Consider the following 495,980-nt stretch of genomic DNA (forward strand, 5'->3'; position numbering starts at 1 on the left):
TGGGTCCTAAACTTTTCTTCAACATTCCCCCGAGCATCAGCTAAATAAAAATATTGACCCAGAATATACGGTTCGTCATCCATTATGCAGAATGTATATATTTTTTTATAAACCTTGACTTCAATTTCCATGCTCTGTTTTTGGTCTCTAATGTGCTGTTTTTCGATAGCGAACGAGTGATTTGAGTGGACGTTTTACATGTATTTTTTTTTGTTACAATAACAAAACACATGTTAAATTTCCACTCAAAGTGCTCGTTCGCTATCGAAAAACAGCACATACATTTTAGCAGCGTTCCTATCAGGAACTTTTTGAGCCTTGTATGTTTTTAAATCTGCATTGACTTCAACTTTTCGTACCAAATATGTTTTCTAAACAATTATAATGAAAAAGAAAAAAAAATAGTCCGAGTACTGAGCAAACCGGACTGCTTTCCTACCGGATGTGTTGGGAGCTCTTTTGAAAATGCTATCTATTTATTGGATTTAGAAACATCATGTGAATCATTCTTCTATCTGAAATAGGTTTTCTATCAACGAACAAGTTCTCCCGATACTGTTTAATAATATTGGAATCAGTTTGTCTTGAGTTGAGTTGCTGTAATTTTGACAAATAAGCTTCACGAGTTTTTCTAAATTCGTCCTTTACCAAAGGCACATCTAAGTCTTTGTGGATGTTCTCATTTCTTATGGAGCTCCCGTGAGGTTCAAAGAATTTTGGATTTCGCCCTCTGTATAAGATCTATACTGGTATTACTTGCTGTTCCTCATAATTGGATTCCGTATGTCCAAATTGGTTTTAAGACTGTCTTCTGTGTGCTGACGCCAAGTAAGGCGTCTATCTAAATGAATACCTAGGTATGTAACGTGATCAGACTTTCTCTCCTAAATCAAACCGTTATGATTTACTTTTGATTTCATTTACTTGTATTCTCCAATTTTTTAACCTCTTCGAGTGGGCGGTTGTTGTATGGGTTGGATTACTAGACCTTATTGTGAATCACGATATGAAATATTGAAATATTCCTTAGCGAAAAGGAACACCGGTTCTTATGATTTCTTCACATTGAGTTAGTAAAATATTCCTAGACTAAAAATGCTTTGAAGAATTAGATAACACAGGTATTGATTGATCGCAATACGGATGATCAACATTTTTTCAAAAATCCGATATCCGCCCTTAGAAAATATGGTGCGCGTTTTGATCCGAATTACTTGACAAAGTATCATAAAGTCTTGCTATTATTCGGAGCATCAAGTATTCTGACACAAACATAACATTCATTTTTATATGTCTCACGATCAAGTATTCTGATGCAGTGCTTTTTTTCTCGGTGGATACAGTAATAGCAAACCTTGGCAACTCAGTTGTTAATACTTTCAGGAAATTTTGTCGTATTACGGAATAAGAAAAGTAACTAGAACCATGAACAAAAAAAACTCTGCAAATTGCAATTGATTTTATTCTTCCATCCATTTTTGCTTCTTTTTGTGTGGCAAATGAAATAGTTTTATTACGAACGGAAAACACGCGCAACACAAAAACGTAAAGTATAGAAAAAGTTAAAACAAAAATTGAAGGAAAAAAACGAACGACACTTAAAAACTTTTTAAATTTCACTAAAGAACAAAAACAGAAAAACTTGAATATTAGTTTCCTTTATTCATATAACTAAGAACAAGAATATTAAAAAAAAAACTCCCAACTCCCATTCCAGCAATAATTTATAAATATGATTTTTATCAAAACAAAAATATATGTATATAGGATTCATGTATGAGTTTGACTTGCGAACCGAAAGTGATTTGACCAAGATCATTGAACCATTAAGTGGGCAATTAAATTCAATTAACTTCCGTCTTCGTATCAAAATATTTCACAAATATCTTAGCTGAAACTTGTTAAAGTTTTTTCTGAAGCTTTTATTTTTACTTTTGAATTACTCAAAAAACTTTTTCATTAATCAGAAAAATTGTTGATTTCTTTTTATTAAAATTTTTTCTACCTTGATTAGAATTTTCAAGGTTTTTACAAAATAATGTGAAACTCCAAACAAATTTTGAATAATTTTTAAAATTTATCTTAAGAATTTGGTATGTCCAAGGGGCAAGAATAGCAAAAATATTATTCAGCTGCTTTGTATAAATTATATTGTACATAGAAGAAAAGTTTATAAACATTTCATTGAAATTCAATGTTTGTAGGATTTATTAAAGTTATTTCATGAAGTTTACTTGTCCGAATGAATAGAAGAAAATGTAAATAAGTAGTAGAAGTTTCATTATTGAAGCATGGTGTTATGAAATTCCAATCAATATTGATTTCAAAGGTAAAACGTATTTAGATACTGACACACCAGTGCAACGTTATTTAGGTAGATTAGACATACAAATATGCGAGTAGTAAATGTAATGTCTTGGGTGTATATTCGATTTCCATTACTGACAAGCACATCTGCGGTTAAAGTGTATATAACTGTTGCTTGTTTGCATGATGGGGAAGTTGATTGTCTGCTTGAAGTTCTATTAATTTTATATACACCAGCAACTGTACAGGTCAGACTTGGTGCATTGAGGACTCACTCACTCACAATAATTCGGTATCTCAGAAACTATTGGAGATATCGTAACGAAATTTCACAAGGTTGGAGCTGAGGTATTTTCTAGTGCTAATGGGGGCCAGTGCGTTGCCCCCCAAAAATCGTCAAAAAATCCATTTATGTTCCGAATGAGCTGAAATTTAAAATATAAATAGTGCGTAAGAAGATACGCTTACATGTGTGGGTTATCTCTATTAGTTGAGGAGATATTTGCCGTATTTTTTAAGTTTTTCCACAAAAAGGCCCATATATTTTTTCGTTTGTAGAAAAAAAATTTTCGGGACTATATACAATTTTTATATAATCCGGAAGGAGCATTTAATGCGGAAGGAACATTTAATGCATTTCCGTTTATATCTCCGGGCACAACGTTTTACCTCAGAATAAAGTCGGTTGCATAGTTCCTGTTGCCTGGCTTTATTCAAGCTTGTTTTGCTTGCATTAACAGCGCTTTGTGCGACCTTCACCTGCTGGATTAGATTCTTTTCTAGTAGTAGTTTTGAACCCTAGATGTTTCTCTGCTGCCTTAGTGAATATTTCGGGTTTCACTGCAACAGGTTTGTGATTTCAGGATTCTTCAACTTTGGCACATTGAATCTTCTCTGTGATACAGCATTGTTCGTCTTGATGGCGGTTATTTTTATTCGCACAGTGGCAAGCAGTAAGTGGTGATCGCTAGCAATATCGGCACCTCGTTTGTTGCGCACATCTAATAAAAAACAGCGCCATTTTTTGCTGATAGTTATGTGGTCTATTTGGTTTTCCGTTCGACTGTCAGGGGATACACAAGTGATTTTGTGAACTCTTGGATGAGGGAATAATATGCCGCCAATGACAAGATTATTAGTCCTGTATCCAGAAACATTTTTCCATTCTCCGTTAATCGTCCTAGCCCATTCCTGCCCATTGTACTCTCTAAATTGGTATTTTCGGGGCCAACCTGAGCGTTAAAGTCACCCATCACAATGCCAATGTCGCACAGAGGGATTTTTGTGTCAAAAACCCTATTTTTCGAGCACTCAATTTCAAAAATCAAATGATGCAGTTTTGTAGAGAAATGTTTAAAGATGGAATGTGCATTTATAGTTTTAAGAAAAATGGTATTTTTTTTAAAAAATTAAAGTAAAGTCCATGCAAGTTTGTTAAGCAAAAATTAACTAATATTTTCACTCAAGTCTGTGGTTTATATACTTATGCATAAAAAAACATTTTTTTGTCGAATAATAAACGAAATATCAAAAACAAATCGTATCTATGTATGGATTTCGTGGGCGGTGGGCGTGACAGATTTTATTGAAACTCGTCATGTACCAAATTCCTAGACTTTTGAAGATTCTTTAGTGGAGTCCTCCCAAGGTTTACGTGGGGGCGTAACATTGGACAAACGTAATATTTCGGACTTTGCCACTCATTCTGGCAGTAACGTACTCTTGAAGATTGATATTTTAGTAAAATTCGATCGAGCAAAATTAAAAATAAACCTAATATCTCTTGAAATAAATGAAATAACCATATAAGCGAAATTTGGACATGGGACTCTTAAAGAATATATATTTGATATTTCAGCTCATTCAGATCATAAATTAATTTTTGGCGATTTGAAAAAAAACTTGAGACCGAGGTGACCAACTTTGAGGGGTAGCCTTCTAACCCCCATTCCGCCTACGAAGGTGAACAACTGCAAATAACCTCGAAAATACCCTAGCTCAAACCTTGTAAAATTTCGTTGCAATATCTCCAATAGTTCCCAAAATACCGAATTATTTCCAAAAAACAAAAACCTTTCTAAACCACTGTGTAGACAAACATACACACTTGATTTTTTATATTTTGTACTAACAATGTTACTTATTAATTTACTCACATTTGCTAATATATTTGGTTATACACACATACTAACTATAACATTTATTTAATATTATTCTAATATTACATACATTTAGTTGCACTTTTTCGCAATTAAATTAATTTTATTGAATTTTATTCCGTTTACACGAACACCAGCTGCCATTTAAACTAACGGTATTCGGAAGTTGTGTTAATGAAACAAAGCACAACAATGAGCAGAGTTGTATTTGTGTCAGGGTGCGGGTATATATAAATTATTTCAGTTGTAGTTAATTTTCATTTCAATATGATAGTTGTTTTTAAAACTAATTATTTTATGAAAATTTTATTTATTACTATATCTATAATATATATATAGTCCCCTTTTACAATGCAGAAATTGAAAGGCAGACAGACGAAGTTTGGCAAGGGGTTGAAGAGGTAGAGTGTGTTTTACACAGGTTTAGGTTAGTTCAAAAGATAATGAGAAAAATGTCTGCCTTTCAATTTCTGCATTGTAAAAGGGGACTATATATATTATAGATATTTACATATTATAGCAAGCTTTATTATATAAAAAATAATTATTAATAATACATAATATGAATTGTGCTGTTTTGCAAAATAGTGTTCATTGCTTATTTTGTGTGCATTAGTTAATGTGTATTCGAAGTTAGCGCCAAATGACCTTTTTCACAACTGTCATTTGTTGCATGTCTGTAATAATGTGTAATACAAAAACAAATTAATTTAATTCAAAGCAGTTTTTCACATATCTTCTAAAAATATATAAATAAGCGAATGTATTTCTGAGAAACACCATGAAGTTTATGCATAAACAAAGCTGTGAAAGAATGAATTCAATTGAGAATTAATTCACTTATATTTTTAATTCAGCTTGTAATTTTTGAATGTATCATTCAAATTATATAATTCGGCTTTAATTATTAGAATTTTCCATTCGTTAAAACCATTCACCGTAAATAATTCCTTAGCTTCATTCATAAGGATGTACATTGAATATAATTAATTCACAACAGAATTTATTCTTATAAGGAATGAATTCACTTGAATGATCATTCTATTTTTTTAATTCCTTCTATTACAAATTGAATGGTTGTAAAAAGTTTTAATTCAATTTGATATAGTTTAATATTAAAATCAATATATATTCGGCAAACACGAAATATATATACACTTTTCTAAACTGAATATTTAAATTTTAAAATATTCATAATAAAAATTTAAACCCAATTGTTATATTTGGGTTTATTTGTCATAACATCATTATATCTTATCATTTGTGAACTTTTAGTAATTTAAGTTGGTACGGTGCAAATCTATTTCTGTCATTACATAACAAAACTACCAAGAAAAATTAATGGCCTCATTTTGTATCTTCAAACGAATTTTCGTTTGCGTTTCCGTTTGGAACGAAAAAATAAAAATTTGGTATTTTATAAAACGAAACGATATTTGCGTTTCCAGTCAATTTTTTGATGTGGTACCAAGTTTGAAAACATCGTTTTTATGTCAACTTTCTGCCAAATAAATTAAATTATTTTTATTTATTTTCCAACAAATAAAATTTATTGAAAAAATTTTAAAATTTTTGATTGTTTTTTACATTTATTTGGAAAACAAATTTTTGTTGTTTTTGTTTTTGTATGTATAAAAAGAAAAAACACATTCTCAAAAAAAATTTTTTCTTTGAAAATTTAAAAATCTATGAAAAATATATTGAAACGAAAAGAAATTCTCAACGTTTGATTTTGATGTTTCAAGCGCTTGTGAACGTTTTGCTCTGTTTTATAAAATTCAATTTTATATACAGAAACGAAAAATACGTTTTGAAAAATATGAAAATTCAAAAATGACAAATTTATTCGAAAAAAACGTTTCGTTTCGTATTACAAAATTAGGGCATAAATAAAAAATATTGTTCAATAATTTGTATTTAAAAAAAAAAATGAGAGAATGTGATTTTTCCTCCGACTACTCAATTGTTAACAGGGAAAGTGAAAATGATAAAATAGATAAGGCATTAATGGAAACAATTGTGGATTGCATGATTCCATTTACTTTAGTATTTGTTTAATCCAATATGTAATTATTTTTTAGTTTTATGTTCTTAAAATAGTTGTTTATAAACTGGACCAATTAAACAAATATTTGTTAGCCTTTTAACTGAACTAACAAGAACTTAACACTAAAATATTTTTTAATTAAAAATCAAAATGTTCATTCAATCTGTTACAAATAGAATGGTTAAAAAATAATTTAATTCAATTTGTAATAGATTGAATAGGAAAAAAAATATAATTCATGGTGAATTTAACATTGATAAGAATTCATTCAGAAGGAATTTATCATTCCATAGGAATTAATTCACCTAGGAATTGATTCAACGTCAAAAGCTTTATGAATTAATGATACGAATTATATCTTACAGAATGCCTTATAAGAACTGTTAATTCCTTAAAATATAGTTCAATTTCAGAAATAGAATTAGATAATAATTATTTTACAGCTTTGTGTGTAAACGGTTTGGTTTTCGAAATTTGGATTTTCTAAAATCAACTAGTTTTCGTTTTGGTGTAAGTGAGTTGGTTTTTAAACAATAAAGTTATATATTTTTACAACGGCTTTAATTTGGCTGCGAGCCAATTAGTTAAATATGAACATAAATAGTAATATTTAACATTTTTAACTGTAAAATTCCTGGAATTCAATTTCAATTCCAATTTCAAATTTGTATGAATAGTTCAAATATATTGATACTACATGAGGGACAGAAAGCTATAGAAAAATGTATATCTGTGTTGAAACATATACAATTTTTTTTAACAAAAACTGCACTTAAAATACTTTAAAAAAAGAATAATTATCTCATATAAATATAATACTTTATTAATCTATTACCTGTATTTTTATGAAAAAAAATAATAATAATAGATAGCTCTTGTTGCAAACAAAATTACTTAATTATATTAACAAAACAATTCTATATTTTTTACAGTCACTGTATCTGTTGAAATATTATCCCCCACTCTGATAAAAAAAAACCTTCACACGTCTGGCAGCACAATGTTAAAACAGAGAAAAAGAAGCAGAGCAAAGAAACATATGATAATAATTTCCAATTGCTCTTCTTTCGGCAAGAAGCCGTGTAGAAAAAAACTCGTGCCAATTAGTAAATTGACGGACAAAATAGTTTTTTTGTGTGTTTTTTTAAGTGTACATAGAATTGTAACAAATCTACAATTTTATAAAAGTAAAAAAAAATAGTTTTAACGCCAAAGATAAAAGTGGGCCAGCTGTTTATATATCTGTAAAATAACAAAAAGTAAATATAAAAAATAGAATTAAGTGATGAAAAAAATCATAACATTATAAACAACAACAACACTATAACTGCAGTGGGGGTGCAGATAAAAACAAGAAGAAAAAGAACATTTTTAAAAAACAAAGAGCAACAAATAATATACAATATTTTTCTTTTTGACACTTTCATTTAATAATTATTTTTTTATTTTCTTCATTTACGTCTGTTATTCGTATTTCTCTATACAAATACATGCACGAAAGTTTATTTTTTATCCATCTTTGGCTGTTATTGCATTTCTTTTGTGGTGGATCTTTGTTGTTTGTTATTTTTGTACTCAACTTGCAAATATTTGCATAAAAAACAAACGGAAAAATTACACAAAAAGTAAGCAAAAATGAAAGAGAAAAAAGTTCTTAGATTTTATGCTGAAAAATACCGCAGTTTGTTAAAAACGTTTGAAGCAAAATAAAGTGCGTTTTCGTTGGTGGTGTGTGCATCGATAGAAATTATTGAACAATACAATTTGATTTCAGAAATTTATATAGAGACTTAAAAAAATTATAAATTTCATTGGAGCGTGAAGCTAATATATCGAAAAAGTGAAGTTATAATTGATGAAAATGTTGCTGCAACGTAATAAGTAAATTTTCTTATTATTTTTTTAAATAACTTTGTTCAGTTGTACAACTCCCTTCCAGAATTTTAATAGCCCAGACATCCCCCCTATATTTTTGTTAACCCCTAGTGAAGTTTATTTAACATTTTATTGCTTAACTTTTTATTTTTTTAGAGTAGACAACTAAACGGTCTGTGTGTTTTTTTGTTCACAATTAATTTTACACATAAGTGCTAATTTAATTTAAGTATTTTTTTTGTATTATCCTAAAATTTTCTCCTCATGTGTCTCATCTAATACTTATTTTTCTGTTTCCATTTTTCGTTTCTTTTCGACCAGTGCCGTTTGTGTATTCCAGATTTTGTTTCTTAAAAAATGTGTAAATTAAACAATTATTTTCGTTCGGTGTTTTCTATGTTTTTGTATTTGCTTTTTATTTTTCTCTGACAAACGTTTGTTGTTGTTGGTTTTCTTTGTTTTCAGCTGTTTGTTTTTGTGCCTTTTGGTGTTTTTATTTTTTTCTTATTGAAAAATGTACTTATTTCTTTTGTATATGGTTTAATTTGACCTGTTTTAATATGCTTTTAAGTCATTTCTTTGTTATTTAACTTTTATTTCAGCTAATTTTGTTTAAATGTATGTCTATTTTTAGCTTTATGTTTTAATTCGCATAATTTTTTAGTATTTATTGTCTACTGCTTATTCCGCTGCGATTAAATTCATATCATGCGGTGAGGGAATTTAGGGGAAGAATTCCATGCAGCAGTATTGGAATGTTTTTGTTATTAAATTACAATTTTGTTATTGTTCTGTAAAGTGTAGTGAATAATTATTACTATTGCTATGTACATATAGGAAATAAGTAATTTAATATACCTATAATTATATTAATACATAGGTACCTATATATTATTAAAAATCAAGTGTTTGTAGCCCTTAAACCTAAAAACTACTGCACATAATTACATAAATTTTTGCAGAGCTTTGAATTATTTCAATTTGAGTTTAATTCACAATAAATTTAATTCAAAACATGCGCAAAAAATTATCAGCATTCCATTAATTTAAATAAATATATTTTTATACTCTACACCACATAGTGTGGAGGCTATTATGGGTTTGTGCTGTTGTTTGTAACATCCAAATTTGTTTCCACACCAAAAACGAATTTAAAAAAATTCGTATTATTGATTGTTGTAACAGTTCGACTGTGACCGATTGTTCTTTCCTGGGGAAAAAACTTTCGGTTTGTACAGCTGTCGCTGAGTTGACAATCTTTGGCGGAATATGATTCGGGTCGTTCCGGAACCGAGATCCAATTGTGATGGGAACGTATTATTGTTTATTTTGCTGTTTTTATCATCAGGTAATATTGCAATTGGGAGAAAAATTTCCTCTCTAATTGATTTAGACATCAAAAAGAGAACAAAAGACTTTCATTTTCCAAGGCTGAAATATCAGTAATTTATAATAATGAAACTAACTGGGATCTTCTTAAACCATATAGGTATTGTACATTGTATTTACACTGCGGTCATAAGACCTATTTTGACCTATGAGTCATTCTATCTATTCTAAACAAGGTACAAAGACTAGCCTGTCTTGCAATTACTGGCTCTATGAATTCACAAAATAGTAAATATAACCCCCCTTGATATACATATAGTATATCAAATACATTTCTGCTTAATCTACTCTGCGACTCACAGAGTAGGACGGAGGAGATAGGCAGTCCAATCATTGGTTAACAAACGAGGGACAAGGGATGATTGGGCCGCTAATTCTGTCCTTCGGGACGACATGATCTTAATCTACACTGATAGCTCAAAGACAGAAACGGGGTCGGAAACTGGAACTTTTGATACCTCTTTGATTAGCCGATACCTGATATATGCCATCGATACAGGCGCGAGAAGAATCCGGGAACTAAATCTCGAAAATTCGACTATACATGTCTACTTGGATAGCCTTGCATCAATCAAGGTTCTTAACTCCAATGAAATTAGATCGAAATGTCTCCTCAATTATATTTATTCACTGGCAAAACTAAGAATACATCACGTCGAGTTAATATGGGAGCATCCGGGGTAATTAAGTATCTGATGAATGCGCAACCAAAACCGGTCATCCCTGGACATAAATTTTGAGCAAAGGGATTTTCACACTTCCTTGGTGACCCAATAGAATTATAATCAGATTAATCTGAAATCGCTCACCCACACTGACAAAGGATAGGACCAGGAATCTTTTGTGTCTTGGTAGGAATTCGATTAGGCATCTTACTAATTGTCCGAACGTATTGATTACCCATGTTATAATTATTGTAGAAGTTGTTTAGATGAGGAGGAGGAAGAATTAGTACAATAACTTTTATGTGACTGCCGGGCCTTACAGAGCGTAGATTACTACATCTTGGTAGAGCTCTTTTCCATGATCTTGACTGTCTCAGAGATGTAGCACTTATAATCCTAATCAAATTTATTAGAAGTACCGGTTGTTGTTGTTGTAGCGGCAGTGATTGCTGAGTTGACAGCCCTTGGCCGTGTGAACTCGGGTCATTCCGGTGCGTAGAACCGGCTGTCATGGGAATGTACCATACCGGTAGGTTCTGACGGTTTTCACAAGAGTCACATAGTCATCATAATTTGGGAGGGAAATCATTCTCTTTTCATTTATGATTTTCAGCATACGAGAAAAAAACTATTTCTAAGGGTATCACAATGGGACACAAAGCCTCCGAGTGACTCAGTATTTCGTTGGATATTCATTATTTTTTATTACTACTTCACAGTGACGATGCATTGTACCTATTAAAGATTTCATCGCCTTTGGGTTGTCTTTCGAATAAAAATTAATTTGACTCTACTACATATTGAGTTAAAATGTTTTTTCTTCATTCAGTTTTATTTAGCTTTTAATCATTTTCAAAATGAATTGAAAAAAATTCTTAAGCCTTTTAGTGAAAGGAATGAATTCAATACATTTAACTGGATAGTTAAGAGAAAAAGTTTATGTTGATTTCGAAAATTTCAAAATTATTGCATTCAAAGGTAAATTTTTATAATACAACATCTGCAAAACACACTCATTATAAAGCGGTCATTGTTAACAAAATGGCCAAAATCAATTCTATACTTGAAAATACCAAATGGTGTGCCGGCCTAAAAAGTAGGCGCATTTGTTCTACTAGTGTTTTCTGGAATCTTGGTCAATCTTGGCATTGAAGATTATTCACCTTTATTTCTAGATCGTGCAGTTTTCCATATGCTTTTTTAAATGTTCATTTGAAAAACCCCAAATAAATAACAATAATAAGCGGTCTATTATTGCCGAGCTATAAACGAAAAACTGGTGAAAAATTGGCAAAATTCCCGGGAAATTTGTCCCGGGATAAAAGCCCTACCTGCAGCTAACAGTTAGATAATTAATTTCCAATTTTATATAACTTATAACCTCTCGGGCAGTAATTTTTGGGAATTCCTAAACTTTATTGATATTTTTAAGTATCTAGTCTTGGAGTACTTTTACGAGGTCTTCTTTTCACTAAATATTTGTATAATTTTAGAAACTGCTGAAATGAATTTTCAGGTGTAAGTAAAAATCATTAACTAAATAAATATTAATGACAAAAATCTTTTAAAACCTGACCACGTTACTTAATTCACGATTTTGATTATATTTGCTCTTTGTGACAAGAGTAAAGAATAATTTATAGATATTTTTGTTCTTATTTTGTGTTTTTTTTTTAAAGATAAAAATATACACTAAGCCATAAGGTCTGGGTCGGATTTGAAAATAGATACTGATAATATAAATAACTAAAAAAACTGTTCTTCTTATCAGTCAAGTAGTGCATGATGGTTCCAAGTAACATGAACTTTATTGAAAAAGTTCACATGAGGTGGTATAATTTTTATTTTTTTTTATTTTTAGAAATTGTTACAAAGTTCTCATGAAACAAAATGAAAAATTAACGAAACCTCAAAGATATTATAAAAAATCCTTTATAACTATGTATGTATATCACAATATGTATTTTAAATTTATATACATACATAAATATTTCCTTACCCTTGACATGTATGTAAATAAATAGACATTAATAAACAAATGATATCCCTATAAAGTTTTCATGTTCTACACATGTCTCTGTACATAGGCATTTATATGATGAGAGGTGCTATAGCAGCAACACCACTGCCACCAGCAACACCAACACCTCATTTTGATAAGATAATAATTAATCTATTATTTATCTAACTATATTTTTAATGATTAAATGACAATTTGTAAAACATTTACAAATTAATCTAAATGATAACATTGCTGCTCGCTCAGTTTGTTTGAGTAATTAAATTAAATGAAGAAAAAAAAAACAGGTAGAAAACAAATAAACTATCTCCTGCTTTTACTAAATATGTTTGTTATAACTTATAAGTAGTATTGTTCAAACATTCTTGATCTCTTTTTCGAATGACACGTTTACTTTCCAGCAGTTTAGTTAGCATATATTTTGGGTATCAGTTATTGGCATCAGTCCAAATTTTAAGAATCTTGAATTATTTAATATATACTGGCTGTTATTTTCGTTAGATGTACTGCGTGTGTTTGTTTCATGTGATAAGCTGCTTTTTTTAAATAAAATTTAACATTTTACGCATGCAAGTTTTATTTTTTTTTTGTATATAAAATTATTTTGTTTTTGTTTAAAAATTGTTTTCGTCTTTTTCGTATGAATTTCATTTCGAAATTGTTGCTGTTTGTTTTTAATAGTTATTTCATGGCAAAAAAAAATGTGTATTTATCAATGACGTTTTAGTTTTTTATATGATATCATTAATAATGGCAAGTTTTGCTATCAATTCTAGTATTTCATGTACATACTTATTAATTTTATATGATTTATTAAGGTGATTTATTGGGTATAGTGAGCGCCTAAAAATTAGTATGTACTTTAAAAATATGTTTTAATCATATGCACTATTTATTTTTAGTTTGAGTTTGAATAAATTAATATTTTTAAGTTCATTGACTTGACAAAAATACTACTAGAAATTAAATAAAACAAATTATCATATATTTATCTTGGCTGCGTTGATACATGCGCGGCGTTATTTTGAAACAAAAACTAAAAATACAATTTGTTTAAACTATGTATAAAATAAAATCCGGTTAATAGATTTTCATACATTTATCTCCGAAATATGCTAGTTTGTAAATTAGAAGCAATAAAGGAAAATTGAGCGTATTCAAATAAATTACGATCGATTTCAAGAACAATTTTTGTAAATATGTATGTAATTTAAAATGAGTAGTATTAAAAAGAAACTTTAAACAATTTACAAAACGAAAACAATAAATTCATCACAACATTTTTATACCCACCATCAATCAAATCAATATAATCTCATTTGTAACACATCGAAATATTAATCTCAGACCCACAAAAGTCTATATAGTATATTCTGGATTCTTATGAAATTCTACGATTGGGCCCAAACCAAATGAGCTAGCTGGCTGAAATTTTTCACAAATACTCTCTGTTGATTAGGATTAGTATTGAAAATGGGAAATATGGGAATTTGTTATTTCTTTCATAAAAATTGTTATTTCTTTCATAAAAATTAAAAGAAATAAAAATGGAAATGTCCAAATGGCTCTAAAGAGTATTTGTTTGCCAATATGATAAAATCCTTTCTGATGTCTTCAATTCATCCCCTTCGTACAAGTGATTGTATTGCAACCAAAACTAAGGAAAAGACAAACTTTTTGGCAAAAATTTTTTTCAACAAATTCATTTCTTTCCGACTGCAATCAATCGGTGCTTGTGATACCCACTGTATTATGCCTAAAATATTCTTTAGAACTCGGGCAGTTAGAAAAGTTCTATCCGGACTCAATGTGAATAAATCCCCTGGCCCTGACTATATTGCAGCACTTCTTTAAAAAAAAATGTTCATCGTCGCTGACCCGTCCACTTAGGAATCTTTTTTACCTTTCATATCAATCTGGGATTTTCCCCAATGGTTGGAAGGTTGCCAACGTCCAGCAAATCCCCAATGAAGATGAATTAGAATCGAACAAACTTCTGAACGACAGCCAATATGGCTTCCGTAGTAGTCGTTCAACTGGGGACCTAATGGCGTTTCTTTCAGAACAGTGGTGTCAATCAATACACCGCATTGGAGAGAGTATGGTAATCTCACTCGACATTTCGAAAGCAAGGTGTGGCATGATGGACTAGTTTCGAAATTGACCTCGTTCGGTGTCGGGGTAGAATTTTCTATTTTTACTTCTAGTTTCCTCTCTGGACTTATTATAAGGGTAGTAATATATGGGGTTTGCTCCGAGAACTTCATATTAAATTCTAGAGCCCCCCGATGCTCTGTTCATTCTACTTCCCTTTTTAATTTTCATGGACGGTTTACTAAAAATCACTTCAAATCCGATATATTCTTTCACGGATGACAGTAATATCTGTCACTCGTAATCATTCGACAATAGACCAACTCTTTCTGAGATAATCTCTCAAGAATGAATATGGATGACTCGCTAATTCCTGATCTTACAACAATCTCCAGATGGGGTGAATTGAACCGAGTTAATTTCAATGCTCTTAAAACTCAGTGCTGCCTTTTGACACACAAACGTCTTGAGGTTTCACCAGATTCAATTCTTCATATGGGTAACACAACTGTCGAAATTTCAGATAACCTTTTGATTCTAGGTACGAGAATACAGTGTGACGTCCGTTGGAATCGTCATATATTCGTTGGAAACCTTTAGGAGCTTCGTATATACACAAGCTACATTCGTCTAAAAATGGAATTTAATTCCCACATATGAGCCGGAGCTGCAAGGTTAAGTCTTGAGCTGCTGGACCGGCTTCAAAGAAGGGCAGTTCATCTTATAGGTGATGAAACTGTTACCCGGTTTATCGATACTTTAGAACATCGATGGAATGTATTATCACCGGTGTTGTTCTGCAGACATAAGTAATCTCATTCCTAAATTTCATTCGGATCACAAGACTATTACACAGACCGTACCTATTTGTTATAAATTTGAGTACCGATCACACTACACATTATAGGGAAAACTCTTTTTTTTTGGTGGAACCATGCGTATGTGAATCTTCTACCTGCCAACGTATTTCCGGCGGAATACAATATTTATAACTTTATTTCCTAAAATCAACACAATGCACTGCATACAAAAAAAATATCACAGTCGAATTTTTATTTTTATCTTTTTAAGAGTTTTGATATCGGTATTCAGCTAAATTTTGCCAAATACATCCGTTTTATGAAAGAACCGATTTGTGGCCCTAATATAAAATAGAAATCGAATAGTTTTTCGAACTCTACCAATCAGCTTAGTACTTGTTGTCGATATATTTATCTTAGATCTTACTTGATTTTATTTTGCTTCAAATTCGCCATTTCAAAAATGGTTCAAGGCTGATTGCAAAAAAGCTACAACTGAAATCTTAATTTGAGTCAAGTTCATGTTCTCATTCGTCTAATTATAATCCACATTTGGATCCAATCCGTTTACAAAAACTCCGGGTTTCGAAAACGTTATCACAGTTGATTTTTTAATCAACACAATAGATATTACAATAAATAGTTAATACGATTTTTAGACTTGAGATGATATGACAAAATGTCAAAGATATACAAAAACGTGATACAAAAAAGTCATGATGATTTATTGATGAATTACAAAAAAGGTACGATATTTTACATTTGAAGGCAACTGATGAAAGCTATTGTTGTTTAGCTTATGAATAATTTGTTGTTTGATTATAAATTCTAAAGTGCAAATAAAAGTAACAGAGTATTTTTAAAGCTAGTTAAAAGATATAAATAAAATTGAAGAAATTTATTAAAATTGTTATTTGTTTTACAGTTAAATTGTTTAGCAACATAAATTATTTGAATAAAAGTTTGTAAATATATAATTAAACATTTCTGCTTAATTCAACCATCAAAACTGGTCGATTTAACTTTCAAACTACCCCTGGTCAATTGATTTAAATCAATAATTGATAGGTACGGTTTGGGTGGTACATTCACGGGTAATTCGAATTTAATTTGTTTCTCTGGCGAATTGCCTTTTCGACCATAATCCGGCAATGAAGAATCTTGGGGCGGCAAATCAAATTTACCCGATTTTAAACGTAACAAGGAAAACTGGTCATGAGGTGTTTGTATAGAAGGTAAAGTGCTGCTGGCCACACGACGATAGTTGCGATAACCACTAAAATGACTACTACCAGGAGCTAGAGGACGAGTAGGTGAATATCCTGCCTCATCGGATGAACCGCCAGAATCATAACATATTGAAAGATTTGTATATGAAATGGGGGCATAACATCTAGTGGTTTTAGGTCTGGGCTTAACTTCATAACGAGACTTAGATCTGGATCGGGACTGATGAGTGCGGGGACGTCGTTTCTTTTGGCGCACATCTGTGGGAGGGGCCACGGGTAAAACATTTATAAAGCGATAGTATTGTAGAAAAGTTCTAGCTAAATTGCGGCCGCACCTGTAATCTAAAATGAATAACAAAGTTTTGTATAAATGAATATAATTAATGTTGTTATTATGTATATACTGCTACTTACAACCCTCTTCATTATACAAGGCCACTGTCTTGCCATCTTTTAAATAATGACCACCCATTGATATTTCCAATGTGTATGCATTCACTGTATCACTTAAGCCTTCACAACAGAAACGTCTAGCACAACCTGATTTCTTTTCATCCGTATTGAACATCATATTGCTGGCCGCATAATCGGGTGCATTTGCAGCAAAGAGTCGGGGAAACACTAAATGTCGTTCATAGCGATAGACATCTTCGTAGGTATTGCCATATATAAAACAACCATGTAAACTTGTGTGAGCATGTAAATCTATGACAAAATCTATTTGATATGACTGCAAAAGTTAAAAAAAAATATGTATAATGCATAAAGAAATTCATTATGAAATAGATAGATTGATAAAGAGAAATGTTTAATGTTAATTAATATTATTAAATGTAAATTGAGAAAATAATTGATACTTAGATTCATAATGTAGTTGTAGTTTGTTTGTAAATTATTTCATACTCACATCTGAATTATCAATCTCCTTTAACATATTTTTAATGGCATAAATTTCAGGATGAGAAAATTCAGTGGCAACATTCCACATACGATTCATGTCTTGGCCAATGAGATTACAACGATTGTTGCCCAAAAACACACCATCCGGATTAACCATTGGCACAATTTTGAAAACAAAATTTTCTCTTAATACTTTAGCGATATTATGATTACTTAACAAAAATTCCAGAAAACCTTGGCACATAAATGAAGCAGGACTAGCATTGGCGTGAGAACGGCATAAAATAACAATAACACGTATAAAACTGCGATCAATACGATTCGTTTTGGTTTTGCCACTAACATGGTCAATCGTTATTAAATCAACATTGCGATTTTGCTGGAAAATAAAAAACATTATTATTATATATTGTGATTAGAGCTTTACATGGGAATTCTCGGGACGGGAAATCCAGGCAATTCCTCAAAATGTTTAATCCCGAAATCACGGGAAATTGTGCGAGAATTCCCTCTAATTTTTTTAAAGCTGCCTAAAAGTATGCCGTAGTTTATAATAATGTAATATTTTATGGTCCAAAACACTTAATTCCTCTAGTTTTTTCTTACTAACTTATATTGACCTACCTAAACGGTGTTAAGAATCATTCCTAGGAAGTTCATATGTTCTAGGAAGTTGTTTATTGAGATCTTAGTTACATTTTTGTAGTTGATTGTTTCCTTGATTTTTAAACGTTTTGCTACCTATGGACCTGAACAGGGGAAAAAAATTAGAATTTTTTAAAGCACCCCCTCAATGAATTTTTTTCATATGGTATTTTTTTGTATAAAATCAAAGTTTTAAATATCTATTATGTATTATTTTAGAAAATGAAACGGACAAAACTAAAGAACCCCTTCAAGGATATACTATAAAAAAAATTTTAATTAATTTTTTGTTGCAAATCCTTTGTTTTGGATGGCACAAGAACATCTCTTGGCATAGAAGATAATATGTTTTTATGGCGTTTTTCGATATTCCTTCCCAGGCTATTTTAACGGCATGAAATAAATCGTGAAAATTTCCGATCCTTATTTCAACAATTTTCACGATTTATTTTCATATTAACAATGTGCCACAAGTTCTCAATAGGATTGAGATCGGGAGATTGACCAGGCCAATGAAGAACTTGAATCTTATTGCTGTGTAGCCAAGTCTTACAAACTTTGGAGGGGTGCTTAGGATCGTTATCCTGTTGGAAGCTCCCTATAATTGGCATCTCTTCAGTGGCATAAGGCAACATTACAGCTTTCAATACATCACGGTACATGAACCAATCCATAATCCCATAAATTTTATGATTTGGCCCAAATCCTTGACCAGAAAAGCAAACCCAGACCATTACATTGCCTCCTCCATGTTTAATTGTTCCTTTGCAATACTTAGGATTCTGTCTTCCTCCTTTTGGTTTGCGTACACGCCTTATTCCAGCGGAACTTTTTAAGTTGTATTTGGATTCGGCAGGGAACAGTAGTGTCTTTAATTCTTGGACACTCCAGTCGATGTGGGCTTTGGCAAATTTCAGTCTAGCTTTCTTGTTCTTAGCTGATAGAAATGTTTTTTTTTGCTGGTCGTCAGCTGAATAGCTGTTGCTGTAGGATCTTTTTGTGTTGCTCTTTTGATCAAGGAATCATAGAATGCACCGGAGATTTTCGAACAGTCTTAAAAAATTTTGAAACGAGCCTGGAAATAACTTATCTGTTAATTGAATTTTTTTTACTAAATTCATGTAGTGATAAGCCCGTCTTCCAGTCTTCAATAACTTTAGTTTTAAATTTACTGGAGTACTTGTTCCTTGTCATTGTTTTTTTCACAATAAACTGTATAAAACTTAAATTTTGCACACTACGTCTTCCAATATTTGTATCTTTTGGAATTTTTAAGTCCATTCATTGTGATTCCCGATAATTCACATTGCAAATATGCAGTACCGAGTCAAATTTTTAAACATCTTATAAGAGGGTGCTTTTGTTTTGTCCGTTGCGTTTTGAGTTTTTATATGATTTATCATTTTAAATTAATTTTTAATAAAATTATCTTTTACTAAATGAACATTAACAATATTAGTTAATAAAATATATACAAAATACATCCCAAAAAAGCCGTTTTTATCAAAAAAATTATTATTTGAAAAAATCCATTGAGGGGGTGCTTTAGTTATGGCCAATACTGTATGTTTACAATTTTTGTTCTTTATGACAAGGGCTACAACTTTGCCTCAGAGAAAAAATCAAAATTCGGAACTGTTTGCAAGATATACACACAGTCTCAGAACTGAGTATACACAAGTGAATTTGTTGATTTTTTTAAGATAAAAATCATTATATTCTGACTTAAATCCTTTTTTTTCAGAACCGAGTCTATTATTCAACTCAATCTCCAACAAACCTAAACTTTTTTGTTTGAATCGAGGGATAAATTTTAGAATTTTTTTATTTATTTATTTCAAATAATATTTCAACAGAAATGTAATAAAATAACTTACCAAACTTTTGGTCAACAATGTTCTAATGAATTTATTTTCACCTTGTTGCTGACGATTTTCGATGAGACTCAGATAGGCTTGTATACGTGAGTAACTGTAGGGCGGAGCCATAGAAAACTGATAGACATCATCCTCCTTGTCGAATGAATAAGCAAAACTTAAAATATAATGATTCTGATGCAAAGGTGATCTATAGTAGAAGACATTTTTCTTAGGCAGTCTTTGCCATTTCGGACGCGAGGAAGATTTGACCAAAGGTGTTAGGCCAGCATTGAATAGATTTCTAGACTTGCACATATTCACTATATTGAAAATAACTTTTTGATCCTGTTTAACATTGTCCACGGTAAAATTAAACCAAAAACGATAGCGAGGATTACAAGTATCGGGACGTAGAAATAAATCGTATTCAAATTCTCCCAACAAGTCTGCTTTACCCAAATTGCCCGTCTCAAAAGCGGCATCAAAACACAGGTGGCCACGTTTGGCTTTGCCACTTACACCAGGAGGACGTATAATGACACGAGACACATTACCCAAACCTCCCTCACCCTCGCTATCTTCGCTGTCTGTAAAGATATAGTTTAAAAAAATAGAAATTAGCAAAATATTGTTGGTTTATTAAATTAAAATTTGTTTATTTATACCTTCCTCCATTCTTTCATACATACTAGTATGTTGTAAAGGATCTTTAGCTATACCTAACATTTTTCTTTGATTTTTTCTGATTTCTTTAAGCAAATACTTGTGATCTTTTCTATTACTAATTCTATTCTAACTTGCTGTTGCCGCCAACACTTTTATTTTAAGGATTTTATTTTTGTTTATACTGGGGTAGACTATTTTATGGAAAAGCAATTTATACTTATTGGTGTATGTATGGTATTATTAAAAGGCTTTTTCAAATTTCCTGTATCATGAACTAAAACTACATTTAACACTTGAAGTGTGTGTTGAATGGAATATAAAGGAATGATTTCTTTTTTCTAAATTTGAATAAAAGTCGTTAAGGATAGTATTAAAACGAATTTGACAATTGTTTAAACCAACTATATACAGGCCTGTTACAGAATTCCATTCCGAAAGTGGAATTAATTCCGTATTTTGCTTCTTCAGAAAAAGTAAAACGAAAATGTCTTTCGGAATGGAATCACTTTCAGTTTTCAAAGTGGAATTGATATTTGATTGTAATTTTTTGGTTTTCTAAAATTATTAATCAATTTCTGTACCAAAACCTTCATATTTCTTTTAGTATGAAAAACGCTGTCAAATTAAAATCAGAAATATTTTTAGAATTAATAAATTACACGGAATCTGAGGAACCTAACACGAAATCGATCGGAATAAAAACTACGGAAATGAAACCATTCCGAACAAAATGTGTGACAGGCCTGATAATTAACAAATCTCTTATACCTTCTGAGAAAATTTGAAGACAAAATATACGAATTTAGTGAACATCGATTAAAATGTCCATCGTGTTCTTTTATGTTGTATAAATTAAAATATAGTATTCAGAAACACGATTTTGTTGTAACAGCTAACAATTTAATCTGGTTGTTCTACATAAATATCAAACCCATGAAATTAATCCATAAATCTACTGGACGTAGTGAAGTTGACTGGACACTTAGCAACAGTAGCATCGAAGCTATTTGTCACAACCCAGCGAAAAAAGGGTGCAGTAAAGAGGCCTTCCTAAAGGTTTAATTTGCAGACACAAGGACAGCTAGCTAGGATAAATAGCCTACTCGCTATTTGTTTCATGATTGATAGAAGGGCTATTTAAGAAAGACTTTTGGAAGTTCTTCCATTGAAGGCCTGAGATGCCACGTAAAAGGACTGAAAATGAAAGCCTAATTGAAGGTCTGCTTAAGCAATATTTTACTTTGTTATGAAAAAAATTGAATTCATTGAATGAATTCAGCATAAAACCTAGAGAACTGACTTTAAGGAATCATGTGTGTAATTTTCTATATAACAAACCAGACCATACTTTTTATGGTCTTTATATTATTTTACTTAGAATTTATTTTTAATTCAATCATCTGAAACTCTTTTAAAACTCTGCACATAAGCACACTTACTTACATACGCTTACGCCTATTTAAAACGACATACAGACAGCGAGACAGACATTATGACACATATCCTTTACACACATAGTAGTTTTCTTCACCATATAATTTCCTTTTAACCTTTTTTGCCATATACAGCAGTACTCGTATAACAATTCTATTATTATCTAACCTTAAGACATTTTATACATTCTTGACTTGACTTGACTTAATATTAGTGATTTATTCATTTCTCCTTCGGATCACTCACTTCTACTCTCCTCACTTTCACCTCGAATTGGTGTCAGTTTTTCTATTTCCTTTTACAATTTTTAGTTTCATGATGTTTAGCGTGCAAAAGAAAAATGTACAAAAAAAAAAACTGAAACTTTCATTGAAATTACTTTGTTAATGCGTGCCATTTATCGCGCATCCTATTGCTCAGAATGGATTTGCATTTTAATTGCTGTGTGCATTTAAATGTCGTGCCATTATGCTTTTAGACATACTACATACATGAATAAATATTTGTTTGGTATTAAGAGTATTTGTTATAAGGTTAAGTGTTCAATTGCTTTGATGGCGTTATTGTTTGTTTTCCATAATATTGCGTTAATTGAGCTTAATGTACTTTAACCTATAGGTTGAACGTTATTTTAATAATAATTAACCCCGAACTAGAGATTTTAACTACCATTTAAGGTGGCCACTAATTAACGAATTAGCTATGTGAATTTTTGCATTTGCATGGCCTATGAAGAAATAAAATAACCCTACATAGATTATAAATTCGGCAAAATCAGTCAACAATTTTGTTACCTATTTTTGATCTATATCTGGATTTTTTGCCTTTTGTTCGCAAAGTTTTGGGTATGTTTTCAACAAAAGTTTAAAATTAGAGTTTTGAAAATACGATACAAACATTTTTTTTTGGCGATTAATTGAATTTAGTAAACGCTTTAATGAATTTCAGGAACGTGAAAACAATTATACAATTTCCCTAATTCAGTAACATGTATTCTTGTATACACATAATGAATGAGGGATATTTTTAATAACTTCAAACGATTTTTGACTTTTATATCTTTTTAGAAAGGCATTTCAATTATAAGTGAGAAATTTAACTAAAAAAAAACTGTGTGTAATTTTTTCAGTCATTGTAATATAACCATATACGGACACCAGTACGTGATAAATGACTAAAGTAGATCAAAATCGCATCTTAGGTACATTTTTGTAGTTGATTGTTTCCTTGAATTTTGTACGGTTTGTTACCTATGGACCTGAACAGGGGAAAAAATCGATTTTGATCTTGAAGATGAAGTTTTTTTGATTTTATATGTTCACTATTTTTCATACAACTTTGCCTCAGAGAGTAAATCAAAATTCCGAAATTTTTTGCAAGATATGAGCCTGAGAAAATGATCACTTTTTATGCAAAAATGACACCGAGGCCCCAAATCTTTGGGCCCATAAAAAAAGTGCATGACTTTGTGTAAAACTGTGTAATCAGTTTTCCTTCAAAATCCATTTCAAAGTTCAGAGATGATCCGTCATATTTTAAAACAGTGGTTTACAAAACAATGGAAACTTTTCCAAATATTTCATTAGTGGCCTAAAATCTGAAATAATTTTTTAAAAAATTTTAACATTTTTGTAGTATTTTATTTGTATACTTTTATTAACTTAATTTAATAAAAAACAAAGGACATAATTAATTAAATTCTAAAAATGAGAAAACAAAATTAAAAGATTTCTTTATTACGGCATTGACAAAACAATGAAAACTTAGGTATTATTTTAACAAATATGGTCTAAACTTTGCAATAACTCAATATTTTGTTGGGTATCCCTTATTTTTTATAACTGCTACACATCGACGATGTATTGAACAAATTAAAGAGTCAATGGTCTCCTTTGAAATATTTTGCCATTCCCTTATATCCGCCTGCGATAAATCTTCCTTCCTTGTGTAATTTTGGGTCCTTATTTCACGATCTACAATTTCCCATAGATTTTCTATGGGATTGTGATCTGGCGATTGGGCAGGCCACTTCAAAACACGTACCTCGTTGGATTGTAACCACTCGGTTACAACCCTAGAGGTGTGTTTCGGGTCGTTGTCGTGTTGGAATCTCCAAACTTGGGGCATATTTTCCTCAGCGTATGGATACATTACATGGTTTAATATGGTTCTGTATCCTATACCTGTCAACTACTACCTCTATATGAATTGGGCCCATACCTTGCCCTGAAAAACATCCCCATACCATAATATTGCCACCGCCAAACTTTACAGTCTTATTTGTGTACATTGGATCTAATCTTTTTCCCTTTGGTCGTCTTACAAATGTTCTCCCATCACTAGCTCTTAAATTGTATTTGGATTCGTCGGAAAAGAGGACAGTATTCCATTTCTGTATCGACCAGTTTAAATGATCCCTGGCAAATTGTAGACGAGCAGAACGGTTCTTTTTAGAAATGAGTGTTTTTTTCACAGGACGATAGCAACCAAGACCTGCCTCATTTGCCCTGCGACTAACTGTTCGGGTACTTATTTCTAATTTTAGGCTATTAACAACCTCTCGAGGAGTAATTTTTGGGAATTTCTTGAACTATCTCGCTATTAAATTATCTTGTCTAGGAGTAGTCTTACGAGGTCTTCCACCTAAATGTTGAGTTTTTACAGAACCGGTCTCACGAAATGTCTTTATAATTTTTGAAACTGCTGATTTATTTATTGAATATTTGTCACAGATACTCTTTTGTTTTAAACCAGCTTTAAAATCGTTAATTATTTTATTTTTTAAGTCTTCACAAATCTTAACTTTAGCCATTTTCGTTAACTTTGAAAAAAAGCAATTATGCGAAAAACTTAGAAAAAGAAATTGTGAAAAATTACCAGAATTTAAAAATAAAATAACTGTAAACAGAATGGCCCATAATCATAGTCAAACACTAAAGTCGGTTCTTTTTAAAAACAACTTTAAAATAAAAACCTGCTTTTTATTAATTTGCAACCATAGTCAAAATTAAAGTATGTTTTAAATTGAACCGACTTTAACTGGGTGCCACCGCAAATGTAGAAAATGTTTTCATACAATATACTACAAAAAACAGACAAGTGGCAACGCTGAACAGCTGATATACAAAATTAAAAAAATCCAAAAAACGTAAACAATAAAAGTAACCGAGACATCTAAAGAAAGAAAGTTGTTTGTTGTGGAAAAGATAAGATTAATATCATAATTACAATATTTTGGTACTAATTTTATTGATAACTGTTCAATAATTGCAAAATCTCTACCAATATCTTGTAACTTAAACATTTTTTACTTTGTGACGAACTTTTTTACTCGGCGAAGAACAGCTGATGCTGTTGTTAAACGAGTTAAAAACAACTTCAGCTAGTTTTATATTTAGAGTCGACTTCAGCGTCAGAAATATACTTTAACTTGTCTATGATAGACCTAAAGTCCACTCTTAAGTAAAGTCGAGTTTAATTCTCTTAAAATGTACTTTATTTTTGACTATGATTATGCGCCAATGCTTTTTACATCGTTCTTTTAAATATTATTTTCGTTTTACACTTCTTTCTTGTAGAAGTTTAAAAGTTTCCATTGTTTTGTCAGTAGCGAAATAGTGAATATTTTTAATTTTGTTCACTTTTTTCAGAATATAATTATGTTGTTTGTTTTTCAGTTAATTTATATAAATAAAACTATACAAGTAAAATACTAAAAAAAAAAATTTAATTTAAAAAAATATTTAAAATTTTGGGCTACATATGGAATATTTGGACAAGTTTCCATTGTTTTGTCAACCACTGTATGTAAATTCTATAAAAAATATTTAAAATAAACAAAAAAAAATTAAAGCAAAAATGTGTACAGAAGGACAAAAAATATGATCTAAAAACACCAAATATTATCTAAAAAGTTAAAATATTCCATAAATATGCTGTAAAAACTAATAAATACTAAAATATGCTCTTAAGTGCTAAATATGCATAATATGCACTAACAAATCGATGTCAAAACTCTTAAAATGTTCTAAAACAGATAAATAACTTTTGCAAGGCTCCAAATAACGCACACGAAAAAACGTGCATTTACATGATTCCCGCTTCGCTGATGTAAATTTATGATTCACCTATAAATTTATTTAAAAACCCAATTTTAATAATTGCAACACTTACCTGAGTCACCCATTATTAATTTATTCAATTGTTTACATCATATCCATTCCTCTATTTGTTTCTCCCATTATCAATTTTGCAATTGCATAGAAAAGAGAACAAAATCAACAGTGTTTTTACTTAAGAGCTCATATTTCAAATGCAACAAATAATATGCATACTTTAAGGCACTTGTTAAAGGAGGTGTGCTTTTGTTAGCATACTTTTAGGTATTTATTATTCTTAGAGAAAACAACAGAAACAAAAAAAACCGGAGAAGAAAACCACTTGATAGTTTGCGTGTGAATTTTACACTTTATTATTTTTTTTCCTTAAGGTTTTTGTACTTTAGTCAAGTTTATTTTTTACTTTTATTTTATTAGTATTACTATTAGACTAGAATATGCATTAAATTATTTTTTATTATAACATACTTAAAGAGGCGTAAACAATTTACAAATACTTTGCATATTTTTAGACGTTTTTTTTTTATTTTCTTTTTTCATAACATAATCTCAGTTTGAATATCTAACACTATTTGCACTGCGTTTGAAACAGAGTAATTTACGTTTTACTTTCTTGATTTTTATTTTAGTATATTTTCAGTTGTCTTCAGTTCAACATTTCACTTTTTTTTTTTATTTCAAGAAAACCTCTGATTACTGCTGCATTTGTTTGACGTTTAACTTTCTTAGTTTTTGCTAACTGAAGTCAACTGTTTTCTATTTTTATTTCACTTTACTCTACTGACATTTTCTTATTATGTTTGATCAATAAAATTTCTGGAATTTTTTTTTTAATTTCTTTAACTTGAATTTAAGTTTTTGTGTTTCATACATTAAGTATACGTTTTTTGGTGGTTCGTTCATATTTTGTAAAAAAGTGAACAATACATTAAGTTAAATTTTGTTTCTGGAGAAACTTTTGTGTACCTAAGGTTTTTATTTTCTGATTTTATGGGTATTATTCAAACCGAAATTCGCATGTGATATAAAGAAAAAAAGTTAGTCCCAGTATGTCTTTCGTGTGAATTTTAATTGTACCTGCTCAACTTGTAATTTGTTGTTTTATTTATTTTTTTAATCCTTGTTGGGTTTTTTCTGTATGTTCTGGAATTTATACATGTGTATCTTTTTTATTTTATCGCCATGTTTGCATAAATATAGTTTAGTAGGTTATGTTTATAAACTTTGTTTGGTCGGTCGCTAATGATTGTAATGTGTATAATCAATTTTGTATTGTGTGAACCATATTTTTTACAAATTGTTTGACTGCGTTTTATTTTTATGTGTGAAAGATTAACTGTGAAGTTTTTGTGTTGAAAAGTGGTTAATTTACTATTGTGAAAATATTATTCTGATGAAATGTAGGTAATTTTCAAACAAAATGTAAAAAATAATTTCATACAGGATGCATTGGCTTTTAACGCTTTAGTATTCCCCGTTTATAAGTAACATTAGGTTGCTTAAAAAATGCTTTGAAAAACATTGAACAAATTTCTTATTATTTGGGTGTGCCATAAATCAATTTAGCTCCAGTAATGGACATTGTTCTGACATACTAATGGACAGTTAGGGTAACTGATTAAAGTGTCAGGAACAATTCGTTCACGGTAGCAGTTAAGAAAACTGCATCAACTACTACCTCTATTGACTATGTTATGCAAATCGCACGATTTTGTACATTGAAACAGGTTTGTGTACTTGATAGCAAAACGAGAAATCTTGAGGAGTTCGTGAATTCGTTTACAAAATAAATCGTTTTTCGGATTCGATCTACAGAACATGTGGGATAAAATTTAACTCGATTTTGAAAATTGTATAAAGCATAAATTCTTTCGAACATTTGGTAAGAAGCCAACTTGGCATTTTCGTCTCCTGATGTAAATATCCCACATTTATAATCTTGATTCATCCGGTGATACTAAAAAGATTACACAGTGCAACACGAAAAAAAATAACCATATACGGTCACCACTACGTGATAAAAGACCAAAAAAAAGAGCCAGTTTGGCCCAAAATTGCACTTTTTTTATGGGCCCCCAAAAATTTGTTGTCTCAGTGTCATTTTTGCAAAAAAAAAGTGGTCATAGATGGCACCACAACGTGATAAAAGACCAAAAAAATGACCCTCGTCTCCCAGTATTGCCCAAAGTCATGAACTTTTTTTTTATGGGCCCTCAAGGATTTGGGGCCTCGGTGTCATTTTTGCAAAAAAAAGTGGTAATTTTCTCAGGCTCATATTTTAAGAATTGTTCGGAATTTTTATTTACTCTCTGATGCAAAGTTTGCAGCTCTTGTCATAAGTATATAAAATCAAAAAAAACTTCACCTTCAAGATCAAAATCGCAAAAAACTTTGAAAAAATCGATTTGTTACCTTTTTCAGGTCCATACGTAGCAAACCGTACAATATTCAAAGAAACAATCAACTACAAAAATGTACCTAAGATATTTTTAGAACATATGAACTTCCAAGGAATGATTCTTAACACCGTTTAGATAGGTCAATATAAGTTAGTAAGAAAAAACTAAAGGAATTAACCCCCATATGCATAAACAGTTTATAAATTTATCAAAGGTTTATCAAACAAAATGTCCATACAAAATTTGTTTTATAAACCTTTGATAAATTTATAAACAGTTTATGCATATGGGGGGTAAGTGTTTGGAGCCATAAACTATTAAATTATTATAAACTAAAGCATACTTTTAGGCAGCTTTAAAAAAAAATATTTCTAAATTTATTTTGATTTTTTTTATCTTGAAGATGAAGTTTTTTTTGATTTTATATGTTCACAATTTTTGTTCTTTATGACAAGGGCTACAACTTTGCCTCAGAGAGTAAATCAAAATTCCGATGAGCGTGCAAAAATGACAAATCTTTGGGGGCCCATAAAAAAAGTGCATGGCTTTTTTTTTGGTCTTTTATCACGTAGTGGTGTCCGTATATGTTTATATTTCCATGACCCTAAAAAATTACACACAGTGTTATTCCGAAAATGAGATCCATAATGGGAAATCTTAATTGTGAAGACGGCTATTGTCGCTACTATCGTCTACATGATCAAATTTCTAGGAGATGTAAGGGAGAACTTGAGACCTCGATTTATCACCTATGGCATGCGGGAAAAACTGAATAATGCTGTCGAATCCTATGCATAAAAACTAACACAGTTATATAACATCCTTTATATTTTATTACAAAAATAAATAGCAATTTTTAACACATGAATTTATGGTTTATTATTTCGGTGTCTGAGCCTGATGGTAACACTAATAATTCTTAATTTGTGTAGTTTTTACGAATAAATTATAATAAATATTTTAGAGTTATTAGTAAAGTTTTTATTTTTATTAAAGTACATTTAGAATTTAACATACATATTTTATATAAACAAATTAATTTTTACATTACATTTAAGCTTTTTATCCACCAGTATTAAAACCCCTGCTGTTGTTAGATATTTTTACATTCCTGGCAAATTTTCTGTAATTTTTAACAATAATCCCCGGCAATTTTAACGCTGTTTCTTATTTACATAAATAATAAATTACATTTTAGTAATATAACCACATTCCACTAAAATCTCTTTCAATTTGTTTCCTTAGATTGGGCAGTGTGCGACCACCAAAACGTTGTCGTAGCGATATGGATACAACATCAACTTCTGATATTGTAATAATACATGGCAATTCGCATCCCGATTTGGCCAATTTAGTATCCGAACGTATGGGTATTAAGAATGGCGGCTGTTCGGTATTCCATAAAACAAATCGTGAGACAATGGTCGAAATTGGTGATTCTGTAAGAGGCAAAGATATTTATATTATACAAACAGGCACCAAGTAAGTGCAACATACATAATGTTTACTTTTTTTTAAAAAAACATTTTCTAATTTGTATAATTCTTATTTTTTTTTATAGAGATGCCAATAACAATATTATGGAATTGTTAATAATGGCTTATGCTTGTAAAACATCATCGGCTCGCTCGATTGTGGGTGTTATCCCATACTTGCCTTATTCCAAACAATGTAAAATGCGGAAACGTGGTTGTATTGTTTCAAAGCTATTGGCCAAAATGATGTGTACCTCGGGTTTGACTCACATCATTACCATGGACTTGCACCAAAAAGAAATACAAGGATTCTTCGATATACCTGTTGATAATCTAAGAGCTTCTCCTTTTCTGTTACAATACATTCAAGAAAGTGTAGGTCACTTAGGACAAATTAAAAGCCAAAAATATATTTAATTTATTTATTTTTACAGATACCCGATTATCGTAACTCTGTTATTGTAGCCCGCAATCCGGGTTCCACACAAAAAGCCACTTCGTATGCTGAACGTTTACGTTTGGGCATTGCAGTTATCCATGGTGAGCAAAAAGAAGCTGAAAGTGATCAAGTTGATGGTCGTTATTCACCACCACCATCGAATAGGTATGTTGAAACAGTTCCATTATTATTATTTCTATTGTTATTATTTTGTAGTGACAACAATCATTATTTATATTATCTGGTAAAATATAAAGTATTTAAATTTAGTTTGCTCTTCATGTCTATTTGATATACTATAACAAAATTAATCACATTTAATTGAAAATTTCCAAATCCTGTATTCGTATTTAAAACGTAAACGTTTGTGTGTGTGTAATTGCACCATAGAACATATTTTATGTAACACTGTTTTTGTACGTGTGTGTAATTACTTTTCACTTCCCAATTACGTTGTCATTATATTAATATGATTTACATTACTTTATGCATTACTAAAATATATATTGTCATCATTTGCTTTTTTCCTGAGTCTAATTTATTTAATATTCATACATACTTACATATTTTTCATTTCATTGTTACTAAACTTAAACCACTTGGGCACCAAACACTTTAAACGTTTCATGTGTCTTTTAATTCTATGAGTTATCTTAGTTTACGTGATATTATTTTAAAAAAAAGTACATTTCAACTTTCAAAATTCTGTTTGAACTATTTTAAAAAACTGGGTATAATTTCTGATTTCTATTATAATAATTTTGATTGTTTATAAAAGATTTGTTTGAATGGTTATTTTTTATTATTAATGTTATGAGTTTGTCTGCATGTTATTAGTTTTAAAAATGTGTGTGCAAAATGTTTAGATGTTTTTAAGGAAAGGCAAAAATTACGATTATTCCAAAAACAAAAACTCATGTTCAGCCCAATTATGAAATTGTCGGGGTGTTTTTTTTTCCTTTTCTCATTTTTCCTATACAAATTCTATGTTAAAAAAACGAAAAGGGAAAAAACTCCCGTTGAATTTTTTTCATAATTGGGCTGGTTGTCACATGTTATAGGCTATAGAAAATTAAGGAAAATAGGCGGCTTAATGGAGATATAGATGTTTTTATTCAAATTATGCATTCAAAAGATCTCAGAGTGGAGGTGTATTTTGTACATTTTTGTATTCAGTATCCAATAAAAACACGAAAGACACGTTATCGAAACTTTCACCAACGTTGTGATCAATTTATAAATCTATTTGTATCCAAAATATATATTAATTTGTTTATTAAAACCGAAAACTAAATAATGCACATTTGTTACATTTGAGATCTTTTGTTAAATGAACAGTCGCAATTAGCTCAAATATAACACAAAATTCACTTGTATGTAAACACAACTATCGGCGTTAATCAATCAACTGCTTATATTTTATGCATGTAGTTGAAGTATAGTTTCACTGTACACACAGCACAATCAACAATTTATGTACATATTACATATTCCACACTATGATTTTTAATTAGGCACTTTGATAAATGTTTACCATTGTGTAACTCTTTGTGGGTCCTAAATTTGCGACCAACGATTCAGAATTTTAATATTAATTTTTAATAATTTCCAAATCTATCTCGTTCATAAGCATTAACTTGTTACGAAAACCTTGACCGATATTTTGATATTAGCAGATTATAATGAAAGTTTTTAACGGTGCAGTAAACTCAAAAAATATAAGATCAGAAATACATTAAGTCCCATTCCTCAGCAGGAACTAGGTCGCTAGACTCATTATTAAAGAAAAATTTAATTATTCCATTTAAATAAATAAAAATTACCATTAATTTCATATTATTAAATAAATTAATTAGAAAACATACGATTTTTTTACTTTTAACACGTAATTGTTCGTATTTTACAGCATAAGTAGATTTTTGTTATCTTTGAAGTTCAGAGTCGAATTTCCAAAAAGAACCAAATAATACATATTTCTTAATTTTTTATTTAAAGAAGAATACACTTAATTTTTTATTTCAAAGTTGTTTAGGAGTTATCATGTGTTTTTTGTGTTAACTATATAAAAATATGTATAGTTAACTCTTAAACATTCGAAAATCCAAAAAATAATTCCATGGCTCTTCTTTTTGGCGCTAGAAAACCTGCGTTTTAGTGTACCACGCTTCAGTCAAGCCGACTTATTTATTATACCCTACACCACCATAGTGGGGAGGGTATTATGCGTTTGTGCAGATGTTTGTAACACCCAAGGACCAAGCCTATTGAAACTGGCTGAAATTGGTCCATTATTTCACCTAGCCCCCATACAAATGTCCTTCCGAAATTGGACTTTATCGGTCATAAATGTTTAATTTATAAATGTATCTCCACAAATTGCGCTCCAAATAAGTTTTATATATACAAAATTCATGTCACCAAATTTTGTTACGATCGGTCCACAACTAGTCATAGCTCCCATATAGATCCGCTTCCGAAAATCAATTTAACGTGCATAAATCGCTTAAAAATGTTGGTATACTCACAAAATTCAACATAGTAAACTTTCATAAATCACACGACCTAATTTCATGGTGATCGGTCCATAATTGGTCATAGCCCCCATATAAGGCCCACTTCCGAAAATCACTCAAAAATATTAATTATTGAAATTTTAAAAGAAAAATGTTTTTGCTCTTTTACTTAGTGTCGGGCTTGACCGATTGGGAAATTTAGCACAATTCAACTAAAAACTTTTTTAATTTGATATCAAACCTATTAATATTGAGACTTCAAGTCTTACGAACAATATTTTGTGCAGCCCTTAGCTTCGTCATAAACCATGTGCTCAGAGGTCTCATCGTGTAGGTATCTAAATAATCCAATAAGTATTCTCACATCGCTCTTTCCGAGCGATAGCAAGTTTTGGGATATACTTTTGGACAGTTCCTTACTCTGACGTTTGGCATGCCTAAGTACAGACAAGTTACCCCTATGACGGGTCAATTCCGATTCAACCCAAGATCGGAATCGTTCTAACCTTTCAAAGAAAAGTGCGCCGGGCGCCTATATTGGTCAAGAAGTGGGTTCGTTCGTTCCCTAAACTAACTATCCAAGGCTTCTCAAACCTAAGCAGTAGTTTGAATATTTATTATGAATTCAATTTGAAGATCACTTAAACTTTAAATTATAATTTATTAAATAAAGTTTTATAAAAGCTTTTTCTCAATTTTATATAAAATATTATTCTCAAATGATTCCCAAATCTAATGAGAAGCCTGACTTATAAAATTATTTATATTAAAACCCGACGATTTAAAAAACCGGTCAGTTTACTTAAAAAAAACAGTTTTCGAATACGTGTTTAATTTTAATAATACCCATAAAAGTTTTTAATTATATCTATGTAGAATTAATTGTTTTTCCTTATAATTTATGAGGTTTAATGCGAAATATAAAAATTCACTACAACCGAAAAAGTTTTTTTTATATTCAGTTTTTGGACGTGAATGATTTTTTCAACATAGTGATTAGTGTTTGGTTCTATGCGTTAGAAATTAGAAATTTTTGGTATCTCAGACTTAATTTGTCGATTTTTTATTGATTTTTTGTACAATAATACTCATGATGTGTTGATACCACATATGGGTCCGTTATCTTTGGCCTTCTGTAAATCTTTTTCAAGCAACTCACAGACTGGCAATCACACTGACATCTCTAAATAGACTATATCTATATGAAAACTGTTGAAATTACAAAATTATATCAATCAAAATTAGAGTTTCCAAAAAACCGAAGAATTTCAAAACCGCAGTTTCGGTTTTAAAAAATTGAAAACCGATCGGTTTCGGTTTTTTTCGGTTTTGTGATAATTTATTAAATATTAAGTATTCAGTTGATTATATAGGAACTATATTGTATCAGTTGATCTCAAGTAGAATGAGTTAGAGTTCACTTTAGTAATACATTTTTTTTTGTATTTTGTAAAATTATGGACTCCTTTTCTTTCTTCTAATTGGGGTGGCGAAGCAAAATGGATCAGCTAGTACTCCATACTTTTATCGGATATTTGAAAATAACTATGACTTTGTTATACAAATTTTGCATTATTTTTTTAAAAAATAAATAAATAGTCGTTTGAAGTTCAATCGTCAGGAAATTATCAATATTTTCAAATGAATTTGTGTCATTCTATGTATATTAAAAAATGTCAATGCGTAGCCTGTGAAAGGCAGCCCGCTACATCATCGGAAGCAATTATTGTAATACAATTTAAGACATTTAAAGAAGTCTAAAGACATTTTTACTTGAATGAATCATCAGAATCTAAAATGTTGTTCACTGTTTTTTAAATACAAATAAAAATTTACATAGTTTTTCATTTCTTAATTTGAAATTTTTCTACTGCAAATAGTTTAAAAGTAAAAACCGAAGAATAATTGTCGGTTTCGGTTTTAGGCCTTGAAAAACCGCGGTTTATTTTTACCTGGTTTGGAGATTTTTACTTCAAACATAAGAAAATTATTGCAAAATAGTATAACAGACAGGCAAACATTATAGCATTTTGAATGCAAACAAAATGTTTAAATGATCAAAAATTAATTCAGAAAACCGATAAAAACATAATAATATTCAGCCTCTAATACGAAACTAAACGAAACTTCTTTATTGTATGTATTACAAAAATCAGAAAATGTTCAATGCTTTATATATAAGAGCCTGTTTCAGCACAAATCGGATTATTTTTAACGAAGATACATATCGTCACCTGCAAAATGACGTAGCGTAATTTGAAAAATTTTTAAAGTGATGTGGAAAAAACCATTGCGAAATCTGATATAAATTTAATGGCCCATAATCATATTCAGAAATAAAGTATATTTTTATAGAAATAAAGTCGTCTTTACTTAAGAGTGGACTTTAGGTCTACCATAGACAAGTTAAAGTATATTTTTGACGTTAAAGTCAAGTCGACTGTAAATATAAAACAAGCTGAAGCTGTTATTATCTCATTTAACAACAGCATCAGCTGTTCTTCGCCATGTAAAAAAGTTCGGCAAAAAGTAAAAAAAATTAAGTTACAAGGATTTGGCAGAGATTTTGCAATTATTGAACAGCTATCAATAAAATTAGTACCAAAATATTCTAAATATGATATTAATCTTATCTTTTCCATTTTTCCACCACAAAAAACTTTTTTTCTTTAGTTGTCCCGGTTATTAATATTGTTTACCTTTTTTGATTTTAGTTTTAATTTTCTATATCAGCTGTTCAGCGGTGCCACTTGTCTGTATTTTGTTGTATATTGTATGAAAACATTTTCTACATTTGAGGTGGCACCCAGTTAAAGTCGGTTCAATTTAAAACACACTTTAATTTTGACTATAGTTGCAAAATAATTAAAAGCAGGTTTTTATTTTAAAGTTGTTTTTAAAAAGAACCGACTTTAGTGTTTGACTATGATTATGGGCCAATGAGTCTGAATGACACATACACTACGGCTTCGCTACCCATGCCGTAGTAAAATAAAAAATGTGAAATGATTTTATAAGAAAAATAAATGAATATAATTATACCGGTTCAAGTTTCTCCAAAAATTTATTTGAGAAGTGAAAAGAAGACTGCAAAATTTAGTTTAGTTTTAAAAATGAGAAGTGAAAAGGAGACAATATATTAAAATCTTAAAATTTCCTAGTTTTACCATGAATTTTTGAATTTTTTTCTTTACAAACCATCCTGAAAATTCATATAATTTTCAGCCAAATCGCTCCGGCCGTTCTCACGTGATGCCATTACATACATTCGATTTTGGCATTTTTGTTGTTACGTTATTTTGCATCTTAGGTGACGATATATTAGATTGCAAGTGAGTTGGGGTGCTCATTGAGCAAATGTTTCATTCTTCTTACTATAGAGTGTTTTATTTAAGCCCCCTAGAACTTGAAATGGTAAAAAATAACAGAAAAAGTAAATTTTAATCAACAAGATTTTTTTTATTCTAATTCTGGCAATAAAACATTCGTCTATATTTTCACTACCATTAAATTTCTTTTCATACATCGTAAATTTAATGACATAATTGTTGTCTCAACAATATTTTAATTTACATTTCATCATCAAAGCTAATTTTAACGTAATTTCCAATTGATTTATAACTCAGCTACATGATACTTATTTTAAAATGTTGTTACATTGTTAATGATTTGCAATTCAGTTATGTGTTCCAAAATGTTATAAACAGAATTTTAAACTACTTACTAAATTCGATATGTTTGTGTGTAATAAATACTAACTGCAATTGTTGTGGAAATTTGTGATATCAAAATTCTAAACATTTTAAGAATAATTACGAAATTACTAAGAGTGTGTTTAATATTATAACGAGTACATTCATTTATTTATTATATTTAATCTTGAAATCCCACTTAAACACGTGTAATAGTGGAGGTTTTATTTACTAGAAATTTGTTTTTCATATTTTGTCATGAATACCACCACAATAATGCAAAAGTTAATTTACATTTACTTTTACAAATTACACAATTTTCATTAAGAAACGATTAATTTGACTGCAGTTTAATGTGACAACTGTAGCAGCACCTGTGCAAACCACATTTTTGTTTGTTATTGTTTGTATTATTTGAATATTATTATATTTATTTAATAACATACTATTGTTTTATATTTCGTATGCTAAATTACTATAATAATATTTTATTGCATCTTTTCAGTATTATAAATTTGTTTGTGCATTTGCTTGCAGTTAAAGTTGTACTAAGTTCAGCCCTATTACAGATAATTATAGTTTTTAATGTGAGATTATTTCGAATAGTTGTTACTTTTTCGTCGTTGCCTTTCTCATTCAAGTGGTCCGAAATATGGGAAATTTAATAATAATTTTACTATTTTACAACTTAATTGTGTATGTTGTAGGTTATAGAGATATTATAGTATTAATTACGATTCGTTTATAGCTAATGAGAACAAATATTTAATAAATTTTTTTTTTCCAAAAACTGATAAAGACTAGCACTCTTTTTTCTTTGGGCCCCCAAAGTTTTGAAGCCTCGGTGTCATTTTTACAAAAAAAAAATGATCATTTTGTCAGGCTCATATCTTGCAAACAGTTCGGAATTTTTATGTACTCTCTGAGACAAAGTTGTAGCCCTTGTCATAAAAATGTGAACATATAATCAAAAAACTTCATCTTCAAGATAAAAATCGCAAAAAGATTAAAAAAAATCTAAATAAATTTGTTTAAAGCTGCCTAAAATTATGCTGTAGTTTATAATAATTTAATAGTTTATGGCCTTAACTAACTACTAACTTATATTGAAAGTTAAGAATCATTCCTAGGAAGTTCATATGTTCTATAAAGTTGTTTATTGAAATCTTAGGTACATTTTTGTAGTTGATTGTTTCCTTGAATTTTGAATGGTTTGCTACCTATGGACCTGAAAAGGGGAAAAAGATAAAAAAAAATCTAATAAAAAATACAGAAAAAACATGATATTATTGGGCGTATGACTTAAAAATGTGTGATTTTTTCAAATCTTTAGCTTTTATAGCATTGGCCATTGCAAGCTATGACATTTTTCCATCTTTCTGGCAACATATAGATTCCGAGCCAAAAGAACTGCTCATCTTTTGAGGCCAAAAACGAATCGAGCCAATATCGGATATTCATTTCCAAAGTTATGCGTATCCCAGAGAAATCGTTCTGCATCTATCGACAAAAATAGTAGTCGGGCGGGGCAAGTTGCGTTCGGTACAGGTTCCCTGTGATGGTCTGGTAAGATTTCAGCAGCTCATAATAGATAGGACCCTTTTTCTCCCACCGAATACAGATAATTACCTTAGCGCCATGGATATTTGGCTTTGTTGTCGATTCGGCTGGTTGGCCGTGCTTCACATACGACCTCTTACGCTTCGGGTTATCGTAATGGATCCATTTTTCATCGCAAGTAATGATTCGGAGAAAAAAATATTTTCTTTTAAGGTCTCTCGGCTTCAATTCCTATGAATTAATTCTGCTGCACGCAAACGTTTTGAAATTGCTGCTTGAGTAGCTCCCAATGATTTTTAATGCCTCCAATTCATAGTCTTCAAACTTTTTTGCCTGGCCTGGGCGATCTTTGTCTTCCGTGTCAAAATCGCCATCTCTGAACCGCACAAACCATCATTCTCCATACCAAAGCTTATGGATCAATCGGTGTGCTTCAGAGGCATTTTTTGTCAAATTAAAGAAATAAATCTAAACGTCACGCATATGAGGACTCGCTGGCACTGAGTGACTATTTTTTGTTTCCAAATCTGAAGAAATGGCTCGGCGGAAAGAGATTTGCCTTCAAAGATGAAATCTTCTCACAATGACACCTATTCTGCCAAATCTTATTTTATAATTATGGACCAATTTCATGAATATCAGAAATTCATATTGATGCGTCATACACATTTCAAAAATATTTGGAAACTTCCAACATGATGACAGAGTAATATTGTTAAATCGATTCCCCCTTCCGCAAGTGGTCACAAATGATTAATGTAGAAATTGAAAATTGAATACCAGAAATTGATTCACCAACCAATTACGACCCTTATCTTTAATTTATTTTAGTAAAAATTTCCGAAAATTATTTCCAAGTTTCAACATATTTTGTAGAATAGGGCTGAATATTTAGTATTTTATCAAAATAAAATGGTTTTAAGTTTCGTGTATGTAACATTTTCTTAAAAGTGGTTTTGTGTATTTTGTTTCTTTTTTTATTTTAAAAGTATGTGTAATATTTTGCTAAATGTGTTTATTAGTTAAAAATTTTATTGTTTTTCTAACTAAATTAAAATTAAAGAACAAAAAAAAAACAAACGAAATTCGAAAGAAAAAAAAAACAAAATTTATTTTCTATTTTATTGCAATTGTGTTCAAATCTAAAACAATCCAGTACATATGACATAGGAAATACAGTTGAAATGTGCTTACCAGCAACACCTAGGTTGGTATTTTTTTAAAAAAGAAAAAAAAATATAAAAAAATCATACTTAAATTACCAAAAAAAAAATTATTTAATTTAATTTATTTTAATCAAATTCATGAAGCATTAACCAACATAATCATATATACTGCAATTAAAAAAATCAAATTAATTCTAAATGAAATAACACAAGTAATAAATTAAATACATCCATCCCACTTTAGCAGCCGTACTCGTACCGTAAGTGTATCGGTTGGTGTGCCCGATCATCCACCCAAAGTAAAACCACCCATTAACGTTGTAGGCGATGTTTCTGGACGTATTGCCATTATGGTGGTAAGTAAATTGTTGTGTTTGACCGCTGGCACATCAGTTTGGTATACAATATTCATTGCAGGATGATTTAATCGATGACGTTCAATCGTTTGTGGCTGCTGCTGAAGTTTTGAAAGAAAATGGTGCTTGCAAAATTTACGTTTTGGCCACCCATGGTTTGTTAAGCTCTGATGCTCCCCGTTTAATAGAGGAATCTTTCATTGATGAGGTAAATTGTTTGCTATTTTGCTTTTGGTAACAGAATATTTATTCAAATTGTTTCCTTTAACAGGTCGTTGTTACCAATACCATTCCACATGAGATTCAAAAATTGCAATGTCACAAAATTAAAACCATTGACATTTCCATTCTTATTGCCGAGGCTATACGCCGCATCCATAACAAAGAATCCATGTCCTATTTGTTCCGTAATGTTACTTTAGAAGATTAAACAAGAAACTATTAATTTAGCTTGATTTCTGTTTTTATAAATCACTGTTAATGGCTCAATTCCATTTTACAAGGTTTGTTTTAACTTATGCTCCGTTTTCAACAAATTTTTTAAAATCTTTTTAATCTTTTAATCGTTATATTACTACCAATACATTTATTATTCTTTATTTTTTATAAATACATTTTCCGCCCCTTTTTTTGTTGATTTTAAAGTTTGTTTAACATGTTCATTATTATCTTTTTTGCATAAACACTTCTTTGTTTTCTCCTTTTTGTATTATTTATCATTAAATATTGTCTGTTTTATGCACTTTCTTTTCATTCTCTTTGATTTGCTTAATAAAGTAAAGATTCTTGTAATTTATAAAAAAAAGTTGATTTGAATAAAAATGTTTTGAAAAAATAATAAAGATGTGTTTTAATTTTGTTGTAAATTTTATTTTAATGCAATCTATATTTATTCTCAATACAAAATTATAAAAACTGAACTTGACTTAACAGGTTCCTTGGTTTGTAAATTTATATTTTATTATAAGCTTTGATGTTCTGATATAATTTTATTGGAGGGAAAAATAGAGTTAAAAGTTTTCACAACAAAGATTAGTGACTTAAAATGATATTACAAAACCGTTATAAATAAAAATTGTAATTTTTAAACTACTAGGATCGGGGGAAAATAGGTTTCGAAAAATTCAAATAAAGTTCTAAATGGACTGAATTATAAAAAATGGAAAAAACCATTTAGGAGAATTTATATGAGGATAAATTACTTTAAATAATTCTATGTCAACAATTTAATTACTTTAAATAATTCTATGTCAAAATATAAAAAAGTTCGAATATTTTTAACTTATTTCAAATGTTTCATTTGCGAGAAATATGATTAAACCTTAAAAAATAACCTTTTTATCCAAATACTGACGCCAGGAAAAAAAATTTAAGAAATAATATCCTTATACATACTAAACTTTAATTTTAGTCTGAAACATGGACTCTTTATTTTTTATCCTTACAAACGGATTCACCCTATGTACATAAATCTAGTCAGCCTAGATGTCAATAGCAGTCCAAAAACATGGATTGAATGCATTTGGTCACACAAAACTTTCCTCTTCTTTGACAATCGATGTATTAAAGCAACGGATCGTTTGATTGCAACATTGAATGTTATAACTCTCTCCTTAATAACGAGTTTTGAGAAATATTGGTTATAACCAGGGCATGTTTAAATTTGCAAAATATAATATTACTTTTTTATACCCTGCACCATGAGTGTCATTCCGTTTGTAATTTCTACATTTTTAATTTGCGACCCCACAAAGTATGTATATATATTCTGGATTGTTTTAGATAACGAAATCGATATAACCATGTCCGTCTGTATGTTGAAATCAACTTTTCGTAACCCCCAAATAATTTACATATATGATTCATACATCAATATATCGGGAATTCTTCCGGCTCGGTTGCAAAATCGGCCCACAAGTGGCTGAGATATAAGGAAAAACCGGGACAACCTCAATTTTTTGCCTATTTTTGATCTATATCTGGATAACTAAGTCATTAATATAGACAATATGGATATCTAATGATAGATATTTCAAAGTACATTGCAACAATGTATATAAGGCTATAGTAAGTTGGACCTACAATGCACGGTGGTAAATTCCGGCCAAAAATGTTTTTTTTTTGTTTTTTTAATTTTTATAAAATTTTTATGGTAAATTTTTCTTAACACTTCAGAATATACAGTATCATAATTATTTTGGCTATAAAGTAACTATATGGTTATTTATAGAGCTGTAAAGTCAAAGGTTTTTTCTTGTCATTTTAATATTAGAAAAATGAGATTTTTTACTTTTGAATTGAAGTAGCCTGTGCTTTTTTCTTTAAAGTTTTTTTTGCAAATTAGCACATGCTTTTATAAAACAGTTAGCAATTAACCATTCTACGTAGTTATTAGGAGTTTTTGCGTGTTATTTTTATATAAAAGTGAAATTTTTATTAAAAAGTGAAATTTTTATGTTATTTTAATATAAAAAACAATTTGAAAAAAAAACATTTAATTTTGTTTAATTAAAAATATTTAAAAAAAATATTTCTTAGTATAATTTGGTGAAGGGTATATAAGATTCGGTTGGATAAAAGACGAAATGCGCAAGATAGGATTTGATTTTAGACCTATGGTTTCTTGATACGATTTTTTACTTTTTGATCGTAAATTCGTTTCGAAGATAACTTTTTGTAATAAGTATTTATATAACCAATTTAAACCTACATTATTATCATGGTCATGGTTAAGCGTCTTAATAATTCCTTTTAATAACTTTAAATTTCAATTTGTGTTAAGTCTACATACTAAAAAAGTTAATTTTGCTGTTTTATACAAATCGTCACCTAAAATGCAAAATAACGTAACATCATTTTTCATAAGTTTATAGGAGAAGCAAAAAACGATATAAAATGAAAACTACTTGAGATATTGACACAAAATTTTCAAATTTGAATTACAATGACTCTAGAAATATATTTTATGAAACAAAAATATTTTTTTCAAAGCACACTTTAAGATATGTGGCTTAAGTTTTTTTGAATTGTTATTTTCTGAAACAAAAAAACGTATCATCAATATAAATTTTTAAGAAAAAATAAAAATATTTTTTTTTATTTTAAATAAAAGCAGTTTATATATACTTTTTTAATTGTATTGTTTTTCTTTATTTTAATAACTAACGACTACTTTTTTAAACTAAAAAAGTTTTTTCATTAAATTTTCATTAAGACTGCAAAAAATATTCAATTGCAACAAATTTATTAAAAAAAGTTAGGATACTACTTAGAATAAGGTAAAAACGATTTATTAATTAACTAGCTTGACCCGGTGCGCTTCGCTACCCCTGTCGAAGTAAAATAAAAAAAATGTGAAAAGATTTTATAAGCAAATAAATGAATATAATTAATACCGGAATTTCTTGTTTGTGATTAATTGCACACTATGCCGTTGAAGGTATAAAAAATATCCTGTGATTTTAAAAAATCTTGAAGCTTTTTATAAGACATTCGAATATTTTTAGGCAGACTCCTTATAATGATATGAAAGCTATTTATTATAATAGTTAAAGTAATGCTTCAAATGAGTTATTTTGTGACCATTGTATATAAAATATATAAATATTCGAATATCAAGTGAATCTAATTGTAAGAGTCTTTAAATTTTGTGTAAATTACGTTGATGCCAGAGTCCTGTTATGCCAGAAATTAAGAAGGGGTGCCACACCCCTTGTTCCCATCCCTCCCATTTTTGGATAAACTTAATGTACTGATAAAAAATTGATTCGTAAAAAGTTTGAAGGCTGTCGCAATAATAGTTCTGCAGATATTCGAAAATACTATATACTTTGTATGGGAAGTTCAACGCCCACTTATCCACTCCCGTCCATTTTCAGCTATTCTATGTAAAATGATTCGGACAAAGTTGGAAGAATCTAGTAATTATAGATCTCAAGATATTTAGAAATAACTAATTACTTTGTATGGGAGGTGACTCACCCCGAGTTCCGATCCTTCCCATTTTTTTACTAACTTGCACTGATAAGAAATTAACTCATATGAAGTTTGAAGCCTTTCCCATTTACAGTTCTCCAGATATTCGAAAATAACTACTTACTTTGTATGGTAGGTGCCATGCCCACTAATTTAATACCGCCCATTTTCAGCCAAACCATGTAGAATGATAAGGGTGCTATTCGGACTAAATTTCAAGACTTCCACAATTATAGTTCACCATATATTTGAAAATAACTATTTACTTTGTATGGGAGGTGTCACACCCCCTGTTCTGATCCGTCCCATTTTTAGTTAAACTTCAAACAGTGATACGAAATTGATTCGTATAAAGTTTGAAGATAGTCACAATTTTAGTTCTGCAGATATTCGAGAATAACTATTTACTTTGTATGGGTGGTAAAATGTTTGCCCTCTTTTGTCCCTTTGTGGTCCAAGTTAAGAAAAACTATATAGTCTATTATTGCTTCCAAGTAAAGGAATATCTATGTTCCAAATTTCAATCAAATCGGTGTAGCCGTTTACTCTTGATTGTTTAAGAACTAAAGGTATCAATTTTACCGGTTTTCCCCCTTTAAATATCTTTCTGGTCCAAGTATTAAAAAAATATATAGCCTATTGACGCTTCCAAATAAGGATCTATTTCAATTTCAATGAAATCGGTTCAGCCGTTTAGGCGTGATGCTCAAACAAACAAACTTACAAAGACATTTATATATTTATATGGATTACTCAAAGCGTATACGTTATTTTGTTCAAGGAAATCATATACTTGATGATACTTTAATTTCAATTTTGGTTATAACTTGGTTATTTTTGATAGTAAAAGTTTAAAATTTTGTACACACATGTAATATGATGTAGTGAATGGTAATCAATAATAAAATCAATTTCGAATTTTTTGATAATACGTTGTTTTGCATTTTAGGTGACGAAATATTTTTCTGATTTTGTCACACAAAATTTGACAATCAAATGATTCAGTCTAAATTATCTGTTGTGGTTGAAAAATGTTTATTACCCATAATTCTCGATAAAAATTACGATTAGGATCCCTATACAGAGACCAAACTCGAGTGACGTCATATAAACCTAGTAGCATTGACAGTTGTTTCTTACATGTTCTGTGTGAAAATGCATAATTTACTATAAAATGCGATATATTGGACTCAAAGATTGTAAAAAACACAACAGCTTCTAAAAATTTGCTGGACTAATTCTCTAGAACAACTATTTAGTTCCGAAGATGATAATTATAAACATTAATCATTGATTTAAGAATGGCTTAAATATTTAATTTATTAGAGAAAAACTCAAGCATTGGTTAAAGTCCGTCTAAATTGTTTAATTTATATTATTAACAGCAAGTTAAGCTAAGTTTAACTAACAACAACTCTCTAAGAGCTAGTTTTTTACTTGTTAGTTCAACGTAGCTTAACACAATGTTAAGTTAAACATGAAACAAAGTTAGACGGGATTTAACCCATGATTATGTTTTTCAATAATGGATTACGAACAGTCAATTCGCTTAGCAGTGCCATACTTTTCAGTCAAATCATATATGCATTCCTCAAAAAGTATTTACACGTCCAATTTTTTTTGTTGAAAATTTAAACTTAGTAAAAAGAAAAAGTGATAGTTAAGTAAATAAAATGGATATTAAATTGTATAATTATGTTAATATAGCAAATAAAAAAGCTGGTGTACTGAATTGTTTCTTTTATTTTTTCAGCTGTTTGTGTTTTGACAGTTCAAACTTAGATTTAACTGGTTTGTTGCTCTAAGAAACCTAGATTATTAATTAAATAAACAATAGCGGTATTCACAATGTAGAGTACTTGCCCTGGTAATGTAGTAAAATAGCAAATTAGCACAAATTAAAAACAAAATTCAGTGGAAATATAAATGTTTATCCCAAAATCTAAATCTTAATGATTCGTAATATTTAGAATACAGCACAAAGAAATCGTTAAATATTCTCGGAAGCTTAAACAGACAGAGCCTGCATGATCGCCACAGTATTTACAGATTTTTAAAATAATTCACTAAATTATGTAAAGTGTGTTTTTTATACTTTAAATTCAAATAAAACAAATGAAGGGTGTGTGAAATATGGACCCCATATAACGCCACACACTGGTTTAGAAACGTTTGTTTTGGAAATAATTCAGTATCTCGGGAACTTTTTGAGATATTGTTACGAAATTTCACATATTTGGAGTTGAAGTGTTTTCGAATTGATTTACAGTTGTTCAGCTTCCTAGGGGAAATAGGGGCCAATACGTGTCCCCTCAAAGTTGGTCACCTCGGGTCTAAATATTTTTTGAAATAATCGCCAAAAATTGAAAAAAATAAATAAATAAACCTAAATATCACTTCCACTAAAAGAGATAACCTACACATGCAAGGGTATTTTTTGTAGATCTTCTCAAGGACTATTTATATTTTTTATTTCAGCTTATTCGGATCATAAATGGATTTTTGTAGATTTTTTTGATTTTTCAGATAAAACCGTATTCGAAACCGTTTTTTTTTAAATACTTTAAAACATGGCATCTATAATTTTAAAATGCAAAGCTAATTTTTCTTATCGTAGGATATCGTAAAAACGTCACAACTTGTTAAACCTACTGTTTAGTATTAACTAAGTAAATATTAACATAGATTTAATTATGGACTAACAAATGTTTTTATGAATGTCAATAAAAATATTTGTTTTTCAAAAGATCTAATTATTTGTTTATGGTTTAGTTAAACATGTTTTAACTTTATCTAGTTGAGTGTTGTTAATGTTTGTAGAATGTATAGGTATAAAAGGAATATTACGTATTTTTTTATAAATATTTTAATATATTTAAATTAAACAGTCATACCTCCATATTCTGCACTTTATGAAAATAGAAAACTGCAAATTTGAAATTTTGTATGAAATTTATTATTAAAATTCATTATTAAAAACCCAAATGTTCAAAATCAAGTAAACTAAAACCATAAAAAGGCTTCGCTCTGTAAAGACGTCTTGTATTGCCTACCTTCCTATCTAGTATGAACTTCTGGCCAGACCATCAGAAGGAAACTGTATCGAACGCAACTGATTCGTTTGAAGCGAACATTTGCCGAAAAATGGGCAGATATAAAACGCTCGGCCACATTTTGCAATACCTGTTAAAAAGTATTTAGAATGAAGTGGTTGGAATGTTTTGCCTCACCAGATTTATAGTCCAGACCGTGGCCCGTCCGACTATTATTTGTTTTGATCGATGCATAACGCTCTATGTGGGATATGCTTCAATTTGGAACAGAGTATCCGATATTGGCTTGATTCGATCTTGGCCTCATAAGATTATCGGTTCTTTTGGCTCGGAATTCATATGTTGCTAGAAAGTCGGCAAAAGGTCATAGTTAACAATGGCCAATACTTTGAATAAATTTATATTGCACAAATGTTTCAAAATAAAAGCTAAAGATTTGAAAAAATCTCGCATTTCTAAGTCATACACCCAATATTTAAAATATTTTTTTTTGTAAACTTGAGTAGATAGTGTTAGACTGAATATTCGGTTTCAAATTAACTCTAGCAGTGGCACCGATATTTTTCTAAGAATGCTGGCACTATTTACATTTGGAAATACGTTTAATTTATTATATAATTGGGCTATTCACACGGTCTGCTATTAGTCATATTGTCATAATGTCCTAATATATTATAATAGTTGTTGCTGAGTTTTAAACAAAAAAAAATTATTTTATGACAAAACAATAAACATATGGTCAATTCACAAGGTCTCTTATCATGTCATAATGTCCTAATATTTCACAATGATTTTTATTACTTTTAAAGCAAAAAATGTCCTAAAATAATACTACACTGTATGCTATGTTTATTGTGTTATCGTAACCAACCAGAAGACACCTGTGCCGAATGCCTAAGAGTCGGTTAAGCCGAGCCTCCGAGTCGTAATGTATTAGGACATTATGACAATATGACTGATAAGAGACCTTGTGAATTGACCAATATTAGTTCAATTAGTCTTATTAGTTTAGAACTTTTTTTGTTTGATACACAATAAAAATTTGATTAAACTATCATAATTTATTAGGACGTTATGACAAAATAGTAGACCGTGTGAATACCCCAAATATATTTAATTTCTTTTATAATCATATTGTTAGGGATAGCTATTTTATAGCTATAGTTTTGCTATTTTAAAATTCAGATATTTACATATGTAAATAGTGCCAGAGTTAGGGTTAAACAAAAAATTCGGTTGGTTTCAGTTTTAGCCTTAATAAACCGGTTTCGAACGGACTCATTTGTAATATTTACACGGTAATTATAATTATATTAAGTTAACATTAATTACTACTGCATTCTTTTTATAATTGCTTACATATTTTTTCATTCCTTTGTTTTTAACTTCATTCTCTGAAAATTGTGGACACAATTGTATTTGTTTCATTCGTTGTCTTAACAGAAGTCATTGTTAATAATTAAATAAATTTGTTTTATTACGAGTCTTATAAAATATTTTATTTATCTTAAAATCGTGTAGTACTGCATATTTTTCTTATTCGTCAGTATAAAATTAATTTATGTTAATTCATATTGCTTACAAGTAAAGGGGGCTCTGAGATAATTCGAGAAATGAAATATTCGGGGATTTACAACAGGCTTATTGTATCATTCTTTTCCTTTTTTTAATTTAAACTAATAATCTAGATAAATATAAAAAGAGCGGACAGGTATTGCAATTTTTGGAAAATTTTAATAAACATAACATGAAATTAAAATCATAGTCTCATATTAAAATTGATTTCTAAATTTCAATTTGTTTCTGAAATCTGGTTTTTCAATTTCAACTGAAAATGAAGTAGTCATAAATAATCTTGACTACTCCATTTCTATTGCCTAACAATAGAAATTGTGTTTTTTATTTGTTTTGTATGTCAGAATATAAGAAAACGTGGGATGTGCTTTCAATGAAATGGGACAGTGGGGGCCATGAAGCAAAAACTTGTGAAATTCCCAGCTTTAAGGTGTAATTTTTTTGTAGGTATATTTTTTGGTATTTTATACATATCGCACTCTTTCAACAATACTGTATTAATTCAAAATTTTAAAATTTTCAGTAGAGGGCAAAAACTGTTCGTGATTACATTTTAAGAGAATTTGAAAATCCGAATACATCATAGTAAGCAAATTCCATTTGAAAATATATTTACATTGTTTTTCTTTAAAATTTTTGCAATTATTGCAAAATAAATCTATTTTTTGAGTTACTACCATTTTCTGGAACTTCTCGATATTTTTTTGTATTATTTTATCAACAAAACAGTATCAACTCAAAATACAACCAAATTTAAATAAAACAATTTGATTATTTTTAACTTGAATAAAGGCTCAATTCAAAATAATAAATTTTTTTATGAAAATATACGATGTATTTCTATTTAAATTTTTGTATTAACTCAAAATAATACCTTTCTGTTGATACAAGCTAGTCACTAATTATCAAATGTCTCAAATGTGGTTTTCAAGATGAAAGAGTAATCGGAATACGTTGAGATTTTTACAGTAGATATATATTGATGTTGTTAGTTGATTTCTTGCAACAAGTGAATTTTTAAAAATTTTGAGTTAATACAGTATTGTTGAACGAGTTATTTTCATATTTATTATGAGCTTTATTCACTCGATATTGAAATTTACTTGAATAACATTTTTCTTAAAATGGCTAAAAACGAGAAAATGCATTTAATTTTATGATCAACAGCATAACAGCATTGCACATAGCATGCTGATATGCTGTTCGACTGTGAAGGTGTAGAAAGCGCTAAATTCGGCTAAACAATTATATTATAACATAATCTTTCTTGAACAAATTAACTTAAATTTGGATGCTTTGGGTTATAAGTTAGAATCCCCAATAGAATCATTAAATTTAGCAGTTCCTGATTGTGATAGATTTCACAAGAGGGCCTTAGTAGCACTTTTTTCTCCTAATGATACTTTTTGTATCATTATCTCAGGTGATCCTAAATGTAGTGGGATACAGAATGAAGTGGGGAAAACGTAAATGGGCATCACTTGGGTTTTTTTTCTTTATTCTTAACCATTTCCAATTGTATTTCAGAAATTTCCAATTAAATTTCAAAATTTTATTTCCGAATATTCCAATTATAGTTCAGAAGTTTCTATTTGTATTTCAGAATTTTCGAATTGTATTTGAGAATTTTCCAAATTTATTTCAGAAATTTCCATTTGCATTTCATAATTTTCTATTAAAATTATATTCATTGGCATTCATTGGAAAATTCTGAAATAAAATTGGAGATTTCTGAAAAACAATTAGAAAATTTTCATAAATTTTTAACGGGTTGTGATAGAAAGGAAATATTGGTACCGTTTTGGTAAGCTTTCATCGTGCATATTTAAAAAATCTAAAATTCTTTTTTTTATTTTTTTTATGAGATCTGCGCCCCCGGTTGTGTGTTTTTGGAACTATTTTTAAGGATTCAAAAAACATCTATTGTATTAATTTTTGATACAGAATCGACTGGTGAAATCGGATTTGCAATATAATCAACCGTTTTTGCTATACAGAAAAATCTGCTCAAAATCCGTGAAAATTTTCCAAAAAAATGACGCCATTATTTTTATTTACACAAAAACTTTCAGAAAAATGATGATACTCAGAAGTTTTTGTCTTTCAGCTGCGACAGTAAAAATACGACTGTTGAAAGATTGTACTTGCATGTTTATCGATCACCCAATTATCGGTTTGCATTGCCATTAACCTCGAAATGCCCTTCCTGTTCCTATTCAAAGGTTGAGTAGAAGCATTCTGAAGATATGGTCTGAATATTTCGGTTACAAAGACATTGTATTATTGCTTATTACCATAGTAGTCTCTATGTATATTATAATAAAAATATTACCAATATATCAAAAGATTTTTGGGAATATATTGGTAATTGAATAGACAATGAATAATGCTTTCATATTATCAAGCTTCCATAAATTAATTCTGATTCTTACCAATGTTAATTAGATAAAAAAAATGTATTTCTATGTTGAAAATAATATTAATAAAAATAACAAATCTTTGTGAAATAGTCTTTATTATTTAATAAGCTTTCATCTTTATAACAACTCAAAATTATAATTGTTTCTTAACATATTTTTATAAATCATACAATCTCACGTGCTTTTAATTTATAAAAACATACATAAATACATAAGAAATTAGTTAATAGTTTTTTTTTAATAATAACAAACAGTGTTTACTCTTATTTGTACAGTCTTATCTGTACTTAAATATAGAACAAATATAAGTTTTCTTACTTTCGGAGCTCTACAATGAAACTCTAAATTAATTGGAATCAAGGTCATACCGGATTATTCGAGTATATACTGCCTAGAGAATTGTTTATATATACAGCTGCGGTCATAAAAAGATCAACCCTTAACCTGAATTTTTAAAATTTTAAAGTCCGGAATATGTGTGTCAACTATTTATAAGCAAAAGCTTGCTGGTCGTTGATCCGTAAAATTATATAAATTTTGGGTACTTACAAAATCTAGACGATCTAGCTATGTCTAGTCAGCTGTCTGTCATTCAAGGAATGGAGGGCTTAGAGGGTAGGACCTAGGGGAATTCAATTTTCCCTTAATATTCTCTGTTGATCAGAAATGTTTGGTATTAAAAATGGGCAAAATCGGTGAAACCAAAAACATTATAGAACATAATGTCCGACCATTTTAAAAACAATTAAAACAAGTAATAGTGTTATACCCACCATAAATAGGTGACAATAAAATATTTTTCTGATATAGGTGTTATATGGAGGTAGGGTTAATTATGGACCGATCCTCACAAAAGTTGGTAGAAAGATTTAGGTTCTTGTGTATGTCGAATTTCATCACGATATTAATTATTATAAGACAATTATGAATGTTCAATTCATTTTCTGAGGGGGAACTTGCATGGGGACTGGGGACAAATGTTGCTCGATATATAATTTCAGAGTACTTAGAACTAATTTGTGCAAAATTTTATCAGGATTGCCGCATAATCAACATATGTATGACTGCTCAAACAGTATTCCGGAGAAACATTTTAATTGGGGATATGTGAAATCATGGACGAAATGCACAAAAATTGGTGCCCGTATTTTAATGGTTATGGGCATGTAAGAATCGGCACCGCCAAATATCGCACTCTACTTGTTTTGTATTGTAGTCTTTTATTGAATTTGATAACAATAAGAAGAACATTTTTATGGAAATATCAATGTCATGACTATTGTTTTCGCATGTCAATGTTCTGGGCCATATTTACTGACTCAATTAATGCAACGTAGCGAGAGCGTAAGAGGGTGAGAATGAGAAACATTGTTTCAATGTCTATAAATAATTAATTGAATAATTAATAATAATATAAAGTTTATTAAACTTTTAGCAAGTTGTTTTAGCTATAAATTTAAATACGACTGATATGCAAACATAAATGTAGCTATTCATTTGAAAATTATCTTCTCTAGAAATTACTTAACATTTTGTTTTTATGGGAAATTATTTAATATTTCTTCAAAATAAATTTAATAAATTACTACTAGAGATGATAAAATAAATATTTTGAAATACCATTAAGTATTAAGTCAGAATTACTAGAAATGTTAATTTTTCTGATTAAAATAATAATTGTTATAGTTGTGATAAATGAATTTAATGTAAATCAAATGATTCAGTCTAAATGAACGAATTTTCTGTTGTGGCAGAAAAAATTTTTGCTGGGATGACAAAAACTATGTTATTTTAACCGCAGATCTTCTTTGTCTGCTGATTTTTTATTTCTAAAATCGAAAAAATCTATGGCTATAAACGAATCATTCGATTGGCAAAAAAATTACAACGTATATGTAAACGAAAAGAAAACTTATAAAAAATAAGCCAAAATATTCCGGGAACATTTTTCACAGATTAGCAACCCTACAAAACAAATGATCTAAAGGTCTGTTTCTCAGAAACTTGCCTTTCCAATTTCCTGCTCATATTTTCGTTGTTATTTTATCCAATTTATCTCATTAACCATAAATCAAATATTTAATTTATTATTTAAGATGTACATTTTTAAAACTTTATCTTGACGAGTGTCTCAGTTTTGTTGCATGGATAATAGTTATGACACAACTTGCATTTAATAAATAACTAGCTAAAACCCGGTGTGCTTCGCTACCCGTACCGTAAAGATTTACAATATATTTAGTCTATCTAAAATTAGTTTCTGTTCATGTGAAAATCATGGATTTTCTAGATTTAGTCCGCAAACTTGCAAACACTGACGTTGGGCTTTATCAATTGTCATTGCAAATACTAAGCAAATAGGAAACTGTAATCGAATAAAATCAAATGGCATTTCCGAAGTTATAATTCCCAGTTATAAAGGTCGCTCCGATTAGATTGTTCATTAATTGCCTTACTGTAAGTCGAGTGCCATTACAAATACGCAAACAATCATACAAACAAACAAACACACATTGACTTTTATATATACGCCCTCTGTTGCTACTACTCCCATTTTTGCCGCAAAAAATTTAAACAAACAGTGGAATTGCTCATGCAAAATTTGAGGACTATAGCTATTATAGTTTCCTAAATATTTGATTTTAAAAATTAACTTTGTATGGGAGGTACCACGCCCACTTAAAATTTCAAAACAAAAAGTAGCCTATAGCTCCTTCCAGACATACATAAATATACTGTAAACATTTCAAGCAAATCGGTTCAGCCGTTTAGCCGACTATAGATCCCAAACTAAAAATAATAAACATACATACATACAGACACACATTCACTTTTATATATATAGATAGATAGATAGATAGATAGATAATGTAAGGAAGATATTCAAATCAAAAATATATGTATTTATGTGCAAATTGTTTTTGATTTTATCATATAATCGTTAGTTTCAAAAGGCGATTATAGAAGATTCTATTTTAAATTATTTAACTCGTAGAATATCTTTACTCGATTTGTCTACACCATTTCCAATTGTATTTCAGCAATTTGTAATTGAGTTTCAGATATTTCCGGGTTTTTTTCATATTTTTAGAATTTATTTTGAAACATTTGTCCAATATAAAGTTATTCAAAGTATTGGCCATTGTTAGCTATGTTCTTTACCCATGTTTCTGGCAACATATGGATTCCGATCCGAAAGTAGTCGGACGTGGCACGATCTGGACTATAAAGCGGTTGAGGCAAAACTTCCCAATCACTTTATTCTAAATACTTTTTAACAGGTATTGCAACATGTGGCTGATCATTGTCATTCAAACGAATCAGTTGCGTTCGGTACAGGTTCCCTGTGATATCTGGTCAGATTTCATCAGCTCATAACAGATAAGACCTTTTTGCTCCCACCAAATACAGATAATTACCTTAGCGCCATGGATATTTGGCTTTGGGGTCGATTCGGCTGGTTGGTCGGACTTCACATACGATCTCTTACGCTTCGGGTTATTGCAATTGATCAAAAATGGTGCAAAAATTATTTTCATTTATAGTGCTCAAGCATAATTTCTTACATGAAAAACCGTCTTTCAAGATCTCTCGGCTACATTTCGTATGTTACCAAATTTCCCTGCTCTTGGATAAATCCTGAAGTAATAACTCCAATTCTTGGTCTTCAAACTTTGTTGTTTAGCTTGGGCGATCTTTGTCTTCAGTGCCAAAATCACAACTTCTGATCAGTACAAACCATATCTCGCACGGTGAAACCGATGGATCAAATTCATCATAAGCTTCGGTGAGTAACCGGTGTGCTTCAGAGGGACTTTTTCGAATTAACGAAGTAAAGCAAAACTTCCCGTATATGACGCTTTGTTGGCACAAAATTCGAAATTTTTGAAGCTTTGTTATTTACTATAATGTTCAATAACTAAGTGAGAATAAATGATGATAATCAGATTGAATTCCAGAACTTTCCAATAACATATTAGAATTTTGTAATTGTATTTCAGAATATTTGAATTATATTTCAGAAGTTTCTTATTGTATTTCAGACATTTCCAATTGTATTTTAGTGTTTTCTAATTGTATTTCGGAATATTTCAATTATATATCAGAAGTTTCCTTTAGTAGCTCGAAATTTTCCAAATGCATTTCAACTTCTAATTGTATTTCTGAAAAACAAATAGGAAATTTATTTAGAAACTTCTGAAATACATATATTTAAAATACTCTGAAAAACAATTAGAAAATTCTGAAATATAAATGGAAATTTCTGAAATTTAATTGGAAATTTCTGAAATACAATAAAAATTTCTGAAATGGTGTAGACATAACGCCATACGGTCATACAAATACAAGTTAAAACTAAAATATTTTGAGTTCTTGTTCATTGTTACTGTCATATTCCTATTATTATTAAAGCAGAATCCGATGATCCTCGCAAATATCTAAATTTGAAGCAATATAATTACATTCTTTCCTTTATGTTGGAGAAATTTTATCTGAGCTGCTGAGTTTTGTATACTTCCCTATAAAAACATTTATAAATAAACGATTTAGATTCACAATTTCTAACTCAATAAAGCCTTCGAAAAACAGTTTAATCTTGAATAATTTAATTGCTATGCAGACTTTGGCCAGCTGATATTAAGATTTAAATACATACGTACGATGTTATTTCAACTCGTGAGTACGCACACGTCTTCAGCCATAACAAAATAAATGTATGTATTTTCTTTTTATCTTTATTTAAATAATTGTTTTCAAATGTTTATCTTTTCTGGCTTTTTGTGTAGATGATTTTAAATTACTCACATTAGTTGCAGACATACAAATATGTCACGTGCTGTCAGCAGTTGAAAACAAATCTTGTATGCGCTAAAAAAAAATTTAAAAACAATTAAATTTCAAATAATTTGCACGACTTTATGTTACCCTAAATTATGTAGCTTGTAATAATAAAGTTGTTGCAAAAATAGGGTAGGTAAATAGGGTAGACGTCTTAAATGAAATCTCATTACCACAATTATTTTACAAACAACCCAGGAAAAACTGTATTAATTCCACAACTATTGTCACCCACGGAACTAGTTATACAGAGGCGATATGTATATTATATAACACACCTTCTTAAAAATTGTTCTAGAACTAGTTCTTCTATCATTGTTATACCCTATATCACCATAATGGGGAGGATATGATGGGTTTGTGCTGATGTTTGTAAATATTAGCCTAACACCCACTCAGAATCACTTTCTGAGTCGATTAAACGATGTACGTCAGTTCATCCATCCGTACGTCTGGTTAGCAGGCTGTCCATGTGAACCTTGTGAGCAAAGTCGCAATTTTGAAGATATTTCGATCAAATTTAATACATATTGAAACTGGCTGAAATCGGTCCATTATTTCACCTAGCCTCCATACAAATGTGCTCCCAAAATTGGAGCAAAATTGGACTTTATCGGTCATAACTGTTTAATTTATATATGTAGTTATTTACACAAATTTCGCTCCAAATAAGTTTTATACATAAGGAAGTCATTTCCCATATAAGGCCCGCTTTTGAAAATCATTTTAATGTTCAGAAATCTCATACAAATCTTGGTATCTACATAAAATTCAACAGAAATAAGTTTCATGGAGACATAAATCACACGACCTAATTTCATGGCGATCGGTCCATAATTAGTCATAGGCCAACTTCCGAAAAGCATAAGAGATCGTATGTGAAACCCGGCCTTGACGAATCGACACCAAAAACATGGAGCTATGGTAATTCTCTGTATTTGGTGAGAGCAAAAGAGTCCTATCTATTATGATCTGCTGAAATATGGCCAGTCCATCACAGGGAACCTGTACCGAACGCAACTGATTCGTTTGAAGCGAGCATTGCCCCAGAATATGCGGCCAGACGCATTTTTAAGTCATGCATCCAATAAATTATTTCATTATATTTCAGCGCTTCTGCAAATTGTTCTTACAATCAACAACTTGAACTTTTAAAATGTCTAAATAAAGGAATTTCTTCAGATTAATTTACGTTTACCAAAAATGCGGTAAAATGAACAGAGTACTCGGCATAATAAATAAATATGTCAGCATTTTAAATTATGATGTTATAAAGATTTTAAAATTTTTAAAGCAACGTTGCAACGTACCGATGGTCAATGACACCTCGTATATGACATTTAGACTTTAACTAGAGTTAAGCAAGTCAAATGAATGTAGAAGTCATTTGACGACATCCTTATCTAAAGTTGTAATTAAATTGTCAGTTGTCCCTTAACAAGTATGATTTTTTTTTAGTATAAAAGTTTAGGGGTACCCTCGAATTTTTTTCTATTGGACTTGAATATAACTCATGTAAAATTTTACGCCCCTACGGCCACGCCTTCCCTAAGCGACGGGGTCTTAAAATGTTAAAAGTTGAGGGTCATTTTAACCCCAAGTGCTATTAAGGGTTAATTTCTAATTTTGTTTCATAAATTTCATCAAAATCGGCCCAAAAAATGAGAAATTCCAAATATTGAAAAATTTTACTTTTGACCTTCACGATTTAAGTGTTAACGTTTTCCGATTTTAGTAAAAGTTCCAGACTATATTTAAAATTACCCGGACTATAATATTTATTTTTATTTATTTAATTATCTGTATTTCCATACAACAAGACATACAGTGAGTGTCACTCAAAATCGTACAACATACTTTTTTTTTGAATATTATGAAATTATACAGGCAATAATAGGTGATTATATAAAAAATTAAAAGTCATTTTATTAATTGGAACAAAAAATATGTATTTCAACAAAAAAGTTAACAAAACCTCAATTCGTTAATAAAATATTGATGAAAATTAAAGAATATCACAAAATTCATATTTCACTTAAATTCGTACAATTATATTAAATTATAATTAAAACTTTAAAAATTAAAAAAAAATTAATATTAAATAATCCTAATACTTTGTAGGGTATCATTTGCTATTTTTTAGTGCCTTTACGATTTTAAATGAAGCGTTGATATTCTAAGCACTGACAGTCTTACCCAATTTTTTATTTGTGGATAAGGGCAATTAAAATTATACCCAATTTTCTGATAGGTAATAGCACACACAATATAAAAATAGCATTTTAAAATATTTCCAAAACATCAACTTTCTAAAACTAATGAATAAAATTTGACTACGATGGTGTACGATTTTAAGTGACATTCACTGTACATCTTTTAATTATAGTGTGGAACTAGGGGAAGTTATAGTAATACAATTTAGTTTAACATAATAATTTATTAATTGTGCATAATTTAAACATTTTAAAGATCAAAAATTAAAATAGTTAAAAGTCAATTTAAAAATAAAAAATATCGAAATTTAACAAAAGTGCAAGTTAATTACTAATTAACAAAAATACTTATAATAAATACAATATAATATATAGTTTAAAGAATGAAGTTACGTTATATCATTATTCAAATGTTTCGTTATTTCGGATTTAAAAGTGTTTACGTTGCTGTTTGTTTGTGCTTTATTCGGAAGTCTGTTCCATAGATGGATTGCGTTATAATAAAATTGCCATTCCGTTATCATACTTCTGTGAGCAATAGGTATAACCTTATTCCCTCTATTAGACCTTGCAAAAATTATCCGATTATATAAATATGACGGCACAGATTATTGAAAGTCAAGTTAAGTGTATGAAGACCAAATACATATCTGGCAATGTTGTTAAAAAGATTATTTAGCTTCCGCTTACTAGCGGAATCACAGTTAGCATAAACTTCGCATCCATAAAGAAGTACTGGCATTAAATAGGTTTTGGCAATTAGCATTCTAATGTTAACTGGAGTGCAAAATTGTGTTGCCCACAGATTACGAAGCATTGAGTACGTTTTACCTACTACAATATTAACGTGATTATCCCAGCTGAGCGTGCTATTAAAAGTAATGCCTAAATTCTTTGCTGAAGTTACGATTTCAATTTGTTCATTATTAATACGAATGTCAACGTTAATATTTTGTTTTAAGGATTTCTTACGGATTATTAAACATTTTGATTTTTGGGGGTTCAGGCATAGACCATTTTTTGATGCCCAGCAATAAATATTGTCAAGATCCGAATTAAGCTTACATACATTTTCATTTATAGTCTTAAGCGATGTGTTAATGTATAGCTGTACGTCATCAGCATATAAATGAATTTTACTGTGGGATACATTATTAAGTAAGTCATTAACATACAAAGAAAATAAAAGTGGACCCAGAATTGAACCTTGTGGTACTCCTCGGGTAACGGACAGAGCTCCAGAGTAAGTGTCATTTAAGAACACAGATTGAGAACGACTATCAAGGTACGATTTAATTAATGAAACTGATGTGTCACTGAACGCGAATTGATGATACAGTTTTGAACAATGTAGGGAGTGATCAACAGAATCAAAAGCTTTCGAGTGATCTAGCAGAACCAAAAGTGTTAAATTCCCACCATCAATAAAACAACGTATATCTTCAGTAACATCTAGTAAGGCTGTGATGCAACTGTGTTTCTGACGAAATCCGGATTGCCTGTTGGTGAGCAGATTATATTGAGCTAAATGGTCACTTACCTGTTTATGTAATATTTTCTCAAGAACTTTGGATAGAAATGGTAGAATAGCTATCGGCCTGAACTCAGAGTTAGACTTAGGAGCTGGTATTATTTTTGCATGTTTCCAGTTAGTTGGAAAGACAATAGTCGTGAGGATGGTGTTAAAAATATGGGTGATATAAGGCAGGAGCTGAGGAAATAAAATTTTAAGAAATTTTGGGCTGATGTTATCATAGCCAATAGCATTAGACTGAACAAGGTTTTACTTAAAATTAATAACAGTAAGGAAATTAGGCTGATTCGTCAAAATATGGTAAAAAAATTAGTTTTTCTATGATGGTATGGTCATACTTTTTTCACATTTTTTTTCCCTATTATATTGCCAATAAATCCCCATGTGAAATTATTTTTATTTGGTCATACCTGCGAATAGGTTAACGATTTCCTACGAAGACAAAAACTCATATACAAGAAAATGTGGATATATTTTAAGTAAAAATGAGCTTTTATTATAATATTTCGAAAAAAGGTTAATTTTGTTCCTACATTTCTTGTTTTAGTGGCCTGGAACACATTAATAGCCCGTCGAATTTTTTAATAACTTTAACATTTTTTAACCAATTTTTGTCATTAGAACGACAATTACGTACACATTTCGATTATTTTAAATTAAATTGCAAAAATAGCATTTTTCCCCCTTGTAAATAACGAAAAAACGCATATTTCACTATTAAAGGCCTCGTCGCTTAGGGAAGGCGTGGTCGTGGGGGCGTAAATTTTTACATGAGTTATATTCAAGTCCAATAGAAAAAAAATAGCGGGTACCGTTTCAACATTTCCAACATTTTAATCTTAGGGACACTCTAATATACAAAATAATTTCCAAATAACTTCATACAATTACCCCCTTAAACAAAATGTAATGTTTATTTTATCATTGTTTTATACAAGAAATTGTGTTTTATAAACCTTTAATGAAATAAAAATTGCTTTATGAATTAGAACTTTAATGTTTTAACATTAATTAATTTTCTGTTAACAGCTTTTAATAAGCATTTTTTTGCTATCATTTGTTTTTAACAAAATAACATATAAGGATTGATATCGAAAAAACCTTAACACCCAAGTATTATTTGATTATTTTTTTGATCAAGTTACCTTTGTAGAGCATGTCAGTTATTATGTTTAACGTCAATTATGTTCATTTGTTATTAATCTGATTAAAATGAGTGAAGAGAAAAAAGTGCGTACTAAAATTATGAAATATTTTCAACAAAATCCAACTTGGTCATGCAAAAAGGTGGCCAAACAATCAAAGGTCTGCGGTCAAACTGATTCCAATGTTATTAAACAGTATCGGGAGAACTTGTCCGTTGATAAAAAAACTGGTTCATATAGAGGGAATAGTCCACATGATGTTTCTATAGCCAATAAATAGAAAGTATTTTCAAAAGAGCTCCCAACACATCCGGTAGGAAAGCAGTTCGGTTAGCTCAGTACTCGGATTATTTGGTACGAGAAGTTAAAGCCAATGCTGGTTTAAAAAAATACAAAGCTCAAAAAATCCCTGACAGGAACTCTGCTAAAAATTTAGAAGCCAAAGACAGAGCACGGAAATTGAAGTCAAATTTTATACAAAAAATATACCTGCTGCATAATGGATGACGAAACGTATGTTCTGGAAAAACTTCCAGATAAATATTTTTAAGTTGCTGATGCTAGAAGGAATGTTGTAGAAAAGTTGTCCAAAAGCAGGACATGTTCCCAAAATGTTCTTGGCATGGAAAAAAACATTTGTTACAAAGGGATCTTACCGAAATTTACATCAAGGAATGTGTACAAAATAGATTATAAGACTTCTTTTTTCCACTTATTTTTGGCCTGATTTGGGATCATGTCACTACGTCAAGGTCTTGAGTGGTACAAGAACAACAATGTGTTATTTGTACCAAGAGAGGCAAATCCTCCAAACTGCCTGGAGCTAAGGATAGTGGAGAGATATTGGGCTCTTGTTAAAAGAGAATTGAAGAGCTAAAAAGGTATCCCAAAGTATTGTAGATTTTAAACTGGGAACAATGTGACAGAAAGCCCAATAAAACCTTAATGGAAGGGTTTACGGAAAAGGTTCATAAATTCATTACTATTGATTAGAACTATAAAAATAATATTTTTTCTAAATTGTAATAATAATTTCAATCAAATAAAAAAAAAATCAAAACTGTAAGTTTAGTGGTTTCATTTTTATTAACATATATGTATGTTAAGATTTTTTCCATCTCAGTCCTTAGTAGTAGTAAACAATATTAAATAGTAGTATTTAAAAAGAACAAGCTTTTATTTAATAATGCCATTAAAGCTTTAAAAACTACATTCACCACTCCTCAAACAATTGATGGCGTTATTAAACCATTTTTATAACGCCATAACATTATGACTGGTTTTTATGATAAAAAGTATTTGATAATTTGAAAGATATTTTTATCTGTATTATCTATTTATGACTTTATTTAAATATTTTTTTGCTCAAAATACTATTTTGATGATATGTATAAAACAATATTTGCACAAATACTATATTTTTATTTGTTTTTCTTTATTCATATATAATTTTTTGAAATTCCTTATCATCAGAATTATTATCTCGTGCCGCAAAGAAAAACCTAACTATATCTTTAACATTTTAAGTGCGACAACATTCGTACGGCCTTTAGATTTGTGAGTGACATGATCAGAATTTTGTCGGTTGGTTTCTATTTAGTTGCGGATGTGTTCGGTGCAAATTATATTTGCAGTGATTTATAAAGACGAACGTTTTGTTGAGATAATTTTTAGTTAAAATTTCAGCATAAACACGGGAAGTTGTGATGCGTTGTTGACAAGAATTCGAGCGATAAACGCAGTATACTTGTAAACAAGGAAATATTTACATAAATATATTTTCAAGGAAGGATATATTAATATATAAACAATTTTGGATAATACCAGTGTTACGAATTAATTTGTGGTGCGTTGAAAAATAATTAAACTTTTCATTTTTAATTAGTGCGTTTCTTTTAAAGTGAACTTGAAAAAAATTGGAAATTTTCGGAATGGTTTAAATTTAATTCTTTGGATCGTCGATATTCTCCAAAATGTTTGATTTTAGCAAAAACAGTAGTTAATTTTAAAAAATTCCCTTAAAGGAGAATACTAAAATTATTAACAGTAGAATTTTGAACGTCCAGCATTGGTTGAAAACAGTAAATTTTGAGCAATGTAATCCATCTACAAGTCGCAACTTTGAAGATAATTCTATGAAATTTAGCACATACATCTTTATTAACCCTAGAACGATGGCTATTGAATTCGAATACTATCGGTTTTTTATTTCTCCTAGCCATATAATTGTCCTCCCGAAATAGGACTTTATCGGTCATAAAAGTCAGAGTTCGAAAAAATCTTAACATACATAAATGTCAATAAAAATGAAACCACTAAACTTACAGTTTTGGTTTTTGTCTTTATTTCATTGAAATTATTATTACAATTTAAGTTTTACCTTTTCCGGAAACCCTTCCATTATAGTTTTTATAGTGCTTTCTGTCACTTTGTTCGAACACGTAGTATATCTTCGTTTAAAATCTACCACACTTTTGGATACGTTTTTGTGCTCTTCAATTCTCTTTTAACAAGAGCCTAATATCTCTCTAATGGCCTTAGCCGCAGGCAGTTTGGAGGATTTGCCTCGTTTGGTACAAACACCTCATTATTGTTCTTTTACCACTCAAGACCTTGCTTACCATAGTGACAGGATGCCAAATAGGCCAAATATAAGTGCACATATTAAGGTACCTTTTTGTGCTCTTCAATTCTCTTTTAACAAGAGCCCAATATCTATCCACTGGCCTCAGCTCCAGGCAGTTTGGTGGATTTGCCTCTTTTGGTACAAATACCACATTATTGTTCTTGTACCACTCAAGACCTTGCTTACCATAGTGACAGGATGCCAAATCAAGCCAAAAATAAGTGGACACATTAAGAAGTCTTATAAATGGAAGAATCCTCTTTTGTTAACATTCCTTGGTGTAAATTTCTGTATTTATAGACCCCTTTATAACAAATGTTTGGCTTCTTTTGCCGCAACTGCATATTGCTTACTTTTCTACAACATTCTCTCGAGCATTAGCAACATAAAAATATTGACGCGGATGCTGCAAAAAAATTTTTATACATACGTTTCCGTGCTCTGTCTGTGGCCTATAATTTTTAGCAGAGTTCCTTTCATGAACTTTTTGAGCCTTTAAACCTGCATTGGCTTTAACTTTTCGTACTAAATAGTCCGAGTACTGAGCTAACCGGACTGCTTTCCTACCGGATGTTTTGGGAGCTCTTTTGAAAATGCTTGCTATTTATTGGCTTTAGAAACATCATGTGGACCATTCTTCGACCTGAACCTGGTTTTCTATCAACGGACAAGTTCTCCCGCTACTGTTTAATAACATTGGAATTAGTTTGACCGCAGATCTTTGAACAATGGTCAACTTTTTGAAGGACCAAGTTGGGTTTTGTTGAAAATATTTAATCAGATTAACAATAAATGAACATAACTGACATTAAACATAATAACTGACATGCTTTACAAAGGCAACTTGATCAAAATAAAAATCAAATAATATTTGCATTAAAAGTTTTAATGAAAAACGCGTGTTAAGGTTTTTGATGGTGAGTCTTCTTGATCGGAGTCTGCGTCGGATGAGGATCTGTCTTTAAAAAAATCAATTGTTTTTAATTAGTCAGTTAACTTCAATTTTGTGACATATTCTCGGAGGAAACTCCCATTGTATCTTCTTCAACTTCATTGTCGGGATCGTCGACTTTTGCTACCACCAACAAATTTCAGCCACCAGTGAGTCCAGCCGTTTGCCTTTATATCGCGTTTCTATGGGCATGTCCACTTGATGGCAGCAATCGCCATGTTCATCTGACTCTGAGGCTAGCTGCTTGAGAGATATTGTTCACTTAAATTTTCTGGAAGTATTGTGAACATCTTGGTCACAAGAGCGTTTAATTGTGTGCTCGCTAACATACGAAAAAACTAAAACTAATTTTCCAGGGTTCCACTCAAGAAAAACGAAAAATATCGCTTTCCTTTATTGAATATGTTGTAGCTGGTATTGAGTTTAACAACTTTGCTGATCATTACTTTGCGATATTCGGACATTTAGATGGTCAAAATTCACGAAAAAAGCCAACAAACAAAAAACAATTTACCCTACGCAATACTTACTAACTTCAAAACGATATATCTCGATTCCTAGCTCTGACCCTACGAAACGCCGGGACTATATATCTTTTTGTTCACCGATATATCCCAATATAATTTAACACCAATAAGTTCCAAGTATATACATAAGTCATGCTACCTATTTTAATAATAATATTACGATCGGTCCATCATTAGTCGTAACGATAACGATCGTAAATATCTTAACAATTTTGGTAACCAAATAAAATTAAACCCAACAAAAAATGTAAATACTTAGTTCATGGTAAATTAAATTTTCACGACTTCTTAAGCAATTGAACAATTTACAATTTATTCCAAATGCCTGCCTAAATTCGAATAAATTAATTAATAGTGAAGCACTTTAAAATCTTTTACTTAAATATTGATCAATTAGCCTTTATTGGCTTAAGATTAAGCTGTTTCAAACGGAATGACAAAATCAATACACCCCCATCTGTTTGGTGTTGGCTATAAAAAAGTCTCACCTGATTCTCCAAACAAGTTACAAGCCAATTTAAAAACTAGTTTTATAAGTGTTCCTTAGAAGCTGTGTTTGATACATAAAGCTTACCTAAATCTAAATTTCAAAGGGTGACAATTTTAAACAAAAATCCGAAAATTTTTTTAAAAAAAAAGTTTTAGAAATTGTGCAAATAATACATACTATTTTCCTAACACAATACATATTATGGCAATTGACTGAAATAATGGTTAGCACACAAACTTTAAAGTATAAAATGGACGTTATTTTGTATAGAAAATCATATCTATACATCTAGATTGATTGTTCGAATAATTCCCAGTTAAAGTACTTTCACAAATTACTATTTATATATTTAATAATCTCAATATATTGTTTTTATTGCAATTTTATTGAATCTACTAAGTAATACATTATTCATATAAATCAAATACTTAATCCAAAACCAATAAAAAAAAGTTTTTGATTTAAATGTAATCTTATCATTTTTGCAATAAAAAAACATGACGTTTACTTATTTTCTAATTGATATTATTTGTTTAAATCTGCAATGAAATTCACAGTAGATAAATTTTAATAAAATGCCGTCAAATTAAGTTTTAGTTAAATGTAAAATTCATTCATTGCAGAGCTACATTAATTGTTATAATAAAAGTCACAAAATAAATGCTTTTAACAATATCAAGTGCTGGACTTTGAACATTTATTATCGGTGTGAGAAAAGCGTCATATTTGTGATTTTTATAAAAATTTTATTTTATTTAATAAAACAAAATCAAAATCAATTAACGATTTGATAAAATCACAATCTGTGTGTGTGTGGCCAGTTAATTTGTAATGAATTAATAATAATTATTGGGAAGTAAAAAACAAATCTGTTTTAACAGATTTATAACACTTTATTCAACTGCACTTTTGTGCTGAGTTACAATACAATGAAGGCATTAGGGGATTTGTTTGACATCCAACATTTCATTTCAGAAATTTGTTAATCAATAAAATCCGCCAATTGTAAATTGTTTAAACATGTTATAGAATTAAAATCTTGAATTCAAATAATACTATCAGTTACATATTGCTTTATATTTTAAAATAGTTTGTTAAAAAACTACTCGGTCAATATTGCAGTATTCCAGGGTGACATTTGTATGGGAGCGAGATGAAATCATGGACCGATATTGCTCATTTTCACTGCCAAATAAACCTTATAACAGAGAGTATTTGAGGCTCCTTTCAATTGGGCCCTACCGTATTTTCAAGAGTCAGACAGACAGACGGACGGATTTAGAACCCAGCGGCGTGAATTGTTGCTGGTTTTTCAGCATAAACCAGTGACTTTACGAGGCCCCGCAGGAAATAATCTCATGACCTTGGAGGCCAATTGACAGGTCCACTTTTCGAAATCAAGTTACCGGCAAATTTTGATTTGAAAAAATCGATGGTTGCGGTCACCAGCATAAACCAGTGACTTCACGTGGCCCCACAGGAAATAATCGCACGACCTTGGAGGCCAATTGACAGGCCCACTTCTCGAAATCAAGTTATCGATCATGTAGTCCATCTCCGTTTAAAATCTACTACACTTTTGGATACTTTTTTGGGCTCTTCAATTCACTTTTAACATGAGCCCAATATCTTTACTGGCCTTAGCTCCAGGCAGTTTGGAGGATTTGCCTCTTTTAGTACAAATACCACTATGGTATGCACTTGTTTATTATAGTGACATGATGCCAAATCAGTCCAAAAATAAGTGGACACATTAAGAAGATTTATGAATGGAAACATCCTCTTTTGTTAACATTCCTTGATGTAAATTTCGGTATTTATAGACCCCTTTGTAGCAAATGTTTGGCTTCTTTTGCCGCAACTGCATATTGCTTGCCATGCCAAGAAGTTTTTGGGAAAATGTCTGCTTTTGAGTCCCAAACTTTTCTACAATATTCCCTCGAGCATCAGCAACATAAAAATATTGGGAAACTACGAAAAATTTTCCATACGTACGTTTCCATACTCTGTCTTTGGCCTCTAAATTTTCGTGTCATGAACTTTTTGAGCCTTATATGTTTTTAACCCTGCATTGGCTTCAACTTTTCATACCAAATAGTCCGAGTACTGAGCTAACCGGACTGCTTTCCTAGCGGATGTGTTGGGAATGGCTTTAGAAATATCATGTGGACCATTATTTCTACATGAACCAGGTTTTCCATCAACGCAAACGTTTTCCCGATACTGTTTAATAACATTGGAATCAGTTTCACCGCAGACCTTTGATTTTTTGGCCAACTTTTTGTAGGACCATGTTGGGATTTGTTGGACAGATTTTTTTATCAGATTAACAACAAATGAACATAATTGACCTTAAAAATAATAACTGACATGCTTTACAAAGGTAACTTATCAAAAAAAAAAATCAAATAATACTTGGGTTTAAAGTTTTAATGAAAAACGTCTGTTAAGGTTTTTTCAATCTCAGTCCTTAGTATGTGTTGGATAATCCAATAACTTTGATCTTATTTACTTTTGTTAAAAAATTTGGAATTGGAAAAACTGTAATAAAGAGAATTTTGTCCAGTATTTTTTGACCGATACTGTACATATATTTTTAATTCGAGCAGTAAAAATCTCTGCAAACTATTGTACTCGACTGTACAAAGTCTTTTATATTTTCGGTTAATTGAAGAAGAAAAAAAAACCAATAAATAAATTGTATTGTTTATTATTTCGACAACAACAACAGTACATTCTAGTTAAATGATATGCTGAACATTGATAATAATTGATTATTGTTGTTCTCTCTTTCTTTAATGGGCGAGTTTGCACAGAGAAATTCTTAGACATCTTAGGAATTTTAACGATTCCCAATAAGGGTTTGGTTCGATATAACTAAATATACATATGTTTATTGTACATACATTTTACAATATATATTATAATTTTTCATATAAATTGATGATGGGGAAGAAGATTGTTTGTTATCTTTTCCAAACATCTTACATAAAAATACGAGTATACATTCTACATAACTACAAATAAATATTTTGTATATTTTTATTATTGTTGATAGTATTTTTATTGCGATTTAATTAATTTGTTTTAATAAATTTCATTTTAAAGTCTCTACTTATATGTAACTCATCATAGTTTGCAAGGTTTCCTTTCTATATTATAACTTGCTCAAGATTAACCTTTTAGATAAAGTGTATTAAAAAATGTAATACTATAATATAAAGATAAGTACAATAAAACAATATGTAATGGATGTACTCTTATGCAAATATAATTTAAGATTTTGTTTTGTAAATATTTTGAAAAACTAAAACAAATATTTATAAAATAAGAAAACTAGTCATAAACTTTTTAATGTAAATATTTGGTCTGTTGCACTACTAGACAGATTTACAGGTTTCAGTTAAATATAAATGGTTGCCATAAACATATATTTATTTACCACAACTATAGATATGATTGCTACAATGATGTGCAATGGTAGCTTGGTTACCGCAATCATATACATAATTACAGTGATCATAATATTGTTAAAAAACTTGTAAAAATTTTGAAATGGTTATGTACTATATTTTCCCTCTGGATGTGGGAACGATTTCCTATGAAATATGTAAATCTGGCAAATAGGGAAATAAAGCTATTGTAGAAATTAAAAACATTTTAAGTTGTCAGGAGATTAAAATAAATATGTATATTAACCATGAACAATCAAAAGCACTTTAGGTGCTTTGACAGCATTGGAACTGGCAATTCTGATTTCTGCTATGATTTCAAAATACTTCTATGGATTTTTCCAGGAACCTGTTCTATTTCACTACCTAGCTAAAAATGTTACTGATTTGGAAGCACTTAGAATTTGTACATAATCCCATAAATTATTAAGTGCTTCCGGTTGATTTGATTTTTGTTCGAGATTCCTCGCCTAGTCGACGTAATTTACTGCATTTTTACCACTTTTGCAAGCTAAATATTGTGAGAAGCTATAAGAAAACAAAATAAATGCAAATAAGAACTGAGATCGAAAAAAACCTTAACACACGTTTTTTATTGAAACTTTTAACCCAAGTATTATTTTTTTTTGATCAAGTTACCTTTGTAAAGCATGTCAGCAGTTATCATGTTTAATGACAATTATGTTCATTCTGATTAAAATGAATGACAAAACCTAACATGGTCCTACAAAAAGTTGGCCGTCAAACTGATTTCAATGTTATTAAACAGTATAGGGAGAACTTTTCCGTTGATATAAAACCTGGTTTATGTAGAAGGAATGGTCCATACGATGTTTCTAAAGCCAATAAATAGAAAGCATTTTCAAAAGAGCTCCCAACACATCCGGTAGGTAAGCAGTCCGATTAGCTCAGTACTCAGACTATTTGGTACGAAAATTTAAATCCAATGCAGGTTTAAAAACATACAAGGCTCAAAAATTTCCTACCAGGAACTCTGCTAAAAATTTAGAGTTCAAACACAGAGCACGGAAATTGAAGTTAAATTTTATACAAAAAATTTAACTTCAATTTCAAAATTTTTCGAAGCTTCCGGGTCAATATTTTTATGTTGCTGATGCTCAAGGAAATGTTGCAGAAAAGTTTAGGACCCAAAAGCAGAACATTTTCAAAAAAAGTTCTTGTCATGGCAAGCAATATACAGTTGTGGCAAAAGAAGCCAAACATTTGTTACAAAGGGCTCTATAAATACCGAAATTTACATCATGGAATGTTTACAAAAGAGGATGCTTCCATTCATAAGACTCTGTAATGTGTGCACTTATTGTTGGCCTGATTTGGCACCCTGTCACTATGGAAATCAAGTTTTTGAGTGGTAAAAGAAAAATAATGCGTTATTTGTACCAAGAGGGGCAACTGCCTGGAGCTAAGACCAGTGAGAGATATTGGTGTCTTGTTAAAAGAGCACAAAAAGGTGTCCAAAATTGTGGTAGATGTTAAACGGAGATGAATTACCTGTATGAACAAAGTGACAGAAAACTCTATACAAAACCTTAATGGAAGGGTTTCCGGAAAAGGCTCATAAATTCATCACTATTAGAACTATAACTTACTATTATTAGGAATTAGAATATTCTAATTCCTAATAATAGTAAGTTAAATAGATGATATTTACAAAAAGACCTTGACAATGAAGATTGTTGATGACGCCCTTGGCAGGGTAGAAAATGCATTCCAATTTGCCAATTGTCTAAAATTTTAGTATTCAGTGATATTCTTTGAATTATTACAAATAAATTATATGAACTTAATCCTAATTAAAAATTTACTTTCAAATTATATATATAAAAAGTTCGAATAATTACCAAAAATCTATAAATGAAATCAATTTTTTTAAAATTTTTTTTATTATTTTCCAACACTTGAAATAAGCAGATAACCACATAAGCTCTAAACATAGGAATGGGTTGGGTTAAGTTGCTTATATTTTTCAATGAATTTGTTTGTTGTTGAAATAACTAAATAAGCATATAACCCGATAACCAGGCAACTGTGAACAACCTTATAGTAATAATAATTTCAATCAAATAAATATTAACTTATATGTATGTTAAGATTTTTTCGATCTCAGTCCCTACATACTTTCAAATTTAAAATATTTCAGCTGGGTAGTTAAGCATTGATCACTTAGAAACAAAAACTTTTCTAACATTAGAACTATTTAGTTTATCTCGTTGTTATGCAAAAGTAATAAGTCCATTTTGTGTTGGGCAATTTTTAGTTTTGTCAAAATCGCAATATTATTATATCAGTGAAATGGAATTGAGTACATCTACACTATTAAATAAATGGTCTTTCAGTAAGAGCTTGCTATCATTAAAGTGAGTATATTAATATATATATAACGTATGCGGGAAAAAATTGCAACAAAACAGAAAACGACTCGTGTCTCAACACTGTTTAGCGTATATTCAGAATTCATTGTCTCAAATGGCGTTATCTATAAAATGTAACAATATTCTGAAACTTCACAACAAATCGACCATAGAGAAAGTATACTCTTTAAATATATAAGATCTATGCTAGCACAGCTTGATGCAGTTCTATTTTGGTGTCAAAAAGTAAATTTTTCAAACACTCAATTTCAAAAATCAAATGATGCATTTTTGTAGAGAAATGATTAAAGATGAAATGTACACTTATAGTTTTAAGAAAAATTTTATTTTATTTTAAAAAAATTGAAGTAAAGTTCATGCAAGGGTGTTAAGCAAAAAATTACTTATATTTTCACGCAATTCAGTGGTTTATATAAGTATAATTATCCTAATAATACCATTTAACATGTTTGAAAAATATAACATTTCTCCAGAAATAAAAAAAAAATTATGGGGATATCATAAACCGTTAAGAAGAAATCTATAAGTCTCTAAAAATTGTTTTATTTTTGATTTTCCATGGAAAACAATAATGTAGCCCCACTTTCCCCCAAGTTGTCTTTTTAATAAAATGAAAGGTGGGAGTGTCTTGATTCGATTAAAGAAAATAGTTTTCGGAAGTTTTCGGAACAGGATGAAAACCTAACATTTGTTGTCGAATAATAAACGAAATATCAAAAAAATTCTTATCTATGTATTGGTTTCGTGGGCGGTGGGCGTGACCGATTTTATTGAAACTCGGCATGCGTTCCTTTTTGTTTCAATAAATGTATGTACCATAATTTCTAGACTTATGCTTGGATATAAACAATTTTATGCGAAAAAAAATTTCAATGCTCTACGACCACTCCTTATAATTTTTGCAAAAAAATTTATTGCATTTGGATTGCATGGGCAGTGGGCGTGGTCGAAAAAACTTATCATACGTTCTTCTTTTGTTTCAGAAAATATATGTACCAAATTTCTAGACTCTTACTTGGATAGGAAAAATTTTATGCGAAAAAATCTATTCAGATTGTATGGGCAGTGGGCGTTGGGCGTGGTCGATTTTGATAAAATTTAATTTTTTTCTTATTTTGGTCCATATAATTCTCGGTGCCAAATTTCAGCGCTCTACGACCACTCCTTATAATTTTTGCAAACAAATGTATGAAGCCATCCATCTGTGTGACCTATTGACCTTCCCTATGCCAAAATTGGTTAAATTCTCTTTTGAGAAAAATTACCTGTTTTCCGAAAATATCCATTCTTAGACTTTACTGCGCACACAATTTTTAATTTAAAATAGATTTTAACCTTTAACTTATGAGGTGGTGGTAAATTTTACACCCTCTTCATTTTTTTAAAGTTTTATCAAAAAGGCTTGAGAAATAAAGTGCCTGCATTGTTGTTTCAAATAACATTTTGCTTTCTTTTTTTAATTTTTTTAAATTAAAATTGTTGCATCTTATTGTTAAAAGGCAAATATTAACGAAAAAATGTTTTTTAAAGTAAAATTTTTTGCAAAAATTATAAGGTGTAAAATTTACACCACATCTGTGACTATGTAAAAAATTTTCACGTCATAAGTTAAAGGTTAAAAAAAAAGAATACAAATGAAAGTTTGTGGGATTGTATCATCAGAAATTTTCATATTCGTTAAATCTTTTAAACATTTTTCCAGAACGTGCATTAATTTTTTTTTAACATCAACAAATTAAAAAAAAAATTTTAAATTTTAGATAAAAAAAACGTTCAGGAAAATTTCGACAACAACAACAACTGAAATACTACTCCCAGCAATTATCATATAAATTTATCTCACGATCAAATGTTGTAATAGAAAGTCTGTTTTCTTCTAATATGAAGTAGAAAAAAATCTCTATTTCTTATTCTTACTGGTTAAGAAAATCTATAAATGGATTTAGAACTAGATTTTCCAACTAAATAAAGGGCGAACCACTTTATTACACTTCTATACAATATTTGGCAAATTTTGAAATTAAATTTTAGACAATTGACATATTTATTATCAGTAAAATGAGTATCAAAACGTTTGGATTAAACAATTTTTTTTTATTCGTCATGCAAGATTTTCACAAGTAAATAAGCTTTTAGTGACAAAGAAAAAATATATTTGAAATCAAACCAGCATTTATGCTAATGAACATAATGGGTTTTTTTTACAGCTTTGTTTTATTCTAAGAACGATATTTAACGCTAACAAAACAGAAAAATGACAGGGGTATTTATTGTTTTTAATATAAAAAAGTTAATACAAATTATTAATAAGTTTTATTAAGTATTCCCTTCATAATAATAATTGTATATGGTGAAATATTCAATTAGCTTTTGGGGAAGTAAATGTAAAAATAATTACGAATGAACAAAACACAAAACGATTGTAAACCACAATTTTTCAATTCTGCTAAATATGAATTTAAGTATATCTAAATAATTACACTGAGCTACATTGATTTTATAAACGGGAATTTTTTATGTACTTTTGGTTGTAATCATACAAAATTCAAATGAAAATTCCACTGTGGGGTTTTTAAAAAATTTGTAACTTCAACTGAATATTTTAAATTGTAGTGCATTTTGTAGAGTATATTAGAAAAAGTTGAATATTTTACATTTGTGGTCAAATAATTTAATTGAGTCATATATTATTCAATTAAAAAGTCACTCCAAAAAATTCTTAAGAATTTTTTTTTTGTAGTTTAAATAGTCTTTCAATAAAGACTTAAGAATTACATCTGTCGAATTGGCTGTCATTTATTCAATTTGTTTTGCCAAATCACCATGTACAGATATAGCGTTCAACAAGACCCACAGAGGGATTTTGGTGTCAAAAAACCTATTTTTCAACCACTCAATTTCAAATTTCAAATGATGTAGTTTTGTAGAGAAATGTTTATGTGCACTTAAATTTTTAAGAAAAATTAGATTTTATTTTTGTATTTTTACGCAATTCAGTGGTTTATATACAGTGGTGGCCAGGTAATTAACACTAAAATTGTTTGCTAAATTCCATGTGATTCTCAATTATTTTTTCAAATATTTCCACAAATATGAATGCATGAGAACTGTTTTAACACACAAGTGTGTTTTATTCCACTGTGTCAATTCATACATATCCACCACGAACACAGATTTTTCTAGAACTTGACCAAAAAAATTTTTTTTTAATAAACATATTTTCTAATATTTATATCATTATATTTTTATTATTATAAAATATTCGGAGCAAATTTCGTATTTTTAGTTCCATTAGTTTCGGTCATATCATGTTATTAACAGCGGATATTCGCTGAGGTGGGTCAACGTATTTCCACATATCTTTGTCCATATATGTTATACCGATTTTCCATAAATTTTTGAGAAACTAGAAATATTAATAATAAATTTCATACCCTTAGATCCTTTTGTTTTGGCTCTATCGCACTTAAAATTCAGTTTATGAAAAAAAATTCAAGTATTTGTCTTAAATTGCTGGCCACCACTGTATGTAGAATTTTCCTGATAATAACATTTACCTTTAACATATTTGAAAAATATAGAATTTTCTCAATAAATAAATAAAAAAAAATATGGGGATATAATAAATCTATAAGTCTCTAAAAATTATTTTATTTTTGATTTTCCATGGAAAAAAAATAATGTAGCCCCACTTTCCCCCATGCTGTTGTTTTCATAAAATGAATGATGAATAATGTTTCGATAAACAAAAATAGTTCTCGGAAGTTGTCAGAACAGGATGAAAACTTAAAATTGTTTGTCGAATGATAAACGAAATTTCAAAATAGTTATTATCTATGTATGGGTTTCATGGGCGGTAGGCGTGGCCGATTTTAATGAAACTCGGCATGCGTTCCTTTTTTGTTTCAGAAAATATATGTATCAAATTTCTAACTTTTGCTTGGATCGTTTGGGCAGTATTTTTCTTAATTTAGTACATTTAATTCTCGGTGCTCTACGACCACTGCTTTTAATTTTTGCACAAAAATGTATGAAGCCATCTCTCTGTGAGACGTACAAATGATAAAATTGTTTTATTAAAATGGGTGTTCTGTCCGTTCAAAGATCCGCAAGCTACGCCGATGTTACGGTGAGGCCCACGTATGAATGGGTACACCAACAAACAAAATTGTAACGATACTAATCCACATGAGATCCAAGAGCGTCAACAGCATCCCGAAAAAGTCACTGTTTGCGGTGAATTTTGGGTTACCGGTGTCATCCTTCCATATTTCTTTGAGAACGACAACGGAGAGCGCTACATATCCAACTTCGTTTGGCCTTAATTGGATGATATTGGACATTCTACGCGATTTGAGGGCATGGTTATTCGCAGGTCTATGCGAATAAGCCTCAAACCACAGCGGCCGTCAAAACCAACATAATCCATGCTATCGGTCAAATTCAGCTTGATTTATGCGCCAGAGTAATGGAAAATTAGACATTTCGGATGCGAGCCACCAAGCAAATCCACGGCCGACATTGGCACGATGTAATCACCCCTATCGTGAAAAACATGTGAAATTTATTTTCCCATGAAATATCCATTTCCCTCGAAGGGAAAATTGCTATCGTGATATTCCCCTAAACTTTTCATTCACAGTAGTTGATTTTGTTCGTAACAGCTGTTTATTGTTTACAAAATTCCATCTAAAAATTTCACAACATGGGGAATTTTTTCACGTGAACAAAGTTTATGAACGAAAAATGGGAAAAGGGAACATAATTCATGTGAAATATTGAATCGCGATAGGGGTGAATATTCCATACATAATGCCATCGATAGGCCTTTCAAACGAATAAAAAATGTCGATGGTACACTTTGTTTTATTTAAATTTAATATTTAAAGTACATTGACCTAATAAACAGGACCAAACCATAATATTACCACCACCAAACTTGACTGTCTTATACTTGGGTCCCATCACTGACTCTTAAACTGTATTTGAATGAATCCGAAATGTGAATAGTATTCCATTACTGTCTCTGTAGTTTATTTGAGGAGATCATTTCTCAAAATGTTTGTCGAATACCTTTCACATGATACCAATATTTCATATGTTTCCATTGAGAGAAATATGAAATAAATACTTTAAGAAAGTATCGACGATAAACAGTGTGATCCAGCTTACAAAATATTGAACTCAGGACATACATTTTTAGAAACGCTCTTAGAATGGAATAAAATTTTATTTTAGTTGGGAACACCACAAAAATTTTTTGACAATTAACTTTGTCATTCCGTTTTTAATTTCCACATTTTTCATTTGCGACCCCTTTGCATGTTGAAATCAACTTTCCGAAGACTCCAAATAACTTACATATATGATATACATCAATGTATCCGTTATTGTCCAACTTAGAGTTTTATTTAAAATCGAGAAAATCGGTCCACAAATGGCTGAGATATAAGATATAAGCGACTATCTATCTCGATTTTTTCACTCACATTTTTTTCTCATTAACATTTTTATACCCTTCACTTTCGTGAGAAGGGTATATATAAGTTTGTCATTCCGTTTGTAATTTCTACATTTTTCATTTCCGACCCTATAAAGTATATATATTCTGGATCCTTATACATAGCGGAGTCGATTAAGCCATGTCCGTCAGTCTGTCTACCTGTCTGTCTGTTGAAATCAATTTTCTGAAGACCCCAGATATCTGCGGGATCCAAATCTTCAATAATTCTGCCAGTCATACTTTCGAGAAGTTTGCTATTTAAAATCAGCAAAATCGGTCCACAACTGGCTGAGATATGAGGAAAAAACCAGGACAACCTAGATTTTTGACCTATTTTTTTTACCTATATCTGGATTACTAAGTCATTAATATAGACAATATGGATATCTAATGATGGATATTTCAAAGACCTTTGCAATGACGTATATAAAACCATAGTAAGTGCGACCTATCGTCAAAATCGGAAAAATATTTTTTAACCCGATTTTTTTTTTCACCAAAAGTTTTTTTTCGCTAAATATTAAAAAAAAATTTAAAAAACAAAAAAAAATTCGAAAATTTTTTTTTTACAAAAAAATAAAAAACTGCAAAAAATACATTTTGTTTACCTAAAAATATTTAAAATTTTTATTTTGAAGTATAATTTGGTGAAGGGTATATAAGATTTGGCACAGCCGAATATAGCTCTCTTACTTGTTTTCACTTAATTTTGTCTTACCAAAATTTTTTTTTACCAAAAATAGTTTTTATTATTTTTCTTAAAGTATACTTTGGTGAAGGTCCGAATATAGCACTCTCACATGTTATACCCTACACCACCATACTATATTTTAATAGAAAACCTAGTAGTTTAAATCTGAAATTACGGATATTGTTTTCAAAATAAAAAGTTTCTTTTGTATTTTGACTTACTGCAATATAAGTTATGTTGTTACAAACGTCAGATCAATAAACGTGGTTACGCTATTTCATCAAATATTTGAACTACAACTGTGCAGTTGTTGTTAATTTCTATTAATTATAATTAATATTTTCATTTTAATTGTTTTAAATTACAGTTATATGTATCAGTAATAATAATAATAATAAAAAAAATTATTAACGATCCCTTTGTTAGCCCAGCCATATTGACACACATTTTATTTTTATTTCTTGCTTTATTTTGTTTTGTCATAAATTAATGCGTTTTAATAATTATTTGTTGTTGTTTTACATGCACGTGATGTAAATAATTATTCGAATTTCATAATGCGCTTAAACACAAGTTGCTTAAAATAAAGTTTACATTGAAACAATTCTTGGTAATATGGACCAAAAGTGAAAAACCCGCAACTTTTTTTTAAATCATAAAATAAACCGGTTTCTTAACGATTTGCATTTGAAACTAATTAAGAGTTTTTTGTTTTTTTTTTTGTTAAAGAAAGAAACTGTAAGTGAACTGTCTGGAGGCAAATACATTAGACAGGCTCGAAATATGTAGATAAAAACGCATTTTCATTTAGTTTTTTTTTTAAAAATTAAACATTTCCAATTGTATATCAGAAGTTTTGTTTATGAAAATTTTGAATTTCAAAATTTTTCAATTATATTTCAGAAAAAAATGGCATGCGATTTGTTTAAAGCAAAATCTGTATCTTATAATGACTTAATTTTCAAGGCTAGACCGCAGACGTTTCTCTTCGTGAGCCGGTCTAATATATTATATATTCCTTTACAGCCTCCTGTTACTTTTTTTGTAATATCAAATGAATCCGTTTTTTTAAGAGGCTGTATTACATGAGACTAATGCTTTTCTTTATAATACATCTTTTATTCCTTGATTGCTACTTATTATGCTTTAAATGTTCGTTATTTGAATTTAAAATGTTCTTTGTTTAAATTCTAAAATTTAATGGAAATTCTCCATTTGCGATTAATTTTAATATTTTACATTTGAAGTAATAAAATTACCGTTTTAAAATATTGTCGCAACAAATTAATAAAAAAAAAACATTTATTTAGCTGTCAGAATAACAATTTGTGAGAATTTGCTTTTGCAATCATGTTGACATTAAATTTATTATACAGAGTCTTAAAAAAAAGTCCCTAAGTAGGCTTTTAATTCCAATTTTTCAGAAATGCAATAAGCGTACAATATATTTGAATATACAGCTGGAGAAGTTATAAACCAAAGAAAGAGTCAGAAAATATTTAATTTAAAAAAATGAGTTTTTAGATAATAGGCCTTTGAATTTTATATCTCAAGAATTGAACATTGGAAAGAAATATGATTTAATCATAAAATTTTAAAGGACAGGTTTATAAAACAAGACCAAGACATTTTGTTTTATAATAATGTTGTACATGTGAACTTTTAAAAATTTAAAATTTTTTTAAATTTTCAAGATGTCGTATTTATGGACCGGAACTTACTTGCTATTAGGGTGATCGATTCTTCGACATTTTTTTGAAACCGTTTTTCGGTTTCTTCGAAAAATTGCAATTTAATATAAACCGGTTTCGGTTTTTTAATAATAACCGGTTTTTTTGCAAAATATTAAGAAGAAAATAAGTTTTATTTTATATTAAAGATCTCATACTTATGATAAAGAATATACATGTATTTTAATTACAAAAACTAAGCATTTTTAAAAAGCTTAAATACTTTTTAATTCTAATTTTGATTACTTCTTTTAACGTTCACAAGGTCTTCGGGTCAAATTCGACCCATTTTGATATTAAAATTGAAGTTTTTCTAAAAATGTGTGGTTGATATTTTCGATATTTTATTTAATTTAAAATATCAACAACTACGTTTTAGAAACACAAATCTGCCAAAAAAATATCTATAAAATGTTTTGCACTTATGATCATTGGGTCAAATTTCACCTGGAGCTAAAATCTTCTTAATTTTTGTTACGCACAATTATCATTCGTAAACTATTTTTGTATTAATAATAGGTTTGAAACTAAATTTCCATACAAAATTTGTTCATGAATTATATCAGATATCACAAATATATTAACCTTGGGTCTTCCGATATTTATCATATATCATATTCACCCATATCGCGAATTAATATTTCACATGAAATATATTCCCTTTTCCCATTTTTCGTTCATAACTTTGTTCACGTGAAAAAATTCCCCTTGTGAAATTTTTAAATGGAAAATCAACTATTGTGAATGAAAAGTTCATGGAAATATCACGATAGCATTTTTCCCTTTGAGGGGAATGGATATTTCATGGGAACATAAATTTCACAAGTTTTTCACGATAGGGGTGATTATCTAATTTCTAAAAACTGGCTATTTTTATTACAGGGTTTTGAGATTTATGCAATTTGTCCAATTTTTCTGCAATTTGTGTATCCCATCCAAAAAATAAGATATTTGTTTGTGAGATGATTTTATCGTTGGAGTCAAATCTCTTTCCGTCGAGACATTTCTTCAGGTTTGGAAACAATTAATACTCACTCGGGGCTAAATTCGGAGAATTGGGAGGAATGCTCCCTTATGGATGTAAACTGCACATGTGTATACGCTTTTGTGCAAACGTGGCAGTTTTTGCTTTCTCATACCCTAGTGATCTAGTGATCATTAAAAATTAAAGCCATTATAAAACATCAACAGATAAATCGAGGTCCTATATTCAAAACACCCTCTATCTTGAAAAACACAACTTTTAAGGAGTGCCAAAAAACTGTTTTTTTTTCGCGTATTACTTTAGTTATTAAAATTCGGTATTCTACAATATTTTTAAAAGCACCTACTGAATCTCACATATAATTTGTTTTTAATGTTTTGCATTATTGTGGACTTTATGATAGATAGATGGTTTTGCTTTTCATGCCAGATTCAGATTCGCAAAAAGCTGGACATTGGGTTTTAAAAAGCTGGACAAATCAAAAAAAGCTGGAAATTAAAATATAACCCGTAAAATGTTAATTTTGGTTTTGTGTAAATAATTTTTTTAAATATATTTATATCCATTGTACACTGTGCTACAGTAAAAAAACGTTTTTAGTGATGTTCGTAAACTAAACGACCAGTAACTATCATGTCTGATTTTAATTTTTTAACGGATTTAGAAAGAAATCTTATTACGCTTTAAAATGACGTGCATTTTTTTTAATCATTTGTAAGTTATAAATTTTATGCATATATTTTATGAAAGGTTAGTTCTTTGCTTTTCCGTAACTGTTTAAAATTTTGAAATCGGTCCAAAAATGTGTGAATTGTTTCAAAATAACTCCAAATTTTTAAGGTGTTTCAAAATCTTTGAAAACGTCATTTGTATGTACTCACCTATGCTTACAATCCTCACTTGGTCGTTTTTCAAGTTTAAAGTTTTTTTAGTGGGTAATAGAAAATATCGGCTGATTTAATTTTTTTAATATTTAAGGAATTATTTAAAAAACCTTAAAAAATAAAAGTTGAGAAAAAGTATTTTTTTTTACTTTTTCTGAAATTTGGGAGCTTCGAAAATTATTTTTTTGATATGTCGTAATGGAAATTTTTTTCTTCATGTCAAAATAAAAATATTTACAATCATATATGTATGTATGTAAATAAAGAAAGAATTAAAAGTATTGAATTAAAATTAAATACTAAAAACACTACCACTTTATTTCGTTGAGCTTACGAATTTGGCCAATTCCAAACCTTTAGAAATCTGTAAACTATTTTGAAAATCTATACAAGATTCCTCTAAATTTGTTCGTATTAATTTTTGAGCTTTAATCAGGTCCAATGACAATCGGTTTTTTTCTTTAGTATAGAGATTGTAGCAGTATTCGATACATAGTTTATTGTTATCTATTTCTTCAAATATTTTAAGCTTTTGTAAATCTTCCCAAGAAGATAGGACATTTTATAAATTTAAATATTACAAAAGTCCTAATGATTTTCTAAATAGCTAAATGCTGTTTTTAAAAAGTCTTATAATTCCGTCTTAAAAGTTTCATGTTCATTAGGCGATTTTTTTTTTTAATGGTATTAACTTTGGTGCCAAAAAATATGTAATCTATTCTACATTTAAGGCTATTCATGACACGTGTTTCCATAAAACTTTTTGTCCTTTATTTTGTTCCTTTCTTCAAAAAATACATACACTTTTTTGCATAAGTTATTACTAGGGGGCGGATTTTCATGCATTTATTATTGGAAAATATGCGCCTAAAATATGCTTCAAACAAATCTAAATATGACATAAAATTTAAAAAATATTCATTTATAATTTTATGCAGAAACATAAAATAATTAAGTATGGATTTAGAAATGTCCAAAAAATACACAACACTGTTGCCAGCAGTTAGAACTCTTTCAATTATACCAGGAATTAAACAACTAAAGTTCTAAAACTATTTTTAAAATAATTTTTTTTTCTGAAAAACATTGGATATATTAATTGTGTTATATTGGTATGAATACTTGTTTAAAGCCATAATCTTTAGAGCTTCTATATTGTGGCTTTCCTTTTAAAATCATTAATATTTTGATCGTGCTGTAAAGTAGCATCCAACCTTAATTTTTATCTCGTAATAACCCAGCCATTAAGCAATTAGTAAAAGTATCCCTTATAGACGGAAATTGTTAATAAAATCTGATCACTTGGCTGACTCCAATTTATATATTTTGGGTCACTTGACGTGCTATTTGTAATGCAGAGAGAAGTCAATTGGTTACTTTATACATGTCATGTAATGTAGCATAAAGACAATTATCACTTAATTGTCTCTATGTAATAACAAATTCGACATTTTTTTTCATTTATGGATATTATTGTCGAAAATTTCTATTTAGCTGGACAAATTTTTAAGTACAAATTTATAACCGGTTATGGCCAATAGGCTAGGTTGTTGAATATAAATAATAATAAAAAAATTCAATTTTAGCTTGAAACTGGACAGGCATCAAAAAAGCTGGACAATCCAGCCAAGTCCAGCCCGGCTGGCAACCCTAGTCTCAGGCCACTAGAACAAGAAATGTAGGAACAAAATTAACATATTTTGAGAAATATTAAAATAATAGTTCAGTAATTTTTCCATACCTGCGATATAAATTTTGCGATTTTCGAGAAAAACTAATTTCCTTACTGTTATTAATTTTAAGTAAATTCTGTTCAGAATATTATAGTCCAGGTAATTTTAAATATAGTTTGAAATTTTTAAAAACTGGAAAATTTATAAACACTTTGTGATAATTTGTAATAGTTTTTTGTTATTGAACAGACCAATTATTTCCAAAAAATATTTGAAAATAATTTTTTTTGAAAAGGTTTTGCACTCAGAAAAATTATTTGTGCAAGATAGAAAAATAACAAAAATACAAACAAAACAGCAAAAAAAAAACATGTTTGTTATAAAATTTTTTACTGAACATTTTACCTTAAAAAAGTAATTTTCGTGAAAATCAAAGATAGAGGGTTTTGAATATAGGCCCTCTATATGTAAAAAAAAGTAAGAAAATATAGTCGGTCAAGCCCAAACATATAACACCCTACACCGAGCAGATGATTATTTTATTTGGATACCAATATTTTTAAGTGGTTTTGTATCCAAAGAGATTTTCGGAAGTGGGCCTTATATGGGAGCTATGACAAATTATGGACCGATCGTCACAAAATTTGATAGTGCGAGTTCGGCCTATATAAAACTTATTTGTGCTGAATTCTATATGATATCTATATAATTAAGATATAGATGAGAGCTTTACTATTTTCAAATAGGGCAGGAGAATTAATGGACCGATTCTAACCAAATTCAATAGACTTCGTCCTTGGGCTAAGAAAACAGTGTGAGCCGATTCCAATTATTTTTTTTTTCTGTGTTTAAATTTTGTTCATTCTTAATGACTAAATATTTCTGCTGTGGCTGAAAATTTTGATGATTTCAACCATAATGCTTCTTATGTTGCTAGTACCTATGAAATCTAGGAATATAATGAAATCATTCGATTAGCAACACATTTGTTCATCACAACGAATCTGAATATTGTAAATATTGAAAAGAGTTTTGCATTTGCAAGCTTTTGCAATCTAAAAACTATCGGATGTGGAATACCACTATTATTAATTTTGTTTTTACGATTTGTTTGTCAACTAAATAATTATGAATGCTTATTAATTTCACAAAAATGTTGATAAGAAGAATAAACTAATAAATTGTAATCTGTATTAAGAAATATTAAAGATGCTCGGTTGATCATGTGACTGACTGGTTGCCATATGACAATACACATAATACTATGCTATAAAACAATATTTAAATTAGTTGAACTGCAAACAAATATCAGTTAATCCCTGTTTTATAGATATTTTAATTTGTCTTGGTTTGTGGTTTTTTCTTAATTTTGTATAAATAAAACAATAACACTTGACTTTACTCTGTTATTTTTATTAAAAAAAAAGTAATAAATGAATATTTATGAAAACAGTTCACGTGATCGAGAGATATTTTAAATTTATCAGATGTATGCATAAAAATTGTTGAGATTTTTTGTTTTGTTTTTAAATAAATTAAACATCAACACTGTTGGGGTTTCTTTGTGTCAAAGTCTGTCATCATCTGACAGCGTTAAAACATGGGTTTTGGTTTTTTTTTAAATCAATTTTTAATAATAAACAATTTATATGGTAACGATGTGAATTAAAGTTCGTTTACATAATTTCATTTGTAATGCACGTGCCTGGAGAAGAATTGATTAATTATTGCATCTGTAGTATTTAGGCTGGGCAATTGCAAATGTTGTTCAATGTTTTGTAATAATTTTATTTTTATTGTTTTTTTAATTTACATCATTAATTAGCTTTTTTAGTAATCAGGTTTTTTTTTAAAAAAAATCAAATAAATCTATAAAGAAAGCGTAGCGGTCGTTAGTGGAATTTATTATTATTATCTCGAAATATTGCGCATACGTAATGGGGGTCAGTTTTGTAAAGTCATTAAACGTTGTAAAAAGGCTCTTAATTTCATTTCGAATATAAATTAGTGAGAAAAATAAATAAAAATTTAGAAAACTAAAATACTTAAAACTAACTAGGTAAAACTAGTTGTATCATCTACGTTTTTTTTTTTAAAGGTTATTGATAATTATTCAACAGTTTTAATTAAAATCGACTAACTTTTGATATTTATTTAGTAATTACTTTAATTAGAATTCTTTATTTCTTTCGTGATGTTTATAAATATTCAAATATTTGTTTCTCTGTGTTGTTTTGCGCAAACAAAAATATTTTTGTGAATTTATTTAAATTGATTTAATTAATGTAAATTTGTGATGTTATATTTTTAAAAAAAATATTTGAATTGACTATTAACAATTATAATTCGCAGGGTTATTTTTCTATTGAAAAACCATTGTCTTTAAGTGGAATAACGAACAATTGTACGAAAAGTTATTATTTTTTAATTAAGAAGAACTGAAACAGTTGGGAAGAGTGGGTGAATATTTTTCTGAAATTTATATTTTATGTATTTTCCCTTTCAAATAAATAGACGCAAACTTAATAGTATTCAAATTCAAACTTTTATAAATTAGTGAGAAAAATAATATTTTTCTCAGGATTGGCTACCGATTCGAAACGGTTTTGGTAAAAGTATACCGATTTCCCATTAAAATTTTACTTTTGCAATTTAATTTAAAATAATAGAAATTTGTACGTAATTGCCGTTCTAATGAGACATAAACAACAGAAATTGGTTAAAAAATGTTAAAGTTATTAAAAATTCCCCAGGGCATTAACGTGTCTCAGGCCACTAGAACAAGTAATATAGGAACAAAATTAAAATATTTTGAGAAATATTAAAATAAAAGCTCATTTTTACTTAAAATATATCCATTAGAGTGCTCCAAGATTGTATGGACGATAAAAATTTTCTAGGTACAGATCGCCCCCCCCCTCTAGAATGGTTCTATGTATTGTAGAAACTCGTTGTGTAAAATATTAGGATGATAGGATAACGTTAACTGGTGCCGCAACGACGCTGAAGTTTTGAGGTGCATTTATAAGGGGAAAAAATGCAATTTGTTCAGTTTTTGTAAAAATGTTGGCATTAAATAATTACTTTTGCAATTTAATTTAAAAGAATCGAAATGTACACGTAATTGTCGTTCTAATAAGATATAAAAGACAAAAATTGGTTAAAAAATTTTAAAGTTATTAAAAAATCGACAGGCTATTAACGTGTCTCAGGCCACTAGAACAAGAAATGTAGAAACAAAATTAACATATTTTGAGAAATATTAAAATAAAAGCACATTTTTACTTAAAATATATCCATATTTACTTGTATATGAGTTTTTGTCTTCGTAGGATATCGTTAACCTATTCGCAGGTATGACCAAAAAAATTTAATTTTTTTAACGGCAGTTTCAAAACTCCAATATTAAATTTTTAAAAATTTTGTTAAACAAATTTCAGAATTTTTTGATCATCACATTGGGATTTATTGAGAACATAATAGGGAATAAAAATATGAAAAAAGTATGACAATATCTCCCATAGTTTTTCCGTACCTGCGATTTTCGAGAAAAACTAATTTTTTGGCCATATTTTGGCGAATGAGCCGAATTTCCTTACTGTTATGATTTTTAAGTAAAAGCTATTCATGATATTATAGTCCCGGTAATTTTAAATATAGTCTGAAAGTTTTATTAAAATCGGAAAACGTTAACCCTTAAATCGTGAAAGTCAAAGGTCAATTTTTTCAATATTTGGAATTTCTCATGGAAAGATAGCGAAATGTTATATATTTTTGGACCGATTTTAATGAAACTTAAGAAAAATATAACATGAAGTCTAGTATTTATAATAACAGCACAAAAATCGATATTAACCCTTAATGGCACTTGGGAATAAAAAGACACTCTACTTTTAAAATTTTTAACCGATTGAGCTCAAACTTTTGTCAAATTTTGTTTATCCTAAACTCTCACAAAACGGAACTGCGTTCTTGAAGAATCATAAATAAAAAAATAAGGTCGACCTTAGCAAAGTATAGGTCGCAATTTTGAAGCTATTTGGCACATGCAATTCTTTCGGCCCAAGGACGAATACTAACGGTCATAAATGTTTAATTTATATAGGTATCTACACAAAAATCGCAGCAAATAAATTTTATATATACGGAAATCATGTCACCTAATTTGATGATGATTGGTCCATAATTATTCAGCAATATTCGAATAAACAGTTAGGTACTACTTAATGTGATCAAAATGGCTTTTTAAGAATTCAAGTTAAATTTAATTACAAAATTGATATTGAGTAAATCTGTAACAAAAATTAATAAAATTAATGTCTATAGTTAGTGTTAAGTTCAGGTTAAACATTGTTGACCAGATATGTTTTACATTTTTCTTTCCATTTGTTTTGTGACGTTTGATGAGCAAATGTTTACTGTATTTTAGAAAATAACATCGTTGTTAATGTAATTATTAAATAACTTTTAAATTCAATGATGTGTAACATTGTTAAAAGTTTTAACAATTTGAATTTAGTTAGATTTTTATAATTATTGTGAATTAAATTTCTTTTACAAACAGTAAATTATCTGTACACACCTTATTTTAAGAAAATTATCCGTAAAAATAAAACAATTAAGAAAATTTTTGATGCTGCATCATTAAAATATGCCCTACACTATGTAATGTTTTTTATTGGTATAACACTTTTTAAAAAAATTTGTGGTTACAAATTTTGATTTTCTTTCTTTAATGAAGTCGGTATTTTTAATAATACGCTGTACCAAAATCCATTAGAAACTCAATTTTGCATTATTTAACATGGCGACAAGTGTCACAATACCAAACAGTGGCATGCAAGTAATGCTCTTCGAACATGCTTGACATGACATACGTAATGTCGAACAAAACTAATCTAAATTTAGTTTCAGCTAACCATTTTATTTTAAAGAATTTCTTTTGAAAAAGTATTGAACGATGAGGTTGAGATGATGATTGCATAAGCTAAATTAACTATATTTTTTAAATTGTATTTGTAAATGCCCTTTTGCAAATAAAACTCTATTTATAAATATTTTTTTCAAAGGTTTGAATGTTTTTTCAATATTATTTTGTAGATTTCAATTTACTTCTATTGTAATTTAGAGAGAAATGACGTCTACAAGAATCTGTCTTAATTTATTCCAACGATTTATTGTTAAATTCTGACGCTGTTTAAAAATGGTTATATAAAACGGAATACAAATGCCACATGTCACCAGTTTTTAGTATTTTATTATTTGTAGCAATAGCCAAGAGACCATGTTTCATTACAGAGATATAAGATTTTAAATTTTGTAATTTTAAAATTCAAACAATGCCACTTTTGGCAACTATTTAAGCAATAGTATATTTTCATACCTTTTCGTAATTAATCTGTATAACAAATAAAAGTATGAATTTTAAGGATTTTCCACTTTTAAATATCAAATTTCAAACAATTATAAATTTCACCACGTTTTCCACTTAAATGGTTGTAAATTTCAATATATATATTTTACGACAGACCACTATAGTTGTGTAAGTTACATTTTTTTTATTATTTTTTGGCGTTAAACTTATTGAAATAAATTGAATCAATTATTTTGTAGATTTCTCTCTCATAATAATTATTTTTCCAAAATTTTGAATACGATTTAAAGGTTTCAGAAATTAATTTTATATTTTTATACCCTAATTGTGAACAAACTTACAATACTTCAAAATATTTTGGTAGCGTATGAAACTGCATTTAATTGGTTTTCTCACAGGTTATATTATGCCCACAATTCAGTTTAAAATAAACGTCAATCTCATCCATTCACAACAAAACAATTTTGTTGTCTACAAAATTAAATGCAGCACGTGCCTTCACAATGCGGTTTAACATCTCAAATAATGTCAGTGAAGATAAAGAGTAAAGCGTTCGCCGACTTTACGTTATGTCTTGTTATTCAAAAATTTTATTCAATTTATTAAAATGTTTTATCTTTTTTTTGCATTAATAGTCTGTATTTATGAACGAACGATTTTTTTTTAATAAATCACAATTTTTTTTTTTATTTTTTCATATATTTTTTATGAACAATTTCAAATCTTCAAAGAATTTCGTTTGAAAATTATAAAATTCTATTAATAAAGACGAAAACAAAATTTCTTTCATTACTGTGACGAATTGATCTTTTTTTAAAACTCAACCAAATATTTGAAAGAATGAATTCTTAATAAAATTTTAAAAATCAATTTCAATTTGGATATCTTTCCATTAAATAATTCATTACGATTTAATTCATAGGACTAACTCTTTTCTTTGAGATTTCATTATTTATAGAATTAATTTTGTTATTGAATCCTTTGTGTCAATTCGTTTTGTAAATGATTAAAAATCAATGATGGCTACTGTTACCACTAAGCTACCCCTAACAGACCCTTTCAACTCAACTACTGTTACCGCTATGTTATCCTTACCTAAATAATCTAAATTAGCGTTACCGTTAACTTTTAACCAATTCGAAAAATTATGTTAATTCAATTTGGATATGAATTCACAAACATTCAATGGTTGAATGAATTTTATTCTGAATAAAAATTCCATTAAAAATTAGTTAATCAATGAACGCATTCTATTCCAGGTTTTGAATAAAGCTAAAAAATTTGTTTTGTTGGAAATGGTTTTATGGAATGAATTAAATAATGCGAAGTTCTGAACTCATCAAACTTAGTTTAAGAACTTCTTAGGTCGGGTTTTTTACTTGAAGATCAAGCAAAACAAATATGGTCCAAATATTAAAACATATGGAGAGTTATTTTTAAACAAATTTTTAATTAATGATTATTCAAAAACGCTTTGTCCGATATTATTAAAGTAAACATAAAAAAACTGTGAATAAATTCGAAAAGAATCCATCGATTTTTATGACCGGTGTCTCATTTTGTTTTTGGATTAAGGCAAAAATCTGAACAATTTCTGCCGTTTTCGATTTTTCATGAATTTTTAAAACAAAAAAAAGCTATTTTCACGTAAAAAATATATTTTTTGCTTCATTATATTATGATAACTCCGAAACTAATGAGCCGATTGAAACGCAATATATATGTGAAAATTTGTACATAGCATGGGAAAAATGTTTTAAAAATTCAATCATTCAAAAGAAGAACATTAACTACTCAATTTTATGTATATCAAACAAAAAAACTAAAATTTTTGAAAATGAGCGAATTCACTTAATTGTGAATAAATTTGAAAAAAATCAATCGAGTTTTATGACCGATGTCTCATTTTGTTCCTATTACATGTGGCTTTGGATTAAGGCAAAAATCTGAACAATTTCTTTCGTTTTAGATATTTCATGAATTTTTTAAAAAAAAAAAAAAAAGCTATTTTCACGTAAAAAAATATATTTTTTGCTTCAATTTGTTATTATAACTCCGAAACTACTGAGCCGATTAAAACGCAATACATATGTAAAAATTTTTACATAGCATGGGGAAAATGTTTTCAAGATTCAATCATTCAAAAGAAGAACATTAACTACTCAATTTTGGGTATAACAAACAAAAAACTAAAATTTTTTGAAAATGAGCGAATTCACTTAATTGTGAATAACTGCGAAAAGAATAAATCGATTTTTATGACTGATGTCTCATTTTGTTCCTATTACACGTGGCTTTGGATTAAGGCAAAAATCTGAACAATTTCTGCCGTTTTCGATTTTTCATGAATTTTTAAAACAAAAAAATGCTATTTTCACGTAAAAAATATATTTTTTGTTTCAATTTATTGTTATAACTCCGAAACTACTATGCCGATTGAAACGCTATATATATGTGAAAATTTGTACATAGCATGGGGAAAATGTTTTCAAAATTCAATCATTCAAAAAAGAGCATTAACTACTCAATTTTATGTATATCAAACAAAAAAACTAAAATTTTTGAAAATGAGCGAATTCACTTAATTGTGAATAACTTCGAATATAATACATCGATTTTTATGATCGATATCTCATTTTGTTGCTATTATAAGTGGCTTTGCGACAAAGCAATAACAACCTTAACAATTTCTGGCGATTACGATTTTTTTAAAAATAGCTATTTTCAAGTAAAAAATATATTTTGCTTCAATTTTTTATTATATCTCCGAAACTACAAATCGGATTGAAACGCAATATACAAAAGGGATTAAAGGCTATGTAAATCTCAACTTTTCATAAGTTTATTTTAATAATATCGGATTAACCTTTTTTGAGTTATCATTAATTATGTGGAGAAATGTCTAACAATATTTATAATTTTACTAAAATGTTTAAAAAAAATCTATCTAGAATTAAAAATGTTTACCATTTTTGTACATAGGTAGCCAGATGCATCAAATCTATATAATGGTTAGTGAGGACTTTTTTTGTTGTTGACCTGTGTAATTTAAGATTTTAGTAATTAACCTTTACTATTTCGAAATCTGATGTTAATGCCAGATCGAATCCTTAATATTCCTATACCCATAGGGCACTGCTACACGTTCAATATATATTGTGATATTTGGATCGCGATCCATTGTAATGGATCATGCAAAATGAGGTTATTCTGCGATTTGGATCGCGATCCATCAATACTACATGCTACACGTTCAATAAATATCGCGATACTGGATCGCAGTCAATATATATTGAACGTGTAGCAGTGCCCATAGAAATTATATACCATAATAAAACAACTCATTTATTTTCAACAATGATTTCATTATTTTAAATCATTTTTTCACCTCACATGCACTAATCTAATGTAAGCACATGCAGCCCGTTTATCAAACAATTAATTATTTGTTTACAAGTGATTATTTTAGTATCAAATAATCTGGAAAATCAGGCTTCTAAATAAGTACAACAACAATGACTAACATTTAAACGGAATCACCAATTCACTAAGTGGCATTTTTGTTGTTACAAAATAATTTGAATATTGAATGGATTCGAATACATGACGTATTTTATGATAAATCAAATTAATGAATTTGAAAATCAATTAAACCAAACTGTTTACAACAATTAAAAAAACGTAATTATTAAACTGTTTACTGCGCGTCTGGTTGTGTCATACTATTATTGTACAATTGATCCATATTTAAAATCAAAACAAAATGATTTTTAATTAAAATATTTAAGAATTAATTTGTGCATTTTTTTTTACAAAACAACAAATGGTCCTTAACTCACATGATCAATATGTATTAGATATCTTGCCTATGCAATTCTTGAATTGGCAATTTGTGGTTTTTGAGTTGATTTGCGGGGTGATAAATTATGAAATAATAGTTAAATTGTTGATATCATGTGACATTGTATAATTTATTATAATTTTATGAATTCCAGATTAGTTGTAAGGTATAAAATGCAAATCGTATAATAAAACAAGTAAGAAATATGTTAATAGTTGGACACATTCACCAAACACACTTTAAAAATCTAGTTGGAGACAATGGCAAACTGCATGTTTTGACCGATCTGTCCTATTTTAAATAGTGTTGTTAGCCAACAGAATTTGTTCATTGCAGTATTTGAATACGAGATAAATTTGTTCATTACACAGGAATACAATGATGTTGGTGCCGCCGAAACTAAAACTGATTTTAAATATATTCGATACCCTGATTTTAAGGCACACAAATTTACTTATGACAGCCAATATTAACGGTATCTCGGCACCAATTTTTTGTTCTTTATTTGTTGACCTGTGTTATTAAGCTAAACATGTTACTTCTCAACATCAGTGCTTATAATATTTTTTAAGTTGTGTAGAGTAATAAGATCATTAACCGACGGCATTAAAATATATAATGCTATTCAATAATACTTATTTATGACATAATTCAGCTTTGTTATTTGCTTTTTATTAAATACTTTGTTATAATAACTTATTTGTATCTAAACTACATCATAAATATTGTATTAATTAATAAAATAATTACTATTAGATATGTGTAGTGAAAGTTTTTTATGAAGAATTTTATTAATTTCTAACAAAAAGAATTTTAAATTATATTTAATTCTAGAAAGTTGTATGAGGGATTTATAGAAATGTAGTTTATGCTTACTTTAATGATTCAACTATCTGATAATAAAGAAAAAAATAAAGAAAGATGCTGTATGTTTTATCTAGGATACTCTAGACAATAGCAGATGTTTGTAACGTGCAAAAATATTGTCCCAACACCCTTCTTAAATGTCAGTCTTGTAATCAAACTACAGGTCACAATTTCAAATATAAATCGACAAAATTTGGTACAAGCTTTTCTATTGCCCCAAGGACTATTGAATTGGATTAGAATCGATGCATTATTTCTCCTAGCCCCCATATGATTGCCCTATCTGAAAATAGTTAAGTTCTCATAAATATCTTATTTATACCAAATTTATTATAACCAAACCAAATTCAGCACAAATAAGTTTTATACAAGCCTAACTCGCACCACCAAACTTTTTGATGATCGATCCCTAATTAGTAGTCATAGCTTCCATATAAGGCCCACTTCCGAAAATCACTTTAACTAGCATAAATCTCTTAAAAATGTTGGTATTCCAATAAAATATAACACAAATTAATTTCATATATAGAGAATACATGACACCTATTTGGATTAGTCCATAATTAGTCATAGCTCCCATATAAATTTTAACTGAAAACTGTTTATGATCATCTTCTTTGTTGCATTACACAGGCAACAAAATCGAACAAATTTTGGAGGCTTTTTAAACCACTAAACAATTTTGATGTATTGTGGTTCCAGTAGTACAAATATGGTCCAAATTTTAAATTCTATGGAGAAGTTTTTTTTTATAAAATTTTTAAGTAAAATTGTGAATTTTTTTAAACGTTTCTCCACATAATTAATGATTACTCAAAAACGGTTAGTCCGATATTATTAAAGTAAACTTAGAAAAGTTGAGATTTACATAATCTTTAATCCATTTGTATATTGCCTTTTAATCGGCACAGTAGTTTCGGAGTGACAAATTGAAGCAAAAAAATATATTTTTTACATAAAAATTGCAAATTTTTTTGTTTAAAAAAAATCATGAATAATCGAAAACGGCAGAAATTGTTCAGATTTATTCCTTTATCTCAAAGCCACATGTAATAGGAAGAAAATGAGATATCGATCATAAAAATCGATGCATTCTTTTCGAATTTATGTTTTTTCAATTAGGTGAATTCACTCATTTTCAGAAAATTTTAAGCAAGTTAACAGGTCCATGTCTTGAAATGATTCTTTCGCCAAATGTTTCTCTCAGTAAATTCATGATACGCGCGATGTGCGACATTTTTTTTTTGGAATTTTGGAACGCATACCCATTTTTTTTATATATATAAAACTATAGTTAAATATGAAATTTTGTCTTTCTATCATGATTGCAATCCGTGCCGACATGCGATTTAGTTTTGAGGTGCATTTACAAAGGGAAAAAATGCAATTTTTTCAGTTTTTGTAAAAATTTTGCCATTAAATAATTACTTTTGCAAATTTAATTTAAAAGAATCGAAATGTGTACGTAATTGTCGTTCTAATAAGATATAAAACACAAAAATTGGTTAAAAAATGTTAAAGTTATTAAAAAATCGCCATGCCATTAACGTGTCTCAGGCCACTAGAACAAGAAATGTAGGAACAAAATTAACATATTTTGAGATATATTAAAACAAAAGCTTATTTTTACTTAAAATATATCCATATTTACTTGTATATGAGTTTTTGTCTTCGTAGGATACCGTTAACCTATTCGATGGTATGACAAAAAAAAATATTTTTTTTAACGGCAGTTTCAAAACTCCATTTTCAAATTTTTAAAAATTTCAGAATTTTTTGATCATCATTACAACATAATAGGGAATAAAAATATGAAAAAAGTATGAAAATACCTCCTATAGGTTTTCCGTACCTGCGATTTAAATTTTGCGATTTTCGAGAAAAACTAATTTTTTGGCCATATTTTGGCGAATGAGCCGAATTTCCTTACTGTTATGATTTTTAAGTAAAAGCTATTCAGAATATTATAGTCCATGTAATTTTAAATATAGTCTGAAAGTTTTACTAAAATCGGAAAACGTTAACCCTTAAATCGTGAAGGTCAAAGGTCAATTTGTTCAATATTTGGAATTTCTAATGGAAAGGTATCGAAATGTTATATATTTTTGGGCCGATTTTGATGAAACTTAAGAAAAATATAACATGATGTCTAGTATTTATAATAACAGCACAAACATTAAAATTAACCCTTAATATCACTTGGGGTTAAAAAGACACTCAACTTTTTAATGGTGGGTACAAAAATATGGTATGCATTTTCCAATACAAAAATTAAGGACATCAATTTCGAGAAATCACCCTAACATAGTAGTTTTCCCCTTTCTGATAAAAACACAGATAAATACGATTTCAAAAACCAATTCTAATCCACTACGAATTCAAATTTTCATCATACATACATAAGTATAAATTATTTTTGTATGACACATGAGTATTTTTCCCAAAAAATTCAATTAAATTCCTTAATTGTTTACCATAAATTAAACACATTGTTTACAAAATAAATTCTTTCATTAAAATTTTATTCTCACACAAATGTCGTCAACCAGTTTGTAAGAAAATATTAAAATATTTTAATAATTTGATCAGTTTGTTTTTGTAAACAGATTTTAGGACTATAAAAAAACAAATAAAAACTACATACATAAATAAATTTTATTTATAAACTAATGAGCCAATTAATTCATCAACTTTAATTTATTTAGCATGGCCTACAACACGTGATTACAAAAAAATCTCATATTAAAATTCCAAATATGATACTAATTTTGATTGAAATTTAAGAAAATCCCCGCTTTGCGAAGATACAACTAATAAAACAAAACTTACATTTTATTGCAAAAAAAATGTAATTTTAACAGGTTTGCAATTTGATCGTTATTAAACAGATTTGAAAATATCAACATTGAGCATATTTTGGTAAGGGGTTTAAAACGAATGTGGATGCAAGAATAAAAATCACCGAAAGCCAACTAATAATCATTATGCAGTATGTGATTTTTTTGGTCAAGTTACAATTAATGCGTCATCAAGAATAAATGCTGGGAATCGTTAAATCTACCATGACAATGGAAATTATAGTACTTCTTTCAGAAATTTTGTGTGGTTTGTAACAAAACGAGTTCAACATGAATTGTAATACAAAATATAGTTGGTATCGGTTCATAGGTTAATTTCGGTATCATATAAGGATCATTCTATAAAACCACTTCAACTCCTATAAATCTATTATAAGCTCATTTTATGTCAAGTACCTCAATATTGAATGGGTCATATAAAATCGAGAAAATCGGCACACAAATCGGGACAACCTCGATTTTTGGCCTACTTTTTTGATCTATAGCTGGATTACTAAGTCATTAATATAGACAATATGGATATCTAATGATAGATATTTCTAAGTCCATTGCAACGATGTATATAAGGCTTTGGATCTACAATGGGTCAAAATCGGGAAAAATATTTTTTAACCCGAATTTTTTTTTCCAAAACAAATTTTTTTGTCATCAATTTTTGCGCTAAGAAATTTTTAATTTTTTTTTTTAAAAATAGGAAAAAAAATATTTTTATAGATTTTTTTTTTTAAATTTTCAAAAATAAATTCGAAATTTTTTTTTTTTAAATTTTTGTTTACTTAAAAATATTTAAAATTTTTTTTTAATTATAATTTGGTGAAGGTTATATAACTCTCTTACTTGTTTTTATACCCTTCACCTTCGTGAGAAGGGTATATATAAGTTTGTCATTCCGTTTGTAATTTCTACATTTTTCATTTCCGACCCTATAAAGGATCCTTATAGATAGCGGAGTCGATTAAGCCATGTCCGTCTGTCTGTCTGTCCGTCCGTCTGTCTGTTGAAATCAATTTTCTGAAGACCCCAGATATCTACGGGATCCAAATCTTCAATAATTCTGTCAGACATGCTTTCGAGAATTTTGCTATTTAAAATCAGCAAAATCGGTTCACAAATGGCTGAGATATAAGGAAAAAACCAAGACAACCTCGATTTTTGACCTATATCTGGATTACTAAGACATTAATATAGACAATATGGATATCTAATGATAGATATTTCAAAGACATTTGCAACGACGTATATAAGACCATAGTAAGATGGACCTACAATGGGTCAAAAAAAAAAAATTTAACCCGAATTTTTTTTCACAAAAAAAAATTGAAAAAACAAAAATAAAATTTTTTAAAATTTAAAAAAAAAATTTTAAAAATTTAAAATAACAATCGAAAACAAAATGAAAAAAACTAAAAATATTTAAAATTTTGAAGTATAATTTGGTGAAGGGTATATAAGATAGCCGAATATAGCACTCTAACTTGTTTTTTATAAATTCAGCATAAAATCATTTAATATCTCACTATTAATCGGGTATGTTTCGGTTCATAATTGACTCTAGGTTCCATATAAATCAGATATCGTAAAAACTCTTAGAACATTTTCTTATATGTTTTAAGTTAATGGGAGAAAAGAAACATTTTCGACAAGACATCGGAACTTACCCGTCCCGTTTATGGTTAAATTCGTTTTGGTTTGTCTTTAATCGAGGTTTAAAGTTTAAATTCTATATAAGAATGGTGTAAATTCGCTCAATTGCAATTGTGTATAACTCTTTAACTGCTTATCCAATTTTTACAATATTACTCTCATAGCAATGCTTGCGTACTCTAGTTTTAAATATAATTTCCTAAACTTGCTTTTCTTTTGAACACGAAAATTTGTCTTTGAACAAAGAAAATCTCCAAAAGTATCCCCAATGATTCTTCAATTATAAGCCATTGTATTAAGGTTCCTAATCGGATGAAATTTCCCGGGAATATTTTTTTTTAGAAATTTGCGGTTAAATGTTGTCGGGAAATTTCGAAAATTTAATTTAGTATTGAAAAATTCCTGGCAATTCCCGGGATTGAAGAGATTTTTTCAGAGTAGGGCCATGAGGGAATCTCTAGATAATAAACATTTAGTAAAAATTTCTTAATATATCGAAAAATAATCCAAAGCAATGATATGATATCCTTTAAGCAATGATATTTAAAAAAAAAAATCAAAAACCCAAAGTTGTTTACTTTATTATTTTAATAATGGTCCATAACTGTAAATGTAGAGATAAATATAAATATGTCAAAAATAGAAATTGATACCATAAAACGTTTCTTAAAAATATCCTATTATTTTCTATCAAAATGGAAATATCCTTCGGCATAGCTGTCATTTCACTCACGCGAATTGTTAACTTAAAATTAAAAGCAATTTTTCTCAGGAACCTTAACAGTTATGACCAAATTAGAGTTATTTTTTGATTTTTAATATCACGATCAGAAATAAGAATTATTATTTAATATAAAAATATTTTGTCGCTTGCCGCCTGTAGTTAGAATTATATTCGCTTTGCGTATCGTTGAACTCTTTGCAAAACAGAGTCGCAGCAGTAGAAAATTCACACACAAAGAATATTCAACAAACAACAATTTATAAGAGAAATGTTTAATAATGAAAATGATGCCGGGGACAATTATATTTATTTAACTTGAATTCAATGCACGATTGTCTTCACTCACAGATCAATTGCAAATCGGGATTGGCCAACGACGAGCACAGTTCGTAAGTGAGTTGAAGATTTCAAGTGGCATTCGCGTTATTGACTCTTAAAAGACAAGTTCACATAAAAAGAAAACGCGGATATTTAATAAGAAACAACAGAAATTCTAACAAAAAATAATTATTATAAACAATAGAGAAAAAAATAAAATAAATAACAAATTAAAAACAATTAAATGTTTTACAATTTGCATCCTATTAGAAAAAAACATCAAAATAATTATATAATTTAAAAAAAAAATATAAAATAAATAAAAATTAAATTCATAAAATATTTTCAGTGTTTAAAGAAAATAAAATTTATTGAAAATGCGCACCGATCAACCTTCACAACGTAATAATAGTTCGGGTTCCGAAGTATCCTTGGAAATACCACCGAATGCAATTTATAATACATCGCGTGATTGTATAGTTCAAGATGAGGATAACGTTGATAAACCTAGCTGTTGTACTACAACCATGGATTGGTTGAAACAAACATCGGCGAATATATTTCGCAAAAAGACTTTGTACAAACGTTTGCCGATCTTGACCTGGTTACCGAAATATAATCGTCAAGATTTTATAGGCGATTTAATGGCGGGCATTACGGTTGGTTTAACTGTTATACCTCAGGGTTTAGCTTATGCTGGCATAGCTGGATTAGATTTACAGGTAAGTTGATATAAAAATATGAAAAATAAATGCAGAATAAATAATTTATTTGAAAAAAAACAAGTTATTTTTCTTAAATTTTATGAAGAAACTCAAATTCAAAAGAGTTTTTATAGAAACTTAATTAGGACATTTTTATCTGAGGACTTTAAATATTTAATACATATTTTTTACTGAAAAATTAGTGCAATTTTACTACTAAATGTTGTGTTATCCATTTATTTTTTATGTGTAAAAATTTGTGTCTTTTTTCCCAAAATAAAAAATAAATTTGAATTTAAATATTCATACTTAATTCATTAATATTGTTTAAAAAGCTAATAAATAAAAAAAATAAAATTTTTTAATTCACTTGAAATATTTTCGTATTAAATAGCAATATTAAAATGATTACAAATCAATATGAGAGGAATTCAAAGGAAATCGAATAAGTATCCCTTCAAAATTTCAGTATTTTTTTAGAATATTAGGGTTGTCAATTATTCCAGTTTTATTTTAAGCGAATAAAAGTTTAAAATATTTTTATTATTCCAATGATAGATTAATTTTTAAAATTTTCTCGATTATTCGAACGAATATCGAGTAATAAATATTATTCGAATATTTAATAATTTGTTTATTAAAATTAATACTTAATATACTGATGATGTAAATAATAATAATTTTATTCTAGGGAATAAGAAAGTCTTTAGATTCCAATGTATTTTTTTATTCATATAAGGCTTTCAGTAAATTTTTACCTTATTATTTGTTATTAATTGGAAAATCTTTAACCTTAACCAGGTCTTTAGTAGTCACAAGTTTTTGGTTTTTAAGTCAAGTTCCAAAGTATTCCGATTTTGGTGTGATAATTCAAAGTTATAAACTATTTGTTTTGTTTCTTTAAGATATTCTTCTCCAAAATTTTGTTTAGATTAACTATTCTTTTTAACTGGAAAATTAATTTATTCAACTATTCAATTAATAGGAAATTATTGGTTTATTCTAAACTGAAAAATTTTATTCATTTGAAAAACATATATTTCTTTCTGGATTATTCGAATAATTATTATTCAAGTGATAACCCTATAAAATATACAGTATTTCAAATCATCCACAAACAAATATCAAATCTTACTATTAATCAGTACAGAAAGAAGTCTTTTCATTTGAAATATACATAAATAAACTTTAAAAAATCAAGTGCTTGTTTCAATATTCAATATTTTCAGCCCTAAAAAAGTTACAACTGTTACGGAAAAATTCAAATTGCACGATAATTATTATTAACAACAAAAATTAAAACAAAACTTGTTAGTGGTCATTATTAATTTATACTTTTTTGATTGCTCTGAAACAAGTATAAATTTAGCAAATGTTTAAATGTTATTAATTTCATCAAAATTCATTAATTTTATTCAAGAACACAAAATAACTATTATCAATAATTTTTAGTCCTAAAAAAGTTGCCAATTTTTACGGAAAAATAAAAATTCCACAATAATTATTATTAATAATATAAACTTAAAATTATTATTCATATTTATTATTAATTTATACTTTTTTGATTGCTCTGAAACAATCTTTGTTTGTTACATTAAATGACAAAAAATAATATTTTACAACAAAATTAAAAAAAAATTATGACAAAAAATAGTTTTGTCTTCAACAGACAGACAAAAAGACTGACATAGCTAGATGGTCCATAATGACCCAAAATATATCGAGGGCCTATATTCAAAACCCTCTATCTTTGATTTTCAAGAAAATGACTTTTTGATGGTAAAATGTTCAGTAAAACAGCCCTCATCTATGGTGTGAATTTCATAAAAAACATTTTTTTTTTTTGCATTTTTGTTATTTCTCTAATGCAAATAATTAATTTTCAAATATTTTTTTGGAAAATTTTCTTCTTGCAATTCATGTTTTCTTACTAACATGAACATGAATTTTACATTTTTCAACCATTTATCAAAATTGCGAATGCGGATTATAAATTGAATTACCATGAACATATTTTACCTTATTGGTTTTGGAAAATATAATGTCTATGGCATAAAAATAAATGGTTAAAGTTTGAGTTGCTTAAAAAATTGTCTACTTTTAAAGTGTCATCTATTATTTTATGATAATTTACACCAATCAAACTCCAAAAAAACTTAAAAAACCAAACTGACAGATGTCATAAATGAAATTACAATAATTTAATTTTATTAAAATGCAAAATCCTCTATCTTATCATTTTCATACATACACTTGAATATTTTGAAAAAAAACCCTCTATCTATCATAAAGTCCCGAATAATGCAAAATTTTAAAAACCAATTATATGTGAGATTCAGTAGTTGCTTTAAAAAAATGTTGTAGAATACCGAATTTTAATAATTCAAGTAGTACGCGAAAAACAGTTCTTTGGCTCTCCTAAAAAGTTGTGTTTTTTAAGATAGAGGGTCTTGAATATAGGCCCTCGATATACATATATGTTATGGAGTCTACAACTCATATTTGCAGTTTCGTGGTGAATAAAAAACTCAAAAGTAATATGTTCTTTAAAGAAATTATAAACGATGTGAGAAATATGCACATTTATGCACGGTTCAACAAAAAAAAAAAATTTCTATAAATTTGTAAAATATGCAAAAAAAAACTTGAAAAACTTCCCCACTTATAACGATTAAATAATTTTTTGCAATCTATTAGTTTGCTTTGAAATGTTTCAATAAAATACAAATATATTTATATGGTGGATTTCATGTCAAGTGAACCAACTTTTGAAATCTATGTCTTCCGATCCAATAGAACTAGCAATGTTAGAAATCACATTGCTAGTTCTATTGGATATTAATTCAGACACAATTTTTCAACAAGATCGGTCAAGAACTCTCTGATTTACATTTTGGCCAAGCACGAGTTTTTTCTCATCCATGTAACTTATTACCTATTATTCTTAGCAGAATGTGTCCCAAATAGTTTATATAGCTGTTTCTTCAATATTTCGAAAAAAAATATCAAAAATTGTTTATCTTTGCTTACAAAACATTTATTTTGATATATGCCATTTTTTGTTTCCCATTGAAAAGCGCTTGGCTAGATCTTGTTATGCTTGCTTGTGCTATTTATCTCTTATAATTTCCAAGTTATAGACATTTTTAGTTACACATGTAGATTTCAAAGCAATATCTATTATGGATCGCCCAAAATTGATGTTTTTTGGGCGACTCTTTTCTGATTTAAAAAAAACTTTCTTTAAGAACATATAACAATTTTATGTATCTCTGTAAGGTATCTTTACAAAGAACATTTTGGAATAAAAACATGTCCTGTTTTTCGAATATGTCGCCCCTACGTTCTTCGGAAATTGACCTATTTTTTTATCAAAATTTCAACTTTAGGCCACATTTTCTAAAATCCCAAAGATGGGATTAGAAACCGGAAAGCAGCTTTGGAAAGCTTGATGTGTTCTCTATTTATCCCCAAAGTATTTTCCCAGCCCCGAAGGAAATATGGACCCTATGGGCAAAATTATAGAATATAATTTTTGGGATTTTCGCTCCAATTCCGAACAAAATGTGGAAACAGGCCTGTATTTTAAAAAAATGAGAAAAATCAATAAAAATATTGCTTAAAATAAATAAATAAAATATACATATAGACATGAGAAACAAAACCTTCATTATCGGGAATAATATCAACAATAAATCTGTACCGATATCTATGACGAATTATATGACAACTTGCAGAAATTTTCGAAATATATTCGTCATTGCTTACAGTTAGTTAGGTTTTGTTATTGCAAATATTACATTTTTAGTCGAACATATTGTAAAATTTAATTTTTTCTTAATATCCGATTCGTAAATTAATTAATTAATGAATATCTCTATCTCTTTCTATTACAGTACGGTTTATATGGCTGCTTTTTGGGTTGTTTCATTTATATATTCCTTGGCTCAAGGTAAGCTACCATGTCCTAATTTTTTAATTACATATATAAACTCTAACTCTATTAACAGCAAAGATGTTCCCGTTGGACCTACCGCCATTTCTGCTTTACTCACCTTCCAGACCGCACAAGGTGTTTGGCAAAAAGCCGTTTTACTCACCTTTCTAACAGGCCTTATAGAAATTGGCATGGGTGTATTCCAGCTGGGTTTCCTTATAGATTTTGTCTCGGGTCCTGTTAGTGCTGGTTTCACTAGTGCCGGTTCCCTGATCATTTTCACCTCACAATTTAAGGATCTTTTTGGTGTTAATACCAAGGGCGATACATTTGTGGACATGTGGATTTCGATTATAAATGATATACATAATATAAGCTGGAATGATGCTGGTTTGGGTGTAGCTTGCATTGTGGTGTTACTCAGTATGCGTGCCATGGCCAGTATGAGTTTTGGTCCCAAAGATGGCCATAAGACATGCTGTCAGAAATTTTGGTCTGGTCTGTTTTGGGTTATTGGCACCTCACGTAATGCCGTTTTGGTTATTGTTACCTCAGGAATCGGTTATTATTTGATCAGTTCTGATATTGATGTATTCCGCATGGTAGGTTATGTTCCATCTGGTATGCCTGAGTTTAAATTGCCACCCTTTGGCATGACCACTTTTACGAATTCATCAACGGGAGAAATTATAGAAGTGCATGAAAGTTTTGCCCAAATGGTTAGTAGTTTGGGTTCAGGTCTCATAGTGGTGCCTTTAATTGCTCTATTGGAAAATATGGCCGTGGTGCAGGCTTTTGGTAAGTAATTACATAATTATTTTGTTATTTCCTAATTTAATAACGTATGTTTTTTTCATTATAGCTGATGGCAAACCTTGTGATGCCACTCAAGAACTTATTGCTGTGGGTATTTGCAATGTTGCCAATTCATTTGCTCAAGGTTTCCGTGGCAATGGTGGCATTGCCCGCGGTGCTGTTTTAAATTCCAGCGGTGTACGCACTCAACTTTCCAACGTTTATACGGGTCTTATTGTTATCATTGCTCTATTGTATGCCACCCCAGCCTTTTATTATATTCCTAAGGCTGCCTTGGCTGCTATTATTATGGCTGCTGTTATATTCATGATTCAATATCGTGTCGTTAAACCCATGTGGAGAAGCAAAAGTAAGTAAACTTTTGTTATTAACTAAATATATGAGTTTTATATTTACAAAATTATCATTTATGTTTATTATTTCTCTCAGAATCTGATTTAATTCCCGGCTTGGCTACCTTTATTGCCTGTTTGGTATTACCTTTGCAATTGGGCATTTTAGTAGGCATCGGCATCAATATTGTTTTCATTCTATATCATGCTGCTCGTCCCAAATTGCGTGTGGAAACTTTATGTGTAAGTAAAACAGAAATAAAATTATGTTTTTATATTTAAACATTTCTCCCCTTGCAGACCTCCAACGGCCTTAAATATCTAATGTTAACACCCGATCGTTGTCTCATTTTCCCCTCTGTGGAATTTGTACGTAACGTTATTACCAAACAGGGACGCAAGTCCACCTTACCCGTTGTCATCGACTGTACTCATATTTATGGTGCCGATTTTACTGCTGCCAAAGTAGTCTCCACCATGATCGATGATTTCGAAACGCGCCAACAGAAACTTTACTTTTACAACCTACAACCCAGAGTTGCTGAAGTCTTCGAGGGTATTAATAATAATCTAGTTGTAATTTACGATATGACCGTGTTAGAAATGAGATTATCTGGCAAAGAAGACGAGACTTCTAAACTATAGAAAACAGGTAACATTGTGAAATTCTTTAGATATTCTAGTGCCACTTTAAGAAAAAATAGTATTACAATCAATTCAATTCCTATTGTAGTTAGTATTTAGTTAAGTAGTTGTTTTATTTTGATTTTGTTTAATTAAAAATATTTGAAAATTTGTAGTATTTATTAGTTCTGTTATTTCATATCGATTTGTATATATGTATGTATTTTGTATTGTAGTTTGTAATTGATTATATTATTTCTTAATTTTAATTTAGTTAAACGTCTTAATGGTATCGCTAAAATTGAATTAGAAAAAAAAGAAGTATTACACTTTTGTATAGTTTTATATACATTAATATTGATTGATTTTAATCGTTGTTTTTTGTTTGTACAAATTCAATGTTTTAGTTTTAAGTTGTTAATAAAGTAGATGAAAATAAATGTTTGTAATTGTTTTTTTTTATTTTAATACCGAAAGCTTTTAAAAAATTTCGAATGTATGCATTTTAACAGTTTTCACTTTATTCGAAAGTCAGTTGTGAAAAAAGTTAAGAATCTATATTTGTGTCGACAGTGTGACAAAAAGTATTGGATGTATGACTTAAAAATACGGAATTTACAAAAGATGGTTTATCTTTTGAACGCAGTTTTTGTTTTGAATAACTTATGTCATTTTTAAGAGTACATATCTGTCATTTATTCTCACTTAGTTATTGAACATTATAGTGTAAACTACAAAGTTTATTTTTTGTTTCGAAAAAGTCGAATTTTGTGCCAACAAAGCGTCATATGCGGGAAGTTTTGATTTACTTCTTTAATTTAAAAAACAGTCCCTCTGAAGGTAGAAGTGTTCAACGTGCGACAGATGGTTTGTAAAGTTCAGAAGTGGTGATTTTGACACGGAAGACAAATATCGCTCAGCCAGGCGATTACTCCATGAAGATTGTTGTTAAACTCAACAAAAGCTTGCAAAATCATTAGGAGCTATTCAAACAGGGAAATTGGGTATAATACGAATTGAAGCCGGGAGACCTTGAAAGACGATTTTGCATGTGATGATTAGACGCTATAAAAGAAAGCGTAAGAGATTGTATGTAAAGTCCGGCTAACCAGCCGAATCGACACCACAGTCAAATATTCATAGAGCCAGAGTAATGCTCTGTGTTTGGTGGGAGCAAAAGGGTCCTATCTATTATAAGCAGCTAAAATCTGGCCAGATCATAACAGGAAACCTGTACCGAACTCAACTGATTCGATTGAAGCGAATATTGGCCGAAAAACGCCCAGAATTGTTGCAATACCTGGGTAAAAGTATTTATAATGAAGTGGTGGGGAAGATTTCCTCACCCCTTATAGTCCAGACAGTGCCGCGTCCGACTACTATTTGTTTCGATCGATGTAGAACGCTCTCTCTGGAATACGCATCACTTTGGAACAGAGTATCCGAAATTGGATTGATTTGTTCATGGCCTCAAAAGGTGAACAGTTCCATATGTTGCCAGAATGATGGAAAAAGGTCATAGCAATGGCCAATATTTTAATATATATACAGTGAGCCTCAAAAGTGAGTATACACCAAAAACTATTTGATTTTTTTTAAGACAATGAAAATCCTAAAATTTAGTCATCGATTAAAATTTAAATGTTTCGGTTTGTTGGAGATTGAGCTGAATAATAGATTGTGAAAAGTCGGACTATAATGATTTTCATGATCATAAAAAATCAAAAAAATTACTCACTTTTGAGGCTGTGTGTATATTAGAGTGCTCCAAGATTGTATGGACGAAAAAAACTTTCTAGGTACAGGCCGTCCCCCCCTCTAGAATTGTTCTATGTATTGTAGAAACACGTTGTGTAAAATATTAGGATGATAGGATAACGTTAACTGGTGGCGCAACGACGCTGAAGTTTTGAGGTGCATTTACAATGGGAAAATATGCAATTTTTTCAGTTTTTGTAAAAATTTTGCCATTAAATAATGACTTTTACAATTTAATTTAAAAGAATCGAAATGTGTACGTAATTGTCGTTATAATAAGATATAAAAGACAAAAATTGGTGAAAAAATTTTAAAGTTATTAAAAAATCGCCAGGACATTAACTAGAACAAGAAATTTATGAACAAAATTAACATATTTTGAGAAATATTAAAATAAAAGCTTATTTTTACTTAAAATATATCCATATTTACTTGTATATGAGTTTTTGTCCTCGTAGGATACCGTTAACCTATTCGCAGATATGACCAAAAAAATTAAATTTTTTTAACGGCAGTTTCAAAACTCCAATTTCAATTTTTTAAAAATTTTGTTAAACAAATTTCAGAATTTTTTGATCATCACATGGGGATTTATAGACAACATAATAGGGACAACATTTTTGGGCCGATTTTGATGAAACTTAAGAAAAATATAAAATGAAGTCTCTAGTATTCACAATAACAGTACAAAAATGGAAATTAACCTATAAGAGTACTTGGGATCAAAATGAATGTGTTTTTCGTGATTTTAAAAGTTGAGGGTCATTTGGACCCCAAGTGCTATTAAGGGTTAATTTCCATTTTTGTACTGTTATTGTGAATACTAGACTTCATTTTATATTTTTCTTAAGTTTCATCAAAATCGTTTCATCGGTCATACCTGCGAATAGGTTAACGGTATCCTACGAGGACAAAAACTCATATACAAGTAAATATGGATATATTTTAAGTAAAAATAAGCTTTATTTTAATATTTCTCAAAATATGTTAATTTTGTTCATAAATTTCTTGTTCTAGTGGTCTGAGACACGTTAATGGCCTGGCGATTTTTTAATAACTTTAACATTTTTTCACCAATTTTTGTCTTTTATATCTTATAACGACAATTACGTACACATTTCGATTCTTTTAAATTAAATTGTAAAAGTCATTATTTAATGGCAAAATTTTTACAAAAACTGAAAAAATTGCATATTTTCCCCTTGTAAATGCACCTCAAAACTTCAGCGTCGTTGCGCCACCAGTAAACGTTATCCTATCATCCTAATATTTTACACAATGTGTTTCTACAATACATAGAACAATTCTAGAGGGGGGGACGGTCAAAATTCGCAATTTTATTTTTTTGGAGCACTCTAGTGTATATTGTACAAATGTTTCAAAATAAAAACAAACAATTTAAAAAAATTCCGCATTTTTAAGTCATACACCCAATAAAAATGTCCTGTTTCTCCCAGTTTTGCCCAAAGTCATGCACTTTTTTCTTATGGGCCCCCAAAGATTTGGGGCCTCGGTGTAATTTTTGCAAAAAAGTGATAATTTTCTTATGCTCATATCTTGCAAACAGTTCGGAATTTTGATTTACTCTCTGAGGCAAAGTAGTAGCCCAAAAAAAAGATCAAAATCGCAAAAAACTTTAAAAAATTCGAAATAAATTTAGAGATTCGGTGATTTTTGCATTTTTTAGAGGCAGCCTAAAACGAATTCCATTTTAAGTCTTCTTTCGGGATGTCATGTTTATTGCTAATATATTAGAAACAACTAATCGACAAAACCTATATTTTGCACTAAACTTAATTCTACAAATATGATAAGAACAAAATGTTTAGATTATTTTATAGTTTTTTCACTTCAACGAATGTCGGGACCCCGAAAATGTCCATATAAAATTTGAAATCTTTTGCGAAAAATAAATTTTTAATATGATTTGGAATTACAAAAAATATATATTTTAAATAAATTTTTCTCCAAAAGTAGATATCGCATTGTTACAGCATTTTAATAAATTTTTTACTTTAGAAGTTTTCGAAATACAACGTTTAGAAATCTTAAAAAAAATTTTAGTGATCTGTTATCTGATTATTTTTTATTATTTAATTTTAATGGCAGCATTTTATGCCTTAAATATTTTATTTCATAAATTTTTACAACTTATTTTTCTATTAAATATTAATATTAATACAAACAATTTTTTGAACAGTGTAAACTAATAAAATCTTATTGTTTAATAAAAAGCTTTTTCTATTAACTTATATTTATAGCATATTTTTAGGCATTACTTTAAAATTCCGTTATTTCTACATTATTACAATTAACATTGGCACTTACAGTTGTGGGACTGTTATCATCTAATAATTTTTCTATACAATCTAATGAATAACATAAAATAAATTTGGAGTGTAATGTAGCAGCAAATACCTTGACTACATTTGGACGTAAGTTAAAGAATATTAGCTTTTGTTTTCTAGAATTAAAATCATTAATAATTGATTCTATAACTTTTGCAGTCGTAAAATCGCTGGCATAAATGTAAGTGCAATCAATGACAACAGGAAGGGAATACTTTAGGCCCGATTTTAAAACCTTATTGCGTACAAACTCCATGGAGGGGAAGATCAAGCAGCGATCGGGTGTAAGTCTTAGAAACTGTTTACCACTGGGGGTCTAAAAGTGAGTTGAGAAGATATTATTAAAAATTAATTATTTTTTATTAATAGTAATAATATTAGTTTACCTTTACTTGATCCACGGCAATTTTCGGTCGTGCTGAGTGATACAGAATATATAAAACATTTATACCAATGGCAATAGCTATGCCTACACTTAAGGGCATAATTAAACAGGCTATAAATGCCAGTAAACCCACATAGACATCAGATCCTAAAATATAAATATTATTATAAGAATATTGTGGGTAAACATTAATTAAATGTACTTATTTTGTGTTTTATAGATTATTTCTTACTTTTACTATGCCACATGGGTACTATAACTTGATACTGCAGTTGAAATAGCACAGCTGCTATTATTATGCCAGCCAATGTTGCCTTAGGTATATAATAAAAATATTCTGCCAAAAACAGCATGGCCAATATTACTATAACGCTGATGTATACATTTACGAATTGTGTTCTGCCTCCACTTGCTGTATTTACCGAACCTCTGGCTAAACCACCATTAATGCGATATCCACGGAAAAATGAGGTGGAAATATTAGCCAATCCCAGGGCGATCAATTCCTGATTTGTATCGACGGGTTTACCATTGGCTGCAATAAAATTTAAGAGGTATGTAATATCAATAATAAAACAATTGGGTAATTCACGTCACCAAATTTCGCCCTAGCGAAATTGCGAACATTTCCACAAACACAACTACAACACGTATTATGTATGAATGTTGTATTGTGAAAGTTCGGAATTTCGCAAGTGTTTAAAAATGGTGACTTGAATAGCTTTAATATACAGTGAGCCTCAAAAGTGTGTAAACACCAAAAATTATTTGATTTTTTTTAAGATAATGAAAATCCTAAAATCTATCCATCGATTAAAATTTAAAAGTTTCGGTTTGATGAAGATTGAGTTGAATAATAGATTCGGTTCTGAAAAAAGAAGATTTATATAATGATTTTTATGATCTTAAAAAAATCAAAAAATTCACTGGTGTATACTCACTTCTGAGGCTGTGTGTACATATAATAACTACATACATATATAATAAACAAAATTAAATAAATTATGATAAAATAATAAATAAATGAATAGCAGCAACAAAACAATCTTAAAACTATTTGTTAGAAACGTCCACATCTTATTTTGACAAACGTTTTTTTTATTTATTTCAGTAATCTTTTTTAATTTTTACAACAAATCCCTATATTTTCAATGCATTCATTGCTTTTTCCAATAAACGTAATGAAAAATGTTCCTTATTAAATTTTATTGCATGATAAAAACAATTCATTAGATATTAAGCATTTTACATATTTTAACTGAAGATAAACACCTTAAAAAAACGCACTACTTAGTGATCTTTTAGACGATCACATTATGCAGCTCAGTAACGGAGCAGTAAATTTTGAAAGTGTGTTTTTTTACAAATGTAACGCAAGATACTATACCACTAATTTTGATTATTTAGGTAACGGTATTTGAATTATAGTACTAATATCTGTTAGAATTAAATTATTAGTAGATTCCTACCAAATATCCGGCTAAATATTCGTATTCTGCCAGAATTTACGAATACCGAAACTTATAATGTTCATGATTATAGATTATGGAATTTTATGTAGAAACAAATTTTGAATATATGTAATGATATAATAGTCGTAATATAACACTGTGCAACAAGAAAAACCAGCGTCAACAATTCCAATGGGAAATGAAAGTAGACCATTAAGTAAACAGAACTGCCAAAGGGTTTTCAAAAGTTAGCTCGAATTTCATTTTTATGGCCTCTTGAAGTTGGGCCATTTTTGACCATTTTTTGCACTATGAGTAAAAATTTAAAAAAAAAACAAGTAAGAAAGTATAGCGGTCAAGCCTGACCATATGAAACCCTACACCAATCTAATTATGGATCAATAGCAATAAAATTAGGTTGCATGACTTCTGTATATATGAAACCTATTTGTGTTGAATTTTATTAGAATACCAAAATTTTTAAGAAATCTACACTCATTCGGAAGTGGGCATTATATGGGAGCTATGACTACTTATGGACCGATCGTTATAAAATTTAGTGACATGACTTTTGTATATGGGGGATTTCATGTCAAGTGAACCAACTTTTGAAATCGATGTCTTCCGATCGGGATGAAATTTGCACCATGGTTAGCTCTATTGGATAGTAACTCAGACACAATTTTTCAACAACATCGGTCGAGAACTCTCTGAGTTATAGGGGGTAAAATTTTGACAATTTGGTCAAACAGGGGTTTTTTCTTATCCATGTAACTTATTACCTATTGTTCTTAGCAAAATGTGTTCCAAATAGTATAGATAGCTATTTCTTCGATCTTTCGAAAAAAAATATTTAAAAAAAAAAATAAAAAATTTTTAATATTTTTTTTCCGAAATCAAAAACTTTTTTGACTTTTTTTTAAAATACGCTATTTTTTTTATTTTTTTTATTTTTTTTTTTTCTTAAAATAAAGTTTAGATATTTTCCTTGAACACCTACTTGGTCGCTTAGTGGGATGCGAGTGGGATATCTATCAAAATAAATATTTTGTAACTCAAAACATAAAATTTTTGACTTTTTTTGCAAAATCAAAAACTTTGTTGACTTTTTTTTTTAAAATGGACCCTTTTTTAATCTTTTTTTTTAGGTCAAACAAAAGCTTAGATATTATCCTTGAAGACCCTTTTGGTCGCTTAGTGGGATGCGAGTGGGATATCTATCAAAATAAATATTTTTTAACTCAAGACTTACAATTTTTGACTTTTTTTTTTGCAAATACGATTTTTTTTTCCAAATGGGCCCTTTTTTTAAAATTTTTTTTGTAGTCAAAAGAAAGCTTAGGTCCATTCCTTTAAGATATTTTTAGTCCCTTAGTGGGATGCGAGTAGGATATCTATCAAAATAAATATTTTGTAACGCAAGACATACAATTTTTTAATTTTTTTTTGCAAAATCAAAATTTTTTTCCAATATGGGCCCTTTTTTAATTTTTTTTTTTTTGCTCAAAAGAAAGCCTAGGTCCATTCCTTTAAGATATTTTTAGTCCCTTAGTGGGATGCGAGTGGGATATCTATCAAAATAAATATTTTGTAACGCAAGACATACAATTTTTTAATTTTTTTTTGCAAAATCGAAATTTTTTTCCAATATGGGATTTTTTTTAAAAAATTTTTTTTGCTCAAAAGAAAGCTTAGGTCTTTTCCTTTAAGACCTATTTTGTCACTTAGGAAGATGTGAGTAGGATATCTATTAAAATAAAAATGTTGTAACTCAAGACATTCAATTATTGACTTTTTTTTTGCAAATTCGAATTTTTTTTCAAAATGGGCCCTTTTTTAAAAATTTTTTTTTAGTCAAAAGAAAGCTTAGGTCCATTCCTTTAAGATATTTTAGGTCCCTTAGTGGGATACGAGTGGGATATCTATCAAAATAAATATTTTGTAACTCAAGATATACAATTTTTGATTTTTTGGCAAAATCAAAAACTTTTTTGACTTTTTTTTAAAATGGGCCCTTTTTGTAATTTTTTTTTTTGCTATAAAGAAAGCTTAGGCCTATTCCTTTAAGATGGTTTTGATCGCTTAGTGGGATGCGAGTGGGATATATATCAAAATAAATGTTTTGTAACTCAAGACATACAATTTTTGTGTTAAAACATTTATTTTGATAGATATCCCACTCGCATCCCACTAAGGGACTAAAAATATCTTAAAGGAATGGACCTAGGCTTTCTTTTGAGCAAAAAAAAAAATTAAAAAAGGGCCCATATTGGAAAAAAATTTTGATTGGGACTAAAAATATCTTAAAGGAATGGACCTAAGCTTTCTTTTGACTACAAAAAAAATTTTAAAAAAAGGGCCCATTTGGAAAAAAAATCGTATTTGCAAAAAAAAAAGTCAAAAATTGTAAGTCTTGAGTTAAAAAATATTTATTTTGATAGATATCCCACTCGCATCCCACTAAGCGACCAAAAGGGTCTTCAAGGATAATATCTAAGCTTTTGTTTGACCTAAAAAAAAAAGATTAAAAAAGGGTCCATTTTGAAAAAAAAAAGTCAACAAAGTTTTTGATTTTGCAAAAAAAGTCAAAAATTTTATGTTTTGAGTTACAAAATATTTATTTTGATAGATATCCCACTCGCATCCCACTAAGCGACCAAGTAGGTGTTCAAGGAAAATATCTAAACTTTATTTTAAGAAAAAAAAAAAAATAAAAAAAAATAGCGTATTTTAAAAAAAAGTCAAAAAAGTTTTTGATTTCGGAAAAAAAATATTAAAAATTTTTTATTTTTTTTTTTAAATATTTTTTTTCGAAAGATCGAAGAAATAGCTATCTATACTATTTGGAACACATTTTGCTAAGAACAATAGGTAATAAGTTACATGGATAAGAAAAAACCCCTGTTTGACCAAATTGTCAAAATTTTACCCCCTATAACTCAGAGAGTTCTCGACCGATGTTGTTGAAAAATTGTGTCTGAGTTACTATCCAATAGAGCTAACCTTGGTGCAAATTTCATCCCGATCGGAAGACATCGATTTCAAAAGTTGGTTCACTTGACATGAAATCCCCCATATATGTATATAAATTATTTGTGTTGAGTTTTATAAGAATACCAATATTTTTAAGAGATTTTCGGAAATGGGAAATGGATTTTCGGAAATTGGTTAGGCGAGTTTGACTTATATAAAACTTATTTTTGCAGAGTTTGGTTTGGATATCTATATAACTAAGGTATTTATGAGAGCTTAACTATTTTCAGATAGGGCAATCGTATGGGGACAAGAGAAATAATTGACCGATTCTAACCAAATTCAATAGGCTTCATCCTTGGGGCAATAAATTGACTCAGAAAGTGATCCTGAGAAGATTGGTATACTTTAAGGTGGGTGTTGGGACAATATTTAAGCATGTTACAAACATCAGCACTAAACCAATATACCCTCCCCACTATGGTGGTGTAGGGTATAAAAACGTATAAATGTCTGAGATATAAGGTAAAAACCAGGACAACCTTGATTTTTCACCTATCTTTGATATATCTGGATTATAAAGTCATTAATATAGACGTTTGCTACGTCTATATTTAAATTTTTTTTCCACTAAATTTAATTTTTTTTTAGTATTTTTTAACTTAAAAATATTATTTTTTTTATTTTAAAGTATAATTTGGTGAAGGGTATGTAAGGTTCGGCTCTGCCGAATATAGCTCTCTTACATGCTTTAATTCTTGTGATTCAAAAAATATATTAGTATGCGTTAGAACATAAATAATATTGATCAATATTTCTAGAAGGGTTGAAATTTATTGAAGTTCTCAAAAAAAAAAGTATAAAATGAAACTATTGCGTTTTTTTTAATCCTCAGTTTTGTTCAAATGAACAAACATTATAATCTTAGAAACAAGATTATTATTTAATATTGCCAATATATACTAATGGTTTAAAATGTATTACCGTCTTCCATTACACAGTTGGGGTATTCACACGGTCTGCTATTAGTCATATTGTCATAATATATTATAATAGTTATTGTTGTGTTTTAAACAAAAAAAGTATTATTTTATGACAAAACCATATACATAAGAGTGCTCCAAGATTGTATGGACGATACAAATTTTCTAGGTACAGACCGTTCCTCCCTCTAGAATGGTTCTATGTATTGTAGAAACTCGTTGTGTAAAATATTAGGATGATATGATAACGTTAACTGGTGCCGCAACGACGATGAAGCTTTGAGGTGCATATACAAGGGGGAAAAATACAATTTTTTTCAGTTTTTGTAAAAGTTTTGGCATTAAATAATTACTTTTGCAACTTAATTTAAAAGAATCGAAATGTACACGTAATTGTCGTTCTAATAAGATATAAAAGACAAAAATTGGTTAAAAAATTTTAAAGTTATTAAAAAATCGCCAGGCCATTAACGTGTCTCAGGCCACTAGAACAAGAAATGTAGAAACAAAATTAACATATTTTGAGAAATATTAAAAGAAAAGCACATTTTTATTTAAAATGTATCCATATTTACTTGTATATGAGTTTTTGTCTTCGTAGGATATCGTTAACCAGTTTCAAAACTCCAATTTCAAATTTTTAAAAATTTTGTTAAACAAATTTCAAAATTTTTTGATCATCACATATTTCAAATAGTCTTTTTAGTAAATTTTTTGTTTGAAACACAACAAAAATTTGATTAAACTATCATAATATATTAGGACATTATGACAATATGACCAAATAGTAGACCGTGTGAATACCCCAATGTTTGAAGTCATTGAGGGAAACTCCTTGTGTGGAATATCTCGAAGTACTTATCGGAACTAACAAAACCCCATCTGGGTTTTGCTAGTTTTAGTATATTTAGGCTAGAACTTAAAGAACATGAAAATTTTCTAACGCTACATCTCGAAAACCAATTGGAATTTTGTTTTCTTGTCTTCCTTTTCCAGTATTATAATGTTCTAAAGAATTATGAATTATATTATAAGGAATATGGGCCTACAATTGTGAAAAATAAAATAAAAAATGTAAAATTTTTGATATTTTAGCACTTTTGAGGCACTATGTATGATTGGTGCTTTTTTTTTTTTTGGTTTAATTTTTTACACTTTTTTTCCCCTAATCTATAGCTACAACCTAGTGCCGAAGACAGGAAAACAAATAATAATCTGTCAAATTATAATACTTTTTGAATGGTATTTACTAGGCGCATTTAATTAAGATGTAATAATATACATATGTTCAAAATGGTCCGTTATCTACCGAAATTTAGTGAATTATTTATCAGAATACACTTATTTATACGCAAAATTAATGTAGTCATCAAAATATAAAATTTACTTAATGTATTTTCTGAATTATTTTCTAAGATCAATTTTGACCTCCTTAACTGACGATTTTAAATTATAAAAAATAAATATAATACGAATATCAGCTCTTACATTATTAAACATTCGAAAAAATATGTAATAAATACACCAAAACTTACCAAAATTTTTACACACCGCAATTGTCTCCAAAAGTGATATCAGCGGTATGACAATTAGTGCTGAACCAAATTCATGTAGTAAATCCCAAAAATCTTCAGTTACTTGCGTCTCTATACCATTCGTGGTAACGTTACTTGCAATAGTAAAGGCCGGAACTTCAACTGGCGGAAAACCCGATGGTATATAACCCGTTAATTGAAAATAACTAATACCCTTGTGTTCAAAATAAGCCACTAAAGCAGCAGTAACAACCGCTAAAAGAGCATTACGTGAAACTCCCAAAAACCAAACAATTTTGTTAAGAATCACATAAATCTTTTTAATTTCTTGATTTTCTTTAGGATTAATTCTTAAATTGCCCACATACCGGAGTATGACCAATATAACAATACTACTAAAACCTAAAATTGTATCCGTAATGCGATAATTGTGTATGTCTTTGAACATGGAAATCCAATTTTCCAAAAACGATTTTCCTGTACTTTTAACCACTAGAATGTTTTTAATTTGTGAGGTAAAAATAATTAAAGCTACTGCACTGGTGAAACCGGAACTAACTGGGCCGGAAACAAAATCTATAACAAAGCCTAAACGTGTTACGCCCATTCCTAGTTCAATTAGGCCAGACAATAAGGTAAACAGTAAAGATTTCTGCCAATTGCCGTGGGCAACTTGAAAGGTTAGTAGAGAAGCTATAGCCGTAGAACCTAAAATGTTGTCTTTGCAAGAACCGAATATGGTATAGATTATGTTGCCCATGAAGGAACTGTAAAGAGCAAACTGAAGATGATTTATGGAATTTATTAACTAAAAATTATTATAATTTTAAATTACTACCTCTGTTGGTAGACCCGCTATGCCGGCAAATGCCAAGGCCAATGGTATGGCGGCCAAAGAATCAGTTATACCCGCTATTAAGTCACCTATAAAATCTTCTTTATTATATTTCGGTAGCCATTGCAGCACCGGTAAATGACGTCGCAAAACATTCTTATTAAACACTTTATCCAAATACACACGATATTTTGTTTTAGTTTCGGTAGCATCTGTTAAATCTGCCAACGATGATTCACTGGCCTTTAGCGCCAGACGACTCCGAGACACCGTTTGATGATCCGTTATCATTATACAATCCATTGAATTTGTTGTTACATCATTTAGCGACATTTTGCAAGAGTTTAAATCGCGATTACGTTTTCGCCAACCGTTCACCACCGTTATCCAAAACTACAACATTACACCAGCGTATTCCAAAATCGACTGAGTACATTGTATCCGGAAAGTGTTTTTAATTCAACCACAAACAAAATCATTTCATTAGATATTTGAAAGAAAGAGAAATTATTCAATTTACTCATAAATAGTCGTATGGAGTTGGTTTGTTTAAACCGGTTCGTGTTTAAAATTTGTTAAATATGCATATTATTGTTTTGGTTATTCTTCGAATATTTTTTATTATTAGTTTTTTTTTGTAATTTGTTTAAAATCAATGTTTTTCTCTATTATTTTCTATTATGATCGTACGTGTTGTTTTGTTATTATTAGAAATAGTTTTATTTTTTCGAGCGAGAGGCAACTTACATTTATACGGGAATTGGTAATATTTCTATGTGTTTTAAACTGAATTAAAAATTAACACCTCTAATGGACTTTAATTAAAGTTTAATTATCAAATGTACTCGTATGTAAATTTAGATCCGCGAAATATTATGCCGCTTTTATTAGTAAAAAGTAAAAGTGTTATATTTCGAAAAGTGAAATTTTAAGTTAAAATTTTATTATTAAAAACGATTTATTGATATTTGTCGAAGTGTGAAATATATTTTTTTTTTATTTAATATCATATCAATTTAATTTACTCGAATTCGATCAAATATTCGGATTCGGCCAAATTTTTTAAAATAGAAAAAAACCTAAATACCCGGGAACATTTTCAGAACTTATTTTAAAACAACTAGTACTAGAAAGAATGTAAACAGAACCACTTCAGATTCTTTAATGACAGCCTTGAAACTAAGTAATGTTGCAATTACTTGAGGAACCAGTTCTGGGGAACTCTATTGTGATTCTAAAATACTTCTTTAGGAGTTTTAAGGAACCAGTTATTTGGCACTAGTCATATATTGATTCTATACTAGTTCTATACCAGATAGTTCCAGAGGAGCTTTAAAAACTTACTTCCTAAAAATATAAAAATGTACCGTCATACAATTGGAATCATTGAAAAAAAATTACAAATTTATGTTTCGTATAAATACACAAATAAGCAATCAAAATTAAATATATAATCATAAGCACTTCATATTCTTTAATCACAGCCTTGGAACTAGTAATGTCGCTATTACTTCTGGTTCCAGTTCTAGAAAACACTATTGTGATTAGAGCTTCTTTAGAGCTTTTAAATGAACCAGTTCTTTGGCACTAAAGAAGTGGCCACTTAAAATCGGTACGGATTAAAGCGATCATAACTTTTAAATCAAACAACGTAAGTTTACATTTTATACGTGAAATGTAATTTATTAAGCTTTAAAAAAAATATAACTGTAGGTAATGTAATTTTCTGGCTTTTCTTCTTATGCCTCCTATTAATAGCTACACTTTTCTTCCCACTTCCACCGTTATTCCAGCATATTTATTCCACTTTGTTCTCATCAAAATCTGGATATTTATCACATGTGTGATGTCTTATAAATGACAGCAATCGCTTTTACAAACTCTCTTTTTATATATAATTCTGAAAATTCTTTAAAAACATGTCTGAAAAGCTTGACTCTTCAAACCGCAGCTGCGGATTGCCTGCAAAATTAATATTTGTGTTAAATTTTACGTATTCATATTTAAAGGCCACACAACCTCGAGCTTCCGAGATGTAAAATTTGTGATCTAATATCTGCCGAAAATCAGATTTTGGCTATCTTATAACCCGACAAAGTCGGATTTTCTAGATATTTGTGCGCAATTTTTGTGTCCATTGTGTCTTCACTTTTTAAAACTAAACATAATGACTTGCAATTCATTGTAGAATAACGATAGATTTGTTGTTAAATACGTATGTAAATCTTTTTCCATTTTGATAACAGTGGGGCGTTGTTATGATTACTACAGTGCGTACCGATTTTAAGTGGGCACACGATCTGTTCGAAATATTTTTTATTAATTATTTTTCATTAGTTTTTCAATAAAATCGTATCATAATTATTATTTTTTACACCTAAACCTGCAACAATGCCCTGAGGCACTCTTCACCTTTTTGCACCTGGTTCCTAAATTTAATTTGCAAATTAGTTTCTGATAACTGTTCTGAGTTTATTGGGTCATAATTATTACCCCAAAAAAATTATTCGACAATTTTTTTTTTAGCTTTTTAAAGTTTGCGGGTTACCCCCATTAACACGAACTCTGGTTATGTTTTAACTAATAGTTATACTGACAATTTTCAACCAAAAATAATTTTAAACGACAGTATAACTATTAGTTGGCACCTAACCAGACTTCGTCATAATGGTTAATTGGAGGGTTAATTCAATTTGTATTATATTTGAATTATCAAAAATTTATCAATCATTGAATGAATGAAGCTAAAGAATAAGATGTTGGGAATGAATGGATGAAATTTTTTAATTCCGGATTGAGATTTTAGTGAATTAAGCTCAAATTTAATTAATTAGAAGCACTGACTTTTTACAATTTTTTAAAAAAAAAAAACGAAATTGGGAAGAAAACCCGGTTTATCGGTTAACCGGTTTATAAACACTATTCAGATCCTATGTATAAGAATTACAATAGCATTCCACAGAATTAGTCTGTCATTACTGTGTCTGAAGTGGTTTTGATTACACTCTTTCTATAACTATTCATTTTAGAACAAAAATTTTCCTGGGATAAGTATTTTTTATAAAAATTTATTTTTAAATGCACGTAACATTTGCTAATATTTCGTGAATTATAAAAGATTATCTATAGGTCTTTGTGGACCGCATCGTAAATTAGCATCGTTTTCAAGTTTGCATATTCACAAAGTGCATCAGGTTACGGCCTCGTATCTCCGTTAGTCTATAAGTTCCGAATCCAAAATTAAACTAATCTTTCTTAGTTCAAGAAAAGTTTTATAAAATTCCGACTTTCCGTTTTGTAATTACAGATTAACATTTTCCAAATTTTCATGGAAACAAGTTTTAGAACTAACCACCCAACCGAACAACCAAAAATGTATTCTAGTTTCGCAAAAACGAACAAATCTCGAATAAATTATTAAAAATATGAATTTTCACAATACCGAATAAATTCTCTATAATTATTCGAATGATAAATCCGAGAAATTGTATAAAATTTTTAAAATAAAGAATCTATGTAGTAGTAAATTAATCACGATCGAGATTGCTCTACCATAAGAGATGGTGATACAATTTTCGAATGCTCTGGTCAAGTGGTTTATGAATATAGTAAGTGTCAAATTAGAGAACAATTTTACGAACCAGCGAACTGGAAAGCTTTTGAGTATTGTTTATATCGCTAAATATTTGTACTTTTTTTTATCATTATTGAAATATCAAATTTAATAATGAAAAATTAAATGTTGTTTAAATATTGAAATATTCTATTACTCTACAAAGGTTATTTAAATTTTACATTGTTTAAATGTTTCAAATAATTTTAAAATAAAATTGTATAATCAATTCAGTTTCATTATACCCACAACAAAAAAGATGGGTGCTATATTGATTTTGTCATTCCATTTGTAACACATCGAAATATTGGTTGTAAACCGACAAAATTTATATGTATTATGTCCTTATACAATCCTAAGACAATCTAGCTGTGTCCGTCCGACTTTCTGTCTGGCTGTTGAGAACACGATAGGGCGCAAACGAAAAGAGCTAGCTGGCCACAAATAAAGCATGATAGCGACCCTTTGGGAAGGACCTATGCGATTAAATTTTCCTTAAATATTCGCCGTTGATTAGAAATGTTTAGTATTGTAATGTTCAAAATCTACCTATTAAACGTAAATTTGCTTATAGCCAACTTATGTGTCCAAAAATTAACAAAATAGGTAGAAAATTGCCCAAATCGGTTGAATGTTTTTATTATATGTGGGTATAAAGATTCGACACAATCCAGTATAAGACTCTTACTTGAAATGAAAACTGATAATTTTTACCTATTAGTGATTTTTTTTTTAAATTTTTATTAAAACGATTTCAACGTTTCAGTTTTTTTAAAGTTCTTGATTAAACATTTGTTGGAGAACGGGATTTTATGTAGGAAAGGCACTTGAAATACCTATCATATGATATACATATTATCTATATACATAACATAACAATATATCTCCGATAACACAAAAAAATTTCCAAAAATCTGGGTAATCGTATTTTTTTAATCATATCTTATGGAAACATTTTTAACATATCTTCTATTTTGAAGGTACATTTGGTTCTGCCAGGTATCAGGCCTTCCGAAAGTGGATTTTAATTTACAACGATCAAGGATCCAGAATTTATATTATAGGATCGCAAATTAATATTGTAGACTTTCAAACGGAATATAAAAATTATATGTATGTATATCTGATCATTTAGGTTAGGTTGAATTGGCTAAATTGCCTCTTGATAGTCTTGTTTTGTCGATAAGTGTTTGTTGCCCAATAATTTTACGTCTCAGGCTCCCAAATGCAGGATAGTTCCTGAGCACATGTTCATCGGACTCCTTGTCATTAAGGCTTCTGCAGAAGTCGATGTAAGGGATTCTCATCTTTGAGGGGCAACCCACTGGCCTCCATTCTATTGGGTAGACTCTCTGGTCTCGGATTTTTTTTAAAAAAAAATCGCCAATAATTAAACCTTGTAAAATTTTCTTTAATTCCCGAGATACAAAATTATTTCCAAAACAAAACGTTTCTAAACCACTGTGCGCTATGAATAGACGGTCCTAAACCTCCATGCACCCATTCCAAATATTAAATTGACGAAAATTAATCGAATAACTGTTAATCGGTTGAATACCCTAATATAATGTCTAAATCTTTAACAAATAAGTAATATTTTCTTGAACATTATTTTGCTTAACATTTTATGTCTAGAACCTGTCCATTTACATACTAAATACATAATAGGGATGCCAAACGGCACTATATTTTTCAATCTCGGGATTTCCGGATCTTTGTTTTACATTACAGCATCAAATTTATCAATGAAAATAATTTATTTCATTATTATATTTAAACAAAAATATAACAAAGTAAAAACTAATTTCATAATAAAATATGAAAGTATTATTTTGGTTTATGACAAAAATGAATAAAATTCGTCACTGTAACCAAAGAAATTTTATTTTTAACTTTATTAAAATAATTTTCAAATTAATTTCATTGAATATTTGAAATTTTTGCATAAAAAATATATGAAAAAGAAAAAAAAATGAGATTTACATATAAAAACCAAACTTTTAACACATTCATTTAGAAATTCCTCAATTTTATAAAAACAAGCTGTAAAATTTATATTCATATTGCAACGTTTCATTCACAGTCAACGTGAAATTATTAAATTGAAGTGCGATTAGTACTATAATTATGCCCAATTAGCTTTCTAGTATTTGATGAAATCTCGAAAATTTCCGGGATTTATACAAAAAATTCGGTATTAACAAATATTAGATTTTTTTTTTGAAAATTCCGGTATTTCTTAATCTCTAAAAATTTCGGAATCGGGATTGGCATCCCTAGTACATACATTCTCATTGTAATTTCTTACGTTTTCATAATGTTCTTTAACGAATACATTTAGAAGTAGAAATATTCCGCAATTTTTATAAATAAATACTTACTTTAGAAACAAAACAAAAACACAAATATGTATTACAAATCATGATTTCTAATCAAAGTCAACTTTGTTTAAATAATTTATTACTAAAATGTCGTTAAATATCAATTTCTTTTCAAAACCTATTTTATTCAAAACTACTACTACGACTACTAAGAATTGTTTATTTGAAACTTTGTTAATGTTATAGTACTTGCCGTACTATTATTATCATTAGCTAGCTGCATTGTCGTTATAGCTGGCGCTGCTACACCTGTGGCTTTTCTCAACTCTTGCATCAGACAATCGACGTTGTAGCACAAGCTCAGCTTACAATTTAAGCCCTCGAAAATGTGCACAACACTCGGTTTTAAATTGAAGAAGATTATTTTCTGATTACGAAGTTTAAAATCTTGAATCATTGAACAAATTACTTTGGCAGCGGTGTAGTCAGCGCCATAAACATAAGTACAATCGACGACGACGGGTAAAGATGTTTTGGCACCCGATTTCAAAATTAAATTGCGCACAAATTCGACTGAGGGAAAGATCAAGCAACGATCAGGTGTTAATTTAAGGAACCTAATGCCTTCCGTAGTCTATGGGAGAAAATATAATGAGAAAAAGTTTGAATAATAATTTAAAAGAAAAAACTTACCTCAATTGTTTCCAATGAAACCTTAGGTCTAGCTGAATGATAAAGTATAAACAGCAAATTGACGCCAATGGCTATTAATATACCGATTTCCAAAGGCAAGACTAAACAAGCTATAAAGGCAACTACGCCAGGTATTAAATCGGATCCTAGAGATTGATATTAAAAGGTTAGTAAATTAAATAAAATTTAATTTATTTTGCTTTACTTACTTTTACTGCGCCACATTGGTTTTATGACATGATATTGCAGTTGGAATATAACGGCTGAAATAATAATGGCGCCCAAAACCGTTAGAGGAATAAAATAGAAATACTTTGTTAAGTACATTAAAGCCAGCATCACCACTAAACCAATGTACAAATTGGCCAAAGGAGTTCTTACACCACTGGCATTATTAACAGCCGAACGTGCCAAGCCACTATTACCACGATATCCTTGGAAAAATGAATTGGCCACATTAGCCACACCAATAGCGAAGAGTTCTTGAGTAGCATCAATGGGTTTTCCCTTAGCTTGAAACAATAAAATAGTTCATTAATATTTATTTAATTGCAGTGAATAAATTCATTCCCAACCCAGGTTCGCATTAATTAATTCAATTTGAGCTTAATTCACTAAAAATGTCAGCCATTCGTTCTATAAATTCATTCCAAATTTCACTCAAAAGGTTTTATTTAAATAGAATTCATTCGTCGTTGAATCTTTTACAAAAATAATTGAAAAAAAGTTGACTTAAGCCTCTTTGTAATAGATTTGAATTTAAAAAAAATGTATTTGAATTATTTAAAAGGAATTAATTCCATACCTAATGAACTCTCAAAAGAATGATATCAAGACATTTGAAGTTCAAACGAATAAGTCTATGAACTAATTTATAATGAATTCATTAATGGAATGGTTAAGAGATAAAATTTATTTTGATTTCGAAAATATAATTCTTTCGAAATTTATATTCCAAACTTACCAAATGCCTTACAAACTGAAATATTTTCCAACAATGCTATCATGGGCACAATTATCAAACCATAACCCAAATTATTTATCATATCCAGGAAACTTTCTCCTTGTATTGGTTCTATGCCCAAGGTGGAATTGCCTGGTCGACCTTCAATTGAAAATGGTGGCAGAGCTGGGGTGGGTAAACCTTCCGGTACATTACCAGTCAAACGGAAATAATGCTTTCCTTGTGACTCCAAATACATGCTGGCAACAGCACACACTATCACTAGCGTAGCATTGCGCATAACACCCAAAAACCAAAAGCATTTATTAATCACCTTATGATGCCATTTTTGTTCATCGGCTTCTTTGGGTCCTATTTTAACACGTCCAATCGCCCTTAAAATGATTAGAATTATAACACAACAACAGCCCAAGATGGCATCGTTCACGCGTACATTTTCTATATCATTTATCATACTAATCCATCGTTGCAGAAATGAGCCACCTTCACTTTTCACACCCAATATGTTTTTCACTTGCGACGTAGAAACAATTAATGCAACAGCACTAGTAAAACCAGCACTTACAGGTCCCGATACAAAGTCCACCAAAAATCCTAATCGAAATACTGCCATTAATATTTCAATAATACCGGTGAGAAATGCCAACAAGACAGCTCTTTGCCAAACACCACGAGCGACTTGATACGTTAATAGGGACGCAATGGCAGTAGAACCCACTGTGCTATCTTTACAAGTACCGAGTAGGACGTAGACAAAACAACCCATAAAAGCGCCATATAGACCAAACTGAAAAGAAAATTAAGCAAAGTATTTGAAACAACATTTTTCAATATGAACAACAATACAAAAAATTCATTTTTTTCGAGAACTGCGGACCACCAATAAATATTACTATTACTCAGATCAAAATAATTACTCATTTATATACTGATCAATTCACCTAAATCGGTAACGTTTAAATATTTAACATCGATAGATTGGTCGTAGACCCACAAAAGTATATCTATTCTGACTCCTTATATAATTCTATAACTATCTATGTACGTCCGTCTGTCTGTTGTAGTCATGATACACAGCATGATAGAAAAATATAAGGTAGTCGTAGTTTCACTTGACGTTTGTTTTACAAAAAATATTTTTTTGACTTAAGTCATGACTTTTTTCTGATATCCAGCGTTGATGATGAAAAAAGGCAAACATGGTTGAAAAAAAGGCATCGTATAAATGCAAGGGGATTTTCGTAGGGGTTTTAAAAGAGAAACATAAAAAAAATACTTGACTTTAAATCAACATGTAAATGTCGCCTATGTATTTTCATTTGAAACAAAAAAATATACAATTAATGAATAATTAAAACACAATTGGGGTATTCACATGGTCTGCTATTAGTCATATTGTCATAATGTCATAATATATTATAATAGTTGTTGTTGTGTTTTAAACAAAAAAAGTATTATTTTATGACAAAACAATAAACATAGTTCAAATTGTGTTATTAGTTTAGAACTTTTTTGTTTGAAACACAACAAAAATTTGTTTAAACTATCATAATATATTAGGACATATATGACAATATGACCAAATAGTAGACCGTTTGAATACCCCAAATGTCTTTTTAAATAACAAAAATTATTACGATACCTTAGACCATTGGTAGGCAAAAAGAGGCATTTAATTTGTGTGCTCTTTTGGGTAAAAAATAAAATATTCACAACAACATCAAGAAACTGAATGAATTGTGTGTATTATTACGCTCTTTTGTTCACATTCGGGTTGACGAAAATCATCGTAACCTGAACAATATGAACGTCTACCATGGCCTTAGACTGACATTTTTGTATGAGCTTTCAATTCCATAAAATGAATACGTATGAATAATCGGTTAATGGAGCAAATAATTAATTATTCGATTAGCCGAATAATTTCTATTTTAATTGAAAAGAAAACAACATAAAAAACAAACATAACAATTCAATAAAACAATAAATAATTATATACACATGTGAGTTTTTTTAGGATTTTAGGGAGATCTTCTGAAATAATCGTTTATAAATAGAATATAATTTAAATGCATTCCTTTTAAACGATTTTTTTTTGTTTTAATAAAACTTGACATGAAAAAACTCTCTCACTAATTCTAGATATTAGAGAATTCATAAGTAAGGCATGATAAAAAATATCCAATTTCTCAATTCTCTTTTTAGTTTTTTCTAAGCATATAAAATACTTTTTTGATTTTTTTAGATTTTAAATACTTCAATAGTTTTGTTAAGTTTTGATAAAAGACTCGTTGTCCTCCGACTCATTACTACAAAGTTCATCATAGAACATTCTAGAAAAAAGGTCATTTCCAAATTCCTTAGTTCCAGTTTTCGAACTATACTTCAAAAAACTATTGCTAGAAGGGAATGTTCACGAGCTAAGAAATAACATTTGTGTGTTTAAAACTATATTTCTATATAAAGTGGAAAAAAAGAAATTTCGGTTAATCGACACAAATGAATCGGGTTATTTGTTATTTGAAAATCGTCAATTTTAAATTATTCGAACAGTTAACTGACCAAAATTAATCGGTTAACCGATTAAGGTTTAATTGATTGAAAACCCTAAATGTATACATGAGGGTAGATGAAAAATATTAACTGTTTTTCTTAAAATTGTGACGTGTGTTTGGGAAACAAAAAATACTTAATGAACTATATATAGACATTCTCAAAAATATCTGTTTCATTCAATGAACAAAAAAATATTTTTTTCTGAACTTGTGTTATTAGTTTATTCATTTAATTTTAACATCCTAGAGAAATCGTTCTGCATCTCACAGTAGTTTAAAAACGTTTTTTTTTGGAAATAATTCGGTATCTCGGGAACTATTGCAGATATTTTTACGAAATTTCATATGGTTGGAGCTGAGGTGTTTTCGTGTTGACTTATAAATATAATTAAAATATAAATAGTCCCTGAGAAGATCTACAAAAAATACGCTTAGATGTGTAGTTTATCTCTATAAGTTGAAGGGAGATATAGGTTTAATTTTTTTTTTAATTTTGCTTGATCTTTTAATGGTTTTTAACGAACTTTTCTAAAAAATACTAATTTTTTGGAACACATTTTCCTCGTATTGGTAATTTCAGTATGTGAGAATAAAAAATGTGAAACATAATATAATCCTTTTTTGGCTGGCCTGGACGATATTTGTCTTCTATGTCAAAATCACCACTTCTGAACCGCACAAACCATCTCTCGCACGTTGAAACTGATGGACCACATTAACCATAAGCTTCAGGCACAAAATTCGACATTTTCAAAGAAAAAAAAACTTTTTGTTTAGACTATAATGTTCAATAGCTAATTGAGAATAAATGACAGATATATACTTTTTAAATTCACATATAAGTTATTAAAGACAAAAACTGCGTTCAAAAGATACGTCATCCCAAATTTTTAAGCTATACACCCAATACATATAATATTTATAGCAAATAAGAAGTAAAATGGCATTAATAGAATTCAAAAATATTTAAAACGAAGGATTTTAGAACGTGTTTTGTAATTTTTTTGCTAAATATATTTTATTTCACGAAAAGTTTTTTTTTACATTTTTAATTTCAATACATTTCGTTAGTTCAGTAGAAGAATTAAAAATTTAACCAAAATTTAATATTTTTTTATCATTTAATTAAAAAAATAGTTTTTAAATGCATTTCTCAGATATCATAGCATCATTATAATTTGTTTTAACTAATAAAATATAATAATTGCACTATTTATTCTATTTGCGCATTCTCCATTATCTTATCGAATGATCACAAGATCTTATCATAATTTTTGTTATTTATTTGATTTTGAATTTTAATTTGCGCAGATCTAAACACATCTCATCACTTAAAATAACACAGATAGATAATTTCTGAGAATATCTACATATAGATACATATTTATTATTTATAGACGATTATAAATATATCAATGAGACCACGAAAACCAACCTGCGTGGGAAGACCGGCAACACTTGAATAAGCTAAACCCTGAGGTATTACGGTAAGACCGACCGTAATACCAGCTATCAGATCACCGATAGCATCTGCGGCACTGTATTTCGGCAGCCATGTTAAAATTGGCAAACGTTTGTAAAGAATTTTCTTGCGAAAAACACTTTTCACACATGACTGCAAATAACTTTCATGATCATGCGATTTCGCATCTAATTGTTCACGACTGCGAGATTTCAATGTTTGATGATCGGTTATTAATATAAATTCGGTGGAACCGTTAAAGTGCGTATCGACATTTGTATGTAATTCGTTTGTTTTTTGAAAATCTGTATGATTTTCCAAAGTAGACATAATTTTTATTTTTATGTGTTAGTATATTTGTAATTATTTATTTTATTATTATTATTTTTTTAATTCATTTGTATTTTTGATTTTTTTTTCGTGTCGCGCTTAACGTCTTAACTTTAATAAGTTTAGTTATAGTCTATTTGAAGTGTGTAAGATGTTTAAGGTTTTTGTTAACATTTGTTCGAATTTTCTGAAATGATAACTTAATTTTGTATGGATCAGTTGACTTTTAAATAAGATCAACTGTCAGCTACTGTTTTTACCCCCTTTTTTGTGCGTATTTACTTTAGATAACATAATAACAAAATAAGTACACACAATATAAATACATACATATGTATAGAATATAGACAAACAGATGCGTCTTATTGGATGGGATTATACTATTATTAATTGTGGTTGAATGCATATCGAGGCGCGATTTTCAGATAAATGAGTTTTTTATGCCTTCGTGAGAAGGGTATATATAAGTTTGTCATTTAGTTTGTAATTTCCACAATATAATTTTCCGACCCTATAAAGTATATGGGGCATTTCATGTCAAGTGAACCAACTTTTGAAATCGATGTCTTCCGATCGGGATGAAGGCACCAAGGTTAGCTCTATTGGATAGTAACTCAGACACAATTTTTCAACAACATCGGTCGAGAACTCTCTGAGTTATAGGGGGTAAAATTTTGACAATTTGGTCAAACAGGGGTTTTTTCTTATCCATGTAACTTATTACCTATTGTTCTTAGCAAAATGTGTCCCAAATAGTATAGATAGCTATTTCTTCGATCTTTCGAAAAAAAATATTTAAAAAAAAAATAAAAAATTTTTAATATTTTTTTTTCCGAAATCAAAAACTTTTTTGACTTTTTTTTTTTTTTTTTTCTTAAAATAAAGTTTAGATATTTTCCTTGAACACCTACTTGGTCGCTTAGTGGGATGCGAGTGGGATATCTATCAAAATAAATATTTTGTAACTCAAAACATAAAATTTTTGACTTTTTTTGCAAAATCAAAAACTTTGTTGACTTTTTTTTTCAAAATGGACCCTTTTTTTTTTAAATATTTTTTTTCGAAAGATCGAAGAAATAGCTATCTATACTATTTGGGACACATTTTGCTAAGAACAATAGGTAATAAGTTACATGGATAAGAAAAAACCCCTGTTTGACCAAATTGTCAAAATTTTACCCCCTATAACTCAGAGAGTTCTCGACCGATGTTGTTGAAAAATTGTGTCTGAGTTACTATCCAATAGAGCTAACCTTGGTGCAAATTTCATCCCGATCGGAAGACATCGATTTCAAAAGTTGGTTCACTTGACATGAAATGCCCCATATATATTCTGGATCCTTATAGATAGTGGAGTCAATTAAGCCATGTCTGTCCGTCTGTCTGTGTGTTGAAATCATCTTTACGAAGCCGCCAAATAACATACATACATACACGATTCATACATCAATATCTCCGGAATTCTTCCGGCTCGGTTGCTATTTAAAATCGAGAAAATCGGTCCAAAAATGGCTGAAAAAACCAGGACAACCTCGCTTTTTTACCTAATTTTGACCTATATCTGGATTACTAAGTCATTAATTTAGACAATATGGATATCTAATGATAGATATTTCAAATTCCTTCAACAGCCATCTGTCAGTTGACTCCTGACAAAATTTAAACAAGCTGCATCATTAGTTTATGTTCGTCGACAGCCATTGATAGCAGACTATGTATCGCGTAACTTGAGAAGAAAATTGAATTTCGTGTGCTCATTAAGCATTATCTTTTGCACCATCAATTTCAATGCTAAAAAAGTGGTTTACTGAATTTCATTGTAACCGTACAAGCACGGAAGATTCCGAAAGTTCTGGACGCCAAGTTAAGATGTCTAGTGCTGGCCGATCGGTTGAAAGTGCAAGAGATTATGGAAGCCATGGCTCAGTGGTTTCAATTTTGAAGGATATGGTGCCGCGTTTGCTCACAATTTAATAAAACTATAGTTAAATATGAAATTTTGTCTTTCTATCATGATTGTAACCCGACTTGCGATTTAGTTTTGTGGTGCATTTACAAGGGGAAAAAATGCAATTTTTTCAGTTTTTGTAAAAATTTTGCCATTAATTAATTACTTTTGCAATTTAATTTAAAAGAATCGATAAGTGTACGTAATTGTCGTTCTAATAAGACATAAAACACAAAAATTGATTAAAAAATGTTAAAGTTATTAAAAAATCGCGAGGCCATTAACGTGTCTCAGGCCACTAGAACAAGAAACGTACGAACAAAATTAACATATTTTGAGAAATATTTGAATAAGAGCTTATTTTTACTTAAAATATATCCATATTTATTTGTATATAAGTTTTCGTCTTCGTAGGATACCCTTAACCTATTCGCAGGTATGACCAAAAAAAATTATTTTTTTTAACGGCAGTTTCAAAACTCCAATTTAAAATTTTTAAAAATTTTGTTAAACAAATTTCAGAATTTGTTGATCATCACTTGGGGATTTATTGTCAACATAATAGGGAATAAAAATGTGAAAAAATTATGTCAATACCTCCTATAGTTTTTCCGTACCTGCGAATTAAATTTAGCGATTTTCGAGAAAAACTAATAATTTATTAAAATATTTTTAATGTAAATAAAATTAAAACACACTTATAAAAAGCAACTCACGTTGAAATGCGTTGCGAATAATTTAACAACATTGCGTTGTCGATTCGTACCCGTTTGTTTACAATTTGTAAACGTACGGTGTCGAAAAAAAAGTGACACCGTATGGTGTCAAAATGACACCAACCGTTATCGATTTTGCAACGTCGTTTTTCCCTCAGTGTACATGATAATAGACCAAACTGGAGATATTACTGAAACGAGTATTTTATCAGAACTTATCGAAATTATTAAAAGATTAAAAATCTAAAAAATCCATGTTTAGAAAAAACTAAAAAAATATCTGAGATATTGGATATTATTTACTTCGCTTTACTTTAGATTTCTCCAACATCTACAATCAGAGAGAGAGTTTTTTCCAAGTCAAGTTTAATTAAAACTAAAGAAAAGAATTTATTTTTTGGTTGAATTGTTATGTTTTGTGTTTTGTTTATGTTTTTAATATCGGAAAAAGAACCTTTCGTTCAAAATATAGAGAAAAGTACGTTTTGTTAAAAACTAAATTAAAAAGTATGTTTTTTATGCGTTTTCTTAACGATAATATTTTAAATGAATGTTTTTAATGCTGATTTTCGTTTTATACTACGTTTTGTTTCTAGAAGATTTCAACCCAATTATTATAAAAATACCAAAAAAACAATTTTTGAAAAGATGCGAAAAAGTACCTTTTGTTCTGCGGCTCCTCAATTAAAGTACATATGTACTTAAATAAGTACACAAAATTCCTGGTTTTATTTTCAGTTTAACATTTAAATAGGAATTATTCGGTTAATCTAATAATTTAAAATTAACCGATTAAATCTAAACCCCGATTAATTATTTGCTCGATTAACCGATTAAACTAGAAACCCGATTAATTGAATACCCTAGTAGTTATACACAATTTTATTACCACAGTATAACAATGAGAAAACTACTTAGCAGTTTTAAACAAAACCCGATTTTAAATTACAGCTAGTAAATCTAAAGACCCATCAACCCCTTTTATGCTCCACGTTTATGCGTAATTTCAAGTTAATAGAGCTGGCGCTAGAAAAAAATGATCAACCAATACTTGACGCCTTTTTAGTTCCATACTTTTATTTATTTAATTAATTTTCAATGTGTCTTATTTTCGTCTTGTTCACAGTACAGCATGAATTCCGATTTGCTTTAAATTTCTTAACATTTGTTATAATTCTAATAAGAATCTAAATACGTACGTACGTATGTATATTCCATTATTGGTATTCATTTCATTAAATACATCAAGTTTTCAAAAGTCTAAGGTAAATTATAAAAAAAAATGTAATTCATACAAATTATATTATACGAAAATGAACTTATTATTATATTATGAATATCATTAATAACTAAAAAAACAAATTGTTATTTATTTATATTTCAGTATTATTTATATTTATATAGAGATTATGTATAACAATTGTGTGTGTGTGACATCTTGTTGACAGAAAATATTTACTTAATTTATCTTTTTGTCACCCATGCTGTTGACTATTTAATACATATCTTCGAACACTTTAAGTCAAGATGCGAATTTTAATAAAAAGATGCTAAATTATTTGAAAATCGAACTTTTCCATTTTATTGAGGAATATTTTTGTACCATATATGCGTACATATGTATTTTTAATCTTATCAATCAATATGTACAGGATTTATTAATACATATACACATGTACATATGAATTATTATCAAAATGATTGTCATATTTTTAGAAAAAAAAAAACTTGAATGAATTATGGTGAAATTGACATTTATTTGTCATTATCTAAAATAAAAATTACAATGTGATAATGAGGTAGTTTTCAAAAATATGAAATATTTACATACACATTTTATTATAAACTCACTTGGCTATGACGCAAAAAAAAGAATGCACAATAAAATTACTAGTAATTAGTTCAGTGCATATTATTACTTAAGTTAGAACATTATGAATTTCTAGATGTCAAAATGTGGCCTTGGATGCGTCTCTTCGTCCATTGTATTATACACAACATGTTTCCCAAATTTGCATATCGTCATCTAAAATTCATAATAACATAATATCACTTTTCATAAGTTTATAGGAGAAGCAAAAAACGGTATAAAATGAAAACTACTTGAGATATTAGAATAAAATTTTCCAATCTGAATTACATTGAAACTAGAATTATAATTTATACAAAAAAAATAGTTTTTTCAAAGTACTCTTTATGCTATGTGGCTTACGTTTTTTTTTTGAATTGTCGTTTTCCGAAACATACATAAATATAAGGGCCTAATTCAGAAACACGAAAGGAAAACGATTTTAAAATTTTTGTATGAAAATCACTCAGTTCTCAAATAATTTTGGAGTGTTTTTCATACAATTTTAAAATTGTTTTCCTTTCGTGTTACTGCATTAGACCCTAAATTTTTATGAAAAAATAAAAATATTTTTTTTTATCTATATAAATAAAAATCAAATGTCGTTCGTTGGTAATTCATCAGTAGAGACCGGCCGGACCGATTTAGACAAATTTTTTTTTAAACATTGATCATAACCCAACTTAGGTTTTTACGGAATGAAAAATTGACTACGCCCACTTTTTTCGATTTATCTAAAATCGGAAAACGGCTACATCGATTTGGCAAATTTTTTGTTTAATTTAAGTTTTTACTGAAAGAAAAATTGACCACGCCAATTTTTTTTTTCGATTATCTATATATTTCAGACCAAAATTCGATACCTATATAAAAACTCACAATAGCATAAATCGATAATAACTCAGCCAATAAGCGTTTAATCAAGAAAAGGAGAGTTTTTATATAAAAACTCATAATATCTAAATTCTCTAATAACTTGGCCAATAAGCGTCTAATAAAGAAAAGGTAGATTTTTTATATAAAAACTCATAATATCTAAATTCGCTAATATCTTGGCCAAGGAGCTCGATCTGTGATCACTCATATTTCTGACCAAAAATCGATTTTTTTATATAAAAACTCAAAATATATAAATTCGCTAATAACTTGGCCAATAAGCGTTTAATCAAGAAAAAGAGCTCGTTCTGTAATCACTCATATTTCTGACCAAAATTCGATTTTTTTATATAAAAACTCACAATATCTAAATTCGCTATAACTTGGCGTTGAATCAAGAAAAGGAGCTCGATCTGTGATCACTCATATTTCTTAACAAAAATGGATTTTTTAAATAAAAACTCAAAATATCTAAATTCGCTAATAACTTGGCCAATAAGCGATTAATCAAGAATAGGAGCTAGATCTGTGATCACTCATATTTCTGACCAAAAATCGATTTTTTATATAAAAACTCATAATATCTAAATTCGCTAATAACTTGGCCAATAAGCGCTGAATCAAGAAAAGGAGCTTGATCTGTGATCACTCATATTTCTGACCAAAAATCGATTTTTTATATAAAAACTCAAAATATCTAAATTCGCTAATAACTTGGCTAATAAGTGATTAATCAATAAAAGGAGCTCGATCTGTGATCACTCATATTTCTAACCAAAAATCGATTTTTTATACAAAAACTCAAAATATCTAAATTCTCTAATAACTTGGCTAATATGCGTTTAATCAAGAAAAGGAGCTCGATCTGTGATCATTCATTTTTCAGACCAAAATTCGATTTTTTATATAAAAACTGAAAATATGTACATTGATTTACATGTATTCTGTTGTTGCAAGACTTAGGTTTTTGACAACAAACTTAGGTTATTTGTCTCTCAGTAGCGCTTCTATGTATATTTTTTTCTATGTCCTATATGATTAAAAATTATCATTCAATAATACGTTTTTTTTCTTCTTTTTAACTATTTTTACGCTTTTCAAACCTCTTCTCACAAATTCACAAATCGAACACATGGACAGGACAACGTCTGTCATGTCAGCTAGTTAAGAATATAAATAATTCTTTACAAATATTGGGCGTGGCAAGAGGCGGTTAAAAGTTTATTTTTAGATAGTGCTCAGTTATATCGTGATCATCTCTTTAAGTTTTTGAGTTTTACCATAATATAGAAAAACTGTTATTGAAAATACCTCCCACTTTCTAGTTGTCAACGTTTCTATAATTTGTGCTATACCTCTGTAGGTGTAAGAGATAGCGATTTGAAATTGTGCATGCATGGATAATGAAATGGTCTATCATATTACACTAAACTTAAACGTGACAAATTAACTTTAATAAAAATATAAGGAACCGTTTATAAAAACACCAAATATTTCATAGTGGGCGTGGCAAGGCTTTGTTCAAAATATATTTGTGGACTAGCCCAAATTGTACTCTATCATATGGCGAAACATTTTCTTCATTATCTTATTTGGTTTCTGAGTTATCAGATAAAATATTAAATAATTATTGAACATTTACCAGCTACATAATTCTGATCACCTATTACATGGACATTTTTTTTAGCAAAATAAAAAAAAAAAATATTGAAAACTTAAGTTGGCAAGCATTATTATTTCAGTAATAACTCGGTAAGTAATAAGTATATGAAAATTAAATTTAGCACACAGCTAGAAAATGAAATGGTCAATCGTATTTAAAAATTGAAAACCTGTCACGCCCTCTTGGATTGTAAATAGCAAGCAGTCATTTGAAAAAAGGCAAGTATTACACAGTAGGCATTGAAAGGGTAGGTAAGATATTCCACATTCTGGTCTATTATAAGGCGAAAAAACGAGATCAGTATCTCCATTCGTTTTTGAGTTATAAGAAAAATCATAATAAAATGTCTACCATTTAAGGTATATCTCTGTATGTATAATAAATATCTATTTGAAATTGTACATGCAAATAGAGAATGAAAGAAATGAAATGAAGAATGAAAAATATGGAAATCATTCGAAAACTGGAAAATATTTCACAGATACCGTGCCGGAGTACTGTTAAACTCTATTCTACAAGGTTTTAACACATTTTATTATCTCCTGTAGTTTCGTAGCTAGACAAAAATATATCGAATGAAGAATATAAATAAAAACAAGTGTCTTATTATTTTATTTTTTTTTTTAATTTTTTGTATTTTTTATTTGTTTACATTTTACATAATTTATAAGCAATTTTATTATATTTTTAATATATATAAAGTGTAATATTTTATATATTTTTGTGTTGTTTAAATTATACAATTTTATTTTGTTTTATTAAAAATAAGTTTATGATAATTTTTAATAATTTTCTTTTTTTAAATAAAAAAAAATCTAAAGTCAAAAAAAATTATAAAAGCAAGAAGTATTTTTAAAAAATACCAAAAAAAAATATAAAGAAAATTAAATGAACTAAATAATGTATAATCATCTGGTAAAAGTTTCAAAATACAAAATAAAATTAATCAACTTAAATTAAAAAAAAAGAGAAAAACATATTACAAATAATGCATAAAATTAAAGAGTTTTAAATTTAATATTGTGTTTGTTTGTTTTGTTTTTAATATTTTAAACTACGTGAATTTCCATTTATAAAAATTGTATTAAATGTGTACGTGTGAGAGCATTTATATTTAATTTAATATAATCTGGTTTTGTTTTTAAGCCTGCTTGGGATTATAACGTCTTCAGTAAGCATACATTTTCAAGTGAAACATTTCATCAATTTCGAAGCTTTACAACAATTAAGGAAAAGGTATTTAAGAATTTATATTTACTTTTTAATATAATAAATGTCTTTTTATCTAAATTTTTAGGTATAATAAATTTAAAGAAAAAATTTTAATATTTTAATTTAATTTAATGTTTCTAATAAAATTTTTTACAACATACACATTTTTTGTTGAACAAGTTAAGAATATTTTTAGTTTGGAAATTAATATTGCAAATTTAGTTTTTACAGTACTTCTGCAGCATATAATAAATGATTAGAGAATGAAATGTTTTAACAATAAATTATTTAACGATTTGTTTAACGATGTGTTTAAAATTTCTCATTGCCATAGAAAGTGATTTGTAATTTTAGTAAAATGAATTAATAATAATAACAATTTATTTAGTAATTTTGCTGTTAAAAATTTAAAAAAAACTGTTAATAATTTAGGAATTATTAACCTTTTTTAAATATTTTGTTTTAATAACACCAATCATGAATAATTGTTATAGATTTTAGTATAGATTTCGAAAATTACAACAAACATTTCATTTTAGAAATAAAATATATAAAAAATACATAAAACAGTTTACATTGAAATAATTTTTAAATAAAATTTGTAATAATTTGTATTATATTTTGATGTTATACTTTTAGCATTTATTGCCAAAGACCGACTGTAAAATTTCTACCAAAGTGTCCCATGCGTCGCTGACGTCCAGCTAAATAAAAAAAAAGTAACAGAGAAAAATTAGGTTTTAGTTTATGTTTAGAATATGTTTTACTTTTAAGTGTGTTCTACAATACAAATAGGAAGAAAACAAAATAATTAAAGTAATAAAAAAATTTAAAAACAAATTTTTCTTTCATTGACATAATTTTAAATTAAATATGTAGTTATAGAAAAATATAAGCTATGAGTAAAAAATTCAAATAATTAATAGAAATAAGTATATTATCAAACTAATTCAAAATCTTAATAGCATCCTTAAAACTAGTGATGGCAAAACTGCTACGGAATAAATGCCTCAATTTGTTTGTTTGTACTCTATCATATGGCGAAATATTTCCTTCATTATCTATTTGGTATCTGAGTTATCACATAAAATATAAAATCATTATAGAAAATTCAACAACTACACAATTCTGATCACCTATTACATTTTTTTATAACGTTTATTTATTTATCGAATCTGCCTTACTTAGACCTGACAATAAGTAATAAACCTATTACATGATCTTTTTTTACAAAATAAAAACCTTAAGTTGACAATAAGTCTTATTATAATTTCAGTAATAACTCGGTAAGTAATAAATACATCAAAATTAAATTTTGTTCACAGGAAAAGAATGGAATAGTATATGGTATTTAAAAAATTAAAACTTGCCACGCCCACTTGTATTGTAAATAGAAAGGTATCATTTGAAACCGGCATATATTAATTAGTGGGCGTGGCAAGGGTCGGTTAAATAGTGCATATACTGGTATATTGTACGGCGAAAAATTAATAAAGTGTTTACATTCAAAGTTCACTGAATCGTGTTTTTCGTACATAGATCTCGTCTATGATAAATCTTTATTAGACGAAGCTTAACTTCTGTTGCCGGAAAATATTCTTGGGGACTAATTACCGCAGTCGAAAACGATCGAATACTTATTCAAACGTGCAATTTTTATTTATTTTTGAGATTCTCTTATTCGATATCGAATAAAATGTATAGAAAATTATAATGATTGTGCTCGAATATCAATCATTTCTAAATACTTTTTTTGTACAAATTGTACTGTGATAAGATTTACCAACATCTCTGCACAGAGGATGGTAAATCTAAATCTTAACTTCTGGTCCGATTGTAAAATTATGTATGAACAAATCGTAGAGGAGGAATAGGCTTTTAAAAATATGTACAACTTGTAAAAATACGCTGGTATTGAACTGTGGAACTTATTTAAACATATTTTTCTATTTTTGGACCGGTCTCTTAATAAATTAACAAACAAATGAGTTTAAAAAGTGCTAGGTCCAGCACTAAACATTCTAACGGTGGTCCCAACGACAAACTAGAACGAGTACAGTCTGCATTCATGCGCTCTAGAACTAGTTGTGGAACTTTTACTGTTTTTCCTGGGTTGAGTTCATTAAATTGTTTTCCTTAGAAAGACAATTTTATTTATTAAAACAGAAAAAGTTAATTAAACATTGATAGAAAAGTGAACAAAAGAAATATGCAGGGGATCTCATTTAACAATTCTGTTCCATACTCTATTGAGTACGGAAAAACTATTAGTTTTTCTCGATCACTTCGTTTAAGAGAAATTACGGTATTCTTAAAGTAACAATTTCAAAACATCATAAATGTGTTCTTTTGAAACTAATTTTAATTTAATTTTAACTAATTCTCTTGTTTGAATGGTATGAGTTTTACATTTTAAACAGAAAAAAAGTTTTGAAAATCGATTGGAAAATGGCTGAGTTAAATCAGAATGCTCTCCAACAAAAAACCGAAAATTAGCATAACTTATTCATTTTGCAAATGATTTTTATTTACTTAAGTGTTTTGGAAAGCTATTTTAGTATTCTTTTTTTACAAAAATAAAAACAAAATATGTTACTATCTCACGATTAAGTTAAGAGTGTGAAGAAAATTTAAATTTTTCAAAATAGTGCGTTTTTTTTAACTAAAACGACCGTAAGATAGCCATTTCGAAACCGATTTTCAAAAAGTGTCTTCTGTATGAAATCTAAAACATATTACGGTTTCATGTCTGGCGCATATTCTGTCTCTCGGTTTCAATTCGTATGGTACCGAATTTCCCTGCTTTTGGATGAATCCTGCTGCTCGCAAACGTTTTGAAATTGCTGATTGAGTAGCACCCAATGATTTTGCAATTAATGTAATACCTCTAATTCTTGGTCTTTAAACTTTTTTTCTGGCCTGAGCGATTTTTCTGGCACGTTGAAACCGATGGAACACGCGGCACTTTTTCTAATTAAAGAAGTAAAGCAAAACTTGCCGCATAAGACGATTCGTTGGAACATAATTCGACATTTTAGAAGCAAAAATAACTTTGTGGTTACACAGATTTGAACCCCTGCATATTTTTGGTTTAGAACAGTGTTATTTAGACACCCGGCAGAATTTAATTCAAATAATAACTATTTTATGTCAACTGATTTTCTGTTACTAGTATCAAAAAGTCTATAGATAAACCGAATAACTCAATTGGCAACAAATCACAGAGAATCTGTTTTAGATCTGTTCAGAAATAATAATGTAACTTTTAGAAATTTCCCGACAAAAGATCTCGGAAATAATTCCCGTTTAGGAACCCTATTACTATTATATAGATTTATATGGAGTTTGCATTTACATATGTATTTTGAATAGAACAAACATATAAATTTTGCAGTTTTACTTTCTGTTAATGATTTATGACTTATGAAAATCGTTAACATGTATTAAATGTTTGTAATAAAATACTACTCCAAAAACCTTTAAACTTACACATCATAGTAAAGACTAAATAAAATAGTTTAACACTAAACATTTAAACAAATAAATTACAAATTACATTAATATAAAAAATAATATACAAAATAAAATACATACAAACTTAAAGTATAATTATATTAAAAAATAAAACTTGTTTTTATACGTACAGATTTTACAAAAATCGTAATAGAGGGACTTTTCTTGGTACTAAATTTCAAATTGTTTATTCCATTATGGCCACATTCATTATTTAACTTGTTACTTGAGTGTAGTTGTTGTAGTTGTTGATGAAGCATTTATATGTTTATTATTTTTTTATTTATTTTTAATAATGTATTTATTATTGTTTTGTTAAAAACATGGATTTTAAAGGTGATATTTAAACAAACATCTGGATTTATTATTTTAATTGTAAATGGTTGTGTTGGTTTGCTGGATTGGTTGGATGCATTTAATTTAAGACATTTTCAAGACAATAATCACACGTTTATTTACGTTGATTCAGGCGTTGAACACGTACTGGAAATAGACACAAAAAACGTGAGGAGAGAAAAAAGAAAAACAACACAAATTAGTCAAAATTTTACAATTAAGGAAATAACATTAAACAATAACAAGTTTTTTTTCAAACAAATAATTGAAAATTTTTAAGGGTTAATAATAAGGGGTAAAAAATACAACATTCAAATAAAAAATTTTAAAAATGCAGACACCTCAAAAAAATGTTTTTTTTTTAAAAAAAAAAAAAACATTTTCTCGTTGGTTTATTAATTATTATATAAAATCTTAATCCAATTTATATAAAATTAAAATAAGAATTAAGACCTTATAAATTAATTAAGTGCTGGCTGAAGATTTGCATCATTATGAAACCTTTTGACAAAGAATTTATGGTAGAGGAAACAATTTTTGGTTTTAGTAGAGCAGTTCAATTCAATATTCAACAAACAAATAAGGGATAAACATTCCATTTTATATTATAGTATATAAATAAATCGCAGTATATATAGGCTGTAAATAAGAATATGTAAATTCATTTAAAAATATTTTAAATCATTTACAAAGGTTAGTGTTTTTATTGCATTTAAAAAAAAGCTTATTAAAAAACATTTCTAAGGGCCGAACTTTCTTTAGAATTTGAGCTTAAGTTTTTAAGTTTAACAAGGCTTTTTATTTGTTAATTTATTTTCAACAACATTTAAACACAATATTTCTGTAGAAATTTACAAACTTTGTTCAGTTTATGTTGAGTTCATTTAATCCGGTTTCAAAAATTGTTTATCCACGTAGTTTTTTTTTCAGTTTTCAGCATTTCATGATAAGTTGAGTTGTGATTTATTGTAGTTTAAAAACAAACATAATTATGAGATGATCTTTATTTTTTTTTTTATTAATTTTTACACTTTATAAATATGTAGTTGTTGTTATTTTGCTTTGCTTAATAAAATCGTAGTTTTTATGTTTTTTTTTTTAATTATTCTTTAAAATTTACTTAAAAATGTAAATCGCAGTTTAATTTCTAAAGTTGAGTTGTTGAGAAAAGAAGACAAAAGACAAATAATTTGAAATATATGGGAATTGTTGGGTGATGATTTTGATAAAATAAATTAAGATTGTAAGCAGAGAGTATTTAAAAAAAAAATTATATGTATTTTGTTAAAAAAATTCGATATTTTTGAAATACTCTTCTATTGTAAGCATTAAAAATCTGTGTTTAAAACAAAACATAGTCAATTTTATTCAGTCAAAACTAGTTTTTGTACGTATTTTATTTGTATCATTGAAGTATTGTAAAGGCAAATTGTGGAGAGATCATCAAAAACCAATTTTTGTCATAATTGTGAATAATTTAATTGTCAATAAAGTCGTTTATCACAATCAAAACTATTTTCTGTGCGTGATAAAAACAGAATAATGTTTATTTCAAACAGGAAAATAGACATTTCTAGTTTCTAGCAGGTCGACTTAACACAAATCAAATGAACAGATTTTTTCCCACTATCGCACAAAATGTATTGCCATTAATGGCTTCGAAGATAGTCATTTTTTATAACGCTTGCTAAACAGTCGTTAAAAACTTTCGGTCGTATTCGGATGGATTGATGTCCAGGATGTCGATGCGATATCGTCGGATGTATCATAGAAGAGGATCATGCATCAGACTAGGCAAGTGACAAGCCAACAGGAACTATTTGTTCGGCAACACATTATGTTGCCTGATTTCAGGCTCAGATATCGATCCTCACATTAATTGTTAATCTATGTCGAAAGATATACTTGGGCAAGAACAATATTTTGCTGGCATTTGAATCAATTTTTCCTCATCCAACCAAAACAACTCCAAAACGAATTAAACTAATATTTCAGACGTTAGGAATAATAAGAAGTCAATGATCAACAAATCAAAACTTCACCCTTCAATTTGATGTTTTGAGTGAAAAAGTCTTCTATTTGAGTCCTCATTTGAAAATTCGCTTTGTTGTGTTATGGAATGATAAGTGTTTAGCTGTTTCCAATCAATTCAAAACGAATTTGTTCTCTTAACCAATCCATTGAAGAATTTAGTACGAATTAATTCCTAGGCTTAATTCCTTAGTACTTTAAAAGTATTAAATTCATTCCTTTGAGAATTTTTTATTAATATTTATTGCAGAAAGGCTTATTTACAAATGTTATGAATTAATTCAATATTGAATGAATTCTATTGCCTTTGCTTTTAGCTAAATAATTTGTTATGTTGGCAATGGTTTTATGGAATGAATTACTGAATGGTTTAATTCTCAATTAAGATTTTAGTGAATTAAGCTTAAATTTAATTCATTCATTCCATATTGACCATTATATGTTGCTTTCAAATCGAACAACTTTTCCAATCTATGGCCATTTTAAAAAATAATTTTGAGAATTTGGGAACGATTTTTTAAAAATTATTTGAATCAATTGATAACAACTTTTTAAGAGGTTTATTCCGAACACCGAAATCCCATGGCACAGGATACCGATTTATTACAAAAAAAAAAAAAATTAAATTGATCACATGACTACTGTTTATTACGGAAATGATCACCATTAAATTCCATTTGTCGACTGAGAAGAATTTTCCAAGTATCTGTAAATATATTTCAGGGACCGATTTATCGCACTCGTATCGTATCGAAAAATGATTTGGATATCGTAATTATAACAAAATGTACTAAATTTCATGCTCGATATCGAATGCCGTAATCTCAAATCAGAAAATTACGATCGAATTTACTCGATATCGAATGTGGCAATTCGGCCCCAGATTTTTACTAGGAGTATGATACGACAAGTGGTCCTGAGCATCTTTATCAGCAAGAACGTCTATCTTTGAAATAATGATGTCAAAATATAAGTAATAGCACTCGATAATAAAATTCAACTGTAAGCCTATGATTATTTTAAACACAGATTTCTTTACTATCTTTATATTTGTTATAATGCTTAAATATATATTGTGTAAATTCGTGTAAATGTTAAAAACAAAATGAACAAGAAACATGCATAAACATAAATTTCAATTGAAACAAAAAATAACATAAAAAACATGCATCATATAAAAGAAATAGACAAAAATGATAATTTCCAATGAATGTAATGAAAATAAAAAAACATAAAATTCGTGGTTAAATTTTGCAGGATTCAGTGAGGTTATTTTATAATTCGATTCGAATGAAAATCTTTTCTAAAAACGAATTACAAAATAATCCCCCTGAAAAATTAAAAAAAACACTAGCTAACTAACAATGAAAAGAAGTTAGCTACTACAGTTTTTTTTTTCAAAGCAGGCAGCAGTAAATATTTTTGGCATGGCTGGCTAAATAAATATAGGTACTGATTAATCAATGCAGTCAGTTCAAAATTCCAGAGTTCATTTTAAGATATAATATAGTATTGATATTATTTAAAAGCCTTGGGCTATTATGTAACCAAAATTACAACTATAATAATAGTAAGCTTTTTGATAAAATTTCGTAACAGTCAAGAAAATCAAATTTGTAAGAAACTCCTAGTAGCTTAAGAGAGAATTAGTAGCTTAAGATAAAAAGAGAGACAGAGAGAGAGAGTAACATACAAAATATAGATAAACAATGTGTGAATATCAAATCAAACGCAAATGTCATAACAAAACAAGTTTTAGTGGTTTCTTAGAAAGAATCCTTTTGCCAGGATTATAAATAGATACCTTGTTTTTTCTTTGTTACTTCTATAAAACAAAATTTTTAATTTTGTAATAAATTTTTACAAAATCTTGTTTTAATAATCGCAATTCGTTTACTGCTTGTTGTGAGAAGAGTTAAACAATCCTTAAGACTTCTAATGTTTTCTTATGTGTGCGGGTGTGTTTATTTTTTTTTTTAATTTTCTTTTTCATAATTTTTCTCTTTTTTTAGTTTTGAATATGAGTAGAGTATAAATTAAATGATGAGATACGTAGTTTTGATACGGAGTACGTTGATGATGATGATTATAGTTAAACTTTAATTGTTTTTCTTTCAACAAAATATTAGTGATGAGTGCTTTTCTTTATATTAAAATTTATATAAAATTATAGTTAGAAATAAAGCGTTGATTTTTTTATCGTTTCTTTTTTTAAATATATAAAACCTGATTGTTTTTTTTTAACTTATAATTACAAAAATAATTTTTTGAAGATTTAAACAAAAAGCCTTTTTCTACATCTTTTTTTTAAAAAACTCTTTTTACACGCTGCTGTTGACGACGACGACGAGGTGGTGGCTATTTAAATTTCTATTACTGTATTTCTAGTTCATCATCAGTTGCCGCTTTTTGTTTAGTTTAACTTCAGTTTCCGTTTTTTAGGTTTTTCTTAAAATTTATACACATTTCTTTTAATTTTTAGTTTTTTTTTTGTTTTGGTTTTAAATTCTCTCTTTTTATGTTTAGTTTAATTAAATATGCGACATTTGAGTGTGTTTGTTTTTTTTTTTAGTTTTTTTAAATAATTTTTTTTGTTTATTTTTTTGTTTGATTAAATATATTTTATTTTTCGTTTTTCAAAAACTTTATTAAAAATGTTTACTGAACTCTTGTTGGATTTCTGTGAAGATTATTGAAAAATCTGAACTGCAGACGTAACTCAAGATCTTTTCTTACTGTAAACAAGAAATAAATGAGAGAGAAAGAGAGAAATAAACATAAAACATTTATAATAACATAAAATAATAATGAAACAAATAATTTGTAAAAATGGTTTAAACTAAAAAAAAAATAACAGAACAAGTATTATATGAATCAGGATAGAATAGAGTAAGAGAAATATTTGGTGGTACGGGAACAAAAACAACAATAATGGTACAGGTAAACAGACGGCTTCTAAAACCATATAAAACAAATAAGAACAAATTTTTGGTAGGTTTTTGAAAATACGAAATAAAATCATGGGAATAGAAGGTGCCTTAAAAGTCAAAGTGCTTCAAAGGCTGAATAACAAATAAGTATAAGTAGGACAAAAAGTAAAAGGTTTCGAAAGTATGAATTGAAAACAAATAAAGTTTTTTTTTAAATACTGTGGGGGAGTAAAAAAATTTAAGCAAAATCTTAAAACACTTTCGGTATTTCTTTTAAATATTTTTAACAAGAAATACTAATATTAATAATTTTATGTTTATGTATTTACGAATAAAATAATTTAAATGCACATTAGAATGGCCCTATTGAGATAATGAACGATTTTCGATCGATGTTTGTTTCAAACTAAAATATTGATTTTGATTGGTGAACTGAATCAAAGGACATAACATAAATTTGTTCAGAATTTTCTCATTTGCTGATTTTATTGTAAGATATTGAAGTTTGGATGTCTTCTCCGATGACATCTCCAGATGAACGGTTGCATCAATGTAACGTTGTGTTCGTTGACCATTATTGTTTCCTCATGAAAACGGTGTTGAAAACAGTATGTGACGCTCCATAAGGCTGCATTTGGACAGCGTTGAATATTTCTCCACTGGTTATTACTCAACGAAGCACAGTGGGGGAATTGAAAAAATATCCCTCGGGTATATGAAAATATTAGAATTTACAGATTTATTTCCATTTTTTCACACTGGAGCAACGTAATTGACAACTTAGGGGTCAACATTTTCGGGTGGTTCACTATCGACTACGATGCCTAAAGCTGGGTTTCCGCATACACCGTAATCGGCGCCGATAACGAAAACTGAAACTGAAAAACGTTTTCTGAATTGTTTTCGTTTCAGTTGGGTGCGTTGCGGCATAAAACAGAAACGAAATTATTTTTTAATTTTGTATGTCGCACATTAAATAGAATTTCATTATTTTTCACAAAATCTATTATTTTTTCCTCTTCCAATAAAGAAAATTTCTTTTTAAATTTGAAATAAAAAAATAATTAAAATAATTTCGTTCCTACAGCACCGATAACAACCTACTTGAAGTTGTTTTCGTTCCGGCCCCAAATGACAGGTTTTTTGTTACTGATCGGTGCCATTTCGTTCCAAATTTTCGTTGCCGATTTCTGAAACGAACTTTTTTCGGTGCAAATGTATGGAATTTCGTTTTCGGTGCCTATTACGGTGTATGCGGAAATGTAGCTTAAGTAGAGTTTTAACTCATTCGTCCAGGTGGTGACTAAAATTGGTATCAGTTGATGACTTCGCTGATAATAACAGCATGTTAAGTGCAGTGAAGAGAAATTGTTAACTTCATTGAGATTAAAATAGTTAATTTTTATTTGAATATCAAATTCCAATTAATAATCCGATTGGTTAATTTAAAAATCAATATATGTAATCTAAAGTTAACACAATAAGCACCAAAGCCCCAAAACTTCAAGCACTTGAACTTTTTGTTCGAATTTGAATTAGAATGCAAATGTAATTATGCTTTAAACTTGAAAAATATTTGAAAAAATTAATCATTAATCAATTTGTATGAAGAATTCTCGGAAAGTGGTTTGAAACTTGAATATTTTCCATCGAATTTTATTTTAAAGTTTGTCGTTTCGTTTTATAAAATTAGACCCTGTGTTTCCTTTTTACTGGAGAATGCTATTCAAATTAAGTGTAATACAACTGTAAATCAATTGCTTCTAGGCTTGAATTACACATGATTTCAACTTGAATTCCAGTAAAAATGCTTGGGGTACATTCGACACTAGATTCTAGTAAGTTTTTTTTTTTAGAAAATTTTGTAATTATTGCGAACTTTTAATTTGTAATATTTAGAAATAAATTTTATTCTGTCTTGAGTTCAATTTTACTACATATGTAATAATTTAAAGAATACATTGAAAATATATTTTAGATAATTGGAAAATTGGAAATAATCTTTTTTTATTATTAAAAATGTTTTAATTTTCTTAATTACATTTTTAAGGCATTCTTTGAATTATAGTCAAATTAATCTCAAGCCAGAATTTAATTCTAGTAAGTCTTAAAAATATTTTTTGTTCGTATTTTATGAATACATTAAAAGACCAAAAAGGCGATGTTCTATTTCACAAATTATACAGATATGAATCGGCTGGTTTCAATAGAAAAAATAACAAAAGAAAATTTCAAAATGGTTGTGGTTTGAAAAGAGGGACAAATATATTTCACACTCGTTGCCTATTGAAAATTGTATTTTTTTTCTCTCGCTCTGCAAATCACAACCATTGAAAACGTTTGTGACAACGTTCATTTGTTGCATATCTGTAATAATCTGTATTCTACTTCTATCCTAAGTGTCCTTTAAGATTTTGCTTAATTTTCATGTTTAAAAATGTTTCCAAAAAATGTAAATGTATAGACTTTGGGTTTGATTAAAAGTGTGAAAACAAAAATAATATTGTAATAAAAACAAATAATAAACTTAACAACATCCCTGTCAAAAACGAATGTGAAAAGTGTGTCAAAGTTATTTACAAGAAAAAAATATCACACCAATGAATTAAGTATAATGGAATGTGGAATGAAGGCCACCTTATATGACATTAAAATGATTGATGACAACAAAAGCCCCAAAAACAAATGACAAAGATGACAATGATGATTTTCACATGATGTTAAAAGTTTAATAAAAAAAAAACAAAAGTTCAACATCATAGGAAAACTTAAGAATGTTAATTAACAGAAATAACCATTTAAAAATTAAATACAAAATTAAAAATAAATAGTGATATGATATGTACAAGAGATATTTGGTCGGCAAAAATAAAATAATGATGAATAAAACAAACTAAATCTTTAGACGATTTGATATTAGAACAACGAACGAAATAACATTGACTGTAGTAATACACTGTTAAAGGGTGTGGAGAAGTAGAGTTGAATGTACAACAGCATGAACGTTTTCTGGGTAAGAATACAAAAAAAAACACATCTAAGCTTTTATACAAGTGTGTATTGTAAGTAGAACGCTGTATCTGTCTGGCGGGTGTAGATTGTTTTGACTGTGTAATTTGTACAGGAATTCGGTTTTCATTTTTAGATGACTGACTGACTGTGTTTTGGTTTTATAGCTGATTATCTAACTCACGTATGGGATTTGTAGCTGGTTAAATCTTCATTATAAGCTGGCATATCATTTAAATTGGCAGCATTGCTATTATTAGACCTCATAGATGTTGATGACGATGAAGAAGAAATACGATTGGTTTGATCTTCCTCGTAATCAAAATCATAATCAAATACATTGTTACCGCCACCTCTGATAACCATATTATCCGGATCGACCTCAACCTCATAGTCCTCCTGTGGAGGTTGGGGTGATGGTGAGGGAGATGGTGTTAGGGCACCACCTCTAACTACCATATTGTCTGGATCAACCTCAACATCATAATCGATACGCGGTATGGGCGAAGGTGATGGCGATGGTGTTACCGAGGGTGGAGCTATATACTCCATACCAATGTTAGCCGGTGGTAAAATAAGTTTTGGCAAATTTGGTTTCAACTTTTGTACACGTACAACTATTTGGAGTTTTTAATAACAATTTTAATTTGACGTATGATGAAATAATTTATTTTTTTTGTTAATTTACACGTGTTACAAATATTTATGTTGAGTTTTTTTTATATTACAAGAAATAATAAATAAAAACAAAAGTTATTAATGATATTAATTATAACGTTAATTATTTAAAATTATCTAAAAACAAAAAAACAATTGGAACAAATATTACAGGAATTACAAAACGAGAATGAGTTTAGATTGTTTGTTGGAGAGAAAGAAAAACAAAACGACCTTCGTTATGGTTTTAAATATAAATATAATGAGTATTAAAAGAACAAACTAGTAAAAACAACAGGATCAACTATCTCAACTACAAAAATAAATCATATGAGAAAATAAAGGATATTTTGTAATGTTTTAGAATAAACACAACACAATGGTATGATTAATGAAAACAAAAGGTAGGAAAGAGAAGCAGTAAATGTAACAATGGAAATATTTAAGAGGTTATGTAGAATATAATACACGTTATATGAATTTTAATGTATAGTATTTTAAGTTTTGTAACACGTTTATTTTTTTATTATTTTTTGAAAAGTCCCTTTATCTTTTTTCAAATTTAAATCTATAAATTAATTGATTTATATTAAAATAAGTAACAATAAAACAAATTTAACTTTAAACACGCAATTTTATACTTGCAACAAGAACACAATAATACATTTTCATTTTGACGTAGACATTACTTTCACCACGATTTTTAAACGATTTTTTATTCATCATTAGACGCTTACGATATTAAACGCTTAGTAATCCATTTAAAGGGGGTATTTAACATAATTGTTTATTACCTGTAAACCGCCAAAGAGTTTTTGTTACATAGGAATTCTTACAGAGTGTCAAAAGAAATTTAAAATTTAAAACTGAAAGGTATATTTATATAAAAATGTTCACTGTTAAAACAATTAAAGTTATTTCAAAGATTTTTTTAAAAAAAATCAGAATTTATGAAAAATGTTTCAGTATTTGAAAAACGTTTGTATACATTTAACGAATACGACAAGAATGTGACTAGCTTGTAATTCAGTTAAATAAAAATGTTCATATAAATTCGAAAATTATACAATTTATTTCGAATAAACATTTCTTATGAAATGAATTCCACAATATTTTGTCGGATTATCTATTATCATAAATAAAGGACGTACCGAATCTTATATACCCTTTACCAAATTATACTTTAACATAAATATTGAAAACTTTTTCTTCTGAAAAGCAATTTTTATAAATTGCAAAACTATTTTGTGACAAAAAAATAATATTTTTTCCGATTTTGACCCATTGTCGGTCCGAATTTCTATGGTTATCCACATCATTGGCATTTTATAAACGTCAACAATTGGAAAGTTTAAACCTCGCGGAGAAATAATATGCCGCAAATAACAACAAAAAAAAAAACTATAAAAAAAATCTTAAAAATTACGTATAATGATATTAAATCATAACAATAAACCAAAAGAAGAACTACTTGTGATTTATTGAATATAAATTTTAAATTTCCTTTTCATCTGTATCCATTGAACTCTTTGTTATAGCTAAAGCATCGGCAACAGTGAGTGTTGGTGCTTTGAAACATGATGATGACGATGACAATGATAAATTATTGTTGCCATTATTTGCATTTGAATCAGAGATATGTATAAGATTATTATTACAAATGCTATTGCCAATGTTAGCATTGTCAATACTATTATTATTATGATTTGAAGATATATTATTAACAATATTTGTTGTAGTAATATCGGTTTTTGCATAAAATTTCTCCTTTGCATCGTATGAAACAGCGGACGATAATGTAGCAGTTAATGGCGGTGGTGGTGGTGGTGAAGATGATGTTGCAACGTTATCATTTACATTTGTATCTAAGGTTGCTTTATCATTGTTATTATTAATATTGCAAGACGAAGTATGGCCATTATTTACATTATGATTGTGCTCATTATGTAATAAATTTGTATTAGATGATGATAATTTATCAATTTGAGTTTTATCGTTTTCTAATGCAGCTGATTGTTGAGCTAATGATGGTTGAGTTTGTTGTGGTGGTGGTGATGATGATGAAGACTTTACTAAATCTGTATTGTTTTCACCTAAATTTTTGAATAAACAGTTGTAGTAGCTGAAGTTATGAATAAATCTAACAGAGTAACAAGAAAGGTGGGGAAAACTTAAAATTAAACCTAATGACACAACATGGTAAGAAAATCCAGCCTAGAGTATACTTAAGAAAAAAAAAAGGAAAATCCAATAAAGCCAACGTTGATACCTTAACAAAATGTTTAAAATATTTGGGAAAATATGTATATAAAAGTATAAAATTTGAAATGTACTTACTTCTGTCAATATTACGTTGCAAATGTGCAGCAACTCTATGACGGGCATCATTGAATTCAAGATGTAGACCCAGTCTAAGCAGTGATGTGTTCTTTTCCACTAAATCCGTGATTTCCATTTCAATTTTATTACCCAAAACTTGTGATCGCTTTAAAGCAAACATTTTATTTAATATTTATTATAGAAATTTATACAAAATTTTTAAAATCTTACCTGATTAGAAGCTCTGAATTCTTCAATAGTACGACACTTAAGCAGGGCTTTAACTAATGTTACTATAACAGGTGGGCTTATGAAATTTGTTTCGACATTTAATACTCTCAAGGTTTTGCTTTTCTCAATGGCCTCGGCCAATAATAAAGCAGTCTTATCGGTCAGACCCACATTTGTCAAAGACAAAACTTCCAAATGTTCATTTTGAGGCAGTGCTTCAATTAATTGTTCCAATTTCTCATCAGAAATGTTCTAGAAAAATACAAAATTTGTGATATCACATATTTCATTATCATACATATACAGCCCAATTATGAATAAAAATTCCCCGGGAGTTTTTTCCCTTTTCTCATTTTTCCTATTTAAATTCAATGGGATAAAACTCCCGGGGAATTTTTATTCATAATTGGGCTGATAATATACATATATGCATGTGAACTTTTGACAAAACAACTTAAGTGGAATTTTCATTTTTTATTATTTGTCCTTGAAGAACTTTATTATTTGATTCAAAGAATTATACAAAGGATAAATAATAAAATAATTATCGATAAATTCAACAGTTTTTGCAAATTAAGTTGTTTTGTCAATAACAAATCAACAACAACTCCAAATAAGTTGATTGGTTTTCATATGATATCTCAGAAACTAATATTCGTAAGAAGAAGCAGATTAGTGTAAACGGAGCGTTTTGAAAAGTTAGTTTTATTAAAAAAAAACTAAGATATTTTCTTATCTCGACTTAAGATGTTTTGTTCAAACTCCACAGATATATGGTTTTACTATTCATATACATTTCGTTGATTGTATTTTGCAAAAACTCACCTTAATATTATTTAAATTCAGTTCGATCAATTTTGAATCATCTTCTTTAACACGTTTAATGGATTCCTCAACATCTGTGTTGTTGGGTGGATCCATGGGGTACACTTTTTGTTGTGTAGACTTTGTGATGCCATCCCAACCCATGCCAACAGGCTGGCCTTTGTTCAACAAAGAGGCATGGTATTGATCTTGATTCATCATCGAATGGAAACCCAAAATGGCAGCCAAATCAATAATTTCCTCTTGTGTGGCATCGCTCAAAGCCTGCTCATACTCTTCACCCATATCGATGGCGATCTTTTCATCAGCTTCAATTTCACGTACATCCCGTGGTGGTGGTACCCATTTTTTACCACGCACTGTACCCTTGACATAGGGTTCAAACTCGGGTTCATCGGGTGTTTCTATGGCCTGTTTGTTAATGTGTTCAATAAGCTTTTTGCGATTCAAGGGACCGGTAGATTCCTTGGTGCATTCATAACTGCAACGTTGATTTGGTGGCAAGAAGGTATCCTGGGAAAAATAAAAAAAATTGTTAAAAAACCTTTTAAGATTATAATTAAAAAAACGATGATACTTACATCAGGATCAACTTCTTTGGCCAAAATATTAATTTCTTCAGGTGATAATTGTGCCAATAAGGCTTCAACATCCACTTCATCATATTCACTCAAATCCTTGCCATACAACTTGGCTGGTGTAGTTAATGTTGTAGTTTTGGTGGTTGATGAAGTCTGAAAATTAAAAAGATATAATTATTAATAAGAAAAACAAAATTAATTTAATATTTATTTAAACAAATGTAAATATGTATATACTTTTCTTAGGGCTAAATTCATAGGTGGTTGGGGAGCTTTTCTTTTAACTTGGGGCACAGGACGCAATTTAATTCTTTGAAATTCTGGTATATCTTTAGAGGGATGGGAACTGGTAGATTTCTTATTACCATCCATATTAACTTCTTTTTTGTCCATAGCCAATTTAATAAAATATTACTTGATTAGACCACTAGGAAAATACAACTAAACTACAATATTTCTTAGCACAAAGGTCAAGCAGAAAACCTTAAAAACTGTTAAATATGAAAAGAAAAAAATAAAACATTTCCGTAATATTACCAAAATAAGAAAATATTGTTTCGCAAAATGTTGAAATGCGAAAAAAAATCAATAAAAATAATTTACACAAAATCCAATTATGCAAATTTGTATAGAAATAAAAATAACTATTAAATAAGTACTAATTTTAACATTTAAACACGAATTCTGCTCATAGCTTACCATATTTACTTGTAGTATTTATAGGTAACAAATTGAAAAAAAAAAAAATAAAAAATAAACTTTTTATCGCAACACTTGAAAATATTAGACGTTAGTTAGTTAGTTGGTTACAAGTTTGTGTTTAAGCTTTACAACTGCAACTGATTGTTTAAATCATACTCAAACTAAGTTGAGGTCTTAACTTACACAAAAAATCAGTTTCAAAGCCAGCCAGACACAGACGGACGGACGGACGGACATTTGGTTAAAACCTCAAATGCATAAATACATAAAAATAAAATCAAATAGAAGTTTTTTCTTATAGAAGAAATAAAACCATAAAATAAGAGAAAAAAGGTTTTAAAGCTATTTTTTTTTCTTTCGTTTATTTTTCATTTCATTACCCATGTCAGTTGGTCAACAAAGAATAATAAACTGTGTAACAAACCCCAGCTCTAGAAATTAAAGTACGGCATACACGAAATTTAAATACCCAACTATAAAAGTAGTTATTTTTAAACTATAAAAGATATTAAATATCACACACCCATTTGAGAAATTAAAGGGCATTCGGTTTGAAATAGAAATTTGTATTACATAGATTCTGTTTTGAGATTGATTTAACAAATTTTGTAGATAAAAGAAAAAACGTCTCAGAGAGAGCTCGTTGAAAGTTAAATTACTAAGGACTGGACTTGTTTTATATGGTGCATGAATATGGCATTATAACTTTTGTGTTAATAAAAATAATGATTTTTTAACAGGTATTCTGTGTAGATTTATGTTTTAAAACTTTAATTGCTTTTGATAAATAATTTTACTTTATACGAAATACATTCCATTAAGGGTTTAATTGTACATATTGTGTGATTTTCTTGCTGTTAGTTGATGAATTACTTCAAACATTTTTTGGGAATTGTTTTGAGTTCTTCATATTTATTTCATTTATTCTCTGTAATATATTTCAATTATTCTCGGTTGTGGTAAGTTAGGTGGATTCACTACAACGGCAAGGTCCAAGCTTTGATAAATGTTTTTATACAAAATGTGAAAAAAAATCGGTATCAATATTCACCTCTATCGGCAATAACATGTGCAATTTTGTTCCCATGAAATATAAATTTCCCGCGAAGGGAAAATTGCTATCGTGATATTCCCATGAATTTTTCATTCACAATAGTTACTTTTGTTCGTAAGAGCTGTTTATTTTATTGTTTACAAAATTCCATCTAAAAATTCCACAACAAGGTGAATTTTTTCACGTGAACAAAGTTGATGAACGAAAAAAGGAAAATGGAAAATATTTCATGTGAAATATTGATTCGCGATAAGGGTGATTATAAGATTCGGTACAGCTTGAGTTTCGAAAATGTGTCAAACGTTTGTTGACATCCTTAATGTTATTAAAATTTACGAATAAACCTTTTCAAGCGACTCCGTTTTATCCTCATTTGGGTCGATTCTTTTTCATTGTCATTCCGCAGAATTATGTTAATACTACGAGACTTGTAGGATTTGGTTCTGCCTTTTTATAAACTTTAATTTTCCTTCTACATAATGATATTAAATTTCTATTTACGTATTTATTGCTCTTGTACAGTAGTTTCAGTGGTTGACAGTCCTTGGCCGAGTATTTCGGTGCGTAGAATCGTCTGTTGTCGTGGGAATTTCGTGAGAAAAATGTTTTTAGTTTTATCATTCCTCTTTGGAATGTGAATGTCAGGGAATATTTTTTAGAAATTCTCGGAACTTAAAATAAATCGAAATTTGATGATCTTAAATAAATTTTTAAGTTGCCTAACTTCTAAGGATATTCATATTATGAGAAATTTAGAATATTTTGTTGTTTGAAATTTCCCTGCAAACTTTAAATTTAAAGATTCGAAAGAATTAATTCTTATTTCAATTTTCACAATCAAATTAATAATATATTTAATTTTAACAATTTAACAATTCCATTAAAGCATTTAGCACGAATTAATTCGTTGTCATAATTCCTTGGTAATTCAAACGAATTATTTCATTTCTTTATGAAATCATTCTTTATATAATTTATTCCTTGTGCAATCAGTCAAGTTTTCTTTAATTCAAATCCATTACAAAAAGGCATAGGTGAGAATCCATATCAAAACGGACAGAAAACTGCTATTTTCGGATTTGACATCTTCGATTTTAATTAATTTTACAACACATATTACGGTTCCAAAGGGTTTCTCAAATCTATGACTATTTCATCGGAGAACCTTTTCATTTGAAAAATATTTGTGATTTGAAAATTGAAAATTTTTTAAAATTGTCCAAAATTATATACACATAATTGCCCATAACTTTGAAGCTACTCAAAGTCCAACATATTTTTTGATTCCATTTTAAGATATTGTCCTTAAAATGGAGTGAATAAAATTGTTTGCTTCCAAAAGATTAAAGGTAAATTTTCGGAGTACATATATATTTCAATGTAAAAAATATTAAAGAACGCGGTGTTAAAAATTCAAAAAGAACATGGTATGAGGAAACCTATACTCTCTACTATATTCGTGCAAAATAATATCGATGGAGACTCGATTAGTTCAGGAGTTATAAAGAAAAACGTTAAAAGTACGTTTTTTCATATAAACATAGCATACACGGAGTTGTAGTATTTTAGGAAATTTTTAGCTTGAAAGTCAATGGCAACATTTTGAAACCATTGTAAAATATTAGAACAATATGACATGTGAATCCACTATATTTGTTTCAAACACCTAAAACGAACCAAACAAACCATATTTTACAATATAGGGGGCATCAAAACAACACAGATGTGTTTGGTTTACAGTATGGAACGATTTTTTTGTTCATGATGTGGTTGAACGTCTTTTTCCTTCTGCTTGACTTTGTCAAACGTAGGAAATCAGTTGGTTTTGGGAAAAAAATAATGAAAATTCAGAAGAAAAAACTCTTAACATTTAGTAGGTAAGCAGCTCAAAACAACATTGGCAGCAGTTGAATGTTAACAAAACAACAACAACCGCAAATTGTATAAATAAGAAAATAAAAGTCAAAACAAAAGTAGTAAAAAACCAGTACAAAAAGGGTACGGCCAAAATAAAACTACATTAAATTTAAAACAAAGAGAAACAAAAAAATGCATAACGACGAACCTTTAGCACTTTTGGTAAAAAAAGGTAAAGTTTACGTTTTTGATGTTATTGTTGTTATGTTTGTAAACCAAATGTTATTTGCTGGCTTAAATTCCCCTCCCCTCCTCTGTGCTTCTAAAGATGCCTCTATTCCTATAAGTTTATTGTTTCGAACACTTGAAAGATTTCTAAAAAAATAAAACAACAATAAAGTGTTAAATTTGTGGTTGGGGAAGGTTTTTACCGGTTTTGAGTTTTTTTTGTTGGTTACCTTGTTGCTCTTTTGTTCAAGTGATTTAATATTGTTTTCCGTTGTTGTTTTTATTTTTCGTTTTTTACTTTATAAGGGATCACGTCCGAAACAATCGTGAGTCATATAATTAATTGTTTTTTATTTAAAATGAAAAAATTTAACAATGACGTTTTTTGTGGGAGTTAAATAAAGTGGTTTATATAAAAAGGGGTTACAGAGAAAATGTGTATTAGAAAAATGTAATAATTATGGCACGATTTCAAAAAAAAAAAATGTTAACATTTTTTAAATGTCTTTGAAATGTTTTATAAAACTCATGAATTGAAAAAAAGAATAAACAAGTATACCCTTCATCAATATGTGACAATAAACTATTATTCTGATATAGGGGTTATATGGGGGATAGGGTCAATTATAGACCGATCCTCATAAAAATTGGTAGAAAGATTTAGGTTCATATACAACTTTTTTATGTCCAATTCCGTCACGATATTAATTATTCGGGGTTGTCATAGAATCCAATCATTGTCGGTATCGGTTTTGAAAACGACAGAAAAAGTACATTAGTCTCGTGAAATCGAAAGTTATCGGTTTTATATTTGATCTAGAATTCAATTCTTTATTGATTAAACAAAAATTTTATTGGATTTCAGAAGTCAAATGTACCTTTTTGTCGTTTTCAAAAACGATTCCGACAATGATTGGATTCTATCACAGCCCCGATTAAAAGACAATTATGAATGTTCAAGTCATTTTCTGAGGGGACCTTGTATGGGGACTAGGCACAAATGTTGCCCGATTTTCGGCATGCTTTACAGTATACTTTCAGAGTATTTAGAACTAATTTGTGCAAAATTTTATCAGAATTGCCGCATAATCAACACATGACTGAGCAAACAGTATTCTGGGAGGTGAAAACAAGAATGAAATAAAGAACAGAGTACTTGTGGAAAATTTCTATTTTCAACAGATAGACGGACGGACAGCTAGGTCGTCTTAGAATCTTATGAGGACCCAGAATATATATACAAATGTTTACACAATTTTAGAGGCTTCAACCGATATTCTTCGTTATCAACTGACATTCTGTTGATAGAACCGACAAATTCTATGTGTGCAATCGAATCATTCCATTGGCAACAAATTCGGTTGCTACCACGAATCTGTTTTCTCTGTGGGTATAAAAATATACTACAGCAAATATGTAAACTAAATTTGTAATAAGTGGACTGATGTTTGAAAGTGTAGTTTCTTTTCTTATAGTACAGCTATACATCATTCACCAAAAACATGATAAATATTTTCAAATAGAAAAAAAAATATTTGTAAAATGTCAGCAGCTACTAGATACCAAATAACATTTTTATATCAACAAAATATTAACATATCAAATAAGCCATTTGACCGCAAACCAAAATTTTGCTTAATAACAATTGAAAACTCAATTTTCAAACAGCAGTAGCCAACATACACTTATTATTGAACATATTCAATAGAAAATCATCTGTCATTTTAATCTCCATCAATAGCTGTCAGTCATAAATAATAATACATACTTATAAAATAAAAATTTACATTATTTTTTACAATTATTATGTACATATGTACGAGTAAGTGAGTATGTGTTTTAAAGAGCGAATTTGTGGTAAAATTTATACATACTACTGAGCTTTTCCACAAATAAAAATTGTGTGTCATGTAAAAATGTCACATGTCAGTGGGATTTTTTTATTTTTTTGCTCCATTCAGTTTTCACTTCAAAAAAGAAAATATGATAAATTAATGGGTTAAGCGGCTATTTAACACATGTCAAATTGTATTCAATAAAGAATTTAAAATGTTTTAAATTGGCAATATGAGTTAAAAAATCATGTGCAGATTATGAAAAACTTGTAAGTGTGTATTTGGTATTGGAAAAAAGAAGAGTAAATTCTGTAAAAAGCTGATACCGGCCTAAATAGTGTTTGCATTTTTACTAGGAGATTTTTATAACCTTCCCATAATATGGCTAAATTTTAATAGTTGTTTCATATTTTCTTTCCAAATATTCATAGATTATAATTTTACTCGGAAAATATTTAATTTTTTCTGAACCAAAATAAATTTTAAAAAAAAGTTCCATTATTCCAAAGTATTTATAGAGACATTTACTTATCATACGACATCGAATTAATTGGGGGATTCAAACGGTCTCCTATTAGGTCGTATTGTCATAATGTCCTAAAATATTGTTTTAGTTTAAACACATTTTTGTTGGGTTTCAAACAAAAAAGTTAAAAACTAATAAGACATTTTGAACTACATATGTTTATTGGTTTGTCATAAAATGTTAGTTTTTTGTTTGCAGCACAACAAGCATTTGTTTAAACTAAAAAAATATTTTAGGACATTATGACAATACGACCTAATATGAGACCGTTTGAATCCCCCAAATATTTCACATGCAATATTTTCCCTTTTGACATTTTTCGTTCAACTTTGTTAAAGTGAAAAAATTTCCCATGTTGTTAAATTTTTAGATGGAATTTTGTAAACAAACAGCTGTTGTGAACAAAATCAACTATTGTGAATGAAAAGTTCATGGGAATATCACGATAGCACGATAGGAATGAATATTTTAAATAATTTTAATAACTTTTCCAACGTTTTAATGGAGGTAATATGATTCCAGAGTGGTCAGAAAGTTTAATAAGGACTTAATGATTGAGATGAAAACTGGAAGGAATTAAAATTAAAGGACTTGAGAATGAACTAAAATCCGAATAGGTGATAAAGCTTCTGAGGACTTAAAAAATCCTTGGCCGGAAGTGAAACTGTGTAAAAAATGGTATAAAACTTGAATACGCCCATCAGAAATTTAAAAAGTTAAAAGATATGAACCCTTGAAAGAACGTAAAAGTAAAAAATAGACAGTATAAAAAAAATATTTTTTTTCAACTTTTTAATATTGTTCACTAAAACATAGATCCTATAGGGGATGGTCAATTTTACGTTCCAGGATCTACAGGATCATGAATACAATAAACCAATTTCTAACCATACATGTACGTTATTTTCGCCACGTCAGCCCAATTCCAAAAAATCCCAAAAATAAATATTTTTGTTAAAAAAAAGTCCACGGAGCCAGATTCCTCAGAATTGACACTAATTTTAAGATATTTGACAATTTCCATAAGCAAGACACAATGCAAGTAACAATGATCAAACTCAATTAAGAATTTAAATAGAAATGGATAGCTGGATCTAAAAATGTCACCTAATTTACCGGACGTTTTTCGTTCCCGGGAAAAGTAAAAAAAAATCTATTCATTCCCGGGAATTCCTGGGAAATTATGCCCAAGGGCAGAACATTTTTCAAATAATTGGTAAAAATTCAATAATTTTTATAATTTTATTAAAATATTTAAGAGGTCGATTAAGTTATATCTAAAATAATTGCGTATTTCGTTTCGAAAGAAAACTTATTTGAGCAATGTATAAAATCAAATTTACACCAGAGTATTAGTGTCATTATTAACGGGACACTGAACGATAAGCAAGCATGCAAATCGCCTAGGTCTTCCCTTTAACGACCATTGTCGTAGCTCTGCGAATGCCCAGCCCTGAGTGTCAAGAGACATAAATTCATGGGTAACTATACATTGACCAACCTGGGTGAGGTAGCCGGGTCTAAACTCAATGACTTACTGAGATATCTCACAGCTACATGTTGGGTCTAGCAAGCACGACTTTTTGTGCACATTTTAGTTACATTGCAATGTAAACGACGTTACCTCTGACGAGTGGTGTGGTCTTATCAAAACGGGTCTCTTCGAGTCTACTTGAACTACCAAGTAAACCAAATAACCAAATTATTGTCATTACTTTCTCTAAATATGAATATCCTTAGAAATTAAAGTTTAAATAATTTATTTAAGAACTTAATATTTCAATTTGTATTAAGTCGACCTATTAAAATTGTTAATTTCCTTTGCAAATCTGTTTTATCTGTAAAGAAAAAGCATTTTAACTTTATGAAGAAAACATATAAAGAAATTCCCGAAATTTCCCTACAAAAATTTACCGAGATCTTCTAAAAAATATTCCCGGGAATATTTGTAGATTAGATAACCAAATTTATATGTTCTTTCCTTGGTGCCATAGTTTTTATAGTCATTTACACCCAAACCGATGGGCTGATTGTTTTGAAATTAAAAGGACATTTCTTATTTGGAAAAATGTTAAAACGACTCTGTAAAAATTGATAATGACGACTATATATGTATTTCCTTTAAATAAATTATCCAAATTCGAACTAAACAAAGTACAAAATAATTACAGAGGATCAGCAACGCGGACCGGAATTCTCACTTAATATAATCATCTTCATTCAACTTTTTTTTTATAGACACAATCCTAATTTTTTATTCATGCTCTATTTACGTCGGTCTCAGTTCTCAAAATAGAAATTGTGACCAATATGTGCAACCACAGACTTTTCAATTCATGTCAGTAAAATAAAAAAATAATATTTAAAATTTAATTTCGCTGATAATTAAAAAAAACCTAAATATTTATCAATAACCAGTATTTGCACAATTTTGTTTGTTTACATTTGGTCAAAAAACTAGTTAAGTTTTTTTTTAAAATAATAACTATAACTGTATTGATATGACAGGAAAATACATACTCGATATTCGAAAAGAATGTATGTAGTAAATAATAGTATGACATATATATGTAAATACATACATATTTACAAAAATAAAACCTAACAGTAGCACAGAAACTGAAATTATGTCAAACCACAGTTTTTGTCATACAGTTTTTTCTATTTTTTGCACACAAACTAAACTTACAGCGTCATCATCATCATTATCCCATTTTAGTGGAAGTTAAGCAACCATGTAACGAATACAAACAAATATATAGTAAGTAATAAGTAATTCCAATTCCAGTTATGTTTAGATAAGAAGAGTAAAGTATATTATTGTTTGGTGGAAATAAAAAAAAAAATATATATATAAAAATATGTAGTTTATTTATAGTACTAGTGCTAGCTTGTTTGCCACCAGCTCTAACTGACTGACTTGGCTTGACTTGACTGTATCATATAAAATCACGTTTTTCGTTTGGTTTTAATTACTTTGGGAACAAACAAGACAACAAGACAAAATAAAATCAGTTCATAAAATCTGATAACTTATGTACGATGTACAAACATATTATTTATGATATTTGTGATAATGATAGTTACCGTTGGTGTTGGTTGTCATTGTTGTTTTTGTACGTACATTTGTATGTTCGCTCCAACGGTTTATTAGTACTAAAACAAAGTATTTTCACCGGTTTTTGTCACGTTTACCCAAGTGTAAGTGTGGTGTAATTTAGATTTAAATCATAGTAAATATTATGTACTATTAGGATCCGTTACACCTGGTACTAATACCAAATGCAATGCATTTAATGTTAAATAATTCATTCGTTTATAACGAATTTTAAAACATATTGGAAGTGTCTTCGTTTATGCAATAATCATTTCTGGTTATGAAGGAAATATTTTGAGAAATTTAAAATTGTCATTTAAAAGGACTTAAATAAATCATTATTAAGATGCCATTAAATAGAAAATCAGCTCAGAATAAACACATTTCGTTCTCAGATTACTGTAAAATGGAAAGTAGTAGTCACTGCAAAGCTTCCACGATAATTGGATCTACGCTCCAGAATGCTCCAGCTGCATTTATATTAAAATTTTTAATGGTTTTAGGCACTGTTGCAGTCATTATACCCTACACCACCATAGTGGGGAGGATGTTATGCGTTTGTGCAGATGTTTGTAACGCCCAAAAATATTAGTCTAACACCCACCTTAAAGTATACCGATCGACTTAGAATCACTTTCTGAGTCGATTAAACGATGTCCGTCCGTCCGTCTGGTTGGCTGGCTGGCTGGCTGTCCATGTAAACCTTGTGCGCAGAGTACAGGTCGCAATTTTGAAGATATTTCGATCAAATGTGGTACATATTATTTTTTCGGCCCAAGGACCAAGCCTATTGAAACTGGCTGAAATCGGTCCATTATTTCACCTAGCCCCCATACAAATGTCCTTCCGAAATTGGACTTTATCGGTCATAAATGGTTAATTTATAAATGTATCTCCACAAATTGCGCTCCAAATAAGTATAATATTGTTACGATCGGTCCATAATTAGTCATAGCTCCCATATAGACCCGCTTCCGAAAATCACTTTAACGTGCATAAATCGCTTAAAAATTTTGGAATACTCACAAAATTCAACGTAGTAAACTTTCATATAGACATAAATCACACGGTCCATAATTGGTCATAGCCCCCATATAATGCCCACTTCCGAAAATCTCTCAAAAATATAAATTATTGAAATTTTAAAAGAAAAATGTTTTTGCTCTTTTACTTAGTGCAGGGTATTATATGGTCGGGCTTGACCGACCATACTTTCTTACTTGTTTTTATCTTGCTTTTGGGCAGACTTTGGGAATTTTTCTACAAATGTTTTGAAATCTTCTGGGTTCCGGTCCTTCAAATCAGAACCTTCACATGTCTGTGTGAGATTCGGTGCCGAACCAACCTGATGCACGAATAAACGAATCCATCATCCTAATATCCACCTTCGATAGATCCTTTAGGTCTTGTAAAAATAAAATCTATCCTATGTCGCAGTCCTAATCCCCAAGAGAGCAGTGTAAAACAGATGATATGTTCTACAGTTTCCCCATAGTCTTCATTAGTGTTTATAAACCGGTTAACCGAAAAACCGGTTTTTCTTCGAAATCTCGGTTTTTTGCGAACCGGTTAATTTGAAATGTTGATTTTCGGTTAACCGGTTTATCCGGTTTTTATCACTCGGTTAACCGGTTTTTAAAATTTAGGTCTAAACTTAAGAAATCTCATGGTTTTGTGCATTTTTTATATTCATTGTACACACATCATTGGTCTGATTTGAAACCTAAACTAATGATTTACAATACAGACCTCTTTAGATTGATATTTTTAAGAATTTCAATGATTCTAAATAGTAGAGGACGATGGGTTTACTTAAAAACTTTTTCAGAATAAATTTAAATTAAAAATTAAATTCCGCATAATTCTAGAAGTTAATCTAAATCTTCGTTAGCTTAGTGTACAAAGTCCTTTTCAGAAATATTACAGGAGAGACAAAAAACGTTCTAAAATCCATGATTTGAAATATTTATGAGATCTGATAATGGAGTTTTATTACTTACATATTTGTTATGATTTATAATGACAAATAAACAGTAAGAAGAAGTGCGTTTGGGTCCTTTTTTGGGACTTGTAACATTTTCTGTTTCATATCAGAAAGTCGAGATGATAATAAATTTCAAAATTATCAAATATTTAATTAAAAAATTGATTTATATTTTTTGGTTGAAATTTAATGAAAAAATCAATAATTAAAACAAGTATCATATAGTTAGTAAAAAATTTATACTCATTTGACTGAGATAATAATTTTGAAATTTTTACAAGACAAAATGGACTTAGCCATTAACCATTCCTGACAACTAAAAACTACAAATTTTAAAGCTGTGTATACTTTATAGGACATTTTATGCTTTTACACATATATGACGGTTAACCGGTTTTTTCAATGTCGGTTAACCGAAAAACCGGTTTTTTAAAAAAGGCCAATTTTCGGTTAACCGACAAACCAGTTTTTTAAAAAGTCGGTTTTTTATAAACACTAGTCTTCATTAAAGCTACTTTTATGTCATTGGAAAGAATATTCAATCTCCTTGTATGTGCATCTATTTAACAGTGCCTTGCCATCCGGGCTAAGTAAGCTTCGATATCGAGAAAGTAGTCAAAGTAGATCATTTGATCGATCCAAACAAATGATCGATCTAACTGACGAGATCGATCATTTAACGAGCTCCAGATTTAAGCAGTTCATACATGATAATATTGGCAGCTATATAAGAATGACCCGGCATTCAAAATAACTCCAGGTTAGAATGTCAATTAGACATTCATATACCAGAGATTTAAATGCAGGTTTCCTGTCGTTTCAAAAACATAAATTCTCACCGAATATCCTATAGAACCTCAAACAGTGAACCGTCCTTTCGATGGCCGAAATGCCTGGATTACACTACGCAGAAGCAAACCCTTCCGAAATCGGGGAATATAAAAGCATCCACCTTTACAAGTAGCAGATTTCAAACCATTTGTATTGATGACGAACATGTCTCTAGTTGGAGGTGATCCGTCCACAATCAATACAGAAAAGCATCTCTCAAGGAAGGGTATGAATGTGTAGTAATCAATGATCAGCCTGAATTACACTACGCTGAAGCAAACCCTTCCGAAATCGAGAAATATACGAGTACCTAGTTTGAGGTGATTCGTCCACTATGATTGTGTAGTAATCAATGATCACAGGAATGTTAGACACCCTTAAATAGTGGCATCAGCCTTACCGATGAATTTAGAGTCAGCTGGTAGCCAGTGCATCATGACAAACATAGCTTACGATGTAGTACTTCGTAGCGCACCTGTGATCATCAGTGCTGAAGTCCGCAGGATCCTTTCGATAGTTCCGCAATTGGTGGATTTACAAAGTGCCATCCACCAGACTAGTGCAAAAACCATTAGTACACAGAGAAAACAGATTCGTGATAGCAACGGAATTTGTTGCCAATCGAATGATTCGGTTGCACACATAGAATTTGTCAGTTCTAACCACAGAAAGTCAGTTGATAAAGATGAATTTCAGTTGAACCATTCGATTGGTAACAAATTCGGTTGCTAGCACGAATCTGTTTTCTCTGTGTATGGGCTTAAATATAGAGCCATTTCGAGTCGATTTATACTCCAGGTCCTACCTATGGTCCTTCTCCAAGGATATATGGCATTAGAAGAGTTAGAAGCATTTGGCGCCCTCGCTTGGATATTCATGTTCCTGTACAGTTTGGAGTCTAAAATGAAATGATTCCCAGTTACTTCGCACTGTCCGAGAGCTTATTGTGGCGCGGTAATTGACAATAAGGTATCTTGTACTTCCTTGAGTTCCGTTCCATAATATAGATGTAGACTCTATTTGTCAGAAGTCTCCCTATGAAGCGAACAATAGACTGGTTTATATCCATTCTGTCCTAAGCTGTTAGGATCGACTCCTCTTGCATTAATCTAAATGGGGTAAAATATAATGAACTAATTGTGTTTATAGGAAAAATTTAGAGATCCTGGCAATGTATTTATATAATATTTTAATGCTTTTCAGTCTCATAAAGCATAACTGATGAGGTTTTTGAATAATAAAACCTGTAATCTCTTTATTTATATATCTCACCAATGTTGATCAGTAATTAACAATGTTTTTAATAAACTTTACAACGCCTTTTGCAGTTAACAACCAACTAAATATATATTTATTTAATAGTAAGGAGAAAAGAAAGTAAAACTTTTAAATTAAATATTACATTTATGAAAAACAACTATTTTTCTTCGACACCACCAAGTCAACGTAAAAACCAGAATTACGAATTTAATAAAAATATCAAGCCTTATTTGCGCTAAAAAAAAAAACACTTTATTAACCCAAAACTTGGCTAGAAGTCAAAACCAGTTTGAGTAATGTTTCTTATTTTATTTTATTTTTTGTATATTTTGGTGGTGGTTTAAAGATGTGTTAACATGATTGAATACAATGACCACAACCAACTGCGATAAAAGTATCAACAAATAAAAGTTGAATGAAATAATGGATAAGAAGAAGAAGAAGAGAAGCCAACATAAATTATTTGTTTCATGGTTGGTGAAATTTTTTTTCTTCTTCTGCTGCTGCTGCTTCCAATGGTGTTTGCTGTCCATATTAAAAATGAGACTCTTGAACACAGCAGTCGTCGGTCACTCTTTAAGAAAGACAAAAAAATACCTTCAATAACGACGCAAAAAACATGCCTACTTAGTTGATTTTAAATGGGGTTTGTTTAGGTTGTACGAGCATGTCTTCTTCACAGGAAAGAAACAAATAATTATGTGTGCGGTGCCGTAATTTAAGTTCAGAGTTGTAATGTATTCGTACCTTTAAAAATCACGTTTATATGTTTAAAATCTGTCTGTCTCTCTGTTGTTTTCTTGCCATTAATACTTGTGTCAGTCAATTAAACATGTTTTTTTTTACGTACGTCAGCCCTTTCCCAGCACTCGGAGGTTACACATGAGTAACGAACCATAAAATTTGAAAAAAAAAAAACAAAAGGTTTGACGTTTAAATGGTAGTTGATGGGAAGCAAGGAATATGTTATGTTAAAAGCACATGATCACGTTTTTGTTATAAACAATGAAAGATGATAGTTGTATAAAAAGTGGGGTTAGAAACATATTGATTTGCTAATATTGTTAAGATATTTAGAGGAATTGTAAAGGGTCTTTCACTAAAATTTAAATAAAACAAAGTGAGTGTGATATATCATCGAAATTTTGTAGTCGTTGAAAAGCCTATCGATGTTATTATGTATGGAATATAAAATCGTTCAAATATCGGCCGCGGCGGCTTTGCTCGGTAGAGCGCACGGTTGATGTTCGCTTTGAGGGCCGCTCTGGTTTGTAGCTTATTAGCATAGACCACAAGAAAGTCTAACGGGGTCAAATCGCACGATCTTCCAGTTCACGTGAGATGACCATGCCCTCAAATCACTCGTGCTGAATGTCCAATGTGGCATGAGCTGTGTGGCACGTAGCGCCGTTGGTGTCCATGTCATCCAATTCAAGCCAAAAGAAGTTGGTAATCATCGACCAAAAAATTACTTTTTCGGGATGCATTGGACGCTCTTGGATCTCATAAGGATTGGTATCTTCCCAACTTCGACAATTTCGTTTGCTTACGTACCCATTCATCCAGAAATGGGACCCACCTAAAATGGATGAGGCGCCAGAAAACTTATTTTGACAAAAACCTTTTATCATTTGCACGTGCTTTTCAGCGCTATATCCGTGCATGGAAATTTGTGCAAAAGAAATTGAATAAATGACAACCAATTCGACAGATGTAGATTCAAAAATATGACTTGGATCAACTATTGCAAGACCCTTTAGAATGTTAGTTTATTTTTATAAAATTGTTCATTAATGAACGAGTTATATGGAAATTGTTAAACTATTTGAAAGAGTTTTACAAATAATCAATTGTATGGCAGTATAAAATATATTTACATTTCAAATCTAACAATACTTGTTTTTTTATTGTTAATCCAAGGACTTTTTATAAATGCATACAGCATGATCAGTTTGACAGCTATTTAGCAATATACGTTTACAATACGTAAAAGTATTATTAACAATTAACGTCAATATAAAGTAACCGATACTCAAAAACTTTTACATTTTTTTTACAATTATTCGCCACTTGTCCTTGATTATTTAAAATGATCACGTTTCGTTGTATTTCTCTCTCCGTTTCTAAAATATCATATACACACACCTAAAAACTAAACAGATATTGATTCAAATGTTTGTTTTGAATGCTGTGAAAATAAAATAAAATATTTTATAAAAAAAAAAATATTAAACAATTGAAAAAATGTTGGATGTATGTATATCTAATTCGAATGTAATTGTGATCATGTTTGTTGAATAGCAATTGAGTTCATGGTTAAATTACTAATAATATTTTCATATCTATTTTTATTTTAGTTGTATGAATGTTTCTTTTATGCAAAAACACGTACAAATTTACTGATCATCGTATGCAGCGAGTAAGTTCATGAAAATATTGAAAGCAGACACAACTAGGGGGTCTTGCAAATAGCATTGCCATCCATATTCGTACAAGTGCATGGTGTAGAGGAGATTCACAGTAAATGTGTGATCCATTTGATCTGTAAATAACAGTTTAATGTTTATATGACCATTAAATGACCTCATCATTTGAAACGTGTTTGTAGAAAATAGTGGGAAAAGTAAGGTATGTATCATCAATAAAAAATAAGATATGGTTCAAACACCTTTTAAAGACATTGAGAAAAATATTAAATAATTTATTCGAATGCAACAAAACCATTATTTTTGGCTTATAAAGTCACTCGGTAATAGAAATATTAGATCGAGAGTTACAAGTTCTTAATGATCAACAAGAAAGGGTGATTCATTTAGAGGTTTCTTTCAATTTTTTTTTCGCATATCAAGCGTTACTGCTGTTCTACTATCATCGAATTTTTATTGAGTATTCTTTGACAATTCATTATGGATATGCTCACAACACAACAACGTTTCCAGAATTATTCAGGGGTATTTCGAAAATCAGCGTTATGTGAGAAATGTTTTTCGTGCACTTCGAGCAACATATGATTTGCATCATCATATAAAAGTCTTCGTCTATAAGACGGATTTAAGACTTGGAAACCAAAATTACTTGCATAATTCGCGAGATACCACTAGCAATGCTGAAAAGAGTGATCGATTGGACAACTCACAGCGTAGTCTCGGCCAACATTTAAATGAAATTATCTTTAAAAAAGTAAATGTCAGATATTGTTCTTTCGGGTCGTAATAATGATCAGACAGCCAATTATATTTTAACTGTGCTGGATATTAGGTCAAAACAATATGGAAGGAATAATTTTGAGATGGTTACAGGCGAAGACTCATGCACTCGGTGGAAAACCCTCAAAAAGGATGATAATGGGGAGCTAACAACATCAAAGTTTAAACAAATGCTGCTTTGGACCGATTTTTACAGGAACATGCTAGCACAAACCTCCAACTCTCATGATCAAGCTCTGTGCGACATAAGGTAAACCAAAATATCACCAAGGAATGTCCCTCTATTCCCGAGATCTGTGAAGCCATAAAAGTATTGAAAAAACAACAAATCCCCAGGCCTGGACAATATATCTCCCAAATTGATGCTGGTTGATCCAATGACAAACTCAAAACTACTGCTACCGCTCATGGATGGATTTTTGAATATGTTGCTAAAAGTTATTGCCCCCATCATCAAGAAAAGGCTTTGTTATGCAATCTCTCCCAGTATGAGGAGAGAACAAGCCAGTTTCCGCCATGGAAAATCCTTGAGCAGTCCGTTGAATGGAGATCCCCATTATATCTCCTTTTTATGCTGAATGCTGAATATTACATGAAAATTAACTATCTAATAAGATAACCATCGGTAAAGGATTTCGCCAGGAATGTGTGCTCTCGCCACTTTTCTTTAATATTAAGCTAGACGCCAACAAGATACAACATCAAGAAATGGAATTGTGTGGGGAGTTCAAGATAGACTTGAAGACCTTGACTATGCTGACGTAAAGTCAGATCCACTATATGAATGTGGAACATGGAATGCCGCCAGCTCTGATGTACCAACAACTGTCTTCGCAGACTTCTTAAAATATATTGGCCAAATACAATCTCCAAATCTCGTCTTTGAGAAACAACTCAACAAATTCCAATACAAACGGAAATATGTATACGAAAATGGAAGTGGATAGGTCACAAACTTCGTAAAGATGGATTGGAATCCCCAGGGAAGCAGGCGTAGAGCATGACTTACTCATACATGGAAGCGGCAGATTGAGGACGAATTTACGAGAGTTTGTAAAAGCTGGAAGGAAACTAAAGCCATTGTATACGACAGATTCGAATGGAACGAACTAGTTACGTCGCTATGCTCCTTATAGGAATAACAGGAATTAATATATAATATATACAGTCGAAATCCCTTTGGCAATCTGAGTGAGTTAGACATTGGGGAAAATGAGCAGCGCTTTTGCTGGTCAATAAAAAAGGTTTAATTTGTTTATATGTTCATGGCGAGGAACATTATTTAATTTATTATACCCTTCACCATGAGTTGCAAGGTTATATATAAGTTTGTCATTCCGTTTGTAATTTCTAGATTTTTTTCATTTGCGACCCCACAAAGTATATATATTCTGGATCATTATAAATAGCGAAGTCGATATAGCCATGTCCGGTGTCCGTTTGTATGAAGCCCCCAAATAACTTACAAACATGATTGATACATCAATATATCGAGAATTCTTCCGGCTCGGTCGCTATTTAAAATCGATAAAATCGGCCCACAAATGGCTATTTTTGATCTATAACTGAATTACTAAGTCATTAATATAGACAATATGGATATCTAATGATAGATATTTCGAAGTCCATTGCAACGATGTATATAAGGCTATAGTAATGTGGACCTACAATGGGTCAAAATCGGGAAAAATATTTTTTAACCTAAATTTTTTTTAACAAAGAAATTTTTTGGACATATATTTTAAAAAAAAAGATTTTTTTAAAATTTTCAAAAACAATTTTGAAAAAAAAATTTAAATTTTGATTTTGAAGGGTATATAAGATTCGACACAGCCGAATATAGGTCTCTCACTTGTTTTTAATTTAGTTTTAATCTCTTATATCTTGAAGATTAGAGATTAAATCAAGTTTAATCTACGAATATTCTTTTTGGGTGATAATCGTTATTTTTGCTAGTTTAAGTGGCCAATAAAGGCGGATTAAACTCTTCAATAAATCCGAAAGCCAAACAGCTGATGAAAATAAATTTGCGTAGGAAAACATAAAAAAGTATCATACTAGTGCTAGGAAAGATATCATAGACTTGAAAATATTTTATTTCAATAAATTTTTTGTTTTAAATTGATTTTCGGTAATTCTTCCAATTTATTTTCTAAATGCCAGCTATAATTTTCGTCATCTTATTCATAAATTACTAACTGTTTAGATAAAAAAAATTTACGTTTTCTGACATTGTGTATGGCTCAGTTTAAACTAGAACTGTAAAGCATTAAAGTGGATTAACATTAGATTATATACACATCTGCTCAAAATAATAGATACACCTAATTGGAAAAAATTTAAATGGCGGTAACATTGAAAATTTCCTCGCAAGCGTTAAGAATACATCATATTATTAAAATTTCTATCTGGCAATGTCATGTCAGTCAAAAATCTGGCAACTATTTGCTTTCATGTTGATTTTTAAAAACGAATTTATTTGAATTACAAAAAATTATTTGCTCATAAAAATAGATACACATCAGTAATTTGTAATTTGTTTATATACAATTTTTTTTTTGTGCAATTTTTTGTTCCTATTTACGTGAAACAGTAAGTATAATTTAAATTTTAGCAACAATTTTATAAAAAATAGGACTCTTTTGAAGAAAATGGGACGAAATCATCATTGTACCGAAGATGAGAAAAAAATTGTTCAAACGATGAGAAATCAAGGAAAATCATTACGGGAAATAGCTAAGAGCATAGGAAGATCTTTACATTTTGTCCAAAATGCTTTATCTAAAAAACAAAAAAGAGAAACTCGCGGTAGACCAAAGAAAACCAGTCCAGAAACAGAAACAGAGATCGTCCTTATGGTTAAAAAAGACCCTTTCATATCATCGAAAGCTATTTCTGCGGAGCTATGTAACGAAATCAGTCCACAAACAGTTTGTCGTCGTCTTTTACAAGCTAAATTGCCGGGAAGAATTGCCAGAAAAGTGCCACTAATGCGCCAAAAAAATATCAAGACAAGATTAGAATTTGCTAAAGAGCACTTACAATGGTCCGGGTGTGAAGGCGAAAAAAAATGGAGAAATATTTTATGGAGCGACGAAACAAAAATAAATTTGTTTGGAAACGACTGCCAAAGAAATGTACGCCGACCAAAAGGAAAAGAATTCCACGTTAAATTTTCAAAAAAGACGGTAAAACATGGCGGGGGAAACATAACGGTTTGGGGTTGCTTTTCATGGAATGGTGTTGGTCCGATATTCCGAATAGAAGATACCTTGAATGCTAGTGGGTATAGAGACATATTGGAAAACGTAATGCTTCCATATGCATCGGAAAATATGCCATTAATATGGACATTCCAGCAGGACAACGACCCAAAACATAGTTCAAGATTAGTTGAAAACTGGTTCTTGGAGAATAACGTACCTGTTTTAAGCTGGCCCAGCCAATCCCCTGATTTAAACCCAATAGAAAACTTGTGGAGTGAATTAAAGATAAGGCTTTCGAAGGAAGTTTTCAAAAATAAAGACGATTTATGGGAGAAAACGCAAAAAATATGGTACGAGATTCCATTGGAGAAGTGTCAGAACTTGATATCCAGTATGCCCAGAAGAGTGGAGAAAGTTTTACAAAACAAAGGTGGATATACTGGATACTAGCTTTACTTTAATAATAAACTAATTTTTTTAAGATAAAATTTATTAGCTTTTGTTTAATAAGAATTTTTAAAAATGTATCTATTATTATGAGCACCAAATTTTTCGAAATTTAAGAAATTTAATTTACTTTATAATATTTATTATTAATTATGAAATATTTTGTTTTTGTTTTTTACTCTCCTTTTAACTATAAATAAAAATCGACTGAATTTTTTTTATAATTTTACAATATACCATTATTTTTTTTCGTTTTTAAAAAATAAATTTTGGTGTATCTATTATTTTGAGCAGATGTGTATATCGAGAATTCTTCCGGCTCGGTCGCTATTTAAAATCGATAAAATCGGCCCACAAATGGCTATTTTTGATCTATAACTGAATTACTAAGTCATTAATATAGACAATATGGATATCTAATGATAGATATTTCGAAGTCCATTGCAACGATGTATATAAGGCTATAGTAATGTGGACCTACAATGGGTCAAAATCGGGAAAAATATTTTTTAACCTCAATTTTTTTTAACAAAGAAATTTTTTGGTCATATATTTTTTTTCACTAATAAATTTAAAAAGAAAATTTTAAAATTTTCAAAAACAATTTTGAAAAAAAATTTAAAATTTTGATTTTGAAGGGTATATAAGATTCGACACAGCCGAATATAGGTCTCTCACTTGTTTTTAATTTAGTTTTAATCTCTTATAACTTGAAGATTAAATCAAGTTTAATCTACGAATATTCTTTTTGGGTGATAATCGTTATTTTTGCTAGTTTAAGTGGCCAATAAAGGCGGATTAAACTCTTCAATAAATCCGAAAGCCAAACAGCTGTTGAAAATAAATTTGCGTAGGAAAACATAAAAAAGTATCATTCTAGTGCTAGAAAAGATATCAGAGACTTGAAAATATTTTATTTCAATAAATTTTTTGTTTTAAATTGATTTTCCGTAATTCTTCTAATTTATTTTCTAACTGCCTGCTATAATTTTCTTCAACTTATTCATAAATTACTAACTGTTTAGATAAAAAAAAATTTTACATTTTCTGACATTGTGTATGGCTCAGTTTAAACTAGAGCTGTAAAGCATTAAAGTGGATTAACATTGGATTATATATATATTTAGATCAACTAATTTGATTATTAATTGGTATTTGATATTCAAGAAAAAAACCAGAAATAAAATCTTTCTCTAAATAAATAATACCTCCCCAGAAAAATTGCAATTTTTCCAAAAAAAAATATATTCTACAAAGAATGCAATAATCTCCCACCATACAACAGAAACAAATTTTACAGATAAAACCATTTCACTGAATACATAGTTGATTGAATTTCAAAAGTTACACATGAATGGCTTAAAATGCAAGTGGGAAAAATCGTACTAGTATGTAAATATAACAAAAATAAAAGAAGGAAAATTCTATATTAAAAAAAAAAATCCAAACAGTTAAAAATCAATTTCAATAAAACATTGTATTTAAATTCAAAGCAGCATCAGCTACACAAAAAAAATCGACAAACAAATGAATAAATTTCACAATTTAATTTGTTTCTTGATTTGTTTTCCAATTAATAAAATTGAAATAAAAACACTTGGAAAATATATCTATAGATATGTAAACTTTCTATTAAGGAATTGTACACAATATGTACAAAATTGGCAATTATGCAAAGTAATTTTTTTCTTCTTTTTTCAATGCCAACTTTTTTTATTAGCAAAACGACCCTGATGGCGAGAAAATAATAAAAAAAAGTGGAAAGAAAAGAAAAAGTACCTCCAAGTCAAACCTTTTTAACTGGCGATATTTGTGTTTTCTTTTATGGTGTTGTTGTTGTCTTTATTGTTATTGTTGTTGTTGTTTTAATGTTTTTTTTTATGTCGCGTTGAGACAATTTAAATTATTGGTTTAAATTGCTTTACGTGCTTGGCATTTCATATATTATTTTTATATTTGATAGAGGCTACTGCAAATTTCTTAAATATTTCATGGATATTTGTTAGAAAGCTAAATGAAAAGTTAGTTGTGCTGCAAATAAGACATAAAAATATGTTTGTATTTCTATAAACACCGAACAGTTAAGACTCTACACAGAGTTACTAGAAACTGCAAATAAATGTTTAATATTGTTTATATCGCAGGTATAGGCTTTAATTTGTTAAAAGTCAGAGAACACATTGGATTAATTTTCAAGGGCTCCATTTGGAAATCAGATTATTAAAGAAGTTTTATAGATTTCCACCAATACCTCGTCTTACAAAACTGTTGAAACTCATTAAAAGAAAGAAATAATATTTTTCAAAACCGTAAAATCTTATTCGACAGCTACAGTTATCCTTTTATACACAGACAAATCAGATTCGTAATAGCAACCGAATTTGTTGCCAATCGAATGATTCTGCCTTAGTGACCGAATTTTACACTTGTGACTACAACATTTTAGAAGTGGCAACAAAAGTTTGGTTGCTTCAACCAAATTTCTTCTTTATCCACTGATATTCTGTTACTAGAACTGAAAAGTTCTATGTGTGCAACCGAATCATTCGATTGACAACAAATTCGGTTGCTATTACGAATCTGTTTTATCTGTGTATCTTTATTTCTAACTTTATACATTTTTATAAATATTGGATTAATCGTCGAGATATCCATAGTTCGGAAACAAATCATTGTAGTCAACGAACAATTTCTGAGCATGAGAGTGAGTGAGAGACTGATCAGTTATCATAGACAACAACATAAACATGCCATGCCACATCATGCCATTCCTCGTGACCCATAAGGGGTGGGTCACGAGAAATCTTCAGTCCTTGATATAGGACTTTAGATAGTAGGGATCTAACCATTTAGTGCAAGCATCACCCAATTTAGCAAGTTCATCTTTACATTCCCCTATATATTCCAGTGTCTGCAACATTTGCTTAAACTTATATTAGTATATTTGTTATTGTGGTGTAGGGTATGAAAAGCAACAAGCTTAATTTATTTCTCATCCAATATGTCTTCAATGAACTGTAACAAATTTCATTTGTAAGACAATATATATAAAAAAATTATACTACTAAGGGAATTAAGTAAAAAAAAAATATACATATATTCTTGTATACAAACAACTGCATATAAATATATAGACATTTTTTAACTATATGCCAAATAAACATAAGCAAGAGACAATGACGATTTTCACTTAAAATAAATACAAATAATACACTTGGAAAAATTGTTTCCACGCAACATTATTTAAACATTTTTCGCTCATAACGATTAATCAAGTTCGCTCCCGAGCGAGGATCCAAATGATCATGAGAAGGAAGAGTTTAATGTCAATGTCGTTTTAATGTCAATTTATCTGTATTATGTAAATGTCTTAAAAACATATCTCGATATGTTTTAAATTCTTGCAGATTTTTGGTAATTTTAAGTGATCTTTTTTTCAAGAGAGCAATGCATTTCCTTGATTGGATGCTATAACAACAAAGAGTTTTTATTAAAAGTAACAATATTGTAAGACATGTAAAATAAAAATGTTAAAATATGCAAATAATATGTGCATTAATGCTACTAAAACAAAATAACCAAAAAATATGCAACATCAAACCGAAGTAATTTTATTGCAAATCATCTGATTCAGAAAAGTAATTGGTCATTTGCATGATAATTCCAGGCCCGGTTATAATTATTAACCGATCTTCAAAAAACATTGTGACTGAAGTGATTTCTGTTCTCAAGAAGCTAATGAATTGTATCATGATACTAACAGATTTATTTTGGAGCATTAAATTTGTATGGTAATTATAAAGCATATTTACATTGGCAACTTTTCGAGCAACAGTTTTTTTTTTTTTAAAAAAGCGAAGTAACATTCACTTCGATGAAGTTTAAACTTTTTGGTTCGTTTCCTAGAAGTGTGGAGAAGCAAAGAAGAAAAGATAAGTTGCTGGATGTTGCATGACAATCGATTGTAGGGAATTTTTAATAATTTTCTTTTGCATTGTTGTTAGTTGTCAAATATTAATATTTAAAGTAGCAAGGCACAAATTGATGTGAGTAAACATGAATTTTAAAATATTATATAAGAAAATTGCTGCGTTTAACCCCCAATGTAAATAGGCTCATAGACTGATCATCATAAATGTTAAAAACTTTGCGGAGCCATTTCTGTTGTCATGAAGCTAATGAGTTTTATCGCAATACCGAAAGATTTAAGAGCATTTAATTTAGTTTTATAAACAGGCTGTTATTTTCGAGCAGAGCCTTGAATTTATATAGACTGATCCTCGCAAAACATTGTGGAGTGTTTTGCGTTCACATTAACTGACTTGGAAATTTAATTTATCGAAAGAGGCAAAAAATTACAATTCTGTATTTTTTTAAATGATTGAAATTATGACATTTTGAAAGGTAAATATGTCATTTAATCTCACTTAGTTATTGAACGTTATAGTATTTTTGTTTGCTTCGAAAATGTGAAATTTTGTAGCAACGAATCGTCATATCCAGGAAGTTTTGCTTTACTGCTTAAATTTGAAAAAAATTGCCGCTGAAGCACACCGATTGCTCACCAAAGCTTATGGTGAATGTGTTCCTTCGGTTTCGACGTGCGAGAGATGATTTGTGCGGTTCAGAAGTGTTGATTTAGACAAACATCGCCCACAACAGCCAACAAATGTTTGAAGACCAAGAATTGGAGGCATTACTACATGAAGATTGTTTTAAAACTCAACAAGAGTTTGCAAAATCATTAGAAGCTACTCAATTAGCAATTTCAAAGCGTTTGCAAGAAGCTGGATTAATACAAAAGCAGGGAAATTGGGGACCAATCGAATTGAAGCTGAGAGACCTTGAAATACGATTTTGTATGTTTGAAATGCTGCTTGAACGCTATAAAAGAAAATAATTTTTGCTCCGAATTATTACTTTCGATGAAAAATGGATACATTACAATAACCCGAAGCGTATTCGTCACTAAAGGCAAATATCCATGGAGCTAAGATAATGCTCTGTATTTGGTGGGACCGACAGGGTCCTTTCTATTATGAGATGCTGAAATCTGAGTAGACCATCACAGGGAACCTATACCGAACGCAACTGATTCGTTTGAAGCGAGCATTGGCCGAAAAACGCCCAGAATATGCGGAATATGTTGCTTTATAGTCCAGACCGTGCTCCGTCCGACTACTATTTGTTTTTATTGATGCAGAACCGATTTCTCTGGGATACGCTTCACTTTGGAACAGAGTATCAGATATTGGCTTGATTCGTTCTTGGCCTCAAAGGATGAACAGATCTTTTCGCTCAGAATCCATACACCCAATAAATACATTTTTTTATAAGAAATTTATGTGAACTTGAGCCTGAATAATATTTCATTTAATTAGCAATCATAAAGTTCTACAAAAATCACAAAATATTAAATTACATAAAAAATTTTGACGTTGAAAACCTAGAAAGCGGAAACTCTGCTATCAAAGGCCTAACTCAGTTGCCAAAAACCTAAGTACTGAGAATGTATTAGTAAAAAAAAACTATGTAAACACAAAAACAACACTCATATGGGTGATTAATTTTAGTAATTGTTTTGGTTTGAGTTAGTTTCCTCTCTACGTGTATTTCTCTATGGTTGAAAGCTTAATTTGAGCAATATTTTACACATAGCATTTAAAACCTATTGATATTTTTATTCTTTGGTTATAATGTTAATTTATATAGAAATTTATAACTGAATATCCTCTCAAACTCCTTCGACGTTATCAGATAATATGACTTTAATTTTTTTTTTAATTTATTTATTTCTCAAAACTAAAATATCTCTCAGTGTACACCTAAGTAAATGTTTTATGTAGGCGTTTTCTGTATAAATAATTTTCGTTGATGAAACGATGTCACGTAGCTGCTATTTATATAGTCTTAAAAAAAGTCAAAAGCAAATAATAATAATACATATATTTAGTTCATAAAGATAAAGTGGTTTTTGTCAAATGGTCAATTATTAACTAACGTAGGAAAAAGGTCATTTATTACTAGAGAAAATACATGTTTCTATGAAAAGAACTTAAAGATTTAAATTTAAAATAATGTCCAAAAATTTATAAAAGCAATTTTGAATAGATTTAGTGATTATCATAAAAATCAAATAAATCACATGTATTGAATTCTGAAATGACCACCCAATAAGATCAATAACAAAAAAATTAAATATTAATACATATTAATACATAAACTTTAATATCACTAACACTTTGCTGAAGCCACGAAATCAGTGATAAATGGTCATTATAGTGATTATTTTTGTTCATCAATTTAATGAATCGTAGTTCGAACCAACTTTTGAAAATCCTTTGTGGGTTTCCTATATCCAATTGTCTGCTTTCATTTTGCATTCATTTGTTATTTTTCCGATCTAGTAGAACTGTTATTATTCAAAATTATTTTCTAAAATTCCTTCTGGAATTGCCAATTTTTAATTTGACATTTAAAAAAGCCTTTACAAGAAAAAAAAATCATGTAAAATTTTCCAACAAAATCTTGGTCAAAGTCATTTCGTGAGAATTTTTAATTTGTATTTGATGTTGTTTTTTTTTTGTTTTTTTTTTTGTTGCGAATGTTTGTTTGTGAAGAGGTCACACTCTATTGCATTTACAAGATGATGTTTCTCTACATGTTATAATTATTTATAATTAATAATTGTTGGTTTTTCGTACATAATTTTGTTAAATTGTTTAATATTTTTTTTTTTAAATTTTACTAGCAAGTAATTACTTAGATTGAGTAAAACTAAAACTATCGAAAATATTTCATATTTAACACATTCACATGAAAAGTGTTTGAAATATGTACATCTATACATAAAATAAATATTGTGAAATAGAAAAAATTCATGACATTGAAAGAAAGAAATGAAAATATTTTTCGTGTTTAATTTTAGATAAAAAGATTTATGACTTTTTTTTAATAAGACAAACAATTTTTCACGAAAATTTATATTCGTATTTTAAGTATAAGTAGATACAAAGTTTAAAAAAAATCGTTTGCATTTCAAGAGACAAAAAGTAATTAGTTTTTATAAAGAATTTTTAAGTATGTATTTTAGAATTGTTTTTTGTATTTACTCATGCCTGTGTATTTTGCTTAAAAATAAAACTGTCAATATTAATAAATATTCAAGTGAACAATTTTGTGTAAATTCTTTTGAATTTCCTTGAACTTAAACTTAATACAAAGAATATTAAACAAGTAAGAGAGCTTTATTCGGTTGTACCGAATCTTATATACCCTTCGCCAAATTAAACTTTGAATTATTTTTTTTTAGGTAAACAAATTAAAAAAAAATAAAAAATTTATGACAAAAAATTGTTTGATGAAAAAAAATTCGGGTTAAAAATATATTTTGACCCATTGTAGGTCCAACTTACTATAGCGTTATATACGTCGTTGCAATGGACTTTGAAATATCTATCATTAGATATCCATATTGTCTATATTAATGACTTAGTAATCCACATAGATCCAAAATAGGCCAAAAATCGAGGTTGTCCCGGTTTTGTCGATTTTAAATAACAACCGGGCAGGAAGAATTCTCGATATATTTGATGTATGAATCATGTATGTAAGTTATTAGGGGGCTGCGGAAAAATGATTTCAACATACAGACGGACAGTCGGACATCGCTATATTGACTTCGCTATCTATAACTTCATGGGATCGTAAATAAAAAATGTAGAAATTACAAACGTAATGACAAACTTATATATACCCCTAACACTCATGTTAAAGGGTATAAAAAGAGGAGGAAATAAAACAAATTCTTCTTATATTGTCAGTCACTGTATTTAGACAACTCATTTCTTTTTCCTGTTCAAGCAGCAATTAAACAAGGCGTTTTTTTATTAGTATTAATTGTTTACTTTTTATATTTTTTCACTTTTTTTTGATAAACACTTCATTTATGGTTTTATTTACTTTCATTATATAAATAAAAATAAATAAAATAAACAATTATTTATTTTGTTTATCAGCTTAAATTATTTCTTTAAATTCCTACTGGTATTTATTTTAACTATTTATAAAAATACATACTTTTTTTGTTAGTTTTTCTTTTCTGTGTGCACTTTTAGTGCCTATCATATGTCTTTTGGTATTTCCAATTTGACAGCAGGCATCAGGTGCTGTCTTTCTAAAGACATTGTTATTTTAAACTTCGCACAACTTTAACTTAACTGCGAGTATGATATAGTGATTTAGTTTTTTTTGCTAATATTTTATTATTATATCCGTAATAGACAAGTTGAGTTAGTTGATGGTGTTATTAAGGAAATTAAAGTGTCTATTTTAGGATGTTAAATGGAGTCTTTAATTTTTACTACAGTTATAAAGTTATAGGAGTAATATTGTCGGTGTTAATGGAACAAGTTTTAATTGGAAAACAATTTTAGTATCTTTGTTATAAACTTGTACTAGAAATTACTAACCTACAGCCTAAAAACTGATAAGTTAGCACGTGATTTCATAAAAATAAATACCGAATAACATAAATAATGTTATAACAACATAAATTTACAGATATTTTTTTTTTATTTATTTCCCCGTTCTTTTGACAGTAATGTTCATTTACAAAATATATGTCCATGCCTTGACTATAAGAAAGGAAAATCATTTCAAATATGTAAAGGCAAATATCACCTCCAAGTTTAAAACAAATTTTAAAAATGAACTTTCTCAGTTGGTCGTTTTTTACATCGACTCTAGACCAATGAAAACCAAACAGGCCCTATGTCTATACCTCATACATTTTTGTCATGATAAACGTCAAAATGGTTGTTAATATAATAGTATAGTCTCTATTTATTAGTATTATTGTTTTGTTATGGCAAAATTATTAGTGCTTTTCTTCAGACAACTTTGTCTTGACAACAAACGTCATTAATTGTTATGATAAATATTTGTCAAGTATAGACAGTGGGTAATCGAGAAGCTTACTAATGAAATAATACTAAATTAAAATGCATCATGAAGGGTTTTTTTTGGCGAAATTGAATCCCACTTGTTTCTTTTCTGAGCTGTAATGTACGGACAATGAGACATTAAATTGACTGCCAGGTCATTCGATCTATTTCTGTTAACATTAAAATGTCAGTACAGCCTATTTATGTCTGAATAATTTGTTATGTTTTCCAAGCTATTTATTGGTGGTCTACAAGTTTGGGCCTATCCGATTATTTACAGTTTTTAGCAATTATATACAAAAATAAATTCAATAATAAAAAAAATAATACAAAATTTTTGAAATAAAAAATTTCTAAAAATTAATCGATTAAAAATTTCTGAATTATTCGTATTTGTAATCGATTAATAAAATATTATTTTATAGAAAATATTCGATTAATCGATTCACATTATTCGAATAATTCAGTATTTAAATAAAATATAAAAATAAAGGAATATGGAAAGAATATTCAAAAATTGTGCGATTAATCGCTTCATATAATAACATTCAAAAATTAATCGATTGATTATTTTATATTAGTCGAATAATTCAGTATTTGAAATTATAAAAATACTTTATCACTTAAAAATGTTTAAACAATTATTCGAATAATCGATTTGTGTTATTCGAATAATTGAATATACGAAACTAATAATTTTGTAATGCCCGAAAAACACTTTCAATTTATTAGATAATCGATCCATATTATTCGAATAATTAAATATGTATTTGAACAATTTATTCGAACTCAGTATTTGAAATTACACTCCTAAAAAACGAAACGTTCTCCCGAAGTTTATTTAGTTTTTAGTCAAGCCCTTAAAAAAAATTAAAAACAAACTATAAGTTGAGTCAAAAAAAAAACATATACACAATATTCCAGCTCTATTCCAACTTCTTTTAAAAATACGTCAGATATTATTTTTTCTAAATCATTAATTTCGGTCAAAATGATCACCGAAAAAAAGTAAGTGAAAAAGTATTTTTCAAAAAAAATAGCAAAAGTTCTGAACAGTATAAGGAAGACTTTAACATTGAAAGGAAACCTCGATCTGGAAGATAAAAAGGTCTAACAGATATTGGTAAGGCAAAAGAAGACGAACAACTCTTTCGAAGAGCGCCGAACACTTCTATTAGAAAAGCAGGTCGTAAAGTTAAATAATGCTCCGATTCTTTAGAGCGCTAAAAAATGTCCAGATCGCAATGTGGTAAATAACTTGGATGCAAAAATCGAGCGACAAAATTGAGGTTAAATTTTATAAAAAAAATAAACTTATTGTGTGAAACTTAGTACTGGCAGACTTTTAAAACTTTCCGGTTCAAATTTGTATGTGGCAGATGGACGAGGTAATACCATACACAAAAAAAAACAAAATTCCCCAAGAAGTTACTTGTGTGGTAAGCTATTTGTAAAGAAGTGGCCACTTAAAATCCGTACGCACTATAGTAATCATAGCAACGCCCCCTGTTATCAAAATGGAAAAAGATTTACATACGTTTTTAACAACAAATTTACCATTATTCTACAATGAATTGCAAGTCATTATGTTTAGTTTTAAAAAGTGTAGACACAATGGAAAAAGAAGCTAGAGATAAAATTGTGCACAAATATTTAGAAAATCCGATGTTAAAGACACCCAAAATCTGATTTTTGGCAGATATCAGGTCAGAAATTTTACATTTCGGCAGCTCAAGGTTGTGTGGTCTTTAAATATGAATGCGTAAAATTGAACAAAAATATTAATTTGGCAGGCAATCCGCAGCTGCTGTTAGCAGTGTCATGTTTTTAAAGAATTTTCAGAATTATATATAAAAAGAGAGTTTGGAAAAGCGATTACTGTCATTTATAAGACATCAAACATCTGATACAAAATTTTGAACATATAAAATAAAAAAAACTTCATATTCAAAATCAAAATCGCATATATTTAATATAATTTATTTAACTTTTTTAGATCAATTAAATGTATAATTCTTATTCGAATAATGACTCTTTTATGCATCACAATCATAAATTGCTGTTACAATTTTTATATGCATACATAGGTATATCAAATTAATTTATATTTTGTTATTGTTATATTTTAATGGGTAATTTTCACATTAAAACTAAGAAGAAAAATACTTTAATTAAGTCATAACATGAAAATGAAATTTAAGTCTTTTTGTTTTTCTTTTCTTTTTATAACTTTTATAAAAAGATTTTGTTGCTGTTGCAAAATTTAACACCCATTACAAATTGTTTTTAATGCAGTTATGTGGGATATTTTTTGTTGTTGTTGTTATACCCAGTAAGACCGGAGGGTAATTTAATTTATAGCAACAAAATAAAAATGTAAAAAAAAAGATTTTATAAAAAAGGAAAAAAATAAACTTATGTCTGCTTTTTTATACAGCACACTTTTCCTAGAATAGTGTTTAATTTTTTTCTTTTGCTCACTGTGAATATTGTCGTCATTTTAATATGTAACTATAGAATATAGTAAATGGAATAGTTTAAACAGTAGTTTATTTTTATAACCACTATCAAAACAGATGGGAGTATATTGATTTTGTCCATCCGTTGGTAACATATCTGGGACGATCTAGCTATGTCCGTCCGTATTTTGAAAACACAATACTCTCTGTTCTTTTTTCATCCTTATTTTCACCTAGCCCCCATACAAATGCCCTCTGAATAATGTTTGAGCAGTCATATGTTGATTATGCGGTAATCCTGATAAAATTTTGCACAAATTAGTTCTAAGTACTCGGAAATTATACTGTAAAGAATGGCGAAAATCGGGCAACATTTGTCCTTGTTCCCATATAAGGCCCCCTCAGAAAATGACTTGGACATTCATAATTGTCTTATAATAATTAATATCGTGATGAAATTGGACATAAACTAGTTTTATAGGAATCTTTCTACCAACTTTTGTGAGGATCGGTCCATAATTGACCCTACCACCCATATAACCCCTTTTTTAATTGTCACATATTGATAATGGGTGGGTATACAAGATTCGCCACACTCCTACTTGTTATTTTATTTAACTATCTTTAATGCTGAGCATTATTTATACTTCTGCTTTCATTTCACTTCATCTTGAGGTTGATAAAATGAATTTCATGCTAAATTCTAGGGGCGTGCCAGCGATTACTGGGCAAAAAAAATCACAACAACAGCAACAAAAACTTAAGCAAAACCAACAATAACAGCAATAAAACTCTTTACTTTATTTAAATTTTATGCAGCATACAGCAGCAAACAACAGAAGCGGCAGCTGAGACAGAATTTTAATACGGGTTTATGCACAGCAAGTCATAGTTTTAATAGAATGTAAAATTGTTAAGAAACAACTAATAGCAGCAACAGCAAAATTTTATAAAAAAAATAAAACTTGGAAGTTTACCACATTGAGTTTACGTACTAACAATTTACTTGTAAAAACTACATTACAGACCCAACAGACAAATGTTTACAATTTTTGAAGTTGTATCTAAAAGGTTTTTCAAGAAAACATTTCATGCTACATAAATTTTTTTGTTTTTCTTGTTATTGTTGTACTATTATTTAGCAGTTTAAAGTTGTTGCTAAAGAATTAAATTGTTACGAATATTTTACAGTTTAAATTGTTGTTGAAGGAGTTTATTTCTAAAAAAATTTATATTCAAATATTTATTTATCTAGCTATTTTTATTGTACCATTGGGTTATTAGTTACAAGAGTTTTTCATACAACAAAATTGTTTCAAGAAACTTTTGCATAAAATAAACATTTATTTTACGAAATATATATTTGAATACCTTTATATAATTTAGGTGTCTGTTTTGCATTTCTTTCTTTATAAATCATATAAAAAAGTTGTAAAGTTTTTACTTTAACAAAACAACACTTTATGTTAGTGTTGTAAATATTTGTAACACACATTTAGATATTTTAATAGATAATTACCAAGGAAATAATTTAAATTATTGTGTGATATTTTCTGTGAATTTAAAATTTAAAACGCAACACGAAAAAACCTAAGCATACAAAATAATACATAGTTTAGTGTTGCAAGACTAATAACAGTAAAATTAGTTTGATCGATAATATAAATGAACTTTTTTCATACGAATTATGTTGAGCTGTGTATATGCGAATTGAAGTTTTTGTAAGTCACTATTTTCAACGATTAGTTTTTGCAAAACTTTGCCAAAGTTTTCTTATAATTGTAACAATTGTTCAATGTTTTTTAGCCTGCACAAAAAGCTATTTTCAATACAAGCTAAATTTAGAACTATAGGAAACTGTATTCAATTTGGAATTATTTGTTGTTATTTTTGTAATAGTTTCACTGTTGTAGAGAGTTCTTTACAGGGAAAATATTTCGGCTGTTATAGCTATCGCTGAGTTGCAATACTTGACCTAGTGAGATTCAGTTGGTCGGTGTAATGGCAAATATTTTCTCCATCTGAAGTATTCTACAACTTCCAGCCGCATCATCTAATTTCGAAAATTGATAATGTTGTTGTGCCGCAGTCGAAATTTCACGTTTTTTAAATGTCAACAGTAGTTGACAAAACAATGGAAACTTTTCCAAATATTTCATTAGTGGCCTAAAATCTGAAATAATTTTTTAAATTTTAAAATTTTTGTAGTATTTTATTTGTATACTTTTATTAACTTAATTTAACAAAAAACAAAGGACATAATTAATTAAATTCTAAAAATGAGAAACAAAATTAAAAGATTTCTTTATTACGGCATTGACAAAACAATGAAAACTTTGGTATTATTTTAACAAATATGGTCTAAACTTTGCAATAACTCAATATTTTGTTGGGTATCCCTTATTTACATCGACGATCCATTGAACCAATTAAATAGTCAATGGTCTCCTTTGAAATATTTTGCCATTCCCTTATAACCGCCTCCGATGAATCTTCTTTCCTGGTGTAATTTTGGGTCCTTATTTTACGATCTACAATTTCCCATATATTTTCTATGGGATTGAGATCTGGCTATTGGGCAGGCCACTTCAAAACACGTACCTCTTTGGATTGTAACCACTCGGTTACAACCCTAGAGGTGTGTTTCGGGTCGTTGTCGTGTTGGAATCTCCAAACTTGGGGCATATTTTCCTCAGCGTATGGATACATAACATCGTTTAATATGGTTCTGTATCCTATACCTGTCATGGTATCTTTTATAATATGAATTGGGCCCATACCTTGCCCTGAAAAACATCCCCATACCATAATATTGCCACCGCCAAACTTTACAGTCTTATTTGTGTACTTTGGATCTAATCTTTTTCCCTTTGGTCGTCTTACAAATGTTCTCCCATCACTGCCTCATAAATTGTATTTGGATTCGTCGGAAAATAGGACAGTATTCCATTTCGACGAGTTTAAATGATCCCTGGCAAATTGTAGACGAGCAGAACGGTTCTTTTTAGAAATGAGTGGTTTTCTCACAGGACGATAGCAACCAAGACCAGCCTCATTTGCCCTGCGACTAACTGTTCGGGTACTTATTTATAATTTTAGGCTATTAACAACCTCCCGAGGAGTTATTTTTGGGAATTTCTTGAACTTTCTCGCTATTAAATTATCTAGTCTTACGAGGTATTCTACCTAAATGTTGAGTTTTTACAATTTCGAAATTTCTTTAAAATTTTTTAAAACTTCTGATTTATTTATTGCATATTTGTCACACATACTTTTTTGTTTTAAACCAGCTTTAAAATCGTTAATTATTTTATTTTTTAAGACTTCACAAATCTCAACTTTAGCCATTTTCGTTAACTTTGAAAAAAAACAATTATGCGAAAAACTTAGAAAAAGAAATTGTGAAAAATTACCAGAATTTAAAAATAAAATAAAATAACTGTAAACAGGATGTAAACGATGTACAAATCGTTCTTTTAAATATTATTTTCGTTTTTCACTTCTTTCTTCCAGAAGTTTAAAAGTTTCCATTATTTTGTCAGTAGCGAAATAGTGAATATTTTTAATTTTGTTCCCTTTTTTCAGAATATAATTAATTATGTTGTTTGTTTTTCAGTTAATTTATATAAATAAAACTATACAAGTAAAATACTAAAATTTTGGGCTACATATGGAATATTTGGAAAAGTTTCCATTGTTCTGTCAACCACTTTAAATTTATTAATCGAATAATTAATTAATCGCTTTTTTGATTTATTTTGAATACCTTTATTTAATTAAATATTCGAATATTTTTTTATCATTTCGACTATAAACAATTATAATATAAAGTTTTATTAGGAATAATATGTATTTTTCAAAAAGAAAAATTGGTTCAAGTGGTCCTGGCAGGATTTTGTTTTGCAAATAATTTGTTTAAACAGAATTCAAGTTTTTTGAGTGATAAAAATGTTGAATAAGATTTTCTAAACTGTTCGCATAATATGAATAAATTAATCGAAAAATTATTCCATTAATCGAAATATCATTTCACATAAATATTGTTTTATTTAGAATATAATTAGTGGATTATTCAATATAATTTGATTATTCAGGTAACTTTTTTAAATAGCGATACAAATAATTTAATATTGAATACAAAATTATTCGCATAATATGAATCGATTAATGGAATAACTTGTTGATTAATCGAAATTAAATTTCCAATATTTTCGTTTATTCGAAAATTAAGAAAATACGGTTTTTAAATTCGAATTATGAATTTCGAAACTTTAAAAAATATTTAAAATTTAAGAGTGTTTTGTTGGAATTATATCAATGATTTTAACCTATTAAATATTAGTATTTTATTAAATTTTTGTTGAATACTAAACTATTCGAATAATATGAATCGATTAAACTAGTATTAAATTATAATGTGTGTGAAGATAAATTCGTATTTAACTAGCACAGACAAAAACCACATTTTTTAACATTGCTCATTTTACAGTCAACAGAGCACTGTTAATCACTTAACAGTCTTGATAATTGAATTATAATACAAAAATACGTCTGAAATAGGTATCAGAAATAATTTCAGAAACAATTTCAGAAATATAAAAAATTAAAAAAAATATTTCAGATGTTTTTTTTATAATAATATTAAAAAAAAAACATTTTGAAAAAAGTCACTTTTATGATGAAGTTCAGGCGACGAATTTGGAAAAATATGGAGTTGCACACGTAACCCACTATATACGAATGGTAGTCCAATGGGTCCTAAATGCGACAGCATAAGTCGAATTTCTGAAATAATTTTGGAATTTGAGAAAAACAGTTTTTAAAAAAAGTCTATTTTGAAAAAAGTCACTTTTATGATGAAGTTCAGGCGACGAATTTGGAAAAATATGGAGTTGCACACGTAACCCACTATATACGAATGGTAGTCCAATGGGTCCTAAATGCGACTGCATAAGTCGAATTTCTGAAATAATTTTGGAATTTGAGAAAAACAGTTTTTAAAAAAAGTCTATTTTGAAAAAAGTCACTTTTATGATGAAGTTCAGGCGACGAATTTGGAAAAATATGGAGTTGCACACGTAACCCACTATATACGAATGGTAGTCCAATGGGTCCTAAATGCGACTGCATAAGTCGAATTTCTGAAATAATTTTGGAATTTGAGAAAAACAGTTTTTAAAAAAAGTCTATTTTGAAAAAAGTCACTTTTATGATGAAGTTCAGGCGACGAATTTGGAAAAATATGGAGTTGCACACGTAACCCACTATATACGAATGGTAGTCCAATGGGTCCTAAATGCGACTGCATAAGTCGAATTTCTGAAATAATTTTGGAATTTGAGAAAAACAGTTTTTAAAAAAAGTCTATTTTGAAAAAAAATCACTTTTATGATGAAGTTCAGGCGACGAATTTGGAAAAATATGGAGTTGCACACGTAACCCACTATATACGAATGGTAGTCCAATGGGTCCTGAACTTCATCATAAAAGTGACTTTTTTCAAAATAGACTTTTTTTAAAAACTGTTTTTCTCAAATTCCAAAATTATTTCAGAAATTCGACTTATGCAGTCGCATTTAGGACCCATTGGACTACCATTCGTATATAGTGGGTTACGTGTGCAACTCCATATTTTTCCAAATTCGTCGCCTGAACTTCATCATAAAAGTGATTTTTTTTCAAAATAGACTTTTTTTAAAAACTGTTTTTCTCAAATTCCAAAATTATTTCAGAAATTCGACTTATGCAGTCGCATTTAGGACCCATTGGACTACCATTCGTATATAGTGGGTTACGTGTGCAACTCCATATTTTTCCAAATTCGTCGCCTGAACTTCATCATAAAAGTGACTTTTTTCAAAATAGACTTTTTTTAAAAACTGTTTTTCTCAAATTCCAAAATTATTTCAGAAATTCGACTTATGCAGTCGCATTTAGGACCCATTGGACTACCATTCGTATATAGTGGGTTACGTGTGCAACTCCATATTTTTCCAAATTCGTCGCCTGAACTTCATCATAAAAGTGACTTTTTTCAAAATAGACTTTTTTTAAAAACTGTTTTTCTCAAATTCCAAAATTATTTCAGAAATTCGACTTATGCAGTCGCATTTAGGACCCATTGGACTACCATTCGTATATAGTGGGTTACGTGTGCAACTCCATATTTTTCCAAATTCGTCGCCTGAACTTCATCATAAAAGTGACTTTTTTCAAAATAGACTTTTTTTAAAAACTGTTTTTCTCAAATTCCAAAATTATTTCAGAAATTCGACTTATGCAGTCGCATTTAGGACCCATTGGACTACCATTCGTATATAGTGGGTTACGTGTGCAACTCCATATTTTTCCAAATTCGTCGCCTGAACTTCATCATAAAAGTGACTTTTTTCAAAATAGACTTTTTTTAAAAACTGTTTTTCTCAAATTCCAAAATTATTTCAGAAATTCGACTTATGCTGTCGCATTTAGGACCCATTGGACTACCATTCGTATATAGTGGGTTACGTGTGCAACTCCATATTTTTCCAAATTCGTCGCCTGAACTTCATCATAAAAGTGACTTTTTTCAAAATGTTTTTTTTTTAATATTATTATAAAAAAAACATCTGAAATATTTTTTTTAATTTTTTATATTTCTGAAATTGTTTCTGAAATTATTTCTGATACCTATTTCAGACGTATTTTTGTATTATAATTCAATTATCAAGACTGTTAAGTGATTAACAGTGCTCTGTTGACTGTAAAATGAGCAATGTTAAAAAATGTGGTTTTTGTCTGTGCTAGTTAAATACGAATTTATCTTCACACACATTACACATCACGTCTTTTGAATATTACAAATAATTTATACTATGAATTAATTATAACAATATTGAAGTAATCAAATAATAAGAATATACTATATTTATTCTTTTAAATGGTTTTTGAGCAATGAAAATGCTTAAATTTCCAATTAACCAAAAAAACAGTTACTTACACAAATGTTTAAGATTATTTTTAAATAAATCTATTTTTCATAAATCTTTAATTAATAAAGAAAAGCTTTTATTATCCTATATATTGTAGTTTTTTATGCGATGTATATTATTTAATAACATTTTTAACAAAGTTACATTAATGTCTGCTGGTTTCCTTAAACAGACAACAAATACTAATCTTCACAATACCCAAACAGCCACTAATGATACGAATTTTAATAATACCAGTTTACCTTGTACAAATTTCATTGAGATTGTTTAAAAGAAAAACTCATTAAAATCTCCAACACGCCACCAAATGATTTTCCTTAAACGGATGTCCTTAAATTGTAGCTTATTAAACTTACCTATAAAAGAAAAAGAAAACAAGAAAATAAGAAAACATTAGTTATTATATTTGAACAAGAATACACTTAAATACTAAAGGGAATGAAAAAAATCACTAAAATCTAAAACAAAATTAAAAAAAAAAAATGATAAAAATCAAGTTAATGTCAATAGAAAATATAAACAAGTAAGAGTGTTATATTCGGTTGTGCCGAATCTTACATAACCACCATCAATATATGACAATAAAATATTTTTCTGATCTAGTTATATGGGGTGTAGGGTCAATTATGGATCGATCCTCACACAAGTTGATGGAATGAATTAGGTTCATATAAAACTAGTTTATGTCTAATGCCATAACAATATTAATTATGACTGTTCAAGTCAATTATGAAGGGGACCTTGTAAAGGGACTAGGGAGAAATGTTGAACGATTTTCGCTATACTTTACAGGTATAATTCCAGAAAACTAATTTGTGCACAATTTTATCAGGATTGCTGTATAATTAACATATTTATGACTGCTCAAACAGTATTCCGGGGGGACCTTGTATGGAGGCTAGGTTAATGTCAGCAAGCTAGCTCCTATCGTGTTTTCAACATACGGACATACGGACGGATATAGTTACATCGTCTTAGAATCTTTTGAGGATCCAGAATACATAGAGTAATGTGGGTCTGCCACAAATATTTTAATGTGTTGCAAACGGAATGACAAAATCAATATACCCCCCAATCTTTTTTCATGGTGGGTATAAAAAAAGAAAGTAAAGAATAACGAAAAGAAATTGTTCTAATGTAAATATAATTGTAGACCCAATCATCAAGACAGGCAGGAAGGAAGCAAAAGAAATGATGGGAAAAAATTCGAAAGACTCACAAAAAAAAAATAAGTTTATTTTTGCCCTTAAAAAGGTAAATAAATATTATTGTGTTGAAAAAAAAGAAATAAAGAGATTTGTTAACAATTTGTGAGAAATAAAATACCTTAAATAATTATGAAATAAAGATTAAACTAAGAAGATAAACATGAGTTTTTTTGTTGTCGTTGTTACGACTTATTATGGTCAGATTATATTTTTAAATACGGCAAGAATGTTTGTCAAAATACAAAGGGAATCATTTTGTATATAGCAACAGAGAAATGCGAAGAAAAGCTAAAAGATAATGTCCAAGTGTAGCTGAGAAACATTTCCTACCATTTAATTTTTAATCTCTAAATAACATTGTATTCAAAATTAATGTTTAAATAAGTTAACAGAGCATGAATTTAAGCAAAAATATTATTATTTAAAGAAAAAAGAAATGTAAACCAAAACAAAATTATTATTTTAGTGGGAAAATATAAACACAATTTGTGGAATCTTAAATGTTTATAATAGCGGAGTTCACTATTAACCCTCCGTTACTCGCAACTCATCAAGTTGATACAGCAAAATTTTTTTATTGTAAATTTTTTTTAAACATTCCCTAAGTTTTAAGCTATATTTTGATAAAAATATATTTTTACTGCAATTTTACTTTTATCATTCTTTTAAATACTTTGAATTTAATATTGTTTTTATGTTTTAGAAATAAAAAGTGAAGAGATTTTTTTCAAACTCGCCTTTGTCTTATTCACAGAGAAAACAGATTCGTGATAGCAACCGAATTTGTTGCCAATCGAATGATTCTATCTAAGTGACCGAATTTTACAATTGTAACTACAATATTTTGTAAGGGCTAACTAAAGTTTGGTTTCCTCAACTGAAATTCTTCTTTATCAACTGACTTTCTGTTGTTAGAACTGAAAAATTCTATGTGTACAATTGAATCATTCAATTGGCAACAAATTCGGTTGTTATCACGAATCTGTTTTCTCTGTGTTGATATCAATTTGATACATTGCGACTTGTTTCGATTGAAAATGATTGCGACTAACGAAAGGTTAAGTGCAAACCACCTTTTCAATTTTGGGCAAGTTTACACATTAGATTTCTCTTTATTTGTTAAAAATGTGAAATAAAAATAAATTCAACAAAATCTTTAAAAAAAAGTTTTTCGAATTGTTTAAATTTAAATTCTAGAAATGTTGAATGAAAGTTAAACCTTTGGAACAAATGATGGTATACATAGTTTGGAAGAATTTGTCTATGTTCTAGCTGTTGATTAATATTTCTATACACAATGCCATTCAATCCAATCATTATGTTCCAAAGATACACAATTTTCACATGCACAAAATATTTATATTTTATTTGATTTTTATTTTTCATAAATAAAAGTAAACAAAAGCAGCTGATTCATCAATTGCACAATAAATTCAAGTTTGCGAGTTGAAATTGTCGCGCAAACTTATCGGAGTTGTGCAAATGAATTTCCATACATTTTTTGACAGTTCATTTGCGAGAGTGTAAAAATGCACACATTGCACAGTTTGCGAGGCTTTTAAGCGTTTACATGAGGACCCTTATTGTTTTACTATAAGAGAAAAATCTGTCACGTACGATATTATTTTTTTTTTATTATAAATTCATCCAAAGATTGTTTTTATTTAAATATGATGGATTGTAAAGGAAAGATATTCGGTTTAGTATGCAAATTTTCGCATATTTCTACATGTGCCTCAATTTCGCTCGATATTTTGCCCCTTTTTTCGCTCGATATTTTGGACAACAATGTTTCGAAAGACCTTATTATTTATACCCTTGGTATATATAAGTATGTCATTCCGTTTGTAAAAGTATATATACATATTCTGGATCCTTATAGATAGCGGAGTCGATCAAGCCATGTCCGTCTGTCTGTCTGTTGAAATCAATTTTCTGAAGACCCCAGATATCTTCGGGATCCAAATCTGCAATAATTCTGTCAGACATGCTTTCGAGAAGTTTGCTATTTAAAATCAGCAAAATCGGTCCACAAATGGCTGAGATATGAGGAAAAACCAGGACAACCTCGATTTTTGACCTATATCTGGATCTAATGATAGATAATTCAAAGACCTTTGCAACGATGTATATAAGACCATAGTAAGTTGGACCTACAATGGGTCAAAATCGGAAAACATATTTTTTAATCCGAATTTTTTTTTCACAAAAAAATATTAAAAAACAAAAAATTTTTTTTTTAAAATTTAAAATAACAATTCAAAAATTTAACAAAAAATGAAAAAAACAACTTTAACTTTTTTTTCTTTACATAAAAATATTTAAATTTTGTATTTTGAAGTATAATTTGGTGAAGGGTATATATGATTCGGCACAGCCGAATATAGCTCTCTTACTTGTTTTTCAGATCGATGGCTTAATATAAAAAGGCCCTAACTCGTGTTTATTTTGCAAGTCCAGATTTTCGTTTATTTCTATAAATCGTCCGATCATAATTACCCAAAAAAATCATAAAACAAGTAAGAAAGTATGGTCGGTCAAGCCCGACCATATAATACCCTACACTAAGTAAAAGAGCAAAACAAATTTTTCTTTTAAAATTTCAATAATTTATATTTTTGAGTGATTTTCGGAAGTGGGGTTATATGGGGGCTATGACCAATTATGGACCGATTACCATGAAATTAGGTCGTGTGATTTATGTCTATATTAAAGTTAACTATGTTGAATTTTGTGTGTTTACCAAAATTTTTAAGCGATTTATGCACGTTAAAGCGATTTTCGGAAGCGGGTCTATATGGGAGCTATGACTAATTATGGACCGATCGTAACAAAATTTGGTGACATGAATTTTGTGTATATAAAACTTATTTGGAGCGGAATTTTGTACATATATAAATTAAACATTTATGACCGATAAAGTCCAATTTCGGGGTCCTTGAGCCGAAAAAATAATATGTACCAAATTTGATCGAAATATCTTCAAAATTGCGACCTGTACTCTGCGCACAAGGTTTACATGGACAGCCAGCCAGCCAACCAGACGGACGGACGGACGGACATCGCTTAATCGACTCAGAAAGTGATTCTAAGTCGATCGGTATACTTTAAGGTGGGTGTTAGACTAATATTTTTGGGCGTTACAAACATCTGCACAAACGCATAATACCCTCCCCACTATGGTGGTGTAGGGTATAAAAACACGAGTTAGGTCCTTTTTAGGTCCTCTATAGACGTAAAAATGTCACCTAAGATGACATCAAATTGCCCACATGTAAGAAAACAATGTAACGTTTAAGAATTTTTAACGGTTACCCAGCAAAAACTTGTTAACAAGACGAATTTACTACAGGTGACGTTAATAAGCCAGCTGACTATTTTTAGCTCGACATGTTTTTTCACTTCTATCTGTCATTTCTTTATTAATTTAAATTAACGTTTTTGTTTTTTTTTAATAAAAAATATAAAATAACATTTTAACTCATAACTTTGCAATGTAAGTTTTTGCTGGTTAGTAATGGCTAAAGTCAATATTTGCGAAAATATAGAAACCAAAATAATAAACAATTTTAATGCTGGCTTATAGCAAAATACTATCTGTGATAAATATTCTATTAATAAATCCGCTAGATTTCACTCCGATAGAAAACATATGATAAATTGTGGACACAAAATGCGGACTCAAAATTATACCATGAAGGAAGCGGTTATAAAGGAAAGCAAAAAAGGAGACGTTTGATTCTTTAAGTGGTTCATTCTCTCTGGAGTCTTTGCTCATAGTAGATTATTATGAGAAAATCGAGTAATTTCTTATGAATCCGATGGCAATACTTTCAAAGAGAACAAGAGAATCGAATTAGTTGAGTACTTATTTATTAAAATATATTAAAGAATCAAATCAGTTTGGCATTTTTTCCTTAGTGTCTTAAATTCAATTATTGCTATAATTTTATACTAGCAATTCTTATTTGTTAGTAATGTAGTTAAAAGTATACTTTTAATTATCACATTTAAATGTGCAAGGAAACAAGATATACATAAATAATGCAAACATTTCATGGGAATTTTCATATTTTATATAAAAAATGTAAAGCGAAACTAAAGAGACACGTTAAAAAACTGTAAAAAAAATCATAACATGACAACCACTTTCATTCAAAAGACTACAAAACAACAAACAAATTTAAAACAAGTTAAGAGGATTATGTTGTTTTTAACACATGGGGAACAAAAAAAAGAAAATTTTTAGTTGCAAAAACAACAAGCAGAAAATTATATTGCATTAAATCTTTATGACAGGTTAGTCATACTAAAATGAAAAAAAAAAAAGAAAATGTCACAAAATTTCTTATGGTAATATTTTGGTTTTTCACAATTTGGCTTCATGTAATTAACAAATTAACAAAGAAGGAGGAGTATTAAAATAAAAGCAACAAATTAAATACAAAAGTACTTTGTATTTTAAAATGGAAAATGTTTTATTTTTTTCTTTTTGTTACACTTTAGTTTCTTCCTTTGCAACAAAAAAGAAACAAAAATTATTTCATTGGACCACTGTCAAGTTCAAAATCATTTGCTTAATTAACATTATGAAATTTTTCGTTAATGATCAACATTCAACTTGTGCTGAATGACAGACCAAGACAACAATTAGATATATAGATAGATAGATGAATGTGCCAACAAATGCTTTAAATTGATTTAAATTAAATTCAAACACGAAAACAACCAAATATAATTAGCGACAAAAACAAAATAAACCTGCTGAGAACACTTAATTATTAATAACGTACGTTGAAATATATTTATCATCAGCAAAGCTAGCTAGCAATGCATTTCAAAATGAATAAAAAGAAAGAAAATTTTATTTATTTCATACCATATTCGTGCATAAATAAATAATATTTTTGTAAATATTTTTTTGTCAGAAATTGTAAAGAAATGTTTTCAAGTAATGAAATTTGTAAAACTTTTTTATACCATTCATCATTTTTTTTATATTTTTACTTAAAAATTATTTTTATTTTTAATTATTTTTATTTTGAAATATAAATAATACTTGGGTTAAAAGTTTTAATGAAAAACGTGGTTTAAGATTTTTTCGATCTCAGTCCTTAAATCCCACTAATCGATCAAAAACCTCTTAAAGGAATGGACCTAAGCTTTCTTTTAAGCAAAAATAAACTAACAAAAATGGTCAATTTTGAAAAATAAGATTTTGCAAAAAAAAAGTCAAAAATTGTATGTCTTGAGTTATAAAATATTAATTTTGATAGATATACCACTCGCATCATACTAAGCGACCAAAAGGGTCTTCAAGGAAAAAACCTAAGCTTTCTTTTGAACAAAAAAAAATAAAAAAATGGACTATTTTGAAAAAAAGTTAGATTTTGCAAAAAAAAAAGTCAAAAATTGTATGTCTTGAGTTACAAAATATTTATTTTGATAGATATCTCACTCTCAACTAACTAAGTGTGAAAAAAGGTCTTTGAGGAAAATATCTAAGCTTTGAAAAAAATTTCAAAAAAGTGGTTGATTTCGGAAAAAAATTTCAACTTTTTTTAAAAAAAAAAAATTTTTTCTCGAAAGATTGAAGAAATAGGTACCTAATCTATTTGGGACAAATTTTGCTAAGAACAATAGGTAAAAAGTTACGTGGATGAGAAAAAACACTTGTTTAGTCAAAATAGCAAATTTTTACCACCTCTAACTCAGAGAGTTCTCTACCAATCTTGTTGAAAAATTGTGTCTGAATTACTATCCAATAGGACTAACCTTGGTGCAAATTTCATCGGAAGACATCGATTTCAAAAATTAGATGTCTTGACATGAAATCTCCCATATATAAATTAGACTTTTAATAACTTTGATATTTCAAATTAGCAAAGATACTATTATTGATGAATACTTTTGTTGGATATTGCGGAGGCAATAATAACGTTTAGGTTAAGATATTAATGTTTATTTTCAATATCTGAAAAGAATGAATCTATAAAAAAACAAGATAATTAAACAAAATTTCTGTAGAAAATTCAATTTTTAACTTGATTTGATTACAAAATTGTAAGAATCAACAAATCCATTAACAATTTTTAAAACTGATGGCCTCATTCTGTTAAACTTTATATTTATTACATTTTCTTTCCATCCTCTACAATTTACATTTTTTTAAGCTCCATTGTCCTTGCACAACTTTCTTGGCACAACATTAACAAATTTCCCAAGTTTATTCAATTAATGTTACAACATTTCACAATTATTCCCTTAATTCCATTTGACCTCAACATTAAAAAAAAAAAAAACAAAAAAACATGAAGAAGAATATAAAACCTTAAACATACAACTTAATAGATCAATGTTTAATCTGTGCAAAATATAAGGAAAAAACATGAAAAATTAAAGGAAAATATTTTGCACTGATACACTAAAGAATTTCAAAGCATTAGATATAGAAATGCCTTCGATGCCACTTAACACACAATTAATTTTAACTATAGAAATTATTTTTCCAACGCCAACCCCAGAGAGCATTAAATATACACTTTACTTAGCTGAATGTTTAAGTCAATGGAACAATTTTATCCACTTAATGACAACTAAGTAAAGGCTAAAGAAGTAAAAGACCAAAAAAAATAATAGGAATAAGAGTAAAATATGTATAAAAACAAACACCACCCCAGCAATGGTAAGAGTAATTAAATGGAACAATGTAGTTCGTCCAACTACATACCGTCACCGAAAATGCAAAACAACGTATCATCAAAAAATTCAAAATTGATTTTATTATTGATAACGATACACTACATCATATTGTAAATTTGTACAAAATTTTTAACTTTTATTATCAAAAATAACCCAGTTATAACCAAAATTAAAAAGAACGTATCATCAAGTTCACGATTTTCTTAAACAAAATAACGTAAACGTTTTGGGTAATTCATTAATAAATAATATTTTACCTTATTGAAAATTTAATGAAATAACTTTTTTAGTATGAAATAAATAACAAGTAACCCCCTGTCTATACTTGACAAATATTTATCATAACAATTAATGACGTTTGTTATCAAGACAAAGTTGTCTGAGCAAAAGCACTAACAATTTTGTCATAACGAAGCAATAATACAAATAAATGGGGACTATACCTGATAATTTTGTATCTTGACAACCATTTTGACGTTTATCATGATACAAATTTATCAGGTATAGACAGGGGGTAATAGAGCTATATTTGGATGTGTCGAATCTTATATACCCTTCACTAAATTATACTTAAAATTTATACAAAACTAGTTGACCTCCCCGGCTTCGCCCGGTAGTATTTACTAATATTAATTCGTCAAGTTTCTCCAACCCTGCCTGTTCTTATTTATTTGCAAATAAAATATCTAAATTTGTACTGCATACTTTAGGGACTTTTTTATTACAGTTGACTGGACTCAACAAACCATCTCCTGAAAATTTCGAATCGAATAAAAAAAATCGCTCCAGCCGTTCTCACGTGATGACATTACATACATGTACCATTTCATTTTAAATTATATAGATTAATTTTTTTCTTAAAAATTTTTTTAATTTTTTTTTAAAAAGTTATTTTTTCAAATTATTTTTTTGAAAATTTTGTAAAAAGAATTTATGAAAAAAAAATTTTTTTGATGAAAAAAAAATTCGGATTAAAAATTTTTTCTCATGATTTTGACCCATTGTAGGTTCAACTTACTATAGCCATCGTTGCAATGGACTTTGAAATATCTATCATTTGATATCCATATTGTATATATTAATGACTTACTAATCCAGATATAGGGCAATAATCGGGGTTGTTCCGGTTTTTACCTTATATCTCAGCCATTTGTGGGCCGATTTCGTCGATTTTAAATAGCAACCGAGCCGGAAGAATTCTCGATATATTGATGTATAATTTATTTGGGGGCTACGGAAAGTTGATTTCAACATACAGACGGACAGACGGACATGGCTATATCGACTTCGCTATCTATAACGATCCAAAAAACTTTGTGGGGTCGCAAATGAAAAATTTAGAAATTACAAACTGAATGATAAACTTATTTATACCCTTGCCACTCATGGTGAAGGGTATAATAATATTAAAATATCTATAACTGCTTTTATTTAAAACTAGCTGAACCCGGTCCGCGTTGCTGGCCTTTAGAAAACATCTGTTTTATATTGCATATCGATCTCGATTTTAATATACAGTGTCGGTGAATCAACCTTCAATGTTAATACATGTAGTCGCATTTCGGCTGGTTCTAATGAATTCAAAAATTCAGTATGGAAATATCTTATTCATGACCCTATAAGCAAACCAAATTGTTTATTACAGACAGAAAATTAAAATCTGACTTTACACTGTTACCTAATAGGCTTTTCTGAAGACACCGTGAAAATATCATCAAAATAGGTCCAGCCATTTTTGAGTCCATACGGAACATATATACACACATCCATTTTTATGAAATATAGGGCATTAGCGGTATAATGTAAAAATTAGATTTTTACACACCCCTCGCCCACAGACCGAATATCAAAAATCTGACTATACAGTGTTACCCGCTGGGATATTCTGAAGATTCCCTGAAAATTTCATCAAAATCGGTGGAGCCGTTTTTTATATATATAGATGGCATTAGCGGTATAATGTAAAAATTTGATAATGCCACGCCCCTCCGCCCACAGACCGAAAATCAAAAATCTAACCTTACAGTGTTACCCGCTAGACTATTCTGAAGATTCCCTGAAAATTTCATCAAAATCGGTCCAGCCGTTTTTGAGTTCATTCGGAACATACATACATACATACATACACACATACAAACATCCATTTTTATATATATAGATAAAAAACTTAATTTTATTAAAATTTTAATTTTTTTTAATTTTTCATAAAAATTTTATTCTGGCATTAGAAAACAAGAATTCAAAATAACAAAAAAAAAATATTTTATTCATTTAAAATACATACATATATTTCTAGTTACTTGTAATTCAGGTTTCAAAATTTTGTGTCAATAGTAGAAGTTTTCATTTTATATCATTTTTTGCTTCTCCTTTAAACTTATCAAAAGTGATGTTACGTTATTTTGCAATTTAGTTGACGATACACATAATTGCCAAGAAAGAAAAATGGAAAAATTACATAGACTTGTTGAATTTTTAAACAGTTTTTTTTCGTATGCGCCACTACTACTAAATTAAAAATGGTAAAAGTTTTAGTGACATTTTACAAATTGTTAAAAATCACAAACATGTAAGGGGTATAAAAATAGTAAGGAAATTAAAATAAAAAAAAACGTCAAGTGTTTTACAATAAATTTCTGGTATTTTCTGCTGTTTCTTTTCAAATAGTGGAGGGGTTAATTTATCCACATAAAAGGTTATGGAATGGAAGTAAAATGAAAAACTAATTTCAACTTAAACGTGGTACTATGTGCTGGTCTAAATGTCGTACAATGACTTGAGTTTTTTCTATTTAATGTGTGTTTTTCTATAGCTTTTTTGTTACATGAAAAAAATTTAAATAATTTCCGTAAAGTTAAATCACAAAGTTGGTTTTTTTGATTATGTTGTATAACTTAATTTACAATAAAAGCGATAGGCAAATATGAAATAATGTAAAATGAAAAAATATCGAAAATGTTCAAAATAAAATTAAAATTTTTGCAATATTAGAAAAATTAGGCTTTGAAAATATTTGTTAAATAATTTATAATGAATTTCCATAATAAATTTCGAATACAAACAAGTTTTATCTACATTTACAACAGTTAATAGTGTGAGGGACTATAAATACAATTTAAATATTTCTTTATTTAGAATTATTTTCCCAACATACAATGACAATCAAATATTTGCTAATGTTTTTGAGATAAAGAACACAATCTATTAAGGTTTTTCTATGTATTTATTCGTATTTATTGAGCAACATCATCATAAATTGTACAATATTGCACTCTCGCTGGGGGAAAAAACAGTAACAATATAAACAGCAAATAAATGTTAATGATAAAATTAATCAATGTAGTAAATAAAAATGGCATCATCATTATACATTAAACATACAATAAGTAGAGATAACAAAAAGTCAAAAATATCCAATAAAATTATAGTAATACAAACAAACAAAAACTTTATGAAAAATTTAACAAATCGGAAGTCAATTGAATGACTTAATGATTCATTGATTAAACTAAAACAGCAACGAGGGCAAACAAAACTCAACTTTATTTAATTAACTGTTATTATTAGTAAATTTTTAAAATTTTGTAATATTTGTATAATAATCTGAATTTTAATTTATTTAATCCCCAACATTCGAATATCAATAACATTAGAAACATGTGTGTAGCAACAAAACCGCAAGATAAACTAAAAATAATTTATTAACAAAGAAAGTATGTTAGGGGAATGAGGAACATAATGGAATTAATTAAAAAACCGCACTCACATTAGTGACATAATAACAAACAATAAACAATCAATTCATAAAAGTTTAGTTTTTACTAAAGACAAATTTATTAAAACAATTCAAATCAAATCATTCAACTATTTATTTTCTGTTTTAAACTTTAATGTTAAAAGATGAAATTCAATAACTGTTAATGTGAAAATAACAATTGCTGAGAATATGTTAACATGACATGTAAATGTTATTAAAATGAAAAAGGAAAAGCAGAGAGCAACTAGCAGCTAAATATTTGAGTAAAATTATTTTGTTTATTAAAACTTTTACACACATTTTATATACATAATTACTTTTGAGCAGAGCTTCTAATTAATTCATTCAATTAGATTTTAGTTCACTTAAATCTTAATTCGAAATTAAAATCCATTCCCAATATCTAAATCTTTAGTTTAATTCAAAGGCTTTTATTTAAATATAATTCATTCATCGTTTAACTAATTCATAACAGAATTCATTGGAACTTTGAAAAATTAATTTTTTTAATTAAAATATTTTTTCTTCATTAAGTTTGGCTGTTTTTTCCTTTTAATCTTTTACAAAATTCTATAAAAATTTAATCATTCAATTCTTTATTTTGTAGTTGATTTGAATTCAAGAACATTTGAATGATTCAATAAGGAATGAATTCTCAAAGGAATTAATTCAGTACATTTGAAGCATAAAGAAATTATGCCTATGAATTAATTCATTAACGAATACATACAATTTATTTTGATTTCAAAAATGGATTTTCAGAATATGTGTGTGATTCAGACAGGAACCACAAAAATATGAAGTGATGTATTAATGTTTTGCTTAGTGCCGATTTACACCATGACTTAATTCTTAATTCTCTTTTGAAGTTGTTTCCACCCCTCTTATCCAAAAACTCAAAAAATCAAAAGGGAATTAATAAAAAACGACGTCTTAAAAGTCATGGTGCAAATCACCACTTACAGTAGAAAATATCACATGCAGCTCAAATATGAATGGATATTTTGTGCATACTGTTTGGATGTTCCTTAATATTCTGCTTTGATTAATTGCATTTTACTGATCTAGTCTTCTTTATTTAAAGAAATTACATATCTATCCTTCGAAACATTCCCAATAATTAATTCCCAAGAGGTTATCAATAATCTAAAATTGGAAACTAGTTCTCGATCTGTAAGCCACAGGGCAAATGAGGTCTTGGTTGATATCACAAAAACAAATTTTTAAAATTTTTGAAATTTTGTTTTTGCTTTCCATATAAATATCACTTTGTGACGTGATTTACAAAATTAGGGCCTTAAACTAGTCAATGCATCAATGGAATACTGAGCTCTTTTCAGATAAATCCAAATGTAATTTCAGAGGCAGTAATGGAAGAACAATTGTAAAATGGCCGAAGGTAAAGTAACTGGAATCCAGATACTTAAATACGTAAGTCAAGCTTTTGGGGTGGCAATGTTATGGTGTGGGGCTGATTTTCAGAGCAAGGTATGTGCGCAATTCTGAACATAAAATATACTATGACTAGAATAGGATACAGATCCATTTTAAACGATGTTATGTATCCATATGAGAGAATCTAGCTCGACAGTAACTTCATTAAACCTTTTCCAAGCCATATTATCTAAGAAATTATTCTTTTATGTTCTGAAACATTTTCAGCAGTTCTGAGAACATACTGTTTTTCAACATGTTTGTCTCTCTTATTTTATAAATTACAAGTTTACAATGATAAATAACCATTATAAAAATAATTTATGCCATTTTAATTAAACAACATTAAAAGCTTATAATATTCCCTACCAAATTTATTTCACAATCAGTAATTTAATCACCCGGTATAACAAACAAAAAAAAAACATGCAACAACAACCCTATTATGTTTGTATTTATACTCCAAAAAACTTCATATCAGCACAACATGAGTGCGAAAGAGATAGCAACAAAGAAACAGAGAAAATACAAAACATAATAAAGAAAACTGACGTAATCCCAACAACATTCTACTTTTTTTCTACATCAATTTTCTTTTATTTATTTTGTGGGACATTGTGTCGCCTTCAATAAAAAGACGAAAAAATATGAATGTTTATAAAAACATAAGAAAACTTCAATTGAAAATCAATAATTGATAACAAAAAACACAATTACACTATTATAAATAGCATTTTAATCACAAAGCAAAATATATATTGAGGTGTTAATAAATTATGACAGCACTAACCTCCATTATTCTGATTTGTGTTCTTTTTCTCCGTCAACTTTAATAAAATCGAAGGTTTTTTGGTTGAGATATCCTTTTGTTTAAATAAACTTTACTTAATTTAATATGTTATTAAATAAATCTATATTGCACTATAAATGTTGGAAATATTAACAATTTTGTAGTTCTTTTTGGGCGTCGTCGATATTTTTGTTTTTATTCACGCACTCTTTTGACAACTTTTTTTACACAAATGTTTTGCTTTGCTGTTGTCTTTTTATAGTTTACTCCAAGAACAGTTATTCGATTTTATATACTATTCTATTGTTTATTTAAATTCTAATTCATTAATTTATAAATATATTTTTGTATTATAAATGCACTCGTTTAATAATATGAGTAATGCGGAAAAACACAGTCTACAAAAACAACCTTCTCAAACCGAGCTCAAAAACAAACTGTCAAAAAATTTAGAGTTTGCGTACAACAGGGTTGCTGTTATTTCTTTTTGTTTGGACAATAAACACAGGGTTGCATTTTAATACAACAGTATAGACATGGAATAAAATAGTTACAATTTTGTAAATGGATATTAAAAATCTGTTCTTTTTAAATAAATACATATGTATTATATATTATCACTTAAATATAATTAAATTTATATTATTGTTTATTGTAGTTAAATTATTAACCACTTTTATAAGAGAAATTTTAAAATATGTAATTTTATACCTGTTTTCAACAGTGTTGTTGGGAATATTTTAAGGATTTGCACACATTAAATGTGTTTAGGTAGTTAATAATCCTTTTTCAAGTTAGCAAGTCCTTTTGGGATTTTTTTTTAATTGTACATACATGTATATGTATATTATTTAAAGGTTTATTGGTTTTCCTGGGTTTGTAGCGTTCAAAAAATTCTTCGAAATAATTAAGATACTGAGAATTATGTACACAACATATTTTCAAGGTAAATATTATTGAAATAAAGTGAAGTTTTTCGGAGCACTAGATAAATAAATTTTGTTTAATAACATACCATCATATTGTTAATTATTATCATATTTAATTGCATTGCAATTTTCTAAAAATTTAATTTATTTCTAATTGCATCGAAATGAGATTAACAACAAGAAACCTGTAAACAAAATTGTCCAAGTTTTGGAATATTACAAATAAAAGGTGTGATGCCACTACAAAACTATATAAATAAAATTTCGCTTGTGAGGAGTTTTCACAGAAAAAAATAAAATTCGACTTCAATTACGAAAATCGCATTTTCAATTGTTTTATTTATTAAAATTCAACCAATGACGAAAATTGTTGATTCAATTACTAAATATGCTTGAAGTTCTTGACAAATAATCAATAACGAGTACAATAATCTTGATTAACCAAATATTTGATTGTGGTGACAAGATCAATTATAAATTATCATAATTCTAAAACTAAAGTAATCATTTGGGATTAATAAGTAACCATTAAATGTATGTATCTAATTATAAAGCGTACTAACAAAAAAGTGCTGCCAAGTTTCAAAATACAATCATGCTAATTACAAAAGAAACTTTGTGATCCTAACATAACTGTTAAGTAACAGAAAATCCGTTAATTTTAAATGGCACTTTCCAGTATCAAGAAAATAATTAAACTTAGTAAATTCTTTATAAAAATACAAATTTAAACAACAATTATAAAGAAAATTACTTAAAGGTTATAAAACTTTAATATTATTCGCTTTTAATACAAAGAAATAAGTACAATTGCAAATAAATTTAAATTTTTCTTAAATATATAGAAATGTTAACCTTAAAATTTAAATTTTATATCAATTAAATTTACTTTTTATGTTGTAAAAATAACTGCATAAACAAAACAAAATGTACTTGAACAAAAGAAAGAAAACACATTACTAAGTTAAATTATGAGCAGTTTAAGAGATTTATTAAAATTAATTAAAAAACATTACTGAAAATTACCAGTAAAAAACAAGTAAATAAAGGTAAGACCGGCCATATAATACCCTACTCTGAGTAAAGGAACAAAAACGGTATTCCTTTAAAATATCAGTAATTTATTTTCGTGAGTAATTTTCGGAAGTGGCTCTGTGGAGCTATGATCAATTATGGATCGATCTCCATTTAATTCTATATGAAATTAATTTGTGTTAAATTCAATATGGATACCAATTGGTGGAAAATTTTGTGAGGATATCTGTATAAATCAAACATTTATTGCCGATAAAGTTGAAGTTCGGGAGGACAATTTTATAGGGGCAGGTATATATATATATAATTGTATAATGGACCGATTTTTACCAGTTCTAAGTCGATATCGGTGTACTTTTTGGACGTTACAAACATCAACACAAACGCATAATATCCTCCCCACTATGATGGTGGATGGATATAAACACCTACGACTTTAAAATACTTGTACTTACGCGAACAAATAAAACGTTTATTGCCCAACTAAGACTCAATATGACAACTAGGGCAGACATACAATATAATAAAAATACTCTCACACATTGTTTAGAAAAATAAAAATTACAAAAAATTTAAACAATCTGAAAATTTCAAGTGCAAGTACAATAACACACAGGCACACAAACTCATTCTTCTTCCAGCACTAAGATTTAATGTAGAACGTTTAAGACAAATTCAAGCCTATTAGTGCACAAAAAAAAAAACAAAGGAGCAATCTACTTTAACCAATGCCTTCACATACCAAAACAATTACTTTAACAAAAATAAAATGAATTGTAAAAAAACAAGGTGTTTAAGTACAAATATTATACAGAAAGGTCCTCCTAACCGAAAAAACAGTTTAGGAAGAAAGGAAACAAACGAAAACAACAGCGTCATAAAAATACCTGATGTATAAAAACTTTTATTACCAAAAAATGTTAAATTTAGAACAACTTGATTTTGTTGAGGAGGATGATGTGGGGGTGGTGGTTAAAGTGGGGTTTCTAGCCTAAATAACGACTTTTATGGAGGAGTTATAGTGTCTTAAAAATGAGATGATATATTTTTAGTATTTTGGGTAATATACCAAACAATTATTGTTATTTTTTTATTTGTAAATAATTGCGTAGTATAAATTACTTATATTTAAACTGGGCAGAGGTGCTTTTAAAACATCCCAGCAGGAAATATTGTGCATACGAGGCTGGGTAAATAATTTCGGGCAACACTGCTCCTGTCAACAGGCATCTGTCACTTAACTTCTGTCAAAATTTTCACAAGCTGCGCAATTTGGCCTGTTTATTAAACATTTTTTGTTGGAAAAAAAATCACTCAAATAAAGGCTAAGCTTGATAAATAGTATGGGAACTCTGCACCATCAATTTCAGAGGTAAAAAAGTGGTTTACTGAATTTCATTGTGACCGTACAAACATGGAAGATGCCAAATGTTCTGGATGTCCAGTTGAGGTCTCTACACCCGATACAATTGAAAAAATCACGTTAAATTAAAATCACTTAACTTTCTAATAAACAATAGGTTAAATTCGGAAGGCCCTAAAATTGGCGTTTTCTATTTTAAAGCTGACATTGTTGAGATACAAGTACCTTTAATAAAATGTAAAAGTTTTATAAGTTCCATAAGAAAATTTCTTCTAGGAAGCAAAAAAATTTGTTTAAATTTTCAAATTCAAAATCCAGTATTTTTGGATTCTAAAAGATATATTTTTGAAAATTGCTTCATATGATTTTCTTATTTATTGTTTAACTAACAGAAACAAAGAATTTGGTCATATATTGTGCTCGATATTATTCTGTAATATAAATACATAAGTTTCCAACTGGGACTTAAAAACAAAGCGGTACTTATTTAGAAGATAACAAAGGCCTGCTAAATAGTATCAAATGCAGTCTATCATTTAACCAACATAAAAAAATTATTATTTTTTATATTATATAACAAAAGCAATATAAAAAAAAAAATAATTTGATTCATTCCAGGACACACAAAACAAATTTGTTTAAGAAAAGCCCTGAATGAAACGTGAAGCTCATTCATTTTGAGATTCTTAATAGTTTTGGAAAATTGCGCAGCCAAAAAGATAAATGTTGTGCTAAAAAAATGAATATCTTACAATTACCAAATAAATTGCTAACAAAACATCAACGATAAGAGCCAACAACTCGGCTACAGAAACTGTTATTTGGCCATTTATTAAAAAAAGACACAAAAAAGAACAAAACAAAAAAAAAAAACAAATTCAAAATGTAACGGCAACTGTTGCCAATTTAAAGAAGGAATCACTTAGAAGCCTACACCCATTTCACATTTACTTTCAACTATATAGCCTTCAATATATATACTTTTGCTAATTGTAAAATCAATAAAGGGATACTTTATGAGTGTGAAGTAGTCGTCGTGTTTTAGAAACCTGGACAGTAAATACAAACCAAAACCCACAATTTTCTAAATCATTTAAAGAACGTTAACAGCAACAACAAAAAAAAAATGCCCATTAAATTTATATAAAAAAGAACGTTTCAAATCTCTTTTTTATGGCCTGTAAAACTAAGGAAAAGCTCAACCAACCAAACGAAAAAAATACATTAAAATTTTTAAATGATGATTGAATCATAAAAAATAGCCGGCACCTGTTTTGGTTTAAAGAAAATTTATTTTTAATTTCTTGAACATAATTAAAAGAAAAATCGATTTTAAATTTTAGCAAATGTTGTAAATATTTATTAAAAAGTGTGGTAATTAATTTGTCTTGTTATTTTGGTTTAAGAGTAAGAGAAATTTGACAATTTCACAAGTTGTAACTAATGTCACTTAAATTATCACAACCGGAAGTTAGACATCATTTCCTGTTTACAAAACACACGCAGCTTAAAATGTCACAATCGCAGACAAATACATATGTACGTACATATGTATACAAAGTTGTGAGGTACGCTACACATACGGCATCATTTCCTAATTAGTAATAACACATCCACAGATAAGTAGTTCCTGAACTACCCCAGTAGTGATTTTACTCATCATTTAGGGTGGAAACTAGTTAGTTCAATAGCTACGTGACTAGTTATTTTAACATGTGCATGTCCTATGCAGGGGGTCAATTGATTACAATGAGACTTTCCGATAGCTGGTCCAAAGTAGTCAACGCATTGAATTCACATACTGGTTGCATAGCGTAAGTTACCTTACTAGCTACCAACCTGGTTACTTGATCAGCTATGTAACTAGTTTTTTTTAACATGTACGGGTGCTAATTGACCTCAAATAGTCAGCTAAAAAGACATCATAGACAGTCTAATAAAGGATTGCTTGTAAACAAACCCTCCTTCGAGAACTCTCAAATGAATTGCTGCAGTACAAAATAAACGTTTAAAGTGACTTCACTATAGGTTATGCTATGTTACATGGGATATCAGTGTACTTAAGTAAAAATAAAAATAAACCGTATGAGAATTATATCAAAACAATTCTTATAAAACCACTGACTACACTCCAGATTACTTAGAGACACATAAGTGACAATTGTCTTCACGCTATATTACTTGGGGTGTATAAAGTAACCAATTGTCTTCTCTCACATTTGCTTTGGTGCTGGAAAAATACTTTAGGGATAAATAGAGAACACATCAAGGTCTCCAAATCTGCTTCCCGTTTTCTGATCCCTGCTTTGAGATTTCATATGGAAAAATTTTCATATGGAGATTTTCCACGAATAAAAATATAAAATTTGAATTAATGTAAAATTTTAACAATTAAAAATATCATAACAAAATTTGGAACTAATATAGACCCAAATGTCCTTAAATCAATGGCATTAGAATTTTTGATATTTTTAATTTTCAAATACCGAAATTCCTAAAACGGGGAAAATGTGTTCCAAAAACTGAGTTTTTTTATGAAAGTGACTACTGTGACTTAGTAGGTATTTAAGAAACATATGGGGTTATACAAGCATGGATCTTTTTCGTGGATCGGTGATTTGCCTTTTTATAATTATACCCTACACCACCATAGTGGGGAGGGTATTATGCGTTTGTGCAGATGTTTGTAACGCCCAAAAATATTAGTCTAACACCCACCTTAAAGTATACCGATCGACTTAGAATCACTTTCTGAGTCGATTAAACGATGTCCGTCCGTCCGTCCGTCCGTCTGGTTGGCTGGCTGGCTGTCCATGTAAACCTTGTGTGCAGAGTACAGGTCGCAATTTTGAAGATATTTCGATCAAATTTGGTACATATTACTTTTTCGGCCCAAGGACGAAGCCTATTGAAACTGGCTGAAATCGGTCCATTATTTCACCTAGCCCCCATACAAATGTCCCCTCGAAATTGGACTTTATCGGTCATAAAAGTTTAATTTATCTATGTATCTACACAAATTTCGCTCCAAATAAGTTTTATATATACAAAATTCATGTCACCAAATTTTGTTACGATCGGTCCATAATTAGTCATAGCTCCCACATAGACCCGCTTCCGAAAATCACTTTAACGTGCATAAATCGCTTAAAAATGTTGGTATACACACAAAATTCAACATAGTTAACTTTAATATAGACATAAATAACACGACCTAATTTTATGGTGATCGGTCCATAATTGGTCATAGCTCCCATATAAGGCCCACTTCCGAAAATCACTCAAAAATATAAATTATTGATATTTTAAAAGAAAAATATTTTTACTCATTTACTTGGTGTAGGGTATTATATGGTCGGGCTTGACCGACCATACTTTCTTACTTGTTTTTTACTCAAACCGAATTTTTTTTAAATTGGCCAAGTTTGGATAGGACTGTGGGGTGGTATGTCCGCTTAAGTGAGCCAAATTTTTCTTTACACGCTTTTGCATTAAGTTATCTTTCTGGATAATATAAAAATTTTATATTGTCCCGAAGAAATTTTTTTTCTACAAAAGAAAAAATATATGAGCTTTTTTGGGAAAAAATGTAAAAAAATACGGCCCTTTTTACAAGTTCTAACTTTGGATGCGTATAACTTTTTATAGTGAAGAGATAACTGTTAGCAATTTGCTTTTATTTTATTTAGAATTTTATCGCCAATATAGCTGATGTTTTAAAAATAAATTTCGGCCCTCCGTAGGCCCGCCATATCTAAAAAACCATAAAAAGATCGAGCAAAATTAAAAAAAATAAATCAACAAACTTGAATATCTCTTCAACTAATAAACATAACCCACACTTGTAAGATTATTTTTTGTAGATCTTCTCAAGGAGTATATATGTTCAAGCTCATTCGGATCATAAATGGATTTTTGGCGATTTTTTTAATAAATTTGAGACCCGAGGTGACCAACTTTGAGAGGCTACGTACTTGCTCCCATTAGCGCTAGCAATATAAAAAAACGTAAAAGAGCACGAAAACCATGTGAAATTTCGTAACAATATCTTCAATAGTTCCCAGGATACCGAATTATTTCCAAAAAAAAAAAGTTTTTAAACCACTGTGCAGCGGTTAACAGTTCGCAGACTATTTCTTAAACGTAGGAGATATGTGTTATATACCCTTCACCAAATTATACTTGACAATTTTAAATATTTCTAGGTAAACAAAATTAAATTTTTGTTCCAGTTGTTTTAATTTTTTGGAAAAAAAAAATTTTCGATTGCTATTTTAATTTTTTTTTAAATTTTAAAATTTTTTTTTTGTTTTTTCTATTTTTTTTGTGAAAAAAAAATTCGGTTTAAAATTTTTTTTTGCGATTTTGACCCATTGTAGGTCCAACTTACTATGGTCTCATATACGTCGTTGCAAATGTCTTTGAAATATCTATCATTAGATATCCATATTGTGTATATTAATGTCTTAGTTATCCAGATATAGGTCAAAAATCGAGGTTGTCTTGGTTTTTTCCTCATATCTCAGCCATTTGTGGACCGATTTTGCTGATTTTAAATAGCAAAATTCTTGAAAGCATGTCTGACAGAATTACAGAAATTACAGATTTATTTCCCTCTATTTTTTTCTATACCACTGTGCGATGTCCTAGAAATTTAAGGTCTTATTATTAATAAATTTAGTAAATTTTTGTATGGAAATTTTGATAAATTTAAAAATTGATTATGAATATTACAAAATCTCCAAATATCAATTAAGAATTTTATCCTGAATTTTAATATTAGAAAACACTCTACGAAATTCAGTTTTAGAAATAATTTTAATAACATTTATGATAAAAACTAAATTTATTCGGAAACCGACAATTTCAAATTAGTTCCACGCTAGCTCAACCTTTAAAATATACATTTTTATAACCATCATCAAAAAAGACGGGGGTATATTGATTTGGTCATTACGTTTGGGTCCTTATGCTTTTATAAGACGATCTAGTTATGTCCGTCCGTCCGTCTGTCTGTTGAAAACACAATAGGGCCCAAAGGAAAGGAGCTAGCTGGCTGACATTTTCCACAAATACTTTATGTTGATAAGGTATGTTTGGTATTGAAAATGGGCAATATCGGTACATGATTTCACCTAGCCCTCATACAAATGTCCACCTAGAATACTGTTAGAGCAGCCATAAATATGTTGATTATGCGGCAAACGAGATAAAATTTTGCATAAATTTATTTTAAGTACTCTGAAATTATACTGTAAAGTATAGCGAAAATCGGGCAACATTTGTTCCTAGTCCACATACTAGGTCCCCCTTAGAAAATGACTTGAACAATCATAATTGTCTTATAATAATAAATATCGTGATGAAATTAAACATAAAAAATTGTCAGTATTTATTGCTTTTAAGGAACATTTTTTTTTGGATAAATAACTTAAACTCTTCCTTTGACAAGACATCGATTTCAATTCGATTTCAATTGATTGAAACTCTTTTCAATTGATTTAATACTTTTGCTGCTATTAATCACATTGCTATCAATGTAGGTAGGTCTCTTATAGAGGCACTTATTTTAACTAAATTTATTTTTGAACAGATGGTATATTTGATAGCTTAACAAGTTTGCAACAAATACAATATAATTTGTATTAGAGAGCAATATTTCATTACTAAAGTCTACCTTTAACTTATGTACAATATTTAACAAACTTTCACTTTCAGGATTTGTAAATCCATTTTATCTTTAAATTATGTGTTATAAATGTATCTGTGTAGCTTTTCTTAAAATTCGTTTTAAATCTAACATTTCACTCAAATTTAGAAAGTAACAGGTTGATTGACTACAATCATACACACACAACCACTCACTTTCGAAACACATTCCAATATACACTGAAATACCCAGAAGCTGACGTTTAGTCATCAAATTTTTTAAGTCCTAAAAAGTTTTCCAATGTTTGAGTACTTTAAGAGGAAAAGGGGCGTGTGGATGCTGTGCTTCAGTGATGTTGATGTTGATGATGAAAAAGGAAATTTGTTTAACTTCCTGATTTAAAGTAATAAATGAAATAATATGAAAATTTCTGTTGAAAACTGCAAAACAGAAAACGTTAAATTTATTTGTGTTGAAATAGTAATATAATTTAATGTGTGAGTGTGTTTTTTTTTCGCTTCCTTTTCACTCTACCTTGTTAAAAACCATGATGGAATTTCTCAATACTTTTACTAAAGGAAGGTACATAAGTAAGGGTTTGTAAGAGTGTGAAATCATTTAAAAAAAAAACTATAAAATCGTACTTATGCTGTTTTTTTTTATTTTTTTTGTTTATATATTTCAACATTTTATGTTTTTGACAGTGAAACGTATTTTTCTGCTCGATAGTGAAATATTATTTTTAGACCAAGTAAATGCCATAAATGAAAAGAAGGAAAAAGAAAGACAAGACAAGAATATGGCTTAACATATTCCAGCAGACGTACGAACAGTTTATGTTGAAAGGACAATGGAGTGTACATTTATACTTATGATACTTAAATAGTACTACATACATCCAAACAAACAAACAAACAGAAACAATTGTATAAGTATGCAAGTATGAAAGTGGGTTGATGATATATATATCATGGAACTTTTACAAGAGGTATATATAGTTCGAGTACACTTTTACTCGAATGCTGTTGTATGTATGTACTAGGTTGGTCCTTATTTTACACTTTTTGGATTTACCATGTTCCCAATTGTTTTACGTTATCTATTGTAGAAACCAAATATTTTAGCAAAATCTGCATTTTATTTAAAGTTTCGAATTTTTGATCAAAGTAGCAATAATATTGTTACGTTTCAACCTTTTTAAAACGTTGGTTTAGTAGTTTAAAATTGTAAGAACTCTTTATTTATTCAAATGTACAACAACAACAAAATTAAATAGTCCGTCAGTGTTTTTATACACGTTAATAAATTCGCAGAAATACAGACACACTTTATAATGTACAAGACAGTTGATGTTAACTCTAACAGCGCTTATAATAAGCTTTTGTTTTACATGCGCCATCTTTCGTGAAACTTCTACAATGATCTTAACGGACAACTACTATGTTAAACATTCAGTGCTGCCATACTTTCAAACAATGCTAACAACCACATGTTATTAACATTGTTGATAAGTAGAAGCTTCTACTGATGGAAATGTCTATAAACACCATGAATGTTGCTGGCAGTTGCTACAGATCGTTAAATACAAATCGCTAGTGCAAATTCGCAACAATATCCTATAGATATTTGAATATAAAATAAACAGATTGCACAGATACAAAACAAATGACAGTTCCCAAAAAAGTAGCATCGAACCGTATGGTTATTTTCACATTCAATGGTTGTGGTTTGCAGTGATATATATACATTAGAGTGACAATCAGTTGTATGGAAAAAAATTTTTGTTAAAATTTTGAAGAGTGCCGGGTGGAATATTGTGACACTAGACCTAAATGTTAAGTGCTGAAAATTTGAGCCAAATCGGGCAACGATTTCTGGACGCGCATCGAGGTCAAAGTTCAGATATATGCAAAATTTTACTGTTAATATGGAATAAATAGGTGAAACTCGATAACTTTCTGCATTGTTTTCTAGAAATATGTAGATTTATTTATATTAATGAATATTACATTAAAAAAAAAAAATTGAAAATTAACCCTGTATCTCCTTTGGTTCAAAATGACCCAAAAACTGTATTATCGCCAAAATTAGAGAAAAATGCAAATTTTTCAGTTTTTGAAAAAATTTTGCTACTAAATAAATACTTTTGCAATTGAATGCAAAAGAATCGAAATATGTACGTAATTATCGTTGTAATGAGATATAAATGACAAAATTTGATTAAAAAATTTTAAAGTTATTACAAATTCGCCAGACCATTAACGTGTTTCAGGCCACTTGAACAAAAAATTTAGGAAAAAAAATTAAGATATTTCGAGAAAAATTAAAATAAAAGTTAATTTTTACTTAAAATATGTCCATATTTACTTGTATATGAGTTTTTGTCTTCGTAGGATACCGTTAACCTATTAGCAGGTATGGCCAAAAAAAATAATTTTTTTAAAGGCTGTTTCAAAACTCCATTTTCAAATTTTTAAAAATTTTGTTAAACAAATTTCAGATTTTTTCGATCATCACATTGGGGTTTATTGAAATCAAAATAGGGAATAAAAATATGAAAAAATTATGTCAATACCTCTTACAGTTTTTCCGTACCTGCGATTTAAATTTTGCGTTTTTCAAGAAAAACTAATTTTTTGTCCATATTTAGGCGAATGAGTCCAATTTCCTTACTGTTATAAATTTTAAGTAAAACCTATTAATAATATTATAGTCCTTGTAATTCTAAATATGTTCTGAAAGTTTTACTAAAATCGGAAAACGATAACCTTTGAATCGTGAAGGTCAAAGGTCAAATTTTTCAATATTTGGAATTTCTAATGAAAAGATAGCGAAATGTTATATATTATTGGGCCGATTTTAATGCAACTTAAGGAAAATATAACATAAAGTCCAGAATTTAAAATAACAGCACAAAAGTGGAAATTATGCCTTAGAAGCACTTGGGGTCCAAATTAACCTCAACTTTTAAAATCACGAAAAACACAACCATTTTGACCCCAAGTCCTCTTAAAGGTTAAAATCCATTTTTGAACTGTTGTTGTAAATGCTAGACCCCAATATATATTTTCCTCAAGTTTCATGAAAATCGGCCCAAAGATATATAACATTTCGCTATCTTTTCCTTAGAAATTCCAAATATTGAAAAATTTGACCTTTGACCTACACGATTCAAAGGTTATCGTTTTCCAATTTTAGTAAAACTTTCAGAACATATTTAAAATTACAAGGACTATAATATTATGAATAGGTTTTACTTAAAATTCATAACAGTAAGGAAATTGGACTCATTCGCCTAAATATGGATAAAAAATTAGTTTTTCTTGAAAAACGCAAAATTTAAATCGCAGGTACGGAAAAACTGTAAGAGGTATTGACATAATTTTTTCATACTTTTATTCCCTATTTTGATCTCAATAAACTCCAATGTGATGATCGAAAAAATCTGAAATTTGTTTAACAAAATTTTTAAAAATTTGAAAATTGAGTTTTGAAACAGCCGTTAAAAAAAATTATTTTTTTTGGCCATACCTGCGAATATGTTAACGGTATCCTACGAAGACAAAAACTCATATACAAGTAAATATGGACATATTTTAAGTAAAAATGAGCTTTTCTTTTAATTTTTCTCGAAATATCTTAATTTTGTTTTAAATTTTTTGTTCAAGTGGCCTGAAACACGTTAATGGTCTGGCGAATTTGTAATAACTTTAAAATTTTTTAATCAAATTTTGTCATTTATATCTCATTACAACGATAATTACGTACATATTTCGATTCTTTTGCATTCAATTGCAAAAGTATTTATTTAGTAGCAAAATTTTTTCAAAAACTGAAAAATTTGAATTTTTCTCTAATTTTGGCGATAATACAGTTTTTGGGTCATTTTGAACCAAAGGAGATACAGGGTTAATTTCCAAAGCTTTTTTTTTAATGTAATATTCATTAGTATAAATAAATCTACATATTTCTAGAAAACAATGCAGAAAGTTAACGAGTTTCACCTATTTATTCCATATGAACAGTAAAATTTTGCATATATCTGAACTTTGACCTCGATGCGCGTCCAGAAATCGTTGCCCGATTTGACTCAAATTTTCAGCACTTAACATTTAGGCCTAGTGTCACAATATTCCACCCGGCACTCTTTGAAATCTAAAAAAAAAATCGGCTGTCACTCTAATATACATATGTATGTATGTCCCTCTTTCCATTTTGACATTTTCTTTAGTTTGTTTTCTATTGCCATATTACTGGAATCAGCTGATTCGTATCTGTGTAATCAGTGATAAAATATATAATTTTTTTGACATCAATAACCCATTAAACTTGATGAAATTTTTAATGGTTGTATCTATTATGTGCTAGATTGGGCCTTGATTTGGGAATAGCAGATTTAAAAAATAAAATGTTGAAACTAAATCCGATTAAGAAAAGTTTTTGTATTTGATTTGAACATAGATATTTAAATATAAAAAATAAATAAAATTTTGGCATTCAAAATCAAAAACAACCAGAAAATGTACAGAATTTTGCACTGCATAACCGACGTCTCACAGTGGGGGAAATGAAAAAAGTGGAAATCGATTTTAATAAAATTTCCCATTGCTATAGAGAAGGTGTTGATAAGTTTAAGTTTTGAACTAAGGGGGAACCGAGTCACAATGTCCCAAAATGGGCGACTTCGTGTATATCAAAAATTCAAAATGATGCCAAATTTTTATAGATATGGAATCTACTAGACGAGATCTACAAAAAACATTGCTTTGGTCATATTTAGCCAGATATGTAATCTACTAGACGACATCTACAAAAAACATGGCTTTAGCCATATATTATCTCTTATAGTTTAGAAGTTATTCGCATTTGAAAAATAAAATTTTATTTTTTTTGTTTATTTACCTTGGTCTGTTTTTTTTGTTAATAACGGATCCAATTCTTTCCCGATTTTTTTTAAATATTTTTTTTTGAATTAACAACAAATTTATTATAATCATAATAAAAAATTGTTTACATATCTCTACTGAGTCAATAGTTATGTGCATTTAAACTTAAAAAATATAAAAAAGTTTTTTCTTTTTTTCGCCATTTTTTTTTTCGAAAAAAGTACTTACATTAATTTTAAATTATACAGAAAACAAAAAAAAGATAAACAATGTATTTATATTTTTCAGAAAGACTATTCCAGGAAATATTAAAAGCAAAATAATAACAAAATTCGTATTATTGTGTGGTCCAGAGCCTTCTGAAATAGACCTAATTTTTTATGTAAATTTCAAATTTAGACAACATTTTCTTTAATAGCATAGCTGCTTTCAAAAAATTAAGACCTGTTTTATACATATGTCCCAATATGTTCTTCAATATCTTGCAAAGAGATTTCAATATATCCAAAAATCTAAAAAATCAAAATTTTCGGTATTTTTAAACGTTTTTTTGGGAATTGTGGGATTGTCGTTAATAATTCATAAATATCTTTTTTATTTTTGGATTTGGATAGAAGGTTTCTATATAAGTGTAAAATTTCATTAAAAACGATTCATTTTAAAATTTAAAATTTTCGAAAAAAATCACCTTTTTTATTCCAATATTTTTGAAAAAAGTCTTCTATAATTTTTTGAATTCTTAAAAATTTTGTACATTTTTTAAAAGACATAATTTCCTAAACGTTGATATATAATATGTATATCTTTTCTTTTTCCGCTAGTCAAATTTATGGATTTTAAATCAACAGCAACCAGAAAATTTATAGAATCTTGATGTTTTATAATATATTTTTTGCACTGCATAACCCACGTCTGCATTACCAAACGTCTGAGAACACTACAAGATGAAGCTAATTACTGCGAGTTATGTATTTTGAAGCCATTAATGAGACTAGCAGAAAATGATAAGATATACATATTATATATCAACATGTAGGAAATTATGTCCTCTTTTCAAAAATTTATAATTTTTTTAAGAATTATAAAATAGAATATTTTTTTCAAAAATATGGGAATAATAAATCTTAGCTGATTTTTTAGAAAATTATAATTTTTTAAATACAATAAAAGTTTTGTTTATGAATCGTTTTTGATGATATTTCATATTTATACACACATTTTTTATCAAAATGCAAAACTGAAAAAGAAATTAGTGAATTGATTTTGAGAATCCCACAATTCCCAAAAAACTTTTCAAAAATACCAAAAGTAGTATTTTTTTTAGATTTTTAACTTTGTTGACTGGACCGAGACTCGGACTAAAAATTCTGTTTGCAAAATATTTGGAAATACAAAACAGGTTTCAATTATTTGAAAGCTGCATGCGATTAGAGAAAATTTGTTACCTTCTAGAAAAATATAAACGCATTATTTATTTTGTTTCTATTTTCTATACAACTAAACATTAACGTAAGTATTTTTTTCGAAAAAATTTTGAGAAAAAATACTTTTTAAATTTTTTTTAATTTAAATGCTCCTAACTATTGGCTGAGTTGAGGATTTTAAACAATTCTTTCCAAAGATTATTAAAAAATTTGTTGTTAATTGAAAAAGTTACAAAATTAGAGCCACCCTAGTATCCACTTCTCGTTGTATATTACACTGATAATACCAAGGGGTTGTAATGTAATACCCTCATGTCGATTATGTTAAGTTTTATCCTTTATCCTTTAGTTTATTTTTCCTTTTCAATTTTTGTTTTTATATGCAGTAAGTAAGTAAGTATTTTTCTACTAAAAGTTCTGTTGCTGTATGTATGAAAATGAAAAGTTGTGTTGCCAAGAATTTATGAAATGACAAGACAAAAATTTGTTATTGTGGTTTAACAGAAACTTTAAAAGTATCTAACTATTTTTTTTTGTTATTTCATTCTTTTCAAAATTATTATACATGTGTAGTAATCATAAACTGAAAAGCAATTTGGATTACCGTATTATAAGCTCGATTAAAGATTTGTTTATATGTGAATTACTTGGGTTTAGCAGCAGTTAGAGGAGAGAATTTACATTTTGGTTGATGATTTTAAAGAGGACTTTAGAAATATCATTTTTGATGAAGGGTTTTATTATTATTAACATGTTTTATGGTCTGGGGATTTATTGTTTAAAGAAGCAGCTTTTAAAAGTAAATTAAATATGAAAAGTTTTTTAGATAAAAAAAAGTTTTGAGAAAATCAAATATTAGTTTAGGACATTTGTTATTATTGTTTGGAATTTTTTATTAATTGATGTAAATATTTTAACTATAATATGTAGGAAACAAAAGTATTTTATAATAATATGAATTTAGCTTTATTAATGAAATTTTCTTTATAATAATAAACTTAAATATTTCTAAGACTTAAATGAATACAAATACGACCAGTGAAAATGCTTACTATTTATATGTATTAAGCATTTGAACTGGTCGCATTTGTATGGGCGTTTATATGAAAGGGATAAATGCTTAAATGCCTTTGACCTAGGTGGTGGTAAATTAAAAAATTGTTGACATTCTGCTACCTGAATGAACTTATTTAATGTCGATTAATAGATAATATGTCGGTATCAGGTCAATAAACCCAGCTAAATGAACTTCTTTAACGTTAATATCGGTTAATATTATACTGGTTTAAGATATTGTCCCCATATCCAATATTAAAGACCTATTCAAGAATAGTATCACTTTCAAAGCTAAATTGTTCTCCATTATCTGTCATCAATCAAATGCTAAAAATTTAAGCAAAATCGGATGGAAATTCTTAAAGAATTTGTAGAAAAATTCTCATAGAGCGGAAACTAGAAAAAAACTCAAAATTACTCAAAATAATCACACACACGAGTTGGTTTAATTTCACATAGTAGCTTTTTTACTACAATTTTTCACTACTTAGGTTTTTGAAAACTGAGTTAGGTCTTTGACAGGAAAGTTTCCGATCTATGTGTAGTTATCTATGTTTATAGTTTGCATATAGTATTTGAAGTTTCATTTTTGTGTCAAAAAAAATCCAATCAAATATACTTTTTATACCCTTCACCTTCGTGAGAATGGTATATATAAGATTGTCATTCCGTTTGTAATTTCCACCATATAATTTTCCGATCCTATAAAGTATATATATTCTGGATCCTTATAGATAGCGGAGTCGATTAAGCAATGTCCGTCTGTCTGTCTGATAAAATCATTTTTCTGAAGACCCCAGATATCTTCGGGTTTCAAATCTTCAATAATTATGTCAGACATGCTTTCGATAAGTTTGCTATTTAAAATCAGCAAAATCGGTCCACGAATGGCTGAGATATGAGGAAAAAACCAGGACTACCTCGATTGTTGACCTATTTCTGACCTAAGTCATTAATATAGACAATATGGATATTTAATGATAAATATTTCAAAGACCTTTGCAACGACTTATATAAGACCATAGTAAGTTGGACCTACAATGGGTCAAAATCGGAAAAAATATTTTTTAATTCGGATTTTTTTTCCCAAAAAAAATTTTTAAAACAAAAAAAAATTTTTTTTTAAAAAACATTTTAAAAACAAAAAAATATTTTGGTGGACTTTTAACAAAACGTGTAATTCTATCTTAACCTCAAATTAATGACCTTTTCCATAAATATAAACTTCGCATAAGCTTTTGATAATGTTGGCCGTGACTGCCGTGTTTTTCATTGATGAAAATTGTTAATAAAAAAATTCTGAATTTATTTTTTGTTTTTTTTTCGTTTCGGTTTTTTTCGGTTTTTGATTTATATCATTTTCTTTCAGACAGCTTCAGTTTAACATATAGCGAACTTTCTAATGTGAAAAAAATAATCAGAAAAAAATCTATACTGTTTACAATTTTATTATCAGTGAAATTTATTTAAATAATGTTTCAAAACAAGATTTAGCTTCGTTAAAGCAAAATATACAAACTTTTTGTAAAAATTGATCGTTAATGTGGCACAAGGCTCAAGGAAAACTAACGACTAGAAAGATTTTGTCTGAATGGCTTATACGCCATTTTGTTAGCCCCCTTACGTATTTTCATCGTGCCCTAAAAATATTCACTATTATGTGAGCTTTACGTGCTCATGAAGAACTCTTATATTCCAAATTTCAGACATATCGGTCCAAAACTTTGGCTGAAATTAATTATGGCCTAAAAAGTAGGTCAAAATACCTACTGTGCATGGTAAGGATAAAGTCCAGACCAACATTAAAGTAGAGTAACTTCGGGTAATGTGGACTACCGTTTTGTTTTTTCTAAATTTTGGCCACAATATATATGGATATTAAAAGAGTTGTGAAGCAATAAATTAGCTAATGTATTCTCTAATGGTTTTTGCAGTTGAATATTTTTTCCGTTAAAGGATAAAAAAATTTATGTGAAAATATTGTAAGGAACCCAAAAATCAGCATTAAAAAAATTGGAGGGTAATATGGACCACTATATGAGGCTAATGTGGACTAGTATTTAATACATAAAATTCATGAACCAGCTAATCATGAATGATTAAAAAATTTAATTTCAATATATTTTTATTAATACAAACTAAAAAGTCGCGTTCGTGGCTTAGATAGATTGCTTACAAAGTACATAGTTATTGTCGGGTAATATGGACCAGTAGTACATAATCAAGTAATTTAAGTGGTCCACATTACACGAACTTGGGTTACAGTGGTAAAAAGTTATTTTTACCTAATAATCTAAATGTGCTTAAATTCTTACCAAATATATGCAAAACTACGTGTCCACTTTAACTATATAAAACAACCAAACATTAAATTCTACCAAGTAACTGTACCAAATTTTGTTTCTTACTTGAGCCGAAAAAAATGTTGAGCTGTCGCATTAATTTCAATACAAGAATAAAAAGTCAACATATCAATAACTCATGAAAGCAATTGTGTAATTGTTGTTTCAAACAAATTGTAAAATGTACGACAAATCAGTTTTATCATACCTTCAATAGTTTCTGAAAAAAGACACTGGTCCACATTAGACGCATAGTCCACAATACCCGAAGTTACTCTAATGAGAAACGGCTCTATAATAGGGGGGTCAGACGGCATGTATTACTTGTGTATTGGGACATGTATTCGATACATATGGAATTCCATGTGTATGTCAAAATTCACTTTATACCAGCGAGCTGCAGTGAGCTCTTAAATGAGCTCTCTTGTTTTTATTTTCACATGTACGCAAGCAATATCTAAAAACTGTAGTGGTGTGAGTTTGCATTTCGATTCTTTATACATACGATTCATAATTTCCACGTTCAAACGTACATATGTAATTGCATGTGACATAACCTCTATTAGTTTATATGTTTGTTGTTTTTAACAATATATTTATTTAAAACATTTTTAAATAACAATAAATATATTTAATGCAATGAAACTTATTTTGTTATGATTTTTCTTTACTCTTTTTTTTTTTTGGTTTTTTATTTTGCACTTACACAGTGTTGTATTTCAAAATACAACACTGTTATATACACGAAAATAGAACATGCTCTAATTTCAAAAATGTCACGAGTAATACACATGTATTTTACATACACAAAGTTTCATATGGATCACACGGTATGTATATGTTTACATATGGAAAAATGTCCCAATACATGGAACAAAACCCAAGCAATACATGCCGTCTGACCCCCCTTTTAGCAGATGATATAGTCTTGATAAGATAACTAGTAGTCTCTAGCAACTAATGGACAACAAATATTGGTGCCGGTTATATATGTATTTCAATTCGTCACAATTGATTAGTGTTATATTTGAAGTTCAATTAAGCGAAATAAAAACAAAGTCTGAAGAGTTGTTTGACCTGGATTTTTTTTTGGAATTTTCAGCTCAACACTATTTCTGGTTGATAAATTGGCTATCAATTTTTTTGTTTTTCTGTAATATTTTGTAAACCATCATACTGTTTTTGCACATTTTTTGTATTGCGGAAAAAAACCCAATTACTAAATAGAATTAAATTTGCATTTAATAATCTGGCATATCAAAAAGTTAAGACTGCATATTTCTTTCATATTTAAAATATTTTTTTTAAATATATTCAACATAAAAATAAAAAATCTATTTTAAGAAATTACTCAAATATTTAGCCTCATTTATATGTATTTCTATAAGTAGTTGACTCCCATATGCACTTGGTAAGGGATTTCTACAGTCTTAAGCATTTTTTTGAGCAGTTCCTTGAAACAATTTTAATAAAAATGTTCTATTTTTTTAAACTAACCTTCTTTTTTTTTGACTTGTTTCAAGCTGATATTTCTTTAATGTACAATAAAGGCAAAAAAAAAACTGCTCTAAAAAATTCCTTCAATCCTATTTACCCTTAAAAATAAAAACAAAAAAAAACATTTTACTAAAAAATATTATTCATAACATTATGAAGTGGCACTCTTAACAAGATGAACACACACCCAACCAACAGCACAGAACAGCACATTCAACACATATTAAAACAAACGCACAAAGTTTGAACAATATTGCAAAAGGAAACAACAGCAACAGCAGCTTCAGTAGCAACAGCAACCGAAACAATATTTCATTTAAAATAACAACATATTTTTTTTTGGTTTTTTTGGGGAAACAATGTAAGAGAGATGTATAGAAAGAAAATCCTTTTTAACATTCACACTAGTAGATGTTAAAGCAGAAACAATACTAACACTCACTTGCCATACACACACACACACACACTCGCTCTCTAACACTCATTTATATATAAAACATTGTTTGTAGATAAACAAATGCGAAGAAAAACTGAATATGAGCAAAAAAAAAAGAAAGTAGTAGACCGAAAATAATATTGAAAAACACACATCAACATCATCATGAGCAGCTACAAACAGTGGGAGCGATCGAAAAAAGTGGTAATAAATCTGAATTTGCTGAAATATGGAATCATTTCAATGAATGAAACTTAGTTATTCAGCTAAAAAAATTCCTCTTTATTTCAATATGCTATTTTGAAACATTTTTTACCCTGATTTTTTTTGCATATATCTTCGGTAGTGATTGTCCAAAGATTTTTCTAAAAATACCCTCTTTTTTCTAATAAATTGACAATATCAACAACTTGACAATATATTAATCCTTCTAGTCGTAAATAATTATCATAGTCATAATCTTGAAATGTGTTTTTGAAAAATCGCAAATTTTTCTCAAAGAATTGTATAATTTTTTTTAAAAATGTTACATATTTGATAAGAAATGGCTTCAAAAATTACTTGCAATAAATTTTAAAATCAATATAGTCATGCACCCTACTTCAGACAATGGTCGAAAATTGATTTTTTAAAAAATGCTATGTTTATCATTAAATTAAAAAAAAGTGTCACAACTAGTTTTTATTTTTTTCCAAATTATAAAAAAAATATTTATTATAATAAATGGCTATATCGACTCCGCTATCTATAACGATCCAGAATATATATATACTTTGTGGGGTCACAAATGAAAAATGTAGAAATTACAAACGGAATGACAAACTTTATATGTATACCCTTGCCACTCATGGCAAAGGAGTCTGATTGAAAAAACTAAAAATTTAACAATGTGTATTTATACCATACATGGGCATACTGCATTACTTTTTTTAATGCAGTAAGCGTTTTTGCATATACCGTTTGCAATGTTTTCGATTGACACCACTGTGCAACAGCAGCTAACCAGTATTGTAATGTAGTATGTATGCATAATATAACAGAGAAACAACAACAGCAGCAGCAGTAGCAGTGGAAGAAATACCAATAAACAAAAACAACTAAAAGCGTAACACCACCAACATCAATTGTAGCATTAAGGTTTATGTTGTGCTGTAAGAACTATAGACTTAGCAGCAACAAAAGAAAGAAGAAACAGCAACAACAAAAATATATTATGTGAAACATGATGTTGAAAAGCTTGTAGAAATATGTATACACGCTGTTGTTGTTGTTGTTGCTGGAGTGTGTGTTCGGTTTAAGGAAGCAACAAGAGTTGTTTGCAGCTATGCTGCTTCTAACTCAAGACAATCTTTTTATTTTTACTGCCAATTTTTCTTTTTTTTTTTCTTATACAGTAATACAATTCTAGGGAGCTCTTTACTGGCTTGTACATAGATATGACTTTTCGACAATAATGAAATACAAAAATAAAGAAACAAATACACCGGGTTTTGTAAACATTTACACACATTTACACGTATGCTAATGAAACCCACACACATAGTCAGTGGGGAATAACGGTAATGTTGGTTAACATTTTTGTTTAACATTATAAATGTGTGTCTATTGTTACAGCATACTTTTATGCTGCAAATATTAACCTTTTAAAGGAATTTTTAAGTTCTTAGGAAAAAACCCAAAATTAATACTTGCAAACATAGAACATATATAACTTCGATGTTAAGAAATCGGAGAAATAAGTAAAAATACATTTGCTGTACTCTTAGAATATTATAATAACACTAACACTTTGTTATAAGCGTTATTACTCGATCACCATCGGGAAGAACGTTATAAGAAGCTAAATTTTAATTTTTGTTTATTTTAAAACTCATTTAAAACCCATAAAGCTCAGTGGGGCAGAATCGATATTTTTGGAAATAAATCTGGCATTTCTAAACAGCTTGTCCGATCGGGATAAAATTTGACGTGAGCCAAGGAGTATTCGAGTTTAAGTTATTTAAATGGGCCCTGCAAATGCTTCAGGGGCGGCGCTATGGGGGCTCAAAGTAGGGTATCTTCGACATGTTATTTATATCTTATAAGTTTCGAGTTATAGGCATTTCAATATTGAAATTTAAAATTTTTGCCATTCCACTTTTTTTAAATATAGGGCGTACTCATGGACCGAGTGGACAAGAATGCTTTTGTTAGATAAACAACTAAATTACCAATAATATTTAATAGAGCAATATCAATTATGGATCCACAAATAAACGATTTTTAATTAAAAAATTCAAAAAATAGTAGATTTTTGCTGTTTTTATTTATTAAAAAAAAAACATTCTTTAAGAACATATAAAAATTTTATATTTTTCTGTAAGGTATCTTTACGGAGAAAATTTTTGTGTAAAAAACATATGCTATTTTTCGAATATGTCGCCCCTACGCCCTTCAGAATTCGACCTATTTTTTTATCAATGCCGCAAATTAAAAGAGATAAATTGCACACTCAAGCATGCTTTTTTCAAGACCTAGGCGAGCGCTTTCCAAAAATATAATAGTCTTTGAAATCAGATGGGAAACAAAAAAAATGGCATGTGTTTAAAAATTTTAAATGTCGAAGGTACCCTACTTTGAGCCTCCATAGCGCCGCCCAGAATTACTGAACAACCTACTTTTCTTTGAGAAATGACTTAAAAATGCGTGATTTTTTAAAAAGTTTAGATTTTATTTTGAAACATTTGTTCAATATTCAAAATTTATTCAAAGTTAGTTCATAATAGGTTAGCGCTATGGATATTTAGCTTTGATTTTCTTTTATAGCGTTCAAGCATCATTTCGACCATGCAAAATTGTATTTCAAGGTCTCTCGACTTTAATTCGTATGGTATCCAATTGAGTAGCTCCCAATGATTTTGCAAGCTCTTGTTGACTTTGACAACAATTTGCATGGATTAATGCGTGGTCTTGAAACTTTTTTTGGCTGACCTGGGCGATTTTTGTCTTCTTTGTCAAAATCACTACTTCTGAACCGCACAAACCATCTCTCGTACTTTGAAACAGGTGAAACACATTCACCATAAGCTTTGGTGAGCAATCGGTGTGCTACAGCATCATTTTTTTCAAATTAAAGAAGTAAAGCAAAACTTCCCGTAAATTAAAAAATTCGTCAATGCCGAAGCAAATAAACTATTTTGTTTACAGTTCAGCAACCCTTCAATGTGACATATCAGTTATTAAAAATAAAAACCGCGTTCAAAAGATAGAACATTTGAGGAGCCGCAGAAAAAAATTTACTTTTTCGCATTTGGGTTGAAATCTTCTAGAAACAATCAAGTCAGCAAAATTTTTTTAATTTTTTTTACTAAATAAATGGCTTCTAAAACAATGTGTGCTTAACAAAATGTACAACACTAGTATAAAACGAAAAAAAAAATTAATTTCAATGTGTAATTTGTTTATCAGGATTAAAAACATTCATTTAAAATATTATAATTTAGTTTTTAACAAAACGTACTTTTTTTTCTATACTTTTTAACAAAATGTTCTTTTTCCGATATAAAAATGGTTTTACATCAAACATCCTTAACATTTAATGTGGTGACTTATAACAGTTAGATGTATCTATTGATAAGTAAGAAACTTGTTACCATTTTCAGGTTCATGTTTTTTTTATGGGGGGGGGTGGTGTTGGTCGAAATAAATAAAACTCATTTTCCCAAAAATTTGAAATGTGCGAAAACTACTTTTTGTTCTGCGGCTTCTTATTTATTCTAAATCACGCGTTTTTAAGTAATACACTCAATAATATAATTTAGAGAATCCGAAAAATGGTCACCAAATAATATTGTCCAGCTAGCTTTGAATTTGTAACCACAGTGCTAATGTTAACATTTTATATCTATGCTACCAAAAATTACATTTATTTTCTTTCGCAATTTAAGGGTTAAAAAATGTTAAAACATTGAACTGTTAAGCTGACATGTCTGTTACTGACATGTTGTATTGTACTGTTAAAGACATTTTACAATAAAATGTATGTTGTTGTATGGGAGTGTAAGGGTGCGTGTGCTTATGTAACAAAACGATGACGAAAGCTATTGCATAATGTTACTGATGACGATCTGTTAACTTAAACATTTTGTGTGTTTGTTTGCTCCTTTCGTTTATGACTTCGTCATTTCGTCTGTTAGGGATATTTTATTTTATTTATTTTCTTTTTAGGGGGTATAAGTACCAATGTTCGGTTTGAAATCAAACAGAGTCATGCTAAAACCAGCAAACAGTCAACATTATGCGCAAATAATGGATTAAATAAGCGGATAAAAAAATACTAGCAAAAATACGCAAAATTATTGAAATAGAAAAAATTGGAAATAAAAAATATAGCAAAAAAATTGGAAAAATAATAATATTGAAAAAAAAAAATATATTAAAATCAAAAATAAAAAATCTATATGAAAATTTAAAAAAAAAATATTAAAAAATATTTGAAAATTTTAATTAAATTACAAAAAATATATAATACATTTCGCTTTAAGTCCTTAAGTGAATTTGAAGGAAAAAAACAAAAATTTAATACGATTGAATTACGTGCTTTCTTAATTTGAGCATAAAATTGTGTGTGTCAGTGCTGGTGTATTTAAAATTTATTTAAAATTAAAATATGTACTAATATAATAGACGATGTCGTTGTCGTCATTATCAACATCATGGCAATCACCGTTGTCGGCAGTCAGCAGGCAACAGCTGTTTTAATGTAAATGTTTGTCGGTGTTTCCTATCACATTATTGTTGCCGTTGTTTTCCTTAGCTTGTTTGGTGCTACGGTGCGTATGAATGAAATTAATTTGTTACTCAATATTTTTGGGAAACAAATAAAATTTTGTAAAGTTTCTTTTTTTTTGCTTCTTGGGGAATGTGTATTTAATTGGTTTTTGTGTGCCTTAATGAAAGTTTTTGTGTTGATTATAGGACATGCTACAATATTGTTAATTGTATTTTTGTCAAGTGGTTTGGTTTGTCAAATTCTCTTTTCGAAATATCCAGATAATGCCAAAAATAATGAAAACGAAAAATTCGGAATTAATTTTTTATTTGTGAGTAATTTAAAAAAAAACTTCTTTTTGGAACCATATCAAAGCAGGATTGTAATATTAAATGGATTAAAGTTGGACCAAAAGTAAAACTTTAAAAAATCGTTTTTTTTACATTTTTTCTATTGTTCAGATCCATAGGTCCGTTCAAAATTCAAGGAATAGTCAACCATGAACTTCCTAGGAATGATTCTTAACACCGTTTAGGTAGGTCAATATAAGTTAGTTAGTTAGTTAACTTTATTGAGACTTCTTTTTTTTCATATTACAAGATTTACGACATTAAATATTATAAGAAAACTTAAAACTATAGCGTATTATTTTAATTTCATGTGTATTCATTCGGTCATGCGACTAGCATATCAAAATTCTAGAAAACTAATTACTAATATGTAAAATTAATTATTAATATTGTGTGAAACAATGTTTGCTCCCGACATTTAGCAATACGAGTAGAGTTATATCTACATTTATTGAACATAAAACTAAAAAACTTAAAAACTAAATCTTAAATCTAATTAAATCTAAAACAAAAAATGTAATAAATAATAAAATTAAACAAAACAAAACAAAAAAAAAAATAATTAAAAATGATGTTCACCCCCTATGTATTCCGGCAGTTGTACTTGAGTAGAAGTTTAGACCAGGAAAATGATTCAGTGGTTCATGTAAAATTCCAACAGTGGAGAGGTAATTAGTGTTTGACCAACTAAATCCTTGCTCGTTTGACAGAATATCTTGCATTACATTGCCTTCAAAATGTCAATATAAGTTAGTAAGAAAAAACTAAAGGAATTAAGTGTTTTGGGCCATAAACTATTAAATTATTATAAACTAAAGCATACATTTAGGCAGCTTTAAAAATTTTGATTTTTTTTAAATTTATTTCGAATTTTTTAAAGTTTTTTGTGTTTTTGATCTTGAAGATAAAGTTTTTTTGATTTTATATGTTCACAATTTTTGTTCTTTATGCCAAGGATTACAACTTTGCCTCAGAGAGTAGATCAAAATTCCGAACTGTTTGCAAGATATGAGCCTGAGAAAATGATCACTTTTTTTGCAAAAATGATACCGAAGCCCCAAATCTTTGGGGGCCCATAAAAAGTGCATGTCTTTGTTCAAAACTGGAAGACACGGGTCTTTTTTTTGGTCTTTTTTCAAGTAGTGGTGTCCGTATATGGTTATATTTCCATGATTTATCACATAGTGGTGTCCGTATATGGTTATATTTCCATGACTCAAAAAATTACACACAGTGTTATCAAAGTGACTCTTAGAATTTTATGTTTTACCGCATATATTTTTATCATAAAAGAAACACATACTGCAGATATACCCAGAGTCTCTGGCTGGAACTGAATCCGCAACCCTCAAAATCATAGGCCAGCACACTGTATTCTAGTCTATCGGAGCATCCTAACTTGGTACTCTTTAGAAGTGGCTTACATGATGTTGTAAAAAGGCTCCGCAGAATAAAATTAATAAATCAAATAATTCATTATCAGTTTTTTGGATAACATTAATTTGCAAGACGAAAAAATACAAAAAAAAATCGGTTGGGTCATTTGTGTAATATATAAGTGTAATAAAACATGCATTTTTTTAAGTTTTACAATGTTTATATGAAACACCATACCAATCTAAAGTTATTCCGAAAAAACAGTTTTCGGATATGTTCATATGCTAGAGTATCCATAACTCGTTGATTATATGTAATTTTAAAATTGTTTAATAGGTCTTAGTAAGAAAAGAAATTACTAAGGAGTGAGATCGTAAAAACATTAACACTAGTTTTTCCTTAAAACTTTTAACCCAAGTATTATTTGATTTTTTTTGATCAAGTTACCTTTGAAAAGTATGCCAGTTATAATGTTTAATGTCAATTATGTTCATTTCTTGTTAATCTGATTAAAATGAGTGACGAGAAAAAAGTGCATATTAAAATTATTATTTATTTTCAACAAAACCCAACTTGGTCCTACAAAAAGTTGGCCAAACAATCAAAGGTCTGCGGTCAAACTGATTAGAATATTATTAAACAGTATCGGTGGAATTTGTTCGTTGATAGAAAACGTGTTTGAGGTAGAATGAATGGTCCACATGTTGTTTCTATAGCCAATAAATAGAAAGCATTTTCAAAAGAGCTCCCAAGACATCTGGTAGGAAAGCAGTCTAAATGAAATATAATAAATAGAAATCAACTAAATATTTGATACTTTATAGAAAAATAAAAGTAAAAATCATACATTAAACCTGTCAATGCAGGTTTAAAAACATACAAGGAACTCTGCTAAACAGGAACTTTGCTAAACATTTAGAGGCCAAAGACAGAGCACAGAAATTGAAGTCAAAATATACCTGCTGCATAATAGATGACGAAACGTATGTTCTGGAAAAGCTTCCAGATCAATATTTATATGTTACTGATGTTCGAGAGAATGTTGTAGAAAAGATTAGGATCCAAAACAAGAAAATGTTCCCAAAAGATTCTTGATATGGCAACATAAGCATATCTAGACTATTATTCTGGGGTGGGCAAGTACACCCCCTTCCCAAAAAGAAAGTCACACTTTCCTCTTCAGCTATGTTATATATTGTTAAAATTTCGCAATCTATGCAAAGTATACATTTAAAGAAATGTATTAAGGAATATGAATTCGGCTATTGAAAATATCAATACACTTACAAGAAAATGTAAAAAATAAGGCAGCAATTAAAATAAAGAAAAAATATCTGGGGTGGGCAGATGCGAGTCTGGGGGGCTTTGACCAGCCCTCCCCTATCTGCGCTAATGTATGGCAGACATTTGTTACAAAGGGCTCTGTAAATATCGAAATTGATATCAAGGAATGTTTACAAAAAAGAATGCTTCCATTCATAGGACTTCTTAATGTGTCCATTTATTTTTGGCCTAATTTGACATCCTGTCACTATGGTAATCAAGGTCTGGAGTGGAACAAGAAGAATAATATGTTATTTGTACCAAAAGAGGCAAATCATCCAAACTGCCTGGAGCTAAGGCCATTGGAGAGATATTGGGATCTTGTTAAAAGAGAATTGAAGAGCACAAAAAAAGTGTCCAAAAGTGTGGTAGATTTTAAACGGATATGGACTACCTGATCGAACAAAGTGAATGAAACACTATAAAAATCTTAATGGAGGGGTTTTCGGAAAATATTCATAAATTCATCACTATTGATTAGAACTATAGAAATAATATTTTTTGAAATAAAATAAAAAGATCAAAACTGTATGTTTAGTGGTTTTATGTTAAGATTTTTTCGATCACTCCTTAAGAGAATTTTGTTTATATTCTTTTTTGTTTATCTCTAACAATTACGTTTAGAGTTGGAAAAAAGCCGACCTAGTTAGTGTAGAATGGAATGTAAAGAAAAATAAAATTTAATATTATTGTTGTTGTTTTGTTAAAACTTTAATATTTTGTACAAATCTTACAAATTCGCATAGAGTTTATCATAAGTCTTCTATAGTTTTCCAAAATTTCCTAAAAATTTGAGAAAGGTTTACTGATGAGCCTAAGCAACCAGCGAAACGAGTTTATCCCCGCAACAATACATTTAAATTTTTATAAAAATTTATTGGGCGTATTACTTAAAAATGTGGGATTTTTTTGGTAGCTATGACCTTTTTCCATCTTTCTGGTGACATTTGGATTTCGAGCCAAAAGAACTGCTCATCTTTTGAGGTCAAGAATGAATCAAGCCAATTTCGGATAGTCTGTCTGCCGGACGAGGCAAAACTTCCCAACTACTGCATTCGAAATAGTTTTTAACAGGTATTGCAACATGTGGCCGAGCGTTATCATGATGGAAAATTACGGTTTCATGTCTGACAGCATATTCTGAGCATTCAAGCCTCATTTCGGATATGAAAAATCGTATTAATATAAATATATAAATACCTTTAGATGAATCCTGCTGCTCGCAAACATTTTGAAATTGCTGCTTGAGTAGCCTCCAATGATTTTTGCAAGCTCTTGTTAAGTTTGACAATAATCTTCATGGAGTAATGCCTCCAATTCTTGGCCAACTTCAAACTTTTTTGGCTGGCCTGGTCGATCTTTGTTTTACGTGTCTTTGTCTTCGCCTGTTGAAAGCGATGCAACACATTTACCATAAGATTTGTTAAGCAATCGGTGTGCTTCAGCGGCTGTTTTTTTATTTCAAATAAAGAAGTAAAGCAAAACTCCCTGCGTATGACGTTTTGTTGGCACAAAATTTGATGTTTTCGAAGCAAAAAAACTGTGTTGTTTACACTATAATGTTCAGTTACTAAGTGAGAATAAAGTGAATTCAAAATGACATAAAAGTTATTAAAAACAAAAACCGCATTTTAAAGATATGTCATCTGTTGTGAATCCCCCATTTTCAAGTTATACACCCAATATGTGAAAAAAATAAACTTTGGGAGTTTAATATTGTTACGAAATTGTACTTGAATTCAAATATAACGATTTTAACAGCTGATTTAAAAGTAGCAGAATGCTTCCAAATAGCAGTGCTGTAATAGCAAACTGTAACATATCTGTGGGCATTATTAACATTGAATAAAAGCTTTCAGTTGACCATTAATTGTAAGTATGGCAACGCTGTTTGCTTCGAACGTATATTCGAATTCGAATATTCAGTTAAAGAACATTGTAGAAAGTACACCACAGATGACGTATGTATTAGAAAGCTCTAGACAGTTAAAGAACAATCTAGAGTGCAGATGGCAGTGTTATAAATAGTGGCAGAGGTTGCAGTCGTGAGTGAGTTTATCAGAGACGCTTTTCGAATAAACATCAACTGAGTGCTGTGTTTTTCAAGTGAATTCGTGTACATTATAAAGTGTACACGAATTTATAAACGTGTATAAAAAAACATTGAGTGACTATTTAATTCTGTTGTTGTACATTTTAAATAAATAAAGAGTTGTTACAATTTTCAAACTACTAAACGGCTTATATTTGCAATCAAAAGTATCCGGTTTATTTAAAGGAAATAAACAAACGTTTTGAAAAGGTTAAAACGTAACAATATTTTAGAATTCCATAAATAAATCATATTTTTTTCCACGTTTTTTATGAAACTATGTATATTTATGTAGTAGTATTCAAAGAAATTTTTGTTTAAAATACAACAATAGTTGATTCATTAAAATCGAGTGAAAGATTTAAAACTTATTCAAATTTACTCCATCGACTTATTTTAATTTTTCATAGAATTTTCCTGTTGACTCCTAAATGTATACTATGAAATAAAACCAAAAATCAAAATCCTTATTTTTTAAAGTGTATTATGAAAAATCCTTATAACTTTTATAATTTTCAAACCATTTTATTAACATATGTCTTGCTTTATACAAAATAAAATATTCTTTGAAAGTATGTAAAGAAATATATTGAGTTTCAGAGAAAAAAATTAAAAAAATTGACATCAAAGTCGAAAAATTTAAAAAGAAAATTTGAAACTTTGAATTGTTTAATTTTAAGAAAATCGGCACTAATTCCGTATACATCGTTTTTAGTGAACGAACTATGAGAAAAGGAAAATAGTTTTGTATTTCTTTTTGAATTTTGTTTGCAAAAACTTCAGCGTCTTAACCTCCTATTGTATATGTGCAAATCTTGTTTTCAAAACTAAGCATTCATTTAAGTTCTATTGACGCCACAGGACATTTAACACTTCATTGACTGTTTTCCCATGTTTATTATTGTTGCTGCTAGTGTTCAATCAACCTTTAGTGTTATTTTTTTTTGCAAAAAACTAAATTTTGTTGTTACAGTTACTGCTCATAACTAAACGTGTGTGGGTGTTTTAAAAGATTCCCATATGTTTTAATATTGTTGCCAACACATTTAGGGTTTTTGTACATGATGCTGATGATCCTTTTTTTCTATCTACATTTTTATACAATAATTTGCTTAGGTTTGTCTGTGGGTTTGGTTTGGCTATGGACATTAATTTTCATTTTTATATGGGAAAAACTAAGAAATTTTCCTATTTAGTGTACGTTGTTTTGTATTAGGAAAAAAGTCAAAGTATTTTTTTTCCATTCCCGTTTAATTTATGAATATGGAATTTGTTTTGTTCTCTTGCTCCTTCCTCCTAAACTGTATCGTACGTTGGCTATTTTATATTCCAATCTGGTATGTTTGGTATTTTTTTTCTGTTGTTTGTCTATATTGCTTCTTTTTTTTTTGTTTAGAATTTTTTTGGTTTTTGCCTCCATATTTTAGCCAACATTTCAATTAAGTGTTAAAGGAATTTTGTATGTTTTATGTTGGTTGCCATTAGTTTAGTTTGGAAATGTGTTTTTAAAAGGATTCTAAATATACTTATATTAGAATGTCTCCGTTATTGTAACACAAAACTTTAATGATGCTTATTTTGACAAAGTTGTCACTAAACCAAGTGGTAGGTGTATTTAAGTGCAAAGAAAAGAAATAACTTAAATTAAGTTGAAAATTTTCAAAAGTGTGTAAACACCTTAAATTTAAGAGAAAAAAAAAATCAGTAATAATCTATTGGAACAAATATATATTTAGTTTTCGTTAGTATTACAGTTAAACCTTGTCTGTGATGGTTTCAACGGATACTCATTTGGTCAATTGTATTCAATTAGTGAAGGACCTACATTTTTATATAATTTTATAAAATTACACAGTGCAACACGAAAAAAAACACTACATGATAATAGATCAAATAAAGAACCTTGTCTCCCAGTTTTGCCCAAAGTCATGCTCTTTTTTTATGGCCCCCAAAGATTTGAGGCATCGGTATCATCTTTGCAAAAAAGTGATAATTTTCTCATGCTCATATCTTGCAATCAGTTTGGAATTTTTATTTACTCTCTGAGGTAAAGTTGTAGCCCTTGTCATAAAGAACAAAAAATTGTCAACATATAAAATCAAAAAATCTTCATCTTCAAGATCAAAATCGCAAAAATCATTAAAAAATTTGAAATAAATTTTTTAAAGCTGCCTAATAGTTTATGGTTCACAATTTTTGTTCTTTATGATAAGGGCTACAACTTTGCCGTAGAGAGTAAATAAGAATTCCGAAGTGTTTGCAAGATATGAGCCCGAGAAAATGATCACTTTTTGATAAAATTACACCGAGGACCCAACACTTTGGGGCCCATAAAAAAGTGCATGACTTTGGGCAAAACTGGGAGACATGGTTTCTTTTTTTTTTGGTCTTATTCCATGACTCAAAAAATTACACACCGTGTTATTTAATGAAAATAACTTTATTTAACAAATAAAAAGTTTTTTATATAGAAATTTATCTCTCCAATAAATATAAGAAAGATATTTGGAGGAAATTTTAATTAAAAATAAATAGATTTTCTTATCTTGTTGATTTTTTAAACCTATTCCATCAAATGGAGAATACTAAGAAAATATATGATACTTACAGTATTTGCGGTTAATTTTAATTGGACTTACCTAAAAAAAAGAAAGAGAAAAAATATTTTAGTCATGATAATTCAATAGTTTAAAATTAAGCGAATACTATGGGGTTGATTTTTTGAACTTTTATTCTTCTGAATTCTATAATATTTGTCCAAACTAAATTTAATGATTTCCAGAATTTCAAAATTCGTTTTAGTTTGGTTCAAAGTTCATAATTTTTAATGGATGCTTGCAAAAAACCTAAAGTAAAACTTTTAATATCTTTAGAACCCTTTGATATATTTTAACATTTAAAGCTAATGAATCTTTGATTTTATATATTCGTTTCTCAGCAAAACAGGATATTTATATACAAAATCTTCCTAAAACAAATGATATCTCAAAAACATAGCTTTCTTTTTCTAAAGAGTTTCCGTAAATATGAAACATTGCTCGTTTAAATATATTTTGTTACGAAATTGGTTTCAAGTGCCGATTCAAAGTTTCAATACCGATTAACAGCAGCTTACATTACTGTGGATATTGTTAACATAGCTGTGGAATATAAAACATTGAATAAAAGCTTTCAGTTGATCATTGTAGAAAGTAAACATTCATGAAGCTACTGGAAGGAAGATGGCCCTGTGTATAAATAGTGGCAGCGGTTGCAGTCGGTGTTTAGTTTATTATAGACGCTGCACAGTGGTATCAGAATAAAAAAAATGGAAATAAATCTGTAACTTCTAAACCCTTACGCCGATTTGAATGAAATTTCACATGCGCATGTTTACCTTATGTTTTTTACGTGTCAAATAAATTAGGGAAAACTAAACAACTCGCTGAGAATTTACCTAGCGCTGTTATTTACATTAATAAAAATGTTGTTATGTAGGCAACATGCTTTTTTATGAATTTCTATGTTATGAATTTTTATGTAGTGCTCGACGAGGAGATTCTATATGTGTAATTATTTTTAAATCGGAACACAAACGAAGAAATAGGATCATTTTAAAAATTGAACATACCCGAGGTGTCCTACTTTGGGAACCCCTGGTCCCTCTCCTGGTGGGCTCATGAGGTCCAAATTCAAAACTTAAACTCGACTACACTTCCTCTTTGCTCATGAAATTTCATTCAAATCGGCGTAAAGGTTTAGAAGTTACAGATTTATTTCCCTCTTTTTTTATTCTCATACCACTGTGCCCTGTTAGAAGTGACGTCAACTGTAGTACCAGTATATACTTCTACATTATATTTGCAATCAAAAGAATATGGTTTATATATATAGGAAATAAACCACCCTTTTTAAAAGATAGAAAAATAAAAATTTATAAAAGTCCACATAGTGTTCAGAGTGCCGAAGGATATTTCTATTTTGGTAAAGATGGGTATATAGATATTCAAAATAATATGATATTTTACACTTAACGCTATGAGACTGAATGCTGGTTGCTCGTAGTCTGATAAGGAAAATCCATAGCAATGTCTACTACTGCTCAAATAGCCATTTTCGGACATGCAATTTCATATAATTATTCCGAATATAGATATATGGCTGTGCAGACTCTATCCCCTGATGATGATATTAGGTTATATACTGACAGCTTCAAAAGGGGTAATAGTAGCCTCTAAAAGGGGATATTTTTGGGATAAGATCCAATTTCAGGCTACCTACTTTTATCGTGATCAAATAAGGCTGATTGTTTATTTTATTACTGGACTGGGAGAATGTGCCTACGGTTTATCGACTACTGTAGAGGCTGCCGAAACGAAGAAGAGTAGGAGTCTGTGCCTCACCTATTCTTCTATTGCAAGGTTCTATCTCACTTGAGTGAACGTATTCTTAGAATATTGTTTAGATGAGTTATCATGAATGAATCTGAATCCATTCCTTCATCAGAGAATCTGTTTAGTTCAACATGGAAACAACGGATGTTGAATAAGTATTCTGCTATTTACTTCTTGGGTATCACAATGGGATCACTTTTGTATGCAACCAAGTGAGCTGCTTGATGAGTGTATGTCCATGGAACTTAACCTGACCTCTTATGAAATAAAATTTTTTGAATGAATCGTTCTTCATTGAATATTTTGTCTTGTAAACCTTTAATTCTTTGAGCTGTGTCGCAGTTGGAAATTCTAAAGGGAACTTACACAAAATTAGTTATTTAATTAGTTCGTTGGGGATAGTGAAAGGTTACAGAGCTAAAACGTAATATTAAACACGGCATTAGTCTGAGAGGTGGCGGAACTATTTCAAAAATCGTTTTCTGTTTTTAGGATTAAAATTAATTATTCATGAATTGTTAATTTCGTAAACCAATTGCTAAAGTTATATGATATGTCCACTTTCCACATGTCACGGGACTAGTGGCTTAAAATCAATCAACACAATTCTAATTATGTATTTCCGCACAATTCTAACCACCTACTTATATAATTATTTTAATAGAACGATTTTAAAGTCATTTATTTAATATTTAACACAAAAGCTCAAAAGGAAATGCTGCAATACTAACTTTATTTATTAATCTATATAACATAAAAACAGTTTCTATAAAATCTTTTAACTAAAGTTTAAATGAAGTTTATTAATAAAACAATAGAGTATTAAAAAAGATCTTAATGCATACAGAGATTTTCCGTTAAACTATTGTTTTTCATCGAGTTTGCTGTAAGTTGAAACCACTTTATATACTTTTAATATTAAAATAAGTAGAAAACAATCAATCATTCCTGTCTTAGCCCACCAAGTAACTAGAGTGTGCAAAATACATATAAATATCTAAAAGAAGTTTTCATTATTATGGTTTAAAAACTGCTTCAGTTTTTCTTTTTGAACTTTGTAAATAGAATTACATATTTTTTTCTATAACATATTTTTACATTCATTAATTTTTTAGTGTAAATGTTATTTTTTACGATTCCCACAAAGGGCTCGGACTTTCGCAGACCACAACTTGGTCTGTACACATACTAAAATTCAACTGACTCAGGAGCTTAAGGTAAACGACAATAGACAATGATGTATGTTCGCTTTCCATAAAAAATCATCTTTAGCGATGAGGTTCATTTCTGGATGAATGGGTAGGTCAACAAACAAAATTGTTGAATTTAAACGATACCAATTCACATGAGATGTAGGAGCTTTCAATGCATCCTGGATTTGGTGTAGATTCTGAGCTAACGACTTCATCGGTCCATATTTCTTTGAGAACAATGTTGGCCAGGCCATCACCGTCAAAGGCGAGTGCTAATTTTACAGTGCATCATGAAAAATAACCATATACGGACACAACTATGTGATAAAGGACAAAAAAGACAAAAAACAAAGTGCCCAAATTCATGCACTTTGTTTTTATGGGTCCCCAAAGATTTGGGGCCTCGGTGTCATTTTTGTAAAAAAGTGATGATTTTCTCAGGCTCATTATCTTGCAAACAGTTCGGCATTTTGATTTACTCTCTGAGGCAAAGTTGTAGCCCTTGTCATAAAGAACAAACATTGTGAACATATAAAATAAAAAGACTTCATCTTCAAGATCAAAATCGCAAAAATGTTTTTACCTTTTTTTCCCCTGTTCAAGGAAACAATCAACTTCAAAAATGTACATAAGATCTCAATAAACAACTTTCTAGAACATATGAATTTCCTAGGAATGATTCTTAACACCGTTTAGGTAGGTCAATATAAGTTAGTAAGAAAAAACTAAAGGAATTAAGTGTTTTGGGCCATAAACTTAAATTATTATTAACTAAAGCATGCTTTTAGGCAGATTTAAGTTTTTTGTGATTTTGATCTTAAAGATGAAGTTTTTTGATTTTATATGTTCACAATTTATGTTGTTTATGAAAATGGCTACAACTTTGCCTCAGAGAGTAAATCAAAATTCGGAACTGTTTGTATGATATGAGCCAGAAAAATTTATGATTTTTTTGGAAAAATGACACCGAGGCCCCAAATCTTTTGGGGCCCATAAAAAAAGTACATGACTTTGGGCAAAACACGAGAGCCACGGGTCTTATTTTTTTGGTCTTTTATCTCGTAGTTGTGTCTGTCCGTATATGGTTATATTTCCATGACTCAAAAAATTACACACTGTGTTTTCTTTTTCTCATGCCACATTGGACATTCTGCTCAAACGATTTGAGGGCATGGTCATCTCAGGAGGATGTGATGTGAACTGGCCACTGAGATCATGCGATTAGACTTTTTCGTGTGGGGTTTCTCACAACGGTCCTCAAATCGAACATAACTCATGCCATCGGTAAAATTCAGCCTGATTTATGCCTCAGAGTCAATGAAAATTGTACATTTCGGATGCGCGTCATCTAGAGGAGCAGCCACGGATACTGGCACGATGTTGTATTCCATACATAATGGCTTCGATAGTCTCTCAAACACTTTGCCTTATTTAAATATAAAGATAGGAAGCTTATATAGTGTTACTCGATACTATGAGTATCTCCTCAACTACATCTATTAAAATTGTATTAGATATCGTACAACTAGGTCTGCGTTTTTTGTTTTTTTCATGCATAGAACTTAGAAACATTAAAATCTGTATCAAGATTTATTATCACAAAAATAACCATAAATAATTTACATAACAATGAACAATTTTAATTTGTCCCACTCCAAATCTGAGTTTTGCCATAATAGCTTTAAAATGTAACCAGCTGCTTCTAAAGGGTACAATTTCCAATTGACCCAAGTTTGAAAATTTTGTAATTATGCGAAAAGAAGCAGCCATAAAATTACAGTTGTGTCATTACAACACAATTTCTGTTACTAAAAATAACCAACAAAATTTGTAAAGAGACCGACCGTCATGAGTATGAACAATATTTAATTAAATATTACTAATACGCAATGGAGTACGAGTTCAATAAATATTTTATGTGTAGCCATGCTTAAAATTAGAAATATTTTCATTTAAATAATGAAATGATTTAATTCATAATTATTGTTCTCTTTTTTTTTGTCTAAGGATAATAAGGATAATTTAGTTTCCAGAAAAAAGAATGTGAAAATATTTTAACATAATTATAATAAATAAATTTATAAAACAAACACCCACATAATAGTACTACTTCTACAATTATACACAGATTTCCCTTTTTGCAGTAATTTTCATGGTATTTGAAATTCATAATTAAAACACAGCAAACTGTGTGCATAAACTGTGATATTTAGATTTGATTGTAAAGGGTATAATTAACATAAAGGAATTAAATAAAACGTGTATACAAGGCAATAAAGCGATTAAATAGAATTTATTATATTTAAACAGTGAGTTTATTAAAATCCTTAAACAAAATTATTATTATTTAAACAGTTTAGGATTTATTTACATATATGAAGGTGTGTTACTTTTAAAGTTTAATTTTCCGTCTCTGAGTTTCAGAATTGTAAGAAAAAACTTTTCATAATTTCTGATTGTTTATCAATGAAACTAAATTTCCCTCTTTTACGAAAGACTAAATCTTTATGGAACAAATAAAACTTTGTGCGTCTAAGTAAATATTTGTTTATTTTATTTTCCTTTTTTATTTTGTTTGGTATCTCCAACACAATTATGAACTTTGACAATTTATTATCCTTAGATTTCAATATAATTGAATATTTTTTGTTTTCACATAACTTTTCCCTTAGTTCAGCAACAACTCTGGAGCCCGTATTTGTTTAGCACGTAAAACTAAAGGAGACACAGGACAAAAAAAAAATAAAAAAACTTTTTTAATGAGTTCTGGAAAATGAAAAGAATGAAGCAGAAAATCTCTTTTCAAAAAAAGGGTAAAATTAAATGAAAACAAAATCTTTATAACATTAATATGACTGGCTGGCAAAAGGATTGATAAAAGAGAGCTGATTTTTTCTAGCGCCCACTTTTTTAATAAAATTTAGCTCTAGTTTTAAAGAGCCTGTATTATTCTAATATTTGTTGCTATATTTTGATGGTGTGGCTCAACAACAATAAAGAAAAAGAACCAGCTATGAGAATGTGTAGAAATAAATGACTGAGTGACAGACAGACAGACAGTCTGGCAGATAGACGAGATGAATGAATAAATGAATCTTTTTTATTTTTGTTACCACCATTAATATGTATAAAATTCTTTGTAGGCGTCAAATAAAGAAAAGAAGATACTGATGATTGTTAGTTGGTGAAGGAGTATGCCAAACAGTTGTATGCCACTTGTTACTATTTTCTTTTCTTTAACTGAAGTTGTTGCTTTTAATGATGCTTTTACCAGTTTAGTGAGAAATACCAAAAAAAGGCTTTTTAACAATTGTTGTTGACTAAAATAGAAATAGGAAAGAAATACCTTCTCAGCTCTGATGTAAAAGTGAAGGAATGAAATCCTTTTAAATGTATTTCTAAGAATGTACAAATGTGGATGATTAAATAGCACTTGAATGCAGGTTGGAAACTTGTTAAACGAAATTGATATTTTGCGATATGATGTTTCTGATTCTGTTTATACTTGACAAATACTATTTATTATAATAATTAATGACGTTTATTTGCAAGATAAAGTTGACTGAGCCAAAGCACTAACAATTTTTTTTTTTTACAAAAATGTATCAGTAGCTAGCTCCAAGAAAGCAATCAAGTTGAATCTATCAGATTTCGTTTTCAAAATCATGATAATACCTCGTAAAAATTTTGAGTTATTCAGAAAAAAATATTTTTTGTTTTTTCGTAATTAATGCCAGTTTTTTTTTAAATTTTTTATTTGAAGTCAGTCACTTTTTCAAGATATATTTTATTTTTAATAAAACAAGACATTTTTTATTGAAATCGCTTGAAAGTTTTGAAAGATATAACCAATTTCTGAAGCTAATCCTACATTTATCATATGCGAACTCTCAAAAGTTAATTAGAGTTAATTCATAGTATAGTTTTAGGCGACAATATGAAGAATGTATAAACAATTAATGTAATAGCGTAGACAGACGACAGTGTTAATTTGTATTTTCAGTCTTAATTCAAATTAACTTGTGAATTATCCCCATCCTAATCCGCATTAACTTTGATGTAAATGCTCAAAATCAAACTGAATTTATACTGAATTTCAGCTATTTCAATATGGCAATACCGTTGACAACCAATCAACTGTTGGCAAATTGTTTATTATTGTGGTATAGAAAAAAAAGAGGCAAATTAATCTGTAACTTCTAAACGGTCACCCGGTTTGAATGAAATTTCACATGAGCAATGAGGAAGTGTTGTTAAATTTAAGTTTTGTATTTGAATCACATGGGCCTACCAGGGGCGCGGTCAGTGGTCCCCAAAGTAGGACACCTCCGGTTTGTTAAATTTTTAAAACGATCCTATTTATTCGTTTGTGTCCCGATTTCAAAAAAATTACATATAGTAGAGTAACTTCGGGTATTGTGGACTATGCGTCTAATGTGGACCAGTGTCTTTTTTCAGAAACTATTGAAGGTATGATAAAACTGATTTGTCGTACATTTTACAATTTGTTTGAAACGACAATTGCACATCTGCTTTCATGAGTAATTCATATATTGGCTTTTTATTCTTGTATTGAAATTAATGCGTGTGCTCAACATTTTTTTCGGCTCAAGTAAGAAACAAAATTTGGTACAGTTACTTGGCAGAATTTAATGTTTGGTTGTTTTATATAGTTAAAGTGGACATGTAGTTTTGCATATACAGTGAGCGTCAAAAGTGAGTAAACACCAGTGAATTCTTTGATTTTTTTAAGATCATAAAAATCATTATATTCCGACTTAAATCTTCTTTTTTCAGAACCGATTCTATTATTCAACTCAATCTCCATCAAATCGAAACTTTTAAATTTTAATCGATGGATAGATTTTAGGATTTTTATTATCTTAAAAAAAATCAAATAATTTTTGGTGTTTACTCACTTTTGACGCTCACTGTATTTGGTAAGAATTTAAGCACATTTAGATTATTAGGTAAAAATAATTGTTTACCACTGTAGCCCAAGTTCGTGTAATGTGGACCACTTAAATTACTTGATTATGTACTACTGGTCCACATTACCCGACAATAACTATGTACTTTGTATGCCATCTATCTAAGCCAAGAACGCGACTTTTTAGTTTGTATTAATAATAATATATTAAAATTAAATTTTTTAATCATTCATGATCAGCTGATTCATGAATTTTATGTATCAAATACTAGTCCACATTACCCTCATATAGTGGTCCATATTACCCTCCAATTTTTTTAATGCTGGTTTTTGGGTTCCTTTCAATATTTTCACATAAATTTTTTATCCTTTGACGTAAAAAATTTTCAACTGCAAAAACAATTAGAGAATACATTAGCTAATTTATTGCTTCACAACTTTTTTAATATCCATATATATTGTGGTCAAAATTTAGAAAAAACAAAACGGTAGTCCACATTACCCGAAGTTACTCTATATATACAATCTCCACATAGAGCACTACAAAAAGTCTCGTCGTAGCTAAATTATCTCTTACAACTTATAAGATATTCGCATTTGAAAATTCAATAATCAAAATTTTTACCCACCCTACTCCAGTTTTTTTATAACAGCGGGTTCAAATGTTTCCCGATTTTCTCCATTATAAAAATAAAAATAATAATTGTTGAAAAATCATGACTGACACCAAAGTTATTGCATTTGAATTCAAAAAAATTTAAAAAGGCGATTTTTCGCTAGTTTTTTTTGGGAATAAAGTACTTTTTTTTTCTTTTTAAGTTATCTAAAAAATTTCTACGAAGATGTATAAGAAATTTATACTTTTTTAAAAGCTAACATTACATGTTTTAAATGAACATCGGTTTTAAAATTGTTGATACCGAACGGACCAGTTCCATCCAAAAAATTACAATTTTTTATGTAAAATTTAACTTTAGGGCCAAAATTCTCAATTCGCATAGTCGATATCAAAATATAGTAACTCAGTTTAGATGGCCCAATACGTTCTTAATTATTTTGTAAAAGGTTCCGTTAACACCGCCCCTGGTGTGGATTTTATAGCCAAAAAACAAAATATTCCTATTTTTGGTATTTTTCAACAGTTTTTTGGGAATTGCGGGATTACTGATAACAAATTTCAAAATTTATTTTAAATTTTGCATTTTAAAAAGAAAAATCTATATAACTGTGAAATTTCATTAAAAAAACATTCATAAATAAAAATTCGCAAAATTAGTATCTTCGCAAAAATTCAATGAAAAGATTTTTTTTTTCATATTTTTCAAAAAAGTATTCCATGAATTTTGAGAAATAGACAAAATTCCCTATCCATTGATATATAACATGTCTTCCTTATGTTTTTTAGGTGGCAATTAATTAGGGAAAACTTAACATCTAGCAGAGAATATACGGATTTGTAACAAATTATTTCACAATTAAACAGTTGTTTACTAACAAACAGCTGTTTACTAAATGCAAAAACTGTCGTCTGTCAGGGCTAAATTTTAATGCACATTAGTGTGCTGTTAATGCAAATTAACTCTGTCGTCTGTCTACGGTATAAGTCGTTATAACAAATTCCATAATTATACCCTTCACCTTCGTGAGAAGGGTATATATAAGTTTGTAATTCTGTTTACAATTTTCACAATATAATTTTCCGACCCTATGAAGTATATATTTTCTGGATCTTTATAGATAGCGGAGTTGATTAAGCAATGTCCGTCTGTCCGTCTGTTGAAATCAACTTTCCGAAGCCCCAAAATAACTTACATACACGATTCATACATCAATATCTTCCCGCGCGGTTGCTATTTAAAATCGAGAAAATCGGTCCACAAATGGACAACCTTGATTTTTGACCTATATCTGGATTACTAAGTCATTACTATAGACAATATGGATATCTAATAAAGTTATAGAATTCAAAGACCTTTGCAACGACGTACTATATAAGATGTACTATTTTTTAACCCGAATTTTATTTTTTCACCAAAAGTTTTTTTTCGCAATATTCAAAAAAAAATTAAAAAACTAAATTTTTTTTTAAAATGTTAAAAAAAATATTTTTTCAAAAAAGAATTCGAAATTTTATTTTTCCAAAAATTTTTTTTTTGGAAAAAAAAAAATAATTTTGTTTACCTAAAAATATTTAAAATTTTTATTTTGAAGTATAATTTGGTGAAGAGTATATAAGATTCGGCACAGCCGAATATAGCTCTCTTATTTGTTTTTAAAAGTTTTGTCCGATTTTAGTCATTTAAAAACTGTTGTATTCACAACAGAAATGTCCTGGGAATTTAATATATAAATATATATGCTTTCATAGAAAAATTAACGAAGGGAAGAAGTCATAGTCTTGAAAACTAAATAAATGTTATAATTTTTGTGATAATGTTTGGAAATTTTTAATTTTTCATTATTTAATTTTCTAAAAGCTCTATTTATTCATTAATAAACTAATCATTATTTCCTTAAATCGAATTCCTAGGAAATTCATATGTTCTAGAAAGTTGATTGTTTCCTTGAATTTTGAACGGTTTGCTACCTATGGAACTGAACAGGTAAATAATTGGATTTTTTTAAAGTTTTTTGCGATTTTGATCTTGAAGATGATTTTTTTTTGGATTTTTTATGTTCAAAATTTTTGTTATTTATGACAAGGGCTACAACTTTGCCTCAGAGTAAATCAAAAATGACCGATGACCCAAATATTTGGGGGCCCATAAAAAAAGTGCATGGCTTTGAGCAAAACTGGAAGACACGGGTCTATTTTTTTTGGTCCTTTATCAAGTAGTGGTGGTGTAATCATTTCATACAAAATTGTTAAATTAATTCTCTCCAAAGTAGAAAAATGTACAACAAAATTGAAAAGTTTTTTTTTTTATATTTTAAACAAAATTTTAAATCGATGACACTAACTTCATATTTTGGGGTTATTTTCGAAATTTTGAAAGCGAACTGACCCGAGAGTGCTATTAATTCAGCCTTCATTGCAGAAGTAATACAGTATTGCATGAATGTGTAAAATTCTCATATCTTTTATGCATTCTTAACAAAATTTTCATATAAAAAAGACAAAAAAAAAAAAACAATTTTACTTTTATGTGAAAATGTATGCGAGTTATGCGATAAGCAGAGTAAAAATACTCTACATTAAAAATAGCAAAAATTTAAAAGAAATATTGTATGAATGTTTATACGTGTATAAATACTGATATACTTATGGTATATGAAAAGCTGAAGCTATAAAAATTCTTTTCAAACCCATTTTCAATTCAATTCTTCATTCACACATTCAAGTCATTCAGTCACTCAGTCGTTTCGTTTGCTCAATCCCACAAACACATATAAAATTTAAGTATTATAAGTGCAGAAGGCAGCTTGCATATATATTTTTTTTTTCATTTTTGCAACAATATGCTGAGAAACACATACTTCAACATGCCTACATATGCAATTCCTAGTGCGAGTACAACAATCCCTAAAACTATACTATGGTATTCTAGTGAATAGTGAGGAGAGAAAATAACATGATGAATGCATTAAATATTATTAAATATTTGTTTGTGTGAAAGCATTGTGTCTGCCTTTGAGTATGAGTAGGTGTTTGTGTGTGTGCGAGGGGAATATTTTCCCAGAAGGTTTTTTCCCCATGTATGCTGAACGTAGTTTTTTTGTTTTTATTTAGATGATAAAATATTTAGGGGATTCAAACGGTCTGTTATTAGGTCGTATTGTCATAATGTCGTAAAATATTTTTTTAATTTAAACAAATTCTTGTTGTGCTGCAAACAAAAAAGTGTTATTTTATGACAAACCAATAAAAATAGTTCTAAAAGTCTTATTAGTTTATAACTTTTTTGTTTGAAACCCAACAAAATTTTATTTAAACTAAAAAAATATTTTGTGACATTATGACATTATGACAATACGACCTAATAGGAGGCCGTTTGAATCCCCCAATAGTATGTGAATGTAGTTGTGTTTTTATGCACATTTGGTTTGTTTGTATTGAAAACATTTCAAACTTTATATTTATTTGATTTGTTTTAAAATATTTTTCTAGGTTTTTTTATTTTGTATACATATTTATTTAAAATTTTTATAAATAAATGAATTTTTGTTGGGTTGCGTGTCTGTTTACTAATAAAAACAAAAAAATGTCGGCATTAAAATCAGAGTGGTAAATGCGTATTTATGATTGGAAAATTGTTGCATACTTATAGGGGTTTGTGTGTTGTGTAACGGAAAACCATATGAATTTGTTGTTAGTATTTTAAGAGTTCAAAATTTAATAGAGAGGGTACTTATAATTAAAAGGAATCACTTTCGAATTATAAATTAGCTTTTAAACTTGTTATTTCTCATTTTTCACAAAAACATTATTGCCATAAAATGTATATAAAACTAATTTCCCAAGAGATTATTTAAGCTTTAGTTCTACAAATTATAACTTATTAATTTCAAGTACAAATATTTTAAACTTTAAAAGTACCACTAACCATTCATCTTGTACTCAATTATAATGCTGCAAAATTTGTTGAAATAAAATATTAAATAGAATTGATAGATGAAATCTAAAATAATATAAAATTCCAGTGCGTGTTTTAATGCATTTGATAATGTGTGCCACAACACACATTTACAAAATATGCAAGCATGCATGCATATATGATTTGTCGCCCCTTTTACATATGGGCAATTCCACGAGAATGACAACCATGACTGAAAAAATGAAAACCCTTGAAATATGTTTTCATGATGATTTGAATAGGAGAAATTACTAAATTGTTGCTATGTGAAAGTATTTTAAAATGTTCTAATAATATTTTAAGAGCAAAAATAATAGTTTAATTGGTATGGTATGTCACGTACTTTATTTTATTTATTATAAAATCATCCAAAGATTGTTTTTATTTAAATGTGACGGATTGTAAAGGAAAGATATGTGGTTTAGTGTAAGAAATTAAAAGAAAACATAATGATCCACAAATTTTCACATATTTCTACATGTACCTCAAAATTGCTTCCGTTTTATGTCCCGTACGTTATACCCTTATTTCGCTCGATATTTTGGACAACAATGTTTCGAAATAACTTATTATCTTTTTAAAATATAGTACCCTCTGAATAGAACATAAAGTCCAAATTACATTTCAGATAAATCTAAATCACTCTATAGGCATACAAATGTCACGTACGATGACATGGAATTGCCCATATGCATGTGTGCACTTAAAGTTGTGTGCATGTGTGTGTTTATGTGTGCTTCAGATTTATATGAATTTGAATTGTATTGAAATAATGTTGGAGAATATTTTCATAATATCATATGGATTTTCCAATAAAATTGTGCTAAACTACTTGTGAATGCAATATACACACAAACTAGTATAATAAGGAAGTTTAGATGTGAGTTTTATGTATGTATATTAGGGTGGCCCCCAAAAAAGTTGTCAATCTTCTCAACTAAAATAAAAGTCTAATTCATTCTAACAATGAGTTTCTCAAAATTGTTGTCCTGGCGGCAGTATTTAGTGAGCTGGATCTAAGGATGAAAATGTAATTTTTTTAGATTTTTATGATCATATATCAAGTGAAAGGCCTTTGAAAGGCACATTTAATGCCAAATCTGAATTCTTATCCAAAAATATTTGAAGTTTTGTAATTTTCTGAAAAATTTTAAGTATTTAAAGTATTTAGTTTAACTTAATACTTTATAAACCTCATGTAACTCTACATCTTCCCCTGATTTTACTTTCAAACAAACGGGGTCATTCTAATGTATATGTGCAATTCCATGTCATCGTACGTGACATTTGTACGCCTATAAAGTGGAATAGATTTTTCAAACATAAGAGTATTTGAAAAATAATTTGGTCTTTAGGTTCCATTCAGAAAAAAATAATAAGTACTTTCGAAACACTGTTGTCCAAAATATCGAGCGAAATAAGGGTATATCGAACGTGACATAAAACGGAAATAATTTTGAGGTACATGCAGAAATATGGGAAAATTTGCTTATTTATTAAATATTTTTCCTTTATAATCTGACATATTTATTTAAAAACAATCTTTGGATGATTTTAAAATAAATAAAATTTAAAAAAATTTTTGTTTTTTCAGTGGTGGTTGTCATTCTTGTGGAATTGCCCATATATTTCTATGAATGAATGTGTATGAGAATAATGTTTAACCATAAATGCTTTAATGCATCGGGCGGACATACAAACTCAAGAAACAGTGGTACAGATTGCAGAATTTTAATATATATAGAATATTCGTTCCATTTTACAAATTTTATAGGAGTGAAAAAAAAACTTTGTCAGATTTTATAGTCTTGAATAAGAATTTAAATTAGTTAATACAGGCTTTTGAAAATAAGTTCTTCTTTTTCTTGAGTAACTTAACACAGATTTGTACCGTTTAGTCGCAATCATTTTCAATCGAGACTAGTTCAAATGTATTAAATTGATATCAATAAAAAGGGCGCGTTTGAAAATAATCTCTTCACTTTTCATTTCGAAAACATAAAAACAATATTAAATTCAAAGTATTTAAAGAGTAATAAAAAAAATAATAATAAAAAATAAATTTTTATTAAAAAATAGCTTAACCTTCGCTTTACCGAAGGTTTTTTATGTACTTCTATAAATATATGCGACGAACGAAATTTTAAAAAATTTAAAAAACCTTATAATAAGTTTAAAATGGTCCTATTAAATTCTCTAGAACTCTAGAATTTGTTCAGTGAGTACAAATTTTATTTAAATCGAAACAAATATTAAACCAATAAAATCGATGTGGTCACTAGGGTGGGTATTGGTAAAGCGAAGGTTAAAATTTAAGGTGTTTAAAGCAATTTACAATAAAAAAATGTTTGCCTGTATCAACTAGATCAGTTGCGAGTAACAGAGGGTTAAAAGTATTATTTTTTGTCATCAAGGAGCAATATATTGCCTCCACTAAAAGTTATTTGTCGAATTTGTTATAGAAATAGCTTCAATTAAACTGGCAGTAAATCTTCTTCATTTCTCTATGAGAAATTGAAAATTATCATTTCAAAAAAGTTTACAGTTTTTTCTACTCATTTCACAGGCCTTTATTGGATCTAATTTACAGCACGATCAAGATTTTGATAATTTTAAAAGGCAATTCACATGTAGTAGGCTCTAAGTATTCATTCCAAGATATTATGATTAATATATCCATAATTTTCTCAGAAGAACATTAATAATTTTTAAACTTTAATTATTTACCCCCATTAACACGAACTCTGGTTATGTTTAACTAATAGTTATAGTGTCGTTTAAAATTATTTTTGTATGAAAACTGTCAGTATAACTATTATTTAAAATATAACCAGACTTCGTGTTAATGGGGATTAGTATAATTTAAATATACTTAACTGAAGGAAACTCTGTAGCATATTTTTAGGTGACATTTTGATTTTTTTGAAGCATATTTTAGGCGCATATTTTCCAATAATAAATACTTGAAAATACGCCCCCTTTTTACTACCATTAATTTCTCTATCAACCCCACTGTGTACTCAGTACTGAGTTTATTGTATGCAGATTTTTGTATACAAATTTGTTTGATATAAACCTATAATGCCACAGAGATGAAGAAGCAAACGTGATTTGTGATTTATGAGTAGTTATATAAATATAAACATTATTATTATTATTATTAAATATTAATAGTTTGCAATATTTTACCATACTGACTATATATGTACTAAATAATACATTATCATATATTGTTCTTTATTAAATAAAATGCTGGTATTAATACCTCTTCAGAGTTATGCATTAACTAAATAATTTGGACAAGTTTGTGTGTGAGCTTAAATAAAATGCCTTAAATAATATTCACATAATGGCCTATTAATCATGTAGATACATAACTTTAATACTCATATAATGATGATTATGTTGTGCTGTTAAAATTTTTTAATTAAATTCATAATATTAATTAGTTAAGTTAATATGTATGAGGAAAATGTTGATGATGATGATGATGATGCTATTAATAATAATATGTTGATTGTATATACTTAGCATTTAAAGGCTTAGAGTTCAGTGATTTAATGTAAATATTTATAATTCATTACTACCTATTATTATTATTATTATTAATTAACCTTTTAATAGCTTTTAGTTTAAATAATACCCAAAGTAATGAATCTTGATAAGAATACTAAGAATTTAAGTGGGACTTGGTAGATCAAATTATTTAAATAAAAATTTAGCTAGTTTTCGGATCGAAAAATTAATTGGACTGAGGATTTAAATGATCGAAAAGCATCAGCAAAGATCCACAGGAGAAAACGAAAAAATATTCGATTTATAAAACAGGTTTCAATATTAAAGGCTGTATTTGAAATAGTGTATAAAACAAACCACTTCTAGTTCAAGCTGTCCATTATTTTACCACTGCAGCTAAGAGTGATTTAATGACTTTCTTTCAAACAAAATTGGAAAATAAGAAAATTATGTATTCGTTTCAAACTCTCAGTTTCCTATAAAAGTGTTAAAATGTAATTAACGTCATTGCATTAAGGGTTAATTAATCTATTTAATATTTGTTTAAAAAAAATATTATATTAATATTATTAAATGTGGTTTTTTAAAACTATAACTTAATTAACTGCTTAATTATACACTGAAATGGAGAAGAGTAAAATATATAAATATTCAGCAAACATTTTCAGGTGTGATTTGGATAGTAACCCGATTCACTCTGCGGCTGTGTTTTTATTCTTTGTGGTCATTGTGTCCAATATGTTTGTAAGTATGACTATTTTGGAAATATTTAGTGAAAATAGCGGTAAATATGTGCCAATACAACTTTAAGGAAATAAACTTGGTTTTTGAAATTTTTTAAAAAAAAATATTAAATTTAAAATAAATTTTATATTTTTTAATATACGGGCAATTTCACGAGAATTACAAACATGACTGAAAAAACAAATAAACCTTGGATTTTTTTTCAAGATGATTTGAATAGGAGAAAACTGTAAAATGTTACTATGTCAAAGTATTTAAAGCTTATTACAACATTTTAAGGGCAAAAATAATAAATTAATTGGTATGTTTAAGGCTAAAATTGCGCGAAAACTATGCTCCCAATTAGCATGTAGTTTGAAATGATTATTTTTTTGCTATTATCAAGTTGTTTATTGAAATCGAATATATATTTTCTATTTATTTGTTTAGTTAGTGTTTGTATACATATATTTACAGAATATATATTGTTTTATTTAAAGAGAAATATCTGTCACGTACGGTTGTCACGTATCCAAAGATTGTTTTTATTTAAATATGACGGATTGTAAAGGAAAAATATTTGGTTTAGTGTAAGAAATAAAAAGAAAACATAACGCCTCTCACGATTCGCAAATTTTCGCACATTTCTACAACTACCTCAAAATTACTTCCGTTTTATGTCACGTACGATATAGCCTTATTTCGCTTGATATTTTGGACAACAATCCTTCGAAAGAACTTATTATCTTTTTAAAATATTGTACCCTCTGAATGGAATATAAAGACCAAATTATTTTTTAGATACTCTCATTATTGCAAAATCTATTCCACTCTATAGGCGTACAAATATCACGTACGATGACATGGAATTGCCCATATGCGTGAAAAACTTAAGTAAAACTGTTAATAACACTGTGCTAGTTGAAAAAACTGTCAAGCGGGGCACCCAGTGGCTTAAACTAATTCGGGTACGCGGAATTCAGTGATGCTAACCGTTTTTTTAGGTTAGCCGTTATATACCGTTATTTTGAAAATGGAGAGGTTGCGCAACATATATTCGCGTAACTCAAAAACGGTTTATTTTATTGAACAAACTGAAAAAACCGAAATTCCGCAACAAAATTACATTTAAGCAAATTTTGACATGTTTTTAATCTTTGCAGTTATTTTATTAATATACATTTTTTTTAGAAAATTTTTGGCTTTTAAAACGGCATTAAAAATTGGAAAATGCGTATACGCTCTTAATTTTTAAATTCAAATGCATATAACTTTGGAGTCAGTCACCATTTGTAAACAATTATTTTTTTGTTTGACATATACATTTGTAGTTAGTCCAATAAAAGAAAAAAGGAGAAAATCGGGAAATATTTGGACCTGCTGTTATCAAAAAACTGGAGTATGGTGGGTAAAAATGTTGATAATTTAATTTTCAAATGCAAATATCTCCTAAGCTGTAAGAGATAGTTGATATCCACGACGATGTTTTTTGTAGTGCTCGATGAGGAGATACTATATGTAAATAGGATCGTTTTAAAAATTGATCATACCCGAGTCCTACTTTGGGGACCCCTGGCCGCACCTCTGGGATATTTGTATAATTTTTTGTGAATTAAATGAAAAGTTGTGGACAGATTTTATTTTATTAAGAGCGTATATGCATTTTTCAATTTTTGATGCCGTTTTAAAAACCAAAAACTTCAAAATTTTTCTAAAAAAATTTTATATTTCTAAAACGACTGCGAATATTATAAACATGTTAAGATTAGCTTGAAGGTAATTTCGTTGGGGAATTTCGGTTTTTTCAGTTTATTTTAGATCTGTCAGGCCAACGACACTTTGCTAACATTAGTACTTTCAATGCCACTGATTTCATGATAGTCTCTCTTTTTTAATATTTTTTTGACTTAAAACTTTGCCATCACTTAAATATTTTTTATAAACTTCAACTTTTTAATATTTGTATGTAACTTTTATAATTGCTAATTGGTACATTTATTTATTTACAGAAATTCTTTAGTTACTATGAACTCCAACAAACTAGAAACATTGTAAATGTCTTTCATTTATTTAGCATTTAAAGGCAATTACTTAAATATTTCAATATAAAAATGTGCAAAGAAAAGTATACAAACATAAAATTTAATTTAAATAACTTAATAATTTGATGACAATTTGTGCAAAACATATGCCTGGTTTAACTATTACTTGACAAACAATATTAAAACTAAACTAGAAATAGAGAAAGAATTATATGTATTAAATAGAATCCAATTTAAAAATTACTTACGTATCAAATTGAAGCAAACTGACTTGTAACTAGGAAATTATATACATACAAACTACTAGTTAAGTAAGTATTTGCATGCAACCAAAGATAAATTGTTTGTGATGCTCAACATGTATAGATACTTGCAACAATATGTTCGTTTTGTATACATACACCCAGAGGAATAATATAGTAGTAGATAATCACCGCAATCATTTCATCATGATTGCAAGTTCTTTAACAATATTATGGTCAATGTAAATATTTTTGTGGTTGCAGTAACCATACTATGATTCACATGATTACAGCTATAATATATATGAATGTAGTAATTAAGTAAATGTTTGTGGCAATCATTGTTATGATGAATGATTATACCATATTATGATAACCATTATCTGAAAGCAATCATGGATATGCTTGTCACAAACATATACTTAATTACTACAAACATATGTATATATGATTGTGGCAGTCATGTGAGTCGTAACTGTAACATATTATGGTTGCCGCAAACAGAAACATCATTACAATGACCATAATATTGTTAATTTAACTTTTAATAATGTTGAAATGATGGCAGTGATCATGTAAAACTATATTTTTTTTCTCTGGGTGTATATATAATCACATACAAACAGACTCCCACAAATAAATAGAATATTTATACTAAGAGTTTGTATGGTATAAAAACAGATAATATGCTTTTATATGTCCGTATACGTTTCTATACCCAAATGATGCAACTTCTTTTATACTTATTTATTTTTTTGTTTTTTGGAGAAAGAAAGATAAACTGAGACAAAAGAATAAAGAAAATCCTCTTAAGGAAAAAATGTGATTTTCAAGCAAGCAAACTAACCAACTATATCGAATACAGTTTGTAAACAAAATAATAAAAGAAAAGGAGCAGTAATGTGGTATTCGGCAATATGGAATTCTTTGCACTCACCAAAAATTAACCCTCTAACCCGTAAACTTTAAAAAGCTAAAATATGTTTAGGAACTATTTGCAAAAAGGTGAAGAGTGCCTCAGGGCACTGTTGCCGGTTTAGGTGTAAAAACAAGTACGAGTGCTATATATATATTATATACCCTTTAACAAATTATACTTCAAAATAAAAATTTTAAATATTTTTAGGTAAACAAAATTTATTTTTTTTCCAGTTGTTTTTTTAATTTTTTTCGAATTGTTATTTAATTTTTTTTTTTTGCTGAAAAACAAAGTCCGGTTAAAAAAGCATTGTAGGTCCAACTTACTATGGTCTTACATACGTCGTTGCAAATGTCTTTGAAATATCGATCATTAGATATCCATATTGTCTATATTAATGTCTTAGTAATCCAGATATTGGTCAAAAATAGGTCAAAAATCGAGGTTGTTCTGGTTTTTTCATCATATCTTAGCCATTTGTGGACCGATTTTGCTGATTTTAAATAGCAAACTTCTCGAAAGCATGTCTGACAGAATTATTGAAGATTTGGATCCCGAAGATATCTGGGGTCTTCAGAAAATTGATTTCAACAGACAGACAAACAGACAGACGGACATGGCTTAATCGACTCCGCTATCTATAAGGATCCAGAATATATTCATATACTTTATAGGGTCGTAAATGAAAAATGTAGAAATTACAAACGGAATGACAAACTTATATATACCCTTCTCACGAAGGTGAAGGGTATAAAAATAAGATGTAGATTATAATTATGATACGATTTTATTGAAAAACTAATGAAAAAGTAACAAACAGAAAGAAAATATGTTTAGTTTTTGGCATTTGAGATTGGAAAGTGGTCGATAATTTAATCCGTCTGCGGTCACTATCTGCCATTCCTATCATTTTTTTTTATAAAAAAAAATATAACAAATATTAAAACAAAAAGGTAAAAAACTATGAAATACAATTTAGCCGTAACTCGTGCTGAGGCTCAACATAGTTTTTGCGTTCTCAATACACTTTTTGTTAATGGTTTAACATGTACAAATGCATAGACTGAAAAAAGCCTATCTTAACTTTAAAAAAAAATTATTTCGAATAGATAGGTCAACTAAAAGTTTTTAAAACTTTGATTCAAAAAAAATCACACTCGAAATTTCACGTGCTAAAATTATGACATCCGTCACAAAACATCCGACAGAACCAAAACTAAAAGTAAAAATGCATTTCGACCTTTGAGAGAAATGTTAACAAATCTGTAACTAAATACACCGCACAGTGGTATGAAAAAAAGAGGGAAATAAATCTGTAACTTCTAAACCATTAGTCCGATTTGAATGAAATTTGACATGTGCACAGAAGAAGTGTTGTCGAGTTTATGTTTTGAACTTTGACCGCATGGGCCCACCGGGGGTGCGGCCAGGGTTTCCCAAAGTAGGACACCTCGGCTATGTTAAATTTTTAAAACGATCCTATTTCTTCGGCTGTGTTCCGATCACATATGTAGAATCTCCTTGTCGAGCACTACAAAAAACCTCGTTGTAGCTATCATTTATCTCTAATAACTTAGGAGATATTCGCATTTGAAAATTAAATTTTCATCATTTTTGCCCATACTACTCCAGTTTTTTGATAACAGCGAGTCCAAATATTTCCCGATTTTCTCCATTTTGCTTCGATTTAAAATGAAAAACTGAAAACCAATTTTTAAATTTGTAATTCCGCAATCCAAAAAAAGTGTTGAAAAATCCCAAAAATTGGATTTTTTAGTTTTTAGGATATAATATCCATACCAGGGGCGGGGTTATCGGAACCCTTTACAAAATAATTAAGAACATATTGGGCCATCTAAAATGGGTTACTATATTTTGATATGCGATTTGAGAATTTTTGCACTAAAGTTGAATTTTACATATAAATAGGCGTTTTTTAATGGACCTGGTCCGCTCGGAATTAAAAATTTTAAATTTTTTTTCAATTTAAAATATTCGATGTAAAGTTAGCTTTTCAAAAGGTATAAATTCTTTATACATCCTTTCAGAAATTTTTTAGATAACTTAAAAAGAATAAAAGTACTTTTTTCCAAAAAAATAGCGAAAAATCGCCTTTTTAAATTTTTTTAAATTCAAATGCATGTAACTTTGGACTCAGTCACGATTTTTAAACAATTCTTTCTTTATTTGTTGTTAGACCTATAAAATAAAAATGGAGAAAATCGGGATATATTTAGACCTGCTGTTATCAAAAAACTGGAGTAGGGTGGGTAAAAATGTTAAAAATTTAATATTCAAATGCGAATATCTCCTAAGTTATAAGAGATAATATATAGCTAGTAGTATATGATCGTTTTGAAATCGGAACACAGCCGAAGAAATAGGATCGTTTTAAAAACTGAACATACCCGAGGTGTCCTACTTTGGGGAACCCTGGCAGCACCCCTGGTGGGCCTATTCGTCTGTGCGCATGTCAAATTTCATTCAAATCGGACTAATGGTTTAGAAGTTACAGATTTATTTCCATCTTTTTTTTTCTCATACCACTGTGCACCGTTAATTTAAAAAAAAAATTATAATTATTTTTTGACATAATTGGTGTTTTGTAATGCATGCATTGAGGCACTCTTGCGGGTTAAATTTTATTAATATAGAGTTATTCATTTAGAGTTTTTTTTTTAAATGAAACACTTAAAATATAATTGGTTGTAAGTATCTTTAAAATGGCCCAATGTAAATCAAAAATTTGTTGCCATCCAAATATTGTCATTTCGTAGATGACATTTATTTCAAAAAAAAAAATACCAGTATGATGGAAATAAATTTGTCAGTTACGAGGCACACATCTTAACAAAACTTTCTATCAACAAAAAATTTAACAAATTAAGAGAAATTGAACCAATTAACGGTAAAATTTGAATTTGATTTTGCTGATGTTCTAAAGTCGTGTTCTTATACCAAAATCATCGTTTGTTATTAATACTTCGTGGCTGAAAACTTTAATCCAAATCAAATTATAGTGCCTTTAATTAATTTGCAATTTTTTCAGTTTTTGTAAAAATAAAAATTTAAATTAACCCTTAAAAGCACTTGGGCTCAAAATTACTGTGTTTTTCGAGATTAAAAGTTAATTTCCATTTTTGTGTTGTTATTGTAAATACTAGACTTCATGTTATTTCATAAAATCCGGCCCAAAAATATGTAACATTTCGCTATTTTTCCAAGAGAAATATTGAAAAATTTCACCTTTGACCTTGAATATTTAAGAGTTAACCTTTTCCGAGTTTAGGAAAACTTTCAAACTATATTTAAAATTACCTGGACTATAATATTCTGGACAGATTTTACTTAAAATTAATAACAGTAAGGAAATTGGTCTCATTCGCCAAAATATGAACAAAAAATTAGTTTTTCTCGAAAATCCCAAAATTTATATCACAGGTACGGAAAAACTATGGGAGGTATTGACATAATTTTTTCACATTTTTATTCCCTATTATGTTGTCAATAAATTCCCATATGATGATCAAAAAATTCTAAAATTTGTTTAACAAAATTTTTAAAAATTTGAAATTTGAGTTTTGAAACTGCTGTTAAAAAAATAATTTTTTTGGTCATACCTGCGAATAGGTTAAAGGTTTCCTACTAAGACAAACACTCATATACAAGTAAATATGGATATATTTTAAGTAAAAATTAGCTTTTATTTTAATATTTCTTAAAATATGTTAATTTTGTTTCTACATTTCTTGTTCTAGTGGCCTGAGACACGTTATTGGCATGTGGAATTTTTAATAACTTTAACATTTTTTAACCTATTTTACTCTTTTATATCTCATTAGAACGACAATTACGGACATATTTCGATTCTTTTAAATTAAATTGCAAAAATTATTTTTTAATGGCAAAATTTTTACAAGAACTGAAAAATTGCATATTTTCCTCCTGAAAATGCACCTCAAAACTTTGAGCGACGAGCGGCATGGGTTGCTCTTCTTAGAACAAGCTAAAAAAAAGCTTTGGTAGTATTTTAGATCATTGCGAAAATATTCAGCGGGTATTGTTTCAACATTTCAAACATTTAATTGTAAGGGACACTAATGTATATCAAAACTAAGTTTTTGATGAAATTACTTGAACTAATGTCGCGTGATAAATCATATTAAAATTGCAAATATCTCAATATAACAACTATAAAAAGAAAGCCGTGTTATACTATTTTAGTTGAAAAAATATCTCCTTAAAAATTTATTCGCAGATTTTTTAATTTTTCTGAATGTAGCGTTCTGAATCCCATGTTCATTGACAATATGTTGAAAGAAAAATAACAAAACCTACATTTTGCTGATAAAATAAAATCAAGTTTATTTTATTGTTATTCTTATTTGCTTTAAAGATGTACGAATGTCACGTTCTTTACCATGAATATGTCCTCATTATTATTATTTTAAACGGTTTCTTGGAGAGTGTGACAAATATTAATATGAATAAAATATGAAGCCTAGTTTTTAAGCTTTGTCTCTAACCAATATTTATATGAGTTACAAACGATCTAATAAATTTAACAAACATCTTACATTTTTGGTAGCGTGTATAATAAGAATAGACAAAGAACTGATGAAGAAAATCTCTAGAGACAGGACAAACAAAAGTTTCTTTATCCACAAAAATATTCTAAGAGTAAGAATTTCAAGTGATATTAGGCATTTAGCAGTAGATAGGAAAAATAAAAAAGCAAAAATTAAGAGCCATTGTAAAAAGATATTCCTAAATGAGCTAAAAGTGCTAAATGCAGCTAATAGGAATTTAAGAAAATGAAAAAAAACAACTCAAATTCATTTGCTTTTTTATCTCAACCAAATAATCACACTTTAAAATCTTTTAATGGAAATATGTTCGTCACAGTGCTAAAGCCCTGCAGTCTCATTGCTTAACTACCCTAGAAGTTACTACCACTGACCTAGAGGAAAGGAAATAGGGACTAGGGTTCCTAGTATATTCCCGGCAATATTTCTGGAGTTTCATTATACGATTTTATCTTAAAATTAAAGTGTTATTTCTGTTCAGATAAATCAGATTCATTGTGATTTGTTGCCAATAGAATTTTGATTTGATTATATAGAATAGAATAAAAATAGAATAAATACTGGTTTAAATTTGTTTGTATACATTTCGATTTGGAAATGTTATCTTATATTCTGGGTCAATATGAAATTCTAAGACGATCTAGCTATATCCGTTCGACTGTCTGTATGTGTGTCTGTGTGTCTGTCCGTCCGTCTGTTGATAAGATTTGTTTGGTATTGAAAATGGGCAATATCGGTCAAATGTCCCCCCCGAATAATGTTTGAGCAGTCATAAATATGTTGATTATGCGGCAATCCTGATCAAATTTTGCACAAATTTCAGACAACTGAAATTATACTGTCCCCCCATTGAACATTCATAATTGTCTTATAAGAGCTGCAGGGTATATGGATTAAGTGAGTACTGAACTGAATTCATGTGTAATAAAAACTAAATGCGACAAATGCATACACTACATGACACGACAAGCATTTATGCTAAAAAAAAAAATAAAACTTTTAACTTCCTTCCAGTGATTTTAACTGCCCCTCTCCATTCTCTACTCCCAAAATACCCTCTGAGAGATGTTTTAGTTGTGTGTTAAAAATAATGGAGCATAGTGATTGTTAGCGTGTATGTCAAAATGTAACTATGCTGTTTTTTTTTCTCACAATTTCCTTTTCCTATTGAGCAGGCATTCAGTCAGTTGATTTGGATAATTTAACTTTAAGTTATAAGGGGATTTGCAAGTATTACTGTATGAGTGCATTCAAAAGTCTAAGAGTATTTTTATTTTCTATATTTTTTGTTCTTAATATGTTTGTATTTTTATGTGTATCCATTAGGGTGGCCTTTACGATTTTCGATGTCGCCAAGTTTTAAAATTGCTCTTTGTCATCTAAAAATCAAATGCTGTAAACTTGAGCAAAATCGGATAACATTTAGAGGTTGCTTATTTTAAGTGAAAAAAATTGCATTAAAGGATTCAGTTTTGTAAAAGTCAGTACAAAATTTAATATTGCAATTTTTACATAACACAGATCAACAGGAAAAAAAGGCTTGACTAACCATTATATAGATTTGAAGGCTTGACTAACCATTATATAGAATCATGGCTACCTGTATAAAAAAATAGAAAAATTTTTCAATTCTATGGATAGATTTTTTTTAAAATAATGTTTAAGTAAAATTATAAATTTTGTTAGACATTTCTTTATGATAACTCAAAAAGGGTTAGTCCGATTAAAATGTTAAAATTAACTTAGAAAAGTTGAGACTTGAAACGCAATATATATACGGATTATAGGTTATCCGTATATATATTGCGTTTCAATTGGCTCAGTAGTTTCGGAGTTATAAAAACAAATAAAAGCAAAAACAATAATGATCGGTCAAGCCCCACCATATAATACCCTACACTAAGTAAAAGAACAAAAACATTTTTCTTTTAAAATTTCAATAATTTATATTTTTGAGCGATTTTCGGAAGTGGGCCTTATATGGGTGCTATGACTAATTATGGACCGATCGTAACAAAATTTGGTGACATGAATTTTGTGTATATAAAACTTATTTGGAGCGGAATTTGTGGAGATACATATATAAATTAAACATTTATGACCGATAATGTCCAATTTCGGGATGACATTTGTATGGAGGCTAGGTGATGATAATGGACCGATTTCAGCCAGTTTCAATAGGCTTGGTCCTTGAGCCGAAAATATAATACGTATCAAATTTCATTGAAGTATCTTCAAAATTGCGACCTGTACTCTGCGCACAAAGTTTACATGGACAGCCAGCCAGCCGACCAGACGGACGGACATCGTTTAATCGACCAATATTTTTGGGCGTTACACACATTTGCACAAACTCATAATACCCTCCCCACTATAGTGGTGTAGGGTATAAATAGACAAATATTTCAATTCTATGGGTAGATTTTTTTTTAAAAAATGTTTAAGTAAAATTAAAAATTTTGTTAGATATTTCTCCACATAACTAATGATAACTCAAAAACAGTTAGTCCGATGTATTTAAAATAAACATAAAAAAGTTGAGACTTATATAGCCTTTAATCCGTTATATATTGCTTTTCAATTGGCTCAGTAGTTTCGGAGTGAAAATAACAAATTGAAGCAAAAAACATATTTTTTACGTGAAAATATATTTTTTTTGTTTTAAAAAAATCATGAAAAATGGAAGATAGCAGAAATTGTTCAGATTTATTACTTTATGGCAAAGTCACATATAATAGCAATAAAATGAGATATGGCTTATAAAAATCGATTGAATATTTTCGAATTAATTTATAATTAAGTGAATTCGCTCATTTTCACAAATTTTTTGTTTTTTGTTTGATATACTTAAAATTGAGTAGTTAATGTTCTTCTTTTGGATGATTTAATTTTAAAAACATATTTTCTATTCTGTCTACAAATTTTCACATATATATTGCATTTTAATCGGCTCAGTAGATTTGGTGTTATAATAACAAATTGATGCAAAAAATATATTTTTTACCTGAAAATATAATTTTTTTTTTTTAAAAATCATAAAAAATCGAAAATGGCAGAAATTGTTCAGATTTATTTCTTTATTGCAAAGCCACATGTAATAAGAACAAAATGTGATATCGGCCATAAAAAGCGATGAATTCTTTTCGAATTTATTCACAATTAAGTGAATTCGCTCATTTTCACTATATTGTATTTGCTTACAAGCGTGTAATTTGAGTGTAATACATACAATTTTATGAAATAATTTCAACGAGTTTGTGACCAAGAACTAAATTTTCTGGAAATCAGCCAATTTTAAATCAATATACAGGCTAATCCATAATGGATGCAAATTAACTTTGAAGTTTCTCTTAAAAAATTTTGAAAATTTTAAATTTTGAATTTGAGATATGCCTGAAAAGTTTAGCTTTGTTTGGTATTAAGTTGTTGTGGATTAAAAATGTCAGAATTTGTTTAATCCGTTTTGGATCATATTTTCAATATTTGAATTTTAAATTGGGAGCTTCGAAAATCGCAAAAGTTGTAAACTAAGTGCCATCCTAGTATCCAAGTTTAGCTAGCTGTCATGTATAGGTACATAATGTAAAAGGAAATATTTGTAGTTAACAGTTAGTTTAGTTTTCAGTTTATTTCTTTCCAGGCATAAATAAACAATCTATGTGTAGAACTTATGTTGCCATAGAGAAGTTGTTATTTTCTAAAAGTAATTTTTTTATTGCAGGAAATGTGTGTTTTTTTCTATTCGTTTTTATTTAGAACAGTGCAATTAAAATGGCTTAGTATTAAATATTTTCTTTAATTACGCACTTTCTAAAGTGAATATGTTTATTAGGATGGCACCATTCGAAATTTATGTAATTTATTAATTTCCAATTAATAAATTTATCAAAAATGTATTAAAGACGTTCTTGATTATCAATAAGACCTTAAAGCTCAAAGGCCTATGATATTTGTTTTTTTTTATTTATTGATACCCGCGCTTGAACTTTTCACCTGCATCCATTTTATGTTCTATCAAGTGTCAACAGGGTAAATTGCTAGGTTGTTAATGGTGTTCAAAAATCGAAAATAGAAAAGCTGAAAATGCTAAAAAAAAGTCTTCCATTAACAACATTTTGCTGGGACTTTCCTAACTTACATCATAGATTTAATAATATATAAGTTTGTTTAGGAAGTGTGTGAAATAATTCAAAAGTTTTCGCTTTTAATTAGAGTTATATTAAAGTTTTAATATTTTTGAGATGCAGTAATGCAGATTTTAATTAAGTAATTAAGTAGAAATATACATAGTGAAATAACGCATATTAGTGCGTAGTTACCTATGGTGTAAATATTTTACACCGCAGATATCTATTTGTTGAAATTACGGTCATTAATCAATAAAACAATTAAACAAATTATTATATGTGAAGGCTCAAAAAATGTATGAATAATGCCCGTAATTTCAACAAGTAGATATCTACGGTGTAAAATAACCAGCAGACAAAGTTACCTAAAAGGTAACTAGACATTAATTTCAAATCAATATCTATGGGTAAAAATTACCAAATATTTTTACTCCATAAGTAACTAAGCACTGATAGATATCTATTTGTTGAAATTACGGGCATAAGACTAGTGTTTGTAAGTGAAAAAATGTGATCGTAACACATGATCGGTTTAAAAAACAGGTATTTATTAACAAATTTAAATTGTTAAATTGATAATTGAAAATACATTAAGCATGTACATTGTTTAAATTTAAGTTGTTACAATTTTATACTACTAAATGGCTTTTATTTACAATCAAAAGTATCCGGTTTATTTAAAGGAAATAAACCACCGTTTTTTAAAGGTAAAAACTTAAAAATATTCAGTAACAGTTGTTACCAGTGATTTTTCAATCACTGTGATTTAATCACAATTATGGAAATACCGTCTATCTCTAATTGAGGGCAACAAAATCGAACAAATTTTAGGGTCTTTTAAAACCACTACACAATTTTGATGTATTGTGGTTTCAGTAGTAAAAATATGGTCCAAATTTTAAATTTTGTGGAGAAGTTTTTTTTTTTAATATTTTTGTTTGAAAATGCTGATTTTTTTTAGACGTTTCTCCACGTAATTTATGATAACTCAAAAAGGGTTAGTCCGATATTATTAAAATAAACTTAGAAAAGTTTAAATTTACATAACCTTTAATCCGGTTATATATTGCGTTTTAATCCGCTCAGTAGGTTCGGAGTAATAATAATAAATTGAAGCAAAACATACATTTTTTACGTGAAAATAGTTAATTTTTGTGTTTTAAAAAACTCATGAAAAATAGAAAACGAACGAAATTGTTCAAGTTTATTGCATATAATAGAAATAATATGAGATATCGGGGATAAAACTCGATTGTATATTTTCGAATTTATTCACAATTAAGTGAATTCTCCCATTTTCACAAAAATTTACTTTTTTGTTTGATATACATAAAATTGAGTAGTTAATGTTCTTCTTTCGATTGATTGATTGAATTCTGAAAATATTTTCCCCACGCTATGTACAAATTTTCACATATATATTGCGATTCAATCGGCTCATTAGTTTCGGAGTTATAATAACAAATTGAAGCAAAAAATTTATTTCTTAATTTTTATGTTTTAAAAAAAATCATGAAAAATCGCAATTGGTAGAAATTGTTCAGGCTTATGCTTTATCGCAAAGCCACATGTAATAGGAACAAAATGAGATATCAACCATAAAAATCGATGGATTATTTTCGAATTTATTCACAATTAAGTGAATTCACTCATTTTCAGAAAATTGTATGTGCTTACAAGCGTGTACTTTGAGTGTAAATTTTAACAAAAACTATTTTTTGAAAATAAGAGAATTCACTTAATTATGAATAAATACGAAAATAGTCCACAGATTTTTATGAACGATTTCTCATTTTTTTCCTATTACATGTGGGTTTGCGATAAAATAAGACATCTAAACAATTTCTGCCGTTTTCGATTTTTCATGATATTTTTAAAACAAACAAATTTTATATTTTCACATAAAAATATATTTTTTGGTTCAATTTGTTATCATAACTCCGAAACATCTGAGCCGATTAAATGCAATATATATGTGAAAATTTTTACATAGAATGTGAAAAATGTTTTCAGAATTCAATTAATCGAAAGAAGAACATTAACTACTCAATTTTATGTATCTCAAACAAAAAACTAAAATTTTGTGAAAATGAGCGAATTCACTTAATTGTGAATAAATTCGAAATGAATTAAGCGATTTTTATAGTCGATATCTCATTTTGTTTCTATTGCATGGGGCTTTATGATAAGGTAATAAATATGAACAATTTCTGCCGTTCTCGATTTTTCATGAGTTTTTTAAAACACAAAAATTTGCTATTTTCACGTAAAAAATATATCAATTTGTTATTATAACTCCGAAACTACTAAGCCCATTAAAACGTAATATATAATATAATAATATATAACAGATTAATGGTTATGTCAATTTGAACTTTTCTAAGTTTACTTCAATAATATCGGACTAAACCTTTTTGTGGAGAAACATCTAAAAGAATTCACAATTTAAAAAAAATTTAAAAAAAATCTATCCATAGAATTAAATTTTTTACCATTTTTGTGCTTAGGTAACCTATCTATCTATATAGTGGTTAGTAAAGCCTATTTTGCTGTTGACCTGTGTAATCTTTGATTAAGACAAATGTAATTTTTCTAAATCCATAAATAATTTACGTAACTTTCTTACTTGAAATACTTACTCAGAATATGATTTAATAATATGCAAAAGACTCACCTGAAAAAAAGAAATATAAAAATTTATATTATTATCAATGTTTTGAAAAGTCTAAGAATAATAAGTTTGTTTTAAAATACATGAGGTCAAAGATATTCTGGTATGTCACAGACATCAAATTCATATGCAAGTGTAAACTAAATTATATATGGGCAATTCCATATCATCATACGTGACATTTGTACGCCTATATAGTGGAATAGATTTAGCAAAAATAAGAGTATCGGAAAAATAATTTGGTCTTTATGTTCTATTAAGAGGGTACTATATATTAAAATAATAAAAAGTTCTTTCGAAATATTGTTGTCCAAAATATTGAGCGAATTAAGGATATATCGTGAGTGACATAAAACGGAACTCATTTTGAGGTACATGTAGAAATATGCGAAAATATTCGAATCGTGAGAGGCGTTATGTTTTCTTCTAATTTCATACACTAAACGAAATATTTTTCCTTTACAATCCGTCATATTTAAATAAAAACAATCATTGGATGATTTTATAATAAATAAAATTTAATATCGTACGTGACATACCGTACGTGACAGATTTTTCTCTTATAATAAAACAATATACATATATTCTGTAAATATATGTACACAAAAACTAAAAAAGTGAATAGAAAATATACATTCGGTTTCAATAAATAATTTGACAATAGCAAAAAAACAATAAGAGTCAAATTCATTTCATACTACCAGCTAATTGGGAGCCTAGTTTTCGACGCAATTTTAGCTTTAAACATACCTAAAGCATAAAAAAGTTAAATATAATCAGTTTAAACTATTATTTTTGTCTTTAAAATGTTGTAATATGATCTAAATACTTTCACATAGTAACATCTTATTATTTTCTTCTATTAAAATCATCTTGAAAAAAAATGTTAAGGGTGCGATTCTCGTGGAATTGCCTATATATTAATTTTGAAGAAAAAAAAATTTTGTTTAAAAAATCTGTAAACAGCGGATGAACCTGTGCATATCTTTAGTTTAGTATAGTGTTTTATATTGGAAATAAAACTTATTTGTACAGAATTTTGAGCGGATATCTATATAAGTAATATATTATTACGGTTTTACCTTTTAAAAACAGTGGTTTATTTACTTTAAATAAACCGGATACTTTTGATTGACAATAAAAGACTGTTGATGTTAACTCTAAGTCTGCTTTTACACACAGCAAGTTTACTTGAAGCAAGTCTCTTCGATTCCCTTTTAAACTTGCTCGTCTGTTTACACACAGCAAGTCTCTGTGCAATTTTGTATGTCAAAACCTAATAGACGCCATAATGAAAATGAGAAAACAAAAGAGAATTGAAGAGACTTGCCAGTACAAGCAAGTGTGTACCCCTCTTCTTTCTTCTTGCCTCTCTCTCCTATAAACTCTAGACTTGCGCAAGAAAACTTGCCCTGTGTAAAAGCAGACTAACAGTGCCTATGATAAACTCACTAACCTAGATTGTTCTTAACGGTCAAAACTGTTGATGAAATGAGGCTATCGATCTATACGGATGGGTCCAAAAAGGGGGATAGAGTGGGCATATACATTCCTGAATTTTGAATAAGAATATCCTTTAGGCTCCCAAATGGATGCAGCATCCTTCAGTCCGAAATATCGGCCATTAGAAGAGCGGCTTAGATATTACAGTGTATCTGGTAGATTTATGCGTATATATACTGACAGTAACTCCGTAATTAAATCCCTGGTAGGTGTTTATACAACATCGAATATGGTCCAGGAATGCCGGACATCCTTAAATGAGATGGCGAGACATTCGATCGTTGTACTCACATATGTACGTGCACACAGGGACAATGAGGGCAATTGTATTGCCGATTACTTGGCGGGAAGAGGAGCCTTGAATTGATACATGACGCGTATTACGAACTTGCACAAGCAAGGTGGGGTAATGAACCCACTTGTGCCACTACGAGGATGATATGGCCTGCGTTGGACTGTAAACCCACGTCGTATCTACTTCGGTTACAACGAATACGACTGAGCAACTTGGTGGCGATGATCACCGGACACTGCACTTTCGGTACTCATGTCGCAAGATATGGGTTACCTTATCTTGACTTATGTAGAAGTTGTCAGAACGAGGATGAGGAAGAAACCGTCCTACACTTAGTATTTTGTAAATAACCGTCACTGGGTGATCTACGTGCTAGGCTCTTAGGTGAGAGAGTACCCTCTCCGGGTTTTCTGTGAAGGAACTAAGGTGTATAGACGCCTTTATCAGGGAAAGCGGATGGTTGATAAGACCGGTCACGCAAACTTTATCTCTTAGGGACCCAGCAATTATCCAGTGATGGTCTGCGTTTTTCGAATTCTTTGAATTCTTAACCCCTCTTCTCTCCACCCTCTTCTCTCTTTTTCTATACTCTACTCTTGTTAACTTCACTATAACTCAATCTATAGATTTCCCTTTTCTTTAACTTCTGTTTCCCTTTTTCTTCCTTTCTTGTTTCATTCTCTTTTCAGTTATCAAAAAGGGAACGTTTATTGGACCCAAGTGAGCTGAACGAAATCAAGGTTTGGACGGCTGCCATAACGGTCAAAACTAGTATATTCGAATTCTAGAACTTTCGATGTTAATGTTAGCAGCTTAAACATTTAGTGTTGCCATACTTACAAACAATGCTAATAACCGCATGCTATCAACATTGTTGATAAGTTGAAGCTTCTACTGATGAAAATGTTTATAAACATGATAAGTGTTGCAAACAGTTAAATTAAAATCGAAATTTTAATTAAATTCGTAACAATATTTATGACAGCTGAACTATAAATCAGAAAGGGTAGTTGCATGGGTGTTGGAAGTAATGGGCCGATTTTAACCAAATTCTACTCAGAAAGTAATCCTAAATAGACTATCCGTTTAGAAGCTACAGATTTATTTTCCACTTAATTTTGTAATTCCACCACACATTTCTAGTTTGGTGCTTTTGATAAATTTTAATTTTTAATATATTTCTATCATATGAACATACGCATAATTAATCATAACAAAAAAACCTTAAGATTAAAGTTATCAAAGCTATTCCCCTCTATTCGCTTGACTTAGCTTTACTTATTTTACCCAAAAAAATACAAATCTTAAAACTGACATTTTCATCTTTTTTTTTTTTTTGCTATTTACAGGTGTAAAAATTCTCACCGAAAAAAATATTAACACATAATGCCTAAAGCTAGCAATAGCACTATGCTAAAAGAAAATATAATACGGAAACGGAAGTAAAAAAAAACAAGAAAGACTTGTTTAATAAACGCAAACAGTAACAAAAAAATGACAAATATTGTGGAAAACAACAAGTATAACAAAAAACTAACAAAGTCTGAACAATGTTTTAGCAGCAGCTACTACAGGATTTTAAAAGAAACGGAAACAAACAAAATTGCAACAAATCTAAAAATAACAAAGAGGGGGAGCAACCTCAGAGACAACAACATGATGCTTTAAATAAAACTCTCAAGCAAACACATACAGAAAGCGTTTAAATTGAACAAGTGAACTTTAAGCAGAAATAACTAAACTCTGCTACTAGGATTTTACAACCACAAGGCAAAAGTGCAACGGTAGACAATAAAAGTGCAGCTCAGTGCCTAGAGAAGAGAAAACGGGAACAAACTAAACTAATACAGATACTTTTGCAGTTGCTGGCAAAAAGATAGAGTTTACAAGAAGAAAAAGCCAACTCTGCGATAACAAAAGAACCAGCGAGCGGAAATTAACATTAAGACATCAGCTAACTCCTCTTCATTTAATAACAAACAGCCAACAGAGAACAGCTAAAGCTGAAGCAAGCAGCAGGTGATGGTAAACCGTACTGGCAGTAATAAAATGAAAATGACGTGGTTACATTAATATCCATTACATCAACTAGTTACAGCAGAAAGGAAGCAAAACAGCAAGACAAGACTTCAACTCCCTACCGTTACCACACACTCGCAATAAATACTTGAGGATATTTGGGGCATATAGTAGTTGGAAAATGTTTTAGCATTTTCTTTTAACCCCAACACGTGCAGTTTACATAAATTAAAATTAAAACAACAGTAAGATACTCTAACGTCAACTACATTTCACAACAGCAACAGAGAGGGCTCCAGCTATTCCCCACTCTTAAGTCGAGAGTTAGCAGAGGGAGACAAATTTAGTTTTAATCTTTATTGCTGGGAAGCCTTTGTGTTTGTGTCTAGAAGTAGTAGTGATGTGGCGCGATATTTTTTTATATTTAACACTAATCGTTTTATTTTTCTTTATTTTCTTGGCACAATTAATTGTCAATGTGTATGCATTTCAACGTCAGCCCCCCGTACCGAAACCGAATGCCGAACGTAATGATATAATCTTTGTATAAAAATAATTGTAATTAAAATAGTGGAAACAAAACAAAACATAAAAATTAAAATGAAAACAGAAAGAGAAACAAAACGTTGCAACTAGGGGAAACACAGGAAGTAGCATGACACAGATGGTTAGAAAAACAGACATGTTTAAAAAATGTCAGTCAGTCATGGAGTTGTTTTGTTTAAACAATACAAAGGAGTTGTTTTACATTTACGCTGTTTGTTTTGCAAAAAAGCGAAAGAAACATTAAAATGATAAAGTAAACAATTTCATGTCAGTTTTGTTGCATTTTCCTTCCTTTTGCTGCCTTTCAGCTAAAGCATATTTTATTTGCAACAATAAACCGTTCTAACATTTCTTAATTTAAAACATAAAGCTAATTAGCACACAACGATGAAGACAAAATACAAAATATTTCCAACTGCTGTGACATGCAACTGCCTGGCAAGCAAAAAAAATAAAATAAATAAAATAAAATAAATGTTACAAACTCCTTAAAAATAGTGTTGGGGAAAATGTTCATATAATATTTGTGTCAGCTATAGCACCCTCTAAACGAAATAGGAAATGTAAGACGGAAGTTGTTAAAGGAAATAAAAAATTATATAGAAAAGAAAAGTACATGAGAGATAATTAACTTAAAGTTAAATACAAAAATTAAAAATGTATCTAAAGGAATGGTCATGAGGAAAATATAAACACTAAAGCGTAGTAGTCAACATTGTATTTATTAAAACATTTTCATACATTTTATATAAAATTTTAATTTTATGGCAAACTGTATTTCCTAAATAAAAAGTAGACTTTTTCTAATTTATTTTCTATTTGATTTTAATTGAGTCCTTAATGGAATTTATGTTAATTATTAAATAATTCACATATTTTATAAATATTTCATGTAAATAACTTTAAAGATAATTCGATTTTAAACACAATGTTACACAATACACTTTAAATAATTTGGAAGCTAGGCAAACATTTAGTACAGAAATTAAAATTTAAAGAATTCTGTCAATATTTGCTATAGGGAAAAGCGAAAAATTTTGGTAAAAAAACAAATTAATCTTTGAAACTTTATTATTCTGAATTCAATAATATTTGGTATAAATATTTAACATGGACTTATGTTCGAAGTTCATATTTATACCCTACACTACCATAGCACAGTGGTTTAGAAACTTTTTTTTTTGCAAATAATTCGGTATCTTGGGAACTATTGGAGATATTGTTACCAAATTTCACACGGCGACAATGGGGGCCACACAGTGGTATAAGAAAAAAAGGGGGAATTAAAACTTCTAAACCGTTAGTCAGATTTGAATGAAATTTGGGATGCGGAAAGAAGAAGTGTTTTTGAGTTTATGTTTTGAATTTTAAACGCATGGACCGACCAGGGGTGCGGCCAGTGTTCCCCAAAGTAGGACACTTCGGGTATGTTCAGTTTTTTAAAACGATCCTATTTCTTCCGCTGTGTTCCGATTTCATAACCATTACATATATAAAATCTCTTTGTCGAGCACTACAAAAAACCTCGTAGCTATTAATTATCTCCTATAACTTAGGAGATATTCGCATTTGAAAATTAAATTTTCAACATTTTTACCCACCCTACTCCAGTTTTTTGATAACAGCGGGTCCAAATATTTCCCGATTTCTCCATTTTACTAACAACAGATGTCTATGGCAAAAAAAAAAAGAATTATTTAAAAATCGTTAATGACTCCAAAGTTATATGTATTTGAATTTAAAAAATGTTAAAGAAGGCGATTTTTTGCTAGTTTTTGGGGAAAAAACTTACTTTTTTTCTTTTTAAGTTATCTAGAAAATTTCTAGGCAATAGAATTTTTTACATTTTTTATTTTCAAATACCGAAATTCCAAAAACGGGGAAAATATGTTCCAAAAACTGATTATTTTAGAAAAGTGCCCACTAAGTATTTAAGAAACATATGGGGTTATACAAATATGGAGCATTTTCATAGATCCGTGCTTTGTCTTTTTAGAATTTTCTACTCAAACCGATTTTTTTTTTTAAATTGATCAAGTTTGGAAACGTCTGGGGGGTGATATGTCCGCTTAAGTGAGTCAAATTTTTCTTTACACGCTTTTGCATTAAGTTATCTTTCCGGATCATATACAAATTCTATATAGTCCCGAAGAAAATGTTTTTCTACAAAAAAAAACAAAATATATATATGGAAAAACGTAGCCCCTTTTTACAAATTCCAACTTTGGATGCGTATAACTTTTTATAGAGATAACTGTTAGGAAGTTGCCTTTATCTTATTTAGAATTTTATCACCAATATAGCTGATATTTTAAAAATAAATTTCGACCCTCGGTAGGCCCGCCATATCTAAAAAATCATAAAAAGATCGAGCAAAATTAAAAAAATAAATCAATAAACCTCAATACCTCTTCAACTAATAGAGATAACCTGCACTTGTAAGAATACTTTTTGTAGGTCTTCTGAAGGACAATTTATATTTAAAATTATTGCTAGGAAGCTAAACAAACGTAAATCAACTCGAAAACACCTCAGCTCAAACCATGTGAAATAGCCAATAGATCCCAATATACCAAATTATTTCCAAAAAAAGTTTCTAAACCACTGTGCATAGTGAGGAGGTTGTGCTGATGTTTGTGACGTCCAAAAATATTAGTTTAGCATCCATATTAAAGTATAATATGGATATAAGCTATTAATTCAGAATTGCTTACTGTTCATCCGTCTGATAGGCTGGCTGGCTGGCTCGCTGTATAGGTCGCAATTTTGAAGATATTTCGAAAAAAATTTGGTACATACAGTTTTTTCAGTCCATGCCTATTGAAACCGGATGAAATCGGTCCATTATTTCATCTAGCCCCCATACAAATGTCCACCCGAAATTGGATTTTATCGGTTATAAATGTTTAATTTATTTAGGTATCTCTACAAATTTTGCTCAAAATAAGTTTTATATATAAGGAATTCATGTTACCACATTTTATTATGATCGGTCATTCCCAAAATCACTTTAACGAGCATAAATCTCTTAAAAATGTTGGTATTCACATAATCTTCAACAGAAATAAGTTTCATATAGAAATAAATTATACGCCTTAATATCATGGCGATGGGTCCATAATTAGGCATAGCTTCTATGTAAGGCCCTTTTACGAAAATGATTGTAGGGTAAAAGAAAGCTTACATCTTTTCCTTGAAGAACTTTTTGGTCGCTCAGTGGAATACGAATGGGATATTAATCAAAATAAATGTTTTGTAACTTAAGACATAAAATTGTTTTACTTTTTTTTGCAAAATCAAAAATTTTGACTTTTTTCAAAAGAAATCTTAGGTCCATTTCTTTAAGAGCTTTTTATTCTCTTTGTAACTCAAAACATACAATTTTTGAGCTAAAATAGGGCCCATTTTGAAAAGCTATCTAAAATATTTCCGCCATATTTACTAAAAACAATAAGTAATAAGTTACATGAATGAGAGGAAACACCTGCTTGGCCAAAATGTTAAATTTCTCGAAAATTGCTAAATTTAAATTCCATTTACGGAAAAACTATAGGTGGTATTGTCATACTTTTTTCTATTATTTTTATTCCCTATTATATTCTCAAAAAATTCTGGATTTTTTTTAACAAAATTTTTCAAAATTTGAAAATGGAGTTTTGAAACTGCCGTTAAAAAAATAAATTTTTTTGATCATACCTGCGGATAGGTTAACGGTATCCTACGAAGCCAAAAACTCATATACAAGTAAATATGGATATATTTTAAGTAAAAATTAGCTTTTAATTTAATATTTCTGTAAATATATTAATTTTTTTATAAATTTTTGTATTTTATATCTCATTATAACGACAATTATGTACACATTTCGATTCTTTTACATTAAATTGCAAAAGTAGTTATCTAATGGCAACATTTTTACAAATATTGCATTTTTCTCCCTTGTAAATGTTCTCATGAACTTTAACCCTCGTGCGGCACTCCAATTTTTAACCGATCAAGCTCAAACGTTATGATATTTATTTTAAAAGAAAGCTTAGGTCTCTTTCTTTAAGAGCTTTTTATAGTCTTTTTGTAACTAGGCATACAATTTTAGAGTTAAAATAGGGCCTATTTGGAAAAAAAGTCAAAAAAGTTTTTGATTTTGAAACTCAAATTTTTTTTTTAATTTTTTTAAATTTGCTAAAAACAATAAGTAATAAGTTACATGAATGAGAAGAAACATCTGTTTGGCCAAAATGTTAAATTTTGACCTTTGGATTTTCCGATCAGAAAAAATCGATTTTAAAAGTCTGTTCACTTGACATGAAATCTTTCTTCTTCTAAATTATATCTGAATTAACACACAATATGAAAAACATGACAGTATGAATTTTAAAAATTTCATATATTTTCCTAACTTCAAAGTTAAACAGTAGAGTTAATTTTAAAAATTTGATTTGCGGGTATCATAATTTTTCTGAAGGTTTTTGCGTAAATTTTCACTCCTTGATGTGGTTCAACGCACCTAAAGACGCGGATTTTAAGCACATTTTTCTGTAGAGCAAAAACGGTTGAATATATTACAAATATGATTGCACCAGTCGATTCTGCATCAAAAATTAATACAATTGATGTTTTTTGAATCCTAAAAAAGGACGCCATTATTAATATTTACGCAAAAATCTTCAGAAAAATGAAGTGACCTGGTCACACACGAACTCTATTAAACATGTCTCCAAACCAGAGAAAAATGTAAAATGTGCAAACATTTCTACATTTTTACAAGTCACTATAAATATTTATATGGTTGCGGTAACCATATTTTGATAAAGTTAAGATTCACTTGATTGTCGTAATCATATATATGATTGTAGTAAATAAAGAATTCCTAAGAAATGTTTCACTACAAATGTAACAAAACACATTTCGAATATTGCGACATCTTTCGTATTGTTAAAATCAATTTATTTATAGAAATGTAGGTACAAGATTATGAGATGGCACACGAATTTATTGTGACAGTCAATATTAAAAGTGAAAGCTGCAAGTTGAAAAAAAATTTTAATACATTATTGGTGTTACCAATGCCTATCTAATACAAAACCATAAACAGTATCTCTGCACCAACATTTTTTTCGAGATCCCCTACTCTGAATTTAATCATACAATGGATTATAATTGAAGAAAATCTTTAGAAAATGAAATATTGAAACTAGGTTACATAAGCATTTCTATGATATCAATATTGTAAAAATTGGATGAATGATTGCAAATTGGATGAAAGATTACTATTGAAATTTAACGGTTTTACTCCAGTCTTATATGAATCATAAGCTAATTTTATATTTTGGAGGAACTTAAAGCCTGTATACCAAGTTTCAATAAATTTTTTAACGGTTAAACTCCCATGCCTAGTCGACAATTATTGTTTTCTCCCATATATTTTACATTTACTAAATTAATTTTATTATAAATTTGAATATTTATTATCATAAATTAATTAAAGAAAATGTAATTAAATTTATGTTTTCATATGCATACTAGTTATGTACTAATTTATTATTTAGTTCGTTTTTAATAAAAACATATTAAATTAAACATTTTTATTACCACATTTTTTTAATTTTATGTAAAAACACAAACTCCTCATTATTAAAGTTTAAATTATGGAATTTTTGCCTCCCAACCATAAATATTTTTTTCCATTTATTTGTTGTACTGTTAAAAACAAACTTTGTAATTTTGTTTTCAGCATGTTGTTAGCAGGCAGAGCAACAGAAAAAAAAACTGAAACACTTGTTTTGTTTTTTAATACATATTTGGAAATTCACTAGAAAACTTTTGCTGTTTCACTTTCATATGAAAAATTAAAGTTAGTAAAACGAAATTTCACACAAACTCTCACAAACATCCTTGCACAGAAACACTCACATACAATATTTGCACAAATTGAGGCCTTAAATTTGTTAGTTGTTTTATGTAGCGTATGAGTGTTATTTTGTTCGTTACTTTTTCTACCCAACACTTATACGTTCTGTTGGGGTTTTTTTTCCATTTTTATAACCACCATCAAAAAAGATGGGGATATAATGACTTTATCATTCAGTTTGTAACATATCGAAATATTGATCGATATTGATCCTTATGAAATTCTAGGACGATCTAGGTACACGATATTGTCCAAGTTTGGAGCTAGCAGGCTGATATTTTCCACAAATTTTCTCTGCTGATAAGGTTTTTTTGGTATTGAAAATGGGAAATATCGGTCCATTATTTCCCCATATAAATATCCCTCCGCAATACTGTCTGAGCAGTCATAAATATGTTGATTGTGGGGCAATCCTGATAACTATGCCCTATATAAGAAAAATATTTTATTGTTACGTATTGATGTTTAGTATACAAGATTCGACTGTGCCGAACATAAACTCTTACTTGTTTTTCTTTTATTTTATTTCGAGTTTCTCTTTAAGCTTTTTAAGTGTAATAATTAAGAACACAATATTTAACCCATTAATATTGTAAATATATTTTACAAACAAATTAATTTTGTAATATTTTTTTGTTGGTGTTAAATAAAAAAAATGTTAAATGAAGATGTTAGTTATTTTCTGGGGTGCGAAAACCATGTTAAACATTTAATTATAATTAATCATTGTTTAAACAAGAGATTTTGACATAGGTATTCTCAATTTGTGACCTCTTTCATTTTATAAGACAGTTTACTTTTTAAATAATTATTACTAGACATACAAAATGTTTAAAGTGTGTGGCATATTTGAGCTGAGTGCTTAAAAGACATTAATTTTAAAATGTTTTTATGGCAAATTAATATTATAGGTTTGTAAGCATTTTTTTTTTGTTTGAAAACTTGTTTATGAAGGATATTGGAAAAAATATAATCAAATAAAAACTTCCTATTCTAATTAAAAATTCAATTTAGTTTAAAAAAAGTGGGAACAATTTTTCTGAAGCGAACATATAGTTTGTTCGCTGAAACTGTATCTGAAAACAAAACGTTCCTTTTTCCTGAATTTCTGATATTTTAATTAAAGAAAAATTAACCAATTTAGGTATCTCCACCTTCTAAAGCTTATCAGTAATCAGTTCCTTCCCTTCCAAAAAGCCACCTCCCTGGTTTTTGCAACATGAGGTAAAATATGTCAAATTGTTTCCGATGAAAATAGAAAAATTATCGAAAAAATTAAAAAGGCCAGATTTTAAAACATTTTTTTAAGTATTTTTAAAACATAACGTAATTCAAAATAATTCCTGAAAAATCTTAGGTAATTTTTTGTCCAGTATTTGTTTAACAAATTTATTTTTTAAGATTCTGATCTGTATTGTAATACCCAAAACAGAACAATTTAGTTTGATTTCATGAGTTATCTAAAACGTTGCAATTTTCCATTAACCCCAAGTGCCATTAAGGGTTAATTTTCATTTTTGTGCTGTTATTATAAATAATAGACTTCATGTTATAGTTTTCTTAAGTTTCATAAAAAACGGACCACAAATATTTAACATTTCTGTATTTTTCAATTAGAAATTCCAAATATTGAAAAATTTGACCTTTGACCTTCACGATTTAAGCTTTAACGTTTTCCGATTTTAGTAAAACTTAGACTATATTTAGAATTACCTGGACTATAATATTCTGGATAGGTTTTACTTAAAATTCATAACAGTAAGGATATTGAGCTCATTCGCCAAAATATGGCCAAAAAATTAGTTTTTCTCGAAAATCGCAAAATTTAAATCGCAGGAACGGAAAAACTATAGGCGATATTTTTAATAATTTTTTCATATTTTTATTCCCTATTATATTCTCAATAAATCCCAAATGAGATGATCAAAAAATTCTGAAATTTTTTGTAACCAAATTTTTAAAAATTTGAAAATGCAGTTTTGAAACTGCCATTCACAAAATAAATTTTTGTTGGTCATACCTGCCAATAGGTTAAAGATATCATACGAAGACAAGAACTTAAATACAAGTAAATATGGATATTAGAGTGACAATCAGTTGTATGGAAAACATTTTTTGTTAAAATTTTGAAGAGTGCCGGGTGGAATATTGTGACACTATGCCTAAAAGTTAAGTGCTGAAAATTTGAGCCAAATCGGTCAACGATTTCTGGACGCGCATCGAGGTCAAAGTTCAGATATATGCAAAATTATACTATTTATATGGAATAAATAGGTGAAACTCGTTAAATTTCTGCATTGTTTTCTAGAAATGTATAGATTTATTTATATTAATGAATATTACATTAAAAAAATTGTTTTGGAAGTTAACCCTGCATCTCCTTTGGGTCAAAATGACCCAAAAACTGTATTATCGCCAAAATTCGGGAAAAATGCAAATTTTTCAGATATTTTAAAAATTTTGCTACTAAATAAATACTTTTGCAATTGAATGCAAAATAATCGAAATGTGTACGTAATTATCGTTGTAATGAGATATAAATGACAAAATTTGGTTAAAAAATGTTAAAGTTATTACAAATTCGCCAGACCATTAACGTGTTTCAGGCCACTTGATCAAAAAATTTAGGAAAAAAAATTAACATATTTCGAGAAAAATTAAAATAAAAGCTCATTTCTACTTAAAATATGTCCATATGTACTTGTATATGAGTTTTTGCCTTCGTAGGATACCGTTAACCTATTCGCAGGTATGGCCAAAAAAAATTATTTTTTTTAACGGCTGTTTCAAATCTCCATTTTCAAATTTTTAAAAATTTTGTTAAACAAATTTCAGAATTTTTTGATCATCACATTGAGATTTATTGAGATCAAAATAGGGAATAAAAATATGAAAAAATTATGTCAATACCTCTTCCAGTTTTTCCGTACCTGCGATTTAAATTTTGCGATTTTCAAGAAAAACTATTTTTTTGTCCATATTTAGGCGAATGAGCCCAATTTCCTTAATGTTATAAATTTTAATTAAAACCTATTCATAATATTATAGTCCCTGTAATTTTAAATATGGTCTGAAAGTTTTACTAAAATCGGAAAACGATAACCTTAAATCGTGAAGGTCAAAGGTCAAATTATTCAATATTTGGAATTTCTAAAGAAAAGATAGCGAAATGTTATATATTTTTGGGCCGATTTTAATGAGACTTGAGGAAAGTATAACTTAAAGTCCAGAATTTAAAATAACGGCACAAAAATGGAATTTAACTCTTAGCAGCACTTGGGGTCCAAATTACCCTCAATATTTAAAATCACGAAAAACACAGCCATTTTGACCCCAAGTGCTCTTAAAGGATTAAATCCATTTTTGCACTGTTGTTGTAAATGTTAGACCCCAATGTATATTTTGTTCAAGTTTCATTAAAATCGGCCCAAAAATATATAACATTTCGCTATCTTTTCTTTAGAAATTCCAAATATTGAAAAATTTGACCTTTGACCTTCACGATTTAAGGTTATCGTTTTCCTATTTTAGTAAAACTTTCAGACCATATTTAAAATTACAAGGACTATAATATTATGAATAGGTTTTACTTCAAATTTATAACATTAAGGAAATTGGGCTCATTCGCCTAAATATGGACAAAAAATTTGTTTTTCTTGAAAATCGCAAAATTTAAATCGCAGGTACGGAAAAACTGTAAGAGGTATTGACATAATTTTTTCATATTTTTATTCCCTACTTTGATCTCAATAAATCCCAATGTGATGATCAAAAAATTCTGAAATTTGTTTAACAAAATTTTTAAAAATTGGAAAATGGAGATTTGAAACAGCCGTTAAAAAAAATAATTTTTTTGGCCATACCTGCGAATAGGTTAACGGTATCCTACGAAGACAAAAACTCGTACAGAAGTAAATACGGACATATTTTAAATAAAAACTAGCTTTTATTTTAATTTTTCTCGAAATATGTTAATTTTTTTTCCTAAATTTTTTGTTCAAGTGGCCTGAAACACGTTAATGGTCTGGCGAATTTGTAATAACTTTAACATTTTTTAACCAAATTTTGTCATTTATATCTCATTACAACGATAATTACGTACACATTTCGATTATTTTGCATTCAATTGCAAAAGTATTTATTTAGTAGCAAAATTTTTTCAAAAACTGAAAAATTTCCATTTTTCCCGAATTTTGGCGATAATACAGTTTTTGGGTCATTTTGACCCAAAGGAGATGCAGGGTTAACTTCCAAAAAAAATTTTTTAATGTAATATTCATTAATATAAATAAATCTATACATTTCTAGAAAACAATGCAGAAATTTAACGAGTTTCACCTATTTATTCCATATAAATAGTATAATTTTGCATATATCTGAACTTTGACCTCGATGCGCGTCCAGAAATCGTTGCCCGATTTGGCTCAAATTTTCAGCACTTAACATTTAGGCCTAGTGTCACAATATTCCACCCGGCACTCTTTGAAATCTAAGAAAAAAAAATCGGCTGTCACTCTAATGGATATATTTTAAGTAAAAGTGTGCTTTTATTTTAATATTTCTAAAAATATGTTAATCTTGTTCCTACATTTCTTGTTCTAGTGGTCTGAGTAATGTAAATGGCCTGGGGAATTTTAAATAACTTTTACATTTTTCAACCAATTTTTGTCTTCTATATCTCATTATAACGACAACTACGTACACATTTTGATTCTTTTATATTAAATTGCAAAAGTAGTTATTTAGTGGCAAAATTTTGACTAAAACGGAACAAATTAATTTAATTATTTTTATACCCTACACCACCATAGTAGGGAGGGTATTATGCGTTTGTGCAGATGTTTGTAACGCCCAAAAATATTAGTCTAACACCCACCTTAAAGTATACCAATCGACTTAGAATCACTTTCTGAGTCGATTAAACGATGTCCGTTACGATCGGTCCATAATTAGTCATAGCTCCCATATAGACCCGCTTCCGAAAATCACTTTAACGTGCATAAATCTCTCAAAAATGTTAGTATACACACAGAATTCAACATATTTAACTTGAATATAGACATAAATCACACGTACTAATTTCATGGTGATCGGTCCATAATTGGTCATAGCTCCCATATCAGGCCCACTTCCGAAAATCACTTTAACGTGCATAAATCGCTTAAAAATGTTGGTATACACACAAAATTCAACATAGCTAACTTTAATATAGACATAAATCACACGACATAATTACATGGTGATCGGTCCATAATTGGTCATAGCTTCCATGTTAGGCCCACCTTCGAAAATCACTCAAAAATATAAATTATTGAAATTTTAAAAGAAAGTGTTTTTGCTCTTTTACTTGTTTTGTATTTATTTTATTGTCACTTTTTTCTAACTAACCGATCAAAGTAACGAAGACCAACTCCAATTATCAACAACGAAGTCATTGTTAATTCTCTTTAAGTTTCTCAATATAATGTCATGTTGACGCAGTTCCTACTCTGGAATATCATCATTAATACTATAATTGGAATCTCCCCCGCTCATAGAAGACTCAGATAAGAATCTGACGTTTAAAACAAGAGTTGTTCTGGCATAATGGAGGTTGGAATTGTACAACATGCGTAATGTTATTGGTCCCACATAAACCCTTAATCCTGCTTTTGTTCAGGCTCCTGCTGACACCTACCACATTTTCAACTGTATAGTAAACAATTCCTCATTTCGGCCAATGGATTTATTAACTAAGACCGATAGACGTAGTACAGTTCCTAGGCCTTAACCTCGATGAAGAATATCTGGATTAGAAAACTGTATAGGTTTGTTGTTACAACAACTACAACAACGAAAACCATAAGCCCGTTGTAGTGAAATATAACTGAGCCTCTGGAAAAATGTAGAACCTGCAACCCCATACATAAAGAGTAGCCTGCTGGGAAACTAATTGTTTACCTGTAGATAAAATAATTTAATCGAAGTAACTAATTTTAGTGTCTAAGCCGACTATAAATACAAAAGAATTTAAAGGCGACTATGAATACAAGATCTATATTGAAAACACTTCCTAGAACTAGCTTTAAAGATGAAAACTTCAACCACAAATCATTTAGCGCAACGACAAATTAAAGTCAAAGCTGACTTTACGAATTCGGTCAAGTTTTAAAATTAGTATAGATTTTCTTGAGATATTAAACCACAAATAGTGTATGAATTTGTTTGCAAAATTATAATTGGTCCTCCAAGGTATGAAAGAATTTGTAATAAAAAAGAGACCATCGGACAAAAAAGGTTGAGAAATACTGCTTTAGGGCTTCTATTATTTGTTACACGAGGCGTATGAGTATTTTCTTGGTTTAATATTTTTAATTATATTAATCATACGTACGGTGGTCTGAATAAATGCAAACACATGATTCATTAATTATATTAAATGCATATTAAAATAGAATACAATGAATTTATTATAATATCTTTAAATTGAAAATAAAAATATCTGACTTAACAATAAAAATTAATAAACAGACATGGAAATTCTTATAAATTCTGAAAGAAGATCAACAATAAATATATGTACGTATGAAGATAAGTTGAGTTAAATGAGGGTTATATGAAATCCATAAAAATATGGTAATATTTATAATTGTTCTTCTTTCAATATATAAGCATATTTTCCCAAGCTTTTTAACAAACCTGGAAAAATTAGCGTTAAGTGTAATATTGTAATTAATTAAAATTATAATTCAGTAATTTATTTTAAACATAATCCCCCAGTTGTATATAGAAATCATATTTGATGTATATTTCAAAGTAGTTTTGAGTCTTCCATAATAATTATATATCAACATAAAAACGGCATACATATATAAATTAGGGTGGCACCAAAAAAAATGTAAAATTATTCTAAAATTCAGTCTTTTTTTTAATGTTCTTATGATTTTTTTCATATTTCTGGCAAGAAATCCTATGAAATATTGGAAAATTAAGGCAAGGTATTTAATTTCATTTTAGTTGGGAGCATCGACACATTATATTTCCACCATAGAAATGGGGCCACCCTAATATACATACATAATTGATTTATATCTGAATATCAAAAAAACTTTATATCACTTACTGTCATAATCAAAACATACATACACATAGTTTTAAACATATTTAGAACAATAATATCTATGAGTACATATTCATTTAAGCAACTATCATAAAATTAAACAATGAAATACAATTTTATTATATTATACATTACATATTCATAAAACTTTTTAAAAATATGCCAATAATTGTAATCCGTAAATAAATATATTTATAACAGATGATATTTAAATAATTAAGGTCTTATTCAAAATAAAATTTTTATTTTATCAAATGCGCTATAAAACAAAAAATTAGTTTTAAAAACCTTTGATAAAATGCAAATTTTATTATGAATAATGTATGGGTTTAGAATTTAAGTTTGTATAAATATTTAATTAAAATAAGAGAATATAAATCACAATTTATATTTAAACTAAATTAAGAATTTAGCAAATAGTTTAACTGACAATATTTATTAAATTTTCTATAACAATATAGTTGTTTTTCTAGTATTATTATTCCAGTGATATTGGAAATCTGTTGAGCAAATGTTTATTGAACATACTTTTCAATGACTATTACATACCGTCTGCATTAAATAGACCGTCTGCGTATTGAACTGCAGTAAACTAACCTGATACGTATTTAATGATAATGGCTGCAGAGAGTCCTTACGATCGATTGTTATTTTTTTTAAATATATCTCAGTAATGCCTTTATCTCCTTTAACAACACCGTATTCATATAATGAATAAAATATTAGTATTTTAACTCATTACTTGTTAATGTAAATATTAGAAATATTCATCTAAGACTCTTAGTTCAGTATCACTTTTAGTGTTATATATATTTGAAACTACATTTCGATATTTCGACTTTTCAAAATTTTTAAATTTTTGAATAGTCAACTTTTCAACAATTTAATGACTTTTCATTTTAATTTAATATAAACAAATATATGGCTACTATATTTATTGATGAGAAAAATGCATTTTTATAAAATTTTTACCACAAAAAAGTCAAAATAAAAAGTCGACTATTCGACTTTTCGAATTTTTAGGTTTCGACTGCTCGACTTTTTTCAGGAAAATGTAAAATTTTCCAACAATTGACTTATAGAACCCTACTCTGTGTAAAACGAAATTAATGAATAATAATGCATTTAGAATGTTTAACATCACTGTGTGTAATTTTTTAAGCCATGGAAATATAACCATATACGGACACCAGTACGTGATAAAAGACCAAAAAATCATGCACTTTTTTTATGGGCTCCCAAAGATTTGGGGCCACTTCCTTGACCTAGTTTTAAAGATGAAAATTTCAACCACAAACCATTTAGTGCAACTGCAAATTAAAGTCAACGCAGACTTTACGAATTCGGTCAAGTTGTAAAATTAGTACAGATTTTCTTGAGATATTGAACCAAAAATTTGATATGAATTTGTTTGAAAAATGATAATTGCGCCCCCCAAAAAATGAAAAGGAGACTATCGGACAGAAAAGGTTTAGAACAGAGCCCGGCAACACATGCGGATTGGTCAGTAGTTGCAAGAGCGAAAAATAAGAAAAGAGAAAAATTTATACTCTCATATTCACTACAACATAGGCATGGAAATTTTAATTTAAAATTTGTAAATTTTTGTAAGATTTCTTTATTTATATCGTTTTAAGAAAGCATTTTAGATTAAAATTCGTTAAAAATAAGTTTATTTAGCATGTTGATGTTCAATCCTTGCATTAGTAATCTTCATGTACAAAAACAAGAAACATGCGACAACACAACCTTCTTCAATGAACGCTCAAACGAGACTGAATGAGTTTTAAATACGTGTGAGTACGTTGTTGTAAATTTAGTAAGCCTAGCTCTGCATTTTAGATTAAAATTCGTTAAAAATAAGTTTATTTAGCATGTTGATGTTCCATCCTTGCATTAGTAATCTTCATGTTCAAAAACAAGAAACATGCGACAACACAACCTTCTTCAATGAACGCTCAAACGAGACTGAATGAGTTTTAAATACGTGTGAGTACGTTGTTGTAAATTTAACTCTGGTTTAGAAGCACTGTTTTAGGGCTTCTATTATTTGTTACATGAGACGTATGAGTATTTTCTTGGTTTTACATTTTTAATTATATTAATCATACGTACGGTGGTCTGAGTAAATGCAACACTTCATGATTAATGATATTAAATACATATAAAAATAGAACACACATTTAAGGTTGAAGTTTTTTTGATTTGATATCTTCTTTATGACATGGGCTACAACTTTGCCTCAGAGAGTAAATCAAAATTTAAACCCTACTAGGTCAACGCCATGTTGAAATTACCACAAGGAAGTGTTCTTGGACCTACCCTCTATTTGATTTACACCTCTGATTTGCCTACGAGCGATGAATTGACTATTTCTACATTTGTTGATGACACCGCAATTATTAGCTCGCACGAAAACCCATATATAGCATCTAGTATACTCGATGGCTACTTAAGATGTGTGGAAACATGGTTAAACAAATGGAGAATACGTGTAAATGAGTTAAAAAGCAAACATGTTACGTTCACACTGAGGAGGGGATGCTGTCCACCTGTCACACTTAACAATGTTAATATACCTCAGTCCGATTATGTTACATACCTTGGTATTCACTTAGATAGAAGACTTACTTGGCGCCGTCATATAGAAACCAAGAGACTTGTCATGAAGTTAAAAGCATCTAGCCTTCACTGGTTAATAAGTGACCAATCAAAGTTAAGCCTGGACTATAAACTCACCCTGTATAGAATCATTTTAAAACCAATTTGGACATATGGAATCCAATTGTGGGGAACGGCCAGTAATTCCAGTATTGAGCTTATACAGAGGGTCCAGACGGGTGCACCATGGTACATAAGAAATGCAAACATCCACAGGGACTTGGAAGTGCCACTAGTGAAGGATGAGTTTAAGAAAGTCCGCGATAGATATATACTGAAACTGCAATCACACCCAAATCCGCTTGCTCGGCTTCTCGCACAGAGCCAAACCAGATCAGGGCTTTGTAGAGGAGATCTGCCACCCTGCAAAGATGAGGTCCATGCATCAAGCAATGCTCTCTTTAGAGAGCAATTAGTTTTAATTTTAGTTATAAGATTTAATCAGTTATTGTTAGGCCTAATGATATAGGCAGATTCAATAAATAAATAAAAAGTGAAAAAAAAATGTTGAGATTACAGGTCCCTTTCATATAAAGCAGAAGAGCTAGAACTGGTCGCTTCCCCCGAGGAACCAATCGCGTTACCTGTACTAAATCGGCTTCCATTCCCTAGGGTACTTTCAAGTCTTATGTACATTAAAACTCATCGGTTAACCTACAACTTATTTGTAAAGGTTCTAAATTTAAATAACAACTATTTTATTAGAAACAAAGGAATTTTATGATGTTAGCTGAATACCATAAAACCAATTAACAAATTATTAGAATCGAATAGATAACATAATTGAAATTTTGCGAGTGAACATTTTTCAACTGTGTTTTTTTTTATTTCTTTAAATAGATTTTTAACGATCTATTTTCTACAAAAAAAATAATATATAACTTATAACTTAACAATTAAATACACCAGTATCGAAACAATAATAATTTTTAGAGAAGATCATATATATATAATAAGACAAAAAAATATGTATACAATAAATTAATCAATAATAATTAAGAAATATTCATAGTTATGAATTAAAATAACTGATATGTAAATATAATTTAAATGAAAAAAAACATATAATGAGAAATTAAAAGTAGTTAGAAAATTAAAAGTTTTTAATTTCAATTTATAGAAACTAGGGATGTGTGATTGATTAATCGATTAATCTGATTAATTAATTATTCAAATAATCGAACACTTTGATTGTTGATATACAAAATTATTTTAATTATTCATAGCAAAGAATAATTGATTAGTTAGTAATTTTATTTTATTTTAGCTGAACAAAAATATAAAAATTTGAAAAATTAAAATTAATTGATTAATTAAAAACGTTGCTTAATCGATTAAATAATTAATCAGAATGTTTGATTATTCGTTTAATCGCACGACTCTAATAGAAACATTTTTGTTATTTTATGTTTATGGCCTGTAATTTAGAAGAAATTTAATCCTATTTAAAGCCTAAAATAGGTTTTTCAATTCACCCAAAAAAAATTATATTTATTTTGTGTTAAGTCTTTACAAAGGCTAATTTTGTGTTAATTTAGCATTCAAAAGTATTATATTACTAGTTAAACTAAAACAATTGTTTTAAATTTCACAATAATTTAATGTTTAAAACAATAAATTGTTTGCCATTCACTTTTGTTACTGAATTTTAATTACACATATAATTTATTGAATTACACAGGTTAACAATGATTTTGGTGTCGCCAATGAAAATTAAAATAAACAGTTTTTCAAAATATTTTATTAAATTATTTTACAGTTTAGAAGCTTCTTTTTTAGATTTTCTACGATGGACGTCCTTAGGACGCTCCCGTGTGATACTTCAATAGTAATTTGTCCAGCGCCTCTGGTAACTATTTTCCATTACTTTTAAATGTTAATGGAAACGTTCCAAGTTTTTCAGGAAACTTGTCTAAATGATGGATTTTTTTTTTCATTATTTGTTGACCTGTGTTATTTAGTACAACATATTTGAATTAATTTATTTCTATAAAATATACCTATTTATAGAACAAATATTTTAAGCCAAAACAAAACAAACAAAAAATCATATAAACAGTAAAATATTTAATATCAATTATGCTAACAATTTAATAAATATAATACTTTAATACAAAATCATCATCATCATAATAATAATAATCGGATAATAAACCAAACAAAACACAATGAAATAGAAAAAAGATCACACATAAATAAAACATAAAAATGCAATTATTTGCAAATTACAGACATACGTATGAAAAATTAAATAGAAATATAATAATCTTTAATATAAAAGAAAGAAAAAAAAACAAGTGAAAATAAAAATAAATAAAATCTAAAAAAATCTACTGTGTAATTTACTGTCTAGGAATAAAATTCTGGAAAATGATACACTTCACAATCAGATACTATTAAAATGAAAGAGAAAAAATCTCAAGAATTTGAGTGAAAAAATCAAATGTGAGAGAATTTAATGAAGGTGGAAGGAAACAAAGGTTCGAAAGAATTAATTCTTAATTTCAATTTCAAAATAAATTTTATATCTTAACCATTCCATTAATGAACTCTTTATGAATTAATTCCTTTGTACTTCAAATGTATTGAGTTCATTCCATTGAGAATTTATTCTTTATAGAATTACTTCCTCATAGATTACATTACAAAATAACCTTAAAAATGTATTGAATAATAAAATTTTTCTTCTATTCAAATTTATTATAAAAGGGTTAAATTAATTTTTTTTCATTAATTTTGTTAAAAACAAGTTTAACGCATTGCGCTTCGTTACCCCAATTTTAGTAAAATAAAATAATATGAAAGGATTTTATAAAAAACTAGTTGACCGCCCCAGCTTCGCCCAATAGAATTTACTAATGTTAGTTCTTCAAGTTTCTCCAACCCACATACACCTGCCTGTTCTTATTTATTTGCAAAAAAAATATCTAAATTTGTACTGCATACTTTAGGGAGCTTTTTTATTACAGTAAAAGGGACTCAAAAAAAAACCAGTTCTACCTGAAATGTTTAATTTTTTTTCTTTACAACCCATCTACTGAAAATTTCGAATCGAATAAAAAAAATCAGCCAAATAGCTCCAGCCGTTCTCACGTAATGCCATTACATACATGGAGCATTTCATTTTTATATATATAGATTAAATGAAAATAACTAATTCAGTACCGACCATTTTATGGCAAACTATTTACTTTGTATGATAAGTGCCACGCCCACTAATCCATTCCCGCCCCTTTTCAGCCAAACTCCGTACAGTGATAAGAAATTGATTCGGTTCTCCAAAAATATTCGCAAATATCTATTTATTTGGTATGGGAAGGTCCACAGCTCCTGCTCCGATCCGTCCGATTTTTGGTTAAAATTAATGCACTGATAAGAAATTGATTCGTACAAAGTTAGAAGACTGTCACCATTAAAGGTCTGCAGATATTGGAAAATAATTATTTACTTTGTATGGGTGATGACACGCCCATTTAAACAATTCCGCCCATTTTCAGAAAAGATGCGCACAATGGTATCGAAGTAAATTACGCGAAGTTTTGCGGCTTTCACAGTTACAGTTTACCAGATATACTATAATAATTATTTGGGAAGTGCCACGCACAAAATATATATATATCGGCGTGTCCACCGATCCTAAATAAACAGATATAGTACATTCATTTTCATATAATAGATTAACCTTCGCTTTACCAATACCCACCCGGGTGACCACATAGATTTTATTTGTTTAATATTTTTTTTAATTTTGTTTCGATTTAAATGAAATTTGTACTCAGTGAACAAATTCTAGAGTTCTATAGAATTTAATAGAACCATTTTAAACTTTTTATAATGTTTTTTCAATTTTTTTAAAATTTCGTTCGTCGCATATATTTATAGAAGTGTAGTGTCACCCGGGTGGGTATTGGTAAACCATGTACATAAAAAACCTTTGGTAAAGCGAAGGTTAAAAGCTAAAGATTGAATGAATTCTATTATGAGTTAATTCAATGATGAACGAATACGATTTAAATAAAAGTCTTTGAATGAAGCTACAGAATTAGATATTGGGAATGGATTTAGAAAATGAATGGCTGTCATTTTATTAAATCCGAATTAAGATTTTCAAATTGAATTAATTAATTCAAAGCTCTGGATGGAAATGGAAGAAAATATAACTGTAAATAAAATAAAATACCGTAAGTGATACTCGTTTTTATATGTTGAAGTAGCACAATGATGGGTAAGTAAGAAGCAGAACAGGAAGTAAAAAAGTAAGTATGTATAGGTATATATTTTGGTTTATTGAGAAGAAATTTTGTGTTATTTGCAAGAATCTGGCAAATTCAGTTTGGGATTGAATATGAACTTTGTTTTATTTTAACGAAATAAATTAGATTTGCTAAAGATTAATGAAAGTAATTTATATCCTTATGAAATTTTAATAACTTTAGTGGTAATTCGTGTTATGTGAAAAGTGGACATATCACTTCACTTTTCCGATTGTGTCAAAATGTTGTCAATTTATCAATGCAAAATATCTTTAATGTAGTTTACTATCCAAATGAGATTTTAGGTCAGTACGGTGAGCTGTCATGCATTGTCTAAAAGGTCCCGATATATTAAAGTGACAGGTCTCTTTCATAGAAAGTTCTAAAACTGAGAATGTTTTCTAATATTCCTGGCCATTTTTATTGCAACAAGCCCTTAATATTCATCCATTGTTTTGTAATTCTTATATATGAACAAGGTATTTATTATAGACATCAATCATACTATTATTTTTCTCACATTTGCTGTATTTAAATGTGTAACATGGTTGTTTTTTTCCATTTGGCTGAGCATTATAAATGACGGTTTTAGGTGAGTTTTGTAAGTACGTGTATTTGAGCAGTATTTGAATATTCTGATGGATGAAGTTTCTGTTACTTGTATTCTCTTTTGCCTTCAAATTCACTTTTAGTAGAATATTATTTATGATTTATATTCTTTATATATTTTTTTTAAATTTTTACATAAATTTTGTGATATTGAATGTGACAAAATGACAATGATATTTATTGCAATACGTTTGAGACCAAAGTATAACAAGTAGTCCAACTCTTTGACAGCAGTACCTAACTCTAAGCATGTGTTAGTGAAAAAGTACCTAAGTCTAAATATGTGTTAGTAACAAAAATGTACATTGTTGGTGCCTTTTTAATTTTCACCAGACAAACAGAGTTCTATAAAAATGTTTAAATTTTAATTTATTTAAATTTTCTTCTATTTCCAATACCAAAAATTGAAACTCTGTTCTATAAATTAAATTCACCACAAATAAAATTATGTGTCAAAAATTAATAAAAAAATAAGTTTTTCATTTGAGCAAAATTAACGGGTTTCGGGAATAAAAGTGTCCAGCAAAGTGTTCAAAAAATTCGTAAAATATTGTGTAGAAGTGTAATAACGTGGTTCGGTTTTTATTTAGTCGGAAAATAGTAGTTAAAATTTCAAGTATTTTGATGTGTTTAATTCTCTCACAAGGGTGTTGAATTCACACGGTACCCGTATATGTGGGAGAGTAATTTTAAAAAATTGAGAGTTGGACTACTTGGTATACTTTGTTTGAGACATCAATAAAAGTGAGTGATTTGTTTGATTGTGAGTAAAGCAAATTTCCGAAACATATTTGAAAGAAATTTATAGCTAATTTATTCTTTGAATTATGTAGCAAAATTTCGTGATGAAAAGTTTATCATCAGCGTCCAGAATTTCTTGAAAATGTATGTGTCTTCAGTTAAAGATTTAAACAAATTGTATCAATCCGGGTTATGTTTTAAAATATTCTCGGGTTAAAGACCGATCCGAACAACATTTTTTAAATGCTATTTATTTTTATATAAAACTTATATTGGGAATTTTATTAAAATATCGTAGATTTATTTGCACTAAATTCCAGTTTCAAATATAGAGATCTCCTATTTAATTTTAGGTGTGTTTAATATATTTTTTCTAAAAAAAGAAATACTTAAAAATTGTGTAATTGATATGTGTATAAAATGTATCTATGATTTCCTTCAAATCTCCTAGGAAATCTTTTGTTCTATTCACTTCTTAGAATCCGTTTTTATGTTTGGTTTTTTTCTTATGAAATTGTAATTAATCATATTAAATTTGTTTCTTCTGCATTCCTTAGACGGTTTTTCCTATTTCTTATCATTTCTCTTTATTTAATTGTACTAATTTGCAAAGAGCTTGGAGGAAAGAAATCACAGAAAATAATAAAATAAAAAATAACATGAAAATAAATTTTTAAAATAGAAATCTTTTCTTTGTTTACAACTCATTTCTATTTTCTATCTTTAATTCATTTGGTAGTTATTGTCCTTGAGAACCTTTGATTTTCATTTGCAAATTAATGAAGGAGTACTTGAGACAAAAATAGCAAACAGCTAAAAAAGGGATAGATTCAATGATATTACAAGGTTTCTAGGCTGGTAAAGGTGGGCTTAAAACTGAGCTATAGAAATGTAAAAAAGTAATCTAAAATTTGATAAAAGATAGAACTCGTATCTTAATGATACATATTTAGATTTAACAGAATTTCATAATTTTAAAACTTTTGGTATTACATTAAATATCTTATTGAAATGGTTCTATATCCTTTACTTAAATAAGAGACAGACTGTAAGTAGCTTCCTTTAACTGGTAATGTTTATGGTAATTATTTGATGTACTTAAAAATACGCTTAAAGACAATATTGCCCACAAAATGATAAAGGTAAGTAAATCTATTAATAGATAAATGGGAACAAAAGGTTAAAGACAAAAGGAAACAGAGCAAATATCAATAGATTAAAGAAGTTAAAGGTGAATAGATTTGGAAAAAAATTTAAATGCTCAAAAACTAAGTAGGAAAATTTATAAAATTTATTTAAAATACAAATTTATTAAGCTCATAAAATTAGGCTATCACCAACAATTTGAAAATTTAATAGCTTTTAGTTTGTTACACATGCAACAATTGCAACAAATTAACAGCAACAAATTGTCATTGTTCGTTACTGATTTTATGACCAATTTTGGTAATTTTAAAAATTTTTACAACAGCATATAAATGAATTACTCACATCTCTTTGTATATATAGGAAACAAGAAAAATGAAACAATTTATTAGTTGAGTGTTGAGTTTTTCAACAAAAGAATCAGAAATGGCTGTTAACAAAGAATCAATGAAAGGCCTTTGTGTATGACTATATTTTTGATTTCAACAAGAACAAAACTGAAATACACAAGGATTTTTCATAGAGCTTTTGTTTGCAAATTGCTTAAAACTGTGCAAAACAGTTGTGGTAGTTGTAGGAATCACAGAACGCAGCACAGTACCAATGAATTGTTTTAATTGGCTTAATGCCAGCGGCTGACAAAACAAAAACTACAAAAACGCAAACAAAAAATAAATGGTTTTTCACAAAATGCCGGTTCTAAATGTTAATTTAAAGGCAGTCAAAATTGTTTTGGAAACATGTTGATAGTTTTAATTTAAAATCAATGATAACGATAGAAAACATAAGGTAAAATGCTGTAACCATAGACAAATACACATAGATCAGGAACTAGAAAAAAATTATTGAAATTAATCACACATACGAGTGTTGTTTTTATTTTTACTAATACATTCTTACCACTTTGGTTTTTGACAACTGAGTTAGGTCTTTGAAAGGAGAGTTTCCGATCTATGTGTATTTATCTATGGCTGTAACCAAATACACATAGAGTGGAATTATAGAAGACTTGAATGGTTCAATAAAAAATTAATTCTTTAATGGAATTTTTAAGAGAAATAGCTTAATTTGGTCATAATCACATATTTTTACTATTGCTCTTCGTTTTACTTTCCCAGACAATACTTTCATTTGTTTATAAAATACTAAAAAATAGGAAAAAGCAAATGAACACTTTACCAATAAAAACGGCGCTACGAACGAAGTCCCCAATGAACAAAGTCCCCAAACCGAAAATGAATTAAAACCCCAAAATTGGGGGTTTAATTCATTATGAATTAAAACCCCAAAGTTCTAAATGAAATTAATCCCCAACAAAAAGAACTAAACCCCCAAACCGAAATGAACTAATTCCCCAATTGTTTTTCATAACAAAAAAAAAAAAACTTGGAATGAAATAAATCCCCATTTTTCTTATTTTTTTGAAAACAATTAACAAAAATATGCAAATTCAATAAAATTTAAATAAGTTCAAAAGTATAAAAAAATGTACATTTTCAATTAATAAAATCAAAATTAATTATAAATTTGCATTGAATCTTCAACGATTTCTCGGCAAACTGTGAACTTAGACCCCAAAAATTTATTAATAAATTTATTTAAAAAAGAAGAAAGTGAACTAACGCCCCAAAAAAATTTTGGGGATTTATTTCATTTTCAGAAATTGGGGTGTAATTTCATTACGAATTAAGTCCCTAATTTTAGAAATGAAATAAATCCCCAAAAAATGAACTAAGTCCCTAAATTTCGTTGTTGGTTTTTCCTATATAAACTTTTGGGGCCTTAGTTCATTTTCGGTTTGGGGACTTTATTCATTGGGGACTTCGTTCGTAGCGCCAATAAAAACATTTATGAGAAGATCGAAAAACTCCTGTCAAAGACCTAACTCAGGTTGCAATTTTGAAGATATCGCGACAAAATTTGGTACATATAATTTTTTCGGTCTTAGGACGGAGCCTTGCAACTGGCATAAATCGCTCCATTATTTTACCTAGAGCCCATACAAATGTCCTCCCGAAATTGGACTTGATCGGTCATAAATGTTTAATTTATTTATAGGTATCTACACAAATTTTTCTCCAAATAAATTTTATATATACGAAATTCATGTCAACAAATTTTATTATCGGTTCATATTTAGTCATAGCTCCCATATCCGAAAATCACCTTAACGTGCATAAATCTCCTAAAAATGTTGGAATATACATACAATTCAACACACATAACTAGACACACAATATAGACACGAATCACACGACCTAATTTCATGGTGATCGGTCCATAATTGGTCATAGCTCCCATATAAGGCCCACTTCCGAAAATATCTTTAACGAGTATAAATCTCTTAAAAATGTCGGTAAATACATTAAATTCAACACAAATAACTTTCATATAGACATAAATAACACAACCAAATTTCATAGCGATCGGTCCATAATTAGTCATAGCTCCCATCATAGCACTCTTCCGAAATTCATTCACGAAAATAAATTATTGAAATTTTAAAAGAAAAATGATTTTGCTCATTTACTTAGTGTAGAGTATTATATGGTCGGGCTTGACCGACCATACTTTATTGCTTGTTTTGAATTCGGTTTATTATCGGTTTAAGATGTCCAAGTAAAAAATGTTTTATTTTTGTAATTGTAAATCGGAACACAAACGAAAAAATATTATCGTTTTAAAATTTAAAATACCCAAGGTGTCCTTATTTGGGGACTCCTGGCCGCACCACTAGTGAGCCCATGTAGTCAAAATTCAAAACTTTAATTCGAAAACACTTCATCTTTTCGTATGTCAAATTTCATTCACATGTTACATATTTACATGTTACAGATCTCCCTCTTTTTATACCCTTCACCTTCGTGAGAAGGGTATATATAAGTTTGTCATTCCGTTTGTAATTTCTACATTTTTCATTTCCGACCCTATAAAGTATATATATTCTGGATCCTTATAGATAGATGAGTCGATTAAGCCATGTCCGTCTGTCTGTCTGACCGTCTGTCTGTCTGTTGAAATCAATTTTCTGAAGACCCCAGATATCTTCGGGATCCAAATCTTCAATAATTCTGTCAGACATGCTTTCGAGAATTTTGCTATTTAAAATCAGCAAAATCGGTCCAGATATGAGGAAAAAACCAAGACAACCTCGATTTTTGACCTATTTTTGACATATATCTGGATTACTAAGGCATTAATATAGACAATATGGATATTTAATGATAGATATTTCAAAGACATTTGCAACGTATATAAGACCATAGTAAGTTGGACCAACAATGGGTCAAAATCGGAAAAAAAAATTTTTAACCAGAATTTTTGCTTCAAAAAAAAAAAAATTTAAAAGAGAAAAAAAAATTTTAAAAATTTAAAATAACAATCGAAAAAATTTTTTTTCCAAAAAATTAAAAAATTAAATTTTGTTTACCTAAAAATATTAAAAATTTTAAGGTATAATTTGGTGAAGGGTATATAAGATTCGGCACAGCCGAATATAGCACTCTTACTTGTTTTCCTATACAACTGTGCACCGCACGCAGAGAAAAAATATAGTTGGGCTTGGTTACTGTAACCATTTCAATATTGTTACAAGTTTTTTAACTATATTATGGTCACAGTAACCATTTACATGATTGTGGTAACCATAATATGGTTAATTTAAGATTCACATGATTGTAGCAACCATATATATGGTTACAGTAAACAAATATATGTTTGTGACAACCATTCATATAATGAAGGATTTATCATATTATGATGCTCTCGGCTTAAGGCTTATCATAATCTGAGAACAACATATTATGATAAAATTATTCATCATAAATATGGTTGCCACAAACATATATTTGTTTACTGTAACCATATATATGGTTGATACAATAATGTGAATCATAAATTAACCATATTATGGTTACCACAATCATGTAAATGTTTACTGTGACTATAATATTATTAAAAATCTTGTAACACTATTTAAATGGTTACAGTAACCATGCCCAATTATATTTTTTCTCTGCGTGCGGTTGCCTTCTTACATTCATATTCCAAGTGAGTTTTAAAGTTCAAGTGATCGTCTATTATCACTCCTAGGTATTTAATTTCTCGCGATGACACTATTGTGCTACCTCCAACGTGTTTCCATCTTCCGTTTTCTGCTGACGAGAACGATCATGGTCTTGTGATCGGCGAGGTTAAGGTTTACCGTCTCTAACCTTTGAATGTTGTTACGGCTAGTCTCTAGTCTAGTCTCTAGTCTAGTCTCTAGTCTAGTCTCTAGTCTCTAGTCTAGTCTCTAGTCTAGTCTCTAGTCTAGTCTCTAGTCTAGTCTCTAGTCTAGTCTCTAGTCTAGTCTCTAGTCTAGTCTCTAGTCTAGTCTCTAGTCTAGTCTCTAGTCTAGTCTCTAGTCTAGTCTCTAGTCTAGTCTCTAGTCTAGTCTCTAGTCTAGTCTCTAGTCTAGTCTCTAGTCTAGTCTAGTCTCTAGTCTAGTCTCTAGTCTAGTCTCTAGTCTAGTCTCTAGTCTAGTCTCTAGTCTAGTCTCTAGTTTCCAGCATTCAGTTTTTAGATGATGCACAATGCTTTAGAAACGATTTGTTTTGGTAATAATTCGGTATCTTGGGAACCAATGGAAAAAACGTTTCTAAAGCAATTGCATCATCTATAAAAATTGTTTTTTATTTTGAAGAATCATCCAGATAGAATTATTAGGGAGAGTTGTTAATTAGTTACCTTGTTATGTCAAATTACAGAAATGAAACAAAATAAAATATTAGATTTTTCCTTTAGATTTACACATTTCACAAAATTCACATAGTTTTATTCAAAAGAACATTTACATTTATTTGAAATTATATTAAAATTATTTTATTTTTTTGTTAATTTTGCTTTAATGTTTTTTCAGTTTGTATGTATTTTACATTTTAGGAAAATTATAATTGAGAAAATTCTTCCTAATAATTGTACCTTGTTAGTTCTGCTATACTACAAATCTATAGATATCTAAAATGTAAAAAAGCTAGTTAATTTTAATCCCTAGAAAACCAGTTCTTCTTTGGAAAAAAATTTAATTTTTTAATTTGATGTACATACATACTGCATATTGTTTAGCTATTTAACATTTACATATAATAAATTCATTTAATTTTGTATTATTTTGCCATTGAAATACATTCTTAAATAATTGCAAGCAATGTAAATTATCCGAAACATGAACATATTGATTGACTCGTTTCCATACAAATTATGATTGATTTATTTTAATAAAATTATATTTATTACAAAAGAAAATCTGACACATCCTTGCATACAATTGTATAAAAATAAAATTAAATTTATAAAAATGACAGAATGAATATCATGAATAAATACATACATATGTACATACATACATATATTTAAATATGAAATAATTCTAAGAAATAAAAAAATAAATAAATAATTCCTTAAGGTCTAATGACCAAAATGGTTTTCAAATAAACACATCAAAAAAAGCATTTTAATGTACATATTTATAAATATAAATTTGTATATTAAACAAAAATAAAAAAAAATGTCAACAAAATAATTTTCAAGTGCAAAACACAGGTATTTTTGTTTCTTTTGAAAATTTCGAAAAACACAAATGACAAAAAATTCAAATATTTTTCTTTTTAAATGCGTACGTGTGTGTATTTGTGGTTGTAATAAATTTTTATTAAGGTGTTTTCTTGGTTTTTCTACAAAAACAAAATGAAAGCAACAAAAATTCATCCTTCACCTTTTTGTGGAAAATTATTGTACGAGTATATTACATGAAATAGAAAATAGAAATTATTTTTAGAAAATTTCAAAAAAAAAAAATTATTTCAGAATGAGAGAAAATAATTTGAAATCTCTTATGAATTGAGAACAAACATTTGGCAAATTTTATTTCTGCAGAGCGTACAGTGTTTAAGTGCGCTCTTATATTAAAGATCTTGCTGAAACTCTTCGAAAATGAACAAATGAATGAATGAAATTTGTAGCTGTTTGTTAAATTTGTTTATTTAAAGCTTTTTGTTAATTATTGTGGGATTTTGTTCTTTGTTAAAACAATAAGCTTGATTAAGGGAAATAGTATTTTCCTCAAACATTACAGTGTCAGAAGAATTTATCAAAAATTCTATGGAAATTGTAATTTTTTAGGAATATTATATTATAAGCTTGTTTTACTTTGTTGGGATTTAAAAATTTATAAATATGTAAATCTGTTTAAAACAGGAATAATGTTAAACCATTTTTTATTTGAAAAACTTAAAAAAACAACTTTTCAAACAACTACAGATGTAAATCTATATATATAAAATACAAAAAATGTTTCTACCTATGTCCGTTATAGACTCTGAGACCATCCAACCGATTAGCTTCAAACTGGTATAATTTTAAAGGAAATTTTCTGAATATGGTTTTAGACACCTAAAATACAATATTAGGTCCATTCGGTGCTTTCGTAAAGAAGATTTTCGAATTTTCTCATACAAACATTTTTCATCTATATATATAAAAAGGATGTATGTTCCGAATAAACTCAAAAACGGCTTTACCGATTTTAATGACATTTTCAGGGAATCCTTAGAGTAGCCCAGCAGGTAACACTGTATAGTCAGATTTTTGATATTCTGTCTGTGAGCGGAGGGTCGTTTAATAATCCAATTTTTACATTACATCGCTAATGCCCTATATTTCATAAAAATGGATGTGTGTATGTATGTTCCGCATGGACTCAAAAATGGCTGGACCGATTTTGATAAAATTTTCACGGAATCTTCAGAAAAGCCTTTTGGGTAACAGTGCAAAGTCGGATTTTTGATTTTCGGTCTGTGATAAACAATTTTGTTTACTCTTGCATATTAGGTGCATGAATAAGAAATTTCCGTATGAAATGCACTTTTAATAAACAAATTATGATGTTAACAAGCTCGATGACCAAATACAATTGAAAGTGCCTGGCGAAACAATAAAATACAAATCGATTGACACAGTAATGAACGAAGAACAAGTCGTCAATTTTCCTATTGGATTTTTGATTTCATTGGAACCAGCCGAAATGCCACCACATCTATTAACATTGAATGTTGGATTACCGACTTTTCCCGACACTGTATATTAAAATCGAGATCAAGATGCAATATAAAACAGATGTTTTCTTAAGGCCAGCAACGCGGACCGGGTTCAGCTAGTCCTTAATAAAAATAACGACGAGGAAGATATGCGTGTTTAATAGGATATTCAAATTATCCGATTTTTCTCTTGTTCGAATAAGAGATTTTAACTTGTTCGAATAATTCGATCACACGTTTAAAATTAATCGAATTATTCGAATAATTTAAATTTTTTAAAAAAGCTGAGAATGAACTTTTGATGAAATTTTTTAATATTTTAAGCATATCGTAAATTACAAATAACTTGAATAACCCAAAATATATAACAAGTAAGAAAGTATAGTCCGACCGTATGATACCCTACACCAATCTAGTTATGGACCAATCGCCATAAAATTAGTTGCTATGACTTCTGTATATATGAAACCTATTTGTGCTGAATTTTATTTGAATATTTTTAAGAAATCTATACTCATTGAAATGATTTTCAGAATTGGGAATTATATGGGAGCTATGACTAATTATGGACCGATCGTTGTAAAATTCAGTGACATGACTTTTGCATATATAGGGAATTTCATGTCAGGTGAACCAACTTTTGAAATTTGCACCAATGTTAGTTCTATTGGATAGTAATTCAGACACAATTTTTCAACAAGATCGGTCGAGAACTCTCTGAGTTACATGGGGTAAAAATTTTACATATTGGCCAAGCAGGTCTCCTTTATTACTACCTATTGTTCTTAGCAAAATGTGTCACACATATTTTAGATAACTATGTATGTATGTCTTCAATCTTTGAAAAAAAAAAAATAAAAAATAAAAAAATTTTAATATTTTTTTTCGAAATCAAAAACTATTTTGACTTTTTTTTCAAAATGGGCCCCTTTTTTCTCAAAAGACGGCTTAGATATTTTCCTTGAAGACCTATTTGGTCGATTAGTGGGATGCGAGTTGGATATCTATCAAAATAAATGTTTTGTAATTCAAAACATAAATTTTTTTACTTTTTTTTGCAAAATCAGAAACTTTTTTGACTTTTGTTTTTCCAAAATGGGCCCTTTTTATACCCTACACCACCATAGTGGGGAGGGTATCATGCGTTTGTGCAGATGTTTGTAACGCCCAAAAAATTGGTCTAACACCCACCTTTAAGTATACCGATCGACTTATAATCACTTTCTGGGTCGATTAAACGATGTCCGTCCATCCGTCTGGCTGGTTGTCTGTCCATGTAAACCTTGTGCGCAAAGTACAGGTAGCAATTTTGAAGATATTTCAATCAAATTTGGTACATATTATTTTTTCGGCCCAAGGACCAAGCCTATTGAAACTGGCTGAAAGCCAGCCATTATTTCACCTAGCCCCCATACAAATGTCCTCCCGAAATTGGACTTTATCGGTCATAAATGTTTAATTGATATATTATTTCCACAAATTCCGCTCCAAATAAGTTTTATATGCACAAAATTCATATCACCAAATTTTGTTACGATCGGTCCATAATTTGTCATAGCTCCCATATAGACAAGCTTCCGAAAATCACTTTAAGTTGCATAAATCGCTTAAAAATGTTGGTATACACACAAAATTCGACATAGTTAACTTTATGGTGATCGGTCCATAATTGGTCATAGCTCCCATATTAGGCCCACTTCAGAAAATCACTCACTAATATAAATTATTGATATTTTAATAGAAAAATGTTTTTGCTCATTTACTTAGTGTAGGGTATCGGGCTTGACCGACCATACTTTCTTACTTGTTTTAATTTTTTTTTTGCTCAAAAGCAAGCTTTGGTCCATTTCTTTGAAATGTTTTTGGTCGCTTAGTGGGATGCGAGTGGGATAGTATATCAAAATAAATATTTTGTAACTCAAGACATACAATTTTGTATTAAAACATTTATTTTGATAGATATCTGACTCGCATCTTACTAAGCGACCAAATAAGTATTAAATATGGGCACATTTTGGAAAAAAGTTAGATTTTGCCAAAAAAAGTCAAAAATTTTATATCTTGAGTTACAACAAATTTATTTTGATGGATATCCAACTCGCATCACACTAAGCGATCAAAAAGGTCTTCAAGGAAAATATCTATTTTCCATTTTGAAAAAAGACAAAAAAGTTTGTAATTGTGCAAAAAAAGTCAAAAATTGTATGTTTCGAATTACAAAACATTTTTTTTGATAGATGTCCAACTCGCATCATACTAAGAGACCAAATAGTTCTACAATATCTAAGTTTTCTTTTGAGAAAAAGAGGTCCTATTTTGAAAAAAGTCTAAAAAGTTTATTTATTGCGGAAAAATAATATTAAAAATTTTGCGACGCATTTTGCTAAGAACAATAGGTTATAAGTTACATGGATGAGAAAAAGACCTGTTTTTGACCCCCTCTCACTCAGAGAGTTAGGCAGACATCGATTTCAAAAGTTGGTTTTCATGACATGAAATCCCCCATATATAAAATGTTTGTATTGAATTTTATTTGAATATCAATTTTTGCTGAATTTGGTTTGGATATATATATAACAAAGATATTTGTGATAGCTTAACTATTTTCAGATAGGGCAATCGTATGTGGGCTAGGAGAAATAATGGACCGATTCTCCAAATTCAGTAGGCTTGGGGCTAGAGAAGAGCTTATACCAAATTGTGTCATAGTATCTTTGAAATTGCGACCTGTAGTTTGATTACAATGTTTACATGGACGGGCGGTCGGTCGGACAGACAGACGGACATTGCCTAATCGACTCAGAAACTGATCCTCAGTAGATGCAAGTTACAAACATCAGCACTAACCCAATATACACTCCTCACTATTGTGGTGTAGGGTATAAAAATTGTGTTACATTTTTGATCGGATTCGATAATTTTGAATTTTTATATCTTTTTAGAAAGGTAGTTTCGTATATATTACGAATTTAAGCTCATTGTTATAATAAATTCTTTTATACATTGAAAAATTAACAATTTTCAAAAGCTGTATATCTTCTTGAAATTATAGAATAAAAATGTAAACAGAATTTCACCACAATGAAGAAAAAGTAAATACACAAACACACAGCCAAACATAAACAAACCAAAAAAAAAACACATTACACTCTCCATGATAAAAATGCTCTTTGTGTTCCAATGGCTGCCAATTACTGCGCAAAAGTGCGACACTGCGTTCAAAACAATCTACAACAAATACAACCCGACCATACAAATAAACATTTAGCGAAAACCATAATAAAAATAACAACAACAAGAGCAACTACATATAATAATAACAACAACAATATGATGATCATAAAGAATACACACATTTTCCGTTGGCCAAGTGCCAAAGCTCTATACTTGGAGATCAGCGGACAAAAAATTGCTGATTTTTTGCCAGAATTTTATTTATAACCAACAAAAAAAAGAATTTTTTTTTTATTATTTTTCAAAAATTGAAATAGCAGAACAAAAAGACAGAGCAACAATAACAACAAAATAAAAGCCTTATACACAAAACACATTATCTAACTCTTTTACACTTTTGTTTTTATTAAATTTAAACAAATATTTCCAAATATTCATACATATATTTGGCTTTCTTCAACTAATTGAAAATAAAAATCAAAACGTTTTTCAAAAAAATTCATACACATTCATACTTGCTTGCAGAAACAAATTATTACTAGAATTGTGTATGATTTCTGATTTTAATGTTTTTGTAAAAGCAACCAAATAATGTTCATTTGTCTCAAAATGTGGGCTCGTTTATGTGGAAATTTATTTTCGATAATGGAAATTTATTTTTGAATCTTTACAGTATATTTTAGACCAACTAAATATCAAATGCATACACAGACATTTTTATAGATGTGTGTCTAAAAGACTATTTGTCTGACTGCTGGTACATTTATCTATCTATATTGCAGAACTTTTAAAACCAACAACAAAGAAATTATTTTATTTTACATCTATTTTTAAAATCTTTTATTTCTTATTTGATTAGTTGTTTTATTTTCTTTTTATTAATTCACTGATTTGGTTATAAATTCTTGCTTGTTCTTTTGTCATAAATAAATTCATTGTGAAAATTTGGGTTTATTGTTTTGATGATTAACAAAAATTGTTAACCTACATACATACAGCTAGCTACACACAGACGATACACACATATACAATACAAGTGTATGTGTGTGTATATTTTAAATTGACTTACTTGGTATATGTGGCAAGAATCTTTAACATAAACATTTCCATGAACTTACCTGCAAGAAAAGAAAGGTAATAAAAACAAATGATTAATAAATTTTTGTCATTTAGCAGATGCAGTTAAAAAACAATAAAATTTCAGTTAAATAATTAGTTTAAATGGAAATTTTGCTAACAAAATTAATCCATTGTGGACCAGAATCGTAAAGTTTTGGCCATAACTATAAGACAGGATTTAAGCAACATATACTATATTAGGGTGGCCCTTAATAAACCAAAGTTGGATTTTGGCCATTCTCACCCTCCAGTTTGGTGAACATTATTAAAAAAATCATCCTGAAAAAATTTTAGGTAAATCGGTTGGGGTTAAGACGTGCCGCAAGCCCTCTGAAGTTTTGAGATGCATTTACAAGGGGGAAAATGCATTTTTTTCAGTTTTTGTAAAAATTTTGCCATTAAAAAATTACTTTTGTAATTTAATTTAAAAGAATCGAAATGTGTACGTAATTGTCGTTCTAATGAGACATAAAAAACAGGAATCGATCGAAAAATGTTAAAGTTATTAAAAATTCGCCAGGCCATTAACGTGTCTCAGGCCAATAGAACAAGAAGTGTAGGAACAAAATTAATATATTTTGATAAATATTAAAATAAAAGCTCATTTTTACTTAAAATATGTCCATATATACTTGTATATGAGTTTTTGTCTTCGTAGGATGCCGTTAACCTATTCTTAGGTATGAACAAAAAAATAAAATTTTTTTAACAGCAATTTCAAAACTCCATTTTCAAATTTTTAAAAATTTTGTTGAACAAATTTCAGAATTTTTTGATCATCTCATTGGGATTTATTAAGAATATAATAGGGAATAAAAATGTGAAAAAATTATGAAAATATCTCTTATAGTTTTTCCGTACCTGCGATTTAAATTTTGAAATTTTCGAGAAAAACCAATTATTTGGAAATTTTTAGGCCAATGAGCTCTAATTTCCTTACTCTTATGAATTTTAAGTAAAACCTATTGAGAATATTATAATCCAGATAATTGTAAATATACTCTGAAACGTTTACTAAAATCGGAAAACGTTAACCCTTAAATCGTGAAGGTCAAAGGTCAAATTTTTCAATATTTGGAATTTCTCTTGGAAAGATTTCGAAATGATCGAAATGTTGTATATTTTTGGGCCGATTTTGATGAAATTTAACAAAAATATAACATAAACTCTAGGGTTTATAATAACAGTACAAGAATGGAAATTAACGTTTAATGGCACTTGGGGTTAAAATGACCCCAAACTCTTAAAATCATATTTTTTTTATGGTTTTAGAAGTATGGGGTCATTTTAACACCAAGTGCTATATAGGGTTAATTTTAATTTTTCTGCTATTTTTGTAAATACTAGGCTTTGTGTTATATTTTTGTTAAATTTCATCAAAATCGGACCAAAAACATACAACATTTCGAACATTTCGATTATGGAGAAAAAGTAAGGCAGCGATGTTCCCAATTTAACCCTCCGTTACTCGCAACTGGCAAACATTTTTTTATTGTAAATTGCTTCAAACACCTTAAGTTTTAAGCTATTTTTTGACAAAAATGTATTTTTACTGCAATTTTTTTTTATTACTCTTTAAATACTTTGAATTTACTATTGTTTTTATGTTTTCGAAATGAAAAGTGAAGAGGTTATTTTCAAACGCACATTTTTTATTGATATCAATTTAATACATTGCGACTAGTCTCGATTGAAAATGTTTGCGACTAACGGAGGGTTAAAAAACGTTTAGTAGGTTTCAGGAGACTATTTCTCAAAATGTTTGTCCTGGCGTCAGTATTTTTTTGAGCTGGATAATTTTTTTGCAAAAAATTACAAAAGTTACAATGTTTTTGGACTTACACAATAATTTTAGATATGACATTGACCAAAAATTTTGAGGTAAGGTATCTTAAAATGAATTAAACTTCTATTTTAGGGACAGCCAAATATATACGTTTTACGTTGTACTTTATTAGCTTATGGAAGATATGATGATTATTCACATGAATGTATTATATTTCTACTATAATAAGCCTTTTTAGGCTTTGTTATGAATGTCTGTTCTAGGTATTACCACATTTTACATTTCTCCATTACAAATTTTGAAGTCCTTCATTTATTTACCATGAGGCATACAGTTATTCAAAAGCCATGGCTGCAACTCTCCAACTTAAAGCAATTTTTCTTATTTCCTTAAATTAAAATGTTCCTATAAATTCAAAGTTTCCTTAAACTCTTTTCACTATGCATATTTATTAAATTTTTATTTAAATTTGCATCACATGAGCTTTTACTGGCCTCTCAATTGATTGGTTGAATGCTTAACCAATTATTTTTTAACCAAAAAAAGAAAACAACATCAAACTAATATGCTGTTCCCCACAATATCTAATCAAAATTTATCGAATTCTAATTTTTACTTGGTTTTAATCCAGAGCATTGCCAGTTCACATGTGGCAAACATGGATAGTTTTGTATTAAAAGTGTGGTTAACACATACAAACTCAATTTCAAATAGTATTCAATAGGATGGCTCCTATTTTGAACTTTTTGGATTTTCAATGCTTCCAAAGTCGCCGTCATCTAACAATCTAATGCTAAAAATCTTGAAATATTTTCAAAAAATTAAATGTTGAAAAAAATCAAATTAAAAATAGTTTTTGTATTTCATTTACCCATAGATGTTTATACATATGTATATGAAATAAAAACATTACCCCCTGTCTGTATCTGATAAATTTTTATCACGATAAACGTCAAAATGTTGCTTCGTTATGACAAAATTGTTGGTGCTTTGTCTTGACAACAAACATCATTAATTGTTATGATAAATATTTGTCAAGTATAGACAGGTTTTTAGATGTTAGCATTTGGTTTTTAGATGTTGGTAGCATCGAAAATTCATAAAGTGTCAAATAAGGACCACGCTAATGTTCAACACATAGTTTTTCAAATATTCCTATATGTAGTTATGTAGCTACCCTGAAGTTTTAAAGGTAGAAAATGTAAACTAGATAGGTGTTATGTTTTTTATTACCTTCCAATTATCATGAGCATATTCACTTAGCCAGTTCAAAGCCATGCAAATAGGTTGGTTGGCAACCAAAGGTGGTTTCATATACATAGCTAAGCCATTAGTACCAAATGCTGCTGGGTGTGTTTTGTGTACATTTGACAAAGTTCATATGGATATTTACAAAAAAACAAAACAACAACCGAAAAAAATTAACAAAAAACTAAAAGTGGTTCTGTGTGCTAACACTTTTTTGACTCTGTGGGGAAAAAGCGCTCACACATGAATACATATGTATGTGTGTACAGAATTATAATTACCATAGTAAGGCCAGGACATTATTTTATGATTTTTATTTTATTTTTGCATAAAATAAGCATAACTGGTAGTCTTTTAAAATGTTCATTGACCGTGTGTTTTTCGTTCTTTATTAGGATGGGAGAAAGTTTTGAAAAAATAGAGAAAACGCTTTAAAAATATTTACATTTAATTACACTTCTATTTGATGTGACTCTTTTTTAGGCAAATAAATAAATTTGTTTGTGTAATTGTAAGCAGTAGTTTTTCCAACCACCATTCTATGCACCGGCCTAATGTTAATTGTATATTAGCCTGTTTATGGTAGTTGACATGTTTTTTTTTGGCACATAACAATTTGAATTAATTAACATACTCAAATCAACTGAACTCTAACAACCAACCAAGCAGCCAACCATCATCCAACCAACTAACGTAACAGCCCAACATCTAACTAAACATGTTGTAGTCATGCCAACATTAATTGATTAATAGAGAGTCAATATACCATCACACAACATACAACAAAAACACATAAACACACAAATGCACAAACAAAAACATAAACTAAATACATACATACGAAACAATACACTCGTACAAACAGGATGTGCATGTTATATCCGGAACACATTTACACAAACAAATTGAAATTTGAGAGTGTATGTCTGCATGTAAATTAAATCTAATGGATATTGATGTTTTCCTGACAAAGTCTATTGAATTCTTAATGATTGTCTTTTTGGAAATCTGTTAAGCTATAGGAGATCAAATATTGATTTAACCCTTTATCCAGCTATTGCTGACTGTTATTAAAATTTATTAATTAATAAAATGGGAATTTTACAAAATTTTGTACGCATGTAAATATTTAATACAGATTTGTATAAAGGTTTTAATGTTGTTAGGGACAACAAAATTTATATGAATTCTATTCGTCAGTGGCGAATTTTAAATATCCTCCACTTAAATCTAAAATTACACATATGGGAATTACCACAAAATTGTTCATCGAAAATTAAAAACACAGAGTGAGTATTTAAACTGTTGTTATGTAAATTTGAATAAATAAGGAGTTGTTTCAATTTTAAACTACTAAACTGCTTTTATTTGCAATCAAAAGTATCCGGTTTAATTAAAGGAAATAAACCACCGTTTTTAGAAGGTAAAAACGTAAAAAGTGGTGTCAGTAGAGGGATTGCAAAATAATAAGCTTAAAGTAGAACTACTCAAGGGAGAATTGTATAGGTTGGAGTTGCCGTCAGCAGGTAATAAATCAGAATTAAAAAAGAGGCTAATAGATGAATTCCAGCAGAGTGATATAGATATAGGAGCTTACGAATTCGAGTTTAAAGAAAAAATAAAAGTTTCTACCCTTGCAACAACAAGCGTATGATGGAACAAATGGATACACCCCACTATAATCTTCTAGGCAAAGTTCAGGAAACTTCTAGAATCATCAACGAGAAACTACTGACTGAAGATAAAGAAGTCTGAGAAGAAATTCATGATATTTCTAGAGCCACATATGAGCAACTTCAGGAAATTTCGTATAGCCTTGAAATGCAAGTCAGTAAATTTGATAAAAAGCTGTCAGATCTCGAGAATGAGATAATCAAAGACGTTGATAATAAACTGCTTGATCTTCAATCTTCAATGTAATGATGAACCTGTGCGAATTATTTCAGAAACATCTAGTAGAATAAAGACCCTTAGTTTTGATGGCACCACACCACACCAAGTTACAGGTTGATACAGTTGTCTTAACAAAACATGTTGAATAGTTGATATTGGTATTGAAAGGCAATGCAGCTGTAGTTCTTGAAAGCGTGCCAGCGAGCAACAGAAATTGTTATGATAATATAATGGAGACGCTACAATGTAAGTACGGTGGCGAACTTACAAATGTTTTATACCGAATGTAATTGAGTGGTAGAGTGCAAAAGCCCAAGGAGACACTACAAGTTTTGAGCGTTCGCTTCAGCTTACTTATCCAGGGGAAAACAACCCGTTTTGGAAAATATAACAAGATAGAGGAATTTGTTAATGGCATTCGCTATCCTGAAATGAAACATGCGGTTTGTGACACAAAACCGTATCATTCGCGCTGATGCAAGAAACAGCAAAGATAATTTCAAATCCGCAAATATGTAATGTGCGGAAAATCGAAATTAATTCCAATTAAGGGAATTAAATGAGGCAGTTTTAAAGGCTTTAAATAAGAAACAAAGTAAAGCCAAAACTAAATTTTATTACTGTGGTAAAATCGGTCACATTCAGCGAAACTGCAAAGCACCAAGAAGGCCAAACAGATATGTTTCACCACCAAGAAACAACCGGCAGGCGAATCATCAATCATTACAGAAGTCACCTTTAAAATCAGCTAGCACTGAGGGACAGGATCTGACACCCACACCAGATGACCCTACCATCTCGAAATCAGTAATGCAGCAGGAAAATAACAATCGTACTGCTAGTGGGTACATCAACGGTCAGAAGCACATCCTTAATATGGATACGGGAGCGCCGCAGTCTATCATCAGATTTAGAAAGGAAAGCAAATGAACCAATTTGCAACATAAGTCTACGCACCGCTATTGAAGAGCCTGCCACTGTCCATGGTAAAGTTAATGTGAAACTATACAGAAAAAACTATTTCTTAAACCGTTTCAATTCAAATATTTGTCACTATTGAACTGGTTTCAATTATTTCATAATTAAATCAAGTATTCATTTGCTCAAAAACAAAATTTCTTGATATTTTCTATTGAATTTTGAGTTTTGAATTTGATTATTTGATTATATACAATTTTCGTTATTGGTTGAATTTCAAATACAAAAATTATTGAATAGATAATTTTCGTAATTGAAAACTAATTTTTATTATTTTTTGTGTTTCAATTACGAAAATTATCTATTCAATAATTTTTGTATTTGAAATTCAACCAATAACGAAAATTGTATATTCAATTGTCAAAATATGGGATAAATGTTTGAATTGAAATATAATTTTTTCTGTGTAACTATTGTTGGCATTAGCGTAAATCATATTTTTGTTGTTGCCGATATTGTGTACAAAGTAATAATTGGTGCAGTCTTCATGATTAGTTACAGCATTAATTTCGAAAGTCAAGAATTGGCGAAATGTTTAAATAACCCTTGACTTCGGATGAGAGCAAGTCTTAAGTAAGAAAGCTAGTGTGTTTGTTGAGCATCAAGAGTTGACACCGAGTCAGAGGTTTTGGTAAGGGCCCGTGAGGAAGAGGAGGATTGTATAGACATTGGTTTGTGGGTGATGGAACCAGCAGATGTGAAAAGTGGTCATGTAACGATGGAGGCTCCTGTGGGGTGTTCGTCTGTACCCCCTGTGAAGAGGTCGTCGGATGGGTGAATGTGCTTCAGTAGAGGGAGTGAACAATTGTGAAGAAAATCACCGAAGAATACAAACTTTATGAATTCGTTCAGAGACGAATTAAAATGACCAACGACCAAAAGAAGGCCACATATGATAGAGATGCGAATTTTGAGGAACCGCTGGTACTACTATATAACCTAAAATGTAATAAAGGTTTGTCTTCCAATCTACAGACTTACTGGGAAGGAGCATATAAGGAAATGTGGAAGACCAATATCCAAAATTAAGATTGAACATCTAAAACGAGTAGATGCCTATGGGAGAGGTGAATCTGTGCCTATTCAGGACGAACAGCCTTAACCTTCGCATTACCAAAGGTTTTTTTATGTACATGGTTTACTAATGCCCACCCAGGTGGTACTGCACTTTTACACATATATGCGACGAAAAAAAAACTCATAAAAAGTTTAAAATGTTTTTAACTCTAAAATTTGTTCAGTCTTAATTTAATTTAAATCGAAACAAAATTAAAAAAAAATATAAAACTACTGAATCCGTAATGGTCACCCAGGTGGGTATTGGTAAAGCGAAGGTTAAGCGGAGGGCAGTGTTTGAATTCAAATACAATTTCGTAACAATATGTTGATTCTGCGGCAAACCTAAACAAATTTTGCACAAATTAGATCTAAGTAAATTATTAAATTTATACTGTACAGTATGGCGAAAATCGGGCAACATTTGTCCCTAGTCCCCATACAAGATCCCCCTTAGGAAATTACTTGAACATTCATAACTGTCTTATAATAATTAAAATCGTGATGAAATTGGACATAAACAAGTTTTATATGAACCTAAATTTGTCTACCAACTTTCCCCCCCTATAACACCTATATATTTTTCCTTTTATTTAACATTAAGTAAATTTACTTTATTATTCTATTTTTAGCCAACATATTTTATGCAAATTTATGTCTGCATTTATTATTATTTAACATCTTTATAATTTTTGCATACATTTTACGCTAAATTCCTTAAAATATTAAACAAAAGACAAAAGAGTATAGTACTTTGGCTTCTAATGGCTTTTGTATGAAAATTAAATGTTTACTTTTGAAAAATTAAGTAGAAATATGTATAAACATTTATTTATACTTGACATTTGCGAAAAAGAGTGTTAAGAGAAAATATGCGTTTTTTATTTATGAAAAATATTTGCATTTTTGTTGTTTCTTTCTGAAAATAAAACAAATGGTTTGTTTAAAAAAAAGAAATATTGAACAAAAAAAAGAGAAAGCAACTAAAAAGTCGAAAATAAAGAAGAAAGTGTTTGAGCAAAAAAATAACAAAAGTACAAAAATGCCCTGAAAGCTTTAATTTCCCATATATTTTATAAATTTAAATGATGAAATTTATTTAAAATAAAAAATTATATTAAAGTGTTTTTTAAAAAAATAAGTATTTTATCTTGATTGTTTTTTAAACTCGTATATATACTAAATAATATTCTAAGAAATTCATATAAGAGGAATATACTGTATGTGTGAAGAGTATGTTTCCAAATTTTGGGTACTTTAAACTGACTCTATATTACGATATAAGGATGTGTTTCTAAGCAAAGTACTTTTGTGAACAATTAATTTACTAAAACAACCATTTAAAAAAGGAAACTTTTTCAGAAAGAAAAAAAATTTAAAAAAAAAATATTGAAAAAATATCAGCTGATTGTGTTTCATTTAACTAAAGTACCATTTTGAAGTATATTTAAAAAATAGTAGTATTCATTTTTGTAAATTATAAAATAGCAGTTATTTTTATTCTTTAAAAGTACTTTTTCGGAGGTACTTTTTAAAAAACGTACTTTTAATTTATCAAAATACTAGTTCAAATATATCTTCATTAAAACATAATTATGTATCAAATAGAGTAAACCTAAAAAGTACTTTTTGAAAACTAACAATTATTTTTTTTATTTTATCGAACAATATCTCTTATTTCATATTTCAACATTTTAAAAAATAATTTTTAATATTAATAAATGTTTAAAAAAATATTTTTCCAAAAATATATGTTAAAAAAGTACCAAAAGTAATTTTTAACTTGATACTTTTTATACCTTTCACCATGAGTGGCAAGGCTATATACATATAAGTTTGTCATTCCGTTTTTTAATTTCTACATTTTTCATTTGCGACCCAACAAAGTATATATATTCTGGATCGTTATAGATATCGAATTCGATATAGCCATGTCCGTCTATCCGTCTGTATGTTGAAATCAACTTTCCGTAGCCAACAAATAACTTACAAACATGATTGATACATCAATATATCGGGAATTATTCCGGTTCGGTTGCTATTTAAAATCGAGAAAATCGGCCCATAATGGAAAAAAACCGGGACAACCTGAATTTTTGGCCAATTTTTGATCTATATCTGGATTAATAAGTCATTAATATAGACAATATGGATATCTAATGATAGACATTTCAAAGTCCATTGCAACGATGTATATAAGCAATTTGGACCTAGAATGGGTCAATCGGGAAAATATATTTTAACTCGATTTTTTTTTACCAAAAATGACTTTTTTTCATACATTTTTTTTAAAAAAATTAAAAAAATTTCAAAAAGAATTAAAAAAAAACAATTTCGAAATTTTTTTTTAAAAATTTTGAATATTGTTTTTAAAATTTTCAAAAACAATTTTGAATATTTTTTTTAAAATTTTCAAAAACAATTTCGAAATTTTTTTTTTTAAATTTTCAAAAACAATTTTGAAATTATTTTTTTTTTAATTTTATATTTTAAAGTATAATTTGGTGAAGGGTATATAAGATTCGGCACAGCCGAATATAGCTCTCTTACTTGTTTTTATGCAAGTTCATTTTCCAATTGTCTGCAGTTTCAAATACCAAGTATATGTTAGAAATAGATTTTTTGAAATAAATTATTTCTTAAATTTGTAAACTTGTAGTTCATTTATAATTCTAACACTGTATAGACATTAGTTCGAAGAAAACAAACAAAAATATCGCAATAAGTACAGTGGGTGTATGAGTTTTAGCAAATAAAAACAAACTTTTTAAAAAGATTATATATGAATATAAAATATAAAAAGAAACTGTTTATAAACATTTTACCTTTCCATAATAAAAAAAATTAGTTATTATCTTTCCTACGAAAATTTTATTTCTATAAACATAAAAACCATAGAATAAATACATAGAAGGGAGGGATAGAGAAATATCAATCAAACAAATTAAACAGAATTACTCTCTTTTCACACATATGGGAGATAAAATAACAAAATTCATGACAACAAATTCTCATGAATTAGGTTTCAGTTACCTATCTAGTTTTCATCTATGTTTAAAATATTATTTTTCCCATATTTATCTAAAATTTCATATTAAAGCATTTTGAAGTAGAAGAGCAGTCAGGCAGGCATTAGATTTTCAAAATTGAATGCTTTATTGACCATATAATAAGCGTGTCATTTAGTTTGACACACATTGACATCAAAACTAAAATTTATGGAAAAGTCAACTAAAATTCTAGGTCAATTATGTCCATTCGTACGTTCATCAAACCCTGAATGTTTTTTTTGGGTGAAATGAAAAAACTGGCTGTGCTGCTAAAAATAGTTTAGAATTGTGTGTGGCAGAGGCAGAGAAAATGGTGGAAAATCAATCAAATCAAATGGAAAAAGAATGAATCATTCATCTTTCTATCTACAGCGTGTTGACATTAACAAAAAAGTAATAATAAATAAATGTTGGCAAGCAACTGTGAGTTAATAATGAAATATGAGGCAAATAAATATGTATGTATTTGCAACAGTTGTATTTAAACAACATCTTTGGCAAAATATTGATAAAATAATTCGTATGTATTGAGTATTAAACACTAATATCTATCAATATATTTGTAGATTTAGGAAGATGTTTAAAACAATTGATAGTCTTTAACATACTTTGTAATTACCATTGTATACTGCGTGCATTACTTTACTATTTAAGTGACGCACAGTAGGGCCGAATACAATCTTGCAAAGTGATAATGTCTCTGGAGGCAGAGTTCCAAGTTTAAAAGCGGCGTGATATTGAAGACGATATTCATACTTTGCTGAGTTGGCCAAAAAAATTGTGTGGCTTAAAATATCTTCGCTAGATCCCCAAGTTCGGTTAATGACACCTTCGAGGTAACAGAATGTTTCTTCTTCTTCTAATATTTCATTATTTATTAGAAAGAGATTAATGTTTCCAGAATTTATCTTTTTTATATTGATTTTCACCCCTGCTTCCTCTGATATGTAGGTGAGACGTCTTAGTTGTGTGGCCATGTCATTATATCTATGAGAGTAGACATATATCGTCTGAAAATTCGAGATCCTTTAACATTTAGTTCAGCCCCCATGGGATCCCGGGTTTTCCCATCATTGCCTGGTGCATCATACTATCCAGCTCTACATTGAACAGTAGTGGATACATCACACACCCTTGACAAACACCAGTGCCAGGTGACGTGAAATAAGGCCATAGGTAATAAGGTCATATGGCCTTATTACACATTGTGTTGAGAAATAAGACCATATGACTTTATTACCACCGTGGGAGTGAAATAAAGTCATAATTAATTATTGGCCAAAGTGGAAATAAAGCCATATCAGTGTAAAATATGTATAGTTATTTTAGGGTGACAGGCAGTGCCGCGACAAAAAAATATTTTATATCATTTGCAAGAAAGGCTTCATATAGCGAAGCCGCCTGCCGCGTTATATGGAGGAGAAAACCACTAAGAGCGGCCGTAGGCAGCCATGAAAAAAAAACCTTTTTCTGCGAAACCGAATAGTTGCTCGCCATGCTACTGAGTGCAAAAAAACATGTCTTCGCAGAAATGTCTTTAAAATAAAGGCTTCATTTAGCGAAGCCGCCTGCAGCGTTCCATGGAGGAGAAAGCCCCTAAGAGGGGCCACAGGCCGCCAATAAAAAAACATATTCCTGCGAAACCGAATAGTTGTTCGCCATGCTACTGAGTGCAAAAAAACATGTCTTCGCAAAAAAGGTTTTTCTTCTTGGCGGCCTGCGCCGCTCTTAGGGACTTTCTCCTCCATAGAACGCGGCAGGTGGCTTCGCTAAATAAAGCCTTTCTTGTAAATAAATGATTGGATTTAAAGTTATTTAATTTTTTTAATTTGTTAATTGAACTTTCTTTTTTTGTCAAATAAAATAATTGTAATTTAAGCAAACTAAAAATTTTCTAAGATGCCATAATGGCTTTATTTCACTTCTTCCATGGAAATAAGGTCATATGGTCCTATTTCTCAACACAATGTATGTATATGACCTTATTGCCTATGGCCTTATTTCACTGCACCCCAGTGCCAACCTCAATCTTACGACTAAACATGGCATCATGCATAATTTGTATGGTCCACGCACGTTTCGTTAGGACAAAATTCAGTCTGTTGTTTTCTTAAATTTGGCATTAATTCGTCAGATAAACTTTTTGTGCTTAGTAAAGTGAATCCCCTTCCAGTTGTTGCGATTTGTTGAGTCGCCTTTTTAGGTATTTTAACAAAACTGCCTTCTTTGAGCTTTTCTGGAATTCTCTCTGTTGTCCATATTTCTTCTATAACAGGTAGACTAAATTCTACCGTTGTTCTCGTGTTTGCTTTAACTGTCGCTACCGGAGTTATCCCTTATTAGTTTGGTGGAGACTGAAGTGCCGTTATTCGTTAACTTCATAGTGAACAGATATAGGTCACTAGTTCGGTTTGTTTCAGCTGCAGCTTGAACGTCTTGTGCTATGGAATTCGCAGGGACAACGTTAAGTTTTATCCTTTCAGCTTTTAGTTTTTAAGTTTATGATCGCCATGTTTCATCAGATATCCATTCTTTCCGTCTAATTGATTTAAAACCTACATGTTCTATTGCTGCATTTATGAACGTGTTCTTTGTTAATTGCCAGTCTTTCCGTTCCTAATGGGTTGTTCTTAACAACGATTCGTTTAAGGAGCTTACGTAATTCAATGAGACAGAAGGGATTTCAGTCTATTTACATCGAACCCTTTGATACACATGGGGCTATCTTTTTTACAGCAGCTAGCTTTATACGGACTCTTTCAGTGAATAGGTGTTGATCGCTGACTATTTCAGCACCTCTTTTGGTTCGCACATCTAACAGTGGACCGCTCCATTTCCTGGAAATAGCTATATGATCGATATAATTCTCTGTAATATGGTCAGGTGATACCCACGTTATTTTGTGCATAGTCTTTTGTGTGCGCACATGTTCACAAAAAGTTCCGCGTTTTCAGTTCTCCTGCCTAATCTATGTACCCCCATATCGGTTTCAAGGCTAGTGTTGTTGGGTCCTGTTTGGGCATTTGTTTGGGCATCAGTACTACCAGAATATCACCACGATTTGAGTATGTTATTGCACGATCCAAGTGGCTATAAAATTCATCCTATTTTCATGGGATGCTTACAAAAATCATTTAATTTTAAGATGTAGTAGCTGATTAGGCTTCCGCATCCGATGGGTGCTAGGACTGCCAGCAGCCTTCCAGGCATGCATTGATTATCAGTTTTTCGAAGGGTATACAAGTCTTCTTCCTACACAGAAAAAACAGATTCGTGATAGCAACCGAATTTGTTGCCAATCGAATGATTCGGTTGCACATATAGAATTTTGCGTTTGAAGCAATAAAAATTTTGTTACCGCTTCTAAAATATTGTAGCTACAGCTGTAAAATTCGGTTACTAATGTAGAATCATTCGATTGGCAACAAATTCGGTTGCTATCACGAATCTGTTTTCTCTGTGTACTACTTCCTGAGACGCTGATCAAGCCATTCAGGGCAAACTATTGGTAAAAAAAACTAAGTTTCGGATATAGTTATCTCCTACTGACCTTAGATGTTCTTTAGTCATCTTCTCACATTCGCCAGCTTCGAATGGGTGTCGTGAGCTGCATAGACATTGCAAAAAAGCAAAGGAATCATTCCTGACCAATCCGAAGTGAGTAGAGATCATGAATTTTCCTTTACTTGCAATGAAAATTACCATTTGAGTAATAAATAAGGAGAACTTTCAAGGATTAATATAAGACAAGTTTATAAAAATTGCACAATCTGTTATAAAAATATACACAAAGACCAAGGTATATCCCTTAGTTGCAATAACCTCGACTATTATTCCATTCTGATTGTTATTTATCGACTTAGAATCACTTTCTGATGGCTGTGCGCAAACTACAGGTCGCAATTTTGAAGATATTTCAATAAAATTGATATATATAATTTTTTCAGCCCAAGGACCAAGCCTGTTGAAACTGGCTGAAATCGGTCCGTTATTGCACCTAGCCCCCATACAAATGTTCTCCCGAAATTGGACTTTATCGGTCATAAATATATTGGTCATTAAATTATATATGTCTCTCAACAAATTTCGCTCCAAATTAGTTTTATATATATGAAATTCATGTCACCAAATTTTGTTACGATCGGTTCATAATTAGTCATAGCTCCCATATAGACCCGCTTCCAAGAATAACTTTAACGTACAAAATTCACCATAAACGACTTCCATTTAGACATAAATCGTGCTAATTTAAAGGTGATTGGACCATAATAGGTCATAGCTCCCATATTAGGCCAACTTCCGAAAATCACTTACGAATATAAATTATTGATATTTTAAAATAAAAATGTTTTTGCTGATTTACTTGGTGTAGGGTATTATGAAAGTATGGTCGGTCAAGCCCGACCATACTTTCATACTAGTTTATGATATATAATTTTTTGATAAGAAAAAATTTAAAATCTGCAATTCATATGAGATATAAAATTAAAAAATCAGATTAACAGGTCTAAAGTAAAGAAATGTTTTAATTTGGGTATTTTGCACGCATCTATTACCAAATAATGGAGATAATGGAGAACTCTAAATCCCTAATACAGCTGGATTTTTTGTATACAAATTATAAATTCCTCAAATCTTTTTTAATGGACCTGCACAGATTTGAAATATGTATATATTATCAGAAGTTTGAACTGGCCAGTCACTCACTCAGTAACAATATTAATTTTAAGTAAATCGTTATATGTATTTAAATAACCCACCGTTGTTGTAGTTCTTTTTTTCTTCCATTTCGATGATGTTGTAGTTGTGGTAGTCTGTTCTTCAATAACATCCATATCAGCCATATTTGCAAGTGTGCTTAACTGAACAATTGCGGTTGTATTTATATCCTTTAAATGACGTCGTGTTTGGTGTTAAACAATGTAAATATTGCTTTGCACAAGTATGTGAGTGTATTAATTTTTAAACTTTTGTGTGTAAAACTGTAGAAAACCCTTTTTATTATTGCTGTAGTAATAGTTTATTATTATTTTTTGCATATGATTAATTAAAATGATCAACTAGGTTTGGGTTTTTTTTTAAACTTTTGTTTAACTTTCTACACACATAAACTTTTGTTGTTAATTGAGAACAAAACACATTTACACACAGCTTGATATTTATAAATTTTTATTTCATCCTCCTAAATTCATTGAAATAAACTTATTTAAAGGACTTGTTTTAAATTAAATCATGCGGTTTTTTTCTTTAAAAATTTTTGATTTTTTATAACCTTTTGTTGCTGGTGTTTTATTATTACTTGATTTAAATCAAATGTAAAAACATGCATTATTTTGAATATAAAACTCAAACTTATTTTTTTATTTTGGTATTTTTTTGGTAAATATTTTTATTTATAATTTTTAAACAAAATTATAACCTGTGTGAAAAGAAAATTATAAATAATTGTGTTAAACAATTTTTTTATGGTCACTTTTAATTTGTTAAATTTTTCAACACTGTTGTTTCTTTTTTTTTTCATTTTTTTCATTTAAAATCTTATTTATTTATTCATTTTATAACACACAAATAAACCATAAAATCTTTAAAAATTGTATTGTTAATATAAACAATTTGATATATTGGGGTCATTAAAAGAAAAGATGTATCAATGTTTTTCTCAAGTTTTGTTTGAATTTTTTAAAAATATGTAGAATTCACAACAACAACAAACAATTGCAAATTGTGGTAAATGTTCTTTTAAAAATACACAATAATTAAGAAAATATGAAAAACTATAAAGCATTTATGTATTTGGAATATAAGAAATGGATATACATATGTATTTCTAAAAAAAATATATATTTTTTTAAGTTTTCAAAGATGTTTTCTTTAATTTGTATAAATACAAATCTGATTTTGATATATTTTTGAAGTATAACTTCCAAATTTAAACCATTATATGTGTGGTAATCCAAATATGAGTATTTCGCCTGGTCATCATGGCGTATGAGTAATAAAAAATTCAAATTTATGTGTCAAGGAATTGCACGTGTTTTATGATTTGCGTCAAACTAAACTAATATTTCAAATAAAAATCATTATTTTAAGAGAAAATGTTTAAAAACATTTCAATTTGTATGGCTGTGAGTAATAAAAATTCAGTTTAGTCAACAAATCTGCAAAATACCATAAAACTTTAAGGGAAAAATACCTAATAAAACTAATTGGGTTTAATTTGTTTTTATATTTGAACTTGAAATTTTATTGTTATCCAGTCCTATTTCTTAAAATTTTATACAACTTATAACAAATATTTGTTTCTTTAATTATATGCCAACAAAAAAATCTTTAATGTTTATTATGTTCTCATAAAAAATGTGTCTACATATTTTTGTTTAAGAAAATGAGATCGCCAATTTAATTTTATAAATAGACTCATCGAAAATATGACAACTATAACAGTTTTTCTTTTTGGCTTTTAGGCTAAAACACATGACTCATGCACGTGTTGATTTAAGAAAAATATAAATAAAATTAACTTTTCTATTGTAAATAAATAAATACATATTTATTATAAGTTTTCTTAGGGCTTTTTCTCATTTGCCATTTTCTCAAGCAAATTTCAGACACATAAAACAATTTTCACAGAAAAACTCAACGGTATTACTGATCCAAAACTTTATGAGAAGGGAATTTAAGATACGGGAGTTAATGAACTAGAACTGAACTAGAACTGAACTAGAACTGAACTAGAACTGAACTAGAACTGAACTAGAACTGAACTAGAACTGAACTAGAACTGAACTAGAACTGAACTAGAACTGAACTAGAACTGAACTAGAACTGAACTAGAACTGAACTAGAACTGAACTAGAACTGAACTAGAACTGAACTAGAACTGAACTAGAACTGAACTAGAACTGAACTAGAACTGAACTAGAACTGAACTAGAACTGAACTAGAACTGAACTAGAACTGAACTAGAACTGAACTAGAACTGAACTAGAACTGAACTAGAACTGAACTAGAACTGAACTAGAACTGAACTAGAACTGAACTAGAACTGAACTAGAACTGAACTAGAACTGAACTAGAACTGAACTAGAACTGAACTAGAACTGAACTAGAACTGAACTAGAACTGAACTAGAACTGAACTAGAACTGAACTAGAACTGAACTAGAACTGAACTAGAACTGAACTAGAACTGAACTAGAACTGAACTAGAACTGAACTAGAACTGAACTAGAACTGAACTAGAACTGAACTAGAACTGAACTAGAACTGAACTAGAACTGAACTAGAACTGAACTAGAACTGAACTAGAACTGAACTAGAACTGAACTAGAACTGAACTAGAACTGAACTAGAACTGAACTAGAACTGAACTAGAACTGAACTAGAACTGAACTAGAACTGAACTAGAACTGAACTAGAACTGAACTAGAACTGAACTAGAACTGAACTAGAACTGAACTAGAACTGAACTAGAACTGAACTAGAACTGAACTAGAACTGAACTAGAACTGAACTAGAACTGAACTAGAACTGAACTAGAACTGAACTAGAACTGAACTAGAACTGAACTAGAACTGAACTAGAACTGAACTAGAACTGAACTAGAACTGAACTAGAACTGAACTAGAACTGAACTAGAACTGAACTAGAACTGAACTAGAACTGAACTAGAACTGAACTAGAACTGAACTAGAACTGAACTAGAACTGAACTAGAACTGAACTAGAACTGAACTAGAACTGAACTAGAACTGAACTAGAACTGAACTAGAACTGAACTAGAACTGAACTAGAACTGAACTAGAACTGAACTAGAACTGAACTAGAACTGAACTAGAACTGAACTAGAACTGAACTAGAACTGAACTAGAACTGAACTAGAACTGAACTAGAACTGAACTAGAACTGAACTAGAACTGAACTAGAACTGAACTAGAACTGAACTAGAACTGAACTAGAACTGAACTAGAACTGAACTAGAACTGAACTAGAACTGAACTAGAACTGAACTAGAACTGAACTAGAACTGAACTAGAACTGAACTAGAACTGAACTAGAACTGAACTAGAACTGAACTAGAACTGAACTAGAACTGAACTAGAACTGAACTAGAACTGAACTAGAACTGAACTAGAACTGAACTAGAACTGAACTAGAACTGAACTAGAACTGAACTAGAACTGAACTAGAACTGAACTAGAACTGAACTAGAACTGAACTAGAACTGAACTAGAACTGAACTAGAACTGAACTAGAACTGAACTAGAACTGAACTAGAACTGAACTAGAACTGAACTAGAACTGAACTAGAACTGAACTAGAACTGAACTAGAACTGAACTAGAACTGAACTAGAACTGAACTAGAACTGAACTAGAACTGAACTAGAACTGAACTAGAACTGAACTAGAACTGAACTAGAACTGAACTAGAACTGAACTAGAACTGAACTAGAACTGAACTAGAACTGAACTAGAACTGAACTAGAACTGAACTAGAACTGAACTAGAACTGAACTAGAACTGAACTAGAACTGAACTAGAACTGAACTAGAACTGAACTAGAACTGAACTAGAACTGAACTAGAACTGAACTAGAACTGAACTAGAACTGAACTAGAACTGAACTAGAACTGAACTAGAACTGAACTAGAACTGAACTAGAACTGAACTAGAACTGAACTAGAACTGAACTAGAACTGAACTAGAACTGAACTAGAACTGAACTAGAACTGAACTAGAACTGAACTAGAACTGAACTAGAACTGAACTAGAACTGAACTAGAACTGAACTAGAACTGAACTAGAACTGAACTAGAACTGAACTAGAACTGAACTAGAACTGAACTAGAACTGAACTAGAACTGAACTAGAACTGAACTAGAACTGAACTAGAACTGAACTAGAACTGAACTAGAACTGAACTAGAACTGAACTAGAACTGAACTAGAACTGAACTAGAACTGAACTAGAACTGAACTAGAACTGAACTAGAACTGAACTAGAACTGAACTAGAACTGAACTAGAACTGAACTAGAACTGAACTAGAACTGAACTAGAACTGAACTAGAACTGAACTAGAACTGAACTAGAACTGAACTAGAACTGAACTAGAACTGAACTAGAACTGAACTAGAACTGAACTAGAACTGAACTAGAACTGAACTAGAACTGAACTAGAACTGAACTAGAACTGAACTAGAACTGAACTAGAACTGAACTAGAACTGAACTAGAACTGAACTAGAACTGAACTAGAACTGAACTAGAACTGAACTAGAACTGAACTAGAACTGAACTAGAACTGAACTAGAACTGAACTAGAACTGAACTAGAACTGAATTAGAACAGAACTAGAACTGAACTAAAGTAATGCAGAAGATGTGATATTGCATATTTTTAGGCAGCAAATATTGTTTTATTTTTTTATTTTGATATCCAATTAATAATTTTGCATCATTGTAATATATCACATACTGATTTCAATAGTACAAATTTGTATTAAAATACCGGTTTAGAAATTTATAAATAATATGATGTTTTGGCATTTAAATTGGAAATACATATTCACTATTTAACATCTATATTATAATCATTACGCACTCATAAATATAAACGTTATCATTGAATTTAAAATGTCACTTATTTCGATGTGTTTTAGAGCAACATGTCAAAATAAAAATTATTTCAACAAGAAAATGCTTTTAATATTTTCCGAACAAAAGGCTTACAAATATTAATAATGAATACTATACACATGTTTTCGGAGGAGTTTGTAGAAACAAAATATTAAAATTAATATTAATGTTTTTATATTTCTGGTTTAAAAACACATCAAACGAAATTTGTAGCGTATATATTTTGTATCAATAACACTCATACGCCACATATGACTCATATGAAATAATTTCAATAGAAATTGTAAATAAATATTTAAAAATAATATCGACTTAATAATTTTAATAACTATTTGTGGTTGAAATAAACGTTAGCTGTAAAAGACATTTATTTGTGTATGTTTTAATATTGACAAGTATTATTTTTGTAACAAATATAGAAAAGTAAATATATTTTTATTTAAATCATATATAAATCTCACTATTTTATTTAGTTTTAAATTGGATTTATAAAAAAAACTGTGAGGTCAGCAAAGACCATGAATAAATTTTTTATTAAATGTGTAGAGTAAAAATATTTAATGGTCATAAAAGGATTAAATGGATTTTTTAGAGCTATATAAAATTGATAACTGAAACAATGACTAATTGATGAAAAAAATATATATTTTTTTCTTTTAGTTTGCTGTAAATTGTTGTGTTAAATAGTTTATGATGGTTTTTGTAGTGTAAAAATGCTTTTAGATTATAGTGTATTTTTCTAGATTATTTTTTTTAATTTTTTTTAAATTTCTATATTTTTTTTCATTAAATTTTTTTGTGTGCTGGTAAAATTGTGGTGGTTGTTTTGTAGATTTTATGGCTTTTGTTTTCAAATACTAAAAATATTTAAATTTATTTCTATTTTTTTGTGTAATTTGTATTTTAGATGCAGTTTTTTGTTGCTGTTGTTGTTGTGTTGCAATTTGGTTGATGGTTTTATGTCACTAATGTGTCATTATTAGAAATAAAGATGTATTTTAATGTGACATTTGGTATAACATGTATTTAATTTTCATTTTGTTTCAAAATCATTCTTTTGTTTTGGTGTAAATGTTGTTGTAGTATAATGTAATTTTGTTTAATATTATAATTTTTTTTTGTTGTTTTTTTGTGTTTAATTTGTTTGGAATTTTGTAAAATTACTGTGTAATTTGTTTATATGCTGTGTTTTTATGTTTGTTTATTTTGTTATTTTGGAAAATTATCATGCCATAATTGGAAATTTTCCATATTTTTCGTATATAAATATAGAAAAAATATTCGTATTTTTTTATAAATTCAAAAATTTTTTTTTTCAAATTCTATTTCTATTTTGGCCACGCGAAATAAATATTTCGTAACGCTCACTCACTAAGAACTGCGAACGTATGTTAAAGTTGATTTTACTTAGTTGGCGAAAAAGTAGCAACACTTTTAGAGAGCGCTGTTTCATTTCATTTGTTTTTTTTTGCGCTTGGAAATAAAAAAAAATCATTAACAAAAACAACAACAATAAAAATAAATAAAATAATTTTCATTTGGACGAGCTGTTTGAAAGAAAAACAGATCAAACCACATCACCTCCCTGTCTGACTGCCTGGCTGCCTGTCAGCTGCTGGCTGAAGGCACCAGAAATTAAAATAAAATTCAACAAAAACTTAAGAGACTTTTTTTCTTTATTTGATTTGATTTCTATAAAGAGCTCTTTGCAGTTCTTTGTCGATCATTACTTGCTTTCGCTGCTGATGAGCAAAAAATTTTTATAATAAAAATTTACACTCATGTAGGATGATGTCCCCATCACACACACTCGAAATGATTAAAACTCTTTTAATGATTTGTATGGACAGTTTATCTATAGATGATTTCTTGTTCTTTTATACTTTTTCTCCGAATATAAACAGTATTTTTAGCATATCTTATAATAAAATCTGTCATCTTTAATGAGGTTGAGTTATTAGATGGTAATTTTCGTCTTAATAAATTTTGTGGACTTTATTAAAAATTATGCGAACAATAATTATTTAAGTTATAATTCATAGAAAAAGTGTGTTTTTTTTGTTTCATTGTAAATTATAGCAGAATAATATTAAACCTAATTAAGTGATTTAAAGCTTAAAGTGTTAATTGTTGGCTGTCAAATTAGATTCAATGAAAATAAATGGGCATCAACAACAATTTTTCGCAGACTTCTAAAAGTACTTATCTACAAATGAGATAGTAGTTCTAGTTCAGTTCTAGTTCAGTTCTAGTTCAGTTCTAGTTCAGTTCTAGTTCAGTTCTAGTTCAGTTCTAGTTCAGTTCTAGTTCAGTTCTAGTTCAGTTCTAGTTCAGTTCTAGTTCAGTTCTAGTTCAGTTCTAGTTCAGTTCTAGTTCAGTTCTAGTTCAGTTCTAGTTCAGTTCTAGTTCAGTTCTAGTTCAGTTCTAGTTCAGTTCTAGTTCAGTTCTAGTTCAGTTCTAGTTCAGTTCTAGTTCAGTTCTAGTTCAGTTCTAGTTCAGTTCTAGTTCAGTTCTAGTTCAGTTCTAGTTCAGTTCTAGTTCAGTTCTAGTTCAGTTCTAGTTCAGTTCTAGTTCAGTTCTAGTTCAGTTCTAGTTCAGTTCTAGTTCAGTTCTAGTTCAGTTCTAGTTCAGTTCTAGTTCAGTTCTAGTTCAGTTCTAGTTCAGTTCTAGTTCAGTTCTAGTTCAGTTCTAGTTCAGTTCTAGTTCAGTTCTAGTTCAGTTCTAGTTCAGTTCTAGTTCAGTTCTAGTTCAGTTCTAGTTCAGTTCTAGTTCAGTTCTAGTTCAGTTCTAGTTCAGTTCTAGTTCAGTTCTAGTTCAGTTCTAGTTCTGTTCTAGTTCAGTTCTTTTTTAAATGATGACTTGAAGATTTTAAGGGATTTTTTGTAATTATTGTCAAATAGACGACTAAGTGCTAGTGGTGTTACGGATGTGATTAGTGATTTGAGAGGTAATGTTTAAGTCATAATAAAATTTGAAATTTATTGTGGTTTATTTGTGGGTATAATAAATGTTTTTTGAATAGTTCATATCAGTGTTGAATTATACAAAAATTATTCTATTTTTATTCGAATTTCATATCGAAATATTTCGAAATGTTTTGTTTAAATATTTTTAATTATTACTATTTGTATATATTATTATTATAGTTTTCGTTATTTTTGTAACATCACTTTATAACTTTATTATTAAATATTAATAGTTATTATTTGTATTATTCATTATTTAGATACGAGTAAAATTTGTACAAGAGTCACTTCTTCCACCGAACTTCTTTGAATACAATTTTAAACTGTTTTTCGCAACGCAAACATTTTTCCAATTTTAATAAAATGATTTTTTTCGGAAAACGTTTTCATTTGCATTTAATTCGAATAGACTTTATTGCCACTTCATTCAACAGAGTGTATGAGGCTTCATTGTTTTTGTTTATTTTTTTCCGTTGTTGTATTTGTTTAATTTGTAATTGTTGTCTGAGTCTGAGTGCAACCACGCCGCACAATAAAGGAACAAAAAACCAAAAAAAAAAAATAACAAAATTAATATAATTTTGTATTTAAAATTTTAATGTTTTTTTGTTTGTTGTTTTTGTTTTCGCAGTTTTACCGAATTGTGTGCGTAAATTTTATTATTTGTTTATCTGTACGTACATACGTTTAATGCATTTTAACTTATTTAAGTTTCGTCATGTTGTTGCAGTAGCTGTATTTGTATTTGTTAAATACACTTTAGGCTTGAGTAACGGCGGAAATTGATATACTTACAGGAATATATTAAGTTATCTAGAAACTAGAGTATTGTTGGAATACTACTCAAGGGCCTTCTTTTCATAGTGGCATTATGCCAAATCGGGCCAGAAATATGAAGACATTCTGTGATGTTTTAGAAAGGTAAAGTTTTAATAATTTTTTCATGTACTGTTTTTTCATGTAGTCGGTGACTATTTTGACCGAAATAACAGTTGTAAATGTATGATTTAGAAAAGATAATATCTGAAATTATATTAAAGCTAACGTGGTTAAAAAAACAAGTAAGGTAGCTATATTCGGCTGTGCCGAATCTTATATACCCTTCACCAAATTATATTTTAAAATAAAAATTTTAAATATTTTTAGGTAAACAAAATTGAAATTTTTTTCCAGTTGTTTTTTTCAATTTGAAAAAATTATTTTTTTTAATTTTTTTAAAATTTAATATTTAGAGAGAAAAAATTTTTTTGGTAAAAAAAAATCCGGGTTAAAAAATATTTTTTCTGATTTTGTCCCATTATAGGTCCAACTTACTATAGTCTTATATACGGCGTTGCACAGGTCTTTGAAATATCTATCATTAGATATCCATATTAATGATTTAGTAATCCAGATATGGGTCAAAAATCGAGGTTGTCCTTTTTTTTTCTTTATATCTCAGCCATTTGTGAACCGATAACTGAGATATTGATGTATGAATCGAGTACGTAAGTTATTTGGGGGCTTCGGAAAGTTGGTTTCAACACACAGACAGATAGACGGACAGACGGATATGGCTATATCGACTCCGTTATCTATAACGATCCAGAATATATATACTTTGTGGGGTGCAAATGTAGAAATTACAAATTATATACCCTTGCCACTCATGGTGAAGGGTATAATAATAGTTTGTTGGGCTATTGTTCAATTCTAGTCAAATTCCAGGCGAAATTTTAGTTCAATTCTCATTAATTTTAGGTTCAGTTCAAGTTTAAGTTTAATTTTCCTTCTAAAATAAGTTAAATCAGTAATGTGTACAATGTAATTTTATAAAAATGCAAAAAACACCTTTTTCTAAATACTATTTTCATTTTCACACGAGGCTCAGCTGTTGATTTTTCCTGCATTTACTCACTTATAGCTTAATGTATTTGTATGTATTTATTTTTGAAATTTCATGATATGTAGCAAGAATATATAAAAAATACTATAAATTTTAAGAAGATTTATAAAATTGACATTTGATTTTAATGTCTTTGTTTCAAATAAAACAAGGAAAAGATTTACTTTGTGAATAAATTGTAAAATAAATACTAAATACTCAGTGGAGAGTGAGTGCATTTCTTAAAAAAAAAACTTTTGTCATGATAGAACAATGAACTGTCCTTCTCGGAAAATTTTTGCATTTCAATGAATTTTGCTAGATTAAGGACATGCATTTTAAGAAGTGAGTCATTAACAATAAACATACAATAATTTTGAGTTAAATTAATATATTAATTACATAGTAATTATTTTATCAATTTAAACACATGCTGTCAATTGACAACATATCCAATTGTTGAAAATATGGTATTGACTTGTGAAATGTGGCTTTAATAAAATAAAGAAATTGTTTGGTAAAGAATAGTTTTTTTAAAAAAAAAAATGCTTTCGGAATTCTTGTAAGCTTTTTTTACAAAACTGCTTTTTGAAAAAACTTTTTCAAAATCGGTTTTTCTTTCAAAAAGACAAAATTTGCAAAATAATTATTATTCAAAAATAAAAATATTTATATAATTTGAAAGTAAATTTTTAATTAGGCTTAAGTTCATTTTTATTATAATTTATTTGTAATAATTCAAAGAATATCACTGAATACTAAAATTTTTAGACAATTGGCAAATTGGAATGCATTTTCTACCCTGCCAAGGGCGTCATCAACAATCTTCATTGTCAAGGTCTATTTGTAAATATCATCTATTTAACTTACTATTATTAGGAATTAGAATATGGGAAGCCTAATTCATATTTATATTATTTTGTAAATTAGACGAAATTTCAAATATTTTTTATTATATATGTGTATTCTTATTATTACAAATTTATCATTTTATTAGTGTTGCTGTAGTCAACCTTTGGTTAACAATTCAGCTATGAATGTTTTTGTGTTTTTCTTTCTTTCTCCTTGGTGTTGATTCGTTGTTAACCAAAGGTTGACTACAGCAACACTAATAAAATGATAAATTTGTAATAATAAGAATACACATATATAATAAAAAATATTTGAAATTTCGTCTAATTTACAAAATAATATAAATATGAATTAGGCTTCCCATATTCTAATTCCTAATAATAGTAAGTTAAATAGATGATATTTACAAATAGACCTTGACAATGAAGATTGTTGATGACGCCCTTGGCAGGGTAGAAAATGCATTCCAATTTGCCAATTGTCTAAAAATTTTAGTATTCAGTGATATTCTTTGAATTATTACAAATAAATTATAATAAAAATGAACTTAAGCCTAATTAAAAATTTACTTTCAAATTATATATATAAAAAGTTCGAATAATTACCAAAAATCTATAAATAAAAATATTTATAATTTATGAAGATTTTAACATAAATATTTATTTTCTTCTTTTAAATTCTTAAAAGGTTTTTAAAAATTTTTTTTAAAAACTTTTTTTTGTAAACTATTTTATTATAAACTATTTTAGTTTTTGTAACTTTTTTTTCTTCTAAAAAAAATTAAAGAAATACATATAGAGCAGAAACTAGAAAAAATCTCAAACAAAAAAATTACTCAAAATAATCACACATACGAGTGATGTTTTTGTTTCCACATAATACATTCTCAACAATTTGGGTTTTGACAACTGAGTTAGGTCTGTGACAGGAGAGCTTCCGATCTATGTATGTTTGTCTTATTTTGTTTCTTAATACATATAATAAATACTTACTTAATATATTTTTTTATTTATGAAAAATATTCCAAAATAACTCACCTGAAAAGAAAGATAAAAACGAGTGTTATTTAAAACTATTTATAATTTATAAAGATTTTTATATAAAAACAAGTAAGAAAGTTTATTGAAATTTTTCTTTTAAAATTTCAATAATTTATTTTCGTGAATGATTTTCGGAAGTTGGCCTTATATGGGAGCTATGATCAGTTATGGACCGATCACCATTAAATTAGGACGTGTGATTTATATCTATATGAAAGTTATTTATGTTGAATTTTGTGTGTATAGCAACATTTTTAAGAGATTTTTGCACGTTAAAGTGATTTTTGGAAGTGCGTCTATATGGGAGCTATGACTAATTATGGACCAAATTAATATAATTTTCTTGATAATACAATTTACCTTTAACACATTTGAAATATATAGCATTTCTCTATAAATACAAAAAAATAAAAAATTATGTGGATATCATAAACCGTTAAGAAGATATGGTCATATCTATAACCCCCAGTAACACGAAGTCTGGTTATGTTTTAACTAATAGTTATACTGACAGTTTTCATACAAAAATAATTTTAACCGACAATATAACTATTAGTTAAGGCATAACCAGACATCGTGTTAATGGGGGTAAGACTCTGAAAATTATTTTTTTTTTGATTTTCCATGGAAAAAAAATAATGTAGGCCCACTTTCCCTCAAGCTGTTGTTTTAATGAAATTAAAGGCGGGAGTGTCTTGTTTCGATTAAAAAAAATCGTTCTCGGAAGTTTTCGAAATAGGATGAAAACTTAAAATTTGTTGTCAAATAATAAAAGAAATATCAAAAAAATTCTTCTTTCGTGGGCGGTGGTCGTGACCGATTTTATTGAAACTCGGCATGCGTTTTTCTTTTATTTCAAGAAATATATTTGTCAAATTTCTAGACTTTTGCTTGGACAGTAAAAATGTTATGCGAAAAAATCGATTTGGATTGTATGGGCAGTGGGCGTTGTGATTGGACGATTTTGATAAAATTTAATTTTTTCTTAATTTAGTCCATATAATTCTCTGTGTCAAATTTCAATGCTCTACAACTACTCCTCATAATTTTTGCACAAAAATGTATTGCATGGTCGGTGTACGGTGGGCATGGCTGATTTTAATAAAACTTAGCATGCGTGCTTTTGTTGTTTTAAAAAATGTATGTACCAAATTTCAAGACTCTTGCTTGGATATAAACAATTTTATGCGAAAAAATCGATTTGGATTGTATGGGTAGTGGGCGTTGGGTGTTGGGCGTTGGGCGTGGTCGATTTTGATAAAATTACATTTTTTTCTTAATTTAGTGCTCTACCGTCACTCCTTATAATTTTAGCACAAAAATGTATGAAGCCATCCCTCTGTGGGACGAACGGACATCGTTTAATCGACTCATAAAGTGATTACAAGTCGATCGGTATACTACTTTTTTATTTGAAAGTTCATAAAAAAATGTTCGTTTAATATATTGTTATTATTGGAAGGTTGATATTAAAATTACATATTAAAATTATGCATATTACATATTAAAATTATGAGTCTTTTAATCGACTCATAAAGTGATTACAAGTCGATCGGTATACTACTTTTTTATTTGAAAGTTCATAAAAAAATTTTCGTTTAATATATTGTTATTATTGGAAGGTTGATATTAAAATTACAAATGCATTATACTGCTTTTTTGAAAAGTTGGTGGTCATTAGAATTATTTACATGGTAAATTGTTTGTATTCATATTCGCAAACCGTGATTATAGTGACTGCGAGCTAGAATTGTGGGAAGTACCTTACATTGTAATTAAATTTAAATTAAAAGTATTTATAAGTTTGAATATAATTAAGCAATATTTTTGACCTTTATTGCTATGTGACACATGGAAATTAATACATTTTTATTACCCACCATCAAAAAAGATGGGGGTGTATTGATTTTGCAATATCATTTGTAGCATATCAAAATATTCATTGCATACCCTCTAAAGTATATATATTCCGGGTAAAAAATTCTAAGACGATCTAGCTATGACCGTCCGTTTATATGTCTGTTGAAAACACGATAGGGCCCAAACGAAAGATGCTAGCAGGCTGAAATCTTCCACAAATACTCTCTATTGATACGGTTTTATTAGTATTGTTACGTTTTAACCTTTTCAAAACGTTTGATTTATTTCCTTTAAATAAACCGGATACTTTTGATTGCAAATAAAAGCCGTTTAGTAGTTTTAAAATTGTAACAACTCTTTATTTATTTAAAATGTACAACAACAGAATTAAATAGTCACTCAATGTTTTTTAATACACGTTTATAACTTCTCAGAAATACAGATACTTTATAATGTATACGAATTCATTTGAAAAATACAGCACACTTTAAGGCACTCAGTTGATGTTTATTCAAATAGCGTCTCTGATAAACTGACTCACGACTGCAACCTCTGCCACTATTTATAACACTGCCATCTGCACTCTATATTGTTCTTTAACTGTCAAAATTCGAATATTCTAGATCTTACTAATGCATACGCCATCTGTGGTGTACTTTCTACAATGTTCTTTAACTGAATATTCGAATTCGAATACAGCGTTGCCAACTTACGCTCAAATCAACTGAAAGCTTTTATTTAATAATGCCCACAGATATGTTACAAAGCATTATGCTACTTTTAAATCAGCCCTTAAAATCGTTATATTTGAATTCAAGTACAATTTCGTAACAGTATTGAAAATGCACAAGGGTGCTCACTATGTTAGATATTCATTGGAGTAATGATCGTTCGATTAATCGAATAATTTCTTATGAATAATTATTTGAACAATTTTAAAATTACCATTTTCGAATAACGAATAATTCGAACAATTTTACGAAGAATAATCGAATAAAACGAATAAATTTAAATCCGATAGTTCCATCTATAAATATATAAATATTACTGCGAGGCGTTAAAATTCTAAAAACAAGAACCAATGGAAATAAAAGGTACGGAATAAAATATTTGTTATTTAGTAAAAAAAGGCTGGATAATTTAGAATTGATTTCGAAATATTAGCAGAATCGCAATTAATAATCAAAATATTAACTTAGATTAAATTGGTGTTGTGATGGCAAATACGATTTTGAAACACTTGTAGAAATTGAAATTGAGGATGACATTTATAAAAATTATGTTGAAATAGACAAAGACTATGATCTTAAACATCGTTGGATATCTTTGTCTAACATGCTAATAAACTTTTTGCGTATTTGTAAATGCGTTAATCATGCACTGTCTGACTACAAATTAGCCAGGTTCATTGACAAAGATATCAAACTTTGGACAGATTTGTGTAATTCCCAAAGACCACTGGATTAAGCAAAGGTTCGGCAACGTTGATAGAGATTGAGGGTATAAGACAATTTGTTATAAATAATTTAGAAAACGTTAATAATTCATTTAGTAAAGAACGGTATAAAAAGTTCTTAATACGTTTAAATTCTACTTGAATTTAGGATCATGTCCAACTAGCTCAAATTTTGTAAAGCATAGCTTCAAAACGGAAACTAAAGAGTTTGCTAGTCAACTATTTTGTAGATTGTTCGGAAGGGGATCTGATCAGAATATTTCTGATGAAAATTTAATGATGAACTTTGTTATTGAAAGTTTGTTAACATTATCAATAATTGAGTTGCTAAATTTAACGAATAAACTTCGTTCTTTTTTGTTTAAAAAAAAATGAAATTAAATAAATTTTAAACGTGTGATCGAATTATTTGAACAAGTTAAAATCTTTTATTCGAATTATTCGTTTTATTTCAACAAGAGAAATATCGAATAATTTTAATATCCTAGTGCTCATAAATTACATTTTCTGAATGTTTAGATCCTCCCGTATGATTCGTTCGAACATTATTTTCCAATCGGATCAGTAGTTTACAAGATACAAATTTATTAACACTTTTACCGATTTTTATATTTACTTTATTTTTTATTTATATTTACTACCATTGATTTTGCAATAAATCCCACTGTGAGGCATCAGCATTATCATGCAAATTACAAAATCTTATACATTTGTAGTTTGGAATAGATCAATCTTCCCAATGATCTCATTATTTCACCTAAACATTTCAAGTTAATTTTAGTATTGTAGTTTTTCTTTCAGATTTGTATATTTTCATAGATTTGCTCCAAATACATAAATGAATAGATATTTTCAAAATATTTACATATTTTGAGAAAAAAATTAAAAGAAAAACAAAACAAAAACATTTAAGTTTTCAACAATAACAATAATGCAAATCTTACTTAAACTGCAACAATGTAGATGTAAATGAAAAATTAACAAAAAATTGTAAATGTATACATTTGGTGATGCTGTATTTTGATGTTAAACAATTTAAAGCGAAGATATTAATAATTTTATTTACAATATGTATACAACAGTGTATATTTCTCAAGCATACATATTTATTTATTTATGCGATCGATCGTGCGATAGTGATGTGTTTAGTGGCACGACTGGCACAAAGAAAAACTTATTGAACCAGGCAACTCGCTCTAGTGAAATACATGCTACAATAAATATTTATAAAATTTAGCATATTCTACTGTAGTGTGTGTAAATATGGAAATTTTTAAATAGAATTTGTTTGCAAAATTCAACTGTAAACAATTTCTTAATTTATGCATACAATTTACAAACACTGACACTGGCACTCTGCTAACGATTCATACGCAAAATTCAAAAATTAATTTTGGAAAAGCAGCCATTAGATAATTTAATGTTTAGCCGCAAAAAGAAATGAACCAAAAATCATAAATTTGTTCATTCTATTTTGTATTTTTGGTCTAAAAATATACATACATATTTTTAACCATAGAAAATTGCTGCCTCCTTGCTGTTTGCAATGTACATTATATGTGGATGGATGAAGCGTAAATGTGGATAAATATTTTGAGTACAAACTGTATGTTTAAATACAAAATGTTTAAATACTAAATAATGTTTATTATGGGATGGTTGCTGTTAGTATTACAGATGATTATGACGTTGATGATGCTGATGCTGGCTCTGGTAGTACTTTTGATTTAAAACGATTTTTTTTGGAAGTGGGTGGTCATTAGAATTATTTACATGGGAAATTGTTTATATTTATATTCGGAAATAGGCAGAGATTGCTAGTTAATAATAGGGAAAGTGACTAAAATTTTAATTAAATTTAAATTAAAAATATTTACAAATTTGCATTAAATTAATTTTGTAGCAACATTTTTATCATTATTGCAAATTATTAATTAAACCAAAGCAGGCTATTTTTTAGATAACTACACTCAGGGAAATATTGAAACTTAAAAACAAGAACGCGACATATTAATTCAATAATGTTCATAATAATAGAAAAGCCATATAGAAACCATATTTAAATACGATAAATCAATAATTTTCAGCACTAAGTTAATATTGTTCCATATTGTAATAAAACAATTCGACATTACTAGACTTTTGTTAACCCACATCGCTCCGCTGTTCGATTTTTCGAACAGTAAAAATAAAATTTTTCCAAAAAATTTTTGGAATTTCTGAAAAATTTTGGTATGAATGTTAAGACTAATCTTTTAGCTAATAAAAAACTATATCCCTACGTGACCATGCCCCTCCCCCTCATTGCTAGGGGCAAATTTCTGCAATTACATTAATTTAAAAAAGTGTCTAAAAATAGACATTTTTTAAATAAATTTTTAAAAATAGTAAAAAAAGTAAAATTAAAATAATAAACATGAGGAATTATTGCCAAATATGCAACTGTTTCATAAAACATAAAAATCCTGATTTACATGCAAATGCAAATTTTCGAACTGGCTTTTCTGGGAAAACGAAAAATAGGAAGGGGTCATAATTACCCTTGGGGGTCATAAAATGTTTTTTTATAAATAAATAAAAAAAATTTCGGAGCGAAACGGGTTAATGTTTCTTATTGATTCAATACGATTTTCATTAATTTTATGTTGATTTTTCTCTTGGTGTATTACATTAAAAGGCCTGACTCACTAAATTCGATCGCTAAAAGGGTAAAAAAGAGAATATGTAGCCTAATATATCTCAGTAATTAAGACAGATGGAATCAGAATTCGAAAAGCGCAAAGGGGAAGTGTTATCGAGTTTAAGTTTTGAATCTGGACCTCACGCGCCCGGCATGCGCTGGAACATGGGTCCCCAAAGTAGGACACCTCGGGTATGGTCAATTTTTAAAATGATCCTATTTATTCGTTTGTGTTCCGATTTCAAAAAAATTACATATATAGAATCTTGTCATTGAACACTACATAAAAACCCCCTGGTATGGATATTATAGCCAAAAAACAAAAACATCCCATTTTTGGAAATTTTCAATACTTTTTTGGGAACTGCGGGATTCGTGATTAAAAATTTTAAAATTTGTTTTTATTTTTCCATTTTCAATAAAAAAATCTATATAAGTGTAAAATTTCATTAAAAAATATTCATAAATAAAAATTTTATTACAATTTGAAAAATTTGCATCTATACAAAAACTTAATAAAAAGCATTTTTTGTTATATTTTTCAAAAAAGTATTCCATGAATTTTTTAATTGTCAAATGCTATATACATTATTGAAAAGTAGACAAAATCCTCTCTCCATTGATGTATAACATGTCTACCTTATTTTTACGTGGCAAATTAATTAGGGAAAACTTAACAACTATATATGTAATTGTTTTGAAATCGGAACACAAACGAAGAAATAGGATCATTTTAAAAATTTACCATACCCGAGGTGTCCTACTTTGGGGACCCCTGGTCCAGCATATGACGGGGGCGTGAGGTCCAGATTCAAAGCTTAAACTCGGCGACACTTCCCCTTTGCGCATGTGCAATTTCATTCAAATCGGACTAAGGGTTTAGAAGTTGCAGATTTATTTCCCTCTTAAGCGGACTCCCGTATAATACTTTTTTGATAATTGTACTTTTAAAGGGTAAAACGGGTAAAAATATAATGTTGGTACTTTTTTACCTAATTTATTTTCTAAAGTATTAGAGATAGTAATAAAATTGAAATCGAATTGTTCGCCTCTTAAAAACATCTCGAATGTGTTTTGATACTTTTTTTTATTGAAATTCGGTCAAATAAGGAATCAAATTAAGCCCATTTTTGGTACTTTTCTAAAACAATACTTTTTTTTAATTATATAGATACTAGGGTATTCAATTAATCGGGTTTCTGGTTTAATCGGTTAATCGAACAAATAATTAGTCGGGGTTTAGATTTAATCGGTTAATAATCGGTTAATTTTTAATTATTCGATTAACCGAATAATTTCTATTTTAATTTTAAACTGAAAATAAAACCCCGAATTTTGTGTTTCTTTAAGTATTTGATTAATAAAAAGAATAAAAACGTACAAAATAAACAATTCAACCAAAGAATAAACATTTTTCTTTAGTTTTAATAAAACTTGACTTGGAAAAAACTCTATCGCTGATTGTAGATGTTGGAGAAATCGAAAGTAAGGCATGATAAAGAATATCCAATATCTCAAAGGATATAAAATCCTCCATTACATCATTTGAATCCATTTTAGATTTTGAATACTTTTAATAATTTCAACAAGTTTTTATAAAATACTCATTTCAGTAATGTCTCCATTTTCGCCTATAATCATGTCGTCCTCCGACTCATTAGGACATAGTTTATCATAGAACATTCTACAAAAAAGGTCATTTCCAAATTCTTTAGTTTCGGGTTTCGTACTCTACTTCAAAAAACTATTGTTAGAAGGGAATGTTCACGAGTTAAGAAATAAAATTTGTGTGTTTAAAACTATATTTGTATATAAAATGCATAAAATAAACGAATTTCGGTTAATCGGTTTATTTGTTATTTGAAAATCGTCAATTTTTAATTATTCGAACAGTTAACCGACCAAAATTAATCGGTTAACCGATTAACGGTTAATAGATACTGTGTAAAATTATTATTTTGGTTCCGAAAAAAAGATTTCGGGTTATATAAAACGATCTATCTAGGCCCTATTCCAGTAAACATTCATTTTCATAATTTTGTCACGCTTTTAATGAATTTTATAATTTTGGAATTTACATACACAGAAAAAAGTTTCAACATAAATATTATGATTTGATTTCATTGATTTCAATTCATAACATTTATAAATAATTTCTTAAATAGTATGATTTTGTTCATATTTTATATTTTCAAAAAAAAAAATCTAGAAGGCTTGAAAAATATTATTTCAATTTCATTTATATTTTTATGTTGTTCAAAAATGTTAGAAATTTTCCTTTGGAAATTTTTTATTTTTTTATGATTTTCAGCTACAAAATGAGCGAAATTCACTAAATTTTGTTAAAAGGATGAAATGCTTTAATGTTTATTAATGTTTTATTATGATTAATGATATTTTTTAGGTTTCAGATATTTATAATTCATCTCAATATATTGGCCAATATACGGCTATTATGAAAACATTTTTAAAATAATTCATTAGATAATACAATTATAATGCAATTTATTATAAAATACCATACAATTTACATAAAAAAAACAAAAAAATCAGTCATGTACAATTTTATAATATTTATGAACATGTTCTTATTCTGAATGAAAATAGTTTGGGAAAAAAATGTCAAGTTCGATTAATAATATTTATTACAAAATTCATTCCAATTATGAATTTCTTTTTTCTGTGTAAGTGAAAAATAAATTTCAATATTTAAACAAATTTAAATTTCCCTCTATGATTACAAATTGAGATATATTTAAATACAATTGTGATATTTACTGTTGAAAAAAGACATTTTGTTTCATTAAAAAAACACCTACAATTAAACGTTTTATTTAAAACAAAAAAAAAATTCTATTGTAAAAATAAAGTTGTTTAACTTTTTTATGGCTTTTTTCTATTTTTTTTTTATTTCTTTTTGTTTTATTGCTGTTGTTGTTGATATTGCTGTAGTCACTGTTACTGCTCTTTTTTGGAATTTTTTATAACACTTCCTGTTTTGTTTGTACAGTGCATTTTAATTTCCATGTGTTTATACGAAGACCGACTGACTGACACACAGGTTGTAATAGCTAAACAATGTTTTGTGATTGTATGTTTATATTAAGGGTGGCCCCTATTTAGCACTTTAGCACCTTTGCAATTTTCTATGCTCCCAAAGTCTAACATTTTTCCCTTTACGGAATTCATTTCGGTACCAATTATACGCTTCTTGGCTGAAAATGGGCGGAATTTGAAAAATGGTCGTGACACCACCCAAACCTAGTAAATAGTTATTTTTTAATATACGCAGAACTATAATTGTGACAGTTTTCAAACTTTATACGAATCAACTTTTTATATAGTTTCGCTAAAAATGGGAGATACTGTGTTAGTGGGCGTGGCAGTATTTAGTATTTTGCTTTTTCACAAAGAGTAAAACGAAAATGTTTGGAATAAAACCACCTTCCCTGGAATTTAATTTTGCTAATATTATTGGGTTTTCTTCAAGTTTTAATTAACATCTTTACTTAATTTTTCATTTCATAAGCAAAACATTGACAATTCAAAATTAAAAAAAAAAATAAAATATTTATTTTTTGCGAATTAATTGGATTCTAATGAAGGTAGAACAAAATCAAAAGAAATTGAAGCCATTCCGATACAAATGACAAATGTTGACAGGTTTGTATATAACCAAAATTAGAAATCGAGTCAGAGGGGAAAGAAAAACTCTAGTTGGGACTAATTTCAAATAAATCAAAATTTTTCAAAAATCATTATAAATGCTGATACATATTACAAAAAAAAAACAGTTTTGGAATTTAACTTGGTCATTATCACCTAATTTTTAAATCGTTTAGTATAACTTGCTTGTATTCGATTCAAGTCCAAATAAAAAAATATATTATTTTTTAAAGCAAAAAAATTACATGTATTTTACATTTATACCCTACACCACCATAGTGGTTAGGGTATAATGCGTTTGTGCAGATGTTTGTAACGCCCAAAAATAATAGTCTAGCACCCACCTAAAGTCTAGCTGGCTGTTCATGTAAACATTGTGCGCAAAGTACAGGTCGCAATTTTGAAGATATTTCGATCAAATTTAGTAAATATAATTTTTTCGAGCCAAGAACGAAGCCAGTTTCAATAGGCTGAAATTGCTTCACTATTTCACCTAGCCCCCATACAAATGTCCTCCCGTAATTGGACTTTATCGGTTATAAATGTTTAATTTATATATGTATCTACACAAATTTCACACCAAATAAGTCTTATATACATGAAATTCATGTCACCAAATTTTTTTACGATCGGTCCATAATTAGCCATAGCTCCGCTTCCTAAAATCACTTTAACGTGCATAAATCTCTTAAAAGTGTTGGTATACACACAAAATTTTACATAAACAACTTCCATATAGATATAAATTTCACGACCTAATCACCATCAAGATCGGTTCATAATTGGTCAAAGATCCCATATAAGGCCTTCTTCCGAAAATCACTCACGAATATAAATTATTGATATTTTAAAAGAAAAATGTTTCTGCTCATTACTTAGTGTAGGGTATTATATGTTTTCGACCATACTTTCTTACTTGTTTTAATATATTTTAGTGAAGAGGTTTAATTTTGATGTCTTGGACAATTTTAACCCCAAAAATTTAAAATTACGAAATCTTAAATAAGCAATCTGAAAGAAAATATTTAAAAATGCTCTATGAAATGTTTTTTTATTTAATAATTTTAGAAAATTCTTGCTACTTTGACCAAAATCTCGAAATCTCAAATAAATTTTTGCTAAAATTGTCAGCATTTACTTTTTTTTTGAGACTAATAACAGTTTTAGATCTTAGGAGAATTGAAAATTCCAAAATTTGCCAAATAAGGGCCTCCCTAGTATATAAATATGTATGTATTTTGTGTGAATTTTTTGTAAGCTTTCGAAAAAAATGTAAACAAAATTCGTAAATAGTACAAGCAGAAAGAAAATTAAAGTACTTTAACCTCACATTTACATACACTCACTCACTTACACACTCTTGCATAAATAGATAGGTACTACACAGACAGAGAGAGAGTATCATTCACAATTACAGAGGGTGAGTTGGTAGTTCATTCACAATTAGTATTTCACATACAAAAATTCTTTTGTATGGATGCGTGTGTTTACAGGTTGGCAAGTTTGAAGGTGTTACTGTCTGAGTTTAGCTGTAAATAAGCATTAATGTATGTGTATGTACTTAATTTTACATAAATGTTAGTGTGTGTGTTTGTATGTGTGCCATAGGTTGTATTTAATGTATTAAACTTTTATTATAAAACCTGACATACAGCCACACTCATTTGCAATGAATGAGAATGAGATGAACAAAAATACGCGAAAGACGGAAAAATGCCAGGTGTTTCTAATAAATGAATTTAGTATGACTGTGTATGTAATTACAAACACTTATACACTCACATATGTATAATAAATGTAAACATATGAGAGCAGTCCTTAAATTATTTTCACAATTAATTTTCAACAACTCTTGGTTGATGTTCGGACTAGTTTTAATACTGAAATAATGTTGCTTTTCCAAAAAAAATAGGAGTTCTTAATCGGTTATATTGGTTTTTAAACATGTGAATTAGGGATGCTAATCCCAAATCCAGATTTGCCGATTTCTTTCTTATAAATTCCCGGCAATTCTCGCATTTTTGGAGTTAAAATTCGGCATACATATAATACTATTTAATTGAACTTTATGTAGTAAAGGAAGAGCAGGGAGCAGCAGTTTTTAATGCTGGACAGGATTATACACTAGTTTAATAATAACACAGGTCAAAAGCAAAAAACGGCTTCATTAACCACTATATAGATTTGATGCATCATGGTTACCTAAGTACAAAAATGCTAAATTTTTTAAATTCTATGGATAGATTTTTTTTAAATGTTTTCTTCTAAAATTATGAATTTTTTAGATGTTTCTCTACATAATTTATGATAACTCAAAAAGGGTTAGTCCGATATTATTGAAGTAAACTTAAAAAAGTTCAAATTTACATAACCTTTAATCTGCTATAAATCGGATCAGTAGTTTCGGCGTTATAATAACAAATAGAAACCGAAAGCATATTTTTTACGTGAAAATAGCAAATTTTTGTGTTTTAAAAATCTCTTGAAAAATCGAAAACGGCAGAAATTTTTCAGATTTATTACTTTACTGCAAAGCCACATGTAATAGCAATAAAATTAAATCTCGATCATAAAATTCGATTTATTCTTTTCGAATTTATTCACAATTAAGTGAATTCGACGATTTTCACAAAATGTTTGTTTTTTGTTTGATATACATTAAATTGAGTATTTAATGTTCTTTATTTGAATGATTGAATTCTGAGAGCATTTCTCCCATGCTATGTAAAAATTTTCACATGCAGTGACGGACATTACAATAGAATCACTACCAATATTTCATTTAAAACCAGGAGCAATCATAAGGATTGGTGTGGGCCAGAAAATATAAATGTGTTCTGGACGGACGAAACGACCATTAATTTAATTGTTAGTGATGATAAGATATGGGTTAGACGTCCAAAAAATGGCAAAAACCAAAAATGTTTAAACATGGTTGGGGAAATATTATTATATGGGGATACTTTTCTTGGTATTACGTTGGTCCAATTTATTGGATTAAAGAAAATATGTATTAGCACTTGTATAAAAATATTTTGGAGAATGTTATAAATCCACATGCAGAATGGAATATGCCCTTAAAATGGCTCTTCCAGCAAGATAATGACCAAAAGCACACGTCTGGTCTTGCCAAAAAATGGTTTTTATATAACAAAATTCATGTTATGGAATGGCCGTCTCAATAACCAGACTTAAATCCTATGGAAAATAGTAAAAGACAAACTCGGACCTGAAAAATTGAAAAACAAGGAGGAACTTTGGCAGAAAATTCAGGAAATATGGTATGCAATTTCCCGATCTACATGAGAAAGTTTGTTAAATTCAATCACCAAAATATATTTTTTATGTAAAAACAGCAATTTTTTTGTTTTAAAAAAACATGTTTTAAAAAAAATGTAATAGCAACAAAATGAGATATTGTTTATTAAAATTGATTAATTATTTTCGAATTTATTCACAATTAAGTGAATTCGCTCATTTTCATAAAATTTTTGTTTTTTGTTTATATATATAAAATTCAGTAGTTAATGTTCTTCATTTGAAAGATTGAATTTTGAAAGCATTTTCCCTATACTATGTCCAAATTTTCACATATATATTGCGTTTTTTTATCGGCTCATTAGTTTGCTCAAATTGAAGCAAAAAATATATTTTTTATGTGAAAATAGCAATTTTTTTGATTTAAAAAAATCATGAAAAATCGAAAACGGCAGAAATTGTTCAAGTTGATTGCTTTATCGCAAACCCACATATAATAGCAATAATATGAGATATTGGGGATAAAAATCGAATGATTATTTTCGAATTTATTCACAATTAAGTGAATTTTCCCATTTTTATAAAATTTTAGTTTTTTGTTTGATGTAAATAAAATTGATTAGTTAATGTTCTTCATTTGAATAATTGAATTTTGAAAACATTTTCCCTATGCTATGTGAAAATTCACATATACATTGCGTTTTAATCGGCTGTGTAGTTTCGGAGTTATAATAACAAATTGAAGCAAAAAAAATATTTTTTATGTGAAAATAGCATTTTTTTGTTTTAAAAAAATCATGAAAAATCGAAAACGGCAGAAATTATTCAGATTTATTACTTTATCACAAAACCACATGTAATAGGAACAAAATGAGATATCGATCGCTAAAATCAATAGATTCTTTTCGAATTTATTCACAATTGAGTGAATTCGCTCAACAAAAAAAATTTATTTCCACGTAAAAAATATATTTTTTGCTTAAATTTGTTAATATAACTCCGAAACTACTGAGCCGATTAAAATGCAATATATAAGCAAAATAAGGCTTATGGAAATTTGAACTTTTCTAAGTTTACTTCAATAATATCGGGATAACCTTTATAGATTTATCATAAATTATGTGAAGAAACATCTCAAAAATTCACAATTTTAGAAAAAAAAATTTTTATAAAAATCTATCCATAGAATTAAAGGATATGTAAATTTAAATTTTTCTAAATTTACTTTAATAATGTCGGACTAACCGTTTTTGAGTAATCTTTAATTATGTGGAGAAACGTTTAAAAAGTCTCTAAAATTGATTCGATTTTGATTGATAAATTTGATAATGTAAAACCGTTATAAAATCTTAACTCACGGAATTGAAAAATCCAGTCCTGTATGCAATCCCTAGTATGTAATTATCGAATTTAAAATATTATAGCGCCATTTCTTAAGGACTTTTCAGATGTGCTACGTATTTCCTTATTAGTATCAAAAGGTGTGAATGAATTTTGCATATGTGTCAGAGTATTTAATTAAGTCTGTATGTATGTTTCTGTTTGGAACTGTATTACTTTTATTATTTTAGCCATTATTTGCTAATTTTATATTCGCATTCACATTTGTACTTTCTGCTTCATATGTATTTAATTTTTGTATTTTGCTCACAAAAGGTAATTAAATTTAAGATGATTATAATTAAAATGAACGAAAGCAAAGAATAATTATAATTTGAAAAAGTTAAATGTATTTAAACAAATATGATTTAATTTAAAACATTAAATTAAACATTTTATAAGGACTGCTTGTTTTTCTTTTTTTTTCAAAATGTTAATTATTTATCAGGCGCCCACGCGTCTTTTCTACACAAAAATGTATAAATTATAAGAAAAATGCAGAGCTCGTGACATTGTGGAGCAAAAGGTGTTAAAAGAAATGAAAAAACAATTTATTTTGATAAAAACAAAAGCAGAAATATCTACAAAGGTGTTTTTTGTTTTCTAATTTTCATTTCAAGGAACAAAACAAATTAAGAGCTGTGAATTTACATTAATTAAGAGTGTGATTAAAATACTCTTCAAAGATTTTACAAAAGCTCTTGAGTGGAAATTAATAATTATTATTATTATTATACCCTACACCACCATAGTGGGGAGGGTATTATGCGTTTGTGCAGATGTTTGTAACGCCCAAAAATATTAGTCTAACACCCACCTTAAAGTATACCGATCGACTTAGAATCACTTTCTGAGTCGATTAAACGATGTCCGTCCGTCCGTCCGTCCGTCCGTCCGTCCGTCCGTCTGGTTGGCTGGCTGGCTGGCTGGCTGGCTGTCCATGTAAACCTTGTGCGCAGAGTACAGGTCGCAATTTTGAAGATATTTCGATCAAATTTGGTACGTATTATTTTTTCGGCCCAAGGACCAAGCCTATTGAAACTGGCTGAAATCGGTCCATTATTTCACCTAGCCCCCATACAAATGCCCCCTCGAAATTGGACTTTATCGGTCATAAATGTTGAATTTATCTATGTATCTACACAAATTTCGCTCCAAATAAGTTTTATATATACAAAATTCATGTCACCAAATTTTGTTACGATCGGTCCATAATTAGTCATAGCTCCCATATAGACCCGCTTCCGAAAATCACTTTAACGTACATAAATCGCTTAAAAATGTTGGTAAACACATAAAATTCAACATAGTTAACTTTAATATAGACATAAATCACACGACCTAATTTTATGGTGATCGGTCCATAATTGGTCATAGCTCCCATATAAGGCCCACTTCAAAAAATCACTCAAAAATATAAATTATTGATATTTTAAAAGAAAAATATTTTTACTCATTTACTTGGTGTAGGGTATTATATGGTCGGGCTTGACCGACCATACTTTCTTACTTGTTTTTTTGTGTTGATGTTTGTTACCTACAGTTGTTTTACTTATAGATTCTCACCTCTTAGATTTTTTGTCAAAAGAATTTATTCTCTATGATCGAGTTTGTTTTAATTAAAATTTGTAATATCCACTCACAAAAAACAATTTTGACAGCTGACAAATGAATAGCTTTCTCTCTAACTTTCCCTTTACTCAAAAAGCTCTTATTATTTTATATTGAAAAAAGTCTCAAATTAATCTATTTTCCAGCATTTCCCAAGTGATCATTTAAATGCCCTATCAGAAACAACTCCCAAACGTCATACAAATATTTTTTATTATTGTCTTTCTATTTTATTGTAATAAATTAAATTTTTATTACTGCTTGTGTCTTTTGTTAAATCTTTTTTTTTATTATTTTGTCTAGATGCATTTTTGTCTAGTTCTGTTGTTATTTTTTGTTTTCTAATAAAATGTGTGCTTTTGTTAAGTATGTACGTTTCTTGTGGTAGTTGTAGAATTTTTTTCTATTTCTAAATGATTTTGACACATTTTATAGTTCTGCTTAATTAACTGCGGGTGCAAGTTAAACAAAAAAAAAAAATATTCAACAAAAGAATATGTAAAAAAAATGTCTTATTATATGAAAATTTATTGTTTTAGTAAGTGGTCTAATGACAATTCAAGGTTTTTATTGTTGTTTTATTTATGTCTTCTTGCATTTCACTCAAGTGCATTTATAGTTAAGGTGGAAAAAAATGTGAAATTTTAATTTTATTATTTTGATTTAAAACAGACAAATTAAATGTTTGAATTTAAGAAAGCGAAAGTAATTTAAATAATATTAAAAATAAATGCATTTTAACAAAAAAAAAAATAAAATAAATATTTTAACATTTGCCTTAAGCTTTAAAACGTCTAAACTCCAAATATCATTATGTGATCGGTTGGTTTGCGACAGATACTCCAGCATTATTACCAGCTCGACAGAGATACTACCCTGCAAATAATATTGGACTATGTGATCCATTTTTGTGACCCATTCTGTTTTACACATATTTTCATGTTAACACGATAATCCACTGGGGTTTCCATGGAGTAGTTTTAAGACTACTCCTGTGGGTTTTATGCTCCAGCCCTAGGACATCGTAAAGATAAATATACCATGTTTTTTCAATACATTTGGGTAACTTTTGGACCTAGTCCTAGTCCCTTATGAGGCATATACATGCTTGGCAGATCATTAGTATCTGAAAAACTAGCCTTATCTGAAAGACATATTCTAAACTTTAGTCCTAGTTCATCACAGAACACTTTCGATTCGACGCAAACAGATCATATCGATATATCATAATCTGTCTGGTAGGAATAATAACATTGAACACCCACTTTTACAAGATTCAAACCTGACAAATAAAGATTTACTGAAGTTGGGTGTAATATAGTGTTTAGAGACTCTGAAGGAATAATGAGTAGTGATCCTGATGCAAACCGATCTCAGAATTCTATTTAGTTGATACACAATATCCAGCCAGAGTTTTGATTTCGGATCTAAACGTTATATATCTCCAGCATACAAAGCTACGAACTTCTCCGAATACCTAAGAAAGGTCTATTAGAGTTAGGTGCAATACAGTTTTCAGAGCATCTGAAGGATTAGCGTTTAGTGCAACCTCGACCCGATGCAAGTAGATCTTATGCTTCTGTATAGTTATTCAAAACATATTTCTTTTATTTTACGGTCCTCCAAACTAGACATTCATAAGTGCTATTCATAACTGTTATTAACTATTTTCCACGAGCATCTTGTGATGGATATAGTAAGTAACCGTAATCCTCTTAACCTTGAGTTATATGATCAGTTTCCCACTTTCTGTGGCACAGTTTCTGAGCATTACCAAGGCATATCTGACCATAATATCGCTAACACAATCCTTCACCTATCAATATCAAATCATCCGCATAAAATAAAATCTTAATTCTATTATTGCTCGCATCAACAAGGATGAATTTTATAACAATCATAATAAATAGAAGAGAAATAACTCTACCTCGATATGTATTCCCGTGAATTCCCGCAATTGCCAATAACTGCAGTGATAAATTTTTTCTGATATAAATCTGGATACCTAGATCCTCCTCTGGGAAAACTCCCATTGAATATTGTTTTAATTCATTTTATATTTTTATAGTCCTTACAGCCTTATGCAAAGAAGTCATAGTTAATCGAATGATTCTGCATTAGTGAACGAATTTTACAAATGTTTGGTTGCTTCTTCTTCATTAAATGACTTTCTGTTGATAGAATCTGAAAGTGCTAAGTATATGTGAAACTGGATCATTCGGTTGCTACCACGAATCTGTCCTGTGATTTTTACCTTATATATGTGTCAATGAGCCTTTTCAATGTTTTCATAGGAAAGATTATAAGCTTTTCGGGCGGAAGTCTAATAACTCCTTTTGCCATTCTTGAAAATCAAAATAAAATTTATCCTTTACCAACTAAACGGAACATAGTAGAATGAGGTACTTTTTCGAATAAAAGGTACTTTTTCGAATTTTTTTACAAATTGATTTTTTGGTTTCGTGTCTGAATGCATTGAGTTTATGGTGATTTATGAGGTGCAAATCTGTCCTGGGTTATTATGTTTTCACTGATTCCGAAATTAAACTCTCTGTGGAGTAATTAAATTTCAGCCAGTCCTTAAAATCTGGTAAATACATATTGAGTAGAATATCAAGATTCCACTGGAGTTTCTGGCCAGGATTCATGAATTTTTTTTTGGCAAATATGGGCTTGGAGTACCCCTTGGTTAGAAGCGTGCAAAGTCTGGGATATTCTCAATAGAATTGACAGATATCACGCCAAGATTTCCTTTCGCGATTTCGATGCTTTTCTTTTAGACAATGATCTTAACTCGAAAAGGATGCCATACCTTTTTGTTAAAGGAAATTGTAAAGCCTACATATGCATATTCATGACCTTATCACGACAATTATGTCGTCGACTGCTGAAATTCTAGTGTATGTTTCTGGAAACCATTGAGTTTAAACCAATCAAATCTTCTTGGCCTATGAGGCCAAAAAAAATCATTCAAAATGATTTTTACTGCCAGAGTATCAAAAACGCTCAGAATTTTTTCGAATTATTGCGATAAAATTTGTTTCGAAAAGTTATTCCTTCGAATACTCAAAGGCTATTATTGATGACGCTTCATATCAAACAATATCAGTATAATGGAGGAAAAAGATCGTATCAGTATGCCATGTTGAAAAAATTTCAATAACGATATTGTTACGTTTTTACCTTTTAAAAACGGTGGTTTCCCAGAAAGCACCAAAGCCCCAAAAATTCAAGCACTTGAACATTTTGTTGGAATTTGACTTGAGTGCAACTGTAATTATGCTTTAAACTTGAAAAATATTAGAAAATTAAATACTTTTCAAACAAAAAACATATGGCTTGAATTTATGTTTCCTTTTTACTGGAGAATGCTATTGAAATAAAGTGTAATACAACTGTAATTCAATTACTTGACTATAATTCAAGGCTTGAGTTACACTTACTTTCAACTTGCATTCCAGTAAAAATTCTTATTGGGTTATTTCCTTTAAATAAACCAAGTACTTTTGATTGTAAACACAAGCAGTTTAGTAATTTAAAATTGTAACAACTCTTTATTAACTCTAGCAGCGCCTACGACTACTCACAGAAATCGCTGCCACTATTTATACACAGCGCCATCTAACTTGCAGTAGCATCATGAAAGTTCTACTTCTACAATGATCAACTCAAAGCTTTTATGCAATGTTGTATGTTCCACAGTTATGTTAACGCTGTTAATCGGCTGGTAAAAAATATTGCCCAGAATTGGAAGCCTCCAGGAATAGAAAGTTTGAGAAACATGATGCAACTTTTAACCAGCCGTAACAATATTTTTAGAACAATTTACCACAAAAACACTTCCTTTCCGTGCTAAACATAGAGATGAAGGTGGACATATGTATTTGAACCCACTTAAAAATACTATTCTGCCTTATATGTTTAATTAATTAACATAATTTCCTGCAATTTTTAGATTATATTATCAAAACCATCTTTAAATACAAATGATAATAAAAAACTCCATTTAACCATATAATTTTTGTTTTTCTCTTTATAATAATTTTTTCTAGGCAGACCATAAATTCCAAATGTGTTCATTCATTCATTTAATAATGAATAGTAATTGGTCATATCTTGTTTGCATGCAAATTAATGAAAAAAAAACTCAAAAAATTAAACCATCAATGTTTGTTTTGGGACAATATAAAAAAACAAATAATAAATTCAAATTAAAAATAATTTGTATGCAATTCGTAAACATTAATAATTCATGATGCCACCAAAAACAAAAAATTATTGAGAACATTTGCAAAACTTTCCATTAATTATAACAAATTGTAATACATATAGCAAAAAAAAAAAACGAAAAGAAAAAAGTATGAAAAAAAAACACTCAAATAGAATTGGCAACTGTAATCGACAACTTGTTCCCCTTTTTGGGTGGATGGATAAAAAATAAACAACAAAAAAAGCAGCAGCAGCAAAAACAACATCTCATGTTGCATATGGCGGAGTAATTAATTTTGACAACTGCAAACACTCAAATGAACAACAAGATTTTACAAAAAAATCAAAAAAGAAATATAGAATAAATCTGTTTAACATACACTTAAAATAAAAACATAGGACTTAATCTGGAAAATTGTAATTATGGATTTCTACAGTTTTATTATATAAATAAAAAATATATTGAATTTTACTAAAACTCAAATTAATATTTTTTATTTTTGTAAACTTACACAGAGAAAACAGATTCGTGATAGCAACCGAATTTGTCGAATAATTCGCTTGCACACATAGAATGTTTCGGTTCTATCAACAGAAAGTCAGTTGATAAAGAAGAATTCCGTTTGTCGCCACAAATGTAAAATTCGGTTATTACGATGGAATCATTCGATTGGCAACAAATTCGGTTGCTATCACGAATCTGTTTTTCTGTGTAAGTTTACAAAAATAAAAAATATTAATTTAAGTTTCAGTAAAATTCAATATATTTCTTATTTAAATAATAAAACAGTTTTCTCCGTGTATAGATTCGTTTCTTATCCTTATTTCTTTGACTGTATCCTCTTTAAATTTTAAATAAAACAAAAACAAATAAAAACGAAAATAGCAGTGTATGGCCAAAATGCATTTGTTGGTGATTTACTTAAAAACTACCCGTCTATTTGTCTCGCAGCAGCAAATACAACAAACATCACTGGCATCATCAGTTTTAATGACGCACAATTTTTACCACTTACATTCATTTTATTTTGCCATTTCGGTTTTAATGAATACATGTGTATGGGAGTGAGTGTTATAATGCACTGTGGGGCAGATTCAAATCAAAAAAATGACTAGTGTTTAAACATTTTACATGTCGAAGGTACCCTACTTTGAGCCCCCATAGCCCCCCGTCACTGGAGAATTTGTGTTGCCCGTTTTAATAACTTAAACTCGAATACTCCTTGGCTACGCTCATGTCATATTTTATTCCGTAGAGAAATGCCAGATTTATTTCCAAATAATTTTGACTCTGCCCCACTGTGCAATGTTAGTAAGTTTATTAGTATAGTTTATATGTATGTATGGCTGTTGCTATTAGAAAGCAAACATCGTCCAAAATCAAATCTGAAACTACTTTTTTTTATGTTTTACTGCACAAATAAACACTACAGTTCAACGGAATAGGGAAACATAACTTTTAAATGTGAACAAATTCTTGGAATATTACCGATGAAAAATTCTTTCAGTTTTTAACAAGATGATTTATATAATGTTCAAACTGAACACATTTGAACTACACCAATACCTCAATTTACATTGGCAAACATTTTATTCCTTTCAACTTCCATTATCTTCCTCATATGGACATTAAATCATTATTCTATTAATTGAACAAGTTTCTTAGTTATTAATGAAACAAATTTCATGTAAATTTTAATTTTTATGTTAAAATATTCAAATAAATTCCCTGCTGGAAATGTCAACAGTTGAACTTTTTAACATGTACGTGTCATTGGAAGTCTACTACAGACGATAGTATTGTTGACTAGGTACTTCTTTTGGAACCATATGTAGACATTGGAACCAGAGACTCACTAGTGTATTTTATTAATTCTAGTCTACAATTCTTTTCTAGTCTACAGTACTTTTCTGAAGTAGATGTCGATAATGAAACTGTATATTTTATTAACATTTGACGTTTTATTAAAAAAAATTAAAGCACAAAAATTTACGAATTCATAACAGTATTTACACCCTACACCACCATAGTGGGGAGGGTATAATGCGTTTGTGCAGATGTTTATAACGCCCAAAAATATTAGTCTAACATCCACCTTAATGTATACCGATCGACTTACAATCACTTTCTGAGTCGATTAAGCGATGTCCGTCCGTCCGTCCGTCTGGATGGCTGGTTGTCTGTCCATGTAAACCTTGTGCGCCAAATACAGGTCGCAATTTTGAAGATATTTCGATACAATTTGGTACATATAGTTGTTTCGGCCCAAGTACTAAGCCTATTGAAACTGGCTGAAATCGGTCCATTATTCCACCTAGACACCACACAAATGACCTTCCGAAATTGGACTTTGTCGGTCATAAATGTTTAATTTATATATTTATCTACACAAATTTTGCTCCAAATAAGTGTTATATATACGAAATTCATGTCACCTAATTTGGTTACGATCGGTCCATAATTAGTGATAGTTCCCATATAGACGCGCTTCCAAAAATCACTTTAACGTGCATAAATCTCTTAAAAATGTTGGTATACACACACAAAATTCAACATAAATAACTTCCATATAGACATAAATCACTCGGCCTATTTACTTAGTGGTATTATATGGTCGGTATTATATGGTCGGGCTTGACCGATAGTAATTAATTTCAGTCTTATAAATATCAATGTCCAACAGCATTTTTGGAACAGAAGAGCGACCCCATAATTCTGAAAGGGCATGTTGAGTAGATCATTTTTGGAATAAACTTATAGTCCAGCTGGTCTGAATTTTTTTTTGCAGTTAATATCCGTGAGAATTTATATTGTCAGAGTTATATTGTGGAATTTTATGGGGATAATTTTCTATCTCCTCTCTTTATGGGCCAAGTTGACCCTTTTTTCGAGAAAATCAAAAAAGTCCTTTCAAAAAGGACATTTAAGAATTAAAATATTCTATGAAAATTTTTCCCGGAAAATTTCAGTGGGGGTCACAAAATTTTTATGAAGACTGTTTTCTAAAAAGAGTAAATAACATTATACGCTAATTATAGTGTTAGTATAAATCGGTTAACCGAAAAATCGGTTGTTTCTTCAATATAGTACTATTTAGTTATTTTTATATCCTTCACCATCGTAATAAAGATATATATAAGTTTGTCATTCAGTTTGTAATCTCCACAATATAATTTTCCGACACTATAAAGTATATCTATTCTGGATCATGTCTGTCTGTCCATCTGTCTGTTGAAATCAACTTTCCGAAGTCTCCAAATAACTTACATACACGATTCATACATTAATATTTCCGGAATTCTTCCGGCGCGGTTGCTATTTAAAATCGAGAAGATCGGTCCACAAATGGCTGAGATATAAGGAAGAAACCAGGACAACCTCGATTTTTGACCTATATATGGATACTAAGTCATTAATATAGACAATATTCACAGACTTTTGCACGGACGTATATAAGACCATAGTAAATTGGACCTACAATGGGTCAAAATCGGGAAAAATATATTTTAACCCGAATTTTAAATTTAAAAAATGTAAAAAAATAAATTTAAAAAAAACAATTCGAAAATATTTTTTTTCAAAAAATTAAGAAACCACGATGAAAGAAAATAAAAAAATTGTTTACCAAAAAATATTTCAAATTTTATAATAATTTGGTGAAGGGTATGTAAGATTCGGCACGACATATTTTTATATATTTACGTTTCTAACATAATTACTTTCATTGTCGGTTAACTCTTTCTTTGTTTGGTTTGCTTGTGCTAACTAAGTAATATTTTTACTATACTCTTTGATAAATAACGTAAGTAATAAGGTGGTTAGATTACTAACCACTGTGACTGAAATAGATTTTATATAAAGTGTTTCTCTACATAATATTGTGTTATTTTGTAAGGATGTACTCAATGAAAATTAAATTGAAGATATTTTGTCTGAAGGTATACCTTCGGATTCGAATGTGTCTGCAGTCTTGAACCCGACGAAGAAGAGAATTATTAGAAGCAATTCGATCTGACGTTGGTGATCGGTGACATACCTTCGGGGTTCCAGTTAAAATATGATAAAATTTGGCTAATGCTTCTGTTAGTGTCTTATCTACCCAAACTGCTGTGGTGGAACCAAAATGGTACAAAAATTGTCGATTGGAATAGCCAATTGATTACACTGAAGGTGGGGGTATAGCAAATGATATAAGATAATTGGAGAATATTTCACCTAAACAGCTGTATTTTTAAATTTCCCGGCTCTTAACTGATAGCAGACTTCCTCGACTACGATGGCAGCTTTGCACCATCAATTTCAATGGTAAAAAATTGGTTTACTGAAATTCATTGTGGTCGTACAATCACGAAAAATGCCGAACGTTCTGGATGCTCAGTTGAGCTCTCTACACCCGAAACAATTGAACAAAAATCATGATATGGTGTTGGCTCATCGGAGATTGAAAGTGCGAGAGATTATGGAAGCCATAGGCATCTCCCATTGCTCAGTGGTTTTAATTTTTTGATGATCAGCAGGGTATGAGAAAGCTTTCCGCAAGATGGCTGCTGTGTTTGCTCACAATCGGGTACACAAATGTGCAGTTTTCATTGCAAAAATCCATGAATTAGACTACGAAATCTCCCTCTTCCACCTTATTCTCCGGATTTAGCACCGAGTGACTATTTCTCGTTTCCAATGAAATGAAGAACTGTCTGGGCGGAAAAACTTCAACAATGAAATTATCTCACAAAAAAACCTATTTTGATGCCCTCGACACAATTTATTTTTTGTAAGGGATAAACACAATTTGAGAAACAAAGGAGACTGTGTTAAAAAATAAAATATTTTTGTAAATATTTGAGGACCATTTAAAGAATTGAATTACTTTTAAGGGAGAATAGAGTCAAAAAAATTGATTTACATTGGTCCATTCCATGTAATTACGTTCGATTTTTTTTAACTATTGTCCTATTCAAAAATCTTACGCACAAAGTAGAATAGAAACCATATCAATTGTACGATTTAAGTAAATGTCTGGCCCAGAAAAACGTTATTTAAGTGGATTTGGTTTTGTGAAGTTTTTTGTTTTCACTTTTGGACGAGTATGTTTTTTCTTTTTTTTTTGTGAAACATTTGCCAGCTCTTCTACTGGGTGACTTACTAAGAGCGACAACAACAACAATGAGTTGTTGGCAATGTTTCCGGGATCATGATTTGAACGACAAACGATTTTTCAAATCCTTTGCTCTTTTTTTTTTATTTGTATACGTTTTACAAATGTGTAGTTGAAAAAAAGCCAAAAGCAAGAAAGAAAGACATGTGAGTTTGGGTATTTAAAGAAAATGCATTTTTTGGACAGTCTGAAAAAAATAACAGAAAAAATGAAAAGAAATAGATATAAATGAAGAAGAAAAAGAAAAAAAACGTCATGTCTAAAAGTGATGTTTTGTGAACACATGTGTGTGGTACATGCTGCACACGATTGGTGTAATGATGACGATGATATTGGATGTTGATGGGGTATTCAAACTACTTGTGCTGGGCTGGGATAAAAAAATAGAGGGGAGTGGTGGGTTGGTTTGGGGATTAGTTTAGCAGATTGGAATGATGCAGATGTTGGTGTCTTGTTGTGTGTTTTTTGTCTGTTTCTAAACTTACAACTAATTAGTTTTTACGAAATGCAATTTTTATATTTATGCCTATGCAGTTTGTAGTTGTTCTTGTGCATGTTCTTGTTGTTCAAAATTTTTGATAAGATGGGACATTTGGTTTCTGTCTGTCTTTATGATTTTTTGTTGATGCTTTTTCTAAAGTGGCATCAATTTCCTATGAATTTAATGCGTTGGCTGGCTGGCTGGTGCTGCTTGTTATGTAAATGGTTAAAGAGGGCTTGTCTTTCTGGCCAAATGATTTTATTTTCTCACAGAGGATGATGATTCATACATTATGTTTTACTTTATTCAAATGTTTCATTTAGCTAAACGCTTGTTTGTATGTATTTTACATAAATGTTTGCAAGTATTACATCAAATAAATGAAAACATTTTGAAATCGGTTTACTTTGCCTCGAGTTAAGGTGTATTTTTTTCATTTGTTTTTATTTGTTTCTTAGTTAAACAAAAATATTTTGATGTTAATTCCGCGTTCTTTACACGTTCATAGAAATAAAAAGAACACACACATTTACAGAATTTATAAAAAAAAAGAAATGAAATAAAATCTTGTCAGTTTGTAGGGCATTTGAATGGGTAAAATTCTAAACAAAAACAACAAAATAGTTTTAAATTTCTACATGATTTGTATTTTATTTTTATTTATTTCTAGTTGAATTTACATGTTGCACTGTCTATCGTCATCATCTATCTATTTGTTAGGATTCTCTGTTGACTTTGTTTGCATGTTTTTCATATTAATTTCTTGTATCTTTAACTTTAGAAAATATTTTAATGATTTCAACATGATTGATTACGCATTTGTTGCTGCTTTAAAAACAACAAATACGAAGTCTATAGTTAGACATTCATGCAAGTTGCTTGATGTTTTATTTGTAGTTTTTTCATTGAAAAAAAGTATATTTTTCATAGAAAATATTCTGTTTTCTTAATGTATTCAGTCACTATTTTTATAATAAATATTCTGTTTAAGACAATGTGGGTAAAGGTTTTTTTTATGATTTAAAATAGAATCTTTATTGCAACATGTTGCACTAACAAATCAAAAATCACTTGCTGTTATATCAGCAAGCGATTTAATCAAAATAATGCAAATTTTTTATTGATCTGAGGTTTATGGAAATGAATGTTGACAATGTGGGTTAAAACGATTGTTTTTTAAAACAATAGGGAATATCTGTTACAGCTAACGGCAGGCAGAAAATAATAATAAAAAACATTGAAGGACAAGAATATTCTTTTGTATTTCTATGATAACTGTTGACTTTTGCTGCAAGTTTGTTTGAGGTCAGGAAACAAAAATATCTAAAACAGTTGATTTCCAATAACCATATAATGAGTTTTTAGACAAAATAAAGAAAGGAGATTGAGACAAGTATTTTTTTAAAGGTTAAACAAAGTAAATGTAAAGAGTTATTTTTAATCTGTGGACTTTTGACAAAACAACTTAAGTGGAGTTTTATTTGTATTATAGTTCAGATAATAAAGTTCTTCATGGACAAATAATACAATAATTACACAGGTCAATAAGAAAATAAGTTTGATTAACCACTATATAGATTTGATGCATCATAACTACTTTAGTAATAATATGGTCCAAATTTTAAATTCTATGGAAGTTTTTTTTTTAAAAAAAAATTCAAGTAAAATTATGAATTTTTTTACACGTTTCTCTACATGATTAATTATAACTCAAAAAGAGTTAGTCCGATGTTATTAAAATAAACTTAGAAATGTTGAGATTTATATACCCTATAATCCGCTTATATATATAGTTTCAATCGGCTCAGTAGTTTCGGAGTTATAATAACAAATTGAAGCAAAAAATACATTTTTTATGTGAAAATATAATTTTTTTTGTTTTAAAAAATCATGAAAAATCTAAAACGGCAGAAATTATTCAGATTTATTACTTTATCGTAAAGCCACATGTAATAGCAACAAAATGAAATATTGGTCATAAAAATATATTAATTCTTTTCGAATTTATTCGCAATTAAGTGAATTCGCTCATTTTCACAAAATTTTACTTTTTTGTTTGAAATACATAAAACTGAGTATTTTATGTTCTTTTTTGAATGATTGAATTTCGCAGACATATTCCCCAGCTATGTACAAATTTTCACATATATAGTGCGTTTCAATCGGCTCAGTAGTTTTGGAATTATAATAACAAATTGAAGCAAAAAATATATTTTATAAGTACAAATAGTTTTTTTTTTTTTTTCAAAAATCATGAAAAATCTAAAACGACAGAAATGGTTCAGATTTATTGCTTTATTGCAAAGCCACATGTAATAGGAACAAAATGAGATATTGATTATAAAAATCGATTAATTCTTCTCGAATTTATTCACAATTAAGTGAATTCGCTCATTTTCACAAAATTATACTTTTTTGTTTGATATACATAAAATTGAGTATTTGATGTTCTTTTTTGAATGATTGCAATTCGCAAACATCTTCCCCAGCTATGTACAAATTTGCACATATATATTGCGTTTCAATCGGCTCAATTCGGAATTATAATAACAAATTGAAGCAAAAAATATATTTTAAACGTACAAATAGAATTTTTTTTTTACAAAGCCACATATAATAGGATTAAAATGAGATATCGATCATAAAAATCGATGGATCCTTATCGAATTTAATCACAATTAAGCGAATTGTTTCATTTTACAAAATTTTATGTGCTTTTGAGTGGAAATGTTAGATTCGTTTTGTTTTTTATACCCTTCTTGAGAAGGGTATATATAAATTTGTCATTCCGTTTGTAATTTCTACATTTTTCATTTCCGACCCTATAAAGTATATATATTCTGGATCCTTATAGATAGCGGAGTCGATTAAGACATGTCCGTCTGTCTGTTGAAATCAATTTTCTGAAGACCCCAGATATCTTCGGGATCCAAATCTTCAATAATTCTGTCAGACATTCTTTCGAAAAATCAAGACAACCTAGATTTTTTACCTATTTTTGACCTATATCTGGATTACTAAGTCATTAATGTAGGCAATATGGATAATATGATAGATATTTCAATGGACTTTGCAACGACGTATATAAGACCATAGTAAGTTGGACCTACAATGGGTCAAAATCGGAAAAAAAAAATTTAAAAAAAAAAAAATTTTTAAAACACAAAAAAAAATTTTAAACAACAATTCGAAAATTTTATTTTTTTCAAAAAATTAAAAAACAACTTTGAAAAAAAAATAAATTTTGTTTACCTAAAAATATTTAAAATTTTTATTTTGAAGTACAATTTGGTGAAGGCTAATAAGATTCGGCACAGCCAAATATAGCTCTCTTACTTGTTTTACAATAAGTTTATTTTAATAATATGTATCGGACTAATCGGTTTTGAGTTATCATTAATTGTGGAGAAACGTCTAAAAACATTCAAAATTTTACTTAAATTTTTTTTAAAAAAAACTTCTATAGAATTTAAAATTTGGACCATATTTGTACAACTGGAACCACAATACATCAAACCTGTGTAGTGGTTTAAAAAGCCTCTAAACATTTTTTCGATTTTGTTGCCCTCCTGTGTTATCGATCATTGTATTTTCCAACTGAATTGTTTTGTCAAAAGTCCAAAAAAAAACAGTTTTTGTCAATTTGTTTTATACTCAACATCAAGTAATTTTCTGAGGGGGACTTGCATGGGGACTAGGGACAAATGTTGCCTGATTTTTGCCATATTTTACAGTACAACATCCGAGTACTTAGAACAATTTTTTGCAAAATTGTATCAGGATTGCCGCATAATCAACATATTTATGACTGCTACGGAGGGAAATTTGTATATGAGCTAGGTGATCTCATTTACCGATGATTCCCATTTTCAATATCAAACAAACCTATGAGTCGAGCTAGCTCCTTTGTTTGGGTCCTACTGTGTCGATAGTCGTTGGTTCTACTACCAATATTTAGGTATGTTATAAATGAAATTACATAACCAATATACCCCCAATCCTTTTGAATGGTGGATATAAAAATAGTCTTGCTGGATAAGTATTTAGTACATCAGAAAGTGATTCTGAGTTACAAATATCTGGTGCAAGGTATAAAAAACTTAAAATTTAATTTTTATCCATGAAAGCCACAAAAAAATGTATATTCTCTATAATAAAAATTTAAATATTGTTAACGCCTCTCTATATATTCAAAACTTATACAATCTACAAAAAAAAAATTCAATATACATACATATTTATAGGCTATAAATTTCAGTCTTAAAACAAATAAAAATTTAAAACTGTCTAACCGAAATTCTAATAAATATAAATTATTATTACAACCAGAAACAAGCAAGCAAATAAATAATAAATAATGTGCTGAAAATATTAAAATCTTTAAACAAAAATCAATGTAAAACAACCAAGAATCACAGTAAATAAATTTATTTAAAGTGGATAGAATCTAAATTGTTGGTAAGGTAAATTTAATAAGAAGTCAATGTATAAAACAAACCGCAATAAGAGACTATTAAATAGTTACATACGTACAATAAATAAAATCACATACATTTAAAAACATACATATGTATTAGGGTGGACCCAATAACAAATAGTGCATGTGTGCAACTAAAATAAAAGTCTAATTTATTCTAAGATAACGCTTCTCAACATTTTTTTCTGGCGTTAATATTTGGTGAGCTGGTTCCAAGGATAAAAAGGTCCTTTTTAAGGCTTTTATGATTTTTATCATATTTATAGCAAAGCTCTTAAGATCATATCTGAAATTATAGTGTACAGGACCAACTCTGTACAGGACCAACATTTTGAGAAACAAAATAAACTTTCATTTTTGTTGGGAACATCAACAAATTATTTTTCCTGCATACTCTAATATACGAGTATGTTTATATATTTAGGTATTATTTTTAACATTCATGCCCATTTGCACCCAGACACGTACAGAATGTTGAGTGAAAAAAATGAGGAACAAATTTCAATGTTTGCAATGTTTATCAATGAAAATTACAATCCCTAAATCTACTTATAAAACCAACAAACAAATAATAACAATATTGCCAAAAGATATCACATGTGAACATATGTTTTGTTAAACTCACACATTTGTAATAATACCCAGCAGTTCTAGGACATAGCATCGATTTAGTGATTTTATCCATCATCAACTAGTTACATAACTAGCTACGTGATTGGCTGACTCAAAATTTAAATATTTTGGGTCATATAACACATACAGTTGTGGCCAGGTAATTAAGACAATAATTGTTTGCTAAATTCCATGTAATTGTCAATTATTTTTTCAAATATTTCCACAAATATGTATGCATGAGGACTGTTTTAACACACAAGTGTGTTTTATTCGACTGTATCAATTCATACCAGAGATCGAAAATAACTCGTCCATATACCAAAAAACCCAAATTGTGATTTATATTCTTGTAATAAAAAAAATCACTGAAAATAACAGTAATAAAATGATTTTTATTTAAATGGTTTGGTATGACATTTATTCGTTTTTGTTGTTTTTAATGGTTTTGATGTGAGATAAACAATTCAATTGTTCTTGTTATTAATAACTGTTTTTATTTACATACAATCACATATTGTTAGTAATTTTTAAGAAATTATGGAAAGAATATGATAAATATGAAGTAATGATGTCTAAGTAACAGAAATGAGAATTTTTATTTAATTTGTTATTAATCTTTTGATAAATTTTAAATATTTAAGCGTTGATTTGCATCAAATGCATTTTTGCACAAGCTGACCTTTACGAAAAAAATAAATTATAAATCACTCATCCAGATTATTTTTGTTTGTTTCTTTTCTGTTTCTCTCAACCCCAAACCTAAAATGTTCTCGAATTAATCACTCTCTCAGTGATATATAAAAAAAAATATTTTTAAATGGCTGCGAATGAGAATTTACCATTGAAATGAAAGTGAACCCATTATTTTCGGTCTCTGATTCATACATATTCACCACGAACACATACAATTTTTCTACAACTTGACCAAAAAATTTTGTTTTTAAATAAACATATTTTCTCACATTTATATCATTATATTTTTATTATTATAAAATATTCGGACCAAATTTCGTATTTTTAGTTCCATTAGTTTCGGTATTTCCACATATCTTTGTTCATATATGTTTTACCGATTTTTCCAAACATTTTTCAGAAACTAGAAACATTAATAATAAATTTCATACCCTTAGAGGTCCTTTTATTTTGGCTCTATCGCACTTAAAATTCAGTTGATGAAAAAAATTCAAGTATTTGTCTTAAATTGGTGGCCACCACTGTACGTGTGCAAAGAGTCCCTTTTTGATTGGCTGACTCCAATTTATATATTTTGGGTCATTTGACACGTATGTACTCTTTGTAGTGCAGAGAGAAGACAATTGGTTAATTTATACATCCCAGGTAATTTAGCGTGAAGACAATTGTCACTAAAGTGTCTCTAAGTAATCTAGAGTGTAGTCATTTTAAACGTGTTGTGAGTAATTCGTACAAACTAGCGTGAAGTCAATAGTCACTTTAGTGTCCTTTAGTAAGTCACTTTAGACGTTTATTTTGTACTGCACTTTAGAAAGTAGTTATTTTATCCACCAGAAGTAATTTATATTAGAGAGTTGTCGGAGAAAGTTTGCTTATAAGCAATCATTCATTGAACTGTTTATTAGATGTATTTTTAACTGACTATTTGTAGTCAATTAGCACCCGTACATGTTAGCTAGCTAGTGAGGTAACTTACTCTATGTAACCAGTATGTGAATTCAATGCGTTGACTACTTTGGACCAGCTATCAGACAGTCTCATTGTACATAATTAAAAATGTCAATTGACCCCCTGCTTAGGACATGCACGTGTTAAAATAACTAGCCACGTAGCTAGTTATGTAACTAGTTATTACCCTAAATGATGGGTAAAATCACTAAATCGGGACTGTCCCCTAGAACTGCTGGGCAGATAGGAAATCACACATCCATAGAAACTCAAGCTCTGACACAAACACTCACTATTAAATTTACGTCTACACACATTCATATAAATAGACATCTAATAAAATGTAATAGAATTTATCACTTTTAAGAGGCATTATAGACAAACAAGGCGTAAGAGACTGAAAAGGAGAGAACAGACCTGATAATACTCTCATCTTAAAGAAACAATATAACTGTGGAAAATAGAATGCAATTTAAAAGGCTTCACAGGCTACTACAGGATGTGGCAACCGTAAGTTTGAAAACAATAGTTTTTGGAATTTTGAAGTACCGTTACATACAAATGTACGTTTTCACCTCCTAAACGGTCGAATTTCAAAAAAGTATCAAACATCTACATGCTCCCTTTTGGCTTAGCTGACAGAAATGTGTCTATCTACTGAACATTAAATAAAGATTTTTAGTAGATAGAAAAAAATGCCAAAAATTCTCAAAATCCTTCTTTGTGGATCTACTTAGTGGAAGGGATATTTGGTGAATCACAATTAGTTCCTGGTATTTATTTTAAATATATATTCGCTAAAGAAGAGGGAGTAGACCATAGTTTTAAACATCACTGATACCATCATCTGATATGTTGTCATATCGTGTTATAATAACCATCCTGACATTCCATTTTTACTGATAACATCATTTGTAAGTCCTTACAGTCAATGAGTTATTATCCAGATTGGTTGCCGATTCGAAACGATTCATTATTATAGCAATATGTTTACAGGTAAAATAAGAAAACCACAAAGGTATTCAAAATTGGTTCATATTTGCATTTTTACCCTCAAGCTTGAAAAGCTCTAGCGAAAATAGAATTTTATCTTAAAATTTTCTGAAAGCTCAATTTATATATTACTTATAAACCCATTTCTTAAATCTCATGATTTATTGTTGCAAAAGGTACATGTCAATCCTTTACGGTTGCAAAAGGATTACAAAAACTATTGTTAAGTCTAAAGTTTGTTAAAATTAAATAAAATATTCCCTAAACTTGAAATTATTTTAGTACTTTCCAGGAAATAAAACATAAAATGCCTTTAGGATTAAAGCAGTAGATTTTTTTAATCCTAAATTTCCAACAGAATATTTTCAATGGCTTTAAGAATTACTCTCCCACCATAAATATGTTTCAAAGGAATTTAGAAACTTTTAACTTAAATAGAGGGTATCTGCTAATCTAAAACTTTTGGTTTTGGCTGTAGGAAGCAATAAAATTTAAATTGTAATTTAAATAAAAAAAAACAGAATTTAATCAATTTAAAACAATCAATATGAGCAAGGAAAACACACAAAAATCCTTGGCAGTGATCTATGAGATACAAAGAAAAAGAAGAAAAAAAGTAAGGAAACAAAAAAATAAAATAACAGCCAGATTGTTTAAAGAATAAAAGAAATAAAAAAATACGTAAAAAGCTCACAGCCTCATCAATACCAACCAAGCTCATTATCAGAAACAACCAATCACTTGGGTAAGTACTCAACTGTTTAGGTGAATGAATGCATGTATGTGTAAGTGTATATGTGAAACATATGTCAGTATGTGTGTGTCAGTTGTAGGTGTGTGCTTTGTAGCGTTAGAAAATTTATCGCCAACAACATCTATCGTCAGCAATGAGACAACAAAAACATCATCATTTGTTGTTATTGTGTATTGGCAATTTGCTGGGAAAACTTTTCAGTTTTTATTTTTTTTATTTTGATATTTTGCTTTAACACTGATTGAAAGATGCGTTAGTGTCGATAACGTTTCGTATAAAATTCCCACTGATATACAATACAGTTACTAACCTGTATTTACACATTTATGAACACATACTGCTACATAAATATTTAAAAAAAAACTTATCACATACATAAACACTTGTTCGACACGGACACAAATATATACATACATTTACAAGTGTTTCTGGGAAAAATCTGTGTGATTTTGTTTTTGGAATTTATTTCTACCTTGAACCATTCAATAAAAAAATTATACTTTTTTGTTCTCTTTTTTTTATTTTGTATCAGATGTTTGTATTAATGAATTAAATATGTGCTCCAACACATCCAGCATATAGAGTACAGTGTATAGTTTATAATGTAAATATGTTTCAAATTTAATAAAGTGCACAACTACAGTGGGATGGGAAAGGAAAATACTATACACAAATTTAGTTATATTTATTAATTTTTAGCTATTATTTCGTTAAAAATAGACAGTGGAAAAAAGTACGTGAAGAAATAATAAAAACTTTTCAAAAAAATCCATTATGGACTTTCCAAAAAATATCTAAAGATCTGAAGGTTCATCGTCACACTGCACAGTGGGCAAAATCAAATAAATCTGGCTTTTCTAAACGGTTGTATAAAATTCGAAGTGAAAATGGACCCATCCCTTTTCAAAGATTTTTATAATTTTGGAAAGCACTCGGCTAGGTCTTAGAAAAACAAACTTGTAATTTTTGGTCTTACAGAAAAAATTTCAAGTCAATATCTCAATTAGATTCCAAAATATGCCACTTTAAAACTCCGTCCTTCAAATCTCTTATTTTAGTATAAAATGTGATTAATTCAGAACCATTGACTTGTTTCTGAATAAAATATTAAGAAAAATTATACAAAAATTAGAAAAACTGCATTATTTTTGAAGAACTGAGATATAAAAGTGACATATTTTTGATTCCAATTGAGATAATGACTTAGAAATTTTTTTGTAAGACAAAAAAATATCTTATCTAAACAGATAAAATTATTTCGGAATAAATGTGGATCAAATTGTTCTAATACTTGCAATCCTATCCAAATTTTCTGTGTAATAGTGTAAAAAAACTTGTGAAAAGATCAAAGGGAATCCCGCAATTCCTAAAAATTGGAGTAAAATTTACAAAAATGGTATTTTTTATAATTTTGCCCATAAGGTCCACATTTCCTTTGGGGCTGCGAAAATTGTTTGGAGTTGAGTAGGCTACATATCAAGGTTTCCAAAGCTGCTTTCCGTTTTCTGATCCCGGCTTTGGGATTTTATAACATGTGACCCAAATTTTAAATTTTGATAAAAAAATAGGTCAAATTCAAAAAATCGGACATGTTTTTATACCAGAATGTTCTCCGTAAAAATACTATTCAGAAAACTATAAAATTGTTACATGTTTTTAAAAAAACAGTTAAGTCACCTTTTTCCCAAAAAAAAAGCAAAAAGTTACTATTTTTGAATTAAGTAGTAGGGTCCAATTTAATAACTTAAACTCGAATATTCCTTGGCTACCCCACGTCAAATTTTATCCTGATCGGATCATATTTATTTCCAAAAAATTCTGCCCCACTGTTCACTGTTTCAAAAGCCATTAAACAATATAAGGAAGACCCGAATATTGAAAGGAAAACTAAATGAGGAAGAAAAAAAGGTCTAACAGATATTGGTGGGGTAAAAGTAGTCGAACAACTCTTTCGAAGAGCACCAAACACTTCTATCAGAAAAGCAGCTAGTAAAGAGCAGAGTCAAAGCTAATACTGGTTTGAATGTGTTAAAGAACTTAGAAACAAAAGAACGAGTAAAAAAATTGAGGTCATATTTTATTAAAACAATACAACAGTTGTATGACGGATGATGAAACTTATGTACTGGCAGACTTTTCACAGCTGATGGACGCATTTACCTTTCTTAAACCGCACAGAGTTCATCCATATTTCTGACCTGATTTGGCATCATTCCACTATGGAAAAAAGGCCCTTGAGTATTGGTATTCAAGCAATAATGTAAAATTTGTATCACGGGAGGCAAATTCACCCGAGATTTGTGAGATTTATTTGCTTTAAAATTTAGAGTCTAAATCGTATACTTGTATCCATCTTTATATTGGCTATTATAAAGTGTATCGACACAACAAATTTCCTTGCGATTTTTGTTTAAATGTGCAGTATTTTTTCAATATCGGAGAAATATTGGTGGCAATATTTCTCACACTCACTCTAAATTTTGGATTTAGACTATTTGTTGTGAAATCCCAAAGAAAAATAATTTTATACAAGGTTGGGTCAATAATGCGCAACTTGTTGAATTCCCCGGCTCTTAACTGAGAGAGCAATACTGCTACTGTCAACAGGCATCTTAAAAATAAGGATATGGTGTTGGCCGATCGGAGATTGCAACTGGATCAGTGATTTAAATTTTTGGATCTAATTAATTAACTGATCAACGACAACTTGTTGGTCATCACTCTCTGAAATCTTAGGTTGTTTTATATTATTTTTGTGTGTGTATTCTTGTTATCCCATCAAAAGTCCCACTGTTTATAACATGGACAAATTGTATACACTTAATAAATAGTGGACAGAATTATAAAAAAAAAATACAAGTGGAAAATAAAATATCACACCTCTTTTATTTAGTTTTAGTTGTTTGAAGAGAAAATAAATCGAATTTATTGAAAAAGAAGCTAGAAAATGAAATAAATAAGAACATTTATTGTGACATTTTCACATGTTCGGGTTCTTCGCATCATCACATCATCTGTTGTTTTATTTATCAATTGACTTTTTTCTTCAACAATTTCTCTTTGGTAATAGTAAAATAGTTGCAAGAATTTATTTATTTAGTAATATTTTATTTTATTTTGTTTAGTTTTCTTTTATTTGTTTTTCCTTCTTCAAACCAAAAATACTTTTAGCTTAAAAATGTACAAGAAAAAAATCTAAACAATATCTACAAAATATGTAGGACATAGACCTTGATATTCGTTAAGAAAAAAAAACACATGTATGTAAGGGCGCTCATACCCAACACTCTATAAAAAGGTCAATTTGATTTATTGGTATTTTACTTTAAAGAATTTAAAATGTAAAAATGAAAATTGAAAATACAGAAATACGCCAAAAGTTATTTGTAAGCAATATTTGGTAATATTTTAGTTTACTACACATGCCCACCAATTCGTAGAACTTAAAGTGAATATAACAAATAAATAAGTTTTACTTTTTTAAAATATGGCCATCAATAAGTCACAATATTCTTATAAATTTCAAGCCTTGGGGAACACTAACATATTTTTTGGTCTGTTTTTTTATTTTTTTATTTTGATGAAATACTACTAGGACACATTTTGTTAATAAAAGGAAAAATACTTATTGAAATACGATTTGAGACTTGAAAGTTCTATAGCAACTTATTAATTTAATTAAATGAGGATTTTTGTATAGATTAGGTTAATTTTCTTGGCAGTTTTTCTGTTCTTCAACCAATACTATTGAATAAAGTTATAGTATTATTTAAAAACAAATCCCAAAAATATTATTCTTTTCTGGGAAAATGTAGGTAAATGTTCTCCAACCATCCTCCGCCAGGTTTAAATCCGGTAATCAAGCCGTCTATTCCAACAGTGAAATATTATGTTTAGTGAACCACGATTTGGATTATTTTGTAATGTGCATTGCAGCATTGTCTTGTTGAAAAATGCAGTTTTGATAAAAATGAGATAACAGCTTATAAAATTCATTATAAATTATACAATTCACTTTTATTATGACAAGACATGTATTTGTTTTTCTAAATGCAGAAAAAGCTGTCCGTAACACTCCTTCCGCCGATATTCCATTTTGGCAATCGAATGTCATTCAATCTCAGATCATTCCACCATTTAAAATGAAATGGTTATCATTAGATATCCATATTGTCTATATTGAAGACTCAGTAATCCAGATGTAGTGTAGGTAGTGGTGTTTTTTGCTTATATCTCAGCCATTTGTAGGACGATTTTTCCGTATTTAAATAGCAACAGAACCGAGAGTATGAATGGACAGACGTATTGGCGGACGCACGATGGCTCAGAACTTAATTTCATCGGCCAGAATTCTAACTTTTTGTTAACTCCGATTTCAAAATTTGTAATGCCATTCAATAGTAAAGACATTGAAACTAAGGTAACCAAAAAATTATAGTAAAATATTGGCAATTGTGGGCGTGGCATGCTGTTAAATTCAAATATTTTATGATATTTTATAAAAAATGTGATTTTTGTAAATTTGATCAGAAGCAAATTCTCATTACTCGCAAACTCTTATCGATAATTGAATGATTTTTTTTTATTATGTTGGTAGGATAATGGTCTTGTAGAACTAGTATGAAGTATCACTGTACCGTTTACATCTGCTGTCTTATTAAATTTCTACATTTTAGTAAAATTTTAAATTTCATTGGAATATAATTCCTTAGGGTCAAAAGGGGTTAAACCAATTTTACTACCAGCAGAAAGGCCAAAGTGCCCTCTTTAAGCCCATATATACTTATTGACCTGTTTTGACCTGTTTGTTGAACACTATTTTCATTTGAATGAAATTACTCTCAAATTTTTATATATTTTTATTTAACCGGTTCATATGACTTCCAAAAACTATTTTAACGAGCATAAATCTCTTAAAACTGCAGATATAAAGATAAAATTCAACAAAAATAACTTCCATATAGACGTAAATCACACGACTTAATTTCATGGCGATAGGTCTATAATAAATCATAGCTTCCATATAAGGCCCGCTTCCGAAAATCACTTTAACGATCATAGATCTCTTAAAAATGTTGGTATAAACATAAATTCAACAGAAATAACATTCATAGAGACATAAATCACACGACATAATTTCTGGCGATAGGTCCATTCAAAAGTTACAGAGTTTTGGCCGATGAAAAATATATAATAAATATATAATGATCCAGAATATAGAATGAGTTTGACATGCGCAAAGAAGAAGTATTGTCCAGTTTAAGTATTGAATTTTGGCCGCACGGGCCTACCAGGGGTGCGTTCATGGGTCACCAAAGTAAGACCCTTCGAATATGTTCAGTTTTTAAAACGATTTCCAAAAAAATAATTTCTATGTAAATTCTGTGCGAGTTATTAAGTTTTCCCTAATTAATTTCCCATGAAAAAAACAAAAGGTAGTCATGTTAGGGGATTTTGTCTATTTTTCAAAACTATATATAACTTTTGACAATTATACAATTCATGGAATAATTTTTTGAAAAATATGACAAAAAGGGATTTTTATTGATTTTTTGCAAAGAATTTATGAATATTTTTTAATGTAATGTTACAGTTATATAGATTTTTATATTGAAAATGGAAAACTAAAAACAAATTTTAAAATTTTTAATCAGGAATCCCGCAATTCTAAGAAAAGTGTTGAAAAATCTCAAAAATGCGATTTTTTAGTTGTTTGTTATCCATACCAAGGGCGGGGTTATGGGAACACTTTACAAAATAATTAAGAACATATTGGGCCATCTTAAATAGTTTACCATATTCTGATATCGACTATGCGATTTGAGAATTTTTGCTCTAAATTTGAATTTTACATAAAATTTTTGGGTTGTGTGGTAGATCGCAAATCTAACTGGACAAAATTAATAAATCATGTTGGGTTCACTTCTCACTTATGAATCATATAAAAAATGAGTTCAAATATATAAACGATTATAAAAAACCAACTTTTTTTTTCGCAATCAAAAATTTTCTTTCGTGAAAAAGTAGAAGTCATACTGGAAAACTGAAAAAATTTATGGCGGTCGCAAGAATGCGCAAGATGTTTTTGATTTACCTTGAAGTGAACACTTGAAAGATTAACCCAAATATAGTTTTACACCGGAACTATCCGGAAAAAACAGATTTAATTCTACTTGAAAAAAGGAAATATTTTATTTTTTCTTTGTGTAGGTCATACTGGAATTGTGAAAAAAAAGTATGGCGGTCGCAAAAATGCGCAAGATGTTTTTGATTTACCTTAAAGTAAACACTTGAAAGATTAATCCAAATATAGTTTTACAGCGGAACTATGCGGAATAAACAGCTTTAACTCTACTTGAAAAAATGAAATATTTTATTTTTTCCAATTTCTGATCTTCTCAAAAAAAATAGTTTTTTTTAATAGTTACAATGGAAATAATTAAATGAAAATTGTTGCATATTTCCTCGAAATAGAGCTTAATAATGATATAAAAAAATTATGACAATAAAATCAGCGTAGCCTTTTTAATCATAAACCAAAGTCACACAAAAAATACATTTCTGACTTTAAAGCTTAGTTTTTCCTAATCGGAGCTAAAAACCAAAAAAACAAAACATGCATTTCAGTTTCCTATTGTATTGAGAAGCTCATTAAATGATCAGAAGGAATGTTGCCAGACATTTATTTTTTAATTTTGTCCAGCTAGATTTGTGATTTACCACATCTTTTTTTCATATAAAATATTTACATGAAATTTAGCTTTTCAAAAAGTATAAATTTCTTATAGAAATTTCTTTTAGAAATTTTTTAAATAAAAAAATAAAAGTACTTTTTTCCCAAAATCAATTCTTTATTTATTTGATACATGCATTTTTTTTAGACCAACGAAGGAAAACTAGAGAAAGTCGGGAAATATTTGGACCCGATGTTATTAAAAAAACTGGAGTAAAAATGTTGAAAATTTAATTTTCAAATGCGAATTTGAAATTGGAACACAAACGAAGAAATAGGATCGATTTAAAAATTAAATTAGGTATTCTAGGTATTCTACTTTGGTGACCACTGGCCGTGCCTTAGACACTTCAAAAACATTTCCTCTTTGCGCATATGAAATTTCATTAAAATCGGACTAACCGTTTAGAATTTACAGATTTATTTCCCTCTTTTTATACCCTACACCACCATAGCGGGGAGGGTATAATGCGTTTGTACAGATGTTTGTAACGCCCAAAAATATTTGTCTAACACCCACCTTAAAGTATACCGATCGACTTAGAATCACTTTCTGAGTCGATTAAACGATGTCTGTCCGTCCGTCTGGCTGGTTGTCTGTCCATGTAAACCTTGTGCGCAAAGTGCAGGTCTCAATTTTGAAGATATTTCGATCAAATTTGGTGCATATATTTTTTTCGGCCCAAGGACAGAGCCTATTGAAATTGACTGAAATCGATCCATTATTTCACCTAGCCCCCATACAATGTCCTCCCGAAATTGGACTTTATTGGTCATAAATGTTTAATTTATATATGTATCTTCACAAATTTCGCTCCAAATAAGTTTTATATATATAAAATTCATGTCACCAAATTTTGTTACGATTGGTCCATAATTAGTCATAGCTCCCATATAGACCCGATTCCAAAAATTACTTTAACGTGCATAAATCTCTTAAAAATGTTGGCAAACACACAAAATTCAACATAAATAACTTTCATATAGACATAAATCACACGACCTAATTTCATGGTGATCGGTCCATAATTGGTCATAGCTCCCATATAAGGCCCACTTCCGAAAATCACTCAAAAATATAAATTATTGAAATTTTAAAAGAAAAATGTTTTTGCTCTTTTACTTAGTGTAGGGTATTATATGGTGGGGCTTGACCGACCATACTTTCTTACTTGTTTTTCTTTTATAACATTGTGCAGCATTAGTGGTGATTGTGTGTAGCAACTAGAAATATTCAGCAACACTTATACAAAATGTTCATGGCAGCAAAGCAAATAATAACTACCTAAAGAAAGACTATTTTTCGATTTAATTTAAATCTTGCATAATCTTTGGTACACCCTCTATATCACAATCAAACAAGCCGAAATGTCAAAACCATGTACAACCGTGATTAAATTCCATCAATCATATATCCACAGCTTTAAATACATTGTATGTTAAGCTCAAGAGTATGCTGCAAATGTTTACCAGTTTACCAACCAAATTTAATAGTTTCCCGTCGATTACAATTTCCTTACCGTATTTCACCCATAGCAACAGTATGTGAAAACAATTAACAATTTTTAATGAGAAAAACTTTGTAGAAAAAAACAAATATTTTCTTAAAAAGACGTTAAAAATATCACAGCAATGGAACAGAAGGCGTATGAGTGTTATGAGAATAATATGAAATTAAAAATACGTATACGTACGAGTTCATGAATATAATGTAATTAAAGAATAAATCATTATAAGCTGTAAATTTAATACACCGTGACTTATGTTTGAATATTTATTTTATAATTTACAATGTTACATTAATTATAATGAAGCCATTAATAAAATACGCCAATACGCATATGAATAAATTTTATTATTCATTTAATATTCAAGAGTTTTATGACACGGATGTATTGTGTATAAATAAATAAATATTTATGTATGTTTGTGTATAAGAGCAATTAAATTGAAATATAAAACAGTTGCAATCATTTATTTTTTATATTTATTTAATAGTATAAATCTTTAATTTGCAAACAAATCAACAAGTTTTATGAAAGAGTAGATTTATTGCAAGAGTAGTTGGTATAAAAATCTTACCTCATCTAAAATGGCCATAATGGTGTTTAATATGCGATTAGTTTTATAGTTTTGTTAAATTTTTAATGAAATTTTCTTAATTTAATAAACTTTATTTTAAAATTAAATCACTGCGCAAAATTTTTGATTTGTTATCTTTTAACCAAATGCGCAAAATTCTTGTAATAAACAATTAATATTTCTTTCTTTGATTTTATTAAGTAAATGATTTTTATTAAAATTTTCCACACTACAATAATACGTTTTATTTAAAAATTTCCTTAATTCCTTTGTTCTAATTTTAAATAAGACAACCAAAGTAAATTTAAAGTAAATTTTCCGTTTTCAGCCAAAATAAGTAAATAAATACCAAATATACAGCAATATTTGTTTTAATTAAAAATTTCCAATCGAAAATGCCAGCAATACTATGTAAAACAATAAATATTTATTCCATAAATTTGAACTGAATTTTGGATTTGCAAAATATTTAATCTTTTTACAAGGCTACCGGAGGGTAGGTTTTGCCCGCCGCGTAATAGGTTTTTACGAGCTCGTGCAACGTATCCTTAAGAATTTTATAAAACTACTAAAAATGCATTCGCTGCAATTCATGTGTTCAATTTTATTTTGTTTATACAATTTAATTGAAACGAATTGCCAATTAGTTAATCTATTTAATACTTAATACGTTTATTTTATAATCTTTATCTGTTTTTTTTATATTTAGTTTGATTTTTATCTTTATTTTCTTTGTCTTTTCATCGTAGCGTCATCAATAATGCTGCAGTTTTGCGTTGTTGTTAAAACACAAACAATATATAGCTAAATTTATTTTAAATACTGTTTTGCTATTTTTATATTCTAGTGACGTTGTTAACTTTTTCTTTGCAAAATTACTGACACAACCATTTTTCATTGATTGCCTTAGTACATTAATGCTAGAGGATTTTTTGTTGAAAACAATACATTTTTCAATTTTGTCACTTTTAAAATTTATTGGCTAATATATAATGTGCATCATTTTAAGGCTTTTTAATAATTTTGCAAAATTTTTGTTTTCAACAAATTGATTGATGGTTAATTTTTGTGCAATTTTTTTAACATGTCAAGAAAATTTGTATTGTTTACTCACGTTATTAAGCAGATTTTAAGCTTACCTAAAAGAAACAAAAGAAAAATATAATTAATATAAATTAAGTAAATGTAGAGTTAATATTCTTTATAAGTTTATTTCAGCCACTGAATATCTTATAAACATTAAATTAACAATTTTTATCTTTTAAATATATTTAAATGTATTGTTGTTAGCTAAAGTGCAATTACTCAGGTTTTACATTTACTTAAACAATTTTGACATCTTTTAAAAAGTTTTTAGCGTTTTTAACAAAATCGTCATTGTTTAAAGAAATGTTAAACATTTGTATATATTTAACCCTTTGATGAACAAACTTAAACCTTGAAAATTAATATTTTTATTATGTAGATACGTTCATTTTGTTAAATTTTATTTCAACTCCTTATGTAAAGAAAATGTCACTATTGTCTTTAACTATAACAATGTTTGATAAAAAACTTTTCCACATTCTTCGTTTTTTTTTATTTACTTTACTTTATCGATATAGGCCAATGTTCTGAAAATAGCTGTAGGACTTAAATTAAATACTTTGCAATATTTACTACATACCATCTGCATTACTGAGAAGTAGTCGAATAATGACTTATTTATTATCTGTTTTAAGAGATAGTTATGCTTATTTTCTAGCTACACGCAGAAATAAAATATGGTAGTACATGTTTACTGTAAAAATTTCAATATTATTACAAGCTATTTAACAATATTATTGTCACTGTAATTATGTATTGTATATGACTGTTTTAACCATAATATGCTAAAGTTACGATTCACATGATATATAAAAGAGTAAAGTTACTGACTCATTGACTGACTGATTCATCATAGCACAGCCCAAACGGCTGAAGCTAGAATCATGAAATTTTAACTGTGGGTTCCTCCCTCCCCAAACCGATCCGATAAGAAGGGATTTTTGGAAATTCGAACAAGGGTAAAAACGTGTAAATTCGGTAACCTTATATCTTAAAAACTAATAAAGATACAAAAAAACTTTAAATTGCATGTTACTCTACTCAAAAAATAAGCTGACAGGTGTTTCGTACTTTTTCGAAATTCGAAACTTTTAGGGGAGAAAACGGGTAAAAACTGTATTTTGGTACTTTTTTGGCACCCTATGTATCTTTTAAACCAATAAACATAGAAACAAATTTTAAATCGTATTCTTTACTTATCAAAAAATAAAAAATATAAGTTTGGTACTTTTTGGAAATTCGAACCCTTAAGGGATAAAAAATGTGTTTATTTTTGGTACTTTTTCATAAAATGATCTGGCAACGCTATGCCTAAATAAAGCGTGTGTTTAACTCGGCTGTCAATTTTTGTTAAATAAAAATCATTTACTTCGTCGTATAAATAATTATTTTTTTTAGTAAAATTCAGTTTTTGATTGTTTTTACACATAAACAATTATTATTTAATTTGCAAATTGATATATGCAAAAGTTTTTGTGACACGTGAAATCTACATTGTTCCTGGGCAGTACAACACTTTTTAATTGCTGAATTCAACTTTACCGCCATTTGGGTTTTTGTACACATACATACATGTTGTACATATAAAAACATTGTATTCCTGCTTGATGTGAATAATTTAAAATATAAATAATAACAGAATATAGTTTGGTTTTACACATAAACTATTATTTGTTTAAAAAACAAATTGATGCTTTGAAAAATTTTTTGTGGCGCATTTAATTTACATTGTACCTGTTAATACAACACCTTTTATTGCTGAATTCTACTTACTGCCGCCATTGTGGGGTTTTTACACATATTTACAAAAACATAGTTTTGCTGTTTGCTGCAATTAATATAAAATATAAATAATAATAGAACGTTGTTCCATCAATTTGTGGCATTAGTATTTGCTGTTATATATTGCCATCTGGGTGCCTAATTGCTGTTGTTGTGTTGCTGTTGTTGCGTTGCTGTTGTTGATACATAATAACTTAATACTATGCCAAGCTCTAAAGTACAAAGTTACAAATGTGGTGTATGCCAGGATACCATTTCGAAATCGCAGTCGTGTATCCAATGTAAAATGTGCAAATTTTGGAATCATCTACCGTGCGCCAATATCTCAGACAAACATCTGGCCTTGTTTAAAGAACGACCAAATGCATTTAGTTTTACCTGCAGTACATGTTCTAAAGATGAAGATGATACTAAGACGCTTCGTGAGGAAGTTAGAGCTTTAAAAAACAGCTTTGATGATTTCGTTAAAACTGGTAAGGATGAGATGTCAACATTTAAAGATATTATGGCACAAGTAATGAGTGACTTTAAAAATGAAGTTTCTACATGTATCAAAGAAATGAAGTCTGATATAATATCATGCAGTAAACTTATTAACAACATTGATTCTTCTGTAACTGCCAAATTGTCATCTTTAGAATCGGAAAACCATGTCCTACACCGAAGACTTAACCGCGCTGATGTTGTCATTAATGGACTACCTTCTGGCTTGAACGATTTAAAATCAACTATTATATCCCTTTGCTCTTTTTATAGCATTGATATTTCTGAGTTCAATTTAAACAATGTTTGCTACATGAAAAATAAAAAACTTGTATTAGTGAAATTTAATAACGTTGAGCTGCGTGATCGTCTCTTGAAAGAATATTTTAAAAGTAAATCACTTGTAGTAAAGGACATCATTAATGGTGACATTGAGAGCCGCGTTTACTTGAACGATCACTATTCTCCTAGTGCCTCAAATTTGAACTTCCTGTGCCGAAAGCTGTTACATCAAAAGGATATCCTCAAATACAAAATTCTTAACAGTGATCACTTGAAGGCCAAAATAACGCTGCGTGATGGTAATGAAGTGTTTTACAATGTTGATGAATGCGCTAAATTATTAGATACCTCTTCTAGGGCTAAAAAATAATTATTTTATAATTCTAATTTTCATTTTATAAGATTTAACGATTAATTTAACTTTTTGATTTCTGAATTTCGTTTATCTCGCCCCTATTTTGGCTACTTTCAAATCCTTTTTTATTCGTTAAATCTTGTTCAATGAGTTTTTTGTTCTTTATGATCTCAATTTATATGCTTTTGATAGCTGAGTATTTCTATTGAATTGTTTATTAATTATCTTATTTTTGTGATTAATGAAAATAATGTTAATATATTTTATAATCTTATTTTCTTGTTTATTAATGTATTTCTCTCATTCAAATAGCTTTTATTGGTTCCCAACTATATTTAAAATTTTTGATGTCTTTTAATAACACTAATTTAGATCCCGTTGTTAGTAGTGGTTCATATCTGGATAATAACCTGCGTACGTTTCCTAACCAACTTAAAATTGCACACATGAATTGTCAAAGCATTAGTCCTTCGCATAATTCAACAAAGTTTGATGAATTATCTAGTATTTTGAGAGGTAAATTTCATTTGTTTGGCATTTCTGAAACCTGGCTTAAACCAAATATTTCTGATGCCACTGTTCACATATCTGGATATAAATTAGTAAGAAATGATCGACTTCATAATAGAGGCGGCGGTGTATGTATTTATATATCTAATGGGTTTATATACAAAACTGTTTGGAAAATTTCTTTATATGAATGTGAATCAGTTTTTATTGAGGTAAGATTTGGTGGTGTTACAACTCTCTTTGGAGTTGTTTATTTACCCCATGGAGATATCCAAGAATTTGAGAATTCTCATCATGAATTATTTTCGAAATATTCGAATATCATCATAGTAGGTGATTTCAATTGTAACCTCTTTAATATTTCTAGGGCCTACCTTTTGCGTTCTATGTGTTTGCGGTGTAATCTCTCTGTATATCATAACTCCAAACCTACTCACTTTTCTGTTGCCCATGGTACGTCCTCATTGATAGATTTCTGGTTAACTACTGATAACTCTATGATTCAATTTTCCAATCAAATACAATGTTGTTCTATTTCTTACCATTCTATGATTTATGCTGTATTCCGTTTAAATGTCTTATGTAGAGAAGAATTTGTTGAATATAAGGATTTCAATAATATAAATTGGGATGCTCTCATATCTCATATTTTGGATTTTGACTCGATTTCTTTCTTTAGATCAAATGATGTTGAGTTTCAGGGCTCTATTATCAATTCTTTAGTTAACTCTCTCTACTCATTTGTACCTACGATAAGAAGAAAAGTTGCAGTTGATGATAATGTATGGTTGAAATCTAATTGTATTTTACTGGCAACTTCTCTCAGAGATTTAGCATACTCTTCGTTTCGCTTAAATAGGACTGCTTCCGCTTGGCGTGTATACTGTAAATATCGGAATAAAGCTAAAACAGTAATTCGTAAAGAGAAAAGAAAATACTATTGCAAATTATTTTCGGACCTTGATTCATCTGGAATGTGGAAAACTCTAAAGAAGTGTGGTATTTCTAATAATAATGGATTGGAGTGTGACTTTAATGTTGATGATATGAATGATTATTTTGCGAACATTGCCGTTACTACCGATAATAATATTATTGATTTCAGTACATATAACAATGCTATTGATTCTTTTTCGTTTCGTTGTATTAATCAAGATGAACTATTTGATGCAATTTGTAAGATTAAATCAACATCTGTTGGTACTGATTCTATTCCTATTCGCTTCATAAAATCTATTTATCCTCATATTTCTGATATTCTTATCCATCACGTCAATACGATCTTGACCACATCAAAATTCCCTTCCATTTGGAAGACTGCGCGAGTCGTCCCAATTCCGAAATCTAGAACAATCCATTCACTTGATGATTTAAGACCTATATCAATTCTACCAGCTTTATCTAAAGCTGTAGAACACATATTAAAAGACCAGATACTGTTTTCTGTACGTGAATTTATTACTCCATCGCAATATGCTTTCCGTTTTGGTCATAACACTACCTCTCTTTTACTTGATATGACAGATGATATTAGGCAGAATTTTAACAATAACACTGTATCTACACTTGTGTCTCTTGATTTGGCTAAGGCTTTTAACTCTATAAATTATTCTAATATGATACGTAAATTGAAAGATATATTTAGGTTTTCCACTACTGCTTGCAAGCTAATTTTTTCGTACCTTACATGTAGATATCAGTTTGTTGAAGTTAATGGCAACTCTTCGAATTTACTTCCCCTTAGTTCTGGTGTTCCCCAGGGCTCAGTATTGGGTCCACTTCTGTTTATCTTATATATAAATGATTTACCAATCTGTATTGATTCAAATAGTTGCAAATCTTTTTTATATGCAGATGATGTTATGCTCTTATTCAGTGGCAGTAAAAATGATTTAAATAAACACTCTTCTGATATTAATTATACTCTTAATCGTTTTTTACTTTGGTCATCTGAGAACTCCTTATCCATTAATCCATCAAAAACTAAGGCTCTAGCATTTGGAAGTAATGGTGAAGATATAAATATTTCTATTGCTGGCTCCACTGTATTGTTTGTTGATCAGCTAAGATGTTTGGGGATTTATATTGATAATCGTTTAACATTTGCAAATCATATCGATAATGTATCTTGTAAGATTACATATACTTTGCGTAAGCTTTATTCTGCTAGTATTTATTTACCTTTTCAAATTAGATGGCGTTTGGCACATTCACTTTTAATGTCAATAATATTATATGGTCTTGAGATTGTATCGGGAACTTTTTCTTATATAATAACAAGATTAAATAGGATTGTCAATATGATTGTTAGATATATATTTAATCTTCGGAGGCGGGAACATATTTCTGATTATGTCAAACGTTTTCTTGGTTGCTCTTTTCTAAATTTCATTCGATATCGTAACTTATTATTTTTTTACAAAGTCATTAAATGTGGGTTACCTGCTTTACTTTGTTCTAAATTTTCATTTATACATTCTATTAGGAACCCACAGATTTTGATACCAAGGATTCATTTGGTAATATTTGAACAGTCATTTTTAGTTAGGATTGCTAGGTATTGGAATTATTTGCCTTTAGAACTTAGGGTCTTTTCCCATTCTAATAATGCTTTTCGGCTCAAATTGATGGCATTATTTTCCTAATAACCTTTTTGCCCATACCAAAATTTAAAATTTATATTTATTAGCTTATTAGCTTTTATATTCTTTTTATATATTTAATTCATATTTTTTTAAAAAAAGAAAAAGAAACATATGCAATAAATCTTTTTTACAATTACTAATAATTATCTTGTTAAATTGTGTGTTTAAAGTTTTACTAAACTCATGTTTTTATTCATACCTAATCACTGCTGGGATCAGTTTCTTTCTTTTATTTCGTTAATTACCTTTTGGTTTGGGAACCAATAACTCAATGAAGCTCATTAAAAATAGTATTAATATATACTCAATATATTTAATTTGTACATACTTATATATTTTTATTTAGGATTACTGCTTTGTAATATATATATATTTATTGGCCAAGAATGGCTTTTTATATTACTATGAATGAAATAAATAAAAAAAAAAAAAAAAAAAAAAAAAAAAAAAATATGTTTTTCTATAATTTGACATAGACATACGAATATTTTATTATGAGCTCCCACCACGTTACAGAAATTTATTTGAATAAAATTGTACCACCTCAATGGGGCTAAAAATGGTACCAAAAAGGGGATAAAATCGGGAAAATACATTATATTTGAAATTATTAAGCCAATATTGATAATTTTTTTAACGTTGGTTCCTGGATTCATACAAAAATTAACTAACAGGGTGTTATTTGGAACTAGAGTACCAAGGTGTATATTGGGCCAAATCCGGGTAAACAGTTTGGTACTTTTTTTAAAACGTATTTATTCTTGGGCATATTAACACAGATTTTAATATTTTCAGACATGCCTGTAGCATAAACAATTTTGGCAAAATGGAATATTTTTAAATTTCAAACTTGAGTGGTGTTCAAGGAAGAAAAGGGAAATTGGTACTTTTCTCCTAATGGTACTTTTTTAACATTTTAAATTAATTCAGTTATCGACATTAAAAGTAGCTGATATGTAGCTGAGTGAAGTTAGTGTTAGGAATAGGGGATAATATTTAGGTACCAAAATGTGTGAACTGAACTATGGTACTTTTTTGAAATTTCTATAACAATGGACTTAGAAACATGAAATTAAACATATATGATCCTAAGTGAGTGAGAATTCTAGGGGGAGACTTTTTGGTACTTTTTCTTTATTCGAATGGTACTTTTTGTAATTTCTTCACCAATGAACCGAAAGCCATCAAATTAAGCTTATATGGACCCGAGTGAGTGGGAAACCACAAGTGGGGGATTTTTGGTACTTTTTATATATTCAAATGGTACTTTTTTGAATTTCCTATAATAATGGACCTAGAATTTCCAAAAAATCGAAGAATTTCAAAACCGCGTTTTCGGTTTTAAAAAATTAAAAACCGATCGGTTTCGGTTTTGTGATAATTTATTAAATATTAAGTATTATAGAAACAAAATTAGTTGATAATATAGGAAATGATATACAAATCTAAAATTCAAACTTGACGGGTTATGGTTTAGTGAATGCGAATTTAAAAGTGATAATCAATGGTACTATTTCCTTATTGCAATGGTACTTTTTGAATATTTTATATTAATAAACCTAAAAATTTAAAATTAGGAACACATTTTGCATTTTCTATAATAATGGACCCAGAAATATGAAATTAGACATTTACAATTAGATTCACAAAGTGAAACTTTATAGTACTATTTCTTTCTTCTAATTGGGGTGGCGAAGCGCACCGGGTCAGCTAGTATGATTATAAAGTTTATGACAAAAATTATTATGATATATCACATATGTTGTTTTCGGCTTATTGTTATCATAATCTGAGAACAACATATTTGAGTCATCATGAACATGATTATTTTAAATATATGTCTTCCGATCAGGATGAAATTTGCACCAAAGTTAGTTCTATTAGATCAAGATCGGTTTAAAACTCTTTGTGTTAGAGGGGGTCAAAACATTTTGGCCAAGCAGGTGTTTTTTCTCATCCATGTAACTGTTTACCTATTGTTCTTAGTAAAATGTGTCCTAAATAGTTTTGATAGCTATTTCTTCAATCATTCGAGAAAAAAAATTTTAAATTTTCCGAAATCAAAAACTTGACTTTTACAAAATGGGTGGGCCCTTTTTTCTCAAAAGAAATCTTAGATATTTTCCTTGAAGATCTTAGTCGCTCAGTGGGATGCGAGTTGGATATCTATCAAAATAAATGTTTTGTAACTCAAAACATAAAATTTTTTACTTTTTTTTTGCAAAAACAAAAACATTGTTGTCTTTTTTAAAATGGACCCTTTTTAGATTTTTTTTTGTTTGCTCAAAAGAAAGCTTAGATATTTTCCTTGAAGACCTATTTTGTCACTTAGTGCTATGCGAATGGTTTATCTATCAAAATAAATATTTTGTAACTCAAGACATACAATTTTTGACTATTTTTTGCAAAATTGACGTCTAATTCATTTTTGCCATGGAAACTGCAAGTGTGTGTACCCTTTTGTGCACCCGATTGTGAGCAAACGCGGCAGCCATCTTGCGAAAAGTTTTCTCATAACCAAGTGATAATTGAAAATTTTAAACACTGTGAGATGCCTATGGCTTTCACAATCTCTCGGATCTTCAATCTCCGATCGACCAACACCATATTGCGTCCAGTAAGTTCGCCATCCAAATTCTCCAATTTCTTCTCAAGTCACGAGGTAGTGTGATATCAATTTATGTCAAACACAAACTAAATGGCGCAGCTTGTTCAAATTTTGATACTGTGATTTAAGTGTTAACCTGTAGTTACAGCTAACTATAGCTCCTTATTATAAAAATTCCTATGCATCCACAATAAATGTTGTTGTTAAATTGAACTACAAGTAGCAAAGCAGCAGTAACAGCTAAATCTCTATCCAATTTTGCAATCAGGTGGTTCTGTATCTAGAAATTGAGCTACTTCTATTGAGTTAGTTCATAAATCCATTAGACGAAGTGGGCTTGACTGTTTAATGGAAAATTTGACAGGTGTCAAGGAAATCTGACCTCGAGCTGGGCCTAAATTGAAAACGTCAAGGTCTACGTTCACCGGCCATATTTGTACAAGAACTACTCTTGTTTTCTGCGACAGGTTTTAGTGTCTGCCAGCCTCAGTATTGATGCCAAAATGAATGTCATTCAAAGCTGGTGTATATGAACTCCGATCCAATAGATCCTGCATATACCTCAGTATGCTCTCCTCGTATATACGAAGGTTCTTCCCGAAATATCTCGGTAGAGATTAAGTTTGTCCTCCAAGACCGTCTTCCCAGGTTCCAGGTCCAATTGGGTGTAATCATCTTCTTCAATGATAGGTTAAAAGCTGTTAAAAACAAATCACCATGCGAATTTACGAATTTTATTTCCGAAATTCGCGCTCTGTTCGCCAAACTTACAGAGACTTTTATCTCCAAATCATCTTCAGCGATGAGGCTCATTTCTTTCTAAACGGGAATGTAAAGTAGCAGGATTTAGGTTTTTGAAGAGATCACATTCCTCTGGAGACTCATGAGGCTCCATACATTTCGAAAAAATCATTCGGCCCATTTGTCTTTAAATCCGAAACCGGTGCCAACATTACTGTGAATGGCGAAAGATACAGGAAAATGATTCGTGGTTTTTTTTTATTCTTAATGTCATTGCAAATCATTTGGATTAGAAGTGGTTCCTACAAAATGGCGAAACACGCCATACAGCGCGTGAAACCATCCCATTGTTAAGTCATACGTTTGCTGACCGAATTATCTCAAGAAATGGACCTGTGCACTGGCTACCTCGTGCGTGTGATTTCACACCTTTGGATTACTTTTTGTGGGGGTACGCCAACATCCGACCTCATAGGTCGTCGAAATAAGACCTGGTATGCTGGATAGAGTTCAAAAGGCGCAATCGAGGAGGCGATATGCCAGAAATTAATTTAAAACATTAAATGTGATCTAATAAAGCCAACATTTTGCTTGTTGGGTTTTATTTTTTAAAGTTCTATGCCTCTAAAAAACACCCTATATTTTTTGAACATAATATTAAGCAATCTTCCATTACTAAAGAAAAACATTTAATATTTTATAAAACTCCGGGCAGAGCTAGTAATAACAAAGGGTGTTACAAAATGTATACAAGATTTCGATTAAAAAGAAAACACGATTTTGTGCTAAAATTATTTTGAATAAATTTGATTGAATTTCGTAGATGCATAGTTGAATTCCCTCCTTCAATGTAGGGGCGGTTGTGAGCTCGTTTATTTAAAATAATCACATAAAAACAAATGCAATTAAATCAAACCCAGTGTATGAACATTTCTAATGCAGTCATTGAATGACATCGTCTTACTACCACCATATGTCGTCCACATCAATATCATCACATTTTAGGCAGAAATGACTCTGAATTCTGTTGCAATATTCAGATCCAGTAACTACTGGTATTACTGCTTGACCAACCTTTTTTCGAAGAAGTATGATACGAAAATCCACACCCAACAGTGCACTGCAGTGTCACATTGTGGATGCATTTAATTATCGACAATAACATGTGGATTTTCTGTATCGTGTGATGATTGAAAATTCATTCATGGTGAAAAAATTAATCATCTTTTAAGTTAATTTTGACCGAAAATCAACAACAGAATGATTATTAGGCTTCAGTTCGGATATGAATTCCGTAAGCATGGATACACATAATTTCAGTGGGAATAAACTGAAAAAGGCTTCATGAAATTAGGAAATTTCACCAAGAGTCTCTTGCACTTCTTTGGAATTAGCATTTGAACAGCTTGTTCTTGGACCCAGAATTATTCAATTACTTCATAGTTGACGGAGTTAAAATCCAACCATATTTTTTAATTTCCAGTTCAAAACCTAGAAATATACCCTAGAAATAATGATATTTCCCCTTTCAAAAACTTAAATTTATGTTATTTTGTATGTAGCTTTTAATGCACAAAGCCATTTATATGATTTCAATGCAATTGAACCATAAAAACAAACGTTTAAAAACAGATTTAATCATAAATCAAAGTTCGTGTACATGAAATTACACAATTATACTTTTGTATGTAATATAAACAAATTGTATATGAAAACATACTACATCCATATTAAATAAAATTTGTTTAATGTAAATGCTTTTAACAAAAATATGGAATCATGCATATTTTCCAAAACAAAAACAAAAAGAAAGCAAAGTACGTAAAACCAAAAATACATTTCAAAAGTCATGTTGCCAGTAAAAATTTCATTCCAATTTCATTCAATGTTCGCAGTCGTGTTAATGCATGTGTAAAAATATTATGATGACTTTTGGTGTCCTTTAAAATTTAGGTTAAATTGTGTGAAAAGATGAAAAAAGAAAAAAAGAATATACAATATGTATGATTTCCACAGCAGAAAATATAATGATAATAATATGTGGCATTTGTTGTATGTAGTTTCATGATTTATGCAGCATTTGTGCTGCCTTTAATGTATTGACTTGAAATATTAATATTGTAATACATTGCGTTTCCATTATTGTACATTTTTGGTAAAATTGTTTTGTATTTTTGTTCTTTATTTGTTGGATTTTAAAACAAATAAACATATTGAATAATGCATTAAGCAAATACTAAAAGACACAAATCTACATTAGTGTGGACCTTAGTTTTCAATTTTGGGATTTTCTAAAGTCTAAAATAGTTTTCATCATCTAAAAACTAAGATAATCATTATTTCACTACATTTCAAATAAAATAGAATTGCTATGTGAGTATTAGGGCGGGCCGATTTAAAAATCGCCCAAGTGACAAGGAAATTCGTATACTAGACTCGATTGTGGCACTTTAAATGGGTCAAAGTGGGGTTTTTCAAAATTTGACTTTCGGGTCAAAATAAGGAACTTCAGAATTCATTTAAGAGCTTTGGTTCCTTGGGCAAAGTTACTTGGGCGAGTTTTTTGCGTCCCTACAAATCGACCCGCAATAATAAGTAGCCTGTATATTTTTGATGTAGCATAGTGTAATTTTTAGTGTGGAGGTCTAACTTTCTGTATTACACTGTTTTGACCCCAGATATAAACGGAGTAGCAATGTCCTAGAAATTTAAAATAATGAACACGTAGGGCGAATGAGGCAGCAATTTGTAGCCTAATTCATGGATATTTCCATGGAAACGGCACATGTGTGCACCCTTGTACTGGTACAATAAGTTGGCATAATTTTGCCATTGATGGTTTCACCCTTTTGAAGTTAGTCACGTACATTCCTGACAAACCCATCTTGGCCTTCTATGTCACTGATTCACCCCGAGAAACCCACTGGTTTGACTGCTGTTAGGGCACTAGTGTGTTGTAGCGGGTTATGCAATGCCGAAACTCGCACATATTGCGGTTGAACAAAGCGAAAAACGTGACACCCTTCTTGAAACCACTGAGCCATGTGAGATGCCTATGGCTTCTTCAAGTCACGCGGTAGTTTGCTATCAAACTAAATGATGCACCTTGTTAAAATTTAGACAGGAGTTGACTGACAGATGACTTGATAGGAGTAATGTTGCCCTTTCAGTTAATAGGCGGGAAATTCAAAAAGTCACGGACTTATTTACCCGTCCTTAGTAGTAGCAAACTCAAAGAAAGAATATGAAATTAAATAACGAAAAGCATTTTTCAGAAATAATTGAAAAAAGTTTTCTGATCAAAAGTTCGCCCATTTCAAATCGGTAGGTACACTAACCTTTAGTAGATGTAACCGTAATAATTTGAAAGTTTAATTCTCATTTAACATTTATAAAATTTCGAAAATGTAATATTTAGGATTTTAGAAATGTATGGAATTTTATGATTTTTTGTTTGAAGTTGTAATGGGTTATTGTTGCAAAAAAATTGTATCTATATAAATAATAATAATGAATGTATGTTTGTTTATGTGTTTGTCTGACATATACCAGCAAAAACCACTGAACCGATCCTCTTGAAATGTTTACAGCATGTTTCTCTATATCTGGAAGGAACAATAGGATACTTTTTATACCCTACACCATCATAGTGGGGAGGGTATAATGCGTTTGTGCAGATGTTTGTAACGCCCAAAAATATTGGTCTAGCAACCACCTTGAAGTATACCGATCGACTTAGAATCACTTTCTGAGTCGATTAAACGATGTCCGTCCGTCTGGCTAGTTGGCTGGCTGTCCATATAAACATTGTGCGCAGAGTACAGGTCGCAATTTTGAAGATATTTCGATAAAATTTGGTACATATAATTTTTTCGGCCCAAGGACCAAGCCTGTTGAACCTAGCTGAAATCGGTCCATTATTTCACCTAGCCCCCGTACAAATGTCCTCTCGAAATTGGACTTTATCGGTCATAAATGTTTAATTTATATATGTATCTACACAAATTTCGCTCCAAATGAGTTTTATATATATAAAATTCATGTCACCACATTTTGTTACGATCGGCCCATAATTACTCATAGCTCTCATATATACCAGCTTCCGAAAATCACTTTAACTTGCTTAAATATCTTAAAAATGTTGGTATACACATAAAATTCAACATAAGTAATTTTCATATAGACATAAATCATTTTCATGGTGATCGGTCCATAATTGGTCATTTCTCCCATATAAGGTCCACTTTCGAAAATTACTCACGAATATAAATTATTGATACTTTAAAAGAAAAATGTTTTTGCTCATTTACTTGGCATTATATGGTCGGGCTTGACCGACCATACTTTCTTACTTGTTTGAAATTGCAAGTGGGCGTGGCTCTTCCCATAATATGCAAATAGTTCTTATGGAATATCTGGTGAATGTGGTGGACAATAGTTGTGAAAGTCGAAAAACTTCGCAGAATTTACATCAGTACCATTAGCTGAAAATGGTCCATGTAAATAATTATTTTCTAATATCTGCAGAACTATTACTATGACAGTATTGAAACTTTATACGAGTCAATTTCTTATCAGTTCATGAAGTTTATCCAAAAATGGTTAAAAGGGAGTGTGGAACCTCCCATACAAACTAAATAGTTATTTTCAAATATCTGTAGAACTTAGTTGTGGAAGTCTTAAGATATTGCCCGAATATCTCACTTATTATTATACATAGTTTGAAATAATGAGCGGGATTATATTAGTGGGCGTGGCACTAATACAATTATATGAATTTATATAAAAAAACCTACTTTAAATTCCTGAACTAATCGAGTCTCCATTGAAAATTGTTTGCACGAATATAGTTGAGAGTTTAGGTGTCCTCACACCATGTCTTTTTTCAATTTTGAACAGCGCGATCTTTGATATTTTTTGCATTGAAATATATACTTCCTTTAACCTTTTGGAAGTGAACCATTTTATTCACACCATTTCAAAGACTATGTCTAAATGGAACCAAAAATTAAACTGGTCTTTTAGAAAATTTGAAAAAATGTTTTCAATATTCAAATCGTGATATTTTTACATCGGAATGAGTTTCCATTAAAAAAGTGACTGCTAATGAGGAATATATTAGATTGTATTATGTATGTGGTAAATTTCATTAAAATCGGAGATGGGAAATCCGACTGCTGTCCGCTTTCACTGGGATTCTCTCACTCGGTTTTTGGCAGCATCGACAAATAACACCCTAATGAACATAAATAATGATATTTGTAAAATATTTTTTGAAATTTTATTCAAAATTGTTTCATATTGCAAATGTTTTTTATTGTTGCGGTAAATGTGTGTTTATGATTAGAACAACTAAATTTGGCCTCAAATAAATGCAATAAATAAACAATGTATTTTTTTATGACTGCAATTACTAATTTTTATTAGTTGTTCTGTTATTGTTGTTTTACCAAAAACATTCAAAAATTAGCTAAATATTATTAGATTTGAATAATTTTCTTTGCTTTCTGTTTTTGATCTTAGAAATACATTAAAGTATATTATGTGCGTTAGAATGTTTGCATTGTATTTAAAGACTAAGTAAAACAAAAAGTTTAGTTTCGTTTGTTTTTCAATTGAAAATTGATTTCCGGATTGATTTGCCAAAATGAAAACATTTTGATTTATTTGCTTTCTTTGTTTTCTTGGTTCGTTTGTTGTTCCTTTGGCTGATTTTGTGCGTAAAAACACTTTAGTTTTCAACTTGTTGTAGGTTAAACACATTTTAAAATGTTTTTAATTTAGAAAAAATTTCTTAAATTTTTGTTGAAATTTCTTTCTTTTTTTATATGCTACCAAGAGTGGGTTATTTATATTTTTAAATTTCCAATTGGTTAAAAAATTCATAGAAAAATCGTGATTTTTAAAGCCATGAAGTTTGGTGGAAAGGCTAAATGTGTATAGTTTCCCATGAAGCATTATGTCAATATAACAATTTTATTCAGTACATTACTGAAATAAATAGAATTTTACAAAATCATACTTTCATTGAAATAAATTTAAACTGAACTAGTTAGAATGAATTAAGATTTTTAATAGAAGTATCGCATGTCGATGTATAGACTCTCATTATTAATATATGAAAATAGGACCGGCTCGGCTTCGCTGGGTTGCTATTTTCTAATATGAGAAGTGAAAATAAGGTAGTAAAATTTACTTCTTTGAGTTTTCCTAAAATTTTCTCATACTTAAAATAATTAAAAGTGTTAGTTCTTCAAGTTTATCCACAAAATGTCACTTAGTAAGAAACATGAGAAGTAAATTGGAGGTATTACACTGATGCATATTCCTATAAACGCACTTAATTTGTTTCTGTATTTTTGTTATATCTTTGTTGTTCTCATCCAAATGCAAAAATTAGCTTTTTTAATGAGAGACAACTTTTTGAAAGTAATTATGTTTTGTTATCTTATTCTTGTTGTTTGATTTCATTATGCAAACAGACGTGAAATTTGTTTTTAAAAAAGTTAGCAAAATTAAAATATCAATTTTTGTATTTTTTCAACCAAAGGTACGTTTCTAATTGCAACATCTCAATTTACTGCAACTTTTTCTATTTGAATCAATAAATTTCATCACTTTAAAAGATGCCCAAGGGAACTTTTTTGTCCGATCAAGAAAAAATTCTAATTATATTTGTTCACGACCAAGGATCTTCCAATAGTGAAATTGGACGTAAAATCGATCGTTCGGAAAGTGTGGTACGAAATTTCTTGAAGAAAGATCAAAATTATGGAGTTTGCATACCTACAAAGGGAAATACAAAACTAACAAGAAGACAATCTTGTAATCTAATAAAACAAGAAGCAACAAATTGAATTCCACACAAATAAAGAATAAATTGAATCTTCCAGTGACTTCCAAACACGTTGCACACATTTTAGGAAACGATGAAAACATAAAATGGAAAAAGCAGAAATGTAAACCAATGCTAAACAAGTAAAAAAGTATGGTCAAGCCCGACCATATAATACCCTACACTAAGTAAAAGAGCAAAAACATTTTTCCTTTAAAATTTCAATAATTTATATTTTTGAGTGATTTTCGGAAGTGAGCCATATATGGGAGCTATGACCAATTGTGGACCGATCACTTTGAATTTATGTCTTAATGAAAGTTATTTATGTTGAATTTTGTGTATATAAGTGATTTTCGGAAGCGGGTCTATATGGGAGCTATGACTAATTATCGACCGATCGTAACAAAATTTGGTGACATGAATTTTGTATATATAAAACTTATTTGGAGCGAAACTTGTGTAGATACATATGTAAACTAAACATTTATGACCGATAAAGTCCAATTTCGAGAGGACATTTGTATGGGGGCTAGGTGAAATAATGAACCGATTTCATCCAGTTTCAATAGGCTTCATCCTTTACATGGACAGCCAACCAGCCAGACGGACGGACGGACATCGTTTGATCGACTCAGAAAGTGATTCTAAGTCGATCGGTATACTTTAGTGTTAGGGTGTTAGACCAATATTTTTGTGCGTTACAAACATCTGCACAAACGCATTATACCCTACCCACTATGGTGGTGTAGGGTATAAAAATCACCATAAAGAAAATCGTCTAAAATTCGCAAGAAAATATATAAAATGGACAGATGAGTGCAAAAAAGTAATTTTCTCTTACGAAAAAAAATTTAATTTAGACGGTCCTGACTCATACTCATGCTATTGGCACGATTTGAGATCAAAAGATGTTCGGATGTTAAAACGTAATTTCGGTGGTGGCAGTGTTATAGCTTGGTCAGTGTTTTCTGCAGTTGGCAAGTCGAAAATATGTTTTGTTCTGACAAAAATCAATAGTGCGATTTATAACGAACTGTTGGAAGATGCTCTTCTCTCATTTATGGATGAAAAAATGGATAAAGAATGCATATTCCAACAAGATAATGCTGCAATCCATGTTTCTAAGCAATCGATATCTTGGTTTAATGAACATAGCCTTCCTCTGTTGGACTTAAACCCAATGGAGAACTTGTGGGGATACATTGCCCTTAAAGTTTATGCAAATAATGCCCAGAATGAAAACATAATGACTCTGACAGAGCTGAAACTAAGAATTAAACGAGTCTGGAAGGAAATTGATTCCGATCTGCTTAAAAAATTAGTGGAATCAATGCCAGACCGTATGTTTGAAAGAATCCATAACAAAGGATTATCCACACATTGTTAATAATGCTACAGTGGCCCAGAAATTAAAGTGCGTTTATAGGAAAATACCCTTAAAAATGGCTGTTAATCTCGAAATTTAAGTAAAAAAATAAAGTAGAAATGAACTTTTTTTAAAGAATTGGGGGATTCAAACGGTCTGATATTAGGTCGTATTGTCATAATGTCGTAAAATATTTTTTTAGTTTGAACAAATTCTTGTCGTGCTGCAAACAAAAAAAAGTGTTATTTTATGACAAACCAATAAACATAAGTAGTTCTAAAAGTCTTATTAGTTTATAACTTTTTTGTTTGAAACCCAACAAAAATTTATTTAAACTAAAAAAATATTTTATGACAATACGACCTAATAGGAGACATTTTGAATCTCCCAAATATTTTAAGTGAAGTCTTAACTAATTTAATAAACAAATTTGTAGCCCCCTAAATATGTTCGTGTTTAATTTTTACAATCTTTTTAAAAAAAAGTAGTGTGCGTTTATAGGAATATGCTTCACTGTGTATTAAAAACATGAAATTTCCAAGTTTTACCAGGAATTTTTGAATTTTTATTCTTTACAAACCATCTCCAGAAAATTTCCAATCGAATCGAAAAATCAGTCAAATCACTTCAGCCGTTAATACTGAACTCTTTAGATGAATTTTTATAAATTAATATAAATTTCATATTCAACAGGCAGATCGACTTTAAAATTTCCAACTTTTCAGATGAATATTTCTGGGAATAACAATATTTTGTAGACGTTAAAAACAGTAAAAACAAGTAAGAAAGTATGGTCGGTCAAGCCCGACCATATAATAATCTACACTAAGTAAAAATTCAATATATTATATTTTTGAGTGATTTTCGGAAGTGGGCCTTATATGGGGGCTATGACCAATTATGGACCGATCACCACGAAATTAGGTCGTGTGATTTATGTCTATATTAAAGTTAACTATGTTGAATTTTGTGAGTATACCAACATTTTTAAGCGATATATGCACGTTAAAGTGATTTTCGGAAGCGGGTCTATATGGGAGCTATGACTAATTATGGACCGATCGTAACAAAATTTGGTGACATGAATTATGTATATATAAAACTTATTTAGAGTGCAATTTGTGGAGATACATTTATAAATTAAACATTTATGACCGATAACGTCCAATTTCGGAAGGACATTTGTATGGGGGCTAGGGGAAATAATGGACCGATTTAAGCCAGTTTCAATAGGCTTGGTCCTTGGGCCGAAAAAATAATATGTACTAAATTGATCGAAATATCTTCAAAATTTCGACCTGTACTCTGCGCACAAGGTTTACATGGACAGCCAGCCAACCAGACGGACGGACGGACATCGTTTAATAGACTCAGAAAGCGATTATAAGTTGTTCGGTATACTTTAAGGTGGGTGTTAGACTAATATTTTTGGGCGTTACAAACATCTGCACAAAAGCATAATACCATCCCCACTATGGTGGTGTAGGGTATAATAAAACAGTAAGAAATTGTTTTTCTTGTATTAAAAATAAAAGAAATGTTGCATTTTGAAAATCTGGTTCCTAAACTTAATTTGCAAATTAGTTTCTGGCTGTTCTGAGTTTATTGGGTCATAATTATCCTAAAAATAATTATTCGACAACCTTTTTTAAATTTTTAAAGTTTGAAATTTACCCTTTTGTATATACATCCATACATATGTATTTAAAATGTTTTATAAAATTATATATATTAAAAAGAAACTACAATGCATTATAATTCTAGTTGTCATATTTATTTACATATACATATTTATCTATCAAACAGTTTTTTTCTGTGGTCTTTTGTGCAATTTTACAAAACACACGTTGTGATTTTTTTTCTGAGGCGATTAAATTTTCAAATTCAAATAAAACAAAATAAGCTTTTGGCATTTATCATAAATGTACTGGTACTTGCAGCATGAGTATTTTATAGATTTGTAATATGATTTGATTTTTATTTGTTTTTCATTTTATTAAAACTACAGTTGTCTCTGTTAGTTTTGTTTAATTTATTTAGGAAATATTTTGTTTATTTTTTTCATTTATTCTGGTTTTGTTGCTGTTCGTTGTATTTATTATTGAGGCCATAACATTTGCCTGACAGCCATTTCCGATATGCAGAATAAAACAGAAATAATACATTCACATATAAATTTTATATTTGAATTTGAAATTATTTTTATTAAATTAAAAACCTTTAATGCAGTGACATAACATGATATTTTATTAAACTAAAATAATTAAAATTTATTGAGAAAATTGTTTAACAAGACATCAACATTTATCAGGTGTTTAGGTTTAAAGATAATTCAATTGTGGGGGAAGCAATTATAGAAAAAGTTTTTGATTAAAATTGGTTTAGATTTTTGCTCATGGGAATTGACAGTAGATAATAAACAAAATAGTATGTATAAAATAAAATCGTGTGGAAATATTCAAACAATTCCAAGTCCATATTAATGAGTTGAAAAATTTATTAAATCTCGCAAAATTATCCAACATTCACATTATGAATAGTACATAGTACTTCGATTCAAACAAACAATATCAAAATTCCTGCACTATTTCATTTAGGGTACCTTGGTATCCACCTCAATCAAAATCTAGAATTATTTTCCGCATAATATTATTAGATCTAACAATAATAATTTGGCTCTTGCAAGAGAGTTTAGATGGTTTTGTAGTTTTATACCGTATTTTTCATAATTAACATTTGGTTTTGAAATGATTTTTTGTACAATTACTTTAAGTTCAGAGCTAATTTTGATGGATCTCGTTAATAGATTAACAGGTTTTATACTAAACTAGCGGATACCCAGCGTGTGCTACTTAATTAATTTTTTTGTCTCTTTTTTGCTTGGACTAGCACTCAGGTTATAACCCCTTCTCATACAATGTGTTGGACCTAGAAAAATAGGTCATGGGAAGGATGAAATAGGGAGTAGTGTTTGTGGACATTTTATTTTTTCTACATTGAAACGGTCAGGAAATGCTTCGACAGAAAGCCACTTAAGTACGGTACGACAAAAGAACGAAGTGTGACGACAATGGGTATCGTGAACCAGGTCCCTAACTTCATCAGAACACATTCCATTGTAGTATCGATAGAACAGAGAAACACAACCCACATTGCGACGATGCTCCAGAGAATCAATAGAGTTTGATACCCTACTGTCACACAGTGCTTTTTTTTCATATAGGCAAAGGACAAAAATAGCAGAATTTATTGCAGACGAATAAAAATTAGTAGAATATTACGTTTTGGTAAGATTAAGAAAAAATATAATTCTTGAAAAAAAACCGTACAAGGACACATATATCCTAAACATATAATTTTGATTAAAATTTACAGTTATACTCCTAATATTTTAAAATTTGGTTATAATCATTTTAATAAAGTTATTGTTGTTTGTGAAAATTTTTATTACAATCGCAGCAAGGATTCGGGTGGCTACCATACATCCTTTTCCTAAAAAAAATATAAACCTGAATAAAATTATTAATTTTCAGAAATTATTGTTCTCTTATAATATTAGATGCAAAATTATGAAAATTTTATCGGAAGGATTCATAATTCCAAGAGATTAAGATTTCAATATCCAGTATAACATCTAATTTTTTTAAAAAAAATTCGTAAAAATCGTTTTTTATTTTGGAACCAAGCATTAATTTAGTTATTAACATTTCAATTCTAGCAAAGATTTACATAACTGCCATATATCCTTTTTTTAAAAATAGTGAAATATTGTATATATTTTTTTTTTTGTAAATTCGGAAGGACGGATGGACGGACATTTTCAATTGTTGATAGCCTTATGGTTCAGCTGTAATATTAGAAACTGGATGTTGGACTATAATTTAAGTGTTCCTAATATCAGCATAAGCTCATATTACTATCTCAACCTAAGGATATGTAGGTTATATTCAATTATTGAGTTACTTACATTTACGGTAAAAATGTTTTATTTATGGGCGCCATCAAAAACAAATTTTGTTTAACGTTCTAATCAAAACAGACAAATAATGATTTCACATTATAATAAATAAGAGATAGGCATTAGATAAAATTAAAGAAAAATTAAAATTGATTAACATGTTTTTTTTCAAAATTAAATCAAACGTTGGCATTTTTTTTGATTTCAGCAAAAAAACATACAACATCAAGAACCAAATAAAGACCTATTAATACATTTTATGCCATTAAACTACTTTTGTTAAATAACGCAATATTTCTTAGTTATTTAAAAGTAAAAACGGTATTATTTTATAAAAAACCAAAAATCTGGAGCTATTTCCTCAAACCATCAAATTGAAAATTTACGAAATGGTAATTTATACATTTAAACAAAAACAAAATTTTAATAGTTTTCATACGAAAGTACAACTAATGATTACATTTTCTTATAGACAATACTTAAGGCTATTCTATAGTAAAACATTATGAATATAGATTAACATATTTTACTAATATTCCAACAAAGTTTTAGAATTTCAGGATTAGAATAAAAAATGCTAATTATTAAAAATTGCGCAGATTTAACTGTTAAACCTTTTTTGACAAAAACAGTAATTTTCCATAATTCCACATTCATATTCTTTCACATGCAGCCAATCGCGAGTTTATATATTTTAAAACGAACTTTTAACAATTATTTTAGTTAACCATAAAAAATATATTTTTCTCCATAAAATTTATGTTGAAAATTTACTAACTTTAGCTAGAGGTCGCTAAAGTTATGTTGAAAAGAGATATTTATAAAAAAGTATTTTTTACACGAATGAGTTATTTAGTTGTCTATTGAAAAATGTAAATTTCATTAACATCAAAGACATGATCTTGTTTTTGATTTTTGTCCATTGAACAAAGCACTGTGTGACACCGATTACCACCTTCGTTCTCTCCTGTACGCAGTCGAACAACTCCAAAATAGACTTCGAAGCAGCGGCCCATACATGAGAGTTGTGTTCCATTTTGGGTCGGATATAAGTAATGTAAATAATAAGGATATCAGATGAATTAAAGTATTTCTTTCGACACTTGAAAAATGTGTGTTTGTCCAGCGAACATCACACTGAATTCTCATGCCTAGAACATCGAGAGTTTCTGATTCGTTAATAGTTACAACATCCATAGGAACAAATGAAGCAACATGATCTGAGCATTAAGTGTTACGTCTCTGTTCGCACAACCCCATTCAGAGATTGTCACAAGATCTTGGTAAAGTGTATCATTCATGTTTTGCCTCATTGCCCCAATCTTCGAAAGGCTTGGCCTATGGTTGAGTGAATATAAATAGCAAATGTTGCTGTCATCTGCAAAAGAATAGATAGGGTTGGAAGCTTGACTTAGAAGGTCATTTAGAAAAATAAGGAATAGAGTAGGAGAAAGAAAGCCTTGCGGTACCCCTGAATTAATCTGGAACTCGTTTGATGAGATCCCATCTATAACAACTCATATAGTGCGATCTCTCAGATATAAATCGAGAGAAGCCGTTATCGACACCAAAATCAATAAATTTCGATAAGAGCGCACAATGCCACACCATAGAGCCAACACTTTACTTTCGCCTAAATGGCGAAAGAAGGCAAGCAAGTCCCCCGTAGAGCGTTCTCTACGAAAGCCATACTGTCGATCGCTAAGTAGATTGTTCGACTCTAGATATTTCACATAATGGTGTTTAACCATACTCTCCATATCTTTGGAGAGTGCAGAACAAATTGCTATTGGGCGATAGTTTTTCTCTCCTTTTTTTTTTGAATTGGCGTTACATTAGCAACCTTCCAGCATATAGGAAATTCAGCGGCACGGAATATTATGCTGAAAAGGTTTGCTAACGGACTGGCTAGCGCCGAAAAACACTGCTTCAAGACCAGTGCTGGTATACCATCCGGTCCAGGAGACTTGTTTATAATGAGATCCGCTAAAAACTTTTTACCGATTGGATAGTCTAAGCTCAAACCAGCAACTCTTAGCGTTTGGTCTTGAGCCCTGTTGATGGTTATTTCGAAAGCCAGGCGCACTGGAAACTGTAACCGCTTGCAATCGAAGGGAAAATCAGTTTAAATCATTGGAATTCAAAATATCAGCACATCTTCTTCTTTATATTAAATTCGATGAAAGGTTTTTAACAGCAAGCCTTGCTTCGTTGCAAATGCGGAACGGTGAACCAACTGTTAAAGTTAAAATGTGTGGTGGCATTCCAGATGCCTACAAATAGTTAAGAAATTCTATTGGATAGTTGACGGCTTGTGATTAAATAATCCTTTACCAAATCATCCTTCTGTGCGCAAAAGAAAAAAAAAAAGAATTTTTTAATAAAAAAAACACTTTCGTAGTATTTGCATTGTTAACCACTCAGTTTTTACTACAGTAGAAATATACTTGTCTGGGTTGAAACCGCAAACTGAAACTAGTGTTTCGAATTTGACAGTTTAAAAAAATTCGCTTTCGAATTAGCAAGGAAAATTAGTCCAGCAACCAATTGAGCTGGTTTGGTATATTTTTGTCCCTACAGGACTACAATTCAATTTAAATTTAATACAGAAAAGTATAAAATCTTAAATCAAAATGTACCACACTATTTTTTGCATAAATTCAGATTAAATTGGATTTTTGGTGCTAGCTTTATTAGTTCTGGAGATGTAGAGATACAAACTTTACCAATTTTTACCCTCATAAAATTCGAATTTGGATCTAAACATCGGGAGAGGTGCCTACATAAAAAAATTTCTGGATAAATTTAATATTTAATCTGTTTTAGGAGCATTTTTATCTTCTCAGATACTTTTTTACAAAGGCTGAGAATAGATGGCGTAATTTAGACCCATGGTAGGTGTTCATATTGTTGAGGTTACGATGATTTTCGTCAAACAACCCGAATGTGAACAAAAGAGTGTAATAGAGCGTAAAAATACACACAATTCATTCAGTTTCTTGATGTTGTTGTGGATATTTTATTTTTTACCCAAAAGAGCACACAAATTAAATGCCTCTTTTTGCGTACCACTGATTTAGACACATGTAGGGTAGCCAAGTTGATGTGGCCATCTTTTAACGAAAAACGTAGTATAACCCGGAATAGAAGGGATATATCAAGGTTGCTGGCAGTATTAACGGGACACTGGACGTTAGGCAAGCATGTAAATCGCCTGGGACTCCCTTTTAACTACCATTGTCGTAGCTGTAAGGATAGGGAAAAAGAGGATACGATTTTCCACCTTCTCTGCGAATTCCCCGCCCTGAGTGTCAAGAGACATAAATTCATGGGCAACTAAACATTAACCAACCTTGGTGAGGTAACCCAAGTTTTTAGTTGGGGGTTTTTTATCATTGGGTTGGTTAAAGAAATGCTCTAGGAGATGAAAAATTATCATAGTAAGGCCCCTTGCCTCAAATGCCCTTCATAATTTCAGTTTGAATGAGGCCTTCACACGAATGGCACACTACCGTACGAAAGATCGACTAGTAGGAGTTACCGTTAAACACGTGTCATAGTTTTTGTAATCAAGCAAATCAAACGAAATAAAATGGATTCTATAGCTGAAGGTAAGAACAATACTTAAAATCAAAATCTGAATGTAAATTTCTATGTAAAGGACTATTTTTTATTTTTAAAACAAAATTGATGTGATTAAGTGAACAATTTTTTCCTGCTTTTTTCTGCTCTCTAAGCTATTGGAGGTAATAAGTCGAAGTATTAATTAACAAATAAAAAAATATTCAGCTGCAAGTATTTGCAAGTTGTCCTACGTTCGGCAAAAAAAAAATATTGTTTTTGGTAACTGACTTGCAAAAGTACTTTCTAGAGGGTTTATGATGTATTTTTTTTTTGTTTGTAAGGTGATACGCTTTGATGTACATGAAATAACATAAAATACAAAACCACATTTATATATATAAATATACAGTAAATTCTCGAAAACGTGAACTAAGGTAGAGCTACACAAATACGTATGTATTTTAGTATGTAACATCGCCATATTGCATTTCACCATTGTAAATTTTCAATTAAAAAAACTTTTAATCAATTAACAAATTCATTTAATTTTTTACAAGTTTTTTCGTATTAAATGACGCCATATTAGGTCGGTCATTTTGAATTAGCTAATTCTGATAACGGATTCGTAATCAGCGACCCCAAAAACCCCCATATACCAATTTGTGGATCATTTCGTACATTTTTCGACTTTTGGCCGGACAAAGGTGCCTTTGGCCGCACTGTGAGCCGGGTCTTAACTCAATGACCTACTGAGATATCTCACAGCTATAGGTTGGGTCTAGCAAGCATGATTTTTTGTGCACATTTTAGATACATTGCGATGTAAACGATACTACATCTGACGAGTGGTGTGGTCATGTCAAAACGGGGTTCCTTCGACTCTACTTGATTGTTCGCACATAGTGAACTACCACGTAAACCAACCAACCAAACAAGGAGCATTTTTATTATAAATTAAATCATTTTACATATTCTTTTATTCATTTCAGTTCACAAAAACTCAAATGTTTCCATTGCAAAAATTTTCCATTTTATAATGCGAGTAATATTTCATATAAATTTTCCTCTCATCATTATTTGCATTTCATTTAGTTGACTATAATTTAAATACATTTGTTTATGAAATTGTTAATTTTATTATAATTTTATTATGCCATATTTCGTAAGCAATTAAAATTTATTTATGTTTTCATTTCTGTATTCGCACAATTTTTCAACATTTATATGCAAGTATTCTTGTAATATTTCCTTTGAGACACATTTGGCTTATTATTGAAATAAAAATATTAAATGAACTTAATAATTTTTAAATGTTAATATATGGTTATAATATTCATTTAAGTTAAATTTATTTATTTTCAAAAACAAAAAAAAAAACAGTATTCTCTGCTGATCTCTATATTTTTTTTTTTTTGTAATAAAAAGAGAACAATGAGGGGGAATTTTTGAAATTATTTATTGTATTTTGTGTTATTTTCTTTGTATATTTATATTAAGAAAAAAATTGGCACAAATTTTATATACACAATAATACATACTTAAGATACAGATATATAAATTTCTGTATGTATTTGATAATGTGTGTAAATACATTTATTTATTTATTTATCTTTTAATATGTTTTCATTTCATTGAGTTTTTCTTTAATTTTCCCTTTATATTGGTGCGTTTTTCTACTTCTAGTATATTTTAGTTTAGTTATCGTAACATTTGTTTATATAAATATTTGTATATGTAGTATGTACATCTAAATCAGTGGTTGGCACTCATAGCCTCTAGAGACCAAGCATAATTGAATATTTACTGTCAACAAAGTCCATATACATAGATTATCAAATAATAAACAAAAATCACAGACTATATCAGGTCAGATGACAACAGTTTCCATATTCTCTTTATGCCGACCACTGATCTACATACATATATAGGTATTTGTTTGGTATATGTAGTATATTTAATTTTATATTGTTTACTTGTGCAGATTTTGTCTTATTTATTAGTTTTTGGTTTATTATTGTTATCTTTCTTCTTATTCCTTATTCAATTTGCTTTTCTTATTTTTCTTAATTTCTATTATTTGCTGCTTTTTTATCGTTTGTTTTCTTTTGATTTCTAGTTTGTGTTTGTATGTAATACAGTTGTATAAAAAAAACATATTAAAGACGTCATATTTCATTAAAATAAATTTGCTTGTCCCATAAATATTTTTTAGGGAAAAACAAAAAAAATATATTCTTTTAAATAAACACTGTGACAAATAATAGTAGTAACAATACAGAGTAGGTCCAATCAGTTAGAACTTTGAAGAAAGGAGTAATAACATCTGAATACACAAGGTGGAAAAGTATTATGTTTGGATAAATATCGTAACGAAGATCTATGCCTATATTTTACATTCTTTATATCCATTTTTTCCATGTTTAAGTTTTGAATTTGGACCCCATGGAAGTGGGGCAAATTTTAAAACGATTCCAATTTTCTGTTTTTGCTGCGATCAGACTTTTTCCATTCCCGGGAAACATTAAAAAATCTATTTATTCCCAAGATTTTTTAATATTAAATTTAGCCAAAATGCAATAAAATTTTTCAAATAAATGGGTAACTTTAAAAAACCTTTACTAAAATTCTCTACTAGTTGTTAAGTTATCCTTAATTAGTTTGCCACGTAAAAAACATAAGGTAGACATGTTATATATCAATATACATATATGGGATTTTCTCTATTTTATAATAGACAATTAAAAAAAATTAATGTAATAATTTTTTGAAAAATATGAAAAATATGCTTTTTATAGAGTTTTTGCAAAGATACAAATTTTTCAAATTGAAATTAAATATTTAGTTATGAATATTTTTGAATGAAATTTTGCAATTATGTATATAGATTTTTCTATTGGAAATGGAATAATAAAAACATGTTTTTTAATTTGTAATCAGGAATCCCGCAATTCCCAAAAATGGGATTTTGTAGTTTTTTGGCTTTAATATCCATACCAGGGGCGTGGTTCTAGGAATCCTTTACAAAATAATTAAGAACATATTGGGCCATCTAAACCAGGTTACTATATTTTGATATCGACTATACGATTAAAGAATTTTTGCCCTAAATTTTAGTTTTACATAAAAAATAGAAGTTTTTTTTGGATGAACCTGGTATTCTCGGTGTAAACAACTTTCGAATATTGTTTTCATTTAAAATATTTATTGTAAAGTTAGCATTTCAAAAAATATAAATTCTTTATACACCTTCTCAGAAATTTTTTAGATAACTTAAAAAGAAAAAAAGTACTTTTTTCGCTTTTTTTAATTTTTTAATTTAAATGCAAATAACTTTGTATTATGTCAAGATTTTTAAACAATTTTTTTCGGTTTGACATATACATTTTTTGTTAGTTCAATAAAAGAAAAATGAAGAAAAGCGGAAAATATTTGGACCTGCTGGAGTAGGGTGGGTAAAAATGTTGAAAATTTAATTTAATGCGAATATCTCCTAAGGAGATTCTATAAATGTAATTTTTGGAAATCGGAACACAGACGAAGAAATAGAAAAAAAAATTACCATACTTATTTTGGGAACCGCACCCCTGGTGGGCCCATGTGGTCAAAATTGTGCATGTCAAATTTCATTCAAATCTAACTAAGGGTTTAAAAGTTATAGGTCCTGCGTTCTCAGTTTTTATTTTTTTTTGATATTTTCTTCTTTTTCAAGAACTTCAGTTTTAAGTGCTTGGGTAAATTAGTCTGCGACTTTTTGAATTTCTCGACTCTTAACTGAAAGGGAAACACTGCTCCTGTCAACAGGCATATGTCACCTAACTCCTGTCAAAATTTGAAAAGGCTGCGTCATTTAGTTTATGTTTGACAGGAAAACGTGAATTCCGTCTGCTCATTACGCATTACTTATTTTTTGCGGAAAAAAACTCTCACTGAAATAAAGGCTAAGCTTTATAAATACTATGACAACTCTGCACCATCAATTTTAATGGTAAAAAAGTGGTTTACGGTTTTTCTTCATGCGGAAGATCCCGAACGTTCTGGACGCCCATCTGAGATCTCCACAACCGAAACAATTGAAAAAATCACGAAATGGAGTTCTACGATTGGAGATTGAAAATGCGAGAGATTGTGGAAGACAAAGACTTATCACATGGCTCAGTGTTTTTTTAATTTTGAATGATCACTTGATTGTGAGAAAGCATTCCGCAAGATGGCTGCCGCTTATTGTGCACAATAGGGTACTCACATGTGCAGTTTACATGGCAAAAATCCACAAATTAGGGTACAAAATGCTCCCTCTTCCACCCTATTCTGGGAATTTAATTCCGAGTGATTATTTATTGTTTCCAAACCTGAAGAAATGTCTAGGCGGAAAGAGATTTGACTTCAACGATGAAATCATCTCACAAAAAATGGTTATTTTAAAGACCTCGACAAATCTTATTTTTTTGGAAGGGTCAAAAAAAGGTGGAGAAATTTGGACAAAGTGGATTAAGCTCAAAGGAGAATATGTTCAAAAAAATTTAAAAAAATGTGATCCACAAATGGGTATCTAATAAAAAATTGTTTTCAATAATGTCTTTTGAAAATTTTATTCTTTCATATCCCTGAGAATTTCCAACTTATTTTTCTATAAAGGAAAGAATTATTAAATAGATAATTTATAACAGCAATTCCTGAATATTCCTTTCATATTTATACATTTATATGGGATTTCATGTAAAATGAACCAACTTTTGAAATCGATGTCTTCCGATCGGATTGAAATTTGAATAGTAGCTTTGAATTGATACGTTAAACATTTTTAAAAATTACTATGTAATGCCCTACTAGAAACCAATTATGAATTGTTTGTACTTTTGAATAAAGTTCATAATATTACGAAGTCTTTCCTAGATATTGTTACGAAATTACACTATCAATTTTATAACAACTACTTTATACTATCAATTTGATAACGACTACTTTCAACATCATGTTTATAAACATTTCCAGAAACTTCTACTTATCAACAATGTTGATAACACGCAGTTATTAACATTTTTTATAAGTATGACAACATTTACTGTTAGTCCTGCTAATATTAACATTAAAACTGCTAAAAGCTCTAGAAATAGAACATTCTATTCTTTGCGTTAAGATACATCAGGAAACTACTAGAAGATGGCAATGTTTATGTAAAGACAAGCAGCAGATTGAAGTCAGTCAGTCAGTTTACCATAGGCTTTGTTAGAATTAACATCAACAGTGTTGCCAGTGTATTCATGTACAATTTACATTGTACATTGTAAATTGTGTTTTTAAAGTGTGTGTATTAAAAGAGAGACACTTTTTAAACTGCCGTTGTGTAAATTTGAATAAATAAAGAGTTTTTACAATTTTAAACTACGAAACTGCATTTATTTGCAATTAAAAGAATTAGGTTTATTTAAAGAAATAAACCACAAATTCCCCCACTGTGCATTATTTCAAGTGTTTTACAAATCATCGCTACAGCTTAACAGTTTATGTTTTAAAATTTAGTTTTCTTCTGTGAAATGTCAACTTTAATATTAGCTACACTGTAATCATTAGTTAGTGGTCGTGCGAGTGTGTGGCAACTTCTTCTGTCTGCTTCACAAAGAAAAACTTGTTGCCATAGAAACATTTGTGAAAAGAAAAACATATTGTTGAACAACAATTTAATGCAATTTTTTTATTTCATTTATATCAAAGGAGAAAATACCGATAACACAAATATAGAAAGAGTGTTGACAAATTAAAAAAATTGTGCAAACAAATGTTGTCCAAAGTCCTACTGGTGTTGAACGGATATAAATTGGCAACATAAATTTTTGTTTGAGTATTTTTTTTAACAAATATAAGAAAATAAATAAATTGCGTAAAGAAATGATACGAGTACAATTTCAATAGAAAGAAGTAAGGAAAACAGAAATAATTAAAATTTAACAAAAATATACTCTACATTTCTAAAGATTTTCAATTTAGCAATTGAGTGTGGCTTTAATTGAAAAGTTTTAAACAGTTATGTCATGATAATACTAATGTTAAGTAAGTATTTAAAAGGTTTTAAGCCTTCATTTTGTCAAACAACAATTCATATGTCTCATACAACAGGAGTTAGGTTTTTGACGCCTACATCTCGTAACGATGCTACCCTATGATTTTAAGTTTCAGAAAATGTTGTCTTTTCTTTCTATCTTAAATTAATTTCATCATAATATCTTATAATTCATAAACAATATTTATTGCTTTATTGTATATTAATATTAATTAATTTCCTTTCTAGATAGCTGGCACCTAAATATTTTTGACAGCAAACGCATTTGTTTATAATTTTTTTTTATTTGTTTCAAAACAGTATGTGGTTGTTTATAAAATTAGCTTCGCAATATTTTGAAATATTAAAAACAATACACAAAGAAAAATATTTCATCCAAAAAAAAAAATTGGATTTAAACCAAAAAATCTATAATACATACATAAGTATTATATGCGATTCTGGAAATTTATTTGATGTCACATTTTTTCCGAAAAATCGAGCAGTATTTTCATTCAATCATAAGAATTTTATATAAAAATAACATCGATTATAATACTTACATGGTATCTAATCCCTTTTGCTTGACTTCTTTGTTTGAAAAAATCTTTAAATAAGAGCAGATGGTAATAAGACCAACAGCAACCCATTAAATCATAATTAATTAAATCATGTATGTATGTAATTATACACACAAACACACACACTCACTCACAATACACTTAATAAGCAAAACCAAATGCAGATAAACAAATATTAGCAATAATAATAAGGGATTTGCAAACAACAAAGATTACAACAACGCAAGACAATTACTGGGAAATTTGTACAAAGAACCCAGCAAACATTTGTGTTAAATAAAAAAAAAAATATAAATAAAAAATAAAAAAACGTATTATGATAATTTTTATTCATATAGGACATAGAATAATATACATAGAAGCGCTAATGAGAGACAAAGAACCTAAGTTTGTTGTCAAAAACCTAAGTCTTGCAATAAATCAATATTTTGAAATCATATTTTGAGTTTTTATATAAGTAATCGAATTTTGGTCTGAAAAATGAGTAATCACAGATCGAGCTCCTTTTCTTGATTAAACGCTTTTGGCCAAGTTATTAGCGAATTTAGATATTTTGAGTTTTTATATAAAAAATCGATTTTTGGTCAGAAATATGAGTGATCACAGATCGAGCTCCTTATCTTAATGAAAGGCTTATTGGCCAAGTTATTAGCGATTTTAGATATTTTGAGTTTTTATATAAAAAATCGATTTTTGGTCACAAAAATGAGTGATCACAGATCGAGATCCTTTTCTTGATTAAACGAGTATTGACCAAGTTATTAGCGAATTTAGATATTTTGAGTTTTTATATAAACAAATTATTTCTTTTGTCAGAAATATGAGTGATCACAGATCGAGATCCTTTTCTTGATTAAAAACTTATTGGCCAAGTTATTAGCGAAATTAGATATTGTGAGTTTTTATATAAACAAACGATTTTTGGCCAGAAACATAAATGATCACTGATCGAGCTCCTTTTCTTGATTAAACGAGTATTGACCAAGTTATTAGCGAATTTAGATATTTCGAGATTTTATATAAAATATCGTTTTTTGAGTGATCACAGATAGAGCTCATTTTCTTGACTAATCGCTTATTGGCCAAGCTATTAGCGAATTTAGATATTTTGAGTTTTTATATAAAAAATCAATTTTTGGTCTGAAAAATTAGTGACCACAGATCGAGCTCCTTTTCTTGATTCAACGCTCATTGGCCAAGTTATTAGCGAATTTAGATATTGAGAGTTTTTATATAAACAAATCGATTTTTTGTCAGAAATATGAGTGATTGCAGATCGAGCTGCTTTTCTTGATTAAACGCTTATTGGTCAAGTTATTAGCAAATTTATGTGCTGTTTTTCTATAGCGAACGAGTTCTTTGAGTGGATATTTAACATGTGTTTTGTTATTGTAACAAAAACAAAATACATGTAAAACGTCCACTCAAAACGCTCATTCGCTATAGAAAAACAGCACATTAGATATTTTTTTAGTTTTTATATAAAAAATCGAAAAATTTGTCAGAAATATGAGTGATCACAGATCGAGCTCCTTTTCTTGACTAATCGCTTATTGGCCAAGTTATTAGCGAATTTAGATATTGTGAGTTTTTATATAAACAAATCGATTTTTGGCCAGAAATATGAGTAATCGATTTTTGGTCAGAAATGTGAGTGATCACAGATCGATCTCCTTTTCTTGATTAAACGCTTATTGGCAAAATTTGTCCAACGAACGACATTTGATTTTTATATATATAGATGATTGCTACAATCACGTCAATGATTGATAATATGGTATCCGCAATCATATAAATAATTATGTGACCATAATATGGTTGATATTGAAACACCTTATAGACGTTGTTATTATCAGCACAGCATTATCCGTCATAGACACGTGACTTAGACCAGCATCAACAATGTCATTCATGCCACACTCTTACAGTGCATGCTGCAGTCCTCAATGTCCAATAATTCGAATTAGTACAGTGATCTTCAGACTGAGATTTGAGCAGTACAACTACAAATTGTAAGAGGTGTTCATAGAAATGGCTCCGAGGATTCACTGGCCAAGAAGTAGGGTTTCGATCTTGAATTCCAAGTTCAACCGATAGATTGGCAAACTACTACCATCTTGCAAAAATGGTGTCCATGAGAAACTGTATTATGCATAGACAGAATTGTACCTCGCCTGAGTTACATATGGCTTTTGGCGATCGGTGAGTCCAGCGAATATTCTGCATGGTAAACAGAGGTATTTATAAGTTAGGAGAATATCTTCATTGCCAATGCGCACCCTAGAATATATGAGGAGGTCCATAATAAATCGCAATAATTCCTCATTTCTAATTATTTGGAGCGGTTTTTTGGAGTGCACCTTAGGAGAAGACTGTGCGACACCTTATCTGCCTCCGTTTATTTTTCGACCTGACAGATCTATGTCTACTTTCGTGCATCGGTATGATTTGGATAGGTATTCTGCATGGATAAAGTCTGATCAATGTTCTGCGTGGTCAGCTGTGGAATTTGGTAGCGATAACTGATTGTTTGGAGTGTAGCTTATGAGAAGATTTTGAGACATTTTATCTGTCTCTGCTTATTTTTGGACCTGACAGATCTATGTCTACATTAGTGTATCGGAATGATTTGGATAAGTATTCGGTATGGTCGCATGCATTACTAATATATTTAGCATTTCCTTTCGCATTATCTTTATTATAAATAATACAATGAGACCTATGGTGGCGGATGCAAGTGTGTCGCGGGACTGATTACACAGGCTGTCATAGTTCTCCTGGTACAAGTTACTACTAAAGGAGAATGGTCGAAAAATACTGTATAAAGTGTTTATATAAATTGAATAAATAATAATTTTTCTGGATATAGCGAAGTCTTTAAGTTAAGGATTTAGTTAAAAATCAATACTTCATAAAATCTAAGTCATTTTTCATATCAACTTTTAGTTAACAATTTTCTATAATACTAATAATGTAGTTTCTAAATTTGTACATTGGGTTTATAACAAAGACTGGCATTAATTACCCACTACCTCCTTCAACATAAGCATTTAATACCATACAAAGTTTGTATTACAAACAATTCGGATAAACAACAACCCAGTAAATATTTCTGTTTAGAAATTAGAAACCAAACAATCCGATTATCATTAAGAACTGATTGTATGATTTGCTGGTAAATGGTTGGCAAGATTATATGCCTGAGTCCAATATGAAAGTAAGTATGTATGTACTTTGGCCTGTAAGTACCCAGCAGTTAAGCAAGTAGTCACTGTATCTCTTATAGACAGTAATTGTCACTAATGTCTTATCACTTGGCTGACTACAATATATATATATTTTGGGTCATTTGACACTTATGTGCTCTTTGTAATACAGAGAGCATATAACTGGCTACTTTATACGTCCCAGGCAATCTAGCGTTAAAATTGTCACTTAAGTGTCTCCAAGATATCTAGAATGTTAATCTAGCGTGAAAATTGTCACTTAAGTGTCTCTAAGTAATCTAGAGTGTAGTCACTTTAAACGTTTTGTGACTAATTCTTACTAACCGGTGTTATACAAATTGTGTTGATATAATTCTCATAAAGTTTATTTTTATTTTTGCTTAAGTATACTGATATCTCAGGTAACATAGCGTGAAGTCAATAGTCACTTTAGTGTCTTTTGGTAATCTACAGTGATGTCACTTTAAACATTTATTTTGTACTGCACTTTAGAAAGAAGTTATTTTAGCCACCAAAAGCAATCTATTGGAGAGTTGTCGGAGGAAGGTTTGTTTACTGGACTGTCTATGATACATATGTCTTTTTAGATGACTATTTGTGGTCAATTAGAATCCGTACATGTTAAAATAACTAGTTATGTAGCTGATCAAGTAACCAGTTAGGTAGCTAGTAAATTAACTGAGGCTATGTAACCAGTATGACAGTCCAAAGCGTTGACTACTTTGTACCAGCTATCGAACAGTCTCATTGTAATCAAAAGGTGTAAATTTACCCCCTGCTTAGAACATGCAAGTGTTAAAATAACTAGTCACGTAGCTATTGAATTAACTAGTTCCCACCCTAAATGATGGGTAAACTTGCTAGTTCGGGACTGTCTCTTAGAATTGCTGGGTATGTTTAGCAAATATTTGAAATACAGTATGTGTAACTAGCACATACATACATTCATATACATATGTATACAATTGTATTTAGTTACAGTTGATTAGTATTGAATTGTTTCTAAACAATTACCCACCTTGAAATACACACAAACAAATCCCTTGAAATCTTTGGCAGCCTTATTAAGAATGAATGAATGAAATCTGTCTTGGATTTATTGAAATATTATGCCAAAACATACATGTTTTGTTTTCTTATACAACAGCAAAACAAAAAAAAAAACAAAAACACCTATTGACGCACTCACAGGCATTTTCACACAAACAGGGGAATGAAATGATTATTGATGAATTAGTTAAACAATTGTCGAGACTTAAATGATGCGTCACGTGTTTCATACAAAATGACGAGAAACTTTTCCATGTACATACATATGATTGAATATCTGTAAACATTAGTATGGCCCTTATTTATATGTTATGATGGATTTTCTATCCTCCTAAGGTGTAAAATTGTTCTCCGTCATCTAATAACTAAATACTGAAAATTTGAGTAAAATCGGATAACGTTTTAAGATTTGAAAGAAGAACTATTTTCAAAAATGTTAAAAGAAAAATGCAATTGAAAATGCAATAATTCTTATAGTTACCCATAGATATTTAAATGTAAAATATAAAACAAATATTCATAAAAATTCATGAATAACTCAAATCCTAAAGTTTACATATAGGCTATTCCACGAGAATGACAACCACGACTTAAAAAACAAAAATCCCTGAAACTTTTTTTCAAGATGATTTGAATAGGAGAACATTTTAAGGGCAAAAATTATACTTATACTAAACTGACTATATTTAATTGGTATGTTTTAGGCTAAGATGAAGGCGAAAACTAAGCTCCCAATTAGCATGTAGTATGAAATGAATTTGACAAGGATTATTTTTTTTTTTTGCTATTATCACCTTGAAACTTTTTGAAACCGAATCTATATTTTATTAATTTTTTAATTTTTGTAAACATATATTTACTATAAGAAAAAATCTGTCGCGTACGGTATGTCACATACGATATTAAATTTTATTTATTATCAAATCATCCAAAGATTGTTTTCATTTAAATATCACGGATTGTAGAGGAAAAATGTGTAGTTTAGTGTAAGAAATTAAAAGGAAAAATAACGGTTCTTACTATTCGCAAATTTTAGCATATTTTTACATGTACATACCTCAAAATTATTTCCGTTTTATGTCACCCTTATTTCGCTCGATATTTTGGACAACAATGTTTCAAAAGAACTTATTATTTTTTTTTAAATATAGTAAGTAGCCTCTGTGTTCCATACAGAGGCCAAATTATTTTTCTGATACTCCTCTTTTTGCAAAATCTATTCCACTCTATAGGTATACAAATGTCACGTACGATGACATGGAATTGCCCGTATTCGATATGCTTGACATTTTATTATTATCTTTTTTGGTATCATGTTATACATATATTGTCAGAAATCGTTTATATTTGAAATACAAATATTATTTTTAATTGAATTTTTTAAAACATTAACTTTTTTAATTTTGTTTTTAAATATTGCTAATTTCACCCGAATGGCAAAACTTCTAATAAAATATGCAACCTCTAAACGTAATCCGATTTTATTTAAATTTTCAGCATTTGATTCATACGCCGAAAATCCAAAAAGTGCAATATACAAGCGCCACCCTAATGTACATACTAGTAGTAATTTTATGTACATATGTATTTGTGTGTAAATATTATTGCTTAAACAATAAAAGAATGTTTTGCTATCAAACAGAGAAGTTTCCAAGAAATTCCTTTAAACTGGAAACATGTAAAAATGTATGTGAGTCAGTCCGCCTGCTTGCCTATATATATGTCTATGTTCGTTAGAGTGTAATCGGTAATTACTAGGGTATTCAATTAATCGGGTTTCTGGTTTAATCGGTTAATCGAGCAAATAATTAATCGGGGTTTAGATTTATTCGGTTAATAATCGGTTAATTTAAAATTATTCGATTAACCGAATAATTTCTATTTTAATTTTAAATTGAAAATACAACAACGAATTTTGAGTACAAATACATAAAAAAAACAAAACATAACAATTCAACCAAAAAATAATAGCAAATATGGTATTTGAGATACTTTTTGTATACACATCTGAGTTTTTTTAGGGTTTTATTGAAAATTTCTGAAATAATATTTTAAAAAAACAATATAATTTAAATGTTTTCCTTTAAAGTTATTTTTTCTTAAGATTTCATAAAACTTGACTTGGAAAAAACTCTCGCTGATGTATTGTTGGAGAAATCGAAATCATGATTAAGAATATCCAATATATCAGTTCTTTTTTATACCATTGGAGTCCTTTCGACAATTTTAAATTATTCGAACAGTTAACCGTCAAAAATTAATCGGTTAACCGATTAACAGTTAATCGATTGAATACCCTAGTAATTACCCAGCAGTTCAGCAAATAGTCAATGTATCCCTTATAGAGAGTAATTGTTACTAATGTCTGATCACTTGGCTGACTCCAATTTATATATTTTGGGTAATTTGGTACGTATTTGCTCAATTAATTACTTTATACATCCCATGTAATCTAGTACGTGGACAATTGCCACTTGAGTGTCTTTAAGTAATGTGGAGTGTAGTCACTTTAAAAGTTTATTTTGTACTGTACGTTTTTGTGAGTAATTCTTACAAACTAGTTTTATACAAATTGTGTTGATGTAATTCTCACACAGTTTATTTTCTGTTTGCCTGTTGATGTAATTCTCACACAGTTTATTTTCTGCTTGCCTAATTAGACTAGGCAATTATCTCTTTAATGTCTCTAAGAAACCTAGAGTGTAAACACTTTAACCGTTCATTTTGTACTGCCATTTAGAAGCTAGTTATTTTACCCATCAGAAGTAATATATTGGAGAGTAGTCGAGGGAAGGTTTGTTTACAAGCAATCGTTTATAGAACTGTCTACGATATGTCTTTTTATCTGACGATTTGGGATCAATTATTATCCGTACATATTTAAATAAATAATTATGTAGCTGATCAAGTAAGCAATTAGGTAGCTAGTAAGGTAATTGAATCTATGTGACCGGTATGTGAATTAAATTTGTTGACTACTTTGGACCAGTCTCATTGTAATCAAAAAGGGTTAATGTGAGATGCGCGTGTTAAAATAACTAGTCACGAAACTACTTATGGAACTAGCTATCACCATAAGTGATACGTAAAATCACTAGTTCGGGACAGTCGCCAAAACTACTGGGTACTGACAGTTTATGTATGTTTGAAGGAATATACATAAACAGAGGGAAAAAAGATGCAGTAAAAAGGCATTCCGAAAGGCCTTATTACGCACATAATTGCATACTCGCTTCTGTTAGAAGTCTGATAGAAGGCATATTAGATGGTCTTTCATTAAAGGACTGTAAGAAGAACTGCCACGTGATGCATCATAGAAAGTCTACATAGAAATTTCTTTTAAAAATCCTCAAAATTAAATCCTATTTAAAGGTCTGCAGAAGCAAGTCTTTAAAGTGAGTTAGTAAGGAAATATTCTAAATGAATTCAGCATAAAACCTAAAGAATTAGCTTTAAATATTCTTGTGTGTAGTTAATATATAGGGCACTTCATGTCAAGTGAACCAAAAAGTGAATAAAAAAATTGTATATCTTGAGTTACAAAATATTTATTTTGATAGATATCCCACTCACATCCCACAAAGCGACAAAATAGGTCTTAAATGATAAGACCAAAGCTTTCTTTTGAGCAACAAAAAATTTAAAAAAATGGCCCATATTGGAAAAAAATTTCAAAAATTCTATTTCTTGAGTAACAAAATATTTATTTTGATAGATATCCCACTCGCATCCCACTAAGGGACCAAAATTATTAAAGGAATGCACCTAAGCTTTCTTTTGAGCAAATTTTTTTTTTTAAAAAAGGGCCCATTTTGAAAAAAGTTAGATTTTGCAACAAAAAAAGGCAAAAATTTTATAGCTTGAGTTACAAAATATTTATTTTGATAGATATACCACTCGCATCCCCCTAAGCGACCAAAAGGGTCTTTAAGGAAAATATATAAGCTTTTGTTTAAGCTAAAAAAAATTAAAAAAGTGTCCATTTTGAAAAAAAAGTTAAAGTTTTAGATTTTGCAACAAAAAAAGTCAAAAATTTTATGTTTTGAGTTACAAAACATTTATTTTGATAGATACCCAACTCGCATCCCACTAAGCGACCAAATAGGTCTTCAAGAAAAATATCTAAGCTTTATTTTAAGAAATAAAAAAGGGCCAATTTTGATAAAAAGTCAAAAAGGTTTTTGATTTCGGAGAAAAAATAAAATTTTTTTTTTTAAATATTTTTTTTTCGAAAAATTGAAGAAAGAGCAATTTTAACTATTTGGGACACATTTTGCTAAGAACAATAGGTAATAAGTTGCATGGATAAGAAAAAACCCCTGCTTGGCCAAAATTTCAAATTTTGACTTCCTCTAACTCAAAGAGTTCTCGACCGATCTTGTTGAAATTTCATTCCGATCGGAAGACATCGATTTCAAAAATTGGTTCACTTGACATGAAATGCCCCATATTCACGCGAACTTAACAGCATCAAATTTTATAAATTAAAATTTTTTTTTGTAGATTTTGTACGTTCTTCTATTTTTATATAACAGTTTATAATAAAAAGAGCAAAATAATGTTTATTATATAGGAATAACTGCAAAATGAATCATGTTTGATTTTTAGATAAAAATGTTTTAGTCCTTAATTTGTAATGCAATTTTGAATGTGTATGATATTTTTTTTAAGGAGCAGCAAATTCCTGATAAATGACAGAGTGGAATAAGTGTAATACCTTTTAGAAGGCCTACAAAGTGAATACCCTGCATTTTTTGCCCTCTGGGTACCTATGTCTGTATATGATTAAGTATTTGTTTTTTTTAAATACTCACACTTGCACATACAAACACCAACATGTTTTATGATGTGCTTATGCATCATTACTTCTAAATACCTTCTTGTACATACATGATTTCCCCCATTTCCTCTGCCTACTTCATTCAGTTAAAATGAAAAATTGTTAGTAATTTTTGTTGTTTGTTGATTCTTATGAAATACAAAGGAAAAACTGTTAGACAAGAGTACAGAGTACAGACAGTCATCGTATTTGTAGGTTGTTTGTCAAAGTTTGTTGTTTCTAAAAATCAATGTCACTTCGAATTTTATGCTTGTTTTAGTTTTAATTCATTTGTATCCAAACCAAACATTTAATTTCAATTTCATTTAGTTTTTGATGTTTTCGTTTCTTTATTAAAAGACCTTTTTTTAAATTATTTTAAGTTTTTTTTTCTAATGCTGCTGAAAGTGTTGATGGTCTTCATGCAATTGTCAAGTTTATCGTATGCATAATTATCTTTTAATTTATTTAATAATTAAATATGTCTACAGTCTATTATTTGCAGAAGAGTTTATTTTATATCTTTTCAATAAACATCCATACATCATAATGTTAAATAAATATTTACGTTGGCTTAATTATATTGGTCATACTTGTTATGATTCTTCTTTAAGGCGTCATAGTTTTCTTGCAATTTTAGTTTTTGTTTGAAAAATGTGAAAATTTTTTGAAATAAATAATAGGAATAAGCAGACGACAGGTGTTTTAATCAACAACAAAGTCGAAAAGTATAGTTTCACGAGCAAACCTTTCAACACAATTGTTACATTCCATTTGAATTCTACAGTGGGTACTAGGGTATTCCAATTATTCGATTTGTCTCTTGTGCGAATAAAATTAATAATTCGAATTAGAGATTTTAATTTGTTCAAATAATTCGATCATACTTTTAAAATTAAGCGAATTATTCGTATAATTTAATTTTTTTAAAAAAGGTAAAGAATGAAGTTTTGATATAGTTTTTTCAATATTTTATTGTTAAAGAAAAACAAAAAATTACGTTAAAGTTAAAAATTCAAGTATTGATAATGTTAAAAAACATTTGAAAATAACGTCCATCATTAAATTTTCATCAGAAATATTCTGATCAGATTCCCTCCGAACAATCTACAAAACAACTGACATTTTAGTTTCCGTTTTAGAGCTATGCATTAAAAAGTTTGAACTAGTGCCACGCCAACTAATACAATCCCGCCCATTTTCAGACAAACTCCGTATAGTGATAAGAAATTTAATTGTACAAAGTTTAAATTCTTTTACGTTTATAGTTCTTTAGTTATTCGTAATTAAGTATTTACATTGTATGGGAGGTGCCACGCCCACTAATACAATACCGCTTATTTTCAGCCAGACCATATACAAAAATAAGGGAGATATTCGGGCGAAATTTTAAGACTTCTACAACTATAGTTTTATCCGTCTTATTCTTGTTAAACTTCATGCACTGATAAGAAATTGATTTGTATACAGCATTTTACAACATTATAAAATAATCCAATGTTTTATTAATTTAATTTTAATTGCTTAAAATTATATGAATAAACAAGTAATAAATTCAAGTTTAAGTAAATTTTCAATTAAATATCACCATTAACTACCAATTATATGCAAGTGAACTTTGACATTAAAATAACATATTACATTTCAAAGATTTCTTACTTATTTTTTGTAGATATTAAAATATGTTTTACAAATATTTAGGAAAAAATTGCATTTAAGCAACATAAATATTGTTTAAAATCAAACATTAAATCGTCAATATTTGTGTTTTTCCAGTAAATCTACTTGAATATTCATATGTTTGGGCACTGTCTGCTTCTACAGAATTCATACTAATCCGCTCAATATTTAAAATATTAAGTAGACGTAAAAAAGTGTTAAACTATTAATTAATTTGAATTAAAAAAAAAGGTTTTTATAATTTAATACATTAAAAATATAATCAATTTTAAGTCGAAAAAAAAAAAATTAATAATAATTTCATTAAATTTGCATTTAAAAGTATTTTAGAATTAAGAACAACAAAAAAAAAGATATTTCAAACAGAAAAACTGTGCCACACTTTATACTAGGATGGCTCGAAAAAAATTTAAAAAGTTATCATGTAATGGTAAGCTGAATCAAACCATTAAAAGGTAATTTTTTCTCTTATTTATTTCAAATGAATAATATTGTATTTCAGTTTTATAGAAAAGGTTTTCTAAAACAGTACCAAACTGACTTAAAATAAATTTCTGAGCATGAGAACCATATTCCAATTTAACTGATTTTTTACAAGAATTTTTTGATTGAAACAAAAAGTAACTGTTTTATCATAAATGTTTAAGTAAAGTATGTATACTGGTTTGGAAAAGTGCATTCATTTCAGTTGGAAACAATAAATATCCTCAATTTGACATGACTGAATGACATTACTGAATAACATACTTGTAGAAGTAGTTGTGTATAGTACTATAAGATATTACTATTACGCAATATAACTGTGCCACTCTACTATATTTACTACTAATAAAAGCATTTTATAAAATTAAATAACACACATGCAGTTAAACAAAAAATATCAAATTAAATCTATCATTTATAAAAAATAATGCATTTAAAATATATATAAAATTCATTAAATCACATAAATGTTACAGTTTTAACACAAAAACTCCCATGTATTTATATGTAAAACGGTATGAAAAAAGAAATATTGAAACAATTAATTAAATCATACTCAACAATTTCATAGTATTAGCTTAGTATACAAAAGTGGTAACTCCACTTTTTGACATTTTTAAGATTCAAATAAGTGAAAGATTAAGATCGTATGCTAATAACTTGTTATTCTATCGTTTTTTTTTAATCTCAATATTCATAAAAGAGTGAAGTTACAACTTTTTGTACACTAAGCCACCGATATATGATCTAACAAGATCGTTCCATAAACATGTTTCAATACGATTGGTAAGATCACCACGCTTCTATTACATAGGGCAAAAAAATCGAAATAATTTTAGAGGCTTTTTAAACCACTACACAATTTTGATGTATTGTGGTTCCACTAGTACAAATATGGTCTAAATTTTTAATTCTATTGAAAAGTTTTTTTTTTAAATTTTTGTTTGTAAAATTGTGAATTTTTTTAGACGTTTCTCCACATAATTTATGGTAACTCAAAAAGGGTTAGTGCGATATTATTAAAATAAACTCAAAAAAGTAAAAATTTAATTTATAATAACAAATTGAAGCAAAAACAAGTAAGAAAGTATAATACCCTACACCAAGTAAATGAGTAAAAATATTTTTCTTTTAAAATATCAATAATTTATATTCGTGAGTGATTTTCGGAAGTGTACCCCACAATGGGGTACATATAATTTTTAAGTGAAAATAGCAAATTGTTGTGTTTTAAAAAAACTCATGAAAAATCGAAAACGGCAGAAATTGTTCAGGTTTATTGGTTTATCGCAAAGCCACATATAATAGAAATAAAATGAGATATCGAACATATAAATCGATTAATTCTTTTCGAATTTATTCACAATTAAGTGAATTTGCTCATTTTCAGAAAATTTTCTTTTTGTTTGATATACATAAAATTGAGTAGTTAATGTTCTTCTTTCGATTAATTGAATTTTGAAAAAAAAATTTCCCATGCTATGTACAAAGTTTTACGTATATATAGCGTATTAATCGGCTGAGAATTGAAAAAAAAAATATATTTTTTATGTCATCAAAAATCAAAAACAGCAGAAATTGTTTTGATTTATTACTTTATCGCTAAGCCACATATAATAAGAACAAAATGAGATATCGATCATAAAAAGCGATATTATTTTCGAATTTATTCACAAGTGAATTCGCTCATTTTCAGAAAATTGTATGTGCTTACAAGCGTGTACTTTGAGTCTAAATTTTACATGTGTTTTCTTACTGTAACAAACATTTTAGCTTCTGCTTCACAGAGAATTTCGTTAAAAAGAGCTTGTTTCTAAAAACTTACACTATACACTAAAATCAAAATAAAATTTCAAAAAATTTTTAAATATTTCTAGTCTTTTTTTAGAGGGCTTGCAGAAAACAACATATTCTCCAAAAATTATATTTTACAAATATTTCCTGCTCTGTCATGTTGTGACGATTCATGTTGACTTGTCATGCATTGCTATGCTAACACAATAGCATTGTCGTGCTATGTCATTGCAACGCAATCAAATTCTTGTGCTATCTCATTAAGAATACTAGCTGATGATTCTGTTTTTATAACAATTGTATAAAAAAGTCTAGTAAATTCACTAAAATATATTAGTACTGAATAAGTAATGCAAACTTTGCTAACTACCAATAAAGGTCCTTTAAGCCAGTAACGCTCTTCGTTTAAATCATATCTTTTAAACAAAGATGTTTTGCAAGTACCATAAATAAAAGAATAAATTGTATATTTATTCATTTGTATATTTATTAAAAGGGACTTAGCACAAATGCACTCCAAGCTAACTGTGCATGTATACATACGCATTTAGTTATGCATGCATGTAATAAATGACACTGTTCAACAAAGCTGGAGTCATACAAATTTTAGATAACTGGTGAACAGTTAACAATTTTCAAAAGTTCTCTCGACTGTGGCGTACTTAAAAAACATTTATTTGATTGTGATTCAAGCAAGATTTTTATTGTAAAAATGTGGCAAACACGACAGAACATATTTTATAAATCTGTGTGCGTATGGAAGAATAGCTTAAATCGAAAAAAGCAGTTTTTAAATATTCACAATTTTGTGTAATTTTTATTGATTCTTTCAAATCTGTAACTTAACATACATTCATTAGACAGAGAAAAAAAATTGTACACATTTTCAACTTGAAGCTTTTTCGTTATCAATTCGACCTTTTGTCGACTTAAGCTGCTCTTCCATATGACCACAGTAATAATGAAATTTTTTCGAAGAAACTCTTTCTAATGTACATATAACATTTTCGCCTTCATGATTCAGATATGATTGTCAGATTGTCTATGAATAAATGCATTGACAATGTGACAGAGTTCATTTTGCTTAAATTTAATTATATTGATGTGAACCTAGACGCTTCTACCTGACATTGAAAATGCTGAGACATTTCCTGATCGTATATAATTCCATTTCGGTGATAAGATTTGGCTCCATAGAAAATAATTGGATTTATTTTTATGGTATTATTTGAAGTCAAAGGTCTATGCCAACAAGCACACAATCAGCGGTGATTTGTAATAGGAAATTACATTTCAACATTAACGCAAAATGGTCATGGAAAATTTCGACAAGAGATGGTCGTGGAGACAGGAAAAAAAACAAAAACTTTGTTTTTTTTTTAAAGTAGTTCAAGTTAAAATCAGCTCTTTTCCAGTGCTACTTTTAACACATTAATTTTCCGTTGAAATAGTTTGGAAATGTTTTATTTTTTTTGTTGCTCAGTGTAAAAGGAGTATGAAATACAATTATACAGTTTAACTCTTTTTTTTATATTACACTCACACTTGCAAACATATATACAATATAAAATGAACAGAGTTGTTAAACTTTTATTTTAATTTTTAAACAGTTCAACATTCATTTCCGGTTGGCCAAATATACAGTCTTTATATATGTATATGGATGTGTGTGTGCAAGTGTGAATATGAAAGCGCTTCCCAGAAGTTCTGGGTGACTGTCCCGAACTTGTGATTTTACCTATCATTTAGGGTGCCCACTGGTTACATGGATAGCTATGTGACTAGTTACTTTAACATGTATGGGTGCTAAGCGGAAACTAATTGTACTCAAATAGTAGGGTATTCAAATTATTCGATCTTTCTCTTGTTCGAATAAAATTAATATTTCGAATAATAGATATTAACTTGTTCGAATAATTCGATCACACGTTTTAAATTATTCGAATAATTTAAATTTTGTTAAACAAGTAAAGAATAATGTTTTGATGTAGGTTTTTTAATATTTTATTGTTAAATAAAAACAAAAATAACGTTAAGGTTAACAATTCCAGTATAGATAATGTTAAAAACATTCGTTAACAAAGTTCATCAGAATTATTCTGATCAGATTCCCTTCCGAACAATCTACAAAACAATTGACTAGCAGAACTTTTTTATGTCGGGGTTTAAAATGAGTAGCTAATTCTTTAGTAAATGAATTATTCACTTTTTCTAAATTATTTATAATAAATTGTATTATACCCTCAAGCTCTATTAATGTTGCCAAATCTTTGCTTAATCAAGTGATCTTAGGGAATTATACAAATATGTCCAAAGTTTGATATCATTGCCAGTGAATGTGGCTAATTTGAAGTCAGAAAGTTTATTAGCATCTTATACAAAGATGTCCAACGATGTTTTTCCATGTTTTTCTTGCAACAAAACGTAACTTTGCATAATTTTGTGTTTATCATTAGATTTATTAAATATTTTGCAATATTAAGATCATGGCCTTCGTCTATTTCAACGTAATCATTATAAATATCATCCTCAATAATACTTTCGACGACCGTTTCATTTGCCACCACTTTAATCTAAGTTAATATTTTGATTATTAATTGCGATTCTGCTAATATTTCGCTAGCATATTGTTACGAAATTTTACTTGAATTCAAATATAACGATTTTAACGGCTGATTTAAAAGTAGCCAAATGCTTTCAAATAACAGTGCTGTAATAGCAAACTGTAACATATCTGTGGGCATTATTAACATTGAATAAAAGCTTTCAGTTGACCATTGATCGTAAGTTGTCAACGCTGTTTGCTGCGACCGTATATTCGAATTCGAATATTCAGTTAAAGAACATTGTAGAAAGTACACCACAGATGGCGTATCTATTAGAAACCTCTAGACAGTTAAAGAGAAATCTAGAGTGCAGATGGCAGTGTTATAAATAGTGGCAGTTTATCAGATACGCTATTTGAATAAACATCAACTGAGTGCCTTAAAGTGTGCTGTGTTTTTCAAGTGAATTCTTGTACATTATAAAGTGTGTCTGTATTTCTGAGAATTTATAAACGTGTATAAAATAAAACATTGAGTGACTATTTAATTCTGTTGTTGTACATTTTAAATAAATAAAGTGTTGTTACAATTTTTAAACTACTAAACGGATTTTATTTGCAATCAAAAGTATCCGGTTTATTTAAAGGAAATAAACCAACGTTTTGAAAAGGTTAAAACGTAACAATATGTTCACACCACGTCCGTCTCGTCATTTTTAAAATATCTGTTTCGAAATCAATTTTAAAATCATTTAGCCTTTTTTTTAGTAAATAACAAATATTTTATTCCATACCTTTTATTTTCATTGGTTCAAGTCCTAAATTAAACATTTTGAAAAACTTGTTATTAGAATTGTAACTTCTTGCAGTAATATTTATATATTTATAGAAAGGGCTATCGGACCACTCGTCTGCAGTGATGGAAAGACTCCCTTTATCTTTAGATATTTTTCGAATTTCAGAAACAGTAAAATGTTTGTAAGTCATTTCTATTTATTTAAATTTGGAATTATGAAAATTTTTAAACATTTATTCTACATAAAATTGTTCGAATTATTGTAATGAACGATCATTACTCGAATGGATACCCTATCAGATAGTCAGTTAAAATTACATCTCTTAGACAGCCCGATAACCAATAGCTTGAAGGATCAAGAACACTTCCAAGAACCAAGAACACTCCTGCTTTAATCTTATATTATATTGTCACGTAATCTTTGTACTTAACTATAAATAACTGTCCGATAGATAAGATTCCAATAGTTTATGGGTATGAGGTAGCTGCAATTATTTTATATACCAGGGGGCAAATTTATTTCGATTACGAGTAATAACTCGTTCATTATCGAGCACAATCATTACAATTTGCTATACATTTTATTCGATATCGAATAAGAGAATTCCAAAAATAAGAAAAACTCTCACGTACGAATAAGTATTCGATCGTGTTCGACTGCGGTAATTAGCCCCCATGCCTTTTTGCTATACCTTGTCGAAGGCTTGAGCGACATTTTCTTATCTCTCCAGTTATACGATAAATTTTTCCGTGGCGTTCTCGGAAACCAAATTGATGAACTGGGATAATATTTGTCTCATTTAAAAATGAAATGATTTTCTTTTGGGATACTTTTTCGAATAGCTTCGGTTATTGATCTATAAGAGGATGGTACAGTCAAGTATTTATCTGAGAAGATTTCCAATTTGTCGGAAAAACTTCTTGTTTAAAGATCGCATTAAATATTATAGACAACAAAATTATTGCAAAACTGAATCATTTCCAAGTGATTTTTTTCAATATTATATTATCTTTAATAACTTTGCTAATGTCTTCTGGGCATCTCAAGTTCAAAATTATTTGTTGTCGACTTTGGTTGAAAGATTGTATTTAAGTGATCCGCAAATATGTTAGCCTTTTCCTCTGTGCTGCGATCTAAGGTACCGTCAGCTTTCCTTAAACAGCATTGTTCCCCTGCCGATGGCCACTTTAAAGTGGCTACACTTTAGATTGCTTATTACTTGTATTCATACTAGATTACCTAGGATGTATAAAGTAGCCAATTGACTTATCGCTGCACTACAAACAACATATATGGGTCATATGGCACAACATCTATGAATTGGAGTCAGCCAAGTGAGCAGACATTAGCGACAACTACTGTCCTATACATTGACAACTTGCCTAACTGCTGGGCAGTGATGTTAACCGTACGGTAATTACCGTATTGTACGGTAATTTAGACCTCTGTACGGTAGGCAGGTAATTTCTACATTTGTACGGTAATTTTAAAAGGTTTAAATTTTTAAAAATTATATCCCAAACGTTATATTTCTATAATGTGTCTACATATAATGTACATATTTCTCATTAAAATAATCATAAAACTTTGAGGATGATGATTACCAACTACCACTAGACAAAATATATCTAGGCAGTAAAGTAATCGCAAGTCTTTCAAGTATGGATATTTCAACATACAAATTAGTATTAAAAACTGATCGTCATAAATCCCCAATTGTTCGATACCAACATTTCTATAATTCCTTTAGTTTTGCATTTCCCAGAAGCTGTTGAAATGGATGAATTTAAATAAATAGATACGGAATTTATATTATAAGGCAAATAATTGATGTTGATAAAAATGGCATTCTGCTGTTTTACAAACATGGTCCTATATTCAAAACCCACTATCTTTGATATTCACGAAAATTACTTTTTGATAGTAAAATGTTCAGTAAAACAGTACTAATCTATGGTGTGAATTTCTTACAACCATATTGTCTTTTGCTGTTTTATTTGCATTTTTGTTATTTCTCTATGTTATACAATTCATTTTTTCCGAATGCAAAAGCCTCTATCTTTCAAATAACACTAGTTTACAAATCAAACATTTTTCTTTGCTCATGTTTGTTTCCCACCTATACGTCAAAATTTTGAGATATATGGGTTTTTATTTTTCACCTGCCCTGAGTACTACTAATGCATACTGTAGTGTACCGAATTGTAGTAATTAAGTATTTACATCGTTTTTGGGTACTCAACACTCTGGTGAAGCTGCTAGATCCTTTCAGAGTTGTATTCTTTTGACAAATTCCAAAAAAAATGAACGGGAAAAAAATAAATACGGTTTAAAAGTACGTCTTTCCTGTAGATAAACGTTAATAAATCGCTGTTAAATACAAATTTCTAAAGTAAAAACTATATCAAAATGTCTTCTAGAAAGTGTAAAATAAACCCAGACCATTTTTTTTTTATTTGCAGAAAAATTATTCAGTCAAATCGAGGTTTTCCTATAACACAAACACTGCAAAATGCTTATTTACATACATTAAATCATTTCGTAAAAGCTTTAGATAAGACAAAACAAGCATTTCAATATTTATGCAGCGTGTTCTCGAGTCTTTTAGACGCTAAACTAAATGAAGGGATATTTGTGGGTCCGCAAATAAGAAAAATTTTGGTTGATACCAAATTTGAGTGTCTATTAACCGATGGTGAAAATGCAGCATGGAATTCTTTTAAACTTGTTGTTCAAGAATTTTTGGGGAATAAGAAAAGTCAAAATTACAGAGATATTGTTGCGAATTTATTACATAATTTTGAACAGATGGGTGTAAATATATCCCTCAAAATTCACTATTTACATTCTCATGTGAGTTTTTTCCCGGAAAACCTCGGACACATGAGTGACGAACATGGAGAGCGTTTCCATTAAGATTTGAAGTTTTTTGAGAGGAATTATCAAGGTTTTTGGGATCAGAATATGCTACGAGACTACTGTTGAAGTGTCGTGAGGGAGACAAATGAAAATAATTATAAAAAGAGGACTAAACACTTCACATTTAATTTTTTTGTCCTAATTTAATGTACATTTTTATATGTTTCGTTTTTAATAAATATCTCAAAAGTTTGACGTCCAGGATTTTTTTTATATTTTTTCCAAAGTAAGAAGACCTTAATACACAAATCCCCATATGTTTCAATTCATGAGCAAAAACCTTGTAAACTAGTGTAATTTTCAAATATTTTTTTGGAATAATTTCTTCTTGCAATTCATGTTTTTTTACTAATTTTTGAATGCTGAACATGAATTTTACATTTTTCAATCATTTACAAAAATTAATTACCATGAAAATATTTTACCATTTTGTTTTTGGAAAATATAATTTCCATGGCATAAAAATAAATGGTTAAAGTTAGAGTTTGCTTAAAAAAGTGTCTACTTTTAAAGTTTTTTTTATCTAATGTTGTATTATTAGCCGTTTCTTAAATAAATTACGTTAAAAACTGACGATGGCATAAATGAAATCAAAATAATTTAATTCTATTAAAATGCAAAATCCTCTCTCTATCTTTTCATTTTAATATACACATTGAATATTTTGAGAAGAAATAGAGGGATTTTCATACCGAATTTTAATAACTCAAGTAATACGCGAAAAAAAGTTTTTTGGCTTTCCTGAAAAGTTGTTTTTTAAGATAGAGAGTTTTGGATATAGGCCCTCGATATATTGAATTATAAAAATAAACCTGTTTCAATAAGAAAATATTATTATTTTTGTACTAAACTTTGGATACGGTAATTTTACCTAAAAAACGGTAATTTTTTTAAGGCTGTACGGTAATCGAAATTAAAAAGTTAACATCACTGCTGCTGGGTTTTTTTTACACACATACATAGACAGACAATCCCCTACCGTACACACATACACTTGCATTTATTATGATCTTAATTGAATTTATTTGTATTTAAAACAAAATCTCTTAAGCATTTATTATTTGCAATATTTTGCTAAATAAAAAATCTAAATTTTTTTGTTTCCGTTTTTTTTTTTTTGTAACGCAATTAATTTTTGATAAATGCAAATAAAAACCATAAAATGTCCGAATCAAACAACAGAAACTAGAAAAAAACAAACAGAAACAAATGAATTTGAGGCATTTTGATATAGAGGTTTCTTAAGGTACGGTCACACACAGCTAATATTTGACGTTTATCGTCAAATATTTCATTGCCTGAATCTGACCACAAATAAAATTTAGAGCAAACAACAAAACAGATGATTTTAGTCAAACAAAATTATTTGTCGGCAAACAAAATATTTTCTTAATGTGAACAAAGTGTGACCACTAGCTACATAAATACCTAAAAAATATATAATTTGATCTTGTAAATATTTTTAAGGTTAAAGCACTTATTTCGAATTGTAAAGTAATCATTTTATTAGAGATTTATTGAATTTTGTTATCATATATTGAATTTAATTTTTCACTTTTTGTTTGACCAAACTGCTGCGAAAAAGAATCAGTAAATATATTTGCCGTGTGGTCACACTATATCAAACACTTTCATAAAATAATTGTTTGAGCAAATAGAAAAAAACAGAAAATTATTTGCTCAGCATGGCGGAAAAATAAGAGGAGATTATTTAAATATTTTTCGTAGTAAATTAAAGACACAAATTCACTATTTTTTTTTTAAACATAAATACATATTCAATATTTCTTGAATATTTGTTATTTAAATTATTTTCACTAAATAATTGCATCAATAAATGAAGTCTTCTTCTTCACATAAAAGTCATTCAGCCTAGGATGACATACTGGGAGAAAAACTAATTGAAGACATGAAGTCTATGTTGCGATTTTTGCAATTTTATGCGATTTATATTTTTATACGTTTAACATAGTTTGATGTTTGATTATTTTTTATTTATACATGGAGTTTGTCTATTTTCAAAATTTAAAATTGCTCATATACAGATTGAATTTAAAATCAAAGACAATTTTGTATACATACATAAATAGTATGAATTGATTGTAATTAAAAAATAATTCTTAAACAGTATGATCTGTTTAATTTTTTTTTTACTGCAGAAGAAGAATATGTCTAATAGCATTTTTCACTTTTCTGATTTTAGTATCATACAAAAATTTTTATTATAAATTTTTAGATAATGCGATTGAATTGGAATTAATTAAAAATTTATGTAAAAAAGGTAAACATTTCCATAAAATTTAACAATATTTGTGAACATGTTCTTATTCTGAATGAAAAAAGTTTGGAAAAAGTCGTGTTCGATTAATAATATGTATTAAAAAACCAATAAGCATTTTTACTGGAATTCAAGTTGATAGCAAGTGTAATTCAAGCCTTGAATTATAGTCAAGCAATTGAATTACAGTTGTATTACACTTTATTTCAATAGCATTCTCCAGTAAAAAGGAAACATAAATTCAAGCCATATGTTTTTTGTTTGAAAAATATTTAATATTTCAAATATTTTTCAAGTATAAAACATGATTACATTTCCATTCAATTTCAATTATGAATTGTGATAGTAATATAATTTAATAAATAAACATTTAATAATTATATTATTAAATTGTTCAAGCTTGAGTTCTTTTCGCGATTTGTTTTCATTATTTAGCGATTTTTAATTTAAGATATAGCAACACTACTTTTGCGATAACACATGATGCAACAGCTGTTATTTGACGCTGTTTGATCTTGCAAATGAATTGCAAGATCAAATAAAAAAATACCCAAAATGCAGGAAAATATTTGCTGTTTAGTGGTCACACATTGGTCACATTACAAGAATGTTTTCATATTGGCAAATAAATTTGTTTGACCAAATTCAGCTGTTTTCTTGTTTGCAGTGCAAAAATATTTTGTGTTCAAACTAGAAACATAAAATATTTGACGCTTAAATAAAAGTACTGAAATTTCATAATTCTTTCAAATGTAAAGCAAAATCTGGTAATATTTTACTTTCTAGAAATGTCTTATTTATTGATGAAAGAAATTAAAGTTGTTTTGCAGCTTTATTTAATAATTATTTAGAACAAATATTACCATAAATGTGACCACAAGTCAAATATATTTTCCCCTTTGTGTGTTTGATAGTATTTCGGTGTAGTTTGATTAAACAAATATGGCAAATAAATGTGTACAGTGTGAACACAAAATCAACCCATGAATTATTTGATGTAGTTTTGATCAAACACATGAAACATCTTGTGTCAAATAATTTGCGTAGTCTGACCCTACCTTTACTATTGTGGCTGCTGTGACAGCAGCAGTGTGTATAAAGTACAATGATGATGTATCATGACAATTTTTGTTCCGCAATCAAATTGAATTGAAATTGAAACAAATTACATTTGTTTCTGTTTAAATTTAAAAATTTTAAATAAATTTAAAACAAGATTAAAATACCCACAAGTGTTCTGATTTTTTATTTGCAAATATATACATTTATATATTTTAATGTTTAAACAATTTCTGCGTAAAAATCATTAATGTTGAGGCTTACATTTTTTAATTGCTTTATTTTAGTTGTCGTTTTTTATATTTTTTATATTTTTGATAAATGCATAATAAAACGCATGACTAATTTCTGGGGAAAAAATAATTATAAGATCAAAAAAAGAATATATGTAATCAAATTAATTTTAATTGAGAGAATAAAAAATAAACATCAAACTGTTTTTATTCCAAGTAATTCTAAGTTATTGTTGTTGCTAAGTTATATGAAAGGATGAAAAGGATTTTTTTTTAAAATAAGAAAAGCCAAATCTTTTACAAAAGTTTTAGTTTTCTTTTGTGTAAATTTATTTGGAATTATTAGCTTAAATTTATACAGAAAATTTCATAATAAGATTTCACCGACTTTCGTTTGATTTTGAATTTTTACTCAATATTGAAATTTACACAAGTGACTTCACCAGAATTTTTTATTATTATTTTTATTACAAACAGGTGCACTCCTAGACCTTTTTCCCTGAGGAACTTTCTTTTTTTCAATACCGTCCAGTATGGAATCTGAAGATGGTCTCGCTGAATTTTGATAAGAAGGTCCTTTAGACTCTCAAATGGATGGAGTTTTCTTCAGGCCGAGATATATTCCTGAAGAATTAGGAAAGCTCCCAACTGGCTCAGATATTATAGGATATCTGGTAGGGATATTCATATATATACTGACAGTAAATATGGTGTTTATACAACATCGATCATAGCCAAGGAATGCCGGGCATACTAGAATGAGACGGCGAGATATTCAATAGATGTACTCACTTTATTGCTGATAACTTGGCGAGGATAGAAGCCTCGATGTCGGAAGATGTGATAGACTTCCTATATGGCATTCCGCTGTCGACATGTAAACAACGGATAAGTAAACTTGACCAAACGAGGTAGGGTACTGAATCCACTAGGATGATATGGCCTACTCGGTTTACAACGAATACGAATCAGCAATATGGTGGCGATGATCACCGGGCATTGTACATTCGGTACCCATGCTGCAAGACTTGGGCTGCCTGACCATGACTTCTGCAGGAGTTGTCAAAATGAGGAGGAGGAGGGAGAGACCATTATGCCCGGCACTGGGTGATCTGCGTGCCAGGTTTTTAGAGGAATGATCATTTAGCAACCTCTCCGAATTATCGGGGAAGGAAATAAGGTGTCTAGATGCCTTTATTAGAAAAATTAGATGGTTAATTAGACCTGGCATGAAAATGGCACCTCTCTGAATTTCTTCTCAACTTTAGCTACTCTACCTTCTATCTAAAATTGCTCTTATTAAACTTATTAACTTATCACTCTTATAAACTTATCGCCTTCCCTTCCTCTTTTTACATCTCTCTTCTCTTCTTTATTTTTCTCTTCCTCAGGTAAACAATCAATGGACCTCATCTAGCTGTACATAAGACGATTGGCATGGACGGCTGCCTGTGAACCTAACCAACCTGAAATATATATATGTATTTTAGATCCTTATACCGAGTCTAAGACAAACAAAGAATTCATATAAGCAAAAAATTATTAAAATATTAATGAAACAAATATTAAACACATGAGCGTAATTATTTGTGAGATCAAGAGGGAACAAAAAACATGATGTCCTGGGTTTCTGGAAGTCGATTATTCGGACAAAGATTTTTTTCGGAAAAAAATCGCATAATCTGTTACGTTATCCTAAAAAAGACAACTCGAAGTTTTATTTCCACTATAGAACCCTCAAAATTATCAAATAAGAAACAAAAAAATCACAAGCAATAACTTGTAAGATTACAAACACTGATCTAAAGCCGCCTTTATGTGATAAGAGATCATTCGACAACTTTTCCTTTCGAATCGAATTGTTGTTGTAACAGCTAAAACCAGAATATTCCATAAATAAATTTTGTGAGTGATTGAGTTGATGTAAAGTTGGAATATGATTACTGCACAAAGATTGAGTTTCCCCGTATTCATCTTTCGATGGTAAACATAGTAGTTATGGGTTAAATAGAGTGAAGATAATGATAATGAACTATCGTCAATTGCTCCAAGACAAACAAATTTTAAAGTTTAATAGATTTTGAATGGTAAATTTTTAGAATTTTTTTAAATATATTAATTATGAAAATTAAATTGGAAACATTATATTGAATACGTTTTAAAATTCATTAAACTTTATGAATTTCGGCTATATTCGGCTGTGCCGAATCTTATATACCCTTCACGAAATTATACTTTAAAATAATTTTTTTTAAATATTTTTAGGTAAACAATATTTAAATTTTTTTTTAATTGTTTATTATTAATATTTAAATTTTTTTTTAATGGGTTTTCAAAATTTTTTTAAAAAATTTTTTTTTAGTTTTTAAATTTTATTTTTTTGTAAAATTTTTTTAGTTTTTAAATTTTATTTTTTTGTAAAAAATGTATGACAAACAAATTTTTTGATAAAAAAAAAATTCGGGTTAAAAAATATTTTTCCCGATTTTGACCCATTGTAGGTCCAACTTACTATAGCCTTATCTACATCGTTGCAATGGACTTTGAAATATCTATCATTAGATATCCATATTGTCTATATTAATGACTTAGTAATCCAGATATAGATCAAAAATGGGTCAAAAATCTAGATTGTCCCGGTTTTGTGCTCATATCTCCGTTATTTATGGACCGATTTTGCTGATTTTAAATAGCAAACTTCTCGAAAGCATGTCTGAGAGAATTATTGAAGATTTGGATCCCGAAGATATCTGGGGTCTTCAGAAAATTGATTTCAACAGACAGACGGACAGACAGACGGACATGGCTTAATCGACTCCGCTATCTATAAGGATCCAGAATATATATACATTATAGGGTCGGAAATGAAAAATGTAGAAATTACAAACGGAATGACAAACTTATATATACCCTTCTCACGAAGGTGAAGGGTATAATAACGACATATGGGCAATTCCATGAGAATGACAACCACGACTGAAAAACCCAAGATGATTTGAGTAGGAGAAAACACTAATAATTACTATGTGAAGAGCTTATTACAACATTTTAAGGCTAATTAATAGATTACACTGACTATATTTAATTATACCCTACACCACCATAGTGGGGAGGGTATAATGCGTTTGTGCAGATGTTTGTAACGCCCAAAAATATTAATCTAACACCCACCTTAAAGTATATCGATCGACTTGTAATCGTTACCTGAGCCGATTAAACGATGTCCGTCCGTCCATCTGGCTGGCTGGTTGTCTGTCCATGTAAACCTTGTGCGCAGAGTACAGGTCGCAATTTTGAAGATATTTCGATAAAATTTAGTACGTATAATTTTTTCGGCCCAAGGACGGAGCCTATTGAAATTGGCTGAAATCGATCCATTATTTCAACTAGCCCCCATACAATGTCCTCCCGAAATTGGGATTTATTGGTCATGAATGTTTAATTTATATATGTATCTTCACAAATTTCGCTCCAAATAATTATTATATATACGAAATTCATGTCACCAGGTCCATAATTAGCCATAGCTCCCATATAGACCCGCTTCAGAAAATCACTTTAACGTGCATAAATCTCTTAAAAATGTTGGTATACACACAAAACACACGACCTAATTTCATGGTGATCGGTCCATAACTGATCATATCTCCTATATAAAGCCCTATGATCATTGTTTATTGAAACCGAATATATATTTTCTATTTATTTTTTTAGATTTTGTATACATATATTTACAGAATATATATTGTTTTACTATAAGAGAAAAATCAGTGTGATATTAAATTGTATTTATTATAAAATCATCCAAAGATTGTATTTTTTAAATATGAGGGATTGTAAAGGTAAAATATTTGATTTACGATTCGCAAATTTTAGCATGTTTCACGTACGATAAACCGTTATTTCGCTCGATATTTTGGTCAACAATGTTTCGAAAGAACTTATTATTTTTGTTTTAAAAATGTAGTAGCCTCTGAATGGAACATAAAGACCAAATTATTTTTCAGGTACTGTTATTTTTGCAAAATCTATTCCAGTCTATAGGCGTACAAATGTCACGTACTATGACATGGAATTGCCCATATATTAAGTATTTCATCAATTGTTGAAAGCATAGTAATTTAAAAGAAAACATAATTTAAATCAAAGTTGAAGTATGAAAATGATTTTTTGTCAAATTAATATTTTAAAATATTTAAATTAGAATGCAATGTTTAAGCTTAAGACCATGTACCCAGAATTGAAACATGTTGTCTTAGAATATAAAACTAACTTATTTTCATAAAACCCTTTTCATATTGAATCAAACTAACTAGGATAGGTAGGGAAACATACCTCAGTAATTTTCATAGTACGCTTCACAACTTTGCGAGTCACTTCAGTGACCTCCTCCACTTCGTCGCCATCCTCATCAATACCTTCGGTAACGATTTTCTCGCCCGGTATTACTTCCATTGTTTCATCTACCAACTCGGTTTTCTTGGTAGATTCATCAGCTGGAGCTGGGGTGGTATCAGCGGAGGGAGTTTGCTCCTCGGTGGACATGACATCTTCCATTTCAGACATGTTGTAGGTGGGTTTTTTTTATTATTAATGTTTTAATTCCAAAAAAATCAAAAAACACTAAGTATATAATTTTTGTTGTTGTTGATTTAAATTTTCTGTGGTTGTTTTTTTTTCTTTCTTAATATTTTGTTATTTTTGTTGCTCTTGTATTTATTTAACCTTAGGGTGTTTGGTATGTTTATACAAATTGATTTTTTTCTTAATTTTTTCTTTGGTTATACTCTAAAATTTAGATAAAAAAAATATTTCAAATAAATAAATGAACAAACACACACACACGCACTCACACTAGCACTTGGGGAAATAAATATAAATTTTGAATAATTTTCCTGAAAAAATAAAACTGAACATTTTCTTGTTTTTTTTTTTTTTTGGTTTTGTATGAAAGAAAGATTATATGATATTTTATAATTTGTTTTAAGGTTATATAAACACTAAGAACATTTTGTAAGAAAAACTAATTTTGAAATTTGATTTAGTATTTTTAATAAAACTTTTTAAAATATTATTAAAATTTGTTTTGGTTTCATATATAATTTTTTGCTATCTTTTACACTTGTTTTACACTACAATTTCAAATAAAATATTTCTTTGCTTTAATAAATTTAGCAATAAGTTGTTAATTTTACATTTATAATTTATTATAAATTTGTTTCTTTTTTGTTGGGGTTTGTGTTTTTAAATAAATTTTCTGTTCAGAAACGCGCCAGAGTTAGTTGGTGGATGGATCAACGAGTTGCACGACAAAAACGATCTTGTTTTGTTAATGATGCTGCTGCTGGTTGGTGGTGGTGATGATGTTGAAAAACAACAACCAAACAAACAATAAAATTTAATAAAAGATAATTTTTTTAACACTCTACCGACTGCGAAATTAACAAAAACAACAACAAAACGAACAAATCAAAGAAAATATATGTATATCGTTGTATCGGCTATGGGAGAAACGTAAATATCTATCTGTTCGTACGAGTATTAAAAATTTGTTCTTTTACCACGATTATTATTGTCACACTTTGTTTTTCTCATGTACACATGTATCTATAGTTGTTGTTGAGTACAAATTTTTAACAAATTCCTACATATAGAGACCCGAATTATGACAGAAATACAAATAAAGAAACTGAAAAACGTTTTGTCGCCTTCTTCGTAGTCGTCTCTTGTCATAAACAAAAAAAATTCACAAACAAAATATCATTTGGACAGCAAATAACAGATGGAAAAGAAAATGTGTTAAACAAATTTTGAATCAGAAAAATTTATAAATTTTCATTTCAAATGTTTCTAAATTTCTATTAGTTTTTCAAATATCCTGTTGAATGACGTCTATGAAAATGTTAATTTTACAAATGAGTTGAAGATTTAAACGAAAATAATTTTAGTTCTAAAGCGATACCGACGTTGCGTTGTACAAAACGATTGAAATGTTCAAGTAATTTGTACAAAATGTTTTATTTTCGAAACATACATTCAAACGCACACACACTTACACAAACATAAATTTAATTTTATTAATACTACCACACATCCATAAACTATTATACTAAATGCTAAACGTCAAACTAAATGAGTGTAAAAACTCTCTTTCAAAATATTTTAAAAGATCATGTTGAATGTTGAAATCATATTTAAAATAGCAGCAGCCAGAAGTATTATTATTTTCATAAGTGTTGTTAATTTAGTAATTTTTAAAGCGTCAGATGTTCAACTATCTACTTCAGTTCTAGTTCAGTTCTAGTTCAGTTCTAGTTCAGTTCTAGTTCAGTTCTAGTTCAGTTCTAGTTCAGTTCTAGTTCAGTTCTAGTTCAGTTCTAGTTCAGTTCTAGTTCAGTTCTAGTTCAGTTCTAGTTCAGTTCTAGTTCAGTTCTAGTTCAGTTCTAGTTCAGTTCTAGTTCAGTTCTAGTTCAGTTCTAGTTCAGTTCTAGTTCAGTTCTAGTTCAGTTCTAGTTCAGTTCTAGTTCAGTTCTAGTTCAGTTCTAGTTCAGTTCTAGTTCAGTTCTAGTTCAGTTCTAGTTCAGTTCTAGTTCAGTTCTAGTTCAGTTCTAGTTCAGTTCTAGTTCAGTTCTAGTTCAGTTCTAGTTCAGTTCTAGTTCAGTTCTAGTTCAGTTCTAGTTCAGTTCTAGTTCAGTTCTAGTTCAGTTCTAGTTCAGTTCTAGTTCAGTTCTAGTTCAGTTCTAGTTCAGTTCTAGTTCAGTTCTAGTTCAGTTCTAGTTCAGTTCTAGTTCAGTTCTAGTTCAGTTCTAGTTCAGTTCTAGTTCAGTTCTAGTTCAGTTCTAGTTCAGTTCTAGTTCAGTTCTAGTTCTAGTTCAGTTCTAGTTCAGTTCTAGTTCAGTTCTAGTTCAGTTCTAGTTCAGTTCTAGTTCAGTTCTAGTTCAGTTCTAGTTCAGTTCTAGTTCAGTTCTAGTTCAGTTCTAGTTCAGTTCTAGTTCAGTTCTAGTTCAGTTCTAGTTCAGTTCTAGTTCAGTTCTAGTTCAGTTCTAGTTCAGTTCTAGTTCAGTTCTAGTTCAGTTCTAGTTCAGTTCTAGTTCAGTTCTAGTTCAGTTCTAGTTCAGTTCTAGTTCAGTTCTAGTTCAGTTCTAGTTCAGTTCTAGTTCAGTTCTAGTTCAGTTCTAGTTCAGTTCTAGTTCAGTTCTAGTTCAGTTCTAGTTCAGTTCTAGTTCAGTTCTAGTTCAGTTCTAGTTCAGTTCTAGTTCAGTTCTAGTTCAGTTCTAGTTCAGTTCTAGTTCAGTTCTAGTTCAGTTCTAGTTCAGTTCTAGTTCAGTTCTAGTTCAGTTCTAGTTCAGTTCTAGTTCAGTTCTAGTTCAGTTCTAGTTCAGTTCTAGTTCAGTTCTAGTTCAGTTCTAGTTCAGTTCTAGTTCAGTTCTAGTTCAGTTCTAGTTCAGTTCTAGTTCAGTTCTAGTTCAGTTCTAGTTCAGTTCTAGTTCAGTTCTAGTTCAGTTCTAGTTCAGTTCTAGTTCAGTTCTAGTTCAGTTCTAGTTCAGTTCTAGTTCAGTTCTAGTTCAGTTCTAGTTCAGTTCTAGTTCAGTTCTAGTTCAGTTCTAGTTCAGTTCTAGTTCAGTTCTAGTTCAGTTCTAGTTCAGTTCTAGTTCAGTTCTAGTTCAGTTCTAGTTCAGTTCTAGTTCAGTTCTAGTTCAGTTCTAGTTCAGTTCTAGTTCAGTTCTAGTTGAGTTCTATGTCAATTCTTGTTCAGTTCTCAATGTCAAAATCAATATTTTAAAGGACGTATTTCAATGTTTTTAGCTCTTATGGCTATTGGCAAGGATTGATTGCAATTTTTTGAAGTCAAGAATCGAAGTGAAGATAACACATATGAAGAATGTATATAGGGTGGGTCGATTATTTTCACGAAAAATCGTATAGCAGAAAAGCATTCTACGGAAAATTCTCAGAAATTTTCCCCAAGAAACCATGGGTCTAAAATCAAATCCTATCTTGAGCATTTCGTCTTTTATCCAATGATATTTCAGTATATATTTATTTTTTTAATAGTTTTATTTATTGGATAAAAGGCGCAAGATAAGATTTGATTTTAGAACTATGGTTTCTTGAGGAAACTTTCTTAGAATTTTCCGTAGAATGCGTATCTGCTGTACGATTTTTTACTTTTTTATCGTCCATACAATTCGACCCAGCCTATGTATGGTCTAGAACATTTCGAAAAGTTATGTCGCTATGATTTTAAGATATATAAAATCCCATTAGGTGAGAGATTTGAAGAACCTTGCATTGAGATAATCATAAAATTAACAAAACGCTTTTTTTTCTTTCAAGTACTTAGCAGCACTAATTTGCATTTCATTTTCCTAGACACGATACAAGAAAACTCAATGATTTTTCTATTTATTACGGGAAAATCCAAAAATATCCCACAACATTTGTACAGTCTCTCCGAAACACACGCTCTCTTTGCACTACTACTCTTACTCCAACAAAAACTCTCTTAAAAAATGAATCCAAAAACTATATTTACACTATTCATGCAGACGGAAAACTAAAAATACAAATAATTGTAGTTCTTGTTGTTTATTTTTCGAATCTTTTAGAAAGAGTTGGAAAATTTGAGAATTTTTTTTTTGTTTTTCCCATATGACAATTTAAGGGATTTTCATTATTATTCGAAAATAACAAAGATGATGTCATTGCTAGAGTGTTAAATCAAAAATAAAGGATTTGTGTTAGAAAATCTCTCTGAGAGATTTCTTTATAGCTAGATCATTTATAATTTCTTTTGAACGCATTATAAATACATAGTTGTAGTTTTTATTTTTATGAGGCTGATTTGTTTTTCTTTTTTTTATTTTCATTTAATATTTTCCGCATTTGATAAAATCAGACAGCAGTACATTTGTTCATGTACAAATTTTCATTAACCGGTCGGCTTTTTAGAGTGTGTTTGTATAAGTGTGGGGAAATAGTTTTTAGGGGGCTTTCAAACAGGGTGTTTTGGTGCAGATTGGTTTAATAATAAAAATGGTATATCAATGATAAAACCTACAGTTGTTTTCCAAGAGCAGTTATGAAGCATTAATATAGTTATATTAGACAGTGCTGATTTTTATAAACCCACCTAAGCATATAATTTTCCAATACTACCAACGAAATAAATATTTAGCTGATTTTAGTTTGCAAATATTTTTGAATAAATTAAGGGAAATTTATAACAAAAAATGTTATGAAAATTTTATTTTTACACCCTGTTTTCTTTATTAATTTTGTTGTTGCTGAAATATATGAGAGACAAGTGCACGCTTTACGCTTTCGAGAAAAAAAACACAAGCGTTTATACAAATACAATTTTATACAAATTTAATATAGAAAATTCAATATTTGTACTAAAGGAAATACAGATACAATGACAAGGAGAGTGCTGCTGCTGTTGCTGGTGTTCAACTCAACCTAAAACAACAACAAAATCATTCTCTTCTATACGGAACAGTCCACGGGGTACGAGCACGCACAAGTCATGAATTTCTAAAATTATTTTATTTATTTTTCATTTTTTTCATTTATTGTTGTTGTTTTTTTTTAGATTTTCATTAATATTTTTTATACTCTATGCAGAGCTAGAGAAGAAAATTATAAAATAAAAAAATTAAATAACAACTACACCAACTACAAATACAGAACTAAGGCCGTTTGCTTAGCAGCAGTTTCAAAGAGTATTTTCATTGACATTGTCCAATCAAAGATTTTCATACATATATTTCGATCAAAAACTTTTTAATCCTGGCATTTTAAACGTCAGACGGACATTTTGTTCTGAAATTTTTATGGTCTGTTTTGCCCATTGTCAACACCAAAAATTCTGTTCACTGTCTTCCTAGGCACTATCATTATAAAGTTATACCTCGAAGGTGGATCTTATGGATCTATCAGTATGATTTTTATATACTAATCTGTGAAAAATTATAACATTTCGCTATTTTTCCATGAGAAATTCCAAATATTGCAAAATTTGACCTTTGACCTTCTCGATTTAAGGGTTCGCGTTTTCCGATTTTAGTAAAACTTTCAGACTATATTTAAAATTGCATAAACTATAATATTCAGAATAGGTTTTACTTAAAGTTTATAAAAGTAAGGAAATTCGGCACATTCGTCAAAATATGGCTAAAAAATTAGTTTTTCTCGAAAATCGCAAAATTTAAATCGCAGGTACGGAAAAACTATACGAGATATTGTCATACTTTTTTCACATTTTTATTCGCTATTATGTTCTTTATAAATCCCAATGTGATGATTAAAAAATTCGGAAATTTGTTTAACAAAATGTTTAAAAATTTGAAAATGGAGTTTTAAAACTGCCGTTAAAAAAAATTTTTGTTTGGTCATACCTACAAATAGGTTAACGGTATCTTACGAAGACAAAAACTCATATACAAGTAAATATGGATATATTTTAAGTAAAAATGAGCTTTTATTTTAATATTTCTCAAAATATGTTAATTTTGTTCCTTCATTTCTTGATCTAGTGGCCTGAGACACGTTAATGGCCTGGCGATTTTTTAATAACTTTAACATTTTCTAACCAATTTTTTTGTTTTATATCTTATTAGAACGACAATTACGTACACATTTCAATTCTTTTAAATTAAATTGCAAAAGTAATTATTTAATGGCAACATTTTTACAAAAACTGAAAAAATTGCATTTTTTCCCCTTGTAAATGCACCTCAAAACTAAATCGCAAGTCGGCACGGGTTGCAATCATGGTAGATAGACGAAATTTCATATTTAACTATAGTTTTATATATATAAAAAATATAGAGGGTATGCGTTCCAAAATTCCAAAAAAAAATTTTGGGACACTCTAGTGTACATGTGGATAATTGATGTCGAATTTCAAACTGATTTCGATATTTATAAGAGATTTATGCCAATTTAAGCGATTTCCGGATGTGGATCTAATAGGAGGAATACGATCGAATATAGACCGATATTCACAAAATCCAGCAATTTGACCAATTATGTTCCTATCATCATACAATTTGCATTATATATTTTTATATATAAGGAGTGATATCGAAATAACCTTGACACTAGAGATGCCAAACGGGGAATCCCGTTCCCGAAAATCCCGGGGTTTTCGGGATTTCTTAAACCCCGAAGCCAACGTTTTTTAAAATTGTCATTCTAAATAATAAAATATAAAAAAAATTGTCAAAAGGTCAAAAGGAATCCCGCAATTCCTAAAAATTGTAGCAAAAATCCCAAAAATGGTATTTTTTACAATTTGGCCCATGGGGTCCACATTTCCATCTAAGCTGAGAAAATACTTTGGGGATGAATAGGGAACACATCAGGGTTTGCAAAACTGCTTTTCGTTTTCTGATCCCAGCTTCGGGATTTTAGAACATGTGGCCCAAAGTTGAAATTTTGATAAAAAATAGGTCAATTTCCAAAGGGCGTAGGGCCGACATGTTCAAAAAATAAGACATGTTTTTTATACACAAATGTTCTCCGTACAGAAACTTTATAGAAAAACACAAAATTGATATATATTCTTAAAGAAAGTTTTTTTTTTAATAATTAAAGAGTTAAGTCACCCTTTCGCCCAAAAAACAGCAAAAATCAACTATTTTTTGTATAATTAAATTGAAAATCGTTTATTTTATTGATCCATAATTGATATTGCTCTGAAATCTTTTGTGTGTTATTAATAATTTAGTTGGCTGACCAACACAAAAAACTCGAGTCCATTCGATCCAAAACTCCGACCTATATATTTTTAAAAAAGCGAACAAAGGTATGGCCAAATTTTAGAATTTAAATTTTGAAATGCCTATAACTCGGAAATTATAAGAGATAAATAGGACACACATAAAATACAAAAATCTTTGAAATCGGATAGGAAACAAAAAAATTGCAAGTGGTTAAAAATTGTTCATATCGAAGGTACCCTACTTTGAGCCCCCATAGCGCCGCCCCTGGATCATTTGTAGGGGCCATTTTAATAAGTGAAACTCGAATACTCCTTGGCTACGTCCGTGTCAAATTTTATCCAGATCGGATGAGCCGTTTAGAAATGCCAGATTTATTTCCAAAAAATTTTGATTCTGCCCCACTGTGCAATGGATGACGAAACGTACGTATGGAAACCTTGTCGCAGCTTCCGGGTCAATATTTTGATGTTGGTGATGCTCAAGGGAATGTTGTAGAAAAGTTTAGGACCCAAAAGCAGAAAATTTTCCCAAAAAGTTCTTGGTATTGCAAGCGAAAAGAAGCCAAACATTAGTTACAAAGGGCTCTTTAAATACCGAAATTTACATGAGAGGATGTTTCCATTCATAAGACTTCTTAATGTTTCGACTTATTTTTGGCCTGATTGGGCATACTGTCACTATGGTAAGCAAGTTGTTGAATGATACAAGAACAATAATTCTAACAAAGTGACAGAAAGCTCAATAAAAACCTTAAAGGATATATCTTTTATAGATAAACAGGTGTATTGTGCATAGTTTAACCCTTTAATGCATATTGTTGGCAATTGTCTACGAATATAACCTTGATACTAAATCAGATTCTAATTCAGAAAAATCAAATGGAGTACGAAAAGTTTCAGTTAAAGAAATTCTAAATCAAATTAAAGCTAAACTAAATATAATAAATAAAAATCAACTAAATATTTGAAAATTTATAGAAAAACAAAAGTAGAAATCATGCATTTAAGGGTTAAGCATATAAACCCGAAAAATTAATTTTGAGTTGAGTTGCTTTTGAACTGGATGTGCGATATGACCTTTTGGTTCTACAACCAATATTTCGATATACCCACCACCAAAAAATATATAAACCAAATCTAAAACTCCGAGTCTATTTAGTCCTCAAGTTAGCTGGTGGTAGAACGGCTCTACAAAGCCTTAGAATAAGTTAAATAAAAAACGTATGTATGTGTCCACATTTAGCGTTCTTTCTCTGACAGGTCTGTTAGGTCAAGTAAGAGAAAATCCCAAGGATTTCCGAGTTTGCGTCGGCATGGATCTGGAAGAGGTGCATTCCGTAGAAATTCCCAATCATCAATCAATCAGTGAACCTCATTATCCAAGATCGTATTACCCCTTTTGGCCAGTGGCTTTTCTTCAAAAAATCGTATAGAGTGTCGGATAGCATATTGATAAATGGACCTCAATCACTCTCTTCAGAATTTTCAAAAGAATAATGAAGACCAAATTGCACGTTGTTTATGATTCCGAATTAATCAGGAAAGAATCAGGACTGCATAATGTTTCAGAGCAGCCAGTATAATATCACCGGGACCATACAACCTTTGTGAGGTTAAATTATTTTACATTTACAACTTTAGAGTCTTGTGTCAACTAGTTGTCCAACAATATTTCATTATATAATTTGAGAGTTGATTGGATTATATTTTGCTAAATTGACTGGTCTTCTATGATGCGGTATTTATCATATTTTTGAGCCTGTTCAAAATCCCGTCTTCCCGTCTTATTTCGTTGAAAAGTTTTCGACACTATTTTGCAGTCTTCGCTATTTCTGAGAACCTTCTATAAATCCTTTTAACTTTTGGATTTTTATCAAAAATTTCTAAAATTTTTTTAAAAAAAATCAGCTAAAATTTTGAATTTTTTAATTTTTAAAACTTTTATACATTTTTGAAAAATAGACTTTATATAATCAACCTATGCGTTTAGAAATTACAAATTAATTTCCACTTTTTTTGGACCATTATCATTCTTTATTTTCATTCTTTTATTTTCAGAAAATAAAGAATGATTTCTATAATTTTTAAAAATTAATTAAATCTTTTACATTTAATTTTATGGTATTTGTTATTTTGATGCTATTGTCGATGTTGGTACTGCAGAGGCTGATGGTGATAAATAAACACCCGTTTATTCTATGTATCTCTAGATTTGTATACCCTCCAATGGAATAGTGAAAATGCTTATTATTCCAATATTTTGGCAATACAGCAAAATATTTCTTAGTTTCTCTGAAAGTTTAATTAAACTCCGTTTAACCGTTTAACCTCTACGAATTGATTAAATATAATAACATAAAAAATGGATTAGAAAACAAATATTTAATTAATTCGACTTAGTCTTTATTTAAAAGTAAATTAGTTACGAACATATTCTTGTAATATTTATTAGCTGAACTGTGTTTGAAATTCGTTTAGGCTGGAAATTTCATTTTTAATTGTTTTATACGAAATTGTTTATTTGTATGTCGGAATATGTTCTATATGTGTCTGTTAAAAATAAAAACAAATAACAATAATTTTTTGTTATTTGATTTAGTTTGCCCATATTTATTTATACACATATAAATTGGCACTATGGGTTGGAAATATCTAGCTATGAAATCGATTAAAATTCACTGTAAAGATTCATATAGTCCTGCATGCTTGAAAGGCAAAGATATAGGTTTATAAATATGTATAGTGAAGAAGTAGGGGCGATACGACAGGTGGTATCATGAGGACCCAAAACACATGCAACCTCAGTTGAACCAGGACGGGTTCCCGTAACTTCGGAATAAAGGGGCCTCAGTAAATCAACATCAAACGAGCGTATTACTAGTTGTAATGAAATATACGGTATTTAATGTTGATGGACATTGATGGTATCAATGTCCAAAATTTTGAATATTATTTCACTGTTGTTGTAATATTCCTGTCTCTTCCATTTTTTAATGGAAGTTCTTTCGTGTCGTCATTATCATAGTATTGCAAGAGTTGCCTGTCAATCAATGTAGATGGATATTGAAGCAGTGTAACCGAAACCCATCAGTTTAAGAACCTTGATTTTTATTTAGCTTAATGATTACGTTTAGTGTTCCTACACAGTAAGTCAATATTCACATGTATCTGTGATGTTGAAATTGTCAGCGTAAAATATCGCTCCATTCATTGTACAGCCCCCAGGTAGACTATTGAAAAAGATTTAATTTAGCAAAGTTTGAGCTCAAGAGAGAGGAGACAGTTATACAGTAATAGTTAGTTGCCTGTTGAATTCTATCATATTACTAGATGATCAGCACTGATTGATTCTGAACTGTTGTCAAGAACTTGATGGGTTTTCATCTACTATTGGGGTAAGTTTTGTCAGATTAGGGGATTTTTTGCTCGAGGTAGGGGATGAAAATTTGACTTTAGTGATACGGAACTTTAATGGCTTCAGATGATTTGAACTATTAAATTTCTAGTACAAACCCTTTGGTACATATGTTAAATCTGTAAAAATATTGCATTTCAATTTGATACCATTTCAGTTTTGCTAACTATACACCACCCCATAGTGTATATTGTAAGTAAATCAAGAACAATAACAAACAAAAATCTACAAATTGTACGAACAATATTTTATATTTTCTAGTTCCCACCATAAACCCAAGCAAAATACAAATACATCGACTACAAATACTAAAAATATTATGAAAAACACCAACCAGAGATGATTAAATGTGTATGATTTGATCATAAAGCACCCCATCCCCCTCAGAATAAATGGAGACATGTGTATAAAATAAAACAAGTTAGAAAGTATAATGGGTCAAGTCCGACATATAATACCCTTCACTGATTCATTATTTCATTACAATTTCAATAATTTTTTTTCGTGAGTGAATTTCGGAAATCGTTCTTATATGGGAGCTATGACTAATTATGAACCGATCGCAATGAAAATTGGTCGCGTGATTTGCGGAAGTGAGCCTTACATGTAGGCACTGGTAAATTTGATAGGTATAGTTTTTGTATGTAAAACTTATTTACGGAAAAAATTTTGTATATATCTATATAAATTAAGCATTTATTGCCGATGAAGTCCTTTTTCGGGAGCACATTAGTATGGGGGCTGGTTGAAATAATCTTTGGGAGGATAATTATGTGACTAAATCGATACAGAAAGTGATTTTGAGTCGATACTTTAAGGTGGGTATTAGACTAATATTTTTGGTCGTTACAAACAGCAGCACAAACACATAATACACTCCCCGCCATGGTGGTGAGAAAAGAAAGTGGAAAACATCGCAATATGAGGGTGTCATGATTTAATGATGTTATACTTGTTGTGAACACACAACAATAACAACAACCACGACGACTACAAGAACAACTTAAGTAGACATTTTAAAATGTTTTCATTTTGATGAACAAAATACTCTACATTTAATAGTGACAACAAAGAAGTCAATTTAAACGCCAACAACAAATTTTAAAAAGATATACAATTTTTACAAAAATCACTCATACCCAACAAGGCAACATGGACAAATATACCCCAGCAGTTCTAGGAGACAGTACCGAACTAGTAATTTTACCCATCATTTAGGGTGGGAGCTAGTTACTTCAATAGCCACGTGGCCCCTGTCCTAGGCAGGGGGTCAGTTGTCTCTTTTTAATTACAATGGGACTGTCTAATAGCTGGTCCAAAGTAGCTTTGTAACTGGTTACTTGATCAGCTACTGAACTAGTTATTTCAACACGTGCATGACCTAAGCACGGGGTCAATTGACCCTTTTGATTACAATGTGACTATCGGATAGCTGATCGAAAGTAGTCAACGCTTCAGGTGGGTAAAATAAAGTGCAGTGCAGGGCACACTTAGAAAGGCGACTGCGATGAAACAGCTGATTATTTTTTTATTAAGTTTGAACAGTCAATTCACTTGTGGTTGTTGTGGCGAAAAATACAACAAACCCAAAAGCAAAAACAACAACAGGCAACTTTGACAGTTCACCTACCTTTTAACAAAAACAAAGTACCTGTTGTTTTTGTATTGTTGTAGTGATGCAGTCACCTTTCTAAGTGTGCCCTGGTGCAGTACAAAAAAAAGTTTGAAGTGACTTCACCATAGGTTACTAAGGGACAATAAAGTGACTATTGACTTCATGCTATGTTACATGCGATATCTGTATACTTAAGCAAAAATAAAAATAAACTGTATGAGAATTATATTAACACAATTTGTTAAAAACCAGTTTGTACGAATTACTCACAAAACGTTTAAAGTGACTATACTCTAGATTACTTAGAGACACTTAAGTGACAATTGTCTTCACGCTAGATTACTTGAGATGCATAAAGTAACCAATTGTCTTCTCTCTGTAAATAAAATGGAGTCATCCAAGTGATAAGAAATTTGTGACAATTACTGTCTTTAAGGGATACATTGACTACTTGCTTAACTGCTGGGACATACCAACTGTATACATATATAAAATCTTGATACATCCATCCAGGGATACCAGGTACTTTTAATCGATGTCCCCAACCAAAATTAAAAATATCCCCAAAAATCTCCAAATATTGTTTTTCTTGAAATGTTCACTAGAACTATACTACATATTAAATAAATCGGTCAATAACCGTTTGAGTTAATTGTATAACATTCCTAGAAACCAAAATTATTATAAATTAGTTCATACCAATTGGTTGAAATTTTTTTCCACTGCATCTCGTAACAATTCGAAGTTACAGAATTCAAAATTTGTTTTGATCTGCATAAAATCCGACAATTAGAAAACTTTTTGTAAATACTGCTTCGGATTTAAAGATTATGATATGTACAAGGTAGGTCAAAAATAATCACCAAAGAACATTGTACATTCAATAGCATTAAAAATCTCTATTTTCTATTCACAGAACATGAAATAAAGTTCACTTAACGGTAATTATGTTATGCTATCGATAATAAAACAACCTTAATCTAATTACTTTATCCCCATAAAACCCCCAAAATATTTCCAAATATCCCCAATAAAATCACCAGTCACCATCTTTTGGACAACTCCCCAATACTGGCAAGCCTGCATCCATCAGATCTACCAAAAATACATCCAAACCATACATGTATGTTCTCTGTAATGAAAATAAAAATAACAAAAGCTTTCAGTGTTTTTTTTTTGTAAAACCGTATGAGACAATTGCAATATGTGCACACACATTAAGAAGGGTTCCAGAAAAAGGGTCTGTCTATTCAAAATATGAAGAAAAAGCGACTTGGTTGAAATTGCTTAAAACTGGTTTTAATTTATCGTACGATGAGTATTTCTAATGGCTGCTTTAGACGATAAGACATTAACCACGACTTTTGGGACCGTAATAAAAATAAAATCGAATCAGCTTGTAGAACCGTGATGGTATTTTAACATTTATAAATTCATATATAAATTGTGGCTACAATAGTACCAAAGCCACTTCTCAGGAAATAAACAGTATTTAGATGCCTTTTTGACCCACTGTAGTGGTAATACAATTGAAATATACTTTGTCAGTTGATATAAAACTTTCAACTTGCGTTCAACAAATAACCTAAATAACTTACAAATATGATTGATACAGCAATATATCGGTTAATATTTAAAATCTAGAAAATCGGCCACAAATGGCTGAGATATAAGGAAAAAACCGGGACAACCTAGATTTTTGGCCTATTTTGGATTACTAAGTCCACAATATGGATATAATAGATATTTCAAAGTCCATTGAAACGATATATATAGGAATATAGTAAGTTGGACCTACAATGGGCCAAAATCGGGAAAAATATTTTTTAACCCGATTTTTTTATTAAAAATGTTCATACAAATATGAGCACCTTAATAATCATATGTACATTAGAGTGGGTCAATTTTTTTCACGACAAAGCGGTTATCAAAATCGTAATCTACGATAAATTCTAAGAAGTTTTGCCGAAGAAACCATGGGTCTAAAATCAAAATGGAGATTCCCATTTTTAACGCGAAAATTTTCCTTTCGTATTTTATATTTTTGTTTAAATGTGCTAACATTTTATTGAGCCTTTTAAGAAAGTTGACTATGTTTGACATATATTTGTTTACTGTAACCATATAAATGGTTGATACAATCATGTGAATCGTAAATTAACCATATTATGGTTACCACAATCATGTAAATGGTTACTGTGACGATAATATAGTTAAAAAACTTGTAACAATATTGAAATGGTTACATTAACCATGCCCAACTATATTTTTTCTCTGCGTGTAGGAGTATTTCCGAATGATTGGAAAATCTCCCAAATTATAATGATACCCAATTAGCTTATTGCCTTGCTTGTCTAAACTATTTGAGAGAATAATCCAAGGGAAAATTTTAACATTCTTAAATCGTCAAAGCATTATCCCAGATCATCAATTCGGATTCCGTAAACATCACGGAACAATTGAGCAAGTTAACCGCCTAACAGGAGAGATACGAAAATCTTTCGAACTGTTCGGCAATATTTCTAGATGTTGCTTAGGCTTTTGACAAGATATGGCATAAAGGTCTAATACACAAGATTAAATGCCTACTGCCTTCTAGTACATTGACACTAAACAGTGTGAACATCCCACAGTCTGACCACGTTACATACCTTGGCATTCATTTGGATAGACGTCTTACTTGGCGTCGGCACATAGAAGCCAAGCGGCTCCACATGAAACTAAAAGCTTCTAATTTACACTGGCTAATCCACCACCAATCTAAATTAAGCCTTAACTGCAAAGGCATCCTGTATAAGACAGTCTTAAAACCAATTTGGTCATACGGAATCCAATTATGGAGAACAGCAAGCAATACCAGTATAGATCTTATACAAAATAAGATCCAAAATTCTAAGAACCATGACGGGAGCTCCATGGTACATAAGAAACGAGAACATCCACAGAAACTTAGATGTACCCTTGGTCAAAGATGAATTCAGAAAAACTCGTGAAGCTTATTTATCAAAATTACATCATCATCCGAACCCGCTCGCAAGGCTACTTACAGTAACTCAAGACAGCTCAAGGCTGCATAGAGCTGATTTACCACTCATCTAATTTTCCAAATATGATTCTCCACTGAGAGAACAATAATTGTTTAGTTTTAAGATTTAATTACATATTGTAAGGCCGAGAAATTAAAGGCAGGAATAATATTATAATAAACGTAAAAAAAAAATATTTAAACAAAAATATAAAATACGAAAGGAAAATGTTCGCGTTAAAAATGGGAAGCTCGGTTTTGATTTTATAACCATGGTTTCTTCGGCAAACATTCTTAGAATTTATCGTAGATTACGATTTTGATAACCGCTTGTTGCATTTTTTTGGCTCCATACAAATTGACCCACTCTAATGTACATACATACATACTATAACCACATCCACAAATAAAATTCGCAACAATGGGAAAATAACATGCTTTAATTTTGAATGATTGTATCAGTGCATGGATGGATATGATTATATGTAGGTGTATATTAGGGCGGATTTTTATGAATAGTTGTTGGTGCAACTCCATTTCATTTGAGCTAAATTCTTATAATAATATCTGAAATTTCAAGTTTTTATTGGGAGTATGCTGGATTTTTTTATATTTTAATTTTTTATTATAATATAAATATATTCAAAGTATTGGCCATTGGTCATAGCTAAACCTTTTCCCATCTTTTAGACAACATATGGATTCCGAGCCAAAAGAACAGCTCATATTTTGAGACCAAAAAAACTACTTTCGACTACAAATAGTAGTCGAACAGGGCTACTATAAAGCTGGTGAGGCAAAACTTCCCAAATACTTACTTCGAAATAGTTTTTAACAGTTTTTGCAACATGTGGTCAAGCCCGACCGTATGGTACCCTACATCAAGAATATGATTATAAATAGATTTCTTTTAAAATTTATTTGGGACTTATGTCTAATTATGGACTATTCGTCATAAAATTAGGTGAAACTTATTTGTTTTGAATTTTATTTCAATACCAACATTTTAAAGAAATCTATACTCGTTAAAATGATTTTCGGAAGTGGGTTTATATGGGAGCTTTGACTAATTATGGACCGATCGTTATAAAATTTGGTGGCATGTCTTTTGTATATAACTTATTTGTATTAAATTTTATTCGAATGCCAAAATTATTAAAAGATTTATGCTAGGTAAAGTGATTTTTGGAAGTGCGCCTTATATAAGAGCTATGACTACTTATGGTCCGATCGTCACAATATTTAATGGTGTGAGTTCAACTTTATTGTGCTGAATTTGGTCTGGATATCTATATAACTAAGATATTTTCGAGAGCTGAAAAATTTTCAGAAAGGGCAATCGTATGTGGGTCAGGGGAAATAATAGACCGATTATAACTAAATTCAATATTTCTATTATACCAAATTTTGTCAATTATCTTTGAAATTGCGACCTGTAGTTTGATTACAAGCTTTACATGGATGAACATACGGACGGACAATTTGTTTTGGGTCAAAAGGTTAATATACATTCATTATTTAACATCTCATTTCTCAAATAAAAAGTTTCATAAAAATCAGCCAATAAATCTGTAATATCAATCAATTTGAATTTGATCCCGTTTCCCGATTTTATTAACAATTCAGTATATTTTTTAAAACCAAAATCATTACCAAAAATTTAGTATTTTTAGAAATCGCAGGTATGACAAAATTATCCGAGGTATCCAACGATTTTTTCTTGGTTTTTATTCTCTTTTACATCCAAAATAATGTCCTTAAGAGCATTTTTTAATTTTTAAAATTTGTTTAACAAAGTTGGTCCTAGTTGGATAGAAATTAATATCAGAACTTAGGAAGGTGTAAATATATGAGATTTATTACTTGAAAATATAAAATTAACCAAATCATATGAACCAGATAAATAGTTTTAAACAAAATGCCCAAATTTTATTTGTTGTGGGTAAACTAGATTCGGCATAGCCGAATATAACAATCTTTCTTGTTAATAACTCGACAAGTTTTCCATCCGATATGTGTCCCGAAATTAGGCAAAACAAAATATCATACAAAAAAAGAACCACCCTAATGAACTTACAGAAGCATTTGTTTAAATTGTGTACAAGTCTGAGTGAGTATGAGGAGTTGCTGCTTTTATTTGCAATTGTAGTAGTTGAGTTTTGTAGCCTTTTGTGGTTTGTTAAAGATGAGAAAATTAAATGAAATTGTTGTTGAAACTGGATTTTATTATTTACACCCTACACCACCATAGTTTTAGAGGGTAATAAAGGTTTAATCTGAAATTTACAACACCCACAAATAATACTAAAAATCTAGAATCCACACGAAACTGCAGTCAGCTTTAAAGCATTTTTCATATAATTTTTGTTTACCTATGAAAAAACAGGGCCAAAATCGGTACAACTCAATTACTATAGAAGATATATAGTACACTCAATTATACTTTTATGCCTATACGTGGTCTTTAAAAATATATGAAAATCTTTGACATTAGATAAACCAATGTGATGCAGATTTTATTTCCATATGAGGTAAGCTTAGTCTGTCCAGGCTCTTCAAATGTCTGCTTCCTTTGAAACATTCTTTACCACAGGGTTTGTATTGTATCTTTGGAATATGTTTGTTAATGGGCAAAGCTTCTAATAGAGGATTTGACGAGATAAACTCTTCGGCTCTCGGTCGACTAACGACTTATTATTATAAAGTAAATGCAACGGATGCAATCCAAGGAGATGAATTTGTTGACTCTATAAGTTAGGACGAGCAACTGAGTTTAATCCTACGAGATAAATGTTTCGGGTAATGAATGCAATCCGAGGAGATGAATGCTTCATCTCTCATCGGCTAATTATACTTATTGGCTATGAATAGCTAATGAGTATAACCCGACGAAATAAATGCTTCGGCTCTAGGTTAGCGAACGACTAGTTATTAGTAAATACAGCTTATGGATGCAATCCGATTAGGTAAATCCGAATCTGACATGTAAACGCTTCGTCTCTCGGTCGGCAAACGACTTATTGTTAGTAAATATAGTTACGGATGCAATTCGAGGATATAAATTCTTCAGCTCTAGTCGGCTAAATACTTTCTTTTCACAATTTTTTTTAAAAGTGAATAACCGCTAACGTTCGTCCTCTGTTATGAGTGCCGACCACTGGTATCGATAAATAGTATATGTATATAAATTAAATTAATATTATTGTGCATGTTGTTAAGAATCTTTTAGTCGACCTAGACCAACCCAAATTTGTTAAGTACTTGTTTTGTTTGACTATATTTCGCTTCGTACCCGTTGGCATTGTCCACCGAAACATATGTGTTGGTGAACGGATGGTGAAGTGTGGAATGACGTTCAAGTTGTTGGTGTTGTAGTTGCTGCCGTAGTAGCTTCTGTTATTTTAATATTGTCTTTAATTCGCTTTATATTTTTGTTTCACTATTTTTTTTACACACAAATACAATTGTTTTGCACAAATTGTAAGTTCCCAGTAAACAATTTTTACCGTCGTATCTGAACTAATTCTGAAACTTTATCGGAAAATGAATAGACTTCTCTAAATTTCCATTGACACTTGAAAGAATAGGAAATTTATTACTCGTTTTGTATATTTGTATTAAAAAATATATACACTACTATATATACTACTCTGTTGAACTTGAAGTTTGCATAAGAAGAAATTATTTTTAAAATATTAATAAATAAAAAATAATTTGATGATTGTTTTGGCTTCTATTATAAATGTCATAACAATATCGGAAGTTTTATTAGAATTTTGTTCAATATATAAATAAAAACTCGTACAGAATATCGAAACATTTACAAATTTTCCTAGACAGATAGTTACGATTTTTTGTCAATCAATCATACAAATTTCGGTACAATGCAAATTTATCAAATGGGGCAAGGTTTGTGGAACTTCTGAGGAGTAAATAAAGGCTTTTTATATAAGTATTTAATATTATTGAAAACCTTAGGACTTGAAGATTCATATTTTAGGAAAACTAAATAATTTTATAAATTTTTGGTACGTCATTTACCTTAAAAACATAAAAAATTATAATACGGTGATTTTCCATGAAGAAAAATATTAAATTTGAATTAATGTCAAATTTTAACGGTTGAAGGATATTATAACAAAATTTGGAACTAATATAGACTCAAATGTCCTTAAATCAATGGTATTTGAATTTTTGACATTTTCTATTTACAAACACCGAAGTTCCTAAACCGGGGAAAATGTGTTCCAAAAACTGAGTTTTTTAGAAAAGTGCCTACTGTGACTTAATTTACCGTGTGATAGTAAAAATACTTAGTAGGTATTTAAGAAACATATGGGGTTATACAACTATGGAGCTTTTTCGTGGATCGGACCTTTGCCTTTTTAGAATTTTTCACTCCAACCGATTTTTTTTTTTTTAAATTGGACAAGTTTGAATAGGACTGGGTGGTGATATGTCCGCTTAAGTGAGCCAAATTTTTCTATACACGCTTTTGCATTAAGTTATCTTTCCGTATCATATAAAAATTCTATATAGTCCTGAAGAAATTTTTTTCTACAAAAGAAAAAATACGGCCCTTTTTACAAGTTCCAACTTTGGAAGCGTATAACTTTTTACAGAGAAGAGATAACTGTTAGCAAGTTTCTTTTATTTTATTTACAATTTTATATTTTAAAAATAAATTTCGACCCTCTGTAGGCCCGCCATATCTAAAAAACCATAAAAAGATCGAGCAAAATTAAAAAAAATAAATCAACAAACCTGAATATCTCTTCCACTAATAAAGATAACCTACACTTGTAAGCGTATTTTTGTAGATATTTTCAAGGACGGATCATAAATGGATTTTTGTCGATTTTTTTAAAAAAATTGAGAACCGAGGTGACCAACTTTGTGGGGCTACGTATTGGCCCCCATTAGCGCTAGGAAGGTGGACAAACGTAAATCAACTCGAAAACACCTCAGTTAGAATATCTCCAATAGTTCGCAAGATACCGAATTATTTCCAAAAACACAGCATGTAAGCGTATTTTTTGTAGATCTTATATATTTTAAATTTCGGCTCATTCGGATCATAAATGGATTTTTTTCGATTTTTTTAAAAAAAATTGAGACTTGAGGTGACAAACTTTGATGGCCAACGCACTGGACCCCATTAGCGCTAGGAAGCTGAACAAGCCCAAATCAACTCGAAAATACCTCAGCGCCATGTGAAATTTCTTAACAATATCTGTAATATTTCCCGAGATTCTGAATTATTTCCAAAATAAAGCTTCATCGGATACGAATTCGCCAAAAAATGTTTTATGGGTTTGTTATACTCGGATGTGCATCTATGTAATTGTATGCTTTGTAAAATATATTTTAAATTTTGTGAACATTTAAATCTCGACATATGGGATATTCCCAGATATTTAAATTCTGGAGTTTTGGGTATTTTCACCAAAAATTCAATTAAAAAATGTGGGGATACAATATAAATTTATTTTTCTGGCAATATATGGATTCCGAGCCAAAAACACTGCTCATTTTTAGAGACCAAGAAATAATCAAGCCTTGATCAATATTGGATACTCTGTTATAAAGTGAAGCATAACCCAGAGAGAGCATTCCGCATCGATCGAAACAAATAGTAGTCGAACGGGCCGTGCGATCTCTTACACTTCGGGTTATCGTAATGGATCCATTTTTCATCGCAAATAATCATTTGGTGCAAAAAATTGCGTTAGTAGCGTTCAAGCATCATTTCGTACATGCAAAATCGTCTTTCAAGGTCTCTTGGCTTCAATTCGTATGATATCCAATTTCCCTGCTTTTGGCTGAATTAAGCTGATCGCAAACGTTTTAAAATTGCTGCTTGAGTAGCACCCAATTGTTTTGAAAGCTCTTGTTGAGTTTTACAACAAATTTCTTGGAGTAATGCCTACAATTCTTGGTATTCAAACCTTTTTTGTCTTCTGTGTCAAAATCACCACTTCTGAACAGCACAACCATCTCCCGGACATTGAAACCGATGAAACATGTTCACCATAAGCTTCAGCGGCACTATTTTTCAAATTAAAAAAGTAAAGAAAAACTTCCCGCATATGATGATCTTTTTTTGGTCAATTATGGATCAATCCTCACAAAAGTTTGTAAAAAAAGTTAGGTTCATTTAAAACTTGTTTATGTCCAATTTCATCAATCATCAATATTATAAGACAATTGCAAATGTTCAAGTCATTTTCTGAAGGGGTTCTTGTGTGGGGACTAGGGTCAATTTTTACCCGATTTTCACCATATTTTACAGTAGAACTTAGAACAAATTTTTGCATTGCTACTTAGTCAACATAATTATGTCTGCTTGAACAGTATTCGTGGGGGATATTTTTATGGGGTCTAAGAGAATTCATGGACCGATATTGCCCATTTGCAATACCAAGCAAACCTTATCAACAGAATGTATTTCTGAAAAATGTCTGGTGGGAGCTATATACGTTTGGACCATATTGTGTTTTCAGCAGCCATACAGACAGACGGATGGACATAGCTAGATTGTCTTAGAATATTATGAGGACCCAGAATAAATATATTTATGTTTGTCTGAGATAAATATTTGAATGTGTTACAAGCGGAATGACAACATCAATATACCCTACTGATACACTACTGTTCCAATTTTTGTTTCCCATAATTTCGTCCTCAGTTGGCAATCAGTGCCGACCATTAACATTCATACATCCAGTAATAAGGAAGGAGTCTCCTATTTTAACTGCCGTTTTAAAATTCAAGCTATAGGAAATATTCTCGTATGTCTAGTGAAGAGATACTTTGACTATACATACAATGTATGTATGTCATACATGAATTAAAACGCCTCAAGAGTTTTTGCTCAAAAATGCTAGAAATGTACTAAATGCGTCTCGTAGTACGAGTACGAATATAACGTATTACAAAAAATGTCGTTAAATTTCATCAGAAAAACGTCCCCACATAAATTAATTTTCATGGAAAACCACATAAAGTTCTATTAATTGTATTGCCTGAGTATCTGAAAGTACGTGGTTCAACTGCAGCAACATTTTGCAAAACAACAACAATGAAAACTACAACATATTGTGTCGTTGACTTGTTGTTTTGCTGACCTACACGTTGTTCACTTTTGACAAAAATACGAAAACTTATCAACAATAAATAAAGGCTGGGAAAGCGATATGCAAAAAAAAAACTCACACACACACATTCATAGATATTTAAAATGTAATACATACATCCATACAAATACAAATGTAAGTAAATGGCTGACATGGCCGGGTGTTTGATGGTTGGTGGGTGGGTGGTTAATTTGACCAACAAACTTGCAAAGGCTGACAATAACAAGCCGACACATTTTTTTTTGCAGTCTGTCACATATGAGTATACATACAAACAAACATATAAATTTGTATCACATTAGACCGGTTCACGTTTAAAAATTATACCGACCACCCTCTAATAATTAGGCTAGATCTAAGGTGAGTTTCAAAATTATAAGGTCACTTTCTTTTCGTTCTGTTTATCCAAAAATACAAATAGATTGATGGTTATTATTGACTAAAATACTTCATGTTGAAACGTTGCTCAGATACGAATCCTTTGCTCTCATTTGATAACTGTTTACTATTTATAAACTCAAATATCAATAATGTGCATTTTAAACCATTACCGCCGGCTGTGTATAAAAATACAAAAATAGAAGTCTTTTAGAAAACTTCTATGTAGGACCAAACGAGAACTATCGAAAGTCTGTTTCATGAATATATAAAGGAAGAATAATACCACTCTAGAAAAAATTGGTTTCATATAGTTTGTCTTGGTGGGGAAATCACTTTTCAAAAGTGGTAAATTTTACAAATTCTCTAGAAAATTTGTGGTTTCGGCAATCAAGAAAAATTCTCCAGGGCCCTTACATTGTCTGTAGTAATGTCTTTAATAAAATATAAAAATATTGTATTTTTGTAAACATATTGTTATGTTTTAACCTTTTCAAAACTTTGGTTTATTTCCTTTAAATAAACCGGATACTTTTGATTGCAAATAAAAGCCGTTTAGTAGTTTGAAAATTGTAAATTCTCTATTTATTTAAAATGTACAACAACCACAGAATTAAATAGGCACTCAGTGTTTTTTTATACACTTTTATAAATTCGCAGATATACAGACACACTTTATAATGTACACGAATTCACTTGAAAATACTGTTACGTTTTAACCTTTTCAAAACGTTGGTTTATTTCCTTTAAATAAACCGGATACTTTTGATTGCAAATAAAAGCCGTTTAGTAGTTTGAAAATTGTAACATATCTTTATTTATTTAAAATGTACAACAACCACAGGATTAAATAGTCACTCAATGTTTTTTTTATACACTTTTATAAATTCGCAGAAATACAGACACACTTTATAATGTACACGAATTCAGCACTCAGTTGATGTTTATTCGAAAAGCGTCTCTGACAACTCACTAACGAATGCAACCTCTGCCACTATTTATAACACTGCCATCTGCACTCTAGATTGCTCTTTAACTGTCAAAGCTTGTATATTCTAGAGCTTTCTAATACATACGCCATCTGTGGTGTACTTTCTACAATGTTCTTTAACTGAATATTCGAATTCGAATATACGGTCGCGGCAAACAGCGTTGCCATACTTAAGATCAATGATCAACTGAAAGCTTTTATTCAATGTTAATATTGCCCACATATATGTTACAGTTTGAGAGGCACTGCTATTTGATAGCATTATGCAACTTTTAAATCAGCCGTTAAAATCGTTATATTTGAATTCAGGTACAATTTCGTAACAATACAGTACACTTTAAGGCACTCAGTTGATGTTTATTCGAATAGCGTATCTGATAAACTGAACTGACGACTGCAACCATGGCCACTATTTATACACACGCCATCTCTGGTGAACATTCTACAATGTTCTTTAACTTTCAAAACTTGTATATTCGAAGTCTAGAGTTTTCGAATACACACGCCATCTCTGGTGAACTTTCTACAATGGTATTTAACTATCAAAACTCGTATATGCGAAGTCGAAAGATTTCTAATTCGAATATACGAGTCGCAGCAAACATTCAGCGTTGCCATACCTACGATCAATGATCAACTCAAAGCTTTTATTCAATGTCAATAATACCTACAGTAGAGTGACAATCAGTTGTATGGAAAAAAATTTTTGTTAAAATTTTGAAGAGTGCCGGGAGGAATATTGTGACACTAGGCCTAAATGTTAAGTGCTGAAAATTTGAGCCAAATCGGGCAACGATTTCTGGACGCGCATCGAGGTCAAAGTTCAGATATATGCAAAATTTTACTGTTAATATGGAATAAATAGGTGAAACTCGTTAACTTTCTGCATTTTTTTCTAGAAATATGTAGATTTATTTATATTAATGAATATTACATTAAAAAAAAAGTTTTGGAAATTAACCCTGTATCTCCTTTGGTTCAAAATGACCCAAAAACTGTATTATCGCCAAAATTAGAGAAAAATGCAAATTTTTCAGTTTTTGAAAAAATTTTGCTACTAAATAAATACTTTTGCAATTGAATGCAAAAGAATCGAAATATGTAAGTAATTATCGTTGTAATGAGATATAAATGACAAAATTTGATTAAAAAATGTTAAAGTTATTACAAATTCGCCAGACCATTAACGTGTTTCAGGCCACTTGAACAAAAAATTTAGAAAAAAAATTAAGAAATTTCGAGAAAAATTAAAATAAAAGCTCATTTCTACTTAAAATATGTCCATATGTACTTGTATATGAGTTTTTGTCTTCGTAGGATACCGTTAACCTATTCGCAGGTATGGCCAAAAAAAATAATTTTTTTTAACGGCTGTTTCAAAACTCCATTTTCAAATTTTTAAAAATTTTGTTAAACAAATTTCAGATTTTTTCGATCATCACATTGGGGTTTATTGAGATCAAAATAGGGAATAAAAATATGAAAAAATTATGTCAATACCTCTTACAGTTTTTCCGTACCAGCGATTTAAATTTTGCGTTTTTCAAGAAAAAATAATTTTTTGTCCATATTTAGGCGAATGAGTCCAATTTCCTTACTGTTATAAATTTTAAGTAAAACCTATTCATAATATTATAGTCCTTGTAATTTTAAATATGTTCTGAAAGTTTTACTAAAATCGGAAAACGATAACCTTTGAATCGCGAAGGTCAAAGGTCAAATTTTTCAATATTTGGAATTTCTAATGAAAAGATAGCGAAATGTTATATATTTTTGGGCCGATTTTCATGAAACTTGAGGAAAATATATATTGGTGTCTAGCATTTACAACAACAGTGCAAAAATGAATTTTAACCTTTAAGAGGACTTGGGGTCAAAATGGTTGTGTTTTGCGTGATTTTAAAAGTTGAGGGTAATTTGGACCCCAAGTGCTGCTAAGGGTTAATTTCCATTTTTGTGCTTTTATTTTAAATTCTTGAATTTATGTTATATTTTCCTTAAGTTACATTAAAATCGGCCCAAAAATATATAACATTTCGCTATCTTTTCATTAGAAATTCCAAATATTGAAAAATTTGACCTTTGACCTTCGCGATTCAAAGGTTATCGTTTTCCGATTTTAGTAAAATTTTCAGAACATATTTAAAATTACAAGGAATATAATAATATTATGAATAGGTTTTACTTAAAATATATAACAGTAAGGAAATTGGACTCATTCGCCTAAATATGGACAAAAAATTATTTTTTCTTGAAAAACGCAAAATTTAAATCGCAGGTACGGAAAAACTGTAAGAGGTATTGACATAATTTTTTCATATTTTTATTCCCTATTTTGATCTCAATAAACCTCAATGTGATGATCGAAAAAATCTGAAATTTGTTTAACAAAATTTTTAAAAATTTGAAAATGGAGTTTTGAAACAGCCGTTAAAAAAAATTATTTTTTTTGGCCATACCTGCGAATAGGTTAACGGTATCCTACGAAGACAAAAACTCATATACAAGTACATATGGACATATTTTAAGTAGAAATGAGCTTTTATTTTAATTTTTCTCGAAATTTCTTAATTTTTTTTCTAAATTTTTTGTTCAAGTGGCCTGAAACACGTTAATGGTCTGGCGAATTTGTAATAACTTTAACATTTTTTAATCAAATTTTGTCATTTATATCTCATTACAACGATAATTACTTACATATTTCGATTCTTTTGCATTCAATTGCAAAAGTATTTATTTAGTAGCAAAATTTTTTCAAAAACTGAAAAATTTGCATTTTTCTCTAATTTTGGCGATAATACAGTTTTTGGGTCATTTTGAACCAAAGGAGATACAGGGTTAATTTCCAAAACTTTTTTTTTAATGTAATATTCATTAATATAAATAAATCTACATATTTCTAGAAAAAAATGCAGAAAGTTAACGAGTTTCACCTATTTATTCCATATTAACAGTAAAATTTTGCATATATCTGAACTTTGACCTCGATGCGCGTCCAGAAATCGTTGCCCGATTTGGCTCAAATTTTCAGCACTTAACATTTAGGCCTAGTGTCACAATATTCCACCCGGCACTCTTTGAAATCTAAAAAAAAAAATCGGCTGTCACTCTAACCTACAGATATGTAACAGTTTGAGAAGCACTGCTGTTTGAAAGTACTATATCAGACATCCGTCTGATATTATGAAAAGTACAGTGGAATTTTTAAATTCGAAACCTGTTCGAGGGCTTTAAGAATGTATTAAAAACTTTGATTTTAGAAAAACCATAAAATATTCGGAAGCGTATAATAATTTTGCATGTCTGTGGTAATCTACTTTGAGAACCCCTCCACTGTGCGATGGAATAGCAGAATCGGTGGTATCTTTTTCTTAATGGTAGATAATAGGTTACTTATATAAGTGTATTCTTTATAGTTAGGGCATATTAAATAAAAATTGTTCGTCATTGTATGGATTCACAATGGTCCCGTACGTTTTCTAGAGGAATAGTTAAGGGTGAAATTAAAATTGCAATAAAACAGAGAATAACGTTTTTAATATCTATCCAATTGGCTTTATTACAATAACTAGCTTAACCCGGTGCGCTCCGCTACCCTAGTAAAATAATAAATATGAAAGCATTTTATAAAAAAAAATTAATATAACACGGTGCTACGGTGAAATACAAAACTTGGAAAACGACCTAGTTTGGGTTATAGGTTTTTCAAAATAACTCTAAATATTGATAAAACAATTTATTTCGAATACCTATAATGTATTCGGTAACATTTGAACCAAAATAATATCTTAAACCACTTTCATAATAAAATACTTTCTTTTAGGATATCGTTAGCTTAGTACGCAAACGTGCCAAGTCCCATTTCTTTAATTTTACAGGAGAGACAAAAAACGGTCTACCTTTTTTTGCTTTCAATATTTTTATGATCTGTAAACGCAGTTCTCTTCTAGGATCTGTTGGCTTTAAGTATCAGTTGAACAAATTAAATAATTGAAATGACTTTAGAAACTGAAGCCATTTTAAGGGACTTAGGTCCTTTGATTTTTATGATGGCTAGACTTAGCACATTTTCTTATAATAAATTTTAATTTCTCGTTTTATTATTTTACAAATTGGTATTATTATTATTTTATATTATTTAACCCTCCGTTAGTCGCAATAATTTTCAGTCGAGTCTAGTCGCAATGTATCAAATTGATATCAATAAAAAAGGCGCGTTTGAAAATAATCTCTTATCAAATAACTCAAAATCTTATACTTTTGTAATATTAAACATAAAAAATTAATTATTCGTGTGGTAAATCGTCATACAATTTATGATAATCTTTTGGTAGAGTGGTTTTTAAATATTGCAAGTCTTCGTATTTTTTCGTTGTAATATATCTTTTTTCCTGGTAAAGTTGCATCAAATTAGGAAACTTAATTGCTTCTATATTTTTATTAATCTTCTGCGGCATTTTTTTCCATTCTTCAAAATTGATTTTTTTTTATTTTACAGTGAATTGTGTAATCACACTATAGTGATTATATCGAAAAATGTTAATATTCAAAGTATTGTAGCAAATAGTATTGAAAAAGTAGATTTAAATAGCATATTCAATGTTTTTTGCTGGATTTAGCACGTTTTCTTACTATTGTTTTTTTTGTCATCAGTTAGAAACAAATAACGAAATTTTTTTTATTGCAAAATATGTATCTTTCTGCATCAAAATCTTAATTTCAATCAAAAGTGGACTTGTTACGTTTGCGTACTAAGCTAACGATATAGAATAGTAATGAAAAAATAGAAAATGATAAATTAGAGGAAGCACTTTGCACATGGTTTTTTCAACAAACAAGCAATCATATCCCGATTTCATCAGCAATTTTAAAAGGACCGTGTTTCTACTTTATTAATTTAAATATGGATTTTTTAAAATATTATTTTTGTTTTTGAATAAATATATCTGCAACAAGTGCATGTTTTATTTCACTTAGAATATTTCAAGAATTTTCATTCAGACAAAGTTAGAAGAATGTTGCAATTAAACCACCAAACAAATAAACAAATTTTCCAAAAAGTTGTTATACGGGTTGGTTTCGTTCATCACAATTATTTTCGTTCATCACTTTAATACAAAAATTCCCATACGCTTCGGTTTAAATTTTTACTATAAATAGCTGATGCACAAGCGTAAAATTTTTGAATTTGAAAATTGAAATTGAATTAAATTGTAACATTTCTTCAAACAGATACACACACTTGCGTTTCTTTTACATAATCGAATTTTAGTCATTACTGCGCATGCCTGAGCAAAAACGAATTTGTATTTCAACAATAACGACAATTTTTTGTTTTGTACAAAAATTCCCATACGCTTCGGATTAAATTTTTAGTATAAATAGCTGATGCACAAGCGTAGAATTTCTGCAAACAGATACACAAACTTGTGTTTCTTTTACATAATCGAATTTTAGTCATTACTGCGCATGCCTGAGCAGAAAAGAATTTAAATCAACTCAACTGTTTTGTATGTGCTTAAGTACTGCTTTGTCAACGAAAAGTCTACTATTTTTGGGACATGCGCATTAATTTGTTAGGTTTATTGAAAATTTCGTTTACAGCTTTAATATAAATACAAGCTGTGAGCAAACAGCAATATTTATATTAGTTTGGTGCACCAAACTGTCAACAATACAAATGGAATATGCTATTTAAAAAAAATTACTGAAAACAAAAAATATGTACATACATATACATATAAAAAAAATTGTGTATAAATTCGAAAATAATCCATCGATTTTTATGGTCGATATCACATTTTGTTGCTATTACATGTGACTTTGCGATAAAGCAATAAATCTAAACCATTTCTGTCGTTTTCGATTTTTCATGATTTTTTTAAAACAAAAAAATTTGCTATTTTCACTTAAAAAAATATTTTTTGCTCCAATTTGTTATTATAGCTCCGAAACTACTGAGCCGCTGGAAACGCAATATATACATTAGAGTTTCCCTTAGAATTTCGTATACCTCCAAAGAATTTTTTAGCTTGTTCTAAGAAGGGCAGCCCGTGTCGATTTTCGATTTAGTTTTGAGGTGCATTTACAAGGGGAAAAAATGCATTTTTTTCAGTTTTTTAAACATTTTGCTATTAAGTAATTACTTTTGCAATTTAATTTACAATAATCGAAATGTGTACGTAATTGTCGTTCTAATGAGATATAAATGACAAAAATTGGTTACAAAATTTTAAAGTTATTAAAAAATCGCCAGGTCATTAACGTGTCTCAAGCCACTAGAACACGAAATGTAGGAACAAAATTAACATATTTTGAGAAATATTAAAACAAAAGTTTATTCTTACTTAAAATATATCCATATTTACTTGTATATGAGTTTTTATATTCATAGGATACAGTTAACCTATTCGCAGGTATAACCAAAAAAAATATTTTTTTTAACAGCAGTTTCAAAACTCAAATTTAAAATTTTTAAAAATTTTCTTAAACAAATTTCAGAATTTTTTTGATCATCACATGCGGATTTATTTACAACATAATAGGGAATAAAAATGTGAAAAAAGTATGTCAATACCTCCTATAGTTTTTCTAATTAATCTAACTAATTTTTTGGCCATATTTTGCCGAATGAGCCAAATTCCCTTACTGTTTTCGATTTTTCGATTATGTACACAGAGAAAACAGATTCGTAGTGGCAACCGAATTTGTAGCCAATCGAATGATTCGGTTGCACACATAGAATTTTTCGGTACTGGGAACAGAAAAGCAGTTGCTAAGGAAGAATTTCGCTTGAAGAAACCAAAATTTGGTTATCCCTTATTAAATTGTGTAGCCACAACTGTAAAATTCAGTCACCAATGCTGAATCATTCGATTGACAACAAATTCGGTTGCTACTACGAATCTCTTTACTCTGTGTAAAAGAAACGCAAGTTTGTGTATGCATCTGTTTGCAGCAATTTGACGCTTATGCATCAGCTATTTATACTAAAACTTTAAACCGAAGCGTATGGGAATTTTTGTACTAAACAAAATCTTCAATAAACCTTAAAAATGAATGCGCATGTCAAAAAAGTACTTTTACGTTGACAAAGCAGCACTTAAGCAAATACAAGTTTGTGCACCAGCTACATATTTATACTAAAACTTTAAACCGAAGCGCTTGGGAAGTTTTTGTATTAAAGTGATTAACGAAAATGTTTGTTTATTTGATTGTGATGAACGAAAATGTTTGATTAATTGTTTGTTTGTTAGCTATCGATTAATATACATATATTTTATGAAATTTTGAGACTAATTTTTTTTTTTTGCTTTTTGTCTATGAAACAAATCACCGTGCGACGTGTGTTCGCTAAATGTCCCCTGGAGCATTTAGAAAGTGACACTGATTTTCTTCAAAAAAAACATCTTTGACGATTAGGAACATTTCTGGATAAATGGGTACGTCAACAAAAAAAATTTTCGAATTTATAATGATTTTGGGCTGGCGTTGTTTCTTTCAGAACAACGCACAGTAGTATGAGAATAAAAAAAGAGGAAAATAAATATGTAACTTCTAAACCTTTACGCCGATTTGAAATTTCACATGCGCAAAGAGGAAGTGTAGTCGAGTTTAAGTTTTGAATTTGGACTTCATGACCCCACCAGGAGCGGGACCAGGGGTTCCCAAAGTAGGACACCTCGGGTATGTTCAATTTTTAAAATGATCCTATTTCTTCGTTTGTGTTCCGATTTAAGAAAACTTACACATACAGAATCTCCTCATCGAGCACTACATAAAACCTCGTCGTAGCTATCAATTATCTCTTATAGCTTAGGAGATATTCGCATTTGAAAATTTAATTTTCAACATTTTTACCCACCCTACTCCAGTTTTTTGTTGACCGCGGTTCCAAATATTCGCCGATTTTATACATTTTTCTTTTATAGGATTAACAATAGATCTATATATCAAATAAAGAAAGAAGTGTTTAAAAATCGAGACTGAGTCCAAAGTTACATGCATTTGAATATAAAAAAAATTAAAAAAGGCGATTTTTCGCAATTTTTTTGGGAAAAAAGTACTTTTATTCTTTTTAAGTTATCTAAAAAATTTATAAGAAAATATATAATGAATTTGTACTTTTTGAAAATGAAAAAAACATTTATAATTTTTGATACCGACGGGATCACGTCCATTCAAAAAATGCCTATTTTTTATGTAAAATTCAACTTTATGGCAAAAATTCTCAAATCGCATACACGATATCAAAATATAGTAACCTATTTTAGATGGCTCAATAAGTTCTTAATTACCTTGTAAAGGGTTCCGATAACCCCGCCCCTATTATGGACATTACAGCCAAAAAAACGAAAAAATCCCATTTTTGGGATTTTTCAAGATTTTTTTGGGAATTGCGGGATACTTGATAACAAATTTCTAAACTTTTTTTTTATTTTTCCATTTTAAATAGAAAAATCTACATAACTGTGAAATTTTATTAAAAAATATTCATAAATAAAAATTTTATTTCAATTCGAAAAATTTGCATCTATGCAAAATTCAATAAAAAGCATTTTTTGTCATATTTTTCAAAAAAGTATTCCATGAATTTTTTAATTGTCAAAAGTTATATACATTTTTGAAAAGTAGACAAAATCCTCTATCCATTATTGATATATAACATGTCTACCTTATGTTTTTTACGTGTCAAATAAATTAGGGAAAACTAAACAACTCGCTGAGAATACCACTGTGCAACGTTGACCAAACCATCGCCATCAATGGCGCTCTAAGTCAATGAATATCAACTTCTTTTGATGTGGACACCAACTCGTGCCACACTGGACATTCTGCACAAACAATTTGAGGGCATGGCCATGCGATTTGCCTTTTCTTGTGGTGTTTTCTTAAGTGGTAGGTCTATGGGAATAAGCGAAAACCCACAGCGGCCCTTAATGCCAACATAACCCATGCCATCGGCCAAATTCAGCCGGATTTATGCGCCAGAGTAATGAACAATTTTACATTTCGGAGCTCTCCATCCAGCGAAGCCGCGGAGGCCATTTGCACTATATTATATTCCATACATAATGGGAGAAAAAAAAATAAATTTAAAGATAGAAAGCGCTTAATGAGAGACCCATTATTTTGGAATTTAATGCCTATCATGTGAACTAGCGAATCAAACATTACTTTGTGTGGGTAACTAAAAACGCGATTTTATTTTGTAAGAATGTGGAGCAGGTCTAATATACATATTTTTACATACGTAAATGTAGGTTTATATGAATGGGGGTCGTTTAGGAAACACATTTGTTTTAATTATTTGATCATAGATCACTTCAATTTTCATTTGATTAAATTTCAGAACAATATTTAGATAAGGCTATACTGATGATATGAATCAGTTTTGTCTACATTCATTGATAAAATTCACTACCCTCGTACATTCGAGTACATAAAGCAACTCAGTGGGTGACGCACATCTCACTGCACTTAATGAAGTTTTTAATTTATAGAGACTTTTTGTGGCATCATACAGACTACCGTTAGCGGTGTGTCGTTATTTCTTTTTTTCAGTCTTACAATAATACGGAAATTTTCTTAAACAAAAAAAAAAAAAAATCGGAAAATACAAAAACCAACAACCAACAACCAGACAAGGAATAAATTAAAAGGCTGCACCATCACAAGATTGTATAGGTGAATGAATTCTTATTAAATTTAATAAATAAATTCATGAAATGAGAACACTTTTAAAATTTATGGTTTTCAACAAATTTAAAAAGAAAATGTTCCACATCTAGTTTGTTTGCTGGCTCTCAATAACAACCCTGACCTCAGGCTTTCTCATGATTTAGCTGATTTTGGTAGATTTTATTTTTTTTTACTTGTTTTTCCCCGATGGAAAACCATTTACCAAAAATAACAATATAAAAACATTATTGTTGTTTTTACAACATGAAAAAAATGTATATATATTAACTCTCCTGACATTTTAATAATCCTTTTTATTTTTGCCAGCGACAGATAGAGGGGCAAAAACATGAAACAGTAGCAACATGATTTATTTGTTTTATTTACAAACGAGTCATGAACTTGTTTATTTATTTTTTTTATACATATTTATTTTCTTTACATTAAACATTTGTAAAAATCAAATGAAAGCAAAAAAGCTGAAAAAAAAATAATATTTAAGTACCAGAATTCTGACATGTTTATAAATTTTTCCTGAAATTTACAACAAATGCTGTTTTTGGCTGAGCGTCTGCTATTATTAATATTTTCGTTTATTTTCTTTGTTAAATTTTCCATTATGGGAATTACGTTTTACAAATTTGATTAATTTTGTTGAAAATAGGCAATAATTATTCAAAATTGAATGGTGTTTCCCAAAAAATACCCTATTGTATGCAGCCGAAAAAGAGGCAGTTTGTAAAGAAGGCACACCATTTGTCTTGGATGGCCGAATAGTTTCAATTCTTCATGAACGAATACCGAAATATGCAATTTTGATATATTGGTATTATGTAGGAATATGAATTTATCAAAAATAAGAAAAACAAATAATATGGGATTGGACTTTTTCTGAAATTTATGTTATTACGATCCACAGTGGCGTCCGTAGAACAAGTGAACAAGTAGAACAAGCCCTAAAAATATTGAATAAACCTATTTTACAGTAAATTGTCCAACTATATAAAATATGCTACTCTTATTACAATCAGATTTTTGGTTCAAAAGATATAGCCCTTCAATAATTTCAGGTAATTTGGTCCGCTTTCTGATACAATATATAGAAAACTATGTAACGGATCGTCATTATTTTTGATTCTATTTATTAAGAAAAATATAAAAAAAACTTGTACTGTTTGCTTTGTATTTTTTCAGGTAAATCGATATTTACCAACTATCCATTTTTGCAATATTTCTCAACTTTGATGGAAAATAAAAAAACTATCAATTTCTATATTTGCCATATTTTCAAAATAAGTTCTTTGATTATTCCTTTAACAAATGCAAAAAATTCCAGCTGCCCGTGCTTGCCCCATTTTGAAAAAATACATGATTCCAAACGATATTTACCAACTATTAGGGTATTTAATTAATCGGGTTTCTGGTTTAATCGGTTAATCGAGCAAATAATTAATCAAGGTTTAGATTTAATCGGTTAATAATCGGTTAATTTAAAATTATTCGATTAACCGAATAATTTCTATTTTCATTTTAAATTGAAAATACAACAACGAAAATTGTGTACAAAAACATAAAAAACGGCAAATAAGGTATTTTATTTAAGAAATAGTAAAATGTCATAAAACATTCAAAAACGTTTTTCTCGAAACGACTTTTTTTTAATTATGACGTTGTTGCAGCAAATGATTGATGTGTGAGTTTTTTAGGGTTTTAGTGAGATCTTCTGAAATAAACTTTTATAAAAACAATATAATTTAAACGATTTTTTCCTTTTTGTTTTAGATTTTGATTAATTTAATAGTTTCGTTTAGTTATGATAGAAGACTCATTTCAAAAAATGTAAATACTAAGTTTCAAATACATGTAAATTAATCGCTTAACCGATTAACGGTTAACTATACATAACAACTATACATTTTTTCAATATTTCTCAACATTGATGGAAAATAAAAAAAACTATCAATTTCTATATTTGCCATATTTTCAAAATAAGTTTTTTGATTTTTCCTTTACCTAATTTTGAAAAATGACTTGGTTCCAAAAGTGACATATAACCGTGAAAAACCAACCAATAAAATTTTTTCCAAAAAAATTATTGACATGAGTTATTTTTTATATATGTACATTAGAGTGCTCCAAGATTGTATGGACAAAAAAATTCTAGGTACAGGCCCCAAGTGCTATAAAGGGTTAATTTTAATTTTTCTACAGTTTTTGTAAATACTAGACTATGCGTTATATTTTTCTTAAGTTTCATCAAAATCGGCTCAAAAATATATAACATTTTGCTATCTTTCCATGAGAAATTCCAAATATTGAAAAATTTTACTTTTGACCTTCACGATTTAAGGGTTAACGTTTTCCGATTTTAGTAAAACTTTCAGACTATTTTATAAAATGACCTGGAATATAATGTTCTGAATAGCTTTTGCTTAAAAATCATAACAGTAAAGAAATTCGGCTCATTCGTCAAAATATGGCCAAAAAAATAGTTTTTCTCGAAAATCTCAAAATTTAAATCGCAGGTACGGAAAAACTATAGGAGGTATTTTCATACTTTTTTCATATTTTTATTCCCTATTATGTTCTCAGTAAATCCCAATGTGATGATCAAAAAATTTTGAAATTTGTTTAACAAAATTTTTAAAAAATTTAAATTGGAGTTTTGAAACAGCCTTTAAAAAAATTAAATTTTTTTGGTCATACCTGCGAATAGGTTAACGGTATCCTACGAAGACAAAAACTCATATACAAGTAAATACGGATATATTTTAAGTAAAAATGTACTTTTATTATAATATTTATCAAAATATGTTAATTTTGTTTCTACATTTATTGTTGTAGTGGCCTGAGACACGTTAATGGCCTGGCGATTTTTTAATAACTTTAAAATTTTTCAACCAATTTTTGCCTTTTATATCTTATTAGAATGACAATTACGTGTACATTTCTATTCTTTTAAATTAAATTGCAAAAGTAATTGTTTAATGCCAAAATTTTTACAAAAACTGAAAAAATTGCATTTTTCCCCTTGTAAATGCACGTCAAAACTTCAGCGTCTTTGCGGCACCAGTTAGAGTTATCATATCATCCTAATATTTTACACAACGTGTTTCTAAAATACATAGAACCATTCTAGAGGGGGGGACGGTCAAAATTCGCAATGTTATTTTTTTGGAGCACTCTAATGTACATATTTTATGTTTTCAGTATTTTTTTATTTTAAATAGTAAATTCCATTTGTACTATCGACAGTTTGGCGAACCAAACCAATATAAATATTGCTGTTTGCGTACAGCTTGTATTTATATTAAAGCTGTAAACGAAATTTTTCAATAAACCTAACAAATTAATGCGCATGTCCAAAAAATTGTCGACTTTTAGTTGACAAAGCAGTACTTAAACATACACAAAGCAGTTGATGTTGATTTAAATTATTTTTTGCTCAGGCATGCGCAGTAATAACTACAATTCGATTATGTAAATTGAGTTTGTGTATCTGTTTGCAGAAATTCTACGCTTGTGCATCAGCTATTTATACTAAAACTTTAAACCGAAGCGTATGGGAATTTTTGTACTGAACAAAATATTGAAATAAAAATTCTTATTTGCCCAGACATGCGCAGTAAAGACAGAAATTCTATTATTGAAAAGAAACGCAAATATGTGCATCAGCTATTTATACTAAAACTTTAAACCGAAGCGTATGGGAATTTTTGTACTAAACAAAATTTTGAAATAAAAATTCTTTTTTGCTCAGACAGGCGCAGTAATGACTAAAATTCTATTATTGAAAAGAAACGCAAATAGGAAGTTTTTGTACTAAAGTGATGAACGAAAATTATTGTTTGTGATGAACGTAAATATTTGTTTGTTTGTTTGAACATGAACTCTTTTGTTGTAGGTGTATTTATTCAAAACAAAAATAATATTATAAAAAATCCATATTTAAATTAAATAAAGCAGAAACATCGTCCTTCCCCTTTAACTTTACATACAAGAATTTGGCTTTTGCTTTTAAAATTGCTGATGAAATCGGGATATGATTGTTTCTTTGTTGAAAAAACCATATGTAAAGCGCTTCCTCTAAATCAGCATTTTCTGGTTTTTTCATAACTATTTTATAACCTAAAAGAATGAAATGAAAACGGTTTAAGACATTATTTTGGTAAGTATTTGAAATAAATTGTTTTGTTTTATTTTTTGTTGATTTGTGAGGACATACTAAAACCGTCTTCAAAGGTTTTGAAACGCCCTCAAAATTTAGAGTTTTTTTGAAAAACCTATAACCTATGCTAGGTCGTTTTCAAGGTTTTTTCATCGTAGCACTGTGTTACATTATTTTTTTTATAAAATCTTTTCATATTTATTATTTTACTACGATACGGGTAGCGAAGCGCACCGGGTTTAGCTAGTTTCTATATTAATATTTGTTTAAATATTATGAATACCTGTTAAGGATATTAAGTGTAAAATGTGATGTAATTTACGGTTAAGAAAAAGTGTCTGATTAGCAAAAATAGGAGACATTTTCAAAAATTCGCCAAAAAAAAATTGTCAAATTAGCTCAAACTCTTTTTATTGTTCCTGAATATAAAAATTTAAAATTTGATTGTGGTATATATAATTTTTTTAAGAAAAACTACTTTGACATTTATAATCATTTTTCTTTGAGTAAAAAAGGGTTAATTTTTTCAATTCGTTCCGTTAAATAATAATAATAAATATTTAAGATATATTTTTTTTTAATATTGAAAATAGAAATTGATCATGTCTTTCCAATAAAAAGAAATGCATTTAAACTTCTTCAAATTAAAAAAAAACAATACGATCGTATTTAATTTTCTTTACTTTCCTGAATTTGCCACCGCACAGTGGTATGAGAAAAAAATAGAGGGAAATAAATCTGTAACTTCTAAACGCTTAATCCGATTTGAATGAAATTTTTCACATGCGCAAAGAGGAAGTGTTGTCGAGTTTAAGTTTGAATTTGGACCTCATGGGCCCACGAGGAGCGGGGATAGGTGTCCCCAAAGTAGGACACCTCGGGTATGTTCAATTTTAAAAATGATTCTATTTCTTCGTTTGTGTTCCGATTTCAAAAAAAATACGTATGTGGAATCTTTTTGTCGAGCTCTACATAAGATAGATATCAATTATCTCTTATAGCTTAGGAGATATTCGCATTTGAAAATTAAATTTTCAACATTTTCACCCACCCTACTCCAGTTTTTTGATGACCGCGGTTACAAATATTTACCGATTTTCTCCATTTTTCTTTTATAGGTTTAACAACAAATGTATATATATATCAAATAAAGAGAAGAATTGTTTAAAAATCATGAATGGCTCCAAAGTTACATGCATTTGAATTTAAAAAATTTAAAAAGGCGATTTTTTGCTATTTTTTTTGGGAAAAAAGTACTTTTATTCTTTTTAAGTTATCTAAAAAATTTCTAAAAGGATGTATAATTAATTTGTACTTTTTGAAAAACTAACTTTACATCAAATATTTTAAATGAAAAAAAAATTTATAATTTTTGATAACGAGGGGACCAGGTCTATTCAAAAAAGCCTATTTTTTATGTAAAATTCAACTTTAGGGCAAAAATTCTCAAATCGCATAGTTGATATCAAAATATAGAAACCTATTTTAGATGGCCCAATACGTTCTTAATTATTTTGTAAAGGGTTCCGATAACCCCGCCGCTTTTATGGATATTATAGCCAAAAAACGAAAAATCCCATTTTTGGGATTTTTCAATACTTTTTTAGGAATTGCCGGATTCTTGATCATAGATTTCAAAATTGGTTTTTATTTTTCCATTTTCAATAAAAAATATAAAGGTAAAATTTCATTAAAAAATATTCATAAATAAAAATTTTATTTCAATTTGAAATATTTGTATCGTCGCTAAAATTAAATTAAAAAAATGTTTTGTCATATTTTTCGAAAAAGTATTCCATGATATTTTTAATTGACAAATGTTATATATATATTTGAAAAATAGACAAAATTCCCTAACCATTGATATATATAACGAATTCCAATTTCAAATATTGTAAAAACTCATATCATAAAAAAGACATTAACAATTGTGTTCATTTATAAAATTTATTGACGTCATCTGATTATAAAATCAATTGAATGCAGTTGTTTTTTTCAATTTTGATTTTTTTTTAGAATAATTATAAAAATAAATACAATTTGCAAATATCATTTATATGACTATTTTTTTTTTGGCGATTTTTTTCTCTAAAGTTTTAATTTAAAACTTTTAAATTTAACAGAAAACCCCAAAAAGTTTAACCATCCTTTAAAAGACAAAATAATTAATAAATTTACAAAATATTACATTTTACAATTTGTGTATTTTATTTAATTTACAATGTTTCGTATGTAGAATGAAAAACCTCACACAGTTGTTAAACTTTCTTTGGTAAATTGTCATCATTTGTTTGGTGTTTGTGGATTTCATACGTTTTTTGGGTAAAAATTTAATGGTTTTATTTTTAGGTTTCTGTTTTTTTTTTTATTTATTTAGCCTTATTAGACTTTGGGGAATTAAACATGTGCTTATACGTAGTCAGCATACATTCGTTATATTTTCGACTATAATTTTTATTAAAGGTTTTCATTTTAGTGGTGTCACACATTAGCCATGTCAGTGAGTTTGTTAGCCATAAATTTGGCTAAAGAGATTATAATATTTTGTAGAATAGATACTTTGTTAGTCGATGAAGATTTATAAACATTTCAGGGTGGTCTTGTCAATTTCAATTTATTTTTGCTATAAATTATTGAGAGATTTAAACAAATAGTGCAGTATATTTGAAATCCAAACAGATTTTGATACCGAATTAATCTGGAGTTGATTCATTTTGAAATAATATTTAAAGATCTACAACAAATAGTGCATACTTTAAGGCTTGTGATGTTAAATAAATATGCCAAGAAATTCTTGATTTGTTCCTTCCAAAATTTAATATTTCCCTTAATTATACATCATCGCTAAATAATTAAATAAACAAAACTATATTTACAAGTAATAATATTTATACAGTTCAATTGTTTATTTTCCAATTTTTTTTTTGATCTATGCATGAAATTGAAATTTATTTATAGACATTATTTTCAGAGATGCACTCATTTGACCTTTAGGTTGTTGTTTCTATTTATAGCATTTTAAAAAAAGAAGAAAAAAATAAAAAAAATATTTTGTTCATTCAATGAAATTGTCTGAATTGTATGGTATAAGTAAATATAAATAAAATGAACTACATATGTATATACCCAGCAGATTTACAAGTAGTAAATGTATCCTTTATATACAGTAATTTTCACTAATGTCTTGTCATTGGCTGTGTCCCATTTTTATATATTTTAAGCCATTGTCACAAATGAGCTCTTTATAGAGCAAAAATAAGTTAATAGGTTACTTTATGCATCCCAAGTAATTTAGCGTGAAATCAATTAAGTGTCTGTAAGTAATCTAAGGTGAATTTTTAATAAATTATTTCGTATTTTTTTAAACAGCCTTCAGTTATTCCAATGAATACGATAGTAGTCTATCTATTTAAGCTGGTTTAATATTAATTTAAGAGTTATTGGTCAAAATATTCGATATTGAAGTGGTGTTTGTTTATTATATTTTAATTATTGTCATTATAAATTAACATCAACTCAATTTACATGATGTTTGAAAACTCTCACAGTAATAGTTCTTCAAATATTTGATTTGATAAATATAATATTTGTGTGATAATGGCCATCCCCTTATTATGTCCCTCCTATTTTTAACTGTATAACTTCCAATGATAGCAAACTAATTCATCTCTCAAATACTAGCTCTCCAAATATTCGATAATAACTATTTACTCTTTCTTGAAGGTTTCATGCACATCAGAGGATCCTCAATGAAATCATGGAAGGTATTGAGAATCATACTAGTAAGATTCTTATAAATAAAATAGATTTTTCAATAAAAAAAAACAAATAAGAAGTATGGTCAGTCAAGCCCGACCATATAATACCCTACACTAAGTAAAAGAGCAAAAACATTTTTCTTTTAAAATTTCAATAATTTATATTTTTGAGTGATTTTCGGAAGTGGGCCTTATATGGGAGCTATGACCAATATTGGACCGATCACCATGAAATTAGGTCGTGTAATTTATGTCTATATGAAAGTTAACTATGTTGAATTTTGTGTGTATACCAACATTTTTAAGCGATTTATGTACGTTAAAGTGATTTTCGGAATCGGGTCTATATGGGAGCTATGACTAATTGTGGACCGATCGTAACAAAATTTGGTGACATAAATTTTGTATATATAAAACTTATTTGGAGCGGAATTTGTGGAGATACATATATAAATTAAACATTTATGACCGATAAAATCCAATTTCAGAAGGACATTTGTATGGGGCTAGGTGAAATAATGGAAATAAGTGAAATAATAATATCTATTTAATTTATATGGGAGGCGTCACTGCTGAAAAATAGATTTTTCTATACAAAAACAAGTAAGAAAGTATGGTTGGTCAATAACCTACACTAAGTAAAAGAGCAAAAACATTTTTCTTTTAAAATTTCAATAATTTATATTTTTGAGTGATTTTTGGAAGTGGGCCTTATATGGGAGCTATGACCAATTTTGGACCGATCACCATGAAATTAGGTCGTGTGATTTATGTGTGTGTATACCAACATTTTAAAGCGATTTATGTACGTTAAAGTGATTTTCGGAATCGGGTCTATATGGGAGCTATGACTAATTATGGAACGATCGTAACAAAATTTGCTGACATGAATTTTGTATATATAAAACTTATTTGAAGTGGAATTTGTGGAGATACATTTATAAATTAAACATTTATTACGGATAAAATCCAATTTCAGAAGGACATTTGTATGGAGGCTAGGTGAAATAATGGCCGGATTTCAGCCAGTTTCAATAGGCTTGGTCCTTGATCCGAAAAAATAATATGTACCAAATTTGATCGAAATATCTTCAAAATTTTTGGGCGTTACAAACATCTGCACAAACGCATTATACCATTCCCACTATGGTGGTGTAGGGTATAAAAATGCCATATTAATAATCCAAGCATGCAACTTCGAAGCTAAAAACGATGCAAATAGAATCAGTAGCGATGCAATCTGAAACAAAAACGATGCAAATCGATGCACTAACGACGCAACTTCGAATCAATGCGACTCAAACTGAAACAAAAACAATGTGTCTTCGAAATCACAGAATCTACACAAACCGGGGTATTGGTGTACTTTCCCGGTACAAAGTGTTTGAATCCATTATTTAATCTTTGTGAACTTCATCCACAAAAAGGATTTTGGTCGACCAGAATTTATATATACCACACAGAAAGGAACTTTGATGTATTGTGGTTCCAGTAGTACAAATATGGTTCAAATTTTAAATTCTATGGAGAAGTTTTTTTTTTAATTTTTTTTCAAAAATTGCGAATTTTTGTAGATGTTTCTCCACATAATTTATGATAACTCAAAAAGGGTTAGTCCGATATTACTGAATAAACTTGTAGCAGGGAATGTAAGAAAAGATAAACTGTTTAAGCTTTGATATTTTTACAAATAAAGCTTGAGTGTCTTATTGAGTGGCTTATCCCCCAACAATAAATTTCAGTGAATTTATCAATTATTGGGAATTCAACACACTAATTCTTAACAAACATGAAAAAGTTCAGATTTACATAGCCTTTAATCTGTTTATATATTGCGTTTTAGTCGGCTCAGGAGTTTCGGAGTTTTAATAACAAATTGAAGCAAAAAATATATTTTTTACGTGAAAATACAAAATTTTTGTGTTTTAAAAAACTCATGAAAAATTGAAAACGGCAGAAGTTGTTCAGGTTTTCGATTTTTCATGATTTTTATAAAACACAAAAATTGCATTTTTCACATAAAAAATATATGTTTTGCTTCAATCAATCGAAAGAAGAACATTAACTACTCAGTTTTATGTATATTAGACCGTCTCAGTTTTTACACTTTTTTCGAAATTTCTTCAGGCACATCTATTTTCTGAATCTATTCTAAAAACCAAGAATTTTGGTGTATAACACTTAAATATGGATGAACGGGAAGTGGTCTCTCAAGTCGCTTTTTCGTTTTTTTAGGCAAAATGCATTTTTTCCCAAAAATTAAAATATCATTCTTTAGTAATTTGCTTCTAACTCAAGCACTTCTTAACGGATTTGAACCTAATTATATGCATTAGAAAGCTAATTAAATTTCCTAAATATTTCTTAAAGCAACATTGCCATTTTGTTCAATGGTTTTTTATTCATAGCATTACAAATTCAGATTTTCAAATACAAATTTATCATTTATTTTTAATTTTTGCTTACCTTTTCTTACATAAAAATTGAACGAGGTAAATTTTTTCTATTCTGTAAATGCAGTATGGTAGGAAATTTTAAAATGAAGATTTTTATGTAAATAACAGTAGCATTCTGTTAAGAAAATCTGCAGTTTTAGTTGAAATGATGAAGGAATTTCGAAAAAAAAATGAAAAGTGAGACGGTCTAATGTATATCAAACAAATAAGTAAAATTTTGTGAAAATGAGCGAATTCACTTTATTGTGAATATATTCGAAAATAATTAATCCATTTTTATGATCGATATCTCATTTAGTTGCTATTATATTTGGGTTTGCGATAAAACAAAAAAACCTAAACCATTTCTGCCATTTTCGGTTTTTCATGAGTTTTTTTAAAACAAACGAATTTGCTATTTTCACTTAAAAAATATATTTTTTCCAACAATTTGTTATTATAACTCCGAAACTACTGAGCCGATTAAAACGCAATATATAAATAGATTAAAGGTTATGTAAATTGGAACTTTTCTAAGTTTACTTCAATTATATCGGACTAATCCTTTTTGAATTATCATAAATTATGTGCTGAAACATCTACAAAAATACGCAATTTTAGAAAAAAAAAATTAAAAAAAAAATCTATCCAAAGAGTTCAACAATTTACCATTTTTGTACTTAGGAAACCATGATGCATCAAATCTATATAGTGGTTAGTGAAGCCTTTTTGACCTGTGTTACAGGTGAAATCACTAGTTCGGGACAGTCAGCCAGAATTGCTGGGCACATACAGACTTTCACATATATACAATATGTAGTTGTATTTAAAGTAAATACAAACCCATACACATGGATCCAGTGTAAATAAACATTTATTACACGCACTTGTATACACCCTCTATGAAAGAGATATTCTGCAGCACAGCCATACCCAGTGCTGGCATCAGGCAATCAGACTGGGTATACAGATACGCACTCAAATAGTGGATTCACTTACGCCACTCAAATACAATCCAACCATGTGTAAGTTTGTAATGCACTAGGTCTGCTTCAAAATTTTATGAATGAAAAAATTACAATTATCAGTCGTAAATGCACTAGGAATTGTTGTATAATGTGACAAATTAATTGTGTTGGATGAATTTGTTAAGAATTTTAGTTTCGTGCTGTGGATATACCGTCAATTAGTTGTTTCATTCAGATGAGTTAAATAAGAATATATTTCATACTGTTCGTCATTCCGAGCTTATGTTAGTGAGGAGACTGTTAGTTCAGTCAAAGTGAAAATAAATCAAACTCTGAACTGGTGGATCAGTTCTTTGATCGATTGAACGAAGCAGTTGACTAGGACTACCTGCTACACAACTGCATAGAATATGGGTACAATATCGCAAGTTAATCTCAACAAATCTAAATTCATTTCGGCTGCTCTGCTCCTAAGGATATGTACTAGTGGGAAGAATCTCCCACTGGTCCAATAATTCTATATCGACCGACATAAGGTTACTGAACTCTCTGCAGTAGGGCTAAAAACTACTATATGCAAATTGGTCTGATAAAAACGCAATCTAAGCATTTTCTCTTTAATTTCAGTGAAGAAGATCTCCTTGGAGACTACTATGGAGCAAGGTATGCTGAGCTGTTAGCTAAGGATTGACTTTATTCATGAATATAAAAGGATAATGAAGTGGTTATATTCTCTGTGATACGGTTAGAGAAAAACATTTTAACAAAATTTATTTGACGTACTCTTAGCTATATTATTGCCATATAAAGTTAAGCCGTATCACAAAGTCTGAATAAGCTGTTAACCAAAAACTGATGACACCTTTTTTAGAGGCCCCACTGATTTTCAGAAATTTTTGGGGGCCCATAAAAAAAAAATCGGTCACCAAAATGGACAAACTGAGTATTGGGTTTTACTACCCTTTGGGTTTTACGAACCTATACTGTCATGATCTTGTGTGTTTCCAAAAGTGTTCATTTGTTGCATAGTGTTATTAGAAATATGAAAAGAACAAATTGAGAAAATTATAAAAAATTCATCACAGGTTGTATTCACATCACACCATCTAAAGTTCGATTTTATAAAAATGGATTTTTTGTTCGGGCAACGTTCCGAGCATTTCGGTAATATTACGATAGCCATAATCGTCCTACCGAGAGGACTATTCGCAGTGAAGTGGATAAATTTGAGTCTTTTGGTTCATTAAACAATTAACCAACATCCCTACGATGACAACTCGAATTATGAATGGGCCCTGTAGTAGTTAGAAACTGACCCTAATTTTCATAAAAAACATCTTCAGTTATGAGGTCCATTTCTGGATGAATGGATACATCAACAAAACGATACCAATTAACTTGAGATCCAAGAGCATTAAATGCATTCCAAAAAAGATTCCCAACTTATTTTGGCCTGAATTGGATGATTTGGACACCAAGGACATGTGGCAGTCGCTACCTGCCACACAGCTCATGCCGCAATAGACATTCTGAACGATTAATTTAAGGGCATGGTCATCTCACTTGGAAGTGATGTAAATTGAAGTTCGCGCGATTTGACACCGCACAGTTTTATGAAAAAAAGAGGGAAATAAATCTGTAACTTCTAAACCCTTAGTCTGATTTGATTGACATGCGCAAATGGGAAGTTCCGTCGAGATTAAGTTTTGAATCTGGAACTCATGAGCCCACCAGGAGATGGACCAGTGGTCCCCAAAGTTGGTCACCTCGGGTATGGTAAATTTTAAAAATTATCCCATTTCTTCATTTGTGTTCGGATTTAAAAAAAAATTTGATATATACATCTGTTGTTAATCATACAAAAGAAAAATGGAGAAAATCGGGAAATATTTGTAGCCGCGGTCAACAAAAAACTGGAGTAGGGTGGGTAAAAATGTTGAAAATTTAATTTTCAAATGCGAATATCTCCTAAGCTATAAGAGATATAAGAAATAACCCCTGGCCCAGCTCCTGGTTGGATCATGATTCAAAACTTAAACTCGAAAAAACTTCCCCTTTGCGCATGTTTAATTTCATACAAATCGGAATAAGGGTTTAGAAGTTACAGATTTATTTCCCTGTTTTTTTTTCTTATTCCACTGTGCACAGTTATACTGTTTTATGTGGTTTGCCGAAGTCCCAGGTCTTTTCAAACAAGCTACAGCGTCCCTTAAATCCAACATAACTTATGCCTATTTATGCGCCAGAGTCAAGGAAAGTAGGATGTTATATTCCATAGGCTTTTCAAATTGATAAAAAATCTCAATAATATCTCACACATAATTTGTTTTATTTAAATTTGAAGAGAGAAGGCGCTTAATGAAATAGCCTTTATATAAAAACTACAGTTTCCTTGCATTAATCGCCATTTTGGACATATCTGAACTCACTGTGTGGCGTATGGAAACGGGAGAATCTCTGCCATACTGGTCTACATAGATATACTCTCGGACAATATTGAGTGGCTGCAATATGACGATCAATATAAAAGGAATGGATGGAAACCATCATGCCAGGGGATCGCATTTGAGGTCTTCATTGATGACTCCAAGTAGAAGATGGATGTGAAGGAGGCTTTTATATATTGCATAGAATGGAACACATGCATGTTTTGGACTATCGCACCTGCGTAGTGTTTTAAAAGCTGAGATTTCAGTCGTGTGCGGGGATGGAAACTGAATGTGGTTTTACACAGATGGGTACTACGGTAAGATATATTGAATGTATGACAGAAAGTGCTGCATTTTAACGTTGCAAAATCAAAGGGTGGAAATGCAATCATTAGTGTAGTTATATTTGCGGCAAAGTTTACATGTGGAAAGTGGCACTTTTTTGTAGAGATTGAAGAGAACTGGTGCTAAACCGGAATGCCGTTTTTCAGTTTCAAGGTCTTACTGTGCTGCTTATAGAAATCGCTGGCCGTAAATCAAGATATTATACAAGGATGCTACTGGCGATTTTCTTTCAGAGAAGGAGTTTGGGTACGAATCTTTGGGTGTTGTTTCTAACTTTAGTTGTAGAATCTAACTTTAGTTATGTTTACTATGTGACTGGTAATGAGTCTACTGATGTTTGGCTTGATTTAACCACTGAGGCTTTCACGTTTGGTCTATTAATTTTTAAAAGATCACCTGGGACATCATGTTTTTGTATGATGTCAGCTGTTCGTAGAGCAGTTCACTGCCCAGAAAGTCATCCCTCTTACAATACACTTTTTGGTCAATTTAAAGATACCCAATTCATCAGAGAAGTATGACCAATCTGGCTTTTAAATGTTCCATCAAGATTTTCGTCTAGATCTTATTATGGTTTTAGATATACATATAAATGGTATTGGGTTCGTGTATTCAAGTTGTTATAATTTCACGCTACGATTATGTGTTCGAAATTAGTTGATAACAAAATGTTTTTTTTATGGTCAATAATAACAAATAATTTTCTTGGATCATCCTATTGATGCAGCCATTCATTGATAATCAAAAGAAAATATACAGACACTGAGCAAAAATCTCAAAGTTATTATTAAGTTTCTCAAATCTAGAAGTTGTGTGTTGAGTAAGATCGTCAGTGTTAATGGTTAAACAAACAGAGCCACCACCAGGCATTCCCTGGTCATGTGATTTAACACTATTGGATTTTTTTATTTAAATTCAACTTTCCATGGAAATAATTGCATTGACTTTGAAGAAGGGAATTCCAAGCTTTATCCAAAAATTTTAAATTACAGCATTTAAATTCAATTCTCAGCTAAAATATGCTTAATTCTGTAATTTACAATATATTTTCTTCAGTGTACAATAACGCATAATGGAAATCACTTAACGGATTTCCAATTTAAATACATATACTCTTTTTTGTATCGAACACATAAGTACAGACCGCCACAACCATCTACTACAAGTAAATATCATCAGCAGATTGTTGCTGATGATGCGGCTGCTGTTGAGGTTAAATATGAACGATGTTTTCTGCTGTTCTGCTACTTGAGTGAAATAAACTCAAGAAGATGTTATTGATCTACTACTATGTACTGCTAATAATACAAAACATCATATATTATATCGTAGAATTACCTGCAGAAATCTCTATGTTTTTTTTAAAAAACCTTTTAGGAGAGCAAAAAACTGTATATTTTTCAATATGAAATTTACAGCTGCTCTTTGTGTGATAACTTAGGAGAGTTATTTATAAATATATTGGTAATTGAATAGACAATAAAATGGAAAACCAAATAAATTTCTAAAAAATTCACATTGAACATTTTGCTGGCAAGTCGACGATATATTTTTTTGTTCGTTTTATCCAACCACAAATATCGACAAAATAAAACTGCAAACGGAAAATAGTAAAAACATGTTGTTTTCAATATATTACCTCCAAAAATATGTTGGGTATATTAATTTTGTTATTCCATTTGTACAACATCCAAATACTCATCTTAGACAAACGAAAGTTATATATTCTGGGTCCTTATAAAATACTAAAAAGAATGAAAAATACAAAAATGTAGCTGTTTTTTTAAACAACACCACAACAGAACACAACCAACCATCAATCATCTTTCTAGCTATGTCCGTCCGTCTCTCTGTCCGCTGAAGATTTCATTCATAAATATTTTGTATTGAAAATGGGCCAAATCGGTCAATTAGAACTTGAATTATGGGCCAACCACCAATAAACTTTTTATTTTTCCAAAAATTGTTTGGCAATTTTCTTTAATTTAAGATGCATATACAAGGGTAAAAAATGCATTTTTTCAGTTTTTGTAATTTAGTTTAAAATAATAGAAATGCGTACGTAATTGTCGTTCTAATGAGACATAAAAAACAGAAATTGGTCAAAAAATGTTAAAGTTATTAAAAATTCGCCAGGCCATTAACGTGTCTCTGGCAACTAGAACAAGAAATGTAGGAACAAAATTAACATATTTTGATAAATATTAAAATAAAAGCTCATTTTTTCTTAAAATATATCCATATTTACTTGTATATGAGTTTTTGTCTTCGTATGATAGCGTTAACCTATTCGCAGGTATGACGAAAAAAATAAAAATTGTTTAACGGCAGTTTCAAAACTATATTTTAAAATTTTTAAAAATTTTTGGTAAACAAATTTCAGAATTTTTTGATTATCTCATTGGGATTTATTGAGAATAAAATAGGGAATAAAAATATGAAAAAATTATGAAAATATCTCTTATAGTTTTTCCGTACCTGCGATTTAAATTTTGAAATTTTCGAGAAAAACCAATTATGTGGCCATTTTTTGGCGAATGAGCTCTATTTTCTTACTTAACTCCAACCGATTTACCTAAAATTTTGTCCGGATGGTTTTTTACTAATGTTCACCAAACTGGGGGGTGAGAATGGCCAAAATCCAACTTTTGTTTATTAAGGGCCACCCTAATGTACCTCAATGTTGAAGAAAAGAAAAATTAAATTAAAAAATTTTCGAGAAATTTTTCATTTTTGCGGCTACATAAACTGTATTAAGAATCGTTCCTAGGAAGTTCATATGTTCTATAAAGTTATTTATTGAGATCTTAGGTATATTTTTGTAGTTGATTATTTCCTTGAATTTTGAACGGTTTGCTACCTATGGACCTTAACAGGGGAAAAAAGGTAAAAAAACTGAATTTTTCAAAGTTTTTTGCGATTTTGATCTTGAAGATAAGGTGTTTTTGATTTTATATGTTCATAACTTTTTATGACAAGAGCTACAACTTTGCCTCAGAGAGGAAATCAAAACTCCAAACGGTGTGCAAGATATGAACCTGAGAAAATTATAATTTTTACTACATTGATGCCCCAAATCTTTGGGGGCCCATTTGGAGACACTGGTCTTTTTTTTGTCTTTTATCACGTAGTGGTGTCCGTATATGGTTATATTTTTTTGTGTTGCACTCTGTAATACATTGAAATTGTGCAAACACTATTCCATTTATAAAAGAACCATTTCTACTGAAAATGCAAAATTAAGTCCATGATTTCTCATAGCACCCATACAAATATCTTTCCGGAATATGGCTATATGATAAATGTCTATATAATAGTGGTAGCCATACAAAATTTATTATTGCAATTAGGAAAAATATGATAAAAAATAAGTAAGAGTACTATATTCGGCCGTGCCGAATCTTAAATACCCTCCACCTAAAATGATGGTATAACAACTGAAATAATATAACAATTGTTAGAAATACTAGTTTACGCAGAAGATATTTTATTTCAAACCTCAAGTGAAGAAATAGAGTATAAAAAAGGGTATACAAATATATTTAGACAAATTTCAAAATATTTGGTTGTGGGACTTATGTGGGAGCTATGACCTATTATGATTCGATTGTCATAAAATATTTTTACGTGATTTTTATGTATTTATATGAGAGCTGTGGCCAATTATGGACCAATATTCACAAAATTTAGTATTATGATTTTTGAATACAAATTACTGATCTGTGTACTATTTTTGTTTAATATATGGATGCTATGACCTTTTATGATCCTAAGTATTTAAGGGCTATTGTTGTAGAATTTCATATAAACAACGCTATTAACAAGAGTGGACCTTATATGGGAGCTATGCGGGATTATGGACCAATATTTAAAAAATCTTGTAGTACGATTCTTGGATACAAATTACTGATCGGTGTAAAATTTTGGTTCAGTATAGATTTTTTTGGATATTTGTGCAGGTTAATGTGTTTTCCTGAAGTGGTTCTTATATGGAGGTTATGACCAATTATGGGCCTATCATCATAAAATTTGGTACATCGATTTTGTATATATTGAATAAATTTGTTTTGAATTTCAAACTGATAACTATATTTGTAAGAAATTTATAAAGATTTTAGTGATTTTCGGGAGCTATGGTTAAATATGGACCGATATTCACAAAATCCAGAAGTATGATTACTGGATACAAATTACTGATCTGTGAGTAATTTCATTTTGATATCGATAGTTTTTAATATTTTTTAAGGTTAATATCTTTTTTCGGAAATGGACCTTATAGGGAGCTATGACCAATTATCGGCCAATCTGCATAAAATTTGGTACAGTGATATCTATAGATATGAGTATAATTTTTGTCGAAATTTAATGATAAATGTATTTATAAGAGATTTATTAGTACTTAACTGATTTTTGGAAGTGGACCTTATATGGGAGCTATGGTAAAATATGGACCGATATTCACAAAATCCAGTAGTATGATTTCTAAATATAAACTACGAATGTGTGTGAAATTTTGTTTTGATATTGATATTTTTTAGATATTTATGTAGGTTGTGTTTTTCGGAAGTGATCCTTATATGGGAGCTATAACCAATTATCGGCCGATCTTCATAGAATTAGGTACAGCGATTTTGGTATATATGGGGATTATTTATGTCGAATTTGAACTTGATAGCGACATTAATAAGACTGTACTTTATATGGGGGCTATGGTCATTTTGTAATATAATTTTTTTTACCACGAAATTTATTTTTGCTGAATTTTATATGGATATTCCTATTCTGTAGGCATTTATAGACCACAGAACCATATTTCGGGAAGAAATTTGTATGGGGTCTAGGAGAAATCTTTGACCGATTGTTATAATTTTCACCAGAGTTACTCCTTTTATCATAAAAGTAACGAGTGTAAAATTATATGATATTAGCTGCAATATATTTACAAAAAATTTCCAAAAATATGTGAAAATTATAAATTTTTTTTTGAGGTTGTCCCACATTTTAATTCATAACTTTGGTTCCACTGTACCGATTTCGCTGATTTTCAATACCAAACTGCTTAGGACAATAATAAACATTTTTCTTGCAACTCTACTAAGTTTGTTTGCGTATTTTGGACGTGAGCGTGTTTTACACAGACGAACAGACGGACAGACATACGGACAAGGCTCAATCGACTTAGAATTTCATAAGGATCAATAATATATATACTTTGTTGGGTCTCAGATGAATATTTCTCAATGTTACACACGGAATGACAAACTTATATATACCCTCATTCACCACTCATGGTTGTGGAGGGTATACAAATGTAAAGAAATCGTGTCGGTATTATATTGGTGGTGGGTATATAAGATTCGGCACAGCCGAATATATTTATATTTGAATATTTGTTTTTAATATTATACCATTTGGTTTTCTCAAGTGTTTATTAACTTATATTTTATTTAAATTGTTTTGTTTTTGAATATTATTCCATGGGGTTTATTTTACGGAAGATGATTTTGTAAATTTTTGGAATACATAATTAAAAATTGTATATACATAAATATGTATACAATGTTTATATTTATGTGTATGTATGTGGATGGCTAATTTGCCAAATTATGTATCTTCCGAAATATTATATTATAAACAAAACGACATAAATATTCCAAATTTTGTGAAGATCAGCTGGCCCTTATTGAATAATAATTAAATTCACCCAACATCTAGCAATAAAAGCTATTGTGAAATATTAGGATATTATGACAATATGACATGATAAGAGACCTTGTGAATTGACCAATTATATTACTCTTTAAAACATTTATGGTCTATATACTATAGAACTTACGCCAGTATTACACAAATGAATTTGCCAAAAAGGCTTTTCTCCATTTGAAATGATTAATATTTCAACAGTTCTACTAATGACACAATGTAATTAAATAAATAATTAAATATTTTAAGTACATTAAGGATTACAAACAATACAGCATCAGTTTACACTCAATATTCTTAAGAAATATTGTGGAACAACAACTTGTTGGAGCTATAAGTAAATAAACACATTTAAAATTTAAATTGTAAGACAAATTACAAGATACCTTACATTACATGCCGTAACAGCACTATCTGTTACATTATGTTAAGTTGTTCTGCTAACAAACCATAAAGCTTTTTTAGTACATTTAAAATACTGTTTGTCTGTTCAGTTCAAAGTTTAGTACAATACTTGTGCTTTGAATTTTTATAAAAATAGCTTTTCATAAAAAGCTTAAAGTTTTATTGCTACATGTGCTTTATGTTTGTGAAAATTTGAGAGCTGTTTCCATTAGATTTTAAAATTTGAAGGGGGTTTTATTGGAAAATGCAATGGTAACAGTTGTGTGACAAATATCCATATGTACTTCAATTTTATATTCAAATTGTGGGATTAAAAAAATTATTTTCTTGAGTTTTACATAAATGATAACGTGCTGGAATCCAGGTTTATTTTAAATAAAAATATGGGACGATAAGCTATTTACGTTACGCCTGTCGCTGGTTGATTTTCCCAAAATTTTAGGAAAACTATCTATTCTACAAAATATGCGTTTTAAACAAAATAACAATTTTACATAAAATATTAAACAAAATTTACAACCTGTATATTAATATTGTCACAATTTTCGAAAACTATTAAGAACATAGATGAAAACTAGGCAGGTAACTGAGCGCCAAAAACCTAAGTCGGTTGTCACAAACCTAATTCATAAGAATGTACTCCAATGCTTTTTGTTATTGTATTACTCTAGCCCCCAGTAACACGAAGTCTGATTATGTGTTAACTAATAGTTATACATACTGACAGTTTTCATACAATAATAATAATTTTAAACGATAGTATAACTATTAGTTAGCACTTAACCAGACTTCGTGTTAATAGGTGTAAGTGTAATTTTGTTTAATTTTTTTCAATGACATTTCTCTCTTCATCCGCTCTATATATTTATTCTATGATTAAATCAACTCCAAAATTTGTAGGAGTTACTTTGCCTTTTAAAATAATAGAATTTTAAAATTTTTGATATTTTGTTTTTGTTTTCTATATAAAACTATCACTTGGAGAATTAGAAAATGATGCGCTATTTTAAATTTATATTTATTGTACACTGGTGCATATTCCTATAAACGCACACTATTTTTTTTAAAAAAATTGTAAAAAAAAAAATTAATTTATACTTTATTTATTTTTGGATTGTTTCAAAAATACGGTCTGGCATTGATTTCACTAATTTTTTAAGCAGATTGTTACCAATTTCCTCCGGGACTTGTTTAATTTCAGCTCTGTCACAGTCATTATGCTTTCATTCTGGGCATTATTTGCATAAACCTTTTTGTTTGAAATATATCGAGCCCTTAGCGCCAAATTATCGTAAGCGACATTTTCTAAATTTTTTATTTATTGCAAAAATTTAAATTTTATGGACCGACTGATGTTTTAGCGTTCTCAGAATATCAAAATTGTTACTAACTTCAAAATTATAGGGGGTAAGATTTTATCGTAAGTCAATGTTTAAATTTTACAGTAAACTAATTTTATCGTAAGCGACACACAGTTGTATAGAAAAAAAAGGAGGAAATAAATCTGTTACTTCTAAATGGTTACATTGGTTTGAATGAAGTGCTGTCGAGTTTAAGTTCTGAATGTGGACCTCATGGGCCCACTAGGGGCGCGACCAAGGGTGCTCAAAGTAGGACAGTCGGGTATGTTACATATTTTATTTTTATTTCTTCGTTTGTGTTCCGATTTCAAAAAAATTACACATATAAAATCTCTTTATCGAGCGCTACAAAATTTTACTTATATCTATTTGACGTTAATATTTTTCTGACAATGCACGGTGCACAGAGGTATGAGAAAAAAAATGGAAATAAATCTGTAACTTCTAAACCATAGTCCAATTTGAATGAAATTTCACATGCGAAAAGAGGAAGTGTTGTCGAGTTTAAGCTTTGAACTTGGACATCATGACCCCAGGAGGAGTTGGGCCAGGGGTCCCCAAAGTAGGACACCTCGGGTATGTTCAATTTTAAAAATGATCCTATTTCTTCCCTTGTGTTCCGATTTCAAAAAATAAAACCTTGTCGTAGCTATTAATTACCTCTTACAGCTTAGGAGATATTCGCATTTGAAAATTAAATGTTCAATATTTTTACCCAACCTACTCCAGTTTTTTGATAACAGCGTATCCAAATATTTTCCGATTTTCTCTAGTTTTTCTTCGTTGGACTAACAACATATGTATGTATCAAACAGAAAAAGAACTGTTTAAAAATAATGACTAAGTCCAAAGTTATATGCATTTGAATTTAAAAAATTTTAAAAAGCCGATTTTTAGCTATTTTTTTGGGAAAAAAGAACTGTTTTTCTTTTTAAGTTATCACAAAAAATTTCTAAGAGGATGTATAAGGAATTTATACTTTCTGAAAGCCTAGTTTTCATAAAATATTTTAAATGAAAAAAAAAAATAAAAATTTTTGTTACCGAAGGGACCAGGTCTATTAAAAAAACACCTATTTTTTATGTAAAATTAAACTTTAGGGCAAAAATTCTCAAATCGCATATTCGATATCAAAATATAGTAACCGATTTTGGATGGCCCAATATGCTTTTAATTATTTTGTAAAGGGTTCCAATAACTCCGACCCTGGTATGCATATTATAGCCAAAAAACTAAAACTTTCCATTTTTGGGTTTTTTCAACACTTTTTTGGGAGTTGCGGGATTGCTGATAATAAATTTTAAAATTCGTTTCTATTTTTCCATTTTGAATAGAAAATTTTACATAACTGTGAAAGTTCATTAAAAACTATTCATGAATAACAATTTTATTTCAATTCGAAAAATTTGTTTCTATGCAAAAATTCAATAAAAAAAATTTTTTGTCATATTTTTCCATGAATTTTTAATTGTCAAAAGTTATAAATATTTTTGAAAAATAGACATCAAAATAATCGAAAAAAACCTTCTCCTGTAAAATTTGTGTTTTGTCGCTTACGATAATTTGGCGCTAAGGGCTCGATATATACTCTTGTCATATATAAATGTATGTATAGTCATGAAATAGTACATGACTATATTTTTATACACTTGTGTGGATCAAAACTTATCAAAAGTTACCAAAGCTTTTTCAACAGAGATAAGGCCGAACAAAATGTTAAAGCTTCAACCCAAAAAGATGCGCATGCTTTATGCGTAGGTTTTGTTGGGCTTTCAGGGGATTAACTCAACTAAAAACAAACACACGCCACTGTGCTCTGGAAATGAAATGAATGTATAGAAAAGCACACACAACAAATAACAAATGAAAGAGCTTGAACACAGATTTCAACTAGTGAATGTTAGAAACAGATACTCTTTATCAATGGAGCTTAGAGTCAAAGGTACAACAATTTCAGAGATACAATAATAAAGCAACAGTTTTTAAGAAAATCATTTAACAAACCAACTTGTTGTTTGGAGCAGCAGCCGCAGTAAAATGATGAGATGAGAAGATACATATAAGTATTTTTAGGTTATTGGGACTTTCCAGTTTAACAACAACATGAAGAGAGAGAGCTACAGAGTGTGATGGAGCCGTATATAGAGAGAGTAATACATTTCAGAATAAATATAAAAATTCCCCCCACTTTTAAGTGTGTTAGTAGTGTTGGCCATTTAGCGCTTTTTAGTAAGACTAAAGTCGCATTTATAATCGATTTAAATTGTCATTCATAGCGAAAAAAAATCTATCTCCAGATAACTCTAATTTGTTTCTTTTTTTTTAATTAAAAATATTTTATCTTATTTTTAAAAAGCAAATCTTAATGAAAAAATATTTTTTTAAATAATATTTTGTGTTAAAACTATAATGGGTAAAATTTACTCCCACGTCAATTCACCTCCATAGTTAAATGTTAAGCAATCATCATGTTTTATAGTTATTTTAATATTTATTTTGATATATTTTTGTACTTTTTTCACACATTAAATTTTGTAATGCTGAATTGAAGCACAAAACTATCTGTGATAATATTCAATAAGGAGTGAGATCGAAAAATTCTTAACATACATATATGTTTATAAAAAAGAAACCACTAAACTTACAGCTTTAATTTTTTTTTTATTTGATTGAAATTATTATTACAATTTACAAAAAAAATTATTTTTATAGTTTTAATCACTAGTGATGAAATTTTGAACCTTTTTCGGAAACCCTTCCATTAACGTTTTTATAGTGCTTTCTGTCACTTTGCTCGAACATGTAGTCCATCTCCGTTTAAAATCTACCACACTTTTG

General features: G+C 29.3%; 7 protein-coding genes across 15 annotated transcripts; 3 read left to right on the forward strand and 4 right to left on the reverse strand.

The window, feature by feature from the left end:
• Positions 1 to 7,574: 7,574 nt before the first annotated feature.
• LOC135963368 (phosphoribosyl pyrophosphate synthase-associated protein 2) lies at positions 7,575 to 40,649 on the forward strand. 5 transcript variants are annotated; one of them, XM_065515192.1, is made up of 8 exons: positions 7,575 to 7,772; positions 29,852 to 30,088; positions 30,168 to 30,456; positions 30,516 to 30,685; positions 39,442 to 39,492; positions 39,696 to 39,807; positions 39,869 to 40,015; positions 40,079 to 40,649. In XM_065515192.1, exons 2-8 carry the CDS (start codon positions 29,892 to 29,894, stop codon positions 40,235 to 40,237), a joined length of 1,125 nt encoding a protein of 374 aa, XP_065371264.1. In that variant the 5' UTR covers positions 7,575 to 7,772; positions 29,852 to 29,891; the 3' UTR covers positions 40,238 to 40,649. The 5 variants fall into 5 exon arrangements, with proteins under 5 accessions (XP_065371264.1, XP_065371261.1, XP_065371259.1 ...); XM_065515189.1 differs by lacking the exon at positions 7,575 to 7,772 and adding an exon at positions 8,239 to 8,394 and having other exon boundaries at positions 39,699 to 39,807; XM_065515187.1 differs by lacking the exon at positions 7,575 to 7,772 and adding an exon at positions 8,240 to 8,394.
• LOC135948902 (cytosolic carboxypeptidase 6) lies at positions 16,353 to 20,715 on the reverse strand. The gene is made up of 5 exons (XM_065498354.1): positions 20,655 to 20,715; positions 20,008 to 20,576; positions 17,493 to 17,864; positions 17,000 to 17,315; positions 16,353 to 16,927 (listed from the first exon to the last, which is right to left on the reverse strand). Exons 1-5 carry the CDS (start codon positions 20,713 to 20,715, stop codon positions 16,353 to 16,355), a joined length of 1,893 nt encoding a protein of 630 aa, XP_065354426.1.
• A 21,493-nt stretch (positions 40,650 to 62,142) lies between the features above and the next one.
• LOC135963369 (sodium-independent sulfate anion transporter) lies at positions 62,143 to 104,949 on the forward strand. Its single transcript, XM_065515193.1, has 7 exons — positions 62,143 to 62,407; positions 98,443 to 98,815; positions 102,694 to 102,749; positions 102,808 to 103,532; positions 103,597 to 103,899; positions 103,980 to 104,125; positions 104,183 to 104,949. Exons 2-7 carry the CDS (start codon positions 98,471 to 98,473, stop codon positions 104,525 to 104,527), a joined length of 1,920 nt encoding a protein of 639 aa, XP_065371265.1. The 5' UTR covers positions 62,143 to 62,407; positions 98,443 to 98,470; the 3' UTR covers positions 104,528 to 104,949.
• A 3,522-nt stretch (positions 104,950 to 108,471) lies between these two features.
• LOC135952539 (sodium-independent sulfate anion transporter-like) lies at positions 108,472 to 117,261 on the reverse strand. The gene is made up of 5 exons (XM_065502579.1): positions 116,778 to 117,261; positions 115,940 to 116,720; positions 109,230 to 109,532; positions 108,999 to 109,144; positions 108,472 to 108,928 (listed from the first exon to the last, which is right to left on the reverse strand). Exons 1-5 carry the CDS (start codon positions 117,105 to 117,107, stop codon positions 108,545 to 108,547), a joined length of 1,944 nt encoding a protein of 647 aa, XP_065358651.1. The 5' UTR covers positions 117,108 to 117,261; the 3' UTR covers positions 108,472 to 108,544.
• A 5,536-nt stretch (positions 117,262 to 122,797) lies between these two features.
• Positions 122,798 to 128,906, reverse strand: LOC135963370 (sodium-independent sulfate anion transporter-like). The gene is made up of 5 exons (XM_065515194.1): positions 128,356 to 128,906; positions 124,366 to 125,152; positions 123,611 to 123,913; positions 123,402 to 123,547; positions 122,798 to 123,342 (listed from the first exon to the last, which is right to left on the reverse strand). Exons 1-5 carry the CDS (start codon positions 128,710 to 128,712, stop codon positions 122,917 to 122,919), a joined length of 2,019 nt encoding a protein of 672 aa, XP_065371266.1. The 5' UTR covers positions 128,713 to 128,906; the 3' UTR covers positions 122,798 to 122,916.
• Positions 128,907 to 136,367: 7,461 nt separating this feature from the next.
• tmod (tropomodulin) lies at positions 136,368 to 438,328 on the reverse strand. Of its 5 annotated transcripts, XR_010576844.1 has the most exons (7): positions 437,937 to 438,265; positions 153,409 to 153,561; positions 152,828 to 153,340; positions 152,003 to 152,254; positions 151,790 to 151,937; positions 140,621 to 140,972; positions 136,368 to 137,680 (listed from the first exon to the last, which is right to left on the reverse strand). XR_010576844.1 is itself a non-coding variant. In XM_065515195.1 (6 exons), exons 1-6 carry the CDS (start codon positions 438,165 to 438,167, stop codon positions 145,515 to 145,517), a joined length of 1,374 nt encoding a protein of 457 aa, XP_065371267.1. In that variant the 5' UTR covers positions 438,168 to 438,328; the 3' UTR covers positions 145,508 to 145,514. The 5 variants fall into 5 exon arrangements, 4 of the variants coding, with proteins under 4 accessions (XP_065371267.1, XP_065371268.1, XP_065371269.1 ...); XM_065515195.1 differs by lacking the exons at positions 136,368 to 137,680; positions 140,621 to 140,972 and adding an exon at positions 145,508 to 145,591 and having other exon boundaries at positions 437,937 to 438,328; XM_065515196.1 differs by lacking the exons at positions 136,368 to 137,680; positions 140,621 to 140,972; positions 437,937 to 438,265 and adding exons at positions 145,508 to 145,591; positions 323,234 to 323,433.
• LOC135962333 (uncharacterized) lies at positions 274,527 to 274,680 on the forward strand. Its single transcript, XM_065514200.1, has one exon. It carries the CDS (start codon positions 274,531 to 274,533, stop codon positions 274,678 to 274,680), a length of 150 nt encoding a protein of 49 aa, XP_065370272.1. The 5' UTR covers positions 274,527 to 274,530.
• Positions 438,329 to 495,980: the final 57,652 nt, after the last annotated feature.

This window comes from Calliphora vicina, chromosome 1 (genome assembly GCF_958450345.1).
Source record: "Calliphora vicina chromosome 1, idCalVici1.1, whole genome shotgun sequence".
Taxonomy (NCBI): Eukaryota; Metazoa; Arthropoda; class Insecta; order Diptera; family Calliphoridae; genus Calliphora; species Calliphora vicina.

Excerpts from the sequence above, each read along its gene's own strand:
- LOC135948902 (XM_065498354.1), bottom strand. The coding sequence starts at position 20,715 with ATGTTAGGTATAGCTAAAGATCCTTTACAACATACTAGTATGTATGAA. Across the intron at positions 17,316-17,492 it reads AGGAGATTGATAATTCAGAT|TCATATCAAATAGATTTTGT; the intron begins GTGAGTATGAAA and ends TAACTTTTGCAG. Across the intron at positions 16,928-16,999 it reads CTTGTATAATGAAGAGGGTT|ATTACAGGTGCGGCCGCAAT; the intron begins GTAAGTAGCAGT and ends TATTCATTTTAG.
- LOC135963370 (XM_065515194.1), bottom strand. The coding sequence starts at position 128,712 with ATGTCTACTTTGGAAAATCATACAGATTTTCAAAAAACAAACGAATTA. Across the intron at positions 125,153-128,355 it reads TTGCCGGTCTTCCCACGCAG|TTTGGTCTATATGGCGCTTT; the intron begins GTTGGTTTTCGT and ends TTTTCTTTTCAG. Across the intron at positions 123,343-123,401 it reads TTTCATTGGAAACAATTGAG|ACTACGGAAGGCATTAGGTT; the intron begins GTAAGTTTTTTC and ends TTTCTCCCATAG.
- LOC135963368 (XM_065515187.1), top strand. The coding sequence starts at position 8,369 with ATGAAAATGTTGCTGCAACGTAATAA. Across the intron at positions 30,457-30,515 it reads TACAATACATTCAAGAAAGT|ATACCCGATTATCGTAACTC; the intron begins GTAGGTCACTTA and ends TTATTTTTACAG. Across the intron at positions 40,016-40,078 it reads AGGAATCTTTCATTGATGAG|GTCGTTGTTACCAATACCAT; the intron begins GTAAATTGTTTG and ends TTCCTTTAACAG.
- LOC135963369 (XM_065515193.1), top strand. The coding sequence starts at position 98,471 with ATGCGCACCGATCAACCTTCACAACGTAATAATAGTTCGGGTTCCGAA. Across the intron at positions 102,750-102,807 it reads TATATATTCCTTGGCTCAAG|CAAAGATGTTCCCGTTGGAC; the intron begins GTAAGCTACCAT and ends CTCTATTAACAG. Across the intron at positions 103,533-103,596 it reads GGCCGTGGTGCAGGCTTTTG|CTGATGGCAAACCTTGTGAT; the intron begins GTAAGTAATTAC and ends TTTTCATTATAG.
- LOC135952539 (XM_065502579.1), bottom strand. The coding sequence starts at position 117,107 with ATGTCGCTAAATGATGTAACAACAAATTCAATGGATTGTATAATGATA. Across the intron at positions 116,721-116,777 it reads TAGCGGGTCTACCAACAGAG|TTTGCTCTTTACAGTTCCTT; the intron begins GTAGTAATTTAA and ends AATCATCTTCAG. Across the intron at positions 109,533-115,939 it reads TGCGGTGTGTAAAAATTTTG|CCAATGGTAAACCCGTCGAT; the intron begins GTAAGTTTTGGT and ends ATTTTATTGCAG.
- LOC135962333 (XM_065514200.1), top strand. The coding sequence starts at position 274,531 with ATGTGGCGCGATATTTTTTTATATTTAACACTAATCGTTTTATTTTTC.
- tmod (XM_065515198.1), bottom strand. The coding sequence starts at position 438,167 with ATGTCTGAAATGGAAGATGTCATGTCCACCGAGGAGCAAACTCCCTCC. Across the intron at positions 152,255-152,827 it reads TGAATTTAAATAATATTAAG|AACATTTCTGATGAGAAATT; the intron begins GTGAGTTTTTGC and ends GTATTTTTCTAG. Across the intron at positions 149,413-151,789 it reads GCAACGTAATATTGACAGAA|TTGTACGTGTACAAAAGTTG; the intron begins GTAAGTACATTT and ends AACTCCAAATAG.